This window comes from Harpia harpyja, chromosome 2 (genome assembly GCF_026419915.1).
Source record: "Harpia harpyja isolate bHarHar1 chromosome 2, bHarHar1 primary haplotype, whole genome shotgun sequence".
Taxonomy (NCBI): domain Eukaryota; kingdom Metazoa; phylum Chordata; class Aves; order Accipitriformes; family Accipitridae; genus Harpia; species Harpia harpyja.
The window spans coordinates 76,428,563-76,969,303 of record NC_068941.1 but is presented as its reverse complement, the minus strand read 5'-3'; the positions used below and the strand labels follow the sequence as shown (position 1 = coordinate 76,969,303).

The 540,741-nt window shown below is 39.7% G+C and overlaps 5 protein-coding genes and 1 long non-coding RNA gene across 26 annotated transcripts; 3 read left to right on the top strand and 3 right to left on the bottom strand.

The window, feature by feature from the left end:
- Positions 1-19,070: 19,070 nt before the first annotated feature.
- Positions 19,071-55,641, bottom strand: WFS1 (wolframin ER transmembrane glycoprotein). 5 transcript variants are annotated; one of them, XM_052780522.1, is made up of 8 exons: positions 55,620-55,641; positions 53,123-53,320; positions 33,624-33,706; positions 29,231-29,375; positions 28,236-28,406; positions 27,490-27,570; positions 23,465-23,610; positions 19,071-21,795 (listed from the first exon to the last, which is right to left on the bottom strand). In XM_052780522.1, exons 2-8 carry the CDS (start codon positions 53,313-53,315, stop codon positions 19,987-19,989), a joined length of 2,628 nt encoding a protein of 875 aa, XP_052636482.1. In that variant the 5' UTR covers positions 53,316-53,320; positions 55,620-55,641; the 3' UTR covers positions 19,071-19,986. The 5 variants fall into 5 exon arrangements, with proteins under 5 accessions (XP_052636482.1, XP_052636479.1, XP_052636480.1 ...); XM_052780519.1 differs by lacking the exon at positions 55,620-55,641 and adding an exon at positions 55,420-55,576; XM_052780520.1 differs by lacking the exon at positions 55,620-55,641 and adding an exon at positions 54,801-55,037.
- A 29,425-nt stretch (positions 55,642-85,066) lies between these two features.
- On the top strand, positions 85,067-338,240 carry JAKMIP1 (janus kinase and microtubule interacting protein 1). Of its 10 annotated transcripts, XM_052780516.1 has the most exons (24): positions 85,067-85,239; positions 143,666-143,858; positions 160,702-160,976; positions 173,518-174,012; positions 187,689-187,898; positions 188,591-188,710; positions 191,071-191,217; positions 191,846-191,986; positions 195,182-195,241; positions 203,798-203,926; positions 205,224-205,352; positions 209,771-209,854; positions 213,641-213,703; positions 214,893-214,991; positions 217,975-218,076; positions 221,077-221,130; positions 221,977-222,042; positions 225,739-225,807; positions 228,591-228,668; positions 230,226-230,429; positions 245,945-246,010; positions 249,372-249,416; positions 251,898-254,059; positions 257,355-257,461. In XM_052780516.1, exons 3-23 carry the CDS (start codon positions 160,848-160,850, stop codon positions 251,928-251,930), a joined length of 2,523 nt encoding a protein of 840 aa, XP_052636476.1. In that variant the 5' UTR covers positions 85,067-85,239; positions 143,666-143,858; positions 160,702-160,847; the 3' UTR covers positions 251,931-254,059; positions 257,355-257,461. The 10 variants fall into 10 exon arrangements, with proteins under 10 accessions (XP_052636476.1, XP_052636477.1, XP_052636475.1 ...); XM_052780517.1 differs by lacking the exon at positions 257,355-257,461 and having other exon boundaries at positions 249,341-249,416; positions 251,898-251,954; XM_052780515.1 differs by lacking the exons at positions 245,945-246,010; positions 249,372-249,416; positions 251,898-254,059; positions 257,355-257,461 and having other exon boundaries at positions 85,068-85,239; positions 230,226-230,706.
- LOC128138869 (uncharacterized) lies at positions 222,090-238,895 on the bottom strand. Of its 3 annotated transcripts, none has more exons than XR_008234173.1 (4): positions 238,522-238,895; positions 235,502-235,610; positions 225,120-225,289; positions 222,090-224,471 (listed from the first exon to the last, which is right to left on the bottom strand). It is a non-coding gene; the product is annotated as an uncharacterized LOC128138869 (long non-coding RNA). The 3 variants fall into 3 exon arrangements; XR_008234172.1 differs by lacking the exons at positions 222,090-224,471; positions 225,120-225,289 and adding exons at positions 230,611-230,724; positions 233,312-233,650 and having other exon boundaries at positions 238,522-238,737; XR_008234174.1 differs by lacking the exons at positions 235,502-235,610; positions 238,522-238,895 and adding an exon at positions 229,413-230,230 and having other exon boundaries at positions 223,309-224,471.
- Positions 338,241-345,108: 6,868 nt separating the features above from the next.
- On the top strand, positions 345,109-397,408 carry CRMP1 (collapsin response mediator protein 1). 2 transcript variants are annotated; one of them, XM_052780506.1, is made up of 14 exons: positions 345,109-345,975; positions 362,710-362,798; positions 368,077-368,261; positions 369,799-369,963; positions 375,030-375,091; positions 376,746-376,826; positions 380,729-380,797; positions 382,807-382,927; positions 384,032-384,188; positions 388,685-388,826; positions 390,453-390,623; positions 391,862-392,041; positions 394,588-394,753; positions 396,388-397,408. In XM_052780506.1, the coding sequence occupies exons 1-14, from the start codon at positions 345,604-345,606 to the stop codon at positions 396,477-396,479; spliced, it is 2,052 nt and encodes a 683-aa protein (XP_052636466.1). In that variant the 5' UTR covers positions 345,109-345,603; the 3' UTR covers positions 396,480-397,408. The 2 variants fall into 2 exon arrangements, with proteins under 2 accessions (XP_052636466.1, XP_052636467.1); XM_052780507.1 differs by lacking the exon at positions 345,109-345,975 and adding an exon at positions 348,298-348,660.
- A 6,488-nt stretch (positions 397,409-403,896) lies between these two features.
- Positions 403,897-460,456, bottom strand: EVC (EvC ciliary complex subunit 1). The gene is given in 22 exon segments (XM_052780505.1): positions 403,897-404,843; positions 405,859-405,970; positions 407,162-407,255; positions 407,522-407,648; positions 409,554-409,662; positions 413,111-413,255; positions 414,049-414,255; positions 416,961-417,171; positions 418,480-418,586; positions 425,161-425,373; positions 436,281-436,379; positions 439,122-439,270; positions 443,018-443,234; positions 444,799-444,957; positions 446,926-447,063; positions 449,325-449,423; positions 451,655-451,739; positions 452,726-452,958; positions 453,490-453,573; positions 456,336-456,446; positions 460,059-460,288; positions 460,291-460,456. Coding segments are annotated over 22 exon segments (3,177 nt in total). The 3' UTR covers positions 403,897-404,761.
- On the top strand, positions 460,455-539,949 carry EVC2 (EvC ciliary complex subunit 2). 5 transcript variants are annotated; one of them, XM_052780504.1, is made up of 22 exons: positions 460,455-460,637; positions 463,480-463,534; positions 471,559-471,719; positions 472,259-472,324; positions 477,108-477,294; positions 479,384-479,493; positions 480,601-480,663; positions 485,694-485,828; positions 488,088-488,239; positions 498,991-499,315; positions 502,278-502,517; positions 504,649-504,824; positions 510,576-510,735; positions 512,041-512,498; positions 515,512-515,716; positions 517,002-517,124; positions 525,874-526,101; positions 528,318-528,535; positions 529,989-530,076; positions 536,837-537,030; positions 537,913-538,014; positions 538,502-539,949. In XM_052780504.1, exons 1-22 carry the CDS (start codon positions 460,455-460,457, stop codon positions 538,773-538,775), a joined length of 3,903 nt encoding a protein of 1,300 aa, XP_052636464.1. In that variant the 3' UTR covers positions 538,776-539,949. The 5 variants fall into 5 exon arrangements, with proteins under 5 accessions (XP_052636464.1, XP_052636463.1, XP_052636461.1 ...); XM_052780503.1 differs by having other exon boundaries at positions 512,038-512,498; XM_052780501.1 differs by having other exon boundaries at positions 472,238-472,324.
- Positions 539,950-540,741: the final 792 nt, after the last annotated feature.

Below are 540,741 nucleotides of genomic sequence, written 5' to 3'. Positions count from 1 at the left end.
AGCCATAAATAGCTCACCCCTACATTGCCAGTCCAGGTCCACCTGAGACACTTCAATCTTGGCGGCCTGATCTGCCTGCTGGTTGTTTTGATGTTCTTCAGTGGCCCGACTCTTGGGTACATGAGCATCTACGTGACGTACTTTTACCACTAGCTTCTCTATCCGAACAGCAATATCTTGCCACAGTGCGGCCGCCCAGATGGGTTTACCTCTGCGCTGCCAGTTGCTCTGCTTCCATTGCTGTAGCCACCCCCATAGGGCATTTGCCACCATCCGTGAATCAGTATAGAGATAGAGCACTGGCCACTTCTCTCTTTCAGCAATGTCTAACGCTAGCTGGATGGCTTTCACCTCTGCAAACTGACTCAATTCACCTTCTCCTTCAGCAGTTTCTGCAACTTGTCGTGTAGGACTCCATACAGCAGCCTTCCACCTCCGATGTTTTCCCACAATGCAACAGGACCCATCAGTGAACAGGGCATATTGCCTCTCATTTTCTGGCAGTTTATTATACAGTGGGGCCTCTTCAGCCCGTGTCACCTCCTCCTCTGGCGACATTCCAAAATCTTTGCCTTCTGGCCAGTCCGTGATCACTTCCACAATTCCTGGGCGACTGGGGTTTCCTATGCTAGCCCGTTGTGTGATCAGTGCGGCCCACTTACTCCACGTGGCATCAGTTGCATGATGTGTAGGGGAGACTTTCCCTTTGAACATCCAGCCCAGCACTGGCAGTCGGGGTGCTAAGAGGAGCTGTGTTTCAGTACCAACCACTTCTGAGGCGGCTCGAACTCCTTCATATGCTGCCAATATCTCTTTTTCAGTTGGAGTATAGCGAGCCTCGGATCCTCTGTATCCCCGACTCCAAAACCCCAGGGGTCAGCCTCGGGTCTCCCCAGGTGCTTTCTGCCAGAGGCTCCAGGTAGGGCCATTCTCCCCAGCTGCAGTGTAGAGCACATTTTTAACATCTTGTCCTGCCCGGACTGGCCCAAGAGCTACTGCGTGAACAATCTCCTGCTTAATTTGTTCAAAGGCTTGTCGTTGCTCAGGCCCCCATTTAAAATCGTTCTTTCGGGTCACTTGGTAGAGAGGACTTACAATTTGACTGTAATTTGGAATGTGCATTCTCCAAAAGCCCACAACACCTGAGAAAGCCTGTGTTTCCTTTTTATTAGTCGGTGGGGACATAGCTGCTATTTTGTTGATCACATCCATAGGGATCTGACAACGCCCGTCTTGCCATTTTACTCCTAAGAACTGGATCTCCTGTGCAGGTCCCTTGACCTTACTTTCTTTTATGGCAAAACCAGCCTTCAAAAGGATTTGGATTATTTTCTTCCCTTTCTCAAAAACTTCTTCTGCCGTGTTGCCCCATACAATGATGTCATCAATGTATTGCAGGTGTTCTGGAGCTTCACCTTTTTCCAGTGCAGCCTGGATCAGTCCATGGCAAATAGTGGGGCTGTGTTTCCACCCCTGGGGCAGTCGATTCCAGGTGTACTGGACGCCCCTCCAAGTGAAAGCAAACTGTGGCCTGCACTCCGCTGCCAAAGGAATGGAGAAAAATGCATTAGCAATGTCAATTGTGGCATACCACTTAGCTGCCTTTGATTCCGGTTCATATTGAAGCTCTAACATATCTGGCACAGCAGCGCTCAGCAGTGGCGTGACTTCATTCAGCCCACGATAATCTACTGTTAGTCTCCATTCCCCATTAGATTTCCTCACGGGCCATATGGGACTATTAAAGGGTGAGTGAGTCTTGCTGATCACTCCTTGGCTCTCCAATTGGCAAATCAGCTTATGGATGGGGATCAGGGAGTCTCGGTTGGTGCAATATTGCCGCCGGTGCACCGTCGTGGTAGCAATTGGCACCTGTTGTTCTTCAACCTTCAGCAACCCCACAACCAAAGGGTCTTGAGAGAGACCAGGCAGGGTAGACAGCTGTTCAATCATCTCCTCCGTCTCCAATGCAGCTACACCAAAGGCCCACCGGTACCCTTTTGGGTCCTTGAAATACCCCCTCCTGAGATAATCTATACCAAGGATGCACGGAGCCTCTGGGCCAGTTGCAATGGGGTGTTTATGCCACTCATTCCCGGTTAGACTCATTTCAGCTTCCAATACGGTTAGCTCTTGGGATCCCCCTGTCACACCAGAGATACAGATGGGTTCTGCCCCTTTATAACTTGATGGCATTAGGGTGCATTGTGCACCAGTGTCTACTAGAGCCTTATATTCCTGTGGGTCTGATGTGCCAGGCCATCGAATCCACACTGTCCAGTAGACTCGGTTGTCCCTCTCCTCCACCTGGCTGGAGGCAGGGCCCCTCTAATCCTGGTTAGAATATCCGTTACTCACTTTTCGCACACGTGAATCAGAAGTCCCTTCAAGAGGATCAGAAATGGGATCAGCCCATCTACTGCATCTGGGGGACTGCTCACGGGAAACTGGAGCAGCAGTTTTCCAAGAAGAATCCTCTTTTCTGGTTGCTTTTTCTCGCAATTCCCGTACCCGTGCATCCAGGACTGAGGTAGGTTTTCCATCCCACTTCCTCATGTCCTCTCCATGGTCACACAGGTAAAACCACAGGTTAGCCCGTCGTGTGTACTTTCTCTCTCCTCTCTCTTGGGCAGAGGAGTGCTTGCTCCCAATAGCTGCGATGCGGGCCTGTACAGGTGGGGAGGAGGACATATCCACTTTGAATTGCTGGAACTCTCGGGACAATTCCTCTACAGCCGAGACACAGGCCCGTAGGGAGGAAGAGAGACTTCCTTCATATTGCCGGAGTTGGACAGCCAATTCATCCACCATTTGTCCATTGCCTTCTTTCCAGGACATTACTGCCAATGAGCTGGCATAGGTTGGTGGTGCACTTTGTAGAAACTTCTGCCACATGGGTTGTGTGCACTGGACTTCATCTGGATCTGTGGGTGACTGTGCATTTTCTGGATCATTATAAATCACCTCCAGCACGGCTAATTCCCTCAGGTACTGGATACCTCTCTCCAGGGTGGTCCACTTGCCTTGGTGACATGTAACTTCATCCTTGAAGGGGTATCTTTCCTTTACACCTAACAGAAGTCGCCTCCAGAGGCTGAGGACTTGTGTTTTTCTCCCAATCACCTTGTCGATGCCCCCTTCCCTAGACAGAGATCCCAACTGCTTGGCTTCCTTACCCTCTAATTCCACACTACTAGCCCCATTATCCCAGCATCGGAGCAGCCAGGTAACAATGTGCTCACCTGGGTGGCGGCTAAAATCTTTTCGCATGTCATGCAACTCACTCAGGGATAGAGATCGGGTAATTATTTCAGGTTCTGCCTCTTCCTCCTGTTCTCGCGATGACCCTGGTTCATCTTCATCTCTCACTAAGCGAACTGATTTCTTTGTGTGTTTCTTTTTCTGTACAGGGGCAACTGATACTGGCACAGGTTGGTTCTCTGGTTTAGCTGCAGTATTTGTCACTGAGGTTGGGGTAGCCACACTGCCTGTTGCCGGGGTAGGGGTAACCACGGTGCCTGTTGTCGGGGTTGGGGTAGCCACGGTGCCTGTTGTCCCGGTTGGGGTAGCCATGGTGCCTGTTGCCCTGTTTTCCATCTTTTCCCCCTGAGGGTGCTGCCTAATATCAAGCAGTGTTTGGTAGATACTGGCCAGGGCCCAGCACAGTGCAGTGACTTGTACATCTTTGGAATAGCCACAGCATTTTTCTTTCAAATTTTCTACCACTTCATGAGGGTTCTGTAGTTGTTCGGGAGTGAACTTCCAAGCCACTGGAGGTGAGAAGTTCTCTAGATACCTGCCCATATCCTCCCACATGCCGTTCCACCCATGAATATCCAGCTTTGGGGCAGATCTCTGGGTGGTACTCTTAAAGAGCCTTTTTGTAGCCCTAAACAAGACCTGAAACATACTCAGGAGGCATAGCACTAACAGCACACTGGCTTGCGCATCCCAAGGATATTCAAAATTCTCAAAAGCTGTTGTAATTAGTCAGAAGGAGAGAAGGGAGGTGAACGGACGGGGGGAAGTATCCCCCCCTAACTTCCCCATGGATTGAGTGTAATTACCAATAAAATCCGATAGAAGGTGCCCAAAGTATGGAAATTATATCACTGCCTCATACAGATACCAGCTTAACCTCATGACCAGTGATGTAATCATTTCACAAGTCGACATTGCCCAGTACAGCAAAATGATAATCCCAATCACTCTCCCAGAGGTGAGAAACGTAACTACAGGCAATACATAGAGCATATAAGAACTTACAAAATGCCACCATATAAACAAATGAATCAACATTGTGACTAACATCTATTTATCTAATATAAGAAATGCGTATGACAAATTTGTTTCAACATGCTCTGGCCAGATCTGTTGTTATCTCAACCCTTCATGCCCCACGTTGGGCGCCAAAAAGGACTGTCGTGGTTTCAGCCCAGCCGGTAACAAAGGACCACGCAGCCGCTCGCTCACTCCTCCCGCCCCTCTCCGGTGGGATAGGGAGGAGACGGAGGAGAGAAAAGAAAAAAAAAAACGGAACCTCGAGGGTTGAGACAAGGGCAGTTTACTGGGACAACACAAAAAAAAGGTTACAACAACAACGGTACTAATGAAAGAATATACAAAAGGAGTGATGCACAGTGCAACTGCTCACCACCCAGAACCCGACGCTCCACCACTTCCCCCACCGAAAGTCGAGAGCGCTCCCTCCAGCCCGCAACCCCCTTTTATATACTGAGCATGATGTCACATGGTATGGAATAGCTCCTTGGCTAGCTCAGGTCAGCTGCCCCGTCTATGCCCCCCCACCTCCCAGGTTCCTGTAAAAATTAACTGTATCCCAGCTGAACCCAGGACATAGCCCAAGATGGACTTCAGGAGATTTGAGTCTCACTCTCCTACAGATGGAATAAGAGACATATGCAATGTGAAGGGGGACACACAATCACAGGGTAAAAAAATGGCATTAGTGTCATCGCTGGCCAGGTTGGAGACCTTCCAGTGCAGCAGACCATGAGGGCACTTCTGGGATGTGTCCAGGCCTGACCTCCCAAAGGAGACAGACATTGGCCCAGGTGACAAACCAGAGGGCTACCAGCAGAGCAGCATCCCTCTTTCCCCCCACCACTCTCTTTCTACCTCTACCCTGGGGGAAAATAAAAAAAAAAAGAAAAAAGAATTAAAAAAAAAAGCTGTCTTGGCATACACACTTGAAGCTAGGAAGGCATTCACTTCCCAGTCCAAACTGATGCCTGACCCTCCACGGTCATCGTGATGCTTGCCCCAGATCTTGGGCTTTTCTTTTGAATCTCAGTCTAAGGCAGATAACCCTGCCTGCGTGCGCTACACAGAGCCCCGGGGGGTGAGAAACTGCCTGGCCATCAGCACACGCGAGTTACACACTGAAAGGCTAAGTCCTTTTTTCTGGATGCAGACCAGAATAAATTTGCCTCAGCTGTTAGATTAGGCAGTGTGTGTTGCTTTGCACAGCTCTCTCAGAGCTTACATGCTAATTTTTTTCCCCCCTTTTTGGGAAGACACAGTCAATCCCACTCATTTAGATGGACAAATACGACTAGGCACTGAAGAGAGAACTCTCAGCTGAAAATCAACACGTCAAGCAATATACTATTTACCTTTCCCGTTTCCCTTTTCATCCCTAAATACCCAGTAGGAGCAGGAGCCAGATGGCTAACTCTTATGCTTTTGAAATTTTCACACGCATACTTAGTAGCTGCATACGGCAATTTAACCCTTTATGGTTTTTTGGGGGGGATATTGGCATGAGCCACCTGCTTCTCCTGTTTGCAGCGAGCAAGTTGTCTTGCTTTCAGGCAGAGTTAAGTCCATTGGAGCCTTCCAATGTTGTGGTTATTAATCCCTAATGAGAGGGCAAGTATAAGGATTGTTTGCCTTCTATGTCCAATTTTCAGTAACATTATTATCATCAATTTGCTCCCACTCCCAATAGTAATCCTTTTCCATTTGCAGGCTTCTCAGCAAATTGCATTAAGTCTAAAATTAGAGCATGAATTCACTTATCTTGCTCATGTGGTAGAACCACAGAAGGGAACAGGATTACTGGAGTGGGTGAGATTCAAAAATTTGGGCCTAATTTTATAAGATGCTTGGGACAGTGTATGTTTCTTTAGTTTTGTGAAGCCATGAAACAGTCTAGATATTCTGTACGGGACAGTTTGCCATGTGTACTGGAAAGGTTTGCTTTCAGAGTGCACCATGAGAAAGCTTTTCTTAGAAGCGAATTTTCTTTTTGCTTTCTCTCTGAAGTTGGACGAGGATCAAACTTTTATTCACGTGAAAGTGAACACAACTCTTTAGGCCATTAGAGATCCTAAATCTGGCCCATGATGCAAAGCATTTCATGTGAAGCACCTGACTGAGAAAACTCCTCAGTTCTCTCAGCTATAAAAGCTGCCATGACTATGGATCAGCCAGGCAAGGTACAGCTAATTACTTGTCTTGCCGTTTGCCAAGTGGAGACAGTCAATGAGTAGGACAAGATCCTTAAACCAACAATTCCATTAAGCAATTATTTTAATTATCATGGTGACACTATATATTCTTTTTATAACGTGGCCACTAAGAAGAATAAAACCTACAAAGGTGACTCTATGAAAAAATGCAGGGTGGTTTTCTGGACAGCCACTCCTTGTTTTAACACTAGTACTAATCATGGTAGTAGCATGTGTGTGTCTCATGCAGCAGCCTGATCCAAGATATCTCAACAGATTCCCAGGCAGATTAACTTTAAATACAGGACCAAATTCTTCAACTGGTAATAAACTGACTGTCCTCTAGGGAGAAGAGTACTTAGCTCGGAGAACTCCAGAAACCCCATCACCACCTTCTGTGGCTTCATCATCATTTCTCCAACAGGAGGAACAACTCTGGGGAAAAATTCACTGTAAATTATAAATAGTAAGTAATTGAAACTGGAATTAGGGTGTCAGATTGGGAGCAACAAGGTTGGTATTCTTCCATGCTCTACCTGTAAAATAATTGCTGCCCAAGCAGGACACCAGCATCAGACCCCACTGTCAGTAACTTGTGCCAACATCCGAGCCCCGGCAGGCTCGTGCTTTCATTTCTCCTTGGTGAGGCTTGAACACCCCCAACAGCTCTACTAGGTGCCCTGGACCAGGCTCCTTCTCACTTCAGTGGGAAGGTGCAGAAGGAAGCAGAGATTTCCCTTAGATAGGAGAGATACTGGCGTTGCGATCTGTTTACGATACAGGAGACAATGCTCTCAGTAAATTTATGCACATCTCGGATTGTCTCTTCTCAGACTGGAAGAGGTGGGAAGGAGAACGTTGCCGGTTCAATTACCATCCTCTGACATCTATGCTAACACCTCTCTGAGACGAACAGCTGCACTCTCTGTTTCTCACAGCTATTGATCTGCAAACCCAGATAGATGCTGCTGCATCAATTGCACCCTGTCAACACGTTCAAAATATTCTCTGCAACCTTAGCAGAAAAAGACTTACTTTCGAATGAAATGAGAGATAAGCTGCACTATTTTATACCACCTTCCTCCACATATTTTGTGAACAAGTAGGGCTCAGCAAGGCTGCTTTTTAAACTGTTTGGCTATTTTGAGCTGCTATTGTAATATTACTAAAGAATGTCCAGGAATCCAGCGCTACTTTTAAATCTGATATCTCCTAATCACTTTGTAGAGCTGCAGGAAATCTCTCCTTGCACAGCTTATCCCCAAGGCCCTGTCAAACCAGTCCCAAACACAGCCTCTCCCGAGATCCACCCTTCATTATAAAAGCACGGAGAAGGCAGTTCTTGCTCAGGAAGGACAATCACAGCCTGAAGCTATCCGAAGTGGGGACAGAAAGATTTCCCTTTCTCCCTCTACACAGTCTGTCCCCAGTCTTATCCCCCACACCCCCTCGTCGGTTGTGCTGCCTGCCTCTTCTCCCTGCGTTGCCTTTCTTTCCACCTCATCCTATGACTCTCCACATTCTCCCTCTAGCCTCCTCCCTGGGCCAAATCCAGTGGCCAGAAGCCACTAAAACCCCATTGACTCCCACCACTGGACCAACCACAGCAAGCTCTGCAGGCTGCAGGAGCAGTTTCTCGTCGGCATAATGGTAAGTGGCCTGTCATCTCCCTCTCTCTTGAGCTGTCAGAGAGGAAAGCCCGATTTGCCAATATACTATATTTCAAGTGGAAGATTTACAGAATCGGAGACGTTGTATCTTAGCAACCACCAATGCATTAAGAAAAGCAGTTTAACTGTTTAAACCTTCAATTAAAAAAATCTGCCACAAAGAGGCAACTGTCACATATGAGACACAAAGCCCTTCCAGCCGTCCACCACGAGGGACACGACCCCTTACGCACATCCACCTACCAAAGTACCAAAGTGACCCCGTGTGAATCTTCTCCCTTCCCAACATACACGAGTCGGGTGCTGTTATGGCCCGTACCTACATCGTTTGCTCTCTTGCCGGAAGTGAAGTGGAGAAAAGGCATCTTTCTGCAGAGAAACCCTGAGGTTTTGTATATTGGTCTCACCCCCACAGGAGCCAAAGATCTTCAAGAGTTTCCAAGGGGAAATAAAGAAGTCCCATAATGAAAACTCAGAGCAAAATAGGCGCAGGGCTGTGATCACCCTACATGAGATGCTGTGACGCAGTATCTATTCCCTGATTTGTACAACTTAGAAACGCAATCTTTTCCCTGCCAGAGTAACACCTTAATTATCAGTCTTCAGATACACCTTTCTCTCAGTTCTCTTCTTTCAAAGATTTGGGCTAGATGACAGACCGGAGCCAAGGCTCTCTGCTTTACGTAAACAGCCCACACAACAGCTGTTGTGAGGTTTTCTTACCATGCCTCCAGCAAACCTGGATTTCATCCTTGACCTGACAAAGTTATAACAAAACCAACAGGGCTTCTGCAAAAGTTAGTTTTGACAAATCACCATTTTGTCTCTCAAAAACTTTCTGTAAAGGAAGTCTTGTTGGTATTTGTGCACATTATATTCCATTTTACATTACTCTCAACTATCTGATCCGTGTTGTGCAATGACACATTTGCAACAGTGGGATGAACCCCAGCGTACTGCAAAGGGAGCTACTAGGGCATCTTTAGTTTTTGAAAACAAAGGGCTGTGAATAATCCTTCAAAAGCGAGCTGCTTGAGAAGACACTCAGTAGGAGTGGTGCAGAGTCCCTCATCCACAGATATTGAAAATTTTTTGCACAGAAAAGTAGGACTTAACCCATAACCAGCCTCTGAAGGGTGTAGGAGCATGTCTGGCACTGCAAAGAAGGCAGGTGTTTGTATAACCCACAGACTTCATGGGATGGTGAAAGGTGGCAGCCATTGTCTTTCTTGCTCTTGCTTCATAGATGCACTATTTTGGAGAAACTTAATATAATAATTAAAGCAAAATTAAAGCAAAAAAGAAATTCTGCCAGGACAGCTACCGGGCCCAAAGAGTACCCACGCTAAATGAGAACTGTGATATAAGGCACGTGCAGGTACTCAGCACAGCACAGTATATCTGTCTGTGCTTAAAGACTATGTTACTTCTAAGCTGCAAGACAGAAGAGCTGCTGTGGGCTAGAGAAACTTCAGGCTATAGGATTGAAACACTCCCATGGAGATTCACTTTTTAAACAACGATTAAAGATCAATTGAACTGTTACTAGAAGCAGCATTAGGAGAGATTTATGAATCATCCATTTATAACTCTAGGAAAGCACCTTCTGTAAAGAGAAGACTGAAAAATCCATTTATTGCAAAACCATTTGCTGGGCTCATCATCCGTCTGTCACACTGGCGCAGGGGCACATGCACAAACAGCGTGCTAGCCATGGACTGCGTTTCGTGATTAAGTTGGTAAATTCCTTGAACATATTTCCTGCCAGCATGTGCTTTGAACAAATCTAGCACCAAAAGAAAATATGCTTGCTTTGCATTGCATCCTTTTGATTGAATATGTTTTGAACTTGAAGTTTTTTAAAAATAGAGGGCTCTCGGAGTATTCAGGCAGTGATATCCATCCTGACCTTCAGATGGTAGCTTCAGCTTTGATTGTAGACAGATTCTTGATCAGAATTCGGTCTGTAGACTACTTCCAAGCATCTAAGACCTATTAAAATAACATTTCCATTACCTAATTAATTGTTTGAAGCTCTTTTCAGTGGTTATTTATTGAAGTTATAGTTTGTCACCTGAGGCAAGAGCATGGCTTGTTGTCGTGGAAACATCTCTGCTGTCACCAGCGCTGAATAGGGAGGGAGGAACAGGAGAGGGAACTACAGAAGAGGTGCTTTATTGAAATGCCTCACTCTTTAAAGTGAAGAAATTATTTCAGATAAAGACGGGCCACACTGAGATCAACACACACTGATTTCTGATATATTATGGGGTCTGTGGGCTTGGTTGAAGCCCTTTCTAATTTAGCATGACACAGCTCCTGCTGTCAAGCACTGCCGTCTCCTGTGGTTAACAGTAACATTTGCAAGGCTCTTTCTGATGCCAAAATTGCTATTATTGCGGAAAAATCCTGCCACTTTCAAAAACAGAACAAAGTCTCTCTAACAACCTGCTGTCATCTCTGTATTTGATTTGTAAAAGATGAAAATTCAGTCTTTCAGGGCTTCTCCTATCGGCCTTTACCTGGTGTGCGATCTTGACATAACTTTTCTGCTTTCCCTAAATCTTTGCATTAATTTATATCGCAGGGAGATCTCAAGCAAGAGTTGCAGCTGGAATTTCCCTTAAAATCAGCACATCTTCTACCTCAGTTTCAATTAAACTCTGCCACAGACTTTCTCTCTTTCTTATTGTTTGGGTAACAGAAAGTTAATAAAAAGGTTTAAGCTCTGATAAGCCCTGATTTTTTTTTTTTTTTTCTCCCTTCTAACACATGAAGACCCAGGAGAAAACAGAGTTTCCACCAGAAGGCACACCAGGACTGCATGTTGTCACTACTCACATTACAACAGAAGTAAACAATGCAGCTCAATGCTGTCAGATTTATATTAAAAGATCCTAGAGACAGGAACCGTCTCAAAATGCTGCTGAGCTGCAAAGCAGCCAGACTGCGCATTTCACAAGTTTGCTGTGCACTGTTTCATATACCGTCAGTTTATCATTACACAGGATTTTATCACAAGGAAAATAATAGAATTTTTTTTCTCCATTTTCATAGTCTTGGATTGCAGACACACTCTGCAGCGATGACTTTGCTAGTCATTTGTGTAACGTTCATTGTAACTGGTGGGGAATTGGTTCTACCAGTGGTTATCTATTTTTCCTAAAAGATTTTTTCTAATTGCCTTTCCTTTCCGAAATGGAGTAAAACCAGAACCTGATTCTTTTGTTCCTTGGCGGTGCCCTCTGGAGACAGCAGCAGAGGGAGAGAAAATGCAGGGTGAGCCTGGAGTGCCATCTGATGGCACCGAAGGCAAACCACACAGGTGATGTGCTTACCAGCGAAAGGACACGCACGTACCCTGCGCCAAACTGGAAAGTACCATTTTCCTGCAAGAAGTACTGAATCGATAAAGCAAACAAGCACACAGAGGCTCCAGACACAAATGTGCTCTCTCTGGAGGTTAATGAACCATACATAATGGCTAGGCAGTACCCCTAAGTGAGGACAAGATTAGCTAGACTGTATTATTTCCTAACTTTTTAAAGAACATATTGAAGAAGTACAATTCATCAACAGTTGGGCGATGACTTGTACTGTGACGCTTTTGGCATCCTACACCAAACTGCAGATGAGAACTAAATCTCTGCCAATAATTAAGACTGGAAACATGAATTGTTAATTACCTTTGTACATCATTCACTGATGTCTCCATAAAGCCAGTGCAGATGTCACTAACATTGACTAATCCAGCCTCATAACAAATGAAATGCCAACCAAAATAAAGCTACAAGCTTTGCTATAAAATGAAGGGATTTTATGTCAAGTTTACTTTTTAGCCCATGAAGAGCACTTTCTCTTAAAACTTAATTTGTTTTTCTAAAATGTACACTAACATGTAATTATAAGATTCAAGAATAGGGTTAAGAGAAATATCACCTGTCATAAGAGTAGGAATAAAAGCAGATGCACTGGCGACACCACAGAAACTCAACTGGAAATGCAGCAGCTGTGGCACAAGCTGTGGCGTGGCTGCCCTGTGCCTCGGATGGAGCTACGGAGGATGCCAGGGAAGCGTTTTGTGGCAGAAGAGAGGGTGCACCCCCAGGACTCCAGAGTCTGCACAGCAAGAGCTCACAGTGGTGTGATCTGTCTCCACTTGGGGCAAATTGCCAGCCCTTACACAAAAGCTTTTCTCCCTAGCTTTGGTGCTGTGAGCCTCACGGGGTCTGAGATGGCACCGGTCTAGAGGTAGAGGCTGCTTTATATTTCTCCATGGAAGAGCAACAGATGTGCAAGCTAATGCTGACACATCAGTTCTAGAAATAGGTGAATTATTTCATTGCGTAGGTCAAAAACTCCGCTTCCCACTTATATTAAGACGCAGGATAGAAGATTTTAATATGACAACATTCTGACCACCATATACCCAGGCAACAACTTATGTGCAAATCTACTTCAAGTTATTCTTCATAGAGTGTAATCATTTAAAACCCCTCCCTCTCCAAGTCAAGTGAACTTTGCAGTCTGACCTCATGAGCAGAGGATGCAGCTAAAAGCTGCAAAAAAATAAATTACATGACATTAGTGTCACATGTCATTGTGTCAAACAGGAGTTTCCCAAGAGCAACCCACTGCACCACTTGCTCTGCTTTTATATTATATTTCTCCTATTGCCAAGTGTTCATTTGTTTGTTTTTCAGCCATGCTCTGTCTAGCTCCCAAACTTGTGTTGTGCATGGACTAAAGTGGCTTTGGAGGTGTGATGCTTCTATTTCACAAATCTACAACATTCACACCACTCAAGCAATAAAGGTAAGTACTGAGAGGAGTATTCTCACCGACTAATTTCAGGCACTGCAGAACATCCTAAATTAAGACTCCATCTATACAGTCTGTAGAACAAGACAGGCTGTGTTGGGGAAACTCAAGCCATCTGAGAGTTTCCTCTCCAAATGGCCTCTGAAAAAAAACCCACAACCCTGATGCACATTATCTAGAGAGTAAAAGGAAGATACCAGCACCTTAAAAAGATGCCATGACTAGAACAGAAGTTGCAACAGAAAAATTTTGCCAGGAGCGACATCCCTGCACCAGCTGGGAGCAGGAAAGGCCCATGCTAACTCCCACCTTCTGCACGCAGGAGCAACAGGGCTTCTGGCCAGGATCAAAGACCTCCAGGTGTTGCCATCAACAGACGATGTCCCAGCAGAGAGCTTCTATCAGCACCGGACCCAGGACAACAGAGACCTCGGCACACCGTGGCACTGGAGTAGGCATCTCTGCATGTAACCTGGCCCAATTTTTATTACTGGTGGCAGGTGGGAAAGTTCAAAACTAATTGAACGCTACCTCCCTTGGTAAATCTATCCCCCATCACGCTGGAGCAGTCAAAAACCTTTGGGTAGAGCCCTCTTTTCTCTCTTTGTAATGGGGATCTGTAGAAGGAAGGAGGATGCAGCAGGCTGTAAATGTGTCGGGGCAGGCGATCCAGCCAGATCCACCACAGGGGACAGATAGTGTTTCTGCTGCAGCTAGCGTGAAGCGAAGTGAACCATCTTCAACCAGGTAGTGGCACCGGTCTCCAGGACTGCACCTATCAACCTAAGTCAGGCTGTGAACGTCTGGGCTGCCAAGTCATACTTGAATTATTAGTGTTGTCACTGCCCTGGAAGCATATCTTCATTTTTTTGTGAGTTTGAAGGTAGCGGCCTACTGTCTGGAGACAACTGTAGGAAAACTGCATGTTCTTCAGCGGGAGTAGTGGGAATGCACCAGAGGACACTAGAATTTCACTGCCTTATTTTCCTTGTTGCAAAGTGAGAGAGATAAGGAGGAATTCACATCCCAACCCACAGGTCATCTGGGAAACAGGGAGAGGGGAGTTGGGGCTAAAAGAGTTTACCAGATGGCAAAGGTCAGGGAGGGACAGCTAACATCTAAACCCGAGGACACGCTGCTTTGGCAGGAAAGCTCTAGGGGCTTGTTTACGTGGGTGTGGGCAAACTAAAGTGCCAGGTGGCTTTGCTGCAAAAACAACATATGTACTCACTGTATATATCATACACAGATATTCCCCACATTATCCATGCACTAGGCACGCAACTGCTTCTTGGCTAAAAAGCTGATTATCAGTAACCTCCTGCTCTTTTGTTTCTACTGTATTTCTACTGTATTTTGGGAAGAGTGATTGTATATACACACACACACACACATACTTTTTCAGTAGGATTGCAAACATTCTCAGTTTCATCATCAACAGTCGCAGCCCCTCAGAGGAAACACCCCAAGTAACTCAGTACTTAAATCAGAATGAGCAGTAAAACACATCACTTATTGCACAAATTTAAATGAACATTTTTGTCAGATGAAAATGCTGAAATGAGTATTGTGAAGCTGCAATCACAGAAGCTGCTTCCTGTAGCTGTCAGTGGGAAGATATATATCCTGTATGTTTCCTTCTATACTCATGTAAAATATTTTGTAAAGGAAGGTTGCAAGCAGTGTTTCTATGTTCCCATCCTGGTTCAAAACCTGAAGTCAAAGTTTATTAGAGGTGATGAAAACGCAAGTTTTCTCAGTGCTGAACATCCCTCCTTAATGGGAAGGTGATTTCCACATCAGGCTATAATTTGTAAGAGGAACTTGCAGGATGCTAAAGTTGGGTTTTTTTTTTTCCGGAATAAAAGCTAATTAAATCTTTTGAGTGATAATATGGAAACAAATGAACCAGCTTAATTAATGCATATAAACAGTAATGTGATTTGGTTGTTGGGTTTCTGGGTATCCTATTTGCATTTAAGTAACATTTGCATCTATGCAGGAAGTTGTTAGAGCAGATATATATCTCTTTGCAAGTTGATGGGTTCCACCTGATTTTTGCTGCACAGATTAATATTTTTCCTAACTTAATGATTGAGTAGCCGGTTTTCCTTCGTATCTATCTGCTGTTCAAACAATTGCAACTGTGAAGCTGAGATCAGAGCACAGCCTCTTTTAACCTCCTTCAGTTGTTACTGAACACAACCCTTACCCTAAAAGGCTGCAAAGGATTTCAAATGTATTAAGAAAGTATTCATAACCTTGAACGTTCTTTTGCCTTTTTCACTGGAAATAAAGAAGCCCAAAGGCCGACAGACATGGGTGTGCTCTAGAAGGTGGCCTATCATTTTATGTCAAAGGCTCAAGTTCACCAGCTGTGTAGGAATGTAAGAAAGTACAGCGCTACCCCAATGGTAGCATTCTTATTACCCTGTATTACAAAAAATAGTAAGCAAATTTACAGTTAATAATAGCTATTTTATGGCACTTAAGACCAGTTAGTTCTAGGAAATAAAACCACATGTAATTCCTACAGATCTACTGACTTCCTTCTCTGGAAGTATAATCTCTTTGCATTCTTGCCTACTGCAAGAGGCTGTTAGTCATTACAGAGTGGGCTCTTAGATTATTCAGAATTTCTATATGTGTTTTGTTGTTTTTCTTTGCTTATAGAAGAATGTACCAGTTTGGCAAACAAGCAGTACTTTTTTGTGTTACTTTGCGGATGAAATTCAAATAATGAATATTTACTCTAAATTCTGTATATTCAAAATGTTAAAGCTGAGCTTACAGAAGAACAGCTGAACCTAATTTAGATGTGTCAATAGCCATGTAATATCCTCCTCCTCCTCTTCAGTTAATTAATACTAATTCAAAAGACTGAATTACCAGCCTAGAGAAAGGGCACCTATCTTTGGAACTGTTTATAATTCACCACATCTTAAAAACTGAGTAAGAAAATAATAAATGTAGGATTAATTGAGTAATTAACAGCAGCTGCCACATTCTGTCTCTCTCCTTTCCAATCCAGAAGATGGACTGGTTTGGAATATAGAGCTGTAGCACGAGTGGAACAAAGTTATTTTGTGCTCTGTTTGCTTGCAAGATGTGAAGTAGAGAGAAGCACCCTTTGCAAAAACACCTTGCCTGGAATTGCAATTGCTTATTAAGTATTAGCGACTTTGTGCTTGTCAGCTAAGGTACTATTTAGAGAGAAAAGATTTATTTGCTAAAGGTTTCAGAACACTGAACACTAGACCAACAAGAAAATGGAGTACCTATCCATCATGTTACCGTTAACGTATCCTCTTTTTCCATAAAAATATAAAAGCATCAAGAAGGAACACTTGAGAACTAGCATTAAAGGGCATTACTTAAAGGGCATTACTTAAAGGTCTTGAAGTCAAATTTACCTCCTCTTTCCCTTTCAGATACACGGAAGAGCTGAAAATATATGGAAAATGACCTCCTACGTGCTGGTGTTCAAAACTTTCCACCTCTTTTGGAAAGAAACAGCTGACAAATCCAACTGTCCCCATCAACCTGTCACTTCAGAGCACGTGAATTATCTTTCCCAGGATCTAGCTAATTCAGGGGTTGTTTTTTGTATAAGTCCATAAAGGGGAATTGTATAACTTGGAATCTGACCAATATTGGTATCAATATCCTTGAGGGAGCTCCCCTCCTCCAAGAAACTAGAGTGTTTTAGCTAATAATTCCAAGTTTGCAAATGTAATAACAATTATATGCCAATATCCCCTAATAATGTCCTCAGAAAAGGCTGAAATAGAAGTGTCAGACTTGTTGTAGTTAAGCCTTATAATGATATTATGTTACAGATGGGAACTGAGGTACCTGGATTAACCCTTTTGTCTGGTCTTAAAAAGCAGCTCTTTCCAAAGAAATCAATAAAATACTCTCTCTCTTCTTGCAAGACTTTCCACATCTGACTTCAGTCAATTTGTCCTTTTCAGGATATGTAATAACTTCTTCAAAATGCACCACGGTAAGTTAGTAAATTGACATCCTTACAAAAAGTAAAAGCTAAAAACAGAAGACTTTTTAACATTAGTTCTGAATACCAAGACTGTTGCCTTTTTTCTCCTGACAAACATGAATAGAAATTTCACAATTATGTGTATATAAAGGAAAAAAAGTTTAAAAAAAAAAATTTTGTGCTTAAATTTCAGACCCAGGAAGAATGTTTAGATATTTAAACAGAGCCTATGGATGTTCTAACAGAAGGAGGGAAAAGGGCTAAGTTTGGCTTACTTCCAGCCAGAATGGGACCAGGTAAGAGAAACTATGACAAGATTTGCATTCACCTGCCACCATTTCTTTTCCCCAGGTGGAAAGAGAGAGATGGCTGACAGTTTTCAAAACTAGAAGCACCCGGAAGACATGATTCTACTTCATAGATTTTAATGGGCTTAAACGCGACTACGTGGCTTTGGATGGTGGAGGCTTCTGCTCTGCAAGATCAGGCTTGGCTCACTGCCTGGGAACCGGGCAGCACGCCTGGAGGTGCCTTTGGCTTCTTCCCAACTGCAGCCCAGGGTGATGTTCAAGAGGGTGCTTCTTGTTGGAGTGCAGCCAAATGCCTCGTTTTTCCCCAAAAGTTTCCCCTTCTCTATCAAGAGTTTTCACTGATAACACATCTCCCCGCCCGCGGTGATGACTGATCTGCAAAGGCAAAAAAGAATCTAATGCAGGATCAGTGGAGTAGTGTATTGGATTTGTGTGGCAAGGTTTTGGTAGCGGGGGGTACAGGGGTGCCTGCTGTAAGAAGCTGCTGGAAGCCTCCCCTGTGTCTGACAGAGCCAATACCAGCCGGCTCTGAGATGCACCCACTGCTGGCCAAGGCCGAGCCAAGCAGCGATAGTGGTAACACCTCTGTGATAACATATTTAAGAAGGAAAAAAAAGTTGTGGGATGGACAGAAACAGCAGCCAGAGAGAGGAGTGAGAACATGTAAGAGAAACAACCCTGCAGACCCCCAGGTCAGTGAAGAAGGAGGGGGAGGAGATGCTCCAGGCGCCGGAGCAGAGATTCCCCTGCAGCCCGTGGGGAAGACCATGGTGAGGCAGGCTGTCCCCCTGCAGCCCGGGGAGAGAGGACCCCACGCCAGAGCAGGGGTATGCCCAAAAGAGGCTGTGACCCTGTGGGAAGCCCGCGCTGGAGCAGGCTCCTGGGAGGACCTGTGGCCCCGTGGAGAGAGGAGCCCACGCTGGAGCAGGTTTTCTGGCAGGACTTGTGACCCCGTGGGGGACCCACGCTGGAGCAGTGTGCTCCTGAAGGACTGCACGCCGTGGAAGGGACCCACGCTGGAGCAGTTTGTGAAGAACTGCAGCCCATGGGAAGGACTCACATTGGAGAAGTTCGTGGAGGACTGTCTCCCGTGGGAGGGACCCCATGCTGGAGCAGGGGAAGAGTGTGATGAGTCCTGCCCCGGAGGAGGATGAAGCAGCAGAAATAACGTGTGATGAACTGACCATAAACCCCATTCCCCATCCCCCTGCTCCGCTCAGGGGGGGTTAGGTAGAGAATCCGGGAGTGAAGTTGTGCCCAGAAAGAAGGGAGGGGTGGAGGGAAGGTGTTCCGAGATTTGGTTTTGTTTCTCACTACCCTACTCTGGTTGATTTGTAATAAATTGAGTTAATTTTCCCCAAGTTGAGTCTGTTTTGCCTGTGACGGTAATTGGTGAGTGATCTCTCCTGTCCTTACCTCGACCCACAAGCTCTTTGTTATATTTTCTCTCCCCTGTCCAGCTGAGGAGGGGGGAGTGATAGAACGGCTTTGGTGGGCACCTGGCATCCAGCCAGGGTCAACCCACCACAAGTAGTCAGGGAAACAGTGTGATGTATCTGTGAAGTACAGTCATCCAGTGGCCAAAAAAGGTAGTAAGTTACAATGAAAGCAGGGGTAAGTAGTACCTGTAGATTTCACAGCTACAAAAAGTTCACCTGGCATACTCTGATTTTACTGATAGCTTTAAATAACGTGAAGTACAACCTCAAGTATCTCACACCAGAACATTTTAAACATCCTAAATTGTATTTTTCAGTGAAAGCTATTATCAGTGCAACATAAACAACTGCTCACAATATCAAAGCATAAGGAACAAATGTTGTACCTGTTTAATTCAAGTTTGTATTTTATGTTTATTTGCACAATACAAATCATTAAACAAACATTTTATTTCAGTTTCCACTGTAGACTTTTAGGTACTATTTTCAGTTGCTTTGGCTTGACAGTTACTGGTACCATCCAAATACCAGACTTACTCTCTGGTGTTTGTCCTTCACACACCAGCATGGATTATACCTTAGTGTCATAGATGTAGCTATCATAACCAATCAGAACAAATAGCATATTTTGTACAGGTTATTTAATGCAAAATGGAAGCTTGAGGACTTTTTACAACCTTGCTGGGGTGTGAATGGTGTGCCCTTTCAAAAAACATTAAGGTCACTATCTTCTGGACAAATAGTGGAACAATGAGTTCTGTACGCAGATATCACCAACCAGGTACTGACTGTAAGATCACTTTTTTCTAGAAAACACCAAATAAATACAAGCAATATATGCAACCTAAGCTATTGTCAGCTACCTATTCTAAATCATACCTGTGAAAATACAAATGGGCACATTGTGAATATTTAAAGTGCTTTTAACATTGAGCAAGTGAATGCATCTAGTGTCGTACCACAGGCAAATATATATCCATTTTGGACAAAATAGTCTCCATGCAATTAATCAGCAGCAATCTCCTGCATTCATTTATAATATTAAACTAGTATATATTACTTCAGTCATACAGGGTTTAAAGTCACGATACAGTGTGTACACTTACAAAACTCAAACAATGCTCTACATTAGCATACATTTTCAGCATTGCTACAGCAAGGTGGTTTGTTGGGTTTTTTGTTGTTTTTTTTTTTTTTACCTTTTAAGCCGCCAAACCTTTGGTAGTGTAAATGCAGCGTACACTGAAGATACCACTGAACCAATATGAGAGCTCATTACGCAGCTGACAGGAATGGGAAGAAGAAAAAATCAAAAGCGAATTTAATGGCTTTATGCACTGTGCTCCTCCAGTCATGCTCTATTTTCACATGCCTACCTGCAGGTAGGAGTTTAGACATGCAATTCAAGCAAGTGATTGCTTTCAGTTCAAAGACAGGCCATTTACTGCCAAGACGACCCTCCAGAATTGTGCTGAATTCAATTATACTTCCTTGCCTCAAGTTCAACAACACTTTTTTAAACTCATTGCTTGCCTTCAGCACAATATCTTTGGTTATATCATCCTCCTCCATAGACTTGGTTCCATTTTTGCTACTGAAAGGCATGCCCACTGTTATTTCAAATTTGTACCGATCAAACATTTTCATGTGGCAGTTATGCTTTGTCAAATACTTGAGACGACACAATTCTTCCTCCTCCATTGTAACATTTTTGGGGTCACAAAGAGGGTAGGTTTCACCATACAAGCATCTCATCCAATCGCCAATAAAAAGTGGAAGCATATTTATTGCAGATTCTGCACTGTTGTCGATTTCTGTCACACGTACATATTTGAACCGCCCAGTCCATGTCACTCTGTGTCCTTCCAGGTGACTACATAAAATCTGAGTACGGGCCATGTTAGTCTCCTTCCACGACCGGGGTCCACAGAGAAAAGCATACTGATTCCATGTCAAGGTAGAGTTGTAAACTTTCATTCCCTCTGATCGATACACATAGAACCAACAGAACAACACTACAGCTGTAATCCACACCAGAATGAGTTTCACAATTGAGCTTCGAGTGAGGGATTTAACCATTTCAACTACAGAGAAGTTAACTTTCGTCCACCATCGGAAGAGCAAAGGAACAGTACACAAAACCAGAGTCACTACAATTTTCATGAGCTCCAGAGACACAAACCACTTAATGAAATGGATAAGACACATCAGCGCAACACCTACACCTAGCACTGGGAGTGCAAAGAGAAACAGAAAATAACCGACTGATGCACGAACAAGCCCAATGCCAGAGGACTCCCTCAGAATGACCACAGAGAGTTCGCACCACATAAAGCAGACCAGATATGGGACCAGGTAGCAGTAGGTGCCTTTAAAATTCCGTAGTTGTGCCATTCTAAAGAAAAGATAGAACAAGTACAAAAACAGAAGGCATGGGATGCTTACATTTATCACAAAGAAATGGCCTACAGGAACAGTAAAGAAGGTTTTACCTAAGAATTTCAAGTAGCCAAAATTCCCAGGTAATACCTGCAATAGGGATAAGCAACCTGCTGCTATCTCAGTCATTAATGCTCTTCGTGTGTAAGGTTCTGCACATGTGCTTAAACTCATGTAACTGGTCACTGTGAAGAAAACTGAGATGGTAGCTAACTCTGAGCATGGTATACAGTCTTTGCTTGCTATAGGGAAGGAAAAAATGACAAAGAATACCGACATTAAAAAATAAATGTATGGCTCTAAGTGATTCCATCCAAAGTTCACCTCAGCTTGCTCAACATCTAGGTTTGGTTCAAAACGAAGCAGTAAGTCAGTCAAAGCGCGGAAGTTTTCCCAAGCCTTACTGTCCTGAAAAACTTTCAGTGTGCAAATCACCATAGAAATGAAGGACAAATAGAATATGACTAATGGAATAATGAAGGCAAAAAAATCAATTGTCAGATTACTTATGATGAAGAAAAAGATGAGAGCATTGATATGGTGTGTTGGAACAATGGTAGACAGCCAATGCATTCCTGCCTTTGATGCAATGTCTATAAGGTATTCTTTAATTTCCATAATGGCATGAAGCGGATATTTTACAACCTGGAAAGAGAGAAAGAGCATTTTATTTATGAGCAGTTTTGTATCTTTACATCACAGATATTCTTAGCTGAAGCAGTAGCAGTCAGTTGTCTAACCTCAGCTGACATGAAAAGATTTATATTTCAGACAAACGTTGCCAATAAAATGAGATTACTTTGAGATTAGCAGCTCTATTTTGATTAATTCAGTCAGATGAAGCTCAGAGGCGATTTTGATTTCAGGAAAGATATATTTCATTACCTTTGACGCATATAATTAAATGGCTTCCTAGTCAAATATTCTGCTCCACTAACTTCATACCAAAGATAAACTACATGGCTGCAGTCCTGTACTATCTTAAGTCATTACTTAAGCTGTGAGTACTGTAGCTTTAAAGCACTTAACTCTGCCGCTGTTCTGCAAGGATTATGCTATACATTCTGATATGCATATACACTACAGGAAGTAGCGCATATGATTCACATGCACTTACAGGAAGTCTTTACAGCTGTGGTTTATCTTTAAAACAATTCTTCCCAAGCACCTAGGGATGCAGCTGTCAAAATCTGGTTTGTAAGCAGCAGAAATACCTTTCCCTAAACATATAGTAATTATAGTTACTCTTTTAACTCCACAACAGTAACTGTACAGGATCTGAAAATTCTACCTATCTTATGTCCGACAGTCAACAGACAACAGAGGAACTGCTGCATCAAATCCTCTTCCTATGGCCAACCACACACTTTACATAGCATCAATAAAAAGGGACAGGGTTTTTCAAGCAAATATTCAAATATTAGCATCTGCACATTAGAGGCTGCAAACAATCCTCCTTCCCCCATAAAGCCAGTTTTTATGTTTTTCCCAGAACTTACGCTTTTATATTAATTACTTCAAGGGAAAGGCCAAGAATGCTTTAGTGAAGATCTATGCATTATGATGAACTGGGGCAACAAACACAATGACTTGGGCATAAGCCTATTTATTAGCGAAGGTATCCCTGTTCTTCTTTCTAAATGCATTTCTTCCAGAATATTAGTTTTTCAAAAGACTAGGAAAAGACACCCCCCTCCCCCTTTTTTTTTCTCCTCACCCCTACCATATGATAATGGACAACAAAATGACAACAATTATAACAAAAATTCTCATGTCAGCAGCTGGAAACCCCCTACCTTTCTTGAAATTTATACCAGTATTGACTTAATTTTCCCTTCTTCTTTCACTACCTAGGGAAGTATCAGTATAGAAAACCATTGACAGCAAGTAACACTGTTCTTGAATTCCTTTGTAATAGAACCTTTTCACACCTCAAGGCTATGGATAATTTTTCCCACCTGCTTGCTCCTGTTTAAATAAGAAAGATATGAAGCATATAATAACATCTATAATAAAAATATGGCAGTTATGATAAGGACATTTAAATCCTCACTGAGATGTAATGAAGGTAGATTGCCCTCTTCGAGAGAAAACCATTATCCCTTTCTCTTAAATATATGACTCATATATATATGAAACTGTAAACATATATATGAAGTCAAGTCCAAAAAAAAATTATAGCATCAATTCTTGTACTGACCTATATAGACTAAACATGAGCTTTGAGATTCAAGTGCAAGTGTCACCTCCGCCTTGTCTGAAACGCCTAAGTTATGAGCCCTTCAACATAACCTGTTCAGTACTGCCTTTTTACCTTCAGTCGCAGGGGTAACTCTTCAGGAGTCTTCCCTGCCAATTCATCATCTTCCTCTTCCTGCATAATCAGGTTAGATGGGATGATTCCCTTTGCGTACTTCTTGGTAATTTCAACAAAGTCATCCAAAGCAATAAATTTTTTGGCTAAAAGATACAATGAAGACTTTGAGTAAATAGTATCACTACAACACTGTACTGATTACGAGTTGGAATATTAATTTTCTTTCCTGGTATTAAAGAAGATCTACTCTGGGCTTCAAAAACTGAACTACCAATAACACTGGCTTACTTTGCAACTTGTTCTGAGATCTGTGCTGAAAACAACAAGCTGCTTGTGCCAGCAATATATGACTACTCTAAATCTTGTCAGACCAGCAGGTAAATTTATTATACGGGTAAGTAGGGGAACAGAGTGAGTGAATGTAGCTTATCTGCAAGTATTCCAAGGAAAAAAGATTACTGGATTAGGTCACACAGTTTTGAATCATATTCTATTATATCTTTGGTAACTGCTTGAGAGAAATCTTTAACTAACAGCCACATTGAAAAGAAAGAATTGTATAGGAACAGTAATGATTTATCTGTACATTATTAACTGAAAAACTGACCTCCAATTTGGCTTTTAGCAGTCACTTTTCTGAGTTTGGAAGTTACAGACATGTAATTATGGGAAATACCCAATTATTCATATCTACAAGACTAAATATAGATTATGTATAGTGTATTAATTTAATAAGCTACGTGGCTATGCAAAGGGCCTCCCCCAAACTATAATCAACTATGATCTAAAATAAAGAGCCAGCAACAAAATATACTTTGCTCAGTTGTACACAGAGACAAAATTTATCCCTCTGCCCCAGAAGATCTTTATCCACTCCTGTGAGTGGAAAGGAGGCAAGAGGTTACTTCTGAAAACTCTAGGGATGCTGCAAGACAGAAGATGATTTATCCACTGCTTCAAACTCTTTTCATAGCTAGTTGCTTACATTAGCATGGATTAGCTAGTTTCTATGGTAGACAAGCTTGATGTTGTTTGTAAAGGAGGATAATTAACAGCAACTTTTTTCCATACACTAAAGCAAATGACATTGCTGTAGATATGAAAGACTGTTGAATGACAAAAATCTGTAACATGCCTCCTACACGGTAAGTTTAGCTAGTCAGCTGATACAAAGATATGAAAGCTTGCCTGCTTAATACTAGTGTAAGGTTTTAAAAAGACAGAAAACTGCACTGTTTCACTAAATTTAAAATCAGAGGATTACTGGGTTTGAGCCTATTAATTTTTTTAATTTCACAAAAATGCTACATTTATAGAAGTTTTTTATATATATAAGTATTTAATATTGAAAACACTGTAGATACAGAACAAAACAAAGTATTTGTGTGAAGATACCTGCTACAGGAAGAGGGGTGTTAAAAGAATTCAATAGAAAAACAGCAGCTTACAATGAGACTTCTGCTTTAATCTCACAACTTGCATATTGCCTTTTGCTTGGACTTTCTTCTCCCCCCCCACCCCCACCCCCCTTGCATGAACCCGTATGTCCCACAAAATACCATCTGGCATGCCTCCCAAGAAACAAGAAAGGATTTATTTTTGCTAACTATTCTTATCATTCACAGAATGTAAGGTGACATGGCTTGCACAAAGAAATCAGTGAGACTCCTTAGCTGTCTTTGGCAGGGGTTCAAATCAAGCCTAATACCAAATGTGTCATCTAAATTTCTTGTCCTATTGGGACAAAATATACAGTAGTAAGATAGTCTTTTTGGTGTGGGATCAGCAAGCAGACATGCTTAGAACCTTACGAAAATTCCTTAACAGCACTTTTACAGGACCATGGGACATCCTGAGAGGGAAGGAGTTATTAACTTACTATGTATAGATGGCCTATCAAATGTAATGACATGTATACTCTCAGGCACGCAACAACTGTCCATTGACAACATCAGGTCTAATTTTCTGTTCATACCTCCATTAAGGATAGCCCAGATCAGATATCTGCAAACACAGATCTGGCTTAAAAGTGATCTTCCAAGTATTGGTAATGTATTAAAACTGAAGAAAGAATCTTCTGCTGGCAAGATAAATGGAGAAACTCAGTGGATCAGAGAAATAAATGCTGGAGCGTAACAGCTGTCTTGTTCATCCATGAAAAGATAGAAACTCTCTAGAGAAGAGGTAACAGCTTAACTCCTACTTTAAGTGTTTGATGAAAACTTTTCGTTTTTAAATGTTGTTAGTATTTTGTCACCTAGGTGTCTCTTAAATTGATATAAAGAGCCTATGTTGTAGATTCTACTTTATTATTCATAGATTTTTTTTGTCTTCAATTTGGTTATGACAAATTCCCCTGCCTCCCCCATCCACCGTAGAAAAAGAAAAATATGCACATCAATTTCTTCCTACGCTTACATGTAGGTTCATTTACTCTCCTGTTATTTTATCTGCCATTTAAGCCTTTAAAAAAAAAAAAAAAAAAAATTGCCAGTTCCTTTTCTGACACTCTTTGAATTACTGAAGAATCCAGAACAAAATCACTTGCTTTGCACTCACGCTCTATCAGCACGTGCCAGTTCACCTAAGGGATGGAAAGAACACTAGTGCCGTCCAGTAAGCACCAATAATACAACATAGCTCAAATGAACCCAGATACATCCGCATTACAATACGATGACAGGACAATGAAACACAACAGTCTTATCCTTGAAGGGCTATTTCTTCCTTGAAGGGCTATTTCTAGCTTTCCAGAAGTGGCAAACAAGTCACAAGAACAGCTGACCTACTCTCACGGAAGTTTTGATAGGCCCAGAAGCTCGGTCTCCAAAATACTGTTTCTCCTGCCACCTACTCCCTTACTCATATACACAGGCACATGTCCCTCCTCCTCTTTTACTTCTGTGAAAGTTAACGTAAAACTGAAATACTCCACTCTTCTCAGGAATGTTCTTTTCAGAAGTCACCCGCGTAATGAACACAATCCTTGAAGGTAAAGGCCAAACTGACCTAATGAAATGTAAATCTAATCTTTCAAGGAATTTAAACCTGCAAACCCCCAGATTTGGCTCACTAATCCACATAGGACACTTTAGTTAAACGTATTCTCAACTATAGATATATTAGTAAGTAATATGCTTTGTTACATTTAAAAGTGCTCTTCAAGAACTGATCTAGATCGCACATGAACTATTTCATATGACCTACTGCATTTCAAGAAAGTGAGATTTTCCTGACAATGATTAAGTGAACCTTATGTTAGATAATGTTCTTGAAAAACTACACATGCTGCATTGTTTAATTTTCTCAATTTTACAATTTGACTTTGCTCCTGAAGGCCCAGCAGCATATCAGCATTTCTTAGGTATGCAAGGCTAGGGAGAACTTTATTTCAATTTCAAACCCCCACCCCACCATACTTTACAAAACTCACAGATTTGGGTCTCTAAATCTGACCATGTGTGTGTCGAGTGGTTTAATTCTGCCCACTACATGAACTAAGCTGCTCCTCAGTTATGTAAGAAATATCTTGGTGCATCTTTCCTATATAAATTCTTGAACCAATATGAGAAGACAAACATTAATTATAAGGGAATGGCAAACAGAAGCAAGGCAAATAGAATGAGGGATCTATCTGCATTAAACGGTTGTGTAATTAATTCCCTTATTATAATCAGAAAGCTTACTACAGTTTAGAACTAAAAAAAAAAATTATTGAAAGTGCAAAAATTTTTTTTGCTGAATAGACTTGTAAGTGCTGAAAGGGCAAGAATATAAAAATAACAAATGGCATCCAAACTCCTCTTCCTATACTAATCACTGACAAGTTGACTGTAATGGTGATGTCTTCTGTGAGTTCACATGCAGATCAGTTATTTACCTTGCACATATAATAGACACTAGCAGTTTACAGCAATCCAAGCTTGCTACACATTCTTACTCTGGCAGCACAGAATTGCTTAGCAAGCCAAAATAGAAACCAAAACCACAGGCAAAGACTGAAAGCAGCAGCATGCACTCACATTCACTGCTCACTAATCGCTCCAGCATTCTCCTCTGCTTCTGCACCGACTTTGGGACTGGGCCAGGTTGCTTCTCACCATCTGGTTCAATAACAGAAGTTTATGGAAAGTCAAAGCAGTCCATTAAAGTGATCAAACAATAATTGGAATGTTTTTCAAGCTGCAATATCTGGAGAACAGTATTTCCTCAAAGTCAGGGAAAGATAAACATACATATAAACAGGTAAGAAGTGGCTATATAGCTTTCTATACTCCTATTACTGTATTAGAATAGGGAACAGCATTGACACAGCTGTAATGGCAGAGTGAGCCAGGTGTCTTGAAGACTGGGTTTGTAAACTGAAATATCTAGTAAGATATCATCAGGATGACTGTTAAGGCAGGGCTGGGGGGGAAGGGTGGCGGGTAGGGGAGAAAAATCAAACACAGCAAAGCCATAAAAGATTGCCAAGGACAGTGAGTGTTGAATGAAGATACTCTTAATATTTGGTCACTTTTACGAGTCCTTAACTGAATCACAACCTACAGCAAGAGTTGGCGGGCCTTTATGAACTAACTTTATTGGTCCAGAGAGAACAGGTATTGAAAGAGAGTTAGGGTCGTTAACACTGTTACTTTTTCTTAAGTAGATCATACATTTACTGTTATGTCGTGCCTGATTGTTTGTAAAGCCCTTTAGGTTTCCAGCTGTATTCTGCCCGTAAGTCTGTATTTTATCAATACCATAAATCAGTTCATAAACAAACCTTCATTGTCAACTTGCCCGACATTTTCCAGTAGTTCAGAAACTGCTAATTGCTTCTTCTTTTTTGGGTTTAATTTCCAATACATGACTAAGGCAGCTTTCCTCACAGCTCTCTCCAAGTCAGTCTCAGATGATAACTTTTTCACTTCTTGCTCATTCTCAGAAGTGATGCCTCAAGAAAAGAAAAATACATTACATACTATTATCCCACAACCATGCAGAAATGAAAGATTTGCCCACAATTTATTTTCCACAGTTTAGTCTGAAACTTCTCAAGTTTCATTCACATTTTGACCACCTAAGTAAATTACTGAAATGCCCTTCTGTGCCCATTGCTTATCAAAATCTAAATCACATTGCTTAAGTTTAAACTGTACTTCAAAGACTGGGCAAGACATGCATTACCCTTATGTCTTACTTCAATTTTTGAAGTACAGCAGTTCAGGCAAAAGGTGGTGCGCATAAGCATGGGTGACATGTAAAAGGCAGCAAGAATTTAATCAAAGTTGTTTGGGGTTTTTTTCTTGTAAGTAAGAGTTCAGATAGTTGGCAGATGAGAGGAGACCATTCCAAGCATGGGGCGTAGCATGAAGGAAGACGTGAATCTCAAAGTGGGAGAAGACAGTGAAAAGTTAGGAGAGAGGCTGGAGAGGGGCAAAAGAATGAAACAACAGCAGACATGTAGGTGGTGTGTGGTTATATATGACCTTCACGGTCACAGAAAAGAAGCTTCAATGAAAGGTGGGGAGGGGAAGAACAAGCATGAATTCCATGGAGGAATTCAAGCAAATAATTAATATAAATGCTTTTATGAGCAGTATCGGTAATTAATGCTTTTTAAATTACCTATTTGAACAGGCTGTCAGCAACTACTCGCATAATTTTGCCATGGACATTCCCATCATATTTTAACCCCTCTCTTCAGTGTTAAAATGAATATAGTATTATTTCAGATAAAGTGGGAAGCGCAAGGAAAAAGTCTCAGAGAACCCATACCTCTTCTGTCTGCCAGGCATCTACGCAATAGTTTGACAGCTTCTCTTCGACCTTGCTTAGCAGCAAGGATGAACCAGTCAACCGCACTACAATTGTTAAGTTCTTCATCCTCCTCTTCTGCTAATCTTAAGAAGTGTTTCCCCACCTAGAATAAGTAGGGAACAGAATTCCTTCAGTTACTGAAATATACTCTACTCTGTCTCTTTCCTCCCACCCCCTGGAACCCAGCTAGAATAAATTCTCTTTGAACAAAAGGTCAAAACATTTGCTCCTAGCACTAAAGAACATAGCTGTAAGTCAATCTTCTGCAGGGCAAGATCAGTTTCCAGAACTGGAACCAAGAAGGAATCCCAACACATTTTGCCAGGTGAATGAATTAGTTGCCGTGGATCTTCGAGCACCTAGCGGGATCAGGTAAAGCTCCCAGTGTTAAAAGCTTTCTTGAATTCTGAAAGTTTTCTTGAATCCTTTTACTCCTATAAGAATGGTCAGACAACACTGCTACCCTCATTTTAGAAACACAAAAATTAAATGTAATAACCTGGTGCCAGTAACATTCAGAAATTCAGATGAAGTTATTGACAAAGGGCCTTGACACAGAAGGAGGCTTCAGCAGTGAAATCCCTGACTCATAGCAGTTGAGCCACTGAAGGTGAAAGCAAACTCACGATTAATTACTGAATGGAATGAAACTAATACTGCTTAAGCATCAACCAAATTCAGTGAAATAGCCTGTAAAAATCCTCCTATTCAGGATTACAGAAATTATCAAGCAGTTGCCTATATTACTGTTTTACAGATAAGAAAAAACACCACCTTTTTTCTTCCTTCTATAAAACTGAAATATATAATAATATACTAGTAAATATATTTATGCAATAGCATGAAACACTTCTGCTTATCATACCACAAAGCAACAAATATTAAATGGCAGAAATTAGCCAAAACTACTGGAGATTTTATCTGCATGCCTAGAGAATGTGGGAAATGCTTCTGCTTGGCTCACTGCACTCCCTCTCTCCCTGCTGTTACTTCAGTTACGTTCTGGGAATAATTAATGCAATACCTTAAGAGTATAGCTCCACAAGTCCACAGTATTATCTGCTGAAAAAAAACCTGTCTGGCAGTTTCTCCAAAACTTTGCCTTTGGTATTACCATTAAAAGGTAACTAAAGAAATACCTCTGAAAGATTAATAATTCACATTATTCCCATGTAGATTAAACACACTGATATAATAAAAGATCTTTTTCTTCCAGTAAAGGTTAGGTCTCCAGCCTTTCAACTGGTTTCATACACCTGAATGTTCCAACAACTTCTACATAGACAGTTATTGGGTAGACATCATAGTGATTAAACCCATAGCGCATACAGTGAAACTATCCAAAACCATACAGAAATAAGAAAAAAAATTGGACTAAGTAATCCAAAAGTCAGAACTAAACATTGATTACAAAGTCATGCCAGAGTTTAACAGAAAGTGCACAGATATAGTGGCAGATCAAGAAGAGAGTATTTGAGACAGAAAAAAAAAAAAAAAAAAAAAAAAAGAAAGAAACATTTCAGCAATTGCCTGGTAATTTATCACCCAACTGCAGATGTACCTTCAGCTGTTTCTTTCAGAAAACAATTGATTGAACAAGTTACATGGTAAATAACATCCTCTGACAAGAACAGCTGTTTCTTGAACATGTTTGTATTTATAGCCATTGAGATTTTGAGCAAAGCTTCAAGAATAGTAGCACTTAATGATGCAGCTCTTTTAAGTGTATAAGGATCTCTTGGACATAGAAACTCATATTGCAAAAGTCTAGCAGATCTTGGAATTAGTCACATTGCACAAGGCTACTGTACAAGCAAAACGATAGTGCAACACCTGTTTTATGATAGAAGTGGGTTTTGGCTTGCCTGTGGGTTTATTTTTTTTTATTGTTTGGCATTTGTTTGTCTGTTTTGTTATTTGGGGTTTTGGGGGGGAGATGTTTTGGTTTTTTTGGGGGGCGGATTTTTTTTATTTTTTTTTTTTAGGTTTAGCATTAAGATTTAAACATCTACCTCCTCCAAAAAAACCCACAGAACCCACCCCCAAAACCTGAGCAATGAGAAAATATTTTCTCTTTATTTTGATTATAAAATTACAAGCTTTTGTGTATGTTAAAAGTTTTGGTAGCAAAAAAAATAAACCAAACCACCTCCAAGTCCCATAACATCCACGTTTTCCACAAAATACTACTGGAAGGTCTACCAGCTTTCTCTGAACAAGCCCTGTGTTACAGGCACCTTTCACTGTCACAGCAAAGCTCCTACCTAAAGATGTCTGCAAAGTTCTGGCCTGCAGCAATCACAGGAGGCAGAACTGATGGGAAAAGGTGTTAATCTCTGATTTGTCATTTAAGCAGTCAGGGATTCTGTCTTTCCCACGAACTAAAACTGTGAAATGAAGTCGTAGTTGCTATGCTTAACACCAATCTTCATAGTGTACTTCTCCAAAGGTTGCTCTCACTTGTAGGCTTTGCTAACCGAGGCAGTTATCTCAAGCAGTGCCCTTGCAGGGATCCTCTGGTTAAAGACAGAGTTGCCTTTTCTCCATTACAGAATTCCAGCTGTGGGTGTCTCATTTGCATAATTGCCGTACAGTTATTTCTCAATAAAGAAACTACATAAAGGTACGGTAATACAGGTTGACAGCCACTCAGAGTGCATTTATTTCCGTAGTCATTGCAGGGTTATTTTTGAATAAACTCGTAGTAATAACAACAAGCCAGTGAACCAAGTGATTTCTTGTGTTTGACTTCATAATTATTAGCAAACAGCACAACAGTGCCATCTCAGCTTCTCATTCGTACTCCTACAAATGTAAGAAATAAACCCAGATTTGTCTAACTGATTCTAAAGGGGTGTATTCAACAATAGAGAAGAAATATATTTTTTTAGGGTTTTAAAAACTAGAAGTTAATTCCCTCTCCACAAGTCAGAAGAAATTTGATTGCATAGAAAAGAAATGACTGTATTTGGGGTTCCTTTTCAGGCAGTCAATTCATCCTGAGTGCATACTGAATCAAAATTGTATGCTGGATCTCTTTACCACAAGAATCCTATTATTGTGTGGGAATAGAAAGTGTACACAGTTAAAGAGCTAAAGGAAGGGAGTGAAGGTGGAATGAATAGAGAAGGATAAAAAAATTATTATTTATATACATACATATGCACACATCATAGGCTTAGATTACATAAGGTATTTCTTACTCAACTGGAAGTTATATCCTGAAAGAATATTTATAGGGTTTGCTTTCTTTTGTGTGGAGGAGTAGAGCCAAAACGTGGATTTTACAGCAGCAATTCTCAAAGCTAAAACTTCATCCTCCACAAAGCCATCAGCTGTTCCAAAGGTGAGGAATTTGTTACTGTCTCGGGTTACAACTCCAAGGACAGCCTGCCCCTCAAACAAGTTGAGGTGGAGTGGGGAGTGAGCCTGGCATTGCCATTATTTTTTTAACCAGCTTTAAAAGGATTTCTTTCCCATCCCCACCTTTTATTTTTATTTGCAAAAAGAGTGGTGATCCTTGCGGAAAAACCCAAACCGCCAACGAGCACATAGGAGACCATAACCACTCCCTTCTGCTATCAAAACTGAAGGTGGAAAAGAATGCTCAAGTTAAACACTAGCCAAGTTAAACACAAATTAAGCCCCTTCTAAACAATTTTAAGCTGTTTATACTAGACCATTACACCAGCCAATGGAATGCAGCGGAAAACTAGTACAATTTTTCTAAAACCTAAGGGACACCTAAAGTGCTACCACATACAGGGACAGGACTGCCATTATTAATTCAATTATATCTGCCATTACACAACTAAACATAGCTAATTTCAATAAAAGAGGAGGGGTTTCTTTTCTAAAATGTGCTAATTCAACAGAGGAATGGTATAAGAACAAAACATCAACCAACCTCTGTTCCTGCTAAAGCACCTCAACGGCAGTTTCTTCCACAGAGTCCAGCCTAAGATTCCTGGTATCTTTGTACATAGTGCAGTGCTGAACCAACAGCATTTAATAGTCTCTATCTGCACACCTCCACAAGTAACCCTGTGGCACATGTTTGTAGAAAAAAAAGCAAAAGTAGTTCTGTACCTTCTCCATGCTCTCAGCCTACCCTCCCTGTTTTCATATGCATCCTAAAGGCTTACTCAAGAGTTGGACCTGAAATCGGTAACACTCCCAAGCAAGCAGCATTTCTTAAGGCGGAGAAACCATCTGGCATCACCTTTCTTTGAACAGTTTAAGATCAAAACAGATGCAGCTCAACTAAAGAAGAGATAATAGTTCTACAGCAGGCAGTGCTGGTTTTGGAATTAAGAGCAAACAAGAGTGGACAAAGAGTATATAAGATTACCTCTGTTTGTGCTTTTGGCTCTCCAGCTTTGGCCCTCTCAAGCAGCTCCTCAAAGAGCACTTCAGGTTCTTCCTTCATGCCCTCTATAAATTAATTTGATAAAGAAAACTGTTTACTAGCAATATTTGAAAGTATTTTATAAATCACTGCTATACGTGGTTGAAGAATTAAAGGATCGTATCTAAAAAATCCAACACAAGTGTTTTGCAAGAACAGTGGAAATGAACTCATTACAACATTTACACTCCATCTCAGTGTTGTACTTCAGCATATTTACCATTACTTGTTATTTGGTACCTGCCACAGGATGACACATACAATTTACAGTTTCTCATTTACTTCCACAGAATTCATTTCTCAATAGCAGAATATTCATTACGATAAATATAAGTACATGTGGAACACGCAGTATGGATCAGCTTTTGTATTATTACTATTCTTATTCTTGCTTGCACTTCAGTCTTTCCCCTGGCAGCCTCTTTATTTAGTAGTGCAGCCTTTTCAAGAGCTTTGAAAAATTAACCAGCCTTTAAAACGTGTCCAGTATATTTGAAAGCTCAGCTCCTCAGTCTCTGGAGCACACAGAAACTAACAATGACTGCACCTTATAAACCTCGCTATTTTGTGTCTAGCTCCACACTCGCATCTAATTTTTTCTCCTATCTACTGTACACATACAGACTTACACAATTTTTTTTTTCAAAAGCATCGTATTGCTCCACCAGTCAACAATAAAGAAAAAAAATCTTGAGAGCTTTATCTGACATCCAGTGTTTGTAAACAACATCATGCTGCATGCTACTTGATAAATGAAGAGTATGTTTAACGGAAAAGCTGACATATGTCAGAACTGCTACTTTTTTTGAGATGACTTCTCATAGATTAGTTTGGGAGAACTTTAAAGAGAAAAATCAATACAACTTGTACGCTTTAAGTTGGGTAAATGTAAGAAAGGACAACAGACCACTGATTCAGAATAACAGCTTTACCAATAACAGCCAACCTAAAATTGTAGTTAGAAAGGAAGATCCAAACTCAACAGTAAGCCCCAAAGCTTGCCCTGTACTGTATTACCCTGCACTGCATTACCCTGCAAGATCACCAAACGCACTGTGACACTCCGTAGCTACATACAGAGGGCACAGACAGCATGACAAAGTATGGTTAGGAAGCAGAGTTTCCAAACATAGGAAACCAACTGAGAGAAGCTTTCTGGCATCCACTCACAGTTACAGATTTCAGTCTCTACCTAATTTGGGCAGCAATAACACGAGAAGCTGGTAAGCAGCCCCAGTAGCTGAGGTGCAATTCAGTATCAGAGCTTTTTCAAAAGGTGGGAGGAAGGAAGAAATAAACCCCATTCCAAATAATCTCCCAAAGAACAGGGCTACTTACATTCTTTAACATCCCTGGTACTGGGACTATTTCCAAACAAGAACAGGCTACAAGCCAACGCTTTCACTAAAATGGATGTATTTTAACAAGAGCAAACCATGAAGTAAGTTTTCTCCTTCACCATGCCATAGTTTTGTCTGCCAAGCTCCGCTTGGAAAAATAGTAATGCTAGATTATAACATGTTGTCTGGCTAAACAGGGTGAATAATGAAAAATAATTTTCATTTAGTACTTGGTCTTTTCAGAAAGCTGTAAAAATATTATTGTAAAATAGGCAAACATGCCAGCAAAATTAACCACTTCATCTCCTTGCCCTGATATATAACCAACAGGATTGAACTCTAAACAAGTCAGAAGACTGTTTCCCAGATGGAACCACTCACACCAGCAGACATCATTCAGGGGCTCTCTGCTAACAATAAACAAGAAGTTACAGGAAAGAGCATATTGTTTGAAAGAAACATAATATTCATCCATCTACCCCACCCAAATGAAAGAAACTGGGCAAGGCACTACTTTTCTGTTTCTTCCTGTGCTTTCATATTCATTAACTTCTTTTACATCAAAATTTCAGCTGTAACTGTCTTGGCAATGCATTTTTTTTCTGTTCAGTTATTCTACACGTTGAGAAGAGAACACAACAAACATTTTGGTGATATTCTGGATAAACCAATACAGGAGGCACCATTCAGAAGTTAGTGCTTGCTAATCAAGTGGAATTTACACACACACACAAAGCAAACTACAGAAAGCCGTTTGCTAAACTGATACAAGCCCTCATAGGAAAGGCAGTTCTCTGGCAGTTATACAAGCAAAGTGGCTTCCTTTCTCTCCCGCTCCACTTGCCACACGTAGGAGCACAGCATGGCTCTGACCCCTTACACCTCTTCTTGCTTGGATGAATGTTTGTTAGATAAGAACGCTTATTACAATAGAAAGCTGTAAAGCATTCCCATTTTGTTTCTTCAACACCAGGATACAGTTACTGTATTCTAATTGCACTGCAGATTAACATGTAAATAATGTTCTTCATGAAGACGGTAAAAAAAAAAAACAACAGAAAAATTAAAAATGTGCAGCCTTATGGTCCAACTACCACCTTCACTGAGAAAAGAACATAAAACGTGCTGGTACTGCAGCAAACTTGTTGAAATATTTGCTTTAAAAGAGCTGACTGCTAGAGGAAAGAAACACTTTCTGCTGTTATTTTCAACCTACTGCCCAATCCCTCCCGCCCAGTTATCACTTCTATGTACTCTCACATGTGACCTATAAATATAAGATAGTTAATTAAACTTATGTCTGTGGGTTGGTTCTGTAGTTGTAGGGCAAGGGCGGAACAGCAGGTTGTGGAGTGTTTTGGAGATCAAATTTAAAATAGCTTAGTATCATAGTGTTCCCATAACTAGCAATATTTTTCCTTTGCTTAAAGGATAAGCAAGAGGATAAGTAAAAAGATAAAGCATGAACAACTCAAGTTTCATGACTACCATATCAATTTACTTTCTCATAAAGTATTTAGGTCAGTTTCTGAAGGTAAAAGGTCCAAAACAGTCAAAATGCGTTTTGGAACACGGATGGACAACACGCGCTTTCCTTCAATTCAGCTCAACATTAGAACACATACTACACAGGAGTAAATGCACCCACCACAAAAATACCATAAAAAGTGGTGATCTATAACTTATCACCCTTGTTCTTAAGCATGTTTTTAGTCAGAAAATGTCTTGATGTGTATTCCTCCCACATAAGAGTACCGCAATGGAAATGCTGTCAGTAGAAGCTTTTATTTTCCAGCTTTGCTAAAAACTCATGTCTTTTTAATGTCAAATTTTACTCTGTCTTGAATATAAAAATTTCCAGAAGAGAGGAACATTCATCTTACAATACTTCATGTATCTTTTATGACAATTAAAATAGACTTCACTAGCTGTTGTGTGTCAGGTGCATTTATAGAAGCCAATGAAGTCTATCAGTTATTCAAGGTTCACAAGCACCACAGCCATTCAAATGAAAGCAGGCAAGTGAAAGCACAGAAGTTTTAGGTGGCACATAGCATTCCTATAGGAAACAAATTAAGACAGGACAGGGATGTGGAAGTGTGGTTAGTACTTAATATTTGGCTGCAGTTCCTACTCTGCCACCAAGACCTTGTGTAAACCTTAGTTCATCATCAGGCTGCTCTGTGGTTCGGTTCCCAATTTAGTTAATTTTACCTTCACAGAGGCAGGTCACTCAACAGAAATTATTCAGTGGATATTTGAACAATGACTTTATTAATAAAATTTTAATGTTTTATTTTTATTATTCTATGTGATTAAGTCTTAAGCTTAAGACATAAAATTATATGGTATCCTTTAACTTTCTCAGTTCCACTCCAAAAAAAAAAAAAAGTAGAAAAAAAAATTGTGATCTCCAAAGGATGAAGCAGATGTACTTCTGAGTCTGCTGTGTTTATGTCCTCATACTACAGAAGCATTTAAACCTCTGAAGGGCTACAGAAATATCCATTTTGATATTCAGGCTTTTCATTTAACAGGTTAAAACTGTCACTTAAAACCTATTTTATTAAAGCACTTACTAAAAATGACTCCATACAATGAAATTGATAAAGACCTGTATGCATTTCACAGTCATACACAGCATTTAGAAGACTAAGCTGAAAGTGCATATTATTAACTGATAGACTTCAAAGGTGCTGTCAAAACATTACTAGAATCATTTCTGTTTACTAGTAAAAAGTATGTTTTACAACTCCAGGAAAAATACTCAGCATATAGAAGCCTAAACACAGCTGTTTATATAGGTAGATTGTAAACAGGCTGATGAACACTAAAGACTACTATTTACTTTTTGAAACTTTACACATTACTTGGCACACTGACTACATAAAGTGAGATTCCAGCTTTGTTGCTCTAGGCTTTAACAGAAGTTTAGCATTTATTTCAGCATAAGCAGGCATTTTTACTGTTTCTGTTAGGTTTTGACCAGAAATAGGAAACGTGGCAAAAAGAAACATTTCAGTTTTTTAAAGAATACTACGCAATACTATGCTAGGATGCAACTATTGTCCCTTACCTCTGAAATTTAGCAATTAAATTGACAAGAAGGCAGTTAATCCATAGTAGTGGATTAGTCCAAGTGAGATTGCAAGATTGTAAGTGCTTAAAATTTTTAAGTCACAAAAGGGAGATGCCATCTTTGATTAAACATACACATTAAGACTCATCTTTGGACTACATCAAAGATTAAAACACAACAAACTCTTCAACATTCATAGAAAGTTTTGAAGAATAGACTTAAACAATCTAGATAAGAAATCTTTACAATGCAAAAGATTTAACAGACAACCAGAGTACACTGTGGTTGTCGTAAGATTTTCTTCCCAGTATTCTAGCACAAATCAATGATGGATGAAAAAGATTCCCAACCTTTCTAAATAGCATTAACATATACAACTGAAACACAGTATGTGTGCATCATTGTAGTTAGGTTGACTTGTTGCGAAGTGTCTGATGACATATTTAGCAAAATGTTTTACACACACTTTAGACAAACATTGTTTCAAAAAAATAGCATTTTAAATGACACTGTGTATGACACTTCCATTCATGAATTGTAAAACACAAAGACACATAAATAATAATACTTTCATGCAAGGCAAGATTTTTAGTTGTATATATACATACAGAGTGGATCATACACACACCCCCATCACATAAAACAACCTCAATTTTCTAAGTGCTCTTCTAACCACTAGGAATCACTGCCTTCCTTCAAAAAAAAAACAAAAAACCAAACCCCAACAAAAAAAAACCCCTATTAAAGTTATTTCATGCAGAAAGAATCAATAGAGTGCATGCTGAATAATAAAAGTGTTTGTTGATTTACTTTCCTACCAACACAAACACATTAAAGCTCTCAGCAGAGCGGATTTACCCAGACCAAGGGAGTTTTAGCACCTTGCCTGCTATTATCACCCCCTGGCCAGGTACATACAGCTCTTTCTTCTTAGGTCACAGCTACAGCACCTGAATTCCAGATAAAACAAGAGGAGAAAGACCATGAACAATGAATACCACAGTGAAAAATTGGTATTTTAAAGGATAACAATCTCTTAGCCTTTTGAGCTTAAGATCTTATTTGTTCATGCAGTTATTAGGGGCCAGCCCCAAGACAGTTACGTTATACACAATAAATCACTTTTTACACAAACACAAGCTGGGCACTTCCAAGTGCTTTGAATGGTGGAAACCCAGTGAGAACAGGGTAAAAGGACAACTGAAAGCAGTTTCTCGGACAGGAAGCAATAATGAAGACAAAGTATTCATTTTAAATATGCAAGTTTAAAAGAAATTACATATTTTACAAGTGAGTATTAAAGCTGCAGGGAAACTCTACTGAAAAAGAGATTAATGCATTAAGCAACACCCACACTAAGTGTACGAAGGAAACCTGTATGGCATACACACTTTATACAATCACGACTACAAGCATTAATTTGGGCTCAGAAAAAAAAGTAACAGGGATGTGCAGGAGGAGGAAAAAACCCATGGGTTGGGGACAATAAGGATCTGAGATGACAAGATACAAAGCAAGATTTCTGGATTGGCCTTTCCATTTTATTAGTCCAGCAAGTGTTCCTGAAGTGACTGAAAACAGTCAGGAAGAGTTAAGCATATGCACAATATATCTGCTACGTTCAGTCCCGGCCAGTGCAACACACTTCCAAGCTCACTGAATATGCACCTAAAAAAGTACATACACATTTTTACCATTTCATGAGCAGATTTGCCAGTTGCTGCAGATGAAAATTGCTATCAAGGCGGCCCAGCAAAGCACGCCAAGCAATGATAAGTAATCAATCTCGCAAACAATCTTCCAAATTCAAGGGGTTTTTAAATACAGGTTTTTAAGTGCAGTTTCCTTGCTGTTTTGTTTGAATAAACACAACCAAGACACACTGAGAAAGAGCAGAGCAGCAAAAAGGCCAGAAAACAGCAATAATGACCTCAACTACCTCCCAGAAAGTATCACATTCAAGAATGATATCATGATAAGATTTTTAGATACATTTAATAAATAACTTCATGAGGTAACTAGTCAGAGAAACGAAAAGACAGAAAACAATTTTTGCTTCTAATTGAGCAATGTGCAGAACCTAGTTTAAGCGGTAAGTGAGTGTGCTGGTTTTGGCTGGGATAGAGTTCATTTTCTTCATAGTAGCTAGCATGGGGCTATGTTTTGGGTTTGTGCTGAAAACAGCGTTGATAATCCAGAGATGTTTTCATTACTGCTGAGCAGTGCTTACACAGAGTCCAGGCCTTTTCTGCTTCTCACACCTCCCCACCATGGAGCAGGCTGGGGGGGGCACAAGGAGTTGGGAGGGGACACAGCCAGGACAGCTGACCCCAACTGACCAAAGGGATATTCCAGACCATAGGACGTCATGCTCAGCATATAAAAGTGGGGGAAGAAGAAGGAAGGGGGGGACATTCAGAGCGATGGCGTTTGTCTTCCCAAGTCACCGTTACACGTGACGGAGCCCTGCTTTCCTGGAGATGGCTGGACACCTGCCTGCCCATGGGAAGTGATGAATGAATTCCTTGATTTGCTTTGCTTGTGGGCACAGCTTTTGCTTTACCTATTAAACTGTCTTTATCTCAGCCCACGAGTTTTCTCACTTTTACCCTTCTGATTCTCTCCCCCATCCCAGTGGGGGGAGTGAGCGAGCGGCTGCGTGGTCCTTAGTTGCCGGCTGGGGTTAAACCACGACAGTGAGCCACTCCTGTAGCAGCAAGTTAGATTTAGTACCCAGACAGGAGTGTCAGAAAAAAAAAATTTGCCAGAGTCACATTTAAAAGCAAAGCCAGACCAAGAAAAAGAAGAGAAGGAAAGTTCTTGCAAATAAGAATGCATCATTGTAAAGCTAAGGTCATGCCAAAACAAAGAAAAATAGAAAAAGCAATGAATTTAAAACATATACCATGATAGACCAACAGAAAAAGATCTGGAGAAGAACTCAATGCAGAACCTGTTACTACCTTTTTATGCTTTTTCCAGCTCACAAGGTGCAGCAAGCTTAGCAGGTAAACTATAGGGCCTATGGACAATTCAAGGGCAATTGAATATTTGAAAAAGACAAAGCTGTAGTAAAAGATCTACTAGAAGATGTTTGATTGTTGGTTTGTTTTTTGGGTTTTTTTTCCTCTGCCAGATAATAGCATTGAGAAGCTGCTGTGCTGGAGTCTCAAACAAAGCAGCTATGGTTTCTTTCAATTGTGTTTATAACTGTAGTTTCTCTTAATTGTTTATCCAAGAGTTCTATTGAACTATACATAGCAGCGTGTAGCCTCTCACCTAAAACTGAGAAATGGAAAGCAGCAAGGATGATACCAGAGAGATCTGTAACAGACACCATTAAATCTGATATCCATACAGGGTAAATATGTAAAAGAAAAAAAAAAAATCTTAAGCCTATGGAAGAGGCAAAAAAGATACTGCGTAAAATCAGAAGAGCTTGTGTAAAAAGCCTTGACATAAGATGTCCCTGAAGGAGCCAAAAGGTTCGAGGACAGAAATATGAGCTGGATCCGCCTATCTCCAAAGGCAGCGAGTAAGGCTTCTCACAGAAATCCTCTAAACAAATTAGAATGTAGGCTGTTACATGATAAGTAAGAGATTAAGGAATGAAAAACGAAAAATAGAAATACACTACTCTCATTCTCCCAGGGGAAAGATTATCAGCTTAGACACACAGGAATATACAATAAGCCCTATATTATTCAATGCATTTATGTGTGAATGAAAAAAAAAGGGGGGGGGGGCCCTAACATGGAGGTGACAAAGTCTGTTGATGATTCTGTGTTTTTCAAGCCAAAAAAACACCTCAGAAGCAATTACTGCAAAAAAACCCCAAACAACCCCCCCCCCAAAAAACCTGCAAAAGGATTTAATGACTGATTAAGTGATAAAAGGCCAGATGAAATGCAGTAAATGCAAACCAGGAAGACGTCTTATCATTGTACACACTGATAAGCTATGAACTATTACCACTCAGAACAAAACCTTGGAGTTGTAACATACTGTTTTATGAAAAAACCAGCTCAGTGCTAGTAAGACACTATTATCAGGGCTTTTTAAGCTGGGGAAGAAACTGAGGAGAATGATACTAGACATATGAAGAATTTGCAAAATAGAGAAGGTAAACAGAGAGAGACTACTCGATGTCTTACCAAATCCAAAAACTAAAGGGCATCAACAGGTTAAAAGTATTTGGCCAATGCCAAATATTTATACGAGTTTAAAAAGCAACTGGACAAACCAAGGGTAGAAGAAAAAGCCCAGAAAGCACTATCAAATATAAAGATCTCACCACTGAGCAAGAAAGTCTCTAGGCTGCAAGGTGCTAAGGAACATTCTGAGAAGGAAACAGCTGCTATTGAACACCTTTAACATCTCTGTAAAATATGAATAAAATCAAGTAATGACAGCACTAGCACTGCATTTAGAAAAAGGTCCCTGGCTCTAACAGGCATGCTGTAAATAATAGCGTAAAGGATTCCCATGAAAAAGATAACTAGAATCTTGACCCAGAAAAAGTCTGTCACCGTTCAGGTTCTCCAATATTAATACTGAGCATAGATAGCAACTTCTGCGAGCCTTCGCACAGAGTTCACAAACTGTAATGCTCCAGTGTTAGTTCAGGTAGGAGAGAAGAAAAAGCTGGATGGCATCCAGAAGAAAAAACCTGCACTTTGTATTTTCATTAGCTTTATCCAGTAAGCTCGCTACTTAATGCAGGATGTCAAGCATTTCCCCCAGCTCCATGTTATTAACTGACAAGAGTAATTTACATGTTTGATGAAGAGTAGTATGGAACAAGCTTTCATCCACAGGTCTTTCCACCAGCTAAATCACTGGGGTGGGAGTGGGGAGGAAAGAATGTCTTCTTTGACATTAGATCTTCTTCCACATGTGAACAAATTCTCCATATACCATGAAGCGTACTGATGTCTGAACTGATCTTTGTCACATTGCACAGCACTGTACTTACTTGAAGCTTCAGGCATACATCACTTCACTGCTTTAGCAAGAAGGCCTTACTGTAATTGAATCTGAAAGGGAGTAGCATCTGAATTACAAAGAAAATTAAGTGCTTTTACTTTGAGAGGATACTAGTACGAGTAACCTATGTTCGCTGCTCAACTCCACCCCTCCCACCATGTTGAACAAATAAATGGGTAGGTGGAGACAGACATGACACAGAAAAGACAAATATAGGATTAGTTACTGTATTTGAAAAAGCCTCTTCCGTGACTTTCATTATGATGAACTCGAAGCTGGATTTTTATTTTATCTTCTGTCTAGAGATTTCCACAAAAACATGCCTGTGAAGTGCAACACGTAAAGCTTATCCCGTATTTAATATTAAGATAATAAAAGTGCCTAAGTAGTACTTGCAGATAAGAGTCTAACTCTTCCACTATCATTAAGTTCAGAGTTATAAATGCACTCTGTGCTGCAAGTTTCATCAGGAAAACTAGAGTTTATATTAAACTGTAGCTATCTAACCCAGCACTGGTTTAGCTTGAAAAAGAAACAGCCAGTAACAGCTCAAAAACATGCTATAAATCCTGTCCCAAAGGAAGTTAGGGTGGGGCACAGAAAGGATGCATATCACCTTAATTATTACCATAAACATCCACAAAGAAAATCAGCTTACTGGAAGCCAGTAATTTTTTAACATTCATTTTTCATCCTCAGTTTGCATTTAAGGGCCCCAAAACGTGTTCTGTCCTCTGGATGTCAATGCCTTATGTAGAATAAGGCTAAAATTAACTAAAAGAGAAAAAGCATAATTTGGCTTCTTAAAAACCAAGCATCCAGCTGCTAAAGACAACCCACCTGCAAAAACTCTGTATTTGCAGACTGCTCTGAAGCACTGGCGTCTTTCAGCTCTGGCCAACTGAATGGGATTCTCAAACCATTGTTATAAGGGAATTCTGTCTCCTACTCCTTAGCTTTCATCGGTCTTGTTCTCTATTCCTCCAATATTTACCTCTGCTAGGGTGCAGTCAGAAAGAGAAGCTGCTATAGCTTCTTATGAAGTCAGTAGAGGTCTGAATACACAGTTCAAAACTATGATAGGACTGTATTGTAATCAACTGATCTTTTTGGACTACTAAAAAAAAAAAAGAAACAAAGCATGACTGAAACATCAGAAATAACCGCCTGTCACGAACATGAAGCAGTTAATTTATGTTAGAAGACTGAATTAATTTGCTTTAAGAAGGTCACAAATTAAATATAATAGCTATAGAAAATAATTTTCTTGCAGATTCTCAGCAATCCAATGAAGAAAATTTTACAATGTTGAAATATGAAGATTTTATAACATTAGGTAGGAAGCAAGCAACAAGAATGCATGAACATACAAAGTAAATAATGTAGGCATATTTGTTCAAGCAATAAATAGCCAAAGTAGGAAAATGAAAGCTTAAGGGCATGCCTGCCTATGGATATCAACCAAAAGAGATACAGCAGAACACATTTTGTGCAAAATCTCCCTAGGAAGTATTCCTTTTTGAGTCATGTCCTATGTAATACCTCCGGTCCCTGCTGGAAGTGTACAGTAGTAATTCTGATACAGTGTTACACAGGATATTTTGCAGGAAAAGTCCCTTCTGCAAGCACAAATCTGGTAAGTTAATCAAAATCCAACAAATTAAAAGTTTTCAGGGAAGAGCACACAGCTTTTTATTACAGATTTTGTTTTCACTATGAAACAAGCTTTCTAGAATCTCAGACGTACTTAGAAGCAAAGGCATATGCATATTAATGACAAAATAAAAATCCTTTCATTTGCTAGAAGATGCTATGTAAGCATATCTCCAATGTGAAAAGTGTCCAATTTCTTTCTTTCAGGAAAACAGATTTAAACTGTTCATCTACAGGTAGATTGTCTATTATCAACGTGTTTTTAGAAGAAGTTGGTATGTACATTTTGTAACAAAAAGGTAGGTTCTAATAGCTTTTGTGTGTCACTGGATTGTACTGTTGAGCTTTCAGTGTTCAGCAGAGCCAGTTTGAGTCTCTAGAGAAACCATCCTACTCACCTTCCACAAGCTTCAAAAGTTCAGTGGTATTGTGTGCAGTACCGATGTAGGAGTAAAGTTTCTGGAAAGACTGACATTCCACTTAAAAGCAGGCATTAAGCATCACATCATAAACATGATTTGTACATACAGAATATAAAGACACACACAGAGGAACTGACTGGAAAGGGAGAAATATTTTGTACAACAAACGTCGTTGCTTTGATAAATGGTTTCACTAACTTTAGATGCTTATTTGCTCATCCATGAGTGTTGAATCTTTCATCCATTCAGAAGCCTCCTGGATTCTTATCTTAACTGCAAAGTAAGGGCTTGGTACAATTAAGAGTACATTGCATGTTTTTCTTCTATGCACTTCAACTTCCATGATTAGAACTTAAGATGGTCCTACTTGCCCCCAGAACAGTTAAAAATATTTATATTAGCATACATTGCCAGGCATTCTATTTTTAAAGGTCGTAACAGGGATGGGATAGAAGGGAATAACATTTGTTTACAGAGGTGTTGAAGTCTAGGACTCAACTCTGCTTTCTCCGGGAGCAGCAGTGCATTTGTAGATATGATAATAGTCTTAGTCACACCACAATTGCAAGTCATCAAATAGCATTAAATTGAAAAGGGAACAACTTCTGCACCCCCACAAAATGAAGGCAAATTGTCAGGACTGCAATAAAACAAAAAGCATGTAGGAGGAAGACTAAGAGTGATGATACTATAGAGACTACAAATTTTAAGTGGAGGGAAAACTATTCTTAAAAGGTCTTTCTTCCTAGCATAGCTATTATTGTACAATGAGCATTTAAAGTCATTAAAATAATTTTACACACAACTAATGAGATGGCCCTGCTGCTTCTTCTATGCAGGCATCTCTGATTAAATCCTTTATGGATGAGCTGGGATAAATCTAACATGTTACAAAACTGGAAAGTTAAAAATAAATAAGCTTTCTGTCATTTCTCGGTTGATAATCATCATTATTAACCCTCCCTACCAAAAAAAAAAAAAAGAAAGAAAAACACAACCTGCAGAAAAGCAATGTGAGAAAGAGTTGAGATCATAAACCTCCCCAAGCCCACATATTTTTGTAGGTGAAGACCTACAGTTATCATAACAACCTGCACAACGCTCAATGGAATCTCAGCAATTCTGCAGTTTAGGTTCTTCACCACACAGACACTAGCAGTTCACAGAGCAGCCCTTAAAAAGGACACACTCCAATTGTTTTGCAAGTCCACAGTGCCTTATTACCTTGCTTAGTAAGGACTTCTAATAGTTAACTGACTTTGCAAAGGATTCGTTTTATTTCCCAGCTTACTGTTTCCAGTCTCACCTTCCATCTTTCGCAATGAAGTGGGCCTTCTGCAAGTGGCCGTCTAGCAGCACAACAGTTTCAAGTCTCTCCTTGATTATTGTAGTGTAACAGGGATTTGTCACAGTTTTATTTGAAGATGAATGTATAGGTATTAGGTACTTCCAAATATTTTCTTCCAAAGCCACTGCAAAATACTTCCAGAAGTTAGCAGTTCTTGCTGCTGATGAATGCAGATGCGTTATATTAGAGAACCAGTTCAGATGAGGAATGTGCTTTTAGCTTTCCAACTGTTCCCATTTAATGCATTTTGTTTGCACAGTGGAGCACACACACTGGATTCCTTCTGGAGGAAACTAAATTGAAAGATTGTATTCCAACCGCTAGATTAAATTTCTAAATGTGTACAATAGGAACCTTGAGACCTTAGCATCAAACGATTAGAGAGCCACTCCTATGTCATTACATTATTCACAGTAGTAAATTAACCTCTTCCCCTTCCACCCTTCTTCAGCTGCTCATTTCTATCCTTCTAACACCCTGGGACTATACTAGAAAAACATTTTGTTATCATAAACTAACACAGATTAGGAAATCAATCCACCTGAAAAATCATGAAGGAAGATTGAGTTAGGGCACTTTTCTAATCTGGTTCTTAATTGTGTGAATGCAAAAATTGTTATCAATAACAATATATTTGTTACCAGCCAGAGAAAACATTTACGTATTTCAAATGGTGAAAGAGGCAAAGATGGAGAATCTTTCCTCAAATAAACGGGTGTCCAATTCTATTCCCACGTATGGTAAAAACACCAGCATGTTATTGACAACAATAGCAGCAGACCTGAAAAAGCCAATTCCCATTGTTCTGCACCAACTATGACTATGTCCCAAAATTTTATCTGAAAGTACAGTCATTAACTTTGTTTGGATAGAATCCTTTCTCCCCCACAGTAATGCCTGGCAAATGAGCTTTCCAGGAGCCTGAATAATTACAGGTAAAATTTGAAGGGGCATTAATAAACTGACAGATAAATTGTTAAGTAATTAATACTTCAAGTCATAATCCTCCCCTTCTAACAATCAAAGATTTTTCTGAGATTTCTTCAAGCTTTGCACAAACATTTCACTTTGCCTCAAGAGTTAGTCTGTACAAGCAAATTGCCAGAAAATAAAGACACAGAAGTGCTAAAATAGAGCTTTGAAGCAAAGGTTCTTTGTAACCTTAAGTGGAAGAGGCTAACACTTGGAAAATATTTGTAAATTAGAGAGGTTCCCTATTCATTAGCTATCATTTAGCAATGTGTTGGAGACACACTGTTGTACATTGTTACAATGTGTTGTAAACTGTTTAGAATTTATAAATAGTACAGATAAATTCTTCTAAGTCATGCAATTTATAAAATAATTCTCTTCCAAGAGATAGAAAAAACCTCATAACCTTCCTAAGTACAAGCAGAACTCCCCACATCTATAAACAAACATAAGAAATTGATTTCTGTCTGCAAAGCTCTCAGTACAAATACCTTTCCCATATGTTCTCTATTCTAGAGCAAGAGATTTGTGCATATTTCCTTAACAGCAAAAAACATGGACAAAACAAAAATTAGTTCCTTAACCAAAGAGATGTTTCTTCAAGCACTGCAACTTAGCTTTGAAATGCTCTCAAAACTTCCCAAACTCTCACCTTTGAATTCCTACCCGATTCCTCCTCTCCAACCTTACTGGCTAGCAAATGTACATGAATGATGTAAAAAGCAAATCAACTCTGTTTCACCCACATATAAAAAATTATCACCTTCACACTGCCTCCCAGATTTCTCTATTATCCTAGGATGTCCTCTTTTACCTGCTGACTGGCAGACAGTCAATTTTTAAGAAAGATACTTCACATGCTTGAAAGTACTTAAGCATTACAAGAAATGGTAACACCTCCAGATAACTTGCAGCACAATTAAATATTCACCTGGGGTGAGAGTCAGCCCAGTTCAAGTTACCATTATGGCTGACTTAAAGCAGTTACTTGAATCCAGACATCCCAGGCAAGTATCCAATCATTATGATATTGTGAGAAGTTTCTCTGAACTCTACTTTCTTTTCATCTGAACCAAAAGTGAAACATCCACTGGGCCACAGAAAGCTACTTTCTAGCTCAGCAATACAGACCACTTACCTGGAGTGTGGATTCATGCATCTCTTCCAAAACCATTACATTAATAGCAGTGGTATTCAGATAGTCACATGCTAAGTGAACATGTTGAAGGTGCTTCTTTCCTAGTTCTGCTCTGTGTACACATAGAAGAAATGGTTCCACTAGCAAGAATGATGCTTTAAGACTATTTGTAAAATCAAGTGTTGGGACCTTCAGAGCTCTCATATGAGCTATTTCTTTTAACATTGCTTTAGGGCTGTATCTGAAGGAAGGAGGATGCATACAGTGGATGAAATACAGATGCGAAAAAGGGGTATGTAGCAGCTGGACAGAAACTGAGAGGCCTGTGCACCTGGGAAGCATAAAAGTGTTTTAGGAGCTTTGAGTCTTAGTCTGTTTCAACAAACTTCACCAGACTTCATTAGCAAGCAGCCGCTGGTCTTCCTTGCTATACACCTGTGCTCCTCTTGGCACAGACTACTAAAATAATGGCAGAACTTTTTTGTTTCAGCAACCAGCAACACTCCTGTAATTTGCTTACATACTGATGACACAATGGTTTTAAAATTTCAGAAGCCCTAATTAGTAGTGCATATGCTTTGCTCACTAATAAAATTCCTGTCCAGGAACATCCTTGAAAGAGTAAAAATTTTAAATTTCTTTTAATTAATTTTTAAACATGAGAGTTGGTGTACTGATACCAATTCCATTCCTAACACATACACAAAAGACAATAACTTACATAAGCAAGTTTTCTAGAGAATGCAACAGCTTTGGGCAGAAATAGGAATATCCTCCTCTTCTTTTTTAAAGCAACAAAAACAGTATCTACAAATCATCTCAAGATCAACACTTGAATATTGTTTTTTTCATTAAATGCAGATTTGATTTGCAGAATAAATTCTCAAAGCACTGTTACCTCCCATTGTAAAATGAAATACACAAGGAATAACAAAAACACTACCTAATGATACATTAGCAGAAGATAGATTGAAAAACTGCTAAGAAAAAACCCTATAGTATAGGAGTTCGATCCAAATGAAGTACCTGTGCAGCTGAGGATGTGTGTTTGCTTAAGTGCTTTACTGAGTCAGAGCCAGGGCATTCACTAATTTGCTCGATTATGCTGCAAGATATGCATAATGCTGCAGGAGATGCGTGTTTCCAGGAAATAAATTACTTAATCTTCACGTTGATGCTATAGCCTTAAACACAGCATATGTAAGTAGAGACTGGAAGAAAAAGCACAGATCAGAAATACAGATCTTTTGGCAAGAATATTTCAAGAATCACTGAATGGCTGAGGTTGGGACCTCTGGAGGTGATCTGCTCCAACAGCACCCCCCCCCTCCCCAACCCCAGCTCATGCAGGCCACCTAGAGCAGGTTGCCCAGGACCATGTCCAGATGGCTTTTGAGTATCTCCAAGGATGGAGACTCCATGACCTCTCCGGGCAACCTGTGCCAGTGCTCGGTCACCCTCACAGTAAAAAAAAAAAAAACAAACCAAAAAAAAAAGTGTTTCCTGATGTCCAGAGGGAACCTCCTGTGTTCCAGTTTGTGTCCATTGCCTCTGATCCTGTCACTGGGCACCACTGGAAAGGGCCTGTCTCCATCGTCTTTGCACGCTCCTTTCAGGTATTTATATACATTGGTAAGATCCCCCTGAGCCTTCTCTTCTCTCTCAGCCTTTTCTCGAAGGAGAGATGCTCCAGCCCCTTCATCATCTCTGTGGCCCTTTGTTGGACTCTCTCCAGTCTGTCCATGTGTCTCTTGTACTGGGGAGCCCAGCACTGGACCCAGCACTCCAGATGAGGCCTCACCAGTGCTGAGCAGAGGGGAAGGATCTCCTCCCTCCAACTGCTGCCAATGCTTTGTTTAATGCAGCCCAGGATACCAGTAACTTTCTTTGCAGGAAGGGCACGTGGGCATGTGGTAGATAGGCTTGAAGTAAAACTGCCTTTCAAGATAGTATTTGAGATGGACATTGTACATCTCCCCTTCTCCAAAAGAAATCATAGCTGATTTATTAAGAATTAAATAACTTCTATTACAAACTTAAGTTTGTAGAATTTTGTGCAAGATGTTTAAGTCGCCAGTAAGGAGTAGTGTTCTACATATTCAATAATATTTATTGAGATAGCTTTCTGTACAGCAACGTGCTGGTCTTTTCTGTCCTCTTTTACATCATTCAGAGTTACAGTCATCATCACAGTGACACATAGTGACTATTCAAAGTAGCTGACTTCTTAATATTCCAAGAGAGAAGTCGGAACAGCTGTTTCCAGAACATCTGGTCTAGTGCATATGTCCTTTCATACAACCAGACCACAACACGCCATGGCTAAGAGACCAGATCCTTCACTCTTCCTAGATCTATCAGCAACTTGAACGTTATTTATTGGGAAAGGCTCTAGTGATTGCCAGGAATACCTTCTCTTTCAGTTCAAATATTTTGAAAATTGCTGAAGTGCCAGTTTTCTGAGACATCACTTTTTTCCTATTCGTTTCCACATGCACATACATGACCGAATTTGTACTGTTATTTTTACTTCTTTCTGAAGTCCTACTAAAATTCCCATTTTTAAGTTCTGATGACCAGTGCTGCTGTGAGTGGAAAAAAAAATCTCTGCTTCCTTTTTTTTAAATGAGTTTTCAGTTCTAGAAACTGTTAGTGTTATGACAAATGACATAAATCTAAAATAACCATAGAAGACGACACTGGATGAAGAAACACGATCAAACACATTTAATATCTAAATCCACTAAAATTTTGGTTGTTAGAGACTTCAGCATGACACAATGGCAACAGTAACTCATTCTGCAGCATTCAATACTTGCTTATATTAAGATGAGGATAGAAAGGGCAATGACAGTGACACCAGGAACTGAGATGATTTTCATGGTAAGAGATTTAAAGTAATCAGGAATGAGTCACAACTGAAATGGAGAAATACCTCAATGCTCAAAAGCCTTCTTTTATAGGGGCACAAACAAAAGCATCTATAATACATAACTGTATAGCAATCATCAGTAAATACACAGGCCTGTAAAGAGAACTAAGACAAAACTTGATATGATTTGAAAAGTCTAGTATTTATATAGAATAAGAAAATCTCCAAATTAGCTAGAGAAGAATACCTGACAGGATCTCTGTGTAAAACACCACCAGATTGATAGCTTGTATTCATTTTCAGAATCTTGCGTGAATGTGGGCACCGACAACAGAAACCTATGTTTTCATATTATGTAATCCTATTATAACCTATGTAATCATATTATAACAAAGCCCAATATAACTCCATACCATATTCCTAATATTGTTGCTATTCTTTCCCTGTTGAAGCATACTGAGAAACTGGAGAATGAAGAAAGGAAGAAAACATACCTGTTAGCACTGATCCTAAATTAATAATGATGTAATTAATGTTAGAAGTGTCAATTCTCCATCATCTCTGAATTCTTTTACAGATGGGTGAGATGACAAAGTTGGTAATGATACACTGAGGCATGTTAGAAATTCAGGTATCCAAAAAATTCTCCTCCATCTGGAACGTGCCTTTTAGTAACAAAGAACCCAGAAGGTTCCAACAGTCAATTTTGAATTAGATGCGAACAGTAGATGTGCTAACACAGCTGCAATATTGGCCTGAACTATGTGCAGAGCTCAGCTGCATCTGATACATGCCATGTAGCTATTAACACATTTAATAATCTTAAACTCTAGCCATATTACCTTCAATAGAGTGACTCATATTTATGAATGTGTCGTGGTTTAACCCCAGCCAGCAACTAAGCAACACGCAGCTGCTCACTCACTTCCCCCCTACCCAGTAAATGTTGTTTGCTAGACCTTCTTGCACAAGTGTTAGATTACAAACTGAATTTAAAACTGGAACTCAGCAGCTGAATACAGGAGCTAGATATTTTTCTTTTTACCTTTTGCATGAGACATTTTGCTCATCCCATCAGTTTTCGCAGTCCTTGAAACTCAATGGTTTCACAGTGAGGGGAAAAAAAGAAGGATCATTCTGCCTTTCAAAGGGTATCATGATTCTTAATCCAACTTCTTATCTGCCTGCTAATCTTAACTTCATTTCTGTTGCTCTGGTTTCATATATCAGCTTATTGTTCCCTCAGTCTACATTACACTAGTACATATTCATCCACATTAGAATTCACATTAAAGCTATAGTTAGCATGCGATCTAGCCAACTAAAGAAATTAAACTGAAACTTTAATATTATGCTAAATGACATTTAATTCTTCCTGCCAATTTTTCAAACAAACTTCTTTCCTGTTGCTCTATACACATAAGAAAAACTGGATGGGAAACTCAAAAATATGCACAAAGCAAGCTGCAGAAGAAAAGTCTCTTCCACAACAACAGGTTAAAAGAAATCGGAGAAATTTATTTTCCTACTTTACCGTGTCTCTTTAAACAGAGTTTAGAATACATATACACACAATAATCTCCCAGTGTTTAACATAAACCAATTTTGCATAAAAATTGCTTTCATACTTACCATTTTTTTCAGCTTTCTCCCTGCTATGGGAGTAGCCAGGAACTGAAGAAGAAAAAGTTGCAGCATCTCCTGAAGACGGTCCAGATTTCTGATTGTTCTCACTACGGTCCACAGCAGCAGCGTTTAGCTGGGACCTTCCAAGATGCAGCTGGGGGTGAGAGGGACTTGAAGGGGGATCAGGATCTGAATTCATTTTAGCTGCAAAAGAGGGGAATAATGATTAAGTATCAGATAGTAGGGTTACAACATAAAACCAGAGTAAAAATTTAAAATCTGAATATATTTGCAAAATTAGTTGAACAAAAAGCCTAGAAAAGGGCAAGAAGGCTGATAGTAATTTCAAGATGTATTTATACATTCTTCAATAATTCCAAGCACGAGCAGCTATTGTTGAATAAGACTGACCATATATAGCATTGTGCCAGAATAGCGACTGCCTTTTTTCCTAACTAAATAAGAATTGATTTTCAAGTGTAGATAAACAGTATTGACATGTCTATAATGATAGAAAAATTCACCTCATATCAAGGGCCTGGTTCACAGCTACCACATAATCAGGCAACAGAGAAAGACAAGAAAGATAAGGCAAAGGAGGAGAAGATGTAGAACTCTGCCACTGGAAATGAGGAGAGGGACACCACCAAAGATGCTCTTTGCAGACATTTCCAATTGAGATACACATGATCCAAAATAAGATGACTTCACTTACTACTAAACTACTATCCAATTTTATAAAAAATAATATTCATACAAAAACCCCACTAAGGCAGGGAGGGAAAGGCCTTACGATTCCTTACAAAAGAAGGCCTTTCAACTTGCACTGTAAGCACTCTCCTAAATGATGAAGGGATCTCTGTTCTATAGTAAAAAGTTCCTTAAATCAGTAAGCTTTCATAAAAGTGCTTACTGAATGCTTAGCTTTTACAAGACAAGAAGTTGCAAAGTATGCGTATACCACCCCAGTGTAATACACAGTAAACTCTTGCTGCTTAAGAGTAACTTCCCTGAAGTTAAGCAATTCGCAAGGAACATCATAGAAGTGTCTGGGTACAAACTATATATTTTAATTCTGTATGTTCAGAATACTGACCTAAAGATGTCCTTGTAAAGATGAAAGTAGTATAGCCAAAATCAAAGATACACTACTTCACTCAGCCAACAACTTCTTCCGCTTAAAGGACACTAACATCACAACAGGGTGCTAAAAGTACCAGCAATATTACCACTGTAAAACATGTTCTTTGTAATCTAGGCAACTTGCTTGCCAGAATTAAGCTTCCCTAAACCAGAAAATATTTTACTGATATAAGTAAATGCATTTCTGTATTATGTTTCTACAAGAAGTTATAAATAAACCAACACAGTTCAGTTCAACCTTCAAACAGTCCTAGGAAAACACAGAGATTAAAATACTTTCCCAGTCAACCAGCCTGAGTATTTTTAACCGCTACACAATCACAAAACTTACTTTGCATCTGGGTTTAAACTTGACCTTAGCGCTCTGAAAGCGAGACGAGTAAGGGAAGACAGGCTGAGGCTCCGCGCCCGGCCGGCAGCGGCAGAGGATGCGCTGCGCAGCGAGACGCCAGCCCTTTCGGGGCGGACCCCGGCCAGACAGCGCAACCGCGCAACCAAGGCATCTCTCCACTACACATGCGATGAACACGAAAACGCTCACCTCGGTGTTAGTTAGCCAGCAAAACTACTCCCATCCCCGAAGTCACTCTGCGCTTGTCCTACGAAGGACATCCAACAACTTTCCCGACTGCAGGCTTCGGCGCGAACAGAAGCCAGCCCTCAGATTTGATTTTAGGATTTCCTCTAAAAGTCCGCGCACGGGAGGCAGGGCAAGCCTTTCGGGGAGCCCGGGCTTCTTCAGAAGCCAGCCGGCGCCCCAGGAGGAGCCGGGGGCCACCGGCGGGCCGGCGCCGCCCCGGGACGCCCGCCCTCCCGCCCGAGCCTCGCTGCCGGCGGTGACTCGGCAGCTACCGCCGCCCGGCCGCTGCCGGCGGGCGGGACGGGACGGGACGGGACGGGACGGGACGGGACGGGACGGGGCGGGGCGGGACGGGACGGGACGGGGCGGGACGGGACGGGACGGGGCGGGGCGGGACGGGGCGGGACGGGGCGGGAGAGCCGGAGTTGGCTCGGCCTCGTTCCCCGCCAGGCCGGAGGGTGCCCGGGCAGCAGCTGCTACCCCGGAAGGCCGGGAAGCCCCGTCGCGCAGCCGGAGGACGGCGGGGGAGAGGCCGGCAGCGCGGGCCGTCCTACCCGGGGTCCCCGCCCCAGACGCTCACCGAGCCCGGCAGGGCGAAGTCACCAGCGCGGACTCCCGGCGACAAGTTTCTCTGCGGCTCCGGAGGCGGCCGGGCGCCAAGTAGGGCCCCGCCGGCAGCCCGCAGCCCTACGGGGCGGCCCCGGCCCGCCCACCGGCCGCGGGCCCCTCCCCTCCCCGCGCCGCCGCGCCGTGCGAGGGGCCAGCGCCGCTGCCACTCACCGCCCGCCGCTCCCCGGGGAGGCCTCCGCCGCTGCCGGGCGGGGCCGGCCGGAGGAGGAGGAGGGGCGGGAGGCGGGCCGCGCTGGGGCGGCCCGTCGGCCGCCCGGCGGGTAGCGGAGGTGGGAGGCAGCGCGTCGTGTGCGGCTTCTTTCCGCGCTGCAGCAGCGGGCGGCTGCCCGCCGGTGGGGGACGAGGAGGGTGTCTTGACGGGGGCGGCTGGGGCGGGCTTGGGCAGCTTCAACATGGCAGCGCGGGGTAGCGGGGGCGGTGCCCGCCCTCGGGAGAGGGCCCGTGGGGCGGCCGTTGTGAGGTGGCTTCAGGCGGGCCGGGAGGGGAGGGGGGGGCTGGAAGCGGCGGAGCCGGGCCGCGGGCCCCGCCGGGCAGCCAGCGCTGAGGGGGGGAGGCCGCCCCGAGCGACCACCGAGAGTCGGGGGGGGGTGCCTGAGAGCTTCTGCCGGCGTCGGCGCCGAGTTGTCCGAGGAAGGGCTCGGGGCAGCTCGGCTGAAGTGCCTCGTGTTAGCGAGCGTGGGGGCGGGCAGGGGTGGGCGCCCTGCCAGCCGCGGTGGGCTAAGCCGGCTTCCCCCGGAGCCTGAGACGGGGCACCTTCCCCCTAACGCAGTGTTCCTCCGTAGAGAGCAACAGGAGAGAAGAGAAGGGGAAAAGGGGCGGTAACCGAGAAACTGGTTATTCCTAAATGTCCCCTCAGTTACTACTCCGTGCACCGGTACTTTGGCCACGTAGCTGGAAAGCTCCTGGGCTGGTAGTGAGCTGTAAACTTACCTGCAAGTGTTGCTGTTGTATTGGTAGTAAACTTACTTCTTTTTAGAAATAATACACTACTTTTTATTTTTGAGCTACTTTAAAACAAATAAGTCGAGGTCCCTACACGGCACTGTGAATAGCTACTGATTAAAAAAAAAAAAAACACAACCACCCAACCTCACAAACGTAAAATAGGGGATTAAATTTAAACTTAAGCCATTCATGTGAATAATTTAGTCCCTTGGGTTGATTTTCACAAGTTCCAGGTTTGCAGCAGATCATGGGGAGCTACGATATGTTTCATTTTAAAAATGTCAGTTAGATCCTACTTGTTGATGTTGCTGCATGTTCATTTTTTTAATCCCCAAACAAAAATGTGGTCCCCAGCATCCTTCCTGTTTCCTTGCCTTGGAAGTCATAACAAAATTCTTCCTTTTACCTAAAATAAGTTTCAATAAGCATGAAGTTAAGCTTCTGCTTACTTGAAATTAGAATAAAATTTGAAAAAAAAATGGTTATTTTTAAGATCATTTGCAGTCTGAGTGTAATGGTTTTATCAGGGACATACAATGCCTGCCTTGTGTTATCTGTTTAGTTGTTTCTTTAGACTGAAGTGTGACTTAACTCAGATATGACAAACTTCTACTGCTGCAATCTGCTCCCTCTGCTATTCACATTTGCTTCAAGATATTATTCTATACAATTGATTTGATATTTAGTGGGTGTGCTTAACGGATGGAACTTGCTTAGGGAGCAGGTGGAAATGAGGGTGGTAGCTGGAAAAGTAACAAAAAAGGAAGTGTAAAATAAAGCCTCCCCTGCTCCTTGTGCCCGCTCCTTTCTGACACAAGGCACAGTCACACATGCCATAAGCCATTCCAGAGGAGCTCAGTTCGAGGATAAAACTGCCACGCTGACTACTAGCCTGCTTAACAGTGAGACTCGATGTAAAATATATACTGTGGTTGCTTATGGCCAATCTTACATGGGAGATGCACATTAGTGCCATTGCTGAACTTGATCAGGTCCTTACTTAAGACCAACTAAAACTTTGCAGTAATGAATTGTCACACACACCTTATATACTCACATACACGTTATATAAATACATATAACATTACTGAGAGTAAACCAAGCTCAAACATGATGGCAGCTTCCATTATCAACTCCGCTAATTTCACTTTGGCTTACACTTTATCACAAATTATTAGTTCCCATTTGGCATTATCACAGTCGCCAATTGTTACAGCTACAGAGAAGAAACATGGAAGTACTGTAATAACTCATTGCAACACCTTTTATAATTTCAGTTATGTACTACGACTCATAGAATCAATAGAATAGTTGAGGTTGGAAGGAACCTCTGGAGGTCATATGGTCCAACCCCCCGGCTCATGCAGGCCACCTAGAGCGGGTTGCCCAGGACCATGTCCAGATGGCTTTTGAGTATCTCCAAGGATGGAGACTCCACAACCTCTCTGGGCAACCTGTGCCAGTGCTCGGTCACCCTCACGGTGAAAAAGTGTTTCCTGATGTCCAGAGGGCACCTCCTGTGTTCCAGTTTGTGTCCATTGCCTCTGATCCTGTCACTGGGCACCACTGGAAAGGGCCTGTCTCCATTGTCTTTGCACGGTCCTTTCAGGTATTTATACACATTGGTAAGATCCCCCTGAGTCTTCTCCAGGCTGAACAGTCCCAGCTCTTTCAGCCTTTCCTCGAAGGATAGATGCTCCAGCCCCTTCATCATCTCTGTGGCCCTTTGTTGGACTCTCTCCAGTCTGTCCATGTGTCTCTTGTACTGGGGAGCCCAGCACTGGACCCAGCACTCCAGATGAGGCCTCACCAGTGCTGAGCAGAGGGGAAGGATCCCCTCCCTCCAACTGCTGCCAATGCTTTGTCTAATGCAGCCCAGGATACCAGTAACTTTCTTTGCAGGAAGGACACATTGCTGGGTCATGTTCAACTTGGTGTTCACCAAGACCCCCAGGTCCTTTCCTGCCAAGCTGCTTTCCAGCTGGGTGGCACCCAGCATGTGCTGGTGCTTGGGGTTGTTCCTCCCCAGGTGCAGGACTTTGCACTTCCCTTGTTGAACTGCATGAGGTTCCTGACAGCCAAGATTAAAAAAAATCCTATTGCAACAAGAACAAAATAAAAAAGGTTGCAGTTCAGCCAGTATCTTTTTTGTATTGGAGAATCAATAATCCTTTTATAAATATTTTGTAAGTTTAAAGGTGATGTTTTTTGACTTCAGCTGATTTCTGTAAACATTGTTTACTTAAGAGATGATAAAATGTCGTAAGAATGATTGCCTGAACATCTGAGGTGCAGTATTGAGGTATAGGCTGAAATTAACTGCTTTTCCATATAATCATCAATGAGTTCTAGAAATACACTTGAACAGGGACATCCATTGATCTAAGCAACTCATATGTCACCTCTGTTTAACTGCATGCGATACAAACTGACATTTTCACATTCTGTTGTGAAATTTATATTTCAGCATCTAGGCATGCGTGTGGTATTGAAATGTTTAAGAAAAGTCTGTCTCTTAGAAAATTTAATTTGTAACAGCAAAAGACAAGATCATGCTAAGCAACATTTAAATACAATATTTTGTTATTAATCAATTCAAACTGATTTACCTATCACATTACAGAAATGAAATCGCATTTGTAACATTGCTGGGATACAAGTAGTTTCTCAGCAGTTCAGAGGAAAAACTATTTAATCAAACTATACTTAAAATGAAGAGAGAAGGCAGTGATCATCCAAGAAAATAGACCTGCATGAAGTATGAATCATTCCAATGAATAGCCTTCAACTCTGTAGTCACAACACCTCTGAATAAGAGTCCATTTCTTTAGTCCGTGGTGCGCTCAGAAACAGATTTCACGTAATTACTCTAGATGTTTCTGGAATACGTTAATCCTAGCAAAAATATTGTCAGCAGCGCTTTTGTTGTAAAAGTAAGAAGAGCTGAAAAATTCATAGAGAAATGCCATGTGCATCTTTGGTAGTTATGAAAGGAAGTACATTATGGAAATGAAAATATCTGACTGATGCTAAATAGCATGTACTAAAAGCCATCTCAAAGATCATCTCTTCTTTTGCCCCACCTTACCAATTAAGAGAACAGCTGTTATTTCAAAATAATAGGTTTTGTTGTTTACTCTGTTACGCCCATTTTAACAGTGTAACTTAATTGATGGAAGCATTACGTCAGCATAAAATTAGTGTAATAAAAGCTCCAGCATACATCATGAGTATCTGGGTACTATTGTTTCATTGGACTAAGGACCAAGCTGAAAACAGATTTTTTTTTTTTTAATTTTTTTTTTTGAAGGCAGTGTGTAAATCTAAAGCAGCAGGTATTTTCAGAAAAGAGCAGAAAGAGCATAATACATTAAGCACACTGAGACGATAGGCATAGATTCTGGAGAATCAGCAATATGGTATCAGCAACTAAGATGTTAGTGCCATTTAGGATGGACATATGGGAGAAAGAATTAATAAAAGGCAAGGGTGGGAGGAAACGGAAAGAAAAACACAGGAAATTGGGCACAAAAAGCAGGTAAAAATAGGAATTGAGGAGTTTTGTGAAGATGGCAATGAAGACTCTTCTTCCCAGGTCTGCATATTAAATACACCTCTGTCACCTCAGGGTTGGAGTAGATTTTACGCAAGTACCTGTTTTCATGCACTGAAGTATGTAGGATAATGTGAGCATCTTTCCCTCTCCACTGCTCTTTTAACCTCTCTTTATTCCACTGTCCTTATGGCAAATACTCTTTGGATGGCAGCACACAACTAGTACTCATAATCGTTGCTTTATATAAAAAAGCAACACTGTCGGTCTCGCATTAGCTCTCTCAGCTGTGAGGAAAGGGTCAACATTTTCCTTTTCATGAATACCTACACTATAGGTGACCTACGTGGCATCAGATGTTCAGTTTTGCACTTACTTCTCAGCTGTCTTTTTTAATCATGGACATACACTGTGAAAGAGGAAAAGATTTTAAACACAGGCACAGATACAACCATATTCGCACAGGTGATAATTAAGTAAGGCTGTGAGGGTCTGACACAGAAGCTATTGGGAGGTAAGTCCTGGGCTGGCTGCATTCCCTGGAGCAGGTGAAGGGCAGTGTGCTCCTCTTTCACTTCCTTGAATGTTCTTGATTTGTTCTTTTCACAACTTCACTCTGAGACAGCTACTGATTTCACTGCTAATTCACAGTCTAAATGGGACTTGGCTCTCTAACGCCTGAAGCTGCACCTGAATCAAAGTTTTACTTGTTCTGCTCTGCTACAGTCTAGAGAAAACGGGGCAGTTTTCCCAGAGGGAAGGAATATTACCTCAAATACTTATACACGAAAAAACAACAAGTATCAATGAAGTCATTGCCAGGGATGAAATTTGGTCTAAAATTAAACCAGACATATTTAAGCACTGAGAATTTCTTTATAGGAGTAACTTCTTACTCTACAGTTTGTAAATAGTTTGTAAGTAAATGAGGTTGCATTAAGAAGTACCACGTTCCTCTCAAACAACACATTTGCATCGACCTTTCCAATTGGAATGTATGCCACAAATTTCGTCCTGTAAATCGATTCATTAGTGTTCTCTCCTTTGCAAGTCGAGCATAATCTTTTGCTCACAGTGACCTCTAGTGTGAAGGAACGAAACAATTCAGTGCAATCCGAGGTAGTGCATGTAAAACATTGTATGCGTTCATACTGTTACCTGTTTAAGGGGACACATATGTGTACCATCTGTTTGACTATATGACAGACTGCTTTATGGATTAAACAAGCATGCAAAACATGAACAGGAAACTGTAAAACCAAAACCGTTCCCTCAGTCATACTAAATAAAGAATTTAAAGATTTTTCATTATTTCTGTGTAATTTTGTTTAGATTTTTCTTTATCAAAAACCCCATGCATGATTCAGGTAATTTCCAGTGTTCTCAAGTGCAAGAGATTGCTTTTACTTTCTGAAGTACAGCTTTGTACTGGACTTCGTATGAGAAACGCAAATCAGAAGGCAGTGATGCAAGAATTTCTACAAGGACTGCTTTAAAATATACAGATTCTCTAAACCCTGACCCCAGTATAGTTATGAATTAACCTCAATACATTACATACATCTTCTTCACCCAAGTATATCAGAGTAACCATTTCTTCCCTCTCTTTTGCAGAACAATTTGAATGAATTAGGAAAAAAAAGCTCTAAAGCAAAGATTTTTCTGTTCTCTTTCTCCCAAATTGCAGGAGAAAAGAAGAAAGTGGAGGAGATCATTATAGAAAGTAAGTTAGCAAGCAATATTCCTGACGGTTGGCAGTGTTAAATCTGGAATTTGACAGTTAAAGGGAATTTAGCTCTGGAATTAGCTAATTCAATCCCTGACTGTTAAGAACTAAAGCTATAAGCATCTTCTCACATTTCAGGAGGAAATAATCTCTGGCTCACTTTGGACAAATAGAAGTGACCATTCCTTTGTCAGACAAGTTCACATGGCTTGAAATACAAAGCGTTAATAATTTGCAAAGGATACTACAAAACATTTTCTATAAACAGCTTTCCATCCTTTCCAGGATTCCATCTGCTATGCAGCAGCAAACATAGACATGTTGTTCTCCATCCACAAAACATTATGTATAAATTGCTGTCTGAAAAACTGAGTTGCTTCATCTCAGTTTCAGACATGTTTGATGTAAAGGATTCTGTAACAGAGATTGTGCAGAATTTAAGGTTTTAAAAATGTGCAAAACTCACATTGAAAATTAAATTTCTGACAGGAAATACATGCTATTAGTCTTATACATGTCAGATCAAATTCTGTCATGTTGTGGCTTTCAGTGTTTTAGTCAGGAAGCCTTCTTAGAGTTGTATTGGTCATTAAACTTTCAAATCATATTTATGTCAATATTGCTATCTCCAAATCTCACTGCTTCCTGCGTAAAAAACTGGACACTTATTTCAAAGCTTTGAATACAAGCACATTGATAAAAATGTAAAAAGAAAGTGAAGTGTTAAGGAATTATTAAATAGAGAATTTCAGAATTATTATCTGCAAAGTTCACGTTATTCATTGTCAGTTACATAAAATAATCCAGAGAAAGGGTTCAGTCAATTTGAAATGCAGATTTAAACTTCTGTTCTTTGTCCATTAGGCTCTTATCTTCCTAAAACCTTTTACATAGAATTTTTCTAGTATATATTTCAATGTGCTTGTTCAGATTTTATTTATACCTGTCAGTATTCCAATCCTGTCGATTAACATCAAAAGCAGTGGAATTTACTAACTTTAACAGTGACTTACCTGACAGGAGTAGGGACAGGTTGCAGCTCTTTAATAATGGTCTTTGTCATAGCAAATGCAATTATCTAATTATTCTCATGATGCCAAATGTAGTTCTTGCAGGATGGTGTTGGTCAACTTGAGCCGTTTCAACATCTTCACAATCCTGTAATTAGTAGATTGCACACACACTGCTCCCACCAGGTGGCAATAACACTCTTCATTCTTTAAAGCATTTGCTATATTTCAGATGGTAGAAATTTATGTTATGTACTAATTAGAAGGAAAAAATTGTGATTTCTAATAATGTGAAGGTGATAGAAAATTGTTTTCCTGAACTCTCAAGGTACAAGTGCTTACAAAAAGTCATTCGTTAGTGGGAACAGACTGCAGAGTGCTGGGCAGTATCCATTGTTAAGTTCTTAATATCTATTTCAATATAAATACAAGTAACATATTCCACTTGGTTCCTGAGAAACTGAAATTCTTTAAATTTGCCTTTTGATGAAGCCGCAGAGAGCAGACAGTGTGAAATGCTAATTTACTAGTGGGAGCTTAAACCTCACAGAGGTCTCACAATTTTAGCTCAGATTTAGACAGATCAAATTCACACCTTCAGCTACAAATTAAATGCTCTTTTTAGACTTCTAATCTAGATATATTTCCTAAGTGCTGTACAACTGCTATATTCCTATCCTGTATTTCTGGAGGAGAAAATACCTGCACACATGCACTGTAACACTCCCATTTGCCAGAAGTGGTGGACTTGCTGTGCACTCACTTTTCAGATGCTCTGCGCATGGTCAGCAATCTTCATACAACAGGTTACAAACGTGCTCTACCTGCAGAGGTGTGCACCTGCTTAGACCAGCAGTACGGGTTCCACATACTCAGGGTTTCCAGATTTATTGCAGCCCAGTTAGAGTTACTGGTCTGACAGCATGCATAAAGTCCTTGACCAGTGAGAAAAATCCTCAAATTTCTCCTAAAAAAAGTTTCCAGGAAGAAAAAGAGGGCGTGTCTGAGGAAACCAAAAGATGTAACAGTTGTGGTATCTCAAAACTAGTTGCACAATAGTTGTCTGACTCATCAGTGTCTTGTCATGCACAAGCATGCAATGTGCTCAGTTACATTCTTGAGTTCCCTATGATAGTATGTGAGAAGATGTAAGTGCCCAAAATGGTCTTCACAAGCAATGAAGAGGACATCATCTAACTGGTCAAATAGAAAGTCCTAAGGAAGGAGGTGGAGACAAACACTACAAACTTTCTCACACAGAGGAAACAGTTTAGAACAAATGCCTGTTTCTGCTCATACAATGCAACCTACTGTCGTTTCTAAGAACTGAGGTCATCTTGAATACTTTACAAGCAGTTCTTTTGTACATTTTCAGTCAGCAGAACTCTATGCTCCAGCAATATACCCATCATTTAATAATTTCCCAAATCCTACATAAGTAAAAAAATTTTTCCTGCTCCCTCACACAGAACTGTACATGCATAAAATTTCATCAGTATTTCCAAACGCTTTTACTGTAACCTAAGAAACCAGAACTGGTCAGAATCCTCTCTTGTATATTCTCAATTTTTAACCTATTGCAACTTGTGTGATCACATAAACTGCCCACTTTCATTTTTTTCCCCAAATGCTTACACCTGGCATAAAGAAAAAGCTGCTGTAGAAAAAGATGATACCAACATAGGCATTATTTTTTCTGTTGTAGTTATATAGAATTTCAAACTGCAGAAATAGGGATAATGCATTTGGTTCAGGTTAAGGAAAATGTAGGGTGATTGCACAAGTTATTGCCTTTGATGTAACAGCTTATGAAACATAACTGCTGGTTTTATCTGAGTATATCATGAAGCACCCATAAATCTGAAAAAATATATTTAATATGCAGTTTTAGTTTTCATGTGTTTCTAATAGGTTATTGGATGAAAAGCCTTTGAACACTAATAGCTAAGGCTGCAGAAGTTATTATTGAAAGAGAACTTAAGTTAGGTTTTCCTTTCTTTTTCAGTTCACTTTAAACAACACAAGTCTAAAACATTATTTGTATAGGGGCTGTATGCAGAACTAAAAACTTTACTGCCTTCTGTATTCTTGAATAGTCTAGTAATATTAAGACACATTCTGTTTCAATGGAAGGAATAATTCAGGTGTAGAAAAATTCCAGCTGCAGACGTTCACTGCAACTGTAAACCATCCTATACAACAACAGAGTTAAATATCCAAGGCACATTCTTGACTATGCCTAAATAGGCTTCACTAGGAATGCCTGATAATGATGTAACTAATTCACTGAAATGGAGCTTATAGCAATAATAAATCAAAAATATCCTCAAACTATTGAAGTCAAGTATATATTATCATAGACCTAATACTGCATTAATGTTCTTACTTTGCTTACTCACAGAATATTTTTTCTTTCTCTCCCCCCCCCCCCCCCCTTTTTGGAAATACCATTTACAATGCAAAACAATTAAGAATAAAAATAGAAAAAATATATTCAGCCAAATTTTGGATCAGGGTCCATTTAACCCTCAGGATGCCAGAGCCATTAAAGAGTACAGGTCATAAATAGCAGCTGCTGTTCCCTTTTAATGATACCATTGTTCTTTGTGACAAAATTGTTCTCCACTAAAGCTGCACAATTTTATGCATGAAATCCTACAACAGAAAGAAAAAGTGATGAAGAACTCTAAATTACTTTTCACAGTGGAAAAAAAAAACCCAAGAGAAAAATAAGGTCCATGCAACTGCACTCTCAAGACCATGCCATCCTGCACTCTTACGTATGTCTATGTCTAAATATATTAAGTTAATATTTCGTGTCTACAAGACATAGAGGGCATAGTCAAATACTACATACATACTTGAATTTTGTCCTTTTTTCACACTAGTCAGCCACCTATTCCAATGCAAATGAAGTATTTTTCCTACCACCCTCCTTCTTCAGGAATGGTGCCCAAAAAGCAGGAGGCAGCCGTAGTTGAGTGTCACTAGTGAAGTGTCAGTAGCTAAAACTGCATGAAGATGCACTGATGTTCCTCATACATTTCTTCAGTAACTTCTTGCATGTATTTCTTGCCCCATTCATCCTAATTCCCTGCAAAAATCTCTTGTCCCCTTATTTCCTAACGATATTTTCTACTTTATGTATGACATCACCTTCCACTTTACCTGCCCCTCTTCCAACACACTCATGTAGAAATATGTCTCTGTCTACATAATTTCTGGATCCAAGCAGACTCTAATATGACTAGTAGCACACTGATACAATTTGTGTCTGAAATTTTACACACTTTCTGATACAAATTTCCTTTGTATTTTTGGCATAGTTAATCTACAATGCAGATTAACTACCTGTGTGTGATGGGTTGACCCTGGCTGGATGGCAGGTGCCCACCAAAGCTGCTTTATCACTCCCCCTCTCAGCTGGACAGGGGAGAGAAAATATCACGAAAGGTTCATGGGTCAAGATGAGGACAGGGAGAGATCATTCAATCAATTACCATCACGGGCAAAACAGACTTGACCTAGGGAAAATTAACTTAATTTATTGCCAATCAAACCAGAGTAGGGTAATGAGAAATAAAACCAAATCTTAAAACACTTTCCCCCCACACCTCCCTTCTTCCTGGGCTCAACTGCACTCCTGATTTTCTCTACCTCCTCCCCACCAGTGGCGCAGGGGGACGGGGAATGGGGGTTGGGGTCAGTTCATCACACATTGTCTCTGCTGCTTCTTCCTCCTCAGGGGCAGGACCCATCACACTCTTCCCCTGCTCCAGCGTGGGGTCCCTCCCACGGGAGACAGTCCTCCACGAGCTTCTCCAATGTGAGTCCTTCCCACGGGCTGCAGTTCTTCACAAACTGCTCCAGCGTGGGTCCCTTCCACGGCGTGCAGTCCTTCAGGAGCACACTGCTCCAGCGTGGGTCCCCCACGGGGTCACAAGTCCTGCCAGAAAACCTGCTCCAGCATGGGCTCCTCTCTCCACGGGGCCACAGGTCCTGCCAGGAGCCTGCTCCAGCGTGGGCTTCCCACAGTGTCACAGCCTCCTTTGGACACCCAGCGTGGGGTCCTCCATGGGCTGCAGGTGGATATCATCTGCTCCACCGTGGACCTCCGTGGGCTGCAGGGGGACAGCCTGCCTCACCATGGTCTTCCCCACGGGCTGCAGGGGAATCTCTGCTCCGGCACCTGGAGCATCTCCTCCCCCTCCTTCTGCACTGACCCAGGGGTCTGCAGGGCTGTTTCTCATATTCTCACTCACTCTGCCGGCTGCTGTTGTGCAACAACTTTTTTGCCCTTCTTAAATCTGTTATCCCAGAGGCACAACCAGTATCGCTGATGGGCTCGGCCTTGGCTGGCGGCAGGTCCATCTTGGAGCCGGTTGGCATTGGCTCTGTTGGACATAGGGGAAGCTTCTAGCAGCTTCTCACAGCAGCCACCCGTGTAGCCCTCCTGCTACCAAAACCTTGCCATGCAAACTCAATACACTTGGGATAAAAGACAGTTGAGTTACCACATACATTGTTTTAAACGTCATGTTATTCCAATTTAACTTTTTTTTTCTTTTTTATACTCAGTTCTTCATCCATCAGTATTTGGTTTACCAGGATTTTGGGCTGCCCAGTATGAAGTAAATGCTCTCACCATTAGTGCTGAGTCAGATACTAGCAAATTCTTTGGTTTGGCACACTGTACACAATAAATAGGTTTTTTTTCTCACTGTTTTGTAAGGTCATATTCGTTCTGCTGTATGCTCTAGGTCATTCTAGCATTACTGTTTGCTCAGATTCTTATTAAGGATGTATGACTCGGACTGCTCTTTTCCCAGGTGGACTGGTATTTCCAAGATGAATCTTTTTCATACCTTTTTGTCCATGCACTTATACTCTTTGAGTTTCATGCACTTCTTTCCTCTTGATGTGACTGTATTCCTGATTTATCCCTAGTATTACGTTGAATGTCTCTGTTAAATAAAGCTTACATAAGGCTTAGATGAGACTAAGAGAGCCATAGACGCTTATGATTTCTTTCCCCCCCATATGTTAGTTTTCTATGTATTTTGATTAGAAATTAACAACTAAATGTTGTGCAATAAAATCCTTAAAATATTGCAAGACTTTGGGAAAGAGATAAATACTGTCATACATCTGCAAAACACTCTCGAACCTGAGAGGTGGCGTATTCAGGATGGCAGTGCACCGCTGCTGTGTTCGTTGCAGTGTGCATACAGGGAGTCAGTGTGACATATGGCTGGCTATGAATCCTGCTCTGTATGAACGCTACGTGTCCTGGCCTTGTCAAGGTGTTAAGTTTTTCCAGCATTAATGTGTTGAGCTGGCTTAAGTTAGGGCTGTGTAAAGAAAAGAAGGATTCAGTAATAGTTTCAGACCAAGAGTCTTGTAAACAAACAACATGAACAAATAAATGACATGCAGATTTCAGCCTGCAGGCTCAAATAACAACTGTTTTAACAGTTTGGAGTTGGAAAGAACTGAGTAATTTTAGAAACATAGCCATTTTTAGCTGGTTAAAAGGCAACAACCATATAAAAGAACTATGAATATTTTTTAAATTACTTGATTTCTTCAGAAATGGTACTTCTTGATCAAAGTAAGTTGCTACGGATCAAGCAATATTTGGTGGGATGAGAAATCCAGAGAGAGAAGCCTGCAGGAAGAATTGGCAGGGAGCTAGGTGGACTCTTCTAGAACTGAAGATGGAGATACTTCTGGCAAGAAAGACGGCTGTGTTTTATTGTTTCAAAACACAACTTCTTGCAAACTCTTAGTTAACAATGCTCTATGATTAGGAGAATATTTTATAACTGCTTGCCAATTTAATTGCCCCAGAAGAAAGAAAACTGTAGATTTGGTGAGGTAATTCATAGCTGATTCATTATAGACTGCGTCTTGGGTTCAATTATGAAAGCAGGAAAAAGAAATCACCTTGACTGACGTATGCTATTTGAGATCACAGTCCTGAACAACTGGACTTTGAAAAACCAATCAGCCTGAGAGAAGATTTCTAATACTTTAAACAGACATAAGCTTACATTAGATATGTGAAGTCTTTTAAATGACCTCAAGATTCTTTTCTCCTTGTTCTGCACAGCCTGTCATTAATTTACAGGGAGGCTCTCAGAAGTCTTAAAAGGTATTAAAAGCTTTTGTAATCTTAAATATGATTTAGTAATAATAAAAGAAGATTTATCACAGAAAAACGACTTATCATTCAGTATTTGCAGATGAAACTGAAAGAGCACAAGAAACTTGTCTGAATTTTCAGACTCTTTAAAAAGAATTTCTAAGTAACTTGAGAGCCACAACAATCTGTTTCCATCTCAAAATGTTGATTTCTAAAATTGCTTAGCTTGAGAAGATAGATGACGGTACAAGAAAATTAATAATACTTTAATTGTTGGCTCCTAATTTGATTCTTTCACAGTAGTTCAAACTTGAAAACGAACAGTCCAGTAAATGCAAAAAAACATTAGTTCATTGTTTCTATTAAAAGTCTTATGTCGGTAACTGGGTAACTTCTTCAGAGCAAGAGTGAATTCTGGATAATGTTAGCAGAAGTTAAAGGAAAAAGGACTTCCATTTTTCATTCATTAATTACTTCAATGTATAAACACAGAATCATCAAGATCAACATGAAAACAGAAGCAGAAAGACTAGCAATAGCAAAAATGTGAGGTTCAGAACAGCAAAGATTGATCTGTGAGTTAAATAAATCATTACAGTCCTACTTTTGCCATTAAATTTAGCTGTGACTACCTATGCCAGAGCTGAGGTTGACATAACTGGAGGATGTTCTACAACATGAAAAGTGTACTGCACAACCATGGTATACCAACTAGCTATCAATAAGACACCCATACAGTCCAATTTTGTGTAGCAATCTTCTATGAGAACTGAGGAAGAAATATTCCCTGCATTTTCATGTGAAGTACAGCATCAGCAGAATAATTCTGCAGCCACAGGGTGTTCTCTAGACCTGCTGCCATGGGACAGAGGAAGTATTTTACTCTAATTCCCAACAAATTAATGTACTTAGTTGTCCTTGAAAAATGTGTTCCCCTGAATAGTATTTTTCAGAGAATGTCTCTTTCAATCCTCAGAAAGCTCTTTTTAAAATTGCCTCAAAGTTTAAACACAAAAAGTAAGTTTTTTGTGGCTTTAAATTCTCCAGGCCAGAGATCTGTGCATGAATATTCCTGTTCTGGCACAGGATTTCAAGGCATCAAATTGCCACTGAAGATACAGGAAGAGCTATCGCCTATTGAATTAGTGAGCTTCCCTAGATCTGTACTACGGATGCTCTTTAATCCATACGCCTCAATGTTATTATCCATCTTCGAATCCTTTGTTTTCTTTCCCGCTCAAATAGGAGTGCTATGTTCAGTCAACCTGATTCTAATATACTGAGTTAAAGCACCAAATGCATCTTCACACTTACAAATTCCTCTCTACAGCTCAAAAGATTCATGATTACACATTCTGTTTTATAAGCAATAATTTGCCTTTTACATAGTTTTTAATATGCATGTCCAAAAGCTTTTTAATCATACTTTCCTATATAGATTCATCATCAGAATAGAAAGTTACACAGCAGGTTTGATAGCCCACACTTGAAAGTTGTAAAAAACACCTGCAAAACCACTTATCTACACTTAGGAAGCCTGGAATCTAGAAAAGGCATGCATTACCGTTTTAATTCTCTTTTCTTTAAGCATGTCAATTTTTAAAATCCTTCCTTTAATAATTTCTCTGTTAAATTTCTACTCGTACAGTTAGTTTTCTGGCTTTGAAGAGATAAAGACCAACACTGAAGATTTGATATGTATCCAGCAGTGATGGAGAATAATCAGTATTGTAATGCTGTGGGTTCTTTTAACACTGAACCAAAATAAATCTGCATGATTTAAATGAATCATGTCAGTGTACCTAGGCGTATTTATAAAAATGCCAGCATTAAAACAAATGATGGTAATAAGCAAAGCTTAAAAACTCAAGGAATAACCACACTAACCAGTCCAGGCTGGGGGCCAGCCAGCTGAAAAGCAGCTTTGCAGAAGGCGGCCTGGGGGCTGCGGTGGACAACAAGACCACGACGCAGCAATGTGCCACTGTAGCAAAGAAGGGTAATGGTATCCTGGGCTGCATTAGACAAAACATTGGCAGCAGTTGGAGGGAGGGGATCCTTCCCCTCTGCTCAGCACTGGTGAGGCCCTGTCTGGAGCTCTGTGTCCAACTCTAGGCTCTCCAGTGAATGACCACAAAGATGGGACCAGACCATCTCTCATACGAGGAGAGGCTGAGAGAGCTGGAGCTGTTTAGTCTGGAGAAGAGAAGGTTCAGGGGGATCTTATCAATGTTTATAAATATCTGATGGAAGGATGGGTGTAAAGAACCTAGACTCTTCTCAGTGGAGTCCAAGAGGCAATGGGAACAAACTGAAACACAGGACGTTCCCCCTGGAAGTTTCTGAACTCTTTTGTTTTCAGTTACTGAATTTAGCTGGTGAATAGTCATTGATTCTACTGAAAGCAATGGGGTCTAAATGCTAGCTACTTGATGTGCACGATAGATGCGATCTACAGGATAGATACAATGTATGTGATTGCATGAAATGCACTGCCAAGTTAGATTTCTTAGCCTGCATAAGGTAAAAAAAAAAATTTAAAAAATCACTTAAATGTTATCAGAGAAGTTCTGTAAAGTACTGCTTTCCTATAAGTACTGCTCTTCTGCTATGAAGGGACCTGAAAAAAAACACAAACCACAAACCCCCAAACCCCACCACCATTTATGTGTCGAACAAATTAGGTCATTGTTTCATTGACTGCTTAGATGAAAAAAAAAAACAAACCATAATGGTGAAGACCAAAAATATTTAGTAAAGCTAGAAGCTAGTATCCACTAAATAACCGGTAATTCAGACCCATTATTTGCTGAAAAGGGAAAATTGCCACCAAGGGTTACAGAGAGACTACTTTTAAGACTTTCGGAAAATCCTGATTCCACAGATAAGAAGGATTTTTTATGTGATGGAATTCTGCAAATGCATTTAATGCAGGTGCATATGCTCGGTAACTCTTATTGCTACTACAAGTCCATTTCATAGACGTGCATACACTGAACCCCTTTGTCCTCTTACTTTCCAGCCTCCAACACTCTCAGAGGATGAAAGAAGACAAGCTATAGTTAACTTCTAGCCCCCATAGCTCTGTTATAAAGGAACTTCTTTCTAGAGATACACCATTCTCCCGCCATTTTCCCTTTGGAGTTCCCCATGTCAATATTTAAGGGAGTTACTTCAGAATTTCAGTCTGAGCAGCTTTGTTCTGTAGTAATGTCTCTTTCTTCATAATGAGAGGACCAGGGTTGTCTTCTTATCTGCCAAGAGTTGCATATAACACCTCTAAACTGAACACAAACACACTCTAACTAGGGTTGGAATCAGCTAAGAACAGAAGGTGGGTCATCAGAAGACATACAGATCTTGAATGAAATGCTTCCTCAAGGATGCAGGAAACCCTGGCAGTTAGCTGAATGTATGGTGCAGATTTATAGCTGAGACACATAAACAGAGAACAATGCAAGCGAAAAATGATTCTACCACAATAAAGAAGAGCAGCCAGGAAATCCATATTCCCCTGAAGCTGGACAGAGCAATGAGCTCAGTAAGCCACATTAACTGCATCTCATACATGAAAGGCACTGAGTTTCTTGGCAGAGACTGGTATCAGGACTGAATTGCTGCCTCGCCTCAGGCCTCACATTTGCCATCTTCTATAGCTCTGTTTCTCTACCTGCAAGAGCTGCTTAACTGCCCTTCTGAAGGACCTTAGGAATTGTTAAATAAGGCAAAGATTTAGAGAAAGTTACTATTGTTTATTAGGCAAAGTGATATACTTGGAGAAAAGGCCACCCAAGCTTGTGGACACACAAACACTCCAGGTATTGTGAAACATTAAAAAATTTTTAAGATACTAAACACTAGCAAAAACCCATCTAAAAAATAACCTAATATTTTTAGTTAAGCACTTACTCATACTTACATCTGTCCCCATTTAAATTTTTCATACTAAGAATACAGAATTTAACATTAAAGGCTACAGTAGTGACTTTAGACTTTTTGTACCTCTCCCAGCCCCGAAAAAAACCCCAAACCAAACAACTACACAGAACAGCGATTCCTTCACAAAGAGCTTAATAAGATAAAAACTCCAAAGACAAATTAGGATGCAAGTAAAGGCAAAAACCACAGCAAATATACCTAAAAGACAGGAGTAGGTTGCAAAGGTGTGAGAGACTGAAAGAGTTAATGTCTCAAACATTGCGGTGGGGCAAGTTCTGCTTAAAGACAAACCCTGCACAGCAAGGAACCCAGGTGAAAAGCCCATCAGCTCAGACATCAGCAACAGGAGGGGGACAGCGTGCTGGAGGGTGCGGGTGCGCAGCTCCCTGTTCTGATAAGCTGTTCTGATACAAAGATCAAACAATGGCCACGTCTGCAGGGAAGGAGAAGTTACTCCACAAACGACCCCCAAGCCCAAAGGCTCACAAACTGCTCATTAGCCTGACAGTTCGGGTGCCTGCCCGAAGGAGGGGCAAGGATGATAAAAGGACACAAACTGAAGCCCCGGGAGCGCAAGCCCACCGGGACTGGACCCCTCGGCTGACTGAACCGACGCTGGACCCAGGACCGGTGAAACCTTTCTCTCTTCCTTTTTCTCTCTCTGTCTTCTTCTCTCTTTCCTTTTCCTTTTCCACAGTCCCTACACCTCATCCATTTCAAGATATAAACTGTTGACCAAGTCTGAGACTAAGAGTGGATCCAGCCGCCCCTGGGCCCTTCTCTGAGGAGGAGTCTAGAAAGCAAAGGGGTCTGCTCTGAACCTCGTGACTCAACGGGAGGGATCTCCTTATTCCCTGAATTGATGTATATGGTTACATGGTTTACAGAAGTAGTCTTATGCCAGTTCCTGTTGTGAGAAACCCTGCCACCTACTGCCACGCCTCCCCAGTTCAGTTTGCTTCTGTCATAAATAAAATCTTTAACTGATCGTTTGGTGTCGTTTCACCTTAATTTAGTCCGAGGGAATTTCGAATTAAACACGACTCCCTGGTCTGTCCAGTCTGGGTCGTGACAAAAGGCAAGTATAATTGTTGTCTCTCCTAAATATTGTACCTCTTACCTTTGTATTCCTAATATCCTCTATCTTAGGTCCATGTATATTTAAGCAAATGCTTACAAAAACCCATCAAGGTAATATCAGCTATCTGGCTTTTAACATATGCCATCTATCCCTCTCCACTGCTAAAATGCCGTTACAATGCACCTGCATCAGTCACAGGTATAGCAAGAGATACACTTCTGAGATAGGCTTCCTAGAAATACTGCTCCTGATGAACAAATAAATCGAATCTGCAGTTCCCTATTTGCTTTTCCCTGGTTTTCCTCAATGTATTAATCAGAAGATACCATTATATTCTGTACTGAATGCAGAATTCAGGTGTACTTTTCATTGAAGGAGATTACCTAGCTCCCTCAATTGAATTAGAATTTATCAACATAGCTTAAAACAAAATACAACATTTCGCACAGCTCACTACTGAGGATTGTCTTCAGTCAGTCTCCTGCTGACTTTGTTAATTGCAAAGGAAACTATTGAAAAAAACCCACTGTATGATTACAAAAACACAGGACTGGAAGAGATTCAAAACCAATTCTGTACTTCTCCTTTCCCAATCCTAATGCAGGATCCACTTCTCTGCTGGAATTCATCCAGGAAAGATTAAACAAAATGACTCCTCTCTTTCAAAGACAATCTGCTACACTTCTTCACTTATTTTACCATTACAATGATTGCAATAGATTGAAAAAAAATACAAGATGGAATTTAATAGGAACAAATACAGGATATTACATTTTATACAGCTAATCTATGATCTCGGATAGGTCAATAACAGGATGGATCAAGAAGCCAACACAGGATGAAGAATAACTGGCTAGGTAGCAGTACATTGGGGGATTACATTAGATTAAAAAATGATAAATCAAGAATGTCATTCTATTTCAGATAAAGGCAAGTGCCATTGTGGCATGTAAAGCATACAGGAGGTAATCCTTTCACTACTCAGGATTTTAAGGCCACTGCTGCCACACTTCAAAACCCAGGTCCATACTTTGGAAAGAGGTGAATCATGTAGACAACGTCTAGAGGAGAGCAGAGAGTGATCGAAAACCTAGATGGAATTTAGGAAAAAGGTAGAAAAATTAGTCTTTCAGCCTTAGCAAAGAAGATACTTCAAAATATGCAAAATCTTCTGCAAAGAGAATGCTTTTAGTGCTCAAGGGGGATAGAACAGGTAGTAATATCTTGCAGCAAAGGCGATTTAGATTAGACATTAAAACTTTACAAGAACACTGAAACAGACCATCTGTACAACCATCATCAGAGTTTTTTTTTTTTAAAGGAGGAGATACAAACTTCTATAAGGAATATCCAGGTATGAGGAATAATGCCTTGGAGAACAAGATCAGGAAATCTGTCAAAATTTCATTCAGCTCTGAGATTTTTATCCATATTCCTTTATTCTTCAAATGTAAATAGTTTCTCAGCTTACCACAAAGGGTATTCACTTTGTGAACTGCTCTTCTTTTAAAGAAGGTTTGAGAACCTTCAGAATGTTATGTGTTCAATTCCATATGAATTTTGCAATATACCACTTTGAAAAGGTATGATATTTAGAATACTCCCTTATTGTTTGCTACCTCTGTTAATCTCACTAAGTTAACCCAAAAAGGTTTTTCTGCTGAACATAGCTGAGACCACTGATCAGGCAGACTCTTGTTTATTTTACTAAGAGCCAAATTTGGGTATCTGATCAGCACAATGCTTTGCTTGCTCAAACTATTGCTTAGCTAACACAATGGTTGACAATATTCACAGTTAGCAATTTAAAAGCTAGACATATATTTGTCTTTTATTTTTTATGTTTTTGTTGACATACATATGTGAATTATTGCATTAGTTAATCTTCATATAATAAATCTGCTGTTTATGCATGTTCAGGGGCACATCTGGTTTTAAGATTCAACTTTCAACGGCAGAGTGGGAAGAAGAAACAAATCTTCAAGAAACTCTTGGGGTACAAGATAAGAAAAGGACAAAGCAATTTATCCTTAATTTAGACTCCCTTTAGTTATCTTAATCTCACCCTGAACTTCTCTGGTGCACTGAGAGGGAGCAGGGAAGGGTGTAGCCATTTTTAAATTTTTTTTTTTTTTGAGGTATCTGTCAAGACTAAAAAGATTGCTTCATTAAAATGCAATTCGAGGTTCACAAAATTTTGTAGGCTATAAATTTTTAACTCACCTAATCTTTCCTCTGGGCCATTCTCAAAGTCTTTAGCATATGCTAAAATTTTTTATGGTTAGGGCCCAAGCCACTTGAAATGATTCATAAGAGAACACAATCTAATAGGGCAAATTACCTAAATAATTCAGTACTGTCATACCCTTTGATACGTACACAAGGAACTGAAAATTCGTTTGGCGGTTTCATTTCATTTTCCCTTTAGGCCAGAGACAATTTCTTTTCTGAAGCAGGGAAATACTTTGCATTACACTGCTTCACGTCTGGCACCACAAAGCATTCTATATACACTGTGCCTGACTCATTCCATTTGAGCAAGAGGAGCTTCAGTAGGAGATAGGCAGACTAAATTCCAAATGCAGTCGTACAGGCATCTTAAATCAAAAAAAGATAAGCTAGGGAAATGATTCAGAAATTCTGAACACCTTCTGGGTGCTTTGCCAGACTTACCTGGCTTTACCAGATTAAACTAACTTTGTACAACTGAGCTCTGGGGTATTGACAAACAGTGCTCTATTTGCTTGGTTTTTTCCCTGCAACCTCCTTAGATGGGCTTTGGGAAATTGGAAAGACTGCACAGAGAGTGACTCAATTTGCGCACAATACCTGCAGCATAAATTTGTCACCGCAGCAGCTCTCTCTTTTTGAAGTAAATCATGAAACTTAACCAAAGGAAGAGCCACAGAGGAAAAAGCCCATGTTATGAAGGACTGTGGCTAGACCCAGCCCTCAGGTGCCTGGATGGAGATCAACCAAGCTGCCTTCAGAAGCAGCATAGCCATTAGCCCACCAGGCTGTGAACTAACCGGCTCATAAACAGTGCTAGCTTAGGGATCTCAGCAGTTTGGTCACCTCTATCACTGACTACCCTTTCCTCAATTATATATTCTTTTTATCTTCTCGTAGCCTAATTTATATATAACTTTGTTGTGGTTTAACCCCAGCCAGCAACTAAGCACCATGCTGCTGCTCACTCACTCCCCCCCCCCACCCACCCAGTGGGATGGGGGAGAGAATCGGAAGGAAAAAGGTAAAACTCATGGGTTGAGATAAGAACAGTTTAATAGAACAGAAAGGAAGAAACTAATAATGATAATAATAATAATAATAAAATGACAATAATAATAATAAAGGGATTGGAATATACAAGTGAGGCACAATGCAATTGCTCACCACTTGTCAACCGATGCCCAGTTAGTTCCCGAGCAGCGATCCCCCCCAGCCCCACTCCCCCCAGTTTATATACTGGGCATGACGTCACATGGTATGGAATACCCCTTTGGCCAGTTTGGGTCAGGTGCCCTGGCTGTGTCCCCTCCCAACTTCTTGTGCCCCTCCAGCCTTCTTGCTGGCTGGGCATGAGAAGCTGAAAAATCCTTGACTTAGTCTAAACACTACTGAGCAACAACTGAAAACATCAGTGTGTTATCAACATTCTTCTCATACTGAATCCAAGGCATAACACTGTACCAGCTACTAGAAAGAAAATTAACTCTATCCCAGCTGAAACCAGGACAACCTTCTACTATCATGTTCCTGCTTGATCTGTTTGACCCCATTACTACAGTACCATGGCTAGACAACAGCTGACTGAACCTTTTTCAAACTGTTGTATGTATCATATCAATTTATGGGAGTCCTCCCCACATATTTTCATACTATTGCTCTTTAACTGGGCCTGCAATTACACAGTTTAATTAAATTTTGTTTGACACACATCCAGGTTGTTTCTTATTCTTTATTTGCAATGTGGTTCCCCCCTCCACTAGAAAATGATAGTGGCAATCTCCACCAGCATATGTTTCAGTTGGACTAGATTATTGTTGTAGGTCCCGTCCAACTGAACTATTCTATTCTATTCTATTCTGTTCTGTTCTGTTCTGTTCTATTCTATTCAGCTGCATACACTATATCCATTCTTCTTTTGTCATATCAAATACATACCTTTTGATCAGTCTTATTTTTCTCAATTCTGGCTGTGCTGTTAATACAGTACGTTGAAGTGCCCAGGACAGTGAACTAATAGGATAGCTGTCAAATATCTGAGTTCTGGAAGGCATTTTTCTGAAGCCATCTAAAGAAAAGAGGGGGGAAAAAACCTTACAGATAAAGCTCACTAAAACTCGTCTAAGGCCATAAGAAAATATAGAAGCACCCCATGTCATTTGGACAGAAGTTTGTTTGTACAATCTTAATTACTCAAGTTGTTACTGAACTCTGGGCAGTGTACTTTAAGACATTAATTGATTTTTTACCTTTTCCTAAGGACAAACATTGTAAAGATAGAGCTAATGTCATTAACCCTGTCTAAACTTTCTACTTATTGTAGCCTGGTTTATTTAATGTAGGTGTATTTAAAACAGTATAAGGAGAGCAGAACTATATGGACAATTAATAAAAAAATTTGTTCTTACCGTAAGATTAATTATATCTGATATATTTAGTCTTTAAATGTGAGAAATATTTTTAATTTCCTCTGTTGCACATTAGCCTGTCACTTAATAGAGATTAAATATACTTTTATTAAGTACAAAAGCATCCAAATTCTGCACCACCAGAAATCTACAGACAGCTAGGAAAAACTTCAGTTATTTTGCCTTTGAGCATTTGAAAGAATATGATAATACAGGAGCAATTTTGGTATCTTCACTAACAAATATCATGCTAGCGCATCACCGGGATAAGTAATGAAGTGCCTATTTCATCCTGCACAGGCTATAACTCACTGATTCCAGTATCTTCTCCGTTGGTTAGCAGCTGGTCCTATCCAATTTCTACCTCTAAAGAAAAGACTGCATTCAAGATTCAAAGTCCTACTCCGTCTTTAAAGAGAGCTGCTTTCTAGTGAGAAACAGCACACCTTGCAGAACTCCTATGCTCAATCACACCCTCGTTTCCAAAGATATACAAATACTTGGATCCTCTCTTTTAATAGGGAAAAGAGAAGGAATTTATCAGGCTATCTGTTCATTTCCCTGTCACCCTTTCTCTCTTCACAAAGATGAACTTTATGACAGCAGCCTTTTTTCATTCTATAAGAAAGATACATCCAGGGGAATCCCTCAACATTCCCCAAAACAAAGACCTTGCAGTTTTCTGTAAAAGAGCAGTAAAATATTTCTCGATTTTGTATACTGATCGAAGATTTACATCAGTGTGCATAACAGAAGCTGTGGGATTTCTTAATGAGCGTTTCCAGCTAGCTGCTATCCTTTGAAATTATGCATAACCTTGTACTATGTCCTGAGCCTGCAGTTTTGATTACATAAATACAAGAAAAGTACCTCTATTTTCTAAACACATAAACTGCTGTAGAAGTACTAAAATCTTCAATATGATTAAATTCTGATATTAATTGGATGATCAGAGAGCTGGAGCACCTCTCCTATGAAGACAGGCTGAGAGAGTTGGGGTCGTTCAGCCTGAAGAAGAGAAGGCTCCGGGGAGACCTTATAGCAGCCTTCCAGTACCTAAAGGGGGCCTACAGGAAAGCTGGGGAGGGACTTTTTACAAGGGCATGTACTGATAGGACAAGGGGGAATGGCTTTAAACTGAAAGAGGGCAGATTCAGATTAGATGGAAGGAAGAAGTTCTTGACTGTGAGGTTGGTGAGGCACTGGAAGAGGTTGCCCAGAGAAATTGTGGATGCCCCATCCCTGGAAATGTTCAAGGCCAGGTTTGATGGGGCTTTGAGCAACCTGGTCTAGTGGAAGGTGTCCCTGCCCATGGCAGGGGACTTGGAACTAGGTGATCTTTAAGGTCCCTTCCAACCCAAACCATTCTGTGATTCTATGACTAATAAAGCATATTTTCTTTTCTTTTTTCCTTTGCGCTTCAAGTTTCTATTACAGGAATGCTACAACTCAGAGTTGCCAAATGTATATAATATTATCAATATATACAATATACAATATTATAATAAGATCTTGTCTTTAGAAAGTTGAGGTGGCCATCACACAACTCATCCTTAAAAAGAAAGAATAAGAATCATGAAGATGAAAAAAGGCCCACCAGTATTTCATGTTTTGAACAGCCATGTTTAGCAGCCTTTTTCCAACAGAGCTCTGAATAGCTCAGTGCACTATGTACTAAAGCAAGTGTGAGTGAACCACAGGCATACATCCTCAGAGAATTCCTTCTAAGAAGTATAATGGCTGTTATTTTTACCCTTTTAATCCCCAGCCTCTCCTTATTACAGCTAATCATCTCAACATATGCATTAAAGAGAGCTATGCAGGTAACACTAGAAGTCAATTGCCATCCAAAGCCCTAGTGCCTACTTCTATAGCAGCATCTTTGGCCAAACATGGGTTAATATATTGTAAATCTTCAGTTTTCCCCTTTGTTTTAACATGAGTCAAATGCTTTATTCCCATATTCCACAGCATAGTTATTAACTTAATCTATTTATATTATAATTTCTAATTTGATATGTGACTGCACAGCAAGGCGGCTTTTAAACAAGTCAGCTGTCCATAAAGCCTATACTAAATCCTAATTTCAGGGTTTATATTCCCAGAAGACTCTTCCCCCTCTGTTAAGGAAAAAGTGACTTCTCAAAAACAGGTGCAAGAAAATATTAAAAGTGCATACATATCTGCTGAGACACATGCTCACACACAGAAGAAAGGAATATTGTACAATATACTCAGTGCAATACAGAAATGTAACTTATGATTGTCAAAACTACATATTTCAGCTCTTAATTGCAGTCTGATTCCTTTGGCTGCTATTGATAACCGTGCATGGTAAGTATTCCCTATTAGAAGCACATGTTAACACATGGTATTTCTGGATATTCCACCAACACCCACCTATGGCAGAACCCATCAAGAGGGTGAGAGAGAGGGAAGAACATCTCCAAGAAGATGTATCACAACTTGTCATATCAGTGTTTCTACCATTTGTAAAAGAGGATTTGATTCTGACAAAATAGTGTTACAGAAAGAATTTGTTTGGTGCACACAAGGCTGTAGGCAGGTGTAGGCAGGCTTTGCCCTTGGCCAAACTAAGCGGTGTCCCCCACCAGTTACGGTACCACCTCATGAGCTGCAGACACCAGCACTGGTTTCCCTTTTGGTTCAGCAGACACAAATTTTGTGTTTTGAAATTCAACAGCAGGGTTGGTAATTTTTTGTGTGTGTGTTAACAACACTATCAGTTTTATACATTATTGCACAGCAAGACAGATTCTCTATGGGTATTTAAGTAGGACCTCTGCTCTGGGGCCAAGGGAGCCTTGACAGAGGTTCACCCACGATGCAGAAAGGGAGGTGAGGCATCCCATACGCAGACACTTAGCAGGCCAGCTCTCTGAGCGAAACACATCTCAACTACTACAGAAAACCAGGTCAGATATTCCCAGCAATCTTGAACCTGAATAAATATTATTTAAAAAAAAATTTAAATGAATATGAAAACATTACTGTTTTAAATGAAAATCCTCTGCAAGTTTCACAATGCTGCAATGACTTAGAAGAATGAACCTCATTCCATTTCAATGACTCTGAATCTCCCAGGCTTTCTGAAATGGATGTCTTGAATTCAACTTTTCTAGAAAAATCATTTCCATAAGAGATCACACTCAAATCCTTTGAAGTGGATAATTACAGTCAGTCTACTTAAAGTTACCCCTAAGAGTAGTTCATTTTTCCTTCCCTGTCCTGAGCAGTATTAACATTAATAATAAGCAGTGCCGAGCAGTGAGAAGTTTTAAATATGGCCATATATTATACATAATTGTTGTAGTGTTGCTACGCACTGTTATATAGTTGCCTGCAGATGGCTGCATTTCAATGGGAAAAAACCATACTGTGTAAAAAAAAAAAAAACACAACTATTCTTAGATGTGTATTTCTGATTTCTAAATAATAATATTAACAGTAACAACAACAACAATAATAAAGAATAATCAATGCAATCCTTTTATATCTACAGCAGCAGAGAATCTGGTCCCCTGTGCGTAAATCAGTTTCAAAAGTGCTCTAAGATTTTTCTTCATAAAAGAATGTAAGAGCTTAAAGCATAACAATTATTCAGAGCTGAAGTTTTAAAAACTTCTCACACTTTTGAGTTTTAACTGAGCAGGAGGACCACCACTGTTTACAAGGGATTTTTATTATGATTGAAAAGTTAGAGCAAATTTAGGGCAAGGATTCTGATATTCTTCTGCTAGTCTGCAGGCTTAAAGCTCTTTACAGTGAGTATATCAATATTAAACATGGATTAACTTTTCAATTATGGCCTGTCCTTGAAATTTTATTTTGCTTTCTACTTCATATAGTTACTTCACCATGAATACAATAAAGTCAAAGTGCTTCTAATGCTAAACTGCATAGCCGTAAAGTTACCGAAAGGTTTTTAATGCATTTTTAAAGCGTTACTTCTAAGTCTCAGTTCTTTTCCTCCTGAACTAAATGAAGAATTTGCATTGATTTTGAGGGATTCAGAACAGAGCCCAATATTTTCTTGCTGATGTCTCACATAGCACTTTTCAGACTCAATATTTCAATCTGCTTTACTAATCACTAAAAGCAGAGTTAGAAAGCTGGTAACACAATAGCCAAACAAACAGTAATAATATATTAGCCACTAACTGGGCAAAATGTTTCTTTTCCTTTGCAGAGTATTCTGTATTTCACAACTGCAAGTGTTTTTCAGAAGCCTCCCACGTTATCAGGGACCCCACAGTTACCAGGAGGTATCAGGATTAATTTCTGGCTGACCCACAGAATTCCTGTGTGAACTTGGGCAAGTCTTGCAGGACCCAGTTGTTTGCTTCCAGTAAGATACAACACCTATGTAAACAAACAAACAAACAGGTCAGATTTGAAATCTTTACTTTCACTCAATATTCCAGTCTCTTGGATATTCCATGTCCACTGATAGCATTAGTTCTTTGGGGATGGGAACAGTGCAATGGGTCCCTCAGCTTCTAGACATTAGTGGCTATTAAACCACATGCTCTCACAAGGATGCTCCAGGGTTCCTGACATGAAGGTTGCTCTCCAGCTGAAGGGAACAGCAGGTTATAGAGCCATGTCTGACGGGAAGCTAATCTTTTTGACTTTGTGCAGACAAGATGATCACCTAATCTTACTTTAAATGAAGCCCCTTTTATGTAAATTAAAAAAAAAGCTCAAACACCTTTATTAATGAAAAATACTGAGAAACAAAGTGCTAGCTAAGTTATAAATTTCACCTTCTTACTTCTTTGTAAGTACTTTCAAGCAAAAATGATTTAATCGGGTAAGAAAATAATTTGCATGTAACAACCCTATGCGCCAGCCCATTATAAGCAAATCCTTTGCAGAACATGCCGCCTTTCTTCAGACCACAACACTGCATCCTTGCACAAGATGCAACAATAATATAAGGCCATGCATATATATTATTTAAGAGCTCAAATTCCCTCTCTCCTTGGCCAGGGCCAGGACTAAGGCCCAAAATTCCTATTCCTATAAAGAACAGTTAGATAGCAGCTAAAGCATAACAAGCTGCTCATTATGGTTTCATTAATCCAGACTTGGAACATAGCCACTAATAAATGTGTTGACATTTTTTAAGAGCGTATGTCTCAAACATTTATACCTGAAATTGTCTTGGAAAATGGAACAAATAAACTATATGAAGTAATTAACGCCAGCTGGGACATTCAATTCTTATTAATTGAAAAATCAAAAGCAGCATTTTCTCTATAGAGGAGAAACTTTCAGGGTTATATTGGCTACAAGAATTCCTTCAGCTCCTGTTTGAAATGCCTTCCTTTGGAAAGAGATGTATTTAAATAATTGCTTCACACTGCCCAGCAATGCATGTTCCCTTTTGGTCTCAAAAGGCGGTTCTGACTGTTTAATTGCCCTTACTGTTAAACTGTGTGTTGCACTTCAAATTTGGATTTGAAGCATTCATTTTGGCCATCAATAGCATTACGGTTTCATCCGCTAGACTGGTGTCCCCTTATCAAACTTCTGTCGCTGTGTTGCAGCCCAGTTCTGATGAACCCCATCAACTTCCTTCTTCAAGCGTGTTTCAAGACTGATGCGTTTCTTGTATTTGCAGTTCTTCTTTCAAGTCTATTTTCCCATATCCATCTTGTCTTATATAAGTATAGACCTAGCACCCCAGCAGCAACAACACAAAACCCCCCAAACAGAATGGTAAAACTGCTTATTTTCTCCTTGATACTGGGCCTGCTTACAGAAATACGGCATTAGCCATCAACGTAACATTGAGCTAATTATCGTGACCGTTCCCACTCCCTGAGGCCTTAGTATTTAGCTAACAGAAATACATTTCTGCTGCATTTACTGGGTCAATCGCTGCATCTGGATCGACAGAAACATACTCGCAAACAGCATTTTAGTAAAGGCGCGTTCAAAGCCAATGTTCGCCAGCGCAGAAGAGGCAGTCTGGTTAGAAACCCACAAGCAGAGCCTGGGCCCGGGAGCCTCAAGCAGCTATTCTGTTCCATTCTAACAAAATAATGAGGTTTTAAATGGTATTAGGGTTTACAGCCATCTGGCATGGATAGCGAGTGCTAGCAGATGAGTTAATCCGACAACTCTAATTCTTGCGCGCTACGGTAGGGTGTGACACAAAAAATTAGAAGGGTAAATCCTCCTTCTCAGCGCTCTCTTCTCGGAGTGCACGGCTCCGCACCTCCTGCGGTGGCCAGCCCAGGAAGGGGGACATCGCCCGCACCCCACTCCGGCCGGAGGGACTCCTGCGCGCACCGCCTGACTCAGCGCGGGGCCGGGGCCGGGGCCGGGGCCGGGGCCGGGGCGGGGAAGTTTCCCGGGGCAGGAGCGGGGCGCCGGGCAGCCCGCCGAGGCCGAGAGCGCCGCGACCCGCGGCGGCACCCCCGAGCCCCCGGCCCCGACCGACCCCGGCCCCGGCCGCGGCCGCGGCCCCCCGCCCGCGGGAGGCGGGGCTGCGGGGAGCGGCTCGGGGCCGCCGCCTCCCGAGGGCGGGCCGCCGGTGACAGCTGGGGAGGGAGCCCGGCGCCGGCAGCGAGGTGCGGCTGCCGGGCGGAGCGTCGCCGCTTGCTTCGCCGCTCCGGCCGCGGCGCGCCTAGCGGGTCCCTCCGGGGAAGAAGCGGGGCGAGGGCTTGGCGGGGGGCCTGCCGCCGGTGCCGGCCGCGGCGCGGGTGAGTAGCGGCGGCGGGAGGCACGAGTGGGGGGGATGCGGAGGCGGCGCGGAGGAGGGGGTGGGGGAGAGAGGGAGGGAGCGATGGAGGGATGGAGGGAGGGATGCCGCCGCGCTCGGAGACTTTGACCGTGCGAGGTGCCCGAGGGGAAAGAAAAAAGTGCAGCCCGGGGTGTGGCGAGGCCGTGCCCGGCTCCGCTCGCCCCGCCGTGCCGGTGACCCGACGGGCGAGGAAGCCCCGGGAAGGGCGGCCGGTCCTTGGCGGGGCTGGGCGCCGCCTGTCCGCGGGCGGGCGGGGAGAGGCGGCTGCCGCCCGCCGAGGGGGCCAGCCTGGCCGGGCTCGCCGCCTGCCCCGGCCCTCCCGCAACTCCCCCGCAGCCATCGGCGAGCCGGGGCGCGGCCGCGGCGGGCAGGGGAGAGCCCCGGACCCCGCGGCTGCGGCGGCTGCGAGCCCTCCGACCCCCCGGCCGTGCTCAGCCATCCCTGCCGGCTTCCCCGCGGCCGCCGGTCCCTGCCGGCGGGTGGGATACCGGTGCGGCGCATCGCGGACCGCCGGCCGGGGCTCCGCCGCCCTTCCTTCCTCCCGGGCGCTCCCTGGGGTCCAGGCGGGCGTCCCTGGGCGTCGGCGAGGCAGGCTGCGGGGGCTTCAGACCCGCGCTCGCAAGCCGAGCCCTGCCGGCATGGGTTTTCTGAGAGCGAATCTGAGGCCTGCCCTTGGAGGGCTTGCGGGACGAGGCCTTTATTTTTTTTTTTTTTTTTTTTTGCAGGGGGCTGGCTGGCCGGTATTTACATAATACCTCTGCTTAAGAGTGACCTCTTCCCTAATTGGAGGCTTCCTTTCCGTTTTCTATGGCAACACTATAGAAGAGATCGCTCCGGGGGGTTGGATGAGAGGAGTATCTGCGCACAGCGTAATTTTTGTTTATTAGTTGCCCATTAAGACCGGTTTGTCCTAGTGAATGGGTGAGATTTGGAGAAAAGTTCTTTACCTCACCCCTTAAGGCAGCTGTTAGGCCTGTGAGTCACCGCAGATTTGCGGGATCTCCGTTTAGAGAGAGGATGGAGTGGACGCAGGTTGAACAAACAAGCAAGAGTTATTTTTGTTAGGTATTTACAGATTATCAGTCGTATATTACTAGCCTGACTGATGACTTCCATGTACCACACCGTCTAGTCAAACAATCCTGAGAAATTATGTTAAACAGATGGCATTTACTTTTATTATTTATTTAAAAATTTCATAGGATTATTAAGAGGAAATCCTAGCAAATTTTGTCAGGGGGAAGAAAATGAGTCCCACTTAATTTCAAGATTCCTTTTGCTCCCTGAGATCCCTGCCCTATGCTTAGCACCCATCATGTACACCCAGTAATGTCTTTTCTTACATGATTGGTCTCACCGACAGTCAGCATGATGTGCATATGTATTTATGCAGGAATGGGATTCTGTAATGCTTATCAGGGTCTGCTGTGTTTCATCTCCATGAGATGCCAGTTTCTCTTTCAGGTTTTATATAGCTAGGGGTGAATACGCTTTGTGTTGGCTTTCCAAAGCTTGCTGAAAATAAATGTTTTCCAATTGTAAGACACGCTAATTCATGGTGCATTTAGGCAAGAAGGTTTTTATGAGACTTTTACATTCTGCTTAATTATCTTTTGAGATGGTGCTTTTGTTCTGTATTGAAAATATGCATGCCTTACTATTAATAAAGCTAAAATTAGTTATTGTGATACAGGAGCTGTGACGTTCTGTAGGGCTTAGAACATTGGTTTTCAATCTCTGCTCCATTTATATTTCTCGGTCCATTGGGATGACTTTGTTTCTTGCAGCTGAGGTAGTGTGGGGTCTTTCTGGGTTTGGGGTTTTTGGTTTTGGATAGGTACAGGTAGTGAGGATGTTAATGTGAAATGAATAGATACATTGGAGTTATGAACAGAAGGGCCAAGAATCTTGGATCTTCTAGAAGAGGTGATTCTCCTTATAGGTGGAGGCACCACTGTTTGGAGAGTGGCTCTAGAAGTTTAAGGAGGCCACCCCGTAGGACTCCTTCACTGACGCACTGGGGTGACAGTCTGCTATGGGCTGAGATACTAGTACTGTAAGAGGCCATTGGTACAGAGATTTGCCCAACCTGCTTAAGTTTTCCTGCATGCAGATGAAGGCTTTTTTTTCTTTTTTGAAATGTTCTGAGCAATGCTCACTCTCCACTTAAATGTATGTCCCTTTAGTGTCTTAGATTGTTGTTATGGGAACACAAGAGTTAGAAATATCCTCAAAAGAGGCCATGGGTTGAACCTGAGGTAAAAATGAGGCTTGAACTGGAAGAGATGTACTCTCTTAAAATGTTAATCTCAGTACACAGTGGTAGAAGAGGGGTTTCTCATCATGATTTTCCTCTTAGAGGTCCATCTTCTTCAAGCCCTCTTTTTGTTCTCCATAGTTAGTATATTTGTGTCCCCAGCACCATCTATTTACAGTTTATCCCAGCTCTGCTGTCAGTTGCTGCTTTTAAATATTATTTGTCAGCATTTAAATGTTTATAGTTATTTTTGTGTATAGATTTTTTTTTCTGTTGAACATTTTGATTAGATTATGATAGAAAATATGAGATGTAGGAGTAACAAGTATATTGAGGAAATAAATGGGCCTGGGCCACATTTCTGGACAGTGTAAGGCCAGCTGGAGCTGGCATAAATACGTGTCAGGGAGCAGAAAATAATGAAGAATGTGAGGTTGGATTGCCTCTGTATAAAAGCAAGGTTGGTTGCATGCTGCCTCCCTCTAAGAGGATGTATGGACACATACCACTGATCACTGCGTCTCAGTTTATCAATTCATGTATTAATTTTGAACTAAGGTTGCTCTGCCATCAATGAAACAAACCATTAAATCCTTCCTCATGTTCTTGTCTGTAATCCTGACTTTTTTTTCCTTTCAACTTTCATTAACTCTGTTCTACTTCATTTTGAAGGGACAATATGCAGCCTTAATTGCAGCTTTGTGTACCGATATGCACAAACACATTCCATCTCTTTTGTTTTTCATTAAAAAAAAGTTCCATATTTAGAACAGTTGCTGATTTATGGTACTTATTCCAATGCTACTCTGCATTATTCAGGAAAATCAGTTTCATAGTTTATTCACGTTACAGTAAAACAGCCTGAGTTCATGATCTAAAAAAGTGCTTTTTTCCATCTTGGGAATGCTTCCCCCATATGCAAATTTTGTAACTTACTTCTGTTGAACTTTTGCTAAGATTTTTTTTTAAATATAAAACTTTACTAGCCCTAACTTCAGTAATAAGGAAAATATCTATAGTAGTTCAATAAAAATGGTATAGATTCATTCTCAAAGGGGCAAAATGGAACCGTAGTAGTAGTTCAAACTCATTTTTAACTCACTCTTTTTCAGTGATACTTCCATCCTTTGCCCATAATTATAAATCATAGAACTTTTTTTTAGCATATGTAATGCTTTTGTAGGCCTTTCTTTGAGATCACTAAAACTTTAAGTTGGTTACTTCCTTACTTGCAATATTCCATCTCTTCGTTTGTCTAATAAGAATGGCAGCTTAAGAGAAACTTCTGCTATGTGTTGTGATAGGTGAGGTCTTCCCCATTTCCTCTCAGCACAACGCCAGACTCATAGATCTGGCATTTCCTTCCACAGCCACCTTTGAATTTGACCCATTCTTTCTTTAACATATAGGCTCTCAAACACATGCGTAAATGCAAATAAAGAGCCAAATGTATTTGGGAAGCTCCCACCTGCAGCTGTTATTTTAAGTTAGACAGGAGTGGTTAAGGTGCTTGATATAATGAGGAATACAGTGTGACGAAAGGTTGTTTTTCCTCTTACTTTATTTTTGTTGTTTCTTTAGGCACAAAAACTTGTAGTCACTATGTATCTTGTTAACAGTTCACAATAGGAAATTATGTCAATAAAGAGAAAGATGTACAGTGGCAATTTCTCATTTATCTTTCTACCCTCTGATTTTAAGAGAGGTGTGCCTAATACACATTATATAAAAACATATAAGCATACACACACATGTAGTTGTTTTAGTGCTGTCCTAGTAACATGATGAATAACCTGATTAACTGAAACCACTTTCTAGAGGTGAAAGTCTGAAAGGTAAGCAAACATCACTTAAATGGTGAGATGTTTAGAAATAGTGAACAGGCTTTTTTATATTGGTTATTTCCTCCTCTAAAAGCACAGTCCACATAGGTTTGCTTTGCTTTGGTTTTGCTTTGTTTGTGTATTTGTTTATGTGTTGCTTACTTGTTCCCTACTAAATGCTGGACGTAGCCACAACCGTAGGAGGATCAAGATGTCTCTCACAACTCTTTGAGGTTTTCTGCTCTGTTTTCTTGTTTACAGTCCACCTTAACAGTATTTTGCCAGTTCTCTAGCACCCTACCTTGAAAGTAAGAAAAATGGGAGCTGTTTCAGAAAGTATATTTTTCATATTTCTCAGTGCCATTTTGACTTAACTTTCATCCTCTTGGATAACTGACAGTTGTGCTCCATTTCAGTTGTCTTTGACAAGACATTAGCATTGAATATTTTTAGTTGTTTTATGATTATGATTAGCTTTCCATTCAGTACGGAAGTGTTATTAGTGTCACCCGGCTGTATTTTGCAGTTTCACTTTTGATTTAGCGCTGCTGTTAAGCATGTGCTGCAGATGAAATGCATGGCTTCTTGGGTGTAACCTCAATAAATGGTGTCCCTTTAGCCAAGGAAAACATGGTTGTCAGCCTTCATTATGGGCACTGTCTGCTTCTCTGGTTGCTTTGACTTTGCTATGCAGGTGAGGAGGTGATATTTTTCCCCCCCTGTGAGTATAATGCACTCAAGTTTCATCCTAACATTATCTATTTGTTTTAAGACAAAGTGAGCCAAGTGGCACGTTGGTGTAATTGAAACTGAAGTATTATTATTGTTGTTGTTATTATTATTATTTGTATGGTGAGACTAAGAGTAAGCCACTGGAGAGCAATCTTCCTTGGGTTCTTCCAAAATTACCTTATATCTCTTCTTTAATGATCAGAATGAGGAACATCTTATCTATCTAAAGTAGACCTATTTTCATAAGACTTTCCAAAATGTCAGTGATTATGAGGCTGAGATTTCATCTTCTTTTTCTGTTTTCTACCTAGAGCAGTATTCAGCATCTGGTAACTGTTTATTTACTGCACCGTAATGCTACTGTTTATGCTAAGAAAGTGTCAGACATTTTGCATTTCTTCTCACCAGCTTGCATTTGAACTGCCGTCCAAAGGTACAAGCCTTGTTTTCTTGTGAACTACTAATTCTCCGAATAAGCTTGTTCTCCACGTTTATAAATATTTGTGGCAATGTGATGCACTTGTATCCTGAGTCTAATCAGGACACGTTTCTGGGGTGGAGGTTTTACTTTGTGAGACAGTGATTCCCTTTCTGTTTGAGTCTCTAAGCTGCAAGTACTTCCATGATTTTGGAGTAACTCCTTCATGTAGTTCTTTCTGCACTATCGGGACGTAAACACTCTGTGATCCCTATCAGGATGGAGAGTGCGCGTTGTGATGTGTTGCTTCTCCAAATTGATTGGAAATGAGAGCTGAAACCCCAAGAATACAGCTTTTTCCCTATCAAGGTGTAAAGCACCGCTTTCATAATGTTTTTACCTTATGTTGATCTACTTCGAGTCACGTTTTGGCATTTTCTGTAGAACAGATCGTGTCTTAATCATTCATTGCTAAACTTGTTAGGTATAGACTATATTATAATTATACTCTTGCTAATTTAGTGTAGCAGACCTTTATTTCTTAAAGAAGAAATCAGTCATTTTCCCTCTCATATCCTTTTCCGGACTCCGCATTTCTTAAACAAAAAAGAATGATCTGCAAGTGCATTTTATCCCAGCTTCTAATATCAATGAGATTTACTCATTTCAAGAAAGATCAGAGTGAAAACCTATCTTCACAATGGCAAAAAAAAAAATCAGCAGACCAATAAGGCTGATGGACTTAATTCTCACAAAGGCAGACTTCAGCTTCTCTGTGCAGCATAATCCTTGTAGAAGATAATCATCCTATTAGCTTTTGCATGAGGCTTTGGCCACTACCACATAGGATGGGGACGGAGGATGGGATGCTGTGCCCCAAGACTTAGTGTCTGTTCTGGTAATTCTGACTCTTTTGGTAAAATAGCACACTCTTACTAAAAACTTTAATTACATTTGCTGTAGCCTGGCTTCCTATGGAAATGAGGCTTAAATGCTTCTGCTGTCTCTCAGTGCCCTACGACTAATTTTTGTATTTGTTGATCAATTTTAAACTGCATTTGTAAGTATTTGTATTTGTAACTGTGTTTGTAAGTATTTGTGCATTTGTAAATATTTGTGAGGTTGAAGTATCAAAAGATAATGCTCCTGCTCCAGAACTCATGTATATACATGACTGGGAAGGTTAGATGACCTTTTTTTTATTTTTAAACCAGTTTCACTGTTGAATAGCATTAACTTTTATTCTCTGCAATGAGTTACCTTGAAAAGTGAATATTTTGGGGCTATTTCTTTTTTCCCTGACATCTCATTTTATCCCATCGTTAATGTTTTCTGGTTTTTGTTTTTGTTTGGTTTGGTTTTTTTTTAATGGATTGCCATTGTATGTTGCCATTTCTCAGGAATTTTTAGATTACCAGCCAGGAAGTCAGGGCTATTACTACCTCTTGTAGTAAAAAATAAAGCTTTCTTGCAGTCAGCTATTTGTTAATTTTACCAACCTTGCCTTTATGTTAATAACAAATATTCTGTGTATATATTGTTTTTTGCAGATTTTTTTTTCTATTGTCCACTGTGTAAGAAAGCCTGAAATATTTTTTTTTCCTTCTTTTTCTTTTCCCCATCTTTTCACCTTAGCCTCTCCTAGAAGACTTCTAGTCTAGAAGATAGATGGCTATTTCTGTACCACAGTGGGGAACCATGACCACAGCCATGGTTAGATATATCTGAGCTAGATTTAGTCTATCTATTTAGCCAGCTATTAGGAATCTAGCTATTGGGTAACAAAACAGTGGTTTCTACGAGTAAAAACTGTAAATGCAGAGAACTTTTGTGTGTGTTTGCAAATGTGCACACAGAAAATACTTCAAAGATTAACATACAGATAAATAGATATGTTTGTGGAGACAGTATATCTGATGAACTGGATGAAACAGAAGATTCCTGCATACTAGCACTATAAAATCATTTCACAATAATACCAGATTATGCTTTAAGAGGGGATGTATTGGAGATGTGTCTGATTTAGACAGCTCTAGTCTGATTTAAAGCTCTAGTCAGAGTACGTAGTGTACTTGATGTATATATTGTCCAGGAATTGAGTGAGGCTAATCCTTAAAAGAGCACAAAAGCAACATAGGGTTCTAATTATTTGCTCTTTCTAACTTAGAAAAGGAGGACTATCTAAAAATTTTAGAGGGAGGTGTCCCCATATCACTGTAGGTAATAAATAGTGTGCATTTCTTACAGATTGAGATTTTTAAATCTAAAATCCTGTTGGATGTCAGTAAAGCAGAGCTTTAAATATCATGATTGCAAAGAACAGTAATTCTCATCTGCAGAAAAAGCAAAATATACTGCAGGTTTGCTCTTGCATATCTAGTATATCTAGGTCTTTTGCATCTGATGCAAAAATGCATTAGTGGTTCAGCTGCCACAATCAGCTGTAACTGGCACGTAGAGTAAGGGAGCTGGAAAAAATCCATGGTCCTGCACTGGAATGCAGTAATTGCCAGCTCCTTACTGGGAGGTGGGACCAAATGCATGAATCTATCACAGTGTGAAGCTTAGATCTGTGGCATAATTATCCTGCTCTCATTATTTCAGATTTTAGACACCCTGGAGTAACGTCTCTGTTTCTCAAGGAAATTATTTTTATTGGTGTATAAATATATTGGGAGAGGGGGAAAAATAAAATGGATGATGTATTCTGAACTGACTGTAAGAGAATAACTGTTTCCATGGTCAGTTTTCTCGTGCAAACAAGCCTGAAGAAGCTGTGTGGAATGTAGGTAAGTCAATGAGTGTGAGAAAGATGCAGAAGGAGTTGACTGAGTGAAGAGTATGCTACAGAGAAAATAGGAAAAAGTGGGCGTCTGTGTAGGCAGCTTTGTTGATGGCAAAATGCTACATGTTCTTATTTTGCTGTGTGCTTTTTCGTGATGGAGGAATGGATGTTCTGCACAGCTTAAGCCATGTAATTCTTTTTTTGGCTGTAAAGTTTTTTTTCATATGGGGAAAGAATCATTAATTTAAGGCTTAGATCTCTTCTTTAGTAATGGAACTGTACGATGGGAAAGTCATATTTTTGAGCGTTCTTGAATTACACAGATAATTTTTTATTTTTCCTGTTTTATATTGCCTGAGATACACCCCACAGGTGACACAAATGTTGCTGTGGGTTCTCTCCTGCAACAGTTGTGGCTTTTAAAATAGAAAAATAAGAACTGTCTTGCTACTGACTGGTTTGATTCAGATGTCAGCTACAGTCTGCATAACATGGATTCATCATCCCTACATCCATCAACTTTATTGCACGTGTTCTGGATTTACACTGGATGTAAATAACAACTAGTCTAGGCGGAGAGGTTGACTGTAGTAGTTACACTCATTGTGACTGTGAGCAACAGCCTTACCTCTGTGCATGGAAGAGCTGCTACAGTTTTGGGGGGTTTGCATACATATATATCCTTCTTCAATCTGCAGTAAAGTTTAAAAATCAGATTTTTTTCAGCTTTTATAATAGCTCACGCCACAAGTGTTTGACTGGTGAAACCTGCCCTGAAAAGTGGGACTGTAAGTGGGTGTTTCTGTGTTTTGATAGAGAAATGTGAGCTTGGGGCCACAGTCCAAAACTTTAGCATCTGAAGAGGTGCACAGGCCTTCTTCCTGATATAAAACTAACCCAGTATGTGAGTGAATCAGAACGTGAATAAATTCTGTCAAGTTGTATGGTAGTTCTGAAACTCATTAAACCTGCCTGGGAACATCCATGTTGCAAAGCTTCATGTGATCCATGCCTGCGTCACTAGGACTTTGTTGGTTGTACTTAGTTTTGTCATCAGTTCAAGGTGAGTTCAAGAGCTAAGCCCTTCTCATTTGAACTGCTCTAGAACTTACTTCTTAGCATTTTGTCAGAAAGCTGCAGTCTTTCTGGGGAGCAGTATTCTTAATCCACTAATGTGTTTGACTTCCAACTGCATGTGCTCTCTGTTTGAGTCTGTTCTGTTTGGTGGTAGACGTCAGGCCTGGATGAAGTTTTGTAGAAGGGGGACTGTATGTGTAGAAGGCACTGGAGATGCACAAGCAATTCTGTGTTTGTTTCTGAACCTCACAGTTGTTCACAGGTCACAGGGGGAACTTCTGTATACTAACCCGGCAGAACACAGTTACTGGCTCTGTGATTTTGCCAGTATTGAGAGTTTCCATAGATTCTTGCTAGACTGACACTTTGGGTGCTGGACAGGCAGCATACACTCACTGCATCGCAGTATCTGGTAGATTTTGGATGCCAAGAAATGGCTGTGCAGTTGAAGCGGGGGAATTCTTACAGCGTATACATGCAAAGTTTCCCTCATTGTCGCAGTGCTGGAATATGCCATTGAGATGGCTAAGGCAATAAAGGCGGCAGTTACTATTTTCCTGTGAATGCTGGTTTATCAGTTCACTACAGGTCTGTGAGCTTCCAGTTCGGTATTGGAAAGCCCATGCCTGGTGCAAGGCTGCAGTCAGTTGCACAGGTGGTGCTCCTGGCTACTGTACCAATAAAGAAACTAGGTTCTGAGACTGGTCTTTCTGAATGACTCTGTCAGTAATGTGTGTGCCTACAGCTTTTGTGTTGCCTGGAGCATATAAGCAAGAAAGAATAATGCTGATATTTCTATAGGTCTCAGCTGACCACAGAGTCTTCTTTAAGAGTATCAGTGTGGAAATCTTCAGATGTTGTGTGTTGGGTGCTGAGGTCTTTCTTATCTGTTTTTGGCAAATAGGATTTAACTTTCTCCAAGTAACATATCAGATTGTCTTTCTTCATGTTTTGAGAACTTTCTTGTTCATTTTTGCTGTGGCTTGTGAAACTGTGCTTGGCTCCAAGGTGTTTGGTGGAAATGCTGCATGCCATGTGCATTTAGCTGGCTGAAGGTGCTGCATACAAACACCATTGGTACGTGATCATGACCATTGCTGTCCTCATTGTAACTTGCTATGCAAATAGCACATATGCCACTCCAGGGAAAAAAAAAAAAATCTCACTTCTTTTCTTTATACAAGCTACTGTTGATGATAAACATTTACTCGTAAAATAAATTTTGGGGAGGTGGGAGTCTACCTGATTGTGTTATGAATCTGTTGAAACAAACTCCAGGCCTCTTCTCCATATGGGCTTTAACCTGATATCAACTTAGGCACCTGTAATATGCTGGAGTTTGCTGTCTTCTGACTTTTCTGGGGTAGCACATAAAATTGTATTACTGGCTGGTTAAACAAAATGTCAAGAGCACAGAGGTGTCTTGTAACCCATGTGTTGAAATTCCTGGACAAGCCTTCAGTGACTATTAATAATTTCCCTTCTATGGAACACTGTCAAGTAGTTGCTGATTTTTTTCCTCTTTTTTTTCAGGTAAATATTTTCAGTATGCTCAGCTGAGATGTTATGGCTCATTGACAGCAAAACTGGTTCCCTTTGGAATATGGTCCTGCACACCCACTCACACTCTCTGACTGCAGATCCCCTGGTTTGTTCCTGCTCTTCTTCTCCCCTTACCAGCAAGGTCCCTTCTAGTGCCGCTTCTGTCCCCTTTGAATTAGAGGCAGTTGTACAAGACCAAATGCTTTCTAGCTTGACATCCTGTCATGGTTTAACCCCAGCCGGCAGCTAAGGACCACGCAGCCGCTCGCTCACCTCCCTCACAGTGGGATGGGGGAGAGAATCAGAAGGGTAGAAGTGAGAAAACTCGTGGGCTGAGATAAAGACAGTTTAATAGGTAAAGCAAAAGCCGCACCCACAAGCAAAGCAAATCAAGGAATTCATTCATCACTTCCCATGGGCAGGCAGGTGTCCAGCCATCTCCAGGAAAGCAGGGCTCCGTCACGTGTAACGGTGACTTGGGAAGACAAACGCCATCGCTCTGAATGTCCCCCCCTTCCTTCTTACCCCAGCTTTCTATGCTGAGCATGACGTCCTATGGTCTGGGATATCCCTTTGGTCAGTTGGGGTCAGCTGTCCTGGCTGTGTCCCCTCCCAACTCCTTGTGCCCCCCCAGCCAGCTCCATGGCGGGGAGGTGTGAGAAGGAGAGGCGGCCTTGATGCTGTGTAAGGACTGCTCAGCAATAAGGAAAACTGTATTATCAACACTGTTTTCAGCACAAATCCAAAACATAGCCCCATGCTAGCTACTATGAAGAAGGTAACTCTATCACAGCCAAAACTAGCACACATCCCTTTACAGAGACCTCATCCCATCCATTATGGAGTTTTTATCTCGTCAGAGATTTATAAAGCATATCCCAGCATCATCCTTTGTGCTGTATCAAAGCTTATAGATCACATTGGAGCAATATATACTGTGATTCCCTGGTTAGCTAATATCATTCTGCATTACAGTGTCTAGGGTTGTTTGACTTACACGAGCAGGATGTTGGAGAAATGGCGCAAACCATGTGGCTGAAGACTTAAATGCTGTTCGGATCTCCATAAACTAATAAATAGCTGAGCCCAAGAGGAAAGTGGGAAACAAGTTACAGGAAGTACTGACTTATAGAGCTGTGGAGTGGCACTGAAGACTGTCAGCCCTAGGTTCTGTTGTCTGGGCTTCAAACTGGATTGGGTAGTACCTATGCAGATGTGAAAATGAAGCTTTAACCTATAACCATTGCAAGCTGAGGTTCAAAGCCAGCTCTAGATCTGAGATTTCTTTTCTGCAGGCTGTTAGTAGTGTTTGTGCTAATAAACAGCTTAGAATAAGCTTGCAGTGTAGTGAGAAATATTGGTCTCAATGGGACCGTCAGGTTAAAATAATGTTTTGTTTTTAGCAATTTACAGTTTCAAGCAAATCAATTAAATATCAGAGCTTCATTACTTAAGCAGTTCAGTTAAATTTTGCACTTCTTTCTCTGCTTTTGTAACATTGGAGTAGATGGGCAAATGCTGTGGCATTTGTGTTCAAAAACATGTAAACAATTTTTTTTATTGCAAGAAAAAAAAAAAAGATAGCATTTCTAATAACATTGCGTTGCATGGGGGCCTTAACCTGCAAGATGTAGCCAGACTTGTATGTTTGCATGATTTTGCCTAGAGTATGCCTGTAGTGAAGCTGTGCAATACATTTCAGAATTGATGCCTGCATCACTGCAACTAACAGACAATCTGCAAGCTGGATCAGAATTTGACTCTGCTTCCGTTCCTGAGTATATGTGTGGGGAATAATAGTCTCTGTACAGAGATTTATTTCATCTTTTAATATCAGGGGAGTTTGATCTGCTGCTTCTTCTTTGGAATGCTTGCTGTGGAAGTATGTCAAGGAGACAAAACTATCACCCTGTTCCTGATAATGCAGAAAGCAGAGTTTTCAAAACTGGTGGTTGTTTAGTTAACCTTCTGCCTATCCACATGGCAGGAAAGGAATAAATTCCCTTGTCATCCTTCTACGTGAGATATTGAGCCAGCAGGAAAATGCTACGTTCATAATGTTGATCTGTATGTAAGTTGGAGCTCAGCTTTGCATTTTCTAACATGGCTAAAACTCATTCTATTTTTGATAAGTAGAATTTATATTCAGATGTTTCGTGGCTCCGTACAATAATCTGCATATTATTTCATACTGAGTTGATACTCCTCCTCTTCTTCCTTCATAGCATGATTTCTCAGTTACTGAAGTTTTCTTCCTTCTTTATTCACAAAGTACCTAGACCTTCTGTGTAACTTGAATTTCAGCTTTTTCCGATATCTGTTTCATCCTACATTTTCTTTTCACATAATCGCATCTTTTCTTCCATTGAGATTATCTGTCTCTGTAGGATGGAATGTACATTTCAGTCTGCACAGATCATCTGTATGTGCCTTTGTGTAACACTTTTATTAATATTCATAATATGTCTTCATATTACGTAATGATAATCATAAATGTTAATATCAGATTCAAATCTAACTGTATAATGCCAAAGAAATGCATTTTATTATAAATTTTACTGCTGCTAAACATGGGATTTACCTTTCCGAATTCAACATCAGCTTTCTACTTGAAGACTGTGTTGTGTTAGATGACTTTAAATTTACAGAGAATTTACAGTGTTTTTGTTTAATGAAATTTTTCTGAATTGACCTTAACACTAAGAAAAGTGACCATTTTTTCTTTCTTGTTAATAGCAAGCTACTTATTTTCTAATTTCTGATTTTTCTTTTAGTTAGCTTGCCACCAATGTACTTACTACTTTTTTTTTTTTTTCTGAGTGGTTGTAACCACCCTTCTAAATTTTAAATATGTTATAAATTTTTTATTCAGAGTTTGAGGCTCAGTCCACATGCTGAGTCATTGTTTAATGCCAGGTTTTCCACTGATTGTATTGTTTGCTTCTTGGACATACAGATTAGCTTTCTTGAGCTTGGGAAGAATGCTAAACATCAGTCATTGAGTTTACCAAAGCAACATTTACAAAAAATTATCTTCAGACTTCCCTTCTCAATCTTTCACCTCATTGTGCAATGTATGATATGCACAAAGCCTAGGTGAATGGTGCTTGTGAGATGGCTCAGCGTCTGGCCCTTGTTGTGCAATTCATCCCAATGAGCAGGTATGGAACAGGATTCATATCTCCCTCTCTCCCAGACTGAGCTGCATTAACATGAATGTGTTTCTTGTGAACAACCAAGCCAGTACCGAAATTACTGATGAATTGGAGACAATGAACAATATTGCAACTTTTGAGATACGTTCAAACGCTGTCATATTTAACTACTATTTTTCTGGTTTAAGTTTGATGGATTGAAAGTGACGTGTTAATTGCTGAATAGGGAGGGAAACAGAAGAGAATTATCTTCTGCTTCCTTTTCTTGTTGCTTTTCCAGTTTTGCGAAGGGCAGCTTTCCATGTTTCAGATGGTAGCTTAAGGCAAGAAAATCTTGGCAACAAAAGTCTTCACAGAAAGCTTGGATGCTAGGCAGGTTGCATTACATGAAGTGTTTACATTGCATTCTCATGGTGCAGAAACAGTGCCTTAATTGATAGGGGCACCACATGGTGGAAGAGATAATGGCATTCACATTCGGTCTCATTCCCATCACAGAATAAAATCTCTGATCTATTTGTATGTAATAGTTAAACAAGCTAAGGGTTCAGATTGCCAGTCCTCGAATCTGCTGTTCTCTTCTTCCCATAACCTTTGAATTCTTTTCTTCTTTTGCTAAAGAGAGGCCATTATTTGTTTTTTTTCCTGTCATTGTGTTTTTTTGATAAAATATTTAAGTAAAATAGATGTAAACTGTTTTTCTTTGAGGCACCTCATTGTTTCCTTTGTGAAGAGCTAACTTAGTGGAAGAACTTTCCACTGGAATATAGCCTTAGCTTTGCAGGGAAATAATTAGCATTTGAAGCCAAGATACTATGGTTTTGGTCTGTTGGCCTTGTTTGGCTTTGGAATGCAGAGAAGGGCATCCTAGTGCCCCAGAGAAAATGTGATGATCTGAAACTACGTATCTTCGAACTGCATTTTTAGTGCTTTTCCTGTATATACAGCATCAGTAGACACAGTGTAAAGAAAGCAATTAGTGACACTGAAATTCAAATTATTTTTATACATATATAATTTTTGCATTATGATCATTTATTGAGATGATCTTTAAATATAGCCAGATCTAGAAACAACAGGTACTGAAGTGTGTGATGCAATGACGAATCATAATGATGAGTTCTTAATTTTTCCTTCTGTTTGCAGTTGGGCCTTTTGTTATTCCTGTCCTTGTTTCTTACATTGCTGTTTTACATTTCATGCTGTGCTTGAGTTCAAACAGTACCATGATTGTATTTGACAAGGTGTTTACAGTAGGTGAGTTGGGTCAAAAAGCAAGTTCTGAAAAGCTTCATCCTTTTCCCTGCTCTGTTTTACCATCTATAATCTCAACGCGCTGCTTTTTATGTACACCTTTTGTCACTATAGCTTTCTGTAAGCATGAAGGAGTGAACTAAACTCCTTTTAGAATTTCATTAATGCCACTTTTGATCAGTTGGCAGATGTTACGGAGTGACCGACGCTCACCCTGGCCCCTGCTGATCCCCAAGTGCCATATGTGTCTGCGAGACAGGTGGCTGAACGCAGGGCTCTCCAGTGGGGAAGCCCGACTCCCGGTGGATGCTATCTAAAAGATGAAGACATTTCTAGGATGGATGAGCATTCCTGTTAGTAGATTTTAAGGCAAAAAGAGGCCATGGTGATAGTAACTTGCTTAACATATAAAGCATCTTTCAGTAATTTCCGCATTTGTTCATTAACTTGTAAATGTAGGCATCTGCTTTCTCTGTGAATGCTCTGGTGTTGAAGAACTTACCAATTTCTTTACTTACCTAATTCCATTGACTACTTATTCACCTGCTTCAGGAATCTCTTCTCAGTAACACTGACTCTAGCTATATAGCAAATATAATGCAAATAAAAATAAAGCTTCTGTGTTATAAATACGAGTTAGGCAGAAGTTTATTTTTAGGTTACTGATTATATTGAAGATCAACATGTTTAGCAAGAGTGTTCTTTGTGCTGTGCAGCAATTTTTACAATGAAATTGTACTCTCATCATTGTGTTGACGTGAAAGAGCAGGGAACTTGCTGGCAGGCATGTCTGGGTTAGGCTGCAGTAACTCATTAGAAGCTCCTAAAGCAGGATTACATGAATAGGACCCTATCTTCTCAGGTTAAATATAGTTCTGTAGTTTAATCTAATATGTGGCTACCATAAAGTCACCCTGTATTGACTGACAATAGTAGTCTGACTTGTTCATCTTTTCAGTGCTATGCTTAAAAACAAAACAATGAAAACATAAATAAAATTCACAGATGAATCTTTCATGGAATTCATTGTGAGTTTATTGCTGTTATTTAGGGTGGGGTGGGGTTTTTTTGAATGAAAATATTAATTAATTAGTCAGATTGGAATAAACTTGAAATATATACAGCATACTTTTCATTAATCTATTTTTTCTTCAATCAAGGTATAAAAAGAATTTCTTTTTCTGTTTTAGGCTATAATGTTGAAGGGTGCTTCAGCAAAAGTACAGATAATGCTAGCTATAAAAATCTACTGATTAAAATATATGATTTTGCAATATATCACAATCACAAAGAGAGTAAAGTAAATGTATTCAAGATAAAGGAATTAATAGATTCCCTTGGCCTCTTTTTTAGAACTGCTAAATTTCCATTAAAATTATGAACTGAGTCATGGACTTCTAGAAGCAGTGTTCCTTAGTAAGATGTTGAATATTATTTTATTTTATATTACTACTCTGTAAATACTTAACTACTTGTATCATTATTTATAAGCACTGTTTTCCAGGGACATTATTCATCAGCTTCTGGTTTCCATTCAAAAGGTTGAAAAAAAAAACCCCACAAAACAAAACCCACAAATGCCCTTTTCCTAACATGAGAGTTCAGGTAGGTTTTAAACAGCTTTATCAGTTTCTCTGTAGGGCCTCACCTTGACCTGCAGTCAAAAATTACATAATTTTTCATGGAGTTGGCAGGATGCATAATTGTGCGTGTGTGTGTTTATATGGACCTGTATATATTACTGGTTATACACAGCAGTCAGATAGACTGAAAATATTCTTGCCAGTGCCTTGATTTAACTTTCTGGTCTTAAAATGCCTGGTGTTGGCACTGTGAGGTTCATTCTGATGGCATCAGTATCGATTAGCTGTTGGGTAAGCAGCACCACATTTGACAGTGCTGAAGTCTTCAACTTCTGTCCGTTATACCATGAGTTGCATTTCTCAGTATAGCGTTGCTTTTTATCTGTGAACATGTGGGGACACACCAGAGGTCATGTTATGTTCAGTTCCAAGTATGAAGTCAGTGCCACGTCTGCTAGAGGTGCATATGCACATCTAGAAATGAGCATGGTTTGGCATGACTGAAAGCCTTAGCTGAAGACATAAAGAGCATAATTCATAATGCCTGTTAAAATTTTTTTTCTCAGATAAGCTTGTACAAGTCTGATAAGGTCATGCCATGTCCACCAAGTGCAGTCCAGTTATAAGTTCAAGTTATAGTAGTAAACCTGTTTTTTTAAAAAAGACCCTGACAGTAGCTGGGAATCTCAGTGCTTCTGTTAACTCACTGCATGCAGTAAATTGGCTGGTTTTTACATGTTCTTGCATTCTAAGCAGCGGGTTTACATTAGCAAGTTAGTGAGGACATTAAAATAATTTCACACTCTTCACTTTACTAATGAAAAGGAAATTATTTATTGACCTTAAGTCTTAATTTCAAAGACTAGGAGCTGTGGAAGTGATGTTTGGTATATGTAGAACAAACCCAATTCTCACTGGACTATTTCCATTAGAAACACCTCACTGTTTGTATGACAATATTCTAAAGACAGAAATAAAGTTGTTCTGACATCATGCATTGGAAATGTAAAAAGCGAGGGCTCAGTTCCCAAAATGTAAGTAATGCAATTAAAAGCCAATAGTAAGACTGCTTCTTGTTAGCTTAAACATTGCTTGTAAGTTGGTCAGTGTTGCCATTTTTCACTCTCTTACCCACATCATGTGGGACAAATTTTTGACTGATAAATGTTTTCAGGGTACTTCACGTTTTTTCTGGTGGAAGGAAGCTGAGATACCTTGCAACAATAATAAGAAAATATGGGTATTTTGCTAAATAACAATGAAAACTTAGTGTTTGAGACCAAGTGCACCTTGATATAAGGTCTTTTCAGTAGAACCTTCCTAAATAAAGTATCCAAGATCAGAACTGGAGGAAGGGTTTCTTTTAAAATTTGTAGGGGACAAACAGACTTGGTTATTGCAACACATTCTATTTCCATTGACTTTAAACTTTTTTTTTAAACCCCAGCTGTAAGGCAAATGAAACCTGAAAAATGGAAAGGTTTTTTATTTAAACCTTTTTTTACAAACACATTTTATTTAAAAGAGATTTTCTTAATTTTCCGTTTTTTAAATTAATTTGCCAAGCACAGAGCAGCATTTGGGAAGGTCTTGTGAAATACTACATACACTTCTAGTTAACTAGGAAATTTTAAACAATCTGGGCTTTTTGTTTGCTTCTCAGAAAAACACCTTCTCAGATAACATCTGAAAATACAGCTAATACTTCCTTTGCTTCCTCATGAATTTTAGTCCTTTGGAACAAGGACTACCCTGTACTATTAATTCTAGCTTTGTTGTCAAGGCAATAGATGTGATAATGCATCCAGTATGTTCTAGCATGTGTTAAAAGTATTGCAGACAGGCGACATATGCTTTAACAAGATGTGGCTTTGCTAGTTTGAGTCTGTGTCTCCTTGAGCTTTTTATCTGTACCAGCTTAGGTGATTTTATAGATGATGGGTTTTTTTCATCTGGATGAGACTCTTACAGTATTCTAACAGCTGTGGTTTTTATCCCTAGATAAAGATTGCATATTTATGTGATGAGCAGTCCCATTTTCAGCTAGGTTCTCGGAGCATTTCTGGAATTCCAAGAATAATAATCATCAAAGCTATTAATAAACTACTTTGTCCAGATTAACTTTGAAATTGATTGCTTTTCAACTCATACAGTAACTGATGGTCCCCTTAGTGTATTTGGGTATATGTTTAATACTTTGATAGATGCCCTAGAAATAAGTACCGTAATAAGAAAATTATTTTCACACAAATTTTTATTTTGGAGTGTATGAATGAACTCCAGTTGCCCTCTGTAATCTGTAAGGAATTCAGCATCTCTCTTGCTAACAAGATATTTTGCAGGTGTTACTATAAAAATAACTTCTATCAGAAGTCACTTTATCTAATTTATGTTTTAAATTATTTACAGTACAAGATTTGCCAGAAATGTGATGCATGGCTTAGTAATAGGGATGCAAATTCACAAGCTTCATGTTTAAGAGAGTGGTTTGTAAGGCCAGCAGCGACAAGGCAGCTGTATCTCTGTCTGGAATTTCCCAGGCAGAAGAATGTGCAGACGTACTGCATTGAATTGCTATTGCATGCCCTAGGTGATTTCTAAATGCATCAGATTTACTGTTCATGGGCAGTAACTTCTATGTTCTTAGAAGTCTTGGCTTGCTCAGTGTGCATCACATATGTATAGAGATTGAGTCCAGATTTTTTTGTTATATTATTGGCAAGTATACAAATTCTGTCTAGGCAGGAAAAGTAAATGTTCAGGTAAAATGCAGGTCATTGGTGCCTTACATTGTGTTTTATATCTCTAGTTCTGAATGGTCCTTGCTGTGAGTCAGCCCTTCTCTAATGCTTTGTGCAGAATGTTCATACGGGTGTCTTGCTCTTGGTGGTAATTCCACAATCAGAATTCCACTGAAAAAGAGCACTTATTGACAACACTTTATTAGTGTGAAATAAATTTTATTTATCTATTTAGCTATTTATCCCTCTTTCAAGATCATATGAATTTAAATAGCACCTGTGTACATCTGTTTATCTAAGCCTTTTGCTAAGAAGGCTGCTCAAAAGATCTCAAGGTGTTGCTCCATTTGATTTTCTGGTTGGGTTATGTAATATTTGTAAATGTACTGGGTCAGTGGGCATGATTGCATCATGGCCTGAATATCAATTTGTTTTCCCCTCATCTGAAACCTAGCAGGATACTCTTTTTATTTAAATTCCCAGATCACGGTGACTTTATCAGGCCAGAGGGGAAGAAAAAACCAGCAATGTTCTAGCATGTACACAGACCTTTGATTTACCTAAAAAAGCAGCAACTGAAAGTGTAGTGGGCTTAGCATTGTGTATGCTACCTTTGTAGCATGCTGTCATCGTTCTGTAACTTCCAAGACATTTTTGCTGAGCTACTGACTAATGGGTTTGCACCAGTGCAGTGGGTTTGCACCAGTGCAGTGTGTTTCTCCATCATCATTCTGAATTCCCTCTTCCCTATGCTACAGTTCCTCTTTTATGATACTTTGAAAAAAATTACATCCTTTCTTTTCTGGATTACTTTTACTTTTTGAATTTCCATGTAGGCTCATAAAGTCCTCTGAGCCAGAAGTTAGGAGAAATGCTATTATATACGCATGCTCTGTTCTCAGCTGTCTCTGAGTTGGCACCTGTGGCCACTGTTGGAGGCAGGACACTGTGTTAGATGGGGCTAAGCGCATCTGAACTGGTATGGTGGGTCTTAGCAGCACGCAATTCTTTAGTCTTATTGTAGTGCTTAGGAGAGGGCATCTATAAATCTTGGGTGTAGTTGTTATCCAGATAGTTGATTTTGGTGGACTCGTATAACTACAGGAATAAATGAGATCAATGAAAATGCAATTATAAAGTGGAAAGGGAGAGAACAGGCCATGCTATAATAATAACAATAAACTTAAAAAAAAGGGGGGGGGGGGAGGAAGACCTACAGATAGGAAGAGCACAAAGGAAGTCTGATTTTTATCTTTTCCATAAGGAAATAGTCATATTCAATGAGATGAAAGAGTTTTCTTTGTATACACATAAGGATGACAGTGAATTAGATCCACTTTAATGAGCATGGCAATATAGTCTCTGTGTATGACACAGTCACTTGGCAATACTAATGTGATCTGGGCTGGCCTAAGCAGATGATTGCATTTTTGTTGAATTAACCAGAACAGATGATAGAAATGACAGCATAATGCTGTAACTTCCAAGCAGCTGAACCTGAATGTTTACACTTTGGGATTTTACATAAGGAGTTATAATTTTGACTTTTTAATTTTGCCTTCTCCTGGCATAACAGACAGCCACATGTTAATACTTAGAGCTCAGGTACTGTTGTATAATTTGGTTTTGCGTTTTGTTTACTAAGCTATCCTTTGACTGTGAAATATTAGCTTAATTGTGAAGACCGAGGTGTTTTTGCTACCTGATGGAGTTTGCATCTGACATCTAGCTCTCTCAGCTTTCTTGCTATAAATGTTGCTTGCTTAAGAATAAAAATTTGGAAACTGCTTAATGTTGATTAAGGGAAAATGGGGAGATGTTGGTAACAGTCCTTTACCTTTGAATGGTTCTATTTTCAGGAGGTAAATTTAATAAAAATTACTGTATAGATGCCATATTTCTTTGATTGAAATTATACTCAATTTCTCAGTAAGAACTAACATAAATAGTCACTTTTTAGGAACAACTACTGCCTTATTTTTGTAATACCCCTTTGCTTCACAAAGTTTTACCTGATAGTTCCCAGCAAGAGGGAGGTCTACAAAAAACCTGATTCACAAGAAATTTTATTTAGTATCTGAACACATGCGCACTATTACACAGCAGGTTTTTTACTCTTTCTAACTAAAACAATTTCTTCTTCCTATGGAGTACTGAAACTTTGCTCATAAACTACATTCAGTATCTCATAGGTTCAACTGCTGGCTTCTGTACCCTGTCCTGTGCTCTCAGGTGACGGCTTCCCATTTGCTCGCTGTTCCCAGAGAAGGAAACCATCTCATAGTAATGTCCTGATTAGGATCTTTTTTAGTTTATCTTTTCAGAAGGATATTAAATCAACCAAGTTTAATTTTGTAAAGGTCTATTTCTGAGACACAACTTGTCTGTCCCTGGCCTATCTTACTTATCCCTTGCATCTGCCCATTTCTGTCATTATTGTATCATACCAAGTCATATCATAGCTTTTTCAAATACCCCTTTAGTTTTCTTTTACATTATTCTATAAAGGTCTTGCGGGTATCGGAAAATCCAACACTATGTGCAGAATATTGTCCAGTGCCCAGGCAAATTAGATTGGTCCTCTTTCTTCAATCTCTCCTCTTTCTAGAAATCCCTGCAGCATTTCTAATAAGGGGTTCCAAGTCTGGTAACAGTGGGAATTCTTGGAACTGTCTGTACCGCTTTCCATGGTTTAAAAATCCATTATTTGCCAAATGCACACATTTACCGTGAATATAAAGGGAGGAGGATGCACATCTTGGCAGTGTTTTGGAACAGGCAGTAGGTTAAATGGTCTTAATGTCTTCCTTCAAACAAATATGATGAATAGAAAATGCCACTACATTTTAGGCAGGAACTCTATGTAAAATCAAAATAATGTCATTATCAGTCCTTGGGTCTGTTTGCAACAAGTTGTAAAGTACAATTCATTGTATTTCTCATAATTTTTTTACAAATATGTCTAATTTTATATTGTCAGCTAGATCACTGTGGGTATTTATAAATAGCTGGAAAAAATGATCATATCTATTTGACTGTTTTTAAATTAAAAAAAATCAGGTGGGCTGCAGGACATTAAAATCTAATTAGTTGTTTAGTAGGCAGAAGTGGATAAAAAAGCTGGAAGTGGGCTTCCAATACAGTTTAGGCCTTAATTTCATAAAAGTTTTGGAAGCCAACACTGCGATTGAAAGAGGTTTTCCAACTCCCCTGCCATGCCCAGCTGCTTTTTCATCTGCCAACCTCTCCTTTGTGCTGGCTCCAGCATTTTTCAGATTATGAGATGAATTGGCTCAGAGAGAGCGATAAAGGTTAAAGCTATTGAGACAGGAAAATGCCTCACTTTCAGCTTGGATTGGTTCTCTCTTTTGGCTTGCCACAGCTGTGCTGGCTCAAGGTAGGGACACAATTATTTCTTTTTAAGGTTTACATTGGCTTAAAGTGTTCAGGAAACTATGGCCTTAATTGTGGCACGCTGCAGGGAGGGAATGAGCACTCTCAGTGTGCATCCTTCTAGGAATTGCATCTAATATCACTGACTAGAAGCTTCTCCCAAGATGGTATTTTCGTCAGGTACATGCCTCAGCACTCATGTCTTGTATCCTATTTCTCTGCAAGTTTCTGGTGTCCCTCATGACCACCTTCCCCAAGAGCAACAGGTTGATAACTGACTTAAATCACTGATGCTCCACAGCAGCCTTTGCTGAAGTTTAATAATTTTCACTGCTTCTGTGCTGAATTCTGCACAGCTTTGGCAGTACATGCTTCTTGCAAAGCTGCGATCAGCGGTAGGGTGTTGGGACTGACTGGGTGTCTGCAGGCTGCAGCAATGGCGTCAGGTCATACTAACATGACCATCGGTAGGTGCTGGTCTAGTGAGGCTATAGGGAAAGGCTGTATTCACAAAGACATTGAATTGCCCAAATCTAAAGGTGTAATTCTTAAAATGTCTGCATAGTAACTTCCACTCTGCAAGTGTCTCTGGTTTTATATTTTTACAAGTTAATACAGATTTTTCATTGCTAAACCAGTCACTGTTCACCTGCATTTAACCTAACCTGTATCCCCAAAGGGGACCAAGTCAGTAGGTGAGTCATGCTAACACATGCTGGTACATTGGCTGCCTTAAGAAATGCAATTACCGGAATTTTTGCTCAGGAATACAATCAGAGGAAGAGGTGGCTGAGGTATCCTTTTCTGTGTCTGTAGAAGACTTTTTGTTCAAATCAGAAGTAATCCTCATACAAAATATTATAGGATGCCAGTTCCCTATTGAAACTAGGTCACTTTGTATAAAATAATTAAAGATTTATTGGTCCTTAGGGAAGCACCTAGATCTCTAGACTAGTGTTTGGGGCCCTCAGCGGAGGATAATGAATCAGTCGTTTGCTGGGCAAGCATTGCAATCGTTATAATTGTGGGAAGGGCTGTTACAACATGCTCTTCCAATTGCATCCTAAAGATAAAATTGACGCCTGCTTCACTTTTTAAGAAAAGGGCGTGGGGAATTGAACTACAAAAGAGGGTTTAGGGCTGTGTTAAGTGGAGATGCCCATCTTGGGAAATCTTAGTTACAGAAATACAGCTTATTGCCTGTTTTCTGCTGAGGATTGTGTAGAGAGGGAAAAGGGAACTTTCGCATTTATTGCAGAGGCAGGGGAAGGCCCGAAGGCTGGATATTCCACTTCCCTTAAGTGATTGGCATCAGAGTTGTGCATTTTGTGATGCCGCAATTGCCAAACCCCTCTGTGGATCTACCACAAAATCATTAACTAAAAATGATGTAACACAATCACCATCAACACATGGTGCAGCTCCCAGCAGTTCAGCGTGCTGCCATCTCAAATATTCAGAATAACCTTGAAACTTAGAAGCCATGTCTGTTTTCCTTCTCAGTAGCAGCTTCTGGACAGAGTTGGAAACACTATTTATCTCTGAAAGCAGCTTAAATGACAGTAACTTGAATGCTGGGAAAATCGATGACCTAAGGTGTTCACTTTTGGCTGATCTTAATGCACTGGGCAACTGGAATATCAGAGCCACAATTGTAACAAAACATCATGAGTAATATCAAAGAACGGTGAAAAGTTTAATGGCAGCTTCTTCATCAAGTGTTCCTAGTTCATTCATTACTTCATTGTTCCCACTGAAGTGTTTCATATTAACCGTATTTAAAAAGACAGTCTGCTAAGTGACAGCAGTTGGTGATGGTTCTCAACTGCAGCAGAATGCCAGCAAGTAAAACAAAGCAGTGTAACACTGACTGTCACTAAGACAGGACTTGATGCTATCATATATTGCAAAGTTTTCTTATTAGCCCTGAACAGTGAAGCAATTAATGTTTGGGGTTTTTTTGTACCTAATTTTAAATTTATGCAGGTAATACCTATGTGCACCAGTATCAAATATCTTCTCTGTGTACATGAGACAATCTATTTAGGATTTTTTTGGAGGGCTTTATTTTTTCCTCTAGTTGGGAACATCTTGCCTTTTTACCTGCAAAGCTATTTGCCCCGAGTAAATTGAGTAACTAATTTGAATTAGCTTTCTGAAATGCAGAAAACAACAGTAAATGTAATTCTTTCCACCCCTCCAAAAAATGACACTAAAATAGATTCTTTGTATGTAAATGTAGCAGTTTCTGTTATTCTAACATTCTTCTGTTTTGAAGCCCTGTACTCACTTCACTTTTATCCTTCCGTAATCACTCTCTCATTGTCTTTCTTTTCTGCAAGTATTATAAACTTACTGAAGTGATGGAGAGGGCAGGCGAGGTGAGTGAATTTTCATTTTCAATTGTGTGTACGTAATACAGGTCATCTCTTCTGAGAGCGTTTGTATACTGAAAAAACATTGAATTTTTTTTTTTTCCCAATTTCCATTATCTCAAGTGAAGCAATTTCATAATCACTGGTCAGAAATTCTGCTTGTACATTAATCTGTTTTTAAAGTAGACAGATTAAGAAGAAATATCAGGTACCTAAATATGCAACTGTAGATGGTAAGGGTTTACAGTCACCAGGTATGCTAAAGATGATGCTGACATTAAACTTAGTCTTTTGCCATAAGGAGGAACAGTGTAAGTAGACTCCTAAATAACTGTTCTTGTAGAGGAAGTGCATCACTATTGTACTTTGTAATTTGAACGCCAAAAATATTTTTATTTTTACTGTGTCATGTTAATATTGTATCATTACATAGTTTTCCTGTCTTAGTCTGATGTAATATAAAATTAAATTGTGTTATTTAGTGAGTGTTATTAGAATAATTCTTCTCCTTCCTCCTCCTGAATATATCTTCTAGTAGCCAGATAGCACGTGGAGTAGCGGTAGGTATAAGCGATGCTGTGATGCAGTTCTCTCCTAGTCTGGTGCAGGCAACTGAGTATCTTCAGGATCCGTTGGAAAGTAAGGCAGAACTTGCAAGTTTATGCCTGTAGCTGGGAATGCCCTACAAAGTCAGGACATCCCTTGTAAACTAGCACATCTAGTTACGCAAGGCTCTCCAGATATTTTGTGTTGTCAGGAGGGCAAAAGCTGTTCTTTTTCTGACAACGTATCACAGCAAGGCAGACTTTCTGCAGGATGATAAGTGACAGATTTTTAATAGTATTTGACACAGCTGCATTAACTCTGTTGCTGAAGGAATGAAAATAATTTTTTTTTTTTTGATTCAAAAGCACATTATCATGTAGCAGGACTTCATTTAGACATGAAAGATTAAATCATGTTACTTCTTACACAACTCATTCGTCTGTTTGGAACATTGTTATTTTGATTTGAAGCATTTGCCAAAGGGTAGGTTCTTGGCTGTGGGTCATGAATATACAAATCTTTATCCCATAGTGGTAAATTTTACTCTCCTTCTAAACCTAAATTCATGCAAGAGAGAGTATCTTCTGCTGTGATGACATTCTGCCAGAGTAGTAAGCTCTCAGGCCTTATGAACAGATACATAGTTCAGCATTTTTAAAAATTACTGAAGAACACCATACTCTGACTATTCTTGTGAATTATTAGAACATTGTTGAATACTGTAGTTTATGAGGAAGAAGCAGAAAAATGAGGATGTACTTTGTTCTGTAGTTTACTTGAGTTTGAAGGACAGTTTATGCAAATATACCAACTGATAGTACCTTTTGTGGTAATGAAGCATTTTAGGTAAGTCATGTAGCACATCTGTTTCATAACATGAAAATTTCATAGTGATTTTAGAAGTTGGCTTTAGAAGGCCAATGAAATCTTTTCTTCATTTTTTCATTATAAGAAATAAATATACATTCGGATTTGTTAAGCCATTTCATAGAGAGGGTGATGGTTTTAAACTAAAAGAGGGTAGATTCAGACTAGATATAAGGAAGAGATTTTTTACGATGAGGGTGGTGAAACACTGGAACAGATTGCCCAGAGAGGTGGTAGATGTCCCATCCCTGGAAACATTCAAGGTCAGGTTGGACGGGGCTCTGAGCAACCCGATCTAGTTAAAGAGGTCCCTGCTCATTGCAGCAGGGTTGGACTAGGTAACCCTTAAATGTCCCTTCCAACCCAAACCATTCTATGATTCTATGACTCGATGATGCGCAGTGTTAGTCCCTCATGTATAGTCCTCTCTGTACCCAACAGTAGCTAGCAATAACCAAAATGAAAGAAGGAAAACAATATTTTATTCGACTGCACTATCTCCTCCTAGTATTTTTAGGTTTCCCAATTAACTGTGCGATGTCTTTACATCTGTTAGATCTTTTCAGACCTCTTCAGTTTTTTTAAGAAATAAACTGCTTCTTGTGATAAAACTTCAGTCAGATATTCCATTTAATTCTTAGTCTTCGCTCTGTTGTAGATGTGTTGTGGATGGAGTGACGCACTTCACTCATAAGAGAGAAGTAGCAATAAAACAGCAATTTAACGAAATTTAATAGTAAATGTGACAGTGGTTTAACAAGATTTGGTGGCAAGGTACACTTGATTATTTACTGCATAGAGGACAGGGTCAGACAAAACTGTCAGGGAGACCCTCCTGTTGAGTCATGAGGTTCAGAAAGGACCCCCTTGCGTTCTAAATTCCTTCTCAGAGAGGAGTCTAGGTGCCACTGGATCCAGACTTAGTCCTAGACTTGGTCAACTGTTTATGCCTATATGCCCTATCAGTTCTTTATATCACTTAGCTAAGATTTCAAAGTTTCAGCGTGCTTATTCCCAATTCACTTACCGAGTATCTGATGCAATAAGGATTCTCTCAGCCTCGAAGAGTAACCTTGAGAGGCGTCCCTACTCAAGGGGAGATCCTGGCATGCAGCCCGCTGCCGTGCAGGAAAGCTCAATGGGCCCTGGGCTGTCCACTATTTATGGAGTAAGATGAGTGGCTTATAGTCATATATGCATACCGACTACAGCTGTTAGTTTCTTCCAAATTTGGCTTGAGTTGGACATTGACCAGCACGGTGGTTAGGTGGGTGCGTTGCTCAAATCAGCCTATTGTGTTGGCCTATAAAATTGGCTATTGTGTTGTTATCTGTCTCCCCTGAATCCACACGACCAGACACATCCATTAACGACCGCCACTGGTGGTTATCACTTGAGCAGGGTTATGAGAAATGAAGGTCAGGTTGCAGGGAGGGGAGCACACCATCAGAAGATGCCTTTGCATAATGCCCTTGGTTCTGTAGTAGCTGCTGTGTCTCTCGCATTGTGTAACAGGAAAGATTGTCCCAGATAGAGAAAGGTTCCAGGCATATTTGCTTCTGCTAGGGTTGGATTGGATTTATTTTCTTCAAATCACTATTTTTTAAAAAGAACTTTGCTATTCTTGAAAAGCATAGTGTAGCTTTACAAAGTAGTGCTGGTATGCCTTATACTCAGTCAAAAAGTAGTAATCAAAAGTGGTTCAGTGTTCATGTAAGTCACTGAGTGCTCTAAGATGCAGCAGGGTTTCAGTTTGTGTTCATGGTTTTATAGTGCTGACTGTTGTTCACCAAGAATGAAACGCAGGCTGTTGCATAACTGAATGAAATGCAATTCACTCTTCTGCCAGAAAGTGCTCCTTTCTTGTTTTAAAGAAAATTCAAAGCAAAGCACCTGTTCCAAATATGGTTGGTTTTTTTTTCTCCAAATACATAGTTCTTGAAGTATCCTAATAGTTCAGATAGCTTCACAACCTGATCATCTGGCTATCATCACAGTGTTTTGCTGACAGATTTCTAAGCTGGTTAGTCACCTTGCAGATGGGACAGCCAGATCTAAAGTTGATATTTTCTAGAAATGCAGAAGGGTTGCTCTCTTGTTCCTAAATAGTGCTGCAGATGAAATGAAGTCTAGCTCTGTTTAAAAATAGCAAAACCCAGGAAAGCCCAGCTGCTCTGAATTTCCTCTGTATATTATTAGGGTTCTACAATGACACTTATTTTGCTATTTACAGGGCAAAATGCTATTGTAGAAGTCAATAGCAAAGTTTTTAATGTTCTTGATGGAGCCAGGAAATTAATAAAATCATTCAAATCATGATCTATATGCTGCCTGAAGGCAGCAGCATAACCTGAATAGAAAATAGTGTCTTCAATAGTCTCTTCCTCCTATCTGGATTATGTGTATCTGTAAGAAAATTTTAAATTAAAATAAAAAGCATTGTGAATCAAGTGTCTGGTTTTTAAATATAATTGACTGTAGGAATTGTAATTACCAGTATGATTTTATGTGGCTAAGGGCTGTTTTTACTTCCCTCTGAAACTTTTTAGTTAGGAAGCATTTCTTTTTAAAGGATACATTTGATAAGAAAAAATCACTTTACAGAAATGCTCTATTGTAATTCTGCTTTTATAACCTATTACTATTTAAGTGTTTTATTTTTTACAGTCAAGATATTTCTCAGGAGTACTTACTTTTTTTATTCCTCCTGCACTTTAAAAGCACTAGTATGAATTATGTCCTATTGGAATACTGATGAAGGCCTTTTTGGGGATGGGGGGGGAAAGGTTGTAGGGTGCGGCAGCAGTCCTCTCTGCAGCTCAATTTGTATGCTGCTGTTCAAGAATGAGTTACTATAAAAGTGTGTGTTGTTTTTTAGTACTAAGGCATTTATAGATTTTTACACTGGTGGTCTCAGTTGAATTTTGAGAGGGTTAAGAAAGGCTGGATGGACATGGTGTTGGTAAAGGTCAGTAAAGTGCACCTTTCATATTGTCACACTAAAAATACCAGACTGCAGCACTGCTCATGCCTCTCCTTGCCTGAGAGAACTGCTGTTTCCACTATACATAATAGTCTTAATTTGTTTGGACAGAGGATGTCTGATGATAACCCAGGATGCTTCTCAGGATTTCATCAGATTAATTCATGGTTACAGAAAGCTTAAAACACCTTCCCAGTTATCCTGCCATACATGAACTGTTTGATTATGCAATCAAATTGAAAGAAAACTTGGCAATAGCAAAGCTAGAACACTACTGAAAATAAATAACTGCCATAAATCATCATCAATAATGTAAAAATTCATCTTAAAAATAGTGTGGTTTTGTTGCTTTTGTTAGGAAAGCCCACTGATCTACACACCTTTGGAAACACTTATTTTTCCCTTAGATGCTTTTGGTTTTTTAACCTCCAGTTAGCAAATGTAAGTGTTCAGTACCAGGACAGGTTTTTTTTCAGAGCTGAGAATACTCCCCGCATCTTCACAGATTTTAAGAAAGATTTAGAAAAGCTTTTATACTCATTAACATTTAGATATATTTTCTGTAGTTTCCCCAGCAAGACCTAATGTAATGGAAAATAACATCTTTATGAGGTTGGAAAATAACAAGTAAGAAGATGGTATACTGAATCAAGCAAAATGAAGTTGTCAGAAGTGACTAGAAACCCAGTAACTTATTTAGGGAGACAGGATTTTGTTATTTGTCTATTCTTACCAACAGAGGTGATTTACATACAGAAAACTATCATAGAACAATTTCTCATTAATGGCACCCATAACTCAACAACCCTATGTATAGATGGTTACAGGAAAAGTAGGAATAAATCTACACAGCTAATGAAAAGGAGGTAATAATTAGACAAAATATTCTAATATATTTAATAGAATCCCCTTTCATACCTTGCAATAAGCTAAAAATAGGTAAGACTGCAAACACAAGCGTATTATACGCCATCAGGATCAGTAATGCAAAAATGTAATTGAAAATTAGATTCTGGTGTGAAGTGGAGCTTCTGAAGAGTTGTGATATGAATGCAGGCAAGACACTACATGAGAAGGTTAAAAGTGTGGGTTGATTTTTATGGTGGTACTATTAAATAAACAGTTAAAGATAATTAAAACTGAACCAACCACGTCAGGGGGCAGCCTGCCAAAGGAAAAGCAGGCTGAAAATTATCTCATTAATCAAAATCATCAGCACCTATTCTGCCACTTTTTGAGCGACTTTTTTAAGCAAAGAATTAACCTGATTGGTTGGTTCTTGTGGTTTCTTTGCCTTCGGGCTATCAGTCTTCCCAGTTAGGAAAATCCTTATGTTCACCACTGCTGTCTGTCTCCCTCCAAACAAACAACAAAAAATGTCCCCTCTAAGCCCCTTTGTTCCTCAAAGGGAGTCCTATTGGAAATACTGTGGAAATCCAGGGTTCCAATTACATCTTGAATTGAAGAAAAGCCAGTTGCTCAGTTGGCAAGATCCTTGGCAATAAATAATCAATAAATAATTTCTCAAAGTGTGCTTGCCTTGCTATTTAGCAATGTTATGACTTTTTTATGTCCTACCTATGGTCTGGTAGGGACTACTGCAGGCTCCTAACTCTCTCTTTCTGCAGCCAGCTAAATTCATTTGCAACTAAAACAGAGAGATCATCCATACTTTTAAATTTTGCTGGACATGAGGATGAAAGTTTTATATTGCAGATATGGATGAAACCAGTAACTGTAATATGCTGTAGGGAATGTACGCTGATGCGTTAACTTTCCTGGAAACCACTAGTAGCTGCAAATACTGGCTGTGAGTATGCTGGCTCCCACAGGATTGCCCAGGAAGAGGCATGCATTCCTCTTCTCCTTCCTCACCTTTCTAATAGGTAGATACTTTTACTCCCTTGCCTTCCCTCTCTCCCATGCTATGCTTCATGTTCTTAGCTATTTCACCAGCCCCACGTTCTCTTATGAGCACCACTGCCTGTTTGGGACTCTTTTATGTAGTAGGAGATACAAGTCCTGGAAATCAGTGTATCTGAAACTTAAGTGGCAACTTAGCAGAGATGCTCTATTTCTGTTCTGCTTCCAGGCATATTTAATGTTAATGGAAGTTGTGCATGAATAACAATAGGTTAAGACTTCTCTTTTTTTTTTTGTTTTTTGGTTAAAAAAAAAAACAAGCAAGCAAAAATGTTAGCAAAGATCAGTGATGCTACTGAAGATGAAGCTAGACTGTTTTACAAAGAAATAATATGACCTAATGATATGCCAGCAGGTGGGGAGTTGACAATCAAAATAATTTGTTTTGTAATCAGTAGCCTGTAATCCTGCTCTGTAATAATAAAATCTTTATAATTAATTGATATAAATTAGAGAGGATGGAATGGACTAAGCCTAAGACAGGCTCTGAGTTTAGGATTGTTTTGCTGTGAAAATGATTTGTTAGCTAAAAGTACTCTTGTGTACTTCTGAGGGGGAGTTATACTGCTTCATCCCAATGTATGCCTTAGGATTTTCCTTTGGTCCTGAAGACAGAATGTATAGTTATTGGATAAGTTTATTCATAATGTGAAAAAGTAGTTAGAAATACAATATGTTGATACTTTTTGACAAAAGAACTCAACACACTGACTTCTGAAAAAGATTCTAAGTACCTTTACACTCTTACATAGTGTTTACTGTAAAGTCTAATGGGATATTAAGAGAGGAAAGTTGAGGCAACTAAGAAATTCATGCCTTACCTCAATCAAAAGTAAGGTTTCCGTAACAAGATTAGTAACAGTTGTCGATGATGAGATTTAAAGGGATTGTCCTAGTTTGTTCTTTCACAGACTGCTTGTGTAATCTTGGGCAGGTTTTAAAATCTTTTTGCCTCGGTTTGCTGCTTTGAGGATTCCTTATACAAAATGTAAGTAATTTTTTCTTTCTTATTTTTGTTCAAGCTTTCGGGAGAAGAGATATGTATATATATATATATTTAGAAAAAACCAACAACTTTTCAGAGCTTTTCTCTCTTCATTTCTCTTCTAGGGAAGCTTCAAGCTGTTAGGGCTCAGGGTTGCAATAGAAATTGAGGGACTGAAGCTATGAGACAGTAATTTTCTGCAGGATTCCTTTTATTTCATTTTAAGGGAAAAATTCCAAAACAAATTACTGTTAGCCAAACTGCCTAAATGCTTAAGTTTATTCCTTCTTGTTGTAAAGCATATGTACACATGCAATTGCATGTTGGGGGGTTAGATATTTGAAGCCATTTTCAGTAGAAAGTGCTTCTAGACTTCCTCCTGGCCTTGCTATGGAGTGAGGTAAAGAGCACTTTTTACCTTCAGCATTGTCAAGGGTGAATTCAGCTTTGTTAGACCTTTTCCCTTTTAAGTCTTATTGATGCGAAACTATAGCATGGTTGACGTGGACTGAGGAAGCTATAGCCTGGTTGATAGGGGCTGATCTGTGCCACTGTACTGGTATGTCCCTCTTTGGAAAAAAGACCCAAGTATTCTTGTGTAGATGGTAACAATGAGAAGAGCATGAACTACCTTCTTAAATATAGACTTCCGTGTTTCCTTTTTGGTAATGGAGAGTTGGCTTTTATATAAAGTAAACATGCATATAATAGAACCTATAGACTAGTTTCTAAATATAGATTTGATGTGATTGGTATCAATTTAGTATGTTTGGAAGGAAAAAGAATGTGGCATGGAATGTCAATTAACTGTTCTTTTAATAAATCTGGGAGTGGAGCAGAAGACTTACGTAGTGTCACGGTATCATGCAGAATGTATTTTGTCATAATAATCTCCTAAAACTTTCTGAAATAATTCTGCAAGGACTTTCTTTTTCTTTTTCCTTAAAGATGCCTAGGTATGATTAGCATCTAAAACACAAACTTCCCTAGATGTAATAGTCTATTTCAATAGCCTGTTTTTTGTGTTCTGTATGTATTATTTGAAATAGAATTTCTGCTAATACTTAACTGCTTTAAAGGAGTTGCATGGTATTATTTTACAGACAGAATTTAGCCAGCCAGTAGATAATGGTATATAGAACTTTGAATATCTTTCAAGGAGCACTGCTGATATGCATGGAGCATTGCTGAAATAATGGGAACTCTGGAACATATGTCTTGTCATTCATATATAATTTCCACATCTTCTAGTTTGTTGATTCCTCTTTAAAATAAACGAAAGCATTTACAGATTTTTTTTTCAACCACGTGTTACTGTAATATTAATATCAACAATAGCAATGGGAATATCATATGTAGTATGAATATCAGCTATGTATTAAGGTGATAGTGTGGTGTGAGCTGTGTCTTGTGGCTTCAAGAGTGTGTGTGTGTGTGTGTGGACATGTGTACATGTGATAAATCTTTGTTCTGTGTACTTGCTACTGCAACCAAATGAAAAGAACAAATCTTCACCAGTCAGTAGTTCTTCCAAACCAAAGTGTATTGGATGCCAGCTGAACTGGGGAAGAAAGTGTAAACGAGGAAACTGTTTTCAGTGATTTGTAAAGCAGAATTGCTGATGATAGTGTAACAACTATAAACACACACATTTTTTGTCAGTGTCCTTTTGAGGATTTGTGCTTATTGTAAGGTAGCATAAAAATAGTCTGTATAAAATGTATTTTGGGATGAAAGGTGATGTGATCAATGGCAATTCTGCTGATTCTAATTATTGAGGTATGTGAATTGGTACTCACCTATCCGTTTTCATTTTTTTTTCCCACCAGCTCTAGCAATGCAAGTTTTAAACCTTTAGATATTTTCAGAAAGCTGAACAGCCATGATAAATGTCATGGAGTGAGAAAAATCATGTCATGCCTTCATTACAAATTTTCCTAAGCCTTCATAAAGAAGTAGTTCCAGTGATGTTGAGGAAAAGCCCTCAAGATATGAGTGAAAAAACCAAGGTGTATCAAACAGGACTTGTTTTTCCTACAGCTTTAGGAAATCTGCTGTATAAATTACTGTCAGATTGCTTTTTCTTTTCTCTTTTCTCTCATTTTTTCTATGCATTTCAACATGACAACTTGACATGATAATATAGGCTGAAGATTGTAACCAGTCTTTAGGTAGTTATTTCATCTCTCTTCCCAAACTGTGCTTTAATGTCCATTATTAATTTTTGAAACTAGAAATATGTTTGTTCTCTATTCTTATCCAATGAAAAACCTGTATAAAGACTTTGCTTGGAAATAGAAAATAACAGAATGGTCTTTTTCAAGTGATACTCGCTTTTAAGAGGAAAACATTAAAACTTAACCTGGTAAAAATCATATTTGTAAGAGATGTTCTAAAAGAAAAATCATAATATGGTCTTCTCCTAATCTCTCTATCGTGCAATAACTTGTATCTAATTAAAATAATCAGATTTATGGAAAACAAGACATAAATTAAGTTTTGGGTTGGTTTTTTTTCAAGTAAAACACTGAATGTTAGCAGCTAAACCACTGGAAGCCTACTTTTGTAGTACTGGCTCTAATGCATGGATCCTTAGTGTAATACTTGATCTCAGATAATGACCAGTACCATAATCTTTCAGAGAAGGAGTCAAGAAACCTTAAGTACAGGTCTCATTGTAATCTTGAGCTGACCCATTTTTATATGTTTTTGTAATATTTAAGGAGAAGTTAGATTCTGTCATACTGCATTTTATCTAACACCTAGCATCTAGTAGCATCTAGTATCCTAAGCATCAGCAAGCTGAGTTCAGGGTAAGAGTAAAAGCAGGTCAAGAATATGAGACACTTCCCACTTACTCTTCTATCCTCCAACTGTTTGCAGCTCAGTGGTTTTCTGTGCTGAATGTGGTTTCTTTGTCTTTAGCAACGATCACTGGATTATTTTTCCTCAGAAATTTGTCCATTCTCCCCCTTAACCCATGTAAATTTCTAGAGTAACAGGTCCTTTCAATTACTTTCATTACTTTGCTGCCCGTTCCCTGGAGAGCCACCTTCTGTTTTTTTAATAAATCTGCATCCTATATTTTTATTCTAGAAGAGAGTGACCAGTTGATTCCTGACGATCTTCTTCATTATATGAATATCTTCCTCCAGACTGCCTCTCTTCTAAGCTGAAGAGCTCTACACTCAATTTTCCTTGCACAGGAGCTCTTCCATACTTTTTGCCTTTTTCCCCCTCATTTGCTTTGTTCTTGTGTTTATCCCAAGACATCTGCTGTTGGATTAGTACCCAGTTAGTGTCAGAGACAGCATGCTAGGCTAGATGATCTTGGTCTGAGCCAGTATGGTTATGCTTAAGTTTTTCAACAGCCTGTGCTGTTGTCTAGTATTGCACATTGTATAAACAATACAGATGGTGAATCTGAGAATAATTTAGAAAAATACATGGTTCTCCCACCTACAGTAAAGTTTACCAAGGTTTATATTTAACAAGAATTCTTCACATGTTCATGCTCGTGTTTGGGCCAACAGTTTGGTTGACCAGACTGCTACTCAAATATTACACGTATTTTGCTAGGCTTTTTTAGATATAGTATCCTAACTTGAATTAATCTGACTCATTTGTTATGACAGAGAAATGCTAGGGTTTCTTACTTTGGTGATGAATCTCAGTGAATGTTGGTCATTTCGTTCTGTTTAAAAGTAAATGAAAGGAATGCAATAAGACTTCTGGCAGGTTATATCCAGACAGCAAAGACTTACAAGCTGTTTGTATCTGAAAAAAAAATTTAAGATTACCTTTGTATCGTTATTTTTTATTCTTGTTATGTATCTTTTTAGCTTTTGTCTTTGTAGTGAAGATGTGGTGTTTTGCTTGGCCAAGGGTAGTGGAAGGAAGGGAATCCCTTAGACTATGTACTTTGCTTTCTGAAGCACTTAAAAAAATTTTTTTTTTTGGTTGTTTGGTTTGGTTTTTTTTTGATAGGCATTGCAGATCCTATAGTGTCACTTTTTTTTCATTCTTTAACATTACTGTGGAAGTTGATGTGAGATAATTTCCTTAAGTTCACAGCCCCTAGGCTTTAATGTGTGATCCCTGATTTTTAGGATGTCTTAATGAACATTTATCTCTTCAAATTAATTTCTATCTTATAATTTGAAAACTGTAATTTAACTTACATCTTCAGGTCAGAAAGCTTCCTTAGGTGACATTATAGCTATGAAAAAACAATGCTGTGCACCGTTTGTTAAAATCCATTGCATATTTTAAAAAGATCATTACTATATAGTCTAAATATTTAGTATGAAAATCCAGCTGTGCCATTTGACTGTCATACTTGCTGTTTTGACAGCACCATTCTTTATGTGCCCATGATTTGTTGACAACTGAGTATCAGGATGCATATGATAGATCTCACTTCCTTGAGGCATTTCTAGTCATGCCCTAATGTTTCAAGTGGTATGGCTGGAATTTCATTCAATATTCCAGATGATTTAGGAGTCTGATTTTGGATTTCTTGGGATAAATGTTTTAAAAGGCTACTCTTGCTTGTGTTAGAAGTACAGTGGCAAGAGAGAGAAAATAAAGGAACTGGTAGGTTGTTGGATGCCTGTACCACAGTTGCTACTAATGTGTGACTATCTTGCAGATTCAGGAATATTTTGTGGATGCCTGATTGTGGGCATTTTATTTTTTTATGTATTTATTCTGTTAACCTTTTCTGTTAGTGCAAAATGGTTTTGATTGCTGTGGTCTCTGTAGGCGTGATACAGATTTCTACCATTCCCTCCACATAAGAAAGAAGCAGAGCTTGCTTGCTTATTTATTTATTTTTGGTCTCTGCAGTTTAGAGACTCTAATGAAGACCAAAGTGCTGCCAACATCGTATTTGTCCAACTACTCCATATCTAAGTTATTTTAATATCCAAATGCAGACACTTTATTGACCAGAATCTTAGCTCTGAGCAGTGAGGAAGCATTAATGTCAGTATTAAGTACTCAAATTTCTTTTGCATGTGATTGATAGACTCCTGTTGCACACAAGATCAAGAGCTTAACTTGTATAATGATTCTTGTAAATAGGGAGATAGCTTTAAAGACTGAATTAATTACCTGGTTCTTTTCAGTTGGGTGTCTGATTCCCAAGTGTGTCTCAAAATCTCCCTCTCCCCCTCATGTATATTAATAGAGAGAAACATGTTCTCTGAGTAACATTTTACAATATGGGCTTCCTTAACAAAGATCCGTTTATCCATGCGGAAGTGGAGTGTGGTCATAACGTATTCCCATAAAACAGGAGCAATGCATAATAAAAGTTTGTAAAGAAATCAGCATGGTGACCTGACTGATATATTGTAGTGAAGCTGTGTCATTAAAATGTGCAAACAACTGTTTGGAATTCAGTATTTTCTTCTAATATCAGTAAATAATAGTGATATACAGGAAGCATAGACAGTGCTAAGCTGATGTTAATCTTATTATGTCAGTCTATTGTGCTATTCTACAAAGCAGGTAAGGTACAAAATCAGATCTTAAAATGGCATCTTTATATTGTTGGCATTTTTTATCATGATAAAATGCATGACATATGAAAGTACCCCAGTTTTCAAGTCCTTAATCCACTTTCAAAATGCATTTTATAAAGGCAGGTCTGTCAAAAAACCATACTGTATCTCAACATGTCAAGTCAGTTATGGGCACTGTAGGATTTGGGTTTGGGAAGTCTTGAGTATTCTCAACTCTTTTGTAGTAAACAGGAGTTTGTGTTCTGTGTTTTGCTGTTTCAAAGCTGCTGTAATAGGACTGTAAAAGTTTGCAGTTAGTTGAACAAATGCAGCGTTTATGTTTTGTGTTCAACCAATGTATGTTTCCGATTTGCAGAGAAATGCCAGTTAAATTAAAACACATTGTGTGTGTCTGTGTGTCTTGTTTTTGTTTTCTCTCCTCAGAAGCTATGCTGCTGACAAGCTTGAATAATTACAGAGGAGTCAGTAGAATACTGATCAATTATTTATTGTGTAATGAACTGATGCTTAAAGAGAAGATTGTCTGTATTGTCCTTGAGCACATAGAGAAAAATCACTGCTGGTACCTGTGCAAATAGGTCCACCACCATTTAAGATTTGAGGTGATAAGGCAGATGCTTTTTGTGTTGAACTGCATATTGAGATGATAGAATAAATTTGGAGCAACCATTTCAGTTGGATGTTTATCTCCTCCCCATTGAACTGTGTCCATGTGTTAGTATGCCCAAATATTAAATGTTCATGAGCTGTATTGTATATGCTAATCTGCAAGGGTTTAGAAGAACATCTCTCAAATGCTAGACTGGAGCAGGGAGCAAGTTTTTCTTTTCCTACTTCATTTGTATTTGATTATTCCTGCTCAGATGGAGGATGGGGCAACTCTTTCTGCCCCATCTGGCCAAAGACCTATGACAGAGTGTTTTTTTCCAGCAATAAAGCTGTAGAAAATTTGTAACATTTGGTTTTGTTAAAATGTTTACAGTGTATTTCAGAAGTGCGTGAAAACACTGTTTGACAGTTGTTCACCACCAATGTGTTTATACAAATAGTATTATTTGTTTTCTCATCTCCTCTATTGTTATTTGACTTAAATAAAGTGAATAAGTGAATTAAAATGGAAGGATAATGTGATTAAGTATAGTGATGAAAAAACAACTAGTGAAAAAAAGTGATTTTTTTTGGTCTGTCAATGTTACTTTGGGCTAAGTTGTTGGAACTGCAGGTTCTAGTGTCTGGTAGATTAATAAGGAATACATGAAGGGAAAATAGAGTCTGTCTTAATTATCTTGAGGGATGCATCATAGAAGGTCAGGCATAACAGATACCTGTTATCTGTTCTTAAAGGAAAGAGTGGGTTCTGCACGTTTCAGGAAAAACTGTAATGCTTAGTGAAAGAACCTCTTCTCAGAACAGCCTCAGTTGTTGAACATGGGTGTATTTTCAGTGTACCATGAGCAACCTAGAATATGCTGTGCAGAGTGATCCTATACTAGTGAGAAATGAATTGGAATGGGCTGCTGGGAGGGGTTTGAAGGATGCATCCTTGGAGGTTTTCCGGACAGGCTGAATAAAGCCGTGGGCAATCTGGTCAGACCTCAGAGCTGCCCCTCCTGAGCAGGAGGCTGAACTACAGGCCTCCCGAGGTCCCTGCCAAGCCATGCTAGCCTGCTATCCTATCACCTGGATAACCAGGAATTCTCTCTAACAACGCTGCAGTGTTAACCATCACTGCTATTCAAGCATGGGAACACTGGTAATAAAAAAAAAAAAAAAAATCTTTTCATTTTTAACTGTTAAGCTAGTCTTGTAATAGCAAACTTGAGACTCTTCCTTCTTCCTTCCTACCCAGACCCTCACAGTAAAATACTCAGTTGACTAAGACCTGTTTCATTCAGATGGAGACAATAAGGGGATATGTATTGGGTCTGGCTGAGATGGAGTTAATTCTCCCCATAGCAGCCCTCATAGTGCCGTGCTCTGTATTGGTAGCTAGAAAGGTGTTGATAACCCACCAGTGTTTTGGCTACTGCTGAGCAGTGCTCCCACAGCGTCAAGGCTCTCTCTCCAACATTTCCTCCCCTCCCCTCACCAGCAGGCTGGAGGAGGCCAAGATTATGGGAGGGGACATAGCCCGGAGAGCTGACCCAAATGGACCAAAGGGATATTCCATACCATGTGACATCAGCTTAGCTATAAAACCTAAGTAAAGGGAGACGGAGCAGGGGGGTGGGGTGGGTGGGGTGGCATTTGTTATTGACGTTTGTCTTCCGGAGCAACCACTACGAGTACTGAAGCCCTGCTTCCCGGGAAGTGGCCAGACATTGCCTGCTGATGGGCAGTAGAGAATAAAATCTTTTGTTTTCCTTTGCTTTTGTGTGCGACATTTGCTTTTGCTTTTTTAAACTGTCCTTATCTTGGCCCATGAGCCTTTTGTTGTATTTTCTCTCCCCTGTCCACTTGAGGAGGGGGAGTGATAGAACGGCTTTAGTGGGCACCTGGCATCCAGCCAGGGTCAACCCACCACAGAATCCAGCATTTACGCCAGGAGTGTTCTTCTTGATCTGCCCACTGCAGCTGTCTTGGCATGCAGGACTAGTGGTATCCAAACAAAAAATACTAAAAAGAGGCTAACAACATGGACATAATGTTCACTGCATTGTTAAATTCAGTGGAATAACTATTTTTTTGGACACTCCTGTGAAGAGCAATGGCTTACGAAGTAAAAGTGCATTTGTTAGAGTCAGCGTTGTCAACATGTTGGTTTCATTTAGTAGCTTCCCACTACAGATATTCAACACCAACCTGCTTGACACCGGCTGTGAACTTTGAGTTGATTACCTGTCACATTAGGAAAGCTCAGTCTTGCCAGAGTCATCCTGGAAAAGAAAAATGCATGCAATAGTCCTAGCACCTGTTGGTGTCTTGTATCAGAGCTAGGTGTACTGCCAGAAAAACTAGAATTAAACAATGTGAAGGAGAAAAAAAAGGCAAACACCGCCCCCCCCTCCACACCCAACTGGTTACTCTCACTCAGTGATTCCTTAAAAATGTGCCAGGATCTGTAAACACATCTATTTGCATGTGTTTTGTGTTTTGTATCTTGTGTACAGCTGTTTTCAGAATGTTTTGAGTTAACAAATCCTTGGTGCTGTTGCTCTGTCCATGCTATTTGCAGCTCATCAAACTATAAATAAGTAGTTATTGATTGTTCTGGAGTTCTGTCATTTATATGTTAATAAAATTTACAAAAGCATATGCAAGGATAGGAAAACATAGTGGATTTCCCCCTCATTTGACCATCGCTTCAGGGTGTAAATTTAAATTCTGACTTAAAATTTAGTTCTGTAGATCTGAGATGCATAATGACTTCCATTTTCTTTGTAATTCTTGATGAATATGAGGTTTTAATCAGAAATTATTAAAAACAGCCCATGGAAAAATAAGGATTTTTAGTTGGTTGGGGTGTTTGGTGTTGAGAGTTTCTTAACACTCTGAATTCAATTAATATTTTCTGGATTGCTTATTTTATAGAACTAAGATTTTATTTCTTGAGTAGATGAGCGAGCTTAAGTGATGTTTTGCTTGTATGAAAACAGGTGATTAAGGCCATTCAGTTATAAACTAGTCTGTTAAAACCTTTGAGGAGACAATGTGTGGTTTAGATTGGAATTTGGTACCCTGGCTGATTTCTGTCCTTAAAAAGAGAGAAGCCCTACTGTGCAGTGCTGTGTTTAAAGCATGCACAAAAAATACTGCAAGTATGGTGGTTGATAAGGCAAGTACTGTGAACATTAGATCATTGCTGTTTCAAAATGCCTTGAGAGTCCTCTAAACAAATTATCTTAGCCTGGCATTTAAGTGACCCTTAAATTAGTGAAGAGACATTTGAGAAATACTCTTACAGAACTGACATGCAATGCAGAGATAAATTTATCTATCCATACTGCCCCCCCCCCCAAAAAAAAAATCTGTAAAGGAATAAAAAATGTGTTTGGACATTATTTGGTCCATTGTCCTTTGTAAGAGTAGGATGGATAGACAATGCACTACTGCCACATATTTGTTCAACTTGTTCTTAATTGCCTGCCTGATGGAGATGATAACTTCTCGGAAAGATTTGATAGATCTTTCTAGGTTTCTTCTTTCTAGGTTATCCCTCTCTCTGGTTAGCCAGTCTTCCTGGATCCCTCCTCTCCCTCACAGTATCTATCCTAAGTCTTAATCCTTTTATCATCTGCTTCCCAGTTAACCCAGTGAGGATTTTATTCCTCTTTCTCTTAGCAACAACCTTACACAGATACGAAGACTCTTACCACTTCTCTATCTTCTTTTATTCAAGGTTAACAATGCTAATTCTTTTCAGCCATGCCTTTTAGGCTGTTTCTTGTGGCTCCCATCTAGACTCCTTAAATGGCCTATTTCCACACAAAATCAGATGCAGTACTCTAGACTGAAAGTAATGAAGGGAATCACCTCACATGTGAGGCTTATTCTTGAACATACCAGCTATATTTTCCCTGTTTGCAGATGTGGTACATTTTAGACACTAGTTTGTCTGCTTTTTGAGATGGATGCACAGTATGTTGTTAAGTTCCTAAAGGCATTTCTGGTTATGTGCTACTTGGGACCTTCTAGATACTCCGGTTAAGATGTTGCAAGTCATAACTTATCTGCTTTATTTATGCTCTCACTTGTCCATATCAAATTTTCTTAAATATATATGTCTTTTTGTTAATTGCGGGTGGTAACATAAGAATCCCTTCTTGGAGCTCATGCGGTAAACTTCTTTAGACATAATTCTAGGCTTTGGAGTTTCAATCTAATCCTTTTTTAATATTGAAAAAGTTTTGCAGATAAAAAGTGTTTTATTACATACAATACACCATGTTTTGGTGTGAAATAGATCATTATATATAGATAGAATCATAGAATCATTTAGGTTAGAAAAGACATTTAAGATCATCGAGTCCAACCATAAACCTAACACTGCCAAATCCACCACTAAACCGTGTCCCTAAGCACCACGTCTACACGTCTTTTAAATACCTCCAAGGATGGTGACTCAGCCACTTCCCTGGGCAGCCTGTTCCAGTGCTTGACAACCCTTTCGGTGAAGAAATTTTTCCTAATATCCAATCTAAACCTCCCCTAAACAGAGCAACTTGGGGTGATCTCCTCTCATCCTGTCACTTGTTACCTGGGAAAAGAGACCAACACCCACCTCACTACAACCTCCTTTCAGGTAGTTGTAGAGAGCAATAAGGTCTCCCCTCAGCCTCCTTTTCTCCAGGCTAAACAACCCCAGTTCCCTCAGCTGCTCCTCATCAGACTTGTGCTCCAGGCCCTTCACCAGCTTTGTTGCCCTTCTCTGGAAACGCTCAAGCACCTCAATGTCTTTCTTGTCGTGAGGGGCCCAAAACTGAACACGGTATTCGAGGGGCGGCGTCACCAGTGCCGAGTACAGGGGAACAACCACCTCCCTGTTCCTGCTGGCCACACTATTTCTGATACAGGCCAGGATGCCCTTGGTCCTCTTGGCCACTGTCAACCAACACCCCCAGGTCCTTTTCCACCAGTCAGCTTTCCAGCTACTCTTTCCCCAAGCCTGTAGCATTGCATGGGGTTGTTGTGACCCAAGTGCAGGACCCGGCACTTGGCCTTGTTGAGCCTCATAAAATTGGCTGCAGCCCATCGATCCAGCCTGTCCAGACCCCTCTGTAGAGCCTTTATACCCCCAAGCAGAGCAACACTCCCGCCCAACTTGGCGTCATCTGCAAACTTACTGAGGGTGCACTCGATCCCCCTGTCCAGATCATTGATAAAGATATTAAAGAGAACTGGACCCAAAACTGAGCCCTGGGGAACACCACTTGTGACCGGCTGCCAACTGGATTTAACTCCATTCACCACAACTCTTTGGGCCCGGCCACCCAGTCAGGTTTTTACCCAGCAAAGAGTACACCTGTCCAAGCCATAGGCAGCCAGTTTCTTCAGGAGAATGCTGTGGGAAATGGTGTTCAAGGCTTTACTAAAGTCCAGGTAAACAGATGCATGGTTTTATTTCAACTTTCTTTAAAGGGATTTCCAACCTGGTGTCTTATGCCTTACTGGCAATCAGCTAAGAAATGTGAAAGCTGGTGTTATGAGTAATGAAGGATATGTTTATGTGCCTTTACTAAGGGTTTTTGGTGGTTTATAGCTACCTGAATCCTCTAAGAAATGCTACTAATCTCTGTGATGCTCTGAGTAATGGGTTGCGATTTCTGGGTTAGGCAAAGGGCATTGAGGAGTGCTCACTTAGCTGGATGGCTCCCTTGGCTACCCAGCTGAGGCTCAGAAGGATGTTTGCCCAAGCGAGTGGTGTCCTGCACTTGACATCACTGAGAGGCGCTAATGATCCAACAAAGCCAGCAAGCTGCTATGCTTAATACAGTTATCATTTGTAGTATAGATTGGACTTTAATTAAATTTCTTAATTAGGCTAAAATCCAATAAATCTAGAAATGGGAATTAGCAGAAGCCAGGTCAGGGGACAACTGTTTTTAACTTGTTATCTTGCCTTTGTAGTTTAGATAAGATCTGAGTTGAATAAAAGTTCTCGTATCTGCTCATGTTTTTTGTCAAAACAAAATTATTTGTTCATGTTGTTTTAATCCTGGCCTCATTTTGGAGACCATCAATTATTTTTAAAAAAAGGGCTATAAATATAGTATGTTACATAAATACATTTTTAGTGCTATATAAGAATACAATATTATGTATCAACTCTTTACCTGGATTCCTCCTGATCAACACATTCATGTTATTGATTTATTAAGTGTCTGTTTCTACCTTAGAAATTTGTGGTGCTGCTCTTGAATCAGGACCCCAGTTCTGAAAGTTTAGTCATCAGTTTTCTCAATTTCAACAATTTCTTATTGGGATGATGTAATAGTCCTTACAAATTTTTTAATAACTCTGCTTCTTAACAAGAATTATTCATAGAATCATAGAATTATTTAGGTTGGAAAAGACATTTAAGATCATAGAGTCCAACCATAAACGATGCCCAGTAAACCATGTCCTGAAGTTCCTTGTCTACCATGTCCTGAAGTGCCTTGTCTATGCCCTTTTTGAATACCTCCAGGGATGGTGACTCAACCACTTCCCTGGGCAGCCCGTTCCAATGACTGAAAACCCTTTCAGTAAAGAAATTTTTCCTAATATCCAATCTAAACCTCCCCTGCCACAACTTGAGGCCATTTGTTGGAGATGATATTCTTCAGATTGCAACACATTTCCAAAGAGCAGTTTAAGGGGGCTTCCGTTTTATTGCCTGCCTCCAGCCTTTGGAATTAGAGCAGATTGCACTAAAATTCCCAAATACAATTACCAAGTTTCATGGAGCTTAGAGTAAACATATAGTGTATGCATAGCAGAATCTTGTTCCGTGTGTGTAAATCATGTTCTCCTCCCTCTGCAAACATGCTGATCACTTCCTTCTAGCAATACTGTCATATTTTATAAACATCAAAACCAAAAGAGAAGGGATAATTTATCCTATTGCAGTACAGCAGCCAGAGGATCTTGTCGGATAAAGTGATGACTTACTTTCTGTTACCTTCTGGGTGAAATAGTACCAATAAATATCAATTATCTTATAGGTAAATTTTATTTTCTCCCCAAATGTTACTGCTTGGCTTGGTATTTAAAAATTGATGATAATTAGGTGGCTAAGTTGTAACGTATCCAGTAAACCTTAATGAAGTTGTTTTTTAAAATTTTAAAAACAATTTCTCCTTTGTGTTAAGTGTTCAGTGGTCTGAAATTAATTAACTTTGAACCCATCAAATTTTTAATACAGTAACATTTCACACTTAGCAATGTTCCTGTATAAAGTTTGATTCAATTTTGTTTGTTTTACAACAGCTGTTATGCTTTCAGCAAATAAATTGCCATAGTTAAAGAATATTGTGAAGAATCCCACAAGGATTTTAAAAAGCTTCTAGGTGAACGTTGGATGTATGATGACAGAAGAAATTTAGTGCAGGTTTGCCTAAAGTGATACATGTGGAAATGAAGCATTGTAATGTCTGCTAGATTTTAAATTGTAATGGATACATGCAACCTAGTGAACAGCATACTTAAAAGCCTTTGGGCCTTCCTGAACCAAAAAGAACAAATCCAACACCCTGATCTATTAGGTGATAGGCACAGAGGGTGGTAATTAGCACTCTAATGCCCTCACTACCACGTAAATGGTAATGTCTACAGCATTAGTCCTCTATAGGACTCTCTTGACAAAGAAATTCTGTGCCAGAAATACAAGGTCAAAGTATACGTCTATTGATTTTAACCCCTTTAAAGACTTCTAAATGACATGATATTAAAAATGTTATGTTTTCCTGGTTTAGAGAGAAGATGCATAAGAACTGCCATGTTGGTTAAAAAAATTTTTATCTTGGATGGGTGTATGTGTACATTTTATATATATTTAATTATATATTTTATATATGTAGACTATTGCTGTGTAGAAAAGGACTAAGTATAAGCCAGCTGAATTGTATCTAAGGACCGCATCCCTTTTACATGGTTTCTGCAATATATTTTATCAGCAACATATGCACTTCTGCTGATGGTTGCACTTTCCTTGACTTTATTGTTCCGTTGTCCCTAATAAATATGGATACTTTGATGCAGTAGCATGCATATGTTAGTTCTCTTTTTCTAGTATATCTTTGCTGACTCAAGCAGCAGTCTGTTTCATCTGAAACTATTTACTGGGAGGTGTTTATATAAATACACAGTAAAAAAAGGGTGATATAAAGCCAAGTGATCTATCAAATGTGGGAAAAAAAAAAAGAAAAAAACCCAACAAACCAACCTGAAACCAAACAAAGAATTTATCAGGACATTTCTGTTCAGCATTCAAGTTATAGATAGTAATGCAATATACAATTTTTTTTAAAAAAGCTTATTTTATGATTTGTATTAAAGGTGGTGTTATAAAGAAAGTGAAAAGTAAATTAATACTTTTAACTCTGTCAGGAAAACAGATCAAGTCATAGTATTGCAGATAATTTTATTTGAGATAGATAGACCATCTTAACTGAATTGTGAATAAAAAATATTTGGTACAAGGTATTTGGTATTGCAACGAATTTCACTTGATATTTCCTGACATAATGTTAGAAGAATATTAATTGCAAAATTAACTTGTTATAGAGCGAACAAACTTAAAGCAAGTTTACACTTCTCTTGGAACTGGGTTTACTCTTTTTTGTTTTGTTTTGTTTTTGCAAATTTAGTAGGGCAACAGGACATTTAAAAAAAAAAAGTGTGTGTGTGTGTGGGAGAACAAACCAGTAAAAGAAAGGGGATGGTTCACTCTGCATAGGTATGGAAATGAGAGAACAGCACTGAGCTGCTGTTAGGGATGCTGAGCTTGAACTTTATGAGCTGGCAAAGTAAAATAAGCGGAGCTACGTTACTGCTGACAGGCCAGCAAGATTTTTAAGCTCAGTTTATGTCACGATGATGAGAGCTGCGAGGAACTCCTTTGTGGAAACGTTAGAAGCGGGTTTGTGTCTGTGCCTGGTCCCCACACTCATGTTCCTGAAAGGTGGATATTCTGCACATTCATATGAACAGACCTCTGAAGAGCCAAAGGGAGCGTAACAAATGCAGGAACCCCCCCCAGCTCAGGGTATGTCCCCTGTGGACTGTGTCCCTCGGGCTGGCTCCTCCCTGTGTCACCAATATGGAGCGTGGCTGGTTTACTGGGATATTGCACATTCCAGCTCAAGTTCCTCCGGGCCTTTGTGAACACCAACAGAACGCTTCGGAGCAGTCACTGTGCCTGGGGCTGAGGGAGCAGGACATTAGGCATCCCAGAAACGGACTTTTCCTGCCAAACCTGTAGCCATTTCTGAACAACATCCTGCTTTGGTGTATAGCATACATGTTACCATGTGTATGTAAATTTATATTTTTATATATATATAGATATGATAAAAATGTGTGAGGAGAGGAAGGAAAAAGGATTTCGGACACCAGGCTTTAGGAGGTGTGTTTCTACTTTTAATTTATTCACTTAGTGGAACAAGATTAATTTCTCTAATGTATCTTGAGAAGGCTGTGGCAGCCGTATTTTTAGGACACTCAGATTTTCACAGCTGGTATTTCAGCTCCTGCTAGGGAAGCTAGAAGCTGAACTTCATGATATTAAAGGGAAGGCAAAGCTCTGTTAAAATATAACTCGGTGGATTCCTACCTTTCTGTTCCTTAATGAACAAAATCGCTGCAACATATTTTCCTCAATTTCTGTTTGTAGGTGTTTACTCCTCAGGAAAGGACCAGGACTCTATACACTGGCGAGGCAATGTTTGCAGGCAGGGGCATTTGCCTAGCTTTTGTTAAATCCAGCTGATGTCAGTGGAAGAGTTAGACAAGTTCTTGGGCATGCAGTCTTTTAATGAGGTCTGAAACACAAGAAGCAATCATCTTCAAAGACCAGCTTATGCAGAGCTAAGAAGACTTGTTCTGACTTTAATTAGATATATATATATATCTGAGCCAGAACATCTCTAGAAGAAAAGGTATTTAGTGATCATGGCGTACAAAGGATATTAGTGTGATGAGGAGGGTGGAAAGAAGCGATGAGGTATTTGTCTCCAATGGGAAAGAGAGAGAGAGTTCATTCTCTGTAGAACTTGGAGATGGGGCAGAGGGAGAATATAATCCAGTATGTTAAGAAAAACCCTCTACTGAGTTTGTAGTTTTGGTATCCAATACTCTTAGACTTTCTTTTATACATGTAAGGTGTGGGTTTGCTGCTGCTGTTGAATTAAAGAAGAACCAAAAATGTAAAAACCTTTGCTCCTTCTGTGCATAGCAATAACTGAAACAGGGCTTGTAGTGTTCAGTCTTCGGGGCTGAAAATTCTGTGGTAGATAAATTGCACTTACTAACATATATTGATTGCCTATTTTAAGAAATATCACTAGCTCTTTGCATCTCTGGATACCTAAATACCTTTTGACTGGTAGGTGCATTTTCAGTAACAGTTGTAAAATTCTCTATGATCTGTTGTGAAGTGTGCTACTGTCAGACATGAAATCCTCATGGTAGAGACATCTGAAAAATTCATTTTGGTCAATAACTGGACTGGAATTAACCAAGAACTAGAATTTAACAGCCAGCATGCCTACACATTACTGCTTCTCTACAGCACTCCCTTACGGTGCTCTTGGGGAAACCGGCAAAATGGCTGGAGAGGGTTGTCATTCCATCGCTGGGTAGTTGTTCCGTAAAGGCAAGTACCTGAAGAGTGTTTGGATTGATTTTTTCCTCCCATCCCCCATTACTATGATTTTAATTGGAAGCTGCTCTTTGTTCATGTAAAACTAGCATGAAGCCCTTTACTGAAAGATAGTGATGTCTTTGTATCAAACAGTGCCTGTTTCAAACTGTTATGCTTGTCTTTGTTTAATTGGACTTGCTGAGGTTTCTGGGAGAATGAAACTTCTATCATCTCCTCCTGCGAATCCCTTTAACATGCTGTCTCTGAGCAGAAAAATATCCCTTTTATGAGTAGGTGGAATAATATGCTAGCTGGATTCTGATATTTATTAAATGTTAAGTCTTTGTCGAAATCTGGAAGAGAGCACTGAGAAACACAGAATTTGCAGATGTACGTACATGTGTCATTTTTATGATGATTATCAAGTCTTTATGGAGCACGTGGGATCTGTGCGCTTCATAGCTGCTACGTAACCCTGAGAAATGTAGATATTTGTAACTTTGCTATTAGAATTGAAGCATTTACTAATAATATACTACAAACCTAACATTGTGTCTTAACAGAGCTAATTGATGCCATTAGGTATAGAAAGCGCAGGTTTTCTTCCGAGGCAGGGTTAACTGCTGAACTGCAGTCCAAGCACATATGACTCGGCTGCCCTGAGTCCTTTTCACAATTTGTTGCTGACTCACTGGGTGACCTTGAGTAAACCTCTTCCCTTGGCATACCCTGCCTGCAAAGGAGAAGTACTAGCAATGACCTGTGTAGTTAGTCTTGGATGACGAGTTCTGTGAAACTGCAGATTTGATGTAAATGATTTGTTTTGTTTCATGTTTTATTAGCCTTATGATAGACACTGTGTCGGTAATAAAAAGCAAGATGGGTATATGTGTCGAGGGACAGAGAGGAGGGAACTGCAAGGGAGGGTTGATAGTTAGTTTGCAGATGGGGTGTTGAACCATTTTATCTCTGGCTTCCTTGATTTTAAAGTATATGACAACTTCTCCTGCAACACTGATTCAAAGTTATTAAGAGGGCTGTGTTTTTAAAAGCAAAAATGATAATAAGAAAAGCTAGTGCTGAAATTTAAAAATCAAACTTCTCCCAACTTAATCTTACTTCTAATTTGACTAGGTATGGCTTTTTGTATGCATACATGTCTGTGCTTAGGAATATACATCTCGCAGAATTAGAGATAGTAGCATTATGGTGGACTGTCTCTGTAATGGATCTTTGACATCTTATCTATCCCCTCTTGACAGATAATTTTACCCTGTTCAGACAGAATATATTCTAGCTTTCCAAATCTTTGACCTGTTTCAGATAGCTACCGTTCTTCCTTTTTTTGAACCAACTGTCCAAAAAATTATTGAGTTACAAGGGTTTGTAAAAAGAGCAGCCCCTAAAGCCAGGGATTTGTCTCAAATTAGTGGAAAAGTTTAAGGGAAATACTATGTGATCCTACAAGTTCTTTGTAATATTGTAAAGCAGAAGCTTATACTTTTCCAGTTGTTCACACCATACCAGCTCCCAGCTGGCAAAGATCCTCGGCATAGCACTTGGCTCTAATTTTGGTTGGAATTTTAAACGTACTAATTTCAAATTTTCTCTTATTGAACAACATATTTTAAGACTGCTGGTACCTGTAAGGATTGGGCTTTTAAAGGGAAGGACTGCCACAGAGCTGCAAGAAAAGTTTTGTGAATAGTTTGTCAAACCCTCTGAAAAATAAAATGCATACCATGAAGTATCACTGTTATGAGACAGTAGAGATTTCTTATGAGTACGCAATGGAATTTAAAGCAAATGCTATTATTTGTAGCAATAGTCACATGTGGCAGTTTCCAAACTCATGCTAAACGCTGATGTGAAAATTTCTTACTTCTGAATTAATCATATCAAAGTAAATAAAGCTAAATCAGTATATTCTAGCCTTTGTGTAAGGGGTTTTCAGGGTTAAGATATAAGAAACAGACTTCAGGTTGTTCAGACTTAGGAATCCAGTAATTTCTGTACAGGGCCACCCGTATGTATTTGCTCGTACCCATGTTAAGTGCTAAATGAATGTCATACATATTTATATACTGCATGAACTGCTGGGGTAAAATAATAAATAAGCAAGCCACTTGCGAGAGAAGCTAAAAGGCCTGAATAGCCTAATAAATCTTGCATTAGACTTAAGTTTAATAAATACTAGGCCCTGAGGAGCACCAGTGGAAGAATAAGAGTTCTTTTTGGAAGCCGAAATCTTTGGTTTTCCATTGTGTGAAGGGCTTCAGACACACAAATACGTGTAATTGCCTTACCAGTGACAAATGTATGAAGAATGCTTGTTCAGGCTTTAAAACTGCAAAATCTCTAATATCTCAAATAGTGAGGAAGAGAGTTAGTCCATGAGTAAGCTTATGTTCCCTTTGAGGGCCAGTCTAATTGGTGATCTTACATCAGCAATCTTGGTCATTTTGATAATGCAGTACTGAACACTGTGTGGAAAAATAGTCTTGTAAACCTTCATTGCTCCAGACTATGTCTTTTAGTAAGCTGTATAAAAGCAAGACAAAATGGCTTCAATTGCTGGATCAGTGCAGGGCACAAAAAATGATATTCAGGAGCTTTAAAGTGATCTGGAAGCAAACTACTGCCGAAAGAGAGCAATGGCACAACATCTCCCTTCATTCTTACCCCATTCAAGGGGTAAGCCCATAGAGTCTGTGTGGGTTGAACTCCCTACTGGTGCAGCACCAAGCAGACAGGGCAAGAGGCATCAAGCCAAGGAATAAGAGTTGCATAGAACTGTTTTCGAAGCCTCTGCATGTCTGGAAACTCCCCCTGGGTCTGTTTATCAGGCAGAAAAGACTGTATAGAAAGTGTGTTGAAGTGCATTAATTTGTTCCTAAAAGTTCTTGAGTAAACTCACTGGTGTTTAAGACTGTATAAAGAAAAGAATATTCCAGCAAGTTTCTTAATGCACTCAACACTGCTCCTACTGAAGTGCTAAACCCCCTGATTTTATCTTTCGCTGTAGGTGATGTAGTATGGATGGTTGTATAATACTTTGACATTCCTGTCTCTCTTGCATTGATATAAATCCTGTGGTAACATAAACATTAATGTTATACACGTACAAGGATAGTCTATTTTTGTAAGGTCTGAGAAGCCTGTTAGCTGTATGGAACCTATGTAGAAGCTAATTTGGTGTGAGAGACGGGGTCTCGGAGAGGAGAGTAGGTTGGCTCCTTTGGCAGACTTGGGAAAAAAAAGAGCCCACAAACTTGTGTAAACAGGCTGAGGAGTGTCACCAGTCTCAGCCTCCAGCAGGGAAATTTGAGTCAGGGAAAACATTTAATGCTGAGTGGTTTATTTTTTTATTTTCTTTATTATTTTTTTTTAAACATATAAAAAGACTGGTTCTTAGTGTGAATGAGGCTGTGTAGTCTCTGGCCATGCCACTGAAAGCTTACTGAATCTTTTTTAAAAACATTAACATGCTTGATATTTAATGAATACAGAATGTCATTCACAACTTTATTAGTTGATTATTGGTAGTCTTTAGGGAGATAAAGTCACATGGATAACTCTCCCCCATCCGATTACTACTTCATCCCAGTCATCTTAGTTACCGAGAAAGTCTTTGTATATCTTTATTACACATAAACACTATGTAATGTAGAGAATATAGATTTGCCTACTTTTGCACACAGAAGCAACTGTGTCCTGCAGTTTGCACACCGTATTTGTCACATAAAATCTAGTAAATACTGTAATTAACTTATTTTCCAAGTGTGTTTTATGGTGTTAAATTGACTGTACAAGCAAGTCACCCTCACATTCTTGTGGAACACCTGCTGAAGATTTCCTATTGCTTCCTAGTTCAGAAAAAAGGGAAAGAATAGGAAGATTTTTCTTTGCATTGACAATCCAATTAAAACAACAAGGTGGCAGGAACGATATCAATTCCTATGAAAGCACTGTTGCACAATGTACTGCCTACCAGCTATTTGTAGGCCCTCCATTTGGGAATTGTGGTATAGTAATCTGCAGTAAGGCAATATAGAACAACACAGAAACAAACTTCAAATGTTGACCTGTTTTTGGTAGTCCACCATTGCTGGCAGAAATTTAAATGAATCCCAAGGAGTGATTTGTTATGGGGATCCCAAACCAGAAAGCTGTAATATAGAGGAGGCGGGAAAGTGAGTGAGTACTTGTATGTCTCTCATTGTTTCTAGTATCCACATAAAAATTCTGTGTTTCATCCACCAAAGACATATTTTGCAATAAAAACAACAGATTAAAACAGATCAGGAAAGTTTCCATCAATGTTCCTAGTAGTCATCGAAGAAGTATTTGTAGGCAAGAACTTGCTGCTTATCTTGTCTTTGATTTCTGCTGCATCAACTTCAAGGTTGATATTAAAAAGTAAAAGTAGGAAAGATTCCCAAATTCATTCTGCACTGTCCTCTTTAGGTTTGTTCACTATAGAAAGGATGGAGATGGTGGTTGCGCATTTTGCTAAGTGTATGTTACTGAGGATATGTAGAATGTTCTATAAATGTCACATCACAGTACTTGCTGGTAAGTCTGCGTTGAAAAAGGGATGCCTCTGTGGCATGATCTGTGTTTTTCTGCCTTGGGCTGTGATGAATTTACAATGTTTTACATTGAGGCTTCCACTTAAATTGTCTTTGCTTTCTGGTGATTCTTTTAAATACCATTTTTTCTATCTGCTTTTGGTGTAGCCACAGCAGAAGGCATCACATTTTCTGGTTGTGATATGGTGTATTAGTTGGAAACTGAATGGGTAAAGGAGAGAGCAAGTGATGTATGTGGGATACAAGTGTTTGTTGCTGACATGTTCTGGCTGTCGACTTGTCAAGGCCCGTTCATGAAGGGCTGCATCTGTGCTGCTTTTATTTATGTGTAAATAAATTCTTTGCTCTGCTGGAAATCCCAGGGAATCTGGTACCAAAGCAAACATCACATTCTTAGAAATCAAAGAGTAGAGGCAAGAATGGGAAGATGCAATCTTCTTGCATTTAATTTGTATGCCTGGCAAATATATGTCTTACTGACAAATTAGAAATTAAATTAATATTATGGATATAAATCTTTAGGCTGGAAAACAAGGTACCGTAGTAAAATGTCATGGGTTTTTGGAAAGAGGGAGTTTTTTAATACTTGAACATTTGGTAATAAGAACGAACCCCTTCCCTCTGTCCTCCGACTGTCGATTAGAATAACTTCTGACAAAAAGCCAGTGGTAATGTACATTCCTGTTAGAAAGCATTTGCTGAGCAAAATTTCTAGCAACTACTGCAGAGAACTCACAGATGCGCTCAGCATTGTATTCCCAAAGGAATTGCCTTTTATTTTGGGTCATTTTTGTCACCATCTTCCATGTTTTATGCATAGTCATTTTAACACCAAAAAAACTTGTTTCCAAAAAGTCTTCAAAATATAGATCAGCTGTACAAGGATATAGGGAGGGCTTCTGAAATATTCAGGGAAGCTACTTTGCTGTTACCCCATGCTAAGGATGTGATTGTTTATCTTATTTGTCTGCTCTGAATATTAGGGTTGGACCCTGCCTGTTGCTGTTTGAGGTGTGGAGGACAGGAGGAAGGGTTAGTACCTCTCTCCTGTGGCAAAAGGAGTTATTTTGAGATTCTTACCCCCGGCCCTGTACTCCACAGACCCTGCATGTATGGACTGTACATGACATTACCCCAGTTGTCAGAGGAATTGTCCTCAGCTGTTCTACCTTCCAAGAAGAAATCTAAAATATCTGTCCACCTTAGTAATTTTTTTTTAAACCTTCTACAAGTAATGCAAATCTGTTTAAGAGTTAAAATGGACTAAGATGTCCCATATGAACAGATCTGGCTAAAATCTCTAAGAATCTGAGTGCTTTGTCTATTCTGGGAATCTAAAGGAAAGGGTGGAGGTTGGCATCAGTGTTTACTCTCTTACCTTTAAATTTATGTTGCTGTCAAGATACAATGCTGCCTGACATCATGGAATAATGTGTGAGAAACAGAATTTTCACCAAAGATTCTATGTATTTAAGTTTGTAATTAAAAAACCCAAACAAACAAACTTGGATACTTTCTGGCCTTTCCTAACTATTTGGGAAGTGTTAACAAGTGTTGTAAGTCATTGTCATGTAAACAGAAATAAAACCTTCATTTTTATAACACTGAACTTTTATCTAGAGAGCCATTATATAATAAAGAACATAACTGAATCAACTTTGTTTAGCATGTACTGCCATAACTACAGGGTATGAGTATGTTGGTGACTTTATTACATTGAGCAAAATCAGTAATTTATTAAACATCAACTCATCTGTTAAATTATTTCTCTAATAGTTTTGGTTCTTTGAGGAGTTTTCGGTGTGCATGGTATATTTTAAGTTCTAAATGAATTTGAACAAGTGTGGTTTATGCTTTGTTTGTTTGTACATTAACAGATACATTTCCACAGCAACAGCTTCCCCTTTTTATCCTTCCCCCCCTGCAATTAGAAGTAGATTTAGCTTCACAGTTACTGGAAATGAGAAATTAAGTATCCAATTATTTTAAGTTATTTTTGTATTACCATATCTTTTAAGAAGCTATAAGAAGATTACTGAAGGATTATTGGGTTGTAGGTTTCCAGTGGTGGCTGGTAATTCGTTGTGAATAGCACTCCTAACAACTTCTAATGACTGGCATAATTAAATGTTTCAAATTTGCCATAGTTTCTGCAAGACTTACTGCCAATTACTCTTCTCTTTTAGTCTCACTGGTATGGTATGCCACTGAAACATCCACTTTAAAAAGTAGATATGGTCACATTACTATACTATTTTTACTATATATGCTATTATTACTGCAACTTGAAATTGCAGGTTCTAGATCTATGTTTCATCCTTCTCTCAGAGCTTTTGTAACCACTGTTCTCTTTATATAGGGAGGCCACCTGGCCAAAAATATTATTAAGATACTTTTTATTTCTAAATTTACTAGAGAATTTAAATACAACTGTTAATCTTAATGATGAGTTTTCTGGAATCTAAGAACTTCTCCTTGAGAAGAATTGGTATTGTGGAATGAATAGATCTGCTAAAACTTAAGTACATTTTTAAATGTAGACAACTTACCTGGATAACTTATGAATTTGAAGTTGTGGGGTTTTTTTCTTTTTTCTTTTGAGTTTTGTGGGTATTGTTCTGTTTTGTTGTCATCTTACTGGCCTGATTGCTGTCTTTACTTGTCTTTGACAAGTAAATTCTTGCTTTCTCTTAGATGTTTCTATGTTTACTTGTTAACATGGGAAGGCCTTCTCCTTCCCTTTTCTTCAAATGTATTCAGATTGCTTCTGGAAGGCCAGAAGAAAGCAACAAAATGGTGGTTTACATGGAATAACAATACTGGAATATTTATGAACAGGGCAACTCAAAAAGGATGATGAAGATAGGGTATCTGACGTCATAAAAAATAGAGGCTGTTGGCCTCCCTCTCTCCCTGAGGAGGTTTGTTACTGTATAAGTAAACTGAAGTCCTCTTTTCCAACCTTCTGTGCTACTTAAAGATGCTGACTAAGCTGTTTCAGCACGTTGATCTCCTGCCATGATCTGGCCCTAGCTGTACTTTCATCCTCTTCAAAAGTATTCTCTCACAGCAGTGAATTTGGCCCTAAGGAAATGAGTATGCAGATTTTTTTTTTTCTCCTTCTCCATTAAATACTGCCTAGATGGCTGTCTTTATTGAACAAATAAGCTGGTAAGGTATTCCCTGAGGTTTTAGTTTTTAAGCCACTAACAGAATTGACTCGGGAACCTTAAACAAACCACTAGAAATGAGTGCAATATTTCCCAGCAAAGGAAATCATTTAGGACTTATGTTTTTGGGACTGGTACCATTGGATGCAAGCCTGATGTATTTTATGTGAAGTACAGCTTTTTGTGAAGACCTGAACCGTGTACATGGTAATAGACATATCCATCAAGTTTCAGTGCTCTTTAGATGGGGTATCCTGTCTGGTTTCTAGTTCTCTTGCCCAAAAGACAGGGAGTGTGATTGATTCTGTGGCGTGTCTGCCAGCTCTCTGCTTTGGAGTCCCCAGTATGGCCATGTCTGCACTTGACATATTGCTGAAATTTGTTTGCCTTGTTTGAATAACTTTTACTCAATCACTGACTGACTTACACTTTAACACAAAGGGCATACTATGAGAAGATTTATTACTGAGGAGACTTTACTCTCTTTTCTGTACTCCACAGCATAAATAAAGGTGCTGTCATAGGTGTTTAGAGACTCTAGGAAAGCTGAGGTAGATGATACTCATTAAGGAACTTGACTTTCTTCTAGTCATTAAGCTTTGAGTGCTATCTTCCATAAAGATATCTCCATAAAGATAATTTTATTTCTGCAAATAGATTTTTCTGTGCATGAGAAATATCAATCCAAACTAACATGTAGTACATATCAACAAAAATTTGAATGCTTCTGTTGTTTCCTTTTGTGATCAAAATATGTTGAAATATTATCAAGAAATGTCAAGTGAAACAATATGAAGGCTTTGTGCACCTCTTTTGACTGTTTTTTTTCAGAGAGGAAATTGTCATCATTACCTTCGCTGTACAGGAGAGTTATACACAGAAAAACACAATTCAGGTTTTCTGAAATTCAGTCTTGTCCTCTTTTCAACAGGACACATGATAACTTCCTTATGTTGGTATATTTTTGGTATTTAGAAAGATCCATGGCAATGGCCAGTCTGTATGTGACAATTTATAGGTGGCCACCATGACAATTTAAGCCTGTAGCCCAAACCCAAGTAACTCGTGTTGAAATGAAATATAAGTGTTAGCTACTCTGAGTTAACAGTCTGGATTGACCTGGTCTAATTGTGAAGTAGTTTAGCACCTTTCATCCTGCTTTCATTGAGGATCATCTAGCAAAGAAGACCATGAATTAGCCTCTGCATATTTGTTCTTAACAGAAAAAAGATGCCACACTTGTAATTTTGCATGATATCTTATTCTGCTGTATTTTGTTACACTGTGTAAATATTTTTTTCATTTCATTGCTACCATCAAAGCTGTTAATCAAATCTGATTTGGACTAAATCTCTTTTTTTTTTTTTTATAACAGATGATGTCACTAATACTGCTCAGAAATCCCTCCTTGCTGATGAAAAAGAGAACGTGCCAACAAGACTAGGAATTGTGGTGTGGAAAGTCCCAGTACAAACATACCTAGTGACTTAGCTGCTGGTGCTGCTCAGCATTCACCTCTTTAAGTTAAAATCAAACACAACTGCCTCAGAAACCTGGACAAAAGAAAGGTACTGTGCGTTGCCAGCATGTTGATTGGGTAGGAAGAGAATAAATCTACAATACAGATATGATGTTATCAATTTATTAGAGACAATATAATTTGGAGCTTCAAGTTTGAAATTTTTTTTTTGTACTGAGATGGACTTTAAACCCAACCAGATTTTGCAGGCAGTAAAATAAACCAAATATGTACTAAGTTTTTGTCTTTGCTTGAATACGGTTCTATTTACATAGAGAATTTCTGTGTTCAGTGAATAAATTTCTTGATGATATAAACATTTTCTTACTCATGATTTTTCTTTATTAATTTCATAAGGCATTTCCCCCCCGCCCCCGTGGCATCTAAAATGTGCAGTACAGAATGTTGCTCAGTGTCTTGTGTTTATCATATGCTTGCTAACTTGACCACTGTCTTAATGCAGCTGTATCTGTCACCATTAATAAAGAAGAAGGGCTTTAATTGCTTTGGTCTCAGTTGGATGCTAAGCTTCTTTGACAGACTTTCCCAGCCTTCTGGTGACTTTTATGTGTTTATAATATGCACAAGTCTGGGTATGCAGAAGGCAGCTAGATATGCTATGCATAAAAGACCGCCACAGTATTTTGATTGCTTCAAGGACCTTCTACTATATGGGGAAGAGTAGCAGTCTCCTCCTATTGGAGAAGTATGGTAAGGCTGATGACAGTTTAACACAGTGTGTAATTCCTGGCTTTTTCATCTTGTGGTAATCCTGCAGTGGAACTGCAGTGATGATGCAGTTACTAAGATCAGAAATACTAGGAGAACTGGGCAACTCCCACTCTGTGTAACTGTCCTTACTGCAGAAAAATGCCATTAGCCCCTAGAAATGATATTTTTATTTAGAAAGATGTTGCAAATATAATCAAGGTTTGTCAGAAAACTGTAATGCAGAAAGAAAAGGATAGCAGCAGTAACCCAGGAAATACCCTTTCCCGGTGGATATTTTGCAGTTCACGTATTGAAATTATTGCCTCTTTGCTGCTCACGAACCTTGCTGTTATATTTGGTATCGTGCATAGTGAACACTTACTTTTCATTTCTGAATGGAGGGGTAAAGTATGGCCCTAAGTAAGGCAAGTGCTATGGGAAATGACAGCTGTAGAGTGCATAATCATTACTGAAAAATTCATGAAGGAGGAAAGAGTAAAGTAAAAAATGTAGGGTGCAGAACATACCTTAGGGCCTGTCTCAGTAGTATTTGCTCGTCTTCTATGACACGCAAATACAGCTAACAGTTCATTAGTATCTTTGATTCTAATGCTTCAGAAAATTTCATTGAAGTGTAGTCATAAAGCCACATACAAAGAGTGAAAAAATATGTCTGAAATAATTTGGTGTTCATTATAGAGAATAATTATGGTAACTAAAATTGTTTTGGGGGCAACAGATCAACTAATGTGACCCTAAGTTCTCACTTCTGTAATTGGGAGGGCAGTTCAACATTTACTTCTGACTGGGTTTAACTCTTTACGGTAAATGCATAAGGAGCTTCAGTCACAGATGTATCTAAAAAAATCATCTTCATATCTACTTAATAATAACAGAAAGTAGATGATACTGATTTTGATAAACATTAAAATGCTGAACTCTAAAACCAGCTGTTGAATCTTATAACTTGGCTTTCTGCTAAGGTGAATGCATTTTGATTTTTAAATCTCAAAGGAATGCTATTTAAAGATTCCCCCCTACCCCATTGTCCTTTAGTCTGTCCTGTTCCTGTACATCCAAACAGTTGAACATAGATTAACAAATTGATTTAGACTTAATATTTTATTTAGCTGACTCTGCATAATGAAAATGAAACACTCAAAACATGAGAGAGTTTTCAACAACTAATGTATTTTGGAAAGTGATTTTGTCATGTGCGAATTATCTATAAGAAGGCTTCCTATTATTTGGAACTAGCTTATGAAAATTTGAGCAGAGGGATTTCATCCTCTGGATTGCTTATGCACATTTCCCAATGCTACAGGAAAAAAATCCTCCCAATGTGGTCCCTATTTGTCTTAGCTGATTAGTCATATTTCTTGCATATCAATGCCTTATTTGGCTAGACCGTTTCTGATGTCTCCAAACTGTCTCCTCAGAATGGCTGTGTAAACACAGACATTCATGCAGGAGCGGTGCTGTTACATTGTGCAGCTATATGCGGGCACTTTGCTTTAAAGATTGGATGCTTCTGTGAAAAATTAGGATTTCTGCTATGTATTGGGTATAGAGCCAGGCACATTTTTTAGAATGGCTCGCTCTTTGTTTTGCTGACTGATCGTGAAATCTGCTAAAATTGATATTTTTCTCCTCTCTTTAAATTGATGGAAATAACATTTAGATAAACTTTGGTATTACTCTTGTATTTCCATTTGTTTCTTAACATCCTTTGAACAATCCATCTGTGCTGACTAATCCTCTGTACAAATATTACTTATGTTCCCTGCTATGTGATTACAGATCCGTTACTCTTCAAACACAGAAAAGAAGTACTATAACATGCTTGTGTCTGAATAGTTTCTCTTACTTGCAAATATAACAAGGTAGTACATTTGGGTAGCTGACAGCTGTACAGCTGCTGGCAGAATTCCCACATGCATTTTACCGTTAGATAAGTCTGTGGCTGGTAATGGTCGTGTTGAGATAAGATAGGTAATGTTTCACTTAGTCATCTAAAAGTACTCCTCTATGTGTTGAATGTTTGCAAGCGATGTTAAAAAGAAAACTAAGTAAACTTTTCTGACACCTTGAAAAGATGTCTCATGTATATGACTTGCTGTCCAATATTAAGCATAACAGATCTTCAGTCTATTATGAAGCTCCTTGTATATTCATAAATGAGCATGAATGGAAAAAGAAGGTATGAACCGTGAGAAACCTATAGCCTACACGGTATGCATTCAATAAATAGTAGTGAGAGACCATGAAGTTGGCAGTTTTGACAATTCTTTAGGATTTACTGTCCTTGTAATACCTGGTGCTTTTTCTTGATAAATAGGCTCTCTCGTGGTTATGGTTGTCTTTCTAGCTTTTTGTTTGTTTTTCTCAGCTCTTCCATTCAATTAATTTGTAACTTCAATAGCACTGAACGATGTGTTATTAAATAGTTTTGATAATGTGATTTGATTAGGGCAATATATGTCGGGGCGGGGGGGGGAAAGGCATGTTTTGTGCATAGCATTGTATAAACGCTGATTTTCAGGAGAATAGTTTTGAAGGACACTAATTATCTCAATACCTGAAACTTACCCATTCTGAAGGAAACCCATTCTGTGCACTTACACACATACTATATTTATACATATTTATGATTTATGTTAAGTATATTATGAGGATCTTTGTATTACAACTATTCTTAAGCAAAACCATATTTTAAAATGTGCCTTTATGTGTTTCCATGTTATAATCAGCTTGGACAATAACAATCAATTTCACTAGCTCAATACTGCAGTTCTACAATCAAGTACTCTAGGGTGGTGTAATGTATTATTTTGAGGAAACTTCTTTCCATCAGACTTTTGTTTAATTCATTGAGACCTTTCTACTCCTTTTCTGACTTGTGTGATCTTTTTGCACATCCTATATTTTACATGAAATTTGGAGTCAGTGTGCCTGAAAAATGTTACGTACCAAAACACTTCCATCTCCCGGCTGAGTTCACTTTTTATTTAGTGAGGCTGTGTTCTGTGTTTGTGTCAAGAGCTAAACTTTAGCACAAAGTAGAAAGTCTATCTCAAGTTTGTTTGAAAAGTTACTTCAGATGTGAACATATTTAGTAGAATCACATTTACTAACATTTCCTATTAAAAAATAAATTAGTAGCTCTTGTGTGTGTTGGTAATAGCAGGAAACAGAAATGAGGAAGGCAAAATGTGGGGAAGAAAGAGTGTCTCATAGGACCATATGTGTAAGTATAGAAACTGAATTGAATAAAACAGAGCATCAGCCCAGCAATGCTAGTTAGCAATTACAACCCACCACAATGAAGAAAAAAAACCCTTTCCAGTGAATACGCTCTCTTGGGTCTGGGTGGAGCTGAGTTGCATAAATACACTTCATGACTGCAGAATCGACCAACAGAGTTCTGATTTGTGTTGAAAAATTGCTTGCTCATGAGAGATGTTAATTTGAAGATACAGTGTTAGCACAGGGTACTAGATGGTGTCATTTTCAGGTATTCTCCTAAGTTCTGTTTTATTCACTTTCTGTAAGTATTTTGATCTTGAAGAAATACATTTTGTCAGCTATGAAGTCTGAAATTTATTTCACTGATTGAATCTCTGTGATCCTCTTTACCTGAATTATTTTTAGATGCTGAGCCACTGTTTAGAGATTGTATCCAAACTAACAAACAGATGTATTAAGCATTTATTTTCTGGGAAAAACACCATATTATCAAAACCAGAAGTTTTACTTGCTATTGAAAATGTATCACGTTTATCTTTACAGTGCCCTGCCCTGGGGACAGTACTGGTTCATGATCCAGGAAGAATTCTCTCTATTTACACTTTAGGAAAGGGGGGTAAGAGAAGCTGACAATTCAAGTTTGTTAGAGTGTGACAGACTAGTATGTCTGAGAGGGATTCCTATGTAGACAGAATGATGGGTTTTGTAGGTGTGCTCTGAAGTCAGGACCATCAGGGATGCAAATCTGTATTTAGTCCTGAGGATGACCAAGATGGAAAATGTTGAAGGGTGGAGGGGATCAGAATTAATTAAATTGTTTGAATAGGAGAAAAAATTAAATATGATTAGTTGGCAACCCCTGAGCACAGTGCTTTCCAGGCTTGATAAGCATCTTTGCCACAACCCTGCTAGCCTGTGCACTACTTCTTGCTGTTAAAACCAAAGTAAAAGTTTGGGGGAGGTAAATAAATTCTGGTTGACTTATGTGAAATCTAGTTTAAAATTAAGAAAAGCAAAGGGGAACCAGGTGAGGGAATATACTGAGATGTAAATGACAAGTGTCCACTCTGTAGCAGAGACATTTCTATTGCTTCATTGAGGAGCTTGCATTTCTGTATTGAGGAAAGACTTTATTGCCTTCTGGTTGTTTCAGGCAAGAGGTGGAAAGGGATGCAAAAGAATTATAGTACTTTAGTATGCTTCTGAACCTTAACCTGGTATTGTTTTGCCTTTGGGATCAGTTAGACTTTATTCTGTCTATTCAACAGTGGCGGTTTAGTATTTCTGTGCTTTTCAGGAAACTGTGGAAAGCTGACTTCCCATCTTTCTCAAGTAAAAGAACTTGTGTTAAACTGCTTGCAAGAGTGCAGCTGTAACAGTTTCCTGCACAAGCATAATTTTCTATTTCCCCTGCCTTACATTTAGTAATCTATATATGAATGATTTTTTAAAGTTAATAGAAGTCAATGAAAGAGGGGGAGCAGGGAAAAGGAGTTATGTTGCTGGTGGAGAGCACTTTCCAGGTGTGCTGGATGTTATTACAACCCAAGAAAACAGAGAAATTTCGTAATAGAAGGGCATTTCAATTAACTTGAAATGATCAATCTAAGATTTAAAAGTGGACCCTCTAGTCGAGACAGTGAGAGGAAACCCATTACCTAGCTATTTACTAGTGAAGACCTGCATTATCTCAAAGGAAACATCTAGTAACTTCCTATCCTTAATCCCTTACATTTGGGATGTGTTAGTGAAGATCTTTATGATTTGATGTTTCCAGATTTCTACTGCTAAAAAAATAATAAATAGTATGTGTTTGTAGCATAGCCATTTGAATTGATATTCCCTGGGAGGGGGAAGAATACGGTCACACTTAAGAGCTCCCAGTTTTCACGTTGTTCACTGAAACAGGCAGCAGTTCAGCATTTTCCCATTCCTGTACAAGAGCAGGGTATGCAGGTAACAACTAAGTCTTGATTTGTGTGTAACTCTCAGCTTTCATCTCACCTTTATTTTTTTCTCTTCCTCTTCTGATAGGCACTTCTCTTCCTTTCCTTTCTTCTGTGTTTGGGAACTGGTGGTTGTGAGGAAAGAGCAGACAAACAGCAGATAGGACTCTTATTTAGGCTAGTGATAAGAAGTGAGCTACATCACTGAGAAGATTAGATCTCTTCTTTTATTAGAGCCTTCTTAAGCAGGCTCCATTCTGGTAGTCCATTCCCCAGGGCGTACGCCTTCCACCACCCCCACCACCTCTTTTTTTTTATGTTTTTTTCCCCTTCCTGTTTTGGAATTGGCTAATTAAAGTTTTGCTAGTATAGCTTTGCTATTTAAGAGGTGAAAAATTGCAGTGTTACTGCCATAGCTGTGCTAACCTTAACCTTAAAGCAAAATCTTATTCAGAGATTCACCTGAAGTTTAGGGAGATAATGTGTGATGTGGAAAGAATAGTTCTTTTGGCAATGCCTATTATTTCCATGTTTTCCACTGAGTCTTCATTAAGACTAAGCATGCCTGTAAAGTCACTGCCAGCACCCTAACTTTTGAGGCTTCCCTCTGCCACATCTTTTAGGGGATGAGGTGGGGAGAGGGACAGAACTGAATACTAAGATCAATTCATAGCAGAAATTATATGAATATGTATATATTTTTACACAACTGGACGCAGAGTTAGGATTGCTACTGTATCCTATATACATGATAATGCAACTTGAATAAAGATTTTGTTCATGGTCAAAGATGATTTACAGAACCATTTAGACCTTGCAGGGAACGGCCTCCTTTACAGGCACCATGGAAAGAAGGAGGCTGTGTTCATGAGGAATGAAACGTAAATATCTTTCATTCAACCACAGGGACTCCTTTAAGCTTTAGGTGACACATCTTGGCCTCAACTTCACATAAACCACTGTGCCGTCTTCACAGTCTGCTCTCTGAAACAGTATACTGAAATGAAAACTTGATTTCCCAATGCAAGAAAAATGTTATATAGGTAAAAAGGATAAGGATGTTTTCCTCAGAGTGAACAATAAATCACATTTCCCCTAAATGACCAAAACAGCCTGCCTATGAGAGTGGTCAGTGGTTTGAGATACACTGCTAGCAATGCTGTGCCCCCCATAAGTTGGATACCCCCATAAGTTGGATGCACAACTTGCTTACTAGAAAGCGCAAAGCTGCGTGTACAAGTAATCTCTGTTCTGTGTCTAACCATTCTTTCAAATTTAGGAAGCTTTATTTCCATATATATATATATATATATATATATTTGTGTGCATTGATTAATTTCTGAATTACAAAATACTTTGGGACAGTCTAATCACACTAATTGGGCAGCAATCAGTCTCATAGTCTATAGTGGCTTGTCACAGAGTTATTCTGGAGTTTTGTATTTATATCTAATAGCATGTTTCTCTCTTTTTAAGCTGAATTATGACTGAATGTGTTTGTGTTTTTTAACATTCTGAGGGATGCTATCCTTAAAGTTATGATTTTGATACATGTGTCTGGATAAAAGTATTTTCTGCAAGTCTTCATGGCTACCACATTCAACGCTAAGCATCTTCAGAAAGCACATTCATACTTCTGGTGGCCAACTTGCCAACAACCCTTCCAACAAGCCTGGCATGGTTTGAATCAAATTTCCTGGCAGTTACCAGAAGGGTGTTTTATTGGTAGTCTTCTCACGATGGTGAAACATTTTGAGTTTGTGGATATTGGAGGAGGGTTACACAAAGAAAGTCTTTAGTTCACAAAGTTTCTCCTCTGTGCTTTTCTTGTGCTTTGTCATGCTTGTCTCTGTCCTGTTTAAGCTGAGAAAGAAATGAAAGTTTGTTTCCAGGCTCTTGCTGTGTTACTATCTAGCTGTGCATTTGACTGGCTGCTGCACTGCTCCCTTTCGGAATTTAGACAGTTGAGAGAGGGAAGAAGCTATTGTCTGGCTGAAATATCCAGTTTAAATATTTTATCCCAGGTGATTCAGTTGCATCAGCCAGTCACCAGAGTGACTTAAGCTGTGTTAACTCCAATGAACATTCACTGAAATACCAATACTTGAGATGCCAATGTTAGCTGGCTGATTATCAGGAAAGTTAACAGATCTTGTGAGGGAATTGCAGTTTTGTGGGACACTAAATTTGATGATTCCTGCCAACTAACAATTGTAAACTCTTGCTAGGTTCTCATAAGCCTCATTTCTCATAACCACTATTCAGTCTCTCACATTTTAATATTGTCCTCAGAATACATTTCTGAGGTAGGCAAGTGTAATACCTGTTTTACTGAGAGGTTAAGTGATTTCTTCAAGGTCGTACAAGGAATCTTTGACAGAACCATAGATGGAACCAAAATCCATCAAGCCTTACACCATGTGTTGCCCATAAAATAATCTTTATTATTATTATCCAGTTAGATTTGAAATTAGATTTGAATGTGGGGTGTCTTACTTCAAGAACATTGAAGTTGAGCAGGAGTCCTTGATAAAGCAATCAAACATAAATTTGAGGTCCTAAATTCCTAAGCGCAGGTAGGAATTTTGGGGGATTCTATGACTTCAAAATTTAAGCAACAGGACTGCCAGCTCTGTAGTGTATATATTTATTTTGATCTCAGGAACCAAGGAACTTGGCTTTAAAAGTGGAGCATATTGGCATCTTTCGAAAAAATACAGCATATTCTTTTATCAGTCTTCCTATATTACTGGAATAAGACGACATCTTCATTTTGGCTAAAAGTCCTGATTTTAATGAGAAGATTTGTTGAAGTTGAGCTTCCCCTCGGTAGTTGAGGAAGTTTTGTCATTAACCTGCTCAGCGTTATAACTTGATTGTGCTGACTGATATGCTCCTGCTGCTCTGCACATAGCTGTGTAATTCTTCTGCAATGGAGCAGTAAGGTGGGAATGTGGGCTGGCTGGCACAATATGAGGGAGCTTGCAGGTTTAGTAAAGGTGATTAATTGCACACAATAATTATTGAGATCAGAGGTAGTGGAATCGAATCATGCCACCTCTGTTTGCCTCACTGCTCAGCTGGTAACTAGGTCACATCCAGATATGCCTTTTCTCTTCCTTACACCCACTTGACCTCTCAGGTCTATCCTATTGATTTACAAAATAATAAAGTAAATATTCAACATTCAGTAAAGTGTTAGACTACCCTAGTTTTAGAGGTTCCAGCTCTCTCTTGAGTCATCAAATTGGGAATCTGAACATCTCACCCCAAGCCTGCCCATTGTCTTGCACATTTTCTACACAGCTGTCATCCCTGAATTTTTCATTTTCCCAGTTTCAGGTTTTAGCTATTCCCTTTACAATAAAAATAAAAATAAAAATAAAAATAAAAATAAAAATAAATAAAAATAAAAATAAAAATAATGATGGTTTTAGAAAAAAAAGAATCCAAAGAAACCTTCCTGCAAAAATCAGGTAAATAACTAAACAAAAGTGGTCCGATATAATCTAAAAGCCTAAATTTGACAGGATGATTAATCTGTGGGGTGTCAGTGAATGAAGACATTAGAATCTGTCTCTGTATTTGCCGTTTCTCTAGTCCTAATTGGGAAATGCTACAACTTGCCCTTTCTTCCTGCTCCTGTTTTTGCCCTTAAATACTATGCTTTAAAAGGAGTGCTGCTCCTCAGGGAAGGCCCAGGGATCTCCCTGCATCACACCCAGGGTACAGTCAGACGGGTAGGAGGCTGGACGTACGTTGCACTAGACAGCAGGCGTCTTTGTCAGGTCTCCTTGTGTGGGCTCAAAAGGAAGGAATTGGCACAGAGCTCAGAGGCAGGGTTCTGCCCAGAGCTGCCCCTCTGGGGTTGCAGTTAACTCAGCACCCTAAAGGGCTCTAACTCTGTGACAGAGCTGAGTTTGGAAAGGTTGTGGAGTGGGGGCTTTGTTTTATTATTTTAGTTGCATTTGAACTTTGCCTTTTTGGGCTAATGTCTTTTTTATTTTATTTGTGTCACAGGAGTGCTGTTTGTAGCAGTTTGTCTTTTAACAGGGGTAGTAGGGTGATTTTAATGATTAATCCACAAAACAGTGCTACAAGTGAAATTAGGTAAATATTGATAAAGAATGATCATTCATTGAAGCCGATGAATATTTTTTTATTTACCTTAAAGGCCTGGGATCTAGCTTATCACTTCTCGAGAAGAGATTCAAATCAAGGTTCCCGTAACTCCTAGTATATTAAAGTGTTGTGTAGTGCAGAAAGGATGTTGCAGACTGCATCTGTGTAGGGTCTTGAAGGGGCCAGCTGAGCTGGAGGAGGTATGTGGCAACAGTGGTTTGGAGGAGATCTGGTTCACTTGCTCTGCTAGGGGGCCTGTAGTGGAGTCAATTTTTTCCACCACTTTTCTGCACAAAGACTGTGTAATGCTGTATTGTAAGGCAGCTGTACTGCTCACTGGGCACTACACAGATCTCTCCAAACAAGCTGTGGTGTTGTGCAAACACATTTGTTGTGCATATTTGCCTCTGCTTTTTGTTCCCATCCCACTATGTAAATTTGTTATTTTGATTGTTCTCTGCTGTTCCAGTACCTTTGACCTCAGTAATTGTAGCAATTTGAGGAGATTATCGATTTCAGGATATCAGACAGGGGTCTCATATGAGAGGTTAGCATTTTTGCAGCCGAAAGACTGCATTTCTGTTGTTACTTGGCAGTGACAATTGCCAGTAGTCACAGTAAATAGTCCAGCTGAAGTTACATTTTTGAACCAGTCCTTCAGTTGCCCTCCAAAGTAATCTATAAAGTCAGAGACCTGTTGTTCCTTTAAATCCTTTTCCATCATGCAACTACTCTGTGGTTCCTGTTCTAAATGGCTTGCAAGGATTATTGAAGATACTGTCCCTTCTGTAAATAACTTTAACACAGATTTTTTAAAATTGTATACATAATAAAGTCAAATTCATCTTGGTGACTAAATGCATTTGAGATTCCTTTCCTTCCCTCTGCCTTGTCCTCTTCAGCTCAAACATTCCCTTTTTTACTGCAAATTAACTTGTGATAATTTTTTGTAAATTTAGAGCTAGCTTTTTTTTGGATGGGCTGCTTATATCCTATGACTAGAATGAGGCCATTAATGTACTGGATGCTATCCAATGGCCTGCAGTAGTACCAATCAAAAATAATTATTCAGTGTTATATGGTTGTCTGTAGTAGGTATTCATATGTTTGAGAGTGTGTATATACAGTTTAAATGAGTTTGATATAATTTGATTTTTTTTTTTTTTGTGGTGTGCAGTGACTTGGAAACATATTTTAGTTGCATGTGTTTTAATAGATGCATACATGACACAGGCAACCAATTAACTGAAGTGAAAATAAATACATTGGTGAAATTCATTCCAAAACTTGCCAAACTCTAGTTCTGTAAACTGCTCCATGAGGACCTGGAAGGCAGTGATTTGTGATGGGATGTTAAAACATGGGTACTGATTCCTGAGGGCAATGGGAATTTTCTGAAAGACTGGAGATACAGAATCTCAGCAGATCACCTTTCCTGAGGTGCCATTGAAAAAATAACAGAGGCAATTACTGTCCTTGGCAGAAGAGCTGACTGACTTACAAATACTATGTTCATCCGAGGGTATCACCTGCTATGAACCTTCTGAGTGAGGTGTCATAAAAGCCTAATACATGCTACATTGGAATCTCTACCAAGCAAAGAAGCTATCTCTGTTCAACTGTGCTCAACAGGATTATGTTACTATGAGGTCTTTCTGCAAAATAACAGTTAAAAATACTTGGACCTTCCTGGTGATTGCTTTCTATATAGTTTGGACTATAGGTATATTATTATTAAAGCAAGAATGGTTGAAGACTGTGAATCTGCAAAAATGAATGTGGAGCTGTTGGTTAACAATAAAGATGGTTTTGTTTTTATCCACCAAAAAAATCAGAAGTGGCACTTACAAATGCGTTCCACTGTAAGGAAACTATGCATTTCCCTAAGTGGGATAGGATTCAGAATAACCCTCAAAAGCTCTACTGTTATAGAAGTAGATCTGTCTCTGTAGGCAGCAAATGAATGTGTATGTAAAATGTGAATAGTCTACAATATACTCAGAAAATTATTCTTATCATTTGTGTTTGTATTTTTTGGCTGGGAAAAGTATTATTTTACATCCTGTAGAGATGCTTTTGCTTTTATCCATTCAGCCACATTTTATTACATAGAACTGAGAATTGAAGCAGGAAATGTAGGTCATCTGAACCTTGTGAGAAATGCGCCTTGGGCATCGGGAGCTATGAACGTTGTCTTTCCCATACAGTCACTGGTTGATGATGACTGGTTTTTAAACTATAACATAGGTGAATTGGCAGTTACTTCTGAAGTTAACATTGTACCTGTGTCCACTGCATTTACTATTGTCAGGTGCTAGGTAATAAAATTTATTTTAAACTTCTTGAATATCCGGAATTGTGCTGTACTAAGAACGTACTTATGTCTCATGTTCACAAGAGGGTTATGGGTAGTCCATAGCGGGCTCTTCAGTAGTATAAGAGAAAGGTTGAAGTAAAATGAAAAAACACTATGTGGAGGCAAAGTGTCTAGATGAAGTGCTTTTTTTTTTTTCCCTGTACCTGTCGTTTTGCTTGGTGTTTCAGCTGAGATGACTCATTAACAACTTCACCTTCCAAAAATCATGTTGAAGGTGAATAACGTTCAAGTCTGAATGAAGACTGGAATGCTGAATTTTGGATGACACCATTTAGTAAATTCTTCTTGTTGCCATGTTATTTTTATCCATATTTATTACTTGAGTTTATGGGTGTACTTACTATTCCTCTTAATTATTTTTTATTACTGTAAGGCTCGCTCTCTGAAGATCTAACCCTCCACTTATTTTTGTGTGTTCAGTACAGAATCATGTTTAAAGACTTGCATTTCTTTAAAAGGCGTTATTTTTCCCCAGAAACTATTAAGTTCCTTCTTTTCTTACTCTTAAGTAATCAAAATTCTTTGATACTACACTTCCACATTTTTTTGCAGTAATTAATTTTTTTTACTGTTATGTTTTATTGATATTTAATATCTAGAAGCATCACAGAGCAATTCATGACTTAGTTCTAGGCCTTACTTGCAAAAACTGGGGAAGAGACTGAGGTAGTGATAAAGTACATCCTTTAAATCTGTAAAGCAAATAGAAGAGAAATTGGAAGTTATGATTGGAACACTGTTCAGCTGATTGATTTTCCAGATACCTTAGAAATGTAATGGATTTCCCAAAATATCTAACACAAATAGAGTAATAATTTGTTAATCATGTTAAATATTTTGATTTCTCACATGCCAATCCCTCAAACTGTTGAACAGTTGTTTCAAATCCAATCAAGTTCATTTCTTTTGTTGTTGTTGTTCTTTTTCTTGAATTACAAGTGCCCCTATACCTAGCAAGTGAGACATTTGGTACATTCCAGAGACTGCTGAAAAGGTGATTTGTGATTTAGAATCCATTACTCTTTCCTATCCTTTTTTTTTTTTGTGAAATATAAAATATATTCACATGATCTTAAGGTTTGCAATAAGTGCGTAGAACTCACAGTGCAGGAAGTGGCTATTTTTATTCATGGAGTGATTGTGGGACTGTATTGTGGTGGCCTTGTGAACTTGCCTCTCAACTGACATATGGTGAGTTAATAATTAGGTTGTTGGTTGAAGCTTCTGAGTCAGTAAAGTAAAATTTTGTCAGAGTAGGATATTTTTTCCTTCTTTTTTCTCATTGTATTTACAAGTTTAATTTTTTATTTTATTTTTTTAATCCTGACCTTTATCCAAACAGTAAATGTGGGTAGTCAGCTAGAAGGGAATCTAGGCACTCACTGGTTCTAACCCTTTCATTCGGGAATCAAGATGCGTGCTCTTCTGCTGTAGCCCTTGTGTGTCTGTGCTTTGCGCCTCTCTGAGTATATAGAGAGACTTTGTGTTGCCATAGTTCCTGCTTTTGAAATAGATAGGCTGGAAGATGTATCTAGGGAAGAGTAAAAATGGAAATGTTTCTATGCCCACCAACGCAGGTTGATGGGTTGTGGGGTTTGTTTTTGGTTTTGGTTTGGGTTTGGGGGGTTTTTTGGTTGGTTTGGGTTTTTTTCTTAATGCCTGTAAGAGAAGAGGGTGATTTTCTTCAGGTTCTGGGTCTAAGCTTTTATTTTACCTGAAAGGTACCATTTTAAACTGTTGGAAGTTACAGGAAAAAGATTGAGAACAATGTTTTGAGATTCCCATTTTTTTAAATTCTAAAGAGTACTTCAAAGAGTTGTGCTGAATTCTTTATTTTTTAAGGTTAATTAAAGTGCTACAGGTAATTTGAACAGCTTTAAATAATGCATATTATGTTTAGACCCACATTTTCAAAGGTAGACAACAGCATTATTCTGGTACCTTACCGTAGGACCTGGTTTGTTAAAGGGTTTGAGTGATGGTAACTCTGGGATGGAACATGAAATCTGCAGTCATTGAGAGTTATACATGACCAGGACTTCAGAGACAGGCCATCCCCTGAAGTGCATAAATATAAGTTTAGATGTTCATATTGAATGGTCTAGTATCTTCATAATATGCTTGGGAGCATGGTACGGTCAGGAGAGATTATTGTTTCTGAAAAAAATATATGTGGTAATTTCAAAACACTACACATTTCAAATCTCTTTTTTGGTTCTCTGGATGTCATGTATATCCACATCAAGCACAGTTGCCTCACTTTCTTCTTTTACTGATGGAGAAGCAAACATGTCTATCACTTAAATGTTCTTTATTCCAAACTGTAATTGAGATGGGGGTGGGGATAGGGGAATCTGATGAGGTTAAAATTCATGTAGCCAGGCCAGTGAGGGATGTTTTTGGTTTCCTTACTTTAGTTAATCATCTACTGAATTAAATCTATATAATCTGGCTGCATCAGGAATTTTTTTTTAGTAAGGATTTCAAGAATAATTCCTCGATAGTATCTGCATACCCCAGATAGCCTTTGAGATAAAGAACAATTCATTTCCCCTTCCACCATTGTAAACGTTGTGGAATTATTATAGATTGGATTTGCACATCTATGTTATGTTAGATTTTCTTTACAAATTGACCAGGGAAATAACACTAGCAACTGATTTTGAATTAAAATTTTCCATACAGTTAAGGATTTTGGATGAAATATATTGAATAGTTTTTAGTTTTAGTCTTTAGCATCATAGAAACTCCATAGATTAATAGCATGATATTCCTTTATTAAGAACAATAATTCCTCTTTTCTTCTACTCACTGAAGAGTTCTTTTTTCAAGTTACTGGAAGAATATTGCTAATTTATTTTTCTTGAATCAACAGTTATGGGTAAAATCAGAGTAGCACCAGTGTTTATTTGTTTTGTAAGGTAGGTTTCAAACATAAATAAAATTAAAATGTAACTAAATTTCCTGGTTTTTCATAAATTATATTTTTAAAATGCTCACTATAATGAATTTAAGGAACAGATTAAATTATATTGCATAGGATAAATTGATAGGTTATTAAGTTTGGAAGGAAAGGCATCTGATATTACAAAGGAAAACAATGATTTCACTTAAGTTACTTTAGCAAATAATTGGTATAGTTGGTCTTTTTTCAATGGCTTTTTATAAATGAAGGAACTGCATGGGAATATTGTCAAACAGATTGAGACCTAGTGTCCTGAATTCTGGTTACATTTTGTCTGATTTGACCTGTCATTTTGAGCAAGATATTTAACTCCTTGGTTTCTGTTTACCAGTCCTTAAAGAGGAGAATAAAACTTATGTATTTAGTTGAACTTACCAAATGATGTACACACCTGGGGTATTAGTTGTTAGCCCCTTAGAAAGTATGTGCTAAAGAATGCATGTGATTTTCATTCTAATACAATTTCTAAAATAACACCCAGGCAGAGGTAGGTTGCAAAGGGCAACTTACTGTTTGAAGGCAATTTGGTAGCAATTTTCTTGGAAATACAATACTCCAGGGATGTAGTTCAATATTAAAGTAAGAACCTCCCTGGTTTGTTGGCAATTTAATGATGAAAATTATGTGGATATTTAAAATGAGCAGAGGATGTCAGTTTGGGAACTAATTCAGCATTGATAGCACTTGTTGCTCAGTTTGTTCTTGTGCAGCACCAGGTCATTCTTAGAGGAGAGCAGAGAGGAAAAAAAAGCCACAGATTAAGCTTCTATAACTATTCATGAAGGAAACTAGTTGTGGGATTTCCTAATTATTGGAATTAGGGTTCTTTGTCTGCTATTGATATTCTCCTTGAATATTACATAAAGCTGATTTAAATACTTGAATACTCTTTAAGCTTAGAGGCATGCTGGCAAATGAAAATGAAGTTGAATACCTTCATGTTTTGATAGAGCATTTCAAACAGTATCAACCCTGAGCATAACCAGTTCATATATATGATATTTTTAACAAGAATTTTTAAAATGTTTTTCCAGTTTTGTGATACCTTTTCCATATATCCTGATGCTATGAGACTCAATGATAATTATGAATAATACAATTATGAATTATAACTGATACATTGAGAAGTGCTTTCTTCTTACTACAGGAAAGAAACTATTTCCACTGAAACACCACCAGCTTCAGTTAATTTATGGTTCTCTCTGTGCCTTTTGGGAATCCTGAGCACGGACCAAGTCAGGCATTGAATAAGATATGATTTTTGTTTTTATATGCTATATTTATCATAGCTGTAAAGAGTTTTATTTCTGTGGACATCAGATTACAGTGGATAGGGTTTAGAAAAGATGATGAAATATTGTGTAACTTCTTTTCTGATCTATTTCTTTCAAAATCTAGTACACTATGCAATATAGTATATACCACAAGGAAGTTCAGCATGCTTTAAAACTGGATGTCAAGTCTGATGTTCGATTCTGCTCAATGCTGTAGCCTAATTCTGTTCCCACTACTTTGTTTCTTCCAGGACATGAGAGACTGCTCCCATGATGGCAGAGATCTGTGTGAAAAATTTTGTTGAATACTACATGACTCTTAAATGCTAAAAGCAGAAGGCACTAGCCATTAGCTCAGTGTGGAGCAAAAATTTTATTTTAAACTTCAAAAATAATTATGTCAAAGAAAAGTCGTGCCAAGGGAGAGAAGTCCGACATGGAGATTGAAGCCCTGCAAGCTGCTAATGAGGAGCTACGTACTAAACTAACCAACATCCAGATAGAATTTCAGCAAGAAAAAAGCAAGGTATTTGCCTGTCTGTATTTTGTCATCATTCTTCTTACCAGTAGCACTGTTAGAAACGAGCAGAATCTCAAACTAATTCACTACTAAAATGCATTAAACTTAAGAAAAATATGTGACAAAGTGAAATCAGAAGAACCACTGATGAACTGAAATTGGTGCCAACTATTTAAATAATGTGCAAAAGGAAGTAAATATCCCCAAACATCCAGTCACTGAAATCTGCAGTCACAGCAATACAAATGGCAGTAGCTTAATGTAACTTAAAGGCAACAAGGGAGTTTTGTGTTTGATCTTAGCACTGAAAACTGCATGTTGTAAAAAGAAATGTCTTCAAAAAGTCAAACATCAGCACCATATTCAAAGCATGTGACTTTAAATACCTATGGAGAATGTAAATCAACTGGAAATCATCTGTGTATGAGTCCTGTTTTGATTTGCTGAGGTTATGTGTGCCATTGCTCTGAGCTGTTCAATGACGCATCATTGCTAATGAAGCAGATCCATCAATATTTGTCTATCATCTCGCACGTGTTCAACAGGTATTGAGGAGAAATTGTTCATTCATGAAGTACATATATATGTATAAAGATTAGCATTTACTTTTGTATATCTCTGTAGCAGTTTAAAATATGGACAAACCAATAAGGTTATTTCTATTCTGTTAGTTTATTAATCTCAGTTGGTACATTTGACTTTGCACAAGACAGTCCTGGAGATGAATCCATGTGGAGATGGATTTATCTGTGTTTGTTTGGTGATATTGTAGTTGCAAGAGTCTCAAGGACTTCCCAGCGGAACAAGTATGCACTGAAAACATGTTCACTTTATATAACATAGCTTTGTTCTAGCCTTGTTTCTTTATAACAGTGTAAAATTTGGAACACCTGAATAATAATATTCCTGTATGTTCTAGTTTCTTTAACAGCCTTGTGTGATACTCAGCTTTGAATGGTCTTATTTTTCATATTTTAATTAAAAAGCAAACAAAAACCCCCCTGCAAATATAATCTTCAGAATTTATTTCTTACAGAGGAAAAAAACCCAAGAAAGCCTTAATCCTTGTTTGACTGATACAATAGGTTCAGTATATATCAGCCAACTAAATTTGCGTTGCCTTGGAAATTTTTATTGTTCGCAGACTAAAGCAAAAAGTCATATTTCTTAAGGGTCAGCAGTATTGATGAGTGAACAGAAAAGAAGACAGATTTTTTTGCTGTCAGCTTCCTCATCCAACTTCTCCCACTCTTGTTTGTTATAATGAGAATAAACTACAAAACGAGAGTGGCACAAACTACTTCTGCTTCTTAAAACCACACACCATGAAACTTACTAGTGGCTGATACCCTCTAAAATTTAACTTTACCAGCTGATAAATTGTATTATTTCATTGTCATTTTTAGTGTCTCAGTGCTTCTGTTTGGAAAGAGACTTGTGAGCTGATGGTACATTACGTTTACATTAGTAAATTTTTCTTTTTAGTTATTTTATCTTATTTCCTATTTTGTTCTGTATCACTTTTTATGTACATATACAGATGTGAATTTTATTATAATCTTTTAACTGCATTAAAGACAGCACATAATTATAAAGTTATCTTATACCTTGGACAGAAGAATGAATTAATTTTGAATGTGTAAATTGCTCAGATTCTAAAAAAATCTACAAGATTACACAAACACTAAGAAGAGTTTAGTCCTGATATGCTTCCAGGTTTGATGCTGTAATAGTGTCAAGTTTAACTCTGATTCAACTAAGAATAAAGTATAGCTACAAGACCATGACAGCTGTAGGAACATGTTCTATAACTAGTCTGCTTATTTACCTATATCCAGCCTGGTAAGAGTTGCTTCAGTTTGGTTGCCTGTTCATCATTCTACAATTTGAGAAGTTCATATTTTCTGGAGTACTGAGGTTGTTATAGGACACACACCTGTGTATTGTGCACATACGTGTGCAGAGAAATGAGTGGGCTCCCATACGTAATGCGTAGGTGAATAACAAAGAGGAAATTACAGCCAGAGTGCTCTAAAATCCTACTAAATATAAAGTGCAGTCCATAGTAAATCCTGCAGCTTGTTGGAGTTCATTTCTGGGAGGATGAGGGAGAAGAGGTCTTCAGCCTCTTTCCCACATCTTCACTGTGGTGTTTGCCCCAAGTCATTTTACTAGAATTAAGCCGTGTAGTTTATTTCCCACCATCAGCGCAACAGCCTGCTCTCTGTCTGTGCAGCAGTTATATGGGATGCCTTGACTGACAAGATGAGTAAATTAAAGCCATAGAGATTTTTCCTCTTTAGGCTGTAGCTTAAAAATAAGTAACAAAACCAACAGAAATTATGGCTTTGTATCAGAAAAGTAAAACCACTGTGCCTAGAGAATTCTAAATAAATTAGATGGCTTTATTGGCACAGAGTTAAGAGGGAATGTATTGAAGCTGCTAGAGAGACAGCTCTGTGGCCTGTGGGACATAAACTTTATTAGGAAAGGTAACAAACTCTTGCGGGGCCAATTAATTTAATTTAATTCTCCTAAACTATTTTGTCCCTCATGTATATGCCTATATTAATGATTTATCTGAGGAAGAACCTTCTAATTGATGAGAAAGATCACAAATGGAAATTAGTCTTAATGTACTTCTGCCTGCAAAATACTGTTTTCTTTGAAATAAAATTTTACGCAAGAGACGTCCAAAACTTCATGCGTATTTTCGCAGTTCACTTTTTGTGTAATTTGTTGTTGAGCCATTTAAAGTAATTTCTCCTGTAAAATTGTTCCCCTCCATGCTTATGCAATACCTGATCCAAAACTGGTATGTTGGCAGTGCTTTGAGTATGCATCGCTGTGGATCTTGCTGGTGGTGTTCTGGGCCTGTGGCGTACAAGCAGAGGATTCATTTATGTTGCCAAAGGGGTGAGGCAAAAGTTGTGGCCCTGTCTTAGTTCCCTTTTACTGCCTTTTGTTTTGGGAACACTTGTGTGATGTGTTCGGGCAGCCTGTTGATATGTAGCTTGTCCTCCTGGGATTGTAGGTTTGCTGCCACCTATGGAGAGCCTGCAGAAGGAAATGCATGAACTGAACATGGGCTCACACACTGCCCTCTCTCTGCTAGTGGAAATGTTTTGTTGGAAGATGTCCAAAATTTCGGTATCAAGTAACAAAAAGAGTTGACCGAAGCACAAAAATTATACTTATTTTTAACATGAATGGAGGCAGGACTCGCTCTAACTGAACCTTGAAGTCCGATGCAGTAAGCACAAGGAGGCGCAGTGAATGAGCATGGTCTTGGAAATCAGAGTCAAAAAAATGTGAATCAGCTCAGTGGTTTTATAAATGCCTATGCTGAGATCTGTGAATATTTAGGAACAAGTACTACAAAGTACCTATTCCTACTGAGAGGGTTAGGAAACATTAGAAGATAGTCTTCCAATACTTCGTGTAATATTTTGTTCTTGATAGCAAGGTGTTATAGTGTTTGCTGTCACTATTGCTCTAGCTTCACTGAGTTCTGCTGTTGCTTTTAAATACCCATATTCTGCTTGTGACTGTACATTTATAGAGTTGAGATCACAACACATCTAGGAGTTAGGATAAATCAGATGTTTCAACTCAGTTGCCACTGTAACACCTCACAATTTTATAGATTGATTTTGTAAGGCCTCATACTTTTCCTAGATTTCTTTGGGGTTTTTGAGCTTTCACATCAGGTGTTGAATCTGTGTGTAACAGTGATTCCTTATAAGTTGAAAAAAAATGTATTTATTTTCACTATGTGAAAATAATAATAAAAAAGAGATAGCATGTCATACTGTCAAAACAGCTTTATTTATGGAAAAGAGTTATGGTCAGTATGTATGGAAGAACTCTAAATACAGCTGTTGATTTGAGAATCCAGACATACTGAATATATATATAAATGAATGTTATTCCTGTCTGCTATGTATGGAATAAGAAAGGAGCCTGTTAACTTACTGAACTATAAGGAGTGTACTGAATAGCAAGGAGGCACTAACTTATTGTAATTGGGAATGAAACATGGCAGCCGTGTTGGAGCAGGGAAATGGATGAAGTATTGGTAAAACCGTGTATAGTTACTCCTGCCACTACTAACTGGGATTAAAAGGAAACACATCCATTTCGGTAGGTTGTTTCCTGACAGCAGTTGAGGGGTGTTTGAATTCAGCTGTTCTCTGTGCTATAAATGTAAATTTTCATTACTTAACAAAATCACTAAAACGAGAGAATTTTGGACATCTGTCAAGCATTGGACAGTAAATAACAAAGTTACTAAGAATAAATGTGGCAGTGTTACTTCAATCAGAATTCAAAATTATTAAATGAATGTCTATGGTAGACATGATAATGCAATTTCTAACCTGGGTAAAACAGATACTGGAGAGGAGTGAGACATAATCATTGCTTAGTATCTGTCTGATGATTAATTTGGAAGAATCAACAAGAAAGTATGATAATTAAACCTTTTAGATGGTATCATGTTGGAAGAGGTCGACAGAAAACACAGTGGAAGAGTTCTTAAAAGTCTGATGTTACAACGTGATATGCGGGAAAATTCTACTCAGAACTGTAGTAGAGCCTTTGAAATTAATGTACCTTATAAAATTATGTATCTAAACTATTTAAATCTGGAATAAAAGGACAATGACTGGGGTCTTCAGAAGTTTTTAGGGAATTCAAATATAGCACAGGGAAAAGAGATAAGTTTCATATATGCAGATATGAACAGAAACACATTTTCTGTGATCCTTTGATACTGTCACATAATCTTCAGAGTTTAGGTTAAAAGATTATCAGAAGTGGAAATGTTTGAGGCAAGAAAGATTGCAGTAGATGTGGTGCCTTGATTTTTTAATTTATTCTTTTTAAAGAGTTTTTTAAAATTCATTTGTTACTGGAAATGGACATGCAAGAAGAGGATATTTATGAAAGTGGTCAGAATAAAGAGGGAACACAGAAGGCTTTTTGCTATGGAGAAGGAACAAGGAGTAAGATCATAGATAAATGAAGCAAGCAGTAGAGGCTTGCTACTGGACTAGGAAAATGGTGACTGAGTGTACTGGTTTTGGCTGGGATAGAGTTAAATTTCTTCATAGTAGCTAGTATGGGGCTATGTGTTGGATTTGTGCTGAAAACAGTGTTGATAACACAGAGATGTTTTCCTTATTGCTGAGCAGTCCTTACACAGAGCCAAGGCCTTTTCTGCTTCTCACACCTCCTCACCGGTGAGTAGGCTGGGGGGGGTGCAAGAAGTTGGGAGGGGACGCAGCTGGGACAGCTGACCCCAACTGACCAAAGGGATATCCCAGACCATAGGACGTCATGCTCAGCAATAAAACTAGGGGGAAAGTTGGCTGAGGACCGCTGCTCAGGGACTGGCTGGGCATCGGTTGGTTCGTGGTGACCAATTGTTTTCATTTGCATCAGTTGTCTTTCTTGGGTTTTATTTTCCTCTCTCTTTTTTTTTTTCCCCTCTTTTCCTTACAATTTTAAAAAATTATTATTATTTCTTTTTAATTGTTAAACTGTTTTTATCTGAGCCTATGAGTTTCCTTCTCACTTTTACCCTTCCAATTCTTCCCCCAGCCCACTGCAGGGGGGTGGAGTGAGTCAGCAGCTGTGTGGTGCTCAGTTGCTGGCTGGGGTTAAACCACATAACTGAGCAGTGAGTACAAGTTCCATCAAAGCAACGTCTGATATGGTGGAGTCATGCCTGACTGCTGCTTCTGCCATTTCTAAGCTCTTATTAAAGGAGAAGGAGATTCGGAGAAGTGGTTGCCCGAAAGCAGAGTTTTGTTCATTCTAGCACAGAGGTCTTGCAATCTGGTTGATAGATAATTTCTCCTTGACACACCAATCAGTTCAAATAATTATCAACCTTTCATGTTGAGCGTCTTCATCTTTTGTTCTGACATTAGCCTGTTGCACGGTAATTTTCTCTAGCTACAAGGTATATCACTATGCCATGTCACTTCCAAGTAGGAGCTTCAGGTGTCCAGCAGTTATAAGTCATCCAGTGCCCTAAGACTGACTGAGTAGTCTCTGATATGGAGACCAAAGTGTGAGTATGTGTTTGGGGGACACTGATTACTGCTGCTGTTCCTACTCAGCTCCCCACTGGAACAGTGGGTGGAGTGCCTTTCAGAGACTCAGCTTTTGTGGTTGCTTCCCCTCCTCATCCTTGAACACCATACCAGTGTAGACATATTAAAGTTGATCCAGGCAGATCTACAGATCTCCTGGATGAATCTTTTAGACCTGCAACCCCCCTGCCCCCCAAGTGGATTTCTGATATGAGACTGCAAAGCTGATTTCCTTTCCAATTTCAATATCAGTCCTTTTTAGCTTAAAATCAGAAAAAGATCAGGCAAACAAAGCTGCTTCACTGGAGGTGACGCCTACAGTTTCGATGTGATTGATGCAGGTGCCAAATACCTATTCATGAAGAGCTTTCCCAGTGGCCTAGCAACAGCTCATTAGTCTTCAGATACTCAGTTAAACACCTTGACCCTGGCGCTGCTGAAGGAAGATTGCTAGGAAGGCAACAATACCTTCCTTTTCTAGCCAGCTGTGGGGTGGAAGGTGTGTACTCAAAGGAAGCATTTCTTTGCTGCCTGGAAAAACACAAGGGAAGGAGAAAAGCAAGAATTGTACAGGATTTACCTGCCAAACTGGAATTTCAGAAGGATATAGCAAGTTGATTAGGTATGTCTGGTTACAACCTGGTAATACTAGTATTTTCCTGTCTAATTTAGAGTAAATTGAGTTGGCTCTGAATATGGAGCAATGAAACCTTGTGTTACCCTGGAGAAGTGATGTTTCAGAGCACTTTGCAGAAGGTACTCAGGAATGTTCAACATCAGGCCCAGAATAATCTATTAAAATTTGTTGAAATTCTTCAAATTATCATGATTGGAGCAGGCTTAAGCTGTGGTTACTGTTGGATTTGTGTGTACAGGAACATACCAAAAAGAGAAGGCAAGAGATAATTATTACTTTTACTGATTTTGTTATTTTGTCCCTTGTCATTTCACTGGAAATGAGGTCTGTATTAAAAAATGGTTCTTTTCTACACACTTTCCAGAATAACACATTTGGATTGCTCTACTCTGTTGCAGGGAAGAAATTTTTCAAGATACTGCTGTAGATGTTGCTGCAATTAGTGAAGCCATATTTAGTTGCACAGTATGATAGATAAATTTGCCACTGTTTTTTTTACTTTTGTCCTTTTACTTACAGTTAGATGATTGCTTTAATTAAAAAAAAAAGCAAGGAAAACTCAGATTTTTAAGAGAAGTGTAAAAAAATGCTGCTGAATATGTTCTTTCTCTTCCAAATATCAGTTCGTATTAGACTATGTGACCCTGCTTTTGAATGTAAAAAAGTATTGGGGAGCCTTTCTGGTGATGGGAGTATCCCTGTGGAGTTAAACTAGAGTGTACGAAACTGCTCGGCGTATATGAAAACAAATGTGAGTCAACAATGCGCTCTTGAGGCAAGGAAGGCTGATGGTATCCTGGGCTGCATTAGACAAAGCATTGGCAGCAGTTGGAGGGAGGGGATCCTTCCCCTCTGCTCAGCACTGGTGAGGCTACATCTGGAGTGCTGGGTCCAGTGCTGGGTTCCCCAGTACAAGAGACACATGGACAGGCTGGATCAAATCCAGTGTAGGGCTATGAAAATGGTGAATGGCTTAGAGCACCTGATGTGCAAGGAAAGGCTGAGAGAGCTGGGACTGTTTAGGCTGGAGAAGAGAAAGCTTGGAAGGACATTATCAATGTGTATAGATACCTGATAAAGAATAAAGACAGAGCCAGACACTCTCAGTGGTGCCCAGTGAAAGGAGAGGAGGCAGTGGGCATAAACTGAAATACAAGAAATACCATTTAAATGTAAGAGTTGGGGGGGGGTGTGTTTATTTGTTTATTCATTTATTTGGTTTTGGTTTTGCTTTTTCCTGTGAGATGGTTGAACACTGCAACAGGTTGCTCAGGCAGATTGTGAAGGCCATGTCCTTGGAAATATTAAAAATCTTAACTGGACATTGTCTAGAGCATCTTGCTCTGGTTGACAGCAGGGCTGGACTAGATGACCTCTGGAGATTCTTTCCAACCTCAGCTATTCTATGACTCTATATTCCCTAACTAACTCCAAGCACAAGTTATCTAAGTACAGTTCAATTAATTTTTGAAAAGCTAGTGTAGATGCAGTAATATTTTTAAATGGAAGACCAGGAAACATCTACCTTTTTTTTTCCTTTCCCTTGAAGCTTGCAAATATTTAAAAGGTAAATTTCTTTAGTGTAATTTAAATAGTAGAGTTTCCAAGGTCATTACAGAAAGATGTAAGATTTTCTTCCCAGCATGTGGTTTTCATTGTGCTGTACAACCTACTGTGTAACTGAGCTTTTGAATTTGGAATTGCATTGCGCAAACCATTGTGGAAGTGTTAAACGTTGTCCAATTAATTCCTTCTTGGAATCCAGGAGGAATGGGCGAGGGGGATTGAATAGAGGTAGGCAAATAGAGAGCTTGTCAGGAAAGGAAACTCGTTACTTAACACAAACAAACAAAAAACTTCAAAAGTTTGTTCTTAGTTGTTGCAGAAGCTAAAATCTAGACTGAACTCTGCAAATCAGGGCAAGTGCCTTGTATCTTGGGTTGCTTTTACAATATGTCGTGTGTCCCCCCGCCCCTCAATATTTGACTATTATGTTGCTAAAAATGGGGCCAATGTTAGGGCTGCCTTTTTCATAGTCACATCTTTGGTTGCTTATGTCCACAGCAATCTTGCCTAAGTGAATGATTTTTAATGACATGATCCAATGCACACTGAAATTTTAATACAAAGGATGCTGTTGGCTGGACAATAGATTACACTATAAATGTGCTTAAATAGGAGTAGAGTTTACATATTTTTTAGAAAAAGCAAAACATGCAGACTTCTTTTGTTCTTTTTGAAGGAAAGGTGCTATTGCATTTGGTTTTTAAAATAAACAGTAGCATCTTTGCTTGTTGGCCTCACCCCTAATAACCTCCCTTTTTCACAGTTGGCAATAAATTACCTACCATAACCTGAGTTCCTGGCAAAAAGCTGTGTGGAGAGTATTCCCCCCACCCCCCAAGTGATTGACTGTTGTGCCACAAATAAAAAATATCTGCATTTAAATCTAAGAGAAAAAACATGAGGTAGTCCTTAGTAAGTTCCTACCATAACATTTTTATTGGGGCAGTGGTTCAGTAGCACTTGGTACCATATATGGGCTAATAGGTTATTGCCTTTTAGGAAATGCATGATTTTAAAATTATGTCATTGACTCCAGTTCATAAAAGTGAACTATTAGATTTCTGTGTGCAAAGTATCTTGTCAAAGAAAACAACAGCAGATGCAAATATACTATGATAATATAATTGTATTGTTTTAAAGAAAATCCTTCTTTCGGGCACTGTTCAGACATAAGAAAGGGAAGAAGAGTGATGTTTGGCATTATTATTCCAAGAAGCTAGCTTCTGCTTTGCAACAGTGTTGTATCAATGTGCACGGATTATTAAAGATTTAATTTAGAAAGGCAGAAAATACCTGTTTTATTGGTGCCCTGATATCCTGCCTGATTTTCTTTCCCTATTGGCTTCATTTCTTGGTTATGCTTCACATTCTGCCTATGAACAGAACAGCTTTCTTCATTAAAAAAAAAAAAAAAAAAGAGTAGAGTGCTGGAAATTAAAAAAAGACAAATTGCTTTAAAGTTCCTTTTGAAACTGAGACTTAGGCATATGGGAAAATGCCACACTACTATTTTCATTCAGTCAGTTGCTCTGGAAGCCAGACGTGTGCAGATCTGCATAGTGTGCGGGAGAGACGGACGGAGGGAGTGCAGGAAGGACAGCTTATGGCTTTCAGGGAAGACTGAGCAGACAGATCTAACTTTCCATCTTCTCTGACAAGAAGCAATGAGAAGAAAAGACTTTTTAAAGGCCTCTTTTTTACTGGGTTGTGAGGAGCGATAGGTATTTAAGATGCAGTGTAAAAATCCAGGGGTTTTAGAAGGATTCTTGTTCTTCTTTACATTGCTCTTGCTGAAGCTTTTAAGTAAAATGACTAGTGATACATGATAATATTCAGTTACTCTGAATGGTTTAATGTGCGTTCTCACAGACAGCAACAATGCATATAGATGTTGCCTTCCCTCAGTTCAGTGAAAGATGAAAAATTTGGGCAAGTATACCATTTTGTGTAACTCAGTACCCCTCCAAAATTTCAGAATCTGTTTCTTGTATATTAGAAATGCTTTTAGGAAGTCACATTCATTAATGTGTTGTATTCACCTAGTAAATAGGTGAGTAAGTGACTTTGCTTTTTTATAGGATCATAGAATGGTTTGGGTTGGAAGGGACCTTTAAAGACCATCTAGTCCAACTCCCATGCCATGAGCAGGGACAAGAGAGTCTTAGACTCTCCTATGGAATTGGGTACCCTAACGCAAGCACTGAAAATCAGTGCTTTCCACTATAGGCTTGGAACTAAATGTCATCCCACCAGAAGAAATAAAACGTGGGTATCTCCTGCAGATAATTTCCAATAGCCAGACTTACCATTTGGGGAGAAGAATATATAAATAAATCTATCTTTCTTCATAAAGATATGTTACCTGAATCATCCTGGAATAGAGTAACAGTATCCGTGCAATAAAATCTGCTTCTGACGGTGTCTGATTCAGAGCTGTTACCTTTTCCACAGCTGTAATTATAGTGCTCTCCCAGCTCATGTTTAGTCCACAGTGTATCTAGAAGATTACTTTCATGAAAATGTAGATACCTTTCCTCCCTCTCCTGCTCCAGCCTGTTTCCTTTCTGTTTTCATTTCATTTTATTTTATTTTATTTTTTTAAAATTTAGGGTAAGTTTGAGTTGGTTCGTTCTCAAAGTTACTGTTGAAAATAACAGGATCATAAGACCTTCTGCACAGGGCAAGTCTGCTGTCCTTGCTGCCTGCAGACTTCAGGTGAAGATCAGACTCTGGAAATCATACTGTCAGTGCTGTGGGTTTGATGAGTGGCATGTCGGTCTCATTTTATGGTCACTCTTAAATTAAGTAGTAATCTTGGATTCATTGGATGAGTTATATCTGAGGCTTTTGAGTTAAGATGTCCCATTTTTCCTAAAGCAAACAGACAAAAGTGCCTGTTTAGATCCAACCTGCTCTCAATAAACAAAATAATGAAGGTTTCTGGGCCTTTCCTGAACTAGTATTATTGCTTTTAATTAACCCTTTACTTTTTTTTTTGACTGTAGAATCCAGAACCATGCAAAACCCCCTTGTTTTAATTATACCTTCATAGTAAATGATAGTCTGAATATTAATAGAGATATCTCATCCTTTCTGCACTAATCTGAGGCAAGTTGCAATTCTGGCTTAGTTTAGCATAAATTAAATGCATTGTATGACTGCAGATCCCAGCTTTGTGTAGCATAGATGCAAGCAGTCTAGCAATATTGTGACAGTGACGAACATCCTGCTGCTCGGTAGCCTCCTTCTACCATGGAGCACTGTTTGGTATGTATGTTTGTATTGCCACTCAAGGTTAAAACACAAGTCTGAAATATCTGCCTCTGACTTTGCTTAAGATGAGAAGTACATGTATAGAGCCCATATTTTGGCAGTCACTGTGATAGGGATAGTAGAAAGATGTTACTGGCACTATGCATGATGAAATACATTATAGCCTTTCTGGTATACTGTAATAGAGAAGCAAGCCTTTCTCCTTATTTTTTTCTTTCTTTTTTTTCCTTTTTTTTTCCCTTTCTTCTAAATTAATACCTAATCCCACTTGGAAAAAACATTGCTTCCATGCAGCCTGCTGAGCATCATTTTATAATGAGGTTTCATCACAGTGGGTATTACTATAATAGGCTATAAGACCTTTTCCCTACTCCCTTCCCAACCCTTAGAGTCACTGGCCTGTATTTTCTGAAGTATCTGGGGACTGTGAATAGTCTCAGTTTTGGTGTGTCCTGTCTGAGGGCCCTTGAGTAGACCTGATTTTTCAGAAGGCCAATTCTTTTGGCTTATCTAATAAGGACTTTCCCATTAAAATAGCTAAGAAATTAAGAAATCCAAAATCAATGTATATTCCCAGCATAAATACAAACTCTCTTCTCTCTGTTTGATTCGTTTTCCATCTTCTTGTAGGGTGCAGTAGAGGGGTTATGGATGAGAGTAGTCTGGGGTGGTTGGTGAAGGAAATAAGGAGAGAATTAGATTGGATGCTGCTTAGTTTTATTTTTATGCCCTAAAACCGTGAGAACTCGTTGCCAATTGCACATCCCCATAGCAGATTCCTGCACACACACGTGGCCTTTTTCCAGCCCTGGTTCTCCAGTTGTTTACTGGAGAGAGAGGTGTCAGGTATGCAGTCTTTGTTTTTGAATATTCAGGATGAGTTTTTAATAATGTTTTAGAAAAAGCTCACTTGGTGACTTTTAAAAGTGTGGCAGCACTTGTTAATCAATATTTTGTATTGATGTTCCAGGTGGGTAAACTAAGAGAGAAAATCCAAGAGGTTAAGCAAGAAAGGGAGCAGGAGCAGCACAAGCACACTGCCTATGTTTCTGAACTGAAAGCCAAGCTCCACGAGGAGAAAATGAAGGAACTTCAGAGTGTCAGAGAGCTACTGATCCGGCAGCACGAGCAGGAGGTAGCAAGAATGGTGAAAATCAAAGACGGTGAAATTCAGCGTTTGCAGTCAACAGTCAACGTCCTGCGGGATGGGGCGGCTGACAAAGTGAAGACGGCGCTGCTGAGTGAAGCAAAGGAGGAGGCTCGCAAGGCGTTCGATGGCGAACGGATGAAGTTGCAACAGGAGATCTTGGAGCTGAAATCTGGCAAAAAGCAGCTTGAAGAAGCTTTGAACAACATTATGCAGGCGGATAAAATGAAGGCTGCTGACCTGCGCATGGCTTACCAGTCCCATCAGGATGAGATTAACAGAATAAAGCGGGAATGTGAGAGAGAGATCCGCAGGCTGGTAAGTTCATTAAGTAATGCGTGCTTATTTCAGTTTATATCAGGGATTAGTATATTGCTGTATGTGCCCATAAATACCAAACCACTCTTTTGCAGTGACATCTTTCATCAATAGGCCACTATTTCCACTACTTTCTCCTCCTTACAGCAAAGATGAACCTTGGCTCCATGGCTAGCCCAACCCAATTTAAAGCTTTATGTCCCACCAAATGGAATGTGAGCGAACCAAGACTCTACAGGATGAATTTTCTCAACAAATCAAAGAAACAGACTTTCCCTTTCCCATTTGCTCAACTGTACTTCCTTACAAGGTCCCATTGAACAAACTAGTCAGCCATTGCTCATTTGGCAATGCAAGAACATCTTTGTGAGAAGGCAAAATTAACTTTTCAGAGAGCGTTTATATTTGTGTTAGAGGAACCAATTGTGCTGAAACAAGACAATGTATTTCCTGCTTCTGCATCATTATCCAGGTCATTTGATTTTAAGCATTGTTGCCCCCTTTTTTTTTTAAAAAATTTCTGTGTTTTTTCTATTGCAGCAGAAAAGTTAGGGCCTAGGACAGCAGGCTTTTTTCACGCTTCATAAACTCTAGGACTTCAGCACAGATGGCAGACTATGCTGTTTGTATAAAATCAAAAACCAGGCAATATTTCCTGACAGCGGGTGCCCCAAATATTTAAAATTATTCAGCTTTGTAAAATGTAGAAAATCTAAGATGGGCTGCACACATAGTATGTTTAGAGAGTTTGTCATCAAATGACACTGCTGTTTGGTACCATATTTTCCATGTGTATGTATATATCTGATTGTTAATCTGCCTAAACTAACAGTACAATAGCTGTGCAAATAAAATCTAAAATTATAATAAGCATAATATTTATCATCTATCAAGAAGTACAGACTTTAAATGGAATGAAACACCATTTTTCTTAAGAAAAATATTTTATCAGTTTCTGTTTACACAGGTATGTCCTCTTATTGCTTGTATTCCTTAGGAAAAATGACGGTGAGGGCAAGCTACAAATATGTAATAGCTGTTTAATGGTGGTGATTTTCTGTCTGAGGCAATGAAAGCTTATAAGGCAGTTAATATTTATGCTTTAAACAAATTGGACGTTGATCAAGTCTCAGGGGTATCATTTCCTTGATTAATTAAAGATCACTGCAAAGACTGACAATATGGGGCTTCTGTAAGCTTAGTTTCTTTCATATTTTGTTCCATATTATAAATGTAGAATTTTAGAATAATGACTATAAAGTACAGGTAATTTTTAAAAGTGTTAAAAAGGAGAGAAGGTTGCTACGTTGTGGCATGTGTTTTTCTAGAGAACAGTTTCTAAATAAATTTAACCTTTTCAAAGAAGGTTACCTCACCAAGAAATGGTGAGGTGAGGCACATAGTGGTGCACCCCAAATTCTGTGATCCCAAATTGTCCCAGTAAACACACCTACGGCATGTCTTTGAGTGTTACTGTAAAGGAAACGCTTAACTCTTCTCTTTCAAGAGTAGAAGCTTGCAGCCTGCTATGGTGTGAAGGTGATGAAGGCAGGCACTCAGGGTTTTCTGTCTGGCACAAAAAAAATCCTGTTGAGTCATTCAGAATATTAATTGGAGCCTTACTGGGCCTCCATTACTCAGTACATCTAAAAAGGTGGCTATATCAGGAGAGTGTGTAGATAACTCTTGGTTCCGATTCCCAGCCGCAGAGGAAGCCTGCCATCAGCCTCACAGGTTTTCACTGGAAATGTTTGTATCTTCCCCCTCAAAGAAGTACAGGGGAGAAATATCAGGAGCCTGATCTTGCCTTGTGGTGCCTCGACTCCTTTCATATAATGAATTTCCATTTTTTCATTAAATTGTATGGCTTGTTTTTATGAAGGAGAAGGGTTTCTTCTAGGAATTCATAGCAATTTAGACAGTTGTTACTGTATAGGGCACTATTTAAATCTGGGGCGAGGTAAAAAATACTGCAGGGTTCCTAGATGCTGCTCTCTTCCTCTGGGAGAGCCAGTGGGATTATAGAATCAGATCATCAGGATATTTCCCTCCCTCCTCTCCCCCCCATTTTAATTAGTGCAAGGGATGCTTGCCTTCAATTTCAGATTAACTGTATCAGCTGCGGATTTGGGGTACTCAATTGGTTTAGTTCCTACACTTGTGGGATGAAATGGCAAGGATGTGGCAGGCAGTGTTATTAATATTAGCACAGTTCTGTAACTGAGCTTCAATTAATGTGCTTTTTTGTATGTGTGTTGTGTTTTATGGCACTATTAAGAAATCAGCATCTTTGGTATTAACGGCCTAAATGGGCTGGCCGTACTGTAATTCAAATTCAGATAGAGTAATTCAGGATGCAGTGTCTGATTGTCTTGTCAGACTTGGCTGATTTATTTTGCATTTTAGATCACAGGTTAGTTTTACAAATGTATTTCATATGGATATTGCAGTTAAAAAAAAGAAATTAATATTTTTACCATTGATTATAACACCCATTACTAATTTGAGTAAAATCTTGCATTTTTTTGGCTTGTTGTCAAAAAAAAAAAATAGAGAGAAAGGAAAAAAGCAAAATCCATTGTCTGTGAATATATGGATACGATTACATTGAGTACATAAACAGCCATGCTTGTATTGTACACATGTCAGTATTTTAGAAATATGATTAATCAATTTTGAGATTGTCTTCACAGTTTTGAATTGAGCCATGAAAAATACCCAATAATTCTCAATACAAATGAGATTGAATGGGGAAGATCCTAGTGCCTAATAAGGGAAAGTAAAATAGCTATTATTTGGCAAAAAATATAACACACTTCTCTGTGCAGTATGAAATTATATTGGAATTTGTCAGTTCCTGTAATTGACTTCATATAACAGTGTTATAAATGTTTTCACTAATTTAAGGAATGCTTGTTGACATGGATCACCCCCTGCCCCCCCCAAAAACCTGCCCATATTCTTGTTGTATATATGCGTCGGCACAGTGTGCTGGCAGCTAAGAAACTGGAAGTAAAAATAGCTGGTAACAAACTGGAGAGACAAATGAAACAGATGTCTTTACTTTTAAGAGACAACTTGGAGAATAAGATACAGAAGCAAGAACAGCTATTACTTAATTTTTTCAGCCAATATTTTCTAAGTAAGTTGTTGAGTCTGAACAGTTGTATTGTTCTGTCAATGTAGCATGAAAACTATGCCGATACAGATTCAGATACTTAAAAACAGAAATAACATTAAAAAACAGCAAATAGAAAAAAAGGAAAAAATCGGAAATAGCAAACTGAAAAATAATCTGCATGAAGGAAAAATGTTAAAGCCTGTTTTTATGGATCAGGTTTTTTTAAAAAAAAAGAATATACAAAATCATAATTGTACTTTTTCATTCATGGAGCTTCAGTATAACCAGTCCCAAAGCACACATTCAGCTCAGGGCTGCGTAGGCAAGCATGTACATACCTAAATAACACTGTGTCAACAGGCTTCTGTTTTAATGGCATCCTTGTAAGCAGTATGCCTGTTTTTCTTCTGAGGTCTAGGCTGATACAAGGTAAATTTAATACATACCTGATTAATGGTGAAGAGAAGTTGAGTTTATTAAGTTTTATTTATAAATTAGCTTGAAGAGCAGAACTGTACTACGAAGGCATTTAATGTTTTAATCTAAATATAAAAAAGTACACAAAATAACACTGTATTTCAGTCAATTTTTCTTGGGCCTCAATTTACCTTGCCATTGAACTGACTTACGTGGTTTTAAAATCAGGTTTAAAGTCAGTATTCAGTGGTAGGTAAAGTTTCTTTCTTTTGCTTGAAATTGCTGAAATGGCATGTTCAAATTGTTGGTGAGTTTTGGAAACAGACCAACTTTATTCCCTTATCAGCACAGCTGTGAATGAGGGCATGAATATTAAGTATATCGTATCAGTTAGAGGTTACGTTCATTCTGGGACTACCTGGACACTGTTTTTAAGGCGGCCCTTACTTTGTGAGGCACATTTCTCTAGATACTGTTTTTGCAGAGATAACAACAATGGACACTTTACAGTGCTTGCCTTGGAAAATATACATGAAAAACCAATCATTAAAAGTATATTGAATTATGTCATCACTGATTTACTCATTTATAGTATTTCTTGAATAAGAAGGAAACTGAATGTTTATTTTGGTAGACACTGTTAATGTAAACATAATATTTAAACTTTGGAATAAACAGATGACGCTTGCATCCTGTATTTTGTGATATGGTTTCAGTAAATGTTATTTCCTCTATTGGAAATGTCTTGAACATCAAACCTTTCACCTATTTTGCAGATAATACCATTTGACCTTGTTAAAATCTTTGCATTTGTGGTCTTCCTAAATATTCCTAAACAGCTTGGATTTGAAATTAATTGAAAGACTTATTTCACTTTAATGTAAAATAGTCCTGGTTTTCTTAACCACAAAATCAATGTAGAAGATTCCACTGATCTTATTAGGTGCACAATAAGATCCATGTTTAAGAGGGCACACAGTATACCAGATGAATTAAATTTGCTTATTTCAATTGTATTCTCAAATAACCTCATAAAAATTGTCTAAAGAGTAATGTGACATTACCACAGATTCATACTTGCAAGGAAAAAAATCCTTTTGCTGTTAATAGAATCAAAGTAAAAGAAATTGTTTTCAGGAGTGATTTTCGGAAGTTCCTGATCAGCCATAATTTATGAAGATAGAGGCACTAGATGTCCTTAATCTCCTTAATCCAAATTATTTAGTTGTATAAATTAAAAACTCCTTCCAATGTGGAACCCTTCTTCTGTTTGGTGTTACAAATACATGTAAGGCAGTACCTGGAAGAATACAATTCAGACTAATAGATTAAGCAGTTTTTAAGGGTAAAAATCAAGGCAGTTTCACTGAAACTTCCATTCAAGGGAAATCCCTCTTATGGAATAAGTTTATGTACCATTTATATAGTGATTTTTTTTAACATTATTATTTCAGTTTTGTGTCTGTGTGTAACACTGTATCTCATGATTTAAGCGAAGGCTTCTGAAAGACTGAGGGTAACATCTTTTCAGAATTAAGAATTAGATTATTCCAGTTCAGGATGAAACCAAATTACAACTCAAGTTAGTATTTTCTAACCTTGCGCAGCTCTTAATGTGTTTGCCTGTAAGTCCTTAGTGCATTACTTAGCATTGGCACTCCATATGTGAACTGCAGCATCATACAATCATGGAAAAATTTAGACCGTGAGGGTCCTCTTGAGGCCATCTGGTCCAATATCCAGCTTGAAGCAGGGCTGCCTTGGAAGTTGGATCAGGTTGCTCTGGGACTCCTCCCGTCCAGTTTGAAAATCCCCAAAGATGGAGATCCACAGTCTCTGTGACAGCCTGTCCCAATGCCTAGTCACTGTGAAATTTCTTTCTTCTTGCTCTTTCCGTGACCTTTGATTGTTACCCTTGTCCTTTTGCTGTGCATCTCTGAGAGCCTCTGCCTTGTTCATCCCTGTGTCCCCCTTCAGATAGTTGAACGGGTATCTGCAATTGTAATGCATCCTGCGGTCTTCTCTTTGGTGGGCTGAGCAAGCCTGGCTGCCTCACCCATTCCTCGAATGCCGTGTGCTGCAGCCCCGTAGTGGTCTTGCTGGCCTTCCTCCAGTTTTATGGCACTTGTGCCAGTTTGTCAATACCTTTTTTTGTGCTGGGGAGCCCAAAAGTGGCTGCGCTGTTCCTGGTGTGGTTTCACAAGTGCTTAATGAAAGGCTAAATTACTTCTCTATCCTTCTGGCTACAGTCCTCCTGATTTGGCCCAGTATCAAGTTAACTTCAATCATTGCAAGCTCTCACCACTGACCCATATCCAAATTGCCCTCCAGGACACCAAAGTCTTTCCTTTTTTCTTTCTTTTTTTTTCTTTCTCCCCCTTGCAGAACTGCCAACTTCAATGGGCATCGAGCCTTTTCTCTTGCAGGAATTTAGACCTTCCCAGGGGCAGGACGTTGTATCTGTCTTAGGCAAACTTTATGAGGGTTTTTTGGCTCCTTTCTCCAACATGTTAAAGTCCCTCTGAATGGTGTTCCTGTCCTCTAGTGTAGTAACAGCTCCCACAAATTTGGTATCATCCACAAATGTGGGAAAGGTGCATTCCATTTCTTCATCCAGGCAGTTGATGAAATTGTTAAACTGTGTTATTCCCTTCAGTTTTTAAGGGATAAAATTTAGATGACCAAATAAAATACTTTTACCTTCCAAGAGATTCAGCAATTGTTTTTCAGTAAAACATGGAAAAATAGTAGGAGCAAAAGTTTAACACTCCACCAAACCCCAAAATTACACCCTTTACAGCGGTAGCAACTATTTTCTAATAACATTCACTTTCTCCTGCATTCCCATTACTAGGATTTTGCCATTTTAAGGCAGTGAAATTTGAATCTTTAGGTTACATTCAGCAGTGGGGGCGGTGCAGAGACCTTTTGTCTCCCTGAAAATTCTGGTGGAGAGGGACAGTTGGCTTTTGGCAGGGGCACCCCGTGATCCTCTGCTGCCCTGAGAAGAAGGATGGAGCCTGGCTTTTCTCACCTCACTTGTGCAGTGGCACATACACATGAGTTTTGATTCCTGACCAAAATCTTGAATTTTGAGACTGGAAAGCTGAGTTTTGAATCATCCAAGTGTGCGCAGTCGTGCATGGTTGGGTAGAGCCTGCTCTAGAATGCTTCTTATCAGCCGCTTAAACCCGCATGTATTTCACACACAGCTGCTGATATCAAATTCTAGGCTGCTTCTCTGGATTTTGCCATCTGTTTGAGACGCGTGTTTCAGCTGCATTCCAAGGCTGAGCTAATCTCCCACAAAGACCCTTCCACCACCTCCTGCATTTTAGGACTGCAAATAATACTTTGCTTTCCATCCTCTGAAGATTTATGCTTGTCTTCTCAGGAGCTAACAGGGCAGCATTCCACCCAGGCCTTGTTTTTTCCTGAATCAAGCAGATCTAATGAAACCTTTTTATAGTGCAGGGTCAGCATTTTGTGTTTATTTTTAGTATTTTCTAAGGACTCTATTATGGTAGGTAGGTCACAGATCTGACTTTTATCTCTTTACAAAATACAGAACAGTACTAAAAACCCACAGAAGTTATGTACGGTGTGGCACCTGGACAAAAATCTCCTTAAGTTTGTATTACTTAGTCCTTCTACATTTTCCATCTTTTTGACTACTTGTTCATTATAGCTCTGTCAATGAACACCTGTAATAGGTAACAGGAGAGATCCAGTAGTAGAGGTTGTAGGCAGCTACAATAATGCTTTTGAGAAAGATATGAGAAACCTCCTATCAGTAAGTTCTGGAACTGTCAGCCCATATGGTGTTTGGTGTATAATTTATCAAAACCTTTAATATATGCCTTATCTATGAGATTTACACAGTTCAAAAAAAACATGTGGGAAAAGCTGTTGGAAGAAAATATTGGCTGCTGGTTCAGAAAAATTACACATGAAATTAAGAATAAGTCCCATCTACCTGTGTCTATAACCCTTACTTCTCCACTGGTTGGCTGGCATCTTTTCTCTCTCTTCCCCTAAGGTTCCTAAATAAGCAGCAAACATTTATTTAAATAGGTGGCCATGTCTGGTGTAGAGAATGCTATGCACAATGCAGGAATATTTCAATTCCTCCTTCCAGGTGGGCTTGCAGTGTGGGATATTGTTGTTTAGGTCTTAGTGTCCCTTTGCAAATGTAAAAGGTGTTAATTCCATTTAGTTCTATCTTTAACTGTTTATTTGAGTATCATCTCCTTTTTGTTTTCCTAGTAACTAGCAATCCTTCTGTCAAGATACGCCTATTTTCACTGTCAAGCATTTAGTATAAAGATTAATTCAATTTCTTCTGGAGAAGAGCACTGTAGAATTTTGTTCTGCAGTTGGCTAGGAGATAACTTTGATAAGGATGGGTAAAGAGGAAGGTCTTACACTTGGCAATGCAGCAGCTGGCTTTTTCCACTTTGAAAACTGAGTATGTCACTGCCTTGATAGATCTAGCTTTTAATTCCCTGGGAATTTCTCTTTCAACTTTGTGAGAGGCTAAAGTTCCCCCAAAGGTCTCTGACTTTCTTTCACTGTAGCTATTGAAGTGTGGGATAAGTGGCAGGGGGTACTTTTTCCAATGGCTGGCTTGGTTCTCTTTCATGGTTGATAAATATTATTAAAACACTTATTTCTGCTCATTTCTCTTAGCTGTTAGGCAGTTAGATACCTGTTCTGAGGAAACGGGGTAATTTTGACACAGGCTATAAATGCTAGCTCTTCATTGATATAATGCAGGTAATTGCTGTGTTCAGCACTTAACATTTGACAGCACAAACCCCATTAATTAAGAAATGATACTTTAGAAAGCTGTAATTTTAACCAAGAGCTCCAGAGTTCCTTATGCCATCAAAGGTGATTTTCCAGTAATTTCCCTCTGCAGCTGCTTGTGGATGATCTTATTTTCTTTAAAATCCTCTTTTGGAGGGTATTTCTGCTACTTTTCTTCTCAAAGCATGTAATTGAAAATGTGTTCTAACCTCATGTTGCTCCACTGCCTTCCTATCGCAGACCTTTTGTACTGAATTGCACCATGCTTAACTGCAGAAAGAAGAATGTGGCTATTCTAAAATGCTTTAAAATCCATGCAAAACAGAATGTAAGAGTTCATGTGACCCTGTTGTATTGTGTAGCTGCAAAAAGTGGGCAAATTTGTTTTAAACTGAGAACAAATTTGAAACCAAAGCAGCCAGCTGGAAGGAATTTCTGGGATAATATATGTGATTTAACATAATACCTGTGAGCCCAATGCATGGATTGGGATCTCATTGTGCTAAATGTGTTGGAAGAAAAGATGGTCTGTACCCTTTGTATCTTAGTGAGAGGTCTCGAGTAGTAGTACAGGGAGGAATACATGAAAGCAGTGGTAGGAGATTAGTGCAGTCAGGTTTCAGTTGCCACGTGTTGCTTGTCTCAGCTATGTTGTACCACAGATGCAGAGACCTCTTACAGGCACCTGGCATGGCAGGTCCTGCACCGTGCTCCCTGAACCACGACGGGTGGAGGAGCACAATGGAAGGGCACCTGCTTGCTCAGAATCAGGTCATGAATCATCAGGTGAGAACTGATCCATCCAGGTTTATCAGCTTCAGCTCAGTACTGGCCTTGACATACCTGCATCGCTTCCAATAGAAAAATTTCTGCATCTCTATAATGTGCTTCCTATGTCTTAGGTTCTCAGGGATTTGTTAATTTAGGTAACCCATTTTATGGCTAGACAACAGACTGTGATCTCTGTTAAGTATTTACAGTTTTTTCATCATTTCTGTTGTATTTTAGAGGTGTCATGGAAAAGGAGAGATATAAGAGGAATTTGAGGAATGTCAGTCAGGTGACTAAACGGATATTTGTGGCGTGTCCTTTCAAGTAGAACGGTGGCATGGGAGAAACCATGAAAATGCAGGACTGCATATATGACAAGCTGGTATTGGGCAGGGGACGTAACACCCTAATATTAGATGAGGGATGAATGGATTCCAGTGAGGCTGTGAAAATCTTTGACAGTGAGAGTGATTTTTGTTATTGTTGTTGTTTAATGTAGTAAAAAGAAAAACAGCTTAGAGAATCCAGAGATGAGAGTTTTGTGAAAAGAGCATCACTAACAGCAGCATTCACATTGGATGGTGAGCAGGCAGGACTCATTTAAGGTCAGAAAGGAGAATGTTGCGATGACTAGAACATGATATAAGAACTCAGGTAAAAGTCTACCTGTGTATATGGATTTTAGAGCTGTAAGGCAAAAAGAGTCTTCAGATGTAATCAATTTGCACGTGGGAGAGAACAGAATTAAAGATGACAACTATTTTATGTATGTAAGTGATGAGTAGTTCGGGGATCGCTCCCTAGTGATGTAAAACAAACATTAAAAAGCATGAAAAAGAAAGGAATGCTATGCATGGTAAAGTAACAAATTCTGGATGCTGTTTGGTGAATGCACATTCTAGTAATAGAATACAGGGTTAAACCTTTAAACTTGAGAGGTCAGGAGGGCACCACTAATTGTTATTTCACTTAATATCCTAAAAGCCAATGATGTTCAGCTCTCTACAGTAGTCATAAATGACAACTGTAAAATACCTCAAAATGTGAATGTGTATATGTATGTGTGTATATATACATGTATATGTGCACTGTGTGTGTTTGTGTATGTACATATATACACATATACGTATACATATCATATATAGAGAGAGACATCAAAACATCTATGGGAAAAGCAAACTTACATAGGTGGAAAAGTTGACAAGCTTTTAAGCATGCAACTTCTTAATCTGCTGAAGGGCTTCTGTACCTGAAAGCTTTCTTTCCAACTCTGTCACTTGGTCTAACAAAAAATATTCCTTCTCTTTTAGACCATGTGGATTCCTAGGCAATCTTGGCTATGACAGTGTTGCTTCCACAACATGTATTTGATCATAATAGCAAGCAGCAGGGAACCCAGATTAATCCATTTTGATTTTCATTTACCAAATGGAAGGTACGCCTCTCCCCACTAAAATAAAGACCATAATACATTGCCTAATTACATAAGGCTGTTTTCCTTTATGCTGCCAACTTTTCTTTCTTCATGTAACCAAATGTGGCAAGAAATTGAGAAAAGAGTAGCTCTCCAGTGGTACAGAACTGGCACGAAGACTTTGTGTGAACTTTTACAACTATTAGAATATGTAAGACTAAGGTAAGCTAAAGTCTTTTGGGAGGGGTCGACATTTCTTCTCTGTCAGCTTATGTTCATTTTAAACCTAAACCATCTCTCTCCTTTTCCTAGTCTTGTACCTCCTCTTTCTTTGCCTGCCTGCCCCTTGACCTGCCATCTCTCCCACATGGAACTGAGGACTGTTGCGTCCCTGTAAAATATTTCTCTTCCTTTTTTTTCCCTCTCTGGGGTAATTTGTGCTCTCTGTTAAGAAAGCAGACAGGGAAGGTGAACAAGTTTGATCTGTGGTGTGCAAGTCTGAAGAAAGGTGGTAAATCTTTGGGTCGGGCATTGAGGTATATTTTAAAAAATTTTAGGCATTGACTGGGTTGATGCAGTTACATTTGAGAAATCAAAGGTGTAACTGTCACCTTGAGGAAAGGAGAATTGTATTGTGCCCCAGGCTTCTGAAACAGAACTTAAGGTAGAGGCATTACTGCTGCAGTTCTGTTCATCTTTATCAGTTTGTAATAAGTTAGTTGCTTATAAATTCTTTCTGCTAGTTTATGCTTATAAAAAAATAAGTGCTATTGCAATGCTCTGTGTATTTGTGTGTGTGTGCACATGTGTATATGTTTACATGAGTAAGGGATTCCCCAGTGCCTACCTGTAACTTAACATATAAGCCCAAAATAAAAAGGATGTGCAGCCATTGCTAATATATTGCTATTTTCAATTATTATCAGTCTCTCAAAGTTTTTTCTATTTGACTGAAACATGGGGTGTTGCTTTTTTCTGAAACTTTCACCACATGTAGATTTTCTGGTAGAAAAAACAGTAGTAGGAAGAGCAGAGGGGAATTCTGGCTTCTTTCCTGCCTTCCCCTAACCCCCACCCCAAAGCTATGTTCTTTCATGGCATTTCTTTCTAACATGTGTGACCTTGCATGCTTTGATCTATGGAAGTGTGTGTGAAGGGTGACATGGGCGTGATTTCACTGGTCACATCTGCTTCAAACAATCTATTCAGCAAGTAGCAGTCCATACTGAGATTGTTGCTTTCTTTTTTCTTCCAACTTAAACACCTATGTCGTTCCATTTACCATTTAAGTTGTGAGAATATGAAGAGTAGGAAATGTGCTGCCTATGTAGCCTTGGTTCTTCCTTGTTAAATGTATGCCTTGCATGGACAAATTCCTATCTCAATTACATCGATGTTCAGTGTGAACACCTGTGTAATTGAAAGCGAAACTGTCCACAGTATTTAGTTACAGGACATTTTTTCCTCCCAAGGGGTCCCTGATAGATCAGTGTGCATGACAGATAGCATTCAGTAAATGAGGCAGCTGCTTAATTTTTGTCATTGCTGTTCACTGCACAGTCCCTCTGCAACTCTGCATGTTGCATATTCTTCCATTAATAAAAACTGCATTCTTCTCCTGCAAGTGCTTTTTGACATACTTGAAAGTCTCAAAAATCTGAATTAACGTACCGGGAAGTATTATACCTATTTACTGGCTGAGGAATTGAGATCCAGCGACCTGCCCAAATCAGGAAAGAAATCTCCATCAGAACCAATCTTCATCAGCTCCAGCTAGAACTTAAAAGTGGTCTAGACCAGCTTATTCACTTCAAATCTGACCAAATCTGACCTCTGAGACTTGACTTGGTTCAGCCAGGCCATCTCCTGCCACTCAGGTTCTGTACACAAACTAATTTCACATGCTTCGTAGACTGTGAAAGGAGTAAGGCAAGAATTCTGAAGAAGCAAATTGTATCTGATGGTATAATCTGATTGTGTTAATCCTGTACATCACTCAGACTTAACTATAAGTTACTTCTAACATTTCATTTTTTTTCTTTTTTTTTTTTTTGGTGTAACTTGACATAAAGCACTGCTACGGATATAGGTCTATAATAAACAACAAATGTATGATTTAACAAGCTCATTATTTTATTTTATTTTTTTCAAATGAGATTATAATAGCCTTATTTCCAAAATTCAATGGGTTGATGTTGGCCAAGAAAACAATTTAGTAAACTGAAGGAGATACAGCAGAGTTCCAATAAACATATTGTTAATGGTTAATATTCTTGTTAAGAAATCTGTTTCTATAGTAACTGCTGCAGATTGTCACTTCCTCTAGCATTTGGAATAGTACCAAAGTACATTGATGCTGTGAGGGACAAATCCTATGAGAGCTGCAATAGATCACTGCTAGCAGTATGCTTTATTTGGTATGGAGATGTATGAACAACACAGTTCAGTAACCATAGATGGTGTTTAAGAACTATTTCTTCCAACCCTTTATTCTAGTGCTCTGTGTGCATTTGCTTTTTTTCCTTCTATGCAAAGACTAGTCCTTGTTTGAATATTATAACTAGGGCACATAAAATACATAGGTAGGCTTAAGATTTAAAGTTTAAATGTGTGTGCGTGTATATGCTACTAATTTTTAAATGTCTGTGAAGTGATTCACCATGTGTGATTTTCACTAATAAAGAGGGAGTCGACATGGGGCAAATGTGTATGGCTCAAGCTTTAAAACAAAGCCTAGGTGAGTTTTTACAGTGTGTGTTAGTCTGATCTTGCACTAGCCCTGTGTTTCTTCTCTGAAACATAGCAAAGGGAGATTTTTCTTGTGCTTATAAAGCACGTATCCTCAGATGAAGTGGATGATTTCAGTGGCTATGTATTCTGTTTCAGTGTGTGTTTGCATCTGTTTTTGTTTGTCTCTAGAGTTGAGACTGCACTGAGCAAACTCATGATCAAGTGAAGGATGAAACTTTTTTAAGGGGAGGGGAAAAGGCTTCAGAGGAGGTATATCTTCTTTTTAGCAACCACAGTTTGGGTGCTGGTATAATTCTGAGAAACAGAACTTTGTTTTTGCAAGTTTGCGGATATGCATGCAGTGAACGCTTGGAGATGTTACAGAAACTTCCTTCTTGCATTCTTTCTTTCCAGATGGATGAGATAAAAGGCAAAGACAGAGTGATTCTGGCTCTGGAGAAAGACCTTGGTGTCCAGGCAGGCCATGCACAGAAACTGCTCCTTCAGAAAGAGGCTTTGGATGAACAGCTTGTCCAAGTGAAGGAGGCAGAACGATACCACAGTAGTCCTAAGAGAGAGCTTCCTGCGGGAGTGGGGGATATCACCGAACTGATGGGAAGCCCGGTAAGAAAATTGCGTTTTCTTCAAATGTTTGACACAGGATAATTGCTGCCTGGGTGTTCACATTGGTCTTGTGGTTACTTTTAAAGTACTAGAAGGACTAATTCACGATAAATGGCCCTGCACTGCACTGTGCTGTTTCACTGATGTTTTAGAAACTCCTTGGATCTCTTGAGTTTCAAAGAATGTCGAAAAATATGTGGATATAGAACTTTCAGAATTTACATTATGACCTTCAGCTGTGAACACCGTTATTTTCTTAGCTCTTTATTTCGTAACTTTAGGAATTATTTTGACCAATAGCAAATAGATACTATACTTTTCAAAAACTATGCCATGTGATTTTAATCTGTCCTATGCACTAGATTTTTTTTACTTTTAGCTGATAGTAAGAAATCTGGTGAGAAGTAGCCAGTAATAGGTGGAATGTTATTTATCTAGCTTTGGTTTTAAATTGTTAAACCTTTACATACATTTCACAGGTAAACACTTTTCATGTAATATATCATGTAGCATTTCCACAGGATGTTACTGGTCAGTGTTTCAGTTGATTAAAATAAGTTTTCCAGACATTGATGTAAAAAGTCTATTTTAAATTTACACAATCCACTTGCTAAACCATGATATTAAAATTATGGAGACTAAATTATTTTTTAAAAGGTAATTTTATATATCTATATGTTTTTGATGTAAAGGAGCAGCATTTGGATGAACGAGATGTGCGGAGATTTCAGTTAAAAATCGCTGAACTGAATGCTGTAATAAGGAAGCTGGAAGACAGGAATACTCTCTTAGCAGATGAAAGAAATGAACTGGTAAATTAATTAGTATTAACACAGATGGTGACTGGGAGGGCATCTTTATGGTAAAAAACTTAATGTTGGAAAGTCAGTGTTATAAATAATTTACAAATTAGTCCTAGTTGGCCTCAATCAATTATATCTAAATATAACAGAGATTTCTATAGAAATTCACTTTGTAACCATAAAAGACATGGATGGAATCTCTCTTGTTCCAGAAAAATAAAAATGTATAAATTTATTTTGGGATCATCATAATAAAATTCACTGGTAGCTTGCCTGTGGCACTGTGTAATGTTGTTGTGTAAAACATGCATAATCTATGCACTTAAATTACTGTATTAATCTTTTTGAAATTTGACATTGGTTTTGTGACATACTTATGCTAGCTAGGAGTTAAAAAAGCTTTCTTGTGCTAGTGATGAAAAATCTGTCATTTCTCAAGGGAAATCTCTTAAGTAGGTGAAATTATCCTAGGAGAGTGATAGTAACTTACAAAAGGAAGGATATGACATGAATTTTAAGAATGAATTTTATTAGCCTGCATCGCTACTTAATTGCTTGTACTGAGGTTAATGGTAGAGCTCCCATTGACTGCAGTGAAAGGTGAGTTTTAACAACAGGAATTTTTACACATGTCCTCTTATAATGCCCTAATTCTACTTGCAGTAGAAAAGATTTTTCATTCTAATCAGATGGAATTTTTCCCTCATGCAACCTATGTATCTGATTCTAAAATAATGCTATTATGTATGGTCAGAACAGAAGGGGAGGGCACTCACGTGTCAGTCCTATAAATGAGTGAAGCATTGACATCTTCCTCCTTGCTTTGTCAGACTTAGCTCTTCATGTTGAGATATGAAGGCTTTGCTTTATGATAAGAGGACTTAATTTAATTACAACATCTCAATGATTATTGGAAGAGCTAATTTTTGGAATTTTCTTGTCCAACATCTTGGCTGAATCTAGATTAGCGAAGTCAGTTGAACAATGCTGGACTAAAATTAGATGAATTGAGAACATAATCATGTCTTTTTCTTAAAACTTTTCCTCTTAAAGTACCTGTATAGTCTAAACTGCCCTTTCATATCACAAAAATTGATTGCTCATTAACAATTTAAGATTCTTGGGGTAAGAAGAATATGTGTTTTAGCCTGGGTATAGTTCATCATTTTTCCTACTTTGCCTATGTGCTGAGTGTTTGTTGTTTTGTTGTTTGGGTTTTTTTCCCCATTTTTACTGGTACAGTTGCTTTTCTCTGCTCTATACTATCAAACCCATCTTGCCTTTTTTCAAGATTGCATTATATAAAGACAAGATAATTCAGCCTCCTAATCCTTTCTGTGGATATAAGTCATTCAAAACATCCCTGAAGAATGCTGAAGTACTGCAACATCTATCCTTCAGTGTCCCTCTAGATGGAGGGCATGTATGGCTCAGTCAAGTGCTCTTCTTGATGCTTGACTTAGAGGCATAAGAAACATATCTTGGAAAAGACATAGAGAAGGTTTTGTCATATTGTGAGACAATATTACATAAAACCAGTAATATCAGTAAGGTCGTGTCTTTAAGCACTGTGAAAAATAATTTTCTCCTGAGAATGAATCAGAAAACCAAATACTCAGTGAAATTATCACAGGAGAAAGTTTATATTTTTTCTCATTTCCAGTTAAAACTCAGTAAATTTAAAAATCTTTTGATTGGAAAAAATAGATTTTTTACAAACAAAACAGCTCAAGGATTAATGAAATAAAAAGAGTGAAATACACACAAATGCAAGAAAGGGCAGTAATTTGCTTTACATAATTGTCTAACATCATAAAACCACAGGAACAAAATTGAGCAGCTTGAAAATGTCAGCAGAATGCTGGGATTGAATCTGTGCCCTCTGGCTGACTTTCTCATTGCTCTAATTACACATTAGGTTGTCCTGGTTTCAGCTGGGATAGAGTTAACTGTCTTCCTAGACAGTTAAACCACGACATAGGTATAGCGTTTTTTTAAAGTACAGGAGGAAGAGTTAACTCCTACTAAGGAGTAGCTAAATCGGTGAAAATGACTACCCTAGAGACCTAGTTGGTCACAAGCATATATACAGTGAGATTAGTTTATCAAGAAATCACTTTTACGGATCGTCGTGTTTTCAAAGAGCAAAATCTAGTGACCAGATCTAGCGTTGTTGTAGACTGTACAAAAATGCTATGTCTTATTTGTTTGGAATCTTGTAGTTCTTAGTTTAGCAGTAGTCTATATCAGATGCCACTAAACAAAAGAACAAAACTTTATGAATGAAGAAAGAAGGCAAGTGAAACCACTCATATTTCTTCTTTCCTACAACTATAAACTAAAGCACAGCTAACTTTTGCCATTTGCAGCTGAAACGTTCTCGGGAGACAGAAAGTCAGCTGAAGCCTCTGGTAGAAAAAAATAAGAGGATGAGCAAAAAAAATGATGATATGTTACAATGTATCCAGAGAATGGAAGAGAAAATAAAAAATCTATCAAGGGAAAATGTAGAATTGGTAAGTAATCATCTCTGACATCATGTTATAAGAACACATTGCACACAGTTACTTTGAGGTGCTTGTGAGGCGCTTACTCTTAACACAGACATTTCAGAGTCTCAACAGTAGGATGGTATAACTGTCAAATTCAGCCAATACAGCTGAATATTCGTATTCTAAATTCAGGGGCATGTGCTTTGTGTTGTATCAATTCACACTGATTAAGGGAAAGGATCACAGATAGATAAAATGTGTTTGGAGGCTATGAAAATGTATGACTAAAAATCAGCTTTAATAAATGCTGCTTGTATGATTAGAAGTCAAAACTGAATTTGAGTGTGTGTGCCAAAGGCTCTACTATGCTAGATCATTGAGTTCACTTGTCTGCTAATTTTGTCCCAGACTATGTTCTTTGATTCTGTTTTAAAATATCTTATGTGAGATATTAACACTGATGCATACAGAACGTGTAATCTTTTCTTTCGTTGAAAGAGGTCTTATGTTATAGTGGGGTATGCACTGGTGAGTCCAAAGAATTCTTGATCATTACATCACACATGAGAAATTTCCTCCTGTTACAGCAAGACACTTTAAAACATTCTTTACGTTTGGGGTTTTTTTTTTCTATTTTATTTAATTTTTGTAGAAAGAGAAGTTATCTGCACAACCAGCGCTGAAGAGGCACACATCTTTGAATGATCTCAGCAGCACACGAGAGGAACAAGAAATTGAATTCCTTAGACTGCAAGTCAAAGAACAGCAGCATGTTATTGATGATCTCACAGTGGTAATGCTTATGACTGGTATACACACGTGCATGCAAACACATCTATAGGCAAGCTAAAGATTTGAGAGCAATATTTTAACTCCAGTGGTAGTAGTGATACGGAAGTAGTTTTTTGGTATCAAAGGGTTCTTGTGATTTCTCAGGTAGTGAATGAATTTCTTTGGAATGTGTATGAATCTCTGTATTATAAAATATTTACCTATTACGAGCTGTCCATCCACCTTACTGACAAAATTGGCTGTCAACAAACGAGGAACTTGAGGAAAGGACACGTTCCAAAACTTAATGACTGAAACATGTTGGATGTAGACCCTGGTGCAAACCCAACCACTCCCGTGATGTAGAAGTTCTCCTAAAAGAAAGGAACATGCAGGATGGCATTAATTTCACCTAAGCATGTCTAACTGAGCTGGCCACACTAGCTGTCTTTATTACAAATGGAGAGAAATACGCATGGTTCATCTAACCAAAGGTAGCAGCATAGTTCAAGATTAGAACTGCACAGCTGCTACCCTCTGACTGTGAAGACCACTTTAGACGATGCTCATAGATGTTTGCACTGTTTGATCAGGACTCTTTTGAGTTGTATTACGAGTTGTCTAGCGCTATTTAGTGCAATGTATGATACACCCTTCTGGTGCTGGCAGAAATGACATACCACCTCTGAGAGACCCCTGCCCTTCTGCAGCAGCATCTGGAACTTAGGCAGACTGTTGTAGAGAATCTCAAATGATACTACTGACTGCTGCAAAATGATAACACGAATTTAAGATGATTCTGTGTAAATAAAAAAATTAAACAATTTGCTACAACATTGAAAATAAAGATAGAAGATCCAAAAAGATAAAACAAGAAGGTGTGTTATTGCTCTGTTTGGAACATTGTCTCTATTCTTGGCAGTTCCTCTGAGATTTTGACCCAGGATTTCTGTCTGCAATCAGTGCCAAAGACTGATGTCTGCATGCATTTTCCAGTGTCACAGTGTTACAGGAAGTAGGCTGTTACTCAGACACTATGATGTAGGGTCTGATTCACAGAGCAATGCTGCTTTACTTTCCAAATACAGCTGTACAGGCAGGGACTATGACATGATATTAAATTCTCAGTATATGGCGGATACAACCTCACATATTTCACTGTAAAGTTGGTATGGAAGGACTCTCTTTTTACTGTCTCAGCCAGTAATCTGAGGAAATATATTGTATCCTGACTTCGGTCAACTAGTATTAACCTGTGTTTAGTGTGAAAGTAAAATAAATAAATATTTTAAATATGGTTTCATTTTTGCTTTGTTTCTTATTTACAGATACTTTTGCACTCGCAGAAATAAGTTAAATTTTTAACTAGGATACTGCTTTGGTTGGCAGTACAAATTAATTGATGCTTTGCCTTCAATATGAATGCAGCAGAATTCTGCACTTCCATTGTGCTTTTTCAGCTACCTTTTCTGGCTTAAGCCACACCTCTACAGAATACAAATGTATCATAATTATCAAGAATGACCCACATGTCACATACCTGATTAGTACAAAAGTCATCAGCTTACTTCCAGCTGAGACCAATATGAGACGCAGACATAAGAACGATAGTCTTAGGCAATAGGGTTGTCTGAATTGATTAACATTGTCATTTGTAGGGTATCTTTGATGCTGTTGAAGCTGTATAAACTTGAGTTATCCCACAACAGTGGTTTTCTGATCAGTTCTTAAAAGGAAAGCTGTCAAGATACACTCAGATGATTGCAAAAGATGCTAGTGATTCAGCAAATGGTGTTTTTTAATTGGTGTTATTATTGTTCTGGTAGCTTGATGTATTATTGAGACAGTAAATTAAGCAGTCATCTTACAAACAAGATTAGAAACAGGAAGGAGTGGGGGATTTTGGAAGTGTTTGTTCATTCTGCACTGAAGAGAGAGGAAAGTCCAATTATTTGGACACCTGCTTGGGATGCAGGAGACCCAGGTTAAAGCAGGGACTGTGCCTTTAGCAGGTACCTGAGGAGGAGGGAGCATTTATCTCCAACACTGTCTGAAATTCAGCTTTGTGTTTTCAGCTTTAGCTTGATATATTATATTATTCTGCAGCTTGAAATACCTGCTCCATTCTACTTTGGCAGGCATTACTTTTCCTTATTTTGAAAACTACATGTATTAAAGGTGCTATATAAGTTGTTGTGCTTTTCTGAATTATTTCGTGTTTTCCAAAACTTTGTTCCTGGAACAATGTGCTGATAAAGATGAATGTTCTTATTGTTATTTCCACTGGGAGCTTCCTATTTGTCCAGTTTCTGCACTGAATATGAAGCAAATAACTCTGAATAGAATAATACCATGCAGTGAACAATAACTGCTACAGAAGCACTTGGAAGTGCTTTTAAAAATAAAAATCATTCTTTTAAAAATAGAGGTGCTGCAAACAAAGATGCAGAGCTAAGGAAAGAATCAGGAAAAAGGCAAGGAGACAGAATACCTGCCTCCTGTGTTGTTGGGGTTTTTTTTGCTTGCTCCTTTGCATTTTTTACCTTCTCTTCCTCCTCTTCTCCTTTGGAATTCAAGGCAGTATTCTTGGGCTTGAATGTTCATAAACGTGCATTTTTTCCAGTTATAACCTCCTCCTGTTATGATATAGTTAATTGTGATCTTGTTCCAAAGCCATGGTAGAAAAAAAGACACAGGCTAAGTTAACGCAGACTGGGAGTACCTTTGGATTTGAGACTTTTGCCCTACAAGGATAAGTCACATGTAACACTATATCTGCATATGCATGCTTGTATATCAGAGTAGGCCTGATATAATGACTTGTAATTACTAAGACTGGACTCATTTTTGGCTATCGACCTGCTTCTTCAGGATGGTTGAACACTGGAGTGAGAATGTGGATTCTGTTTCCATAGTGAGCTTCTTGGTAAAAGAGTCAAAAGAACTATCAGGAATCTGTGCCCAGTATTTAACAAAGCCTTTTCTTGCCAACTTTCCATCAAGTGTGTGAAGTACGTGGCTGAAGGTTTGTTTGCTAAAGGGATAAAGCTGCAGTACAGTGTGGTGTTATATCAACATGGCGTTATTCAAAAGGATAAAGACATTGTGTTAGCTTTACCACAGGCTTTAACAAAATTTTAATTATATTTCTTTGTGTTAGACATATCTAAATATGTTTTAAAGGAAACCCATACCAAAATGTTCTCTTTCCTTCTAGGAAAGGGAACGATTATTGCGGTCTAAAAAACAGAAGAGGAAAAGTCTGAAGCCTCCAAAGGTGAGCAAACCTTTGGTTTTCCATGCATTTCTGTTGTTGTGAACAATGCTTGTTTCAAATACTGCCTGAAATTAAAGCTTTACTTAAATTAATGGTAAAATTTCCTATAATTCTCCTTTCTCTAGTGAGTGCTTAATAACTTTTTCTCAGGATGATTCAGGAGCTGCAAGTTTTGTACTGTACACAAGTGGTGTTGTTTTGGGTTTTGTTTTAAGTAAACAATATAATTACACTTTAAGCCATTGTGGCCTAAATATTCAAGTGGCTTGAGGCCTAAGTGATATAATGACTTGAAACAACTAACATCTCAAAGGACAAATACTCAGTCTTTTTTAAAGAAAATGCACCCTTTAAACTACTTGCACCAAGTTACTGCTTAATCGCAATTGAAAACTTTAACTCATGCTAGGGATGTTTTTGAAATGATATTTCTGTGTGTGATATATAAATAGTAAGAAGATTCGAACTATTTTTCTCTAGTAACTATTTTGCTCTTGAATGCAAAGAGAGAGAAAAGAGAAAAAACAAGAGAAAAATTTAGATTGTAGAAACAGAAGAGTTTTGCTTCAGAGTGTACCTTTAGTGTTTATTGTAACACATGCTTAAAGTAATTAATTTTGCGGAATAAAGTTTTTTGTGAAGTTGAACATTAGCAGCCTGGAGTGTGTGAGGGGAGGAGAGTGAGGTAAGGGAAAAAATGGAAGTGAAGAGTGGAGAGATGATTACCATCTATACGGTAACTTAAGATATGTTCTGTCATAAATGGGTGCTTGTTGTCAGTGTGTTCTGCGCAGTATGTTCCTGGTGACCTCCAGGGGGTGCTTTTTTATTGCTCTGCATTCTGTAATGTCTGTATTCTGAAAAATTTATCCTTTGGGGTTCTCTGTTTCAGCGGTAATTCCTTCAAATTATGCTTCTAATAATGACGTGTCTTTTACATATGAAGAAAGAAAAATTCAGAAGTAACAATATATCTTGCATACATTTTTCTGTTATGTAATGGGAGGCTGATAGATGCCAAACATATTTACGGTAACCCTGAACCATTCTTTCTTGGTGTGATATACCTGGAAGTTTGTGTGTTGAGGGCGAGTTTAAAAACAGGACATAAAACTAAATATTATATGTAACGAATACTGTAATTTCTATAGTCCTCTCTAATTATTAACCCTTATCTGATTTTAAATTAATTGTGTAAGATCTTTTGCTAAATTGTAAAGTTCTTAATGAAACAAAACTAGTTAATTTAATTTTTTAGGAGTTGATAACTAGTGATGTTAATTTCTGTAGGCTGAAAACTTCCATAATTATTCATTTGTCTTAAAAAATGTTCTGTGTTAATAGAACTAGAGTCTGTACCCTTTTCTTTTACCTATTTTCTCTTGAGCAAGCTGCTGCTTTTGTGGTCTCTTCATTTCCTTATTGACTGAAGCAAGAGTTGAACAACAGGAGGGTTGGAGAGAATGTGCATTAAAAAATTTGTGGCAGTGGTATTCTTCATGTGGTAAAAATACTATAATTGGGGGAATTCTGCAGAGATTACTGCAAGAATTGTGTGCATATGAGCAGCAGAGTTAGTAGGGGTTTGCTTCTTATTTATGATATGATAGATGATACACCAGAAAGAACAAATTAATCGGTAGCAGACATGACTCCCACTGGTTATTCCATTCCCTATCCGTTAGCTCTTTGGTGCCAATATGAAATTGGCCATTGGAAATTTTATTTGATGCTATCTCCTCAAAGGAAAAGCAAGTCTATTAAACAAAAACAAGTGAAAAAGAGAGAGAAAGTTGTGAGAGAAGAGTGAATGGGATTATATATACTATACTAGTTATACTATATATACTGTACTAGTTATTATATAACTACATCTATATCGTTTCTAAATGTGCTAATTCCTTAAAGAAGGAAAGAAGTCATCAATAATATATTTATTAGTGTCCTATTACCTGCCATCGTATAAACCTGGAGGCTATTCACATGCATATGCACCGTTGACTTGGAGTTTAAACACTGTTGATGTTAGCTTCTAAAAAAATCCAATCCTGGCATATGGGCTGGTTTCCTTCCAGGTCACCTCTGTGATCCTGTGAGGATCAAAATCCTCCAAGGAAGCTGTTTCCCAAAGTTTTCCAGCAGTTTTTTATTTAAACAATCTATGTAGAATGGGCTGCTTACCCATGTTGGGATTGTACCATCTTCATCCTCTCTGTTTTTACAGCCCATCTCAGGAATCCAGATGAAAACAGCAGAATTCATCTAACCATGCATTTGCAATGCTTGGTTAGATGTCATTAATGGAGGTGAGGTATAGACATCTCACTCTGGACAGAATGGTAACGTTAAGTGACGATTGTTCTCTGGAAGTAGGTATCTAAATAGGCCATATGAGTTTTGTCCTAAAATTGCCTATTTCTCTCCATGGACTATAAGTCTAAGACGAGTTGCTTTATATATAGATATGTACATTGCAAGTGTATTTCTGTCTATGATCTGTGCAAGATTTTTATATTATACAGATGCTAACCTATATATAATAGTAGATGAAATTACGGGTGTAGCTGGCCTAACCAACCAGTCAGAAGGAGAAATTACTGATGCAAATCTTTGGCTTTGCTTTTCTAAGTTTCGTTAAATGTAAAATTACCATTAGCACAGCGAAGCATCAAGTTTGGCTGTTGAAGTTGGATCTATTTCCAGCTGTGTCCCACTTCCCTTGACAAAGTGAAGAAAGAATTAACTGATGAGAATTAGGTTTCATGAATGTGGTCAGATAAGCTCAGACTAGAAGGTATAGAAAGGTTCTTTTTTTGTCCTAATAAACAGGAACTTGGTGCACAGGGTGAATACTTACACTCATCTACTGTTGCAGCTTTTCCTAAATGGGCTCCAGATTCCTTGATTTTCAAGGTACTCTGACTGGACAGCATCTGTGTTTCGTTTCTAATATGAGTATTTTCCTGACAGTGGTTCCTGTTAGCTGGAACAGAATCCATGGCATGCCTTTGTCCATCTTTAGGACAGCTTGTGTGAATGATCTCTCAGGCTAGTCCAGTAGCCTTTATAGCCCAGTTGGGTCTAACTAACATTAGTTTGGCTCAGAAGCTTTTGGAAATACCAACGTTTTTTTGGTTTTTTTTTTTTTTTGCAGTTAGATGTCTGTGTTATTTCTGGAGCTCTGTAGGTGCACTAGGTTACTGTTGCTAGTGTAGCTTTGACTGCGCACTCTTTTAATTACCAAGGGGCATGGGAGTCCATAGAACAGTGCTGGCAACGGGCTCAGGTTCCCCAGGGAAAGGAGCAGCACAGTGGGATGGGGCTTTATAACCTCTGTGGTTGCACGGTGTTTAGAAGAGTAATATAGTCACTCTGTATAGTCAGGTACTGTAGGATAGTTTTCTCTGAAGTAAAGCAGCCTAAGCTGATAGAGGTTTTTTGGGGTTTTTTGGGGTTTTTTTACGTTAATGTGTCATTGGACTTGTTAGGAAAAAGATGTGCCAGAGGTGAATCTTCTGCTGCTATTTAAAGCATGCTTTTTTCCAGGTGGTTTTTTTTTTGGTTGGTTGGTTTTTGTGTTGTGGTTTTTTCCCCCAGTGTTGGTAGTGAAATAACCAAGAAACTCTGGAAACAGTATTTTGGGGTTTTTTTATTATTTTTGACACGCAAAATGGAGTTACAGTGATTCCATGATTGATGGAGTCATGCATTTGAAAATGAGGCATAATTGCCCAGTTTGTTTGGAAACTGCAGGACTCTATAGATTTGTTTCTGTATTTAAACTTCATTAAATAAATGGTATTCGTGATAGTGGAAAGCCTGCAAACTGGTGTGATGGAGTTCATATTTCTTGTTCTATATTTTTCTTTTTTTATCTGCCTCTGTGCTTTGGTGTGCCTGTATTTTTCTGGCTGCCAAGAAATGACATATAAGCATGAAGGTAAGAAGTTACTGATTAGCTCACCCGATTGCTTTACAAGGAAATTCATTTTGGATAATTTTCATCATGTTAGATAATTACTTGAAAATTAGATACTTAAATGTAAAGTGAAACTACTTTAGCAACAGAGAAATCAGATTATTTATATTTAAGTATATCTAGTCCAAACCATTTAAAATATGAGGGTATATTGAAATTTGCATATAATGTGTCACTATTGATTTATAACATTCTAAACTTTGATGTGATGTTTACTGAGCACAATACTTCAGCAGAAGCAGTAATACTTGAGTTATAAAGACCCAATGCATAATTTTACTTTAAAATTATGTGAAAACATTGATATAAATCCACATGAAAAATACTTGCTATTAAATGCATGGCAGCAGTCAGTGGTAATTCGAATTTAAATCAGAAATTTTCAGCAATTTATGTGACTGTTTTCTCAGTTATGAAATTATGATTTAGAAATAACAAATGTACAAATCAATATAAAAGAATCTTTAAATTGTTAATTGAGAATGTTCCCATTTTTAAGGAAAGTCTGAATGAAACTTGAATGAAAATGGTGTATAGGTACAAAAATCCAGTGAGTATTGTACGTGTTTGTATATACTTTTCAAAAACCATTGTGATTCAGCTTTTGAGCTATATGTGGAATCTCCCTGGGAGTTGGTGTATTTATTAGTGCCTTATTATTTATTACAGTGTTTATCAACAAACTTTGTATGACTCAGATGTCTTTTTTTTCTCTCTACAGCTGTTCCCTTATAAGTTAATTTGTTCTGGTTTTGCTGTGAATCACTTCTTGTAGCTAGTTGCTTCAGATGCTAGATGATCAACAATAAGAACAGCTATTTCGTAATTGTGTCATTAAGCAATTCATGCATGTGCAATTAATGATTAAATACCTTATCTCTATTTCTATGGAAAGTATCTGCTTCACAAAATGATAAATGTACAGCTTCCCTAAAGAGGAAGGAGTCATTAAAAATAAATAAGTGGTTCACTCATAACTCCAAATATTATAAGCAGTCTGTATAGCATTTAACAGTTTTTGACTTTTAGCTCTCCTTGAAGTGTTGGGGTTTTTTAGTGCGATGGGAAATATGAATTTTTTAGCTTAATTCCCTCCCATCTAATAATCAAGTGATTTATTTATTAATATATGCAAATTATTTCCCCCTATTTTTACTAGTAGTGAAATGTTTAAATGCAGCTACTGTCTTTTGTCAAAATAATGCCATTGCTTTAAGTATCTTCTCAAACCTATATACATTTATGTAAAATCAAACCCACTGTTGTTTTACTATTGCTTTTTCACTCCTTGAAACAGTGTGCGCGCATGCAGGCTTAAAGGAAGACACATACTTAAGCTGAGTTATCTACAAAAGCCGCTGTAGTTTGAGGTCTAGCAAAAAGCCCAGTAGGTATGATAAGCCTTATTGTCAGTTTTAACTAAGCTGCTGCTGACCTTCATGGTACTGTATTCTCTGTGCCATATATATGATAATACACTGGAGTTTTGCTCTCCAGCTTTTAGAAGTCCCTTCTGCCAGCCTTTTCAAAGTCAAGGCTTGACTCTTACTCACTTTGTCAGCCCTCAAGCCTATACTTTATTGCAGGTTTTGGTTGAGCTTTGCTCAAGTGCATTTGTCATTTTTGAGGCCAAGCACCCTTGAAGCAGGAGGCATGAGCAGGGTCAGCTGTTCTGCAGTCCTCAGAGTTGCCTGTCCTTGGCTAGGTTCCTCCAAAGCATAGGCTAAATGTTCTGAGCCCCGTGCACAGACAAGCTGGTATGGGCAGAAGAGCAGGATATAAAAGTATTGGCATAAGAGTCTGCATGCAGCTTTGTTTTGGGTTTACTCTCAGCATCTTTGAGTAAAAAGTATCCACGCTGCAAAATGAGGATGCCGTTTTCATGAAAGTCCCTTGGGTTTTGTTTACCTGCCATCATCTTCTTTACCTCCTTATAATCTACCTTCATCTTTATGAAACTGTATCTGCTCATCGGTTTGGACTCAGAAAGGAGTTCTTCCTGCTGAGTTGACCTGGCAACCGAAATTGTAAATTTGTTTGTCTTCCTTACAACTTGAAGGTAGCACCATTTCTTTAGCCCTATTTTCAACTCCCAATGTAGTATCACTGTTAGATGATTGCTGGCTGCAACCAGTATTCAGTGTGGGAGAAATGCTGGATGGGCCATCTCCCAAGGACTAATTACACCCAGATTTTGTGGTAAACCTTTGTACTTATGAGAGAGGAGTCTGAAACGTTTGTAATTTGAGTGTGAGAGAACACATCAGCTTTCTGGATAAGTCTTTGTATTTCTAGAATAGAACTTAAACCTGAGAACAGTGAACAAATTGAAGCATGTGAATGCTGGAGGGAAGTATTAAATTATCCCAGGGAAGTGTTTGTCTTAAGCACCTTAGACATAGTTCTGCCTAGTGAAAGGATCACAGTGCTTCCTAAACTGAGTAATGTGTCTTTACAGAGTTTTAGTACTACAACTGCACTCCTTTTATTTACTTATGAATACACTAAATAGTAACTCTAGTGCTCTAGTAGCTTGCAAAAGGAAGTTTGTTCCTAAAGATTGTTCAAAAGCTCTTTGCCTTCTGTGCTGCATCTTATTTATCTGTATGGAAATGTGTAACCACAGACTATTTGGAAAAGATGTGGCTTTTTTTTTTGTTTGTTCGTTTTGAGCGCATATCATCCTTTTAGAAGGAGTTTTTAGTAGAACCGGTTAGTTTAAAAATGCAGTGTGAATGAATTTTTAAATTATTATTTGAGGTGCTTATCTTAAGTGAAGCAATTAAGTGGTCCAGAAGAGGATCTTAAAGCTGTCTTCAGTAGTTTCAGTGGGATTAGCTGTACTGCGAAACTATGATGGAGTTTAGCTAACGAGCGATGAGACTGTGACCTGGTGGACCATAGTGACCAGGACTGCAGGCTGTAAATGGAGTACATGGTGTCATGCATGCAGGCACCAAGTCACACCTACGAGCTTGATTTTGTGGTGCCACTTAATTCAAGGTAGAGTATTTTGGCTGTTGATGAGAGCTGTGCTGAGCCAAAAGAACGTATTAAGCATTATGGGGCTTTGTGAGAAAGTGAAGACAGTACTTTGTAGACATACTGGAAGAATGTATAAAGTTAGACAAGTCTATAAGACTGTGGTGAAAGGTAAATATTTGGAATTTATCATGAGATAGGGCATTATGGATAAAAGAAAACCTTTCAGTATCTTGAATGAAATTGATAGCTCACAATTCCACTCACTTCGCCAGTTTGGCTTTGCTGACTTGTAAGATTTTGACGTTCTGAGTTAATAACTGGTAATTTTTTTCATCCTTTAGGCCTTTTTAATGAACAGGGCTATTATCTTCTCACGTTCAACCTGTGGTTTATAGTTCTAAAAAAACCCCAAACAACCAAACTGTGACATCAGGATCTGTGATTCAGCATTAAGCAGTGACAAAAGATATAGAGATGAATAGACAGATTTTCCTTTATCTTCTTAAAGCAACACCTTTCCACTAGCCTCCCTGTCTAGGATGCTTCACAACCTGACTCTAATTTTCCAGCAACACCCTTTTTTTTTCTTTTCTTAATTTTTCTTGCTCCTCTGAATTTGTGTTGGGTTATTAGAATACTTGGATGGTTTAAAATGCTACGCTTTCTATTGATTAATAACAGTTAACTTTTGTTATTGTTATTTTGGAAGGAAAAATACTTGAAAAACTGTTTTTCCAGTTAAATGTTTAAGCAATTTTTTCTTTTTTTAAACAGCATAATTTTCTATAGAAATTTCTACTTTCTGAGCATATGTTAGGAAACTGGTGGAAAGGGGACTCTTAAAATGGTGAAGGAATTATTGCAGTTGTGATGTTTTATATAAAACCACATCTTTCACAATGAATATTGTACCATTCACTTCCATTGTCTATTCATTTTCTCTAGTTTTCTTTAAGCATGCATTTCATTGATTACATTGGGTGAAAATTTTAAAATCTGCATTGAAATGCTGGTTTTCCCTAAGCATAGTTTTTTGGTTAGTCATAATATTGGAGCAAACTTTTGAAAATTATGGTGTTGGAAAAAACAAATGGAAAGAGGCAGTTTATACTTTTAAGTAGGATTTTGCAAAATAGATATTATAAATATATTATATTATTTTTTAAATTTTTTTAAATTAGTGTGAATGACAAAATTTGTTCCACATTGTTCTTTGGAATATTTTTTCCCTTTTGGTTCCACATCTTATATGTTACATTGAATTGGGTTACTTTCTTCTTAATAGATATTGCATTCCTTTACTGTGAATCTTGTAAGATCTGTATGATTTTGGTAATTAGCTTTTAAACTTTTCCTAAAGAATTATTCTATTGGCCATTACCCAGTGCTATGTGCAGTTCAGTTCTTGGAGGTTCTTATACAAATGATGTTGAAAAGGTAGCTAATTTAATCAGAGATCAAGGGTTTACAAAGGAACCTTTTTTCTTCCTAAATACTAAAATAATGGTCAAAGAAGACCTTGGCTGCTGCTTACTGGCTCATTGGGTTTTTCCAACTGTTTTGCTAGTAACTAAGAAAAACTAACTTTTCAGAGGCATGTTGTGGAGACATTTTTTGGATTTGATGAAGAATCTGTTGATTCAGAAACGTCATCTGTAACTTCATATAACACAGATAAAACAGACAGGACACCAGCAACACCAGAGGAAGATTTGGAAGATGTAAGTAGTTGATGATTTGTTCTTAAGTTATATACAAATTGGCATGGAGTGTAAATGCAAACATTTTTTTCAGCTATTCTTCCACAGGAACTGTCAAAGATTTGGCAGAGAATTCCTTTGTTTTGTTTCAAGTCCAGTAACACATCCACAGTCACTCCAATAGAATTAATAAGATAATATTCTGCCCGACAGATTTGGCAGATATCGGGCTGAGAAATAAAATTGTTTTTCTCAAACTCTTTCTTATTAGTGAAAAGAAAATGAATAGGCATGTTGCTTTACCAAAAGTCAATAGTTACTAGACAATAGTTTGCCTTTCAACCTTATAATTTATTTGTCTGTTTTGATACAACCAGGATTTTCCTTCTGTACTTACAATACTGAGAGAGGCTTTTGCAATTCATTAAGGTTTAAATGATCATAGGTAGTAAATACCCACTGACACGTTTTGTCTCAGCTCTGTGATATACAATGCAGCTGGCCTACTTTAAATGATTGCAGGGCTGAGGACAAAGCATGAATTAGATGCTCTTTTTCATCTTTCTTTCCTGTTCACTAACTTGTGCCTAATACTTCTCAGTCACAAGAAGCTTCTTATTTTTCTAGGTTTAATATCGAATAATATTGTAATCTCTTTTCCTTGGAGCCTGAGTTCCTGGAGCAAAAATTAATTAAAGGGAAGGACATTTCTTGCCCTCAGCATTATAGGAAAGACCTTGAAAGTGTTGATGTCAGTTGCTCAAAATTCAAAGAAAATGAAGACACTAAAAATAATTCATGTTAAAAAAAATAATTAAAAAAACACCTTATGGCTTTTGAAATATAACTTCTGTGTTAGTGTGCTTCTGCTGGTAAAATGCTTTACCCTCGCATAGTAGAGACAAAGAGTAAGGGAGTGATGGACTGCATGACAAATAGAACAAAGCCCTTCTGAAGCCCCTGTGGCAGTGGGGTTTCTGAAGAAAGACAGTGGTGCATAGAACTGCTCCCTCTCATCTTTCCCCAGTCAGTTTCTTCCCATTTCTATACATTACTGCCTTATAAAGTAACTTATATTGTCCTGAAATTGTGCGGTTGAAACGGTTACTGATCTCTGCATTTCTGCATCATCCTCAAATCATCCTTCCTTCCACTTCCACTTGTTTTGTTTTTTTAAACTTTTCTTAAACTTTGAGACTCAGTATGAGTTGTGTTACTTGTTGCATTTGTGAGTCTATCTGTTCATATAAACAAACCCATTATCATACATATTTATCTTTACATGCACAAACCCACTTTTTTTTCCCTCTCCATTAAGAGCACACCTAAAGAAGAAGCTGAACTAAGGTTCTGCCAGCTAACAAGAGAGTATCAAGCTTTGCAAAGGGCATATGCATTGCTTCAAGAACAAGTTGGTGGAACCCTGGATGCAGAGAGAGAAGCAAGGGTAATTTTTTAACTGAAATTTCTTTTAACTCTGAAATCATTGAAAAGGCTGAAAAAACTTGGAATAGCAGGTCAGTGAAATGCAAAGCACAATGGTTTTGAGGATTAGAGGACATTATCAGTAAGGTGAAAATTTAGATTCCTCTGGTGCAATCAGAACAAAGATACCATTGTACTTTTTTCTAGCATGCATAATATATTAAAGATTTCAGTAGTAAGGCAGTGTTACTGAGAATGATATCGCAATTGAACCTGCAATTTGGATAGCAACATGATGGATTTAAAATGAATTGGAGAATAGGTTGTTGTAAGTACTTAGGTACTTTTATCATAGGAGTATATTAAAACCCTGACCCAAATCTGACAAAGGAAGTTTTTCTTCAAGTGTTTTGTCGAATATATGAATTCATAGTTTGTTTTAAAAAAATCTCAGTTTGAGAGTATTCTTCCACTAAAAAGTACATAGCTCACTGTTGTTCCTATTAGGTCAACATGTGTGATTGTTTACACTCTCTGAAATAAATGGGGTTTGTATCCTCACAGTACTCTCTGTACTATAGGTATTTGAGGTGTGAGGGAGTATGTATTCTGTTTTCATTTACCCTTCTGCCACCACTATGTTTAACCATTTAGTGCTGACCATAAGGTCAGCAGAAGTCATGCTAACATCTTCCATTCTGTTTTTTCCAAACCGGGGAGGAGAGAAATCACTTCATAATGAATTGGTGAGCTCTGACTCAGTCCCCAGATCTATTCACTGAACAGCAGTGGCATCAAAAAAAGAGCTGAGTTAACTAGAGGGAATATTTCTTCTACTTTATCCCAACTCCTTGCAGACAGGGACATGTCTAGAAATGTAGCATATATACAAGTCACCCTCTACTTGAATGACTATTGTGATTGATGACCAAAGAACATTTAACATCCAAATGGGCAAGCAATAGCCATAGGGCTGGAAACTTCATCATCTTCACCTCATGCCCTTCATTCTGCATCAAATATAGCTTGAACCTGTAGATTACAGACTACGGAGAGAGTAGACTGATGTCATTGCGAGGCCACTCTCAATTATCTTTGAAGGGTCATGGCAATTGCAGGAGGTTCCTTCAGCACTGTAAGAAAGCAAATGTCACTCTTGTCTTCCAGAAAGGCAAGAAGGAGGATCTGGGGAACTGAAGGCTGGTTGTTCTCAACCTCAGTCCCTGGGAAAGGGGTGGAGCAAATAATCATGGAAACCATTTCCAACTGTCTGAAAGATAAGGTGACTGGGAGTGATCAGCATGGATTTGTGAAAGGGAAATCATACTTAACCAGCTTGATAGCCTTCTATGTTGAGATGACTAGCTTGGCAGATGAGTTGAGGGCAGTAGATGTTGTATCTTGAATTTAGTAAGTCTTTTGACACTCTCCCCCATAAGATTCTCATAGGCAAACTGATGAAGTGCAGACTAGACAAGTGGACAGTAGGGTGGACTGAAAATTAGCTGAAATAGCTTAAAGGGTTGTGATCAGTGGCAGAAAGTTCAGCTGGAGGTATGTCACCAGTGATGTACTGCAGGGGTTGATACTGGGTCCAGTGCTATTTAATCTCTTCCTTAATGACCTGGATGATTGAAAAGGGTGTACCTGCAGCAAGTTTGCAGATGATACAAAATTGAGAGGAGTGGTTGATACGTGAGGTGGTTGTGCTGCCATTCAGAGGGACCATTTGACTGCCTGAAGAAATGCGTAAAGAGGAATCTCATTAAATTCAACAAAGGAAAGAAAAAGTCCTGCATGTGGGGAATAATAAATCCAGGCACCAGTATAGACTTGGGGCTGATTTGCTGGCAAGCAGTTTTGCACAAAAGGATGTGGGGGGTCCTGGTGGACATCACGTTGAACACGAGCCAATAATGTGCCCTTGCAGCAAAGGCGGCCAACAGCCTCCTGGGCTGCATTAGGAAGAAAGTCCCCAGCAGACCCATGGAGGTGATCCTTCCTCTACTCAGCGTTGATGAGGCCACATCTGGAGTGCTGGGTCCACCTCTGGTCTCCCCCAGTACAAGAAAAACATGGATATATGGGAGAGAGTCCAGCGAAGGGCCGTGAAGATGATTAAGGGCTTGGAGAACTTAATACACAAGGAGAGGCTGAGAGAGCTGGGACTGTTCAGCCTGGATAAGAGAAAGCTCAGGGGTATCTTGTCAATTTGTGTAAATACCTGAGGGAGGAAGTAAAGAAGAGGGAACCAGACTTTTCTCAGCGGGATCCAGTGAAAGGACAAGATACAACAGGCACAAATTCAAATACAAGAAATACCATTTAAACATAAGAAAAACCCTTCTTCCTCTGAGGGCAGGGAAACATGGGAACAGGTTTTCCAGAGAAGCTGTGGAGTCTTCATCCCTGGAGATATTCAGAACCCCACTGGACAAGGTCTTGAACAACCTGCTTTAGGTGCCCCCCCTGCTTTGAGCACAGGAGTTGGACAGGGGATCCCTTCCAACCTCAATGAGACTGTGATTCTAAAAAGTGTTTAAGCATTAAAAAAAACCCTAACCTACTCCCCCCCCCCAAAAAAACCCTGAACCCCCCAAATGGTGAAACATGTTAAATACTGTGAATTATTACATATTACTGCCTTACTACATGTGGCCTTCATTGTATCATGCCACTGCAACATGTTGCTAGTAAAGCAGAAAGACAAAGATTTTACTGTGGTTTAAAAATTACTGGTGGGGATGGACTCAATTTGTCCCAATGGTGGGAGCTGCCACTAGCTTAATGGTTCCGCTGTTTAGGAAACTTAATAAAATACTCACAAAATTCTATACTGCTTGATTGCTGATGGTTATTAGGCATACATGTGCATGATTTCACCCACATCATTTTCTCTGGCAAGCATTTTAAAATCCACTTACTGCATATTCTCAGGTACAGAAACAGTATGCTTGTGGAAGCAGAATTTCTGTGTGTTAATAAGCAAAGCTTTCCAGATAAAAGTTACAGAAGAATGTAGACTGCTTGACATTATCTGGAGTTATTTACAGCTAAAAATGTTAGTCTATTATCCCCAGAACCACTATTTAGAAGATTCGGGGTTTACTTTAAAATGTGTCATGTGTTGTTTTGGGTGTTTTTTTCAAGGTTCTTTGAAGTGGCTCTCAACCAACCTTCACTTTTTTTTCCTGTGAAATACAGTTCTTTTATAATGGTAGAACTATTGCTTTACGGCTTTATTTGTTAGAGTTCTCAGCATCTTACAAAAGCCTAGTCACATTTGACACTCTCTTTTTAAGTAGGACATTTAGCCAAGGAAAGCAATAAGGACTTTGGAGATCACTTCTCAAGCTAGAATTGGGGCAGGGGCATCGTTACATCTTCTGTTAAAGTAAGATTTCAGAGGCTTTCATGTATTTGACAGTTATGAGAGACCATTATACACTTCCTCTTCCTTCATTGGAAGGGAGACTGGTATGAATGTTTTTGTAATAGCTTTTTAAAATTTTACTTTGCAGGCATTTGCAAACTGTCTCTTTAGTACTCTTTGGAATTGTTGCTCTTTCTTTTTAATGGCATTTTGGTCTCTTTTGTCGCATCCATGCAAATCCATCTTTTGAGTGAGTCAGGAGGTAGTTTTTTGCATGGTTAGTTTTGTAGGGCCCAATGTTCTAGTGGGATGAACATTTCATATTACGTTTAGATGAGGCTTAAGGTAAACAACAAGGACCCAAAGATGCAAAGATGCAGAAGGAAATCCCTGTGGGAATTTTTTAACTGCTTGGGTGAGAGTACCTTAAGTGGAGCGGGGAGAGTACTTGCAGTAGCTTGAGGACCCTCGGTGACTGAAGGTCTCCAGAGATATCCTTTGGTTTATATCCTTTTTGTTTAGTACCTGGTATGATCCAGTCCCTTTCAGGACATCACTGGACTCAGGGGGTAATACCTACTGTAGTGTAATAGTATAATAATCATGTAGAATGAGGAAAACTGACTGGCATGTGCTGTTTATGGGATAAATAAATTATTTCTGGTCAATATATTTTATTTACCTGTAGGCTTTTTTCAGTGCTTATTGTAATTCTGTTTCTCTCTTGGCCTTTTTTCCCCAATTGCCTTGAATTACTAAAGATTATGAATAGATTCTTAGAGCTCTTTTAGTTCCGAACTTTTTTTTTTTTCTGCCTGGGAACAGCTTTGTCACTGAATACGTGACAAAGGCTAGGAAGGAAAAATTATGTTAAACTGATGGCTTTAAATATTTTGTAACATAAACACAAAAGCAGTTATTTTAATGAAAAACATTAAAAGCTGACTGGACAGCCCATAAGTGGGTAGAAGGTATTTTTACTTTGATTCTGTGTGTAATTCAATCGAACTGTCTACCTGGATGTGCATGCATACACACACACTTTTGAATACTTTTTTTTCCCCCAGACTCGTGAACAACTGCAAGCTGATCTTCTCAGGTGTCAGGCAAAAATTGAGGATCTGGAGAAAGCTCTAATCGAGAAAGGACAGGTAAAAGGCTCTCTTAATGTCCTCTACCACATCATTTTCTCCATTGCATGCAGTGGTGCCCTTGCCATCTTCATTGCTTGCTGGTGTGTTAGTGTGACTGATGCAGCTTAATTGCTACTCAGCAATAGCTTACTTAAATAAAGGAAAGTATTATATAGGCTAAGAAAACGCCATTAAAGTTTAATTTTCTAACACATAATACACTGAAGCATAATATTGAAATAACTGATTGTTACATGCATTGTAAATTCTGGTCCCATTGTCATTTGGTGCAGGCTTTTCTCCTGTTTTCCATTTTGTTATATTTGCTATAAGTTCCAATAAAATAAATATTCTATATTTGTACTGGAGAATATTTTTGGTGTGTAGCATAGTAAAATTCAAAAACCAAATCACTTCCACACATGCTTCAGCTAGAGAAATGAGCCACTTAGTGTGTGTGGTTACTGGAAGGTGCTTGCAGTGTTACTGTCCTGGGCTTAAATTCTTGGGGGACCCAACCGCTTTCAGATTCCCATACCATCACACAGAGTAAAATTAGGCCTAATGCTTCAGTATATCTTGTAAATACTTGAAGATGTGGCTACTGATGCATATTTAATAAAGTCTAGGATCTTCAGGAAGGCTGATTAAGAGTTATGAGAGTGCATTTAAAAGATGGTCAGTTGCATAACTTCTAGAATGGACTGAGAAAATTGGGACAATGTTATTTCACGCTTTATTGTTTGAAATAGCAATTTTAAGATTGCACGTAGCATATGGTAATAAAATAAGACATAGCTATCCATAGATATACATTTCAAAGACTAATGATCCTGTAGCATTGAATAAAAACAACCTACGAATAATGGCAAGTTAATGATATTAGTATTTTTATGGTTTATTCTTTGTAAGAAAAAACTCTCTGTTAGATTCTGTATAAATACAAAGGTTTTGGGACCATATTCAAATTAAGGATAAAAATTGTTTATACTAGCTTCCACAAAACTGGAATTTGCTTAGTAAATTCCATGTAAATAAAATATCACTAAAAATAGAGAATATGTTATCAATCTAAAAATGATGGCTCACTAAGTGTTTGGAAGAATAAATGGAACTGAAGACCTCTCAAGGATCTACTGCTGACATTTTAGTGTGTTGATGATAAAGGTGTTGTGGGCAAATTGCTGTGTAATCGAAAACATTAACAAACAAAATAGTTGACTATTACATTGTAGAATTTAAGTACTGTGTATGTAAATAAGATAAATGAAGATGGATACACATGTAAGAAATTAACTTCTGTGACTTTTGCTTCCAGAATGGTATGTCAAAAAGGTATGCCTGGAAATTAGAATTTAATTAGTTATGACTTTATGAGATTCATAACCACATTTTCAACCTTGTATCTCTTAGTAATCCTGAGAAGGCCAACAGGGATGTGACAAGGAGCAATATGATATTGTCTCTAGTCGGCTAGTTTGTACGCTGAGCATTAGCTTTCCACAGAAGCGGTCACAGTGTCTTCCTGGGAGCTCTAGCACCTGCTTGGTTCTCCTGACCTGTTAGTATTTACATTCAACAAAATAAATGGTTGTGATGATAAACTGACCTCTTTGTGCACTATGTGATTTTTTTAAATTATTATTACTTTGTCATTTAGATGGTCATGGTAGTGATGACTATTTAATAATACTTGTGAAATGTTCATTCGGGAAACCAGTCCTAAAGTAGTTTTGAAAAGGAAACAATGAATCAAAAGATCCTAGTGTATTATCCCAGGAATTTTTAGTCTTACTTTACAGCTTTAGGCAACAGAAGCAGCAAAGACCTTCACAATTTTCCTGAAGTCAAATTCAGAGCAGAAGATTAGAAACTTATTATTAAAAAATTATTTGAAGCTTGGCTTATAACAATTTATGTGTAATTTCAAAGTAAGTGTCAATGGCTCTTGATAATCTCTCATCGGCTCCATCTGTCAGAATTCCCCTAGATGTAAAAATAAGACTGATAATCCATTTCTGCAAGGTAGATTGAGGTGCATGCGTAAGAAACTTTATATTAAGGGAAGAAATTCTTATAGAATATTAATAGTTGTAAATAATAAATCTCAAAATACTGGAGTATGTAATGTGCCAGATGGACTTTTTTTGAATGCTCAGCTCTTTTGGTGACCTGGTGTGTACATAAATACAATTCTGCTGGAGTTAAGGTCTTCTCGGAAAGTCAAGTTGAGCTTCATCAAGAAAGACACAAAAGTTAATTATCAATAGGGCAAATTAATCTACTTTTACGACTTGTGTGAACTGGAGTAGTTGAACCTGCAGGTCTGATGTAACTGTTGTGCCTTTTACCATATGCACGCATTGGGATATCCACCCTAAGTCTGTGTCTGCAACTCTTTGTTCATTCCTTGACCTTAGTAAAATGCTAGTTAAAAGTTAAACTAGACATTGGATTTTATTTTAAGCATTTCTTTCATTTGTTTCAAAAATTCTTGATAAATGTCATGGCTTTACAGTATTCATTTTAGTATATTATTCTTAGTATGATACTTATCATAACCCTGAAGAGCTTGTTTATTGCATGAAAGTTAAAATGCACTTGTGCATTCTTGTATATGAGTGGAAAAAGGAGAAAGAACAGTAGAATATGAAACTGTAGTGGACAGTAGGTAGAAGAACTAACTTTAAACTTTTTTTAAAAATGCTAATTGGAGTAAATACTATATCAGAATGTTTTAGATTTTTTTGGTTGACATTTCAAGGCTGGTTAATGGGCTGGCATATCCAGATTTCATTAATTTCTCATACAGCATCAAAGTGCAAATACCTTGCTGACAAAGAATGTGTCAGCCTTAATACTTTACTGAAGACATTTAGATTTTAAATAAATTGTGCTTTTTACATAGAAAGTAATTTGATCTAGAGTTAGCATGGCATATTAAGTGTTGGATATTGTTTTATTAAACTTATTAGAGCAGTATGAGCTAGATTATGTAAATACTTTTCTCTACAGGGAGAACAGAGCATATTTGGCTGTTATAATCCATTAAATCTGAATGTCCACCTATGTCTGGCAGCGAGTTTTTGTAGCTTGGGTCTTTAATGGGATATTTGATGAGGCCTTTTGAAGCCATGGAAAAACCTGAAAGGAAAGATCAGCTTTGGAACAAGTGATCAAATGGAAATAGTTTTCAAATGGAGTATAGAATATCTTATATCACTTCCCTTCCTCCATAGCCTTCAATTCCTTATCACAAACACTGTTTATTAGCCTGATTCTCACACTTTTAGCAGAGGGCAATTAACTGCACACTGCTGAAGCTTATTTTCAGTCATTTGGGGTAATTAAATGTTTTTCTTCCCTTTCTCCATTGGGATTTCCATTTCACCACTCAAAATGGGATGATTTTGCAAGAAAGTTCCCAACAATTTGCAACGGAAAGAAATAGTTTTGAGTTAAGCTGAGTAAATAAATGTTTTTTAAAATTACATGAAATATCATATAACTGTGTTCACCCACAATTGCTATATGTAAAGATTTTAAAGTATATGCTTCGCTGGAACATATTAGGAAACAAGAGACTCAGCTTCAGGAAAAGAAAGGAACTTTTATTTTCTCTGTAGTTTAAAATGCTATTTATCCTTGAAATATTTATGATAGCTTTATTTTTTGACCTGTGACCATTTGTATACTTGAATGTACAATGATGCCTGAAATCTTCTACTTATTGTGGTCATTCATTTGTCTTGTTTAATAAAATATATATAATTTAAATCTTTTTAATCCTCTTCTTCCTTGTAGGATTCAAAATGGGTAGAAGAAAAGCAGCTGTTAATCAGAACAAATCAGGAGTTGCTAGAGAAGGTACGTGTTTAGAATCTTGGAATATTTTCACAATTGCTGCCCTTCATCATAAAAGAAATGTTAAAAGGAAATGAATGTACTAAGTACTGGAACATCAACATGAAAATTGCGTACTTTATTTTTCTCCAGAGACAGAAATTCAGATAAAAATCTCTGATTAAAGTACCAATATACTTTTGTACTCTTTGGGAATGGAAACTGCTTTTTATTTTGGAATTACACATTGTATAGCCAACAGTAGAACCCAAGCTGGCTGATACTTCTAGTGTCCAACAAAATACAATCTAAAATATTAGGCATAATGTCAAATCTTGTATTTTGCCATACAGTTACACAACAATTATTATTGTCCTGATCACTAATAAAATTGCCTGCTCCCTTTAGCCTTCCATTTTTTACAATCTGAGATACACAGAGCTGAGCATCCTCATTGTTCTTCATTGATATTGGTGGGAAAGTTAGCTAGTACTCAGGAAGTCAAAGAATTATTTTTGTTAATTAGTAGCTCAATATTAATATAATAGGAATAAGATAACCAAAGAAAAATTCACGACTAAAAGTACCTACAGCCGGACTTAATTTATTCAGACACTTACATGGGTATTATAAGCATTTAGTACATTGTGGCAGATGTTACACTTCTCTTTAGTTTCATACAAATAAAAGGATCACCCAGTTAAGCTAGACAGTAGACCAAAACTATTAGCTGGCATAATGAATAGTCAATTTTGAATTTCTATTTTGTCATTGTTAGTGCCCCAAAGCACAAATCTGGGAAATTAAAAAGTAGGCATTAAAACCCCTCCATTATTGTCTTTCATATACCATAAAGAGTAGATGTCTAGTTATGCAAAGACAATGAGAACAGTCTACCCAAATGTTAACATAATCCAGTTTCATTCACTTGATTTTAAAAGAAAGCTTGTATTGCCTAACTTATTTAGATATAATGCTCGTATCACTTTTCATACTACTTCCAGATTACTGTTCTAAGAGAACATCGACCATTTTCTGCTGGCAGTTCTCACAAATACTTTCTGATGTTATGTTCCTTCTTTATGTCCAAGACATGGCCCAACATCTGATGAGAAACTGAATTAACAGTTTTGTCTAAACCCCTGGCCCATAACTCTGTACAGTATCTTTTCCATTGCTTATGGGGTGTTATGATGTTGTGTTTGTCTCACAGATTTACAGAATGGAACAAGAAGAGCACCAGCTGAAGAATGAGATGCAAGATGCAAAAGACCAGAATGAGCTGTTAGAATTCAGAGTGCTAGAGCTTGAAGTAAGAGATTCTCTCTGTTGCAAACTCTCAAATGGAGCAGAAATTATGTTTGAACCCAAGCTGAAATTCCTGTAAAGATTACTGATGTCTGGTGCATGTTTAAGGGAAATCACTTAGGTATCTATTTTTTAAATGTTGTATCTTGGGATAATGAAATTGATGCCACTGCCTTAATATGTTTTGGAGAGAGTGCTCACTAATGTTTATAAAGATGTAATATAGCTAATATATATTGCATATAGTTTGTTTTTCATCTAATAAAATATTTTGTTTTGCAATATTTTGCCTTTTTTATTTGTTTCATTTCCATAACTGCTCCTTTCCTGCATGTAAAATCACTTGGTATGTATACTACAACCTTGGTTGGCATTGTTTAAATTAACACACCTTCTCACATCTTGCATGCAGTGATCTGACTAAAGATCTGACACATCCATCACATCAATTGCTTTTAATTACATTGATTTAAAATTGACAACGTTACTATGAAGTAAAATTATCTTAAAAGAACACATTTTGGTAGCAGCTTTCAAAGAATTTCTCTTACCTGAAATCCATTTTTTGGTGGTATAAAGTGGTCATGGACTGGAAATAATTGGCCTCAGTCAATGAAAAAAGGAAAAAAACCCCTCTGAGAATGTCAAAGTTAAAGTGGTGAAGCACAAGTACAACTTCTATGTGTGAAAGTAGTATGTTGCCCATAGCAAATAAATTCTATACTTTGCATAAATGAAATAACAGCAAAATTATTTGTTAATAACAATTAAAACATATGGCCTGTGATTGCAGTAGAAAGCAACAGTCCTCATCACCTCATAAATGGGGCCCATGTCGAATTTAGTAACACTAAATTAGTTGTGTGTGATGCACAGTTGTCACACGGTTGTACTGCCTGATAACACATTGTTCAGTTTCAAAGATCATCAGCATTCTTAACACCATTTAGAATAAACTCTCGAAGAAACCTGTCATTGTCACTCCTCCATAATTTTCATCACCCAGCACGTTTCACCAAAAATCTTGGCATGTGTAACTTCTCTGATAAAGATGAAAATGTCATGTCTTCCTGTTATGTGGACGTTCTGCTTTTTGTCTTTGACATTTCTTAATCTTTTTTTAATCCTTTATCAACCATATATTTTTATCTCATAGCCCATTATATTCAAAATTATGAATTTAGGTTATTAGGATTTTAGTAGATGTTCAGGAAAATAAACATGCTTTCTAATACAGATCTTTATATTTTATTAAGCAACTGTAAAGTAAAATACTGAACAATTTAGCATTTGAATTGGCAGTTACACTAGAAACTGCTTCCCAAAGTGCCTCCCATCCTTCACGAATGTATTTTTCACATGGAAGAATCACATGAAAAATAGCTCAGTGTGATGTGTCAAGTTTTGTCGTGTGCCAAATCTTTAAGGACTTGTTTCACAGAATAACAATGGAAGTATTTTTGTGTGATTGCAAGAAAAGATTTTTTTTCCTTAGTAGGCAAGCACGTAGACACATATGTGACAATGTGAATGCTTTAGTAAAATCATGATTGCTTCTAGTAATCAGGACAGTATTTTTTGAGAGCAATTAAATTATTTTGATGAAAATTAGGCTAGTGTAGAAAACACAACCATTTGTTTATCACTAATGCAAGCAAATTCAGGTGAGTTTAATGCACTAGCAACTGATTAATTTTTTAAAAAATCTAAAATGGTAACTGAATTTGGACAAGAATTAAGCTTCTGGTTTTGGGTTACAACAGCTAGGTCATTTAAGCCCATTTCAAAATTAGACTGTTAATGCAAAAATTATTTAAAATAGAGCCTATGAGGGGGAAAAATGTATAGCGTACAGAGATTTTTTCCCTCTACATTGTAGTTTCAAATTAGGTTTAAACTAGTTAGTTAATGAACAAGAGTTGCCATGCTTTGTAACTTGCTTGAGTGAATGGATGCAGCCCACTTGCCATATCAATTAAAGCACCTCATTTTGTGATTTAGAAAACGGAGCAATGCATGGATGGTCATAGGAACTAAAATATTTGCAGTAGCTCTCTTTCATTGTACTGTATGAAACTGAAGCTCTTGTTGCCAGTGCCTCCTCTTGTAATATGGAGAGGAAATCTGATTTTCCTCACTCGTGTTCCCATAGCCATAGAGAATTCAGAGTAAGACCCAGTACCTTAGTTGCCCAGAGCCTTCAGTCCAGTCATTTTCACAAGCATGTTACAATTTAATTTAAGTAAAATTGCTTATTTATTGTTTTACTGTATTTCTGCCTTCTGAAGAAATAATAGGTTGGTATTTTGAAGAAATGCGTGAAAGTCAAGTAGATGGGCTGGATAAGTTTTAGGAATACTATAGTTTTAGATAAATGAGAATTTATAATTTTACTTCTGGCACAAAGAACATTGTAGGTATAGAGTAGTGCTGCCTTTCAACATATTCTGACATCCTGGGTTGTGCAGTGAATTGGACGGAGGATTTTACATGCTCTAATAGAAAGGTTAACTGTAGAATAAACAGGGAGCAGATACACATCTTTAATTCTATTGAGAAAATTTTCATTGATAATACTATTTCATGATGGAGTTTGATTTTTTCCTGCAGTTTCTTCTTCCTAAATTGTTCTTCGTTCCATGAAAGAAAGCAATAGTTAAATAAGGTTATAACCAACATAACAAACTGCAGAGTTTTTTAGGGCTCCAGTCAGATTTTGGCCAGCGTGCAAGCATTCCTGCATCTGAAGAGTGTTGGTTAACTTTTCAGAAACTGTGTGTGCATGGAATCAGTTGGAAGCTAATACTATTTTTGTGCTTATCTAAAGCCCAAATCCTCCAAATATGGTGAAAGTAAGAGGAAATACCATATATTTGGAATGTGAATAGGAATCTGCCTTTTTAATGTGCAAGTATGTTTTGTAAAGGTGGGAAATAATTGTTTACATATAATCACACGTGTTGTTTTTAAACAAAATCTTTCCTCAGGAGAGAGAACGAAGGTCACCGGCATTTAACCTTCATATAACCACCTTCCCTGAAAACAATGGAAGTGCACTTCAACTGTTCTGTCAACAGGAAGGAATAAAGGTATATGTAGAGCATTAGTAACAGTTGGATGGCAAGGAACGTTTTCAGAATGACCAACCTAATATCCAAACAAATGGTTTGCCATCTTGCTATAGGGAAGAAAATCTGAAAAAAATAAATATAGTAATAAAAGATATTTTTAACTGGGGAAAGGGTTTCATAAGAATATGATCTGGTAGTCTGTGAGGAGTTTATCAATGAAAATGAAGGCTGGTCAATCAAGATAATTTACATTTAGTCTAGCGTACTGCTGTAAAAACATGGCAGAGAAGAATGTAGATGTTGATGTGATTCGTTGTCAGGCTTGCTACAGTACTTTGTTCTTGATATTAAATGTTGTCATCTAAGGTCAGAAATATGACATTCACCTATTATTTTACATCCAATTTAGTGAAGCATCTATGCATTTTCTTTGTTGAGTTAGTATGCTTAAGTTTTTTGCCTAGGCCAGGGCCTTGAAGCATGAGGTGCCTGATCCAAAACTTATTCAAATAGGTGAGACTCTTTCTATCATTTTAGATCAAGCACAAGGTAAACGTCAGGATCTCACGTGATTAGCTTCTGCTATGAGGAAGCAAGAATTACTCTTTTCAATTCTGTTTTTCACTTCTGTTCTCCCTTGAACGGGCTAGCTGTACAAATTGATTTGCGTGCTGTTTCACTTAAGACTGAATTCAGACTCATGTTGTAAGTAATGTTGCACAACAGGCCAGACTAACATTTCCATGAGTAACTAAAGTGGAATATCTCTGTGTGTCATTCTCCATGGCACTCGCTAGTAATTTATGCTTGTATTTGTAATTGTGTTTACAAGTCCTCTTACAGAAGGCTTGTTTCTATTCAGTGCCTTAATAAGCACAGTACTATATCTGTAGTGGAAATAAACTGAAATTGTAGGCTGCATGTCGTTAGGGAACTGAGTAGTCTAACAGAAAAAAAAGTTAAAATCTGATTCTTACCTACAGGTTTGGTTTGGTAGTCATTTCCCAAATGACACCAAGAGTCTTCAGTTAGCATATTACCTTTCAAATAGAGCCTCCATGGGATGCTTTTTAGCTTATCTGTTATTCTGATTTGCTTGTTGGCTGCAGCAGGTACAGCTTACCATGATCTAGAATTGATATTTTTTCTATTGTCTTCTGTTGCATTCCTAAACAGAGGTGTTTTTTTCAATCTGCCTTTCAGCTCACTTACCTGGAAGCAGGGGCAGTCACCTAATATGGGCATACTGAAATTCTTTACTTTTTATATATTTTCAGTTTCTTTCAAAATTGGTAGCCATCAGTAGCAAATTAGATTCTAGAATGATGCAAAATCTGATTTGGTTTCTAAATCTTCCTGTATGCTTCATCATGGAAATAAATGAATTAGAATAAGTATTTCTGGCTCAATAGGTGCAAGAACTTGCATGTCGTACTGAATTCCATTCTTCACTAGTGTAATTGATCAGCTAAAGAAGTTTCCATTCAACGTTGTCAATGCTGATCATAATCAATAGTTTTGGTTTTAACACTGATCCAAACACAAGTGTGTATTAAGGTCCGCACCATTCTAAAATTACTGATGTGCACTGTCTAATAGCTAATGTAACATTTGAGACACTGCTGAAGTGTTTGGGGAGAGAGGTAAGAGAGGGAGGGGACTTCTCAGGATAGACCAACTTGAACACAGACATTATTCCTTTTTTAAAGCCAGGATGGACTAATCTGTAGATTCTCTCCCACATCTGTGTCTGATCTTCAGGAAATCTTTCACTTCCTCACTGGAGTCTATTGGGTACAGAATCATGAGCAAATATATTCTGGTGTAGCTATGTATTTTGCAAGCATAGCTAATTTAACTTTAAAAAATTTTAAGGAGTGATCATCCTGACTACCAACATAATACAGTTGCACAACACATAGATGCAAAGCAGCGCGTTATGTACTGTAAGTAATGAAACTAGTGAGCCAATACACAGCCCTGTGAAATGTTGGCCTCTTCTAAGAAGTGCTGAATGTGAGTAGAAGTTGAAGGTGCCAGCATTTAATTAGGCTGTCCTGCTTTATGCATGTGTAAAGCATTTTGGACTAACATGAACTGGTCTTTGCCGATGCTCTCAAGCCTAACTGCCTTCAAATAGCACGGCTGCATACAAGCTGTCAATGGGAGTGATCCCTGGTCCACATTAACTTGCGGACCATACTTGGGATAGTTCAGGAGAATGTGATTATCACAGGTTAAACAGTTCATGAACCTTTCCAACAATTTTTTAAAGTAGAAAATAGAGCTCTGGGGCCCAGGAATGGATCCTGGTGCTGTGTAAAATACAGACATCATGTGAATTTATTCCTCTCTTTTTTGTATATCAGAGGAGTGTTTTTCTTGATTTCAGTGACTGGGCCTTAATAAGGATGGTTTCTTCACTGCTTTTTGTGGGTCTGGGGGCTGACTGGCAGAGAAACGTGGCTTTCTACTCACAAAGGTTGTGAGCTGATAGTGTTTGGAGGAGCGTGTTCAGCCCACCATGCATATTCCCTTCTGCCACTGTAAGGCTGATTTGAAATTCCACACCTTTGTTTAACAAAGAAAATAAAACCCAAACCACCCAACAAACCTTCTTAGCAATTATTTTGTTCATGCTTTCTGTCCTTTTAACTTCTGTAGCTTGATGTGCTTGATGCTCCAAACAAACAGAAAAAACCAGTCCTTTAAGCCTGTTTATCAGTTTTGATCCTTCATCCGCATACGTCAGCAGGATGATAAATGTGAATGGTACAGGAACATTCTGCCCTCATACGCAGACATCGAGGTTGCTTGCTATAATCAAGAGTGAGATTTGGTTTTGTCTCTGGAAGTATCAATAACATTCTTGTAATTGTGATGCAAAACTAATATTTCACTTATTTACATTTCAAGTCTTTTTGCATGCAGAAGTGAATAAAGGGTACATAAAATGTAGCATATAAAAACCGTTTCTCACCTACTTTATAAAAAATAAGTGTTGAACATCTTTTTCAGGACGTGAATATATCTGAACTTATGAAGAAGCTAGATATTCTTGGAGATAATGGGGTAACAAATTTTTAATTTCAAATATACCTCTAGTTTTATCGTTAATTTAAGGCAGGGTCTTTTTCCCCCCACAGCAGAAAATAACATTCAAGAAAATGCACAGGGCAATTTTTATATGCCTGTATTTGTATGAGCAATATTAATGGTTAAGTACTACTTTTACAAACTTAAAAGAAAATCTTTCAGTTAAACTGATGCTAGTGAAAAGTGTATTTTCTCAAGATAGGATCTGATCTTGGCTGAATGACATGGAAAAAAGGCACTGTAGTAGGCAGAGGGAAAAGATATAGAACAGGCTAGTATAAAATCTCAGTCATGCGGCTGGGGCAAAAACATCCATGGAGTTGGGTCCAGTTTATAGGTAGCTTTAACAGTTTGAGGTCTTTATAATACTAGTTTTAAGCTCTAGATTTACTTTTTATGTTGAAAGTTCTGTGGAGGTTTCTATGGTATTTATTCTTTCTTTGCATTGTTTTCATTAGTAGGAATTCTAGCTCTGAAGTGCATGAGGTGGAGATTCACTTACTGCAGGGCTATAGTCCAGTGAACAGGCATTTTTCTGCCTAGAAAAAAAAAAATTCAAAATCCCTGACAGAAACCACTTAATTTTCATTGAATAATGAACTGTTGCAAAAGTGTTCTGGGAGTGGTGTACTGAAATAGAGTGAAGACTAAGTACCCTTGGTTTAGCTTTTAATACTTTCAATCATAGGATCCTTTCTGGTCATGTTTATAAAATCCTAAATGTTACAGCTGATTTATTCTTTAAGGTACAGTTAAAATTTATCGCTTGCATTGAAGGATGGATTTGCAATCCAATTTAAAATGCATCTTTTTGTATTTTAGAATCTGAGAAACGAAGAACAGGTTGCAATAATCCAAGCTGGGACTGTGCTTTCCCTCTGTGAAAAGGTAGAATTCAGTAAAGATTTTTCTCTGCCTAAAGACTGACCATGTCTTCTAAGATATCACATAACCTCGCCAGGGAAGCATGGCTTTTTTGTTCAGGTTGTCTGGATTGGAGCATGTATTCATCTTCACATGACTGTTGAGATTGTGATGTCTTGAGGTAAAATCAAATTTACAAAATAAACCCAACTTAAAAATAAAAACAAGTTTTAGAGATATCCCCTTAGAATAAAGTATTAAAAAGCCACTTAACAAAAGAGTCTTCATTCACAGAAGTGCCAATGTCCTCAGCTCTCTGGGAACAGGGTGCTGTGAAGTCCGCTGTAAATCGTACCACCATGGTCCATTTTGGGCTTATTTCTGTGAATGACTGAAAATGCTCCAAGTGGTCTGTGGTCCTTTCCTCTGTAAATTAGTGGGCATAGATAAAGAAAAAGTAGTTTGTACAGGATAAGTAATCAGTTGGGTCACTCAGTTCTGCATGACTAGTTCTTCTCCAATTACAGAGAGAATATAATCTGTATATGAATAAAGTTGACATTTAGAACTAAGAAAGGGTTGCCTTTTTCTCTGAAGAAGCTTTGTGTATCCTTTTCATAGGTTTCTATTAAATCTTTCCTAGATGCATTTTTGAAATTTAGAATCAGAACTTTAAAATTAAAATTCGAGCATTTTGTAACAATTAATTGCTTTAATTAGTACCATTTTGATAATCTACTTATGTAAATATCTTAATGTTGATAATCTAAATTAGGGAATGTAATAATCATTGATTTAAGTAAGTAATTGCCATAAGCAAAATAAAAATGAGGAGAAGTGCTAAAATCCTTATGCTTTTCATTGCATTAAAGCATTAAAAAGAGGAGGTGATGATCATAGCCCTTTACATTGAATAAGGAAAGTGGAAGAACACCAGTACACAAGGCTAAGATAGAGACCCAAACTGGCCAGACTTTAGGGACTGGATTGGGTTATTAGTGCTCAAGTAAATTAGTGTTTGTGCAAAAAGTGCCACTGGAATTAGGGAGCTTGTTTAATTTGTGTCAGAGTGGTGCAGAATAGAACATACACTGCACAATCTATAAATTATTTCCATTAGCAACTGATCACAGCAATAAGGGATTGGAAGCTTTGTCAACTGAAATAATTCCTTCAATGAATAGAAACATACGATTACAACAAAGACTTTATTTATTTTCATATGTTAAAGTTGGTCTATAATTTCATTTCACATTTTTTTTTCTTTTTTTTTGACAGAAGTTCCTAGTTTGCCTTAAAGGATTTTTTTTTTGTGGTCTTATCAGATAATCTGGTTATTACAAAAATTGAACACTCCATCAGAAAGATGGAGATTTTAGTTTTATCTTGTATAGGTAAATAGACTGCATTTAAAGAATGAGATTAAAATAGTTCATGTTATCTATGGACTCTATCCATTTTATATCATTTTAGTGAAGTGCCTCCCAGTGTACAAGCTGATAGCAAATTGAATCAAGAGGGTACTCTGAGAAGCATGAAACCTTTTCCTCTTTTTCATGGTGCACATTTGAGGTACAGGCTAATCAAGTGGCTCTGATTTTCTCAATAACAGAAGGCACTATCCATGTCCAAAGTTTACTAAGACAAAGAATAACAGAAAATAGTATTATGCTGTCCTTAACAAAACAAACAGGATAGCATGTTTCATAATAATGTGTTTTACAGCACAGACAAAATCAGGCAAAATCTGATAAGTAAGACTAGATGATTGTTCTAATAAGTGCATATAAGTTCTAATGAGTGCCTATACTGAATTTAGATTAAATGAAATTTAAAGCAACTCCACTGCTTTCTCCAGTGTAATGAAACCATTTCAGATGTCCCTCTAAATAAGGGCCAGACAGCTTCCCATGTGCATTCCTATAGTTCCTTAATTACAAGAAACTATCATATATAATCATCTCATAATGGGATCTTTTGGTAGAGAAATGGTACTACAGACATAGGTGTTGTGCTAATTGTAGTCACGTGCTAATTAATCACACTCAGTGTTTATTTAGATCAAATCTATTATACTCAGCCACTAGAAGTGATCTTTTGGAAATCAAGCTGCCAGGGAAGGAAAGTTTCCAGCTTCTGCTGGCACAATCCAGAAGTTTATTTTGAATGCTACAACTGATTACGACTCCTAAATACATGGTTGTCTCTTCTGTGCCCCTTGGTTCTGGAAAGGCTTACAGGCATAGGAGGATCAGAATCAACATTCAGTTTTGCATATCATTCATACCTTCAAAAAAAATTAGACCTCCAGTTTTTGCAAATAACCCTTCATTTGCCAATAGCTGTGAGAGACGCTGAGGACTTCCCATTTCTATTGATTTCAAGGGTTCACTGTCCTGCTGAATCCTTTATCAGTGGTGAGGCTTTCCTTAGGAATATCTTCAGTCTGTCACCTTCAAAATGAAGACAACAAAGATGATGAAAACAGAATCACTGGGGAATATGGTGTTCCTGTTCACTTTTTTCAGCTCTGTACAAAGCTACACCTATTAAGTAGATAAAACAAGTTTCCATTTTTATCCACCACTCTCTTAAATAGTGGAAGGTCCAAAAGGATGAAGTAATGACTTCACATTTTGCTAATTTGTAAAGTTATGTTTGCAGATTTCCTATCTAAATCTTTGAGGGGAAAAAATGGATGTAATTGATTCCTTTGAGTCTGAATGAATTCACCAAAACCCTAAATTAAAAAAGTTGATATGTAATGCTTACCAAAAGAATTAAAGTAAATAGGAGTAATCTAGTGTTAGTAAGCACAGCATCTGAGGAAAGTGATAATTATCAGTGGCAAAGCTACAGTTGGTCTTAATGGGAGCTGGCGCTACAAAAAGAAGCATTAATCTAAATAATGCTCTCTGTAAGCTAGTCATTGATCCTTATTGTAGACCAATAAGGAAATGAAATAAAACAATTCAGAACTGAGCATTCCCATCCATTCGAATAAACTTAAATGCTGAATATTAACATAATCCTGGTGATGGTTAGTAATTAAGGAAGAACCTTCTATCCATGCATTTAGCTATTACAATATGTAATTTTACCTTTGGAATGCAATGGCCATTCTTCATTGTGATTGTTTTGTTTATCACCAGAATGGTAAGGAATTCATGGTAGCAGCTGCATGAACTTCCATCCATCTGTCCGTTTTATTGTTCTCTCTACATTACCGATGTTTTAGAAGTGAACCTCTTCCCACGAAGGGTGCAGCAAACTGTGCAAAATAAAGGATTGAGTTTGCCACCTTGTCTTTTGTTTAAATTGCCATCTGGACTGGTGTCCTGAAGTCTTATGATGGTTTTGCAAATCAGGCCAACAAGCATTGGGTATATCAAGTCAGAAACAATCAATCAGGTTGATTTTGCATTCTTGACCCAAGTCTATTTTGTATCTTGAACTTTACAGGGGAAAAAACTTTAATTTATTGTAGGAAATCAACCTCCACTTGTTGGTCTTTAGTATGTTTCTGCAGTCCTCCATTCTGCCTGTGTTTTCACAACCTATTTATTCACGTGTAACTTCAAAGTGAATAGATAGTAAAGGGGAAACTATATGCCTGGGAGTGTTGGCGGCAAACTTGCAAAATGTTCAGTGCAAATTTTTCAAAAGCTCTGTTTTTTTCATTTTTTATTTTTTCCTCTTCACACTGCTATGTTCGTGTAGTGGTTAAAACAGATAGAGGGGACAGAAGCTGCACTGACACAGAAGATGTTAGATCTGGAGAATGAAAAGGTAAGGAACAATAACTAAAAATATAATTAATTTAGCTAAAACTCATCTCAAAGGAACGTGCATAACCTTCATCACAGGCTGATTATATGCTGCCTTTCTCTGCTTAACAGAGATTGCTTCATGGTAAAATAGCCAAGAGGTTTCTAGAACAATTTATTGCTTGTATTCTTTGGGGTGCAAGGGAACTGTCAAATCTATATAGAAGAAAAATAGCAAAATATATACAAATTAGGACACAAAGGCATAACTTGACAGAGCTTATTAACCGAACAGTGTGAAATTGTCTTTGTGCTTTCTCTGTGTATTAATTTGTCTGGCAACAGCATTGTCTTTTTAATCCTGGGGTCATGTTAGTAGAATTGTCAAAGATATTCCTTTGCTCTCTGGTATTCGGCTTCTGGACAAGTTGTAAAGACCTCTCACTCCAGATGACCTTTCTTGACCGAAGGTCTTCATGCTTAAAGACAGAATGTTTTCTCAAAAGCAGTTCTGCCTTGCATAACAGACTATTATAGCACTATGCAGTGCTATACTGACCTTATTTTTCCATATGTTGAACAAAGAGTTTTGGAATGAGTGGTTGGTTTTATTGATTTACCATGCATGCTGTGCTTCTCATCTTCAAATGCTTTACAAACGCTGATTAATCCTCGCCACACCTTTTACAGGTAGATAAGTAATCAGCATTACATTAATCTTAAAGAATGGGAAACTGAGACAGGGAGGTTAAGTGATTTGCCCAGGGCCACTGAAGAAGTGTGTATTTGGGCCACAATCAAAAAAAAGTGCTCAGACTGTGTTCTCTGTTGAGTGTAGCCTATCATACTGATTGTACTTGAACATAGGTATGATCCTTTCCACATTTAGCATTTCTTTATTTTTAACTCGTTATGGAAAAATGCAAAGGTTTTGGAGAGGGAACGTGCCCACAAATACTGGATTCTTTTATAAAAGGAATTGGAAAACAGTAGTTTCTAACTTGGTTTATTATCTTCCCACTTACTACCTGTGATGTTTTCAAGTCTTACTCTGCATAGAACTGTACCTATTTGTTTAGCATAGCAATCTGAGAGTCTGCATTGCCAATGATTGACTCAACTGTGAAATGAGTTTAGAAATAATATTCTAGCGTGACACTTTCAGAAGGGCTGAGCACTGGTTTAGTTGTCCTTGGAAACCATGTTAAGAGTTTGAGATCCTATTCGTGTTTCCTTCCCTCTTGCTTTTTGTGGCCAGCTTTTACAATAGCTTTTGGAGAAGCAACATGATGAAGGCAGCTGCATTGCTATTCTGGGGTCTGTTGGTAGCACTGACCCTCTCTATAGTCTTGGGCAAGTCAGTCTACTTCTCTGGTGTCAGACACTTGTAAGCACGTTAGGACCAGGCCTGTCCTTTACTATGTGTTACCCAGTGCGTGGGGGTATTACATCTTGTACAACAGCCATGTAGCTGTTGCTGTAATCCACATAAGAATATAATGCCACCTGGGTAGTCAAGGTGGGATTCACTTGCATAAACATGGTGTCTACTGTCATATTACTCTCTTCAGAGTTATGGAGATGTCCAGAAGGAGCTGAGGAATATGACCCACAGGACTAACCAGACCAGCAACATTTGATTTTTTTATACTGTTAAGCTACAATTAATCATCTTAAGAACCCCATGTATTTAATTTGGCATTTATTCTATATGTTGAGGAAATGCAAGAATTTGTTAAATAGAAAAAAGAATGATGGAAAATACTAAATTCATTCAAAGGGCTTCTCTCCTTTCTGGTCTATTACTAATTTTTTTGAACATGAAAACCTGCCTTGAAAGAAAAGCTAATAAAATCAAGTAACTGTTTTACATTCTACTTACTATCATCCAAAACACTCTAAAGGCATGTTTTGCAAGAGCACTGTCACCAGCCAATTCCCTTCTTGCTTGACTATTCAGACAACCATTCAAATGTCCACAACTTTCTTGCAACATCATGCTTTTGGATACTGAGTTCCACTGAAATCCCAGCCTGTGTTTTTTATATATTTATATATATACACACATATATAAGTGTGTGTGTGTGTGTGTGTGTGTATATAACTGTGAAAGTTGGTGAGTTTGATTTTTAAAAACAAAAGCAAAAAATCCCTGTAAATCCTAGGTATCTTGAAAACTTCTTCAGCTCTTCAGCTAGTCACTTAACCTCTCTGGGCATCACTTTACCCATTTCAAATTGCCTTCCTGCCTTTACAAGTTGAGAACTGAGTTTTTACTTCTGCTTCAGTAATGCATCAGGGAATGCTGCTGCAGAATGCAGCTGCAGCCCTGCATGTTCTGGTTTCCTCCCTAGAAGAACAGGCTAGACAACACAGATCAGGGTTTGCCCCATGATTTCCTTAAGGGTACACATTGGGTATTTTTAGAAAAGCTGTAAAGTGTCCTCACTTGTCCTTTCTTCCCTTCCTTGGCCTGCCCTGTGCAAGTTATGGCTATTGGACCACATGCATGCACATTCCCATTCACCTTTCAGCTGTTGTGTGCACTTCTGTCAGGTCAAGGCAGGTTTGTACACTGGCGTAGAGGTCTATGCTTTCTAGGTACAACTCGTTAATATAATACACATACTTTAAGTGCTAATATTGTGAATTTGATATTCCAAATATCCTTAGGATGAATGTGCTCGTTGGCTATAGATTTTCTTTTGCTTTCAAGTAGAAAGCTCACATAAAAATGATGGCATTTATGATTATTCACAAATTAGGATAAAGAACAAACACTCCCTTGTTTTTATTATTGCTCAGGACCTGTTCAGTAAACAGAAGGGTTATTTAGAGGAAGAACTCGACTACAGGAAACAAGCTCTGGACCAGGCATACATGGTAGGAAAAGAACAGTCATTAAATTTTCATGTTTGAACAGATTTGATAAAATACAGGGGTTTTTTTCCTTTTAATTTTAAATAGGGTTATTTTTTAATTGATTTATTTTTCTGCCAGACTAGGAAATCAAATATTACTTAAATGGAGACTTAGGAAATGGATTATAGCATTTAGAAGTGTAATATTTTTGCATTGCATTCTTTATTCTAAAATATGTGAACATCTTGTTAGTACATCTGGAATGGGAAGAGCTGGTTTATGTGTGCACAAAACCATGACTGATAAAATACACCAGAAATTACTTTAGAACTTTTCCAATATTGCTTTTCCCTAAGCATGTGTAAATATTACTGCTGCTAATCTATCTTAAGTTGGGTATGCCTGTTCTTCCTATGTGATTCCTTCCTGTGCGGTCCTATCCAACCTTACCCTTCCTAGTTTTCAAAAGAGAAGCTGCAACCTTGCCCCCTCTCAGGCTAAGCAACAAGCAGGAATTATCTAGGAATTGGTAAAAGTGTACACCCAACTTTGTTAATAGTGAGACTTCAAGAAATCAAAATACAATGGCCTGAAGAATTATTTATGGGGAAATATGTTTCAAAAAAGAAGCAAGGTCTAGTGCTCAGAGCAGATAACAGAGATAAAAGCAAGAAGGCTCTATTTCTAGCACTGTGACCTTGGGCAAGCCATTTAACCTCTCTGTGCAGCTGTTTATGCATCGCTAATATGGATAGAATTACCTACCTCACAAAGGTGTTATGAGGGCTAAAGGGACGTTGTCATATGCTCTTGATCCAAATATTGTCAGTCTGGATGCTGGTTTTTAATAGGATCATACTAACCCCAGTAATCAGGGAAACACTGCCGTGATTCCTTTCTTTCTTTACTCTTGGGAATACAGTTCTCCATGTGAACGTGAAGTTCCTCTGTGCTCTCTGCTTTCCAAAGTACTGCAGTTTTGGTCAGCGCATGAGAATCTGGTTAGGAATCTGACAAAAGGCAAGAGACTGATGAGGGATACAAGTGTACAAGTGTTCCTCTCCTCATTGCTGATGGCAACTTGGAACTAAGCCAGTGACATAGACTTTGAGAAATTGATGGCAGGACAGTAGGACCAGAGACAGGGAGACAGTAAGATTTCTGTTCACAGTTCTCCCTGTGGGCTTTTTACTTTATAGGATGGCTTAACAATTCCATTGCGGTTGAAGGGAATCTGTTAGGTTGCATTAATTTTGTAACGGTCAGCATCAGGAGGTGGGGTTTTATCATGTATTGAATGCAGACCTATCATCTGAATCTTTCTTAAATAGAAGAAATCAATCTCTTACTAGAATGGGAAGCATCTCCTGGGTGTAAATCAGTGCCGGGAGGCTACGTGCACTCTGTGTGGAATGCTCCTCACTGCTCACGACTGCTGCTTTCTGTCTACCTGTCTGTGTCCGTCCTTCCCTCCTGCCTAAGGTTTCGCTTGCTAGCCTTCTCCTGTAGCCGTTGGTGGGTTGTTTGCTTGCTGGATTCAAATGGCAGCCTGTCTGTGTGTGATTTGGGTTGCATTAGAAAATCCAGGAGCTGGAAGCCACGCTGTATAATGCCCTGCAGCAGGATCCGGGAAGGCGGGCGAGCGAGTCGCTGACCGAAGCCCAGAGGGAGGATTTGCGAGCTGCAGTGGAGAAGGTGCGGCGGCAGATCCTGAGGCAGAGCCGTGAGTTTGACAGCCAGATCTTGCACGAGCGAATGGAGCTGCTGCAGCAGGCACAGCAGGTAATCCCGGTTCTCTCTCCTCACCCTTGTTGGTGTTACCTCTGTGGTTGCCACCACTGCCCATACAACAGCATCGCTTCACCCTCACCTCGTGGAGTTACGCTTAGTCTATTCTTTGTATTGCTCCCGTGTCAAGGAGACGTGCAGTGTTAGGACCCCGTTGCGCTGGGCATGGTACGCACACAAAACAAGTCACTGTCTCACTACTGGGTCCTGTCGCACAATCTGTTTCATGTGTGTACAACCCCACAGTCTTCCACAGGACTCCAAGGGGAGCTTGTTGCAAGTTTAAGGCCTAAATTAGAAAAAGCCGGAATGGAAGGTTGTAAGAGTGTTAACACTATGAAAAAAGGAAAGGCAGAAGCAGTAGCTACAGGAATCCCCATTTTTTTATCCTCCCCTCCCCTTTTATTTCTTTTAGCTATTTGTGAAGCCTTTTAAATAAAATAAAAAAAGGGGGGAAGTCAAGAAATCTTTTAAAAGGCCATTTACAAGCCTTCATGCCTTTAAATTAGTTCAGAAAAGCTTTGTCTGTCTAAACCACTTCCTTAAGGACAAATACTGACAACTTGAATTCAGGCAAGGTCCTGGCCTATGGAAGCGTGGTGTTATTTACTCTAGGTAGGATTGCTAGTTTTTCTGTGCGAATATTCAGGGAAAGAAGAGAGCTGCATGTCTCAGGGTGTTAATTATTCCAGCAGGAATAATTGTGCCTAAGGAATTTGGTTCCTCTTTATAGTAACCTCTGGAAGTTGCAGCCAGATGTCTTAGATCTTGAGGACTGCTCTCCAGTTGTTCTGGCTACTTTCTGTGCAAATTTGGAATCACATATTGTAAATGCCAAACTGTGCTACACAGATGTGTTCAGGATGTTGTTGCTATTTCAAATGCTTGTTCTGGGGCAAGAACTGCATTTAGTTTAGTTCAATCCTCTCTCTATTCAGGTTGGCTTTGCAGACAAATATAGAACACAACTGATGTAATGCACTGACCTAGCACTGTTGTGATCATCTCCTGTCATCCTGCAACGATGAGAAGTGCTTATGGTGCCAGTGTTAGAGCTGAGCTCTGACTCCCTAGAAGTCTCCTTTCTCTTACTCCTTCACTGTGTTCCCTTGGTTTGGAACATGTGACACTGAGATCAGGAGATGAATTTTTTTTAATGGGTGTCAGATCAGCAAAGGTGTACAGGAAGCTGGAGAAGGTAGGCACCAGCTGGCACTAAAAGTATCAGAAAGAGAGAATGGAGTAAATGTATGAAATTTGGTAAATAAGGGTGAAGCCAGAAGTTATTAGCTTAATGTTATTAGTGTAGCTGAAAATTAGTGAGAATGGGGGGTTTTTGCCAGTCTCTTAGGCAGTCCAATTTCCTAGCCAGACTGTTGGTGTTTTGTCCAGAACACTAATGCAGTGCTTTTCAGCTGGGTAAATATTATTTATCAATGGCATTTAACAGGTGTGAATGACTGTGTGCGTTGACTGATGCCTCTCTACCTAAATCATATACAATTTTGGGTTTTTACATCAGCCTAGATATAGTTTGGTCCTGCGCTTCCACCAGCCATGTAGTTTGATGCTATTTGAAGGACCACTAATGGCTAGGACCTTTTTGTGACCCTTGTTGGAGTGTATTTTGGGGGGGACACCTGGGCAGAGCTTCCAAGTTAGGCTCGTATAATATTGGCAAGTAGGAAGGAAAAATAGGAGTAGATTTGTAGAGTGAAACAGTTGCTCCTGAGGACTCAAAATCCATACTATGGGCATATCAGGGGTTTAATTTGGACTATGTTCTGTTTGGTCCCATGGACTGCTCACTATCAGTCAGAGTACTTTAGGTGCACATCTTCAGTTCATGTATTCACAGATTGCTCCACAACATGAAGTTAAATATGATGAGTGCAGAAGAAAACTTCGCTCCTGCTCTGAACAAAAATGCTAGCATAAACATAGCCTCATTAGCCATGGATGTTTATGTACCTGTCTCCAGATCCATTTTATAGTGTGTCATTAGAGTTTCATGTTGTGCCCATCTCATTAGACATGCTAATGTTACAGCCCTGCAGGACATGTTAAACTGAATTGTACTGCTTAATAAGGAGCTAAGTATTTTAGTCATCTATTTTTAACCCCCTATAGTAGACAAAAAGGAAAAACAAAGGCAAAGATGGTAGTTAATTTGCCTGGAGTATGGGAGATTAACAGATTGCATTTGAAATCCTTTGTGCAGTTTCTTCTCAGTTGTTAATTCCTGAAGGTGGTATTTGTGGGTCCTTATGGGACCAGTGGTCAACACCTACAACCTAGTAGTTGTATGCAAATATCCACAGCTTAAAAACTAGCAAGCAAAAAACCCCCTAGCATGGATCAGTAGTGTCACAGGGCTAATTCTCATAGGATTACATTCTTCTATGCTAGCAGATGACAGAAGCTGAATGCTACACAAATGAAGCCATACTTGTGTTGGCAGAATCCTATGTATGGATGAAGTTGCTCTAAGTCTGTTGCATCCCTAGATGCTATATTAAATGAATCCCCTCTTTTCCTGATATATTTATGGCCACTAGAGGTTTTGCTGACATTGTGACATTAGCAAACACCCTAGCAAACATTCTGGCAAAACCGTAGTCTAGACCTGGTCATATTTGTACAGTCTGCAGTGCCTTTACAGTATGCGCCACCCATCTTTCTTACTCTGCTGAAGTGGAGGTTACGGAGAATGATGCAACAGCATGATGGACCTGCAAGACTTAATACAGAATGTCCTTGTTGCAAACACTCTCAAACTTTCTCTGAAACAGAAACCATGTACTAAAGACTCCAAATTCGCTGAAACTCTGGAAGTTTGGTCACTTCCAGAAGGCCTGTTTCTTTGCTTCCATTACCTTCTGGTCTGCCGGATACAAGAGCTTCAAAAGAACAACTCTGCTTATCCTGGCAGGCTGGCTAGAACCTTCTCTGAGCCAGAGTTTCTGTCAGACGTAGAGAGTGGGGGGTTCCAGAAGATCTGATGATGGAGAAGGAGGAGTTCTCTCCTTCTGCATGTAAATGATCCTTGACCATACTGCAGGATGTAGAAGTGGCAAGCCATGTGATGAACACTGCAGGTAGGGCTGCAGGGCTTCATTATAGGTGAACTGCTTCATGCAGGGACTTTGAGGATTTAGCTTGTGAGAAACTGGTTTTACAGAGCTGGTAAATGTTTTTCCTGGGGAGTATACAGTCTGAAAGGGACAGGGATGTGCATAAGAAAGTGGGTAAACTGTTGTCCAGATGTGAGCCTGTGCTACTTTATGTGTGCTTCTTTGTCCAGGTATAAAGCCTTAGTTCTTAGCCACTGAGTATTGACTTTGTTCCAGTGAAATAAATATAGTTTAGGTTGTTAGGCCCTGTTTTACATTGGTAGGGCTGTTCATCTTGGGCATATATAGCCCCACATTATTACTGTTTATTAGTGTATAAATGGGACCATTCATGTATACCCATTGTGTATTAAGGAAATCAGGCCTCTGTGGAGCCAAATTAGACAGACTGTGTGATTAGATCTGCTTGCTAAGGCATACAGTGCTTTTATTAAACCCAAAGTGCAACATGCAGGTCTGGGGGACAGATCCTCAGCTGAAGCATTTTGACAGTACTCCCTTTAAATCAGAGAAGATGCTTTGATTTACACCATCCTCTCTATTTGGAGGAGGCAAAATATGTTAATTAAAAATCCATCATGAGCAGCTTGTGATATTTGCTTCTAGCCATAGGGTATATCCAGTTCAACTGCTGTTCCTGCATATATTGCCATTAAATGTCTCATTGTGCTACAATGTTATTACAAGCTTTTGTAAATCAGTGTCTGGTTTATTTTTAGCAGGACTTCATTTAAAAGTAACATTTGTGCTCTAGTCACTGCAGTGGCATGACTTTTGTGCATTTTGGAAAACATGAAGATCATTATTAGCAGATTCTGTTAAGAAGGGTAATTTTTTATATATATACAACATGCTGAGCCATTTCTAGAGAGAGAAAAATGTGTTGGTGTAGCTATAAAAACCACCTCTGAGAAAAAATATTTCAAACAGAGCAATACGATGTGTTTCTGAAGTAGTGATATCAACTTCTTAACTAAGCAAACTAAAAAAAAAAAAACCCCAAAACAAACACCACCAAAAAAATCCCAAACCAACCAACCAACACAAACATTCCATACAGCATTATGGTTAGATCACCTGAAAAATATATTGTGATTGTGTTATCTGCTGAGATTAAAAAATATTTAAAGGACAAATTATGCTTTATATAAATTAAATGGGATCTAAATTGAAATATATTCCTGTTGGTTTGACTATAGCTGCTTCTGGAGTAAGAAACTGTGGAAAGGCATCAGAACCAGGCTTTAAATTAGGATAGGTTAATTCAAATTGCACTGTTGGCAGTATTCAAACATGAAGAAAATTTATAATGGAAATAGATTTTATTCTGATTTCACTTTAAGTTGTTTTAAATACAAAGAGAAGCTAGAAAATCCTTGAAGGACAGCAGATTGACACACACTCACTTCCAAAAATGGTTGCTGCCAATCAGAAAGGGTATGAGAGACAGGTTTTATTAATGTAATCCAGTAATTTCCCAGAGCAGTCTTATCTTTGTATAAAATTGTAAGAAAAAAGAAATAGAAAAGATGTGTTACTTCATTGTGTCATCAAAAAGTGTGAAACTTTTTTTTTCTCTGAGTTGCATTGTAATACAGTATTAAGCTGGGGGTGTTTTATTCTAACTTGGGTTAGAATATTCTTGGGTGGAGCTCAGTTTTACCGAGTAAAAGAAACCATTGCTTCAGTTCTAGACCTGAGTATAATACATCTATGGAGTGCTGAAGGCATCCAAATTCCAACTCCAAATATTTGGAATATAGCTGTAAATATTTTAACTATGTTTTCTTTAAACTATAGCATTTACTCCTATGACCAGGTTGGATTATTCATCGGTAATAAAAGCAAAAATTACCACTTAATTTGCACATTTTACTAGAAGAAGGCATAGGACAATCCTTTAGGACAAAATGGGTATAACTCAAAACTAACCTCTGTATGTCACTGCCATAGAGAAGGATTCACTGCAAATGCGATGCCTCAGGCACTTTTTTTCATGGACGTCAAGGAAAAGTCAGAAGCAGTGATGTCTTTTTTCATCCTGAAATGTCAAAATATAAATAGAGCTTGAAATGGGGAAACATTTTCCTAATAATAAACTAATAAACTAATTTCCATCACTAAGTTTCTTCATTCCTTTTTTTTCCTGACCTGAAGAGCCAAGTTCTTACTGCTTAAAGGTCAAACAAAGCTATAGTGGATGCCATTCCTCCATGAGTTGTCCCTGCTCTCTCGTAGGTAGCACACCTTTTTCACACTGGGAGAGTAGTTTGTTTACAAATCCATAGGGTTAGATTTCACCATCTCTATAAGATCATATTGGCTCAGCCATTTGGAATACATATTTGGGGTTTTGTTGGGTTTTTTTTCTGAAAACCTTAATTTAAAAAAAAAAAAAATTGTTAAAACAGTAATTGCCAGTGTGAAGTAGGAACCTGAGATTTGCCACTTGATATACAATGGATGTTCAGATAAAGGTTGGATAAATCCAGCAGTTGTTCTGCTCCCCTTTGCTGTGTAATCTGTTACGGGTGATAGACTATCTATTTTTCACCCAAGGAGAATTATTAAGGTTTAATGTTTGACTGGGAAGGCTCCTGGGGGAGGGAGAGAGGGGGAGGGAGGATGCTTTGCTCAGTGTACTTCATTGATAGGCATGAGGAGGCGTTGTCTTAAATTCGTCCTCTTCGGCACATTGCCTTGTGTCAGAGAGGACACATTAAAGACAACACCTGCTCTGGCACGTTGCCTTCTGACAGAGACTGGCTTGGTCAAAAACTCACAGCTTTGTCACACAATTTTGAAAGTAGGTAGAAGTATTACTACTAAGGTTACTTAATAATAATTGGGGAAAATTTCAGATCATTTTACATCCAAATCTACACAGATATGACCTGTTTTAATGTTTTCATTTTAAATCTGAAGTATTAAGGTGCTAGCAAAGTTCATTCCCAGCTATTTGCGTACAACTATACATGAAGAGGAATACATAGGGCAACCAGTGATTTTATTTTTTTTTGCAATCACTAATGCTTGCCATTGAGAAATGTTCTGTGCTTTGCTGTTCAACATATAATACATTACTGTTGATAATGCATTTTTTATATTCATGAATTGCTCTTAAAGGCATCTGATATCATAGCCGTCTAACTGTCATCTGTATTCATCAAGCACATCATGACTAGGTTAATCATAGTTGACCTGTGGTATTGATTTGTCATGCAGGAGTGAATGTTGAGTCTTTCAAGGCATCGTTGCTGCTATAATGACAAAATCGCAATAAACTTCTGTAATTTCCCACAGATGACATGCATGGCAGATGAGAGTTCATTTTAGTCACTTCTATATGTTTATCTTACAGCATTTCCTTATGTATGTTTTCTGCATATTTAGGCTTCAGATCAAACCATGCCTGCTTTGCTAACTGCCTTAGTGATGCTACTGGTCTGAATACGTGTTGATAGCAGGACTGGTGTAATACCTACAAAATATATCTGAAAGGTCTGCTCCCTTTGTCCTAAACAAGGTGTGATTGAGGTTGTACTCAGGTTAAGAGCAACTGTATGCCTTAAGGTGATAGAATCACGAAGTTTGAATGCTGAAATCCTCTCATCTGAAATCCCGAATACCCTGTGTTTCTTAGGAAAGGCCAGTGGGAGCTGAGCAAAGGCAAGTCTAAAAAAGAAACTGTTGTGAAGTTTGTTATAGAAGTGAAGATTAAATGTGTATTTATATGCACAATTCATACATATATCATGATAATTACTTTCAGGGAAATTTGCTATTTAAATATCAGAATGTAAAATAATCTAAATTTAATGCTAAATAAATATTTCATGATGCTTTTTTTTTTTTCTTTTTGTTTGCCTGATAATGAATCTAGGCTTTCAAGGAATCAGTTTTAAGATGATGAATGTGTTTTGTCTTCTGACCTCACATAGACTTAGAATAGCCATTCTGTGCAGATATGTCTAATGTGGCTTTAACTATTGCCTTTCCGTAATGAAAAGCAATAGGACTGTTGATATTCTTCTGTTAAATATCAATGTACGACATAGTTTTACTATAGCATAAATTAAAAACCTCTCAGTGTTAAAAAAAAAAAAATCAAATTTACTAGGAAATATTAAACCATATTTTCACGTACATAGAGTCATTCAGTGTCAGCTTATAACAAATAGTTATTTTAAGCTAAATGCATTTATAAAATTCACTGATTTACTACTAAGACCAATGTGATTGAATACTTATGCTGAGAAATGCATCAGTGCAGCTGCTAAAAGGTTCATTCTCCTCAGGAAGGCAAATAAAGAAACTACAGATGCATAATAAAGATTAACAAGAACAATTCTCCTACTTCAGTAACTATTAATTGGATTATCATGGTTGAGACTGCAGAGCACAGAAAGGAATGAATTTTTTACCTGCTATGTAAAGAAAGACCTTGGTGAGAATCAGAGAGGTACAGTATATCCAAAATGATCTATTATTATCACATTCAACTGGCTGAAATTTATATTAAGTTCTCATTCATAAAGTAAAACAAAATGGCAACAAAAATAGCTTAAGCTAATGCTGTTACAGTGTGCTCACTTGTTTCCCTATGACCATTATGCAAAATCACATTCTAGGAATATGGGACTAAAGGGAACATCTGGGTTCCTGAATCCACCCCCCTTACAGTAGCAGATCCAACAGCTTGAGTAAATGCATGTGGCAATTACCTGTGTAAATTGTATTGAAACAGAGTAGAGGCTTTTAAACATCTGTTAAAATGCATTAGATTTTCTAAAAAATCAAGAAAATAATATATTTATTTTCATTAAGGAATTTTATCCATCAGCTTAGTGATTTGAATAATAGCTAAAGGCAAGTCAGTTTATATTCATCTTTGTTTAAATTTATACATGTAACATAGTCATGCTGTTGACAATATTAAAGATCTTACATACCTGCATCTTAATAGTGTTGAGAAGCTGCTTAAAATAATGATATAATGAAACAATATTGATGCTTCCCTTTGTCAGATTGATAAAATATTTCCCTTGCTAAATTTTGCTGCAGAATGAGATACATTCTTGATCATAAGCTGGCTTCAAAGATTCAAAACACTATTCATGTCTGATATAGTCCATCCATGGTGCCTATCCTGTGAATGTACATCAACCTGAACCTTTCCAACGTTTCAGAGCCAGGGCTCTAAGCAGCTTAGCAAATCCTTCTTTGTCTGCTTTGTGCTAAAATTATCAAATTGTTTTCTTGGATTTGCTGATGAATGTAAATCCAATAAGAGTGTGTCACAGGAACTATTAAGGTGATTTCTAAACCCCCTGATTAGTACATTCTTGTGTTTTCACAACTACAGTAGCATGGCAAGGAGCATATTTTGCAGCCAGATAAATTGATCTTCTCAGTGTTGCTGTCAGTAAACCAGTATGTTTGTTCAGGTGGGGTCTTTACTTACACATTTATCTAGGAAACAAGAACATCAGTTCTGCATCTTGACACCTATGTGAAGGATGATGTGGTCATAGTTGTCTGGAAGATGAAGTTTGTCACAGAAGTTCCTTTCCTGGTAGCATTTTCCCCATTTGGCAAAGCTCCTTGAGGGTCTGAAGCCATCCAAGATGTTGGTTCAGGACTGTGAATGACTGGCTAATGCTATGAGTGAATTGGAGAGGACAAAAGGCTTGCATGAAGAAGTCCGCTTCATCTAGCCTGCATCACTATCCAATAAACAGAAAACACCAAAATTGTCAGAATCTGTGTTTGCTACTAAAAAGGTAGTTGGGAGATCAGGTCAAAAAACCAGCATGTGTGTAAGTGACCATGTAATTGTAGAGAGAGACAGTCCATTTCTCATCAGAATTTGAGGTATCGTGAAAGAAAAACTAAAACAAATGAGGAAATACACACATTTTGGTTACTTGGTGGAGGAAATTTGGACCTAGCATCTTAGAGTAGTACGGCACTTCATTACATTTCAGATTAATTTTCTTTCTTTGTAATGCTGAAGTTTCTCCCATGACAAACTCTCAAAATGATGACAAATCATTATTGGGCTGATTTATTGCCTCCAGCAGAAAAATGATAGCTCTGAGACTGCAATCCAGGGCTCACTGAGCTCAGCAGAAGGATTTCCATTTATTTCAGCGCTCCTTTACACTGGGCGCTATATTAATGGAAACAGTACTTAATGTAGATGGATTGCTATTATAACACAAGTTGGCATGCGTACTTCATGTATACTGTGTGGGAATGCAATTAACTTTTTTTTTTTTGAATGGAGCAATATTTTCGTTTTGGCTAAACCATTCAATGATGTTAAGTAATTGAAGTGCAATACTACTGTTTCCACTATCAGCTTCACTGTTTGTATTCCTTTGCTCCATAATGCAAGCTGAGTTTTCTAAGCCTGTGTTATTGGAATTTCTCTGTTAGTGAAAGTAGAGTAATATTTCCAGGCACACATCCAGCATCATGCTGCTTGCATTTCACCTAAACCTTGATTCCTCAGACATCCCAGAGATGTGGCTTGTGACCTTGAGGTTGCAGTATAGCCACAGGAGCCAGACCATGCTAAAAATTACAGAAGTTTCCCTTTTGAAATCAGCACCTAGCTGGTTCTTCACTGGCAATGCATTAATATCATTCCATTGGACCTGACCTCTGGTTTGAATGGTCTGCAAGGAACCCGTTGCCTTTAATTCAATTTTTAAAATGGTATTATCCCTTTTTTTGCACCTTTGTACAAGGGAGGCATGACAGTAATTAATTTGTATCTAGGGTTATCTAGCCTTTTGCTGAGTTTGGGTGTATTTTGAAAACAAAAATCTCTAGGGAAATTATCCAGCTGTCAGGAAAACTGAGCTGTAGGTGCAGAGACACCTGAATTGGTCCTGCATGGGCCAGCTCAGGCAGCATACTACCTATAAAGCAATCCTTCATGCAAATTTAGAGACTCTCCTTCTGGAGGAAGGTCAGAACTGCTGGGAGTAATAATGTGTAGTCCCATCTTGGTGTCTCAGCTCTCTGTTACTTCAGAAAGGAAGAGCTGATTGTCTTAATTTCCCTACCAGTATTAGAAGATACACAGTAAATGCACTTGCCATCCAAGTTTACCAAAGACAAGTAATTGCTTAAGTGAATAATTGCACTTGAAGAAGTGTATCCTGTTTCCCAGAAAGACAAATTTCCCATCATGAGGTGAAAGGAAATGAGGATTATGAGCATTTAGGAGGAATCTTCTGCACGTTAGGAATCTTCTGCTGAGAAAACTGTTTAATTTCCTGCTTTAGGGCAATTTGACAGCCCTTTGTGTTTGGGAGCTCTCCAAGCATTGGGTTGAAGAGGAGGGACAGTATATGATCACTGCAGTCAGTGAACATATAATTTATACAATTGGAAATGACTAATGGTAAACTTCCCTTTTACTCTGTTCAGTAAAGTAATGTCATATTTGGTGCCACATTAGGGGTGCTTTAGCAGACTTTCAGTCATATGCCTGTCTTCGCACTGTAGACTTCCAAGGGAAATGTATGCTTTAGCTGTCTGAACCTTCTGGATGTTCTCTCTCTCTTACCTAATTGTTAGCATTTTCAGGCTGTCCATCAGGGTTATAGCTGTGCCACCTACCTTTGTACGTATAATGTACATGTAACTACTATTAAGAAAAATTTGATAACGGAACTTAAAAGTCTGTTCAAATTGCAGGTAAGTAATAAGCAAGGCATATGTTGTCATCTTTAGCATCTTTGTTCTGTGGCCGTCTGGAAGTGCAAATGTGTTTCACAGCTGAGCCTCATTCCTGCCAGAGCTGGAGTCGGTGTTCGGGCCGTAGCCCGGCCGGCAGAGCCATCTGCTGTTCCCTCGGTACAGCAGTACGGCCCTTTCAGCCCCGGCTGCTTTCTGGCTGCTTGCAGGCACTTAGAAGTGGCAGCAAACTTCATTGCTAGGGAAAGGATGATTTCTCAAGGAGGTGCCAGCCCTACTGAAATGGGTGCTCGTCCAACCCTCTTTCCAAAAGTCAGGAGAGCTCTGTGCGGGTGAAGGTAGGGAGTATTCACAAATCTACCCATCCATCATCCAGAAGTTTTGTGAGGTTTTATTTGCTATTGTAATAAAATCAATGATAAATTAGTATTCCTTATTTTGGCAGGTTGGTTTTGAATGCGGGCGAGGTGGGCAGTGTTAAGAATCCATGTCCCTAACGTTTGCGCTCTTCTCTCTCGTGGTCGCCTTCTCATTGCACTATTTTTGCCTGACTGTAGCTCTTTCTTTGCCTGTAGTAATTCCTTTGTATGGCCCCATGGTTTGACAACACAGTATTATTCTCACGAATCCTGTCAGTCCCGAAAAGGTGCACTCATGTGACTGAGGGGCAGCTATTAACCGTAGGAACACAGGAATTGCTAGAACCCAGCAGAACACCACTCCACTCTGTCCCTAATCCTCGCTCGGGCTGTGACCACTGCAGGGAGTTTAAAGGCAACACAAACACTGCACTGGTTTTAGGTTGTCTATCCATATCTTCTATCCCTCCCTTTTTTAAAAAAAGAAAATAAACAAAACAGCCTGTGGCTTTCTTTTCAACCGAGACTTCTCAATGTTTTGAGGGCAAGATATAGTAGATTTTGTTGCTTCCTTGCGTAGTTTTTTGTGCAGTTGAAAATGCACTGGATTTACCCTGCAAGATTCCTGTGAGCCTTGTCAAGGATAGAGCCAAATGCATCCTCTATAGTACAACTGTTATAGCTATATATGACATAGTAGGAAAAGCTCGACTTACTGATCAATTTATGTCCTGAAGCATGAAAGCAGGTAGAATTTCTTGATAACAATAAAATAGTTCTGCGTGATTTGTTGTCACAGTTATGCTTTTGCAAACATAAACAAATCAGAATTCACTGAAAGCACCTAATCAAGTGTTGAAAATGTGAGAGTGAGTCCACAGCTTCTTGATTGCTAATTCTTGCAAATAAAAGGAACAGTAGATAAAGACGTAAGTGCTTATACTGAATCTCAAGAAGTCCTGCCTTTGGTCTTAAGTAGTATGTGTAATTTTTGTGTAATTTCCTTCTCAGTAGTTTAATATAACTTTTGACTGAGGAACATCTCTTGCTACTTCTAGAAGATACTTTTTTTTGTTAAAGCTAGGATTATTGCATGTAGCTTACATGTATTTTTTAAAGTCATATTTTGGAAATTGTTATCTTTGTGTGATCAAGATAATGCTGTAAACGCAGATAGGTACAATGGGGGAAAATAATTATTTTTATGTGTTAAATACTGTATGCAGATGTAAATCTGTTTTTTCCAGCCAATATATCGCATATACCTGTATATATTTTTAAGGCCGGCTCTGCAGTTAAATGGAAATAAATGAGTTAAATCCGTTTTTTCAGGATATATAAATAGCTGAGCTAGGCTGGTTATCTTCCAGTGCTGACCCTGTGCAATCAGAGGATATTAATGGGAATAGCTACGCCCACTTCATCTTCCTGGATAATCCTCCCTACAATACTCCAGGGGAAAGCAAGTAAACAACTAGAAGTAAACAACCCCAAGCTTTGATACCTGATAGAAAACTCCAGCCCACAGTTGTGTTTTAGAATAAATTCTGACCTGTCCAGGTTTGAACTCTTAATTCTGTAGTAAAGAAGTTGGTTACAAAATCTTACTCACTTGCAGCATAAGTCTTCTGCCATTGTGATTTCCACTCATATAAGGGGAATACTAGCTATTTAAACACTAGTCACCTGTCTTCAGCATATTATCCTTGGGTGGCAAGTCCGGAACAGGTCTACATATACATGTGTATACATGTAAATATCTCCCCTACTGATTATATCCACCCTGTATATATCTGCCTTACTGACATAAATCTAGTTCTTTTGAGGATTTTTTGTAGATTTCACTGCTAAGAAATTCAACCCTATGTGTATTCCCTTTCAATTGCTAGGTTGTCTTTGTATTTAAACTGATTTTTAGGAAAGTGTGTATTTCTTCACCTTAAAACTATTCTCTCTTTCGTCTCACAAAGTTTAACAGTTATGATGAGTTACGGGTGGGAATTGGAAAACAGAAGCCTCAGCCCTTTTTTTTTAGAGCTATTCTGAATAGCTGGAGAGAATAGCTGTAATCTTTTGAAAAGATTGCAAATTCATAAGGGAATAATAACATCTCAATTTTTACTTAATTAACAGAATTCCCAAATCTGAAAAATGCCATCTTATCCTAATTAACATGTTCTTTTATAAAAGAACGCCTGCTGTAAACCCTGAGGTGAGAAAGCCACCAGATGTTTGGGGGCTTTTTTATTTTCCTTTGTTTCTGGAGACAAGTTCTCAGCAGATATTGAAAAAAATATCTCACATGATAAATCTTGAAGGTGAAAATGGTATTTAAAAATATTGCTTTTCTCCACTTACCTCACCATGGTCAAATTTTATCACAGAGCATAGCAGGACCTCCAGAGAACTGAAGTCTGTCACTCAGATCTGGGATGTGGTTGTAAGTAGGAATCAGCAAAACTGAAATGAGTGGGAGAGAAACAGGAGTGTAACCTGATGGACCAGAGATCTCAGAGGTGATTACATCTGCCTGCTTCTCATCCCATGGCTTTTTACAGTGATTGTGATATTCCTGGTACATACAGTATATGAAGATGATAGCCTGACAGATAGATTTGCCTTGAGCAGGGTAGGTGAAGTATGAATCGATTCAAATGTAATAGAGGAAAGTGAAATTAATACAGCTGTGCTTGGGGCATTTGTTACTGTCAGCAAAGCTGCATGCACTTGTGTCACAGGAGGGTAATCTGGTTTGTGCTTTTATATTATCTGGGGAAATCTCTGAGCATTGCAGCATGATACAGTGGAGGTTTTGATTGACTTATTCTGCCTGTATAATATTCAAAACAGTCATTTAAGCAAAATCTTTTATTTTTAAACAGCAGCAACAATAACAAAGCTATTGCTTGTGACAAGTCTGCAATATTTGTGTGGAGAGTAGCGTGCCCTAGGCAAAGTGAACTGCAGGGTTGGATGTACCTCATCTTTGGGGTAGCTCCAGGTTAGATTTGCAATTTTCAAGCCAAACTCTGTGGTTCTCAAAACCAACATGGTCATTGGATCAGGTGCTGCCTTGCTGCAAATGTCCTGGGCTATCATGAGTGTGGAGCATTTCCCATTATCTGAGGTCTTTGAATTGAATGCAGGTAATCAACTATCAACATCAGCTGATCACACAGGTTTATAAGTAATGATTGGATGTTGTTCTGAAAGAGATACTCTTGTTCAAATCAATTTGGGAGTAATAAAATAATTTGGGAGTGGTGCAGCAGCTGCTATATTAATTTTGTTGGCCTATGCATAGAAATTAGAGTAGATGATAATTTCTCTTTTGAAGTTCAGGAACTGTTAATAACTTTAGCTCTTGTAGGCCAGGCAGAGGTCAGGTACTTAATCCAGAAAAAGCTGATAATATAAAGTTGCTCCTTGATTCCCCATGGCTGTTAGTAGGAGATTCCAGGTTTTTGCCTATAAAAAAATATTTATGAATCTACTTTATCTGTAACAAGTACAATATACTAGAAGTGTAATAAAATGCATCTTCTTAATGTAGAAGCCCAGAAAAATAAAAATAATAATAATTAAAACAAGGCATAACTTATAGAAAGGAAACAAGGGGACAGAAGTAAGATAAGGATATGTGGACCCAACAACAGTCGTATTTTTGGAACCTTTGTGGAACCGAACAAGGAAAATCCTTAAAAATACAGAGAGCTATGGTGAAGGAGACATTCCCTCTGACTGGTGGGAGGTGGCTGTGGTAATAGGATGGAGCTGAATCTCTGGATGGTGTCAAATCTCTGGATGGTGTCTTGGTGATGAACTGAAAAACTGTGTGCTCTGTTTTTCCAGTATAGTGTGACTATGCCAGAAGCATAGTTATGTTTTATAGGAAAGGAAAAGAGAGAGTTAAAATTAAATGTAATAGTATAGTCTGCTGACTGTCTAGGTAAGTAGAAAAACTTCTGCCAGTTGCAGATAAAGTAGTGTTGTACTTCTAAAAATTTTGGTGCTAATTGGAATTGCCTGTGTGTATATGTTAAAATTATGGTTAATGAGTGGTGATGAGTAGACTTCCTGGTAGTAAACATGATGTTCTGAATGTGCAGCTTGTTTAAAATGCCATGGTTTTATGGAAACATGGAGCAATCCTGCCATGGACATGCCTAATATAACTGTAAAGGAAGTGTTACATTAGTAATGGGCATTTGTTCTCTTAATTTTTAATCTATTTCTTATCTTTTTGATTCATATACTTTTCAAATTAGATATAATAATGTCTACTTTGCTTTTTCTGTTCCAGCGAATTCGAGAACTAGAAGATAAAATAGAACTTCAAAAGAGGCAACTCAAAGAAATTGAGGAAAAGGTAAATAAATGCCTGAACAATGCCAATGGATTTTTTTTCCATACTAATTTATTTTCCTCGGTTGCATTGATGTTAATAGTACTTAACCTAATATCACAAAATCTATTTTAAAATAAGGTAAAATTTGAGTTCAAGCTATTACTGCATGAAATGAAGCTCTGTCCCTAATTTGCTCAAAATTATTTGCTATCTGGGTTTTCTATCAAGTACAGAAAGGAATCAAGGGGTCTGGAAAGACACTAGACTAGAAGGGGGAGGATTTGCTGTGGTTCATATCAAGAAACAACATAAAGATTTGTCTCTGACAGAATTGGTTAGCTCAGCCCTGTTCTTCAGATAACATTGCTTTGCAAAACTTGCAAGTACTGAAAATTAAAACAAAGTTAATGAGGTGCGTGGGACAAACACTACAAACAAATATTTCTTGCTTTAAGATAGAAACAAGTTCCAAATTAATATCCTGGATCCAAAATTTCTCCTCTTTTGAGGAAGCTCTGATTGATGCTTAAGACAGCAAGTATATTTGCATCAGTGTGGTCCCAAACAAGAGATGGCACGAGGTTCCTGGACTGTGGGCTCAAGTGTTTCCCAGGTCTGTGGAGTTTAGGCTGTTCTGCAGGGCATGGGCTGACAATGGGGCTTTCTCTAAGCCCTAGCAAAGTGTTTTAGTTATGTTGCTTTTGCTAAACCAGTGCCTAGATCCCAAGATGAGTCACATCATCTCAGGTTTGTTTTCTCTGGTATATATGGGTACCTAATCCTACATAAACCTGCTGCTGGGCTGAATGGAGAAGTTAGTGGAGTTTTCAGTCATTGTTTTCTTCTTTTGGGATCAGAATGGGGTAAAAGAGCAAAAGGAAGGCTTTCGGAGGACCCTGAATGGGAGTTGGAAGAGGTCAGTGGTGTTTGCAGAACTGAGAGAGGCTTTGGGGAGCAGCTCGCTGGATGTGGGAAGGTTTCTTCCTCACCTCCTCACCATTCACTAATGTCACCGTCCCTTCATCTGCTCGCAGGATGCGGCAGTCCTCCCTGTGTCACCCGCTGGGGGTATTGCACTTCCAGCAGCTACTCCAATTCCTTCAGCAGCTTCCTTGGCCCCTTCTGCTCCCACAGTAGTTGTCTCCCCTCTGCAGTACCTTGTCCTGTACTTTTTGAACTGTGATATCCAGCTGGGTTTGTGGAAGAGCCAGGAGAAGAACTGTGACAAGTTTGGCTGTCTGCTGATTTGCTAATTGTCACTTTACGTCACCCCCACTGCCCCCTGGCTGGGGCTAGTCTGTCTGCATCCATCGGGAAGGCAGTGGTCCCCATTTCCACTAGCAGAGAAACATAGGCAGTATCCTCCCCTTAAAGGGCTCTTTGGCTGCCTTTGCCCTCTTCTGCCCCAGACCACTTCTATACCTGAAGCTGTTCCTGCCTAACAGCCAGTGATGTCTAAGATGCTACAGTTAACTCCTCAAAACAGAGAAAACTTGAGGGATACATGTCATGGTTTAACCCCAGCTGGCAATTAAGCACCACGCAGCCGCTTGCTCACTCCTCCCCTCCCCGTGGGATGGGGAGAAGAATTGGAAAAAAAAAGTAAAACTCATGGGTTGGGATAAGAACAGTTTAATAACTGAAATAAAATAATACAATAATAATAATTAATAATAATAGTAATGAAAAGGAAGGTAACAAAAAGAGAGAGAAATAAAACCCAAGAAAAACAAGTGATGCACAATGCAATTGCTCACCACTCGCTTAGCCAGTTCCCAAGCAGTGATCAGCCCCTCCCAGCCAACTCCGCCCAGTTTATATATTGACCTTGACGTCCTATGGTATGGAATATCCCTTTGGCTAGTTCGGGTCAGCTGTCCTGGCTATGTCCCCTCCCAACTTCTTGTGCACCTGCTTGCTTGCAGAGCATGGGAAGCTGAAAAAAATCTTTGACTTAAGATAAGCACTACTTAGCAACGACTAAAACATCAATGTGTTATCAACATTATTCTCATACTAAATCCAAAATACAGCACTGCACCACCTGCTAGGAAGAAAATTAACTCTGTCCCAGCCAAAACCAGGACAAAAGGTGGTACCTCTACATGTTGATTATTGCAAATATTAGTGTTTATCCACCTATTCTAAAACATCAAAATCTCTAGATGTTTCTATTGCCAAAATGTAAGCCTTTAATGCATTGCCATTACAGTTTACAGAGTAGGTATTGGATTAGACAGACTGCTAATTTTGAAAATGGAAGTTAGCATTATTTGTGCTAGTTCATCAGTTGAATGGGTGGGGAAAAGTATTGGAAAAGGAACAGCTTAATCACAAGCTTAGCAGAAAGCTGGTAATGAGTTAAAATGATTAATGTTCTCTTTGCCTTAATGTTACATTAGCAGGAGATCTCAAAAAAGCTTCATCATTTTCTATTAACAGCCTTCAACTCCTGGATGGGTGGAGGGCTTTCTTCTACCTGTATTACATTTGATTTTTTTCCTTGAGATTAAATCCCATTCTGAATTTGACTGCCGGAAGGAGGATTGTGTTGTCAGAGAATCAATGAATGATATACTTCTACTTCATTGTTCTTCTGAGGGTTTAATATGTCAGTGGGTGCAGACTGACACCTACATGCTGCTGATACTGAGCACAATAATTTCTTGTGGAGAGAACTCTTATGCTTTTGAAGGAACAGCAGTATTTATAGCTAAGCCTCGTTGCTGGCTGTAGCTAAAGGCAATGCACCACTTATAGCTACTGTGTCATGAGTATGGCTTTTTATTTCCCTTTAAGAATGGATTCAGTTTTTAAGTTTTATGTAAAATTCTGTCAAATCAGAACATAAGGATGACAGCATTTTTGCCCTATAGCTTCTTCAGCAAACTGTCCTGCTTCTAAAGGCTATACAAAAGAATAATGTAAAATCTCAGTTGATGCATGAGGAACACGTGCTGTTTAAACACATCAAGCTTTTCTCATAACTGATTCTCTACCATTTAAGTTGCATTTAGTTTGTGCCCTTGGCTTGGTAAGTCTTGGTTCAGGAAAGCTTTCAGGTGTGTAACTGTAAGTACTTGCTTAACTGAGTCACAAAGCCAAGCCTAATATTTCTGAAGTTACATAATCTACAAGTGTTATCATTTGTAAAGCTGCCCTCAAATACTGAATTTTGTACCCTGTTATCTCTTTTTACAGTAAGGTTGGTATACTATATCTCTCTTTCAGATCAACTCAATTAGTATTGATGTAAGACTAACTGATATAATGTCATTGGATTTCATATTACATATCTTACATCTTTTTTCTTTTCTTTTTTCCTCATTTTCTTTTGATCTTATGTTATAGTTTTTGTTCCTTTTTTTGTTTTTTTCACTAGCATTCATTCTGTGGCCTTGATGACACAACTGAGCCAAGACCTGTGGTTGGTATTCTTTATATTTCTTTGTACTCAGTTTTTAACTCTTAGATTTTGCCATGTTTTGAGTATTGTCTTCATAAGACCCTGAAACTGTGGGGGAGGGTATACTGGTTTTGCTTGCACAGAGAGGAAGAGTCACCTATAAAATCCAGCTTGGATGCCTTCAGTTACCTTCCTAGACTTCTGCAGAAAGTCGTTGGGTTTTCAACGAGAAATGAATTTGCATTCTAAGACACTGACTGCCCTAACTGCAGTGGGTACTTTTCAATTCTGCAGAGCAGGTACATTTTGTCTAAAATTTCAGCTATTGCTGCAGGATCCTACCTTCTGTCATGCCGGATGGAGAGGTGGCAAACACTGTTTGGTTTTAAGTTTGGTTTTCTACAAAGCCCTGTAAGCATCACCACCCATGCAAAAAAGGCGTTAATTTTACTTCCTCAAGATCCTTGAAGCCATGAAATATGTAGGAAATAATAACCTAATTTCCCTTTTCTGAAATGATGTGAAGGTTGCAATGTGACTGACCCTCCATGTGCTCATGCAACGTGGAAAGGGCGAGCATGAGAAACCTCCATGTCTCTCCCTTGAGACACTACCATCATTCCCACTATCCTTTCCACAGTGTCCTGATCCGTTCAGCTCAATGCAAAAGACAGAGTGAATTTCTTCAGCTATAGCAGGAGCTATAGTGGCAGTGCTCACCTTTCACGTAGAACAAGAGGGAAATACAATTTAGAAAATGAGTCTTAGCCCTCTTCCCTGGAGCAATGCAAGTTGCACCCTGCCTTTCAGGAAGGATGGTAACTCAACAACCTAATGGCTAGAGGATTAAGCTATGGTTTAAAACTATTGAATATTTACACAGCATTTTTGTTGTTGTTTTGTTGGTTTGGTTTGTTTTTTTTTTAATAGATAATACACAATGTTTTCACCTTTACAATTTTTCCAAGTTTTTTCTTCTTTGGAATCTGTTGTGAATTATATTCATGGAATCTCCTTATAGTAGGAAATGCAGTTAATCAACTCCTTTGAAACTTCTATCAAGTACTGTATGATGAAGACATGTGATGACAATAGTTACCCAAAAAAGCTATTATATTTACCTTATATTAAGCTTGAAACAGTATTTTCTTCTGCCCAGTTCTCAAGTACTTTTGAGAAATCAGACCTGTATTATCATGAGCTCTTTTGGGGGTTTATTCAGCTCCCGATACATTCAGTTATCATCTTTCTATTGATGCTCTTGGGAACTGGCTCTGCTCTTCCATTACTATTGTTGCTGCATATGTTTTATATTTTGCAATAAAATGATGGTAGATGCATATGGGTGGAATATAATCCAAGGGTGTTATTGATTTGTTACAAGTGCAGTAGCTTTCTTTTGGTTGCTAGATGGGTGTTGAAAATTAGTTGAAATTGAACAATATTTTTACAGCATTTTGAACATTCCTTTTGAAATTTCCTTTATTTTGTCAAAAATTGACCATATGCTTATAAAGATGTGTTTGAAGAAAGGAGGAGCCTTGTGGTACACTATTCACCTTACCAAGTTTGAGTTGAATTTTCTGTTCCGTGGAGATCAAAAATGACAGACACTGCTTTGGTTAATATAAGTCTGAAAGAGCAATGTTAAAAGAAGTCACCAAGCTATAGTCTGGAATTTCATCCAGTTTTTTGCTCTGGTCCTGCTTAGAGGTACTAACATCTGGATGAACATATTTCTTTTTAAATACTGTGAAAAGTATACTGGCCACGTTTAGAGACACTTTATAAATATTCTATAAACTTAGTGAGACACCAGCATTTTTACAATTCCATTTAAAATATTTTGAGATACTGTTGGTTCAAAAATTTTTATGAGTTCAAGGCTTAGGCCTGATCTATACGCTTCTGTGTTGACACAGCTGAAAGTATTATGGGTCCCCTTTGAAAAAAAAAAAAAAAAAGAACAACAAAAAAAAGAAAAAAAATTACCAGTATAGTCTCCAGAAAATACATTGTGCTGATATAACCTGCTATTCTTCTGTTAACAACAACTATTTAAGTAGTTAAATTCAAGGTTGGTGACAAGCATTTTGAGGGGATAACACAGGGATAATGGCTGTGTAGACACATCGCTACTCAACTCACATTTCTAGGAGTGCATGTCATATTGTGGTGCTAGTGTGGAGGGCAATTTCCTTTAATTCATCTTGCCAGAGATGAATCTGTCTCTGATTAATGTAACACAGCAAAGCCTATTTTAAGAGACTTAACTACAGTTGGACTCTTGAACATCGTTCCAGGTGATTTACTGGTAGTAATTGTAGTTCTTGTTATTTTGAAGCTAATGTAAAACTTTTAGAAACGGATTGTGGTGTCTGTGTATTTAGGGCTGGATGCCAACACTTATTTCTAAATTAATGTTATCTGTCTAAAACTCAACAGACTTTTTTCTTGTTTTTGTTTTCTGTTTTTGTTTTTGTTTTTTTGTTTTGTATACAGGCTATTAAAAGAACCTATGGAGTGAACAGCTGAGTCCACGTGCAAAAATACAGAAAATATTTATTGAGCAGCTTTAAATTGGTGCATTTTTTTTCAAAAAACAGTTTGCATAAAACTTGAAGCTGCAAAATATTTGAATTTAAAATTAGAGATTTTTTTTAAGATATAGCTTCAAGCTGGAATGATTTGATAATCAAATAAGGACCAGCACATCATAAACACTGAAAAAAATCTAAACAGAATTTACACTCTCACACCAATCAAACACTGGAAAAAATACAAGTGCAATTACTGGCTGCTATGTGAACTGTTATCTACCAAATGGTTTTCTTACAGTACTGAGATCTTTGTCTCCATACTGCATGCTTTCAACAAACGTGGTTTGCATTTCACCCAGGAAACACAGAATCTCCTTTTTAATATCTACATAAAAAAGCTAAGTGTTTGACAATAAGTTCTCTATAGTAAATAGCTGACAGGAAAAAACCTGTTCAAAGTTGGAAACAAATAGAGATTTACAACCCTGCAGTGGTAAAATTCATATTAAATTCATAAGTTGGAAATCCACAGATGGAGAAGAGATGGGTTTTGGAGAAAGGCAAGATGGTAGATTGAACTAAGAAAACTTTGAAGTGGGTAAAGACTGCATAGGAGAAATGATTTTTTGAATGTTTCTTGAAAATTAAGGCAATAACTTGTAAAGATAGCACTAGAAGAATGGAAGATCCTGAGGTGGCCTGAGAGGTCAAGAAAAGAGAATGCCTGGTGCACTGTGCTCAGTTATCTCTTCAAGAAGAAAGAGGGGCTTGAAGAAATGGGTGTGTAGACAAATGTGATAAGCAGAGAAATAGTTGGAAATAAATATTTGGAAATCATGGCATCCTCCCAGGTGAAATAAAAAAATGTTGACATTAGCTACCAGGAAGCAAAAATGGCACAACCTCAAGCAGCAGAGGTAGATAAACAGTCAAGGACATTGACCACCTGAACTGAAAGAAGAATTTTGGGTGAAGCACAGAGTGAAAAAATGAAACTTGAAAAGAGTTGTTTAAGATGGAGAATGGTTAGAAAACTCAGAAAGTTTAGGCTTTTCTTTCAAAGAGGGAAAAGCAAATCATTGTGTCAGAGCTGGAAAGGCAATATGAAGAAATAGATAATTTTAGTTATTTCTGGAATGTTGGGGCAAGCTGAAAATATTAAGAGCACAATATTAAAAGATAACTTTCTCCTCTCTCACATTTTCTTGAAAATCATCTTTGCGTTAAAAGGGCTACATAGAAAGCTACAGAGAAACAAGTCTGCTCCCATGGACACACTGAACTCCAACATGAACATAGAGCGGAATAAGAAGGTTACGATAATACATCACATAAAGTGGAAATCATTATTTTAAAAAATTAAGATAAGGCAAAGAACAATCAAGGCAGCACAAAGAAAACTGAGGAAAAGATTTCTCGTAGCAACTGAATATCTCACTGTTGAAGGTGCAGGAATCAGCCTCAAAAGAAGCCAGTCTTCTCAGATAATTTTTAGGCTCTGAAGTAAGACCAGAGATGTACTCTTCACAAAGAATCACCAAACAAGATCATTTACCTGCTGAAGGAGCTAAGGCACTCCACAAGATTAATTCAGTCAGATGCAGCAAACTGTGGCTTGTGTGAGGGACTGGATAACCCTGTTTCCTGGTACAAAGCACAATTCAAATTGGAAACAAGGATCATGCAGAACTTTGGAAACTTGATCCCCAAAAGAATGTATTGCTCACAATGCATTGTTCGAAAGGAACAAGCATTTAGAGAATGTGTTTTCAAATAGAGATTTTTCATGTTTTAGTTAAAGCTTTTAGCAGTGTGATGACAGAATGTAGAAAAATGAGGTCTTCACTGCAAAAGGAAGAGTTTTGGCATTACGCTGAAGAGAAGGACCGCAACGGGAGATAAACAGAGCTTGAGATAACCAAACCAGGTGCTGATGAAGGAACAGAAATTGGAAAGTGTGATTCACTTAGCAAAGAAACACTCTTTCTTCTCATAGACATAGTTTTGGTCATCACTGCTTTGGAAATGAAACTATAAGCACAAACATGGGATAGTCAGAGCATGTGGCTGCAACGGTAAGCGCACTGCAGGGACAGGAGATGGTCTTCTCACAAAGTAGAAAAGGTATGAGCAGTTTTGTTTTCTTTTGTGTGTGTGTGTTTTATTACATTGTAATTCACACGTGGCAGTTTTCTCAAAGGAACTGGCTGATTTGGGTGACATTTTCCACGACATTCAGGATGTTTTTATTCTGCTCTGAGCTAGCAGGATTGTAGTTTTGGAAAACTAAGTATATCATTCCAGTCTTACTATCCATTGGTGTTTATTGTAGAGCTGGGAACAGGTACAGTGTGTTAACTGACTAGATTCAGTCCATGCAAGATGCTGGGCCTGATTTTCACTTTCTGTGACACAGCTTTTAAATCATATGTCCCAGCTGTATAAGCGAAGAAGGAAACAATAAGTTTTTCATTTCTGATATCAGTCATAACGGCTTTCCTGGTTTTATGCTGAAGTACTCAGTAGTTTTCAGGATGAAGCATCAGAAGTGTAGAGCCTAATGGATCATGAGGTTTGCGATCAACTTTAGAAATTGTTGTATTAATTTTCATTATATCAGTGAATAAAAGTGCACTTACAAACAAGAACATGTACTAGAAATATGTGAGTAGAAATCAGTGTAATGATTTTAAGTGTCAGTTTATTTCCTGCCTGGTCCATCCTCACTGCTTTTATCTCTTGGCTACTTTCTGTAAAATATACCACTAAGAATTTTTGGTTTTACAGCTTATGAGTTGGATATTAGGCTGGGGCACAGCCTAATGAAAGTTACATTAATTTGGCTTCCACTGTAAATTGTTAATGAGCAGAGTAACAAGGTTCACTGTCATTATATATTCCTTTTGCACTAGTGTTCAGGGATGCCCATTGTCAGGGAGCAGGATGTCTGTTCACTTTACAAATAATAAATACAGATAAAATATTAGTGTCTCAAGGAGCTCAAAATCAAAGATACTGTTCCATTTGGGAAATTATACAGGCCAGGGGAGAGCCATGATTTCGTCTACAGGTCTCAGGAATGCATGGTCTCTGAGAAGCGAGGCTTGCTAAGTCTAGAGAAGATCACAAAGTGGTTTGAACTGTGTTGTCCATGTGGATTTATACTTCGTTTGTCTTTCCACATTTGTAGCTTTTAAGTATGGCTTCTCAAGGGACCGAGGAGTGGATGAATCTTTTCAGCTCTAGGTCCTTGTGTGGTTGACGTAAGGCCAGTGAGTGATACAATGGGCCAAAAGAATAAAATTCTATGTAATTCACTATATGTGTGAATAGCACATATCAAAACATGGAACAATAAGAGAAGAACCATTTGTTTATTCTTTTTGCATTGATTTTGTGTTATTTTCTGCTCTTCAGTGGCAAAAATAAACGTTACTTTTTTTCTTCTTTTTCTTTGCTCTGTAGATTCAGCACTTGTTTACAACAAAAAGAAAAAAAGAAAAAAGTAATTGCATTATTTTCTGGAGAATAGGCCCAAACTCAGTGGTTGAATTCCAATTACAGATCCAATTCCAAATCAATACAAATGTAGCAAAAGCAAATGCGTTTCACAGATGTGAGTTATAGGACTATACTTATGTCATGGTTTAAGCTCTGCCGGCAACAAAGCACCACGTGGCCACTCGCTCAATCCTCCTCCTCAGTGGGATGGGCAGGAGAAAATATAATGAAAGGCTTGTGGGTCGAGATAAGGACAGGGCGGGATCACTCACCAGTTATGGTCACGGGCAAAAACCAGACTCAACTCGGGGGGAAAAAAAGCAAAATCAGTTTAATTTGTAACCAATCCAATCAGAGCAGGATAACGAGAAATAAAACCAAATCCTAAAACACTTTCCCCCACCCCTCGCTTCTTCCTGGGCTCAACTTCACTCCCAATTTTCTCTACTCCTCCCTGTCAGCGGCACAGGGGGACGGGGAATGGGGGTTGGGGTCAGTTCATCACACGTTGTCTCTGCCGCTCCTTCCTCCTCAGGGGCAGGACTCCTCACTCTTCCCCTGCTCCAGCATGGGGTCCTTCCCACGGGAGGCAGTCCTTCATGAACTTCTCCAATGTGAGTCCTTCCCACAGGCTGCAGTTCTTCACAAACTTCCCTGGCGTGAGTCCTTTCTGTGGGCTGCAGTCCTTCAGGGACAGACTGCTCCAGTGCAGGCTTTCCCATGGAGTCTCAGCCATCTTCGGGGGCATCCGTCCCCCTGCTCCAGTGTGGGGTCCTCCCCAGGCTGTAGGTGGGCATCTTCTCCCCCGCTCACCTCCGTGGGCTGGGGGGGGACAGCCTGCCGTCTCACCACGGGCTGCAGGGGCATCCCCTCCTCCCCTGCTCCTCCTCCCCCTCCTTCTTCACCAATCTCTGTATCTGCAGAAGGTTTTCTCTCACATTCGACTCCCCTCTCTGCTGCAGGTTTCTCCTTCTTAAATCTGTTACCCCAGAGGCACTACCACCATCGCTGATGGGCTCGGCCTTGGCCAGTGGCAGGTCCGTCTTGGAGCCGGTTGGCATTGGCTCTGTTGGACATAGGGGAAGCTTCCAGCAGCTTCTCACAGAAGCCAACCCTGCAGCCCCCTCCCCTGCTACCAAAACCTTGCCACGCAAACACAGTACAACTTACTGAAGAGAGTTTCTGTAAATGAAGGCGAACTGCAGGCTGAAGGACTTTTATAGCTATTGCTAAAAGAGGCAAAGGAAAAAAACCAAACTTAGCTGCCTTCCCAAGCCCAAGTGTAAGAATTCATTTTAGGCATGGTTTCATAACCTCTCAGAGGTGAAGTAGACTTTTAAGTAAAATACTGAATGCAGAATTCCAAAATACCAGTTAAATATACTGAAATAGTCATAGATTGCCTTTTGAATGGGAAATATCTTTTTTTAATCTTTTGTCTTGAAACAATAAAAACTTCATACGTTTATCCAAAATAAATACGATTTTTTTTGTGATAAACATACTCAATTTTATGAACTCCTCTATTTAGTAGAAAATCATCCTCTTTTCAAAACTTTGATGCCTAATTCCTTCATGAATTAGTCTAATTGAATCTTTTACAGGGATCTCATGTTGTGAACTGCAACTCCTTTCATACATGCTGAATTACTTTGCGGCTAATGAAATGAGACTCTCTCATAAATAATAAATTTGTTCAGAATCAGGAAGGACTGTTCATTTTGTCATCAGAGGCTTAGACTCTTATTGCATGCTTAGACTGCAGTACATTGAGAACCTAATAATTTGGGTTTTTTTCATCATGAATCCTTCCTCTGGAAGAGAACAAGAATTTTGTTACTGTATTAAAATGCCCAGTAATGAAGGATTTGATATCCAGAATTTCAATGTTAAAATTGATACTGCCTGGCTTTTCCAGGAATTAGAAGATGCAAGCATACCTGATGAAAAAGTAAACAGTGCTGGAGAAGAGAATTTGAACCTCAGAGTAAAAGAGCTGGAAAAGTCGGAGCAAAAACTGAAAGGTGTTCTAGAGGACTACGTGGAGTCAGATTCTGTCCTAAGAAATAGGTAAATAAAAGGGGGTTTTGCATTCAAAATGAATGTGATATGACAAATGTACTCTTCCCTTTGCCCCATGTACTGGCTGTCAAATGATACACGCAAAACTAGCAAAAAGAAAGACTTTATGTGTTTTTAGGGTGCCTGATAAGATGCATGTATGTGTTTTGTGTAGCTGTCAGAATAGAAATGCAGTATTCAATTTTTTGTTTTTATTGTTTTAATCGGATTTACAGCATGATCTAAAAATCTTGTTGCAAATAACCAGACAGCTATCTCAGGATGTTTCATTCTTAAATACTTCTAAAGTGTAAATTCTGTTTGTAAAATATATCCCTTTCCTTTTAAGAGTTAATTTGGAATTTTGTGTTGCAAAAAAAGTTCGTTGTTTCAGAAAGCTTCATCTAGTTTAGTATGTTAATGCTAACCATTACAGTAGCTAACTGTGCCATTAAGCATTAATTATGTAGTTGACTAGAATAATAAGATCAAGGTTTTGATAGTCAGCAACTGCACTGTTCTAAACAAAGCCAAATAGTTTAAAGGATAGAAAATATAAATTGCATTCAAAATAATTATTTGTATGATTTCTTAATTGCTTTGATTCATCAAGGGATTTGGCCAGAAGTGTTTTAATAATGGGCTTTTTGTCAAAATAATAATGAATCTTTTTTGAAATGGAAGCTTTCATAGGAATAGGCCTATTTTAACAAAGATTTAGGGGAGGGGAAGATGGGAAAAACTTTCTTTAATACCAAAACAAAGAAAGTATGAAAGAACAGTTCAAGGAGAGCAAATGACAAGCTGAAACTTGCCCAGGGTATAGGAAGCCCATTTTCAGGGATCTTGGGTGGCCGGTAGAAAGAAAAGAAATCCTGTGCCTGAAGTTCTTGTGGCTGAAGCACAGACAGATGAGACAAGGAATGATGTGGAAGGCAGAACTGTTGGAAAAAAAAGAGAAGCAGAGTCGGTAGTTGAAACTAGCCGGGGCAGAGTTTTGGGCTGATGTGGCCCTGTTTCCTTTGATACCAGTGTTAGATTATGCAGTGCCTGTGGTGGGGAGGACCTTATCAGGTTTACTTTGATACATGAATAGGTACTTATTTAATGATGTGTTTTCTATCTGAATCCTGTTGCTTCAGAAATATGTTTTTATGTGAGATTTTTGAATGAAGGTAGTGTTGTCATGCTGGGATGGAGGTAGCTGGAAATTTGGCAGGTAGGGGCAGTAAGACAAAGCTAGAAGAGAGAAATGAGCAGGGGAGCCGAGTGGAAGACTGTTGAAGGTTGAATGAAGAAATTCAAGGAAGAAGATATGGTACAGCACAGTCCTGAGGGGCATAGGGGGTAATGTGTGCATCTCTGAGATGAGAAGAGGAAGCTCTAGTACCTGCCACAGGAGATGAGAGGCTGGAAAAAAATTCTCAGTAACAAGAAAAAGTTGTTTTAGAATTCACAACTGTTTAAAGCATTGTGAAAATTTTGAAGTGTAGGCTGAAAATGGACAGAAAACCTTAAGGAAAACATGAAGCTTGCTCTCAGAAAATTATCTTAGGTATTCCTTCTGTCTAGAGGAATCCCATCACATCACACCTCATCATGTTACACTACCATTTTAATAGCAACAGGCGAAGTGAACCTATATTTTATCAAAATCCAGCTTTGTGGACAAAGTCAATACAGTTATGCACTATAGGTTTCAGTACCCGCTGTGAGGTATGTTACAATTAAGATGTTTTCCCTTTAGTCAGTAAAACACACAATTACTCGTGGGTTACCTGTAATCATAATTTTGATGGGAAGCATTTACTGTCATAAAATTTGAATTTGCTAACTGTGAACGTAGCAAAATCCTATGATCAGATACATGTAGAGACCAAAGTGTTGTGGTTGTCTTTATGGTAAGTTGTTACGTCATATAGCATGCCAAGCTTCAGTGAACATTAATCTTGTAAATGTGTTTGCTTATGGTTTTCATATTAAGCCAGCAGAGAGAGAATGAACATAGACATTATCTTTAACATTTTTGAGAGTCTCCAGTGTAATGTGCAACCCCCAGTAGACTTGTTAAGAATTAAGTGTTTATTATTAGTGATCAACAATTTGTTAGTATTTTATTGTTGGGAGAAAAATGGAAAAATAAAGATAAATTGATGGATTGCTGATGACTGCTTATCCGTCTGGAACTGTACTGTGTGGTATTTACTTAGCAAAGATCTTCATTCTCACTATCACAGGATGAAAGAGCTGGAGCTGTCACACAAAACACTTCTTGTGACGATTGATCAACTAAACGTGAAGTTGCACCAGGTTGAAAATGCAAATGTGCGTGTTAAAGGGAAACTGCGAGACATTCAGGAGGACCTGATCAACTTGGTGAGGAGGATATTGTTTCAAATGCCCTAGTTTAGCTTCTCTTTGTGGTAATAATTTATAAGTCAATCATCTCATATCCAGTGACCTCTCTGGTTTTAAGCAATAAATCATCTCAGCCTTTCTCTTTTTCTACAACCAGAGGAATCAGAAGAACTTTTTGGTCTTTTTTGCCCCACTTTCTATTTCTCTAATACTTTTGACAGTATTACCATTATTCCTCTCATTCAGGCCCTTGATCTTTGATATATGCTCCCACTTCCTTCTTTCTCCCCAGAACCCACTCAGCGTACTCCTTCTCCCTAGGTCAGACTTTATCTTTCCAGCCCCATAATGAAGCATTTTTTTGATTCCCTACCATATGTGATACAACAGCACAACACAGCCTGTTTTCTGTATAAAATGCAGCTGCTCAGCCTGTCAGATGAGTCTTGAATTGCTCATGCATTTTCAAGCTGGGCCCCACCTGCTGTTGCATCCACTTTAAGCTTCCTGCTTAGCTTTGTGTCCTCTTCCAGCTTTCCCAGACCAGTTTGGGTCTTACCTTCTTTCCTGTGATGCATTGTCATGTGGGCCACCACTCTGCAAACCCCCGCCGGTGAGAGCCCTCCTCTGCAGAGTGCCCTTTGCTGGAGCAAGCTGACCCGCTCCCTCATAGCCAAGAACATCCCACTGCTGATTGCATGCCCTCGCAACTCCCTCTCCGCCGTGTCTGTTCTGAAATTGTCAGCTCTGCATGGAAAGCCTTCAGTTCTCCCGAGTGCTAGTACTTCTTCACAGAAATGTTTTGTATCAGGAAGGTCAGCTGTCGGCTGATAACATATACAACAGGCATTTTTACCTAGTTTGCACAGCTCATTGGATGGATCCATGGCAATGGAGAAAGAATGAAAGTTTTTCAGGGACAGTCTACAGTGAAACAATGTCTTTTGATTCTATTTATCATAAGATACACTTTCATTTTCTCAGCATTTTAGGTCAAAGTTGAATACACTGACAGGACACTAGTACCATGTGGCAAGACTCATAAGAATGAACAATAGTCTTCGCTTTTTTAATTAAAAGTGACATATATTTTTCAAGACTCAGGAAGCTTAGACAGACATATATTCCCATCAACAGTTAACCAAACAAAGTATTATCCCACACCTACCTGACTTTGCATAACATTTCAGCCTAGTGTTCCTCCTGTACTGTCCTTGCCGGTGAACCCCTCAGACAGGAAAGTACAGAAGAACAAAAAGACTGACCTAAACAAGTCCTTGAAGAAATACAGTAATGTCTTGCTGCCTTCAGTCTTGCTTCAAAGTTGCCACAATGGCCCTATGATACTGGTGGCTCTTACTCTGCTCAAAACAAGGGCAGCACGGGCAGCATGAAAGCCTCCTCTGTCTTTCAATGACATCTTTCACCTCTGTGTGTCTCTGTGTTCAAACACACTTTGGTGCAAATGAAAATACCAAAGTCTTTCTCAAACTGATTCAAAAGGCATCTGTTCCTTTCTCCTTTTTCAGGGGGTTCGTACAAGGAGCTGACAGATGACGGGTATGCTGAAGGCAAAGGGCAAAACCTTGGTCTCTGGAAAGTGCGTGTTCTGTTTTCTATAATAGAACCACAGCTTCTCTGCCTGTAACATCTCAGTGCTACACTACTGTCAATGTTAGGGATCTGTTACTGTATAGTTCAGAGCCAGCTGTATGAATTCCAGTTCAAAGATTTCTTTTGATTTAATATGTACTGTAGAACATGCAAAAGAAAGTGTTTAAAAACTTCCTGTATTTTATATAGTAGTAGATGATGTGGGTGAGTTTGTGTTTTGTTTGTTTGTTTCCTACTGAGATGTTTCAGTGATGGCTGAAATGACAAAACAGTAGGACAGTTTTGCTCTAAATGCAGGATTTTACTGGCTTTAAAAAATTTCTACTTATGTCATTCCTGAGTTTTCAGAAAACAAGGGCAGAATTATTGCAAAATTAAGAAAAATGATAAGGGAAGAAGAGATTTAGTATTAAGATGTTAACCATACAACTCACTGAAATTACAGGTTGAAAACCAAGAAAAGTCAGAGAAGAAGCAAAAGGAAAAATTACATTGGCTTCAGGAGCAGCTAAAGACAAAAGAAGATGAAATAAAAAGCCAGTCAGAGTATTTTGAGCACTACAAACAAAGGCAGAGACAACAGACAGCAGTGCTGAGAAAAAGGGAATGTTACCTTCGGAGTGAGGTATCTAGGCTGGAAAAGCAAGTCCTCGATCTTAGTGCCCATATTGCTCTTTTGACATCCAAGTTAGAAGAGGGAATGGTGCGGTATTTCCAGCAGAAGCTGGAATCAGCATCCATTGGGACTCAAGGCTATAAACACTCTGATGTGGAAGTAATGGAATTGAAAACTTGCATTGAAAATGTGGAGTGTGACATGAAAAGCCACGTCAAGGCCTTTCAGCAAAATTTGAAGTTCTTAAGAGAAAAAGAGGAGGACAACAGAAGAGAACAGGCAGACCTGCTGACTGAACTCCGGTGCTCTCAGGACACTGAAGACTTTCTCAGAAGAAAATTGGAAGAATCTTGCCATCATGTTTATAGTCTGAAATTATCTGAAATCAAACTACAGGAAAAAATGGAAGAGCTTTTGGATGAAAATAGGGCTTTAAAAGATCAAGGTAGGGTGACGTTGGAAAATAAGAAAGAAAAGGACTCACAACTTGCAAGATTGGAGAATGGAGATGACAGTGTTGACCTGGTAAGTAAAAATAAGGCAAAATATAATTAGCTTTTATCTTTATATCACCCTGGATTACACTTGTCATTAGGTGTGCAATCGAGATGCAAGTGTGAGGCTTTTTCCTTCCTGCATTTTTTTCCTTTATTTCTGTTGATGCATTAGTACTTCACAGTGTCTAATTCACACTCACTGGCATCAGTAGTTGGAGCTTCATTGCATCAGTGCTTTTATTAGGTGCACATTGAGGGTACTTCACAAATCTTGTTTCCTTAAGTCTTTAAGTGATGTGCCCAAGCCAAAAGGTCTCACTCAGTTGGCACTAGAAGTAGACCCTAGAAGACCTTCGGAGACCTCTGTCTTGTGGACACCATTCAGTGGAGGAATACACATATGGTTGGGTGAGTTTTCACATGTTATTCATGCCCGAATGCTGAAGAAAAAAGCACAGCTGACAATAAATCTTGTCTATGGATTTTCTGGATAATGGTAAACAAGGGAAGATGGATACAGTATTCATGACTGGGAGTGAGTTGAGATATTCAATGGTTTGCAGCTCTGTAGCGTTGTGATATGCCCTGAATACACTGAATAGGACTTGTTTGCTTCAAGCTCTTCACTCCAGCATTGCATGGGAAAGCTCTGCATATGCTGTAATATGGCATTCAGCTTCTGCCAATTCATTTTGCTGACAAAGAACAATTCTTTTCACAGAGGGGACTCAAACAAAGTTTTATTCTTTATGCACTAAGGTGGAGGGTAGAGGATTTGTTAAATACAGTGAAATCAGCTAAGCCTCACACTCGGCCACTCCATTCAAATGGTGACCTGATATCCCAAGAACTCTCCTGATTTTAACTGCAGTTAACCAAGAGGTAATGGGCGTGAGCAAAAACCCTTTAGTATAGGAGGACAATCAGAACTGGGAGAAGGTAGAGAGGATCTTTTGTCCGTAAAAGCTAGAAGAAATAAAGACAAAGTTTTTAACCTGGTAGTTGAATGCACCTTTGCAGGCATGGTTATTTTGTACCATTAGTGGCTCTACACTCCCAAAGAAGTGAACTGCAAGGATGTTGTCTTTGTGTGAGAGAAAGAGTGGTAAGATAATCCTGCAGTAACCGGCAGCACATGAGTGACTTTTGTGGAGAGCTCGGAAGCTGTGCCTCACAGCATGTGTCTCCATAGCTGCCCTGAGGTGGCAGAAAGACTGACTGCTGTTGCTTATTTTTATACTTAACCTGAGCCATTGCTATGGTTACTTTAACTAGTGAGTTCACTTTTTCTTGGGAATGAAGAATAAGGTTTGAAAATATTTTAAGATATTTCTAGAGGGACTTGCACTGTCTTGTAAAGAGGTACAACAACCAAGTGCACTATGAGGAGACCGCACAGCTAAAATCAGGAGGAGTGAGGGCTTTCAGAGCCAGGGAAGAAATATTGGAGAATTACTATTGGTTTGAGAAAATTGAGAAAAGGAGAAAGTAAATGTTGAGTTATTTGAAGGTGTGAAAACAAGATATATCAACTAATTGCCGGAGGCTAATCCAAAAAGTCTTCAAGAAACAGGGCTAAATCTCTTTCATTCTATGCTGTACCCTAATAAAAGGTTATTTTTTCCTCTACACAAAGTTTTCTAACCATTTCTTTTCTAAGTATTAATTTACAGCTGTGTTGTTGTAGGAGGGTACTGAGTGTCAGGTACCCAGTCTTTGGTATAAATGAACACACCATAATTTGCATTAAGCTGGTTTACTTTGGTCTGCTGCACAGTAGGTTGTGTTCCTTAAATGCTGTGTATAGCATCACCAGCATCAAATCTTGTGCCTTCTGCATTTCTGGTTGTCTTTTCCTCCTCTTTTGGTACTGCTACTAATTCACTTGGATTTTTCTAGTAGAAAATGGCTTGAGATAGCAGGGAAAAAATTTCAATATCTATGATAAAAGGAGGAGGGAGACATCTGGTGTTGTACTGTAAAACTGAAAAGGGCTTTTTCCCCTTATCTTGTGTTTTACTAGCACCTGTTAAAATACAATTTCCTAATCTCATTACCTTGATCTTGTAGTACTCAGGCCAAAATAGTTACAAGAAAAATCCTATCTGAGCTCATCATACTCCATCCACAGCTATAAAAGTGAGAAATTGTGTGCAACACAAGAAAGATTTTCAGGCTGTTACTTTTCTGGAAAGCTGCTTGTATATAATTTTTCAGTGAAAGAGCAAATGGGATCATTTGCCTATTTCACAGCCAGGAAAAAAGTAGTTTGTGAAGACAGGCTTATCAGACTCCTGTGAAATACACATGATATGAGATTCCTCAGTAAATATCGTGTCATTCAAATGCCAAGCACATCAGTTATTCTTGAAAACTAACCTTAGTCGTTATTGCATCTTCATGCAATAATATTGGATCTAATCAGGTGTTTTGTTTTGGTATTGTAGAGGTGAACTGCATCTCACAGAGGGGTGTAGTCACATAATTCTTGTCGGAAATTTGAATTTCCAGACTTGGTATCAGGATCCTGTCTGCAATATTCCAATTGCAACCTATGCCTGAAAGAAAAATGCACGAAAAGCAGCTGGTTCCATGTGGCTGTGTCTTGATTTATCAGACAGTTTCTAGATGTGATTGTTAGGGGTCTGTTGAAGGTGTTGGTGAAGGAAAAGTATGAAACACCAAGCGATGCACCTTTCTACAGCTTTCACATGACAGCTGAGGTCTTGATTTCACAGTATGATGTTCCTGGCATCCAAGCATTGTATCTTTTACATCATTTTGTGTAACTTTCTTTTGACAGAACCCACAAATCAATAAAGAAATGGTATCTGGGAAGAAATAAAGGCGAACTTGCAGGAAAGGAATGAGCATGTTTCAAGGAATTAACACTAGCTTCAATATTACTGAGAAAATGAAGGAAGAAATCTTGGAAGTGTTGTGGTTTCCACTTAAGTCATGCCTCCCAGTCAAGATCTCATAATAGACCACTATAATGTGGCAGCTGACTTGGGTTGAAATCAATATTATTCTCACTGGTGATCCTGTAGAAAATCAAAGTGGCTTTTTCTGACTCACTATAGACTGAAGACTTTGAAGTCATTGCCTTTCCCATCTGTATGTAATTTTAAAGCTGCAGCTCAGCCCAAAGGGACCAAGTTTGTTTTCTGCTGGCATTTGATGCAGCGCAGTGCAGGAAGACAAAAGTGACTGTGTTGGCTTGTTTTCTGCACTGTAGCTGTTTTGGCTACCACTTCCAATATGTGTTTTGTTGAGAAAATCAAACCTGAGTCTTCTGTTCACTAAAATGTGAGAGTGCATATGAAATGTGACTTGCTGTGTATCAAGCAATGAGGGTATCTGCTTTGTACCAGAAATTGTCACAATTTCCAAATTCAATCAGGAGTCAAGATAAATGTCAAGAACAGAATATGAAATTTACAATTAAATTATCAATAGAAAAGAAAATTTTATTTGGAACAATTATTCTACTTTGAGTTCTTCCAACCTAGGATCAGTTGTCTTTGTAGCTGGGCAATGAACTATTAGTCTCATTCCCTACTTGATTGGACTTTCTTTTCTCTTTGTTCACGAGCATATAATTTAGTCTCTGTTCTGATAGTGTTTCTTCCTTAGCTCATTGTAAAGTATGAAGGAAACATTAGGGGAAAATTTAAAACCATGATGTTTACTGGAAAATGTTGGCATGAGAAAATCGTATGAAATAATAGCAATTATAATGAAATAATTGGTCTTTTGAATGTAAAATAGCAAAGGAAATTTATGTGCCTGTTTTTCATATCACAAACAGTGTATATTTACAATCTGTTTTTTTTCTTTTCCTCCTCCTTTTCCCATTAAGAATGGAGATCTAACCCAGGAAGACGTTCAAAATCTGAAATGGGGAGCAGTCTTGGATTCACTCAGAAGCAGAGCTATTGAAACTCCAGTTGTGCTGATACATGCTAAAGAGTCTGGTATGAAAATAAATGAGAATTTTTGCTTTCATTTCTGTGCAATAAAAGTGAAGATGATTTCATTCATGTGGTGTGCATGACTTAGAAGGTATAAGACCTTCTAAAAACCTCCTAATCTGGAAAACGTATCTTGGGAAGGTGAAGCAATAACTATTTGCCAGTATGACACTAGCATTTAGATATGAGCTTTCTCAAGAAATCCTAGAACTTTCAAGAAGCTACAGAGATGAGGAATTAGGGGATACTTCCCATGTCCTGGCTGAAATACAGTGTTTGGGAATGCTATGCAGCAGTCAGATTTGTTTTTCAGACCAAACAATGTGAAAGCTCTGATCTTGGCAAATTGTACCAGGTAAATTCTTCCAACATAAATTAATGGAAATTTTGTAGCAAATTTCAGTGTTACGCAAATGCAGATCTGCACTGAATAATATTAACCTGCAAGTTTAACCCATAAGTTTTAATCTACCCACTATAATGAGATATATTTTCCATTTTTAAATGCTTTGAGAACTAGGGGGGAACCCCAAATATACCTTATTTTAGAGCTTAATATTTATGTTTTCTTGTGGAGTTTGTTTTCATTTAATGTCTCTGCTTCATTGGTGATGTATGCTTCTGGTAGAAAAGGTAGTTTTGAGCATACTCTCACTGAAATACTTTTCTGTTAAAAACACCTGGTCAGATGTTTTGGGGGTTGTTTTTCATGTAACTATCTGGGAGTGGCATGACACTTGTACAGTGCTTTACCATAACAGAAACACCAGGATGTAGCTGTGATGGGCTAAAGCAGATGGAGGAGCAAGCAGAACTTCTACCAGTTTTGGAACACAATTCCAGTGCCTTTGCAAAAGTTGCTGGTCTAGCTGAGATTGAGCAGGTGAGAAGAAAGGTTACCACTATTCTTGCTGTCTTTGTGCACAGTGGGTCTGTGAATTTTGAGATAAAATGAAGAGTTGGTGTATTTAAAGATGAATATAAAAGTAGCTTTAATTCATAGCTACTAAAGATGTTATTCAAAATGAATACAGGTGTGCATTAAGAAAATGATTGACTTATTTGTACCTTATTTGTATCATTACTGTCAATGCAAATCTTTAAATAATTTGAAAACCCTTTATATGGAAATATTTTTCTCTCATCTGTCTATAATCAAGTATTTTATGGATGAAGTGAAAAATAAATTATGATTAGCAACATAGAATGATATCTCTTAGCTTATATTTTTCAGTTTGAAACATTTCTTTTTTGCTGTTACCAGGTTACCCTTGGGACAAAGACAGCAGGTACTCTAGAAGATAGTTTCACATTGTTCAGATGTACCCCAAGTTATTGTGCAGCAAGACTGCTTCCCACTTGCTCTGAGAAGTTAACTAACAATGAGACAAGTAAGGGAACCAAAGATGAAGAAAACTTTTCTCTCTTGAAGGAACAAGCTATAAATCTACCAGCAAAGATGTTCCCTGTTTCTGTGGTTGAAGCTTTGATGAGGAAGAAGGTCCAACTTACCTTGTTAGAACCTGAAAGCTACCACATATCAGCTGTCACCACTGTGAAAAAAGTGAGGGGTTTTGATTTCTGCGAGGCAAATATCAGTCTTTGCTCTGATGGCCTCTGCCTTGTTGCAGAAGGAGGGTTTTCTGACAAAGCTTCTGCACTTCTTCATGGAAAGATGCCTTGCACTGTGACTGAAATTTTCACATTATCTCCGGAAAAATACAACATGGAAAAACATTGGGAAAACAAGCAAATTCTGCCAAAAAGCATAAGTGAAAACAAATGTCTGGATAAAATTGTTGATGATGGAAAGTATCATCAAAAAATCTATAGAGGGAGAGCTAAAGGAGAAGAAATACAGAATGAGAAAGTCCAACCACAACAGGTGACCTGTGTTCCTGAGGAAAGTTCTAAAGTTTTATTTAAACCTGAATTGATCAGGCCTGGGAAGCAAGGAATGGAAGCCAAAGACAGCCTTGGTAGCCCACAGGATGTCCCAATTTTATCTGTTGATTTTAAAGACTTAAAGAAGCATTTTAAAGGGAGCCCTAAATTAATGGAGAAACAAGGAAACCTCTCAGAAATCTGCACCTCTGATGTGAATAGGGTATATAATGGAGAAGACATAATCAAAATGGAGGAGAAAGGAGAGCAACCTCAGAAACCAACTCACCAAACAAACCCTTCCAGCAACACTGGCCTGAAAGAAAAGAAAGACCAGACCCTGAAACTATGTGAACCAAATAAGAATTTCTCATGTCAAAAAATAGGTGCTGAAAACATGCAACATGCTTACTCTCAGAAATTTTTTTGGTCAGAGGAAGAGAGGTATCCGGTAAACATATTGTCTCCTATGCAGGAGAGGGCTGTGTGCTTAAGCAAACTGTTCCTGCCAGGAAGCAATTTTTATGAGAGTTTCTGTCATCTGTCACCACTGGAAACTGGTAATGAATGTAATGTGAAGATACATGCACTGGAAAAAGTGGCAGCAGTGTGTTCTCAGAAGATATTTCTACTGATGCAAGAGAATGAGAATTACTCAAAAAAAGTCTGTATATTACAACAGGAGAATGAGAGATATGCTCAGATGATGTGTGCACTGGAAGAGGAGATGGATGCATATTTTCAATACATTTTAGCAGTAGATGAAGCTAACACTGTTTCATTCCAAAACTTACTTAATGAGAAAGAAGTTGCTGGTGGATGTTATAATAGCTTATCAGAAGAAAACACCAGGAGCCCAGGAACACTTTTTGTTGAAAACTTCTCTAAGAACCTCTCATGTGTTGAAAAGAAAAATTGGTATTCTGAAAAAGGCTCATTGACAATTGCATCAAATAAACTTCCCAGGAGTGTTTTATCCCTGGATGGAAAGAAAATGAAATATTTCCAGCTGCTTTCTGACCTGAAAGAAGAAAGAAGCAGATGCTTCAAAGAAATAGCTAAATTATTACAAGACAAGGAGAACTATGTAGCAAAATATAATGAATTAATACAAGAGAGAGAGGGAAATTTAGAAAGAATATCTCTTTTAGAAGGTGAAAAAGAAACTTTATTGGGATGTTTGGCACAGGTAAAGTGTGAACAAGACAAATACAGGACCTTGGTTTCAGAACTTCAAGAGTGCAAAACCAGCTGTTATCAAACTATTTCTGATTTACAGGAGGAACAATGTGCACTGGAAAGAGAAATAGACAGAATCAAGAAAGAAACTTCAGAACAGCTTGATGAATTTCAGAAAGCAAATGCAAACTTTATTTTAGAAAATAACAAATTAAAAGAATTAATGTCTTCTTTGGGTTTCAACTATGAAGAGCTGACAAAAGATAAAAGTTTGGGAACAAAGGAAAAGATAGTAGTAAAACTAAAAGAAAAAAGTCAACAACATGGTCTTAAGCCAAAGAAAGTTGAAACAGCATGTAGTGTAACTCAGACTGAAGAAGAAGGAGTTCTGGTTATAGACCCCTTGAACTATTTCCCTGGAAAAGAGGTAAATAATAAGAATGAGGAATGTTATCAAGCACGATCTTCTACAGAAAGGGGGAGATAGAAATGTCATTTGGAGGACAAAGCTATGTGAACTTTGTAATATAGAAAATGTTGTAATCTCCCATGTGCTGGAGATCTGAGGTGCTAAAGTTAACTTTGAAATAGAAGGCAAAATACCAGAGAGTTTTTTTCTGAATGTTGTATTAGAGAATTTTAAAGTGATAGAGCAAGCTACAAAGTTAAAAATAAGAGTGCATTGTTCAGGCATTTTAAAAATTATTTATTTTATTGCAAGAGTAAAAGCTTCTGGTAGAGCAAATTAATTTCCACAAACTTCTGTTACAATGGTGAAGTATTCAGGGTTGTGAAACAATCGTGTCTTATTGAAAAGTATGCACATGTTCACTTACTAACTTTTATTCTGATAGGGTCTATTTTTTTCACTGTTTTGATTTTCATGAAACATATGCCTAAAGACAGGATCTTTACTTGTAGTGTATTTCTTGCCCATGTTTTGCCTCTGTAATCATGAATCTTACACCACAGTGAATTTCTGTGGAGATTACTATGTTCTTGTAAAAGCAGAATTATGACTTCAGTTGAGAATAATCAACAGGGAAAGATTTATCTCTAATATCTTGATTTTATGCAAGTGTTTTTAGTGATTCAGAAGGAAACCATATATTGTTCTGTAAAAACCTGTGTGCCATTTTTTATGGGTGAGAGGAGTTATGTCTTTCTGTTGTGTATCCAGGGCAGCACGTCTGAAAGCTACAGTGTGATGAAAGAGCAAGTCGAAAAGGCAAAAGAGGAACAAAAAATACAGCAAAAGGAATTAGAAAAAACAAAAAAAGAGGTAACCTCCTACTCTGATGTAATTCTGAGGAGCAAATTTGTTTTCTTTCTTCTTTTCTTACGTGGCTGTTCTTCTTTCTGCCAGGATTTAACACTTTTACAAAACAGGGAAGCCTCTGATCTGCAGAACCAAAATGTACCTCTGATCTTTCATTTAAGTGGTGAATTACACAGTCATTTGTGGTTGGCCAGAACTTCAGGTGAAGCTGCATTCCTCTAGCACACTTTGACAGAGCTGAGTACTTGACAAAGACACACAGAACAAACTATCTGCTGTGGCCATCTCTGGGCAGGCTGCTTCCCTCCCCCTCACTAGGAGTAAGGAGGAGTAGAAGGCAGTAGAAGCACTGAGGATTATGGCAAACCTGAATTCAAAGTAGTTTTTGAATGAGAGGCAAATTGATTTAAAATCTGACACTGTCAGGGCATCTCACTGTATCCAGTGATGGCGCAAAGCATGCACACTGCCCCTTTTCTCGACATCTATGTAGTAAACACAAAGTCCAACATCACCTACATGGAGGCTTGTTTGGATGGGTAGTTCTGTGCCTTTGTAAAGTAAATCTGCGGTTTTAATACCAACAGAGGAAGCTTTCAGTGCTGTGCCTTTTGGAATGCATTAGCTTTCACATTCCTATTTTTTATTGAACAATCTCCACTCTATGCTTATCTAAGCAGAATGTATTGCTTTTATGGCAAGTGTATATTTATGGGACTGTTTCATGCAGTAAAAGGCATTGCACAGACTCCCTGTGGAAAAACCACTGGTAGTAACAAGTGTGGAGTATGTAAAAGAGCAGTAGGATTAGACATGGTGGTGTACAAAATGGTTGTCCTTTGACAGCTGCTTTATAAGACTTCCAAGATTTCACGTGAGGCAACTGGAATGAAGGGGTGGATTTGGATGAGTGATGGATGGTTAAGTAAGGATTTCTGACCTTGTAATTTGAACATGAAGAGATCGTTTGATTTTTATTTATTTTTTTTAAATCTGCTTAACTCGAGTCCTTCTAATCCTTTTGTGTGTTACAAGGAAATTGTGTGTTACAACACCTTCCTCAGTTTACTTAAAAGAATGTGAAGCCTTTGCTTTCAGAAGGGAGAAGAAATGATCTATCATATGGGGGAAGGAGTTTGCTGTCAGGCAACCAGCTGATCTGCTGAGTGGGTTTTTTGTGTTTTGGTGGTGGTTTTTTTCAAAACTATGGTTAATGTGTGTAAGTGGAGAAAATGCATCCTAGAAAAATATAAAGGTGAACATATGAAGGGTTTTTTTTCCTCCTTTGCATTTTTCATTTCTGACATTTCTCGGGAAGATTTTTTTCCTCCTAGCTGATAAAATCTTACTTTCCATTTGCTCTGAGGGCTTTCAAAGACATAATCTCTGAAATTCTGAGTACCTTCACCACTGCTTTTTTTAGCTTTATTTGGAATACTCAAGGTAACTTCCAATTTAGAAATCAATTTAAAAATTAATCTATTTTTCTGCTCAGGTTTAGTTAGATATGTTTCTGTAAGACTTACTTTAAGAGTCTTACTCATTTCTTGTAAGAAGATTGTAGTGTATTGTGTAATTCCTTTTATTTTAATCAATTTACAACAATTTAAAACTTGTGATGTGGAGATCAGACTCAAGTCCGTGGTTGTAAGCTGGTATTGAAAAGTGATACCACTGCTAGACTAATTATACTCAGTAATGTTGCTTTTTTATTCTTCCCGTTAGGCTCAGAAGTGGTACAGAGAACTTGGCTTTGCTGAAACAAGATATGAAGAAATCAAAACTCGTTTGACACAGGCTCTCTCAGAATTAGACCATCTTAAACAAGAAGTTGGGGACAAAATGCTTGGAAAGCAGTACTGCAAATTAATGGTAAGTATGTAAATGGAATGGAGAAAAGCATATTCCTTGGGAGGGAGTGTTTTGAATGCAGAGACACCCATTATTGTTACTGGCAATAGATTTAAAGCAAGTATAGAGCACCTAGAGCCACTGCAACTATAAACTTGAAAGTGAGCAGATATTATGCAAGGTAGACCATCTGTCTACAGGATAGTCCAAACTCCGGGCTCTGCATGGGCTTTACAGGCACCTCCATTTTTTACGACTCTTGTCCTGCTCTCTTTAGGCAGAGTCATTTTCTGAGGCATGGATTTTCAGGTGGCCTTAATGAAAGCTGTTGGAGGAGTCTCCAGTGTTTCCAGTATTTGGCCTTTCTGCCTTCTAGCCCCAATTACTAGATTTGGACAGGCAAAACAAAGCTGTGATGCCGGGCGCTTTGTAGAGCAACTTCCACTGCCAGTGAGCAAGTGGTGTGGATTAATGGGGAGTCAAAGTCTGTAATTGACGCATGTGGCCCAAGTGTGTATCCCCAAAATCTGGGAAATTTTTCTATCACATGGGGGAGAGAAAGTCTCATTGGAATGTATCTATATCACAGGAATTCTGTTTTTGCTGTAAATGAAAGCTTTTTGAATTTTTAGGTGGTTCTGAGTCTTGATAAAGTTTTTATGTTTTTCACCAAAATGAAGTGTTTTATGGAAAGATTTTTAATTATTGAATAATGGCCGAGAAGCAGCTTTCCTAAAGACTTTTCAGCTAGCCCTGAAATTATTTCTGTGCTCCTTAACAGGAAAACTGCAAAGAAGTAATATGCACCTTTTATCAGCTGGAACAGCAAATTTGTAGCAACCTACAATATTTGCAAATTCAGTTTGAACAGGTGTCCTGGTTTCAGCTGGGATAGAGTTAATTTTCCTTCTAGTAGCTGGTATAGTGTTATGTTTCAGATTTCATATGACAATAATGTTGATAACACACTGACATTTTCAGTTGTTGCTAAGTAGTGTTTAGACTAAGTCAAGGATTTTTCAGCTTCTCATGCCCAGCCAGCAAGAAGGCTGGAGGGGCACAAGAAGTTGGGAGGGGACACAGCCAGGGCAGCTGACCCAAACTGGCCAAAGGGGTATTCCATACCATGTGACGTCATGCCCAGTATATAAATGGGGGGGAGTTGGCTGGGGGGGATCGCTGCTCGGGAACTAACTGGGCATTGGTCAGCAAGTGGTGAGCAACTGCACTGTGCATCACATCTTTTGTATATTCCAATCCTTTTATTAGTATCGTCATTTTATTACTGTTATTATTATCATTATTAGTTTCTTCTTTTCTGTTCTATTAACCTGTTGTTATCTCAACCCACGAGTTTTACCTTTTTCCTTCCGATTCTCTCCCCCATCCCACTGCGGGGGGGAGTGAGTGAGCAGCTGCGTGGTGCTTAGTTGCTGGCTGGGCTTAGATAGATATGGCTTTGGGAGAAAATAAAAACAAATTCTGGAAAATGTAAAGATTCTGGGTTCAGGGCTGTGGGTGTAGTTGGCCACCTGCAAGTCCTATGCGGTTATTTCATATTAGCTTGTACACCCTACATGGCACTATGCGCTAATGTTTCGACAATAGAATTCTGACTGTTAGTTGAAAATGAAGCACAGATTTTTCATACCATTATGATGTATTGGCATGTAACGTTTTAAAATAATGAAATCTATTTCAAGTAAGAAGAAACTCCCAAATTGTTTGAGAATAAACAGAAGTGTATCATGGTGTTTTGTTTAAGCTAACACTTAAGCTTTTGGGGTCATTTTTGGGCAATGGAGCTTTAACCCTTTTGTTTGGGGACAGTCTGGGGCAATTATTGCTTATTTTATTGGTCACTGAATTGAGATGTTAATTATTTCTATGACTCACATGGCAATAAAATTTATCAACCTTGATAGAATGTTTTTACACTGGAAAAAGTGCAGGTCAGCCTTTCTTCTGTAAAAAAAAAAAAAAAACCAACCAAAAAACCTCCCAATTTTAAATCCCTCCAATAACTAAACTTTTCATGTTAGTCTTTATTAATCAGTAGTATATATTTATGCAATATTGTGATGTTGTTTGATTTGGATCTGACTTCTTCATCCAATTTAATTATTTGTTGTAGGGTTAATGTCAAATTGTTGAATATACGTGTCTCATTCCAGGATCAAAGATGCAGTACATGTACATCACAGGACTGGGTTTATCCTTTAGTTACACTGTTTGATGGCACAACTAATTATCTGCATGACTCAAGTCCATTATGTCTTAACCAAAGGATATTGATTTTATTGGCACAATTAAGCAAATAGTACAGATAGAAAATAGAGTAGATATATTTTAACAAAGGTTGTGACTTTATTTCAATAATTGCCTTTTAAAATAAACTTTTTAATGTACACCAAGCTGTCAATAGTGGGGTTTTGTGAAATTTTTAAAATATGACCTAAATTTTTCTAGATTTAAAAAAAAAAACCGACTGTTTGGCACAATGATTATCATGATCTACCTTTCTAGCATAATTTTATTTCCTGAGGGCTGTTTTGTAGACCGGTGATCCTGTTCTTATTTTCAGTTAGTTGCCACCCTTGTCCAAAAGTGCTTTTTATCCCACAAAGTTATTAATAAACTCTAATACAGTAAATCACAATAATTTATGCTTTTTCCTGTTCTAAACTTAATTTTCTGGAAGACCTCTGTTTGTGATACTTGAAAGAAGTGCAGATGTGAGCAGTCTGGACCTAGAACCCAAGGGGGGGAGGTCTTTGAGATATGACGTGTTTTGAGCATGTCTTTTGGGACTTTGTACATATCTTATGTTCTACAGCCCCCAATGGCCAGGGATCCTAGTTCTCAGCTGAGACTTCAAAAGGCTGTCATGATATTCTTCATGGCAAGTAAAAGAGAGCAAAGATAATATACTCCAAGATTACTGCTAGGACTCTTTGTTTCAGTTGTGTTGCTAACAGAGGAAATACCATTTGCATAAGAGTATTTGGGGAAATTTTCTACCATGTTGAGGTGGCCTTCTGAACTGTGGTGCTGTGTTAGAAGTTAGGAGAAATATGTGCGTGAGCAGGCAGGGAGCAGGGTACTATTTACGGCTTTGAAAATGAATACATGAATTTTGCATGAAGCGCGCACAGTAAATAAAGTGCCAGGCTTCCCTGGTGAACCCCCAACTCCTGTCATGGCCTGTAGCCAAAAAAGTCATATTCCTTCTCATTTTCTCACTGAGTTTTCAGATAAGCACAGCGCACATGAGAAGAGGAAGATTTTATTTTTATTTTCAATGTTTAGGCACTAACTTCAAAGACGAGAGATCTTGCCAGGCTTTACAAGAATGCAGTGTGTTAAATGCTACATTTTGGGCTTAGTTATCCTTTGGCTATTTCCCAGTTCCAGCTGCTGGGTCCTACACCCTTCTGGAGCTTGACCACACAATCCATGATTACTGTTAACTGGGACATCTGATAGACTGATCATAAACAAACCTTATATGCCTCATTTGTGCTTTGAAACTACAGAAAACTGCTAGCAGGTCAGCAAAATGCAAAAGGAAAGAGGGTACTTCTCTCTGTCTTTTACCTTCAAGCAATTTTTTTAGTTCCCCACCTCTTTTTCCATTAAGCATCTTTAGTTAGGGAGTGTTTCCATTTTTTATTTAACATACTTTTTTTGTGGGAAAGAAGATGATGAGGAAAATACCATGTCTCAGACTCATCCTCAGGCTTTTGTCACTGCAACCCTGGTCTAATCAATCTTGATGTGTCCAACATTTGCTATTGTTCTTTTTTCTTAACGCAAGAGGGAGCCAAAAAGTTTGGTACAAAGCATGCACGACTTGAATGCTGTGCATAGAGGACTTGCTTCATTAGGAAGAACAGTATGAAAATGTCATATTTCTGTTTCTATCTGTGCTGCAATGATGTGTTGAAGGCAGAGTGATGTGATCTATCACTTCAGTTTGCTGTTTGCCATGAAACTGTGCCTTCAGCATGTTGTAGTCACCAAGGGTGTCAAAGTTGGAAAGGCTGGCAGATAGCAAAGGAAAATTTAACTGTGTTGTTGTGCATCATGGCTGAATATTAGCTCTTCTCTTGGTTGTATCACTGTTAGTAACCATTAAAATCAAACCACCCTCCTGCATATTTTGTCAGAAGGTTATATGGTTTTACCACAGTATAACATAAGTCTGACAAGGATTTTTAGCTTAATCACTAAAATGCTTACTATTTTAGACTTGCTTATGTAACATGTTATCAGAAATCTCGAGCAGCTGTGTGTATCAACTGAATATTTTTCTAATATAAGTTCACAATAGCATAAATGTTTTTCACGTCTTTCTTCACCCTCAGATTTTCCTCAGTCTTAATCTATATGTGTAATCTGACAGTGTCATTTCTAGCATCTGACCTTATGATGCTGACCATCAATCTAAAGCTCTCACTAATCCTTTCAATCTAAGTGCATGAAATTGAAAAAAACCAAATCAGAGGAGGGGGAGGAGTTAAATTCAGAAGCTCCTCCTTCCACTTGTTCTGTACCATGACTACTACATTTTAATGTAATAAATATTTTCTTTTAAAATATTTTTTAAATTTATACTTAAAATCTGATTAGTTTTATTAATAATCTTCCAAAACAAAAATATAACTGGGAGAGTTGAATTTCCTCTCTGAGATAAACATATATAGAAAAATAAGGGGCGTATTATATAGCAGTTGGAGCAGGAGACTGGGGACTTTTGAGTTATGTTCTTACTCACTGTGTGACCATAGGTCGGCCACTTAATCTGACTGTGACCCAGTTTCCCCAGATATGAAATGATTATAATACAATACTTACCTTGAAGGAGTGTTGTGAAATCCCAGTCCTATACCTGCTCTCACAGGGGATCAAGAACTTCTTGCTCATAAACAATTTCAAGATTAGTGCAAGATATTAGTGCTAATATGTTTATGAAGGTTTGAAGTCGTATGTTTTATATCAGCTTAATCTTTTTTTGATATGCAAGGTAGGTACATATATTGATTGAGAAGTTTTGTGCTCTAAACCATGATTGAGAATATTTTCATTATCATGTGTATTTTCTCTCTAGCCTCTGTACACTGTGAAAGATGCCCAGGAAACAGAGGAGAATAAAATAGACAATAAGAGATTACAGCAGCACGTGCTGACCTTGAAAGCCCAGCTCAGGGACCAGGCTGCATTGCAAAATCAGTTTCATGACTTGCAGAATGAAGTGGAACTCCTTCAGGGTCAGCTATGTGAAAAGGTATAATAAAGCTGTTTTCTGTGTGCTTGAGTGGGTGGACAAATACGAGCATCGACTTCAGATTCTAACTCTTTCTTCTCAAAGGAGAGAACCAAAATAGTCTAGTTTCCTGGGAATGAGTCTGAGGATAATTAAATGGTTTCCAGGCATATAAAAGTACCCCTGACTTCAGAGAAATAAGGAAAAGATGTAAACCGCCTGGGTGGTCAATGTTATGGAAAGATGATAGACTATAATAAAAGTTGCCGCCAGTCTCTGCTATAATCCCCATAGTGTAATGCAAGCAAAGTGGTGCTGGAATTCTTTACAGAGCCACCTCCTTGGCTTAAATTGTCAGGATTTTTAACATTCCCAACTCTTTTGTTGCACTATATCAGATTAGGAAACACAGTGAGCTAGTGATAGAATTTTGATAGAGTTTTTTCTAACTTTTTTTGATCCACCTGATTGTAACCTGCTAGGGTTACACATTAAGAGTTTCATTAACACATTTTCAGTTAGCTGTGTGGTTTGTATTTTTATTCATTGACATAGTTATTCTGGTGAGAACCCCCATGTACACAAAAGTACTCTTACATGAGCAGTTTTTACATTTGTGCATTTTATTTCACCTGGCAAACCAGAGCAAGTACAGACATTAACATTTGCAAAGCTACTGCCTTATAGTGTAACAGCAAAGCTACTGCTGTCAGTGTGGCTACAACTACTGAACTCTTAGGTGGAAACAAATTCCTGCTAGGACTTTTTTCCCTTACATTTTGTTTCCTATTTCTTTGGAAACTATTTTTTGAAAAGCAATGATAGTTACAATGTGACCCAAATTGGAATTGCCCGTCATACTCTGAAACAACTAGTAAATGGCATTTTCTCAGTAGTATTCTTCATACCCTGATACAATGTGTAGAACATGCTTCTCCTCTGTCTTTCCTCTGAAATACAAGAGATTATTTTCTTCTCCCTACTGGGTGCAAGTTTCATCCTACTTCCTCCATAGTAAATCCACCTGTTCTACAGTTTGGGGTTCGTTGGGTTTTTTTGGGGTGGTGTGGGTGGTGGTGTTTGTTTGTTTGCTGGTTTTGTTTTTGTCTCGTTTTTTTTTTTTTTCCTGAGCCTTGTCATGTGCTGTGATTTGCTTTAAACCAGTCTGTACAGAGGGTTAGTGGCTTCTCTCAGGCATTGATTAGGATGCCTCTTAGCAGAATAGTGGTGGTAATATGAAATTGTTTTGTGGTATCTGGTGTCTGTAGTGATGGATGGTGCATATCAGATGGTAGATGAATAAAGGGTGAGATGTGCTATCCATATGAATGCACAACTCCTAACTGTTTTATTGCATAACCAAAATGTTTTGCTCCATGCCTCATCAAGAATTGAATGTCACCAGTGCAGGGACCTACTGCCAGCTTTTTCTTTGTTCCCCCCAGTGATAGCACAATGTAAAGATGTCTGTCCTAACTACTTTGTTTCTTCCCAAGCCCACAATTTATTAGCTGAGGACCATGCGACCTCTTTCAGCATAACTTAATTCTCATAAAGGGAATCTTTTTCTGATGCATATAATGTGTTTACTATAGGCTTTAAGAAATACAAATTGTCAAGCAAAATGAATGCGAAGGAATCTGTACTTTATTGCCAAATAACACTGTACTGATTCATAATAGAAATGGATTTTACCTGGCAGGATATTGTATTTTTTTCTGCATAATCAGAAAGCAGGTTTCCCATTAATAATAAACACTTTAATCATAAGGTACAGACTAGATCATCTGGGTCACCCTGGCTCACCTCCTAATACAGGATATGCATTGATTGTGTCAGAGCAGAAAGCTGTTGTTCACTTTTCAGAGCCCGCGGTGGAATACACATCCAGAAAATCCCTCCCCGTTTCTCTCATTCTACAACATATTATAGATAAGAAAAGGGAAAACTTTCCCCAAAAGAGTCTTTTGGAAGATTCACAGAGTAAATGGGAACATGAGTGCATAATGAAGGATACCAAGTCTTTAATGTGATGCTGCTTTGATGAAATAACCTCACTGATATAAGGGTCCATCTAAAAACACCCAAAAGCCTTTGGTAAAACATAAGACCAACGTTAATGCTAGTAGGGCAGTGTTTGCCTGCCAGGGCCTATCCGTGTACAACCAGCTCCTTACACTGCTTCATCTTGTTTGTGATACAGGGTCACACAAATATGCCAAGTGTACGCCTTGTAAGTCAGGTCTAAAACAAATATCAAAAAACTGCTACAGTATTTTCAAGTGAGTCATGAATAAATTAATGCAGAATGTTTTTCAACCTCTCAGGAAAAAGAACTTCAGAAGAGAAAGTCTGAAGCGAAGTTGATGCTAGCTCCTCTGAAGGTACTGTATTTTCCTGAAAGCTGAAGCAGGACCTACCCTTTGCTTACAGGCTTCTGTGCATGTGCCTGCCTTCTGCCGCTGCCCCTGACTTAGCTGTTTGCTACCGGGCTTTAAGCAAGGGCTCGCTGACATTATTGCCATGGGTACTCTTTGGCCTGTCAAAAGTGGGACCTCACACATGGAAAGGGAATGTCTCTATCCATTTTATCCAGTTTAGCACGTATTGCTGTTGCAAGGTGCAGAGGCACCTAATGGCCTAGAAACATAGGAACGCAATCTATAGCTTTGGTTCAAAACGTGAAATTACATCAGACACAAAATGTAATCTTGCAGTCTCAATGGGGAGTGAAATCAATGTATGTGTGTTCATACCACATAGGCTAAGCTGGCTTGCCTTACCCGAAAGTGCCAGGAAAGGAACAGCTTCATTATGAGGATGCATGGTGAATTTCACAGGCGAGGAATTGTTAACTCTGCATTTGATGAAGGGGTGAAAAACTTGGTGAATGACCTGGTCCTGGCAGAGTACACAGTCACTTTTACACCAATGTGTGATCAAAAGGTAAGTGTTTGTACTTCCTTGTAGGATCCTCCCATTTCCCCTACTGTATTGTCAGTGATTTATTTATTTTAAAGTGTTTAGTGAGACCCAAAGTGTAGTTATAAAATATATTTCAGCACTTAATATAAATATTGCTTCAGACAAGTCAGTGGAGTTGGCTGTTTTACTGCTGTTTTGGTCAGGGTTTAAATCTTTTTGAGCTTATCACAAAATACGTCAGTTCTCCATGCAAAAAACACTTCCCTGATATTTTGACAAAGTATCCTAGTGGATAATGCAGCACATATTATTCAATTTCACTTTAAATATGAATTTTGCATTTTCTTCCTGCACAATGCATCATCTCGGATTTCTGAAGACATCAGAAACAAAAGGTCTGCAATGAATCATTTCAAGATTTAAGTCAACTCAGTAGACATTTGTACTCAAAAGGGAGTTAGTTACTTGTGTTTTGCTGGCAAGATGAAAGTGATTCCAGCAGGATACACTCTGCTTTGCACCTGGTTCTGTTGAACATTATCATTAATAGCTTGGATGCTGGGAATATACTTTGTATTTTGGGAGTGGCACCTACTTGAAGACATTCTTAAGGACAGGAATCTGAATCTGGCAGCCTGAAGAAACAGGAATTCCCTTACAGTACTTCAGTAACCTTCAAACAAGCTCCTTTTTTCCCTTTGATTTTCTCTCTCTTATTATTTTAAACAAAACCTGTAAAAAAGCCTAAACAATATTTGGTAATGTTTGTGTCCAGTATAGTCAAGTAGAATCTTGCTAGTTAAAAGGGCAGGGTGGGATATTTTGTGTTACACATTTGTAAAACATTGGGAAAGCAGCTGCCTACCACAGCAGGACACAGAACATGGGTTCATACTGTTTTGTACTTCAGCTAACGCAATGCACTGCAAAATGGGTACATAAAAATAATTTACTTTTTAATAACACTGACATCTGTTTTTCATCAGCAGAAGTAAAGATGCTCACAATGAGCATATAGTATACTAAAGCCACAGGATTATTTTTCTGATTATTTTACATTTTTACACACAGAGCGGTATTCTGTATCACTCTGAAGAAGCTTATTCTTCTAGTGTTATTAAGTGTTGCAAGCTGTCACTCAGCCATATTTGTTTCTGTGGCAAAAAGTAATTTAACTGCATGTTAAGGAAAAGGTAGATTGGTTGCTGGTTGCAGGACAGGACAGGATTCCATGTCTGGCTATGTCTCCTTTGAGTATGTCAAGTCTGGGTCCACCACTGTCTCGCTCAAGCTCACACTGAGAACGGATGTTTTATGTGACAGTAGTTAGTAACTCATCTGTCAGAAGGGAGGTAATACTTCACTGCCTTCAGACATTTGCTCAGACATTGTTGTGATAAATGAGCATTAGTGTAAAGCTTCCCAACACAATAAATACCAAAATACTGTGCACGCTCACACTGTCTTCCTGAATGTCTAATTATCACAAAATTTAGCAGCTCCAACAGGAGAGAATTAGATTGAAACTATATTCTAATGGCCAGTGAGTTCATTTGCAGCATAGGAGCCCCATATTCAATTCCCTGCTTCGATAGATATTTAGCTATTCATACTAAGTGGAGCACAAACCCCTTCCCACAGTAACAAGCACTGTCGTGGCCAGAGGTCTGTCTCAGGCTCAGGCACACTGGGATTCAAGCCTGGTTTTTTTGATCATGCAGAGAATTGACTGGCTCTTGGTGGGCACCTTGACACTGATCTTTGGACCATTCTGGTCTGTGATAAGTACTGTGATAAGTAATTCCATGTGTAACAGGGGAAACCTTTCCTGATCTGTATGTTCCTGTGAAAAACTTAGGTTTCTGTGGATCAATTTTCCAATGGAAAACAATTCAGTGAGAAAATGTCCATGTGTCACTACTCCTAATTTAATAAATAATGGTTACAATCAAAAAGAAGAGAGACCGTTTCATATTCATGTGATACATTCCTTTGGTTTTAAAAATCTTGTACTGAATTCTGTAGACATATGTTAAACTGAACTGACTTTTCATCTTTGAGGATTCTTTTTTTTGCATTTCAACTCTTATTCTCACTGCAATTCACATCTAAGATTCCAGGGCTATGCCCAGCTTTTACTTACATAAAACTCCTTTGAAAGCTCATTCCTTTCCTTCCTTTTAGATTTTCGCTTCTAAATAATTCCTAACATTTGAACGCTTCTAGAGAAAACCTGGTGGATTGATGGTTTTTTTTCTTTTTTTCCTTCTTAAATTAAAGATTGGCAATTGGCTTTATTCATTTCTGGACCCAGTGAGAAATGGAAGCCTATCACACATTGGCAGCAGACCTGCCTGCTTTGGCTTACAGATGTATTTCAACCGAAAGTTTGCAGTGATGCATGAAGGGCTGATCCAGAGCCCTTTGAAGGGAAAAGGGGTTCTGTATTCAGTTCAATGCCTGGCCTTTTGTAGTTTAGGAAAAAACTTTGTGTCTGGTTCTCCAAAGAAAATATGTTTTAAAATTCTTTTAAGAACTCTTTTTTTGTCATGTCTACATGGAATTATATGTAGATTGGATAGATCTGCCCTAGCTGTGTGCTAGGAAGCTCTGTCTTCAGTGGAGGGCTTATAGGCATCAACAAGTTACTCATGCTTAAAGACAAAAGTGAACTTCAGTTCTTTGCTTATTCAGGACACAACGGATGGTTGGTCATTCCCTTCCGTTTGCCAGAAGTATGTTCTTCCTAATGCTATTCCCAATTAAAATACTAAATCACGAAGACAGTGTGATGCTAAACCAATCATCTTTGGAGCTTCTCTTCAGACTTCACTTTCAGCATTCGAGACTCTGTTTTCAGACATGATAAATCACTGTTGTCCCAATGGCTTTATTTTGCTGATTTGCACTAACTCAAGACTTCAAATCAGTTCAGTTTAGCAGAGCAGCACGCATTTTAAGTTTTGTCATTCTTGATTATGTTCACAGCCCAGTGTTACATTCAAATGTTTTTGAGTGAGAAATAAAATTTGCTTGAATCATGTAGTATATCATGATTTTGTTCCAGCAGCGTACTTTTCACTGAGGCCAGATATACACTGGAGTAATATGTTTAGAAAAGAAAGTAAATTCCTCACCATAAAACTGTACACCACGAAGCTCTTTATTTGTAATTTAGTTTGAGTAATTTAGTGCAATTTAGTTTAGTTTTACTTTACTTTATCATAATAAACATATACAATTGCACAGAAGTGGGTTTATTTAAATTCTTTTTCATCCAGAGAAAACACCTATGTCACTGGAGTGAAAGTAAAAATTGTGTGCAGGGTAGTGAAGAAAAACTGCCTCTCAGTTTTGAAAAGAATAGCGTTTTGGGGAGCCAGAAGGATGACAGAGTGTCTAATATGGACTTGGAATTTTTGAAGGCACAAAGAAGTTAATTTCTAAGCCTTTGTGATATATTTTCCTTTTAAAAGACCTAAACTGAGAAACCATTGGAGTCCCTTGTAGTGGAGCGATAATAAATTTGGGCAACTGAAATAATTAAACCCTTGTCTCATTTTATGTTTGGAAAATGAAAAGCATGTGTCTGAAGAGGACACAGCCCATGGACAAGGGCTGCCTCCAGTGGGTGCATGGGGCACTCGGCACAGTGCCATAGCTGGGATTCACATGCCCTATGTCAGACGCAGAATATGTGGCCATTTTTGGCCTTTTGTCATGTCCCATTTTAATCATCTTCTTTTAAACGTTGGGTTTTTTAATTGGAAAGGCCTTGGCCTCATCCTCCTTTTCTTGCTGTTGTAGAATTAATTCATGGACTTTATTAACCGTTATTGTTTTTCTGCCTTTCCCAGTGGAAAGGACACAGGACAGCATTCATCAACTGATGCTAGACATTCATGTTCACTAAACAGCTAACAAAAAGGACTGGGACTGGGCTTTGCAACAGCTACTTTACTTGGGTGGGTAAGAGTGGGAAGCAAGAGAAAATGCTCCAGATAACTAATAGGAAATGTGAAAGAGGAGGCTCCACTTTTTTCTGAATTTAGGTGTCTACTTGCAGTTTAAGAAACAGGCTTTACCCAGTTTGACTAGCTTGCACATGAAGCTATGTCCATGCTGCTTTTGATATGTTAGAGAACCACAGAGAGGAGCAAGTGAGCTTGGCTTGCCTTTCACATAGGCTCATCCTAGCCAGTGCCGCTGTGCAGTGTTTTGGAGCCTTTTCTCTCTCTTTTGGGTTGTGCGTGGAGAAACAGGAGTATGTTCAACTCTTTCCCTCAAACGACTGAGCCAACAGCCTCTATCCAGATGACTGATGGCTGTAATGGATAATGCTGCTGTACTCATTCACTTCAATTGCTCTCACGCTGGAAGGCTTTGACCTGATGATATATTTTATATATTCTTTCCATAGTGGATCTGAAACCATTGTGGCTATTTGCCCTCATTTCTCAGGGCTGAGAGGGAATTTGTGCAAGGAATATAGGGATAAATGGTAGTGCTTTTTATTGCTTTTCATGGAGTCATCTTAAACCTTATGGATGGAAAGCTCCAGGCAAAGAATGTGTCCAGTGTACTGAATTATTTGTTTTACAGAATAGGGAATAAATGTGCAGAACAGTGTAGCTTAATCCTCCTTTGTATCAGGGGATTTCATGTGAGATACTTTTTGGTAGAACAATGCTTTTTCTTTTTTTCTATTTCTACTCATTTCTTTGCAAGAAACCACTTACTGCTTTCCTGTGAATCATATTTGAAGGAAACAGGCCTGAAATAACATTCTCTGATGCTCTCCTTAAATTGATTTGTGCATGGCTGGTGAGATCAGAAGCTTTTCCGACACTGAGGGTGAGATACATTTCATGGTAGTTTATCTATTTCTTTTCATACTTAGTAGAGAGAAAGAGGTACTTACAATGAGCTATCCTGCCCATTTTACATATCTGCTTTAGATAATGTGGGAAGAATCATATAAGTTGGATTTCATTGGTTGTGAAGGGGGCCAGGAGGAGATATGCTTCGGTCAGATGAGTCCCACCCTCAGAGGGGAGAACGAATTTAACTTTGGGCTTTCGGTCTTTTGGGGACAATGCTGATCAAGACCAAGGGACCTTTCAAGACAAAGTTTTTTACAGGAAGAAGCTTCTTTTTCTGACATTACAGAAAATGTGACTTGGATCATTGGAATTCCAAGGGGATGATAGAGAGGAGATGGTGGTTCTTATTTAGTAATTTTTTTAAAGAAGGGTAAAATCCATTGCTGAAAGATATGTTATTTTTGTCCTTCAGAAAGATTGATAAAAATACTGTGTCATGGTTAAACCCCAGCCAGCAACTAAGCACCATGGAGAAGCTCACTCCCTCCTCCCCCCTCCCAGTGGGATAGGGAGGAAAATCAGAAAAAAAAAGTAAAAGTCATGAGTTGAGATAAGAACAGTTTAATAACTAAAACAAAATAAAGTATAATAATAGCAATAATAATAATAAAATATAATAACATTAATAATAATTGCAATGAAAAGGAATATAACAAAGAGAGAAATTAGATCCAAGAATAGACAAGTGATGCACAATGCAGTTGCTCACTGTCTGCTGACCGATGCCTGAGCAGCAATCCGCCCCTCCCAGCCAGCTTCCCCCCAGTTTATATACTGAGCGTGACGTTCTATGGTATGGAATACGCCTTTGGCTAGTTCGGGTCAGCTGTCCTGGCCGTGCTCCCTCCCAGCTTCTTGTGCACCTGCTTGCTGGCAGAGCATGGGAAACTGAAAAATCCTTAACTTAGGATAAGCACTACTTAGCAACAATTGAAACTTCAGCGTGTTATCAACATTATTCTCACACTAAATCCAAAAAACACTGTACCAGCTACTAGGAAGAAAATTAACTCTATCCCAGCCAAAACCAGCACAACTGAAGGGTATAAAATACAGATTAAAAATAGTTACGGGCAGCGTGGCCTTTCCAGTGAAATAACTGATAAAGCTGTTCAGTAATTATGTAAATAGCTGTTTGTGTGGAAGGTATCTCAAGAATTTGTGATGGCTGAGGAGATGGTACATACTCAAGGTTAGTGTCATTTTAAAGTAAAATTGGGTTTGATTGACAAAGATTTAGATCCGTTTCCTGACTGCGTACATAACACAGACATTTTAGCGGTGTTTTTTGCTCTAATTCATGGGCAACAGCGTGCATTTGTCTAGAACAGAAAATGCAAGTAACAGCCATGATTAAAAAAAGAAAAGCTTTAAAACTAACCTTCCTTTATTTTCTGATATATGTTAGAATTTAGATTAAGATAAAATGTGCAATTAAAAATATCCAGATGAATTAAAACATTTTATTCTTATCTCTGACACCACTGTCTTTTTAGTTTTGTAATGTTAGGGGAAAGTGATGGGTTTTGTTTTTAATGTCAATCCTTTCTAGAACCTGGCATTATGCAAGTTTACACTTCTTTTAAGTTTGGTGGAATATCACAGTATTTTCATTTCTTCCTAGGTGGAGTAGTTTGTGGAAACTTGAGAGGAAAGCAAAAACTATCAAAGAAAAACAGAATCAATATTGTAAAAAAAACCAACAAAAACCCGAACAAACTTAATGTCTGGGCATTTAGACAAAATGCAGAATTTTTGCTTAGATACATCCATAGAGCTATAGAAAATATGATCTTTAGTGTTTCACAGAGTCTTATGAAACACTGAAGATGAGCCTTTTTGAGAGAATCGTACCAACTTTCAAATACAACGCAGACCATATGGTGAAAACTTTGTCAGTGTAGTAGCAGCTTCACTCATCAGGGTTTGCTTTAACCCACCTTTCTAATGAGTTTCACTACTTTGTCTGCAGCAGAATTTGGTAATCCCAAGAGGCAAAAGAGTTTGTGCATTGAACAGTTGAAGGAAAGGAAGGACCCTGCAAGGAGGTTATTTTTCTAGAAATGAAATGTGCCAGTGCCAAGCTTTGACTTGGTGCTGTGTTTTTTCTGGTATGAGCCAGCTCTCCTGCCTATGAGGGTGACAGTGATTTGCCTTTGCATGGGTCATTGCGCTCCAGAACTTGTTCTGCTCCTGCTGACTCTCATCTATCACCAGGGATGCCTCTAACTGTGCTTCCTGTAGTGAGGAAACTCTCATCAAATCATTTTAGATCCAGTCTCTTCATGCCTCAAAACATTTCAGGGCTGCCCTTTGTAACCCCTCCATCGCTTTCAGCCAGCCAGCATTTTTTATGAGTGCTGGGGAGAGATACTGCACTCATAACCTTGGTTAGAAACCAAGGACTTCTGAAGCTGCCTTTGGCTTCTGTGTTTATAGGGGAACATCCAAATGTATGGCTTTCACTTTCCAACTGATCTATGCCTGTGATGCTAGGATATGATGGGGTATTCATGCTGCCCTACCTAAATAAATGCTGTGTCCAGATAGTGTCACAGACTCCCTCTGTAATCAGTGTAGAGAAAGTAAGTCTTTTAGGGAAGAGCAGCAATCTAAATTATGTGCCCAAAGTTGGTCAATATGACTGGTCCTTCAGTTCCTGGATGTCACCGCCTTGTTCCCTGGCCTGTTGTTCAGCCTAAAGTAAATGACCCAGGTGGTAGCTCCTCCTGGGGAGTGTCTCAGCTGGCCAAACATGCTTGTGTTTGGCACTATAACGGGACCAATGGCCAGAATTCGGCAGCATTGGCTCCCTCCTCTCATGGTGGGGAGCCAAGAACAGAAGGTGAAATGGGATCAAAGGCAGGGTTCATTGCTTGCGTTTACCACTCATGTTTTCTTATGCAGTGTATCCTGGGGAAGGGTCTGTCCTGCAGCACAGCAGGTCTAGAGATGGACAGGCACAGCCCACCCTCCTGCCCTACGAGTGGAATACCAGTGTGCTGGTGTACTTAAGAATCATAAGACACATGCTTCAGGGAGCCCATGAGCTTTGAGGGTCACTTTGCAAACAGAAGATGACAGCAATGAGCTTTTTCATATCTGGCTAGCTTGTACACATCAACATCTGGGGTTCAGTGTCACTTCAAAAGCTATGGGACAGTACAGCCCCACTGATACCCATGTGCTTTAACACTGGCATCAGAGCTGCTCTTGAACTGCTTGCAAGCAGCATGTTTCTCCTAAAGCACCACAGTGATCACTCCTGCAAGACAGTGAAACTTCTCTTGGCAATGGCAACAGCTTACACACCGTATATTCTTCTTCATGCCATAATAGAATTATATTTTAATGCATGAGCTTGCCAATAAATGCTCATCTTTTTGGGGGGACACTCCAGAGCAAACTTACACCACTATGGCATTTCAGAGTCCTTTGATTTTGGGGTTTTTTTTAATGGACACAAGTGATGTAGCTAACACTCCTTAAAGATGTACAGACCAAACCCAATATATTATTTTAAGTAAAATGTGTTTTATATTAAGTAACCATTCCTGACCTCGCATATTTATAGTATCTGCATTTCTGGAGCTTTTGCAAGAGGGCTAATGGCAATGAGGTGATAACTTGTAATTAGATGTATTAATTCTGGAAATAAATAAATAACTCTTCTTAAAAACCCAAAGGCTGAAACTGTCGTTAACAATCTTAAATTTGTTTTTCTGTGCAATTGCAAGAAAAAATGTAACATTGATCCCGTAGCTTTAATAAATTTGTATTTGGATGATAAAATGCTACTGCTCTGTGATAGTCATTTATGTTCAGGGAGATCTTTTCCTGCTTGCAACTGTTATGAAAAGGTGCATAATTAAACAACTGCTGTTTCTCTCTAAATTTGGCTTCAGTTCAGTGAAGGTATTCAAGAAGGATAATGTTTGTTGTGGTGTTCAAGTTGATGTGGAGGTGAAATAAGATCAACTGAATTAATATTATTTTGATTCAGAATAGGAGGGTCTGCATAAGAGTTCATGCAGTTGAACTAATACACTTTTGAAGTCCATTCAGCTTAACTTTCTTGAGCATTCATAGGTAGACAAACCTGAATTTGTTGTGTAGTGTGGAGTGAGAGAATATGTGTGTGAAAGAATCATGTTGGAAATTTTGAGATTCTTCAAGAGGAGACCTAACATAGGTAATTTTTAAAAATGGTATTTTTTTTCTACTTTTTATACTTAATATCCAGATGCAAATTTTGGCTGTAGTTAAAGCTTGAGATTTTTTTTGTTTCAGGAAAGAGTTGATGAATACAGGATTCTTTTTTAGCCAGATGCAGGAATACTTCACATTTAAAATAACTGGTATATTATCTTTTTTCTTATTTTGGTGAATGTAGTTTATTTATATTTAATTTCTGTGAACATTTATCGTAATGAATTCATCCAAGTGACTTCCACTAATCCAAAATAAACAGCATAGGAAAACTTGATCTAGCTTGAATGTCTTAAAATGGTATTTTCTCTTGCAGATGCTGCCTTCTTCCACAGATATTTCACAGGCCAATGGACAGCCAGAGGATCATGAGATATATGTCAAAGTGAATGGGATGACTGAGTCAATACCTGCAAACTCTCAGCAAAAGGTGGATAGCATCCACAGTTCTCACATCACTCCAAATGCGTTTGCTGGTTCTCCTGTAAAATTAACAGGCCCGGAGAGGATCATAGCCTTGCATCGAGAACTAAGACAAAACCATTTTAAAAATCGCCAGGTCAGTAAAAATTTTCTCGGTTTTAGTTTAGTGATCTGTTATTCTTGGCAGTCATTTTATAGATCACATAGATATTTGAATGATTGTTTCCAGAGATGCACAGTTGATTGTTAGTTTAAACAAGCTGAGGATAATAAATGCTTAATGTTTTTCATTATGCATTTTCTTCCCAATTGTTTAGGAATGGCTTGAGGCTTGTAAAAATAATTTAAAGGTTTTGTTTTCATCATGGTGTACTCTCTGGTAAGACCATCTTTGAAAATTGTTGGATGTTTAAAAAAAAAAGTTGTTTTGTTGGTCTTGTCCTACCTTTTTTTTCTCCAATTCCTTTTTTTTTTTTTTTTTTGTGATCCAATTATTCCTGTGCCCTGAAGCTCTTTATAGTAATTTCCATTAACTGCAGGAATCCTGTTAAGAACAGAGCTGATCAATTGCAATTGCATTTGTGACAGTCTGCTGCTAAACTAAACACGCAGGAGATTTCACCCTCTCTGAGACAACGTAACCTCTCCATAATTGTATGGAAACAAAATTCAAGTATGCAATTACTGGAGCCAGTTAGCTAAAGTAGTGACAAATATTACTCTACTGAATTTCCTTTATAATCTTGGATTAAAATAAATGTAATAAAACAAATTAAAGCATAGTTTCTGCTTTTGGCATTAATAGATGAAAAAAATCATGCAAGATACTGAAATCTCCTTTTAGTTAAGAAATTTATTATACAATGAAATGGTGACTCAGAATTCTGACAACATGTTATTTAGTCCAGGGGATATATGTGACAGTTCAAATGCGGTTTCCCGGTCATTTTCTCTATCACAGTCACATATAAAAAAGATTAATGAAAATATTTCATAAAAGAAAATTATTATGAAAAGCAGAATGCAAGTAGCTCTTTGATTGACCTGGTCTTCGTAAAGTCAGGGATTATTTTTATATATATATCACATGAGCCTTAATTAAATCCCGATGAGAGCATGACACAGGCCTACTGTACAATTATATGGGAAGCTACAGCTGAAATCAGCCACAACACACAGAGTGGCCTGTTTCCGTATAACACAGACACACATTGGGACATCCAAGGTTATGTTTTCTGTTCTTCTTTCCTCCTCAGATACCTTCAGTTGTCTCCTCCAACTCAAATCCAAAGGCTGACTGCAACCTGCCGAAGATCCACGAGGAAGCCCCTTGGCCTCTGCTGTCAAAGATGAAGGATGCAGTGGTGCCTCCGGAGCGTAGTGCTTTCTGGGCCACGAAGGGGAGGGATCGGTTGTCGAAATGTGATGATGTATTTTGGGGTCAAATAGGAAATCAGCATGCAGGTGCTATTCCCCAGGGAATGAAACAGAAAAATGCCATTATGAATAAGGCATGGCTCTCTAGAGAAAAAACAGATGGCTCAACCTCAGCTACCACAGCAAAAAGCCATTTGTCAGACGTGTTGTCAGCAAGTAATAAAGGTCGAAATCCTGTGGGGAGAAATCAGCTGCACGGGAAAGAATAAAAACTGCAAAAATAAAACAAGGTAAAGCATCTGAGCAATGTGATTTTCGCATTGTTACAAAAGTACTAATCATTTTTTAAAACAAAGGTATTTTACTAGTTAGCATGGCCTAGCAACTAGTTTGAGTTGACTGGAAAATTTACATGAAAAAGAGCTGTAATACTTTTTATGATCAAAATTTCTTAGAACATTTGACGTCACTGAAACCTATGGATTTTTCAGTAGCCGGGCTGCCTCCCCATTTTTTTTCACAACTTGTTTATGATTTGCTTTTCTTTTAACTGAGACTGTGAAACAATCTGTTAAATCACTTTTATGTATAACCCATTTCTTCAGTGTGCAGCGGCAAGTTCTGAAAGAATGTCTGCCTTACATGACTGTTTCCTCTGGAACTTAAGTAAATGTGGTGTCATGGACTTCCTAGAAACCCATTTTACAGAAATTGGGGGTACTTTTGCTGTTAGTGTTTCTTTAGTGTCCTGGGATTATTTTTTTTTAGTTCTATCATTTTTTTTAATAAGTTGACCTACAGCAGGATACTCAATGTATTCCTGCAGGTGGTAGTATCTGTAAAATAGCCTCCTTCAACTGTTACTTTTAAGTAACAAATTGCAGCTTAATTTGAGTAGTTTTACTCCACATGTTCCCGACCACTTTCCTTAGGTGACCACTTGGGCATCATCAGTACAGTAAGATCTGCATTCAAGGGATGGATGATTCAGACGTCACCCTGTGCTGCCAAACCCCTACACCTACAATAGGGAGAAGTGGATGCGGTGCCAGGCCACCTGCGCTAGCACAGCTGTGACAGTGCTTCCTTGTAGTCTGGCTCAGAAATAGTTGGGGTCTGGGCTGCAGGAACCATTGATGGATCCTGGTTATGGGAGGGAGGAGGGAAAAGTGTGTCTGTGCAGGTGCATGTGTGCACTAATGCCGATTGACTCTGGACGGTTTAACTGAGCGTGGTTGTGAATTCCCCAAAACGCTGATTTGTATGGGCATCCCACCAGAGTTAATACTTTTGGAAAACCTCCATTATTCACATCTCCCAGCTATCTTTATTTGTAATCACTTTTATTAGAAGAAGGGCATTTTTAACACACAGTAATACGTGGCACTGTTCCTGTGCTTTTCCTCTGCCTCCACTGATTACCCCAGTTGGTCCACAGTATGTTACTACTTTGTTTGACGCTACTTTTCAGCAGCCAGAAACAAAATGACTGGTTTTGAAGAAATATTAATGCACACACTCACACTTTATTGTGGGAAAAAAATCTTGATTTGCTCAGTAAGACAGCAGTGCAATTGCTTACAGCAGTAACTGAATTGGTCTTTGTCCAACATATCTTTAGAAAATACACACCAGATGCCAAGGGAAATAGCCTCTGGAAGAGATGTCTTGGAGCGCTGTCTAAGCAGAGGAGACACCAATGAGGTTCCAAAATCTGGGCTTCTGCTTTCATGTGTCTTTCTCTTCTTCCTAATGCCCGGCCAGCACTTCTGAAGACAGATCTACCTGATATCCAGCCACCAGCTGCCTTGTCAAATGTTAAGATATTTTGACGTGCAAAACAACATGTAAATATTTAACATGGTAACATTTATATTGCTAAAATTATGCTTTAAGAATTAGCACTTGTGAGAACTTTTTTTGAGCTTTATCTTGCTGACAGTAAAATACAGGGCCTGGTAGTTCAGGCTGGAGATCAGATCATAATGCATGACGTGTGCTAATAATAAGGGTATTAATAATAATACCCTGTGATAATAAAATAATAAGTCTTTGTTATCCTAGTGTATCTATCTACTTTGTGATTGGGACCATAGTAACTTACCAAGAAATTAAGCCTTTCTCAGTCCAGTCCCTTTCTATCAAAGACCGGTGTGGTTTATTTTAAACTATCAGGCTTCATTTTAAGCTAATTAGGTTATTTGGCCCCATTCTTCCTCCTGCTGGAATTAATAATTTTCTGAACAAGGGTTGCAGACACACACAGGTGTAGATGGGGGAGCAGACACTTGCAAGCATAGTACCTGCACTGAAGTACTGTAATGCAAAATGGACTCAAGCAATTCTTCAGGCAAATGGATTCTGTGCTGGCACTTTGTACCTTTGCTTCACAAGTCACAGATTTCAGTTAAAATCCTGTAGCCCCTTGTGTTTTTAATTTTTTGAAGAAGACATCCATTCTTCCTACTACAAAGCCTTGTTTAAATATGTGCAGATACCACAGTTATTATTTGGCCAGCTGTTTCAGCTGCTTTTCATTTCTCTTAAGTAAAAATGCAAGATTTTAGACACTACAGTAGAGGAATACTAACAAATTAAGAGCAATCCATTTGGAGTGTTGCGTGCAACAGCCTTAGAAAAGGTGGGCCAGCTAAAGGTTTTCTTTTTTGAACCTCTGTCCCACTCCATTTTTTTCCACTACTGAATGGGCAAATGAGAAGTGATAGTCAGATTATGCCAAATAATTATGCACTAATTGATGCACAAAAAGATTAGATGATGCATTGCACCATCAGACAAGGTCCTTCAAATTCCTTAAACACAGTCATTTATAGAAACCAGCTCCAAGATGTACAGTGGCAGGCCAGATGGTTTGTATATTGGTGTCCTGCCAAGCTGAGGTCCTTTGGGAGTCTGATCTTGCTGAGTGACTCATTCAGAATAATTAATATTGCCCCTTATTCTGTAAATGATTTGGTATTTTTTGAAATTGAGGGTGATCAGTAGCAATGTGCTTACAGAAAACATCTGAACAGTTGACTTGTGTTGAATCACCTGTGATCTGCTTTTTGTCATCCATGGACCCTCCCGAGTCAAATGGCGTTGTCTGTACTTGACTGGATGATCAGGAAACTGGGAGGGAAGCTGGACAACAATGTGCTTCCTACCAGCAGACACTCACTGAGCCTGCTTCCCATTCAGACTCTTCCACTTACAAATACCTTGTTTGAAACAGGACAGAAAACTATTTGCTAGGATCAATAGTTCACATCAAATGGGTGTTTACTAACATACTCAGGTAATATTTGCCCAGTTCTTTTTTTTTTCTAGACTTAAACTCCCCAGTACTAAAGTCAAAATATCTCATTTTAGCAGCAGTCATCTCTTTTCTCTCTAGTTTTAACAGAAGTATTACTTAGAAATAGAATATAAATGCAATACATGGAAGTAGGAACCTGAAATGGTGCATACTGCTTTTTAAAGGCCATGTGAAAGATAAACTTAAAAAGGAAACTTATGATGTACCTGAGGCTACAAATGCACTGTAGCCCCTTTGGGGGACAAATTGGAATCTGAAAATCAAAAACCACTGGAAGGGATAGCCATTCTTCTATGCCAGGTGTAAATAAAAAAGAAAAAAAAAAAAATCCATCACTTTATTCCAACACTGAACAAGCAGGTTTATGTAATCAAAGAAAACTAATAATTCTCCTGCACTGGTGCTTTATCTGTTTTGCTCTTCTCGGGTAGGAGAGGTCATAAACATAAAATGTAATGCCAGTTTTTATGTTCAGATGAAAAGAAACAAAACACCTGCAATGACAGATCATGCATATTTTAAGAAAGTTCTCTTTAGTCAATGCAGTTCTTGTATTAGACTACTCCTTCTATTCCTCTTATTTTTCAGGAAAATAGCATTCATAATATTTAAAAAAAAATAAGTTGCGCTGTATTTTGTCTACACTTACCTGTGCATGCAGTCTCACTTAACTACAAATAATTCATTATGCCAGTTTAAAAGATAAGGTCAGCTGCCAGTTAGATTTCAGGAACGTCTAAACCAGATATAGTTTAGACAGAATCAGTGGAAGGAACATGGCCTGCGTCCCTCTTTGAGAACTGGTCTGTTGGAGAAGGCCTGGAAGGCACTGGAAACTATGGATGACAAAACTCAGTGTCTTTAAAGTAAATGATGCCAATCTCCACTCTAGGTTCTCCTGGAGATTAAACATTTGTAGAAAATGCGGAGGGATTACTTTGGAAGCCTGCCACTCCCCATCTATTGCTTATCTTGTGCTATGAACAGCTTTTGTGCGGGTAGGAGATTTGGGGATCAGATCTGATGCTCAGCCCGTGGTAACTCAGTTCCATGCTCAGGACTGAGTATTTGTATGAGTCAGAACAAAACCAAGTTGCCCATGATTAAATTTTCTGTAGTCCTTAATAAGTCCTGATTACATTTTTTGGGTAGCAATTCTGATTTGCAAAAGCACTAATATCTTCTTAGTAAGTGGGATCAAGCCAATGGCGGACATTTGCCCTATAGCAGTTTAGCTCCCCGTTGTCTCTTTTGCTGCTGAAAAAGGGGAAGAAAAAAGATCAGTGGTTGTATAACATATTCTCAGTACATTTTTGTCTTGGTTTTATATGCATAAACTATTGAACTTTTACTGGGTAGGAGTTAGGCACCACTGGGAAAAATATCAAGCTCCCACAGTGGAAGCGAGACTGACTTGCACCCTTGTTAAATATCTCTTGAACTGTAGCCACTGTCATATTTGATGCAATATAACATATCTGCCTTTGGAAAGCTCAATGTAGTGTGGCAAGTTCTTGAGAAAAAAAGTTATGACTTGTGAAGTAAGCAGCTCTTAAAAAGAAGAGAAAAAATAAAAAGGAAGAAAAGAGCTAGAGGATCTTATTACAGATGATGGGTCAGGTTCATTAGGGTGCCAGAGCAGCTCGGTTTCAGTCTGGTGATCCCGAGCAGCTGTAAGCCTGGTTTCTCAGGCACTGAAACTGTGTTTATGTTCAAGCCATTAGCGAATCAGGTCAAATATCTAAGGGTGGAGAGAGAGTTCTTTTTTTGGTGGGTTACTGGGAACATTTAATGAACAATTACTCAGAAATTAAGATGTTATCTGTTCTGCCTAGTCACTGCATTTTTGGTCACAGTGTGAGAACAGGAAGCAGAGTAAAGGGGAATTTCGGTAAAGGATTCCTTGAGTTCGCTTGGGTTGGACTTGTATTAATTGTATTTGGACAAGAGTGAGAAGCTTTGCAGTGCCATGGCCTCAGCATATGGCTGTCTGGCAAAGCCTTCTTTAAGTGGGAAGCTTCTGGAGCACATTGTCGATTTTTGTAACGTGGCTCCGAGGCCAAAAGTCAGGAGCGATTCTTTCTCACCCTTAGTGAAAGCCGCAGCTAGAAAAGGAGGACATGGCCGTCTCTTATTGCCTTCCCTTGCCCCCACCATCTGCTGGGTGCTGCCTCTCTGCTTTCCCATCTGTGGGCGGGGGACTGTCTCTCAGCAGCCACATCTTTGTTTCCAGCTGGCTGCAGACAGTCCCTTCTGGTGAATGGGCTTTAAAATCTAAGGGTGAGGCTGCCTAGCCGGAGGGTACCGATGGTTTGTGCCTGTTTGTGCAGGGAGCTTTGCTTGGGGGGCACAAGGCTGTTCTTGTCTCTCAGGGGGGCTGATTTGTAGGGGAAACTGCACTCCATCATGTAGCTGCTGCGTGGATAGTGGGGGGGCTGGGGTCTGCTCATCTCTGCCACCCTTACAATTTTACATGCCTTTTCTGTGCTGGATATGATCACCAAGATGATGTGGCTTCTGAATGAACAGTTAATTAGAGACCTTTTGTGGATGATGGATCTTTTGCAAATGGCGGTTTATGGATGAGCAGGCAGGTTGTCTGATGTACATGAGCCGGGCAGAAATAAATAACAAATCTACTTTATATGGCTCCTATATGATCTGGATACCTCATCATTTTGCAAGGCAGAAGTATACTGTGTGTACCCTATAGCTGGTGAGCAGAAGTGTAGAGAAGCCGAGGTCCAACTAAAGAGCTTTAATTAAGAGCACACTGAGCGTTATCAACAGTATATTAAGACATTGTCTCATGGAGGACAATTCCTAAGTCTGAGCTGCAAGGTAGAGGTCTTGGTCATGTATTTTTTTATGATGGCTGCAGAGGTTTTCATCCCCTAATTTACCTCTCGTAGCTCATCATGGCCCCATTGCCTCCTGTCCACAAATAGAAATTGCTGTCTCCTCAAACCTGTCAGTGTGGCTGCTCAAGTGATAAATCCCTGAAATCATTTCTGTCAAAATGAACCTGCTAAAGAGCAGATGACCACAGAAGGAGCTCTGCAAAAAGTTCTGGTGTTGTGTGGCAGGTGGATGGCCCTGAGTGAGTGTTTGTTGTGGTTTAACCCCAGCTGGCAACTAAGCATCACACAGCCACTCGCTCACTCCCCTTCCCGCAATGGGATGGAGGAGGCAATCGGGAGAGTAAAAGTGAGAAAACTTGTGGGTTGAGATAAAGACAGTTTAATAGGACAGCAAAGGAAGAGAAAATAATAATAATAATGATAAAAGAATATACAAAACAAGGGATGCACAACCCAATTGCTTACCATCTGCTGACTGATGCACAGCCCATCCCCGAGCAGGGATCGCTGCCCCCAGCCAACTCCCCCTCAGTTTATGTACTGGGCATGACATCACATGGTATGGAATACCCCTTTGGCCAGTTTGGGTCAGCTGTCCTGGCTGTGTCCCCTCCCAACTTCTTGTGCCCCTCCAGCCTTCTCGCTGGCTGGGCATGAGAAGCTGAAAAATCCTTGACTTAATGTAAGCACTACTTAGCAACAATTAAAACATCAGTGTGTTACCAACATTATTCTCATACTAAATCCAAAACATGACACTATCCCAGCTACTAGGAAGAAAATTAACTCTATCCCAGCTGAAACCAGGACAGTGTTGGAGAGGGTATTGGGGACAAATAACTTCTTTAGGTATTTGAAACCTAAGAAACGAAGTTGCAACTGGTGTGGACAAGTATCCCAGTTTGTTAGGTGGTCTGAATTGGGTTCAGAACAGAAAGTACATTGTGTGATGATGCTTAGGAGAGCCAGAAAAAATCACTGGTTGTTATATCTGACATCTGCATCTTTCCAAGAACAGCACATTCCTGTAGTCCCCCTTTTAGATGTCTCTGTAAGACTGGGATTTGCACTGACTTTTGCATGTGGACAAACAATTGACTCAACATTTCCTGGCTCTTCTTGAGTGACATGACATCTTTACTAGGCTACAGAATTAAGCTCTTTATTGCTTACAGCTCAGCCAGCACTGCAGACCTTTACAGCAGTGACTGTCAGATGTCTGTCTCCCAGGCAGGGAATTTGTTATCATGTGTTTAGGAACTAAGCTTAATTCATGCTCTAGGGAGTGAGATTCCTTGGAACATGCATAAGTCTGAGTTAGTCTCCTGGGGTCCCTGACAGTCATGAAGAGAAATCAGCACTTGATCTAGAGGACAGGATTCATCTCATCGTAATGTAGGTCTAAAATAGGCAAGATGATCTGCACTCTAGAGGTGCCTTTTCAACTCACTGACTATAAAGATGAGTGGAGGGGGACTGCCTCAGATGTCAAGTCTACACTGCAGAAGAAAGAGAAGGTGATTCTCACCCAGATTAGTTTAGTAGTAAATGTGACCAAGGTCATATGGGACCTGGTTGTGGTGATCTGGTAGTGCCTAGCAGGACAAAGACTTGAAATCTTCCTCCTGTGTCCTAGATGACTGCTCTGAACACTGGACTAGCCTTCTCATAAGAGATAACGGGCATTAACACTTGGGAACCTCTCTTTTGTGTTGTTCTAGCGCTTTCTTGAAAGTTCTGCCTGAAGACATTTCCTTAACTATATAGTTTTGTCTTAATTTATAGTCACCAGCTCTGTTGGATTCACTGTAAGACGTTTAGGTACCAGTTTATAAATACATTAAATAGGAACTAAAATGTGTGTGTAGATCTGAAGCCTTGTTGACCTGACAAATTCTCCTGAGGCCCTAGGAGATCAGAGACAGCATTCATCAAATGAGGCATTGAGCATATGCTGGGTCTAGTCCTAAGACTCTGGAGCTTTTGCATAAAAATAAGCTGGATTCACTGTTCTTTATCTGTGAACTGTGCGCTCCTCTTTAGTTGTGCCTGCTTCCCTTTGAATAGTGTAAAATAGGACAATACAGAAGAGGGCAACAACTTATAAAATAGTGTTTTCAAACACATGGATTAAGCCTGAGCTGTGGAGAGTTTTCTTCAGTGGATTAGTACCTGCAGTGCTGCCATTCTCATAGGAAATCACGTAAGCACATGTGTTTCCTTTAGAGGGCTTCTGACCTCTTTTGTGTTCTTCTTCTTAATTTCTGTGTCCTAAGTAAGGTGATATTAAAACAAATCCTTGTTGGTGTGCTTCCTTGGGAGCTTTATAGACTGTAAAGATGGGAAGTAGTTTCTGCTGCTCCTCAATTAAGAGCAATCACTCAAATTCCTGCAAGTCTCTGGAAGATGATGTGTCTGCTAAGAATGAGCGCTGCCCTTTGCACTGGCAAACCGGATGCTGGGGAGAGAATAATGTGATTGTCAAGACACATCTTTCAGTTTAATAAAGCATTTTCAGAAGAAGGCTCTGCCTCAGTTTAATAATAGTCCTTGAAGTAAAAATTCTAAACTCTATCATGAAAATAAACACTCCTTTTCTATTTTGAAATAAACCTACTTTCTTCTGCAGTACTGGGGTACATTGTAAATTAAGCCTTTTATAGACAAATGGGATATGAATAGGGCAATTGCCTTAGCAGTATTATTAGGAGTAATAACTTCTGTTGTGGATAAGTCTGACCCTTTTTGAATGTAAAAACATTCGTATTTTATTTCCTAGCCTACCTTTTCCCTCAGAAGAGGTTGTCTTGTCTGTAAGACTTATTTGAAATGTCATGATATATGTCCTACTATGAATTACCACTTTTGAGCTCTCAGTTGAACAGAGGTTGTAGCAATATATTGTTTTGTGCATCTCAACTGGATACTCTGGAAGCTTAACATCGGGGGCTCCTTCCTGCTCCGGAATGATTATTTTGGGACTGATTACCAAGTCACAGTGTTGTACAAAATGTCTGATTCTGCTTGCCAATCTCCTCATTGATTATCAGTAGAAGGAACCGCATTTCTATCTGTGTGCTTTACATTGGGACCCTGATGCTTAGGGGTCTCGCCTCCCTTCTGTCCCTTGGCGGAGAGTTTATACTGCTCCCACAGTCCGTGTGCCCAGTGTGTTTTCCCTTGGCAGCAAAGTCATTACATCCCCAGCCATCACAAAGCTGACACCCATCCATCGACACTCAACGAGAATAAAACAACGGTCACACAGACGTCAGGCCCTGGGAGCTGCACTGCTGCCTTGTGCACGTGAAGCTGTGGGATCCTTGGTATTTTGGGATTGCTGCAGCTGAACTCTGTGTTATCTGTTAATGACCACACCATTAAAAAATCAACTTCTAATTTATTGCCTAATTTATAGGACCACCTGATAGACCTATGACACAAGCTGAACTCATGCTTAATGACTAGTGTGAAATAAAAGGTAGTGTTACATGGCCCAGTTAAATTAGATGCTCTTGATCTCATCCTGTCATTCAGCCACAGCTGTTAACAATTTTGTGTCCTCATACAAGACTGTACCTGTGCTGCTCTAGGTTCTCAGGCTAAAAGAAAATCATATTATAACAAAAAATATAGCCAGAGCATTTATAACTCAATAGGATAGGATATAAACATCCATAAACATAATCAGAGATTTATAGGAGGATATGCTTAAACTAATATGTTTTTTACCACATAAAATGTTATGGACATTTTTCAAAGTCAGAAGAAAGAATTGGGTATCTGGATGTCATTGCCTTTCCCTTTTAGTTGGTAATGAACTCCTCTTTTTTCTTTGAAAATGTCCCCTAAATTATTGAATTTGGTTATACACACCATATATAATCATACAGGGCTAAAGATGAGGATTCTTTGTGATTTTTAAATTTCATTTTTAATCAGTGCAAATTTCTAATTGAAATATTTACCCATGGGAGAGTACAAATAGAAGTAGCTGAAGAACCTCTACGTGTTTTCACTGGGACTTGATAACATTCACCTTCGTAAAAGCCGGCAAGCGATAGGACTGTTGAAAAGGCTTTTTGTCACCCTGGACATCAGAAAGCAGCTGCAGAGTTGACTGCTGCACTACAAGGACAGTATAATCTTCAGTCATGTGTTGGACTTAATGGGAATTAACAGATTCCAGAGATCTTAAATGAACTTCACATTAGGAAGGACACTTTTCTTCTCCCCCATTTGGTGTGACAAGATCAATATCTCATCAGGGAAACCTTCAATACAGAATGTTTTCAATGAGTATATGATAAATAATATTCTCTTGACTCCATTTGGGCTATAGGAAAAAGAGTTTTCCTGGTATAATGAGTCGAAAGTAGAACAAAAATCATTTGGGAATAAAATGTAGCTGTTTGATCCATTTGATAATTTCCATCTGGATGGCATTTGCTTCCCTCGGTAAAGGGAACAGGAGCTGTCTATTTCTAGACAATCTGTTCAGTTTCTTTCATGGAAAAGGACAGTTTAGCTATTCCTTCCATATGGGCATACATTACTACATCTAACAAACATGTTGTTCATCTTTCATTTTATTTAGACCCTCTAAGAAGTCTTAATTCCTGGGTGGGTTGGGATGGGCATTGAATAGCCTCTTTCCCCCCCTCCAGAAATCAATAAGGGAGGGGAAAGATCCCCATTATGCTGTATAGACAGGTGCTAGTTAATTTACTAAAACAAAAGAAACTTTGCTTAAGGGAGCAGAAAGCAAGATAGCTGTAAGGATATCAGAATAATCATTGTTCCTCTGGGCCTGACAATGCTGGAGCAATACAGGTCTGCAAGAGTGGCTCCCTGCTATCATGGGATCTGAGTCATGCAATCTCTGTCATAAATTAAGCAAGTTCTGCCTCAGGATTCCCCTTGTAGAACAGTAAAGTATTCTAAACATTAAAAGAATCATTATAATTGTAATGTCATCTTGGCTAACCAAAGTACACTGAAGTTTTCTTAGTACAATGGGGTGATGCTGGTTAATGCTGCATTTTTGCCACTGCCCTGGGACTACTGGATCTTGTGCATTGTTAGCAGTTTTTTCCTATTTGTGTTTTTTTGTCTGTGGCAGCCTGGGCCCTTTGATTAGTTTTCAAGAAGACTCATATATCAGAGGGGGATATGTCAGATGTGCTCCACTGGCACCCTGGGTGGGCAGCCAGGTCTGGACCCTGCTCCCCTCGCTGAGCACAGTCATTCCGGTGTGAATCCCTGTTGCCCAAAATGTCCTGAGGTACCCGAGTGCAATAATAGTGTACATAAGCACTGGTCCTTTGCCCTTGGATACCTTTATTTGAAAAGCAATTCTGTCCCGTGTCATAATTTTTTTGGAAGTGCTAGTGCCTAAAACCTTTGAAAAAGTACTGAAATCTCTTCCTAATACCCCTGTGCATAAAAGCAGGAAGGAGCAGTAGGAATTGCTGCTTTGCTGGTTGTAGTTTAAGAGGACAACCCTACTTTCTTTATGAAAAACAAGCTTGGAATTTTTTCCTTTGGCAAACCCATGTGATGTGGTCCTGCAGAAATGGAGTACTGTGTGACTGCATGGAGCCAAGGAAAGGGGCAAAAATTAAGAAAAGGATATGACTCAGTGCCTGGTGGTTTAGCACCACACCTCCTTCATCCTCTTCTTACTAATAGCCCCTAGATACTGCTTGTTCTCTCTTTCTTGGTTTGGTGTGACTTGCTGGGCTCTTTTAGCAGTGAGTTTGAGTTTTGCTTTACCACAGCCAGCATCCCCAGTGGATGCTGCTGTTGTAGATGTGCCCAGGCAGCTCGACTGGAAGTTCATCCACAGAACAGTTCCAACTTAAAACAGCCTTTTGTTGCTGCTACTGATCATCATTTGCTCTATCAGCAAAAGTTGCCACCCCTATATCAGATCCATGAGAGCATGGACAGCTTCCAAACGTGCTAGTTCAGCATCAGAGCTGTGATTTTAACAGCAATTGCTCCTTAGCATTTTGTACCTGGAATTGTTATTAATTTTCGTATTTATCAAATAGCTGTAAATTGAGACCTCTAGCTTGCAAATACTTGCATGATCTAAAGAAGTCCGTGAAGGATGATTACACTCCAGTTTCAGTGGAGGCTTACACTGATTCAGTTAAAGTTCAGTTAGGGCCTGATTCTCAGAGGACATCAGTGTCTTGGGAATCACATATTTCAGCAGTGAGTTATGAATTTGGGATTTCAATGCTTAATTTTTTTTCCATTGTCCTTGCTACTTGTTGGTAATGTTCAGACTGGACACAAATAACCTGAGAGAGAGCAAGCTCTGACTGCTTACGTGGTGGGTTTAAAGTGAGTCCAGGCCATAACACTCCTGTTTGGGATGTGCAATCCAAAAGACAAGCACAATTCCTAACTTCCAGAAAGGACTTTTCTTTTCTTGTTCTGACCTTTAACAATCTGCACCAGTGAACAGAGCCATGTCGCAGGCAGCTGGTAGGAAGGCGCTCGGCTCTTTTGCAGCCTGTATTTTTTGTGCCTCCCCCGTGGGAAGGGGTTTCCCACCAGACCTCACTTGCCAGCTCCCCAAACACGAGGTTTTCCTCGCACAGTGAACCCAGTTCTTCTCTCTACTGAGAAGCTCTGAGATTTTTTGTGGTGGGAAATAAAGGATTTAGCCTTAATTCCAGGCTGGCTTGGCTGGCTGTCTCCTTCAGGAGTGCTCCTAAACTCTCATGGTGACAGGAGGTGATGAAAAAGTGTGTTGGTCAGGTTTCTGGTGACAAGGGTTCTCATTATTCATGAAGTTGAGAAGCCACAGTGAAATTACTAAGGATTTAAGCTTAGCAGGTGACTTGGCTAAAGGTGTTTCTTTCATACTCACTTTAAAGCAGGTGAGGAGGAAGAGGGCAAAGACGTAAGGGAAGAAATGGTGGAAACAAGAATCTGTCCAGGAGCAGAAGCAGAGGCTGGTGGAAGAAGAGATGAAGTTGTGTTGAGGGGAAAGGACTAGAAAGAAAACAGGCAAACGTGTGTCAGGCAGGACAAAGATTTGAACTTGAATCCCCGCTTTTCAATTCTGATGATTATGTTTTATAAATCTGTATATATTCTTAATTCTTTAGCACATATTTGATTCTTCAGTAAAGCATAGTTAAAGCCAGAAACATTATGGTTTGTGGTGAGGGTATGAACAGCTTCCTCCAGCGATGGAGGACTTTTTATGCTGCTAAATTACCCATATTGGAAACAAATAATGTAAGTACTCTAATTGCTTGTCTTTCTCCACATTGGTGTTTCCATGGAGCATTTTCAGGTTGTTGAAGGAGCAAAGCATCAGAAATATTCTGTATTGCCTTATGTGTATGTTGCTCACATAGTGATTATAAAGAGAGAAAAAACATTTTTTATCAGATTTCTTACGGGTGCATTTTAAGAAGCAAGTGTCATATGATGCATTAGGCTATTGTTTAAAACAGGAAGAAAAGGAGGATGCGTGGAGTCTCCTGTTCCCCAGAGTTTCAAGAACTCATGGCTAAGCCAGTTAACGCACACATTTGTCATGCGAAATTCAGTCTTACTGTGCTGGAGGCCTTTGTACCTCCATAGCACACAGCCAGGATTAGAAATCTTCAGGTGGGTTGACTTAGATGGCGAAGCACGTGTGCCCAGCTGCATGGAGCCCAGGTGCTGAAGGACCTCTTGGGAAGGGGAGAGGGAATGGGTCAAAATGAAGAAACAGATGTTGTCTAGGCAGGAATTTCCATTCATTTTGTTTATTCACCTGGCTGTTGAGGAAACCCTGTGACAACATATGTTTTCAGCTGACAGCCTTTTCGTAAGATTAGCTGTGACAAATGTTCTCATGGAGAGAGCTGATGTTTGTTACTGCTGTGTCCCTTCAGTTGCAGTTGTGGATTTTCTTTTTCTCTTCCTCCAAAAATAGCTCTAAATGAGACAGAAGTAGCATCTGGTTAGCTAACACAAATTAAACAGCCAGCTGAGATTTCCTTCCTTTGCCAGAGCCCTTAGAGCTCTCTTTGTGCTCTCTAAGATTTTATCCAGACAGATCGTGGCTTTTTCAATCCTGGTGGTGTGTGACAGTTGGATCTGGCTAATATCTATGCCCTTAATGAGTTATTAAAGTGGGCAGCATCATTAGAATTTATTTTCTGTCTTGAAGGCTTTTTTCAGACCTTTTTGTTATGAGACAACAGCGGCTACTGCTGGCAAAAGGGTCTTTGCTGCTTCAGAGTCATGGCAGTGCAAGGATTGTGCAAGTTGTGCCTGTGTGGTACCCCCACACGTGTTGACATTGTGGTGTGGACATCCTTTGAGCAATTAAGTTATAGCATTGAAATTATTGATGCAGTTATGTTAGGCATAATTTCCTAAAAATTGTCTTTATTCTTACTTGCAAAGTTACATCCTCATGTATTCTGCAGGCATATACTAGAACACAACTAGTGAAGGCAAATTATCCAATTGTTCTGTTGTTTCTCATGCTTAGAGAATGGAAACTTGCTTGTGGATAGAAGGATAGAAATGTGCTTGTGGACAGAAAAGGAAGATCCATAAAAAAATGAGCCAGCAGCTGGAGGCAGATACCTTGGGGAAGAGAAGAGGGCAGATGTGATACTCTCCAAGGCTTCCATCATTTGCTGCTAAAGGACTTCCTGAAGCAGAGCTGGTTTCTATTCATTCAGTGAACCTCGATGGATTTTTCTTCTATTAGGTTGTCAAGTCTCTCTCGAAGCTGCATAAACTTTTTGTATTTGCAGCATACCATGGAAAGGAGGTCCACTACTTAATTACATGTTAAGAACCACTTTGTTATGAACCTGTTACCAGTTAGTGCAGCCTGGCTCTTGTCACTCCTGGTTTCCTTCTCCACTTAGATGTACTTTTACCCAAGAATCAGTCTTCACTGTAGAGTGTAAGGTTTGCACAAGAATCTGTCTAGCAAACAGCAGCTTTACTTACTGTTAGCTTTCTGACTCAAATTTCCAAAGCCATTTCAGGCCGTATATAGAGTAAACATTTTTGAAAAGTCGTAAAATCTTTCTTCTCCAAAACTGTAGACTTTAGTGTAAATGGCCACTTGCTATTTTTTCGTTCTAAGTGAGAGAAAATACTCACTGGGCCAAATCCAGCGCACAGACAAAATTTTCAGAGGTACAACTAATATTGCAAGCTGTGTTCTTTATCAGAGCTTGTAAGATAAATCAGGCAATGATAGGTAGTGGGAAGGTACACTAAGTTAGGAAATAAATACCATTTCTCTTCTATTCCAGGTAAGTGCTGCTGTTTGAAATGTTTGACATTTATCATGTTGCATCTCCTCTGTATTTTGCACTCTGGAAATCCTCAGCTTCACAGATTATTGTCTCAGGTTACTACAGACCAGGGCAAAGTGAATAGGAAAAAACAGAATGAGAGTCTCTTCTTGTCAACTCTTTAAACCTGTGCATGCACAATTAACATCTTTGTGCTTCCTCTTCCTTTTTCAGTTGCTACCTGTTCTGAAAGAACTTTAAAGCCAAAGTCTCTAAGACATATTTCTACCCCAAATGCCCAAATACTCATTCTGCTGTTGAATATTAAGATAGTCAGCCTTTTCTGTTTGAAGTGCTGTTTTTCCTCAGATTCCTGCCTTGAGAATTTCACAGCTATTTTTTCAAATGTTGTCTTTTGTTCCATGCTATACTATTACACCTGCTTCTTTTCATTCACTATTTTGTCTGTTAAATAAAAGTCCCCTTTCATTAAAGTAATTTTACTACCACGTGATCCAATATTTTAATGAAAATTTTATTAAACTGCCTAGCTAAGCCTAGTAGTGACTGAGATGAGTAACTGTTAATGTTTTGCTAATCTCCAAAATATAAAATTAAAAGGGAAATTCACAGTACTGATAAAGAAGTGTTGATAATAGAAAGCTGTGTGCCTGTTGAACCAAAGCATTTAAAGTATGTGCTGAAATTGCATTGTAACTTGAATGCTATATTGGCCAGGGGGTTAACAATTGACTTAATAGTAAGAACTCAGATGAAATGTTGTGCTGAACTGGGGACACTGTTAAATTGACTTTCCTCACTGAAAAAGATAAAAGCTTTAGTGCCTGCATTTATGCTATGTCAGTGATTTGAAAAGCTAATGAAAATAGTATTCTTGCTGTATGGGTTTTTTTGTTTTCTCTCCAGGGATGAGTTTGCCAGTTGGTTTGGTCTACATTGTTAAACAGTGGGGAGAGGCAGCCTGATGGTTGGTTCAGAGAGATGATGATGAATTAAGATGTTGCAATATGACTTTCATCACAGAATACAAGGTAGGTTCAATATAAATGAATATTTCATGTTTTATCTCAAAAGACATTAAATAAGTTTTATTTAATTTTGATACTGTTTTTTTGTATAGTTTCATTTAGATAGAGAAAACCCTGTATGCTAATTTTTAGGAGTGTTAATTTTCAAATACAGCACATCGATCTTGAAACACTCAATAAAATCAATATAACCATTTCTGATGACAAATGCAGATCTGACAGTTTTTGCACAACGGTCACTGACATATAATCTATTCTGTTGCCTTACCAAAAAAAACCCCAAACCAACCCTAAGCCAGCAAACTAAATAGAAATATATGTCATCAGGATACTTTTACAATCAACTCTTTTAAATTGGTCTTAATATAACTATTGAATTTTTAGCTGAAATACTAACTTTAATTATATTTCCTATTCACACTAGAAGGCTAGATTTCTCACTCTTCATTGGTTCTGGTCCATCACTTGGACTTCGACAGGACTTGGGTTGTACGCTGTTGCTGAGTTGTCCAATTTGTATCAACTATTTATCTGCCTCTCATGAACTATGTAATGCTTGCTTTGATCACATTCAAGATCCCCACACTCTTAAACCTAGTTCCGCTTTCACTGTGCCTTTAAAATACAGCAGTGCTAGGTTAATGGTTGGACTTGATGACCTTAAAGGTCTTTTCCAACCTAAATAATTCTATGATTCTAAATAGATTTAATGCTTGTGAAAGGTGCCAGACTGATTACCCAGCAGATGTGGGAATCCTGTATTTGTCAATAGATACAATAATTTACATTGATATAGCTATTGAAAACTTCTATAGGCTTGAAAGAAATACTTTTCTACAAAAATGAGAGTTCATAGTCTGTACTTTGATCCTTTAGTTGCCTGAATGCTTGCATTACTATCAGTGGAGGACACATGCTATTGGATTTGTTATGAGAGTCTGAGTACTTCTTTGCTACCTGCTGCTCCATCTTCCCCTATCACAATTCGGAGTTTCTGCACTTTCACAGTAAATTCAATGTTTCCTCTGTCTGCCCCATTATGCCCTTTCCCCATTTCATTCCCTCCAGAGACTCTACAATACAGTTAACCATTTCTCATAGCTCCTGACAACTGGCTAGGCAGGAGACAGTACTTGCTGCAGCTCACCTGGGTCTAGGTATGTGCTCATTTTAACAAGCACATATGTGCTGACTGATTCAGGATCATTTGCCCCTTTGTTTCTTGTGAAAACTGAAATCCCTTTCCAATTAACTATTGAAAATGTGTTCTATTATCAATATATAAATTTAGTACATTCTCTTCTTTATACTACTTTGGTATAGATGCAATATTAAAGGTACACAGGGTATTCTCCCACTGTTATACGTAGCTTGAAATTATGTACTCTTTGCAATTCTTCCACATCTTCCTATGCATAATTAATTTTAAATATATGTCTTTGCTGCCCTTTCCAGTTCTCTAAACATAGTCCCAATGAGTGTAACATCACTACTCCTAGTCATCCTGTCATTTGGTTTTATGCACGTTATTATCTGAAATGACTTATGAACTTTCAAAGGGATGTTGTTTCCATCTTCTTATCAAGGGCTTGATCCTGCCTTATTAAAGATGATAGTAGTCCTATTTTTCTTTATTAAGTACAATTTCCATAATACAATAACTTCTGTAACTTATGGTTTAAGATCTCTATATATACACACACATTCAGGAACAGCTCTTCAGGCTGTTTAAATTGTTTGTGTTTCATTATACTAGGACAGTAGTTGAAGAATTATTATTGCTCATGGTTGCTGTATGTTTGTGTCTGGTTTTTTCCGTCAGTGTGTATACTGTGGTACTCAGAAGAATTTTTTGCAAGCAGAAATTGTAGTTTCACGGCTGAAGCCCTTGCTCAGCGTTACACTAAGAGCTGATTCTTTGAGCAGTCTCCTCAAAATCCATTGCTTCCTGACGATTAAGTTGCTCCTTGCCATGCAAAGCTGAAATTGAATCCAAATGGCCCAAATTGAACTGAATGGACTGAAGATGTAGACACTGACTTAAAAGAGAATTTGAATATATCTGTGCAGCCCCAAGCAGGAACACGTACCACTTCATTTATGCAAGAAACACTGGGTCAAGTTGGAGGCATTCTGACAGCTTTCTGTAACACAGTCACAGGCAGACCAAGCTGGTAGCTTCCTATGAAAGCCTGGAAATGTACCTTTTGCTTGAAAATAGCATCAGATTTGCCTGAATGCTAAAGATGCTTAATTATTTAAAGATGCTTGAGCAAGTCAGTTACCTAAATATGGATGTGGGGAGGAGGGGAAGAGTAGTGACTATAGGATTTGGCCTAATATAGTTAGGCTGGTCTTTACATTTTTACATACACATTACTATCTCTGGTTGCCTTTCTGCAGTCATTGGTGGGTGTGAATGTGAAGATGGGTTTGGAACCAGATATTAGAAATCTTTAATAGGACAATTTCTAGTCAACCATGTGAATACCACAGCTGGGATAGGGTCAGAGAGGCTTTTATGTTGGTTGTCTCCAAGTCTGACAAAACATCTACTTGCCATTTGAGTCCATCTAATCAGATCATGATAAACTAGATGCTATGAAACATAGATCACCCTTTAATATCCACCTAAGACTTCATGACCACCAAAGGCAAATATCTATCCTATATTAAATCATTTAAATATGTGCTTTTCACATCAACATCTTAACCTATTTTTGTTTTCTGCCATGGTTATACCCAGATGAGGAATTGCATAAGTCTGCCATGAGTTCAGCAAGTACCAAGGTAACCCAAGTCTTTGTTGAAAGACATTATTTATTCGATCAATATTTAATGCGGAGCAACCACTGAACTGCATAATTTGATAGAGATGGGTGTGCTGTTCCCTGAATACCTCTAATGCTCTCATGCTTTCTTCACTTTTTAGAAGCAATGTAGGAGAATAAACACCAAATGGTGTGTTCTGGAAAAAAGCGTGAAACAAGCTAATAGTACTTGGTATTGCACGTATATTTTCCTGGCAGTTTTTCTGAAACTCTCTTGGGGGCTCAGCAGTGTCTCTTAGCCAGTTGGTTGCTCAGGGGCTTTACGGGCACACGGAGGTTGGTTCCCAGCACGCAATATGCAATGTGTCTTCTCTTGGGATTTGTGGTTCCTCTCCCAGTGAGCCCTAGCAGACATCAAGTTAGTAGTTGTAAGCAGTAGGGAGAGACTAGGTCATTTGGTTCTTGGTAGCATTACTCCTGCTTAGCCTTCTCCATGCTCATTGTTGGCTCTGACTGCCAAGGGAACTTCTGACTCTGTTATGGCAGCTCTTTAAACAGCATCATTTGCAGCTATTACTGTAAGTACACTGAGATTGGGTTTCTTTCTCTGAGCTACTTAGAGTTCACCCTGAATATTATTCAAAACAAATGCTGTGAAATCATCGTCCATGGTGCTTTGCCTGTATGTCCTTTTTCCAAGATGTCTTAATCATCTGTCATTATTTAAGTTGGTCTGTGATCTGAAAATGTTCATTTGACCCTTTGTTTCTCATGTCAATGCCCTGCATCTGTCCTTAGAAATTCAGTAGTAGTAGTTCCTTTTTCTGTCTTCCTACCTATGCGTCAACTGTATGTGGAGGTGATAGGAGTATGATAACGAATATGGCAATGCCATAAACCATACGGCCCTATGACAAATTAGTTTATCTCGTCCCTTTGGCCCCTTCCACCTGATCTCTGCTCCAGGGGGCTCTTCTAGCACTCCATGCCACTGAGCTAGGAGCTGGCATTAAAAAATACAACAGGCAAGACCATTTTTTTCTATGTCTTGTGAAATTCTCACAGATACAAATTGCTCCTTTGCAGGTCCTGTGAAAGGGGTAAGATTCTCTCAAGGGCTGTTAAATACAAGCATTTTTATGTCAAGGATAATTGTTAAAGTCCAGGATGTTATTGCATTCTCTCCCACAGGAAAGGGAGAACTTTTTTTCAGTGTGATTTAACACTTTCAGTTCCCTAAAAGATTGAGATCATAGACTTGAAGCCATAATAATTTTTAGCATGAAAGAACTACTTTAATTTATAAACAATTTTATGACCTTTGGTGATATGTTTACAGCAAGGGTCCAGATGCCAAAACCTAGAGCAGTGAAACCATGAAGTACTTTGCCAAAAATATATTTTACAAATTTCTAAAGCTTGACAAGTAGAGAATAAAGACTTTAAATGGTAAGGATTTAAGGAGACCTGCATTACTTACAAGTGGTCTGACATTCCTGTGTAACCTAAGTGTTCTAGAATAAAATAAAACTCAATGCTATTTCTCCTCTGTATCTCATTTCATGTACCCCATATTACATATACATATTACATAGTACACAAAGTACTGCAATCTCTGCTGCTGCAATCAGGTAAAACTCCTTTCAGGTCAAAGGATTAGTACTCATTTACTAGCTTGGTCTACTGTTGTGTCAGAAAACATTGCCTAGTGAGTAGTGTTGCTAAAAAGGCTGTAGGATACTCACTTATTTTGCAATTAATATTTCTTTTTTTTCCAGACTGTCTCAGAAAACTCATGTTCTCTGTGTACATTTCAAATCAGTGTTCAAACTGCCGGTGTTTTTGGCTTGGTTTCTGAGAAGACAAGTGTCCAGTGCAGTTGTAGGAGAGAAGTCTCATGATTTGAAGCTCAGCCTTGCTCTGAAAAGCAACGGCCTGTTGCCAGCTCTTGTAAGGTAGCAGTTGTACTCTTCATGTGAAAGTTAATGCCAATGTTTACCCTCAGAGCATCTCTGCAAATCCATGCTATTGTCTTTGTTGCAAAAGTGTCTTTAATTTAAATATAGGCCTGTTCTAATAAGGAGACACTGTTATGCCAAAGAACCTGTAAAGGGTCAGTGGTACATTAAGGTAATTCAGCAGAAATGCACAAAATGGTTTAGTGTTACTTTTTTTTTAAACTAACTGAAGCATCTGTTTGTGATTGCTGACTAGATATCATGTATCTGGGTGAAGCAAGTTTCAGTGCCTCATTAAAGGCAAGTTCCAAGTGACAGCAGATGGAGTTGGAGCTAGGATTAATTGTAAGGGAAGTGAGAGCTGAGGGTGTTTGGTTTCAGTTTTAAGAATCAAACCTCCTGCCCTGGTTAACACTGAGATATTTGGATTTGATACAGATTGATAAGGAGATTACCAGAGCAGGGAGATAAAGAGCAACCTCAGATCACCTTATTAGGACCTGGTTTTATTCACTGTAACATGGAAAAACTGTTAGTAAGAGCACAATAAAAGACTACTCAGCTATGGCAAAGTTTGCTTTCAGAATTTAAGAAAATTAATATGTAAAGACTTGTGGGTTAGAAATACAGGGAGTTGAAAGTTTGGACTACCTTCTAAAGCTTGGTTAAGAAAGTTAAGATTTCTTTTACTGAAAAAAGTAGGAGGCAGACATTATGTCTTGGTGAAGAGTGGAGAAAAATACCGGCTAGGTAGAGAGTGTCTCTGGTAAAAAGATTTTAGTCAGGTCCTTCCATGGTTATTCAAATGTCTTTAAAAGTCAGGTTCCTGCAGTGCATGAAGGAAAAGAGTGAGAAGGTCAGATCTCCTCACCAAGAATGCCTGGTCTGTAAGATGTGACATCTGAGTTTGACTTTGGGTTTGCCTGGGAGAACATTACGCAGCGCTGGCTGGCTACCCAGAGATTTGCCCCTGACCTGAGTAATTCTGTATTACACACATCCTAGAATGCAAATGGAAATAATAAATGCCTGCTGTGACATGCCCCTGCATGCACAGGCTGACATCAGTAAGTAATGGTAGTTGTTTAAATGTTTTATTGGTTCAGTTTTTGAAATGCTTTGTAGTGCTATTGAAAAGCCATCAAGCCAGCCCTTCAGCAGGGATCTGTGGCAGGTCCCTTTACCCTAAAAGAATATATATGATATTGTAACTTTTATGTATGAATAGGTACTTAGGTCTAAAGGTGATTTTTTTTTTACCCAGATCAGAGTCACTAATGTTCAGGTGTGAACATGCTTTGTAATGTTCCCTTCTTGCCGCTGTTCTGTCTCCAGAGAGGAGATCCTCCGATTCATGACTCCCAGACAAGCCTCCCACATTAAGTGTCCTTGCATAGTCCGTGTCCATAGTCTGCGCTGTACATTGCCACAAAAATGAAATCAGTCAGCCTGTTAGATTACAAACACAACACAAATTTACTCATTTGAAACAGAATCTTGTTTGCTTTGGGATTTTTTATTTTTTGTTTTTACCTTTGAAATCAAAATGGGAAAACTGTTAATTTCGCACAACTGCAGGCAGCATTAGTCTTGGTGACAAATCTGAAAAAATAAAAGGACATTATCTTCATCCAGACAAATAAGAGAGAGAGATCTTCCTTGTTTATGCTGTATGGTAGTCAAGGCAAAATGATTTTACCCATCTAAATGAGAAAGCAGTGATTCTTAGGTGTTTATTGCCATACAGTAGATTCTGCAAGTTTGGTGGTTTATTTTTAATTAATGCTTGTCAAGCTTTAATTGAAACCCTTCACACAAGATCTTTAAAGTCTCTGATTATATTGAATAACTTATTCAACAGATGCAGATTTAATTTTTTTTAAAAATTCTTTAATATAGTTTAAGACCCCTTTTTTTTTTTTAACGTAGATGTCATTTGACCTATGCCAGATAAAACTGAAAACTGTCTTGGCAAATAACATACCAGATTGTACTGAGGAAGTGAATAGAAAGCTAATGATGAAGAAAACTAGTTGTCTTGGGTAAAAGCAAAAATTCTGAGTGCTGGTGAGAAATACTTTTTTATTTCATAGTTTTTATAAGGAATGATTGACTTACTTACATTGTAACAGGGACAAGTTGATCCGGCACATTCATATTGAGTTGGGTTGTAAAGGGGGTCTCCAGAGGTGAAGAACTAATGTTCTGTACACTGTGTCCCCAGCTGGACACTCAAAGGCATGCTTTTGATCATCTTTGCCCCAATCTCTTTTGCTGTTCTTTAGAGAGTTCATCTGGAGGAAGATGCAAAGTGAGCAATGAGAGAAAAATGCAAGAAGTGAAGTAACACTTCTCTTGGGCTGCATGGGATAGTCTGTCAGCTTTCTTGAGCTTCATGCTCAGCAAAAGATGGAAATGGTTACTTAAACTTTAGCTAAGAAATATATATTTACATTGATTGTTACAATATAGGTTTTGCTTTTAACTATAGTAGACGGAATATTTTTCAGATGGAAAAGTAACTTTCTTTTGTGAAAGTGTGTCCTTAAGTTGTATGTTAATTTATGTACCACCATTTGTGCAGTGCACCATATGCTAGGGATTCCCTTCTTCCCAAACTGGGCTTCACTGATTTTCAGGAGTAACATGAGGAGTAATGTCTGCAGTGCCAAATTTGCAAAGATACAGAGGTAGATGTCTAGTTGGTGTAAATCCCTAACTTGCATTCATATTGGATGTGTTGGCCTCAGTGTTTAGTCTGCACTTTTGAAATTAATCTCCTGTTCCTCCCCTCCTTGCTGTGCTATAGATAACATAGGGGAGTAGGCAAAATGGATTTCTTCTAAGCGAATCTAAACTGGAAAATGCTCTCCAGCTGCTGATGGCTTTCAGTCCATCAGACCAGACTAAAGCTATTCCAAAATCAAGCCCCCCAAATTTGTACAGTATGAATACTGGGTCCTTAACACCAGATTTCTGCTCTATCTGCTCCTATTGCACTTTATTACTTGCTAAGTTAGACAAAGCCAAAAATATTTGTGGGAATTTAACATTTTAACTGTGTTTTAGATGTTTTTGTGAACCACTAAAGGTACCTTCAAACACCTCAGTAGGTCAGGCTCTATGACAACAAACTTGTTTTCAGTGCTCTGTACCAAAATATTAAAAAACTGTCTAAATAAAAATATATTTCCTTTCTCCTAAATATGTTTCACAAAATAGGAAATGCCTTTACAAGCAGGTCTTTGCTAAAAAAAACCAAACAAAAAAACCCCTTTGTAACCACGTACTTTTCAGACAGTTGCAAACATATGGTCTTTGTTCTCATAATCATACAATCTTGAAAAAGCTTTGGTAACTTGGGACCAAAAGGTTATTTGCTGATAATGGTATATTAAATACTTACTTGCATGCTTTTAGTAGCAATAAAATAGTTCGTTTTAAAGTCAATAGTAAAATATAGTTCACTTCAGTTAGGTAAGATCAAAGCTTGAATGAATACACAAACAATTTCCTTCTTACTTGTGGTGTTCTTCATAAAAAATTCAATTTTTATCCTTTACATATAAGTAGAGCCTCCTGAGAGCGAGCTTTGTTTCAACCTCAGGAATATGCTACACTATCTCTGGTTGCAAAACCACTTTAATCTGGAGGTGACAAACAGCAGAGATTAATGGCTTCAGTTCAGACACATGCAGCCAAGTACCACATTGATTCTTTAACAAAGGCAGAATGGACGTGATATTGCCTGGGATTTAAGAAAGAAAATATTGACTTGGTTCATGAGCTTAAAATACATTCTCATATAGCTTAAAATATTTTTAATATCACCACAGAGATGCAAATATTCTGTACACTGCAGTGCCATATGAGCAAACCCACTTAAGTGTATGTTTAAACATATAATGAAATTTCATGAACTTCAATAGCAAAAGGCACTTAACTAAAGGTATAGATAAACTGAGGCGTTAAGCAGGTGTTTAAACATTGGAGTAGCTCTTACATTGTCATTTTTACAAGGAGGCAATTAAGACATAGAGAGGCCGAGTGACTTCCCAACATTTCCTAAGTCTGGGGAGGACAAAGAAGCTGAACCGAATTTTCTTGTGCTTTACATGCTTAGGTTAGACTCAAGAGTGACCTACAAAGTCACCCTTAAAATACAGATGGCGTCAGCATTGCTATTTGTCAATGCAAATCCTGGTGGGGTGGAAAAAAAACCAGTCTTTGCACCACTAGGGGCTTTTACTAGACATGTTTTTAGAAAGATATTTTAGTTAAGATACTTTAGGCTAGTTTTATCAACAAAAGTGAGCGAAACTTTTGACACAAAAATAATTTATAAAAGTTTTAGGCAACACTTTGATACATCTGTGGATATTTTTCCTTGTCTTTGTGTTGTTTTTAGAGACTATTTGACCCTTTTCTGTAAAAGATGAGAGATGTGCTAGGATTCAAAGGAGGGTTGCAGAAATGATGTTGATATATTTTAATTGCTAGCCAGCATGCTGTCCTTTCTAATGAAACCTTTTCTTAAGTCAATTAAAATAAAAGGCTTAGAACACAGGAGGGTGCAAAGAGGTGATAAAAACTGATGTACGGTCATATTAGCTGGAGACGTGTGATGTTCTTTTTCAAAGGCACAAGTGAATGCTATGGTGATGAGCTGAAAAAAACCTCTTCTCATCTTTCTGTTACGCTAGGAGCATAGGAAGATTTTTCCTTGGTGGTTGATAGGAGTGTTGTAAAAAGTGTGGTCTAAGACTTTCTGAAGATTAACTCATGACATGTGAGACCACAACCGAGAAAAGCTAAGCACCATTCAGACCTCTGTGACAGCGTGACATACTCAGCACTTTTAAAAAACCAGGCCATTTAAATATAGCTGGGAGGCTAAGGAAGGAAAGTTTTAAAAATCTTAGCCAAAAGCCTTAAAATATCAAAGAGAAATAAGTCTAAATGTTACAAGCGTGAAGTTAGACATATGGTGTGATGGTTTTTGGGTTGGTGTCAATTATGCAAGTTGATTGGAATTAGGTAGAACTCTGTCAATACTGGGAAGGCAGGTGGATGGACCCAATTTAATCAGTTTCTTCCCTCTCCAGTCTTAACTGGATATCTTTGAAATTAGTGGGTTTGTTGGAAAATGGCTGTGGACTAAAAATCAAATTTTTGCTGGACTTGTGAGGTCCTATCCTTCCTATACTGCCTACAGATTGCAGTAGAAGTAATGAGAAAAAAAGCCAAATGCAGAAGATACTAAAGTTCTTTGTTAGCTAAATCACCCACAGTAAGAAATCAAAGCTAAAAAAACCAACCAAAACCCCCAAATCCAGCTGTCCATCTGATGACAGAGCTGTTCAGTTCAAGAATCCCTTAAGCCACTGTCTGCTTTATGAGACTTGAAGGGCAAAAAAGCTTCTGCGTTTTGTGTCATGACTGCAGTGATAGAAGATTCCTACAGTGGATTTAGTTCATCCCCATCAGTTCCTCCACGGATACTTGTGGGGTTTTTTATAGCGTATGGCTCTGAGGCACTGCATTTTGAGGCTCAATTTCCCTCCTTCCTGAAAATAGAAAAATAATCCTGCTGCCTTGGGGAGAAGGAGTTGGCTCAGAGAAGAATTATATTAGCATGACTTATATTAAAAAAAAAAAAAAAAAAGAAACTTGCCTGAGAGAGAACAATGAACCTTTATTTATTGTCTTGTGGAGACAGAATTTTGTGATAGCGTGGAAGGCCACCATATGACTTATATGCTACTTAAGTCTCACTTGAAGGCCCACTGTTTTGTCTCTTTTGCTTAGTGATTACTCAGAATGAGAATTTCTTGCCTGTCCTGGACCTGAAGCAGTTAAAAGCCAGATAGAGCTACCCACGCCTTTCTGATATATGATCATGTGTGCACACTCAGGCAGTTTGTGTAGTAGTAATGAAGGAAACACAGGCTAAAACTATGCTTGCTGCCTGACATCCTTACAGTAGCTGAACCTGTATTTTAATGACAGTCCAGCAAAAGAAAAGAAAAAAAATTACTTCAATTTCCCAGTATCTCCCTCCACATACATCTCCTTCATGTCACCATCCTAGTTGTGTGAGCAACATTCATGCAGCCCTGGTTTCAGGACCAATGTTGTCTTTTGTCTGCTAAAGAGCTGCCAAGCAAACTTTCAAATTTATGTTGATCTGTTATGAAGTTGTAGTAGACTGCTGGCAAGCAAGTCTCTAGTTGAATGAAAGTTAGTGATTTCTTAAAAAGAACCTGTTGAGTACAGGAAAATAAAAGCAAATTGAAGGAGAATGTGATCTCTGTGCTTAATATTCCACAAGCTGGCTAACCATTTCTGAATTTGCTTATTTTAAATATTGCAGAAATGTATGTAATCTGTAATCTGGTTAAGAACTCTAGCTTCTACAAGATGCTAATAAATTGGTCAACCTTATTGTAAAATGTACATTAGTCTTCAGAGTTTATAAAGTAGTTTAATTGTGTGCTAAACTGAAAATAGAAAATAAACAGCAAGTTTAAATAGTGTCGTCTTAATATATTGTTATCACGTACTCTGGTTTAGCATTTAAAGATAAATGTCTTTGGAAAAGGAGATGAAATGGGATAAATGTAACATCATGAGTAGAGTATATATGAATTTCATAGACCATTAATCTTTCAAGTTTCCTATTCAAGGCTATAAATACATTAATTCATCTATCAGCTCTTCTCTCCTATCTTGATTATGCAGGTCACAGAGGTTGCTATAGTAACCTTGCATTACCAATGTAAAGACAGTGAAGGATCTGGCTATCTAGATAAATAAAATAATCGAGAAGTGCTTGCAACCAGCACCCTGATTAATGTAATGCCTAGGTCTATTGAAAGAGCGCTTAGTTCCACATGGATTAGGCCCTTGACTTGTGGATTATGAGAAAGGCTGGCACTTGAAGTCAGTTTTGTGTGGAACAAGTTAGCAGTTACAGAGGTGCTATTCACTGGGAAAGCCCATGGATTATGCCATATATGATGTTCATTTGTTGCAGTCTGCAATCACACTGTCAAAAGACAGTCTAGTATGGATCCCATGTGTGAACCTGCTTTCAGGGATGCAGACATTGTTTGGGTATTTTGAAAACCAAGAAAACGTGGTTTCTGTAAAGCTGAGGTAAGTCCATGTTGTTGAATACACTTGTTGAACCACACGACCCAGTGCTAGTGGGGACTGGGCACTTCATCTCATAGAAGAAAAGACTGGATTACACAGCAGTTGGGTAACAGACATCATTAAATGGTAGTGCCAGTCTGTCATGTGGACCTGTGCTGATGATAAAGGAATGAGAAGTTGTAAGTGGGAAGAAGCAGCAAATTTCTGAATTGGATTTGCCCATGAGTTGAATATTTCTGACAGTTATGTCAGGGGCCTGAGCCCCAGCTGAAGCTTTGCAGTATTTTGGTAAGCAGAGGACCCACGTGAATTCTCAGGGGGAAAAATCCTAACTTGAGTAGTTTTTTCTATAGTGAGGAAGCTTATTGTGGGAGTTGCTTTCTTTTATCAAGCCTCTGAGTTCTTGGAAACTTGTAGGAAGTTTGAGGCTCTTCCCCTAAGTTGGTTTTAGTTAAATATGGCCACTGGGTTCAAAAGGAATGCAGGAATGCAGGTACAGAGAGGCACAGTAGTGATGAATGCTCCGTTTCCATTGGAAACCAAGCCTAAAAATACCCCTGTAGCCACAGCTCAACTGTGCTACCAATTGAAGTTGCTGGCTAAGCCTGTGAAATAACACTCAAGCCTAAACCAGTGAAATAAAAGAGAGAGCTAAAGCTGTAGTCTCTCATGGGCCTTCGTTCAGCCTTCAGTCCTACAAAGGAAACCTCTCATTGCCTTAGAAGGGTACCAGCCCTTTTCCTTTTTGTCTGACCCTGAAAAGCCAGATCAGTTTTGTGACTTGCTTTGTTGAGACTGTCAGCCCGCTCCCTGCGAGAGGCTGCTGCTGTCCTGGCAGCTTTCTGCAGGGGGGGAAAGGGAAAGAAAGATTCTGCATCAGCAATTCCATTCGTATTGCTTTCCTTCCCTCCTTCCCAGCACAAAGGTGGTTTTGTTTGTGCTCAAGAACCAACTAAAAAGTTTGGCTGTGAAATGAGCTCTCCTCTGGAGAAAAAGGAGGGGATAGAAGATGTAGCATACAACTGCCAGACACAAATTTCTACCCGTGCTCTCCTCCAGGTCACGGGCTAGAGATGGCTTTTGCATTGCCTCGTTGTTGTGTTGTTTCACACAGCTGCAGAGCAGCTAATGAGACAGCATTTGCTGGGTTTGAATCTTTGACAGAAGTAATTTAGCAAATTGGAATATTCTATTCTAATTTTGTGATGTAATTAGATAGGAGATAAATGAAAGGAAAGGTGCTTCCTCCTCACTGGTGGGACACAGGGTATGGTTGGGGATTTGTAATGTGCTCACATTGGTATTTGTTTCGGTTCAGAATCTTTGGTGCTGTCAGAAAGGTGGGAGAGAGGTAGAGCAGTTAACCCTTGCAGCTAACATCCACCTAGGCATCTCGAGATGGTCATTACTTGAGCAGACTGAATAATATTACACTCACTGAAATAAAATTCTCCCAAGAGTTTCCACTGGTGTGTAGTCTCTGCTGATAAAATAGGCTCTGCCCCTGAAAAGTTCTTATTCATATTGCTTGTTCTTTGTGTAACTAAGGATTTGCAGGATCAGAGAAGTATCCACATTATTCTTCTTCCTGTCAGAGGTGAGGTAGATATATTGTATATAGGGGAGTCTCTTGTGTGTATTAGTCTTATGAAAAGATAGCCACAGGCAAAGCACTGCTGAGCGCATTTCAAGGTTTAGACTGCAGTGATAAGAGGATAGGCATGGCCCATATACCCAGGGCAGTTGGGCACCAAAATCAGATGGATAACTGAATGCCCAACTCTGTGCTTAAATCCCTTGGGCAGTGATGGAGAAAGTTTGGAGGAATGTGTGTATTTCCTTTTGCTTCTGCAAAAGACAGTGGTTTATATATTTTGAAGCAAAGAAAGAAAATGTAATGGCTCCAGAAGAAATGTTAATGAAGTGAGTGTACCTGGAAGTTGTCTGGTGTCGTTCTTTATGAGTTTGGTGCCCTTCCTCAGGCTCAAGGCTGTGGAATTTGCAGGATAGTCAGTCGCATAATCCTCAGCAGCTTTGTATGTTCAAGCAAAGGTATGGGATACAGAATGTCTGGGTAATTAGCCGTGACAATCTCCTTCCAGCTTTTCTGGCTAAAAATGACTTGGAGAACAGACCTTTGTCTCTGGTGTTTGCTACTGCATGTTAAATGCTGGCTTGGGGTTTGAATGGGGAGAAAGCACAGTCATTCTCTTCCTCATAGCTGCTTGCACACAGATGTGAGCCATAGAAGAAGCTGCAGTCTGTGGAGCTGCTCTCCATCAGACGAGCATGCCAGTTGAACTGGTTCATCCCGGTGCTGTTGATGAATCTTCTGAAGACATCACATGAAAATCTACTTATAATGGAGTGAGGAAGGGTGGAAAGAAATAAGGGTGAACGAACCATTTTATTTAAAAATTAGTTCATGCTTTCAGTGAAGATCTGTTTTTCCCTGTGAGCTTGCCAACATCCCTTAATTCATATCACTTAGAATAAAATGACTTCTGGGTGTAAGGGAGATTTGAATTGTCTTTTCAGTATCGCTAAATAATGATTACCTGGGGAGATACAAAAAGTAAATTGGAAATGAATGAGATATAGCTGGTAATACGTTAGATGCATTATCTCCAACCTGAGGCCTTCAGTCAAAAGAGAAGGTCATCTGTTATCATTAAACAGTACTGCAGCAGGTATTGAATTTTCTCTTCAAAAGCAGCGCAACACTTTTCTGAGGAGACATGTGCCATGACTTCTTCTTAGACTTCCTAAATTATATTATTTTGTGATATCAGTTATGAGGTAGAGGAAGCAGGGGATCTCCACTGAATGACTGATCTTCACCAGTTTTCTGGAAATGTGTAATTTTTCCCTTTACTTTCTTTTCTGAACAATGTCCCTTTATACAATTGCTGTGTGAACAATTCAGACCATGAAAACATTAAGCCTCAGTTCCAGTAATCTATGTACCTTTGTTGGAATTGAATTTTTTCGTTTCTTGCAGATACATCATTACAACTTACATTATGCTGAGTCAGACAGCAGTGTAGAAGAGATACTAATTAGTCTCGTGAAGTATCCCTCGTGCTTTGCTGAATGACAGAGGGCATGTTTCTTAAACTGCAGACCTCGTTTTTCACATTTAGAAAATAGGGCTGGAGTTATTGATGGTAATAGTGTATAATGTAGTGAATCCTAGTTAGCTGGGGCAAGATTATACCAGACAAATGTGCTGGAGGGAGTGTGGCCTGCCTCAAATTGCTCTCCAAATATTCCCGATTAGAACAAGCAAACTGGAGGCAGATGGAGACTTGGCTCTTCTCTCCTGTTTGCTGATGTGAAGTGGGACTGGTTGTAGTTGGTCTCCTTATAAACCTCTGGGTTTGTCCTCCCATGGAGCAAGAGAGAATCTTTGAAGCTTTGTGTCTCCTGGGGCTAGAACAGTTCTGCACTGCTGAAGACTGGGGTTAGTGTCATGAACCACCCACCAATGAAGTGCATAAGCAACAGTGGAATTGCTATTTAATTTAACTCTGTTTTTCCAGTTGTTAATTATACTCCTATGGTTTTTCATGTTTAAGCTGTATCATTATGTCTAACAAAATGTTTGTTGTTACCTGCTGTGATTTTGAATAATTCATGGTATTAGTATGCAATTTGGAACCATCATACATTCTCCCTGGAGAAAATCAAAGGTTGCTTCACTGGTTTTGTGTCTTTGAAAGTAAACAGAAGGCAGGTTCTGGGTCCTACAGTCCTTTATCAGAAAGTTAATTTTGAACCAGCCAAGCAAATTAAAGAAGGCATAATAAGGATATAGTACTCACAATATGTTTGCAATATTTTTATGAAATGGCTTGCTAAGATAATAGTAACCTGAGTAAATCAGCCCAGGACCTTCATAAACAAGTGTCTTGTACTTTCAGTTAATTGTTTCCACAGAGGTAGTCAATGACAACATTGTGTTTATCCTATGGCAGTGTTACTGCAGCTCTCAATTTCATTTGATTTCATTTCCTTTTCTTAATGGATGGATTAACCAAATCTAAAAATAAAAATCTATTTTTTCAATTATGACAGGGATTTTCTTACAGGAATTTTGTGAGTTGCCCTGGAAACAAGAAAACACTGAAGTAAGATCAGAAAAATGGTGTCATGCCAACAATTGTTTCTAGTTTTCTGGTCCCAGCTTAATACTAGATAAATTATATGGCTAAGGAGTCCAACTGTTAGCTGATACTGGCAGGTAACTTCTGAACAAAGGTAGGTGTGGTATGTTTATTTTGATCAGAAGAAAGTCAATGGGAATAATCCACAGTGAAAAGTCATCATGTCAGAAAAACATTTCTAAAAAATGTTTTTCTCCCCCAGCCTGGCACATGCTCTGGAGTCACTTCACTCTGCCACGGTCTGTGCTTCGTCGCAGTCTCAGGATTGCGTTGACTCCATCTTTATAGAGTCTGTATCAGCCAAGATCTTTAAGAGTGCAAGGCTGAAATCTTCTTTCTGGCTGTCTTCACAGGCAGTTATGGAATATTTTCTCATTTTTCCAAGTGATGAAAATGCTGGTCCTCTGAACATGAAGCAGGCCAGTTTAATGTTAAAACAAAGGTCATTCCTAAAGGTTAACTGCCTTATAAATATCCAGATTGTTCCCTCCACTCACTATAAGTTTGCAATCTGCTTAATATATGCACAGTCAGGGAAAAGCTGTAAATATAATGCTAAAAGCAGACTCTTGGAACTATTGCTCTTGCTTTTCTTCAGCTTATGCAACTGTTTGCAGTAGCTTATTGCCAACAGAACTGTTGTGTCCTAGTACTTCGGGCTTAATCTTATGAGTCTCCTGAATACGCTGTTCTCATTCCAATACTCGAACAGATCTGTGTGAGGAGGGTTTGCAAGACCAAGTCGTTAACTGAAAGCCACAAATACATCACCACCTGCTTAAGCCATCAGTCTAGAACTGAGCTAGCTCATGAAGTTATGCCAGCTGAAGTCCTGGCTAAAAAACCCTAGTAACCAAACATTTTGGCCATAAGAAGCCAGCCCCTCCAATCTTACCCAGACAGATCATTCCACCTGCTTCTCCCCTTGCAAATGATTGAAGTTCCCTCTTCCAGAGGTTATCCAGTGAGTCTTGCTGATCTTTCAACTGCAGCCTTATGTCCACTGAGAGCTGTTCTTTTCTCACCCACATATTCAAAGCAGAGCCTAAAAATGCAGAGGTTATCTGCATCCATAGCCGCCTCTCTGCAGACAGACCCAGAAGATCTCTGACAGTAAATAGCATCCTTGCTCCACAGGCGTGTAAGTCCATTGAAGGTGATGAGGTGATCCAGGAAATTGCTGCCCTCATAAATTCCTGGGACTGTGTGCTTGAGGCATAGTGTCATCTCCGATACCTGTCTGCCACTAGTGATCTCCAAGAACTTCTTATAAAATTATAGTCTATGCATTAACAAGGTGTAGGAGGGAAGGATGTATTTTATGTAAATTTAGTCAGGAAGTCTTTGAAACTAATTGCTTAAAGTGAGTGGGGAAAGCTGATAGAGTGTGATAGACATACAGAATTTTTTTCCTGCTTTCAGAATAGATAGTGTTGATTAACTGGGCTTAGTATAGCACTGCATATATTAACTGAGCATAAAATTTCTCAGTGGATGAGCCTGCTCTGTGGATGAACTTAACAGGCTGTGCTCTGGATGTTATTACAGATGCAAATTTAGGAAGTTTTAGAGCTATACTTCTGCAGATAAAACCATTGGTTTTGGTGAAGTTGTTATCGAATTATTGTCCTGACCTAGTGTCAATATTTTAATTTGTGGTAAAAATGGAATCAAATGCAAAAAAAAAAAAAAAAAAAGATGTGAAGCCATACCTACAGAATGGACTGTTTATTCTGAAATGTCTCAGACTCAGGAGTAATGCTAGGGAAATCCTTCTTCACATATGCTACTTAGTGTAGGTACCCCTGAGAGATGTCAAAAGCTTGTCTGTCAATCAGCCTGCTAGTTTACATGCTAAGTCCTGTTTGGTCTTTCTGGTTTGTGCTTGTTGGTCATGCTGACTTGTCTGCTAGAACAGCCTCTGATCTTTCTTTGGTGCTGTTCTGGACACGGTCTACCATTCTGCAGGCATGGACTGCATGCCTTGTTCCTAGTGCACCACCTTGTATTTAACCATATTAGAATATTTATAGAAAATCAGTGATTTCATTTCCACACTAGCTGGAGGCTGGAGTTACAAGTTAGAGTTACCTTCTTTATCTAGAACCGGGATTTTACATAGATGTCTACATGTATTTGATACCGGAATTAAATGCATCATGGTGCCTACTGTAGTAGGTCAAATCTGTTGTTCTCAAGTATGAGTGAGTCTGATGGATCTATGCACACTTCATTTCAGCGTGAGAGCTGGGCATCTGCTGTTGACTTTTGTCCTCTTCCCTTCACCATACCTTGACCTAGTTTGAATGGACAGAAGATTTTTACGACATGCAAGTCTGGATAGACTCTCCTCCACGCTGTGTCCTGTGGACATGTATGAAGTCCCTGACCATTGCCATGACCATTTCACAGGGGTGACTGGTGGATGTGTGACGAAATGGAAAAGGTCAAACAAAAAGGCAGAGCAAGAAGCAGCAGTAAGAAAATGTGATGGAGTGAACTCACAAGTTAACAACTGAACTTAAAACAGTATATTAAAATAAAACTAACAGTAATTAACTCAAAATCTTTTCTTTCCACAACAAAACTGCACTTGAATGGATGGGCACTAGTGAATTAAAAAAAACCAAACAACAAAAAAAGCCCCTCATGAAAATGATCCAGTGTGTCTCATTGTAAGCACCAGACTGAGAACATGTAACAATTACAGGTCTTTGGAAAATTGAAGACTGAGATTTCAGTGGTTCTCCTTTAATAGGAAAAAAAGATGGATATGAGTCTTTGATGAACAGCGTGCAAGGTTATGTAGCAGTCACAGCATATTCTGTCTTACTTATTTGGGACAGAGAGCCAGATGCATCATTGTTACATAAGCCTGCTGACCTGCATATAGAGCTTTGTGGTAATAGAGTTTCAGAAAAATAAATCCTGTTCAACTTAGCCAACATGAAGATACAAAATCAGTGTCTTTTAAGTTCTGTTGCTTTCTACTTGCTTTCTCTGGAGTTGTATGGCTATGCAGGTATGTTTAAAGGGGAAAACCTCACAAAACATGTTATTCCCTAAAGGGCTTGGTTTTGAAAATAAAATTGGGAGGGTATGAATACCTGGCATAAAGAGGAAGGGTGAGGAGGCAATGAGTGTGATAAAAGCTCAGTCTGCTGAGTAATGGTACAATCTGTATGTTTAGGGAATGGGACTGCAAGATGCATTGTACACCATCTGTAACAGCCCGTTATTTAAGTGGTGTAACATGGAAAAAGATCATGCCATTTTGCAGAGGATTTTGATAATTTGTTTAATTTGATTTTATTCTGATTTGAAGTGAGAAGGAGTATTTTTTCAATTCTTAATGAATAGAATAGAATATTTTCAGTTGGAAGGGACCTACAACGATCATCTAGTCCAAAGTTAATGACACCTAGAACTGGAGGCATCAGAAGCTCTGGAGTCCCCAGCTCGAGGGATTCTGTTGGGATCCTCTGGCTGCCTGGGATGCCAAGGAGTTGCACATTTCCAGAGCTTCCAGACTTTTGCTTCTTTTCTTTCTGCCTGGTGGGCTAACAGAGAGCTGGCAGCCGTGGAGTTTATGAGCAGGGATACTCTGCTCTGAGTTTCTTGGCATCCTGCCTAATGAGATCTGTAGAGAAGCCAGCAGCTGAGGAGCTCTGCAATCTCTGAGACAATCCTGGAGCAATAACTTCTTTCAAACTCCCACTCTCTGTCAACCTGCCAGGAGCACAGCTGAAGAACAGAGGAGGGGACCTGGCAGGAAATCAGGTGTGATTCCTGCAGCCTCATCAAAATCAAATGTTCCATTCAAAATGTTCCTGACCACTTTTAGTAACCCCATGCAGAAACCCTAACATGTCAGCACCTGATCCTGCAGGTCCTGCATCCCCTTGCTTTAGGTATAATGGGTGCAAAGCTCAAAGAGGCAGAAGAGAGGATGAAGAGATATTTACACCATCCTAGTATCTCTGTAGTTGGGATGCCAGTCAGCTGCAGCTCTTCACATAGCACTAGACTGCCTGTAGTCAGGTGGCCTACAAATCCCTACTGGTATTGGAGGACACGGTTATTCTAGGAAGACTCTTGACTGGTGTAGCGGCTAATATAATTGTACTGATGAAATACATGTTGGCACCTGTGCTTTTTCCCATGCTTGCTTTATGATTGACCTTGAGGTCTGTCTCTGAGTAGAGATATTGGTCCAAACAGTGGGGACAGGAGAATTGTCCAGGCACACTTGTCCCAAGCATGTACTTAAAATTCAATACAGATATTTCCAATGTAAGTTATAGCAGCCTAAAGGTTATTGTAATTTATACTTATAATCTACAGCTACAGAGTGACGTTTCAGCAGCTGGGGGGCCCTGGAAGGTGAGCATGCTCTCGTTTTTTCTAGCCATAGAGCAGGAGGATGATAATACAACAGGCCTTGTGGCTTACTGTGATGACTATGGCCCCTGCAGGGTGAATTAGGACTAATGATGCAATGCAAGATTGCCCAAATGACAGAGAAGATCTGGGCCACTGTGTTCATCTTGTCTGATTTCCAAATTTTTCAGTGCTCAGGGGGACAGGATTATAACAAAGTTTGACTTCCTGCTATGTAGGTCACATGCTGCGTGCTGAATCCTCCACCACAGGGGTAAAGCTGGACCTTTGCCTGTGTAAATATTGATGGGAATAGCAAATGTTTTTCTTTTATAATAATATTCAACTAGTTAGATTTAGGATAAAACCATTTAGACTTTTACTGTTGGTGGTGCATTAAATAACAATGTAACCACGTGTTGCAGTTATTAAACTGTGCAGTCTTCAGATTGCTGCCTCTGAGCAAAATCTACTGTTGCTCTGGAGGCTTTCCAGGTGACGAGTGGGCTGCCTGGCTCTGCCGTGGGGTGTTCAAAGGTACCATCGCCCCAGTGCTCCTGCAACCACAGCTGAGCATCCGCTGTCTCTGGCAGACAAGGCTGTGAAGGCTGACGCACAAATCTGCTGTAGGTTGATCTGGGAACAGGGTGAGGAAGTAATCACAGAGAGTCTACGATTTGCTCACAGACTTGTAATGACACTGCTTTGATTACCATTGTAAAAAAAAAAAAAAAAAAATCCAACCTACTCTAGCAGTTATTCTGGCTTGTAACAGGCCTCTCTCAAGATCAGGCAAGGAAAACAAAGCAAAACAGAAAAAAGCTCAAATATTTGTGTGCTTGTGTCTTCCTAAGCTTTTGCTGTGGGGTGCAGAGCATCTAGCAATCCTCTTCCTCAGATGCTACTTAATCTGTTCTGGATGCGCATACATCGTTTTTCCCTGTGTGGTTGGAGGGGTAGTGGGATACAAAAATGCTTTGCTGAAATGTGAATTCACTTGCCCGTTTTTCTTAGGCTGACAGCAGCAAGGCAAACCTGCTCATCAGTTACTCGTCTGACTGTGCATTTTAGGGGAAGATATTTCTTTGTTACTGCTGCAGCTCTGTTGCAGCAATTAAAAAAAATGTGACTAAGGAGGAGGCAATAACTCTGAAAGTGTCTTTGGTGACTAAACATTATACTCTAAATATGCAGTGTTGCTGCTGATTTTCCCAGCCTCCTGTGAGTCATAAAATCTTGTCTCTATTGAGTGAGCCATTCTTAATGACCTTGACTTTTAAAAAAAATGACTGTGACTCCCCCTAAGTCAAATAATTTAAATGAATGGTTTTCTGTAGGACATTTGTAGTGCTTTTCAGATCATTAAAATTCCTGACAGACAATGGGCAGGTCTGCATTTGCAGGCATCACTGCTGTCCCCAGGACAAAGCCCCTCTGGCCCAAAGGTTGCTGTGCCTTGAATGAATGCAACCCTTAGTCTTCTGGGCCAGCCTTTACCCATGCAAATGTGAATAGGACTGCCTGGGAAGATCATCTGGTAGAGAGATAGCATGCTCCAGAGACTGAAGGGCTCAAATGGCCTCTAATTCCAAGGACCTTGTGTTGTCCTGCTCACAATTTGTGCTTTTCAATCCCAACAGGTCTTTCATGGTTTTGTTTACCTCCTTGGCTTCCCCAGCATCCCCCACAGACCAGGGTGCTGCTCTGAGGCACAGGCTTTCCCCTCGTAGTGTGTTGATCCAGTTTGCAATGCTTTGCTGCAAGGAGGTTGAATCCAACTCAGCAAATTAAGCATGTTTTCACAAAATTCATGGCTGTTACATATTGCAAATATATCTGTTCCAGTGGTGCTCTGCAACTGGTCTGTGAAACTGGTATTACACATTACCAGCAGAACCTTATCAGTAAGATTTTGATATGAAGAATGCCTCTCCGAGAAACTGTAAGGGAAAGGAGTGGCACAGCAGCCCAAAAGATTTGGACATAACGAAGTTCAATGTGCGTCTATTGCATATTTTAGGGGGGTGGGGGGTTGGGGGGGGCTGCGGGACTGTTGTGGGTCAACATGGCTGTTGCCAGAAGAAACACTGTATGTCCCAGTTGTAACCAGATGTATTATAGTGCTAAAGCACACAGTGAAGTACATTAGATGTGAAGTATTTGTTGTGGTTGCTGCTACTGTCTGTTACTCTTGGTAATTATTTGATAATGCTCACTTCTTTAACTAACCTCAGCAAAATACGCATATGATAGGGATTGTCCCCATTTTTGAGTTGACAAGATAATCCTTCTGGGATTTGCTTTTTCATTGTGCTGAGTTGCATTATTGTTTTGAGACGTTTCTCAAAAACAATATGCTTGCTAAGGTACCACTCTGCCATTGTATTTGGACATGTCGTGCTGTTATTGTCTCTATAGTGTGAGGTTAACTCATTTGTATTAGCCTTTAAACCCATTATAACTGTCTTAATGGGAGAGATGTAAATAACACTAAATTCATGTCCTCAATTTACCTTAGCACAAAAGAGACCCTATATTTAATAAATGTTGTTAGATTTTCAAGGCTAGTAAAAGCTCTGGGATATATAAATGAGGTGGTGCCTGTACAGGAAAATCAAATCAGTAAAATAAAGGGGGTCCTGTGGAAGATGCTTTGAATACAAGGGTGTTTTACTTGTTTCTTATTTTAAATTGGAATAGGGCCACTGTTTAATTAGGACTAGCACTGGGTGAACTCTATCATAAAAAAAAAAGATTCCAGCTGGTTTTTCCTTTTTTTGTGTGTTCTCAACAATCTGTGATCAGACTTCGAGGTTTCCTAGTTTGTCATTTTAAATTGTTGGACTGCTTCATATCAACGTGTTTCACCCTAAGCTTCTTGGCAAGCTGGCTTGCTTTGGATGCATTTTCAAGATTTTGGGTTAGCAATCGATCTCATAAGTGTGTATGTTACTGCTGCCTGCCTGCAAAGTTGTGGAAAATTTGATGAGCAGGAGGTTAGACATCGGGATTCTTCTGGAAGCATTTGCATCTCAAAGATGCAAAGGATTGCAAGGATATTATTCTAGGAGACATTTTTTGAAAGCAAGTGTATTATTTCTATATATATTGATAGGCCATTAACAGAAGAAATTAACTTCTGGAATGGTGCTCAGCACAGCAGTGAATTCAACTGTCCGTGCACATTTGTAAGATTCACATTTGCAACTCCTGTTCACTGTGGTTACCCAATCCTAATTAAGACCCTTAGATTGTTCTGGATGCTCATGATTATATTAGTTAGACCAAGTAAAATATCTGTAATTTCATTATCAAGTATTAAAGAACAGCACAAGCTTTCATGCCTGGCATTTTCTTTCATTTGTGCTACTGTAGCTCCAGAATAGTGGTAGAAGCCAGTGATGCTTCAGTGATACTAACAAGAGGATAATATGTGACCCTTGATAAGGGCAGAGACACAGCAGAGTGATTCTTTCATATTTTACAGCAGAAACTCTTTTCAGGTGTTGCATAGCACCTTCTTCAAATATTTGTTCATAAAAGAAAAAAATAGGTATTTCCTTGCTGGCTATAAAGAAATTTTATTAATTCCTTGAATTTTGCACTTTCTTCACTTTAAATATGAAACAATGGATATATGGTGTGCCCACCCCACATATCAGGGCTGAGGTATAGAGTACCCGCTGTGTACTGGTGACTTCAGACCTTTGATGCTGTGTGTTATATACTGAGGAAATGTTCCCAGTATGCATTGACTGATATTATTCAGAAGCCAGACTGAAGCAGTTGGAACTGCATGATGGTCCACCACCTAAACCCACCTCAGATAACTGGAAGGTTAGCAGACATTATTTTGATATGTTTTTACACTGGTATCACCATATTTCATGTCTTCTTTCAGATGATCAGAATAAAATAGCACCCTCCTTTTTCTATCTTCATCTTCTCAATGGAAGGAACTATTTAACTTAAAATCTTGTGTGTGCATTCATTACGGTTGGACTTGATGATCTTAAAGGTCTTTTCCAAACTAAATGATTCTTTGATTAATTAAAAAAGAGAATAGGGACTCTCTGAAGATGCCGTAAAGGTTTTAGGAATTTGTATACACTCCTGCAGCTGTTTTTGTTTTGGTTTTTTTTCCTTCCAGCCCTGCTGCTGTTTGTTTTTAAAGTCTCTATATTGGCTTGTTGCTTTCCGACTTCGATGCACACTCTGAAACTTTTTGCAAAGCTTTTACTGCCGTACCTTCTTCAGGGGAGGAGGGTGGCTTCCACCCTGTGCTTTGCAAGGGACAGAGACCTCGGACCCTGCCAGTGGACACAGAGCTCTGCTCTCCGAGGAACTAGTTGGAGTGGAGGAGTTAAACAGGACAGCCCTCTTTAGGAGGAGGTGCGGTTGGTCAGCACTAGTTCTGTTCCACCAGAATGAGCTGAGGTGGATGAGCTTGCACAGACCAGATCATTGTGTTCTTTGTATTGTCTGCCTCTGAACAAGCTGAGCTGGCCAGGGGACAGCAATGGCCTTGGCTGGCAGTACCGGTGCTCTCTGAGCTTCCTTAAGTATGTTAGTTTAGACACTTGAGGGAGTAGTCCACTTGCTCTGTGAGGACAGGCCAAGGGATCTAGGCTTGTTGACCCTCGAGAAGAGCCAGCTTTGGAGAGACCTCACAACAGCCTTCCTGAACCTGTGAGGAAGTAATTGAGATGACGGATGGAGCTGGGCTCTTCACAGTGGTGCATAGCGAGAGGATGAGACACGACGGTGGGCATAAGTTGAAACAAGAGGGGTTCATACTGGATATAGGAAAAGCATTTCCCTCATGAGGACAGCCCAGCAGTGGGACAGGCTGCCCAGGGAGGTTGTGCATTCTCCATCTTGGGAGGTTTTCAAGATTTGACTAAGTAAGCCCTGAGCAAACTGGTCTGACTTTGGAACTGACTCTGCTTTGAGTAGGTTGATCTAAATGACCTTCTGAGGTTCCTTCCTATGATTTATAGTTTCCTGATACTTAGCACGTGATGAACAAGGATAGAGGAGGAGAACTGGGAGCAGCTAGAATAAAAAAATGCCGGCAGCTCACAGAGGTGGTAAAAGATTGGAGAACATCAAGTGAGTGCATGAAAATGGATCGCTGATCTTTGTTATGTTGGAAATTATTCAGTCCTGGCTTAAAGAACAGTGCACAGTCTTACCACTTTTATGTTGCAAGGTTGCGTTTAAGGCTCCAATGTCATGAAGAAATCAGTTTTGTTTAATGACCTTCTGCATTGGCAGTTCTTTGTGTCGGTGGCTGAAATTGATTTTGCTTGTGATGTGAAGGAACATGAGCCCAGCCTCTGCATCGTTGCTCAAGCATGTGCTTTAGCTCTAACAAAGAATGGGAGGCCAGCAAATTTCTGAGCACCAGAAATGCCCTTGCTGAAACTCTTAGGTCCACTATTGATAAAGACTCAGCTGGTTTTCAGTCACTGTGATGCATGGCTGGAAACTACACCTTTGGGCTTAAGCACTGGAAATGCTTGGTTGATAGTTTTCTTTGGTGAAGTGACATCATGAAGACCTTTTTTTATTTTCCTCAAGCATTTCACAGAACAGACTTCCTCCCTGACCAGAGTAATTACAAAACAGTTCAGTAGTGGTTTATGTTGCCATAATGCTTAATTAGAAAAGTGGTATGAAGAAAAAGAATAAGAGAAGGGTGAAGGATAAATATGCCAAGGAAATAAGACTGCAAGGAGCACAAGGTTTCAAAAAGACTTGGAGTAGAGAATAAAAGGGGAGATAAATAACATCACATAGGAAGGAGCAAGGACAAAGAGGATGAAAGGAATGTGAAAGAGAAAATGAAGAGTGACAAAAACAAGAAAAGAAATATAACTGGCAGTTAACATTTCAAGAAAAAATAATAAAAATGGAAGGAAATATTGTGCAAATAATGACTTTTACCTTTGTAAATGCTCCCTAGTCTAGCAGTGCATGTTTGGCAAATATTCTTTATCTCTGACTTTGGAAAACTGGAGAACTTCGTTTAAATTTAAATTGGTGGATAACTGTCGTGGTTTAACCCCAGCCAGCAACTAAGCACCACGCATCCACTCGCTTACTTCCCCCCACCCAGTGGGATGGGGGAGAAAATCGGGAAAAGAAGAAAACTCGTGGGTTGAGATAAAGACAGTTGAATAGAGTAGAATGGAAGAAACTAATAATGATAATGATAACAGTAATAAAATGACAGTGGTAATAATAAAAGGATTGGAATATACAAATGATGCGCAGTGCAATTGCTCACCACCTGCCGATCGACGCCCAGTTAGTCCCCAAGCGGTGGTCCCCCCACCCCCACTCCCCCCAGTTCCTATACTAGATGTGACGTCACATGGTATGGAATACCTCGTTGGCCAGTTTGGATCAGCTGTTCTGGCTGTGTCCCCTCCCAACCTCTTGAGTCCCTCCAGCTTTCTTACTGGCTGGGCATGAGAAGCTGAAAAATCCTTGACTCTAGACTAACCATTACTTAGCAACAACTGAAAACATCAGTGTTATCAACCTTCTTCTCATACCTAACTCAAAAACGTAGCACTGTACCAGCTACTAGGAAGACAATTAACTCTATCCCAGCTGAAACCAGGACAATAACAAAAGATGTGATCACTAAAGTGCAAAAAAAATACATGATCATTGAATAAAATAAGGCTAAGTTTTAGAAGGACCTAGGGATTCATCCTTCTGATCCTTCCCAACTCCTGTGCACAGGGGTGGGATCACAGAGAAGAGACTTTGTGTATGAGTAGAAGGGGAGAGGCAGGAATGTATTTCAGACCATCCCTGAATATGAGACCAACTCTGCTGTTACCAAGTCATATTTCTCTTTGTAACATTAATTACAAAAGGGAAAGTGCTTGATGTCCTGAAAAATCCTTGGAAGCTCTGGATAGCAAAGGCTGTTAAGTGTGTTCTGCTGCGTCTTCTTTTGATTGCACTTAGACTACAAAGACATTAATCAAAAAAGAAGATGCTCCATGGAGACTCCAGTAGTGTTCCCTTTCTTTGCCTGGAGACAAGAATGAACTGCAATGGACTTGTTCGTTTGCAGCACAGCCTGGAGCTCTATTAGACCATGGAAAGAGAAGAAATTCCAAAAATGGTCGTGTTTGGATCCACCTAAAGCAGAGACAGAGATAATGTATAACGTCTTAAGAAGGCTGCAGAAAGCTTCTGGCACTGTTTTGAATGAGAAGCAAGTCTGAACATTTGCCACCTTCTGATCCAAGATGGAGATCTGAGTGAGCTAGGGAGTATGCAAGGGTTCTAAAAGCCTCTCATTGCTAGGACTCCTAGATGTGCTCCTGCCCAACTGGCACTCTCCTGGCTCAGTTACTGACTTTTGCATACCTCACTGGTTTTGTGTCCTACAATATCCCATCTAGCTGCTTCTCCAAAACGAATGGCCTCTGCTTTATTGCTCTGCCTCACTCTGCAGCATTTTTTTTCTGTTCTGTTCTTCATACTTGGAAAAACTTCTCCGTCCTAAAGTACAAGCCATAAAGGCTCTCTTCTTTCCTAGTTTTTAATTTTTCTCTTTTGGGGGGCATGTTGGTGAATGGGACATGTTTTACTAATGACAGTTAATTACTCTCACCAGTCAGTTATTATAATAATAATTACAATATACCATTTTTAAAAATTCTGTGTGTTATTATCATTTCCTATATTCCTGATGTACTAAGATGTATGTTTCTCCAGTAGACATCAAGTTTTAGCCAGTGTTAAATATGCAGGCAGTGCATCACTGGTGATATTTAACAGTAATAATGACAGCCTCAGTGGAAATTGCAAAGCCAGATATAGTATTTTGCAGGCTTTGAAACTTAATATCTGAGGAAGAATTCAAATAATGAATATTGCTCTGAGAAGAGGCATAGAAATAGGACTTACTTGGAAGGTTGGATTTGTGATGGCTGTCGTCCCTGGGATGAACTTTATCCATGAGACTACTTCTGTAGATCCCTGCCAAGGGGATTATGAAACGGTGTTGGGAAGATGGCAGGGAGTGTTTATTCCCATATAAACAGATGACAAGAACTTGTTTACAAGAAGGAGTAGCAAAAGGGAAAATTATGGGATGTGCTCTTCATCTTAAAATCAGTAAATCATGGGAGAATGTCTCAATGTGTTTTGAACAGTTCAGTTTCTACAATGTGTTCACTTAACACTGCCATTATGTTATCTTTGTATGGAAGCACCTAGGCACACTGCTTCCCAAATGTTTTATTTTGACCTTGAATGAATAACAAATGATTCCTTAAATTGTGAAAATCCAGATACTTATCTTATGGTTTTGTCCTTTTTTTTTTTCTTCCCCCCCCTTTTTTTTTTCTCCTTCCTCTTATCCAGGGAAGAATGTATCAGTCACAAGAAGAAGCAGTACTGCTCTGAAGGAATGATGAAAGGTGCTTTGACCTGGTGGTGACTGCAGCTGCTTCATTATGGGAGAAACTGAGAAGTTGTCCTGAGTTACCATCTAATACATTTTAGCCACCTCCTGTAGTGGAAGCTGGCCACGTGGGCCAACCCAGTGTGTGGTTTGAGTTTTCATTCTGTTTTGTTTTCTTGGGATCTCAGCATTTGCATTTTAAGGAAATTACCAAGTTAAGCACAGATCTCAGTCTTCATGGGTCTGCTTGTGTGGGCATGTAATATATCTTCAGCCTCATATGGCTTTGAGCGTTCCTGAAAGAGCCTTTGATCTGAGTTAGGATAGTTAGTATTTCTGAGGACATGGTACTTGAGGGTACAAACTGTTTAGGAAATGAGACAGAACTGCATTTTTACAAGGGTAAGTAGGAACTGGGAATGTACTTCATGTGCACTGAGAGGCACTTGGCACATCAAAGCGCCGTGTCCTAATACTCTAGATGGATTATTTCAACCACATGAATAGGCCACACTGAATTTAACTTTCAGATAAGGCATTCGCATGCATACATGCTTTTCCTGAAATAGCTGGTTTTGTGCACACTGGTTAGTAATAGTACATGTGATGCGAACACATTTTGCAACCACACTGCACAATACAGATTTATCCACCCATAACCCCTACTATTCATGTCTGAGTACCCATTTGTGAAGGCAGGGAGATATGAATGCAGGCATGAGATTTGTGCATCAGGGATCATATGGTTCCATCCATTCCTTCTTTAACTAAAAGCACACAGCACTGTTGAAGTCAGTGGCAATACTTGTGTTGACCTGAACGAGAGCAGCCATGGGTACTGCTCTCTCAAACTATCCCTTACAGTGTAATGCACTTTCAGTTTTGATAACTGTTTTATGACTTGCATTTCTTTTTTTTTTTTTAACATTGAACTAACTGCTAGAATGTGCTGTCTTTACAATGCTTACTCGCCCAGTAATTCCAGATACCATTTGAAAAGATGCAGAAGGATAATAAACTGTGGAATCCCAGATCAGATTAATGTAATGTGCATTTCTAGATTATGATTAGTAACAAAATGACACGTTGGCATGGTAACACTTGAAGCTTAACTGCAAGTTCTTAAAATAAAGCAATGACATATGTATAGGTTTCTATCCATTTGCATACTCTCCACCTGAAAACATACATCATTTCCACAACAGTCAGGCAATTTAACCTTCCTTCTTACTTTTGAATTAAGTGTTGAACTAAAACATCATGCCTGTTTCCCAGTTTTTATGCATCATCTCCAACCGTAAATTATAAATGTTGATAATAGACCTGTCCATTTTATAACATCTTAGGCTTTCTGTCTTTTGGTTTCATTTTAAAATGATTAGCATAAGGAATGTAGGACATGCTTCATTCTTTGTGGTTTGTACCAGATTGATCTCCTTTAAATTCTGCCACCTCCTAATATGAAAATTGTTTCACTGATATTGGAAAAGTCTGTTTATTAATTAAATAGATAGATCAGTGGGTGCATTTCATGTGGCTGAGGATTGGGAATTAAAATCCCAACTTTACCTCAAATTATTGTAAGAAAGCAGTAAAGTTTTTAATGTGAGATTAGTAGCTGAGACAGAGAGCCTAGCTATTATTTTCTAGTTGCCTTAGGGTGAAGAGAAAAGTGTTGTCTAGTTGTTACAGAGTCTGTTTGGCTTTCTTTCACTAAGCAGAAGTTAACTTGTTTAATGTGCTATCTGTGGTAAATGTGCCAGGGGATGCTTTACGTGTATCTTTGTTTTGTGTTAAACTTTCTCAGAATGCAAAATAGGGCACTTTTTGTTCTGATTGCTTTATATGCACAATATTGCTTTGACCAAATTCCTTACAGTCAAAATTGAGATGCTGCTAAGCTCTGCGTAAGTAAATACAATCTTCTTCTGTCACCCTAAATAGACAAAATGGGCAGTGTTACATGGAAAATATGATTTCTTTGACAGTTCACTTATTTATGTATACTCTACTGTATAGAGCATCGCAGGATATTGAAAATATAGCTTACAGTATTTCCACAGCCCCTTACGCAACCTTTAAATCCTGAATTCTGTTCTTCACACCACTACGGATGGCAGATGCTGGAAGTACAATGATTGACTCCGGCATGATAATCATGTTACATTCAGAATAATACAATTGCCAGGAAATATTTCACATACACAGCAGAGTTCCCAGGATAAACCTCCTGCTAAGGCATGGCTGATGTTTGTCCTCGTGGCCTTTTAACAAGTGGAAACCCTGATCTGTGTTTCATAAATCTACCTGTATTTCTCACTTGTGGATGAAGGATTTTATTATTTGAATTTACTGTGGTTGTGGGGTGGAGGGAGGGAGGGACATATGCATGCTGGGTTTTGCCACTAATCCTTTGGAAATCCTTTAGTGCCTTAAGGAGGCAGAGGGGGAACAGACCTTAGGATTACAGAAACTTGTTCAAACCTCTTTCCTGCTTTAGCAGAATTCCTTTAAAATATATTGTGCCTTTGGCTCCAAACATATTTGCGTTAGAAATCAGTAGCCATGGGATTATGGACAGGAATTTTTGTCCCCACACAAATGTTAGGAAAGAGAGTATAGTGTTTCTTATATAGATGTGAATTAAAAATATAGCTAACTTAAGTTCTACCATTGGGATCCATGCATACTAGGAAAGTTGCAAGTTGCAGGTAAAGCCAAAAAAAAAAAAAAAAAAGAAAAGAAAAAAGGAGAAAGTTTAAATGTACTGGATGAAATGCTTGTACCACTGAAGTGACTGGCAAATTTCCACTGGCTTCCCTGGGACCAAGATTTCATGCTTGCTTCTACTTGGCTTAAGAAATGCTCACATATGATAGATACTTAGGCATTGTGCTCTCTTTAACATTGTCTATGCACACAGAAGAGGAAAAGAGAGATTAGTAGTTGTGGAGACCTGCCTTGATTTGGAGTTGATGGGATCTGTGGTATAAATCTCTGGTCACTATTGTTTCTCTATGTAACATAGACTCTTGCTATGGGAATATGAATATGCAAATGTAAATTCCAATGTGAGAGGTTACTGCGCAGTGTGCACTAACCGATGACCAAAAACTACATTTCTCTACTCTCTGAATTGTGGTCTTTTTTAAAAAGAGGGAAAATGTAGTTAACAGGTGAAAACCACTCCTGTGCAAAAAAGGCCTGTGTGAGGCAATTCATGTACTCACTGATGGTCCTAAGCAGATCTTAGGAAAAGTTGAATAAGATTTTAGTTCATGAGTAAATTTTATCTTTTAGGAATTAAGAGCAATTTGTTGGTAGAGAGCTAAAAAAAAAAAAAGGGGGGGGGGGGAAATGAAGGCCTGAAAATCAGAGTGGTGGTGGTCTTCTATTTTGCCCCCCGTGATGACAAGCAAGTTTTAAAGAATATGTAAATAGTTAAAAGAAAATCATTACATGGCTCGCAGTATGTAAGACAAGACCCAGCATGGAACAGATTTTTATAGCTTGTTTATAAATTACACTTCTGTCTTTTGTTTGAAACTTGGAAAAAGAAACCATGTAAATTAAATAAGGAGCAAAGACTTACTGCACACATTTGTTTGACTGAAACAAAGATATTTCCCCAACTCCTGAGGTATTAATGAGTAATCTGGGATCAACAACGTATGGAGATCTTGCCTTTTGAGTTCTAGCGCTGTGCAGCTATTTAACTCTTTTGCACAGCCAACAGTGGGATGGTGACCAGAAGTCACGAAGAGCAGTTGTTTAGGGCCACAAATTGGGATCCATTTAAAAAGGTGCCAAAGAATGCACAAAAAGGCTGGGGTTTATGGTGTGATACTTATTAAGCAGATGTACCAGCTAGACTGGGGAGGGAGGGGTGTTTGTAAATAAATGCAAAAAATGTAAACTCCAACCTATGACCACCCTGTAACTGGGTGTCAAATTGGTCTCGGCTAAGTGAGAAGCTTCGATAGTATGAGAGAAGCCATTCTTGCTTTAATCTGTTCCATTAAAACCTTCTGGATAACTTTTCAGCAAAGATTTCCACTCTAAGACATTTGTCATGGATATCAACTGTACATATGTATTAATTTTCAGTGTAACTAAGGAGGACACAGAATTGTAATGAAGTCACAAAGTCTACTTGATGATTATCACAGATTTGTAACTCTCACTTAAATTATGTAAGATATGTTGACATTTTATCTTGTTAACAAGATGTATTTTTCTATGTTAGTTAAATGTATAATTTGTATAATTTTGTATATTAAATGTATGCATATTTTAAATTAAAACCTTTATAATTTCAATTATTTTAACTCTAAAATGGTGGCAGAGCTTCTGAAATGTAGTTGTAAATACAACTGTACCCATGGATAGCAACCCAGGAAGTCTCCATTTTGAGGAAAGGGCCACCTGGTCTTCTAACAGGGTAAGGAAACTGTTAGGCCTGAGCTCCTGCTCCTTTTTGTGGAGGAGCTGCCATTCAGCTTTTGCTGATTTAGCAGAATTAATATGAATTAGCAGAATACTATGGGCTGGATCGCTGCTTAGGAAGCGGGACACCTGAGCCTTCCCCAGCTTGTAGGGTTTTGGATCCATGGTTCCTACATGTCAGGAGACAGTCCAAATCACCAGGCCATGGGAGGGGTTTTGCAGGGGGGGAGGAGGACACTGCAGCCAGAGAAACAACAGCCATGTAGAGCAGGGAGAGGGAGACCGACTCAGTGACTTAGCGACTCAAGTCACTCCTCTGGGAGAAAGAAAACTTGGGTCTCTTTCACACTCACTCCGTTTGGGCTGTTCGTGCCTTTTTTGTCTGATGATTCTGTTGTAAAATGCACAATAGTAAAAATAGGTGCAAAATGTACATTGGTTATTCTCTGAGCCCCTGTACCAGGGAAGTCCTGTTCTAGCTCATGATGTTCACACTGTTTCAAGAAGAGTTCTAGCCACAACTGGAGCCAAGCTGGTAAATGATATCTTTCTTGTTGGACTTCTGTTGAAGGTTTTCGTTGTGTGAAGGAAGCATGTCTCTAGGTTTTCTGCACTCTCTGTCTAGTCTATTTGGAATAAAGGTCCTATAGGAAGACGGTGAACTTTCAATCAAGTTCTGTCCTCTTTTCATCAAGCTATGTCAAGACAGGATGAGATGCAGTGTCTGCAAGAGAATATACCAAAGCAATACATTTCTCCAAAGCTGCATACATGTTTTTAGGTAAACTTGCAGAGTGACAGGGTACCAGGCTATAACTGGGTCTGCTTCTCTAGCACCTAAAACTGCAATTTTATCTCTTAGTGAACAGAAGAACAGTATGCATCTCTTGACTTAGAACACAGTTTTTAATAAACTAAGGGATACAATATGAAAAAAATCCATTTTAAAGCAAAGACTCTGATATGATTTTATGCTCATTTCTAACTTGAAAGTTTAATGCTGTTTTCTAAAGCACTGAGTCTTGTGGTCTCCTTATGTATCACCATTAAGATTAATGTCCTAGCTTAATACCGGAAAAAATAGCATTAATCTTTGTTATTTCAAAAAAACTGAGCAGTTCTGGAAACCTGAACAATAGTATCTAACTAGATCCCAAGTGTAAACAGAGTCCATCTTTTTTAGCCTTATGGATGTTAAATAAAAGATGCTCTTCATTTAGCAGACGCATGCACTATGTACAACATGCTGGACGTACTACGGAACCAGCAGAAGTTTTTTTCTGGAGGTTCAAATTATCTCTTGATTGCGAAGAAATATCTCATAAAATGATTAATTTTTCCAATACTTGCGAAGACAGGCAGGTCACACATCACAGTACATGTACCACCTGCATATTTCACTAACTGTCAAGGTTTGGTGTCCTGTGGAGGAACAAATTGACTTTTTTTTCCCCCAACATGATCAATAAATCTCAATGTTACCATCAGGAGCAAAAAATCAATATTTGCCCACATACAAGAGAAGAATTTAAGGAAGCAACAAAGCACTGTCCTACAAGCTATACCTATTTTTTTTCACACACCACTGAAACCTCCATAGGATATTAATGTGTTAATGTGGTAGCACGGTTCATTAAGTGAGCTGTGGAATCCTGGGCAATATATGCTCAGAAACGTCAGTCACGATGCTGCAACTACTAAAATCAGTGTGTTAGTAACCAATGATTGGTGAACTTTTGACTAATTTCCTAACTGCCCTCGTGTAAACACACACAGTGTTGAATGCACACACAGGGCATTCAAGACAGCAGGTACCACCGCATGATAACAAATGCAGAAAGGAAAGATGTTTTCCTTTGATGTGTTTTGGCAATGCTCAGGTATGTTACATCACCGCTTTTTCACATGGTTTTGGTCCATGGGTAGTTGTTAATGAGAAAGATGGTTATCTGGACTTGCTTGTGATGAAATCCCAGGGGCCTCTGTCTTTAACCCCCCACTTTTCCTGATTAATTTATAACTTGTGATTTTTCTCATGCTGGGACCACCAGGCATGCCTGTGGGCCATAGGCGATAGTTCTGTGTGGCTGGGCTTGTATTCAAATGCCATAACTATGTTGTACGTGAGCAGAAAACGGGTCTTGTGATTGATCCACTGCTTCAAATGTGCTTAGTCATTTAATCAATCTCAGACCGGTTTGTTCCAATGTATTACTTGAGAGCAATAGAAAATGTCCCTTATGTAACTGCTGGTTTATTCAAAGCCTGTCAGAATTGTCTGAGACCGGCTGCGTGTGCGGGAGGGGAGTGACCAAGGTCGTGGGGTTTCGGTGGATGATATCCTCCAGTGTTATAAGACAGGTAGAGGTGTAAAGACGGGCTTTCAGAAGTGGGCTGTGCAGAGAGTTGAGGGTGACACATTCTGCACCCCTCCGGCTTTAAACAAACCCTCCTCGATTTTGGGACCCGGCATCCCTCACAGCGAAAGGAAGCCCTCCGCCGCAGGGTCCCTGGGTCGCCTCTCCTCTGCCGAAGCAGAAGCCCGGCAAGAGCCGGCCGGGGCTGCCCGCCCGGGGAGGCCGCCCGCGGTGCTGAAGGGACAGCTCCGCCGGGGCGGGCCGCGCTCCCGCCGCTCCGCTCCGCTCCGCTCCGCTCCGCTCCGCTCCGCGGGGGGTTCCGCCGGCCTTCCGCGAGGCTCGGCGGGGCGGCGGGCCGGGGTCGGCGGGGCGGCGGGCCGGGCACCCCGTGCTCCGCGGGCACTCCGGGCTCCGCGGGCTGCAGACTCCGCGGAGCCGCCGTTCCCCCCGGCGCCCCATCCCCGGTGGCGGAGCCGGCGGCGCAGGCAGCGCTCGGAGCGATCACTTCCGTGTCAGGGCCGGCCGCCGCCGCCGTGCCCGCTGCCTGCGCGGCGCGCTGCGGCGTCGGACGCCCTCCCAGCGCCGCCTTGGCGGGAGGGCGGTGGCCGGGGGCGGCGGGGCGGGGCGGGGCGGAGCGGGGCCGCCGGCACATCCCCCCCCGCCCCGGCCACCAGCTGCTGCGGCAGGGAGAGGGCAGCGCCAGCCCCCCCCCCCCGCCCCGGGGGCCTGGGACTGGTTGTGCTTCCTCCCCCCACCCTAGCCACCCCTCCTCCTCTCGCCGCCGCTCCCCCTGCGGCCGCCGACCGACCCCGAGCGGCGGGGGGGCAGCGCAGAACCGGCCCGCCCCCACCCCGCACCGCGGGCTGCCGCGGCCGCGCCCCCCCCCCCGCCCGGGCACCGCCGCAGCCTCCTCCTGCGGAGGGAGGCGGGGGGAATGTGAGTGTGCAAAGTGGGAGAAACTCCCTCCGGCTCGCTCGGGGGGTCTGGGGAGATTTTGGGCTTTTCTTTTATTTTTTTTTCCCCTCTTCCCCCCCCCCCCCCCCGAAGCCACGTAGCAGCAGGTGACTGGCGTCCGCCCGCCGGGAAGGACCCTGTTTGCACCGGCTGTGTGTGCATGCAGCGGGCTCCCTCCTCCCCCTGCCTCCCGCCCCCCGGATCATTCTTTATACCGGGGGAGCGTGTGCACTGCGGTCCTTGCTCTGGGAATTGCTGCTGCTCTTCCTATTCGTCAAGGGCTTTCCAATCACCTGCCTCTGCCACCCTCTCCTCTCCGCTCTTTGTACTTTATTTTCACGTGCTCTTTACTTACACGGCTATTTTTAAATCCCGCTTGGATTTATTTCTTTCTCTCTCTTTCTCTCTTATTTTTCTTTTTTTTTTCCCCCCTTTTTTTTCCGGGGGGTGGGTGGGGGGAGGGAAGTTAACGCTTGCATCTCCCTAAGGGAAAGATCCCACCAGCCAACCCAGCTCCGCCACTGCTGCATCCATCCATTCATTTTTATGGTCACTAGCAGCCTATCCCGGTAGTAGAAGGTGCAGAGAAGTGGGAGGCAGAGAGAGAGGGAGGGAGGGAGAGATCCGGACAGCGAGAATGGCCGAGAGAAAGAGGAACTGGAATAAAGAAGATGACCTGCCTGTGTATCTAGCTAGGCCGGGTACGACAGCCCAGACGCCGCGGCAGAAATACGGGGGGATGTTCGCCTCCGTGGAGGGGGCCTACGAGAACAAAACCATCGACTTCGACGCCTACAGCGTGGGGAAGAAGGGGTCCCGGACCCCGCGGAGCGGCAGTCGGCACGACATGCTGGACGGAGGGGACAACTACAGCGAGACCGCCAGCGACATCAGCGAGGTCTCCGGCTCCGTCATCAGCTCCCCGGGAGACCGGGAGGACAAGACCCCGGGCGTGGAGATCAGATACCCCGTGGGGAAAGAGCTGCTGCAGGGCCAGGACAATGGGCAGGTGAGCGGGGCCCCGGGCCGGGGGGCGGGAGCCGCCGCCCCCGCTCGCCGGGTGAGCTGTGCCATGCCGAGCCGAGCCGTGCCATGCCGAGCCGTGCCGAGCCGTGCCGCAGAGCCCCGCTCGCCGGCGCGGGGGGACGGGGGCCGCCTTCGCGGGGGAGTTTCGGCACGGAAGGTCGGGGAGGCACGGACCCCTCCTCCCCGGCACGGTGATGCTATCGGAAGAGCCCGGCTGGCCCCTAAACTACCTCACTTGCCTGAGCTTAGTGGGGGCTGGGGGGGGGGGGAGACCCCCGAAATCGTTTTCCTTTGTAAGTGATGGCAATGAGTTTCCCTTCCTGCCGTTAAAACGCTGCCCATGCCGGGTAGGCTGGAGGGCGACCCGGGCCCCCTCGGCGCCTCCCTGCCGGCCCCCGGAACAAAGCAGCCCCCGCTGCACTTCTGGGCTCGCCGGGAAAAACTCCCGGGAGCCTGTCCCAGGCACAGACCCCGGCTCTGCCCCGGCCCCGGCTCTGCCCCTGGCTCCCCCCCGGCTCCCCATGCGCCTTCATTGTCTCCCCGGCAGGGAGCGCGTAAGGCGGGAGGATCAGCCGGAACCTTTGCCTGGGGGTTCTCCACCTCTGGGGCTGCAACCTGCACTCATATTCTAGACTTAAGGAAAAAGTGAGGCCGGTGGGGCTGGCTAGCCCCTGCCAGCTGCGCTTCTCCATCCTACCCCTGTGTGTGGCACGCAGGCTGGAGGCAGACCCGGGGGGCTGGCTCTCCTGGGAACCCGGGCTGTCATTGATTTCCTCTTAGAAAGAAATGCGGCCTTGCAGTCATGTCCCTGCATAGATGCACCCTGTCCCTTAGCACCCAGACTGCAGGCTGTATGGCCTGTCCATGCTCCGCTCTTTCCACAGGCTAAGCTGAGAGTTTCCACTCTTCTCTCCCTCTCTTCAGTTTGAGCATGAATGGGGCACAGGTCCTCTCTGGTCAGGGGGCCGAGTGCAGGTGCCACATAGCCTCCTGTGCAGCCCGGTGGGTGCCTGCTGCAGTGGGACACTGGAGCGAGCAGGCAGGGCTTGGTGGGACACTGAGACTGCGATGGTGCCACTTCACTGCAATGACCTCAGGGTTGCCTTCAGAGGCTGCCAGCTGCAGTGCAGTCTTCCCTTTCCCAGCTCACCTGAACCCCTATGTCTTTTCCATCAGGACCCCAGGGCAGTGGGAGGGTACGGCACACCCTGAACAGCCCTCATCTTCTGGGACATCCCTGGTGCCTCCTCTCCATCTTCCCTGCTTCCCAGTTCAGCCTGGGACTTAGGGTAGTGAACACATTTCATGCTACCTCCCCGGATCTCACTGTGCTTCCAAAGTTGTCTGGCTCTGGGTTGGACTTGGGGGGTGAGGAGGTGGTTGGGGGTAAAGTATTTAGTCACTGGCTTAGGAAGGTGCACTGTAAGCAGCAGCCATGTGCTTGACCCCTGCGTAGCAGTGGCCAGAGCTTTTTGCAAGCTCCAAATGGTGATTTCAGGGCAGATGTGTCAGGGATGTGGCCTGGGTGGGAAATGCCTTGTATCTGTGTGTGTGTTGCAGGGGTGTGTGCGCTAAGAGCCCCTGGCTGCTCATCGGGGGGATTAACTTGGGGGCAGCATTGCAGTGCCTTTTACCCTTCCTGCAGTTGTTCATGGAACCTTGATCAAGCACTGTGGGTGGAGGGCGGCACTCTGTGAGTCAGAAAAGACGGAAAGGTTTCAGTTAGCCACTTTTCCTCTCCAGCAGCTGCTGGCATAGCACCTACCTGGCCTGGCTGGGCTATGCTGTGCTGTGCCAGCCCCCAGGCCCTCCCTGGGGACTAGGCAGAGCAGGGAGTGCCACTGGGACAGTGACAAGGAGGGTAGAGCAGGTCAGTGCTGTTGGGGTCAGAGCCATTGGTGGGACAGAGCTGGCACTGCCATCGGGGTCAGTGCCATGGGGACAGAGCAGGGCAGTGCCGTGAGGTCAGAGCAGGGCAGTGCCGTGGGGACACAGCAAGGCAGTGCCATCGGGGGCAGTGCTATGGGGAGAGAGCAGGCAGTGCCATTGCCATGTGCTGCGCGGTAGGACCCACGCCCGGGGGTTACCCCCCCCACCCCCGCCCCGGTCCCCGCCCTGCGGGAGCCCACGCGTGGGACCCCGCCGGTGACCTCAGCGTGCGAGCGGGGCGGTGGCGGAGCCGGGAGGGCGGCGTTTCCCAGCGCCGGTGCGGGCGGGAGGGAGGCTCCGGCTGGATTGATGGGCTGGGAAGGGGGGCCGAGGGGGTAGGGGTGGGGGACAGGAGGAAAGGAAACGCTTCCTGGGTTGAGCTGAGCGAATCCTGCTCCGACCTGCAGCCGGGAGGGCGCTGCTGCCGCCGGGAGAGGCAGCGCTCGCCGACCCCCCCGGGAGCCGCGTCCCTGTTTTATTGCAGCCGGAAAAAAAAGGTGCCGGGTTTGCCGGGCTCCCCTTCCTCTGGGCGAGGAAACTTTGCCTCCATTACGCAGCTCTGCCGGGTCGCCCCCGCCCCGCCCCATCACCCGACCGGGCTCTGAATTATTATTCCTCTTATTACCGCCGATATTTTTCCGTCGGGCTCGGCTCGCTCCTCGGGGTGTGTTGCGTGCGCCCGGCGCTAGCGAGAGCCGACATGTCTTACCAGGGCAAGAAGAGCATCCCCCACATAACGGTAAGCGGATCCCGGCGCGCAGCGAGCCGCTGCCCTCGCTCCTTTGTTAGCGGGGCGGGGAAGGGCGTGAGGCGGCAGCGCAGCGGCCGCGGCCGCGCAGCGCCCCGCGGATGGCGGTGGGGAGCCCGCCGGGCTGCGGGGCCGCGGCCGAGCTTCCCCGGGGCTGGGCGGGTGCGGGCGCCGGTGCCCTGCCCTCCTCCTGCTGGAGCTCCGGGCTGGGAGTGATAGTCTTTCATTTTAAATTCGTATTTTATTTTCTATTTTTTTTTTTTTCATTTGTTATTTTTTCCCTTTCCTCGCCCTCCGCGCAGCCGGGGCTCGGCGCTGCGTGCTCTCTCACCAGCCCGGGGCCGGCGGCGGTGGGTCGGGGCGGGGAAGGGAGGGCCGGCGGGGGGGGAAGGCTTGGCCCGGCGCTGGCGGGGCCGGGGGTCGGGGGCCGGGGGCGGCGGTGCCGCCCTCCCGAGGAGCAGGGCCCGGGGAGGCTCGGCCGCCGGGCGAGGCAGAACAAAAGAGGGAGGGGACGAGCCGCAGCACAACGTGCCCCCGCCGCCGCCGCCCCCCGGCAGCGGGCAGGGGCAGCGCAGCCCTCCGGCGGGGGCAGGGGGCGGTGGGCCAGGGTGGGCTGGGGGTGCAGAGAGGTGGGAGGTGGGGAAACGGGGTGGGGTGGGGGGAAGCGTGGAAAATCAAAGAGCGCCATGATGCCAGCACCGACACCTCTGCGTGCTATTAATACATCAGACATGGTGGGGATCAGAAGTCAAAGAGTTAATCGTAACCATCCTCTTCCTATCTGTGCCTGTCTCCCGCTAGATGCTTTTATCCCCGAGCAGGACTACAATAGAGCATGCTTTCCGTCCGAGAAAGGATCTGGGTCCTTTGATTCAGCATATTGTTTCCCATAGATACACCGGATCGACAGGGGCTGGGGATAAAGAATAGGCAGAGCTGGTGGGGAGAGGGTTTCAGGGAGCCTCTCCCCCAGAGTTTGGTCATGCAGAGATTTTCCCCAGCACCGATGTCGGTCTCCAGGCGAGTGCCTGCTTTCCTCTTCGGGGGCTGGGTCAGTGGGTGATGGGGTCACTGCTGCTGTGGCACCTGGGGCAGTGATGAGCGGGGGTAGCTCAAAGAGGCTCGGGTTCGTGGAGCTTTCCCAGGAAAGCTGGCACCGTTGGGGCGCAGGGCAAGTTTCAGTGGCTGAAGAGAGGGCTGACTGGTGGGTGTGGCACCTTCCTGAGCAAACCTGATGGTTAAAGGCATTATCTGAGCCAGTGTTACAAGGCTTGTAAGCACCTCGAGGTTTTCTCAATATTAAAAAGAAAAAAATAAATCCTTTAGCCAAAATATTTGGTCGGGAGGGGAACAGCCTCCTTTTAAAAGCAGAGTTTTATGATACCGAAGTGCTGCATTTATACAGGTTTCCACTATCAACAGGCAGCAGTGCCTGGTGGCCAAGGCTGAGCCTGGGTGTTGCAGTGGCTCTTTGGGTGCTGGCTCCTCTCACCTCGGTCCTCAGTGTGTCGTGTCATTTGTGGTCAGTCAGGGCACCTCTGGACTGGGGGAGGCCCTGGCTGCCCTCTGGGTGAATGGAGGGTGCTTTGTGCGTGGCTTGACCTTCATTTGCAGCTGGAGTGTAAGAGGTTCCTACCCATAGCTGGTTGCTTGCTCTCCAGTTTGGAGTAAAAGAAGAAACTGGAAGAACTGCAAGTGCTTGCCTTGGAATCAACAGTTAGTTTTAATTTCTTCACTTCTCACAAATTTCCTTCTCTGTGCTGGTGAGAGGATTGCTGGGAAGAAGAAAGCCCAAACCTCAGCCTGTTGTCTTTGAAATGGGATGTGTTGAAGCTGCTATAAATGAATATTCATTAACACTAGTGAGTTTTGTGACCAAATCAAAGGCATAAATTAACATTAGTCAAGTTGGCAGGCATCAGACTTGCACTGCCTTTTTCTATTTTAATGTTTTACACTTCTGGCCTTTCTTCTCCTCCAGCAAAAGCAAATCAGACACTCTGTTGTACCTTGTACGTGCTGCCCATCCCACAAGAGCCCACTGGATTTGTCTGTGTGTATCTTCTGAAAGCCCCATTCCAGTATGGTAAATTAGATATTTCATCCTGGCGCTAAGGAAATACATTGGAACTTCAAGCCTTCTGGGCTCTGAGGAAATGTGATAGCTCTGTAGAATTATGCAACAACATCAGCGATGATGAAATCATAAAAAAATGTCATTTGTTACTGGGCTTAACATTTCCCCCCACACACACACTCCTGCTTTTTGGAGCTGCACCAGCTCCTGGATTCATTGGAATAGTGAGAAACTAATTTTTGACAGTGTCCTGTGTGCTGATACTTTGCTGTGGATTTTCCTGTACCAAGCCTGTTCCTTGCATGGGGCCAGGAGCTGTCCTGAGAGCACCAGAACAGGAACAATCCTGCCACAGCGTCCAGTCACAGGCACTACCTGCCATCAGTGCCTGGCCAAAACATCCCTCCGGGACCTTGCTGTGGCTCAGGTCTGTGCATCAGGAATTTTGTGAAGGAAGAGGCAGAGGCTGGTTTCAGCTCTGATCAGCGTGGGAGCAGGTATCCCTCTTGGGAAGACAACCCTGTGGTGTCCTTTCTGGGTTATTCCCCTTGGTGCACGCAGGCATAACTGCCTCCTCGTGCTTTGTCTGGCTGTGCCTCGCCTCCTGACTCCTTCAGACTATTAGCAGTGCCTGACTGATACCCCGTTCACCCCTTTCCCCCGAAGCAGCTTTATTCCTGCCTTCCCTTCTCCCCCTTCTCCTGGAAGTATCTAGGACAGCAGAGACACTGTGTTGCAGACAGGCCCCCTTTAGCACTGAGCATCTCTCTGCTCTCATTTACCAAGTCTGCACCTGCTTTTTTTCATTTCATTTCACCTGCCTTTTGTTTTTTTCATTTCAGCCCCCAAAAATTCATGCTTCTTGCAATTTATCCTCTTTGTGACTCTCCTGCTGCCCTTGATGCATCCCGCGCAGCATTCAGGCTTGCTGTTGTTAGCTGAGCACCACCAGCACTGCTCCAGTGTAAGGTGCCGTTTAGTTGTGTCAGACTGGAGAAACTGGGCCCCTTTCACTGTAACTACTGTGGGAAGGACCTCTGTATTCGAAGCACCAGACCAGTCTCTCTGGGTGACGTAAAATAGAGATGCACTAAACCAGTAAGTGTAAGGACCTTGGTCACGTCCTCTGCACTGTGTTGAGGTCCTTGAGGGGTCTTACTCCCCTGGTTCAGGAGTATTAGCTGGGGATGGAGCAGGGTGTGCGTAACGTAAGGGTGGCCAAGAATGCATCTGCAGGAGCATATTTCTGACTGTGTAGTACAGTCAGCCACCACATCCATTGCTGAGGTGTTTTTCTGCATGAGGTGGCAATCTTTTGTGCTTCAGTTGTGCAGGCATGCTCTCATGCAGACCAGATTTTCCAGGATACATCCCCTCGCCCGTTGCTTTTAACGTCGCTATTATACTCCTCTTGTGCAGCATATTACAGGGAATCAATGGGGATGATGGCACTGAAAGACCTGTTACAAATTATTTTGACTTGTGTGTTTTGGTAGTGCTTGGCACTTTTCAAGCAAGGCCTCAGCCCAGATGAACTCAAAATTACAGTATATACAGAGCACAATTTAAAAAAAAAGCATGTGGCATGTAAAATGTTTGTTCGAGGACTTGTTTGTTGCAGTAGCAATTGCAACCATTAAAACATACTCGGCGTGAGCACAATGAAGAGGAGGTGTGAAGACAACTGTACTGAGCAAAGGGAGAATAGCTAGTCACCAAAGCAAATGCAAGGAGGGACATGGGAGAGGCAAATGGTGCACAAATCTCTTAGAAAAGGGTATAATACTCCTGGGAATGGTTCAAGGGTTGGCATATGAATGGGGGAAGGAGCTGCTGGTCCTGAGCTGGCAGAATATAAGGCATGGGGAGACGGAGAGCTCAAAAATGTGGTGTTACAGAGGGAGGATCTCCTCATTGAGCTTAGCAAGTAAAGAGAAGAACTGGCACAAGATGAGAAGAAGAAGCAGATGCGGAAAAATGAAGAGAGGCTGGAGAAATTCGGAAGAGTGGGCACAGAGAATAATTTTAGTTGTAGCCTTTTGAGTTGATTGACGTGGAGAGAGCTGAGAAATAAGTAGGCTTCAGTTGAACACGGCAGAATACTTTTGAGAGAGAAAAAATGCATTCATCTGGACTGTTGCTGGGTGAGACTTTGGCCTCAAGCTAACTATTGAGGGTCAAGACAGGAACTTTCTGTTTGGCTTGAGCAAAGTGCTGGGGTAACGTGAGGTGTTCTGGTGTGAGACAACAGCAGTGCGAGAGCTGCCAGCCACCAGCTAATTCACTTTGGACACCAGGCGGGACATGTCCTACAGAAGCAAGGCATGGTGAGTATCTGGAATGGGGAACCAAAGTCCTCATCTAGGTTGGATCTATTCCATATCTCCCCTGGCCATGCTTTTTTTCCACCCACCTTTGCTTAACAATATGAAGCTACACAAAGGTTGGTGTGTGATGTGCCAAAAGTGTTTGAAAAGCCTACTGAGTGCTGGGCATGGGAACAATGTCTCACATTATTATTCTGCTTTTGGCACGAGATTTGGACTGATGTAGACAGCACTTTTTGTCATGCTTTAAAACACCAAGGCCTGGGACTTCTGAATCCCCTCTTACTCTTGAATATTTGCTTAATACTCAAAGTTACATTTTTCCATCTGTGGCTGTTTAATGGACTTGGCCCCTCTCAGTTTACCTGTCTGCTGATGAACATTTGTGAATTCACATTCCATATTGCACTGGACTTGGACTTGACAGCTCTGGAGATGCTTCAGCTGCTTCAGTAGAAGTTGTTGGACTTCCAAACACCATTTCTATGATTCTGTGTTAAGTCTTTTCCTTTCCTTTTTCTACAGGAGAAAAAGTGGCCATAGTGTTTAAGCTACTTCCATCTGATGTCTTAAATTACATTCAGAGTAGGTCCTTCTGGGGACGTTGCTGTGGAGATTGAAACCTTTGGCAGATGGACAGAAGGAAGGGTTTGGGGCGGTGATTCCTTTAACTGCCACAGCAAGTTTGTCAGTCAGTGCCCGCATCAGGGTTTTCAGCATCATAGCTGCCACCACCACGGGGAGCTGAGCTGCGTTTTGCTGGAAGCCAGGCAGGTTTGGGAAGGGGAAAGTGGCTGTCTGGGAAGACAACTGATGCGGTGAGGTGGTTGTTCAGCAAGTCTGAATCTCCTTCTTACAAGTGCCGAGAGCGACCACTGCCAATGAACCACTTTTCCTGACAAGAGGTCAGGGTCTGTTTTCTGCTTTGCTGCCATTTCTTTCATAAGCAAGTTTATACATGGCGGTAAAAGGGGGAAGCTTCGTTTTCCTTTGCGGGATCCAGGAGAGCCCACTGGCTTGTGAAGCTCTGGAGCACTGTGAGAGTTAGTTGGAATGAATTTCTTGCTGCTTTTGTAGGTATGAGAAAGATGGAACAGAGATGAGCAGTTTGCAGGTTTCTAATCTTGCTACATGTAAAGATGATGGCATTGTCCCTTGGGACAGAGATACTTTGGGATTACTTTTGCTTAATGCACTTGTCACAAGACAAAGTTTTGATCTGTAGTGTATGTCCTGATGAGGTTTAAGGCCTCAGCTCTTGCTTAGGTGAATAATAAATGTCCCCACAGATTTCAGTAAAATCTACACTCTATGTAAAAGCTCTCTAAAGCTGATCACCCTTGCCCACCTTGCACGTGGCCGGCTAAAGGAGTATGCAGTGCTCACAGCTAAGAGACTGTGGAAAGGTTGTTCATGGACTGGTGCGGGTACCATGGGAGTGGAGCAGCAAGTGTTGCAAATTGCGATGACTTGCAGGGGAAGTAGGTACATTAGGCAACATGACAGCTGAAAGTATCTAAGTGCAAACAATGCACATCTATATCCACTGCATTTAGTCAATCATGATTTACTATTGCTAACATCATATTAAAGGGCATTTTCTAACGTTCTGCTTCCCTTGCATCCACCTCTTGGGTCTAGAGAAGGGATTCCTTACAGTCTTAGCTGGATTTTGACTATGAGTGGTGCCAAGGCTGATGTGTCCCAGTAACCTGATGCAGGTTTCTGACTGGAACTTTGATAAAACTTATCTTCAGTTCAGTGGCACACAGCAGCCAGCCATGTGTAAATTGCTGTTATTTTTTCCCCGAGTTTAACCTTTCCTGTGAATGGCTTGCTGAGATTTCAAGGTCAGCTCTAATTGACATAACCTGTGTGTAACCCAAGAGATGGCTGTAACAACACACAAGGCAATGGGTTCAGCTCTGCAGCGCATGCTTAGGTGAAACCCCTGCTGATGCCAATGAATATTGTCATCAATAAGATGTTTGTTGTGCTTCCCTTCTAACAGCAAAGCAAAGATGACATTTACAGTGAAGAAGTCCCCATGGAGTTAGTAGCTGTAGGAGTACCCCTTTTAGACTGTGTGATTACAGACTGAAATTGCTAGCTGAATAGAAAGTCAGGTCTCCAAAGGGGAAACAAAAGAACATCAGATCTTTTAAATGAATAAAGATGAATGAATATATTGGCTACAGACCAAGATACAGCGTTACTACAATCAACGTAATCCTTCCTAAATGAATTGCCATACACTGGGGTGCATTTGTTAAGAAAAGGACCTTAAAAGCAGGATTCTCCATTAGTGGCCTATCGGAAATGATGCCTCAAGGATACAATGTTTCACAGGCAATTCCCTGACTTGATTCAGGGATCACCCTAGCTAAAAATTACTTCCTATGGAGGGTAACCTAGACGTGAAATTCAAAAGGAAGGATAGTGCTGATTAAAAGCAGATCTTCTATAAGCAGACAGTACTTCATGAAATCCCATTTACAGCTCTTTGATCCTTATGAAATGATTTTAAGCAAGCACTCCTCTTGGGAAGGATTTCTTTCTTCCTTTGCTATTAAGTTTAAAAATGTTCCTTATTTGTAAGTACTTTGCTAAAAGCAAGGTAATTTAACGGTATTGTATCACAACTGGGTCTGAATCTGACCAGCTCTGACAGTAGACAACCAAGTATATCCACAAAAAAACTCCATTAAATCTCTTGTATATTATGGGAAATAACTCTGCAAGAAAGAAAGCACAGAAGCACAGAGGAGCTCCAAGCATCTCCCTCCATTGTCTGCCAGTGGGACTTTTGCCTTTGAGAAACCACTCCCTTGCAAATAGTCTCCTTGTGGAGATTTGGATAATCAAGAAAAACACAAACTTCAGCCTGTGACTTTTGAACCTGCCTTCTAAATTGGGGATGTTGTGTCTTTTCTAACTTTCAGTGGCCTTTTTAAAGCCTTAGCAACAAAGGATTTTGCCTCTCAAGTGCTAAAAAAGTAAACATTAATGTCTTGGCTGCAAGCGTGATAACGTAGCCTAATGCCTTCTTATGTCTATTGCCTTTAATCTGATGCCTTTTAAACCACATGCATTTATAGGCAGAGAACTGGAAATACAGGTGGATTTGAAATTTAAACTGTTTTCAATTGGTTCTTTAGTCATCTTCAGGGCCATTGACTAATCTGGATTTTAGAGAATACAGCCACTGTTGCTCTGGAGATCTAAGGACAATGGTATATTCTAGTAAGTCGTTAGAATTATGCAAAGCATGAAATCACTGCTGAGTGTTTCCTCCTCCTTTAGGCCTGGAAAGTCTGGGGCTAAGAGTGTTGCAAAGACTTTTTCAGCTGGCAATGGCTGCAATGCAGCAATCGTAAAAGTCCAAATGCAAGAACGTAGCAGCGCTTAGACCCATATACTGGGTATGTTATATGAAGTTCATTGTAGTTAAATTGTAAAGCAAACTAAATAGTTAAAAAGACATGTTTTTTTTTATTTAGAGATGAAGATGTAACAGGTAGACATTGTATTTGTGGAAGAAAAGCAAGAATGTAATAGCATATATCAGAATTGCTGTCTGGACAGATGCTGCTATTTGATGAAAACACTGCTCTTGAAATCTCTTTGAATCTTTTTGTATGGTTAGAATACATAATGGCAGATTCATTCTTTTTCTTTTTTTTATACTCCATCTTGTATGACAGAGATGTGGTTTTCTCTGAAAGGTGCCTGCAGGTGCAGTACCATGGGTATTCATACTGAAGAGAAATGGGTGGTTGGCTATAACTTGTGCCGCATTGTATTTTGACGTGCTGCACCAATTTGAGATAATATTTATTTAGTAAATCTTATGTCAGAAGATGGCAGTTTCTGTTACTATGTTTTTCAGTAGTTCCAGAAGCAGACTAAGAACGGCATGTGTAAAAAATGTATTTGCATTTTGTTGTGTGTAATATTTTTAAATACCTCTAGCTCCGAGTGGAGTAGGCGACTGAAAAAAGGCTAATTTTAAATTTCTTTGCAGTTGTTCCTGCTCTAACATTTGAGCCTAACATTTGGACAATATTTGCAAATAACCCAGAGTTGAGTGATTTACTGACCAGAGGGATTTGACTTAACTTGTAGTTCTGCAGAGCCCACTGCAGATTTCGGGACCGCAGCAGGGCTCAGGCTCATCATCTGGCAGGTTGATGCAGATGCTGCTTGTCTGTGCTGGCCTTGTACCATTGGGAGCGTAGGAAAATATGGACACGATTCACAAGAGCTGAGCCAAGCTGATTTAAAAAACTCAGCAAAACAGGCAATTTGTACAAATTCTGCCAGTCACCAGCTTACAGATGTTGCGTGTTGCTCTTACCGTAATGCAAACAATAGTTGTAAGGGAGCGAAAGCCAACGCCTCATGTCTGAGCAGCCGGCCCCTCCTCCTGCAGCAAACGATGCTGAGTTTGTGGCATCTCCTTCTGCTGCCATGAAAATTGCTGTCATGTCACAGACTAAGCTCTGTGGCTTTGCTGCCAGATTAAGCAGGAGAAGCTGGAACGCAATTAGCAAAAAATCACCAGGAAAGCGGTGCGCAGGGTTTGAAGGTGAAGAGCTGTGAATAACATGTATCATCCTCAGCAGCGAGCGCTTGTAAAATGGAGCTGCGGGGAGACAGAAGATAAGCATCCTTGCTGTGCTGATGCTGTGTCATAGCCAGGCACAAAACCCGGAAGCCAAGAGCGTTGCATCGATGCGGTCGCATCATTGCAGCAGCGACGGGTGGAGGAGAAACACCTCGGCTCCCACACCCGGCAGGGAACGCTGAGCAATGGCATGGATTTACAGTGGTGGATTTACAGTGGTGCTTTCCGCACCCCGCATGTCAATGAAAGCAGGGGTTTTTTCCCCTTCAGTCTTGGCACCTAATGAATTGCTTAGTTTATATGTTCAATGAAATACCCCCTCTCTGTTTCGCCGTGTTCCCGCTGTCTGTCCTTGGCAAGCTGGAGGGAGGAGAGGGTCCCGGCAGCTTCCCTTGGTTTGCACCGGGAAGAGCTGAGCTGGCATCTTCTTGTGCCAGGCAGTGCACTGAAAACTTGGTATGGAGCCCTTAGGGCTCAGCAGGCAGGGCACCAGTGACTGAGACATCTGTTAGCTGAACAGAAAGGTGGCAGCCACCCTATAAAGGCTGACATTATTGTCACCTCCTGAGCTGAGTAATGAGCGAGTTGTTGTTTGCATTGTGACAGCACCCGAAGGTCACCCGAGTGGCTGAGGGTACATCTGAGAGCTAGGCAAACAAAGTGTCCTGCCTGGAGGGGTTTGCAGCTGGCAAGGGGAAATACGGGCTAGCGCTGCTGCGTGATTAATTCATGAGCTTCAGGTCGCTTGTCCCCCCACCCCCCCCCCCACCCCACCCCCCCCACCCCCCCCCCCACCCCCCCCCCCCGCTTTCCCCAGGGTGCTACAGAGTGTGGCTGTCCTCCAGCCTGGAACATTGTCCAGGTAGAAGAGGACTTCGGTCTCTAGTTTTTCTGGACAATTGTCACTTGGTAAGAAAACCGCAAGCAGCCTGCCTGACATCAGGCCCCTGGTAAATAAGAAATGGCCCCGACCATGCCCAGCCGGTGCCCGAGGAGGCTAACCTACTTCACAGACCCTGTGTGTGCCCTGATTTCTGGCCAGGGTTTCACTGCAGCAAGTACCAGTGATCTAAACCAGTGCAGGAGTGCCCAGGCGTGGGTGGCCGTGGCAGCGGTGCAGGGTGGCAGCGTCCCTTTGCCTTGAGGCCAGGGCTGTGCCTGTCCCTGAAGCCTGTGCTTAGGCTGTGGCGGGGAATGAATACTCACAGGCTGACCAAGGGTTTGTAGGAAAGTTTATTTCATGAAGAATATAGCAGATCGCTTGTCAGCATTAACCCATGCCTCCCTGCTGGTCAGTTATGTTTGTGTAATTTTTCCAGCGTGTTCATGGAAATGCATCTATACGGTTAGGTGCACGCAGGCGTTTGGTGCCGCTGCTTTGGCTGAGGACAAGCCACCCCTGGTCGGAGCAGGGTGTATGTAGGAGGCCGTGCCTGTTTGCTTGGGCACAGCGTGCTGCTGGGGTGTCCACACAGCACTGAACCCCCCCCAGGGTCCTTGTGCCCATGAGCACCATCCGTGTAAAGGTACCCTGCTTTGCTCGTGCTCCTGCCTTGCAGCAATCTGTAGCGTGTCCTGCAGACATGCTGACAGCTCGACCTGGTTGGGAAAAGTTCCAGCAAAACCCTTTTTCTGTATTTGCCGATTTGCTGGAATGGAAATGTGTGTCAGAGATGTTTCCGCATCTATCAGGTCCTGATGAAAGCTGAGCAAGGCTCCACAGCACCCTCCCCGCTGGCTTGGCAGACTACCTGGGGAGCAGTGGGGAGCATCAAGATTTGCGTTTTCTTTGTCAGCCTCATCTCCCATGGCTTCCTATTCCTGGCTGGGGGCAACCTTAGCCGCAGGCCAGCTCAGGTGCAGCACCTGCTCCCTTTTGCAACAATTTTGAACAGTTTGTATTTTCTTCTGAGCAGGAAGGTGTCAGGAATTAAAATGTTGGCAGTCTCCATAAAGTGCAGTTTTCTTTCTTCACCGGAATTTCTTAAACCCTCCAAAATTCTGATGAAGGCGAGACTTTGTAGCTAAACATTCAGTAATCCTTTATAAACTGTAAGCGAGGCTTAATTTAATGGTTGACTCACATAATTGAGTGCTTTCCTGAAACTGCATTTGTATCCCTTTTTAGTTTCAGATTATACTAATACCTAGTTTTGCCACTTATATATGTATATTTATATATAAAACCGTATGAAATCCTTATGTCTACAGTTATTTTTCTGGGGTTGTAGTTCTGCTTTGTTTTAGTCTGTCTTATTTTCCCAGCCGGTTACATTTGTTTCTATTTATTATGCATCTTCTCCTGTTTTAAAAGAAATAAAATGTAGAACATCTTGATGAGCGTGCAGATTTTTTGACTCATTAGCAGTGACAGATGCAGTGCTCTGGTAAAGTTCCCTGCCCTTATCAATAAGCTCGTGCCTCTTGTAATTGGACTGTATTAATGTTTAGGAAGGCAACTGAATGAGCTTAAAAAGAGCTCACAAGATGGTGGTCTCTGCAGGTCAGCAGGCAGTATAATAAATCGTCATGGCGAGGAGGTGCAACTGCCAGCACATGGCAAAATAACTTATTACCATTCAGGCTGCTGATTCACAAGTCCTGCAATTGCAAGTGACGGTAGAGAGGCTGGGGAGAAAACAAGGAGCCTGCTCTGGCAAATTCCAGACTGAGGACTTGCCTTTGTCTCCGTCCTTTAATGAGAGGGTACCAACATCTGAGGCAGGTCCCAGGGACATATTTCATCGTAGTTCTGTGCCTTGGTTCCCCCCGCCCAGGTCATCTCGCTGCTGCAGCACATGGAGAAAAGCCTCAACTCTTCTATGTACATACTCTTTGTCACAGACTGTATTTAATATGTCTTTTTCCCCCTTCTTTCTCCCCTTAAAATGTCTGTTTCTCCCTTTTGCTTTTCTAGAATGATATAGAGGGCTATAGATTCTTTGAACCTGCAAAATGTTCAAATACAAGCTGAAAAGTAAATATGCTACATATAACTGAGAAGTTACATTGAAAAAAGGTTGTTGTAACACCCTTAACTCTGACTCAGTGCTTTTTAATCAATAAATTTTTAGAAGGTCTGTATCATTGTCCTGGTTTTATAGATGAGGAAACATAGCAACTTGTTTAATTGTTTTCTAAACTGGGAACTTGGGACATGCATGGTTTATATGCGTGAGTCACCCTGTAATTAAACGAAGAATTGAGTCTGGAGTGAGGAGTATAGAACATGGACAAAATGGAGATTCTGAGTTATTGTTTAGTGAGCCAAGGAAATAATTTACAATAAATGGCTTTTATATATATGAATGGGTAAAGAAGGTTCTGACTGCTTTACAGTTTTCCAGTGTTCACAGTCACTTGGCAAAAGTCTTTCCAAAAGCGTTATGTCCTTGTCGTGGTTTAACCCCAGCCAGCAATGAAGCACCACACAGCCGCTCGCTCACTCCCCTGCAGCGGGATGTGGGGAGAGAATTGGAAGGGTAAAAGTAAGAAAACTTGCGGGTTTAATAATTGGAAAAAAAAATATTGTAAGGAAAAGGAAAATAACAAAGAGAAATAAAACCCAAGAAAGGTAAGTGATGCAAATGAAAACAATTGCTCCCCACCAACTGACCAATGCCCAGCCAGTCCCTGAGCAGCGGCCCCCCCAGCCAACCTCCCCCCTAGTTTATCTGCTGAGCATGACGTCCTATGGTCTGGAATATCCCTTTGGTCAGTTGGGGTCAGCTGTCCCCGCTGTGTCCCCTCCCAACTTCTTGTGCACCCTCAGCCTACTCCATGGCGGGGAGGTGTGAGAAGCAGAAGTGGCCTTGATGGTGTGTAAGCACTGCTCAGGAATAAGGAAAACATCCCTGTGTTATCAACACTGTTTTCAGCACAAATCCAAAACATAGCCCCATACTAGCTAACATGAAGAAAATTAACTCTGTCCCGGCCAAAACCAGCACAGTACCAAAGTTACAGACTTTCCTTGTCTCTGGGTAGGTGGTAGGGTGGTGGCGTTTCCAGTATGACTTCTTCAATGAGGGAGTTCAAATACTGGTTCTCAGGAATATGTAGTGGTAAAATTTGCTTTCTGTAAAATGTATTTTTTGAGAACAGAGTGTAACCATTTGAATAGAGAAAAATGGAAACAGATGATTGTTGTGAACAGTGCCCCAGCAGACATGGTATTTGAAGAGTTCTTCATGGGAAGAAAATGTTTGCTTTCTGGCACTTCAGAAAATACCAGGAGGCAGTAGCTCTCTCTGCTGTTTGTGTGATATTTCAGGTAAACCAAACTTTGGAGGCTGCACTCCTGTCCTCATTCATAGAGTGAGTGAAGTATGGCGTGGGGAGCCTCAGTAAGGAGTGCCCCTGACTAATCAGCAGCCTTCGACCTGCAGGAATCACAAATTAGACACCAATCCATTCTTCATGCCCACTAGAAGCTAGATTTTCTGCTGTTGGTCTGTAACACAGTACGGGAGGTGCAAGCTGTGGGCCGTGTCCCTTGGCCGCCTCGGTGGAGTGGCTCAGTTGACCGTGCTGAGCTGATGTTGCTTAAAGGAGCTTTCCTGGGCAGGTCCCTTCCCATTTCAAACTCTTACTCTTCCAGGGGTGCTGAGAGTCCCAGCTGAGCTCAGCTTGGCCATTCCAGTGTTGGGCAGTTTATTCTGGTGGCTTCTCTTCCCTTTTTGGCCTTTGTAAGTAAAGTGGTGGTAAAGAAGGGGTGTAGCAGGATTTCAGGTGTTACCATGTGCAATGAGTTCTGCTTTGAGGAAAAAGGGCTCTGATGACCATGAGGCCTCATGCCCCAAAAGTCAGAAATAAACACTCAGTGAAACTGGTTTTCCTCTCCACTGCCTATGTACCCGCCTGAACCTATGGCATAGACCATTATATAGTGTAAGTGCTTTGATATTAATGGCTTTCTATATAATACAAGCCTATTTGGTATCATCAATATGTTGTTATGTTTATTTATTTCAGCAAACACACTTTTCTTCCTTTTTTTTTTCCCCCAGAGTGACCGACTACTCATTAAAGGTGGAAGAATTATCAATGATGACCACTCCTTCTATGCAGACATATACCTTGAAGATGGACTTATAAAGTTGGTTTTTTAAAATACTGAACTGTTTTTTGCATGCCTGTTAGTATAGACTATTGTGATTTCTTGATGGTGCTGACCTGAAATCTTGCAGCCAGAATCTCAGTTACCTCTAGATGTGGGGCCATAGTAGAGGAGTGTTTAATTATGAAATTCTGCCATTTTATCTTTACTGTAAGTTGAAGGTATTTGCTTTTCCAACAGTTCAATCCTAGTTTCTTCCAAAATAGTCAAGGCAACTAGGCGCTCTCAACACAAGAAGTAATGGTAAGGACAATGGATATTTTTTGAGTCCATGTATGACAGAAAGCTCATTACAGCTTTTTCCCTACATGTAATCAGGGCGAATGCAACCGTGCTCTAAAGGATTGTACGGCACAGAAACACGCCCCGTGTTACACAGTGCTAATGTGGACCTACTCCTTCTCAGTCACCCTGTTGGTTAATGCTGAAGCATAGCATGTTCTGTTGGCCAACATTGTTATGCATTGCTCATATATCCCTTTGTTGCTTAGAAAAGGTATATGATCTTAAATCTTCACAGTTAGAAGGAGAATCCTACTGATGTATCAGGATATAAAATACAGGAACTGGGAAAGTATTCCTTGGGTGAAAGACGTGAAATGCATGTTACTGATAGCCTGGGAAACAGTAGCAGAGATGTCTATTCATGTAGGTCCTACCTTGACTTAGTGGAGGTGGGGGGTCTCTAGTTTTGCAAAGTTATGTAGTGTGTACAAGCACTCTGATATACACAAGGATCAAAGCCTTTTTCCTGACTGCTAAACATTTTCACTAGTGACCTAACAAATTTGGTCTCCAGAGGCTACAATTTAATGCACAGAAACATAATTATGGTTATCTGGTAAATAATTCATTGCCTACTTGTTTTCAGAGCTCCTTTTTGTGAGAAGCTATCATCAGATTAGAAGGCCGATTCTTTATATATCTGTGGCTACTTACATTATTCATAATTCAGGTTATTATAACAGAAGAAATTCTGAACACTTTTATCCATGGACTGTGTGGTTTTCTTTTTAGTACTTCACTCTGCCTTTCCAATTGTAGTGTTACTTGCATTGCAGAAGTGACAAAAGGACCATATTTTTTTAAGTGGAGAAGGCACAAAATTTTGAAAATGTATCTTTTTTTAAATAGCAACAATCAACCAACTTGTGCTTTCTCTGATAGGTATTTTAGTTGAGTTTTTCTGTGCTTTTGTTTGTTCAGATGCAAATTTCCTAGTAACACTTAAAAGCATCAGAACTGATTTAACAACTAAGTGCATGAGATGCTGAGAATCTGAAACTGCTGTGAATTTTTGGCCTTGATTCCAGAAATGCAATGGTACTCAGTAGGCAGGTTAGCAATGCCAAGCTTTCAGCTGCCCTTGTTAAGTGCATAGACTCCCTCTGAAATCCATGCGTGGGTCCATACCTCCAGAAAGTATCTCAGCTGCCTGAGACAGCCAGGTTTAATAATGAGTAGACAGGCAACATCTTAATTTTTAAAATGCCTTTATCTTTGCCCAAGGAGGCAAGTTTACTATTCAAAACCCCAAGTCGTGCCTGGTTTCCTGGCTTTAGATGCCCTTAGATTTTTCTTTGTAAACTGTGCAAGAAGTCCTGCTCTGAAAAAGCAGGGAATTTGTGAGGGCAGCCTGGTGTGAGGTGGGCTTGGGTCCTAACTGTGTTCAGGTGATAAATTCTGCAGGCTAGGAAAGCACTGTGTTTTCTGATATTGGTCTCTTTTAGTTTCTCCAGCTGGAACTGCCCATTGTGTCTGGATATTTAGCATCGTTGTTAAATGTTGCTCAAGATCCTTTGGACCTTGAACCTCAGGCATCCACGTTTCAGTTGATGCCCTAACTCTCCAGCTGCAGATCCTGCTGATAATACAGAATTCTTTTCACAGAACGGAGCAGACACCAAACCACTCAGCCCAGAATAGGCAATAGTGTCCTGGTTTTGCTAGGATATAAAAGATGTGGGTTAATTTTCTTATTCTGCAGTGGAAACTGATTGGAAAATAGAGGGTTGGGTTTCTCTTGCAGACTAATGAAATGAATAGGATCTTTTAATGCTTATGTCCCTGCAGATTGTCCAGTGGAGAGGAATGTACATATAACCTTGAATGTGTTTGAAGATTAGCTATTGTTTGGAGGGTGGTAGATGCTTTTTCCTATCTGTCAATGCTCAAACTGGCTCCCTAGATACAAGGGAGAAGTGGTGCATGTGGATTTTTCCTAGCTGAAACTTAAGCCCTGCACACTCAAATGGCAGCTGAGAGGCAGTTCTCCAGTATCTAAATAGTAATTTAGATATTTAGTAATTTAAATTGTCATTGGCACGTAAATAATATATTTTGCCTACATCTATCCTGTCTCTGTTATCCACACGAGGAAACGAGCCCTGGTCTCCGTGCCAAGCGGCAGGTCACAGTCTGGTGCTTGCTGTCCTCTGCTCCGTCCCTGGCAAGGGGAAAGGTTGTGTCCCTCCGGGCTGCAGGGGACTAATGAATGTGCAGGGTGGGTGACTGGGGACAGGGTCTCCAGAGCTGGGCAAGTTAGAGGGAGCCTTAGATGCCTAAAAGAGATCTGGGCTTGATAACGACAGAAATAACACCACGGAGTTCTGGAGACGTTTTCAGCTTTCTCAGGTTAAGCTTACGAAGGGCTGAAGCCTGCCGTTTCCATTGTGCTTTAATCAGTATGACAGAATTTACCAGATTGTTCAACTGAAGACGGTAGACAGCATCAACTTTTCTGTGAGTCTGAGTTTTCTAGTTGCTGGTGCATCAGAAAACCAGGCCAATCATTTGTACAGCGTGTAGAATACAGTTATCTGCGCTATTGTGTTTTTTCACCCACAAGTAACTGAACCCCATTCTTATTAACATACACCTAGCATTAACGAGTGAGCAATTCAGGAATCCTGTCACATTATCTCTTACTCTGTGTTCTAGTCAGTCAGAATAAAAATAACCTTGAATGCCGGTGAAGATCAGCCTTCTCCCAGCCTTAATCTTGATGCCAGGGCAAGAGATGAGACAGGCTCCTGACAGGTAATAGCGCAGCATCATCCACAAAGGCCATTTGGTCCCATGTCACTTCAGCATGGATGACTTCAGCCGTTGCCAAATAAGCTGTTACTCAACAGTACACTGAAAATAATGATCAGTGAGTCATCAAAAAAGTTCAGTACATAATTAGGACTCTTTCACTTCATTAGGGTATGGGTCTTCTTGAATAGGGAACTGGTAGATGCTGATTGTGGAAGAAAATGAAAATGAATTGCTTTTATATTTTTGTGTAAGTTTTCTTTAATATTATTTTCAGAAGGTGTGGTAGTCTTTGGAGTGCAATTCCACCTTAGATGTATTTAGAGGAGATTGGTCATAGTAAATTTTTTTTCCCCAGTTCAGTTTTTTAGCCACACAAACGCTGTACAAAGGTTTAGGATTGTTCTGATTAAAATCTTGGGATTGGATTCAACTAACAAAAATTAGTGCGACACCATTATTATACGTGGGGCTACCTAACTTTATACAAGCGTTCAGTCTGCTCATGGGTTGCAGTGCCTTGTGGTATGCCTTTGCGAGTCAGATTTTAACAGCAGAGGAGCTTCTTGCAACTTGTCTGCGCAATCGGATGTGCTGGACTGCTGCTGGCTTTTGCAGATGTATCAATTCCCTGTTTGTCATGGTATCATTAGCGCTTCTCACAGCTGTAAACAGGTTATGACATGCTCCCAGTGCTATACGTGTTGATGAATATTAGATGCCAGACATGGAGTTGTACGGCTTCAAGCCGTGATATTATCAGCTCTCCCGAGTAAGCCCTTTTGGGTTTGTTCAGTGCTGAGCAGCTGAGACCCCAGCTCGGGATGCTGGCGGGGAGTTTGCTAACCGAATGGCTGTGCTTCCCTCCAGCCAAAACCCAGAGCACCGGGGGAGCCAAGCTGCTGGAGGTGACATTTTTGCATAGCATATGAAACAAATTCTTGACCTCTCGGGGCTATTTATTAACTCTGGCAGTTTGGCCAAGTTCCAATGTGAATAATTATCCCTGTTTTTTTCACTGGTTTTAATTAACGGTTATATTCATTTTCTGTTCTAGCTTGTTGCGATTGGCTGTTAATCAGTTGCTGTGTTTTGCTCTGTAGGTGGGAGTTGCATTTTAATATAGGAGCAACAGATTCAGCAGCTCAGATGTCTGGGGTATTTGTTTAGCTGTGGATAAATGTTATTTTATCCCAGACAAAAGGAAATTAAGACAAGGACTGTGTGTCTGTAATAGGAGATAAACTAAGTGAACTTAAATACCTTATAGATATCTCTAAGCCCAAATATATTATGGTGTAACAACGCAGAGACATGGCTTCCACGCAGACGCATACCTTTTCCTGTTTGGCACCATGCAAAATAGACAATAAAAATGTAATGTGGCTTTAAAAGTTAAAGGTTAATTTACTTGTAGTTGTGTCCATGAACAATAAAAGTATTTTGATTGTAGGTATCTGGAGGTTATTTGATATCAGCATGGGGGACAGATTAGTATCTTTAATAGTGAAAAAAAACCCCCCTGTTTTTGAAGAACTGAAGGGGAAAAGATGGCAACAGTTAATTAACATTTTTTATACACAGTTATGCAGAATGTTTCACTAAGTTTTAACTGTAAGAGCGGGATGAAGAATATGTGACATGTTAGATTAGAGGTGTTTGGGTCTCTTAGCATATTTAGATTTCTTTTAAGGATAAATTTGCATTGCTTAGTTGCAGAGTAATTATAACTCCTTTCTGATGTGCTTTGTGCTTCTGCCATTTATTTACAATTCCAGCTTGCCGTCATATTTGATCTATGTTTTTCTGTTTTCATTTAAGAACTTAATATACAAAACCAGAGTCCCCAAGAGAGCATTAACTCTAGAGATTTGTAACTGTTTAAAGATAGGACACTTAAGTCTCACCCTGAATCATATTAAAAAAAAAATCAGTTTTTAATGCTGGTGCGTTACGGCTTCTTTATTGGCCACTAGAGCAATGCAAAGCAACCCAAGCACATGGCCCAGCTAGGCAGGCTCGCGGATGCTTTGTTCTGCCAGTGCTGTGCAGAGCGGCCAGAGCAGGTGCTTGAGCCTCGCCTTCCCTTTGGGGTCCCAGTTCTTTCTGTATGACCCCTAGGTTCCTTTCCTCTATGTGCCTCAGATAGCTTCTGTCCCCTGTTCTGTCGCCTATGCTTCTTTGTTTAAGTAAAATAATATTGGCTTTCCTTGCTGCCTAGGCAAATAGGAGAGAATCTGATTGTTCCTGGAGGAGTCAAGACCATAGAGGCTAACGGGCGCATGGTTATTCCTGGGGGAATAGATGTCAACACTTACCTACAAAAGCCCTACCAAGGAATGACTGCTGTCGATGACTTCTATCAAGGCACTAAAGCAGCACTAGCAGGGGGCACCACCATGATCAGTGAGTACTAGGAATACTAACTCTTCCCACCCCAGGCTGAAGCTCATGTGCCATAGGTGGGGATAGCTACAGGATGCTCCATACCAATTTTTTGAGATCTTCTGCAATGAATCTTCAAATTTCTGGGCACTGTGTTGGAGATCCATTTGTCATTGTCACCCAGGACTGGCCTGAAAATGAACCTACCCTGAGAAAGAAATAGCGGCATGGGAAATTGTCTCTTGGCTTTCCCTCTGAAATACAGAACAAGCACTGAGGGATAATATACCTACTCTTGGGATTTTTGAAAAACAATGTAGTTAGCGCTGCAAATATATGGCACAGAAAATCCGACAAAGATCTGCTGTTCTCACCTAGTGACATTTCAGGGGCTTTGGAAATAACAAGATGCTTATTTATGAACTTGGATTTGGCACTAGGAATCGAGGAAGTCCTTACCGGAGATATCCTGGAGGAAAATCTCTCTTGGTGGAAGGAAGAAGTGTTTCTAGTTGTTAAAGACCCTTCTTCTGTCTACCAGGTGGCAGGACAAGATTTAGCTCTTTCCTACTAGCAGTGGCTTGGCCCTTCGTTAGACTTTGTGAGGCAGTTGTTCATATGACATAAATTATCTTAGCTTCCTTGGGCAGAGGAGCTGCCCAGTGGGGTTTTACTCCCGCTGAATTGGAATGTGGGTTTTTTTGCTGAGTGATGTTACCTGTTGCCTATGTTCAGCAGCAAATATCAGCTGAAAGGATCTCTGGCAATAAGCACAAAATACACTGCTGTTCATTACTTTTGTTAGTAATTTTTTCAGTGTATGTTCTTCAGTTGAGGCTTCCTGTGCAGCGTTAGGTTTGCAACTGCCGCTGGTAAGCCCATCTTGCTTTGTTTCCATACTTACTTTTGACCTAGCCCTGCAAAGATAAGTATATATGCATAAGTAGTCATGCCTTTATTTTATGTCAGTAAACATTGTGTCATCATCAGATGCAGAAAGCCTTGAGACAGTGAAGATGCATAGTTGCAGCGCGCTTGATCTGCCACATAGTGTAGCTGAGTGTTTGTGCTCTACTTCATCTCTGTTCAGACCTTTGGCTGTATTCCCAATTCTGGCTGCTGAGAAAGCATTCGACATCTCCATTGATGTATTGGTAAGGCAGAGTAGGCCAATTCAGTGACTACGAGGCACTGGTTAATAATAATGCTTACTATGAAATACATAGAAATGGTCACATCGGACAATAAATACAGGTGAGTCGAGAACTTGTGGTCTCTTACAAAACAGTAAAGGGAAAAACAAATGTTCCCTAAACTGTGAGATGTTTGGATCTCCCACTGCGTGTCTGTTGATGCTGCACCAAGCAGGTTGCCAGACACAAAGTCTGCTATACCTGAGACAGCAGGACCTGGCTAACATCCCAGAGTTACGGTCTGCACACAAACTGCCTCCAAGGCTGCTGTTTTGGCCGAGGTGCTGGAAGCTGCTTACTCACAGGCACTGAAGAAATCTGAACAGTGTGCAGTCTGAATAACAGACACTGAATCTCTTTTTCAGTTGACCACGTGTTTCCAGAACCTGGATCGAGTTTACTGACCTCCTTTGAGAAGTGGCATGAGGCAGCTGACACCAAATCCTGTTGTGATTACTCTCTCCATGTGGACATCACTAGCTGGTATGATGGGATTCGAGAAGAGCTGGAAATACTGGTGCAAGACAAAGGTTAGTGAGTGAAAATTAGTAGTATTCTTTGTTTTTGTTGAAATATCATATGGAGGTGAAATTTTGAAGTATTTTTATGACTGCATCATCCAGAACAGAAATGCACAGGTGCTGGTTGTGCTGCCCAAGGTTCTGCACTACTCTGGACTTTTGCATTCACTTGCTGCTGTGTAAAATGGACCTAAAACTTTGTGCACTAGTGCTAGTCAGCAGCAAGGCCAATGGAGGGAGTAGGTTTATCCCAATATAAGCAAGGAAAATTAAGATGTGTATGTTGTCAGATACAAATGTATCACTTTATGCTTGCTTGTGCATGTGGAAATAGGCTCAGACATTGCATAGTTAGGTTTTATTTTAAGGTAAAACTCAGAATCAGCATTTAGGGTAATCAGCCCAGTCACCTTAGATCCTCTATTTCATGAATGGAGAGGATGAGACATTTAAAGGTAGTGGTTCAGATTTTAACTAGACTGGAATGTGCCCATTTAGCTGCCTCAAATTAAGCCCAAATATGAAGGGCACGTGTGTCTGAGAAATCGCCATCGCAGGCTAGATCTTATTTCTCAGCAATGGCTTAGGATAATTTACTTGCCTAGCCTAGATTTTTTTATAAAACATGCCTGTATTTTTAAAATAGGTTCAAGTTATTTGAAAAAAGAGATGTTAAAGTTAGGTACATAATATTGAAAAAATGTCCTGATTTTCTCAAGTGCTTGGTCTCCAGTGGCTTTCCCTGAAGTTACTAGAAGACGCTTTGTTTCAGGACTTAGAAAAACCAGGCCACTTACTTAGGAATCTATTTAAGACACTTATGGGCTTGATTCAGTTCAATTAACAGGTCGACTATCATGTGAGATGCTGTAGGTTACCTTACCTGGACTCCAGAATAGCAGAGATAAAACCTCTCATAAATCCTTTTCCATACATGCCAGCTCAGCATGGCAGTCTCATATATGGAGGGCAAGTGGGCAATTGAATCCAGCCTTCAGAAAATCCTAGTTTAGATCTAGTTGCTTAAAATTCTGCCTAACAGCGTGGATTTTCCTTCCAGAAACATATTTTTTCAGATATTTTTCACTAGATACTTTTCTTGAAAATGTATGAATATTAATTAGGAAATATTTTCTGAAATGGTATTTAGTTACCATGGGTAAATCAGAATGACCCTTGTGTTGGGAAGTCTAAGTAATATGTGTATGCAGCATCCTTTGTAAGGTGTAGTGCTAGTGATGACTTAGATTTGAAAGATTCTCTGTATAGAAAAATGTACTATCAAAGTAGAAAAACAAAGCAAAATACTATTTTTGAGTGAGCGGTTGTTCGCTGAGATACTATGGAGGTGCAGCCACCTACGGGAATTTATTCTGTATCACAGTATGCTAGCAGTACATGTGCTGTGTAGCCAGATTTTAGGCAACAAAACCCTTCAGTCACCAAGATTACACATAATTTAGAGAAACTGTAGCTGATCTTACATAGGTCTTTATAATCTAGGTGATTTTTACAAGGTGATGACATCTGTCAACACTGATGGTGCCAAATCTGTGCTGTTTCCCTGCTGTCAGCGTTAACATGGGTATGCTGCTGTGCATTAGCTGACTGTACTCTCAGACAAGTATACTGTGCCTTGTTTCAAAGGTTAGATACTATTTTCCAGAGCTCCCGGATCACAGATGGCTCAGCACTCCCAAATTTGCCTGAGGGCTTACATTAAAAGCCTCGTGTAGACAGTTAGGTTAATAGTTTTCTCCAGCTATTGAAATGTGAGTTTTCAATATAAATCTGACCTGCCTTTCAGTCTTCAGGGGAAGCAGGAATCTGTTCATCGGTTCCTGAGCCGGGATGTGTGATGGGGCCCTTGGCGGCCTCTTTGGTGGTGATAGCATTAGGAGGTCACCTGTGTTGTCACAGATGCTGGAGTACGTCTCAGGCAGGCAGTGTGAATTACTCTCATGTGTTAGCAGACGCAAGGTAAGGGCGAGTATGAAAGCACAAGCACAATGGGAAATATTTCAGCGTGGCAAGGGCTTTCAAATTAATGGATAATATCTGCTGATAATTGGAAACATTTGAGCCCGCTGGTGCAAATAGACTTGATGTCAGTGGAGTGACACTGGTTTTCATCAGCTGGAAATCTGGCTTGAATTTGTTCTCGGCTGATCGTCTGGTGGGTGAGTTAGCTGAGTAACCGGGCTCAGCTAATCGCGTTTCAATGCTGTGCATGCCTAACACAATCTCGGCAGGAATAACAGGAGCTCACAGAGCTGCTGTTGAGGTGCCTTGTCATGAGGTATAATTGAATAATTAATCAGTTTTAAATCAATACAAAGCTAATTTAAGGAGGCATAGGCTTTGGAAGGGCCTGGAGATTTTGTAGAACCAAATGTTGATTATAAAGACTCAGGCGTGTAGCGTTTCAGCAGCTAATTTGGGACTGGGCTTCTCTGGTATATGCAAAGGAACAACAGCCTGAAATGTGTTGGCAGATGCCTTGCTTGTTCCTTTAACTACTGCACTTTGTCACTGTTCAAAAAAACCTGCAGCACTGTGAAGTTTGGAGAGGATCCTGTTGAGTACTCCTGGTGCGAGAGCAAGCAGGACATTAAGAAGAACATAGTACGTAACAAATGTTAAGCATTAAGGTCGATAGGCCATGGACCAGGTCTTTTGAAAAGCCACATATTTCCAATGAGTAGATCAAGACACCAGACCAGGGCATTAGGCATGCTAATCTTGGCTATCTGTATATGTAAATTGGTGTTATCTTGGTATCTTGTAAAGGTACTCTCTTTGCAAGGCAGGATGGTTCAAACCGTCTCTCCTGTTAGCTGTAAAGGCAGCCCAGGAGATGCCCTTTCACTTCTTGTGTATCTGCTGTGGTAGCCGAGGGCACAGATGTGCATTTAGATGGGAGAACTCTGCTTCTGCAGTGTGGGAGCTGTTGGTAAGGGCTCAAGATCCCACGGCAGGATCCTTGCTGGGATCCCTTCTACTCTCATTGACTTCAGAGAGAACATTAATCTGAGTGGGAGCAAAACTCACAGTCATTTTACAATGTCAGAAAAGGGCCTAAGAAGATACAAAGGCAATAAAAGCAAAAAGGAAGAGAATTTCTGTCACTTGGGTCAATGTGTGTCTTCCAACCACAGTACCCAGAGAAATTTGCCTTACCTCCTGCAGGTTTGTGGTTAAATGAATTACCTTTGGCTAGATCCCAGTGGGTAAGGGAGAGCAATAGGTAACCCAGCACTTTGCTTACAGAGAGATGTCTACAAGAGGATTCAGTTACGTGCCATCACTGAGGCTAGTTGGCATGGCTTGGACCAGCCTTGACACATCTCTCATTGCTTCATGTGTGCATGGTCACCCATGCAGAAAGGTGGCTCCCAGGTGCAGCTGACATCTGAGACACTGGGGGGGGTTGTGAAGAGAAACAGAGCTTTTCTCCAAGGCAGGATGGGCAGCTCTGATCAGGCAGAGGGGAGATGGTGCTGCAGGCATGAGACTGGAAGCATTGGCCCCAAGGGAAGGCGTAGTCAAGCTTAACGTTTTAAAGCAGGGACATACTAAGTACATTGAAACTGTGTAATGAGGAATAGGCTGAGGGATTACAGTTAGTAAAGCCCATGCCTGTTTTCTAGGAAACTGAGAAATAGTAAAATAGCAAGAAAGGACGGGCTCGCAGGCTGGCGGGGCTCCATGGTCCAAGCTGGATTTGCTCAGCGTGTAAGTCAGCAAGGAGGGGCCGGCTCCTGCCTCGTATTTCCCCCTGAGCTGCCTGGACTTAGCAGGAAGACATAATACCAGGAGTCATTTCAAGGTTTTATCCTGCATGTGTCCCGGGGTATTTCAGTCTTGTAATTGTGAATAAACAAATTCTCTGTGTGAGTGTGAACAGCCATATCCTCTGCCTGAGGATATATCTGCGCTTTCTAGTCTCATGAAGGAGTTATATCTTCATCAGAGAGCCTTATTCATTCGGTGTAGCCAACAAGAATAACATGAACAGATCTCTTTCTTGTTCCTTTCACCCCAGGAGGCACAGTTTTCATGACAGCTATTTTGAAATGCAGCATACGCAGCTTAGACAGCTTAGAATTTACTTTTCTTTTAAGCCAGAAAACTCTGAGATCAGTCCCTGTACCAAACTTGGGATGTTGTCAGTAGACTAAAGAGTAACGCAAATTTGTAAACTAATACGAATTCATATGTACAGAAAATATGAACAGAAGATGTTTGGAATTCCCATTCCGTTAGAATACAAAGCTGTGTAAATAATTGAATCTTTGAGATCAGTAGCAAAACTTGTAGGGGTTTGGATACAGTTGGTTCTTGGCAACCGACACTCAACACTAGGTTTTCTTACTGATTTCTAATATTTGGAGCTGTCATCTTTCATGGTTTTGTATGACTGCCAACATAAATCCTTCCATCTTTGGAAGGTGGAAGAAGAGGTATGGCGAGCTGCCCTTGTAATTGGGTTCAGGCTTTGCTTCCACTCCTTCCCAGTGTCTGCCATCAGCTAAGCTGGGTGCTTTGGGCAGTAGGGTCAAGAAAAAGCAAGTCTGTGTGCAAATTCAGATACACAGTTCCTAGAGCTTCTCAGCACTTTGGGGAAACTTAACTGGAAGTTTATCTATTAAGAAGCACAGCTTCAGGTCAAGCTGAAATGTTTTCCTGATTAGCTAAAGAAAGCTAAAAAGAAAACCAGCGATTCACAGAAACGTACACAAGGTTTTTTTAAACTTCACAAACTTTACGTGCTTGTTTTAGCCATCATTGCTTGTCTGTGGTTTGGTTACAAGCAATCTCGTTTGCGGTGGTGGCTGGGTTGCTCCAGGGCTGAACACAGGCAAGCCACAGAGTCCAACAAATTCCCCCAGAGAATTCTAGAGGCTTCTAGTCCTGTTGTAACGCAGCTGTGGGGCCATGCTTTATTTCTGGCAATCACTGGTGAAAAGCCTAGTCCAGACATATTCTATGACTTGTTTTCCTGAAGTTTTTGGTAAAATACTATTTAAGAATCCACTTACATGGTAACACCTTTGAATTTTGTCTTGGAACAGGTGTGAACTCTTTTCAAGTCTACATGGCCTACAAAGATCTCTACCAAATGTCCGACAGCCAGGTATTGCTCTGAATGCTTTTCCCTGCTGTGATCTGTCCTCTATTCTATGATCTCCCAACACTTGAGGAGTTGCTAAGGTTGAATCCCAGAGAAACGTTCCCACTGACCTGAGTGGCACTGGGGGAAATGTGCATTGGGGGAGTTCTCTCCGGAGGGTCAGTGCCGAGCAGTGTTGAACATCTGCATGTGTTCCTTCAAGTGTATGGCATTCACTTTCTGCAAAGATTTTCTGGTCTGTCCCAACATTGCAACCACTCGGCACTACTCAGGATTTTGCCCTCACTTTATTTTGCTGTTACCTTTCAAGAACTCTAGGTCAGAGAGGGAAGAAAAGATGAAGCACTCGAGGCAGTGGCAGTGTTGAGGTTTCAAGAGTTTTTCGTTTGCTGCAAACAGCTAAATGAAGTTGCTCTTTAGGAGACGTGGCCTTTTCTCATTAGGGCTCAAGATAACAATGAGCTTGTTTGTCCAGAGCTCATTACAGATTCCAGACTCTTCAGCTTTCCCATTCATAAGTATCAGGTCATTGTAAATGGACAATGGCATCTGTTAGTAATAATAATGTTTGCTTATTCAGTTGAGAAAATGTTTCTTTCTTACTTATTCCCAAAGCTATAGCTCTCGGTCTCTTAAATAACTGTTGTTATACCTCCAATACATGTGGTTTTAATTGGAATTTTAGACATGGTAATATATAAATATTCTCTGAGAGGCAGTGCCTGTTAAAATCAACCCCCTGTTGGAATTGCCAAGAGAAATACATCAAAAAGTTTAATGTGTGGCTAGACTAATGCCTGTTACCTTGTTTAAATGCGCATGTTGCAAGCTGTGTATTCCAACCCATTCAAAGCTAGCTGAAGTGCCCTAGTGCAAAAGTGGACACTGAAGAAACCATGTCTTCAGTATTTGATCTGTGTTTGAAAACTGGGCTCCCACATTACCGAAGTCTGGTTTAAACAGGGAACACATCAGCTGAATAACTTTTGGAAAGGGAACTGAATTTCAGTAGATCTGTGCTCAGAAATTCTCAGTGAAAGCAATAGGATCAACTATTTCCTTTCTGTATGGATGGGTTTTGAATCTTGGAAAGCAAGAAAAAAAAAAAGGATGCTCTAGAGAAAATATTGCAACTTTTAATTGCAGAATTAAAGATGTTGGTGAGAGCTTGACACTATCTGCTCTAAGAAGATGGTGCAAAATGCCTGCACTTCAGAAAAGAGGTGTTCTAGCTGTACTAAAAGTGTCTGTAGTCCATGGGAATAATTTCATTTTACATTTGCTAAAACTATGGAAAAGAGACAGCTCACTAAACTTAGGCCTGTGTGGAAGGGTGTGAAGAGGTAGCCCTGCAGTACAAGGGGCCAGGGGAGGCACTGTGTCCGAGGGAGACGCAACCCTGCTCGAGACTTTTGACCCTGTCTTGGTGCAGAAGGGCAGAAGCTCGTCCTGGGGCTGGCTGGTGGGTAAGTCATCACCAAGCAGTGAAGCTCAGGCTCTGTGTAGAAAGCAGAGAGTGGAAAAGGGAGATATTTTGCTATTCACCTAGACAATTGCCAGTATAGAAGGTACAAACCTGAGGTGAGCAGAGAAGTCTGAGTGTTAAGTAATGTGTTTTCCTTATTCAGCAGTGTTTCCTTCTTTGTCCTATCTGCAGCTTTATGAAGCCTTTACCTTTCTAAAAAGTCTTGGGGCTGTTATCCTTGTCCATGCTGAAAATGGAGACTTGATAGCTCAGGTGAGTGAACTGTCATTTTTGCTTTGCTTTGTGAGTAGACACAAGAGAGAAGTAAAACCTTCCAGTCAGAGTATGGGTAGGAAGGAAGGAACTACCCGGTAGGTGCCTTAATTGACCCTGATGCCCTACACACTGCTGGTATAAAGCCTGGGATGAGAGGATGGAGGCCCTTTTGCATGCTTTGGCAGGGCATCCGTGAGGTAGAGCAGCCATCCAGACAGGTCCTTGCCTTGGCAGCAGATGAGGACTGGATGAGGGGGGCAGAAGGAAGCAAGAAGATCTCTTCTGAATCCAGCAGAGACGAGTGAAACAGAACAGTGTAAAGCCTTGCTCACAGATTTTGGGGGCAAAATGTGGAGCTGGGAAGCTTTATGGTAATGCCTCTTGCTGCAGCTATCAGCATGAGCAGCATAGTGAGTTTGGAGTGGGTGGTAAAGCTCTCAGACCTATTTATTTTTGAGAATATTCTTATAAATAAAGCTTGAGAATAAGAAACCACCATGATCTTCTAAACATTTAAAAAATGTGCATTAAAGTGTAAGTCATGCTCTTTGAAGATGCCTCTGTAGTGGGTTGACCCTGGCTGGATGCCAGGTGCCCACCAAAGCCGCTCTATCACTCCCCCTTCTCAGCTGGAGAGGGGGGAGAAAATATAACAAAAGGCTCGTGGGTCAAGATAAGGACAGTTTAATGAAGTGAAAGCCAAGGTCACGCGCGAAAGCAAAGAAAAACAAATGATATTATTCTCTACTTCCCATCAGCAGGCGATGTCTAGCCACTTCCTGGGAAGCAGGGCTTCGGTACGCGTAGTGGTTGCTCCGGAAGACAAAAATGCCCCCCTTCCGTCTCCCTTTACTTAGCTTTTATATCTGAGCTGACGTCATATGGTATGGAATATCTGTTTGGTTAGTTTAGGTCAGCTGTCCTGGTTATGTCCCCTCCCGAGATCTCGCCCTGCCCCAGCCTGCCATTGAGGGGGGGGCAAAAATGTTGGAGAGACAGCCTTGATGCTGTGCCAGCACTGCTCAGCAGTAGCCAAAACACTGGTGTGTTATCAACACCTTTCTAGCTACTGATGCAGAGCACAGTGCTATGAGGGCTGCTATGGGGAGAATTAACTCCATCTCAGCCAGACCCAATACAGCCTCTCAGAACCAGGAAACCGGGCTCAAATTCACGATGTTCCATTAAAATGTCCCGGATGCCCAGTGCAGTCTTTGGAGGTCGGGTCCCCTGCGCAGGTACTGTCCTCACACTGGAGTGTGCCGGAGCTCTGATCTGTGCCACATCACATCGAAAGAGGTATCCCAAGGACAGCAGTCGATAGTAAACCTTCCGCTGGTCTTTCAGAGGCCAGGATTCCCCTATAAAACAGAATGGGCGGGTTTGGGTGGGTGTTGTTATGACTCTATACGTCTGTGGCAGATGAATCTTTCAAGGCTGTGTGATGGGTGCACTCGACCCCGCGACAGGCTGTTGCAGAGATGTCTCCCTCCTTTGATCCCTTGTACGTGCATAGAGCCCCTCTGAGGTCCGAGAGGCTCCGAGTGAGCTGACTGATTTATCTGCTGAGCTCTTTATCTGCTGGCTTATCCGCTAAGGACTAGGCTGCAGAGCTGACAGGGAAATTACAATAGCTAAAAAGAAGTTGTCTTTGAGAGCTGGACTAGGGAAGCCACCTTGGCTCATGGTTAAGGGAGAACCTCAAGTGAATGTTTGAGTGGCTGGGCAGTGTGTAAGGGCTCTTGCCCACATGGGTTTATTTTGTTGTTTTTTCCCTCATGTGGGATTCTGTCCTTTACCTGCCTGGTAAGAATCTACCCCCTTTGAGAGCCTTCTTTCCCTTTTCCCTTCAAGTCTGGCTGAAGTTAACCACTGGGCTCAAAAGTTCCTAGTGAGGAGTCAACAGGCACATACAGCGCAGTTGTATCTTCCCCCCACTGAACCCAGGTGAAAACCCTTATTTGGATTCAAGGGGGGGAAAAAAAAGCTGATTTCCTATGAAGTTTAGCATCATTTAAAACTACCAAAATGTATAATTTATAGTTTTAAAACAACCTAAAATATCCAGTAGAATGAAAATGAATAATAAGAAACATAGTAAGTCAATATTACTGTATGAATGCAAAATGAAACAAATTGAATGGCACCCATGACGTTTTGATACGTTCCCCATTAAAATCAAGGTGCACTTGTGGAATTGCATTTCTGTTAGAAATCTGTTTCAGTTACATTTTTCTTTGATCAGCTTTAATATACAGCCATGGAATATGAACATACAGAACAGAGGAAAAGAGGAAGTAGTAAAGAAACGTAAATTATGTTATACGTCAACATATTTCTTCACCATTGCCATGTCTCATAAAATCAGTCTTTCCCTATACTTTTATTTAGAAGGATTATTTGGATAATGAAAAGAAAGCTGCCTGCATGGAGGTTTTTCAGGACTATCCTCTGTGAAAATACAAATCTGATCTTATCAAACAAATATTCTATCTTATTAGCACTATCAAATCCTCTTACAGTGCGTAATTTTATTGTATGATCTGATTTTATGACTTCAAGATGCAAATCTATCCTACTTTGTGTAGCCACTCTTTGCCATCTTGGTGGAGGGTTTTTTATATGGTTGTAACTTTATTTTTTGTTGTATTTTAATTATCTGAAGTCTTTAACTGGCACTGTTCAAAGCTATTGCATTAATGACTTAGAACAGCTATTTTTAAGAATACCTATGAAATATTATGATTTTCTAACCAAAATATTCTTATTTACACAGTCAGATTAATACATTCGTATTAATGGCTCTTCAGCCTTGATTGATTACAACAAAGGCAAAAGTATATGTGAATATTAACTTGCTCAGGTTTTGCTGCAGTATGCTGGTAATGTGTGAACTTTTCACCCTCGGGGACCTGGGATCAAATATTTATTAGATGACACAGTAAAGTATGCTTGGGAACTTCATCCTGGTCTCTAGGGGACATTTGTCTGTGTCACAGAGTCATTACATTTGTTGAACTCGGCTCATTAGAGACCTGTGGGCAGGGCAGGCCAGGGTCAGAGGCACATCAACAGCTCTGGTCCCACTTCTGCTCTCCTGGACCAACCTCAGATCAGAAGTGGTTGACCACCATTTTCTGCAAAAATGGAAATTTATTCCAATGCCACTACTTGACCTTAAATTAAAAGATAGGTGAAGCTTTTTCTCTATTTTAAAAAATTATCTCACTGCTGTGAAGCTGGATAGGACAGATTTTTTCTGACAAACCCCCATTAGTCCTAAGGTGGGCTTTTTGGTGTGGACTCAGTGCCCTCACAACCAGAGGGCACTGTTTTGTTTTCGTGGAAATATATAGTGATTCACTCTGTAGGAAAAAAGTGTTACAGAAAACTGGATGGCAAAGGCAAGACTTTATCTGATGGAGTGTCAGCAATGCTAAAAGTTTAGGGAAGGTAGCAGTGCTTCATGGATTGCAGCCAGAGAAGAACTTGTGCAAGTAAAGAAAGAATCTCAGGCTGGAAATATCCACAATTGCTATTTAATACGTTGACTGAAGCCTGTTCCCTGGGTTGGTCTCTTGGTGTCAGATAAGACTTTCTGGAGGGAAGAGGAGATTTCTGATGGTGCAGCCCAATGGCTCAAGGCACAAATACGCACTGCAGAGACAAATCTTCCCCTGAAATTGTGCTGGCTGCGTGGAGCAGACACCAGGGTGGCATGAGACCAGTTTAGAGCCAGTGTTTTCAGTCCTCCTTCCCTGGCAGCAGGCTTATGCAGCTGCATTTACACAGAGAAAAAAGGGGCAGTCAGACAATATGGCTATTAATCCGCCATGGGATGCCTGGTGCAAGCGTCTCATCCTGGAGCAGTTGTCAGCATTTATCTCTTAATGTTGCAGGAACAAAAGCGTATCCTGGAGATGGGAATCACTGGCCCCGAGGGACATGCCCTGAGCAGGCCCGAGGAGGTAAGAGACTTCACTCATTTTGTCGTTCATGGAAATATTTTGTGGAGCATGTAGTATTGGAGCTTGGCTTCTGTATGGGCAGATGATAGATGGGTGTGTGGGGGAAGGCAACAGTCTGCTTCTCCCACTGCCTCTTCCAGTATTATTCAAAGCCTTGAAAAGTCCAGGTCCCCTTCAGCTTGTTTGTTTGCCTGAAATGCCCTTTTGCTGGTGCAGCATGTGCGTTCCCTCGGTCTGGGGATGAGCGTGTCCTTGTACACTCAGGAGTCAGAGCTCCTGCTGCCCGAGGCACGGTCATGCATGTATTTTTTGAGTATGACCCTTGTGATTTGATTTGTGATGACAAAAAAGTGAGCTTATCAGGGTAAAAATCAGCAGTGCAGCTTGTGGGATAGGCTTTGGAGTAACTGCATTCATTAAAATGCTTTGGCTGAAAACCTCCTATAAGTTGCATGTGTACATATATACCATGCATACGCATACGCCTACATATAATCTATATTTATGCCAGCTGATACATTTGTAGTAGAAATGCAGGCTGTAGAAATGCAAATATGTGAGAATGGAAAGATGCTGCAAGGCAGCTCATTTTATGCAACTCTCTTATAATAAAAACCAGGCTCTGGCATGGATCATCTCAGGCATCTGGAAAGGGTTTCTTTAATGAGAAGGAAAAGGTGGAGACATGTGGATGTCCCTTAATGTACACAGTTCAGACCGTTAATGGGATGATGGAGGGCGGTAGTGGGAAGTGACTGCTTTCCTTGAAGACTAAAGAGACAAGGTCCTGGGGATTTGAGGTTAAATTTGAAGAGATTGTTGTGGTTTGCAGCTCTTTATATAACCTCTCCCCAAGGCAAAAAGAATGAGCTTAATTGGTCACATTCTTCTATTGAACTGTTCATGTACTTTTTCATTTTCCACCTAAATTATTCTAAAAGAATGGAGTTGTTTCCTTTTAATGAGAACAAGGACCTAATGAAAATCTGCATTTGCAGTTTCCAGAAAGGAATTTTGCGTCTTTCTGACCATGTGTCTGACCACCTCAGCCGCAGCGCTGAGGTACAGAGGTCCTGCCTCCTTCCCTGGTCTTCTGTGGGTGTGTTTGGGGCTTCCAGAGCACATGTCGTGATAAAGTCCTAGGACAACCTGAAGTGACAGTCTGAGTTAAGCCGTGTGGTTTTGGAAGGGCTAAGTTGCTCAACTTTTCTAGCGCAATTCTTGGAGAGAAATTTCTGTACTGTCAAGTCAGTATTTTCAGTCACAACAGAGTTTTAGGTATTAAAATGCCGATACTGTGAGTCCCTCTGGGAAGGAGGTATAAAACTCATGAGTGGGGAAAGGAGTCTCCAGAGCCACTGGGAAACACTGCTTCTCTGTCTGAAGATGACTGCTTTGTGTGCCTATGTCCCAGATGGTTCCTTGGGAGGAGATTGCCTTTATGCTTGCTGACAGAGGGGACTTCTGGGCGATGCTTCAAAGGCTTTTATGGATTATGGGCTAAATTCAGTCCATAGTGCTGAAGTTGCTGTTTGAGAATACTTTACATTCACTGTCATCTTATCCTTATGTACAGATTGCATAGGGTAAGCTGCCAGGGAGAGAGCTCAGAGGTTGTCTCTGACCTCGGTCAATGTTTCCTTGCTTCATTCTCCTTCCGACTGCAGGGTGGAAGTCTGAAGCAGAAAGGTGGGAGGGAGGTAAGGAGAAGCCCCATCAGCTGCTTGGATGTGACCTTTCCTGGGGTGCAAGGAGCCAGGGAGCTGTATTTGTGCTGGGGCAGCTGCACCCCATTAGCAAGTACAGCCTGGCTGTGGTTACTCCTAACACAAAGTGTCTGAGGTTGGGTTAGTGCCCTCTTTCCCAGCACTGCATCTCTCTCTATGAAAAAAGCAGAACCAACCCCTGAAGAGTTGTTGCTGAACAGTGAGAAACATGGGTCAGTCCTCCAGTTCGTTTTTTCTTCAGTCTGCTTTTGCAGTTAACTTTGTCCTCCTTGTTTTCCTCAGCTTGAAGCAGAAGCAGTTTTCCGTGCCATCACCATTGCCAGTCGAATAAACTGCCCAGTGTACATCACCAAGGTCATGAGCAAGAGTGCGGCTGATATCATTGCCCTGGCCAGAAAGAAAGGTAAGAGACTTCCTTTTCTCCCCCAAACTTGGTTTTTTTTGGTTGAATAGAAGCTCAGTAGAAAAACCTGTACATCTTGACCCAAATCACAAGATATAGGGAGAGGTTATCGGAGAATGGTAACGCCATCGCAGACTCTAAATATTTATAGCTGAGAAAGATGAAGGGAAATCCTTCTACATTTTTCAGTTGAGAAACTCTCCCCACAAACTGTCCCCTTGAAGATTGTGTTGTAACTCTTCTTTATCCTGTCTTCCCTTTTACTTTTCCCTTAGACTGCAGTATCTCTGTTCGTGGGAGGGAGATATTATCTTCCTATCAGGGTCTAGCACATCCTCTGTGCCTTTTGGGGGTATTTCAGGGTATTACCCTCTTAGGGGTGGTTTGGGCAGTGAACCTACTGTTCGAGATGCCTGGAGCTCACTCCTGGCCTTGCTGCTGGAGGCTGACGCCATCAGATGTGCACGGGGGACATCTGCGGGTCGACACTGCTTGCTGGGGCTGTGGAGGGATCCAGGTTACAAAGCACCCAAAAGGGACTTGTGAGCCTGGAGGCAGCTGCTTTCGAAGCTGCGTTTGCGAGTCAGGACTGTTCTCCTGGTTGGTGCTACAAAGTGCATGAGCAATATGGAAAAGCCAAAGAGCAAAATAGCATCTTGATATTTGTATTCATGGAGACTTGGAGTATGGTGCTGAGTGAGGACCATATGCTGCTATCTGCTGGTGCTGTGCCCAACCTGGGAGTAGTAAAAAGGCATTTGTCTGCTGGAGCCCATCCTCCACCTGAACACACTCTGAAGCAGAGCAACGTAGAGAACACGGCTGTGATTAAACCAGTACAAATTAAAACCAAATCTGAACTGTCTCCTTCTGGATTAGAAAGGGAGCTTTGTAAATATGGTGATCAAAAGCATGTGTATCTCAGAGAGCCTCCTGATTAATTTTTTATCATACAGACAAAGCCAGGGCTGCTTAATTTTCTGGGAGCTACACTGGCCTTGTAGCAATGAGTAAATTATACATGGCTGCATGCTGTAAGCAGTATAATGTGCTGAGGAGAGAGTGGATTGTAATCAGTTCCTGTATATCTTTGCTTTCCCCAAGGTCCCCTTGTTTTTGGAGAGCCGATCACTGCCAGCTTGGGGACAGATGGGACACATTACTGGAGCAAAAACTGGGCCAAGGCTGCAGCTTTTGTGACCTCGCCACCTCTGAGCCCTGATCCTACCACTCCAGATCACTTAAATTCGCTCTTAGCATGGTAAGACCTTCGTTTTTTTACAGGATGATGGTCAGGCAAGTGCAAAAGCCGCATGGGATGAAGCATCTTGGGATCCGCTCATTTTCCTGTAGACCAGTCTCATATGTGAAACAGGAGAGAAGGGACCATGGAAAACCAGGGATGGTTATATATCCCTGTGTTTAGGCTGTCAGTCAGGTGAGCAGGCATGGACTTTCCAGCTTCTGGTTAGCATGTTAGAGAGGTAACTGCTAGTTATTCAGGAATTAATTCTTTTTCTTTCTGCTTTTCAAGTGATTCTTAGTTGTACAGCTAGATTGTCTTTAGCCCAGGACTTCAAACTGGTTTTCTCCCTAGTTCTCTGTTTTCTCCAGCCAAATTGTTAATATATGATTGGATGGCATCCTCACTGTCCAGCATTAAGCAACAGCCTGGTGGATAGATCCCCATCTGTGAGAACAGACTCAGTTTAAGCCCCTGGTCATATCTGGCAAGCACAGCTCCTGAAATCAGGGTTGTCCCTGAATGCAGAGATATCTGGAATGGAGAAAACTTCCCTGGTGCAATTTTTGCCAAAGCTGGTGCAGGGCTGTAAGCACTTTTGATAATTAGGCTGTCCTAAACTAACTTTAAAGTGTTTGTATCAGAATTCAGTGGTTTTAGCTCCTGTGTATTGCAAACTTCTGACTTGGTATGTCTTCATCTGGGAGGGACCAAAATCATACAAGTTTACTTGTGTTCAGTTCTTGCAGCATTGTTTTTACTTTTAGGTTGCCTTGTGTCTTTATAGGTTCCAGGGTCTTCAAGCTGGAAGTCAGCAAAGATAAGTGGTACATCTAGAGAAGGTGTGTCAGGCAGGAGAAAGAGGCCAGAGTGGATTACAAAGGAGACTTTGTAGGGACTTAGGTGGAGACAGGCTAGTGACTGGAGACCATCACTTGACAGGATAGGGGTATGGGCTGACTGTCTTCAGGTTGGCAGGGAGAGGGTTATCCCTAGAGAGATGAAAGGATGGACAGCAGAGGGAGAAGTGTCTTTCTCATATAGAAAAGAAGACATCAGCAATGCCTTGCCAGCAGCCCAGACTGTAAACTCGTCCCTGAAAGTATTTCCTGCCTGTAGACAACTGTGGGTCTTCTTCAGCTTAAGCAAAAGACCATCTGCTGTGAAATGGTACGGAAATTCACAGCTGAAGTCCCACCAGGACAGATTGCTAGTGCTGGAGTGAGGAACTCAACTTACCATTCAAAACACTATTTAACGCCATGTGGTGGCACTGATCTCACCTGCTGCCTCCCCTTTCTAGGGTTTCCAGTGCTCTAGACAGAGCAGTAGAATTTGAATGCTAAAAGTGACCCATTGGTCTTCAGGAAACATTTCCCCCTGAGGTTAGTTTTCCACATGACTAACTGGCAGGCTGTGTGGCAGGCAGTGCCAGTGTGGCTGGTAATACAAGGCCCCCGCGTGTGTAATTCAGGCTTGGGCAGAGCTGCCCTTTAGGTGGATGGGCACGTGCGTGTGATGGGAAGCTGCTATCAATCAATGCCACTGCTGCAGTATGCACCCATCTCTCCTCGCACACGGTGGGTCAGGCTGTGCAGTCCACCAAAGTCAGGTTTTAACTCAGCTGCCCTAATGATGCTGCATGGGCAGCGCTGTTAATGAATGCACAGTTGAGCTCTGAGTTACATGCAGTTCTGGTAAGAATATGCAGGAATTTGTTCTGTTGTGACAGTCTTATGGCAGACATGATCTTCCATAATTGAGCTTTCTGTTCCTTAAAATAAGGACAAGGAAGAAAAATGATTTTTCTGGTCTGATCCGTTACTATCAGCACTGTAAAGAGTGAAGCTCATTGTGTGAGGGTAAGGCTCTTAGCACATGTAAATGTGTATCAAAATCTTTGGCTCTTTACTCTATCAGACATGGCTGTATGTTTTCTAGAAGAGAGTCCCAAAATAATAGTATGTGGGTCAAAACAGATTAGCCAAAATAGCAAGAGAATTTTTAGAACTGGAATCCAAATAATGACTTTTTTAACACTAACATCAGAAAGGCAAACTGAGGAGGCACAGAAGTTTTCATTATCCTCCATGCATGCAAAAACGGCTTTTTTTTTCTAGTGGCTTAAAGTCCTAGATCTTAAATGACAGCAGCTTAGCCTGCTTTCAGTTTTAATACTTTAAATCTATACTTTGAAACTAAAAAAAGAACTGTATATTTTATCAGTCTGCCATGCATTTGTGGGGAATTTTATGCAAGGATGATGGTAAAGACAGTATTTCACTTTTCTATTGCACTGTTCATTAGGAGACCAATATTTTACATTCATTAAAAAATCCTTACAACATTCTTCCTCTGCAAACATGCAGCATACAGCTTGTGCTCTTTTCCACAGAAAGTGTTGATTTTTCACTGAAAAGCTGAATGTGTAAAAATCCAGCGTGTCTCATGGGGTTTCCACATTGGATTTGCCTCATGAGATTTGGTCCTTGTTCCACCTGTGGGCCATGCACCTGAGGTAGCCTTCACCTTCCGTGGTGTACTGCTGCATTATTGCCGCCGTGATATGCCAGCTCTTCTGAACTAGAGATGTGAGATCTTCGTGCTTCATGGAAGGTGTAACCTGCCATGAAAGCCTTGTTTACGGTGAAGAATAAGATGACGAGGTTTTGATGTGGCATTTAAAGATACACATATGACCACTGTTAATTCTCACCAGTCCCTCTTTTGGAGATGTTTTCCGTGGTGATCCCTTCTTGTTCCTCAGTTTTTTAGTTGATCTGATGCTCATCCCCCATTTGACAGTAGAGTATATCTAGACCGTAGGAGTGCCCGTGTGGTTAACCAGGAGGTGTTGGGCAGCTCTCAAGCGACATGCTTCAGCTTCAGAAGCCTTCTACTGATTAGACTGGGAAGTGCTGTGCATGTCATTAAATGTCAGAGGAGAGGGAAAATGGGAGTTCAGAGAAAGCAACTCCTTTTTATCTTTCAGGTGTAGGAATTAATAGCATGGTGTAAGAAACACAGCACAACCTCAGGGGAGTGGGCAGTGATACAGGGCCTGGCTGTGGCATTCATGTTTTCATGGTTGTATTCATCGGAGTGCAGAAAAGAGAGAAGGGGGTAAGCCACAAGGAGCTTAGCTGACAGAAGAGCAACAAAAAGGAAGAAATGGCATTGCAATCTTCTGACTTTATTGTTGTGTTAGAATAAATGAATGTTTAACTGATGGATTTGGTTTAATCCTATGGAGTAACAGCAGGAAGTCATTAATAATCAGGAATAGCTAAAACATAGCTGCCTTTTCACTATTAAATATGTGGGTTTGGCTTCTGCTAAAAAATGGATGGATGGATGTGAGCATGGTGAAGAACCAGAAAAGATGCCAAAAGTTCTTCTCTGACTGTCAGCAATCATCAGGGCTGGCAGCCCAAAAAATTACATTAGAATTACTGATGTGTGACACTTTTCTCCTCTGTACTTGGCTATTTGTTAGCTTGCTGGAATCTAAATTTGTGGACCAGAAAAATTCAGATGTTTCAGAGCTGGAACTTACATAATCAGTTAAAGAAAAGGATGACAGGCTCTTGGGGACATCGTCCTTCTGGAGTGACAAAAGAGAAATCATAGTGTGTTTTAATATGCTTGACTCCTTAATCAAGACCTAAAAATATCACCTGTTTCCTGTGGATATTGAAGAACCTATCTTCTTTTTTATCTTCCTATTTTTGCAAGATTCTGCATATTGGTTATGTTCTTCCTCCTTATTCCCGAGAGCAACTGTGATCCAGTTCTGCTCTCTGCAAAAAAATTTTCTCTAGGCTGAAAAAACAACTTCTCAAAGAAAAGCATTATTATTTGGTAGCTATTTTTGTATTTTACTCCATGCCTTTTTTCTGTGTAAGACCTTTAAGTTAGATAAATGCAGAGTACATGTTTGACTTGCCCTATGCCTTTCTTTGTTTAATTAGAAGACTACCTCATCAAAAACTTTCCTTCCTTTTTTTATTTTCATGGTTCTGTTTTGAAAGGTCAGACAAGAAATACTTGTGTAAGTATTGCAAGAAAAATATATGTGCAGGGGAGAAATGCAGGGAAACAAGCTTGATGCTCATGACTTTGCATTGTAAAATCTGCCATTATTTTTCAACACGGTTGTGAATTAACTTATCTTGAGAGTGGCAGACATCTCATACAAGCTTCTGATCATTTCCTTAATCCTAGAGCAATCCCTTGCCCTGGTTAGTGGGCTTGTGCCTGATCTCTGTCGATAAGCAGCCTGAAACCCGAGGGGGCTGTAATCTGGGAGTTCAGGGTGCTCCTGGGGGAAAGCGGAGATGTCCAATTACATTGTCGCTCTCCAGTCATCTGTAGCCAACATGTAAAGGCTGCTGACATGATTTACAGCCTATGCCTCTGGTGCGTAGGCTTGAAAGGTCCATTCACCAGCTAGTCTGAGATGAAGGTAACCTTGGTGATGGCTGGTCTAAAGCTTCTCTGCGTTGCCTCCACAGTGGGGACCTGCAGGTGACGGGAAGTGGACATTGCCCGTATAGCACTGCCCAGAAAGCCATTGGAAAGGACAACTTCACTATGATTCCTGAAGGGGTCAATGGAATTGAGGAAAGAATGACTGTTGTCTGGGACAAGGCTGTAGTAAGTAATTACTTACTTTTATGGACTAAAAAGAAATTGAGTGTTGGCTGAATAATGAAAGCCAAGAGACTCTTGGCCAGTACTTAAGTGACTTTCTAATATATTTCTGAGAACTCCCTGAGAGAGCTCTACTACAAGGTGAATTGTTTATTTCAAAAACCTTCTCCATTTCTATAAACTCAGGGCTGTGTTTCACTTTTGACACTGCAACACCATTGTGTTTTATTAGACCTGAGGCTTCACAGACTCCAGAGCTCAATTTTCTGGTTGTGTCGGAGCGGATGCTTCTCAGAGATGTAGGATCTGGAGCAGTTTAATGATTTTGAAGTGGACCCCATATAAATGTGATGAATGGATTGTTTGAATTTGGAAAGCGTCTCATCATTTTTGAGAAATTACAAATGGATGGCAGCCGAGCCTGAGGCTAGACGATAAAATGCTTTGAAGGAGAACACTACATGTAATTCATACTGGCATATTTTGCGGTGGGGTGCTGGTATAAGTTAGCAATTTTATGATGGTTCTATGGATCCTAATATATAATGATATTCTCCCTCCATTGTCCGCCTTCACATACACACCCATGCACACACACTCACACACACGCACTCATTACCTTACATTGCATTGTGCTCGAATGCATATTGCAAACTGGGAAGTGGTAGTATTTACAATGCTCTCATGAGCACTTCTCCCAGACTGTGCTTAATAACCACTTTCTTCAGGGACCGCTGTTGACATTCCAAGCACAGAAGCAGCTTCAGATACCTGCCATATAGGAGCAAAGCAGGGAAGCAAGCAAAGTGCAGCCAGCCAGTAATATTTCTCTTTTGTTACTCCCACAAAGGGAAGGAGCTGCAGCAAGGTCTGCAACATGGGATTTACAGGTGGTAACATTCAGTCCTGCACCACTGAGTAGCTTAGATTTTGCAAATCTCATGTGTTACCAAGCAGGAAATAAGTGTTTATTTAATACTAAAAAGTTTGGCACTGTTCTTCCTTGGAATATTGTTCTTGCTTATTGCCAGGGAAGACCCCAAAATACTCTACTGAGAAATCAAATAGCTGTTGTGTACGGCTGCTATTAAGCCATCACTGACTGTATAAAAAGTTCAATTGGTGGTGACATTTCTCCAGGCAAGGACTTTATAATTGGGGTTGTATTACTTAGATGTATAGGTTTGGTAATACTAATAGTAGAATGGACTTAATTTGCAAGAAATATTTCTAAAAGAGCCTGAATCTTGATCTTTTATTTAGTCTCATAATACCTGTATAAGTTTCTCTGTTTTAAAATCATTAAAACATTTAAATGGAAATTACTAGAACTAGCAACAAAACACACTTAGGCATCAATGTGTAGAGAAAGGGACTGTAGATAACTGAGCAACTCGATGGTATCATCTGCGTTAAGGTTTTATGGGCTGTTCTTTGGGATGCCAGGAGTAATACATTAATTTATTTGAAACTCCCAAGTAATGTGCCTTCTATGAAGTCCTGCTTGGTAAAATCTGTTTCATGCAACATCGAACTACATGCTTTCCAATATCTCCCTGACCGTTCAGTACTCTGAACAGTAAATCCCCATTTTATAAGTGTGTTTTGCTCAAATCACGTTGTTTTTAGGCCACAGGCAAGATGGATGAGAGCCAGTTTGTAGCTGTCACCAGCACCAATGCTGCCAAAATCTTTAATCTGTATCCAAGAAAAGGCAGGATTGCTGTAGGATCGGATGCTGATGTCGTTATTTGGGACCCTGATAAGGTGAAGACTATAACAGCTAAAAGTCATAAATCGGTAAGGAGAAAAGAAAAAAGAAATGTCACTGTTGCTTTTCAACTGTTGAGCTAATTCATGTGAACAGCAAATGCACAGGATATAGAGGAGTGGGGTTACTGCCTACTCCTGTTCTGAAATAAGTAAATGTTTCAGGAGATGAAAGTATTGAAATCTTGCATTGGAAGCACTGAGATCAGGAGGGATTTCTTCTCTCTCTGCATATACCATTGCACTACTTTTTGCATGCCTGTGGCAGATGTGTAAATAGGTATGAATCAGCAGCTCTGCAGCTGTCATTAGTAGAGCTGTGATGATAAATTTAAAATCAGCTCACTTGTTTTTGCTTACCTGAAAAGCACCTGATATTATAAATTGCACAATTAAATCAACAATATTCTAAACTATGAGAGATGATTAAATATTTTGATAATACAGCTCTGATCAGCTTCATGGCTGGGATTTTCTATTTAATTCCAAAGCTTTGCCGCATGCTTCTCTGTCCTTAGTGCAGAGTACCAGTGACTCACAGTCGCTTTGATTTTGACTGTGACAGGTTTTATCTTATGTGTTGTCTATCTCAGAGTTGTTATCTTATTGTTCAGTGCTTTAGTCTTTTATATTGGGGAATTCTTCCAAAAGTTTTACTGGAAATCCAGTAATGGGGTTTATATTAAAAAGGCAAAAACCTTTAGAAACCTTTAAAAAGTAAGCTTAGGTGATTCAGTTTCTATTTCTCTGTCTTGGGATCTGTCTGTATTTTCAAGAAAGTAATAATCGCCTGCCCTTTGACAGTCATTCCCATTTAGATTCAGGCTTTCCTGGTCCTTTCTGGGCTTTTTCAGACAGAAATATGTGTGCTGGCCCCTTTGAAATTCCATTACATAGTCACAGCACATGCATGGTGGGACTATGTCCTCTGGGTATATGGCAGCTGAGTCACAATTTTCCTTCTTATTAAGGCTATCGTACTTCTAGAGGCTCTGGATAAATATGGAAAGTCCTCAAAAACAAATGAAAGAAAGCCTTGATGGAAAGTGAGAAATGGAAAGGAAAAGTCTCATCAAGGAAAGTCTGATCAGAGAGATTCTTTAAAATCATTTCGTATCAAAATGCATTGCTTTTCCTTCAGACAAAACAATTTTATGCACCTCCTAATGGCAGTTGTCTAAAACTATGACTACAAATAGAGATTATAAGTTACTAACTGAAAGAGATCTTGTACCGGACTTGAAGTGAATATGTTGGTTGATCCTCAGGCTGTTGAGTACAACATCTTTGAAGGAATGGAGTGCCATGGTGCCCCACTCGTGGTCATAAGTCAAGGGAAGATTGTGTTTGAAGATGGAAATCTGCACGTAAATAAGGGAATGGGCCGCTTCATCCCTCGCAAACCTTTCCCTGAATATCTTTACCAGCGCATCAAAATCAGGAATAAGGTAATGTCAGATATTATTTAATCTTCTTTCTAGCCATACCTTTTTGGAACCACAGTAGCACATGTTTTTTGTTATTATTGTGCTAATATGAGTCCATATCAGACGGACTATATATTACTTGTTCAAAAAACAACCACAAAACTGGTTCCTCTGCAAGTGTGAACTGATGTAACTTAATTAACACCATGAGCTTCAGTGGGTAAAGCATATAATTGCCAGGTGGGCATAATTGCCTTATGTCCAGCTGTGCAGGCTTTTGAAGGGAGGTGGAATAGTGATAGAATTTACTTTTAGTTATAATTCAAGAAAAAGATAAAGCTTCTTTGGGAGGAGGGTTAGCCAGAAGAAAAACAGAATTTTAAATTGTTACTGAGCTTTGCATACTGAACTGCTACACTGCAGAGAAGAAAAGCATGTAAGCCAGATCATTATATTTGGCATCTCTGAACTGTTGTTGGTGCACTTGCTGATCTGAGTATTAGCAGCATTCACAGCTCAGAAAACTTTTCTCTTGTGTTTAATATAAAGCTTGGGAAATGACCAAGATTAAGACTGGGTCACTTCTGGTTTTGAATTATATCAGTGCTCCTCTGTTGAAAACCAATTTGGTTTGGCACTAGTTTGGGGTTATTTGGAAATTGCTTCTTGCCACTCAGCAAGAAAGTCACTGTGTGAGGACAGGTAACGACGAATTGGCTAAAGCTCATGTTTTCTTCAACCAAGCATATATCATAGCCTGTGAGGATGGCAGATGAAATCAAGTCTACAAGCAGGTTGATAGTTTTTATCTTTCATCATTTGTTATACAAATTCTGTCAAGCTGTGGGATACAAAAGGCCTGCACTTCTAATGAGAAAAGTCACTGTAAAAATAAAATGCACCTGCAAAAGTTTTGCAAAATACCAATCAGTATTGCACTTTTTTTTTTACATTATCCACTTAGATGACATGGGCCTTCTCTTCACACTCACCTCTCAAGGGTTTAGCGCATGGGATTTATATATAAATTAGTGACAATGTCATTTAAATACTGAAAACAACATGGATCAGAGAGTGGTGTCTTATACCAGGAGTTGGCACAAAAGTAACTGGGCTAAGTAACCTGTGTCTTGCAAGCAGGCCTGGATTTTGGGAAAGATCTTTGATACTTAGGAAAGGTCTGCAAAAGGACGAAGAAAGGGACTGATATTTTTGCTCTTGCAGCTCCCTCTGCTGCCTACTGAGAAGAAGGGAGAGCAGGTTCATGTCTGTGTTTCTTTTCCCACTATCGCATTTTATCGATTGGAAATATTTAGAAGGACCCAATGGTATCAGCCACCATATGAATATGTCAGTGCATGACAAAGCGGTCTAAAAGAAACATGTCAAACAAGGGGCTGCAAAGCTGTAATGGCACAGGATAGCAGTATAAATGTATCCCTGGAGCAGGGATGGTGGTATCAATTCCTGCCTTTGTGGTTCCCTGGAAGATGGATTCATTGCTGTGATAGGCAGCTGCTCTCTTCTGGGCATTAGTTTTGGCTCAGCTTGCGAAATGGTGGCTCTTCTGAGCATGATGTCCTCGTCACTGAAAGCAAGGAAAATGCATTGATTTCTGTAAGAGCTGGATCAAACCCCTGTGAATAGTGTCCTTCCTCTACGGTATTTTAATTTCACTGTTAACCTATTGGGGAAATGGCTCTGAAATAATAATCTTGTAGGCCACAGATTTCTGATCTTTTTGACGAGCTTTGGATTCTGTGATTCAATGGCTTCAGGATCTTCCTGAAAATTGGAACTCTTTTTTAAAAAATATTATTTCCTAGATTCCTGTGATTTTAGGGCCAATGAGGCTGTTTTGATTGTCTTTTCTCATATTCCTTATAGGAACTGTACGGGGATAAAATCTAGAGACCTCAAACTGAAATCAGAGCTCAAATGACAGATACTCTGTTGACAAATAATGAAAGATGGGTCCTGTGCCACAGTCTAGTGTATAATTCCTTTTCTAGTTGATGACAAGAAGTGGAAAATTCTGAAATTTTATTTAAAAATTGCCATCACTTTTCAATGAGTTCTAATAAAGATAATGAGATATCTGAAGGGGAGGAACAGAGAAAACACAGGTAGGAGTGAAATTGCTGCAACCAGTATAGTGGGTATCAGTCTTGAAACAACCCAAGTGGGATTAAGCAGCTGAACCAACCCCGCTGAACAGCCTCTGAATGGAGAGAGAAGAGGTGATTGTGACTGATCTTACCTAAAATAAACACCTTAGGTCAGACTTGTTGTTTTGAATCCCATTTCTCCCCATTGACTGTGAAGGAAGCCTAATAAGGATCTCTCTCTTATAATTTTTATATATATAAAAATGGAGGGAGGAAGCTTTGTAATTTCTTTTATGTATAAAGCAGACTGTAGCTTTAATAAGACTATAGATGTGTTTTTAATTCAGCTAGTGCAGAATATAGCTCTGTGCTCAGTGGTCTCTACATATAGACAGGATATCATTAAGGAGCATTATCAGAGCATTCAGTGTCTGGATTTTTATTCTCCTCTTGGTCTAGGTGGGAGGACTGCAAGGAGTCTCCAGAGGAATGTATGATGGGCCTGTGTATGAAATCCCAGCTACGCCAAAATATGCAACTCCTGCACCCTCAACTAAATCCTCCCCTGCCAAAAACCAGCCCCCACCAATCAGAAACCTCCATCAATCCAATTTCAGCTTATCAGGTAAGTCAGCCTGACTCATCAGAAATGTTTTAAAGCAATGAGTATGGATTATTGGTGATAAATTACAATTATAATTACTTCTTTAATCAAATATGAAAGGATTATATATACTCACATACATGCATATGCTTACTTATATATGTATGTATGTATATATATGTTTTTATACATTCTTTCCCTAGGAATATTTTATAAATTGCCAAATATTCAAAATGTTTGCAATCTAAAATTTTTCTCTGCGTGCAGTCTTCTAATATTATTTACCTGGCTCATTACAGTTAGCTGAGGTCTCTGGTTGATGTGACTGAGGCCCCTTGGTGGTATGTACAGCTGATGGGACTTGGTGCAACCAACGTGGCTCAGACATTTCAGATTTCTTTCTTGCTGCATCACCAGAAACTGCTAGACGTGGAAACCTCAACTGTCCTTGTCCATGGCTGGCAAACCATGTGCAGAAGCTATTCATATGCAGATTAGAGTATTTCTTGTCCTCTTTGCTCTTGGTGCCTAAAACATTTTCCGTGGTACATAAGAAACAGGCTGGAAAAATCATCCTTTGGGGTTGTTGGAAGTAATTCTTGTCATCTGAAGGCAATTACAAGTGTGTCAAATCCTTATCCTTCAAAAGTCTACAGCCCAATTGGTATATAAGTGGCTGCTTATGATCTTAGGAAAGTCACTGACTTTTCTCCCCTGTGGCAGCTGATGGTGGAGTTTTCCTCCCTGACAGATCCTGTCTTTAGAAACTAAATGAAACTTCTGGAAGAAAGCCCAAGGAGAGCAAATATTTTAAAAACCCTTCTAGTGAGTTGAAGTATATTTTTGCCTGTATACCTGGGCCCATGGTGAGCATATACAGATATGTAAAGCTATATAAAGCAAAAAAAGTGCTTAGAAATTTGACCTCTAATAATAATAACAACCAGTAAGTGGGATTTTCATAAGCATCTGAAGCTGTGGTTTCACAGTCCACTCCTGGATCTGGGTACTACCAAGGCATCTAGTGGTACGAATTTGATCTGAATCAGACAAACGCACATTACTCTGTTCTTATGAAATTAGGCAGAACCAGAGACTATGACAGCATTTAAAATGATCCTACACTTTTATGGTGGTCTTACGTTGCCATTAGGAAGCTGAGTGTGATCAGACAATATTTAGCCTGGCAGGAAGCTTGCTGTCACCTTAAGCTTAACGTTTCAACATTGTAAAACGCAGTGAGGCAGGTTTGAAAAATCCACTCTGCACATAGATGGTTTGGGGTTTCTTTTTTTAGTTATAACAGTAATATTTTCTGTCAGGGTCTGATCTCACTAAGGGAACTCAGTCTGTAGTCTGTCATCCCTGCATGGGCTCTTCTTCAAGTCAGTGGAAAACAATTCCCCATGTAGGGGGAGCATCAATCATCTGATTAACCCTACATTTAATCCTACACCTCTCATAGAAGACAACTGGAGCTAGGCACAGAAATGTGCCTTGAAGGTCTGTTTAGCACTTCAGTCAGGGGCCAGGCTCAAGAGAAACCAGCTGATGGTGGTGTGGGGGAAGCATAGCTGGAACTAGGCAGGTAAAGTCTCCCTGCCGATGGTTTATTCCTTTTTATAGCTTTGTTTCCTGATTTTCTGTTGTTGCAGGAGCTCAGATAGATGACAACAACCCCCGCCGTACTGGCCACCGCATCGTGGCCCCTCCTGGTGGTCGCTCTAATATAACCAGTCTTGGCTGAAAAACCATGATGGACAGAAACACGAGGATGAAGAAGGATCGTGGGAATAATGCCTGTTCCCTTCAATATCTGTGTTATCGAACCCACAGTTTTATTTGGTACTAATGGAAATAAAAACCGAAATGTCTTTCTTTTTTTTGTATAGGAAGAGGTGATAATAGTGTGGTGTGTTTGCTTGGAACTACTTGCCTCACAATTGTGCTTTCATGCCATAGTCACCTTAAAGCATGGTGCTTCCATTGCCCCTTTAGTGACTACAGGTTTTAGCTTTGTCTCGTAACTGAATGATGGTTCCTTTGCACCCTTTCGCTGTATTAGAGTAGTTAATGCATGTTACTGAGTTATTTATGCAAGTTGCATTCTGTGAGTGAGTCCCTTTAGAACACGTTGCCAACAATTGACTAGACACAATGCCAAGATTAATGTCCGTATTTGAAAAACACCACCAAAAACACTTATGAAGGAAGAAAATGGCCATCTTGAAAGTATGGAGTAGAGTAGTATAGGCAGCTTCTGTTTCATCTTTAATTTATTATAAACCCAAGAAGCACTTCTCTCAGACACAGAAAATCACTGGGACACGTAATGACAAATGGTCTCTGTAGCACCTGTCTGTTCCCACTCAGTACGTTCCAAGTCTGTGTCCTTCTTGTTTCCATTTTAGACAGAGCCATAATTTATACATACCAATGCCATTGCCACCCCTGCAGGGATTTCTCCACCTGGGCAGTAGTGCTCTCCTTCTGCATGAGATTTTTGGTACTTACAGATAATCCAAGTTGCCGTCGGATTTTTAAAGTTTTTTGTACAAAGTTTTTCCTTTGTAATCACATGCATTTTTACTTACTCTACCGTATCAAGATCTACTAGTCGTGGTTCAATTTCTGAATTCAAAGCTTGTGAAATAAAGGAAATTAATTGATGGGTAAGCGTCTTCCTCCTCTGCTTTCCAGTGCTGTTGCTTAATGATTGAAAATTTAGAAGGGAGAAACTCAAGAGAAATTGTCTTTTAGGTTGACATCATGTGAAAGAAGGAGCCTCCTTGGATCACAAGGAATGTTAAATGTATAGAGGTCTGCATATGCATACTATAGCATGCCATAATCCGTCTTAATTAAATAGAGCTCAGAGTAAAAATGTACTTACTATTGACATTGCAGCTGCTTCAGTTTTGGCCAAATGAGACCTAAATGAACTTTCTCCCAAGACCTTCAGGTCTGCATCTGATTTGCGTGAAATGGTAATTGATTGCCGTCATCTTCATCTGTAGTACAGAACCAGTATGCAGTGCTCCAGTTTGACCTAAGCTATATTTGACTTAGTACTGGTTTTCTCTGCTGACTGGACCGGGACAGTGTTTAGGCATGACATGAACAAGACATGCCGCAGGTAAGGTGAAGACAGTGGATTTCAATTCTCTCTTTCAATGAGAGCGAAGGAAATGCTTTCTCCTTGTCTTTCTGAATCCCTCACAGACTATGTAAAGAAACCTTTTCAATCACTTTTTACTTGTCTGATTGTGTTGCAGATGTGGGAGGCGTGGGCTATGGTGGAGGGTGGGCTACTACGAAATTAAACAGGTCAGCAAAACACCTCCCCTTGGCCCTGTGCCGCTTTGCCCTTGTCTACACTACAAAGCTGCACCAGGAAAAGTCTTGTAGCAGCGCGGTGCCAGGGGAATGGTTGTATCTAGCTGTGGTGCTTGACCAGCCATTCCATGTAGCAATAAATTGTGTTGGCATAGGGCATGTGGTGCATGCCAGGTACATGTGGGACATAAAAGTTTTTGAAAGTAGCCTACCTGAAGCCTGTCATCTTATTCTGAAGCCAGTGTGCTATCATCACCTCCAGCTTGCCCAGGAAAGGAACCACTACCCTGGAAAATTCCATTTTGGTCAGCTTGGTCTGAAAACCTGGCAGCAGAGCTGGTCTGAATAGCTAGCTTTTCTTTTTGCTTTGGCTTTGACCTGAACCAGTGAAGAAACACCGCAATTCAGCCTGCACTGAATTGATTGCTCCTAAAATAAAGAGAAAAATAAAGCTTTACATGAATGATCCCTTCTGCTAAGGATTGAAATTCATGTTTCCTATTGCCTGGAGAGTGCCCTCATCCCTAGGCTTGCTTGCTCACTTGGTGGTTCAGCTATTTTATATGATAGAAAGTAAAATAACTTGGTCACTTTGTGGTTCAGGTTTTTTATGTGAAGTAAAATAACCCTAGCAGAGAAGCCTGAGGACAACCTGCCCTGGAATAACCGACAGCCTAGCAGACAAGGCAATCCTGAAATGCCAAGTCTCCATCTCCACTGTCCTATTCCAACCCATTTGCTATGAGTGTTGACAGAGCCAGCAACAGTTCTGGTAAGCTAACCCTGACAATAGAAACAAAGCTGGTTTGTGAAACTATGCGGCAAATCTGACATCGTGTGAAAATTTTGGAACTGCTGGTTACAATTTCCTTAGCGATTTTCTTGCATGTATTTGTGCAAGTAGCAATGGTTGCTCACCTGCAAGTAAAACTTGTACTCGATCTACGACACTTGTCACACCTGAGGTGACAGAAATGATCGTTGTGTAACTAGTATTGACAGATTACACTTTTCCTACATGCTAAACAGCATCCTAAACCAAAGAACCCTTTGCCTACAAAATACTCAAGATCCACTGTTGTTAACATGCATTTATTTTTTCACAGTGAAGTGTCTGTGAAGAAATATATGAGTGGGTGTTTGTGAGGCACTTCATGGTTCAGTGCGTCTGTGTGAACAAGACTGTGCTTGTCAGGTCAATGTAACTGCTACGAATTCTCCAAGGAGAAGTACGCTAGCGTGCCCAGGATGTTCATAAGCCCCCGCAGCCTGATGGCTGCTGCCATGCCGCTGCCTGCCTGCGGGAAGCCCGTGGATCCTGTGCTGTGCCTGGTTCTCTCCATTCTGGACATGCAATACTTCGTGGATGTGATTTAAGCAGCATTTTCTTGGAGCACAGGTACCTTACTGCATGGGCACCAGGTGAGGTGAAGGATGGTTACTGTGATATACCATCAGAGAGATGGCACATGCAATTGCTCATGGGGGGGGGGGGGGGTTAAACAAAGCAAGGGAAGTGGTGCTTCTCTTACCACCTGGAGGCCTATTTCACAGCAATGCCCCTGCCCCTACATCACTAACATGTTCTTAAAAAAAAAACAAACCGGTAAATAAAACGTGGCTTAGCTGGTGATCCTGAATACATCTGCTGAATAGGCAACTGTACTTGAGTTTGCTCCCTTGTAGGAGCAGAAAGCTGGGAGATGTTCAATTTGTGAACTTGTGGGTGGGGAGCTGCTGTTAACTGCAAGAAGAAAGCAGTGCAAAGCTTTCACGCTTTTTGAATTGTCAAGCTTCTAAAAATTTGCAGCAGGGCTATGCCCTTTTAATACCTGATATAGTCCTAATGATGTTAAACTGGCTCTTCCCTACTGCTCTTTGCAGACCCCTTGAAATGAGTCCCTATGACCAGTCTGAGGACTACAAGTGATGTGGAAGAGAAGGCTGGATCCATGGGGTTGTTTCCTGAGTGATAGTTTGGACCAGTTTGTCTTGGGTTACAGTTTGTCTGCTACCAGAGCAATGCAGTTACATGTTTGAATTTTAGAGTTTGTAAGCAAAAAGTCTGTTAATTATGATGCTAAGACTATACCAAAACTGACAGCTGTCCCAGCTATTAAATGTTTCTCTTTTAGCAATACACTGACCTTCATCCTTAAGAACTAAAAACACAGACTGGACCAGGTCAGACGACCACCTGCTCTGGGTTCCAGTAGCCAACAACATAAGCTTAAGGGAGGCCAGAAGAAAAGAGCAAACATGTAACGCTAATATTCCTCTGAGTGTTTACCTCATTTGCAGTGCCTTGTCATTTCTTGAGAAGCAGCATCATCTTTGTACTCTGTAGCTGTCGGTGAATTTTTCTGCCATGAATTTGCCAAGATGCTTTTAAACCCAGGTAAAATATTGGCATTTATGGCTTCCTGGAGCAAGGAATTGCACGATGACAAAGTGTCAAGCTAGTCTACTTGGCACCAGCTAATTCTTGCCATTTAGACCTGGCCAGTATTAAATGTCAGTGATCTAAACAAACTGATCTGAGGACAGTTTTTCATCTTGATTGGGGTGAACTTTGCACAAGCTTTCCAGATATATTTCAGTGATGACAGTGAGGGGTATTCAACTGAAAATAAATTGTGTATGGGGGAGGGAATAATGTCTTACAATATAGTAAAAATGCAGAGTTTGGGATACGGTTCTATGAGCATCATGTAACTCATGAAGTATTTGCAGTGATACGGATAAAGTAGTTAGGTCTCAGCCCCCCCTCCCTGACTGCATATTCTGTAATTTTCTAGCACAATGAACTGTACATGCAAGGCTACCTTTAAATATAGTCATATATACTGCTTTAAAAAGCTTTAAGCTTAGCAGCTTCTTCCTCACAACTGGAAGTAATCCAACGTGCGAATACATCAGTGACCTCAATGCTGCTTCTGAAAGTCTTCGGCTGGCAGGGTCCACAGCCTTGTCCCCTCTCCCGATGCTCTGCAGTGCAGCAGTGGCCACAGGTGCCGAGACCGGGAGCCCTCCCAGCGCAGAGGCAGTTCCCAGACAGCACGGGGCAGGCTGGGCAGCTGCACGCTAAGCCCTTCATAGCCTCTGCTGAACACATGGAAGTAGCATTTGTTCAGATGGAAGAAACACGCCCAAAAAACTGTTGTACAAAATGATCTCTGGGTGTTAGAATGGCTCCCAAAGACTGTTGTAGATGCCATGATGGAGAGAGTGAAGGTGCTAATCTGGTGCTTGCCCTGGTACTGGGTTACTGTGTGCACAGGCAAGATCAAAGGACCTTTATGTCACTTAGGAGTGCTTGTTTACATCAGGAATAAAACTGCCCACATTGCACAGGCGCTGGCACCAGACTTAATGTCCCAAGTTCAAGTTTTTTACGTTGCACACCTCTTCAATGTGGTCCAGGCCGCCTTTCTACAGGAATTCTGCACGATGAGGCTTTCCATATTTTTCTACAGTAGAGGGACCGTTGTGGGCTATTTTGATTCTTGCATGATATACAACACACTGAACGACTCTTAACACCATGCCTAGAATTTGTTTGAGAGACAACCTTGTCATAAAGCTGTGAATGAGTACAACCAAACTGTTGTAATAATTGTTACCCTTGATGTTAAAAAAACAGAGAAAAAAGGCATGACATTTTTCCCCAAAATTTCTGCAAGTGTTTTTGATATGTACCTGTAAAGCATGATCAAAGCTCCTTGTTAGCCTCTCCAGAATAAACTAAAGAGAGAGTGCTTTATAGAGTTACACCATAAAGCAAGTGTTTTGAGCTGTGACTGGCACCTAGGTATCCTGTTTTTTCCCCCATATGACATCTACTATGCTGGAGACTGCTCTCAGCTGGCAAAACTGCTTAGCAGTTTCTCTCCCAGGGATTCTCTAGGCACAATCCCTGGCTTGCAAGCAATTTCTACCACCCCTTAAAGCACAGAGAAGATACAAAGTGGGGGTAGGAGGGAAGTGCCAAACATTTTGGTAACACACCAGTAGGAAGGAATATTAGAATCATGGAAAGATTTAGGTTGGAAAAGGTATCAGCTGGAGTCCAGCTTCCTACTCAAAGCAGGGCTAACTTCAAAGTTAGGTTGATCAGGATGTTGTCCAGCTGAGAGTTGAAAGTCTCCAGGGATTGATGTTCTGCACCCTCTCTGAATTACCTGTTCCAGTGATTCACCCGTTTCAACGCAAGTAATTTTTTTCTTCCTGATGAGAAACTGGAATGTCTGTGCTGAAACTTGTGACTATTGCAATAAACTGTGCCCATTTGGCTGATGATAAAGTATTTCACAGGATGAAGAAGAAATCTCGGTCTCTGTACTGTTCTGTGTTGGCTCAGAAATAAGCAGTCACATGGATTTAAATGGAACTGAGGGGGCAGAGGTTAAAAAAAAACCAAACCGACCCTCTGTAATGACTATGTCAGGAGATGGGAGGGAGATCTTCAGCATCAGGATACTGTTACTATGGTTAAAGTTGAATAATGTAACATAACATAACATAAAATGTAACATAACATAATGCCAGGGGAGGTTTAGATTGGATATTGGGTAAAATTTCTTCACCAAAAGGGTTGTCAAGCACTGGAACAGGCTGCCCAGGGAAGTGGTGGAGTCACCATCCCTGGAGGTATTTAAAAGATGTGTAGAGGTGATGCTTAGGGACACAGTTTAGTGGTGGACTTGGCAGTGTTAGGATTACAGTTGGACTCAATGATCTTAAGGGTCTTTTCCAACCTAAATGAGTCCATGATTCTATAACATAGAAGTTGAACAGTGCTTCACTGAAGAGCAACTCTCGCGAGCTTAGCTTGGCATTTGCTACGCTTGTTTCTTGGTCTAATGAAACCCTGTCTTGTTCCGTATCTGCATCGCTGCCAGGGAGCGGTGGCGAGTGCCCGAGGGTCACCGGCACGGCGGATCCGTGGGGTAACTCGAGGAGCCCGAGGAGTCGGTAAGAGGGGCAAGAGCCGCGGGGGCTTTGCCAGGAAAAGCTGATGTGACTGTGGGAGAAGAGACGACACGTCCCTTCATACAAACGCCAGGCCAGGGCGGCCGGGGCGGCGGGCAGCGGGGTGGGGGCCCGGGACCCGCGGGGGGTCCCCCGGGAGCCGGCACCCCCCGGCTCCGTCCCAGGGCTCCCGGCCCGCCCGCTCCGCCAGCCAGGGAATGTGACAACCCCGCTCGCAGCCCGCGAGAGGGCACTGCTGCCCTGCTTTTGGGAGAATCGGAACCTTTCCGCCTTTTTCTGACGGAGACGGAAAGCCATTTCGGGCCTGCCTGGCCAAAGGAGGCACAGGGCATCCGGGGAGACCCCGCTCGGGTGATTATGCTGCATCCTAACTGTGACGGGAGCCGCTGCTGCGCTGCGTGGTTTAAAACATCATCAGGTCTAATAGTAAAAGCTTCCTTCGCGCCATCTATACAGAGCGCACTGCAGAGTTAAGATGTCCAAACGGAGGTAAATAGGCTGCATCTGCTCAAAAACAACCACAACAAGCAGCAACTAAAACGGCCAGATTGGGAAAGCAGAGAGACCCTAGAGCCCAAGTACTGAAATACCAGAATCAAATGCTTGAAGTGGTACAATTTAGAGAAAAAAAATTTTTACAACGATCGAGGTGAAAATTAACCACTTAACAATTGTGCGCAACACGCCTGGTGAAGTCATTTGTGTGGCGGCACTTTGTCTGAGGTAAACTGCGTAACTGATGTAGGATTTTCCATCGTGCCCCAAAGGACAGCCTTTTCGTTTGCAAAATGTATGTTCACTTAAAAAGCCAGAAAACGTTCATTTCATGAAAGCTGTAAGATTGCTTAAGTGGGGCAATTTATTACACAATACAGGTGCTCTGTACAGCCAGTAAGAACTAGCTGCTTTGCATAACAAGAAGAATTCCCACAGGAAACATAATGAGCCTAACAAAGTATGTTGGAAACAAAAGAGTGTACTGAAGGAAGAAGACTACAAACTGAAGTATAAAAAACAAAACAGTAAACTGTTTTTGTCTCATTCTTCCTAAAAATAATAATTTGAAATCTGAGACAAACACAGAGAAATACATTTATAAAAATCTTTGTACAAATTTAAATAAGCATACCTAGCCTTGGAAGCACTAAGTTACAACAAAAGAGAGACCAAATGTAATCCTTTGACGTATCAATACCATCTGAAGTCTGTTTATGTATTCTTTACATTTCTATCTATTTTTGTTAGTCCAAAGCAGCAATCACAAAATATTAAGACCCTATCTACCACATTCAGGGCTCAAAAGCAAATGGTACCTCACTATTGTAAAGAAACCTTACTGAGATACACCGACCTGGGCAACCAGCCTGGTGTGGATCTGTTCTCCTACAAGCACACTTTCCTTAGGTATATTCCTAATCTAAAATTATCTCCCCTCCACATTCCCCAAGTGATCTGGAAGAGTTTATATTACAGAATTCCTTGTTCCCCCTTACCAAAACCAAGTGGGAATGTTTTATTAACAGCTAAAGAAAGCCGGGATTGATTCTTGGTCTGTAGCTAAAGAAGATTTCTCGGTTATTATTGATGTTCTTCGTTGTTCCTCAGTAAAGCAGCTCAGTAAGTGTTTACTTACTGCTGCCGAGATTTCCCGGAAGACTGCTTTGGTACCCTTTGTTCAGACAGCTCATATAAATGCTTTTACTACCTGTTGCCTCTTTTTTTTAGCAACTTTGAGTTTTTCCTTGGTTCAGTCTCCCCTTCCTGTGGACTCTGTAACCTCTCTCTGAAAGAAATAAACAAGAAAAATTAAATTGTAGACAGAGTTTTTAAAATGCTACAATTCTCTCTTCCACTAAATTAATTTTGGTAAGAGAAGAAAGACTTTTGCTATAGAATTATAACTTCTGCACTCACTGGTTTCAGCTGCCTCTGTTGAGGCTGCCAAAACAAAGTTGCATAAAGATAAATGTTCCTTTGTTGGGTTCCTGTTCCCTACACATGTATCCCTTGTTGGCTGTGGGAAAGGAGTGTGTGAAAAGGGTTGATGCCATCAGGGAAAGGAGCCATCTCCTGAAGTCAGTCCCAGGCTGAGGTCACTCAGGGGATAAATACTTTTCCCCAAAGGCTTGTGGCTCCTGAGAACCAACTGTTTGCTTTGCCTGTCAACAGGATTTTCTCTGCTCAATATATCAAGCCCCAGCAACCAGCTGGCTGGTTTGATCTGCCCGTAGTAATCAGCTGGCATCTTTCAGGTTTGTAGCCATTTCTTCTCCTCTAGTTAGCACTCCAGCATAAGCCAACTGAAACATCTATCAAGAAAATCATTGTTAGAGCTGCTACCCTCATCAGCCAAAGACTGGCGCTTGCCTTTGTTCCTGAAATAAAGATGGAAGTTGAAAGCCTAAATACCACAGACCATATTTTGGTTGCTACATGTCAGCCTAGTTCCATTGGATTCACTTGTCTCTGCTGATTTATGCTGTCTGTGACTCAGGTTTTAAAAAACCTAATTAAAGGAAATTTGGAAACAGTATTCTCATTTCTCTACCTAAAATCAAAGTTATTTATAAAATACACAGCAGCACAGACAAACAAAATCAGATTATTTCCCTAAATTTAAAAAAGAATATGGGGGAAAAAAAGGTCAAGTACATGTGAGAAGCAACTATTAAGGAAGAAGCTCAGCTAGTATAGGCATGGTATTTTGGGTTTGATTGACATACCTGCTTATGAAGTAGATTTTGTACTGTTTTTTATAAATAGTTTTTCACATACCAGTTTTTTAGCCTCTACGGTACCTGCATAAGCCAGAAGACAGTCCAGGGGGCTCTTGAATATTTTCTTGAGAATCATCTTTGTCTGCTGATTCTGGTAACTGAAAGGTCTTTCTTTTTGAGTTTGTTTTTTCCCCTGAATTGCCAAATGCATGTGGATTAAAAAAAAAGAATCACATATAGTAGAGCTTGTTTGGTTTTGATTAACCTAAGCAAAAAAATACACTCCAACACTTCATACATACACATTATTATTCCAAGGAAAGCATTCCACTTTACATTAGTCTAGAATATTGTTTTTTTTACCATCGGTTAGTTCTCACAGAGCAGGCCTTGAACTTTCACACTTACTGAACACTGAAGTAAGCTTCCATGAGGTACAGAAATTGAAAGCCCCATCATGTATTTTCTTAACAAGTAATTGAAAATGACTTTTTACTACCAGCAAACAGAAGAAAAGCCAATTTATAATTTTATGTGATTTGAATCAGAAAAACCTGATGTTAAAAAGTCACTGGTTTTAGGGCCCTGAGCTAAGCTTACACGTGTCCCTGGGGTCACAGTGCCTACCAGGGCAAACAGCTCTGCACACTTGAGAAACAACCAGCTGGGGAGAGAGACTTCAAAATTGTCCAGGTGAGTGAGCTGCTTTTCCCTTTCCAGCACCCATCTCACCTTTCAGCATCTTTCAAATGTAATGCTTTCTGTCATTCTGATAATGACAGAAGGATTGCATGGCTCAAAGGATGAGGATTTGCACGCTCCACCCCAAAAGTGGATCAGGAAACACAACTGCTATTCTGACAATTTGTCCCTAAGTATCTCTTGAATAATGAATTAGTTTAATTTGTTAAAACTGCAGTAAATTCATATAAATATTTCAAGTTTCCTGATTCAGTAAGATTTTATTTTGAGCATGTTTGTGGGAAGGTGATTCTTCCATTCTACCAGGAGGATGAAAGCTGGGTGATTCAGCTCTGCTGTCCTCCCAGAGACTTAGTGATTGAGGTGAACAGAGTTATTTCTAAAGAACATGATAAAAACATGACAAATAATTTTGGTTTGAGCAAGGCAAAGCCTTATCTCAGTGGACACAATATGATCTATCGGATAAAGGACTGCTCTGGAGTGAGGAATGGTGACACTTGTGGCTGTGCTACTGGCAAGCTGGGTGACCTTGGAAGGTTGCCTTATTTTTCTGCATCTCCATTAGGGAAATGGCACTGACAAAAAATCTCTCCCAAAACTCCATTGTGTTATATTTCAAAATATGCACTGATATGTGGAAATATGTGGGGGGTTTTAAACAATTCAAGATTGTACCAACCCGCTAGCTTGCTCCTTTTGGAAGGCTTCTTCTGCACAGCCACTGGAACTCGGGCCAGTGCAGCCAACTCGCTCACAAAGTCCTGCTCTGCTTCCTGCACCCAAGGATAAACCGTAAGTCAGTTAACACAACACAGCTCAATTCTGGGTTATGTTATTCTACATGTGGCGTGATGAAAAAGGCGTATGTCATTGCAGAAACACAGGAAACAATATGGCTAGCATCAGGGAAGCGTTTCCCACAGGACAGTGGTGAATCTTAGCGGGGATGTCAATGAGGACAGCAAAGAGACCCTTACAACCTGTCCGATGTTTTGCCATGGACTGCTTCAGATCCGTGAGTCATTTTACCCCAATTTACCCTTAGCTGATTCTCCAACTCAGTTTCTAGGTGATGTAATCCCAGCAGTTTCTGTTTCAGAGACTCCAGACGAATTTGCTGCTGCAGTTCAAACTGAGCCAGAACCTTCTTTTGCTGCAGCACCATCCTGGTCAAGAGAAATTTAAAAGCACCAATGTTGTTCAGTTCAAGGGAGGAATACAATCCTGGCAAAGTGTATTTAGAAGATTTTGTAGAGAGAAAGGCTTATTAACAGTATTGGCCCATCCAGCTTCTGCTGGGACAAAAAATTTTGCGGTAGATTTTTAGACAGATTTAGTTGTTTTAATAACCTGCCTTGGCCTTCCATGGGATACAAGCTCCTTTCGGAGGCAGGAATTGCAGCAGGAGTTTGGGTTGTCCATGCCTGGACTTTGGGACGAAGTCTGCTTTCAAAACCATTGTATGTTTCTAAAGGCAGCTTTACTGTCTGCTTGCCAAAGAGACAAGCTGTTAGAAGATCAGGTGTGAGGATAAGGGATTAAGAACTAGGCCTTTAATTCAGGGCTCTTCAATACCAGGCTGAGACTGACCCAGAAACATGGTAATTCAAAACTTGGCAATTGGGAGCACTGACAACTATATTCTTTGCTTGTTTTATTTTGCTGGTTAAAGATTAATATCAATACAGTAGAACCTGAATGGCTGCAACTTTGCTGAATCTTTATTTCTTCTGTTCTCTTGCCTGATCTACCTTGAAGCAATGCTGTCAATCACCCATCACATTCCTCAGGGAAGGAGATAACACAAATTGTTTCTGACATCTACACATAATGAAGTTGCTATTGTAATGGTCAATGCTTACAGAAGGTTAGCTTTCAAAATTTGCTTTTTGAACTCACACTCATGCAGGGCAAAAGGAAATAAAAAAATCAATGTTGAGTTTAATAGGAGTTAGACAAATTAATGGAAAATCTGTCATTAATTTACACAGGACTGGGATTTGACCGTAAAAGAAACCATAATGACAATAGGAAAAGGGCTTTGATTACTGATGGTTATGAGACCAGCTTAGATAGTGAATAGTTACATCCTTCAATACCATATTTCTGCCTGCATGAAGGAGAATTTGATTGTATTTTGTTTTAAGGCACTAGAATAGATTATGGAGAAAAAACAGACATGTCGGAATAAATGATAAAATTGATAATAACTAGCAGATCTTTTATGAAGCCCTTTATTACATGAATCCATTTCTATACTAATTTAAACAAGGATGAAAAACAGAAAGTAGGCAATGATTTCTTTCAATTTAGAAGTAACAGAAGGTCTAAAAAAATAATTAACCTCTTTACAATCTCAAAATTGCAGATGCTCCGTTGTTCTGGATAATAAACGAAGAGTAAAGAAATAAAATTATTACAAAAATGTATCAAGTGCATGCCAAGTCATACAGCTTTTTATGACAACTTATTCCTTTGAAATTGCAGTGGTTTTTTTCTGGACTCTTAAGTTTAATAAAATCAGTAACGAATTAAATATGATTTTTATTTAATTAACATTTGAGGGATTCCACTCTAAATTTAGTGCGAGTAATCTTGATTGTCCAAGGCATTCACTGAAATCTCCTTGCCATTTTGAGTACTATTTATGCTTCAAACATTTTCTCTTCATTATGATATATGTTTACTCAACAGCAAACTAACAAACACTTTTGATGTTCAAAGCAGAAAACACGGAATGTAATGAATTAGACAGCATCGGTTCCCATCCTGCACTTATGTTAAATTTCTTTTAAAATTTGGCATATGTTTTGGCATTGTTTTTCATTATCTCTTTTCAAACTGTCTATGTATAGTTCTTCAGTCTGTAATTAATGAGCATCAAAAAGTTTATTTAATAAAAAAGCAATTCTCTGAGATCAAAGGGTAGATGTAATTTGGCAACAGATATTTCTTTTCCATCAGCGACAAATATAAAATGCAAAGCCAAGGCATTTATTCAGCTAGACATTTATTTAGATCTGCAAACACAACATTTAAATAGAGTCACCAGTGCTGCTGCCTGCTCTTACCTTTGATGGACTGCGGATGATACGTTCAGGAGGCCTTTGGTCTGTTTTTCTTTCAGTGCCAGTTCATTCTCTTGTTTCTTCCTAAGTCTGTTCCTTTCACCTCTTTCTGCTGAAATATGTTTTTGTAAAATATTCTGTTCACAATAACAAACTCTAAGCTGTGGCAACCTTACAATTTATGTTTTGCATCAGCACAAATTAATCCCTTTTCCAAGTAGTCTTTCCAAAGTTACTGCTCCTTAGGGATATCCAGTACTTCTTACACACTCTTGCTCTGCCACTGTGATCTGTTGCACAGACAATAGCCTGTACATCATTTAGCTGAGATGGTAATGTCACCGAATTCCTATTCTTAGCTACTTTTCCCACTTGGCTAACTGATTAACAGGGTTAATCAGTGCAGAAATTTTATGAAAAGACCTTGATGTCTTAAGCAAGAACTGTAATACCTAAACAAAAAATGCAATATAAAGAAAATCTCTGCTCAGAGGCCACTTAGTCCTGGGAATGCCTAACTTCACTAGACATGCCCTCACTCGATGGCGAAGTATTGTGGGTACTTTTGTGTACGCTCACACTCTGCGGGTAACTTGACGTTTATCTGCTGACCAGGCTCCTGACTCCTGCCCCTGAAGTCCTGCCTGGCAGCAAGGCTTGGGGCATGTCTGACAGACAGGACTGGTTTCCTTGCACCACTGCTTTTAAATAAAACGCAGAAAGAGGGAGATGGATGGGTTTGTAACAGACTAGGGTACATAACATTCATTTGGGGAGGATCCGACCTTTTCCGAATGCTCGGAGAGGCTGACAGGCACCTCTCCTACCAATGGCACCGTCAGGGAGCAGTTACTGGCTGTACTCTAGGCTGGGCTGGGCTGGCTGGGCGAGTGGAGGTACTCTCCTCCTTTTTTCCTCCGGCTGTGCCAGACAGACTGTAAATTCAGATTTACGAGGCCAAGGGATGCCCAGACAAGCAAAATCCTCTAGCCTGACATTAAGCACAGACTCTGGGAGAGAGAAGCCCGGCATTATGGTCCTTACTCCCATTTAGCTATCACTGAATGAAGTACATAAGAAATTTCCTTTGTGGCCATTCTAACCCCAGGGCTATCACACAGTAGGTGGCTCTGTTGCCAACACTTTTTTTCCATCTTGTGCTTTAGAGAGAGAAGTTATAAGAATATTTGGTGAGTAGGAACACCATCGTGTGGTAATCATGCTTGGAGATCACCTAACAGATCAGCCCCTTCTGAAAAGGAAGAAACATGGATGCTCTGTCTCCTTGCTGAGCTTGGATGGAAAATAGTTGGCTGGCTAGCAGGCCTTAGGGTGTCCTGGATGTGTCAGGACAGCTTCAGGCTGTTAAGAATCACAGAGAGAAATTTAAGTGCTTCTGGGGCCAATACAGAAGCAGAAACGAGAAGGGAGTGGGGTTCTGCATCACAAATTTGGACTTAGGTTAAAGAAGTAATTACATGTACTAAAGCATCAAAGTCCCTTATTAGATGGTAGTGCTCACTCCTAATGTAAAAAGCACCAACAAAGCTGAAGTAGCTATCTGTTGATACCAAAAATCTCAGCTGGGCCGCAGCATGCACATGTAGGTTTGCAGTATTTTTTCACTGTAGTAGTTCATTTGATCTGTGAATTTCAGCTAGGTTTCTCTCTGGCAACCCAAATCTAAAACACTCCTGCTTTTACTACCACCATAAATACTCTCATCCTCCCTCATGCCTGTAGGCTTACACTGCAGCAGAAGGATTTTCTTCTTCTTCAGTTGAGAAGAAGATCTGCTCCGCTTACACATGTAATTTTCTTCCTTGTAGTTCATGGAACACCAATACACTGAAACAATAATATATCCACACAAATTCTAGGAGAAAAAAATAATCTAAATGAGCAACCACCAGAAGGCTGACTGTGGTTCTAGTGACTGGTATTCTAGGTCTCACAACCTAACTGGGAGACCAGTTGAGAGCAGTATCAAAATGCTGATGAAGCAGAATGTTTAAGTGTGTAATGACATCCATCTCAGCCCAGATCAGACAAGTATTCTGGAACAGGATTCAGTTTTAATTCCTGCTTAAAGGAACTCAAATCAAAGGGATTTTAGACACTGTAGTTGGCTGAGTTGGGGCCAAAGAGGACTTTAGAGGGACTTTGTGAGAACTTAAGTAACCGCCTTGCTAGCTGCCAATGTCTACAATACAGATTGTCAAAACTTCCCGCACAGATTTTGCACTTCAGCTTCCAATATTAAAGTCTTCAGGGTTCACAACAGGGCAGTGCAGAACAGATTGGTTCTGTCTTATAACCAGTGAGCATATCTAGCTACTACTGGGGCTCACAAATCCTTCCTACCAACTCATCTCTGGATCTCAGCCTTGAGTGGATACGCCTGTTCCGCTTCAAAAACTCTCTTCTGTGATTAAAGAATCTTTTCTATTTACAATTGCTAACTCCATTTTTAGAAAAAAAATCCATTTCACATGTCTCAAATACTTAGCCTCTGATGCTACTGCCATTTTGCTAACTTGCTAACTTCATTTAACGCCAACAGCCTTCATCCAGGGGAGGGGAAAGTATTTAAAAAAGAAAAGAATAATTGCAGCTTGCTTTTGTTCTCCTGTCCTGAAGGAACTGAGCAATTAAAAATAATTCCAGGAGAAACTGCCTGTATTTATGTGAGATTCAGCAGTTCATAAACCTCTTCAACAGTTTCACAACCTGTGAGAGGGTCATGGTTGACAGCTAAGAAACAATGCAGTAGCTCAGAGAATGTTCCAGGATGGGCACGCTTGGCTTTTTGGTGTCTCCTTCTAATGCATTTCCTGAACTTCAGACACAACACTTCACTGAGCCAAAAAAAGGAATGAATATAAGAATCTACTCCCCAAAGCTGAGGGCAGTCACCTCAGAGGAAGCAGACTGTCTGCCAATGATGTTTATGTTTTCTAATTTGGGAGCAGGGATTGCAAACCCCGATCTCCCTTCTAGGGAAAAGATTCAGCTTGTAGGCACCTGTCATATACCCTCTCTCTCCCCCTATGAATATTTGATTCATTGATTCATTTTATTTGCATATATCAATATGCAAAGTTGAACAATGTTTATGGTAGACCTTGGCTGTATAACCTAACACTTGTACAGCTCTTTGCTTTCTAAATTCTTCTGCCTTGTGTTGAGGTTTAGAGCACCAGAAAATCAACTGCTGGTGGTTGTGACTATGGTGGTATCTCTGATCTTAGCTTGGTGAACCAGAGTTCGTGGTTAAACTATAATCTCCAACACTGGGTCATCATTCTGTGTCTGTCTGTACCAAACTTTGAGTAACAGGGTCCTGCATCTATGACTGCAATTCAAGTAATTATTAATAGTAACAGTTCTACCACTTCTCCTTCAAAGACGGAAATGGACCTACATGTTCATTTTGCTTTGTTCCTTACTTTAAATAACAGATGTCTGTTATCTTTAAAAGCGATCTTTACAGTGATAAGAAAATTAATTTATCTGTTAAAATCCCAGAACTGTCTTATAGTTGTCAATATCATACGTACCTTGTAAGGATTTCAACTGTTGAAGCTTTTTCCCTTCATAGTCTTCTGTGATTTTTCCTAATTGCTGATAGTAGTTTTGCACCAGTCTGTTGATATTATTGCTGGTCCCATACACACTTTCTACAGCGGCTTCTACCAGTCTCTCCTGTATTACACAGTACAAGTCACAATTCATTTTCTAAGTCAAAACCTGAAGTGTTTTGATCTGTCTAAAACTGAAGACCTAATCTATGTGCACACAAAATTGTGAATTTTGTGCTTTAAAACTGTGGCAGACTGAGATGCTAGAGAACAGGTATTTCTATTCATCCATGAACATTTCAACATGAAAAATTACAGTAAAATCTTTCTAACGTGCCTCACCTCCATCTGGGAAGGGGCCATTCCCCTATCTGTTCAGTCTCTATAGCCCATTTTACCTGTCAACCTGACTGTCAGCAAAGTAAATCAATATTTGTAGGTCTACCACAACTTTCCATTATACAGAAAATCCAAATAATTACTTTGGAACAATTTTATTAACCTATGAAGCAAGTTTTATTTTTATTTACTTACTTATCTATGAATTAATATTAAGCTGTTAATATACAAATACTATTAATTAACCATAAAACCTTCATCAGTAGATAACCATCTCCATTTCTTCCTCATTTTTGCTATGCTCTGTCATGAAGAACACTTTCCAATTTTTTTATGTCCCAGGGTTTGGCTTAATAAAACCTGTGTTGGTTGCTATAGCAAGTCACCAGAAAATACTGTACTTCTACATATCTGTTAGTTTCTAAATACTTGGCAAGGTATCTTCAATTTTAACACAGGTTGTAATGGTCTACTGCTGATATTTCTAGGCATAGGGTAATGCCTAAATGAAATTGCCTTGCATTTTAGCAGAGTAGCACTCATTTTGTTTGGAAAATTGCTATCGAACATTTCCATACCTTGAAGTCCTGTCCATCATCTGAACTCTTTTTTCCAGCTTCCCGTCGGGCATGCTGCAGCAATGTCTGCCCAATCACCTGTTCCATGTGCTGCTGAAGAAACTGAAGAGCTTCTTGGATTTCTGTGACTAGCTGCTGGTGAAATTCTAAATGGGTTTGCTGCGTTTCTTCCTCGAGCTTCTCTTCCTCTTCCAGAATGTGGGACTCCTGGTAATCAGACAAAAAGACGGCACTGCCATTTAAATACGCTGACAAACTTGATCAGCTTCACTCTAAAAGAAAGTCTTACACCCATTCAGAATGTTACTGTTTTAATCCTTAGAATAATCTAATTTCCAGCGGAAGTTTATGTACAGTCATTTAACACATTTTTCTTTGCAACAAAACTATTGCATCTGTCATGATATGTACAGTAACGGCTGCATCCTGTCCCATTAGTCATTTCCAAGTGATGTATTCCCATTTTGTATTCTGTACTGTTGAATTTGGTCTTATTTCTATTAAAAATATGAACAACCTAGGCCAAATACCCTGATTCCAGTAAGGGATAACTGTGGATGCCTCAATAAAGTGCACAGGAACAAGGTAACGATACAGTTATGCACCTGGAATACTTGTACAGTTTGTGGGGTTTACCTGAGTAAAAGTTGGTATATTGGTACTTACAGCCCTCGAGAGGTCATGAACATGTTTAATAGCACTTGGAAACCATCTGAAGTCTTGGCATCTACAGCATCCTTTGGTGGTGAGTTCTACAGCTTATCCACACATTTCTTAATTTTGAACCTGCCATCTAATAGCTTTGCTCGGTGCTCTCTTCTTTTACTAGAAACAAGTGAAAATTTGTTCCCTATTCACATATTTTATGCCAGTTTTAAAACCTATGATATTCCAGAAGACACCTCTTTTTTAGGCTGAAGAGTTCTGGTCTCTTGAGGTCTTTGGATCGTCCTTGCCACCATATTCTATGCTTCTTTTTAAATCCACTTTCCCTCTAAACTCTCTTTAGCACAAACCAGTATATACTTACTAGCAAGACCTGTTCTGTCTTTCTTACGTGTATTAGTCTTCCACAGATTGCCTTCTATTGAGTTGCTGATGTGACTCACATTAATATTCTCATTTAAGGCTGAATGACATTAAATTATTCTGGGGGATTCAACAGTACCTATTGGATGCCCTCTTGGAAATACGAAATGCAAGAAGAACCTGCTCTGCCCACATTCGTCTGTGGAAAATAATGATGTTCCTATTAATGCTGGGTTATTCTGACATGTCTTTATTTATAGCTCAGGCATATGTTTTTGATGGTTTTTTTTAGACAGTCAGGATGTCATTAAGCGGTTTCTCTTTTTTTTGAGACCCAATGTCATGTTATCATGTCCAAGCTAGGATTCGTTAGTGTTGTTTTACATTTTATATGAAATCAACAGATAGACATGACACTGTCTACCAGTCTAAAACTGGCACAAGATAAAATTAAGTTTAGTTCAAACAACACAGTATGTCTAAAATTCTGGTTGAGTGTCTGTAAATTAACCTTTTCCTTAACTTCTTATACATTGGTTCTAGTTTTAGAGGTTGTTCATAACATTTTTTTCTCTCTGACTTTTCAGAATTCCACACCTAGGCCCTACTACTTTGGCAGCACGGATCTTATATATGTTATTTGAGGCACTTCCTTGTGAGATGGGTTTTAGCTGGCCTTGGAAAGAGGATGTAATGGAGAGAGGCCAAAGGAAAAGTAATACCTGGGGATATTTCATTTTTGTTAGGGAACACAGTGATTGCATCAATTAATGTCCCTGTGGGAGCTAAGTGAGAGGGAGCAGTGGAAAGCACGTAACAAGAGGAATGCAGTCATACGCATTTGTATTTTATTATTTTATACTTTATTTCTTCTGAAGGTTAATGAGATGTTGAGATTTTCACACTTAACAGGAACTACTTCAATAGAAGTATCAACTATGGAAATGGCAGCAGACAGAATTTCCTTATTCCTCTTCCAAGTGGAGAATTAGGGTTTGTATTATGCAAATCAGAATTAGAGGGATGCAAAATATTATCTCTCAGCTAATTACACAGTGACAGCATGGAGCACAGAACTGCGAAGTATTGGATGGGTTCAACCCATATGTGCACCAGCCGTGGGTTGGGCAGGGGCTATCACTGATGCCTGCTAGGAAGGTCCTCTGAGGTTGAAATCTGAAATTCAGTGTTGTTCTAGGTAAATATCCAATGCAGATAAGTAAATAACCAACAACACTTAATGGATTAACCCTAAAAACCACAGTCACAAACAGAACTGAAAGTGACTTGTGGGAATACCAAGTTTAAAAATCCCTTAAATTTTCTCCCATCTCCTTGACCTACAGGAGCCAGATTATTTGGAAGGATGTCAGGGGAATGGATGCTGAGCATCTCATGGACAGAGCAGAAAGAATGAAAAACAATGACAGTAAAGAAGAACTTTCTAGGTCTGGTGCAGGAAAGAATTTCTTCTGATGCTCAAGTAAGAACTTTTCAAGTGCATATTACGATCCCTAGCAGAATTAGTAGGAGTCTTACCCTGAAGCAGTACCTTGTGTAGAAGTCCTTTATACATGTTGGCATGCCTTCTTTCATTAGTATTTTCGTATAAAATAAATAGTTAAATAAGCTTGCTATGATAACACATATCACAGATAACCAGCCAGTAGATAAAGTATTAGGGAATTTAAAATGTCTGCTCAAACTAAAACACGTACACTCGGACCTCCTATGCCAGCAGTGCATTTTTGACAGAGAATATTTTCCTTTCTATTTGGAACTGGAACATTTTTATTTTTTGAGATCTTCTACGGCTACTTCTAATGCCTGACATCATAGCATATAAGACCTCTGGAGAAAAACGACCCCGACACTGTACCTACCACTGCCTTCTGTAACTGCCACTGGTCCTCATCTTGGCAGGGGGAGGACCCCTCCTGCAGGGTATGTTGCTCTCTCAGTTCCTGAAGCAAGCTCTTCTTTCTGGACAGTCTCATGCGGGCCAGGACTGCCATTCCAACTCTTCGGAGGGTTAACCTTCTGAGTACTGAACACAGCAGAAGTCGGTGTTTTTGCAATATATAGTTTACAGACCTGTAAAAAGGACCATTAAAAATCAATCAGCTAAGCTGCTGGCTGATTTCGCACCCCTGTGTTCAGCAAAGTCATTGCTCAAAGATGACAAGAGTTACTATTCACTCTATGTAATGTCTTCTCATACAAAGCATGCCTTGGGAAGCTGCTCAGGTGTATAGAATGGGTATTGCTGTGATAGATGTCTAGTTCTGTCACACTGAAGTTAAATTAAAACACAAATAGGAAGAAAATAAAAAAATAATCATCTATAATTACATAATAAAAGTTTTTTAATAGGAGACTTGAAATAAGATGAAAAGAGAATGTAATCAGAACTCCAGGAAAGTTATTTCAAGAAAATGCAGGACAGCATATTGTGGATTAACAAGGAGGTACACTCTGAAGAGACATTGAAGAAGCTAGTGTTAGCTGGCAGGGCAGACACGGCTGAAGCAAGTTTGTGGTGAATTTTAAAGAGGAGAGCAAATTTTGAAGTTGATTCTGGACCACGTGAGTGAAATCTGTATGCACGTTTGGGATGACATTGTTTGTGCCTGTATCTAACTTGTGTGTATGTGTAAGGCATCGTGAGCTCTCTAGATACCAAATTTTGGGAAACACTAAAGTCAGAGAATGTGGGAAGGTTGAACTGAAAAGTAGAGCCAACATAAAGGAGTGCAATGGCAATAATACCAGTATTCCAAATAGACAAGTCTTCAAATACTTTGATCTTTGACCATGGTAAATGCAGTCATTTGATATCTTAACTAAAACAAAGCAGATAACACAGAATTGTGGGATTTTTGAGAATTATCTCTATCAAAGAGATGTTTAGCTGTACAAAGATGAGATAAAACTGAAAGTTTCCTTGGTGAATACAGACAGAATGCAAGAGAGGAGTCATTATCATGCAAACTGATGGTCAGTGGTATTGAAACAGCAGAAAGCAAAGGTAGAGCTGAATGGTGCTGGACTGAACATTTTATCTTGAAGAATACCCAAATCCAATGTGACATACAGAGTGCAAAGACAGGCTGGTTCAAGATTAGAAATCACTCACAAACATAGGAGCAGATACACAGAAAGCACACAACTTGACAAATCACAGAAGAGACTATTTTTTCTACTTACCAGGAGTCACAGATTCTCTGTTCTTTTTTAATTTGTTTTTGATACTCAGACAAAAAACTAGAGTAACTGCCTCTCTGTCTGAAGTTGCTCATAATCCCTCAAAACTGCTTTCCACAATGTAATGTACATAAGTTTTTATCTGTGCATGCAGCAGTGCACTTTTACCCCCCTGTTTACTGATAAAACCATGCTTACTCATCGAGGCATCCTAGTCTGCTTACGACACCTTGAATTATCTTCTCTTGTTTCTCAGACAGGTGCATTTGCATCACAGCAGACAGAGCATATTCCTTTATCCATAGCTAAAAGCAGGGGAAAAAAATTACAATTGTAAGATACTCTGATTTCAGTCATGCTAGTCACCACATTGAGAAACAGGGGTTTATTTGATGTTATTTTGCTAAAAACAATCATCCCCCTCTTTCAAGAAAGAAACTCATGCTGAATTAAAACTATTCTACTTTGGAATATTTTTTTCTCAATGATCAAAGTCTTAAACAAAGCTCACTGAAAAGAAAGGGAGGCTTTGCACTGGTTTGGATCAGTCCTGAGCTGTGTCTCCTACAGATTTTCCGGTTTCAGCAACAGAGGAACAAGAGAAAAAGAACAATATGGCACAAAATATTGCATCACCTCTTATCAGCAGGTAGCGGTGGGCTTTTTCTTTGGGTTTTATTCACTAGTAGAAAATGTAATTTTTATTTTCACTGAACAAGATGAAGTTATCATCTTCCATCACGCTTTTGTGTATAGTACCCAATGCTAATAGTTAGAAATGGAGATTGCGTGATTAGGTTTATGGACTGCAAGTTTACAGTTCCTTCAATGTGATATTTAGATCAAAGAATTTAATCTTTAAATGTTTTGATGGATTTGCCATTAGACTGTAAACTTTTGGAGATATAGACTTAAGATTTTGTTTAGTGTATTGCCAGAATTTAAGGAATAATAAGCCATAAGAGGAAAAGGTTGTAAGGCCCAAACTCTGTTACTGTGAGATGAAGAGTATATTTTAAGCAACACTGGCAGCTGGATAAATGCAGGTTGCCTGCAGATGTATGCAGAGCCCTAAATTAAATATAATACTCAGGCGCTCTGTCAGCTTCACTTCATGTTCTAGCCTCATTCAGAACATGAGGGACTAAATTTTCTATTACGGCAGACAGCAAGGTTTCACTAGATCAGTATGTCTAGCAAAGCATTAGATGTGTAATTGCACAGTTGTTAGTGTTAGGAATTAGGAGTGGTACTGGGCCTTCCTACTGGATTTGATAGTCTTTTCCTTGGGAAGCAGTGATCTGTGCAGGAGAGGCTTTATCTGTGAGCACAGAATGAACTCCGCCGGGAAGTGCAGAACAGAAGAAACCACACCATCTTTGGCTTTAAAATAAAAGTATATTTCTTTCTTGGATAGCGCCTTCTCTGTAGTATACACAGCAACACACCTAGCTGACCCCTCTCCATGCAGAAAACCTTACCAAAACATATGCTCTTGAGCAGGATGCCTGCGAAGGACAGACAGGCAGTCAACAACAGGTGACAGATGGGAAGAGTGCAGCTGAGCGTGAGGAGCACAACCCAAAAGTCTGTGTGGTGCCGGGGAGGGCACCAGGCTGCTCTCGGGAAGAGCCGCAAGACGTACCTGTGTAGCCAGACCTCAACTGATTTGAGTCTAGGCGATTCTTAAAATCACAGAGCACAGCTGAGCACAGTGCCTTCTCTGACTGCATGCTGCAAGTGTCAAATTAAGGTTTATCAGGTCTCCAGGTATCATCATGACAGACGGCAAAAGCTTGCAGTAATACCAGTATTTCCCTTTAGCAGCTCTGTGGATATGGCTTCCTAGTGTTTCACACCTCTCCGCATACGCCTTGTAGATCCATTGCATTGTGTATTTTAATGTCTCTTTCAGCAGTTAAAAGAAAGGCTGAAAATTACCTTTTATTTCCAGAAGTATCTTCATTTTCAACGAGATACTGGCTGTGGCTCAGATGTGGCTTCCCTTCGTTTTTGGAGACCTGTTATTGACTGAGACATTGCTCTTGAAGGGCCTGTCTGCACACTTACTGTCAAACAGCATCAGGGCATATAGATCACCATGACACCGAAGACAGGAGATGTTTTCTGAATTACAATTGCAATGGTAAATGATATAATATTGCAGCCAAGAAACCAAAACCTAGCACCTCTGCTGCTATCAGTACACCCTATCCAAAACGGCACTCAGAATTAAAACAAAGACAGGGACTGTAGTCGTCGTTTACTTCTGTTTATGAAGAAATAGCCTAGTTCTGTAGTAGTGAACCGAGCTTCTTTTAAAGGAAAAGAATGAGTCACCTTTTCCATTGCAAGTGCATTTAAGGTAAGCAGTATGCACAATTTATAAAAGGTCTCTTCACCTCCCTGAGACCAATGGAAAGCTGAGAATACAGCAGAAAATCCCCCCGGTGCACAGTTATTAAACTGAACAGTAGAAGTACATCAGCCATATAAGTAGTAAGAGAACAAAGAGGAAAGGAGGGGGATTACTACACTTTTAAGATGGGATGATAAAGAAAGAAGATTGAGATTGGGACCAAATACTAAACCAGTGTTTTGTCTCAAAAAGGCCATTAGGAATATGATCAAGAAGGGATGGATCAGCTGGGAATAAACAGAATATTGTGTGTTTTATTGGAAGCAACACTTCAGCAGCTCACTGCTGGATGGGCTGGGAGGGCTGGGTATTTTCCATCTCCGAAATACTAGAAGAACTCACACATACAAGCACAAATGCAGCAGCGAAGATCCTCTAGGAATCTTAATTTGAGGCTGCTGGCATATGGCTGAAAACCAGCAAAACAGAGATAACTATTTCATCAAGCCAGCTGGAAAGGTCAGACTTTGTGCTGCACTGATCTTCCAGTGCTGGGTTAAGTTGCCAGGTGTCTCTCCAAGCTTTCCTGCTCTTGGGAATAGCCTTACTTTGCTCGGAGACAGGTCAGTACAGAGTGGAGAAAATCATGGTGCTTCACAGATTCAGTGGCTGGAACAGAGCTCAGGCTCTCCGATTTCTTCATTTAACCAGTAAAACCACTGTCAAAAGCATGGTAAATGGGGGAGTAAAGCTCCGAGGAATGTCTGGCTTCTTGAAGACTCATTGCAATCGCTATGAAAAAATGAGTATAAACCAAAGAGAAAGCAATAAAAGGCACACCATGCGAGAACTGGTAAGCAGATGCCGGTTCGGCTTTCTGGGTGTCCAGCAATGATGTGGGAATAGACAGAAATCTCCTCACCCCATTGTTACTCTGTAAGCTTCTCAGTGTTTTGCTTCCTGGCAACAAGTCCATTACAAGACCTTCTGGAGCACTGCTAAGGTTAAGTATTACTCTCTGGCAATAAAGGTGAGGAATATGCCTTTCGTAGGTAATGAAACCCATAAAATATTTTGAGTTAGACCTCAGATACAACAGCAAATTAGACCCAAGTAAGCTCATTCTTTTTTCTGCAGCTCTCAGTTTGACATTTTTAGCACAGATTATTCAGGAAATAGAAGGAAAGCAATTTCTCCCTAACAGCCTGTAGATGGGGTGCGATGCACGCTGAATGCCAAGCAAGTACCTCAGCCTGGTGCAGCAGTCTGCTCCCCATAACTGCTGCCCAGACAGGAGAGCTTGTCTACGGAAATCAGGAGGTAGGGGCTATGTGGGAAAATGCTCAAAATTTATTTTCATTAGTCATTTACTCCCATTTGCCTCTCTTACATCCTCAAGTGTATAAGGCAAAGTTAAATATGAAACTGACTTTTTCTTTTCATCTGTAAAAGAGATTCTGTTCCCCCAAAGGATGTCATATTCCAGATATGTATAAATGCTAGGAAAGGGAATTTAAAAAAAAAAGTGGTTCAAGTAAATGGGAAAAATGTCTTTTTGAGCCACTTTGAAAAGCACACATAAATACCTGGTGAAAAGCCTTCTGGCGTTAGACTTCCCAAGTCTGTAAAGCAGGTGACTATGTAACTCTTTAAAGCAGGTGACTATGTAACTCTTAGTATAGTACATTTAAAAAGAGGCAGATGAAAGACCTATCTCCTGCTGGAAAATGCCTGATAAATTAAAAGGCCTGTCAATATGAATGTTGATTTATGGATCTTCTGTCATATTCAGCAAAGTAACATCTATGGGACCTCCTAAATGACACAATCACCTCCCACAAGTGTCTGACCTCTCTTCTTCTTTCTTAAGGTGGAAACGAAGTGCTCCTTTTTGTAGGATGCAAGTGTCAGGTTATTGCTTAAATGTGCATGCTGCTGCATTTATGCTTGGAAAGGGCCAAGAAACGCACTTTGGATTTGAACGTAATACAGTGAGTTGTGTGATGTTTTTCAGACTCGTTTATACAGGAAAATCTGCCAGCCTAGCTTTGGTGGAATAGCTATCTCCGTGCATGCTCTCTTGGGAGATATAGCAGACTTTTTTCCAGTTTAGTTCAAACCACTTCCAAAAAGCCACACGCATTAAGTTAAAAAAGCTACTTAAGCTCCTGCAAAGAATATTGTCTTGAGGAATCACACATTCTCCCACTAGGAGAAACCCTTGTCTCTTCTAGGAATTTATCCCACAGAATCAGTTGTCCTTAGGACAGCTCTGTCTGCCGTGCAGGAAATTTTTATATTGAATAAGGCCTAACTGCAGTGCTGGTGACCCAGAGACCAATGTGAGAGCTCTGTCATTGCTAAGTGAGTTCCTCTATAGCTCAGTAATTACTGTTAATGATGTCAGCAAAGGCTTTATTCTTTTTTTTTTTTTCAGCTAGGAAGTCATCTGCTTTATATTATGAATGCTATGGTACATTGAAAGTGATGAAAAGTTAACTTTCTAATTTAAATAACCTATGCTTGGGCATGACTGCAGCATCTGAATTTACATACAGTGAATCCATCATACAGTGCTGCCCGAAGAGCTATTATCCAGCAACTGAGTGCTGGAGATGAACTAATCCCTTGAGAAAAAATACCAGGGAGTGGTTTCTCCACTCAATACTGTGCCCAATGATAGTAACAGAGGAATGCATAAACAGCATTTTTGGAACAAAACTTCAGACCTGAGATCTCCCCCTCTGTGGAGAGCCTCCTGGCCGTTAAAATCCATCCTCTCCAGCCCTGAACGATGGCTGAGGTTCAATGGGACAGTAGGAAGACCAGAGCAGAGGTGCCCTAACATGCACTCGGACTTCTGGGACTAATCCTAAGTTGCACACCAGTACCGCCTCCTTCTCTGACTGTGGTTCTTTCTTAACGACAGCAGGTACCACCACGGTGCTTTGGGCTCCATGTACTATGGGACATACTTGTAGTTCACCTACTAGATCAGACTGCTCACGTCATTCACATACAAGGACAGGCAATTTGTGAACCCTCGGTGAATGTGAAAACAAACAGCAACCTAGAGGTTTAAGCTTGCCAAGTCAGGTATTGAATCTAATCCTTAATAAAAAGAGGCAAAATAAAAAACGTTGAGGTCAGACATTGTTTCATTAAACACTGAAGGTATAGGTATGCCAAATTCAAACACTAAATGCGAGCCAGCAGTCCTAGAAAACACAAATGCCCACTCTTAATTTAAAGCATGTGAGCAGACTCACTGGCATCAGTGGTTGTCTCAAGCATATTTTAGTTTAGTTTGCTAGATATCCCTGTGACACAGAAACAGCAGAGGCAAGCAGAATTGTTTTTCAAATTAGTTGACATAACAGGTGAGTTACAATAAAGTAAATATAAAATGATCAGGGAGGTGCATGTTGTATAACTCCAGATTAAGGAAAACAGAGAAGAAAAAAAGGAAATGGCTAAAAATTTCCAATGAATAATTTTACTTTTGTATTCCCAAGGGTCAGCAAACCACTCTACCAGATTTAGTAGGAAGCCCAGTTTCCTGAATCACAGGGTTTCATGGAAGAACCCTAAATACGAGTGGGTGGAAGAGTTAAACACCTTATAGCAGTGTATAATAATTAGGGACTCAGTCAGTATGTTATTAACCATGTACGGGATTGTCCAGGCACTCTGAAGAATGAGGGTAGGGAAAAGTATGATTTTGCCAGTGTTAAAGAACTCTGCCAACCTTTTATTTAAGAAGCTCCAATTACTCTATATGTTGCAGCACACACTTAACACTTGGGAAGGGGCACACCTTTGTATAGAGAAGGTCTTTCTTTGACTAAACTGTGTTAGTTTTCAAAGCAGTGTTAATAGAGACATAGCATTGCATGAATAAATGGAAGGTCTATTTGAGTTCTAGCCCAATGCTGAAGATACCTGCCTCCACATTTACTGTTGTTGCTTTTCTCCTCTGGTGTCAATGCCCCCTATGCTGAGCACAAACAGAGCAGGAAAGCTGGATGTGTGTTTCTTCACCTTCTCGGAATAACAAATAAGTTTTATATAAAGTGTGTATCATATGTTTCCAATTATTACAGTATTAATACATAAAAATTATTAAGAAATACTTATCATTGTAAGGCCTCCTTTCCTGTAAACTGTACTCATAGGTACCCTCTCCAAACAGACCAGATGAAGGTTTTTTTGAACTGCTTCTGTAGATGCTGAGGACATCACACAGCAGCCTTGACAAAAAACGTTTATGTGCTGACAAAGCTGTCAAACACTGAGGACAGATGTTCAGTAATTATTCTCTGACTCCTCTATGCCTACATGCACAGCATATATTCACTCCATGCTTCAGGTCAAACACCCCGCCCCGAGTCTGGACCTGTGTCTGGACGTGGGCTGTATATTTATAGACAAAATACTCTGCACAGATAAGTATCTTGATAATTTTTTTTCATGTCCCTGTTTTTAGACCCTGGCATCCCAGAATGTAATACGGGTCTTACTTTTTTTTCTTGCAATAGCTGTTCCTGGAAAAGCTTCCAGCGTCTCTGGCGGTGGGCCTCCCATTTCTCCAGCTGAGGGACCAAATTCTCCTGCCATTCCTCTTTCAGAAGCTCACATTCTCTTACAGAGAGGCCGGTCACAACAGGCAGGGTCTGAAGAAACAGCTCCGTCACCAACTCCGCTAAAGCAAGGGAAGCTTTAGAGTACAGCTCCTAACAGAGGGACAAAGAGGGACAGAGAGAGCCAGGTGAGAAGGTGAACCCCCCGGCCCTTTGGAGCTGTTTCGTTACATGTCTCCATGATGCCAGTGAGGGAACCATGTCCCAGTGAAGACACTGGGCCAGCGACTGACCCCTACAGCTAAAATCCAATGCCACTAATGCTTGAGTTAAAAAGACCAGGTTTTGTAGATGGAACAACTTAAATGTTTTGGTTCAAGGCACACAAGGGCATTTAAAACGCAATAGTGGCATGAGCACATGAGACCCTGAATGCTAACTGTTGCCCACAGGCAACTGCAGTACAAAGAATATCTTGTTTTACTGGCTATGGCGATGCGTTACAAAACCAGTTATTTTGAAAGTTGCTGTGGAAACAATCCGGTGTAGTGCAACACCTCGTAGGCACATTTTCAAAGGTGCTGATATGAAATGAATGAAGGCAAAAAAGAAGGAAGAGTTAAAAGGGACAGCACGGCTTTTAGTTAGGCAAAATTGACATTACTCATGTTAATAGTTGGTGATCCAAAATATGACACTCTTCAATGCCTGAAGGACAGAATTAATTCAAATTCCTTCTAATGCAGAAGCGGTTCAAGCCTAGGAAAACAAACATCTTCCAGCAGTTTTATTAAAACTAGTCCCATATGAGTGGTTTTCAATTGCTAAGGCTGTTTCACTCACAAGAAGAGTTTGGGTGATTTAGTCAGATGGCATCCAAGCTAAAAAGTCTGTTCAAAACACATAATTTCACTGTCAACTACACAGTGATGATATGAACTGTGTTTGCAAACTTGGTACAATTTGAGATAATCCCTGAGGAGAAGGAGTGAGGGTAGGTAGCTTTCCCCAGTGGAAGAGAAAAAAAATCACATTGGAAAGGTCACAGGGACACTGCGGTACTCCAGCAGTATGAAGAGCTATTTTTGTGTGAGTTCCACATGATCTTACCAGTCCAAAAAGCTTTATCGCCTACTTGGTTTTGCTTTCATTGTAAATCAGTGTTAGCACTCTTGAAAACAGTTGTATTTCTTTCCTTAAAATACAGCTAATATTTTTACAACTGCTTTCAGCATTCCTGTTGCAAGAACAAGTCAAGTCTTCTAGCTGTTGCCTTCTTTTAAATATAGGTATAATTACAATCTCTTAAGTGATCAAAATCTAGAACCTCTCAATAGAAACACAGAGATATGTCAAAAACATTTGTCTGCAGCTCATAGACATGAAAAGTTGTAGTTGACTTGTCTTTTTTGGGAAGATACACTGGTATAATGTAGTATTGTGTAAGAGCCCATTCCATCTGCTAGATGAGGTACCATAAAAAAGAAAGTAAGACACACAAAAAACCCCCCCAAAACAAAAGACGATGTTAAATTACAAAGTCAAGAACTCAGAAATAAAGAATGACCAGAACTTAGGTTTCATGTGAAATCTCATTCTGTGCCACCATAATGATAAATTTGGGGCTCACATACTGTTTCCACAGGACCTTTATCTGTTCCGTGTTTAGGTTTATCAATACCCATTGAATGGATAGATTTCTTAAAAATCTTTATTTCGTATTTCTCATTTATTGTAAAATATCCAAACTGTGCACTGAATACTAAATTATTATTTTCCTCCTAGGATCTCTCTAGGATGCTAATCACCATATTAATTAGCTGTTTCACAAACAATAAACAGCTTATCTTAACAGGTCCCTGCAGTAACCTCTTCTTATGGATAAAATCAAGGCACAACACTATCAAAAGTGTTCACTACACCTTTGAGATGAGCTGTCTTGATTTTTTCCACCCTCTTACCTTTTTTAACCATGTTTAAAGCATGCAGGATTTTCAGAATCTAGCTCCCACTATCTTTGTTTAATCTCAAAGTGTTCTGAATTCATGTAAATTGGGCTACAGGTTTCTGAAACTGGGTAGTGGGAATAAGTATGAGAATTAGTAGTCAAAGACCCAACAATTGGATACCTCATTTCTGTAACACTTCTCCCATTTCTAGTGATTGCTCTCAATCTGAACATGATGGTATCATTAGGGTAACATTTGCTACACAGGTGCATCCTATGCTGAAGGATGGATCTCCCCTACTCCTTAATTATTATAGTTAATTATTATAGTTACTAGTTCGTGTTACAAGAGGCAGGATTTTTCCTACCTTAATCATCTGTGTAGTTGTGGGCCTGGCTTAGCTTGCCAACACTATTGCAAAATGGTTTGTTTGAATTCTCTCTTCTTCTGCTATTTATTTTAAAATTCAAGTCTCAAATTCTGGGGTTTAACAAAAGCTCAAAGATCCTGTGTTTCTAACCTATGAATCCCATACAACATTTAAAGAACAATCACTCTATCTCTGTAAACCATCTCTTCTCTGAGCTTTGCCAGCCTTTCAGGACAAGTTAATCCTCCTGCCTTTACTGGGTGTTTAGGGATGTAAGAATTTCTCCTGGGACTGAAATAGTTCAGACGCAGTCTAGAGGAGTCTGTGGCACTTCTACTGCAACCTCAAAAGATCTCAGGCAGGGTGTTAAGGAACTCTACTCTTAAACAGAGTTCCACCTATGGCAGCTAAATCACTTTGCAACACATTTTGCTGCAGAACTGATAGCATTTCCCTGGCACACTGACAGCTTTGTATTATTATTTACTAGGAAATCTTTTGCACAGAACATAAAGAAGGTATTTTGTTACTTGCTTTCCTGCTGTTTTGTTTAAAGACCAAGTGAACAGAATTCTGCTTGCACTCCCTGCAGCTTCAAATTTTACTGTATACTTACCTTTGGCACTACCAGAGTGGGTACATAGTTACCCAGGAAAAATGTGACTAGGTCCTGTTCCCACAAAATTAAAAAGCTACATCACCTCATTAATGTGATGGGCCAAGTTATCTTTAGATCAAAGGTCCTTAACTATTTGTTTGCAAAATAATTCATGGCCCTCTGCTGATACTGGTGCATGAAAGGACAAGAAAGTGGGATTAGAATTCCAGGAGCCGTTTTTCACAACCACAGTCCCTTTAAAAATGAAAACACTGGGGGAATACATGGAAGGGAAGCAGGACTAAGCAGTATGTTCTTTACATCCCACGAATGTTGCAAACTGGCACGCAAAGCAACAGGAAGCCTGGTCAGGTGCTGTAAGTCCCTGGGACAGTGATTTTTAACAGGACCTTCCCTTGAAGTTCTGTTAGAAATTCTCTGTGCAGGATACAAACCCGGCACTTAGTGGTCTCATCTGTGGTCCAGGATCACAAAATAAACCGCCGTCAGTGATGACTATCTAACTAAATATTCACTGGAATACTAACTTCTCTGCAGTGTTCAAGGAACCACTAGCCGCTGGCTTCTTTAATCTGAACACATGACCATATGGTCATTAGACCCCAGGCAGTCCTTGCAGCCCAGACCCTACCATGACAGCATGCTCTACCCAGAAGACATACCACAGGTACAATATGACGGGCACTGTGTTTAATGCAGCACTTTAAAGAACGCAGTGGAAAGGCCTTTTAAAATTTGGTAGGGGGAATGGGAAGTCCACATTTAGGAAAGACTGCAGATGTGATTGAATTCTACGAAAGCGACTCAAGCTAACAAAATAGTTCAAAACTATTCGTACTCTAAGGAATGTACTTGATCTGAAATGGCAATAAAGTCTGTCTGTGAACAGGGATGGTGTACTACGTATTATAAAGCTTATTTTCCACAGGAAAAAAAGAAAACCATTAAGAAATCCTACTGCTTCCAGGATCTTATTTTTGGACTAGAACCCCTACAAAATAGTTCTTACAAGCTTCCTGATATGCCATCTCTTGTTTTTAGAACTTTCACTTAATGAAACTTATTCAAATTGATTCCATTAACAGAATAGCTGATTGCAGTGTTGAATGAACCTGCTTGTAGTACCTGGCAGTCAATCTCAAAGCTTTTCAAAAAACCTCCAGAGAAATTCATCAAGCATAAAGAAATACCATGGGGTATATGCAGAAATAAAATGGGCTCAGATTAAAATGCTGAGCGCATCTGAATTTCAAACAAGGCAATAAATATATAATTTTGTCAAAAACCAGGGGAAATACACAGCTTATCAGATTTCACTACAAAACCAAAGAACAATATTAATGCTCGCCCTCAAACCTGAATGATTAAAAGGTTCCTACATGCAGGTGAGAATAAAGTGAATAGTGAAATTGTGAAGCAGGAAAATGTATTTAGAAAGGCAGGTTGTACTGTATTTTACATGTCAGCCACTGACTAGTATATATTACCGCCAAGAGGCAACTGCACAGCTATTTGTTAACTTGTGATAGCTATTTGTTAACTTATGATACAACAGCATTTCATTAAAATAATTAAAATTTCTGGTCAAAGCCGTAGAACACTCTTGCATGTATCTCCAGAAGCTGAATGGTTAGGACACTTGTTTAGGAGGTAAGAGATTCATCTCCCAACACATGTTGTATCTTATTAAGGACAGAGATTCAATACTCAGATCATGCATCCCATAAATACTCCAAACGTTCTTGGACACCACTGGCCACTAGAAGATACTTCACATTATGAACTCACACTAAATGCGGAAAAGCTGACTGCATGTACTTCTTCCTCTCTTCCACATGAATAAATCTGGAATGCTAATTGGAAAATGAAAACAGTACCCCGCTTTTAAGCATCCTAACACCAATAAAACACAATGACATTGAAGTCATTAGCTTCTTAGCACAAGCTAATAAAAAAAAAAAAATTATTTCCACACATTTAAAATGGAGGTTCATTGAAATTTCAGTCTTGTTCCCTCACTTGTCCTTGATTTATTCAGGAGGCAGTTTCAATCTTCTCTTTCTGTACTCCCTTTTTAGAAATGTGCCTTTGTAGATAAGGTTATGTCCTTTACTAGATCTAACTATTAACAAATTGTGAATCCATATAGAGGTAAAATACAACTTCTTATGCAGTAAGGCAAGAAGCAAACTTCAGAATGAAGGCTATCCATATGAGGCATCTTGTATCAGCTTTGACTGAAATGACCAGATCAAATGTAATCAGTGCCCAAACCCAGAACTAGACTGAGCTCGCATGGTAAGAGTTACAGTTTTAATCTATTAGATCACACTGTCTTTCAGCCTTTTTGGGGTAAGTCACAGGGCAAAATTTTCAAAGTGAGCATTTGAAGTGGATGTCTCTTGAAATGGATTTCCATCTGAGATAAGCTGTGCGTAATTCACCTTGAAAAGAAGCTAGCTCTTGGTACCCAAAAGTGCAGTCCTCTCCATGAAAAGCACCCCTAACCATATTTCATATTAATGAAATTGCATAAGGAAAGTAATAAAAGAGTAAGTCTCTGAGAATCTGTACTTTTTATTTTGACAGAAATAATTTTTCCCCTTTTATTAACAAAGGAAAAAAATCAAATACTTTGCTTCAATCTCACATTCATATTTACCCATTCATAAAATGTTTATTGCCTTGCCTGTTGATAATACTCATTACTTAATAGCTTTTAGTCTAAATTCCTGTGCATTTCTATGTTCTGTCAAGTCAAATGAAATAACATTCTGGTGAACTGCTATTAGCAAAGGGGAATTATAAATGACAGTAAATTGTGTGTTTTTATGGTTTTGATGTTAAGGCTGAGGAAAAATAATTATCTTACCATGGACTATGTAATTCCTAACTGTTAATTGATTTCCTTTGTGCAATCTGCATGTCTTTTCTTAATAATGAACTATTAACCACCAACCTCTTTTCACTTCTCATTTCCCTACTGAAATAAGTAGGTAGTTCACAAAAAAGAAGGAGAAAGAAAAGATTAAAGGTTGGTGAACATCTGATATGCTAAACTTGAGACTGACTTGAAGGAGATAGCCATTAATCTTTTCAAGAAATCAAAAGAAACAAGAAACAGAACAGGATATATTGGGGTGGGGGGTGTGTGCTTTTGCTGCCATGTAAGAAAATTACTGTAAGAACTTTGCAACTGAAAAGCTACCTAAGCCAATACAAAACTGTTACTGCAGCACAATAACCCTTGCGTATGGGATAACTCTGCAGACTGTGTTCGTGAAAATACGAGGCTGAGCCATTCAATTACCTCTGACACAATTCCTCCTTTAGTTATGATATACCATGATAACCAAAATCACTTGCCCCCATTCCTCAACTCACACTTCAAAAATTAGTTATGGAGCCTGTGTCTAGACACAGACTATTCACCTACAGCACACTATTTTAATCCACTAGTATGGCTGAAAAGTCCTACACTATCCTCCAAATATAACTCCTTCATTCACTTCAGGCATCAACAGATTCCATTGACCTTGGTTAATTCATTTTAATTGATTTATTCATGTGTACACAAAACAAACGTACTCAATTATTCTATGCAAACACAGTCAGCTTCCAGATCACTGCATTTTTACATATTTATTCACCAATTTGGATAATTCTTTGATGTACTGTAGCACTACAGGCTACAGTAGTGCTAGAGGGTTACATAAATCTATCTTGATGAACTCACAAACTGTTCAAAAGGGGAAAAAAATGAAAAAATAAAAAAGGCATAGAAATTTGAGAAGTTCTTAGAAGAACATTGTGAGAACAAGGTAAGGCTCTTCTCCAACAACTGAGTGGCACTTAGAGGTAAGTGACATCTTTTCTTCTGTCCCCAGGACATTCATTGGTTCCCTATTTGGTCACATGGTGAGCTTTTCCTTCTATTTTAAAATCACCTCTTGCATTGAAGTTATCTTTCTACTTATTCATGAAACTAAGTCTGTCAGGCTTGCTGCCCTGCTTGCTCATACTATAGAATCATAGAATCATAGAATCATTTCGGTTGGAAAAGACCTTCAAGATCATCGAGTCCAACCATTAACCATGCCCCCTAAACCATGCCCTGGAGTACCCTGTCCACTCGCTTTTTGAATACCTCCAGGGATGGTGAATCAACCACTTCCCTGGGCAGCCCATTCCAAAGTTTGACAACCCTCTCAGTAAAAAAATTTTTCCTAATATCTAACCTAAATCTCCCTTGCCTCAACTTGAGGCCATTTCCTCTTGTCCTGTCTCCAGCCACCTGACAGAAGACACCAACACCCACCTCACTACAACCCCCTTTCAGGTAGTTGTAGAGAGTGACTGGGACAAACCAAGGTAACTGTTGAAATAAGTCAAGTCATTCTAGCGCGCAACAGACGGAGGAATGGAGGGCCTAAACTTTTTATCATATATAAGCCTTTACCACATATAAGACCTTCCTAGGTCATTTTCCCTTGAAAAAAAAAAGGAGTAATGGCCTTCAAATATAGCAGCTAAGGACCATGAGCTTAGGGCAAGAGCTGGGCACTTGGACTTCTGGGCTTGGTTGAGTGAATTTGTCAGAGTACAACCCTTGGGAACTTTGTACTGGCTGTCTTCCTTGAGGATTTATTCTGTTTTGTCATCCACAGTGGAAGTTTTGATACAGTACTTAAATGGGGGTGGATGGTTTAGAAAGTTGATATAGGATAGAGGCACCTGTATGCTCTAAGACAGTTGCTTTGAAAGCTGCTAGTAACTGCTCTTAGCTGAAGGTATGCCTGAGAATGGGACCTAACTCTAGCTAACAGGATATTATGCATTTCTTTAACACTGGTGGTGTTACAGTACATAAACTTACCGGATGTTACTCCAAATGGTCATTTGTCTGAAACATGGCTGTTCTTTACTAGTATATTGGTGTTTATCTGATGAATTGCAATATTGATGATGCCCCAAAGACCATGAAAGCAACTTAAGAAAATAGAGGTCTTGGATGTGGAAGAAAAATCCCACCATGGTTGGGTTCTGTTGCCATTAATCTGAAAAGCGTGGTGTGATTCATTCCAATTCTGGGGGTTTCTAACCAAAGTCAAGATGGCAATGGGTACACAGGCAGGAACTTGTCTGGAACCCTAAATCCTGTGAGTACTGGACAACATTAGATTGTTCAGCCCAGAAGAAATATGTGGTATTTCTTTAATTCTGAGCCAGGAGAGAGTATGAGCTACTTGGAAGAGGGGGCATATAGGACGCTATTGCTAAATCTTGGTTCTGGAGAAATTGTGATTTAGGTAACACTTTGCCTCCTCTTGAATTTAGGTAATTGGCTTGTAGTAAGACATCTCAGTTTTATTTCCCTTAAATGCAACACCTATTTAACTTGTGTGTGTGGGAAAGCATATCTACTTTGTGCAGTTTTGCAAGGCTAATTTTCACTTGCAACAAAATAAAAACTGGGCTGAATTCTTAAATATTTAATTACTTCAAGTTCTTTCCACTCTGACTGTGTTTACGAATGTATGAATGCATCTATTTTAAATGTCTTGCTGTCTATCTTTGGATGTCTTGCGGACCACAGGCTGAGGAATATTCATCTAAGTATCTGTGGAGCATGCCAGGTTGACTTTAGAGAGTTTCACTCAGTTTTTTCAGTAATTGCTAGGCTTCCGTTTCTACTGGAATGATAAAAAGCAACAGAACAGAACTCTCTACTTGTGAACTTCTTTTCTTGCCTTCTAACTTACTTAATAACACATGCTTGTAGATATGGAAATATGGAGATTAAGTGAACAATAGAATGTTTAACCAAATCTTTAATTTAACCTTTTCCTTGCTCATGGTAGAACAGAAACAGCAGAGTCCAAACTTTCCAAATGAGTTCAAAGCAAATGACTATCAGTTAAGCTGCATGGAGTACAGACCTTCTGGAATGACAACATGGAGCTTCGCAGTGTTCGCAGATGTGCCCAAACCAGCCGGTTCTACAAACTAGCTGGTTCAAACCCGAGTGGGACATAGGTCTTGTAGCGCAGTGCTGACTATTGCCACGTGAGGGTTGCTGGTACATAGCTGGTTAGTTTAATGTTTGCTTGCTTAGGTCTACCTGAGCTGCCATCACACCACTGCATTGTAGAGTATCTCAAATCCCTGTTCCCTTCCCATGGGTATCTTGCCTTCCCCACTGGTAGCAGTAGCTTCTCCCTAGCAGAAACCCAGAGAAACTAAGTGAAGGGGCAAGGCCCTGCTGCCCGGGGAAAGGCTTCTGCTTGTCCAAGGTGCACTTCTGCTCTGAAAGTGTGGTGGAGCAGACAGAGAAGCAAAGGCATTGTGGTTGTGAGATGCAACTCCTTCCCTTAATGGCAAAGCTACTTTTGCTTTTATGCACCAGGTAATGGACAGCGTGTAACTACTGCACTTCCCTCGGCTGTAGAAGTCAGAACATCTCCATTTACCTACAGTGGGGCTATGCTCATTTGTATTTTCTCTTCTTTCTAGCTTATGCTGCTTACAAGGTATATTCAGAAGCAGTCTGCTCTCTTAAAACAGTCTGTAATATCTGTATTTAGGGTTAAGGGGAGAAAGTGCAGTTGTTCATTATGTTAAATGTCACAATAAGAATGTTTTAGTATAGAAACAAAGTGGAAATTAAGATTTGTGGATCCTCATTCAACAGATGCCAGTTGGATCATGGTACTTGCAGTTTTTCATGTCTGGCAGCATTTGTTTGGGTCTAGGAATAAGAGAGCAGCTGTAATATGGAATATAATGGCTTAGAGCTGAGTGAATTGGCACAGTTCAAGTTTGTGCAGCTCTCCTGGCAACCTGGCAATTCTAGAAACACTTAATTCACCCAAACCAATTTTTCTTTAATGGAAAAGAAAACTTAGCTAACACTGCTGAAAGAAATAGGATTTTCAGTCTGATCTTAGTGTCACCAAAGCAAAGTACACAATAAAGGAAAGCAATATAATTTCACAAATGAGGTGGAACTATGCAGGGTAAAAAAAATTGTTTGATCTCCAGAGAGTTCATGTGAATTGAGGAAGGGGGTGGAGAAGTTAGTAACTCTGGAGAATGGACTGTGCGCAATAGTATCAGCAGACGTTGATTTTTCTTAAATTAAATAGCTTTGTACAATTAATCTACTTCGATGCACTGGCATAGCCCTCCAAGGAAACTATTCCTTTCTCCAAAGCAGTAGGTCTTCTCAAATATCCTGTTGCTTGCACTATTACATAAAACAATGGCAAAACTATTTGTTCTAAATACAGTGGCTTTATTTTATCAATTGAATTGGAAAAAATGCATGCGGACTAGTGCTAGTTAAGATTGTGTGGGTATCCTACCCTAATGTGACAGGGACTACAAGTTTCCGTAACAACCTGATCTGGTCATAATTAATCATGACAAGGATCCTGTTGAGCTGAAAGCGATTAGTTCCAGCCTAATTAAAGGTCACTGCTGGCTACAGTTTTGGGCTTCATCAGGTAGATCATGTTATCTTATTTTTTCAGTGCAGACAGAAAATAATTAAAGATGATGCAAAAGCATGAAGTATCCACATATTTTCCAAACCAGTAACATAAAGAAATGTAAAAATACTACTTACATCAAAGATCTGAACTTATTTCAGGGAACTAACTAGTGTCAAAACAATTTCTCTGAGAGGAAAAGAGATGAGAAAACTATTTTTGGAGATGTAGTGAAGTTAACTAAGAATAGTATCATCCTACCATGGTGCAGAGGAGATAATTATGCTACATAAATGAAGTCTCTCTCCTCGTAGTAACGCCAGACGTTGTATGTTCTCAACGTTATTGCAGCTTTGTCAGCCACCCAGGCAGCATGTTTTGGCAGACCACAAAGGCATTTTCTGACTAATACAAGGTTAGGAAACGTAACGTGTTGGGAAGGTAATGGAAAAGGCAAGCTAACATGGAAGACTGTCCTGTCTCCATCTCCTGGTTTGCCAGTCTAGTTTCCTGGAGCTGCCATGATCTCTCTTGCAATTCCCCAATCCTCCCAGAGGCCTGACATTGTGTAGTGGGTTTAGAGGATTTTCAGAATTATTTTAGTAAATGACACATATCACTAGAAGTGGCACCTTGTAGAGATCTGCAACAGCCTCTGTGCTCTCACAGTCATCCTCCTCCTCCAGTTCCCACTGTGCTTGCCGATGTTTCTCTAACAGCTCATGGTAAGCCTAAAAGAAACACAATAGGTAGATTTAAATAGATGAAAAGGTTTTGATAGCTTCTTATGATCCTCCCCTTCCCTGATCCCCTTCCCATTTACCATCACCACAGTAAGTACTTATGTGGAACCATGACTCAGATGGAAATGAAACTTGCCTTACCACCTTAATTTGAGCATATCCAGTCTTGAGTATGAAACCCCATAGCCTCAGCAGTTTGGGGTTAAATAATATGTACCCAATACTGGAAAACACAAGAAATGATATGAATTGCAACCTGCTTTCCTGTGTATGAATACCACTTCCTCATAGCCAGTACTATGAGGTGCAGAACAGCCATCAGACATCATTATCAGGCACCTTAGTTACAGCTGTATCACACTGTATAGGGCTTTTCCACTGGGGTTGGTCACCATGTCCCACAGTGGTCCCTAAAAGGCTGATCTATGTCTTGGTCCTGATTTGGTCCTTGGTAACAGATTTAAGAGGGATGCAATTTTTTTCTTTAAGCCACGGCTGTGATGTGTTGGCAGGCTCATGTGCTGTAATAGAAGACTGAATTTCACAGACAAAGAACATCTCATTCTATAGACTAATGAGTGGTCTTATACATAAATATTCCATATTTTGATTTAAACTGCCAAGTGCCCTCTTACATTCCCATGATAAGTATGGCTTTCTTTGTTAGGTATGTCAATAGGGCTCTTCCAAAGAGTACCAAAGTGCTCATAAATTCTTCATGTACAGGTCATTCTTGTAGATGTGGACTTTAAAATTTACACTTCTCATGAAATTGTAGTTTACCACAGAATTTGACAATTGCTGTAACTTGTATGTCCACCGGGGCTAGGGCTGAGCAAGACTGGGTTACTGTAACTGGTACTTTTTGGCTTGTGTGCTTCACCTGATCATTCCTGTATTCTCTGACAGTAAAAAAAAACCAGAAAATGCTCCTTTTCCAGTGGAAACATAGATGAAGGAGACAGAATGATACAGGGACTCTAACCTTTACTATCTAAGTCATTCTGTCATATAAAAAAAATCAGAGCTGCAGCGACTAAATCATTACCATCCAACTTGTGTTCAGAAGAAATTGATGTGAAGAAAGTTCATTGCAAAATCCACCTTCTTAATTGGCAACCACTTAAAATTCAGCAGAAAGGTCAGTTACTGCCAAGGCTGTTACCATGGTGGCACGATGAGGCGGAGGGGGGAAGGCAGAGAAGAAAAGTGCTTTTGATGGCTACAACTCTGGGCTGATGAGGATTCAGGACCAACTCCTTCCCTGCTGGGCTGGCTGTGAAACGAGCTCCTCAACGCGAAAATAGCTCCTCAACGCTGAGGGGATTGTTTGCACAAAATAATTACTGAACTATCTAAGTGAAATCATGGGAGCTGCAGATATATACATATTTTTCTTATTTTTCAAAGAGTCGCTGGACTCAAGACCCCATCTGTTCTGGGACAAACAGAAAGGCAGTAGAAAGGCTTAAATTTTGTATTTGTTTTATTATTTGCACACAGGCATTTCAATACTAAGACTCAGTTGTGTTCTGTCCTGCAGCATGAAGTGCAAGTTGCTCACTTTAGCTCAGCCTGTCATAAGCAGATTGTCAGTCTACAGTTTAACTAAGCGTATTTGTTAGCTTTCTAAGGTGCACAGAATAGAGCATCTCTTGCACAAAGCTACGTGGCTCTACCTTTGTAGGGGAGAGGTCTTAATACAAAATTTTTAAGCTTTGTTTAATGAATTTGGGATGTGTCCAAGAGTTTTGAATGTGATAAAATTATTTGTCTCAAGCTACGAAAAGCCAAAAAGGTGAAATGTGCTCTACTGTTTTAAAGTGCCTGAAACCTTTTGTTTAGAAGTGAGGTGTTGCCAGACAGGTGTTGCATACAAGAACAGTAACTGCATTATCCAATTCGTACAATATAATTAAAGAACTTGGCCCTACAGTACCAAATGGCAGTGTTGAGACCAGTAAATTTTGATAGTTGCTACAGCTGGAATCTGGGTCTTCTCATACAGTAATTCACCTAAGTTATTAGATTTCTTCAGAAGTTTAATGCTGCTGAATGTAACCACTTTAGCCTTAAATTATTTCTTTTCATGAAAATTGAGGATTTTTTTTTTTTTTTTATTTCTTAAGAACTTGGGTCTGCAGCTCTCAGCATTTACAGCTTAGAACTCTGATTTCATATATACATTCTGAACAATAAAGCTCTGCAGAAAATATGGCCAAGAAAACATTACACTGGCCATTGTATAGCACATTAAATTATCTATTGCAAACTTTCTCTAAGGTATCCTGCCAGTGATCATAATGAGTTTTCCCTCTGCTTACGTGGAATTTGATAGTCTTCTGAGCCTCAGCAATCTCACTCATAGAAAGGCAATTAAATCAGTGCAGTCTGCATTCTTCTGTAATGCAGGCCAGATACTTTCCTCCAGACATTCCCTATATTGAACCAAACACATAATATCTAAGTAAAAGGTGTTTTCTACAAAACCTGCATAATCTAGCATTAACACCCTTTGGCATTTTGTTCCAATGCGACAAGACCAACGCTGCAGGAAAAGTCTCTAGGCGAGCCTAGGCAAAAGGGAGTCTGACCCTATCCTACGTGTGCTAGTGTACATGATTCTCAGGAGGACTCAAAAATACCAATTTTATGGAACTGGAAGAAATATGCAATATATTTGGCCTTAAAAACTAATGGAACAGTGAAAATAAGCTTTTACATGCTCACCTTAAGAAAATCATGAACATCTTCATTATGAAAAGTTTTACTGAGGAGACTCCCTTGTTCAGCTTTCTGTCTTTGTTTGAACTCTTCTCTCTTCTTTGCACGGCACTCCAGTCGTTTCAAGATCAGATCTTTACTTTGCTGGATACATTCTGGAACATAAACCACTGACAATTAGATACCATAACTCCACAGGGAGAAAGTAGCATCTGCTACTGTCACACAACATAAGCTTTCAGAAATCTGTTAGTGAGTGAAATAGGCAAGTAATTGCCATGCATGATTTCAAATTTGATTCTTACCCTGATGGGCTGTTTAGACATGAACTTTTGGGTTGTTACATGGCACTTAAATCTATCAGGTTTTTGGATCACTACCATCCTGCACCCTCCCTTTCACTGGTGCTGCTGCTTATGCAAAGGCAGTGTGTTAATTCAAGAAAGATTCCTACCTGCAGCACCCCAAACCTCCCCCCTCTGCTTCTGGAAGGCCCAGAAGTGGCTCATTACCTAATTGCAGACAGGCAAATGCTGCTGCAAGGACAGGTGCAGTAACATACGGCGGGGAGAAAAGGTCTAGAGCAGTGCTAGTTCGAATTAGCTTGAACTGGCATGCAGCCATACCAGGCTTCCAAAGTGACACGTCCAGGAACCTGCAGCAAAAGTTGTCAAGGTCCCTCTGATTTTGTGCTAGTACTGTGAAATATTTGAGACCAAGTTCTTCCCCCCTTCATCCCCCCCATAGCTCTAAGTGATTTATAAATTCATGATTCTATCTGGACCCTGTGCTGCAGAGTGGAATTGGTGCTTTCAGTGTTCTGTGACTATTTCATGTCTCATTGCCTGTCCACCTAAGAACTCTATTCATTTCCCCAACTTGCCCTGCCCCAGACCAGTACTTCACTCCTGACACAGGCAGCTAAAGGGGAATGCAAAGGAATAGTCATCTGTGCCTGCTGTTCTGCCACTACATCAAGCTGCTTTAACTGTGAGAAATTATTTTGTGGAGAAATAAAGAACAATACTGTAGCACTGAGCATGTTACTTATTCTCCATGCTAATTTACTGTGCTTATCAACAGGCTGATGATGCACTGACAAATCACTTGAAAGTGCACTGAAAGTATAGGAAAGCCTGTAATAAAAATGTCATTTGAACAAATGTAGCAACTGTTATTTTTAAACACTACTTAATTCTTTACTATTTCCTTGTTTGTTTCCTGGGAGCACAGTCTTGCTGGCTTTGTGTTCTGTTTGTGAATTATAGGTACAGTTTAACTTACGTATTTAGGAGCTCATAGGCAAGGTCAACATGGACTCTCCTGTGAAAATGCTACACTCCAGATTTATTTTTTTTTAAGCACATTTCACTTCTATCTAAAACTAGGAGGTTGATAATGCCCTTCTGCACAGGCTGTACTAACTATAATATATAGCTATATATAAACACCTACTTTGCATAAAATCAAGGCCTCGACAGAGGTATTTTTGTTTTGGAACAAGAGAAACTTGAAAAAAAGGGGGGAAAAAACACCCACAGATGTACGTTAATGCTTAAGGAATGTTAGTGCCTGAACCTATGCAAAGACTATGAAGTAGGCATGCCAGTTTTAGGAGTAAACATCCATGAAATAATCTGTATCACGTTACACATGAATTCTTGAGTATCAGCAAACTGTTCACATGGTTAATTGATGATTTTAAAGTGGAGCAAGTCTGCAGCATGGGAATTCCGATCACCTTCTATGATGAAATGACTGGCTCGGTAGATGAGGGAAGAGCAGTGGTTATTATCCACCTTGACTTCAGCAAGGTTTTTGACGCAGGCTCCCATCAGATCCTCATAGAGAAGAGGATGAAGTACAGGCTGGATGAGCAGACAGTGAGATGGATTGAAAACTTTCACAAAGTCCACCTGGAAGCCAGTAATGAGTGGTATACCCCAGGAGTCAATACTGGGTCCAACCCTGCTCAGTATGTTCATTAATAACCTGGAGGATGGGGCAGAGTGCACCTTCAGCAAGTTTGCAGAGGTCACAAAAACTGGGAGGAGTGGCTGATACAACAGAGGGTCATGCTGCCATCCATAGGGCCCTTGACAAGCTAGAGAAATGGGCTGACACAAATCTCAGGAAATTCAACATCGGGAAGTGCAAAGTCCTGCACCTGGGGAGGAACAACCCCAAGCACCAGCACATGCTGGGTGCCACCCAGCTGGAAAGCAGCTTGGCAGGAAAGGACCTGGGGGTCTTGGTGGACACCAGGTTGAACATGACCCAGCAATGTGCCCTTGTTGCAAAGAAGGGTAATGGTATCCTGGGCTGCATTAGACAAAGCATTGGCAGCAGTTGGAGGGAGGTGATCCTTCCCCTCTGTTCAGCACTGGTGAGGCCACATCTGGAGTGCTGGGTCCAGTTCTAGGGTCCCCAGTACAAGAGACATGGAGATACTGGAGACAGCCCAATGAAAGGCCATGAAGATGGAACTGGAATGATGGACGGGAACACCTCTCCTATGAGGAAACGCTGAGAGAGCTGGGGCTGTTAAGCCTGGAGAAGAGGAGGCTCAGGGGGATCTTATCAATGTATATAAATACCTGGAGGGAGGGTCCAAAGACAGAGCCAGGCTCTTTTCTGTGGTGCCCAGTGACAGGACCAGAGGCGAGGGGCACAAACTGAAACACAGGAGGTTCCCTCTGAACATCAGGAAACAATTTTTTACTGTGAGGGTGACTGAGCACCAGCACAGTTGGCCCAGGTAGATTGTGGAGTCTCCATGCTTGGAGGTACTCAAAAGCCATCTGGATATGGTCCTGGGCAACCTGCTGTAGCTGATCCTGCTTGAGCAGGGGGGTGGACCATGTGACCTCCAGAAGTTCCTTCCAACCTCAACTGCTCTGTAATTCTGTGAATTGCTGACCATGAGATACAGCACAATTTATCGACACAAAGCCTGAAAGTGAATGAGCAGCGCTGCAGCAAGAATATACTGCAACAAGATTACATTCATTCTGACCATTCAGTTCACTGAACTCTAACCCTAATGCCATTTTGCTAGCACAATTTTCTTTAAATATGCCCACGAGTAGCAGAAATGGTTCTGCAAAATGTGTGAGAGTAAAATACTTCTCACTGTTTTCCTTTTGCCTGAATGTGTACTATAATTTTCCATGGGTGCTGATGGGAATCACTGAGACCTTGATACAGCACCTATCAGAGAAGGTGGGAGTATGTTTCCCAACATGTTGGGCATTAGGTAACACGCAAAGTGACACAGGGAGAACCTTACATCAGTGGGTGAGTCAGCTTAGACTTTGTTGTAATTGTGTACTTTACAGATAGGCAACATGAAGGAGTGTAAGAGGAAGAGGCAAAGACTGTTTTTAAAGTATTTTCGTCTGACATAATAAAAGAGAAGTTTATCTAAAGATCATAAGCCTTAAATTATCTTTTCACAATAGCAATAGCACAACTATGTTTTGTGTGTCTTCTGGATCCACGTGCTAGCAGGAGATCATAAGACAGTATTCTGCACATATACAGCTATTACTGTCCCTAACATTAGCCAGTATCACCAACAATGTCAAGCGTGAACAGTAAATGGAGAAATCTCACAAAGACTTGTACAAATGTGACTCTTCTTCAATCTTCAAATAATGAAATAAGGTATAGATTATCTTAACTGTAGAGTAAGTTCATAGTAATGCCTGGAAAAGGCTTAAAGCCAAAGTTCCCATATTAAGCGTCCACCCTTCACAATAATAGTGTTCTTGCCAATTCATCAATACCTTTTTAAAACAGAGCAGTATAGGGCCAAAGCAATAATTTTTTTCCTATTTAATACAATAATAAGAACGCATACCCACATTTGTTAAGTCATGAGCTCCGGTCTAAGTACTCACCATTACTGAAGTGTGCCAGTTGTTCCCAGAAGGCCTTGTGCAGATCCGTTAAAAGTTCTTCCTTTTGTCGGACTGAGAGATTATTCTTTACAGTTAAATTGTCCAGAATATTTGATACAATATTTAATCTACACTTGCACTCTTCTGGTATATAGGACTTCAGTGAATCGATCATTTTCACCACAAGCTCCCAACTGAATAACCTTTCCTGAATGTCCTAAAACAAACATAAGAAAGTCCTGTTTAGAAACCAAGAACGGGACTTTGGTTGTGCCTATCCTTTCATTGAATTACTCATTCCCAAGCTACACAGAAAACCGAGGAGGCTTCTCAAGACCATGTGAATAACAATGTTCATACACTTAAATACTTCTGAAAATCTTGACTGCTGTAGGATAGCAGTGAGTTTATTGCATGTTCAGTTGCAAGAGCTAATCTAAAACCACTAGTGTTTTTCATTATTTATAGCTGTCAAGAAGACATTAAGGCAGGAAAAGACAACAACAAGCTTGCAGAACAAACTTAAATAGTCAAGGGGGAATGATGGACAGAAGGGCAACATGGAAGTCCTGGACCTCTTTTCAAGATACTATATGGCACACCAGTATGGGCCTTCATTTTGAAATGAGAACACATATCTGATTTTGATACTGCTGGGATTCCTTCAAGTATGTGGTCAGCTGGAATTCAGTAAATATACAGTAAATAAAAATTAGTATAATTGCCTATGGCCTAGCAGTTTTCATTGCACTATTAGAGAAGAAGCCCAGGATTACAGTAGGGAGCAAGATTTCCTGGGTGAAACTGCAACTGCTTTCGACAATTCTGCAAGGTGAGTGTGACAACTACTGTAGTTAATGGAGACACGCAGACAATGACCTTTGCAATGAAATGCAAGCAACACAGTAGTGACTTCAGGTAGGAATACTTCCTGTATCTGTATCCAAACACCTCATTCGAAGTCTGCCCATCTGAAGGAACTTGCTGTACAGTAGCCTGGTATGGGTCAAGTGTGATCAGCTGCAAAGACTATTTTCATACCTGGCCAGCTCAGTTTACTTAGCTGCTCCAATGAAAAACTAACAAGCTAATAATTACTGTATCTGTTTTGTAGTAAGCCAAATAAAGCTAGCTATCCATTTATTCTCCAAATTACTAATAAATGCAGTGGGCCAGATTCTGATTGTACTGTTAATCTATAAATTCCAAGTCATTCTTTAAGTATGTCCTGTGCAAAGCAAACAAGGATCTGTTAGATTTAACACAACATGAAGCACAGTGCTGATGCATTTATAAACACATTTTTCCATCTTAAGATCATATCACTAAGAGATGTTAAGGGTTTTCAATTCCAGTTAAAGTCACTGGACACACAGAATCACCATCAAATTTAAATTACAATTTCTCAGTCAAAGCAGAATAAATAGTCTGAAAGAAAAAGAAATGTCCTAATGCCCAGAGTAACGATTCTCCTCCATCATTAGATCTAGTGGTCTTGCTCCTGGCTCACTGGCTGCATTAATATAACTTTTTCCTAACAGGACTGCCTAAATGGTATTTTGAGAATTAGAACTCAAGTGCAGAGAGTTCACCCTCCTGTGAGTCTTCATAAACTGCAATGGAAATTGAGCTTTTTGCAACAAAGCTGAAAGAGACAACTGGAGTAAGCAGTCTACATCATTCCTGAGGCAGGACTGACAGACTCTGTACACTTGCGTCATTCTTTGTGTTCAGATTGACTAAATCTCTCTCAACTTTTTTTTTTTTTTTTTGTACTTTACCATTGCCTGCAAATCTTGAGATTCACTTAATAAGCTTTCTACTGCAATCATCTTCTCGGTCAGATCCATCATTATCTTTGTTGCTTTGGCACTTGAGCATTTTGATTGGTCCAAAAAAGCCTGCTGGGCTTTGTCAGTCTGCTTCCAGAAAGCTTCCATCTGTGGAATACGAATCAAAAAACAATCCATGTTCCCTCATTAATCATCTAGTATTTCACTACCACAAGAGGCATATGAGTCTACTGAGATACAAGTCACTGAGACTACAGACAGATTTCAGTATTAGTTTTAGTAAACATTTTGCAAAACTAAAGAGCCTGTTTACTATATGATGATATACGCGTTGATGGCACATAACCAGTAGGTCAATCCTGACCTTTTAAACCGCAGTCGTTCTATATAACTCGCTAAGAATTTGTTGTTAGTTCCCCACATACTGCATTTATAAAAGCCTATTATGTTGTTAGCATTAATGGGAAAACTAGAAGAGATAATGAACTGCAGCCCTTTTTTCTGGGAAGTTTATTTAGCTGTAGGAGCAGACATTCCAGTCAAACAAGATTTTTGCTAAAAAAGGTAAACTGAAAATTGTCCCTGTTTTTCACCATCAAACCTTTCACAACCACATGCTACATAAGAACTTTATTAACTGCGTTGGAATTAAGTACTTTATGCAGTATCAGCACAGTGTATGTGCCCATTCTGATAAATTATCGTATGGGTAATCTCTAGTTTTAGGCTCCGAGCCCACAAACACGGATGACTGTGCACAGCTGTGAATATTCTGTGGTCTTCAATGGGATTACTAGTACACACAAAGATAAGAAAATGTATCCATTGCCAAGATTTGTATTAAGTATCCGTGAGTTGTGAAAAAAACTGTGACTATGGCATCTGTGAGTATAGCAAAAAACCCCTTTATATTACTGAGGGAAGACTGGATTAGTTCAAGGTCCTGATCTGTACGAATCTGAGTACAGGGAAATAATTTTCAATATGGATGAAAAGCATCTGCTGGCATAAGAGTGACAGACCCACTGAAGGATGACTGCTGCTGGTGAATAACTGCCTCATGTTGCTCAGTGAGGCTGCCAGCGATTTTTTTATGTGACTAACTCTGGAGAACTCTAAACAATCAATTTTTCACTGAGCAAAGTTAAATTGCAAAAGAAACTTGATATGGATGTACCATCGTTACCAGGGCTTCCACTATAAAGTGGAAGGCACAGAGAATCAAGAGAAAGCTGAGAAAATTCCCAGTGAAGCACTTAACCACCAGACATTAAAAAATGTTAACTCCTCTATGAAAAAGGCTGAAGGCTGAGATGATGGGCTGCTTAGTTCAGGGCTGAAGTGCAACAGTCAATCAGTGCAGGCAGCTCACAGAGCCATCAGTCTGACTAGTCAGTCTCTCATTTTCATCAGCAGTGAATTTGCTCAAACCTCAAAAACAGGACTGGGAAGGAGAATATCTTCCAGATTACTCAGTTTACTGGAAAAATAATATACAGACTATTCTTAACCTCCAGTTTTCTAGCCTGCAAGCTATTTGGACACAGTGACACTACTGAAGAGAAAAAAAAAAAACTTTACTATGAGAATCAAACGCCTGCTATCAAACTATATTTCTGCATCAAAACCCATGTAAATGTATTCTAATGTGGAAAGTTGCTAAAGAAAAATGTTTTGCTAAAGTAAATGTGCAAAGCATACTAAAAGACTGTACTGTAATTATTTTCTTAGTACTTATTTCAGCTGAAAAACTTTTAGTCTCTTATTACTCTCTTATTCAGTTATGGAGGATTGAAGACAACAAGGTGCTAGGATAAAATTGCTAGAAGTCAGGCTATTCGTAGACTTGAAATAAATCTTACCACCTGACAAGCAATAGGCATTTCTCAGCTCTAAACCCAGTGTGATAAGACAGTGTTTGTATAAAAAGCATATTGGCTCCCAAAGGGAGTTGGAAATACTTCGCTGGAGCAACGTAAAAATGTTTTCAGGACTCATACACATCTAAACTACTGACTGTGGACTAGTCAACACAACAGTTAAAAAAAAAAAAAAAAGCATTCCCCATCAAAACAATAACATTAAAATAAAATTTTAGAAAAAATTTGAAGTTACATTATCTATTATGTGCTCAGAATATTCCCTTTCTTTCCTTTCTAAGTCTTCTAGAGTCTGGTACTCTGAATTATGGGCTCCTGACATCTCAGTATTCTGGAGTCTACAGTCAAGTTGTTTCTGTAATTCTTCAAAATCCTGGGAAAAAAAGCAAGGGATTTGTTAAACAGAAAAACAGACATGATTTCTAAATTTGGGAGTGAATTTGTATGTCAGTTCTGGCTCATGGCTAAGGAAGCTGAACAAGAGCGTTCAGAAAGTTCTGTCTGTGAGTAATGCACCTTCTGCAGAAAGCAAAGAAAACTCAAAGGTATGTGGCAGCTCTGAACTACACTTAATACAAATACATATACTTCCACTAGTATGTGAGTACAATCAAGACTGTTGTCCATCTCCATTGAATTCAAGTTTTAGTAAACACTGCTCCATGAGCTTTCATAGTAATAACCCTTTGAATCTATCCACAAATATTTTTATTTTAATGCATGTGCCCCATCTTAAATGGCAGCTATGAGTGTACAAGCTGTGTTTAAAAACATATAAGTATCCAGATATGATAATCAGATAGTGTTTCCTGCAGAGTGCTAGCACACACAGATGAACACACCTGTAACGCTCATAAGGGACAAATTACAGGCTACATCATTATATGGGTTTTTTAAGTTTTTCAATCCTTTGAAACCAGGATGTTTTTTTCTGAAAGCTAATGATACCGACAAATACAAGTCTTCTGCCATTACTTAGTAGGTTGGTACTGAAATGGATGACTCTTCAGTTGCTGAAACATGCCTTACATAACAAGCATTTACTTTTAATACCACCCAATTTTGGGTATCAATGCATTAACTTGATACCCTTATGCCTTAAAGAATGTAACCAGATTTTGACAAGCTTCACAAACAATTTCATCAAAATCCCATGGATTTTTCTTACAATGCAGAATTAAAAGAGGAAAGTGCTTTCTGCAATAAATCATATAATCTTCCATCTTGCCAATGCAGTACTACAGTAAATAGTTTCCAGTGCTAATACTTTTGCTGCTTACCAATGTCTCTTTTACATGGTATTCATAACTAGCCTCATCCCTTATGGGATATCCCAACTCTACAGCTGTCACGTTTCCAAGACCTTTCTCTCCATAATATAGGACACAGGAATCCCATATTGACACTTAAACGACTGGACTATTCCAGCAATTACTGCATCTAATAAACAAGATTTAGCCTTTGTCTTGCAGCAGCTCAGTTAGGTGCATGAAGACAACGATGCTCTCAAGCCTCATTGCGGGTTAGGCTATACTGGGAAACATGCCTCATATATATACTACCTCTGTGTGTATAATTTGAAGTCATTACCAGAAGTCCATCAGTAAAAGGGATTTGCACACCAAATCTCACTTTTCATTTAGTAAATACTATCAACTTTAATACTAAACCTGAGGATTTAAGGCAGAAGAGTGTTTTTAAGGCAAAATGCATTCTGACATAAATTATAGGGTACAACTACAGAGATTCCTGATATTAATTCACAGATTGTGAGACTGCACGAACAAAATAAATCTCAACAACCAGAGCTGACAAGCAATAATCATTACTGTGAGAAAATTAAATATTGGACTAGGCTGCTCAGATGGTGGAGTCTCTTTCAGTGCAAATATTCAGGACTTGGATTGGCAGGGCACTGGATAACCTTACTTGAGGCCCTGCTTAATACAGAATGTTGGACCAGACGATCTCCAGATGTGCCTCTCAACCCAGACTTTTCTATGACTCTAATCTGGAAAACGGAAAGTGGAACTAGTAGCTCTCCTATTGTTTAGTTTTGTAAAGCCTTTTTTCCTTCTAATAATCTTAAAAATAGTACTGTGACTCCACCTGAAATGCATACTGACTGTCAATGTATGTCTTCCAGTTCAGAAGTAGCATATGAATTTTCATACACGTATATGGAAGAAAAAAGGACAATGAAGAAAATATTTTCCCTTGTTGAAAGCCTTGAGTTTCTTTCTGCTACTTTATTTCCTGCTATTTTATTATTAGTAATGATACATGGGACCAGACAAAGACCTGATAATTAGAAATTATTAAATCTGAGTGAATAAGGTTCACAATGTTCTGTTTGCCTGAATGGATTCAACTACAAAATACTTTTATCCTTAACAGATTACACACATCACTGTCCTAATCACCTCACACAGTAACAAAGAGGAAATGCATACAAGGTAATGGAGAGCATCAACTAACAAGAGAGTTTCTTTGCATTTCTTCTGAAATAGATTACAAATGACATTGCTGTTTAAAAGGAGTAGGTGAGCTAGCCTGCTGTGGCAGCTTGCACCAACAGGTGGGATTAACTCTTATTTTCTATGGTCTTAAATATTAACCAACAAAACCACTTACATTTTCCTGAATTAAAAGGATCTTCTTGAACAAATCATCAGTAATCTTCTTTTTATGATAAAAGTCTGTGAGGTGTATTTTGAGAACCTGACTAAACATCTATTTAAAAGGAAGGAAACAAAACCCAGGGTAAGTGCCTGTTCAATATTGTAAGGACATTTTTGTGATGACTTTTGTTGATTTAAATCAATCAGTGAGACTATAGTGAATCATAAGCAAAATAACAGAAACATCATCAGCAACTCTGCAGTACTTCCACTGTGAAAAATTCTCTGGCTTTGGCTTCAGTAAGATACTGGAAGATGGTGTTACATTCTAACAAGGACAAGGACATAATCTCCTATAGCCTTGTAACCAGACTGACACATTTGAAACTGTCCTTTACTGGAGAAAATGCAGATCCCTTAATATAAAGCCCATTTTTCTAAAGTTTAATGAACTCCTAAAGTGAAAGATACCAACATATTCAGTACTATGATTTCAACTGTAGTCAGCCAAATGAAGTGTCAAAAATTTTTATATACAACCCAAAAGTAACCATCTCAAGTTCTAGCTACATTCTCTTACAAAAACTACACCTATTTTCCAGTTGTGTGCTTTTTTTTTTTTTAAGATTGTAATACTAGTGTCTTCAAAAAGATGTTTTTGAACACTGGGATAATTTTTGCTTAACCTCCTCCCCTCTTGCCTCAGTTAGTGTCAGTATAAAGAGAATTCACTTCATTACTAACTGCTGCAGCTTTTTCCAACGTGAAGATAAAAATATGAGAAATTTAACAGCCACCTGCCTGTTACTCATGTACTTGAAAACAGATGATGCAGAAGTTGCCTATTTTAAACATATTAAAAAAAATCATATTTACATATTAAAAACAGTTATCGAAGCCAAGATTTCAGCTGAGAAAAATCTGGAAAATATGTTATAATTAGAGTTCAGTAGAAGAGAAAACCATAAAGCAGACGTATTTTGGATCTCACTTGCTAATGTTTTCGATAGAAGTTTGGCAAGTTTTGAACACATACCACCAAGACACCACATACTGTAACAAGGAAAAAAAAAAGAATTCAGGAAAACCCTGAAGGAAGAGGGTATGTTTCCTTTTCCTAGACCTGATGCTAAGAAAGACTGACTGAAATCAGAGAAAGCAGAGTGGAAAAGGAAGAAACTATTCTCTAGACTGAAATTTTTTTTCCCTTTTTCCCTGCTAGCAAAAATATAAAGCTATTTAAAGCTTCAGCTAAAGGTCAGTCATCTGCCTTTTGTGGTAATTTCTGGTGGGCCACAAAGTACGTTAAATGCTCATTTTCTCAGTGTTTCTGTGATTACATCACCATGTTGTTACGTTAATTTCATTTACAAATTGATGATTAACTTTGAGATCAAGTTCAACCTTCCCTAGTCAAGCTAAACTTCCTTCTGGAATCTGATCTCAAGTTCCCTTTCTCATCTACTTAGATGGGAATAACCCATCAGAAGAGAAGCTGCTTTCCAGGTTTACTTGCATGCTTCCTCCTTTGGGTTGTGTAGAAATTTTTTCAAAAAATCCCACCCCTTGAAATATTCTCAGTGCATTTAACAAATTACATCAGAAATGACCAATGTGTTTAAACAGAGGTCGGGAAAGAAGGGAAGGAGAAAACTATATACTTTATGTCCAGATTTATATTAACTGATCTAAAACTCAGTAATGGTAATGATTCTGTACTTGATCATAACTAGTCACCATAAACAATTCTCCTAACTGAGTATCCTGTGGCTTTAATTGTATACATCCATTTTTGTTTTGTTCTGTTTTTTTTTTTTCCTGTCAGCTTTGGATGCTGTGACTTGATGTAGGTAGCTATCTGTGGTTTAAATGGGTACTTCAATTCCTCTGTCCTACAAAATCATGACTATTGTACTTATCACAATGGTACTGATTCAGCTGAACTGAATTTTCAATTTTATTCAAAGAGCTTGGAGTCCTTGGAGTTGCAATGCATAAGCACTGTCCTTAAGACATAAACTCATCTATTAAATAATTTTTTCCCTCTTTTTATGAACCTCAAGTGCTCTATGTTATTCTCTGGAGTAATGTTTAAAACCAGATTTTTATATTACCTAGTCTGACCCTCTGTATTTCATAGCCCAATATATTTCATTATATTTTATCACTTTATGAAGCTCATATGTATGCAGAACAGGAGAAAAAATAAAGACAATACTGCAGAAATGCAACTCTGCTACACTACTTCCCAGCTAGCCAGTTGTTTATGTTATTTCCTAAACTGAGACTCAACTAAGATGTTCAAACCAAATAGCTATAAATAAGACATGAATGAATACCTACCACATGTTTTTCTTTTCTGAGTTCAGTATCAAGAAGCATGAGATCTTTTAAAATAAGGCTGCAAAGGCAGAGCTTAACATCAAAACTAAAACAAAGATTTAAAAAGTGTTAATATCAATCTAAGTGAAGGTTACATAAAAGGGCAACACCATATAATAGGTTCATTTAACCACTAAATTATCCTAAAGGCAGCAGTCAAGACACTTTATTTCCACATTGCCTTCTCTTTCAGATAAAATATCTCTACACAGAAGTAAGCAAAACAAATAGTGCTTTTAATAAAGTTGGAGTTTCAGTTTCCTTTATTTCCTTTAAAAAAAGGCAAGGTAAATATAGGCACGTGTGGCTACAACAAAGGGAAAACAAGGCTTTAAATTAGAACAGCTATAAGAGTGGACATTTTGAAAATATTCTTCATTGCTAGTACCTTCCCCAGTCCCCATAGTGACATAAATATGATTTTCTTTATTCTTGCTAATGAGAATACAGAGACATATGTATTCATCTAGGGGTACCTTGCCACGGTGCAGCTGAAAGAAAATCAGAGCTGACAGTCCATTTTGATTAGCTCTACCTGCTCATCAGTGGCGCATCTGACAACAGAACTGTTTTCCCACAATAAGACATGAGTAGTTCCCATTAAAATGGAGAGAACAGACCACTGGCACTTGCTGTTCTCAAGGCACCTGCTGTGTGACTTGACCTTGTACAGTGCAGAGGACTTCATCCCCAGTCGAGCATACCACTGCATGCATGAACTAAGCATACAAGCCAAAACAAAGGGATCTCCTTATCCTAACAGTGACATACCTTTTACGAGACAGCTTTTGCTGAAGTTCTGATTCCCAGAATTTCATAAAGAACAAACTGACTTCCAGTATGCAGCATGATGTATTACGTCAATCTCCCCAAACACTTTTTTAGGGTTATAAGCAGATAACCCTGTCTTGATGTGGTGAATGTATGCATTCAAGCCAGCTTTTGGTTTACACTAGACCTCTACTGATTGTCCTGAAAACCACTGGGGCGTGCTAGGAAATGACCAAACACAAGGGCAGGTTTACTGCTTACCTCTCACACGTTAGCACTTCAGGGAAGCTGGTCACCTTGAGGAAGGCTCGAGCCTGAAATCTATCATCACTTGTTGTGGAATGTATTGTTGTGGAGGAACTGCAGTCCTCTTTGTCTCCCTGGCTCAAAGATCCCAGGCTGCCTGACGTAGATGTCTCCATGACCTGATTAGGCAGAACGGCCTGCTTTGGATTCTCATGCAAAGATGGATTGGATGAGCCATCTGCCAAAGGCTACAGTCAAAGAAAATTCACAAGGTCAATTAATACAACACAGTAAGGACATAAACATCTCATCAATTTGCAGTGTTTGCTTTCAAGCAAAAATGAAACAATAGACACAGCAAAAGTGTTTCCACATAAATTAAGATTCATCATACTGACAGGTTTGTGCATTGCTTGGAAAATCATTCTTCTGTTGTGGTTATCTGCTTGGTGCCTGTTTTCTTACTGAAGGGCAGATCCTTGTGGGGTTTTTCTTATGGCTCCTTGGACAGACCCAACTTCCATTAACATTAATGGGAAGAAAAGTCTCTCGACTACAGTGAAAATTGACCAGACACCATGTAAAGCACTGCAGGTTTCAGGGGGAGCTGAAAGCAGCTGATGCCTTACAGAATAAGCCCTGAGTCAATGGACTACAAACAAAGAAAGATCCCTGTTAAGCTGACTGGCAGTAAGTTTTCTGCCATTACCTGACTCTGCAATTTACTCTGACACAGAATGATTGTCATTAATTTTTACAAGCAGAATCTAAAACCTTACCCTAAATTTCTGGTTGATGGGATAGATCACTTTTGCCTTCAATGCAAATGCCGTGACGTTACTGTTCAGAGGAGACTCACTTTCCTGTATGAAAAGAACAGAAAACCATTTGGGAACAGCACTAGATTTGACGGTTGTTCACTGTAAGTATCACATGCCTCTTTTGGTTACACAACTAAGAAATTCCTATTGGTAACTACTTATTGACTATTTCTGCTTTGGCACAAGAAGTCTTCTCATAAGACTCATTCAGAGTATAAAACCCAGAAAAGGGAACTCTGTCATTACCACTGGTCCAAAATGTTTTTACTCCTGCAAGGGAAAACAGGCAAAAGCTGGTATTCACAAGTTATTTTCATTTTGCATTTTTCTTCTCCCCTTTAGCAGCAACTAAAGATTTCACATGAGAGACTGAAATTATCTTAATAATAGAAATTACTAAAGGAAAAGCTCCACAGGTATCATCATGGCTACAAATTCTGTCTTTCAATTTAAATAATGAAACAATAGATTAAACAAAATTAGTCATAATTTTTTCCAGAAAGAACTTTTATAGTACAACGCTTACCCATAATCTAGAGAAAATACCAGTGTACTTCCAAAGAACTTCTTATAGATAATGCATTATTTTCATACAATCTGCTGTATCACGTAATCTGACTTTCTGCTCCTCCTCTTTTCTAGCCACTGCTTTATGTACTGGCACAATGGGATAATCAGCTTTGTTTTGTGAGGTTATGTATGGCTTAATAAAAGGTTGGCTATAAGCAACAGATAGAACGTTTAAGTCCAAGCTTTAGGATATTTCCTATTCTAACTTCTTTGGTTTTGTCATATGAAATGAAAGAATCTGATTTGTCAAAACACAGTTTTCTTTGCATAGATTTTTCTAGGAAATATCAAAGCACTAATAGAGTCTAAAAATAGAAATGGGAAGAGAAAAGCAAACTACGTCATTCATTAGACTCTTTTATCATTGCACATTTTTATTTCCATTTATTTCCAGAAGTCATTTTTTGATTTACTGATAAAAGTTAAAAGCACAGGGTCAGTGTGTAAAACACTTGCTCATACTGAGCAGTCCCACTGCTGCAGTACACATTCAGGGACAGAAGCCGACAGAGCTCTCGCTCTGCAATGGCTGGAGGCAGAGCAGCTCCAGTCCAAAGCTGTAAAGCCATATCACAGTGTGCTAGAACTAACACATCCTGCTTCTCAGCAGGCATGAGTAATACACAGTTATTATTAATACGGTAATTATGGTATTCTTGCAATGTGGAAGGTCTCAGAATGAAAATACCCATTTTTTCTGAAGTGCTCTAACCTAACTAAAAGTGTTTTCCATCTATGCTTCTTCATGAACTGTCAATTTGACGCTAGTAACAGCAAAAGCCTCTGGGAATTGGAACAAATGAATAGAAAAAAAAAAAACAAAAAAAAACTTCAGTGGTTAGACAAATAGGTGGGAGAAAGTCCCTCCAAATAACAAGGTTATTTCTTAGTGTGTTATAAATGAGCTAACGTGTTTGGGAAATGGATATAGCTGTGAATGATCACTTTTAAAAAACCATGTTCCCATTTCAAAAGGACTGGTAATATGCATAAAGTGATATCACTGCATAAATTCTCCCACAGGATTTACACTCCAAAAGAGAATCTAATCCATGCTTACTTGTTATGCTGTACTTTAACTCAAGCAAAATGACCAACCATGCTTTGTCACCATTCCTGATCGCAAAACTGAAATGAAGATTAATTACCTGTCAGGATTTAAACCAACAGTAAAATGTTTACAATAACGTCTATCTTCTCCTTGTCTTGAAACCAGTTCTCATTACAAACTAAGCACCAGACTGGCTGGCTTTAACCGACACTTTCTGCATGTATTTAATTTATGGATGATAGACTGAATGAGTTAGCTGAACTGCACATTGTTTTAAATGTACTGTTTAACTCACAACCTTTAGCTTCACCAAGAGTAGTCAAATCAACTTTGGGTGAAAGGCAGTGATCTAACAACTGCATGGTATAGCTGGTTCTCAAGTTATTTTGAGATTATCATCAAAAAAAAGTTATCTGAGTTTTTGATTGAGGGTGGGTTAAGTTTATACCTTCTCCTACTTTTCTTTCCAAATTGTTTCCCTAATTGTCCTTGAATCCGAGCTCACCACAGTGGTGTTTTAGTACTTGTGGTCATTTGAACTCTGCACTGTATCTTCAGCTGGCACCCGATGGGAGAACTTCCTATATGAGAAAACCACTGAAGATGCTGCTGTTCGCAAACATAATCATTTTTCTTCATTTATTCTTTCTCCCTCTGTGGATCTACTCAGTCCAACTGAGAGTTGCGAGCTCTGAAGAGGCTCTAGAAAAAAAATATTTGTCCCAGGTTGGACCTGATGAGGGAATTCTGTTACTGTCAAAATTTTTCTAATAAATCTCCTTCTCCAGGAAAGAATCCACTATGAACTATCAGCACTGATTTCAGCACTTCAGAACTTTTTCTTATGTCAATGGTGTTAACTTTTCCTATCAGCCTTTTGAAATTAAGGACAATGTAGAGACAAAACCAAAGAAGCCCCCGAACAAAAAGAACTCAGGGTCTTGATTAAAATATCCAAAAAGAGTCCCCCAAGGGAAATGGAATTCATAAGGGGAATTAATGCCTGAAATGGTTGCATTCATAAGCAGCCATCAACCCCCACTTGCCTTCTTATGCTTTTTCTGAACACTTTTCAAGGGCTCAATTCCAAACAATAAAATTAAGACTGTTTGGACCAGGCCCTGAACATGCTCATTGCTACATGCAGCTAAATGGATGTCCAACAACAACAGCAGAGCTTTACCTCCAGCACCATTTCCTCTTTTGATGTATAGGGTTCTGCTTTACTTTTCGTGAGCGTGTGCTCTTTTTCATCGGAGTTGAAGCTTTCCAGAAGTCTCTGGGAATCATCCTTCTGAAATTCCGAGAGAAAGCAGATGAAATATAACACTGAGATCATGCAGATTCACTGGAAACCTCTTTGACAGCAGCCTGGATACATTCATGTCTCCATCCTGAAAATTATTTCAGTATTAATTGAAAATTTTGGAAAAATACAATCTGAAAACGAATGAGAATTTTACATATTCAGGAAGGAATAATTAAAATTAATGAACTTTATGAATTTGATTTTTCAGTCCAGAAGTAGAATTTTAATCTGAAAAGTTCTAAGAGGCTGTAAACTTGTCAAATCAATCCATCTGCTCTCAAACCATCTTACTACAAACTATGGAGTTGAGCTCACGGTTCGAGTTCAAACTTCTCAATTAAAGCAAGTTAACTAAAGTTGTCTGTAATTTCCTGCAACGAAGAGAATGCCATGTATTTTTGCTCCCCTGCTATGAGAAAAACTTCCTAAATGAAGTTTTATGTGTGGGAAAGTTCCTGCCAGGAAGAAATAATCATCAGAAAACGCTCACCATCTTCCGTCCCCAAAAGCAGCCCATACCGTTGGCCTTTACTTCCCTAACAAACACAGAGATGCTGGTACAGACACAGACTGTGTGGGAGTAAAACCTCCTGCTGCACACACTCTTCCCTGTGCACTAGATAGACCAAAAAATAATGCTAATGTTGGTCAATGCATCCAAACACAGCATTGCAAGGAATTTTTTTAGTGAAGGAAAAGATGGCAGCCACCCTACCTTGACTAGTTTTTAAATTATTCTTCAGGTTTTCAATCCACTGACTGCTTTTTGATGTAGTCTAACGATATGGCTGCAGCCACTATGCATGTAATTGTCTTATGGAAAGATTCTTCTTTAATTATTTGGCCACTTGGTACATAAAGTAGTCCATTTTCCCAGAATATAGAGAATTGCCCAGCCTTTGAATAAATTTCATTCCTTTTGACTTGCCTCTGTCACCTTTTTGGAACTTAAATGCTCAATAATACAGATCATATTCTTGGGTTAGCCTCTAAGATGTGGTGAATTGCAGATGCTGGTTCCTAAAAATCTACTTATGACAAAAGAACAGCTACAAGTCTCCCTCAGCCATCTTGTCACTTATTTGTCCCAAACCAGAAGTTCACAAAATTTAGGTTGAGTGACTGGGACTTGTGGAAGTAGTCACACTGCGTTCACCACTGTACCTCACACCATAGCCACTCCAAAAGAAGAATTTGCTTTTCTCAACTTGTTTCTCCAATTGTTCATATTCATCCAGTATTCATTTTCACTCCTTTATATCTCCAACACTATCATTTTAAAATTATTTGAATTTTTCCAGGATTCATTTCTTTCCTGCTAATATTTCTGATCTCATTGCCTTTCTCTCCATTCGTTTTTGCCTTTTGTTATTTTTGCAACTGAAGTGCTACTGACCTCCCCTTTTAGAGCATAAAGAAGTTGAATAAAACTAAGTCTAACTGTAATTACTGCAATGCTTCACCAAGCTAATCTACCAGAATACCGTAACGAGACAAGCTCCAACCCAAAGGGCCACAGGAGCCTCCAGGCAATGCCATACTCTAACAAGAGAATACTATCGATAGAAATGTATTACAGTACACTATATGGTCTGAAGTTACCATAGTAAAGGTTTCTTCTTAAAAGTATCCCAGTGTGTCCTATGCACAGATCATCAAACCAATAAGGCACTTAACTGCATGCATCCGAGTCCCACAGATTCAGGCTAAGATCTATAGAATAGTGATTAATTGGGGCTGAGTGACAAACACCGGTAGCTTATCATGGTGCCTACGGCTGCATCAGACTCCAGGTACTTGCCCTGCTGCTGTTGCAAGGATAACTCAGCTGCTTGGGAAGGAACATGGCATACTTATGTAAACTATCCCTGCTTTTACTTTGGATACAGAAGGCTGTAATACATGCAGTTCAGTACCTGCTATGCACACAATAGGCTTGCTCCATAGCATCAGTGGGGCAGACAGTATGAAGAAGGAACAGGCACAGACCGCCTAAGGTAGCCCTGTTCGATTTGGGAAATCAGACCCATAGGATAAGACCTGCCCACCCTGCAATGTGCTCTATATGCGCCAGCAGGCAGTTTATTTTTCTTTCAAAATAAACAACTCTTTCACAGCAGCAGCATTGATTTTAATGGCATTTAAGCACCTAAATGCATCTGAAGATCTGGGCCAGAGAGAACTGACAGCTTCTATTCCCTATTGACATAAATGACATAAAGGATAAAATTGTACGTGGCTATATTTGAGTTGGTAGTGGCAGTACAATAAAGATACCACCTATTAAGGCAGGGAAAATGAGCAGCTGAATCAGAGAGGCTTGCACTCGCACAGGATGCATTGATCCAGCATTTGAAGTGCCTCCATTACTAAGCTAAAGCATGGCTTCAAACAGAGTTTCAAACCTCCTACTTAAAAGCAGTTGGGAGCAAGAGGATTCTTCTCTTATGTCATGTTTAACGACGATCAACGCTAGCAGATACACCCACGCAGCAGAGCTGTTATAGCTGAAAAAAGGTGCGTATGAAAACCAAGCCAAACCAGACCCCCCACTGCAGGCTGGCAGAATGCTCCGCAGGGCTCCAAATTTCCCAGCTGCGCCAGCACCAAGCATTGCTACATCCAGTCAATCCAGCTTGACTTGGGACTGAATGCGATGGGAGAAGGAAGTAGAAGTCAATAACAATTCTCAGAAAATATATCTGCCTGGTAGTGGGTATGTGCTACCTCTGCAGTCCTCGAGTCCAAACACTTTACGTAATCAAGAGATATGAACTATCCATCAGTGTCCTTAAAACAGCAAGGCAGATAGGTTATTAACAAAATCACACGCTTTAGAAAACCCTGTTAGTTTTGCATCAAGCAAACTCTCAGATGTGTTCTGCCTCCTTTATTTCTCAGGTATGTATGTGCAAAGTTATTGCTGTGGGTTAGTACCAATACTCTGCTTGGGCCATTTGTAAAATGAACTTTGGAAAAGTTCATAAAACGCTTTGGAAATCGGATTGCCCTTACTGGTTTAGGATGGAAATTGGTGTTTATTTTCAATTATCTCACGATGTTTCTGCAAGCCGGGTACATCTTCCATTATCCCCCAAAAGCAACGCAGCCTCGCACAAGAAGCGACGGCTGCGAGAGGCAACTGGTGGGCCACCTGTGTTAAAGATGCAGGCCAGCAGGACAATACTCAGAACACGTAAAAACTCACACCGGCCTCTTTTTGGAGTCAGCCCGTTTGTTTCAGTAAATTTTTAAACGAAGAAAGCAGAAAAGTCCTTTCCAGCAGAGCTGTGTCAGGAATTACAGGGCTCCCCACCTGCCACCGAGCTTCCCCCCCCCACGTCCGCGGAGTACAGGCCGCCTGCCGCGCCGCCCGCCACAAGCCCCCAGGGCCGGCCCGGGGCTCCCGGCCCAGCTCGGGCAGCCCCGGCTCTCCCACGCCGCGGGCAGAGCCGAGCCGAGCCGGCGGCACCTCCCGGGTCCGCCGCCCCTCACAAACCAGCCCTGACCCCTCCGGGCTGTCCACCCCGAGGCAGGCCCGAGCTTCCCCGCGGCGGAAGGCCGGCTGCCAGCCCTCCGCCCGCCGGCCCCGCGTACCTCTCCCCGCCGGCGCGGCCCGAGCGCGCAGCGGCAGAGCAGGGCGGCGGCGGCGGCGCCCAGCAGCAGCCCCAGCAGGACAGCGGGGGCCAGCAGGGCGGGCAGCGCCTGCAGCGAGCGGGCCCAGAACTGCAGACCCACCGCCCGCAGGCAGCCCGCGGCCGCCGCCATCGGGCCCGGCCCGGCCCGGCCCGCGGAGAAGAGAGGAGAAGCGAGGGGAAGTGAAGGGAGGTCCCGCCGCTCGGGGACCCTCCAACGCCCGCCCCCCGCCCTCGCCGCGGTGGGAGGAGACCGATGGCGGATGGATGCGGCGGCTGAGGCCCGGCCTGGCTCGGGGGCAGCGCCTGGAAAGTCTCCGCGGCGTCCTGCGCGCCCGCGGAGGGGCCGCCCGCCGCCATGCGGCGGCTGCTGGCCGGCCTGCTGCTGGCGCTGCTCCCCGCCGGGTCCTCCGCGCTCGCCCAGCCCCTCGGAGCGGCCACCTGGCGCGCCCGGGCCGGGGGCCGTCCCCCGCCGAGCCCCGCGGAGGGGGCCGGGGCGCCGGGCCCGCCCCGGGAGCCCTGCGGTCGGACGGCGGCTGGGGTAAGGCGGGGCGCCCGCGGGGCGCTGCGCGGGCGGCGGGTCAGCCCCCTCAGCCGGGCGGATCCGTGGGCCCGGGGCGGCTGGTGGCGGGCGAAGGAGAGGCCCTGACTGAGGGCGCGGCGAGCCCCCGCGGCGGGGTTTGCCGGAGGAGCGGTGGCCCGGCAGAGCTGCGGGGGCTTCCCGGGCACTTGGGCTGGGGGCGGCGGCCCGAAAAGCTGCCGAGGGTCGGCGCGGTGGGGCCGCTGCGGCGTGCCGCATGCCGACAGTGGCTCCGCTTGGCTGTTGGTCCTCGGCGGAGGCGTTTGGTGCTTTTTTGTCTGGTCACAGCACCCAGGCCCGCTGGAGTCAGCCTGCAGTTGGGAATGTCACCAGCGGTTTGGGATACAGCTTTTGTTTTTCATTCTTTATCAGGCTGTCTCACAGTGTGGCAACGTAGTTTTCTTTTGCCCACGTGGAGAATACCTGGAACTGCGGTGGGGGATAGAGCTGGTTATGGACCATTAGTTTGTGGTGGGATGACAAGAAAGCTAATCATCATGAAACAGTATTGCAGGAAAATGAAAAAAAAAACCCACAACCCACCTTATTTTTCCACCAGAAAAATAAATTAATGTAAAACTTGGGAAAAGGTCTGCTGGCAATATTACTGCATTAAATTAATTACTTTTGAAGCATGATGGGAATGCTGGCCCGTAGAATTGGCACTATTTGCTGATGCAGAGCCCCTATTCATGCCCTCTGGTATTATGGACGCACTTTAGCAGAGTGGAAGAATTGTGCTGAATATCCAGACTGTATTTTCCAGTGCAGACTACTGAGAACTGAATGTCAGGTAAAGCAGAAGAAAAAACAAGGAGTGCTGTAATGTCATTTGTAGTTGATGCACGTGGACACACAAACATAGATTTTTGTGCGTGAGCTGTTGTAAAACCACAAATGAATGAATGCCTGGAGCCTGTGGAAATCCAGAGCCGTTTATGCACTAATTTCCTAGGAATTAGGAAATAGCTTGTTAGCTAGCAAGCCACATTTTCTGCATACCTTTATGCATGCTTATAGACCGCTGTCTGTCTGCTTTTGTTACAGTCTCATTTACAAAGGAACTGTTGACATTTAACATTCACATTCATATATATGCTGATATAATGCATAAGCATAATTTGGGGGATTTATAGACAAGATTTATTTTAACATTTAACATAATAGACCATCGTATTGGTGGTTTATAAAAATATAAAAAAAAATATAAAAATACAATATAAAATATAAAAATATAAAATCAGTGTTTCACACTGGTGTCATTACGTCCATTTAGTGTACTGGTACACATTTCCTTAATGCAGATAAGGCTCTAGACTGCTCTAGACATATCTGGCAAAGGTTAATTCCCTTTTAACGTGTGATTTCTATTGCTGCATATGCATATGCATGTATAGAAATAAGTACATATATATCTCTATCCACCAGCCAATTTTTTGTTTAAGTTTGCCACTGGAGTTTCCTGTTCTTATCTTTCTGTGTTATTGAGATGCTTGGCTTCTCAAAATTCAGGGTCATGTTGTTTAACTAATGAGAAGAAATTAACAATGCCATTAAATAACTTTGGCATAACAAGAATTCTGGAGAGCAGGGAGAGCTGTATAGCAAGGTATTGGGAGATGTGCAAATAGCCCCTAGTGAAGAGCTCAGTGCCTGGGGTCTCCCAGAGCTGTGTCCCGGGGCTGCTCAGCGTGCTGCATGTTCCCACTTGTGTCCGTTTCTCTGTCCTTTCTCCTCCACAAGAGCTGCCTCCAATCCCATATATACTTGTTTTCCAGAGCAGCGTCCACTTCAAACCCAGGGCTCCTGGTGCATCCAAATTTGTGAGATGTCTTGCATTTTCTGTTTTTTTGAGCGCAAGTGCCCTATCTGAAGTGAGAACTATTTTTACACAAGGTTGAAGTTACAGCTCTAGCAATAATTGAAGTGATGGCTTCCCCGAGCAGCCAAAGAAGAAAATTGCCCCTAACTTGCTCTAGTGTAACAGTGGTGTTGATATAAGCCAGTACTTAACATTACTGACATGCAGTGCTTGGGAGCAAACAGAAACAGCAAGTGCGGGTCATGTCACTCAGTGGTCTTAGAAGATCGCTATTAATCAGCCAATGTTCCTAACTCTGTATTATCTCCTGCAAGGAAGCATTTTTATTAAATGAAAACTTGCTTGTATGACTACTACATCTTGATCAAAACGCTTTAAGGCATTAACAATCCTTAAAAACACTGGGGTTTTTTACTGACGTTTTAGAGCTGTGATTTTTGTAGCAATCTCTGCGGTCTGGGCACAGGTGGGAGGCTGTCACAGATTGCCTTGTAAGCTGCAGTTTTTAGCCTGTGGTCCCTTTGAAAGGGTCCATGTAATGCTCCAAAGGAAAAATGAGCGTAACGTCAGTAGACTTGATCATCCAATATGGACACATTCCTGCTGACTCCTGGGGATTGGATTTTCCTGTGTCCTCAAATTTGCCTTTGAAAATGGCAAAGAAAAATTATTTCGTAAGATCAAATTAATAGCAAACCCTTCTGCTCCACTATTGCACAGGGGCTCACCCTGATAATATGAAGTGTAAGTACAGTTTGAGCCCCAAGTGTGCATAGCCATACTGAGAGACAGCAGAGCCTCACACTGCTTAACAAGCTGTGGGAGACCTCTAGAGCCGTGTTGTGTCTCTTCTGGTAATTTTGGGAAACTCGAGGCTTTGTGGAACAGGGTTCTTTCTAATTCTGAAGCATAAATTCAGCGTAAGAGTTCAACATGAAAACAGTTCTTTTTTATAATTGCTCTCTTCTGTGTTAACTTTAGGTTATTGAAGATAATCTGTTTCTTCAAAAAGAGATGGGATGTCTGGGCATGACAGGTATGTAACTGTCTTCTCTCTCTTTTCAGTGCTGTGGGAGTCCCAGGACTCCCAGGGCATGGGTGTGAAGGTGGGCAGGGGACTGGAGCTGTGCCCTGGTGACCCATTATCATCAGTAGGACTCTTGATCCTGGGCTGCAGGGGAGTGTTTGCTCAGAAGTTAGGAACGAGGGTGCTCTAGGCTCCCTAAACAGCTCATCTGGAATGGAGCCCCTGTGAGAAGACCTTAGTTCGTATCCTGCTCTGAATCATTTTCAGGAGGAGCTCTTCTTCCTCATTAAGTGTAATGATGTAGGGGAGCACCCTCTGATGCCTAGCGTTCCCAGTGTTGTGGAAAACCCATATTACTTACACCTGATTGAGACCTTGTTCCTTTCCAGAGGCTAACTTAACCTGTTAACTTTACTAACAGCTTGCATTTACTGACACTCTTGCAATACCTACTCTTGAAGCTATTTTCAAAGACCTCTGCAATTACAATAACTGGTATACTTTGTCCTGGACCAAGTTGTTAAAGACTCATAGACGTAGAGCGTCTGGAAGTGTTGCTGGGATGCTAATACTCTTTACAGCGGGTATCAAGTATACTTGTCACTGCTTTCAGATACACCAAGTATATCCAGTGGTAGTTGCCTAATCTGATCGAAATAGAGTACCCCGATACTTAGAGAAGTCCCTTACAGCTTGGAGGAGCTGCATCTGAGGGCTGACTGCCACAAGGCTCTCTGTGTACATTTGAACAAACCACTTAGTTTTTCTGAGTCTCTGGTCTTAATTTTCTTCATATGTGTATAATAAATAGTGTGCTACCTCACCTAAGTGTAGTGGAGATGAGTATCCTGAAAGGTTATGACATCCTCATACAGCGCATTAACAGGGGCAATGCAATGCCTGAAATAGACCCCGTCATGGCTGCGGTTCCCCAAGAGATTATTTCGTGACATGCATTTGCCAAGAAATTACACACTCTGAAGCAGTCATCTAGTGAGATGCCTCTTAATTTCTTTGCCCTGTGGCTTGGCTAATTCACAAATGAGTTTATTAATTTAAATACGAAAGCAAATAATTCAGATTTGCTGAGCTTCCTTTTTTTTTTCCTGTATTTATTCAATGTCATCTTTGCTGCTCACATCTTGCTTTCTGATGGGTTGCAAATTATTAAAGTACCATCCACTGAGAGAGGAAATGCATGTGGTTTTGTAGTTCGGAAGAACCTTCTGGCGTTAAAGAAAAAGTGGTGCAATTGGAGGATTTTGACATGCAATATCTTTTTGTTAGTTGTTAAAAATAGTGTGGCCAGCAGGACTGAGGATGTGATTGTCCCTTTGAACTTGGCACTGGTGAGACAACACCGTGAATACTGTGTTCAGTTTTGGGTGCCTCACTAGAGAAAGACATTGAGGTGCTGGAGCGCATCCAAAGAAGAGCGACGAAGCTGGTGAAGGGCCTGGAGCACAAGTCTTCTGAGGAGCGGCTGAGGGAACTGGGGTTGTTTAGCCTGGAGAAAAGGAGGCTGAGGGGAGACCTTATTGCTCTCTACAACTACCTGAAAGGGGTTTGTAGCAAGATGGGTGTCAGTCTCTTTTCCCAAGTAACAAGCAATAGGACCAGAGGAAACAGCCTCAAGTTGCGCCAGGGGAGATTTGGATTAGATATTAGGAAAAATTTCTTCACTGAAAGGGTTGTCACGCACTGAAACAGGCTGCCCAGGGAAATGGTTGAGTCACCATCCCTGGAGGTATTTAAAAGAGGTGTAGACTTGGCACTTAGGGACATGGTTTAGTGGTGGACTTGGCAGTGTTAGGTTAATGGTTGGACTCAATGATCTTAGAGGTCTTTTCCAACCTACATGATTCTATGATTCTCCGAAACTGCCATTTTGTTAGTAGGTAAATATACATGTTAAATGAGGGGCTGCTGAATTGTATGCTTGATTTTATAACTGAGAATTGTCCATTCTAATAAACAAGAATTTTAAACATATTTAAAGCTAGGTTTTTAGTGGTTTGCTTAATCAAGTTACTAGACTTTATTTCTTACTGAAGAATTTCTTAATGAAAGCAGCGAGATGGGAACTTCTGCGTAAAACCTTTGTCATTGAAAATGGCAGTGTGCTGAAGTGAAACAGTTTGTGGCAGCGCACTGATCTCAGGGTTTCTGTTGGAAGCTTTTTGGGGTTGGTTCTGGGTAAGATGAGAAATGGCAATTCCGGAATAGCCCTGTGATTGGGGAACACAATGGCTTTTTGAGAGTTATGTTCGAGTCTGTTCTGACTTATTAAAACAGGCCTGGAAAGTAGATTTGTTTTGTCTTGTTGATGCCCATAGTTTCTTTGACTTAGTAACAAGAAAAGCTAACGGCAATGTTCAAAACTGAAATACAGTAAATTACTACCTTTGCCTGTTCATTGTTGTGTGTAATTGAAAGGACTTCAAATTGGATCTTGTGTCCTGAATGGTTTTCAGGACAGGGAATAGTTCAGAACAACAACAACAAAAATACAGTAAGCAAGTATATTTAACTCTTCTCTTCCCCACTGAAATAATGCAAGGCTATTCAAAGCTTTGCTGGTTAATTCTGGGGGAAAGCAAATCAGACTGCAGATGTGGGACTTGAAATACGCAGCCCTCGAGAGCTAAAAATTAGGATGACGGTCTTAGTTAAATCGCTTTTTTTTCCTTTCAGTGTCAGGTAATTTTTAATTCTGAACTTGACATTTCACAAACTTGTCAGTCTTCACTTTCCTACAGTAATTTGGCAGGTTAGGATGTGTTGTAAAGGTATGGGAGCCTTAAGGACATACTGGAGTCTTTGCTGCAAACCTATTTTAACACTATTTTAATTTTGTATCATCCTGTTTAATTGCCATGGCCAAGAATAACCTTCACCTTAACTTCTATCAAGCACAAGTAAGGCAATATAGTGTTATACCTACCCTTCTAATGGTAGTCCATCTGTGCCACTAACATATTCAGGACTCAGCCTGTTTAGTCCAGTGGTAAAGGCTTGTGCTTTAGCACTGAAGGTCCCTGTCGTTACAGAAAACTAATATCTTAGCAAAGGACAGTATGCTGAGCACAAAGAGAGGACAAGAAAGAAATGGAAGGTTTTTTTTCTTAGATACCCATCCTTCCACCCCCAGCCCACATGAACACGGACCCACTGTTGCCACAGTCTCCACGTGATAGGTGCGTTTTGTACCAGGTCGGATCCTCTGTATTTGCACACCCTGAGCAGCAAGCGAATGCAGTGAGAACTGGGAGTGGGGAGCTCTCCTTTCTCAGTGTATTGTGTGTGCCTTGAGTGTGGCTGCTGGAGGTCCAAAAGAGCAAAAGATCACCACCCAAAGCAATAGCGCACAAAGCTGAGGAGTGGTGAATGACTACCTGGGGAGAATAGCAAAGAAAATTGAACAGTATTAAATAGCTGAGACTGTTCTGATCAACTGTGCATTTGTCATTTAATATTGTTGTGGCACTGCGCATACGTGGGACTGAGTGAATGCTATAGTAACGTGAGTGGTAAAATGTTACACCAATCTTCGAGCTGTTTCAGCTATATTAGTATTTATTTTCATGTTTTCATTTTGTAACTCAATACAAAGTCGACCTACCAGCACTGGTAATTAGCTAGGAATAGGCAGTTTAAGACAGGGTTCTGGCATATCTGTTTATATTGGGTTTATGGAGGATTAAATCATGGGAAAACATTTCCGTAACTTGCTAATTAAAAGTAAGATAACATATTTAACAACTTGATAATACATTGTAAAAATGTGGAAGGTTTAAGGAAAACAAAACAAACAAAATTTCCTCTTAAAGATCGTGATATTGTCTCACATCTCAAAACAAAGTGAAATTACAGCCTTTCTTTGATGAACTGCTTCACTTGGCATCTTTGGACATGTTTGCAGGAAAGCCCCAGATTAAGCCTCATGCTCTGCTAGTTTGCTTACTGGGAAATGTTTTGGCCTGAGGCATTGTACTCCGGGAGTGCCTGGTGGGAGCCTGGGAAGCCCAGATGAGAGGGGGCTGTTTGGGCTGTGTAGAAAGCTGAAACTGTTCCCCTGCTTTGCAGTTTCCCTTTTGAAAAGGAGTGAGAATAGTTTCCATTTAGAAACTAATGGAAGTGAAGACCATGGAGCTCTGATAATGGCTTTTCTGAAAACAACTAGAAAAATGGCAAAGATTGAAGCTGTAAGAAGAAAAGAGAGTGGAAGGAACAAGGAGACTGCAGTCAGTGTCAGAATTGGGATGCATTTCTGAAGGGGCACTGACAATGGGGTGCTTGCACTTCTGAGCAGCAGAGTATCCAAAAGAAAACTCGATGCTTGTTAGTGAAAGGCCTCAGGAGTCAAGTATTAGTATTTTCCAACCTCAGATGAATCTATTTGTTAAAAAAAAAAAACCAATTTCAGAACAAAAATCTAGAATAGATGTGAAAACCACAGAATGTGTTATGCCTATACCATCCTTTCTCAGATATTCAGCATCCAGCTTTTCAAGCAATCATCAGCTATCTACAATCCATCTAGGACCTTATCTGAAAAGAGGCAGCAGGTGAATTGATAAATACAATTATGTTGTCTTGATATTAAGAGTATGCAGCAAGTTACGTGGAAGAGCAGTTATGTTCTTCTAGGTCAGCTGGACTGAAGTGTGTAATGTTCTTGTGACAGTTAAATATATGTGGATCAGGAAAAAGTTATTTAACTGACAGTTGATACTACAAAAAATAATGAGATAGAAAAGTGCTGCTTTACTCGCAAGGGAAACCAGCGTATTATACAACAGCCTATATTGTTAAAAATTAGTAGGAAGGATGAGAAAAAATTTGGAGGAAGGCGGTGGCACATGTTGCTGTATGGACATGTGTCACACTGATGGAATCTATTTAAGCAAAACCTTCCAATGAGCGCTGGGAAGACACAAGTGAATTTGTAGAAGTATCCTTGTAATCATCATCAGCATTGAGGCTGCTTAACATAATGTCAAGAACCTGCAAAATCCCCAACCTCCAATTACTGATAATGGAGCAGCCAAATAACATGCCTGGAGACTTCTTGGAGCTGGGCACATTATCTCGGGATTTTAAGTGATGACAAAGCACAACTTGAAAACAGACTCATCTGTGTAATTAGTAATCCAGAGATTTATTCAGAGTCAAAGAACATGATCAGTTAATTAAATTGGTTACTGTGGACTTGATACCCTCCAGAGGGGACTATCAGGATTTGCTGTCACATGAGAAGTGCAGTTGGGTGTGCTGATGGAGATGTCATGCTGCATAGGGCACAATAACAAAAGATATTTTAAGATTAAATTAACCCCCTTCTTGTTGGCTGACCTCCCTCATCCAAAATACAGAAGGAAATGATCTGCTAAATAAGAAGCACTTTGAAGGCAGTAGTTGCTCAACCCAGCCCATACGTTTTGCCATTTTGACTTCTGACTCTTATGAAGCCCTACGAAGAAGCTCCATGGCTTCAATCACCGTTTCTGCTTACTATAAAGGAAAGTACATCTCCTGTAGTCTGTCAAGAAAACAAAAAGAATTGGTGCTCCACCTCCATAGGAATGGGGTGGCAGTTGCATTAATATAGGAGAGATGCAGTATCGTGGTTTAACCCCAGCCGGCAGCTAAGGACCACGCAGCCACTCGCTCACTCCCCCCCGGTGGGATGGGGGAGAGAATCAGAGGGGTAAAAGCGAGAAAACTCATGGGCTGAGATAAAGAGAGTTTAATGGGTAAAGCAAAAGCCACGTGCACAAGCAAAGCAAAACAAGGAATTCATTCCCTGCTTCCCATCGGCAGGCAGGTGTCCAGCCATCTCCAGGAAAGCAGGGCTCCGTCACGCCTAACGGTGACTTGGGAAGACAAATGCCATCACTCCGAATGTTCCCCCCCTTCCTTCTTCTTCCCCCACTTTTATATGCTGAGCATGACGTCCTATGGTCTGGGATATCCCTTTGATCAGTTGGGGTCAGCTGTCCCAGCTGTGTCCCCTCCCAACTCCTTGTGCCCCCCCCAGCCTGCTTGCTGGTGGGGTGGGGTGAGGAGCAGAAGAGGCCTGGACTCTGTGTAAGCACTGCTCAGCAGTGACGAAAACATCTCTGGATTATCAATACTGTTTCCAGCACAAATCCAAAACACAGACCTATAATAGCTACTATACAGAAAATTAACTCTATTCCAGCCAAAACCAGCACATACAGCAAATATAAAATGAGTCTTTTTCAATGTTTGGATATATCTATACAAAACTGCAAAGAGGCTTGATTCAGTAGTCAGAACGTAGGTTTAGAGCCATCAGAGGTGGTATATAGTATGATACTTGGATCTGCTGAGGAGTGCCATGGCCAGGTGGGCTCAGACTGGTAGCTAGCACGTCTGTACTGCACTTAGAGTTTAGCACTGGTGTCATTCTGAGTGATTTGGGCTGTTGCTTAGTCTTGAAACAGAAATGCGCCATGCATGACTACCCTGAAAAATTTCAATCCCAAAGATACGCAGACATTTGTTATTGTTATTATACATATTACTGTTCTTGCCAAGTTTACCTTGATATTTTAACAGTCCCTAAATTAGTCTGAGTCTGTTGCATTGTTTAACAGTGGTTTAAGTATTTAAGTAAAACTTAGAGAAGTGAATTAAAACTGATCATAAAATATAAACAACTAGCTTTTCCTGGCCCATATATCCACAATTTTGTCCAACATAAACCACTCCCTCCCAAATAAAAAGCATGCTATTCCAGCATGAGAAGACAGTGAAGCTTTCCAAGGTGCACCTGTCCATCTGGGTTCTGGAAAGAGCAGGACTGCCTCTCATTCATTATGTTAACAGAAATCTTTTCAGTGATTCATGTGCATCAATGCTTCAAGGCCCTTTATAGGACTTCCTTTTAAGGGTCCAATTCTGAATGTCCTGTGCATGCCTTTTCTATTTACAGCTAACAGTATTTCTTTATATTGTTCTTCCAACAAAGCAGTGTCTTTTCAAAAAAATGCTGCTTCTCATATTAATGAGATTTTAGTATCTTCAGCTTTTCATATTTCATTAACATATAATAAGTTTTTTAAAAATGAAAACTTTATAGAAAAATGTCATTTGCCAAAAATCTTTGCTTTTCAATGAGAATTTTTATTCATATGAATATATATTGCTAATGATTAAAACATGGGATTTAAAAATAAGAAATAAATGAGAACTATTATGCAAAGAATGAAAAAAAGTATCTTTAAACATAGACAGCCAACTGTCATTTTGAAATTTTCATGACATTTTTTTCTCTTCATTTGGCAGCTTTACCTTTTGACAATTCAGTATATTAAATTATTGATGTTTAGTATAAGCTCCTTTTGTTAATGTCATAGGTGCTTTTACTTTAGTAGATGGAAGTGATATGATTTCAGAACTGTTCTTGTAATTGTGTGTGATATCATGGACTAATGTTTCACAAAAATATAATAGTATAAGCTAGCATTTATATTGCTAATTACTAAATTGAGGAGCATTTGGTTTGATGGCACTCCAGTTCAGCTGAAATGTAACCGAGACCCTTACTTAACTGAGGAGTGTTTTTGTTCTGAATATGTATTGATAGGGTTAATGGTTAATTGGCAGACTATATCTTTGAAGCAGAACACCATTAGCACTGAGACCATTCACGCTGTAGAGTGTTTCCATTATTTATTCTTTGCTGAAAATTTCTTTGTGTTGAAAATAATAACAGTTGATTTAAGGCTGCAACCTTTTAATTCATGCATTAGCCACTTTACATTTAAATGGCAAGAAGTTTTCTGTAGGGTATATGTGAGTTCCCTAGGTAGGGAACAGTTTTGTTCTAAGTCCTGCTGGGTTTTGTGGGGCAAATCCCGTCTCTCTCCTGTCTGGCCTCATGTTATCTATATTGATTTTAAGTGCTTTGAGGGAGAGCGTGCTGGTCACTGGAATCTGCACCAAGCAGCTGCCGCACAGGAGCCAGCTTTAGCTCTAATGCAGAGTCTTGCCTTGGTTTTCAGCAATGCCCTTGCCTCTGGTCATTGAAGCAAGCGAAGCCCCTCACCGGCTCTTGACTTCTGCAGCCTCGGACGATCAGTGGAGCCATTCGCTGTTTGCTTTGATACCCTCATGGACAAAGAAGATTTTGTTCAAACGAGAGTCTTCTGTTAACCACCAGCTGGTCAGTAAAAGATGGTTTGCCACTTTTAATATTTGTAAGGATTGTAGCAATTATATCAAAAGTAAACATTGCTGGAAATTTACTACCCCATTAGTATGCTTCTAATTCTGTCTCAGGTGATTATGTTCACTTGAGATGGCTTCAGCAACACTAACTAGTTGTGAGACTTCCAAAGAATTATTGTGACAGATACAGCTATGCGATTGCTGCGTAAATTCTGATAGACGCTTAGTAATGAAACAGATCTGTATAGTCTGATAAACTTTGTGCAGAGTGTATTTTGTTAGGGAATTGTGATAGCCAAAAGATGAATATATCAATTAAGATACTAGTAATTACTTGTGGGAATAAGTAGTTCATACAAATTTGGACTAGAAAAAAAGTTTAACTATTGGGATAACAAAGCTCTTAAATTTGAAAGCGATTAATACCTCTAAATTTTTTTTCTAATTTCATTATTTACATAATTTAACTTGTGCTGCAGTTTGTGAATTGTGATATCTTCATACACTATGTAGGCTTTTCCCCTTCCTCCACAGCCTGAAGATGTGTCCAATATATCGGTGTCTTCTGGATTTGGAATAACCCTTCAGAAATGTGGTGTGGTAAGTTTTCTTACATTTGTCTTCTCAATTTGGTAGGAAGTTTGTACCCAAATGTCGTTTAAAAAGTGGGAACAGAATTGTGCCCATGCTGAGTATTTGGGAGAACGTCCATTTTGATGTTAAGATGGTCGCACCCTCTGTAAGAGGCACAGTTTTGCAGTGTTGATTCAAAACTGAAGGAAGTCAGTGAAACCTCTTCTCAGACTTCAGGGGATTTTGGATTGTGGTCAAAGTAAATACCTCAGCGTGAATTTGTAAAACTATAAATGGGCAAAGCCCAGTGAACTCTAGAAATCAGCCACAAGGCTGGGTAGAGATAGAGACCGACTTCTTTAGAGGATGAGATAAGCCTACTGAGATACTTTTCTGGCTCAACCATGCGTGCCCTACCTGTGTCAAGTATGGACTCCTTTTGAAGGATGGAGCACTGAGCCCCGTGATGCCCATTGTATCTTTAGGCATCCTATCATACAGCCATGGAAGAGCCACTGTGTCATAGTCTGCATATTCAGTGGGACTCAGCTACAGCACAGTCTTTAATGAAAAAAAAAGGTTTCATTTGACTCGTGTAAAATGCTTATGAGGAGCAAAGACCTCCCTACTATAAGGAAATTTTAAGCCTTCCATAGACTGTTATTTTTCCTTTCTTTTTTTTTTCCCCTGCTTTTTTTTCCACTCTTGGTGAAGCAAGTCTGAATTTTTATAATTAGAGACAGTTCATCGTACCTGTCCCTTGGAGAGCGAAAGCGCATCCAACTTTAAGACAAATCTGAATTCAACCACTGAAATTCTGCGTATGAGGGTAGGGTTCAGTAACCAGTACAGAAAAGGGGATATTATAACCTGCACCAGATCATTTGCATAGAGAAAAATGAATATGCATCACATCTCATGGCACTAATTACATATAATGTTGTTACTGAAATGGTGGCATATCATAATTAATGAGGCTGAATAGTGAGCATTTCAGACATAAGAAGCAGTAACACAGAATCTTCTGCTTTTCCAGCTGTAGATTCCAAATTTTTATATCAGAGCCTCTCAGAAGGAGAGTTTGAGACAGTTACATATGTTGGGTTTTTTCTGCTATTCATAGCACAGCCTTACGCAGGCTCATTAAAAATTGTGAAATCCTGCTGTACAAGATCAAAGTTAATCTGTTGTAGATGCTAGGATTATCAGAAAATAATTTTGCAGTTGTATTTAGAACTATTAGTTGTAAATTACTCAAAACTACGCGATTGTATGTGATCATCTTCCACCTTCAAATGCAGTTCACATTTTATTTTCCTTTGTTTACCTTGTCATCTACTTCAGTCCTAATTTGCCTGAACAGATGCTTTCCTGCTAAGAGATGGACTGGCCATATGGTGGTCTTTAGCTGTTTTAAATGGAAAAAAAGTGAATTTTGCACATTTTCCTCCTCCTACCACGAGTGCCTCCTCAGAGCATGGAGATGACATATGTCTACTTCTTCGAGTCAGGATTTTTTCAACACCTTGTCGCAGAAATACCCTTATTGAAACTGGGGTGTTTAAATTTTACCTATGCTTCCGGCACCCACTCCCTTCCTTCCTTCCAAAAATGTGCTCCTTTAAGAGCTTCATTCCATAGTATGACATGAATTTTTCTGTAATAGTACTTCATATTGACAATAATCTTTAGCAGAGCTGAAGTAAATCTTTAAATTTGACTGGCTTTTAACACATTTACCTGTCTTGTTTCTCAGTCTCCTAAGTATTCTTGCATTGCAGATCATCTATGATTCTATGATCCTTCATTTTTTTTCCACCTTTCCTGTTTCTAGTTGTTCTAACTTATTCCAAAAGATCCTCCGTTCCTTTTGCTTCCATGGCAATTCCTTACTCCTTCCTTTTCTCCTAGCATGTCCTTGCTCTTGCCATGGTTCTTTCACTCCACTCTCCCAGGTACCTGAAGTGACATTGCTTGCAGGGGGTAATGACACATATGGTGTGCTTCAGCAGCAGAGAGAAAAGAGAGTATGCACTTATGCATCATGAGTGGCTGCCGTTGGGTTCGGTTCCTGTAGATGGTTTGCAGCATAATCATCTGCTCCAAAAGCAAGAAAAAACATCTTCAGGCAAATTAGAGGAGCAACTTAAAGGAGATATCCAGTGGCTGCTGATCCCAATGGCAGTGGTGTATGGAGGAGTTTCTTTCTAGGAGTGGTCAAACTCAAGAGCTTCCCTACTGCTTGATTCTCATCTGCTGCTTTCTCCAGTGCTATCAAGAAAAAAAAAAATCCAAATTCTTTCAACCCCTTTGCAGTTTAGCTTAAAACTGACTGCCAGTCAAAATTAAAGAATGCAAAACATGTATTTAATATTAATCAGAAATGCAACAAATGTGGCCTTTTGGCCACCTGAGGAAGATTGTGGTAGCAGATAGGCAGTACAGTTGGGATACCTCTAAAGGGTTGCTTTGTTCAGTCACTGAATTAAGAATTTTATTAAATGAGACAAAATGAAGAGAAAATGCAAAATTGGTTGGAGAAAGAGAACGAACAGTGTGTGGGAGTGCATTAAACTTGTCTAGGGGAAGGAGAGGACTAATGCTGCCATATTGCCCCACGTGCCTGTGAACTATACACATGCTACTTTCTCTGCCTATTTTATTGTAGGAATTTATCTAAATTATTGTTTATATCCCCTCTCCCCAAATGTAAAGGAATATATTTGTGCCTGATTAGAAGCACAGGAAGAGACCTTGAAATCCTCATTTTTTGTCTTCATCTCACAGAATAGCAAGGGTAAGGTGTGGGAAAATGAAGGGAAGAAAAAATTGTGCTATTTCCCCCTGTTTCCCCAGCTCCCTCTTTTGCTGATGCATACATGTTTGTCTGCACAAGCCCATCCACATTTACCGTGGAGCGTAATATAGTATTAACAACTCATGCAGTTTGAACCTTGAATCTTTCAAGGTGTATTTTCTTGTTTTGGTGACTGGGTCAGGGTCTCTGCTTTGTGGCTTTCGATTTTCTTTATGTGGCTTTGAGGCTTTTTTTCCTGTTTCTTTTTGTTCGTGCTTTTTAAAGCAAGTTTTTAGCCTTTGTGACTGCTCAGGAAAGGTTGAAAGGCATGTCGACTGCATCGTGCTGGATCAGAAACCAGAAGAGAGGAAATCTGCCCAAAATAAATCACATTTTTAATATTTGGTGATTTTGAGTCTCATAATTGTTGGGGTATAATTCACGATATACAAACATATGAAATTGGTAATGCTTTCCTCACAAATATGATTAAGCCTATTTTTATACATGCTGACAATTATTTGCAGAATCTAGTACAATAAATAGTTGGGTTTTTTCCTCCGTAAGATTTGTTTAATGCAATTGAGGCTGAACTTGCTGTAATGAGTTTGGAAAATTTAGTGTGGTATACCAAGGAGAGTTTGTTATGTAAACAGATTTATTCAAAGGTACTTTAATTACTGTCACTTGAATAGAAAAATACAAACTAACCAATAATAATTTCAATAAACTGTTTCTTCTCCTTGATTCATAAGATATGCTAAAACTGTAATCTGTTTCTATACTGAATTAGTATGAAATGCAGAGATCAATGGTGCACAATGGAATCGTAACTACATATGTCAAACCCTGGGGCTGCCATGAACTCTGGTGTGATTTCTGAAGTCTATCACAATTCATATTTTTAGAACTCATTTCTGTGGGGGCTGCTTTATTATTTACATTTGCTGATGTCCAGATACAGAGTAGACATTTCCTAAAAAGGAGGAGGAAAAAAGAGAAAGGCTCAGCCTGAATCATACTTTGGTCAGCTATATAAGTGTTAATTTGGTGTCATTATTAGAAGCCTGATATACCATCATGGCTATATTTGCTGGTTTTGGCTGGGGTGGAGTTAATTTTCTTCATAGTAGCTAGTATGGGGCTATGTTTATTAGTAATCAACACTATGAATTTTGCTGTTAAGACACACATACAGCCAAAACCAGCACAGTATACTGTAGGCCAGCATATTATAGACCTGATAAAGTTTTCAACAATTCTGGTTTAATATGAGTTATAGGGGAAGGCAATTTGGAAGGTGAGAGGGCAGTGAGCAACTCTGTGCTCAAAGTAATTTCATTTAGAGGGTGTAATTACTCAGTGAGAGTTAACGGCCTAATGGAATAAATAACTAAAATCACGTGAGTGTGTGTTGCTAGAGATTGGCAATTAGCTTATGAACTTCACCACTAACTGGAAGCAGAGCTGTGAACTCCATGTCCACTGGTGGCTCCATCAGCCCTCCCACGGGAAGGGCGCATTGAGGCAGCTGGCACCCTTTGGAGAGTGTGGTTGCTCTGAAAAAAGGGAAATAGACACCAAAACTGCATGGAGAGAATGAACTTGCAATGAGGGTAGCTTGCAAAAGAAACATCCTCCTGGTACAGAAGTTCAAAGTTAAGAATTTTCCAGACTCTGGTTATAAAGTTATGATCCGGTTCTGTGTTGTATGAGGTATTGTGGGGATATTCAGATTCTTATTTTTACTTCTGGCTCTGCATGAGCTGGGTTTCTAACTTCTGGCTTTCTGTCCCTTTGTCTCCAAGCAACAGCTTGACATACCAAAGATAAAAATCTTGGGAGTCTGAGATCAAACTGAGTGTAGTACCATTTGGAGGTCACTCAGAATGCCTTCAGAAAATAAGTTTACACATATAATGAACTTATGTTAGTAATCAGTACTATGAATTTTGCTGGTAAGATGCACATACAGCCATCTTGCACTGTTAATACTAATATTTCTGTTTTCAGGTGGATGTTGAACATGACCCTCAAACTGCATACATTACACTTCTGATTAATAACACCAACACACTGCTCTCAGCAAACATTACAGATCTTATCCTCCTGGACAATATCACTGGTCTACATGTTCAAAAGAACAACGTTAATAAGACCACAGATGGCATACAGATTTACAGGAAAAGATTCTTGCAAGGTAACAAAATCTGCAAAGAAGTACCCCTGATTACACATGTGGAAGAGCATCTGTTCACGATATTTATTTATTTATTTATTTATGTATTTTTATTGCTATAAATTCTCCGATTATCAGTTAATACAGGTGAAGAACTCTGGGAAAGGTTTCGTGCTTCAGTTTACGATTCTACTAATGCACATTTTGCCTCCCACCTTTGAACTGCTTCTGATCTCCCAGGCACAGTAGTGAGCCCCTGTACTCTGTAAAAGTTGCTGCCATCAAAACAAAAGAGAATCTTTCATGATAGTATTTGTTCATTTTGGGTATTTTTAAAAGCTGCTGCACAAGCCATTTTAATCATATCTGATGAGTATTCCTGCTTTAGCAAAGCATGGCAGATTGGCTTGCTGAGGTATTGAGGTGCATTAGAATTGCAAAAGGCCATGCAAGCAGGCAAGAAGATTCATCAGAAATAAGGCAGCTCCTCTCAGTATCCGTTTTCCCCAAACTAAGCAAATTATAAAACCAAGTAATCGAGAGATAAACCTACCCATTCTTGGAGTGAGTCTGTTCCTTTGATAGCAGTTGGATCACTGCACATTCATAAAATTTTACCTTTCTTGATTTCTTCATCTCCTTTTTCCTAAGCACAAAGAATATTAGCAGCTTGCTTTTGAGAGTCATGATATTTCTCTTGGAGCTTCGGAAGTGTTCAGTGATACCTGTTTATGGTTGAAGTGTCTAGGGTTATGATAATGTTTTACTGGTGAAAGGTTTCCAAATAGGAAAGGGAAATAAGTAGACCTGGCACTGCTGTCTGATTGCAAATGGATAGCCAGACTCCATTTCTAATAACAGCAGTGTGAGTAGTGGTATTGATAACAGGGCGGGTTTTTTTTTTTTTTAAAACGTCAAGGAATTGCTGGCTGTCAACAGAGGTTCTTAAGAAAGAATGATCCCTGAGAAAGAATAGAAAAATGGTTTGCAGAGCTGATCTAGTAAACCAAGTTGGAGCAGTTACTTTATTTATCATTACTGAATCTGGAACTGAAGCTAGCTTTTCTAGCCCATATACGCTGCACGAATCAGCATGAAGAATACTGAAGTGGAAGAAAATCCAGCAGAACAGATTTCTGCATAGTTTAAAGTTTTGTCCTTACTATGTCAGTCCTGGACTCAGCCCATACCTTGCCACTAGGGCTGGACAGAAAGGCTATACCTACACTGGCCTATGTACTGTCATGCTGCACGTTAGCCATGATAATTTTTCAGTTCTAGAGTACATTGTGAATCAAAATTCAGCTGAAATCTCAGTCAGATTTCTCTTTGGTTTCAACATGAGGAGAACCAACTAGTTAGTGGTTATAATGTAGGCTGTCCATCTTATAAAAAAAAAAAATTATTTTTAAATATCTCATGTTGAGTTTTACTATCAGTCAAAACATGATGCTTTTCAGTAGCTTGACACGTCATTTAATGCAGTTTCCAGATCCTGGGCCAAATTTGCTTGTGTTCTTAGAGGCAGCAGATACGAAGGATGTTGCTGGACTCATGTGGCCAGGAACTATCTACTCTGGATGTGAGGCATCTGCTGTGTCAGAAAGGAAAAGCTCCTGTGCTGTCCCAAGCCTTCCCCAGGGATCTTTGAGAAATTTTCCTGGGACAGAGCGAAGCTGTCCATATCCTTCCTCTCTGGACTATGCTGGTAGGCTCTGGCTACCTCCTCTGCTGAATTTGCTTGAAGTCAGTGTTGTGAGCTTACTGCAGCTTGGTTCCTAGGAGAGCACTTTTGCTGGTGAGGAAGCACAGTCTAAAGGGGAACCTAAAAAGCTCCTTGGATGTTTTATTCATATTGAACTTGCTTTTCAAATTTTGCAAACATCTGTAACTGCAGCTGAGCTCAGCTGGGTGCTCAGCTGTGAAGAGATTCACACTCAGTCTTCTTGTGTGAAAAAAGATGTGCAACTGTACTGGGTTGTTTTCAAGTCTATGTAGCTACTGTTTAAGAAAATGCAGACATGATTACTTAGAGGCTACTATTGCACTGGCAGATGGACCTCACCTGCTTAATCTACACAGCTTGGGTTTTTTTCCTCTGTTTTAACAGGTGGAGAACACTTTGCAATCAACTACTCTGCACTTCTTGATGCAAAAGAAATGTGGGATGGCAGGGTCTTGACACTGCCTGCAAAGCTAACTTTCAGGAGTTCATCACAGGTATGTCCTTTACAATTTTATTTTGCTCTTCACAATTTTTGTAAAAAAAAAAAAGTCTCCAAGGTGGTTCTTGTCTACCTAAGCAATGAGGCCTGCATGTAATGAGGTTCTTAGGCTCTCTGATTGTTTATCATGAATTTATAAATACATGAGGTATTCTTCATAGCTTGGGAAGTCCTAGACCTCCGTAAATAGGTGAAGTATGTTTGTGTGTTGTCCTGTAGCTTCTCTCTCTACTTTTTGTATTTCTCTCCAGTTTATCTATGTATCCTGGAAATAACGGTGTTCCACATACTTCTGTGTGTATTCCTGTAGTCTGTGAAAGATTGAAAGTTTTGCCATATTTTTATCAGAAAATAATTTCTTTTAACCAAAAAACAAGTTGCAGCAAAGGAAAACCTCCTTGCTCATAAGGAAGTCACTTTTTTAGTATGAGAGTTGTGAAGCTCTGGAAGAGATTTTTCAGAGAAGCTGAGGAGTCTCCATCCTTGCTGATTTTTGAGAACTTGGTTGCACCAGGCTCTAAGACAACCGGTCTAATGCTGGAGTTGGCCCAGCTTTGACTAGGAGGCAGGACAAGTGGTTTCTTCCAAAGTAAAATTTTTCAATTCTTAAATATGGCTTGATATTTTTTCTATGGTTTTCATAATTGCATGTAATTAGCTTGTGCAGATGTATTTTCAACTGCTGTATCTCCTTTATTTTAGAGGAAAAAATGTACAATGTGCATGAGAGTGGTACTAGAGTGGTAGAGATCAAGACTTCAAAAACCAGGGAATTCTAAGAGTAAAGACATATGCACTGACTGTGGCTCCTGTTCTGTGCATTTTCAGTCAACCCAGATTTTATAGGCACAGAAAAATGTAATTCTGTGAGCACTGGAATATGCCTCTGTGTGATTATAAGGGGAGAGTATCCCACAGAGCAGCTGCTTCCATGTCCGTTACCGCTAAGTACACTGCATTTTCCTATCAGATTTATTGCAGCTTTAAGCTTAATGAGAAGTATAGCTTATCTTCCAAGGAGAGGCTTTTCTAGAGACTCTGGGCTGTTTGCCAGTGGATTCTGCTCATTTTTTTTAATACATGTAATATTTTTATATCTCAGAATAAAACACATCTCGTATCATTGACAGCATCGTTCACCATAACTGAAGAAGAAAAGACCAAGGTAAATTCTATGATTTGGTATTATGTTGACTCTCCTGCTTAAACTTATGGACAATCTAAACTAAATCTTAGGAGCTAAGGATGTACTTATGTACTTATATCTCATCACTCAGCTACTGACTATTAATCATACACAAGTTCTGCCTTCTCTGATTTTAAGAGGAAGAAAACAGGAGTCAAGATAGGGGGTCTTTGTTGTCTTAAAGCAGCAATATTTAGTATGGAAATAAAACTTCCATTATATTCCTAGCCATGTTTTTTCATTTGAAGAATTGTCCAGGCACAGAGAACTGTAATGAGGAATGCTCACCTGCTCCTGTGTCTAGCCACCATGAGAAAGCTTTTTGCCTTTCCAAAAGGGTGGAGTTATCTCCACCTATTGAGAAAAGTTTTGCGTATCATGCTGATATACGAACCAGAAAATAGCTGTGCGGGGAGCCTGAGAAATAAAACTGCAGTAAGAGAGATGTAGTTTATGTTTGCCTTTCATTTTTTAACTAGTCATCCTTCCAATATGACTTTCTGTTCTTGGCTTCTGAATTAACATAGTTTCTAAGAGGCCAAATAAACCTTCAAAATTACATTGATTGCCGCAGCATTTGTCTTCTAGATAATTTTTTATTAGAGAACTCCCCACTGTATACATCAGTTTCATTGCTAGAGTAATCTCTTCACCAAACTAGTTTTTCTCCCCTAACCCCTCATTACCTTGACACGCTGCTGTGTTGCAAGGGGTCTTTTTTTAAGGAGCTGTGTCTTGGTTGGCAAGAACAGTGTGATTATTTGTGTTCAGGCAGAAGAAAATAGTTTTTTCCACCCCAGAACATTTTTGCCGTGGTTGTATCATTTGAAATCTAAAGTTCATGTGGATGGGGCTTGCCTGAAGAGGTCCTGAGGACTAGGCTGCTCATTCCTTCTATGGGCCTGTCCCATGAGTTCCTCTCCACCTTTAAAATCAGTAGTCTATCTGGAGATTGGGCACAGGGGCCTCTTGTTCCCGTATTCTCTTTTGCTGGGGATCTCTTGCCCTCTTACCTTCTATTAGTGTAATAGATGTAAGTCCAGACTTGGCTTTCTCATAATTGAAGATCAAGTGCCCATTCTGTTAAAATGAAAGCCAAAATTAAACATGATATAAAGTAAAACTATACATGAGCTAGAGAACTCATTGTTCCTGGATAATGATCTAGTAAGATTTAAAAGGATTGGACATTTGTATAGCTAAGTATTATGCTTGGGATTACCATAAATGTATTTTTTGGAAACTCTTACTCTTGAAGGTGTAAAACATGCAGTAGCTGACTGGGTTAGAAAAATAGCTTCATGAATGCTTTTCTGTAGAGTTCAGTGTGAATTGATCTGCAGCAGTTGGTGATGTCTAAACTAAGACCATAAGCTACATTGGTCTTGGCCCACCATGAAAATTCCTGCAATCTATTACTATAGTTAAAACCTTTATAGTGTGGGGTTTTTTCCAACTTGAACTTGACAGTTAGACCTCAACGAGTTCTTGGGGACTATTCCATAGTTAGGTAAAATTGGCTCAGCTGCATTTGAACTTACTAAATGAACAGGGTTTATAATTAAAATGTGTGGTAAAGGTGTGTGGAGACTACTGTTAATTTTAAAAAATAAAGCTTAGAAATTATGGAACACATCATGTTTCACATGCGTAGTATTGGCCTTTGGGCTGTGGCCAAACATAAGGTGCTTCAGAAGGAAACCAGTTTGTGCAAGGAAATTATGATCAGCTGAAAAAGGTGCGATGTATTTCATCCATATCTTCAGCTGTCATAAATGCTCTCAATCTCAGATTTTATTTATTAAAAATCATTGTTTACCTGTTCATGGGTTTGATAAAGCTAACACACATGTGTGGCTAAATGGATACTAAATGTTCACTTTGGGGACAGAAAAGAGAAGAATTAATTATGTAGTCATGGCAGTGCCATGCTAAGTTGGTCCCATCAGCTTTCACATGGTTTGCACACTTGGCTGCTGTGCTGTTCTTTAAAGTTTTACAAACCCTGTGGATTTTCTCTTCTTTGCTGCTGGAAGAAAGTGCTTGGTTCCATGTGACAAGGTAATTTTGTGGGTTATGAAAAAATATGAGTGTTGCTCATCTAAGTGTCCATGCCACGTGTCTTCCCGCAGCACTTCAGGGGCTGTCAGTACTATGTGCCTCTGCCTTTGACTGGGCGGTTTTGATGCTGAATGGGAAACTGTAGTGAAAAGGACAAAAGGAGATTTTCCCATCTAAGCACACTGCATGGGATGAATGATAATAATTACTTTGATCTGATTTTTGCCAGGCTTGTTCCCTCGGCATCCTTCAAATCAGTGGGAGTACAGCAGTTTTTGAAAGAAACTCTGGCTTGTGATGCTTCTTCTCACTATTGGGATGGCTTAAGCAGTTACCTTAGGATACGGCTTTTGAGGCTTACTGTTGTGTCAGTGGTTTGAAGGTTGGCCTGCAGTGCCAACACTGGTCCTACGCTGTGGCTTGTGCAGGGGCTCTGGCACCTGCCCTGCACCATCTGCTGTGATCCTTTCAGATGCCATTAGGTGCCTGCTGTGTCCTCCTGCTTGGGTTTACAGCCCCCGATGACATGGACTGTCATTCCAGAACCCATTTTCTTTTAAGTATAAAAGCACAGGTAATTCCTTGTCCATTTTTCTCCATTGGAGCTTAACATCTTACAGAACCACCTGCCCTGATGCAGACTGACTGCCCCGCCATAGGTCTCGCCTTTTACTTTGCTTAGAAAGCAACAGGATCATTCCCAAGCCAGTGCTTTTTCTCCATCAAAACTTAACCAGCTTCATTTCAGCTTCACTGAACCCATAGCCTCACCAGATTCCTGCTTTCCCCAGAAGCCTAGAGAGACCCCTAAATTTCACAGAGTGCTTGGAAATTAGACAAATGTGAGTGAATTCAGCCAAATGATGATGTGGTTCCAAAGCAGCATTTTTTTCCTAAGTATTATCTACAGCATCTCCTGTTCCTTGAAAGTGGTGGGACCTCAGGCAGAGCCGTGGTGTGGCAGAGGTCAGTGAGAACCCTTCTGTGATTCCCTCTTGGCCACCTAGTGCAACCAGAGAACCTGGGGACAGCAGATTGACTTAAGAGAAATTACATTTTTTCCAAGTCACACACAGATGTTTGTTGGCTCAGTGACTGTTCAAGTGGTATGGGTGAAACCCTTTTGATCTGTGAAGGGAGTAAACACTGGGTTAGGGAAGGGAGTTACTTAATATTCACATAATCATCTTTCAAATAAATTTAAAGTTGAAGATATTTTGATGCAAAGTGATGCAGCTTTAACTGAGCTCATGGCAAGGAACTGGGGGCAGTGCAGAGTCAGAGTAGGAGAGAGCTGGTACTGATGCTGATGTAGATGTGTTGGGTGTCCTTAGTGGTCAGCCCTGGTAGAGGAGAGCGTAATGGAAGCAATTGCCCAAAGTAGTAGGAAGCTACATCAAGAAAAAACACTCAGGCAATGTGTTGGTAATTACACGTGGAACCATGAAATTAATGTGTTGCTCCTCTTTTTCTTTTCTTTCTCTTTTCTGTTTAAAGCTTAAAGATATTGAACAGTATTAGAAGGAATTCAGCACATGAATGGTTTACTCGGATATGTACTTAGTCCCAAAAAATTTTAGTGAATGTCAAAGTGCTTCAAGGGTTTCATTACTTTAGACTAAGCGCATTAAAAAACAAAACAAAAAACCAAACCAAGCATACCTCTATCAGTCAGAGCAATTGTTGATTCTACATGTATGGTACTGCGAAGTAAACCTTGGATCTTCTTCCTGGAACTGTGCAAGTGCCAATAGTAGCCTGTATTAACGTCTTGATGATATCCTTGATACTGACATCATCGCCCAATTCCACTGAAATCATGTTGAAATCAATGAGTGCTGAGCATCTCCGGCAGCTTTGAGGAGCTGAGCCTTCAAAACAACAAAGTCTGACATGATACAGTTCCTTTCAGTTAGAGATATGACAGATTTTTCAGTGTACAAAAATGTATCAGAAAAAAACTAGGCAGTAAAAGGATACAGTTGTGCTGTTAAATTGGAATAAATGCTTTTCAAATTGTGGACCATGTTTGATTATCACTTCCTATGCAGAATTACTGTTGACTCCATGGAATGCTCTCAGCTTTCTGCTCCAAGAGATGACCAAGCCCAGTTTGCAAGCAGCATGTTAATTATTTACACTTTCTAGCCCCAACAGAGTGATTAGTTTGTAGTGAAACATTATACTAATAGCTGTGCTATGTTTTTCCTCCAGAGATCTCAAAGAACTAAACAAACACTGAATTAACTTTTGCTACATGGAGCATGAAGTAAAAATTAAATTTTAATGAAATTCAATTTAAAGATTAAATTAAGAGCTAAAGTGAAAGGCTTACAAAGTTGTTAGCTGGCTCATGGTTCCGGTGCTCCTGCTATTCTTTTCGAACTCTGGCTCATGCAGAAACCGCAGGGGTGCACACAAATTGGGTGGTTTTGTCAACTGTCAGTTACATATTTATTCTGAACTCATATTGGTGCTGTTTCCCTATGGTGATTACTCAGTTTTATTGAATCAATAAATGGCCATTAATTAAAGGTAGCCAACATTAGACTGATTTTTCAGAGCCTTTGAGCAACATCAAATGCCATCAATATCAATGAGACTTAGGAGAGTTTGGCAACACTGGAAACCAGGCTATTAAGTATAGGACACCCAAAAGTCACAGCACCTAAAATTCAATCTGTGCGAGTTCTGTTGCTTGGAGTTAGACAGGAATTTGGACTAGATTAACATAACGAACCATGCTGACTTGAAAACCTATGGAAAATAGACACTTGTTTGAAAATATTAATAAAAATGTAGTAATTATAACTTAATGCTGAGAAACCCTGAAGTTGTGTGAAGCCATTTAAAAATAATTTACTATGTTGTTTACAGTTATAATCTTTGAGTCTGATCTTTATATATATTTAAAATATAGTTTTAATAACATGGTCTTTTAATTTCAGATTTCATACAGCCATGCCATCCATGCTTCAGGGTTCTTCATTGCTTTTTTTGTTTCTCTTGTATTGACGTGTGCTGTTTTTTTCATTGTTTACCGAACCCAAATATTAAAATGGAGTTTCCTTAGTAAAAAACAGGTGAGTCATACTGTCTGTAACAGTACTTTATTTAAATTTTTTCATTGATCATATCTGATGATATAACTTCCTAACTAATACAGATTGTCTAATGAGTTTTTGAAGATAAATAAAAAGCCACCAAGTGATGGATTGGATTCACAGGTAAGGTAATCTCTACAACCTCTAATCTTTAGCACAATCAGATTTAGAGTGGAGTGTAAGAATGATAATCTGATCAGAAGAACTGCTGTCAGTACCTGGATGTTAGCTTCGGACTGGAGGGAGATCACCCTTTGGCTATCAGTTTCTTTTCAAATTCCTCCCTTCCTCCTCTCCTCTTCATCCCTCAAAATGAGAGGCAGGATGTCTGTGGGTTATAAGCAGTTGCCCAGGGAGTAGACCACTCACCTCCAGCACAGCAGACTTGGGTCCAAATTGTATTTCTGATTATTAGGAATAGGGATTTGAATTTAGGTCTCTTAGTTCCTTGGATGTGTCTTAATCTCTTGAGTGATTAAGCAAAACAGTTGGGTTTGGGGATGGAGCATTTTCAGTGTTCTTTATCCAAGCTGTGCCATTTTGGAGAAAGTATTTCAGTACATACTGGGATGGAGAGAGAAAATACATAGTCTGATAAATATTCATCAAGTTGGCCCAAGTTCCAGCCTTTGCTTCTATTAATTATTTATGTATTTATGTAAAGTGGAGCAACTTCAATGGGAGGGAGCTAGAGACCTCAGTCAGAATATTACAGTGATTGGAGCAGTCCTTTAAGAGACGTGTGCTCAGAGGTTTGAACCCCTCCTCTGCTCGGATGGTGGTGGATCTCCCATCCCTCTGGACTGACCAGAGGAGCTCACAAATCACTTCCAGACTTATTTTCTGCAGTTGAAAATTACTCCATCAACAATTTTTATTTCTTTTAGGTCTGAAAAATTAATCCTTTTTAATGAAAAGGGTGTGCCTTGTTTCTTTTTACTGAAAAAGCTGTGATAACAAAATCATAAAAAAGGGCCAGTTTCATCCCAGCATCAGATATTTATAGTGGAGTTTTTGTATAGTAATTTCCGTCATACATAGGATTAGTTTTTCATGTTGTTCACCTTGTAATACTGTAATCTTGCCATATATAATTTGTATACCATGGTAATTTTTAAAAAATTGGCCTAGAAAGTTTATAGTGGAAGATAACTTCCTAGAAGGCTTTCACAGGTCTACTGAAGTCAATGTAGAGTCTTCTGTCTTCTCCAATCATTTCTTCATTTGTATTCCAGATCAGTTACATACAAAAAGTTCAGCCTGAAAAAAAAGTAGTATATTTGATTTCAGGTACACACCTGAATTGCACTATCTATACCCTTTCCAGCTGTACAGTTTTATGATAAGTAGGAACATTCTCACCCAGAGTTACCTGCAATAGAATTAGATCAGATGCTCACTGTAATTTTTTTGTATAATCTGAAGCTTACTTAGTTCAAGAAGGCCAAGTGCAAGGTCCTGCACATGGGTCGGGGCAATCCCAAGCATAAATACAGGCTGGGCGATGAGTGGATTGAGAGCAGCTCTGCAGAGAAGGACTTGGGCATGTTGGTTGACGAGAAGCTCAACATGACCCAGCAATGTGCGCTTGCAGCCCAGAAAGCCAACCGTATCCTGGGCTGCATCAAAAGAAGTGTGGCCAGCAGGTCGAGGGAGGTGATTCTCCCCCTCTACTCTGCTCTCATGAGACCCCACCTGGAGTACTGCATTCAGCTCTGGGGCCCCCAGCAGAAGAAGGACATGGACCTGTTAAAGCAAGTCCAGAGGAGGGCCACGAAGATGATCAGAGGGCTGGAGCACCTCTCCTGTGAAGACAGGCTGAGAGAGTTGGGGTTGTTCAGCCTGGAGAAGAGAAGGCTCCGGGGAGACCTTATAGCAGCCTTCCAGTACCTAAAGGGGGCCTACAGGAAAGCTGGGGAGGGACTTTTTACAAGGGCATGTAGTGATAGGACAAGGGGGAATGGCTTTAAACTGAAAGAGGGTAGATTCAGATTAGACGGAAGGAAGAAGTTCTTGACTGTGAGGTTGGTGAGGCACTGGAAGAGGTTGCCCAGAGAAGTTGTGGATGCCCCATCCCTGGAAGTGTTCAAGGCCAGGTTGGATGGGGCTTTGAGCAACGTGGTCTAGTGGAAGGTGTCCCTGCCCATGGCAGGGGGGTTGGAACTGGATGATCTTTAAGGTCCCTTCCAACCCAAACCACACTATAACTCTATGGTTTTGTGTTTTTTTTCTTTTTAGGAGATACGGCATGAACTCAGCCAAAATCACAAGCTGGAGCATTCTCAGTTTAATTCAGGTGATTTCTTTAGTGAAGATATAATTATGAACGACCAAATCATCGATATTCTGTCCTTTGAAGAATCTGGAAACATGCTTCAGGCTTTAGAAGAGTAAGAATTCACTGCTATTACATCACATTTATTACATTTATCATCAACTGAACCTTTGAATATGTTTTGAGTATCTGCCCTTTAATTTTTTTTCGTAGTGTCTGTTTACACATATGACTGCACTACCTTAGGTTTTTGAACTGTTTTAAATAACCATCTTTGGGAACTGAAAATTGTATTTCATATTGTTTCATCTATAGAAGTCACAGCTCCATTTAGGCCTGCAAGTTTTCCAATCCAAATGAACATCTAGTTTTGCCTCTCTGAGGTTCACTTAGTAAAGGGAAACACTTCTGCGTACAAGGAAATGTTGAAAGCGTATATTCTACAAATGCTGAATACATTCTGCTTTCAAAAGGGTGGCTTTTCTCCTAGAAAAGAGAGCCCCTGCTGTGTGCCAGCATTGCTGTTTAGCAGCATATTTTGGAAACACCTGGATCAGAGTGTAAGGGGTGACAGTTCATAGTGCTGCCAGAAAGATATCACGTAGCTGTAATTGGAAGGACCACTGGCTAGAGCAAAGAAACTCCCCTGTTGATGTTGAAAAGCCAGTGAGGGCTGTTTGACAGAAACATGCCGTTGTTAAAGGTCATCTGTTCTTCAGCTGAATTTGATAAAAAGATCTGATGTGAGGACAGAGCAGGTTTTGTTTGTTCAGTCTTACCGTTAGCTCCTGGCAAGTCAGGTTACAGGCAGTATTACGCAACTATAAAATCTGTAGAAGCCGAAAAGTTACAGGACCATGGAAGTACTGTTCTTTCTTAAAGGGTAACTAACAGCATTATTATCTCCTACATTTCCTTGATAATTGGGATACTTATCTCTGTAATTTGCACACTGGTCCTTTCTTTTATAACTATATAGCAACTGAGGCTTTGAGAACACTTACCATGAAAATTATTACGTGAATATTAAGAAGAACATGATCAAATTCTTTTTAACTCGCTTTAGTATTAATTTATTTCAGGGATAGTGAATATCTATCTAGTTTGAAAAAAAAATGCTGGGCTATTTTCAGATGCATTATGGTTTAGAAAGGTCAATATTCTGGCAAACCTTTGGATAGGATTAGATTTATAACTGGATTATTTCTAAACCCATAAAACAGGATTCATTTCTTAGTTTAAGTATGTATCCAGGGGCTTTAAGTTTCTTAATATTCTTAGGCAGTTAGCACAAATGTGTCTCTTGTTTCCGCTTCTTTCCTCACAGTTTCTGTTTTCTCTACCTCTAAGGTAGAGCATTGCAGTGAATAAAATAGGTGCCCATTAGCAAACAGTCATTAACCTTCTTCACCTTCTGAGTTAATCTTTTCCATCTTCCGGGATGAGGGTGGTAGATGGACCACAAAGGCATCCAGAGTTACAGTGATTCCTGCTACGAAAGATGATTGAAAGGGTGATAGATGTTACTGTGAAGGGCTCAAATCAGCCTCTACCTGTTAGCAATGGGTGCTTGCTAATCCCTATTTAGATTATCCCAATTCTCATTTCTTGTAGTAGTTTTAAACTGGACCTTCTGATTCATTTACTGTTAGGAGGTGACACACAGATGCACTTAACAGTATTTTTTTCTATTCTTCCCCTCTTTTTATTGGCACTTACTGAATATGTGTATTCACTTACTACATACCTGTTCCTCTTCTCTCTTAATGGTGGTGCAGTTTATCTGTCTGAGGATCTCTGCAGTGTGAACTCCTACACCAAGTTTCCCTGAGTTCCCTTTTTCACTCCGTTGTGAAAAAGGGCACTTCTAGGGTACAGTTATTCTCATCCTAAAGTAGACTTACAAAAAATGAGTCATGTGGCTGCTGTGCCCACTGACCCTAAAGCCTGGAGCCTGGGCTGATTAGCTCAGCTGTAGGGGTCTGGAGGTGAGTGAGATGAACCCCAGTCTTTCAGGCTGGTTGGTAAAAAAGGCTACAGCATTACTTTAACACCTATGTTAGACACATGCAATATTCTTTCTGCTTTCTTCAGTAGGTATAATACACCACTTGTTTTATCTCTCATTGTTAACACTTTTATATGATTATTTAGCTTAGGATGCTTCCTCATCTCTTAAAGTTGATTCCTTATTCGGCGAGTTGGGGCAAAGCAGTCCTTTAATTTCCGATCTATATTCCTTAAAGGTTTCGTTTTAGTCTTGCACTTCATAAACTGTTCTACATTATCCAGGTTTTTAGCTGATTCCAAAGACAAAGATAAAATACTGTACTATTGCCTTAGGAGCTTCTATGACAGTGATCTAGGCTAAAACCAGAATGGAGTAATCCTTCTTTTTACTGAATTACCTGCTTTAAGGATGGTAATTTGCAAAACGTAATGGGAAAAAGAAGGATTGTGCATTTGTAATTTATTAATGGATAATTGCAGTCAATTTGAATGGATTCTGTGCTTGAACGAAATGTAATTTTACTAATTGTGGTCACAATCAGTTTTTCAACAATATTGCATTTTGTTTTATTACATTTAGTGTCACCCAATAGAATAGTTGGGTGTTCTGTAAGGAGCTGAGGAATGAGGTTTGTATTGTCTTACAGGAGTGGCAGTATGCTGAGGATAAGAACTGGGCTTGTATTTTGAGTGCAATTTTTTTGTGTCATATGTATACCAGTATGAATTTTAGCATCATAATCTTGGGTTTTATTGTTTGGGGAGGCAAAAGTGTAGGAGCTTTTGTTAGAGAGCTTTTGATATTTCAGAAATTTTCAACCAACCAACGACATACTGCTTGTATGCTGGTTTGATAATTCCCTCTGCATGTATTGGTGCAGCTATGTGTCATTTTCTCTACATGGTATACATATAAGCTTGCCAACATAATTGATATATTCTTTTTAAATTGCACTGTGATAGTAAACATGGTTGGAATTATTCTGGTGCTTTGTTCTTTTGTCCAGACACAAATGAGACGATTACTCAGAAAAGGAAGAGCCACAGGATTTTTTTGGTGCTCTTTATGACGTAAAGCTGTGTTAATAGTTAATGTCTTTTAGGAAGCGATAGTGCCAAACTGTTTAGCAAATACATTAGGAGCATGTGTTCAATATTTATGGACAGGGATGTCTTTGGAATGTAGACAGTTTGCAATGTCAAGAGGATTGGCTAGAGAACAAAACATAATTTTAATATTTCATAAGGAAGCTTCTTAGTTACTTATTTTGTGAGTTTTGTCTTAATAAGTCATATCCTTGACGTACATTATGCAGCAAAATAGCTTGGCTTTTATTCTCAGTAGGTTCCTTACTGTGTATATTCCTGAATACTGGCCCATTGGCAATGAATACTAATGAGAAGAAGCTATATGATTTGAATATTTTATGTGCGCACTAGAAGATCATGTTCCAAAACATTGTGGGTCTCTTTTTCTGTATGTCTAGAACAGAATATGAAGAGAGCTGAGTAGTTTGGGGTTGTGTCCAATTTGATGAAGTCTGACCGTGCTCATAGTCTCAGAAGATACAAATATGTTAAAGGCAACTTAATTTCTTTAAATGGCTTTCCACTACTACAACTTTTTCTTTTTCATCTTCATTTTGTACAGCTATGCTTCCCTGAATTTGTCAAAGCTCTAGCTGAACTTGAACTTGCTTGCTGATACACAATACGTACTGCCAATTATTTTGGGAAATCACTAGGTAATATGTAGGCATTGCAGCTGATTTTTTTTCTTATGGTAGAGGGCATTGAGGCCAATGTACTAGAGAACAGGATCAAACTGGCTCCAGAGAGCCTGGACAGAAAAGTCAAAAACAATTTACTACCATATTAGAAGTTCACTTTTTCTTTCTAAATGTAAATTTCTTGCTGTATATCTCTATTTAATTTGCTATGGAGCAAATGTGTTGGTTTTTTTTTTAATCCTGAATTCAAATGGAAAGTAAGACTAAAAGATCACATTGTCATAGCAGCTAGACTTGAATATTCCTACATAGAAAATGGTGAGAAATAGTTACATTGTTAGTGCAAAAAAAATTTGAGGTGCTCAATTTCTGTATTTCATAACTTTTTAAAAGTGTAATTGAAATTTTAGAATTTTTGAAGGGAAGCATGTTCATTGCTCTGTTTTTGTACAGTGTGTACAATGCAGGAATACAACAATAAATAATAACCACATGGATATAACAGTAGGATACAGTGAATACCCATGGAATGAACCCCAAACCCTGCATCTGTAGTTCTGTGTTATGAATGCTGTTATAAACTTGACAAGTGTGTAAACTATACATTTTTTTCCATCAGAGAAGCTGAAATGCTTAATAGGTGAGAGGAGTCCATAAGACAGGGGAACTGAAGAAAACAAGTAATTTGAAATGAATGAACACATATCTTTATTAATCTAAAAAATGGCACTTTTCTTTGATGTTGGCTAACTATGATGAAATCATGTTCAGAATTATATGGGTCATTTCTGCTGTCCACTCAGAACAATTTATCTCAGCCAGAAAACAGTCTGCTTTTGAGAGTAGTGCTGTTAGTGATGCTTTATTCCATATCATTTTGAAAGATTGGTATCTCCTACCATTTCTGTCATCTGAATACTCACCCCGTCTGAGTAGATCAGAAAAATCTGTGTAGATAACAGCAAAGTTGGAACCTCCTTAGGCATTAATGCATAATGCATGTAGCCATAACATTTATTTATGCTTTTGTTAGTATCCAGGCTGAAGTTGGTGTGTTTAAAATCAATGGTAAAATGCGTGATGACTTCACTGGAAGCAGGACTGGAGTCTTTTTTATGCTGTTTTTGCATAGTAGTTTTTCAGTGAAATACCATTTTCTGAGCTCTGTTGCAACAGCTGTATTGTAGCTAGCTGTATTTTTTTAACTGGTTTGCTGAAGATCACTGATTTATCAGTTTTTGTACTTTCTGCAATCAAAGCAGAGCTTTTCAGTCTCTTAAATGCAGGATTTTTCAAATTTTTTTAAACAGGTTAACTTAAGAATTGAAGTACCTTCGCTCTCTTTATATTGCTGTAGAGAGTTAAAGGAATTTGATAGTGAAACTGCTGCCAAATCTAGTGCTGAGACTTTTGGCAGGTTTTAATGAATCATTTTTTTTCTGAAGAGCTACTGGTCTCTTAGCTCAATTTATCATCTTTCTCAATTTGGGGATTTTGGGGGGGGGGGCTATATATCATGAGAATCCTATTTCTGGTTTTGTCAGCATTCTGGCTTTTTCTGGAAAGCTAAACTTAACCTGTGATTCATCCATGTGAAAGCATCCTTAGATAATCGTCACGTACCTTTCTTAGCAATTTTATTTACTGACGAGATGTCCTGTATTCTCTGTAGGCTCGTATTTGAGCTGTGTCAAGTTTACACTTAGCTGTATAAGTGTCACAGGATTGATGGATGAACTCACCCAGTTCAGAGCTGGCTGTAGGCCAGTACAGCTACTGGTGTAGCACAGAGCATGGTCAGACCTTCTCTAACACAGGTGGGCTGTGCCCAGCCTGGCAGCGGGCAGAGACCACAGAAAGGCAACGTGCCCCACTGCAGCACAGGAGGTCTGAAGAATTTGGGTTTGGTAGCTGTCGGTGGCCTTTCAGACCTCATGCCATTACCGCTGCTTCTACTTTAGCACAGTTTTGGTCTCCTGCAAAGGTTAGTGCCTCGTTGTGCTGCACCCTGTGTAAATCCCTGCCCCAAAGCATTTGAAGTCTCTGTTGTGACTGGACCCAGCCGGAGAGCATGGGAGACAGAGGAGGGAAAAAAGGAGGGAGAGGCTGAAGGGAGGAAGCTGCGGTACTGCACACAGGGTCCGCATTGACAGGGTAGTTTAAAAAAACCCTGAAAACCCAACGACGACAAAAAAACCCCAAAAACTAAACCAAAACACAGCCCAACTTGCCGATACTGTGTTAGTAACCCCTCAATAAATGGATGATTTAGGAGACAAACCACATCTGCAGCTGAAGACCTTTGATGCCCATTATACTTGAATTGGCTTTCTTTGCTTACTGTTACTAAAGCCAGCACTGCAGGTACTGTTTTCTGGCTGTGTGATTCTCCCTGTCCGACCCTCTCTCCATCTTCACTTCTCTGAAGTGTGACAAGGCAACATGGACCATAACACTTCTTTTTTGTTCTCCTTTTCCCTTCCTCACTGGAGCTGTCCCGTTGGCACTGTGCCTGTGGGCGCAGGAGACATGCTGCTGTGGCTCAGGTGCTAGCAGCAGGTGCCACCGGGCTGGGGCCGGTTGTGTGTCTGTCTGTCCTTCCCCAGCTGCGTTCCTCTCTCCAGCAGGAGTTGGTGCAGCTGCTGTGCCGTGGTGCTCCAGGGCTGCAGCGGGGCATCCAGGACAGTGGAGACAAACCGTCCACAAATGGCCTGATGATGGTGGGACTTGATGATCTTGAAGGTCTTTTCCAACCTAAATGATTCTATGATTCTATGATTCTAAATTACATGCTTTTCGGGAGTGTTGTATATCACAAAGGGATGGTTTTGCAGAAACTGCTACCACAGGACTCCAGTCTCCTCTGGATGCTGTTGTAATACGTATGCTACTAATTGGCTACCATTTGCAGATGAGAGATGAGTCTTCTGAAAATGATGGGTTTTTCTGTTTTGGTGAGAAAATGTCACCGAAGGGGAGTTTGCTTGATGTTTCTCTCCCCTTTAGACTTCAGAAAGTTGTGTCACAGTAGTTTCTTATCTTTGGGAACTCTGAATTCATTTTAAAAATGTGTCAGAAAGCCATTAGTTCATTTTAGGACTGTTAAATTCAGCAGCTATTAATTCTCCTGTTCAAAAATTCCCTCTGCGGGCCTCTAATTTGAATAAGACTACTTAAAGACACAATTATTTTGTAGTTAATGAGAGGTTTCCTTTTTTGTGGTGTGGTGTGTTGTGGTTTTGGTTTTTTTTAAATTAACTATAGTTATTTCTTTCCTGACCCTAGCTGCTTTCCTCTATTCTTTTATTAGGTCTGTGGAGGACATCAGATGCTCAGGTACTCTCTCTGCTTCTGTGTGTTTGGCGTCTGGGATTCTCCTCTCCCAGATCTTCTCTGACAGATCTTTAAATCCTCTTCCTCTTCAAGTGAGTGAAAAATCTTTACACTTGCTGTTTACGGTTTCATTTTCTGCATGTCTGTTCACCTCTTCTTCCCCCCACACTTTTGTACCACCTACCTTCTGTACTGTCCTCATCCTTTCTCTGCATGCTTTGTCCAACAGAAGCTTTCATCTTTTACATCAATAGGTTGCCATCTGCTACCTGTACTTCATTGGCTTTCATGTTTCTATTGTGCTGAATATGCTCAGGAAGAGATGCGAGACCTTTTAAACATGAATTGCTGTAACAAGCAGGGTGCAGAGCATTTAAAGCAACTTACTAAATCTACCTTGGTTCCAGGAGGCACAGTATCAGGTTAGGATTTTTTTTTTTCCTAGGTGTCACAAAACATTGCATATTTAATCTGGATGATTGTAAACATTGTTCTTCTGATGGACTTGTGTCTGAAAGCATTTGGTTTATTATATGTACGGGACTCCTGTCCTGTACTGACTGTTGGTGTGCAAGCAAGACGATATTGATGCAGCTTGTTAAGGCTACCCTCAACCTCTCATTTGGAGTAAGAGCTTGAAGTCAGGTTTCTGGTGCATGTGATGAGCTTGTCTCACTCCTACTGGCTTCTGGGTGGAGGAGGCAGACAAGAAGAAGAGCACATCACATGGAAGGTAGATTTCAAATTTTTACAGATGCAACCTTTCTTCAGCTGCCACTGAAAAAAGGTAATGGTGTGGCTGTTGTCTTCCAGGATGTGACCTGGGAGAGCTGTGGCTTGTAATTACTTTTTCTCCATGCTATTACCTTTGGATTGGTGGACCAGTTCACATGCTCTTCTTCTGCTTCTTTGCCTGCTTCACAGATGTGCTGTCAGGAAAACGGAGGGTGATAGTTTCAGATTAAATACCCCTGAGATCTTAACAGCCTCATCACTCACTTGCTGACACAAGAGTGTCAGGTGAAGTACACCTATTGCTTCTCCTGCATTTGGCATCATGATCTTGAGAAGTGGAGTTAATTGGGTACCCTAGTTCTCTTTGTGGGCAAGACGGAGCATGGGAATCTTGCTCAAATTGAAATCAGATCTACTCTGTAGTGACTTGCAGTAAATAGGAAGAAATGCTGTGGGAAGACTGTGGGAAAGCTAACAATAAGAAATGTTCTGATGGTGTTTGGTTTTGGCTTTCATTGTTGGGATCCCTGCTGAGGAAGGCTGGAAAAGTAACAAGTAAAGAGGTGGGTGAGGAATGGCTTAATCTTTTTTCAAAGCATGCTGAAAAAAAGTCCTGCATTTGTGATGAGAAACAAATGTTGTGTTATGAGCTATGTACCGACCTGGTGGAGCTGTGAAATGTTGCCTTCCAGGGAGAGAGACGAGGAATTCAGTCTTTCACACCTCAGTAAGAAAGGGTTAGTAGGTACTGTGACCATCATCTATCAGTGCAGGCATGAAGAACAGAAAAATAATGACAAAGGAACTTGTTATTCCAGCAAACAGAGAGAGTTGGATGCTGAAACTAATCAAATTCAAGCTGAGGATAAGGTGACCATTTTTAGGGCTTAAAGGAATTATCAAGTGGAACAATTAATTGAAGTGTTGTTTAGTTCCCTGTTAGGGGATGCTTGAAAACCAAGATGAGATGTTTCTCACAAAAGACCAATACGCTTCAATTAAATCAGAGCTACTGGACTTGAAGCAGGAATTAAAACAGAAAAATAAATCTGGTGGCTTGGATTTTACAGGCTAATAATGAATTGGTGAATCTATGAAGGGGAGCCTCCTACCACTGCCTGACAGTCACTAGGGAAATGTTATAGCATAAAGCTCGCATTTTCTGGATCCTTGTTTTTATTTAAGTGCATTTGCACTTAACTGAAACACTTTTTTTTTTTTTTAAGTGAGTTGTCATAAGTAAACAGCTGGCTATGTCAGCAAACGTCCATCTGCGCTGCCCATTTGAAGTCCTTGCTGTGCTGCTTCAGCATCCTCTTCCCTTGATCCTGCCGTCACCTGTCCTCTGTGGCTGCCCCACCTGGGCTGTCCGGGAGCGAGAAGGACTCTCCCCAGGCAGAGGGAGCAGATCAGCGCCCTGGGGGACTTGACCATGAATGTAGCTGAACACCACCCAAGAAGGCTGTGTACCTGCAGGTGCTATCCTCCAGTGTCCATCTGTACACAGCACAGGGAAGCTGGATTGTTGTGTTGTCATGGGGACATTACAGAAAATACTAGCTCTTACAGGATCTTCAGATTACTGTGAAGAACGTTTTTAGGCACACAATGTTTCAATCACAGGGATCTGGCCCCACACAGCAGGGATTCCTGCTCCTGTATGGGAGGAAGGGGGGGGGAAATGGAGGAGGTTTTGCAGCTGCAACCAGCCAGCCCTGCAGCAGATTGCGAAGACCATGACCATTGCCAGTGCATTCCTGGGGTTTTGAGAGACTGCAACAGAAAAATCTCTCTGCCTCTTTGTGATAGCTTATCATAGCTTAAGCTAATGTCCCCTAAATACTTCAAGTATTTGAGTCATTGTAAGAAAACAACTTAATTCTATCCCATTGATTTCTAAATGGGGAAAATACATCTCTTGTGTTTAACAGAGGGGCAGTGATAATAAAATATCACTGATTTACTTTTAGTTAAACTTTATTTGCTTACATAAGGAAAGATTGTTTGACAAAAAGGTGAAGTGTTTATAGATTTGCATGCATTGATATATACCATTCTGAATTAGTATCATTCTGCTGTCCTGCAAATCTTGCAAAGATCTTTGCTATGGATTTGAAATTTATTCTAAGTTGAGTATGGAATAGATCAAGCCAATAATTTAGCCTAACTGAAAAAAGAATGGATTTAAGCTCTTAAAAGTGTATTTTGTAGGTCACAAAGAAATTCATGTATACTTAATCCACACACAGAAACATACAGTGCTGTGTGTTCATGTAAATTGACATGCAGGGGCAAAACCCACCTAATTTTCCAATCCTGAATTTAGTGCAGAATAGGCAAAGCTATAGAATTTACAGTAGTTACATAGTATATGAAATGAGAATAATTATAATTCAAATTTAATTAAAGATAAATGAGAATGTATTCACATGCATCATGATATTTATTGCATTTTGTAAAAAACCTTGTATTTCCCTCTGGTTTTAGTCCCTTTTCTAGAACTCTATTAATGTCCATGAGAAAGAGATAATGGCTATTTTACTTTATTTGTATCGGTACATAATCAGAACGCTGTCCCCTCTTCCCTGCAGAGAAGGGAATACACCAGCACAGAACACGAAGCAGTGATGTATCAATGTAGATGGGTCAGTGAGTTTAGAACTATTTTACAAAGTCAGTGAAATTTATAGTCTGTTCAGATACTCACTTCATCTGCTTCCCAACAGAGGTGGTGGGGTTTTTTTTGTGGGAGGTTTTTGTTTGCTTTTAAGCTTAGGGAATGTTTGGGGTTTTAAAGAAAAGCTTTTCTTTTTTCTGTCTGAAATGGAAATGCAAGAATGGACATACTTCATTAAAGTTGCTGTGGTCGAAGTTGACTCACCCTGCTTTTTAATGAATGATTACTATCATGTTTAGTAAACTCATACGCTGTGATATTCCTGCACTTCTCTGACTGCCATTTGGTTACCCAGTATTGAATGAATCTAGATATCCTTGTTTTCTGATAGAAATTTCCTATAATCTGCGATTTCAAACAGTCCTGATGACCTTTCTACAGCTTGGAGGTTGCCAGCCTGATGCGGGCAGATGCTGATCTGGAGGCATATCGAACGCAGATATGTAAAGAAGTGATTGCTATGATGATGAAGAACATGGTGTTAAGTCACAGCCTCTTTCCTCATGTGGAGAAGAGGATGAGTTCAATTTTCAAAAAGCAGTTTCTTGCAATGGAGAAGGAGATTCAAGAGGAGTATGAAAGGAAGATGGTGGCTTTAACAGCTGAGTGTAATCTGGAAACTAGGAAGAAAATGGAGGCTCAATGCCAAAAAGCAAGAGCTGCAAATGAAGAGGCTGAGGAATTAATGAAGAAAATGAATGAAAAGGTAAATCGGGTATAAAATCAAGATATTTTGCATGATATGTGGTTTTATATAGATGGTTTCTCTTTTAGACTAGAATGGCCGAGTTGTCCTCTTAGAATAGTGAAGAGAAAAGCTGTACAATTTATATGTGTTCAAAAATTCAGATGTTGTAATTAGGGTGGTAGTTATTAAGAAACTGGATTTTACTTCACCAGGAAATGAACTTATCTCAAGAGATTCTGTGACACATGGAAACAAAAGGTTGTCATTACCCTGATTTTTTTTTATAGTCACTTAAAACCTTGCGAAGTGGTGTATTTTTATTTGCTATATTTTACTGCAGCAGTTCCTAAGAACTCCAGTCAGACACTGTGTAGAGTATTTTGCACATTCAGAGCAGAGCAAACTCTGCATCATAAACCTTACAATCCAGGTAAAAAGCCTCCAATATTGATATTCTTATTTTGAAGAAAATGAGAATATAAATGCAACCAAAGGCCGAGTTCCTCCAAACTGAGTGAAGGCAAGCAGAACAATCTGTATTTTAGGCAGAGCAGGGAGTGGACTTCTCTTCAAAATAGCCTGTGGATAATAGTGAGGTAAATAATTTAAGGCAGAGTATGATTCTTTACAAGTTTAGAGTCTCTTTTTAAGTAAAAGCTTAGTGTTTATGTGTGTCACTTTCATTCAAAGATCTCTGTCTGAGGGGGTAAGTATCATTACCCAGGATTTCATAGGTAGTCACTAGCTGGAAATAGAGCCCAGGTCACCAGTCCAACATCCCATGTACAAGGTTATGGTCCAGTCTTCCATGTCTTTTTTCAAGTATATTGAGTGTTTACAATAAAACTGAATCCCCCTGCCTCCCCCCCCCCCCCCTTTTTTTTTTTAACTTTATGTGTCTGGAGAGGAGTCTGTTAAGTTTTGAATATTTCACCTCTGTAAGCTTAAAATGCTAAAATACCCAAGTTATTGATTCATGCTTGTCTAATGTTGTAACTCCCATTAAGAGGATGACTTGGTGGGAATAAATAGTGCAGTTCATTACTTACAAGTGGGGTTTTGCTTCTGGAGCTCAAGTGGGTACGTGGGTATTGAATGTGAAGCTGCCGAGTTTCCAGCTGTCTGTTTCAGTTCGATTATAGAGACAAAATAAGTTATGTTAGGAGTATAATCACTTAGACCAGTATATTCCTTACTTGTGTATGTTGTCTTTTTAGACAATACTTAAGTTTTTGGCCTTCTGTTTTGTTTTTGGTTTGGTTTGTTTTTTAAAGAGAGCATTTTTATTTGCATATCGTATACCTATAATTGTTAAGGAATTTTATGACAATTCATATTTGCAGTTTCAACAAAACAAGTTTTTTGCTGAGCGTGACCTGTCAAAGGTACGACAGTATGTTGAGGCTCTCAGGAAGAACTTAGGTTTATCAGGCTGTTGTGTGGAGAAAATGGATGGCACAAGGCTAGTGAGCCAGTTGAATTTCTTTGATGTTTCCAGGTGAATTTTAAATTGTGACTCAAGGGAGCTTTTAAATATCTGTAGGATATGAACACCCTGAACTAGAGGTGCTAGAAAGTCAAAGGAGATGGCAAGGAAGGGATACTTGTGAACATCTTTTTAAGGATCAGGTGAATTGTACTCTGCAGAAGTCTTTTTCCTTCTGTTGGTTATAGAAGGAGCCTAGACTAGATGTCGTTACCACTTAGATAGACCTCACTGGGATAAATCCTACCTTTGCAGAAAGAGGGGCCTGACTGAAACTCAGTATGTGAACTCACACTAAATATGCTCTCAGCAAAGCAGCTTTTCTTTGCATGAAATACATTGGTATTGGTTCAATCTGGTTTATATTGGAAATCCTGAGTGGTAGGAATCAAACAAAGAACTAAGGCCAGTCCAATACTTGTCCTGACCCATTTATCATATACTAACACCTTGCTGTTCGCTTCACTGTCTGTGAAAGGACCTGTTTTTGTACTTGTCATGGAACCTGGTCCAAAAGGACATACCGGAGCTCTAGGGTTGGCCCACACTTATGCTCCCGGCAGCGGGTGTACTAGCGTCCAAGAGACGGCAGTGAAAAACAGCTGGAGCAATAACCTCCTCCTCTTCTCAGCCAGAACACAGAATGTATATTCCCTGCCTTTTTGATTGTTTGCTGTCTGCAGTGTGTCACTTGGGAACGAGGGGTGAGGTTCAGAGGACAGTTCTCCCCAGATAAATAGTATGAAATTTAGGACAAGGTCAACATAGCTACTGTTAGGTAGCTTTGCTGGCATAGGAAGCATTCTTTGCTCTGTTGGACATGTATGTTTTGATTCTCTAATGAGTTTACGCCATCTGAGATTAAAGCTATGAATATGCAAGTCTTACTGGAGAGCTATGAGAAAGTATTTCTTACAAAGAAGCTTTTAAATTAATTGCCATTTAATTCTACTCCATTGTTGTAACTCTAAAATGATGCTCTTGGATTAATTTGTAGAAACCAATAGATAAAGTGGGTCACTAATAATATAGACTTTTAGAGATTTGTAGTAGAATAGTGTTTTCTAATTTATATTGTTTTTAAAATGTATGCTTATTGTTATTTCATTGTTCTGACTTATATGACTCTATTAAATTTTAATAGGATTTCAGGATTGATGAAACCTAAGAAATTGATTTCATGTATAGTTTTTGTGTTGAATTTCATGCTGTTTTGTATAATTTATCTTAAATAATGCTTCTAAATTCTAAAAAGACTTTATGCCTTGGAAGTGTTATCTGGATTAGAGATTGACAGCTGTACAAGCCCTGTCATTCCAAACAGGTGAAAACCATGGAACGTGTACACTGATTTAGTATTGGTCTTCATTCAAACCTGAAATGAGAGTAATCAGAGTATGTGTAATACATGTATGAGCTAGTAGCACTGATACTTTAAAATATGTTGAATACTGAAAATCACTTCAGATTTATTTATTTCTCTCTTCTCTGCAGCCTGCTGTAGAATACAAAAGTCTTCTGGATAGACTTCACAGACTGGAGCAGGACTGCCTGAAGAGGTTCCTTCTGGTAAAGCAGGAGGAGTATTTTGCAAAGGCTTATAGGCAGCTGGCTGTTACCCAGAGAAAGGAGCTCCATAATATCTTTTTTACACAGATAACAAATGCTACTTTCAAGGGAGAACTGAAGTTGGAAGCAGCTAAAACATTAGTGGAAGGTTACTCTAAAATACAGGTAATAGGGTGATAACCCCATTCCTGACCTAATGACAGAATACAAATCCACAGTAACTCTTGAGAAATGTTTCAGGATAAATGTTATCACTTTTATAACTAATTTTCTTAGCAGGAATTTTGAAAAGTATAATGCAATCATTATGTACATCTAGACATATACACAACTGTATATTGGTGCATATGCACAGCCTTTTTCTACAATACTGAGTTAGATATATTTGCCATAACATTATGTGCTTAGTGCTGACTTTTGTTTTCATGGGTAATATTTCCAAAGCACCCAAGTGCTGAAGGCTTGTCTTTACTGCTCAGGGAAAATAAGACTAGTAGCTCACGTGTATCACGCAGAAGAAAGAAGTTTGAAAACATGTCTACACCATGCAGTGGGAAATTGTGTAATATAAATCCCCAGTTTTGCAGTGAATATATTGATATATCTGCATAACTTGGGGCTCTGCTTAGCTCCTGAAAGCTCTGTTGGTGCAGGTCTGCCCCTAAGCCTGCCCCTACAGGATGTTCTGAGAGCAGATTTGTGCTTGTGCAGCAAACTTCTGGTTCCAGGTCTACCCTCACTGGTGTTAATGGGGCCCTCAGCATGGTACAGAAATGCCAGAGTGCCATTTTCAAAAGTAATTTCAGCCCAAATAAAGGGACTTAGGCAACTAAGAGAACACTTAGGTCCCTAAATCTATTTTATGAATGGGATTTTCTGAAACAGAGCCAGATGCTGTCTAATGAATGGTAAGTACCTTTGGAGGCCTGTCTGTATAGGCATTTTTAAAACCCCCTAGGCAACACGTGCTTTCCTATACTTGAGAAGATGTTCTGATCCCCCCAGTCCAAATATGTAGACTATTGAAATTGTGGTATGTCTGAAGTGCTATGGTTTTGTACTTTGAGAGGTTGAGTATCTCTAGCTTACGCAGTTGGGGATGCTGATGAAGAGTATGTTCAGGACTTTAGTTTTGGTTTCAGTTACATTTTAAGACTCTTGCAACAGAATAGCTTGAGTTGTTTCCTCAAGGGTTTTTTTTTACTCTATTTGTGTTGAAAGTTAGTGTTCTAGATTCCAAAAATTCTGGGAAATGTTCTTCTTGCTGCTTCTTGAAGAAGAATATGATTGTTTTGGTCCTAGAGGTTGAAGGCCTGGAGGTTAAAAAGCAGCATCTGGAAAGTAGGTGTCAAAACATGGAAGGCCCACTCCTAAAACCAGATGCACTGTCAGATCTCAGTACAGAAAAGCCACCCATGGGCCACTGTCAGATATAGATGCAGCAAGCACTTGTGCAAAAGACAGTTGAGCAGCTAGCAGAAGATAGAGCAAGTGAAAGAAGTTTTGACAATGTTTTGGCTGCTCAGACATGGGTCACCTAAGTATCAGACCTTGTCTTGGCTATCTGATGCTAGCAAAATGTCTGCTATAGACCACTGTGCACCTGCCTCTGGTCTCTACCAGACCCATTCGTAGGTACCTAAACCCTTCCTGTTCCCCACTGTTGGAAGCAGGAACTTCTAAGCCAGCCTGTGTGCAGCGGGCTTGGCTTTCCCCACGCTGTACTGGACACGTGGAAGACTTATCCTTGGCTTTGAAGTGAATTTGAAAATGTTACCCTTTATTTATTTAATCATACAATACATTGTAAAGAAAAAAGAAAGGAAAAAATAAAAAAGAAAGAAGGGCATGATGCCACTTACTGCTGTTACTGAACACATGCTGTCTTCAGCTCCCAATTCAAGAAGACCTTTCAGCCTGTGGATAGCTTTAAGCAGGAACAGTTCTACTAACACTGGTAGGGTTGCACGTGTATTTCATCGTGGGCACATGATCAAATGACCTGTTAACTCAGGGCTCTCGGGAGGTGCGCTAACTATTCAGGAGAGTACACACAAACAATATTGAGGTATTCAGGCCTAAAGCTCAGCACATCATTTATTTTGTTTTGTTGAAATAACAGTAATAATTTGACGTGAACATTAGAGTTAAGTTGATAGAAGCTAATTGTCTTTCACTTGTAAGAGCTTTTTAACTTTAACCTGTTAATGAACAAATCTGGTCTGATACCCACAGGTGTTAGCTGAAATTAACATTACATCTAATTAAATATATTTGTTCACATTCTTTCCTGTAGGGAGACATTGAAGAGCTAATGGATTTTTTGCAAGCTAGGAAGAAATATCATCTGAATAGAAGATTTGCTTACAGAGAGTATCTTATAAGTAAGACACAGTTAAGGGATTCTCAAGCCTGTGCTCTTATAAATGCAGCAGCAGCCCAGATATCAAGTCTCATTAATAAGATGGAAAGGTAAATATCTCAATTGTTTTCTTGGCAGCCATTTGACTACATTATCTGAAAGACAATAGAATAGTCTTCAAAAGTCTTTTTGTCTGTGTTACCTAGCAGGAAAGGTGCATAAAAATGTTATCTTTTAAGTTAATTCTAAGAAAATGTTTTGTAACTGATGACTTTGTTAGTTAATATCCCAGCAGACACTAAGGTGAGTGTCCTGGTTTTGGCTGGGTTAGAGTTAATTTTCTTTCTAGTAACTGGTACAGTGTTATGCCTTGGATTCAGTATGAGAAGAATGTTGATAACACACTGATGTTTTCTGTTGTTGCTAAGTAGTGTTTAGATTAAGCCAAGGATTTTTCAGCTTCTCATGCCCAGCCAGCAAGAAGGCTGGAGGGGCCCAGGAAGTTGGGAGGGGACACAGCCAGGACAGCTGACCCAAACTGGCCAAAGGGGTATTCCATACCATGTGACGTCATGCCCAGTATATAAACTGGGGGGAGTTGGCCTGGGGGGATCGCTGCTTGGGAACTAACTGGGTATCAGTCGTCGAGTGGTGAGCAATTGCATTGTGCATCACTTGTTTTCTATATTCCAATTCTTTTATTATTATTGTCATTTTATTATTATCAGTATTATTTTCTTTCATTCTGTTCTGTTAAACTGTCTTTATCTCAACCCACGAGTTTCACTTTTTTTCCAGTTCTCTCCCCCGTCCCACTGGGTGGCAGGGAGTGAGTGAGCAGCTGCATGATGCTTAGGTGCTGGCTGGGGTGAAACCACAAGAGTGAGGCTTTGTTGTCTGCGTCCACTTTGTACAGCACAGAGGGTAATTGCTGGGAACATGTACAATACCTGTTTGTAATTCTGACTTCAATGAGAACCAGAGTCATTGTCGTGGTTTAACCCCAGCCAGCAACTAAGCACCACGCAGCCGCTGTGGATTCTCAAGCTGGAAAAATAGGTTCCACTCACTTTTTAATGCCTGTTATTGCACCTAACAGTCATGAAACAGATCAACTACAAAACAGAGAGGAAATGTGTAGTATTAGTAGTCCAAGACTTTGTGGATCTCATCCCCCAAAATGTACCAAAAAAAACCCCCCAAACCCCCAAAACTTCTGAAACCAACAAGCATCATTACCTAGATAAAAAAATTAATTTTCCTAGCAGTCCCCTATTGAACTTCTCAAAGTATGCAGTGGTCGTAATGCTCTGCGGACAAAGGAAATGTGTCCATACTTAGAGACAGCATTGTAGAGAAGCAATCCCATCTTGCTTTCTGGGACTAGAAATAGTTATTTTCCTGTGACTTCCCACACCTGCTGTGGCAGGAATTCCTTTCAGGCAAATGTTGGCCAAACTCTTATGTTATTATTCATTCTTGAGCTGTTGAATTTATAAAGCTCCAGAATATAGTATTTCAGATTATTTGGTAGTCTTTTTTTCCCTACAGGCAAGTTGAAATATCCTAGTATAAACCTTGAGGAAGTTATAATCTATGCTAGGGAGGCTTGTATTTCAGTTTCTAATTATAAAGTGATTTGGGGGATATTTACAAATTGGAGCATTAAAATTTGAGCAGCAAGAGAATTCTGGTCTGAATGGCTGGTACTTTAAATTGTATCCATAATATCCTCTTATTTTTCACTTTAGCATTGAATCTGCTTGTCTAAATATAGACACAGGTCTGTCGTAATCTATTGTGTCCAGCTTTAATAGCGTGCCCTAAACTTTCTGTTATAAATGGAATTTTAAAATGCAGAACGGTTTGTATGGAGAAGAGAAACTGAGAAAATATGTAGACTAGATATACCACAGATAAACAGATTCAGGGATATATAAACCAGCAGATAAATGATGAGGGGAGAGGTCTTTTAAAAATGGAGCTTAATAGGATGTTTAAAATTTATCAGCTAGCAAGCCAATTTCAAATTAACATGAAAAATATTCTTTGTGGCCAGAAATAAAGGTTATAAAAAGCAAAATAAAACCAAACCAATTCTAGGGAGGGTTGTGAACATTTTAAATGAAATAGAGCAACCAATTTTCAAGCTGGGCTTTCTAAAGATAGTATTTAAATAAAATGTCCCATTTGTCAGGACTGGCTATGGGTACTCGGTGCCTTTGGAAATCAAGTCCATGGACTGCAGTGCCAAAAGGCAGGAAAGCAAGGTTTAAAATATAACCCATAATAATAGATTTTAGGGGTGTCTAGCTAGGCTTTTTGTGTTTTCCTTTAAAGGATAAATGGACAGGAGGGTGATACTTGAAGCAGTATTTATCCTGGGTTTTTCTGGCTATCCCCAGAGGCACGAGGTTCTTCATGTTTTTGAACTGTAACATGTTGCATTGTTCTTTTGCCAGTATCTGCTTGTTCACAAGAAGTTTTCTTCCTTCTTTGGTCTCTTAAAAACTGAATCCAGTTCTGCTGACTCTCTAGGTATGAACAACTCAAGTCCCTTTATAAATTTCTCCCCAAATTTTAGTTTTTATAAGACCTCAAGCATTTCTTGTTAACTGTGTTTTTAAAGTAGGCAGTTGATAATCTTTGACATAAAAGTTCAAAGCAAAACATCTCGTATTGGTCTCTTACTCTTCTGAATAGTGTCAATTTATATGGACCTTGTTATAAGCAAAGTAATTTTCTGAACAGTGTCCTGCTGGACCTTTCAGTGAGTTGGTATTGGAAAGTGAATGCCTCTAGCTGTAATGCATTAGTATAAAGTTTTCTAATAATCTTTTAAAACTTCTTCTGCTTGTAGCACTTTGCTATGTAGAGTATTTACTGCTTTGAATTATTTACCTAAATTTTGATCTGGGTACCAGCAAGATGCCAGTTCAGCAGGTAAAATCCTGAAGTAGCTGAAGCAGAGTAACATGGGCACCGTCTTGCAGGTTCTCTCTGTATAGTCTCTGTATAGTGTTGCGATTCAGCCTACATGTACATTCAGGCTGGTGCAACTTTTCAGCTTCATTATCTGTCTCCCTTATGTTTCAGTGACGCTCCCATGCCTTCTCTACCTTTCATAAAACAAATCTTCCTTTGCTGGGGTCCAGCATCACTTAGTTCTCCGTAGCATCAAATACAAACTACTAGTTTTAGTGCCCTCACTTCACATTTTCTCCTAATTTTGCTGGCTTTCATTCAGTACAGAGAAGTCAAGGTCTGCCTCTGATTGGCCTGTGATACTCCTGCTGTTGGCCACACACTTCATCTGTGTTCCTTCCATGGCACTCGTTGCATTTGGGAGGATCTCCCTGTAAACATCCTTGTCATTACTGCAGTATTCTCCTTCATCAAAATTCTCCTTGTTCAAAGACATTAAACATGTGCCTGCACATTTCTTCAGTGATTAGATGTCTGGTATGCTGAGACCAGGCAGTTTATCATACAGTCTATACTGTCATTATCTTTCTCCTCTCCTTCTATTTTGTGTTTCAGTTCGGAGTCCTTTGGGAACAGGACATCTTTTAATTCTAATACTGTAATTGTTTTGATACTGTTAAGGTCTCTTGCCAGGGTTGAGCCTTCTAGGAATTACCATAATACTGATTAATGTAAGTAAGTTGCCACATAAACTCCCATAGACTTCTCTGGTGTTAGGCATTTTGCCCATTATTTTTGTTATTTGGGATTTCTAAATAAGTAGATTCCAAAAAAATAAATAGATACGTTTTACAATACTGCATCACCTTCAGTTTGAGCTGTGGACCTGCTGGATCTCTAAATAAATCAACAACCTGAAACTGAAATAATGTAGACTTTTTTCTTCTTTTTTTTCCTACCTAAGAATAGGTTGCTTTATATCATCTTCCAGTCATTCTGTGTTGTATGGCTTTTTCTGTATCTTTCATTTGCTGGATGGTTCCAGCACATCTTTCTTTCTCTATTGCAGCCCCTTTTCACTGCTCTGGACAGGGATTTTAATTGGATGCAGCAAGCCTGGGTTTATTTCCTCAGTACAAGACAGGATGAAGGTGTTAAAAATAATATCTTGGTTATTATCATGCCTCACTTCCTCACCGTAATAAATCTACCTTTCATTCACTAATCTTTTGCCTTGGGTTTGATCAGAAAGGGGGGCAAGACTTAGTTACCAAATATGGGTAGGAAATTTAGTGCTGTTGTGGGGGTATTTTTTTAATATAACACTGAAATTTAACATTGATTGCTTTCAAGGCAAAAATGACTTGGCCAAAAGATCCAAGAATGATGCTTTGTGGATTGCTCTTAAGGTACCGAGAGGTATTTTAATCCTCTTTGCAGGAGATTAAAGAAATACAAAATAGGCATTTGAAAAGCTCTGCAAAAGAAGGCACTATCTGGTTGACGTAACGGTGTGATAAAGCAGATCTGAGTTTCTATCCAGCGCATTCATTATGTAGGGGATGATGTTTCGTGGCTTGCCCACATACTTGTGGATGCTTGAGCAGTAGATGGAGAGGTGTGAACTGTGGAATCTGGCCACCACGGTTACAGTGCAGTGGCTGCAAACAAGCTAATATATCAATCTTCTGTTTTATTTCTTTCAGCTTTTATTTTGAGGATTTTAGTTGGAATTAAGCTGTAACAGTATCAACAAATCCTAATAAACCAGAATGAGAGACTGTCCTTTCTGGAGAAGGGCTTGTGACATTTAGCTGCTACTCTAGTTTATGAATTGGGTCAGGTAACATGTTGGAACAGAGACTTGGAAGCCCTGGATTCATCTGAATCCAGGCTCTGTGTGTAATGTTTGTGTCTTCTGAAAAATGGGGATTTGAAAAATAAACCAGAAAGTGTTTGGACAACATCCAGGTTCAGGTCAGGAACTGGTGCTTTCTACTCAAAGTTCCATGTTGACTTTTTCAACCCCACATTTTGGAAGTCCTCTGTGTTTAGCATTAGAAATTATAACTCACAAATGTCCAACAGCTGGGTCTGAATTAAGATGTTCTTTTATTCTTCTGTTGTCTGAGAAATATTTGGGGAATTTCTGGTGTAAGTATAATAGCAGGTAATTTTTTAAATTCAGTTTGAGTTTGTGGAGAGGAAGATTTTTCTGACTGTTGCAGGCATGGTTGGGATCTTGCTTACTCTTTGAAATTAAATACTGTAGCAACTGGAGGTAGACCATAGTCTTAAACTTCCATTTGAAAGCACTGTGTGCTTAAGACTGAGAATTTGCCCTGTTAGATTATTGTATTTCACTATTAATTTGAAATCTTTATAATTTTTCTGATGATGTAAATGTAATAGGAAATCTGAATATAAATCTTTTAATGGATATGATTGCTTTGTATCTTTAAAATAATTTTTAATAGTTTTTACTTGATTAGATTACATCCTTTAAAGAGAAAATTGTTTCTAATGAGGAGAAGGAGTTATAAAAGACATCTAGAATTGCATTCCAGGGGCATTAAATGAAAAATGTAAATATTATGAATAATATATAAGGTTTGAAATGTCTCATTTGAATATCGCTTACATTACTAACTGATACGTAATTGGTTTTGCATTTGCCTTCCCTTCCTTCCTTCTTCCCATTCCGTCTTCATACACCTTCACTCTGCCTTCACAAACTGGCTTAATTCTACACTCATCTCTGAGATTATCTTTCTGTTATCCACTTGCTTGTTTGATCCCCTCAGGTATCACTGCTAAAGAAACAAAGATCATTCTGTGTGTCTACTTTGTTGAGCCTTATTATGGTACTAATTGCCTCAAATACCCTTTTACTCCTAAGAATTTGGGATAACAGGCTTCAAACACTGTTATTACAGAGCAGGTCATTTACCTGAATGTCATTTGGGAGTGCTGCTGGACCGAGCTGAGGCTGAAATTAATTCTGTTAAACAGAAATTCGATCATGATTTAAAACAAGAAAAGCAAAAGCTTCACCAGAAACTCATTACTAAGCGAAGGCGGGAAATGCTACAAAAGGTAATTATTTTCAGTATATTTATTTTCACAGGGGTTATCATGAATTAAAAGTGGAATGAATTGAAAAATAAAGTGTAGTTCTTAGGACAGGGGTCAACACTGCCAGGAGGATGGATGGAAATAAGTGTCCATTGTTTTTAGCTGTGTACCGCTATGTGCTGTATTAATTACGCAGTAATTAATAGCTGTTCTTTTAGAAAAACCTGCAGGAAAGTAATATAACTGGAGAAACTTGTGAAGCCCCTCTACTTAGTCTAACCTGTCCAAGGGGGTTATGATAAGCCTCTGTAAAGTGTAGACAGGCAAAAGCCAACTGAGGTTCTGAAGTTGGTGAGAGAGATGGCACAGATCTGTGACAGTTGTTGTTTTCTCTGGGTTTCCTGGCTACATGTGACTTGAATGACTCTTACAGCATAGTTAAAGTTCAGCTACAAAACAAAATTATTTAAAAGATGCTGTACCTGTGGCTGCTTCTGGTAGGACTCAGGTCACCTAACCTCAGCCATCTAAAAATCAAGGCTAACTCCAAGAGGTCCAAGTCATCTCATAATGGAAGATGACTTGCAGGTGATCTGAGATAAATGGAAGGGAGTTGTTATCCAAAGGTGTCTATCTTTCTCTTCCTAAAGGATGTAGAAAAAGCTATCTTGGATTTAGGTGATATTTCTTTAGGTGACCAAAGTTAGGTGAGATTAATTTTACCTTTTGTGGGACGTGTTTCAGTGTCTTCTGCTCTTTAACAGATATCAGTGCAAGAAGAGACGGCAGGTATAACGATGGAGACTTCATTTGTTGTATGTATTCTCAGTATAGGTAGCTTTAGTTTAGCTTTCCAATGAAATTGCTGCATGCTGTAAGATGGGGAAAATAAAGTAAAAAATAACCCAGCCTTTTTTTTCCTCTCTCTTTGTTTTTCTTCTTTTTCTTCCTTGGTATTTGATCCAGATTCACTTCTGGAATGCTGCCAGATCATTACAGTTCAGGCAGCTGAGATTATGTCAAACCAGAAGATCATGCATTTTTTTAGGTGTTAACCCTTCTATCTAGCAACAATCCAAATTATCACAGGCCCATGTTAGCCCTTCTATCTAACAATAATCTGAATTATCACAGGCCTGGTAGGTGCACACAAAGCCATCATGTTGAGGGCTAGGTAGGTCTCTGGACACTGAAAAGCAGTTTTGAGAACACTGAAAAACAGAAGTATGAAATTTTGTGTTGCTATGAAATACATATTTAAAGAGCTAGAATTTGAGAAGTTCCTTCTCTTAACCTTGTTCCTCCTTTTGGCAAACGAATCAGCAGAAAGAGCATCGGAAGGAGCAGCTGTCACTTGGAGACCCCTTCAAAACTACTAAGGAGGTCACTCACTACCTGAGCCACTGGAAAAATCTTCTGAGTGATCACACCATTGAATTTGAAGAACTTACTGAAAAGCTTGACAATGAGGCCAGTGAAGAGCTAAAAGAGCTTCTATTTAGTCTAACAGAGAAAACTGTTGAAGAGCTTAAACGTGCTCAGTATGGAGTATTTGTGCAAGAACTGGTGAAGCTCAGTGTGCCAAAGATGTTCCTACTGGAAGCTGTGGAGGAGCATAAAAAAGAGATGGTTGTTAAACATGAACAGCTTGAAATGGAAGAGCATGACAAGAGCACAGCCGCTGAAGAGCTGCTTCAGCTCACCAGGCAGAAGCTGAGCCAAGAACTGGAAACAAGCCTTTCGGAACAAAAAAAATTAAGGAGCTGGGAACAATCAGTACTCATGCAAGTATCTCTCTGTACCCTTTTCTTAGTTATTCTTGCAAATAGAGATGAACTAGGAGTTTTCACACCTGTCTGGTATAATTCCTAATAATAAGTTCTCTGTTGTGCACCTGGGAATTGATTTTTCACAAGTGCTTAGCCCCTGCGGCGCTGGCAGGTGAGCTGGCACTCCTAGCGCTGCAGTGGAAATCCCAGGAAATGGCAGTTTTGAAACCAAAAAGATGGAGTGTTTTTATACTTCTGTTCACTCCATGTCAGGTTTCACTTGTGCATCTTTCATTATTATTCTCAGTGTGCTCTCAGAGGTCCAGCACTTTGGAAATGTCATTTCGTATGTCAGGCCTAATTAGCCCTGCGTTGAATTTCAATATATTCCTTCCAGCCACAAGCCAAGCCTTACTCATCGGGTGCTCATTTTAAGCTCTGCCACAGTATTTTCCCATATTTCATAATACACAGCACAGTAGCGTACCTCTCCAACTCGTGGGCTGCACGCATCAGACTTGGCCGATCTGGCCTGCTGACAAAGTGCCCGTGGCACTGAGCCCCCAGCCAGAGAGGTGTCATGGCACGGGTGATTTTGCAGAGAGTTTTGCTGGCCCCAGGCACATGTTTTGGCCATTGCTGTCTGCTGCGATGTGACCCTGGGGAGGTGGGAAAGCGAGTGGTGGCCTTGCCACCATTGGGACACCTTGCTCAGGGAGAGACCACAGCTGCAGCCGCAGCCAAGTGTCAGTGTCTGTGGTGCCTCTCAGACTGGGCAGCAGGGTCCCTGAGAGATTTGCAGCATTCATTAGCAATTCTTCTTGGCTTTCAAGTGCATTTATGACTAGTTGTTGTATTACCTGAATATTTACACTACTACATTTCCTATACAATGTCCATTTAGTAACAGACATTGTTAGAGACCTGGGAACATGAAAAAATAGTCTTCTGTCAAAATTGCAGCTTTAGGGGAAGCCACGGGAATAGGCAAACCTATATATTAGGCTGTCTGCCCCTAGAGCAAATGTACTGAGCATGAGAAATTGAACGGGGGGGTGAAGCATTAGTTAAGGTTTCTCCTTCATACCTCTTCTTTGAAGCAAAACAGATTAGCACGGGCAGTTTTGTCCAGACAGCATCTTTGTAAGTTTGCCTGCTGCACAGTATCAAAGCATCTAAAAGAAATATGAAAAAAACCCCTTGCCCATGTGTGTTTGCTTTGTTAAAGAAAAAAAATAAATCCATTTGTCTTGTTTTCATTCTAATTTCAAGGCCTTTGTATTTTATTCAGCATTTTAAATACTTTTCTATAAGCCATTTCAATGTATTTTCTAGCTTGTCTTATTACCTCTTATTTATATTGCTGCAAGCAGACCTGCACGAGCAGGGAAGTAGATTGTATGACCCAGCAGGTCTTTCCTATTTCTAACTTATGATTCCATGATAATTGTGTTCCAGCCTGCAGTGCTGGCTGCTGTATTTGTTAAATGCTATCTTTATTCACAGCAACAGTAAGCTGTTTGTTTTTTTCTGGTGAAATACTGGAAAATATATACAAAAAATGCAGCATTTGCACAACTGTTCTATCAAAAGTCCCTTAAAATCTGTCACTGTCTTTATGTTCAGTCCACTGTCTGTCAATTTTGATATTTTGATGACAGATGCCAGCTCTCATGTTTATGTTCTCATCTGCTATCTGTTTTTCACAAATAATTATTTTGAATGATAGCTTTTCATTTTTGTTGCTTATCAAAGAGACCATGAGTTAGTCCAAAATATTTATGAAGATCATTAATGCTTGAAGTCCTTTTTAAACATGGACATGACAAAACTGTGATTTGCTGTATTTTCTTTTATATCTCTGTCTATATATCTGTGATTTTCTTCCAGAAGTCCAGGACAACATGAGAAATGGTTAAGTATACTGTAAATGCTTGCTTGGAGTAATATTGCCTTAAAGTAAGCAATTTTTTTAAGAGAAAAACTTCATAGGTTAAAAATGTTTTAATTTAGGATTTAGCTGTACTTTGCTGAATTAGTAAACGGAAATAAGAATTTCTAAACTCAGAAATATTTTGGTGAAATGATGAGGTGGTATAGCCCTGTGATATACTGAATAAAAGCATTAGTCCTAATGGAACATACAGTATAATATGTTTTTAAAAGAAAACTACTTTTTAAAATATATACTGTTCATGCTTTAAATATACATACATTTTTGGGGAAATAGAGAAAATTTCCAAACAAAACATTATGCTATTTTTTATGAAATACTCCTAAGGAAATATTTCAGTCACAAGGTAAGATGATAAATGTAGTCTAAGGTTGGTCACAGCCAGAAGATGAATTTAGGCTTTAGCATGCTTTATTTTTAAGTCAACTTCAGCTTGACCTGAGGATCAGTTCCCCAGACTTATGTGCTGAGAACCTTCCTACTACAAAATGGGAACTTTGAGTGATTCAAATTGCTGCTAAAATATATTCCATGTTGTTCAGACTGCTAAAAGCTTTTTTACAAAGAACAGCTGGAACCCTTGTGACTTGGTGACGGGAGGGATGACATATATGAGTTTATTACAAAGAGATACTTTTTTATTTTATTTTTTTTCCCCTCTCAGTAGCTGTGACTGCTAAGTGCTGGGAAACAGCGCAGGGAGGCTTTACGGGAAGCTTTTATCTCGATTTCAGCCCTAAGTTCAGGGTGTGTACTGTCTTAAGAGATGGAAGGTTTCTGTGCATAGGAAATGTGCTAAAAATTGTTTATTTGTTTTTTAAATAGTCAAAAACTGTTTCCCCTTGCAAATGAAATTTTACAGTCCAGGAAGTTCTGTATGCAGAATTTGAAGTATCCTGAAGGATATTTTGAACATGCTGAAAAGCTCAGTCCTATGTGTGGAATCATTAACTGTATGAATAAGACAAAAAAGGATGATCATTGTCATTTAAAGTATTTGTGTGCATGTCTCTTACATTTTATGTAAAATTGCCTATATCACTGAATAGCAAATAGCTTTTGTTTTTTTAACAGGCACCTTCTAAGTTTACCCCTCTCACTATCAGAAGAGGAATTGCTTAGAATGAGGCAAGAGCTGCACTGCTGCTTCTCTCAGGTGGACAGCAGCTTGGCTTGGCCCAAGATAAGAGCAAGAACCTTGCTTCAGGCTTTTGAGGTGGAGTGGAGGGACACAGAACTGCTGAAAGTGGATCAGAATTTAGCAATGACCAATAAACAGGTGGGAACAATGTGGGATCAGTCTGGGGATGTGCAAGGGGATCGTGGGTGTATATCCACAGGTAGTTGGCCTCGGCTGCAGATACGGGTCCATAGCTTGTCCATAGGTGTGACAGCGATGCACACTTCTGTCTGTGTGGATCAGTGGACCTTAAAGATAATTGTTGGGTAGCAGTTGGATAAATATTTTTTTCACATACACCTGTGTATTTCTGCTGCTTGCATGTCCTCCAGCTTTCCCAAGAAGAAGGCATAGGTATAAAGAAGCAGATGAGTGGCCAAAAGGGGCTGCACCTCTGAGGAGAGTCAATTGAAATGCCAAAAATTGGAGCAGTGCTGAGCCTGGCTCTGAATGTCAGGGACAAGTTGGGTCCTTAAAAGCCCAAACTGAGGTTTCTCTGGCAGCCCCTACACAGTATTAAGTTTGTCACTAAATCAAGGAAAGATTTAGGGAGGTTTTTTAGGGGAATGTCCTACACTGTCTTGTCCATGTAGGAAAGGGGTGAGGGGTGTTAATTCCTTCTGTAAAATGTAAAACCTGTGGAATCATAAATTATTTTCAGTTCTTAAATAGGAGGAAAAAAAGTGTTTCCTATATGAATTGTATCTGATACCATCATAAAAAGGATGACTTTCCCTTGCTTTGTTTGTGTTCAGTTATGTTTTCTAAATATGTAAACTAACTTGGGATAATGGTACTAGCCTTAATCATTTCTAAAGTACTAAATAAGGGAAATGACTTTGCAAAGCCTTATAGTTGAACAGATGTTATCATTTCCCCAAGAGTACATTATACTTAGTTGATATTCTTGTAAAGAAATATAAAGGTCAAGAATAATTTGATTACATGGAACGGTGCCCCTTAATACGATCATGGTTCTTCTGTGGTTCATATACAGTGTCTTGAAAACAATGTAGTTCTTAAATTAATATTCTTTGTTCATTTTTAACCATACTGAGGAGACAACTTATCCGTTAAAATTTATTATTATCACTGCTAAAGCTTGTTGAAAATCAAATTTATGTGCTAGCAGTTGTCATGGAAAGGGTGAATATATAATTCTATTTGAAAGAAATTAAAAATGAAATTTCCAACTTTTTCTGAATGTCTGAAAGGAATCATCTGAATCTATAGGCAGCACCTTCATTTCAGAAATACTTTCTCAGTTAAAGTCATCCTTGCCAAGTGTCATTAATTGGTGGATCTGCCAGTAATAGAAAGTAATAGTATTAGCATCCTCATATACCTCTTACAAATAAAGCACTTTGTGCTCATCTTCTTACAGCAGCATTCTAAAACGAAAACAACAGGATCCAGAAATAGAAATCAGATAGGTATTCTGAAGAAATCTTTACAGGACAAAATTTTCATTTATGAAGACTCGGTGAAAGATGAAAATTTGAATAAGGTAAGTGCAAACTTCTTCTGTACTGAGGTGTCCTGGTTTCAGCTGGGATAGTGTTAATTTTCTTCTTAGTAGCTGGTACAGTGTGTTTTGGATTTAGTGTGAGAATAATGTTGATAACACACTGATATGTTGGTTGTTGCTAAGTAGTGCTTATCCAAAGTTACGGATTTCTCAGTTTCCCATGCTCTGCCAGCAAGCAGATGCACAAGAAGCTGGGAGGGAGCACGGCCAGGACAGCTGACCCGAACTAGCCAAAGGCATATTCGATACCATAGAACGTCATGCTCAGTATATAAACTGGGGGGTGTTGGCTGGGAGGGGTGGATTGCTGCTCGGGCACCGATCGGCAGGTGGTGAGCAATTGCATTGTACATCACTTGTCTTTTCTTGGGTTTTATTTTTTTATTATATTCCTCTTCATTACTATTATTATTGTTGTTGTTGTTATTATTATATTTCATTATTATTATTGTTGTTATAATTTATTTTACTTTAGTTATTAAATTGTTCTTATCTCAACCCACGAGTTTTACTTTCTTTTTTTCTGATTCACCTCCCCATCCCACTGGGAGGGGGGAGGAGTGAGCGAACAGCTGCATGGTGCTTAGTTGCTGGCTGGGGTTGAACCACGACATGAAGTCAAAACCTACGTCTTTAGTAATTAAGGAATGGCAGTTTTCTAACTATGTGAATAAGAACCAGATAAAAAAGGTCTATGGTGTAGTGGTATGATGCATCTCTCTATTCTTGCCTGCGTTTGTCAAGATGTTGTATTTCAAGCTTAATAGTTTTGGCTTTGTTTTAATTTTTGCACCCTAGTTACAGAACTTAGTTACAGAATAGTTCATGCCTCACCCTTTTTTCTTCCAGTGGTTCTGGGGCTTGGCTTATGCATGATTGCAAGACTCCCCTAGATCCTGTGGTTTTCTTAGTAAGGCTTTCAAAACATAGAATCATAGAATAGTTTGGGTTGGAAGGGACTTTTAAAGGTCATCTAGTCCAAGCCCCCTGCAGTGAGCAGGGACATCTTCAACTAGATCAGGTTGCTCAGAGCCCCGTCCAACCTGACCTTGAATGTTTCCAGGGACGGGGCATCCACCACCTCTCTGGGCAACCTGTTCCAGTGTTTCACCATCCTCATCATAAAAAATTTGCTTCCTTATGTCCAATCTAGATCTACCCTCTTTCAGTTTAAAACCATTACCCCTTGTCCTCTCATAACAGGCTCTACTAAAAAGTCTGTCCCCATCTTTCTTACAAGCCCCCTTTAACTATTGAAAGGCCACACTAAGGTCTCCCTGGAGCCTTCTGTTCTCCAGTCTGAACCACCCCAACTCTCTCAGCCTTTCCTCCTAGGAGAGGTGTTCCATCCCTCTGATGATTTTTGTGGCCCTCCTCTGGACCCACTCCAACAGGCCCATGTCTTTCTTGTACCGAGGACTCCAGAGCTGGATGCAGTACTCCAAGTGGGATCTCACCAGGGTGGAGTAGAGGGGCAGAATCACTTCCCTCAACCTGCTGGCCACACTTCTTTTGATGCAGCCCAGGATACGGTTGGCTTTGTGGGCTGTGAGCGCACCTTGCTGGAAGGTGCTTCACTGCATACTTCAGTTGAGCAAGATTTACTTCTTGGACCTCTCTTAACGCTACTGAAAACCCAGAAATGGGTTCTTAGATCTGAAGACTTTGTGGGTAGGGACTGAGTTTATTCATACAGAGCTTATTGAAAGGGAGCCTTGATTCTGGTGGCTATCTTTTAAAAGGCTCACAGCCCCAGTCTAAAGTTAATCCTTAAGGAACAAGTGGGGCCCATGCCAATACGGGATATTGGAGGCTTTTTCCTTCTCTGCCAGCAGGTGGTCAATGAGGTCTTTTTCATGTTCCTTAACCTTTCTCTCTTTCTCTTTCCCACTTGTAAAATGTGGGTAATATTACTTTTGTGTATCAGAGGAATGTTACAGTGATAGCTGTGTTAGACATAGGTGGTGCACAGCTGTAAGAACTGTGCAGAACAAGCAGGTGTCATTGGTAAATAAAAACAGTTTCACAGATGATTGCAATATCAATTTTAGTACCAATTTGGACAAAATTCTGTTTTTTCACCTCTTTCCTGTGTTTTTTTTATACTTATATCCTGAGGAATGAAAAATACTGGGTCGGCATGTCTATTCAGAAATAATTTCACCTTTATGTGAGAGCAACACATTGTTAGTATTGGTTGCAGATGATAAAAGCAAATGTTTATCTAGTCCAGCACACGGTCTTTGAAAGTGAGAACAGGTGCTTAGGCAAGAATGCAACACTCTTTAATGCTTTAGTAAGTCTGATCCAAGAATGCCCTAATCCTTTTATGGCGGCGTTTAAGCTTTTGGCTTCAATACCTAATGCCCTGACCTTGAAAATTTAGATTTTTTTTTTTTTTTGTGCTGTTACTTGAAAGTACAATGGAGTATGGGCTAAGCTCTTATGTTACAAAAAGTACTCAATACTTGTTTGGTATGAATATTGCCTTACATTTTTGTTAGAATCTTTTTTTAAAATTGGAAAGTTAGCTTCTCTAAGCCTCATTGTTTCAGTTTTATGTGCACCATCTGGCATACCTGTTGTTGTTCTAATTGTATGGCTGCACATTAGTTATAAAAAGCCAAATGCTTTGGGCTTTTCCCAATAAGGAAGCTAAACTATTGTTAAGTAAAAATGTTAGTTGTCATATTATCGTTAGCCTTATGCTGATCACAGAAGTAGAGTTTTTTTCTTTTGGCTGTTGCAATCTGTTACCTTGTTCCTCATTTAGAATCTTACACCTCTAAATTTTGCATTAATGTGAACACTTTTATCATCTAACTCAAAATTAACCATCTGAAGTGGCACAACCAGTTCGAGGCGGGGAAAAAGGATGATGGAGCAATACAGCTCTGCTGTATTTCTGCCTTCACTGCTGCTATTCTTCTGCGGACTTCTCATGGTATTGTGGGTTCTGTCTCACTACAGGATGGCTGTAAAATGGTTTCCAGCTAACACTTATGAAAGCAGCAGCAGGATGTGTTTTGCAATACTGTAAAACAGGCATGACAGAGAAGAACAACTCATAGACAGGAGGCTGTGAGGTGGGAGGCCATGGGAAGAAGTTTGAAGCCTAGTCTTGGAGCACCTGAGAGTATCGTTGATCTTGCTGTGAAAATCTTCAAAAGCAGGCTGTATCTTCTACTTTCATGTTTCATAGCTGTTTTAAGCTGTCTTGTGCATGAGGAAGTAGCTGTTCCTTTCTGAAATAGCAGTTACCTATCTCAGAAGAAACACAGTGGTAAAAATACTGGCATTCTTTAGTCTATTTTCCCTGCTGGGCTTAAAAAACCCAATAATAAGACTTGAATGAGAAATGTCTTTGGGGTTGCAGATAATCAAGTACATTTTCAGGTTATTCCCTTTATTTGTAATATTTAGGACTGAGACAACACTAGTTAGCCATTAGTCTGAACTAAATGCGGAATTTAGAAGTCAGTGCTTTCAAGCAATGGACTAATCATAGTGCATTTACAGCATTGGCAATTTTTTGTGTAGTTTGGATGTTTCAGGTGGAATCAGCAGCAAATGTTCAGACCTATGGGAGCTGATTCATCATAACCAAAGTAGTTTGACACTCTGATAATATTATGTCAAACAGTACAATGTCAAGCGTTATTTTACAGTCTTCTGTTTGGTATGAGAAAAGGCTTCAAGAATGGCTAGGGGATATTAGTTTATAACTAGTTTATAGTTTGGTTTCTAATCAATATTTGATCCGGCTTCTACTGAAGTCACTTTCTATGTCATACTGAAGTCAGACCTACTTACAAGCTTTGATTTTCACAAGTGTTTGCAGAGCTGTGATTTCAGAGCTGACAAGAGGCAGAAAGAAACTCAGGGTGGCTAGGGGTAGATACTAGTACCAGTTAGGTAATGCAACATTTTGTTTGCTTAACAGCAGTTAATTTACTGTATGATGTTGAATAGATGCTGAATGATAAAGCTGAACATCATTCCCATGTATTTGGGCGTGCTTAACATATGGCTTCTTACTTAGTAATATGCAAACGGTATCTAGTTTGCAGTTTGGACCATAAATCTTATGAGTCATGGAATATACTGAACATATTCTATAAACCTCCTGTTATTTGAACTGGTTGACAAAAGTGTAAGAGTTTCGGTCATCAGTGTCATCTCTTTTGCCTTTGAATTCAGCTGGAATTAAAATATACATTCTTGTGTCTCCTTATAAGTGAATTTGAGTTGTCAAACTGCCTTTCCGTTCTTATTCATTATTCATTTTAATGGGTTCAAAATTACACTAAAGGTGATCACTCATTTACTCATTCATCTGTTCATTATTCATTCATCTGTCCCCAGATTTCATATATGTATAATTCATTTAAAATCCTTGTGTCTGAAACTGATCCTCCTGTGAAGAAAGAAGCAAACTTTAAATTCAGTTGTGTGCACACACCTGTCAAAACATTGCTGTGTAATTTTATCTGCATTTTTAAAGATTTATAGCACATCCTGTTCCTAAACCACAAAGGCAGCCTTCAGATTTTACTTATTCATTTTGTGTTATATAAGAACAAATCATACCTCAAGCATATATTTTCCCCTTTTTTGAGATATTGTAAAAATATGTGTATTCTCGCAGGAAGTATCTTAGACATGTAAATAAAAGCTGGAAGAAAAGAAGGACCAGCTCTTCAGTGCGTGTATGTTGTCATAACTCATTCAAGCTAGTAGTGTTGTAATAATTTCTATTAGTTAAGAAGCTGCCCTAATACCTTAAATAGGGAGCATCACGTAGACTCTAAAGCATTAGTTCTTTTGAAAATGGACCTGTTTGCTTCTAGTCAGGTAGGTCTGCTTGAATTTTTTTTTCCATTCCTTGAATGGGTGCTGTTGTAATGAAAATCATAATATAAATAATTTAGTCTTTTGCGACAAAAACATTGGTTGTTCTCATCCATCTTCATTTTCCTGCTTTTAAGTAAACTCAAAATTCAACATTGCCAAAGTTTTGAAAGGTGACTTGTGGCGTTAGTTGTCCAACCTGGTTCATTTCTAACATGAATTGCCCCTTAAAGTGGTGTCTGCTGTAGTGATGCATCTCCCTGAACACCTTGCTAGATAGCAGCTGTTGTTGGTGAAGTATTAAGTGGCTGGCTGAATCGGATATAAATTCATTGCCTTCCTTTAGAAGCTATCTCTTCTGGTATTTGTCAACATGTGTGTTTTACTGTTGAGGACTCACTTCCATTCCATCTTCTAAGAATCACCTCAGAGTGCAACAACTTTCACTGCCAAAAAGAGGGGTGAGGGCAAGTCAATGGAAACTTCACAACCGAGACCTTAAAAAATTGGACAGTCAGACAATATGGCTCTGAAAATTGCTAACTGAGAACATTGTCTTGTGTCACAGTGATCAGTAGTATAACAATTCAGAAAAAAATCATTGAGTCCTATTTGAGAAATTAGTCTTGTGCACAGGCTTTTGAAGAAAGATTTTTTTTTTTTAAATTTTTTTTGTTTTAAATATTTGCCTTGGCATTGAAGTGTAGAATAGTCTTGCTTCTAGGCCTTAGTCTTATGTCACTGGCTCATAAGAGTATCTTGAAGTAACACTTTGGATTTTGAAAATAAATTTGCTTTGACAAAATAAATAAACCAAAACAAACAAACAAACTCCCCCAAAAAGCTGAATTAGGGTGGGATTGGCTGTTTTGTGCAATCTATATCAAAGTCATGATTGGCAGGATGTTCTGTGGAAGTTTTTATCTCTGATTTCCGATCAGTGCTGCTAGAGTACAGTGTACAACTTTGAATGCCTGTGAACTGCTGGACTGTGAGCTTAAATGGGAGATGCTAAAGTTACTTGCTTTTCAGTAAAAAGCATTCTACAGAAAACAAAAGGCCTCAAATTCACTTTAATAGGTTTCTTGCCTGCCTGCAAAGAACGTAGAAGATAGGTATAAAAAACTATTACTATTATTATTATTGAATTTTTTCCTACTGAAAACTGAAACATAGGAACAAGCAATGGGTATTTCTGGATCTATCCTAAGGTAAATGTTACCTGCTTTTTTTGAACAAGTACTGGAAGGCAGCTCAGCTCTTTTTCCATAAACTCCAATTTTGGCCATCTCTTTTGCTTTTCACTGGAGATCTCTGCCTCCCATGTTCAAAAATAACAGCTTGGTTTTTATCATTTTCGTTACCATATTTTAAGTATAATCTCTGAGTTGAATTCTCCTCCTAACTCAAATATCCTGTATGTTTATTTGTAACTTATATGCTTACTTATTATTTAGTGTCACACACCTACATTATTCAAGATCAATTTGTTAGATTAACAGTAATGTTGAGAGACAGTGTCTGTCTTTTAAGGTGGAGATTTGTTAAAGATATCAAGAAAATGAATCTTTCCTCTACTTTGTGTCTGTAGGATGATTTCTTACTCTTGTGTTGTAATTAGCTTAATTCATGTTAGTAGGAAATACTTTCTGAAGGTAACTTTCCATCTCTTGCATTCAAGGACATTCTAGATGATGTAATGGAGACTTTGGAGGATATCACATGAGCATGAATGAGCATATCACAAGCATATGTGGTTCCAAATCACATTTTAAATTTAGTTCTATCTGCTGGATAATAGAATTTGATGATACACAATCACTCCTAGCAGGTCCCTTATCAATAAAATTTCCAGAGAAAATTCCCGGGCATTATGTTAAATATTTATCATCTTAGGGATCTAAAAACTTGGCGAAGTCTCCTTAAATGCTCCTTTAAAGCTAATCCTGAATAGAGTCAATAATGTGTAATTCTGATAAGCATGAATAGAAAGCTCATAAGGTTTTAATGTCTTGAGTACATACCATCTCTATTTGCAAAGATAATCTGAGGGGCAAAATCAGGTCTTGTGCCAATGGGAAGTCGTACAGCGTCTAAAGACTACAGTTGACCTTTATAGTGTTGCAGTTCACACTTGCAGGACAAATACTGTTGGTCTTTATTATTCTTATTTTATAGACTGGTAAAACTGTAGAGAAATAAAGACCGCATGTATAAAGGCATACCACAGGATGCCTGCCGTGCTAAGATACTAGCCGTGTACACATCTCAATTAAATAGGGATGTTCATCTCTGCCTGCTCTTTAAGATAGAGGCCAGACTTGATGGGATGAATACTTTTCCATAAAATGCAAATGTGAGTACTTGGTCTCGGGTGACACGGTGATAGTAAACTTAACCAAAGTTATTTAAAAGTTTTTGAGATGCCTCCTTTGATGGCTGCGGTTCTTCCATTCTGTCACAGGCAGTAGTTACTTGAGCATTGCTGTTAAAATACGTAATACTGGAAACATCTGAAAATGCTGATTTCTGAGAACATTTTTTTTTGGGGGGGTACGCTGTGAAACCTATCAGATTAGATTTGTCAGGACCAAAAGAGAATTTAGAGATGGAGTGAGGAAAAACCCTGCACTCTGATACCCAGCAGTGTACAGATGGGCTGTTTCTGTGCTTAGCTTTATTCTAAATGCAGTGCGTCGGGCAGTAGTTGATACCAACACCAAGTAGTGGAGTTGGAGCTCTTGTGGTTGCATGTGCTTTCTCTCTCTGTGTCTTTTCTCTCTTACAATCCAACTTCCGGGCCCGTGTGGATAATACAGGGAGAGAGAATAAAACCAAACGGATAATTATTTAGTGTCTTTCAGGATTCAGCTACCCAAATGTTAGATACACAGTGTAGCCATCAATGTCTAACCTAGACATCCACACTTACATGTCAGTGGAAAAACATTTGTCAGGATACAAAACGTACCGAGAAGTGCCTTTTCCTTTTCTTTGTCTATAAAGGGAGCGTAGAGTGACAAGCTCAGATGGAAGCATCTAAGGAGGGCAGTTACAGCTGGCTACTATGCACGTTGTCCTGCAGAAAAATGGTCGCAATGGCAATATCACTGGCTATGAATGTCAGTGGTGTAGCATGGAGAGCTCATCAATCACGTTGCATTTGATCATGTGCTTGCACGCACCATGCTTGCCTTTCACCCTTGGATAATTTCTGTGAATGTCCCATCAGATGTGTGGCAGCAACATAGTTGTTGAGTTAAATAATTTTAATTTAATCCTGTTTGATGTCCATTCAATCCAGTTTTAATCTTGTTTGATATCCATTACCAATAGACTCTTGATTTACAGTTTAATTTTGTTTTATATAAGAAGATTTTTTGGTTATTTGCTTAAAGAATAGTAGGTTGAATTTCATTGGTCAATATTAACAGTCACTTGCCGATTTGAAACTAAATACAGTCTCTATAAATTTTGTATTTTTGCTAAACAGAAGGATGTATTTTATCTTCCCATTTAACCAATCACATGGGTAAGCATAGGTTTATTTATATTTTTAGTTTTTATTTATATTAAAAATTATATAGACCCTCAATTTTAGGTTAGTATTTAATATTAGTTATGACTACCCTAAAACAAAGCCTGATCTCTTTGAAATATCTGACCTTACTGTAGTATTGTTTTTGATCACTTAAACACAGTAAAAGCTTGGAATTTAATGTTAAAAGCACTTTCTAAAACAATGTATTACAAGATAACAGCATTGATTTCTTTGCCACTTTAATCCTGCTTGTTAGTTCCAGAGTAGTAAAATCATGAGCATGCATGTCAGGTTTTCTGTTAATCTTGTTATCTTTTGTGTTTTGGTATTTTTTAGGTTAAGTATGAGTTGCTGCTTGAGAAAGAGTGTCAGCTGCGTGATCTGGAAAATAAACTTGGAGAGTATATTGCTTCTTTAGCCTTTCAGAAGACTGTTAAAAAATCCCAAACGTTGGAACTGTATACTGCTATCATAAGCATTCAAGCTTTGCTCTTTGAACAACTGAGCACGTCAAAAACCCTGTCAAAATTGGAATGTATTCAGATTTTAGAAGGACATAATCCTGTAAGTAATGAAGTTGTGAAAAGGAAAAATTCATGTTAGGAGACAGTAACTATCACAGTAGCTTATTTGACTTTGATTTAGCTGTGCTGGTTTGCAGTTCCTGGTGGTCCGGCCTTTAATTTCTGTGGTTATGTGCACTTTAATGCACTCAGTAAAAGTAAAGAGAAGGAAAGTATTAGAGCCAGGGAAGATTGTGTATTATTATTATTTATTTTTATTATAGTAGGATCCAGAGATCTACAGGCAGAAAGAGCAGTATTTTTGTGGCAAATTAATATTAAATTTTTAATGATTGCAAGGAAGACAGTTGGGAAGTGATTGTGAGTCATGACTGGAATAGCGTGTAAATAGTCATGACTGTGTTACAAAACCGTTCATGTTATAATGCTATCCATATAGTAAAATCCACAGCCACATGATATGCTTCAATCATTGCGTTTTTAGAGATTATATTTATACAGCTTCCTACCTGTCTTATCTCCCTCCAAGCACACTCATGCAGTTTAAATAGTAGAAACTTTGGAAAGGCCTCTTCCCTTCATCATATTTATTACATACTTGGTATGTGCCAGTTTTCTAATCCTTTTTTAATACTTCAGTGCTCTGTATTCATAAGGATTATTTTTTGTTACATCTGCTATTTGCAGCCATCCAAGTGAGGCTTGGGAGAGCACTGGAGTAGAACAAACAAAATGGGTTTTTAAGAGCAAAACCTCTTTGTTAGAGGGCATCATTAGACAGCTATTGCTGTGAAAACTCCTGGTTAAATTTTAATGCTGTCATCTCTACAGAGTTTCTCTGAGAATGGCAGTTAGAATGCTTATACGCTTCCAGTTTTGCTTAAATTTGTATTAGATCTGTAGGAAGTAGTGAAAGTTGTATGTAAATAGAGTATTAAAACTAATTTAATCTGGAATTATTGCCTTTTAGGTGCTAAGTGTAAGGGGGCTCTGCAAAGAGGTTGCTTTTAGCTTCTCTGTCCTTGAACAGATGAAGAAAAAGAATTGAAGGAGAGGCAGAAGAGAGACCTAGAGTAGCTAACACTGGATTCTTTATTCAATGTGCAAGAACTGAGTTGAGCCCTATTTTGGGGAAAAAAAATTATTTTAGGCATTGTTTAAAGTGCCTGTTAGGCTTGGTTTACAGGGACTGTTTCCTGGTGATCAAACCTCTCTCTCTCTTGCTGTGTTTTTGTCCAACTCCTTTGTCCCACTAGCTGGCAAATTTTAACACCTGTTACTTTAAAACAAATATATCAGATTACACAGGATTCCTTAATGCTGATGACATGAGTGATAGTTTCACCAATCAGTGAAACAAACTTATCTGGCTATATGTGAATTTGCTTCATCCCCTTAGAGATAACAACTTAATACTCAGTTTTGGTCTTAGGAGAGTGAATCTAAGCTCCAAAGTCAAATCTTGCTGACCAGGGAGCAGACACTTACTTGGAGACACCATGCTCCAATGAATCCGTAGTCTGAATACAGCTGATGAGGTGGAGGAATAGATGAAAATTCAGCATTTTCTCCAAGGTACAGGTTAGGAAGTAGGGCACTGAGATACTAAGCAACTTAAAGCTTGAGGTCAGACAATGACATTGGAAAACTGGAATATGAAGCCTTCTTTGTGATGTCTAGTTTGACTCTTTGGCCAAAGAGAGATCTTTGGCATTGAGGGATCCAGTCCACTTAAGACTTCAGGTTTCAACCCTTTGATTTTTAGAGCATTGTATTTTAACCCTAATTTTATCACACTAAATGTGAATTATTTTTAACTTCAAAGCTCTTTGATATTAGCTGTTGATTCAGTTTAACTAAAACTAGTCAGAGTTTCTCAAGCTGTTTCAGTGGCTTTATGCAGCTTATAGATGAATTCTAATGGTGCCATTCTTTTGTTTGGATCTCAGCCATGCTCGTAGTGTACTTTCTAGATGTCCTCTACAGTGGAAGGTTTCAGAGAGCATCAACCTTTAACACAATGAAAATTGACTCATATCTTTCAGTATTGTTCTGATATTCATAGCATGCAAGTCATGTTTACTGAAGCCATGCAGTGGATTGGAAAGGGTAATGACTGCAAGTGGCTGGGTAGAATGAGAAATGAATAAACCAATATCAGAAATCCTGATACCATCTTTTTTCTTCACTCCAAATGAAATTTGTTCTTCCAAGTTAAATTATGACTTTTTATCATTATGTGTTTTCAACCTCTAGGAGATTGAAGAACTTGACAGGAAGCTGGAGTACGAGATGTTGCATAAGGAGTCAACTCAGCAGCAGCAGCAGCATCTAATGGGTAGGCAGAGGTGGACTCCAGATGGATTGGGACTTTCAAGTGAAGCTGTGGAAACAAATGCAGACAGACAGGTGACAGTTCTGCTAAGACAGGCCATGAATAAATGTAGGCAACTTATAAATCTGCACCAGCAAAGGTAAGTGCTTTGATCTTAGGTTTTACTAAGTTACTGCAGTCCTTTTAGACCATAAGATATCACAGAGAAACAGCAGCCTAAATGTTCTGCTGTGTTGGGGAGGGACTATACGTCTATGAACAGTGCATTTTTGTGATGTGGCCCAGAGTATACCTGAGGAGTCTTGGGAATATTGAAATAAGAAACAGGAAATAATAACAACTTACTTACATACAGATTGTGATGTGTTGCAGGCAGTCACCATTTCTTGACAGGGACAGTGGCAAAATAGCAATACTCCTTAGCAGCAAGGAGAAAAAGAATTTTAATCCTGTTCCTTTGTCTCCCAGGAAGATAGGTAGGGACTTCAATGAAACCTGATCTGCTGGGGTCAGAGAAAGTAGCTGAGACAATTTAAATTGAATTTCCATCTCCACTGTCACACTGTAGACTGAATTCCCTGTCACACAATCATTTTTGATGGGATATATAAATTCTTCTCAGAGACAGGCTCAATTTCACTTTTCCCTGGCCAGTTTTTAAGTAAAGACATCAGTGAAAAAAAAAAAAAAAAAGCCTCTTGGGAGGTATATAGAAATACCTGTCTTGTCGTGAAGGTTGCCTAGCGAAAATGGGTGATAATTTTCAAAATTGCAAAGTATTGTATTACATTAGGGTTACAGGAGGTAGAAATTACATTTCCGTGTGTATTGCACAGTATTAAAAGCCTACCACGTTTCAAGGTTCATGTAAGATCCTCAGAGGGTGCTTTCCATTACAAAGACAGTTTTCCATGAAACAGGTGATATATTAAAAAAGGCTTTGATAGGGTTTGAGTGGAGTTATGGCAGGCTTATGTCTGTTTTAATTCTGAAAGGGCTGGAGCTCTACTCGATGTAGATCAATGACTCTCCTGTTGCAGAAGTAGAGAGTCACTAGAAGAGCAGATAGGTTACTGGCTTGTGGATACTACTGTAGAGATATATCAGTGAAGCCTTCAAAGAAACTGCAACTAGTCTTTACCTGAAAACATAATGGAAGAAACAAATTTTGTACTTCTCCCAGGTGACATAAGGATGGCTTCATGATTTGGTCCAGAAACAAAATAGACCACCAGTAGTGAGGAAGTTAACTGTTTACTGTTACATTCCAGAAACAAAAAGATCCACAACTTGCCATAAAGTGTGGTGATGAAATTTAAAGAAGAGGATGGGGACAGGTTGAATCATGTTGCCTTGGAGCGATTCCAGATTTGCATTGTGTGCAAGACCATAGCCTTAGATTCTGCTCTAATGTTTGCTTGGTGGTTCAGGGGAGAAAGGAGAAGTTGGCTTATTTTAGAAGTTATGCTGCTCACCCAACTTGGCTGACAGAAAGATATGCTTCCTGAATGGATGACTTCCAGATATTGTTTCCTATAATACAGTCATTGCGCCTAGGAAGATTTCAATGTTAATTCTGTCTTTCACTTCAGCTTGAGAGATGAGCAATGGAATTGCGCGGTGCTTGAAGATCTCCTGGAAAATATAGAAATGGATGCATTTTTGGCACTTTATAGTCAGGTAAGCATGAAATTGAACAAAGCTTCCAAGTTTAAATTACAGCTGTATCCAGAAATCAGCTTTTCTTGCTTTTTTGGGAACTGTTACAGATGTATTTGGATCCAGTTCTGCTAACAGTCACTACCAGTTCTGGTGTTTGTAGCCTGTATTATCATTCACTTCAGTTAATTCTGACCTACTTTGAGCCTTTTGAATTTTATTGAGTTATACTTCTTTTTGTTCACTTAGAAATCCTTTCCGGGGGTTGTCCTGTTGCATTTCATTCTGTGGAGGAAACTAAATTGCCTGAGTTTCTGGTTTACAGACAGATTTACAGTCTGATATTCATGTAATGAGACAAGGGTTTTGTTTAGGCTTTAATCAGTGTTAGAAAGGATTTGTATTGATTGTGTTACAAAACTAAATGATAGAAAGACTGCTAGTTAAATTTTCTAGTATCATTGCGCATATTGTTTCCAAAAAGAGCATCACCTCTTCAGGTAATTTGCTGTCTGTTGGCTGCCTGTCAGTGGTCCACAAAAGGCATTAAAAATGAATCGCTGTTGTCCCCAAATTTTATCTGCAGCCCTTGGTTGAGATATGTAGCTAGCATCAGAAAAGAGACTTGGTGTTGCAGCTTTTCACATCCAAGTATCTTGCCTGTCAGGGACAGGAGTGGTTGCAGTCACCTGTAGCATAAATTGGGAGCTTCAGAGGCCAGCAAGCCAAGGAGGGACCACTTAGACTAAGGGTCTCTCAGCTCTTCCTGTCTCTCAGCTTGTTTCTGCTCAGTTTTCTGAACTCTTTATCCTCTCCTGAGTTAGATTGCTATTTGAGGTCAGCTGCTCTCATGAAGAATTGGAGTGAGACTCCTGTATATTACATCTGTGTTGGGAGATTCACCTGGAAGGTAGCACGTGTTTTCAGTTCCTTACTCTGATTTGGGTAAGGAATTTGCATTGGGAACTGCTACAGCTGACAGGATTGTGATAATCACTTCAGTCTCTGCCTCTCGTGGGGACACTTGGGCTCCATTCAGAGCAGAGTCCTTCCACGAGGCTTGCTGGAAGAGACTTGCTTCTGAATATCTGGCAGCCTGATAGCTGAGCTGCTGTCCTGGAATGGAAGATCTCACTTTGTGCTACTGAATTAAATCAGGAAGAGTGGGAATTCAAACCTTGTCTTACACTTTCCAAGAGCATCCTATCCTCTGGGCATGATAATATGAACACCAAAACCCCATTCTGGCATGTCTTGCAGAGTGTAACATTTGAAGGTGTTCGCTGAGGAGGTCATGACCATTGTTACCAGCCTTCTCATTTTAAGTCCAAGCTATTTTTTCCCTTAGTTTTGGTTATTATTGTTGTTGTTGTTGTTATTATTTTCCTCTTTGTGTTTTTTTTTTGTTGTTTTGGGGGGGGGGTCCTGTTGCAACAGCTTTTTTTCAAACCATCTTGCCACCATGTTGGCCTTGGCAGTTTGGTGTATTGTAAGTGGATATGGCTATCAGGAACTCCTGAATTCCGTTCCAGCCTTCACCTCCTTCTCACTGTGTTTTCTGCCCCCATGGCCTACTGCACATAGAGCTCCTAACATTTTATGGGGACTTCACAGAAATAGCATCCTGCTGACACTGCTAAAAATTTCTGCTGCAGGCCTTTGTAGGGTACTTATGACATAAATATTGACATGATGGCGAGTTTTAATCTGATTATTTCTTTATAACTTTAAACTTTATATGTATTCATTTATAATCCTTTAAAATGACTTGCATAGTGCTGATGAGGCAGTCACTATTTTCAGTTATTCAGTCAGTTGTGGAACAGTGACACGAGCAGTGACAGCTATAACTCTTTTCACAGGTGATATTAAATTCGATGCTTTATTTGCCCATTTGTAGTTGCAGTTTGCCTAATAATTCAAGATTTCAGAACAATTTTCTAGGAGAAAAGATGATTTTTTTGTCCTGTTCAGTGTTACTGGGTTTTTTTGTAATACAGGTAAGGCGTTAACAGGCTTGTGTGAATTATTTTGCTGAAGCATACAGTGCTTCAGATACATTTTGAATATGATAAATATAAGATAAGTCTTACATAAAATAAACTCCATTCAACATCAGTGGTAAATACACATCAGAACAGATGTAAAAATTGAAAATGCTTTGAAGGTCCTTCGGGTTTTGCTGATCTTTCTCTGTACTACTGTGGTTTAAGTCATTAGTCTTGGTGGACCATAGTCTTGGGAATTCTTTTTATACTTTTTTTTTTATCCCCCTAGTTCATTATATATTTATCTGACAAAATATGCTGCATCCAGAAATGCTGGCCAGTATAGAGGCTTGAAACAGCACAGACCAACTCCTCCAGATTAGCACTACCAAGACCATTTTCATAGTTTAATTTCAGTGCTTTTAAATCTGCTCTAGCCTTGCAAACTTGGACTAATTGAAGGAATGGCTAGGACCTTGTTCAGTGTTTATTTAGCAATTTCATGAGCTGGCAAAGACAATCACTAAGTGGGAACTGTTAAAAGAGAGCATGAATAGTGCATTAATCTCATATTGTGGTTCTTAGCTTGCCATGCTCCTGGGCATAGAAGGGTAGGAAGAAGGTGCATGTAACAAGCCAGCTGCTCAGCAGAAGAGTTCTTACTTTGCAAAGGATGTTGTGAATTGTTTTTCTACTGCCCTTGAGTTTGGTTGTTGCTGATAGAGCCTCAGCATCTACCTCTGTCATGAAGGCATGAATTCAAGATGTGTGCCATGTTAAGATGAATGCTGAAGCAGCTGTGTAGGACTTGGTGGAAGCGAAGAGAGACAAACCTGGTGGCTGAGTGCTGCTGCTGCTGGCTGTGAATCATTTTGAAGGGAACCCTTTCCCAAGAGACCTTGGCTCTTTTCTTAGCGTTTCAGTTCAAAGGCATTGCTCTCTTTTGTTTGGAAGTGTTAATCGTATTTATCATCAGACTGCACGGGACTAACCAGGAGAGTGCTGGTTTTGCATGTTATTGTAGCTTGTTTCTGTCCTAGCAAGTTTGATAATACTGACACTCCTTGTCCTGCATTCCCAAAGATCATACCACTCGACTGGGGGGAAGCTAGAGATTGCTCTTCTACAGCATAGGTAGAAATGTTGCTCAAGTTGCTGACAATTTAATTGTCTTCCTGTGATGATTGTTGGCTTTTTTTGGCACAGATATATTGTGAAAGAGCATCTGAAAAGCATGGCATGTATTCTGCAAGTTGAGAGGTTAAAATCATGTTTTGCGGATTAGAGATGCATGCAAACAGAGTATGTCATATTTTCACAGTACCCAGTCCTCTTAGCACACTAGCAGGTGAATAATGACACTTGAAAGTTACAGATTTTGACATCTTGAAGACAGAGATTCAAGAGCATCACTGTCACCTCGCTGCACTTGAAAAACTGGACACGCTGTTCAGTGTATACTTGGGGGACTGTGCTCTATGTTTAGTTCATAAGATCCCCTGAAGAAATACTTAATTTATGTAAATATGCATTAGCTATACCATTGGGGTTTTTCTATTTATATTTATTTATATAAAGTGTAGCCCAGAGATATTCTGGGACATACCTTATTGAAATTCCATAAAACCTATACATATTTACCCTGCAGATAATACAAAACAAAATTTCTGTTCTTAGCAAGTATAGTAACTCCAATTATAATTCCAAACCTGACTACTCTTAATTCAACTGTAAAGATGTGCTTAGTAGAATAGTAATGTATTAATTTATTAAGGCTCACAGTGTAACTAACAAGTTCCTACTTTCAGATGTGCGTATCCTGTGAGCTGATATGGGAATTTTTTTTTAAATCTTTTTTCCTCCTGTTTTCTTACACTTTATAGAACACATTCTATTGGCAAGTATTAGCAAACTATAGCTATTGTACCTCTGTAGCTTACACTCATTCTTTTCTTTAAAGAGGATTTTCCCCTTTAGACTAGTTTCCAGAACTGTAGATGCAGCCCTCTCTGGAAAACCAGTTAAGTTTTACTTTCCTACATTTCCTACATCCTTATGGAGGCGTATCTAGGTCAATAAGAGATTTGCTTGAATGATAGTGAGTTCAGGATCATAAGCCTCTGGCTGAGAAGTTACTTTTAAATAAGCTTATAGCTATAGCCCCAGGTACACTAGTTGCATTTTAGAGACAACAGATGATGCAGGCAGCCTGTCATGTGGAAACAGCAAAGTAAGTTTGAAACACAGCATGGATTGAGTTCATTGATTCTTGCATTAGTTGTTTAAATACACACCGCTCAGTCCAAATACTTAAAAGTAATTCTGCCGTTTCTAAATTACAATTAATTCCTCGTTTTATTTTGACCAAATTCAGAGAATACAAATGGGGTTATTGGTGGCGCAAGTAGCATTTGTATCCATTAGATGTTACGAAAAAAGTGAATTCCTAATCTTTGTGGTACCTTACCATATAATATACCTGAAGAATCAAACTCATTCCAGGCCAGAGGGCTTTTGGTCTGACTAGTGTGACCATTCCTGTGTTTGCATGCACATTCACTTCTCCTTCCCGCTTCTGCAAGCTGGTCTAGGTACCTGTGAGCATCTGAAAGTGCTGCTCACTGCTGGTGCATGTTCACACATCAGCACTCCCTTTGCCATACATATCCGAAACGCACCTGGCTGGTGGGCGCCCGTGCCACTTTTGGTGCTGCTGACAGCGTTGTGGCACCTTGCAGGATTACTTAATTGTGAATTCTACTGTGTTAGAAAAGCTTTAAGGGTTGCCTCTCAGTCCAAATTATACTTGATGCAGAAAGGTAAGTGTCAGAGAGGAGAAAAGAACATGTAAAAGAGGAAACTATTACAGAGGAAAGCAGTACTGAAGTCATGATGTTTTGACCATCCAGATATAAATTACTGAGTTAAAGGTCCTGAGACAATTTAGCTGAAAAGGGCAGAACAGATCACAGATGTGTCATTTTTACTCTCACTTGATGTTGTTTTTTGTAAGTTTCTAAAACAGTTTTTAAAGACCAAAAGTACAATACAGTCTGTATACAACTATAGAAATTAAACTTAAGTGTGCATATTAAGATTTAAGCTCTTATTTACATTCCTCTCCAGAGAAGAAACAAATAATTTCTTGCCCTAAGTAGCCTGAACAGACATCTCTTTTACCTAACTTTGGTGCCTGTTTAGGGTGAAAATATTGGATGTTCTAGACGCCATGTCAACTTACTAATCTCTCATCAATCTTAGGATTTCATCGTGTTCATTCTAGTATCTCAGTGGTTTCCATGGAAATCCTGTAACAACGCTGAAGAGCCCATGAAACTTTGGGAAGTGGCTAGTTTTCCTGCATTTTGGAGAGGAGTTCTCTGCTTGGAGAACAGTTATGGGAAGAGGAGGTTGATCGATTTCATTATTTTGTGTGGCTGTCTGAATTTGGGTTAGGGCTGCTTTGGGGGTGATTGCTTTGTTTGGTTTTACATGGAGGTAGCAGAAAGAATTGTCCTTTACAGAGCATCCTTTTGGTGAAATGGCTTCTTTCAAGGACGAAGAGTCACTTAATAAAATGATTTCCTAGGTGCATTCGCTCCTCTGAAAATTTGTCGTGCAAAAAAGAGGCAGAGGTCAAATATTTGCTGTGACATTTTGAATCCACTGTGGACAAAGAAATCATCTGTCTTCCTGCATGGTGGGACTTTGTGGGGTTTTTATGTGACATGGGCTTTGTAGTCCTCTGCCCCATCAATACTAATAGGAGGGTCTACGGAGCGGAGGTGACTCAGCTGTCATGAGTCATCTTGAATGTTTGGCACGTTTTACCTAACTTCGGTTACCTGAGATGTGTGTTTGGTTTGAATGAACTAGAGCAGCATTTTTCTGGCATTCTTTGAGGCACTTAACTTGCTTTAATTTCCTCTGCTTTTTTCTTTCCATGTAGTTCTCAATATATTGTAGAGTTTTGATATTTGATACGCATGAGAAATCCACAGAAACAGCCCTGGGGACACAGTAGTTTTGACAGCAGAGCAGAAAATAACAACGGGGTTTTGGTGTTTGGAGGGGGGCAGGAAATGGGGCTGGTTGATTGTCTAGGGAACAACTAAATTTGAACTTAGTCTATTTGAACACTATGTGAGTATGCTTTACCACTGACTTTTGGGCCAGAAAAGAGAGGACGTATGGAAAAAAAAAACCCACCAAAACAAAAACAGATGTTTCCTTCACCTCTTAACAAATGTTACCAGCTGTTCTCTGAGAATCTGGTGTTATGAGAGGCTGAACAATGAAATGCTCAACGATGGCAACATGTAAGTGTTGTCATTAGGTTTCAGAGGCTATTTGTTTTCCCCTAATTTTACAGACCAAGGAATGCCATATCGCTTCATTACTATCTTGAAAGCATTTCTTTATAATAGTACAATCCATAAAGTAACTAAACCTGACATGCTAGAATATGGTTGCATTGTGATTTTTTCCAACGGAAGGGCATCGAGTGCATGCCCTAAGCACATATGCCAAGGTCAGCTGGTTGTTTAACATTTACATTGCCTATATCCAGAATGAAATAGACAACTGTAATATATATGGGCCAGTCTGGGTAGAAGCAGTGAGCATGGGACTATGACCACTTGACACCAAAACTGTCACCACTAACATGATTTTCAATAATACTTTTTGTTTCTATAATGAATAATTCTTTAATGATAGTAATTAAAATTCGCTAACACTTGTTTTTATTTTCAATGCTAAATTTATCTCTTTTCTACTCATTAATCCTCTAGGAGCTCCGACTGGCAGGTTATTTAGCTAAACTTACAAGGGTACCAATGGGGATGTTGCACAGGATCCTGAACTTGTTGCTGCCCTCCAGCTCACAAAGTGAGGTTCTTTCTGTCCTCAATTCCATCAGTAAATATTCAGATGGTGTTGCTGAAGGTGACAGTAATGCAGATGAGTCTGGCAGCTGTAAGAAAAAGTAAGTGTGATATATTTTGGTAGACGATTGCAAGAGATTATTGCTTTACATGTATATGTATTTATTTGCTGGACAGGCAAATTGACAGCAATAGAAAAATTCACAGGTGTATAAGTTTCCTTTGAAATATTTTTGTGGGATAAGTGAAATATTTTAACTATAATTGATTGATAAAAAATTAATAAATTTTATAACGTTATGAATCAAACGGTTATTTTCTAGATTTATAAATCTTGTTCTGATGATTTTCTTTCTATTGAATTTAATTGGAGTTTATTAAAACTTACTAAAATTATTTTCATTCCAGCTTTTTGTATTTGTAATATTCATAGCACACCAGATTTCAGGTGTCTATAGCTCCTAAAGATATAAAGGAGGTCCTCCTTTCTAATAGTGGAAGTTTCAACCTGCAGATGCCTGTCCCTTTGTAGTTCATTACTAAAGTCCCAAGTGGCCACTGTTTTTTCCCTATACTCACAGAGACAGGTAGTCTTCCAGAGCCTTCATCCCTCCAGTTTATCCCCGTTAAAACCAGCTGAATAGCTGTGCAGCTAATACTGAGAGGTGCTCCGGGACCCTCGCTCCCAACTCCCTGCCATGACATGGGAAGGGGAGAAAAGCAGATGTTGTGGCACTGGGCCCTCTGGTTGTCAGATGTGAGTTGTCAAGGAACAGATAAGGGTCCTTGGGACCATGCCCTGAGGTGTGATCTTAGCTGATTTAAATGATTTGTGGCAGGGCAGCAAAAATACTTGAACGCTCTTACTGACTGTATTCATGGTATTACTGTCATGGGTTTGGTAGCTAAAATCAGAAAGGGGAGGGAAGTGTGTATATTTGGGGATTTGCTGCTGGTAATTTTCTTCTTTCCTGCTCCTTCAGGAAGAACCAAGAGTTGTGGCAAGCACTGGAGAACAAAGTAAGGCAAGATCTGATAAACAGAAGTTTGGAAAAGATGCCTTCTCTAAACAAGAGAAAAGACAGGTGAGGAGAAAACAGGAAGAAACATATGATTTTTTTTTTTTTTTTTATACTTCATTTCATCTCCAAAGGTTCCTCTTATATACATTAGAAATCAGAGAATAAGTTCATATATACACCTTTTCTGACACTGTTCTGCTGTTTGGTGCTTGTGTTTCCTACAACATATTGGCACATAATAAGCAATAATAGTAAATGCCTAAAAAGACTTTTCCATACATATCCACAAAATTCACACATTTTTCATAGATATTGCCCATATTCCCTATGGTTATTTATTATAAGGTTATCTTTCCTTATGCAATTTTGTATCTCATAAAATGATACATAAATTGTTGGGGATTGGAATGGAAATTACAATTCTGTCTGTTGAAACATGATTTTCTTTAGCTTCCAAAGTCACCACTTCTATGTCAGGATATGATATAGGAAACTATGCTTTTTTTGCCCAAGTTTTGATTTTTCAATTCAATTTTTTTCATTAATGTAGCTTGATAAAGAAGAAGCAACTTGCCCTCTTGGAAAAAGCATCATTCATCCATCTTGGATGTTCGCCTACACATCCTCCTATGGAACAGTCTGATCTACCTGTTCCTTTGAACACTGCAACTGCTGAAGTCATAGAGCTGTTAGACACAGGGGAGAAGGTATTTTTGTTCCGTGAGCCAAGGGATCCAATAGTTTCTTTGCATAATTCTCCAAGGAAAAAGAAAAAGAACTTTCTTAATTCCAAAAAGGCTGCTCATGCAAATATGGACTCATGAGGGCAACTTCCATTCAAAGTATCAATTAGGGAAGAGGAAGTTTTTTAAAATTCAGTAAAATAATGAGAAAGAATGAAGTGTGCAGTTTAAATAACTTGCCCATAACTTTAATCTCATTTGTCTGACATTGTAAATAGCTGTAATTTCAGAATGGCGCAGTTAGCAATGTGCATTGAGCATTTTTTAATTCTTGTCAGCGTATGATGCAGTAGATGAAATATGGGTTTTTTATGATGCACATTCTGGCAGGCAGGATTCAGTGTTCCTTCAGTACCATTTTGATCATTTTTGCACTGATTTTACTGTAGCTGTATTTTCATAATTTATACAGAAAGGTTATTTATTATATAAAGTAAGTACTGATTTACAATTTTTGTATTTATATATTCTTGTAATAAGCTGCGGTATAGCAGATGACATGAAGAGGTGAAGTGGACGACCCATAAGTCCTCTGTTCTCTGATTTTCTGTTACTCTAGCTAATTTACTGTTTAATGTCATGTTCTTAACAGGCTTTGAATGTTACTTCTGCAGTCTGTGTTCTGCAGTGATAGCTGGTAGTCCAGATCTTCAGCATATACATATGTACTTAGCCTTACATCCTGGAGTAAATTCAGCTTTTCGCTATTGATTCTAAACTTACTTCAGCTGAACTATGAATGTGGCTACAGTTCAAAACTGTGTTAAATGTTTGCAACCTGTTGCAATCATTTTTTTGGTGAACGAATATCATCACAGTTGCTCAGTAGAAAAGGGAAAAATGTAAATAGGCATGTAATACCTTCAGAGGTTTTTTTGATTGCAGTGCTGCCAACTGTCACAATTTTAGGTTGGTATTTTTGAAGTTCTTATTCCTGGATTTCTCTAAATTGATGAGGATATCATTTTACATTTGAAAAAGAGTTAATTTTTAAACCTTTCTAGTTGACAGAAAGAAGCCTGTAAATATGAACCCTAAAAACAGGAACAGGAAAAGGCTAATTAAAAGGAACACATATATTTGTTAATATTTCATGGTATTCAAGCCTGTTTTGAGGGGTTTTGAACTGTGTTTGAATGCTATGCTCTGAGGGTACTGTGAACATATATTTTGCAATTTTTCACGTATGGAGTTTCCGTGTCTTTGTATTAATAGGGTGCCAATTTCATTTTAAAAATTAAAATGTTACAATGTACGTGTGTCTGCAGTTGGCATCTCTTCCAAGTGGAAAAAAACATTATTTTTTTCTCCGCTTCTCTTGCTTGACAAGTTTAAATATTCATCCCACAGTAAACAACAATTAGTGTTTCATATCGCTATTAGCATTAGAAAGTGTATGCAGCAATTAGCCTGATAATCCTAATTATTTTTTGATTGCATTCTTCAGTCTTTTCATAGAAGTCATCGCTGTCACAGAAAAAGGAGTCTATCAGGGTTGTGGGAGTTCAGAGTCGCTACGTTTTAATGCATCCCCAAGGCGTGGGTAGGTAAAGGTAGGGTCTGTCCTATCCTGGAGGTAGGTCAGAGCTGTATGGGAGGAGGCTCAGGTGTTTCAGAAAGGGGTTTGGCCCTATGCAAAAAAAGCCAATAGGAAAACCTGAACTGTGCTTGGGGCTGCAAGGAGCCCTTGAAAGCTGAAGTACCCTTTCTTGAATGTGAGTCTTTTCCAAGGTTTCTTCACAAGCCCAGACTCTAGGCTGTTATAATATAAAAAGAAAATGACAGTACTGATCACAGATAAGACAGTGGGGCCAATAGCTTTAATCAGTTAAAATAATAATACAATGCAACATCTCAATATTGATTGCAATATCAATTTATTATCCTTAACAGATAACCTGTATGTCTAATAAGAGAAAGCTGATTTGTAACTCTCACACATCTCATCACAAACTGGAAGCAGCTCAGTGATTGTAACTATTCTAGCAGGGAAAGTCATCCCTGCTATGAATCAGTTTCATTTCATGCAATACATATTCAAAGAAAT

What these genes read in the sequence shown, in the direction of transcription:
- EVC2 (XM_052780500.1), top strand. Translation starts at nt 460,455, where the DNA reads ATGCGGCGGCTGCTGGCCGGCCTGCTGCTGGCGCTGCTCCCCGCCGGG. An exon ending in AAGGTTACTCTAAAATACAG is followed by an intron (nt 502,518 to 504,648) that starts GTAATAGGGTGA and finishes TCTTTCCTGTAG; the next exon opens with GGAGACATTGAAGAGCTAAT. An exon ending in ATAAATCTGCACCAGCAAAG is followed by an intron (nt 528,536 to 529,988) that starts GTAAGTGCTTTG and finishes CTTTCACTTCAG; the next exon opens with CTTGAGAGATGAGCAATGGA.
- WFS1 (XM_052780522.1), bottom strand. Translation starts at nt 53,315, where the DNA reads ATGAATTCAGATCCTGATCCCCCTTCAAGTCCCTCTCACCCCCAGCTG. An exon ending in ATGCCTGGCAGACAGAAGAG is followed by an intron (nt 28,407 to 29,230) that starts GTATGGGTTCTC and finishes TCTTTTCTTGAG; the next exon opens with GCATCACTTCTGAGAATGAG. An exon ending in AGTTACCCCTGCGACTGAAG is followed by an intron (nt 21,796 to 23,464) that starts GTAAAAAGGCAG and finishes CTCTCTTTCCAG; the next exon opens with GTTGTAAAATATCCGCTTCA.
- CRMP1 (XM_052780506.1), top strand. Translation starts at nt 345,604, where the DNA reads ATGGCCGAGAGAAAGAGGAACTGGAATAAAGAAGATGACCTGCCTGTG. An exon ending in AGGGCCAGGACAATGGGCAG is followed by an intron (nt 345,976 to 362,709) that starts GTGAGCGGGGCC and finishes TTTTTCCCCCAG; the next exon opens with AGTGACCGACTACTCATTAA. An exon ending in TGCCCTGGCCAGAAAGAAAG is followed by an intron (nt 382,928 to 384,031) that starts GTAAGAGACTTC and finishes GCTTTCCCCAAG; the next exon opens with GTCCCCTTGTTTTTGGAGAG.
- JAKMIP1 (XM_052780508.1), top strand. Translation starts at nt 257,286, where the DNA reads ATGCCCAGTAATGAAGGATTTGATATCCAGAATTTCAATGTTAAAATT. An exon ending in AGGAGGACCTGATCAACTTG is followed by an intron (nt 259,874 to 261,914) that starts GTGAGGAGGATA and finishes CTGAAATTACAG; the next exon opens with GTTGAAAACCAAGAAAAGTC. An exon ending in TGATGCTAGCTCCTCTGAAG is followed by an intron (nt 280,400 to 280,778) that starts GTACTGTATTTT and finishes CATACCACATAG; the next exon opens with GCTAAGCTGGCTTGCCTTAC.